The 425,894-nt window shown below is 42.7% G+C and overlaps 1 protein-coding gene across 5 annotated transcripts; it reads left to right on the top strand.

Annotated features, from left to right (window-relative positions):
- Positions 1–375: 375 nt before the first annotated feature.
- On the top strand, positions 376–261,054 carry LOC138758823 (myosin phosphatase Rho-interacting protein-like). Of its 5 annotated transcripts, XM_069928232.1 has the most exons (24): positions 379–639; positions 30,018–30,095; positions 39,984–40,049; positions 135,524–135,675; positions 158,005–158,089; positions 175,857–176,043; positions 181,248–181,383; positions 181,489–181,737; positions 204,832–204,973; positions 207,726–207,842; positions 208,148–208,204; positions 212,159–212,227; positions 213,710–213,799; positions 216,813–216,922; positions 220,264–220,798; positions 223,697–223,813; positions 241,894–242,041; positions 243,326–243,443; positions 244,418–244,577; positions 245,264–245,383; positions 248,826–248,912; positions 250,859–251,018; positions 251,533–251,618; positions 259,201–261,054. In XM_069928232.1, the coding sequence occupies exons 1-24, from the start codon at positions 517–519 to the stop codon at positions 259,258–259,260; spliced, it is 3,252 nt and encodes a 1,083-aa protein (XP_069784333.1). In that variant the 5' UTR covers positions 379–516; the 3' UTR covers positions 259,261–261,054. The 5 variants fall into 5 exon arrangements, with proteins under 5 accessions (XP_069784332.1, XP_069784333.1, XP_069784334.1 ...); XM_069928231.1 differs by having other exon boundaries at positions 376–639; positions 181,248–181,737; XM_069928233.1 differs by lacking the exon at positions 181,489–181,737 and having other exon boundaries at positions 385–639.
- Positions 261,055–425,894: the final 164,840 nt, after the last annotated feature.

Here is a 425,894-nt window from a genome sequence, read left to right as displayed (position 1 = left end):
AGGTGCTGGGCAGTTTGCGGCTGCCTGCCCTGAATGGGGGAACCGGATGCTGAGGAGCCCCTGCCTCGGCTCGTAGGCAGTCCGTTCCGCACTCCGGCTGACTCCGTGCCCTGTCTTGGCTCATGCGCTGGCCACGCATGGTCTTGGTGGGAGCTCGCTCCGTGCCGGCCGAGTTCGGGTCCGCCTGTTGCCGCCGTCTTGTCCCGTGCTCCGTGCCTCGGGCGGACGTGTGCTGGCAACGCGCAGGCGTTGTGTGGCGGGGCTGCTGCTTGGCTCCTGCGTTGAGTGCGCGGGGCCAGGACCCCAGGCAGACGCCCCCCCCCCACCTCATCCCCCGGGCAGCTTTCCCCCCACCCCCCCGGCTGGGAATGCGGCTCGGCGGCCGGACGGCGGCCTGCAGCGGGGTCACCGCCGGTTAGCGGAGGGAGTCCCGCCTCCGGCAGCTTCGCTGGGTCCGCCCGCTCTCCATGGGAGTTCGCCGAGCCCGGGCTCGCCTGGCCACCCCTCTCCGGGACCATGTCCGCCAAGGAAACGGCGGCCTGTCGCAAATTCCAGGCCAACGTCTTCAATCAGAGCAAGTGTCAGAACTGCTTCAAAGCCCGGGAGGCGCATCTCACCTCCGACCAGGACTTGAACCAGGTGAGCAGCGGCCGGACTGGGCTGTGCCTCTTTCTCACCCCCAACCCGGTCCCCGCTCACGCAGCTCCAGCGCAGGGCGCCCACCGTCTGGAAGGGGGCTTGTGCACAGGCCCCCGGGGAATGAACCCTTCACCCTCCGGTGGTGTGCAGAGAAGGGGGGGGGGGGAGTTGTTACCTCTGGGGAGAGTTTCTGTCATCCACCCCCCTCCCCCTTTACTGCCCGGCCGGTAGTACCGGGGAACCGCATGGTGCAGTAAGAGATGTGACCAGCCAGCCACCAAGGTCCCATACAAAGTTGGATTCCCCATCCCATCCATGGCAGCGAAAAGTTAGGTGAACTGTCTCCCGAGACCTGTAATTTCTCGAATGCAGTGTTTATATCCTCGTGTCGTTTATTGTGGGAATTGCTCTTTAAAGGGAGATGAATAATCTATGTAATTAGATCCCGGGCTTGTGTTGATTTACATGAAGGACAAGCCTGCGCTTATTTGCGGTGCAGTGAGCTCAACCTGTGTAGAGTGCTGCCCAGGCATTTTATTCGCTTTCTAACCATGTGTATATATTTGAAAAAAAGTTCACTCAGGCAAATACTTGTTGTTAAAACCCGTCCCTAACAGTCGTCTAGTTTAATTTCGGAAACGCGCGTTAATGAGAGGCACATTCAGGTTTCCGGTTCGTTCCTGGACATTTCTGACATCTCTTGTTTTTATTCTTTATGTTTCGTCTTTGCAACATGCGGCGATTTCAAAAGAAAACACCAATTATTGGTTGAATTGAATGATGCAGACACAGTTTCTGCGACAACCCAAAAGCAGCATGCCTTTTAGAATTCGAGTGTAGTCATTTTGAGGGTCCATTGCCCCAATTATCCCAGGAAATCGCTGCACTTGCAAATTTTCAGTGATCCTCTCTGCCATTTAAGATTTGCTGAGGATGTGGCCATGTGTTGGTTCAATGTGAATGCCCGGTTTTTACGGAATACCAGATGTATCGCAAGGCAAAAACATACTTGCAATAAATATTAAAAAAACACATTCCGGGCATTAAAACCAAATGTGTCAACTTATCCCATTAGGACATTTTTGTTCACATTAGGTAAATTATAAATTGCAGCTACACCCGCCAAGAAAGCAACACTCCAGTGTGACCTCTGCCTTCTCAGTCTCGGGTAGCTTTGTTAAAAGAATGTTTGTTTAATTTTAAATCAAGGATTTATTTATGCCTGCTTGTCTCGGTTCTCAGTCGGAATCCCTGTGCGGATTTAGTTGAAAGCGTTTCAGTTTCCACCATGAAGCTCTCAGTAACACTGTTGTTTGGTAATTCGAAACCACTGCAGTTTTTTCCCCTCCCTTTCTTTCCATTTCTTTAAAGTGGTCATTCTTGCTGGGCTGCGGTTCTGCAGGTGACTGCACCTCCTCAAACGCTGGCTCTTCATGGGTGGTCCTGGAGCCTTGCACACTTCAACATAGTTTTCTGTTCGTCAAGTCCGGTTTATTGACATGTGATTGTCCAAGTACAACCCGACGAAACAGCGTTCTCGGTGCAAAACACACAGACGCAACCAGAGAACACGCACAATACAGAGACAAACAGTGCATCGTGTTGAATTTGTACATGGAGGGTCAGTCGAGCCTTTCCTTTGGTCGGTCAGCGTTCTCACTATCTGTGGGAAGAAGCTGTTCCTCAGCCTGGTGCTGGTTCTGATACTCCTGGAACTCTTCCCTGACAGGAGAAGCTGAAAGATGCTGTGTGCAGGGTGGAAGGAGTCCTCAGTGATTTTGCACACCCTCTTCATACAACGATCCTGGTAGATCATGTTGGTGGAGGGGAAGGGAGACCCCAGTGATTCTCTATGTCATCCTCTTATGGTCCTGTGGATTGATCTCCGATTCATTTCTCTGCAACAACCGTACGGCATTGTGATGCAGCTGGCCAGGACACTCTTGATAGAGCTCCTATGGAAGGTTGATGTGATGGTTGACATGACATGGTAACCTTGCCTGTTTTTCTTCTCAGGAAGTGCAGTAACTTTTGCGCCTTCCTGACAAGTGAGGAGATGTTGAGTGTCCACGATAGTCACTAGTTAAGTGAACTCCAAGGAGCTTGGTGCTCTCCACACTCTACTACAGAATTGTTGATAGAGGGTGGTCATTCCTGGTCCTCCTGAAGTCTATGATCCTCTTCATCTTGTCCACGTTGAGACTTGGGTTGTACTCTTGCACCACTTCACAAGATTTTTCACCTCGACTCTGTAGTGTGACTCATTGTTGTTGCTGATGAGGCCAACGATTGTTGTCATCTGCAAACTTGATGACACTGTTGAAGCTGGATCTGGCGACGCAGTCGTGTGAACAGGAGTGGTCTGAGTACCCATCCCTGAGATGCGCCAGTGGGATGGTGTTCGATATTCTGCCACAGACCCATACAGGCTGTGGCCTTCCTGTTAGGAAGTTCAGGATCCAATTACAGAGAGGGATGTTGATTCCAGTGAGGACCACTTCTCCACCAGCCTCTGGGGAATGCTTGTATTAACTACTGGGCTTAAATCAATGAACTGGGCCAGGTCAGAGTAAGTGACAAGGCTATAGCATCGTTAGTGGAACAGTTTCTTCTATAGGCAAATTGAAATGGATCCAGCTTCTCTGGGAGGTGTGCTTTGATGCATTCTAGATGCTTGAAGCATTTCATAATGATGGAGGCCAGTGCCACAGGGTAATAGTCATTAGGCCTTTTTGCACGGCGGGTGAGCGGTGACCTTCCTTGGACCAAGGTGAAATTCCCGGGAAGTCAGGAGCTCCCAGGCCTTTTGCATCGCAGTCTAAATTCCCTGGAAATTTAGGGAGGGTCCCTCCCCCAGCAATAACGTAGTGAGTGACCCATTAAGCATTCACAAGAAGTCCTACCAGAAGTCAGAAGAGATGGATAGATAGATAGATACACACACACATATATGTATGTGGATATATATGTGTCTATCTATGTTTTATATACATACATGTGTACACAGACACATCAATTAACAATTTGGTTAAGACCAAGAGAAGGGTACACAGCTATTTAAATAGAAAATAGGCACTGACAGTCTGAAAGCTCTTGTGCAACCCACTGAGTAAGCTCTTCTTGAAGGACAGCAAAGTGAATGACGATGAACTGCTTCTTACACAGCGCACAATCTTAAATATTGGGCAAGTGTGACAAGGTGACCAAAATTCTTTAAAAGCATAAGAACACAAATTATTGCTGCTTAAGTCAGAACTTTATAATTTAAGGTAACAAGTGTCAGTACAGTTGAGCTTTTGTTATATTAGGCTTGGAAACTGTTTTGTGAAATTTTACATTTTGGAATTTGAATGTACCGGTCATAAGAAATGCAAGAAGAAATAGCAGAATGAACTGATTTTATTGAAGGCACATTGAAGTTGACAAGTTTAAATGACACAGTGACGCAGACACGCAAGTGCTGACATCACCACGCTTTGCCTGCTCGGCCATTTGTCGATTCAGACTGCAGGAAGAGGGTGGGCATGGACCCAAGTAATTTTCCCGGGCCGACATTTTCACACCACTGGTTCATGGGAGGGCCCCACGGAAAATTTCCAGGGAATCCCCATTTTACATGGTGGTGTGAAAAGACCCTATTGAGGCTTGTTATTGTTGCCCTCTTGGGTGCTAGGATGATGAAGGACAATTCACAAGTATTGTGAAGCTAATATTCCATGGGAGCTCTTTTCTAGCCTTAGCTGGGCTACTGGTCAATGTTGGCCACTGCTCCAGTTACCTGTGAAGAAAATGAACGTCTCTACTCCTCACACTGTCCAAAGTCCAGACTTGATGAGGCAAATTCCTTTAAGATAAGCTTTGGAAGCCAGAATTGACACCTTTTGGTTCTAGTACAAATTCTGCACTAGAACATATCCTTCCCTTTTTCTTGTCTTTGGCTGAAGCCCTTAGTTTGAAAGCTCAAGATGAGCTTCCAGCCCAATATCTGCTGCTTCCACCTCTGCCATCACAGCTTCAGCCTGACAATGCGGCTCCTGTCTTCGGCAACTCCGCCTCTGGCATCACTGTTTCTTTCCGAAGCTCTACATCTGTAGTATTCACCCTCATCCATGCCTTTGACATGAGACCTTTGTCCAGCTTCACCCTACCCGAACACTGAACACTGGATTGACCAAGACTTTGCTGTCTCTGTCTTGTAGTGTCTTGTCCATCAACCAGCCTGTCCTCACATCTTTAAAACTCTCATCCTAGGGTTTAAACTGCCTCTTGGTCTTGACCCTCCATGCCTGTGCATCCCCTTGTTCCACATCAGTTTCTCGAATATTCTCATTAAGTCTCTGTCTTCCTGTTTCTCCAAACTTGCTATCTCTTGGACCAAGGTCGGTGAGCTGAAAGATACGGAACAGGGAATGAGATGGAGTGTTGGGTGCTAACGGCCAGCAGAAGGAGGATACTTGCCTTTCTAGGTCAGGGCTCAGAATGTAAGGGTTAGGATGCCGCAACTACAGTATAATAAACGCTGGTTAAAACATAGTTCTGGTCACCACCCCATCGAAAACTAGTGACTCTGGAGAGAGTACACCGAGGAGGTTCACCAGGATATTGTCAGCATTGTGGGATATTAATTACAGGCAGAAGTTGGATTTTCCCTGAAGTAAAGGAAGCTGAGGAGAGACCTGATAGGGGTTTATAAAATTAATAAGAGGCACAGATGGGGGTAGGTCATCTAAATCATTTTTTAATGGGAGGAGCATCAAAAATAAGAGGATGTAGGTTTACGGTGAAAGGGTTTTAAAGGATATTTGAGGGGTAAATTTCTTTTACTCAGTGGTTGATAACTGGAATGTACTGCCAGAGGAGATGGTTGAATCAGATGCAATGACAACATTTAAAAGGCATTTAGACTGATACTTAAATAGGCCAGGCAATGTAGGATATGTCCTAACTGCGGGCATGGGATTAGTTTGGAAGGCCGGGAAGGATGTTGTGGGTTGAAGGACTTTGTTTCTGTGCGGTATGGCTACGCTGAGTTCTAATAGGGCAGGCACGGGAGATTGCAGTCTTGGACGGAGAATCTAGTGAGAGAAAACAGTTGCAGATAGTGTGCTGAATGCTGTGAAGTGGGTGGGGATGGCGTACGGCTGGAGGTGCAGCTGTTTACTCATTGATATGGAGTGTGGGTGGGGTATGTGAAGCCAACAGTTGGGCTGGAACTGGACTCACGGAGACATCTTGAAATACAAGAGAAAAGATTTGACCCTATTTCAATAATTTAAGGAAATTGGTATCCTCAATTGACTTTAATTTAAAAAAAAATTAGACGTGCAGCACAGTAATAAAGCCATTCCAATCCATGAGCCTGTGCTACCCAAATACCCCACTACAGGAGAAAACCAGAGCATCTGGAAGAAACCTATGCAGACATGGAGAGACCGTACAAACTCCTTACAAACAGATTTGAACCTGCTTCAGCTGTGTTTCCAACTCTCTCCCCAGTGCTTCTGCCTTGTCTGCTGTGTGTCCATAGTGGAAGGATGTGAGAAGAAAGTAGCCACATCACCCATGCAGTTGTTGTCTTGCTTTCATTGGGTTGGGGAGAGGGAAGCAGATCATCCCTAATAGGTGGCCACCTTTCACCTTATGAGAAAGTGAATGCTTTCAATTACAGAGGGCTGGACAAGTAATTTGGTTAGTGGGAGGTTCTCAGTGGTATATACTCCCATCTCTGCATTCCCACTCAACAAGTGTCTGGTTTAAAGTGGCTCTACAATGAATGTAGCATCCACTGTAGAATTATCCATAATAATTACCCAGGACTAAAAAAAGCACGAACCCTAGAAATGTGAGTCATTTTGCTGTTCTCAGTGAATTTGGATCTGCCAGCACTGAAATGCCTGCTTCCTGCCCTTATCTATTACATTTTGTATCCATTTGAATATTATAATTAGCTAAGGCAATGATCATCACCCACTCTGATAACTCTAATCACAGAGGGGTTTTCTAATGCCTTTATGTGTTGTCCTGAGGTTGTGGCCCTCTCATTTCCTGATCAATCTGTATTATGCAGTATAATTTGATAGAATTTATTTCAAAGTTGCTTGATTCCAGAGAGTAAATCTCTGCTTGTTATTCTTTTCTTGCATCTCATCAGTCACTTGATAAAATTTTAGGACCAACTTTCTTTGAAGAATTCTGACATCCTCCATGTAGTGAGGAGTATTAAACAGTACGCTTATTCCAGAAGAAACGAACAATTACTTTTTACGGTCCAGTTTATGGATCTTTGTTATTAATGCTTCAATGTTGTTCAAAATCATAGTTCTCCATTTAGAGGTCGTTATTAAGTGGTGTAACTGTCCTTTGCCCTGTTGAGTCTACATTTTCTTTATTATTGTGAGGGAACTTGAGGGACATGTCCTGCTTTTTTATTCTTAATGCAATTATAAAAAAAAAATATTTATCCAGTTAAACAAAAGGAGTACCTCATGGTCCTGGTGAAGGAGAACATCTCAGATGTCCTGAATTGGAAGGTATCATCCTGGATTTGAGAGAAAGGAGTAGAATTCTTACAGGAGACAGAGAGGGAAGAAGTGTAGTTGAGGTAACTTGGAGATGGTTGGTTTATAGAAGAAGATATCTGTACATAGTTTGTTTCCTGAGATGGAGATAGAGAGGTTGAAAAAAAATGTTTAGAAGGTCACATGAGCCTCTATCCACCCACTTTGAGGCAGTGCATTCCATATAATCATATAACAAATACAGTACAGAAACTTAAGTGATCTCCTCTAGTCCCACCTACCTGCTCCCTGTCCATAACCCTCCAATCCCCTCACATCCAAGAACTCATCCAATCTTCTCTTAAATGACAAAACTGACCCTGCTGCAACCACCTCTTCTTCTGGAAGGTCATTCCACTCAGCAACCCCTCTCTGAGTGAAGAAGCATCATCTCATGTTCTAATCTTTTGCCCCCTAACCCTTAACTTATGACCTCTCGTTCCAATCTCACCTACCATCAAGGGGAAGAGCCTATTCACATCTACTCTATCCCCCTCATAATTATATACCTCTATCAAATCACCCTCAACCTTCTATGCTCCAATGAAAAAAGACCCAGTGTACTCAATCTTTCTCTGTATTCTAGATACTACAATCCAGGCAACATTGTAGTAAATCTTCTCTGCACCCTCTCTACTTTATTGATATCCTTTCTATAATTTGGGGTCGATAAATGCACACAATATTCCAATGCCTTGAATAATCTCAACATCACCTCCCAGCTTTTATATTCTATGTTTTGATTTACAAAGACCAGCATACCATCGACCATCTTTCATCTCACCTAAGCAGTCCAAATCCTTCTGCAGTCCCTGAAGAAACTTATCTATCCACAACTCCCCCTATTTTTGTATCGTCTGCATATTTACTAATTCAATTTACCACTCCATCATTCAAATCATTAATGTAAATGACAAACAACAAGGGATCCAACACTGATCCCTGAGGCACACCACTCACCACCTGACTCCATCCTGACAGAAAGATATCCACCATGACTCTAACATCTACCTTCTAGCCACCGTTGAACCATCTGACTAACTCAACATTAATACCTAGCACCTGAACCTTCCTTATCAGCCTTCCATGTGGAACCTTATCGAAGTCCTTACTGAAATCCAGATAAGATTAAATAAGATTTGTCAAACATGACCTTCCCCACACAAACCCCTGTTGAGTGTCCCTGATCAGTCCTTGCCTCTCTAGATACTTATACATATTATCTCTAAGAATACTTTCTAATAGTTTATCCACCACTGATGTCAAATTTATTGGCCTTGCCTCTCTAGATACTTATACATATTATCTCTAAGAATACTTTCTAATAGTTTATCCACCACTGATGTCAAGTTTATTGGCCTATAATTGCTGGGCCTACACCTGGAGCCCTTTTTAAACAGAGGAACCATGTTTGTGATACTCCAATCTCGCGGCACCACACCTTCCTCCAGTGACTGTTGAAAAATCACTGTCAGATTCTCCGCTATTTCCTCCCCTCAAGGTCCTGGGAAAAATCCCATCAGGACCGAGAGACTTATCCACCTTTATATGCCTCATAAGTTCCAATACTCCCTCTTTCCTAATCCCTATATTTTCCATAATCACCCCTTTTGCTTCTCTTATCCTACACGATTCCATATCCTTTTCCCTAATGAATACTGAAGAGAAGAACTCATTCAATATCTTCCCCATCTCATTTGTCTGCTCTGATTCTCTAAGGGACCTAATTTTACATATTTGTAAAAACCTTTTGGATTTACTTTCACCCTGTTCACAATAGCCACCTTGTACCTTTTCACTATCCTAATTTCTTTCTTTTTACAATCCATGTATTTTCTAATCATCTTGTCTAAACTTTGTTTCTTGTGTTTAATGTAGGCCTCCCTTTTATTTCGAACCAACTTTCTAATCACCCTTGAAAACCACAGCTCTCCAGAACATTTGGCTCTGCCTTTTATCCTAACAGATTCTGCACCCTCAAAATCTCACCTTTAAATGCCCTCCAATTTTCTTCTACCTTCTTCCCAAAAAACAAATCAGCCCAAACCATTCCTTGCAAATCCCTTCTCATTTCATCAAATCTGGCTTTTCCCCACTCAAAATATTTGATCCAAAACTATCCCTTTCCATAATTATATTGAAACTAATGGTACCATGATCATTAGATCCGAAGTGCTCCCCAATACACACCTCAGTCACTTGCCCTTTCTCATTCCCCAACACAAGCAACGCCACTCCCCCTCCCACCCCTCCAATTCTATCATACCTAAACCAGCGAAATCTTGGAATATTTAGCTGCCAGTCACATCCCTCCTGCAACCACGTCTCACTAATCACCACCACATCACACTACCAAATGTATCTACACCTTCAGCTCGTCCACCTTTATTATAATATTCCTAGCATTAAAGTAAATGCATTTCAGAGATTTCCCACATCTTACCTTCTGCTTGTCCCCATCTTTACAGACAGCCTTATTACTTATTACCCTCATTCCCCCCCTCCATCACGGCACTGACCCTTTTTCTTCTTGATCACCTGTCTTTCCACCCCCAAACTTTGTCTACAAGCCTTCTCTACTTGAGATAAACCATCTCCTTACTGTTCTCCATTATATGGACCCCTTCCCCCCAACCATACTAGTTTAAAGCCCCCTTATTAGCCCTAGCAAATACTCCCCCAGGATCATGGTCCCTCTGGAATTCAGATGCAACCCATCTGTTCGGTACAGGTCCCACCACCCCCAAAAAAGGTCCCGGTGATCTTTTTAAAGATGAAAGTTTTTAACTGTCAACCTGGAAATTTTCTAATCTCCAAATCTCTGTCAACCATTGACGGCTCCACCGTTGAGGTCATCAAAAGTATCAAGTTCCTTTGAGTGCACTTGGTGGAGAAACTCACCAGTTCCATAGCCAAGAAAGTCCAGCAGAGCCTCTACTTCCTGTGAGGTCTGAGGAAAGTTCATCTCCCACCCTCCATCCTCACAATATTTTACACCGGATGTATCAACTGCATCACCACCTGGTTTGAAAGCTGTACCTCCTCAGACTGCCAGAGGATGGTGAAGTTAGTGGAAAAGATACAGGGGAAAGAAATTAAACGTTGTGATGGACTCCTCACACCCTTCATGTAAACTGCCATCTGGTAGGAGTTACTGTAGCACTCGGGCCCTTGTCTAGATTGGGCAACAGCTTTTTCCCCCCAAGCCATCAAACTCCTGAACTCCCAGAACATTTGTGGATAGTGTTCCGTGGTCTTTTACTGTATACGTCTTAATATTTTTAATGTTTAACTTGTAACTTGTATTCATGTAAATATGCTCCATGGTCCTGAAGAAACGCTATCTCGTTTTTACTGTGTGATCATGATATGAACGATAAATAAAGGTGACTTGACTTCAATTTGTGCTTGGGAATTATAGACCAGTGAGTGGGCAAATTATTGGAGAGGACAGAATTTACGAGCATTTAGAGAAACACAGTCTTCTCAGGGTAGTCAGCAAAGCTTTGTGAGGGGAAGGTCATGCCTCAAGAACCTAATTGAGTTTTTATGAGGAGGTAATAAAATAAATTGATGTAAGGAGGCAGTAGATGTGGTCTATTTGGATTTTCGTAAGGTATTAGCAAAGTCCCCCATGAGACACTCGTTCAGAAAGTCATGAATCATGGGATCCATGGAACCTTGGCTCTGTGGATTCAGAATTGTCTTGCTTGTAGAAAGTGGAGAGTAGTAGTGAATGGTAACTATTCTGCCAGGAGGTCCAAAGGAATTTGTTCTGGGACCCCTGCTCTTTGTGATTTCTATAAATGACCTTGATGAAGAAATAGAGGGATGGGTCAGTAAGTGCAGATGATACAAAGATTAGAGGTGTTGTGGTGTTGAAGCTTGTCGTAGGTTACAAAAGGATATAGATAAGATACAGAGCTGGGCAGAGAAGTGGCAGATGGAGTTCATTCCAGATAAGTGTGAGGTGATGCATTTTGGAAGGTCAAACTTGAAGACAGAGGACATGGTTAATGGTAGAATTCTTAACAGTGTGGAAGAACAGAGGGACCTTGGAGTCCAAAACCATAGATCTATCAAGGTTGCCACGCAGGTTGAATAGAAAGTTTAAAAAGGCCCATGGACTTCATTAGTCGGGGGATTTGAGTTCTTGAGTCATGAGGTAATGTTGCAGCTCTGGTGAGACCACATAGAATATTGTGTTTAGTTCTGGTCACCTCATTACAGGAAGGACGTGGAAGCTATGGAGAGGTGTAGAGGAGATTTACCAGGGTGTCGTCTGGATTAGAAAATGTGTCTTATGCAGGAATGTTAGCAGAGCTGGGGTTTTTCTCTATGGATGAGAGGTAACCTAATGGAGGTCTATAAGATTACAAGAGGCATAGATAAAAGTAAACAGTCAGCACTTTTCCCCAAGGCAGGAATAGCAAACCCCAGGGGTCATCAGTACAAAGTGTAGGGTGGAACGTTTAGGGGAGACATCAGGGATATATTTTTTACACCCAGAGAGTTGTGGGTGCCTGGAATGCATTGCCAGGGATGGTGGTGGAGGCTGGAACTATAGGGGCATTTAAGCAACTTCCACGTGAATGAAAGTAAAATAGGTTATGAGGTGGGGAGAATTTTTTTTTGAGTAGGCACAACATTGTGGGACAAAGGGCCGAGTGTAATTCTATGTTAACCCTTTGACAACGAGTGCTCCTCTTAACGTTCTGCACTCTGTGAATAACTGTCCCAGATTCTCTCATCTTACTCAGCCACTAAGTAATTGCACATATTAAAAATCTTTTATTCCAAAAGTATTTTGTCACCCTTTGGATCTAAAATGCACCTGCTGCTCATTTATCCTTTTGTTTGTTTGTGACCTTCCTTTGGTCCCTTCCTGCATTCTTCCTGTTAGTTTCCTGTCTTTGTCATTTTCGTATCAAAGGAAAACTTCACTGTTTGCTCCACTAAACTCCAGGGTTTAAACAGTGCTGAATTCTGGTAAAATTAAACTTTTTGTTTGCAAATGCTTTTAAGCCATTCAAATTTGATGGAATAACCTAGGACTTTGAGCACAAGTTGGAGGGTGCCTGCAACACTGAGTGGGGAAACCTTTTCATCAGTCTTACTGATGAAATATTGTCAGGTAAACATGGAAAATAACCACAGGAGGGAAGAATTATTTGTACTAAGAACTTGCTGCATGTAACATTTATTCTTATTATGACAGAGTATATAGATATGTTTTTGGGAGATAAATTGGGAAAGGTGTGTTAGAGTAGATTACAAAGAAACACTTTAAAACATATCTTATTTAAAATACTGGAGCTCTGCCCCATGCTAGACCTATTGGCTACACAGCTTTTGCAAGAGCTTTGAGGAGTGCTCAAGAGACTTCACTAATGGATTGTTGTTTACAAAAGGCAACAGATAAAGACCATGTTGGAGCCGCTATGTCTGGAGGAAAGAGAGAGAGAGAGATACACACACACACACACACACACACACACACACACACACACACACACACACACACACACACACACACACACACGTGTTTCGTCAGCAAGACACTGAAGTGGGTGATTAAAAAGGAACAACAAATCTCTCTGAAAATGGACAACAACCTTTTTGATCAGTTACCTTTTACCTTTCAAGCACCAAAGCCTGGTGAACTTCATTAACTTCATGAAAGTTAAATTCTGGGCACAGTATAAGAATTGCCTGCAACCAGTGAACTTGGAGGAATGAGAAGTAAGATTGGACTGTGAATCAAATAACTTTACTGAACTTACACACTCATTACATGCACATGCGCTTAGTATTAGAAAGGGGTTAAGTAAGTCAATAGAGAAAAGTTATAGTTTGATTCTGTTTTCAAGTTTAAAGATAATTAACCATATAACCATTTACGGAGTGGAAACAAGCCATGTTGGCCTTTCGAGTCCGCACCGGTTCACTGATTTTGTGCGCCCTCTTCAGGCATTGCTCCCAGTAGATCTTCATTCAATAACGATGGGTGAATTCAATGCAGGTAGAATCTTATTGAAATTGAAAGCAAGGCAGTCTCTCCTGTAGATGTCCTCAATTTGGAGCATTTTAAAGTCAGATTTAGTCACAACTTTCAACAGGAGGAGTTTACAGGCAAAGCAACTTTTGTTTAAGTAACAATTTGTCTTGGTGAATATCTATTGCTGCTGGGTTTATAGGTCCTCTAGGCTCGTAACAATATATTAGAATGCCAGAAGGATCTATCTGCAAGATTGGGTCACTGTTATTTAATAAGTCAAGATTCAATTTAATGTCATAAAAAGTGTCATATTACATGAAGTTGCTTTTGCCTGCTGTAAGGCAGACAGATACACTATCGGCAGAAATTGCCTGAAGCGCCTCTTACAGTCAGAGAAAGAGAAGTAGAAGAGAGTTGTGTGTAATAACATTTAAAAGTGCTGGAAATATTCATCAATGTTTTGGGTCTTTAGGTTTGGTGCACGTATCAACTGCATCTGCTGCTTAATCTACACATTCTGTTTATGAAGGCCCATTGCTAACTTATTACAGTACATTTCCGCTGTCGACCGCTGTCGTAGATCTCCAGAATTGGTTCGACCTAAAAGGGGAGGCAGGCCTCTTCAGCCCGGTTAAGCAACCTGCATAGGAGAAGGTCACTCCGATATAAAACCTACGACCCAAGGACCTCGCTGCCACATCCCAGCTTGCTTGGCCACGGCACACGAACCATGGGTGTGAAGGGTGGGGCCAGTACTGCGCACACTGCACTCTACCTAAAAGCTCCTTTGCGCAGGCCCGAGGACAGGTCCACGTCCTCCCCCTCAAAAGATGCACACAAACTCAAGCTAGCATGCTGGAACATCAGAACCATGCTCGACAAGGCTGACAGCCACCGACCTGAACATCGCACATGAACTCCTCAGACTCGACATCGACATAGCCGCTCTCAGCGAAGTCCGCCTTGCAGATGTAGGCAGCCTCCAAGAACACGGCGCGGGCTACACACTCTACTGGTCTGGCAAGCCTCAGGTTGAATGACGCCTATCTGGTGTTGGCTTCATGGTCAAGAACTCCATTGCCTCCAAACTCGAAAACCTCCCGACAGGCCACTCTGACCGGATCATGTCCATGCGACTCCCCCTTCAAAACAAGCGTCACATCACCCTCATCAGTGTCTATGCTCCAACCCTCCAGGCGGAACCAGCAGAAAAGGACAAGTTCTACACTGATCTGCGCAACCTCATCCAACGCACCCCTACAGCAACAAGGTTGTCATCCTTGGCGACTTCAATGCTCGCGTCGGCAAAGACTCAGAAACCTGGCCAGGAATCCTTGGCAAGCATGGTGTCGGCAAGTGCAATGACAACAGGTGCCTCCTGTTGGAACTCTGCGCAGAACAGTGGCTTGTCATTACTAACACCCTTTTCCAGCAGAGAGACAGCCTGAAGACTACCTGGATGCATCCCCGATCCAAACACTGGCACCTCCTGGACTGCGTTCTGGTGCGAGAAAGAGACAAACGAGATGTGCTCCACACCAGGGTCATGCCCAGCGCAGAATGCCATACTGACCACCGGCTTGTTTACTGTAAGCTCAACCTTCACTTCAAGCCAAATTTCAAGAACATTGGAGCCCCAGAAAGAGGTTCAATGTTGGAAACTTGCAGTCAGACGTACTGAGACGAAACTTCCAGGCAAACCCTCCAAGCAAAGCTCAAGGATGTAAACTGCCTCACGGACACGTCTTCTGAAACCCTCTGGGATCAGCTGAAAACGACCATACTGCAATCCACTGAAGAGATACTGGGCTTAAAGCGATCTGCCAACCAGGCTCACCTTGCAAAGCCTTCCTGGCCAGAGAAAAAACGAGCCTTCCGTCTCGCTTGCAGCCATCTTCAGCGCAAACTCCGGGAGATCCAAAATGAGTGGTGGACTAGCTTCGCCAAATGAACCCAGCTTAGCGCCGACATTGGCAACTTCAGGGGTTTTTATGAGACACCAAAGGCAGTGTACGGCCCCTCACCCAAGTCCAAAGCCCTCAGCGCAGCTCAGACGGTGAAGTCCTCCTCAGCGACAAGATCTCCATCCTTAATCGATGGTCAGGACACTTCCAATCCCTTTTCAGTGCCATCCGCTCAGTCCAAGAATCCGCCCTGCTCTAGCTCCCTCAACAACCCTTGAGTCTAGACCTGGATGAGGTCCTTACCCGGGAAAAGACATACAAGGCAATTGAACAACTGGAAAAATGGCAAATCAGTAGGTATGGATGGAATCCCCCCAGAGGTCTGGAAGGCTGGCGGCAAAGCTCTGCATACCAAATTGCATGAGTTTTTCATGCTCTGCTGGGACCAAGGAAAGCTGCCTCAGGACCTTTGTGATGCCATCGTCATCACCCTGTACAAAAACAAAGGCGAGAAATCAGACTGCTCAAACTATAGGGGAATCACGCTGCTCTCCATTGCAGGCAAAATCTTCGCTAGGATTCTCCTAAATAGAATAATACCTAGTGTCGCCGAGAATGTTCTCCCAGAATCACAGTGCGGCTTCGCGCAAACAGAGGAACTACTGACATGGTCTTTGCCCTCAAACAGCTCCAAGAAAAGTGCAGAGAACAAAACAAAGGACTCTACATCACCTTTATTGACCTCACCAAAGCCTTTGACACCGTGAGCAGGAAAGGGCTTTGGCAAATACTAGAGCGCCTCGGATGCCCCCCCAAGTTCCTCAATATGGTTATCCAACTGCACGAAAACCAACAAGGTCGGGTCAGATACAGCAATGAGCTCTCTGAACCCTTCTCCATTGACAACGGCGTGAAGCAAGGCTGCGTTCTCGCACCAACCCTCTTTACTATCTTCTTCAGCATGATGCTGAAACAAGCCATGAAAGACCTCAACAATGAAGACGCTGTTTACATCCGGTACCGCACGGATGGCAGTCTCTTCAATCTGAGGTGCCTGAAAGCTCACACCAAGACACAAGAGCAACTTGTCCATGAACTACTCTTTGCAGACAATCCCGCTTTAGTTGCCCATTCAGAGCCAGCTCTCCAGCGCATGACATCTTGTTTTGCGGAAACTGCCAAAATGTTTGGCCTGGAAGTCACCCTAAAGAAAATTGAGGTCCTCCATCAGCCAGCTCCCCACCATGACCACCAGCCCCCACACATCTCCATCGGGCACACAGAACTCAAAACAGTCAACCGGTTTACCTATCTCGGCTGCACCATTTCATCTGATGCAAGGATCGACAAAGAGATAGACAACAGACTCGCCAAGGCAAATAGTGGCTTTGAAAGACTACCCGAAAGAGTCTGGAAACACACAAAGATCAGCGTGTACAGAGCCATTGTCATACCCACGCTCCTGTTCGGCTCCGAATCATGGGTCCTCTACCGGCATCACCTACGGCTCATAGAACGCTTCCATCAGCGCTGTCTCCGCTCCATCCTCAATATTCATTGGAATGACTTCATCACCAACGTCGAAGTACTCGAGCTGGCAGAGTCCGCAAGCATCGAATCCATGCTGCTGAAGACCCAACTGCGCTGGGTGGGTCACGTCTCCAGAATGGAGGACCATCGCCTTCCCAAGTTCGTGTTCTATGGCGAGCTCCCCACTGGCCACCGAGACAGAGGTGCACCAAAGAAGAGGTACAAGGACTGCTTAAAGAAATCTCTTGGTGCCTGCCATTGACTATCGCCAGTGGGCTGATATCCCCTCCAACCGTGCATCTTTGAAGAAGACCGCAGAGCCAACCTCAATGACAAAAGACAAAGGAGGAAAAACCCAACACCCAACCCTAACCAACCAATTTTCCCTTGCAACCGCTGCAACCGTGCCTGCCTCTCCCACATCGGACTTGTTAGTCACCAATGAGCCTGCAGCAGACGTGGACATACCCCTCCATAAATCTTCATCCGCCAAGCCAAAGAAGAAAGACAGTACATTTCCCCATATCTGAAATTCGGTTAAACAAAAAGTTCAATTATCCAAATTTTTATTTTTGTGGCAACGTGATTTCATAAATTGACATTTTCCCACTCAATGTGCCCATGTGGGTCTCTGAAGTGCTGTTAGCGGCAGTTTGGTAACAACAGAGCTCAGAACCAGGCAGGAAGACACATGCTGAATGGCTGGATGTTGGCTCAGAGAAGCAGCCTGGAATCTCGAGCCGTCAGCGAGCGAATGGAGGAAGTCAGCAGGTCAGGGAGCGCATGGGGAGATTGCCTCCATTTCAGGTAACTCCCTCCCCTCTCTTTATCCTCCACTGCACTTGATTCTCCTCTTGGGGAAATGTACTGTACCAGTTTAACCTTCTACTAGAATGTGGGAGAGATAGATATCTTTGCCCCACGCTCCCATTGCCTTTCCACCTACATACACCCTGCATTGTCAGCCAGTCTGGAGCTTAATTTCTTCCACGTCCCTTTCACAAATCTCCAATTTTAGTTGTCCTTGTCCCTCTTACTCACCTAAACCCTAGTTTTTAATGAGCAAATGATAAAGTTTTCATTTGATTTTAAAGTGAGAAAGGCATCTTATTTTATATCCACCTCTCCCACATTCTGTTAGAAGGCTAAACTGGTACGGTACACTTCCCCATAACAGAAAGGTTGGGACCGGACGTTTTTCGGTTAACTGGATTTTTTCGAATGACTGAATAATGGCTTTAAGCAGCCCTAATAGCATCAGCAAAATACTTGTATCAGCCCTCAGCGATCCCCGACACCAACCGACCGCTATCCCCGCTCCAGCCTAGGAGCCCAAGGTCCCTGCTCCAGCCCGGGAGGCTGCTCTCCTTGACAGTGGAGAACCAAGTACTGTGAAGGGTAAAGAAGAAATGGGAAGAGAGAGGGGAGGGAGTTACCCGAAACAAGGATAATCTCCCATGCGCTGCAAGAGAAAGGTAAACTGTAACTGCTGAAAACTTGAGCAAACATTGAGAAGCTGGTGGGAGCTGAACCTGAGCATAAAGCCCTGCAAAAGGTAGTGGACATCACTTGCAAAACCCTCCCCACCATCAAGAACATCTCCAGGGAATGCTGCCATCGGAGAGTAGCATCAATGAAGGATTCACATCAGCCAGCACATGCTCTGTTCTCACTGCTACCATCAGCAAAGAGGTATCAGTGCCACAAGACTAGCACTACCAGGTTCAGGAACAGCTGCTCTCCCTCCACCATCAGACTCCTCAACAACAAACTCATTAAGGACTCTTACTCATGCACTTTATTGTTTTTTTAAGTTCTCTCTCTTCGTTTGCACAATTTGTTTACATACGTTATCTGTTCACAGTTCTTTATTTGTTTTCTTGTTTGTAGTTTTTTTTTGCACTGCCAGTAAGTGGTAATTTTTCCTCACCCTCAGGAATGTATATGATGTCATGTATGTACTTTGGCAATAAATCTGACACTGAGTCAGTCAGCATCCATGGAGAGAAGAATCAGCCTGCTCTGCTGAGTCCCTCCAACCTCTTGGCATTTGCTGGAGAAACTAATAAAACCTGGCTGAAACAATGGGGGCTACTGGGCATCTGTGACTATAAGGCTGGAGGCAGTGGAGGGAAGATCTCCGGGGAACCGATGGCAGTGACGGCCTGGGGAGAGCCTGATGTTTAGTTGTGGTGTCATGGCCCAGAAGCGGATGTGAGGAGTTGTCAGAATTGATATCGAGCCTTTGGCATGGAAAGTTATTTATTGAACAAAACATCATACCCCTGGTGACTGGGTCATCCCTAGTTGATATCAGTGAAATAGATAACCTGACTTGTGGTGATGTCGACTGGAACTTGCTGTATACAAATTGACCACTTTCATTACTCTTTGCGATATGGAGAATAATCTAAAATGTTTAACAGGGCTGTGAAGTGTTCTGGGACTTTGAGATTGTGTAAGACTTACAGTTGATATTAGGTCTGTTCTTTGCAGTTTCATTATCTAAATGTTATCCTAATTGTGGAATTATTAAATGTAAAGTTGACTCTGAAGGAGAGAGAGATCCTGTTGTTATTGGAACAAGGAGTAAAATCTTGGCCAGCAGGGTATATCCTGGATATTTCCACTGTGTTATATCTCGAAACATCAAAGAAATTACATAGCTATTTCAGATCATATACAAGCAACAATAAAGGCCTCTGTCAAACTGTAAAGGGTCAAGTTGTTATTTTCCGGAGACCTGGTGATTATCTCCCTCTTCCAGACATGTTGGTTCCAGCACACTCATCTGTTGCCCTGTCGTGTCACAGTTCTTTATGCAAACTTTCACTTGGGACATCCATGTTGTCCCTGACCCAGTGTCATCAGTCTCTTCTGTATCCTTTACTGCCCAAGATTTAGTTCTGAGATAGTGAGCCAAAATAATGGAACAGCTTTCATGAACCACATACCACTGTGGCTTCCACGCCTCCCCGTGCACAGCTCCAGCCGAGAGAACAAACTGAAAAATGCTCACTTGCTGAGCTGCTTTGGAACCAATACACAAGCAGGCAGATGAATATTTACGTCACATCATTTAATGCTGGGAAGAATGACTGAGAATAACAAAATGTATCAAATCACTTCTACCAGATCTCCAAACGTGTCCTCTTGACGAGAAGGCTGAAGTCGCCCCTCTAGCTTCCTGATGTTTTCGATACTCTTTTATTTTTGCTGCTTCATTTTTTTAAACTGGATTGGAAGCTGATGACTTGCTCTCTCCCAGCCTGGTGGCCTTGGATTGGACAATTGAGCTCGCCAATGGAACCAGCAGCTACCGAGGTGATGATTTTCTCAGCAACCAACTCTTGCATAGCAATATCCGGTCCATAAATGGCTACGAGAATGTTCTCAATAAACCTTCATTGTCTCGGACAGTCTTAATAGACACTATATATTTGAATTCCAGGTTTTGTTCCCTATGTCGATTTATATCTCTGATGGTAATCTACAATTTATATCAAGATACTTCAGTGACTACACAATGAAAAATCTTGCAAGGCCTGATGATTTATTTTCATCTGAATTAATGATTTCAAAAAAACCTACAAAGATGCTCTTTTCAGTATTGGATTTGTTAAATATTTGCACTACTGCTTTCGGTATCAAAGAGATTGATTCTTTTTTTAAATTTAGACTTGCAGCAAGGTGACAGACCTTTCTGGTCCAAACACTCCAATTAACCTACAATCCCTGTAGGTTTCTGAAGGGTGGGAAGAAACTGGAGCATCCAGAAGAAACCATGCAGTCACAGGGAAAACATAGCAACCTGGGTTGCTGGTGTTGTAATAGCGCTGTGATAACCGCTACATTAACTGTGCCACCCTGATCCTTAACCAGATTTTACAGGTTATAATGAGAGAGTTTCTTGTCATGCATTATTCAATGTACATATGCACTGAAATTCTTGTTGTAGCTGAACAGGTACTTTGTAAAAATAACTACGAAAACAGCTTAAAAAAAACCCAACTACAATAGTGTACATAATTGTATTAACGAAATAATAAATACAGAAAGATAATAAATATTCACAGTCATCTTAGAAAGAGACTTTGCAACAGTGCGGACATTCCTATTGTGGCGTCGGAGCAGTCCATTAGTGTATCAAGAGCCTGATAACTGTTGGAAAGACACTGTTGTCTTCAGCTTCTGTACCTTCTACCCAAAGGTAGCAGTGAGAAGAGGTTGTGACCAGGGTGCTGGGGGTTCTTTATGATATTGGCTGCCATCTTGAGACAACTCTTCACATGGATGCATTCAGTGGATGGGAAGTTGGAGCCTGTGCTATTATAGCATACGAAGGGTCAGAGAAGCAGGTTCACCCGATCTGCCTAGTTCATTCTGATGCATGGTCTGGCAGAGACCAGATGTCAACCTCTTTGGAACTGTCTTTTTAAAGTTTGTTCTGCTGTTGATTTTGTGTCGTTGGGTAAGCTACAATTTCTGATATGCTGACTCTTCCAGTCCTGTGAACGGTTTGAATCAAACCTTTCTGGGGCAGGGACATGTGACTATTTTTTGTGAATGAAAGGAGTCAAGGCTGTGGGAGTGGCACGCCCAATCATTGTACTGGTTTTCTTCCACTGTTGGGAATGAGCTGAAGTCTTGGAGTGTGATTTAATCTGGGGTGCTGTGCCCAGATCATCAGTCATTCATGCCAACAACGAACGAGGTTGACTCAGTGGTAATGTGTTGTGACGGAAATGAGTGGTTGTTACGAAGATTGATGTCAAGTATGAAATAGCCGAGGAGAGTGAATTTATGTCTGCAGCATTTCAAGAAATAGTCCTGTAACTGTGCTTCTTGTAACACTTCCTGTTCTTGGGAGCTTTTTTGAAAGGAAGTTTCAGTGTTGCTGTTGGAAGTCTGAAATGGAGAATGCTGGAGATAACATTTTATTGGGTGACACTGTGACTCCCAGTTGTCCTGCCTCAGTGGTTCAAACCATGAGGTATGTGGCGTTGATCCTGGTCATGACAATCTCCTGGAAAAACTCTGGAATCCCAGCAGTTTCTCAAGTAATCCTAGTCCCTTTCCTACAGGGAGTGACTGAGCTTAAGAAACAAAAGAAGTTGCATTGATGTGCCTTTTACAACCCTGAGATGGGCAAAATGTTTTTTTTTCACAGCCAATAAAATGCAGTCCACTTGGGCTTGGAAAGCTCCCACAATCAGCAATCTTTTTGGACAATGAGGAGGAGTTCTTTGGTTATTTTTAAAATGGAGTCATCGGGTCCTTTATGTCCATCTGAGAGAACAGCAAATCTCATTTTAAAGTGCCCTCCCAGGAATGCCACCTCCAGTGGTGGGTTACTCTCTCTCCACAGAGCTCATCATAGGGCATGTTGCCTGTGCTCGGGTCACAGAATGTTTCATTTTGATTTTATTGGCCTTCAGAAGAAAGGAAGTGACCTTCCTTGAGATTTCCTTATCTGCACCAGTCAGTGTGCAAAAACCGTGGCTTATTGAGAGCTGAAGAGTGAAAGTGTGAGGAATCCAACTGAGGAAATGGTTTCCAAGCTAATTTCTCTCTCTCTCTCTCTCTCTCTCTCTCTCTCTCTCTCTCTCTCTCTCTCTCTCTCTCAATCTTGGTGCAAAAATAAAAGGGGTGAAACATTCTTAAGCTCAGCAAGCCACATTGTCTTCTTTATTCAACGCAACTCCATTAAAGCCTCGCTCTCCTTCATTCTCCTTCTTAATTCTGCCCTGTGCTGCCCCATCTGCAGCTCTGCAGCTTCCTGTATGTGACTATGATGCTGGCCCTTCCCTCACCTTGTCAGCACGTTTGATTTTCTGACCATCACCTCTGGTGAGTCACCAGAGGCCACCAGCCCAACACAAAACATGTGGGCATGCAGTGATGACAGCCTGCCCCCCCCACCCCACCACCAGACTCTGAGGTGGTGACTGTCTGTATCTGGCCCACCACATAATAGTCTGGTGGGTTGATTGTCCAGCCTGATCTCATCTGGTACTGAAGCGGTGGTTGACAGGACAGGCTGGTTGGTGGGTAGCATAATTGGCTGGTTACTGACATATGCCTGATTTAAATGGTCGACAGATACAGTGTCAGTCTATCCAGCCCGATGGATCACAAAACTTTTGGGCTAGCATTGGATGAGTTGGTCAGGGCCATCATATGCTTGCTGAAGAGGACGGGGAATGACGTTGTGTCAAACCAAGATGTGTGCAGTGTTGTAAGTCAGCTGGTACGTAGACTGTTGAAATTGCTTGCTGCGTCCGTGTTGGCCTGAGCAACTGCATTGTTTGCTGTGTTGGTCGACATAATTGGCAGGATCATTTGGTCTGGCCGCAGGAGTTGGTGTGACAGATTATCTGGGAAGTGTCAGAGTGGTGTCATAGACCATTTCTGCTGAACATCCTAGGTCTGTTTATGGCTGTGTGAATGCCGAGCAGTTCCATGGACAACCCTTTGCTTCACTGGGTTGCGTCGTCTCGGCTGTTTTTAGCTAATGGTGGAAACATTCTATGAGGCCATTCGCGTGTGGTGGATGGTAAGCCGTTGTCTGAATCCAGTTGGCGCCTAAAAGGTCGGTGAGAGTTTGAAAGAATGCTAAGTCAAACTGTGATCCTCGGTCCATTTAATTGTGCCTGGGACACCGAAGGCCAGAATCCATCAGTCAATGAAAGCCTGGGGTACTGTCTGTTTCCTACCATCTTGTCATCTGATCTTCACAGATGAACAAATAAATGTACCCCCTGTATGGAGGGTGTGAACTGACCAGATCAAGGTGGACATGTTTGAAATGAAAATCTGAGATGGGAAAATCTCCAAGTGGGGTTTCAGGGTGCCTGCAGACCTTGAAATGCTGACATTGCAAGCAGGACTTTGCCCATATTCAATGTTTTACTTAATGTGTGGCCAGTTGAAATGTTCTAAAACCAGCTTGATCATCACTTGTCTGGATTGAAGAGATTGTGGTGCGCACTGAAGATTTCCCGGTGCATTTTCTGGCTTGTCGGTGCCATGTCACATGATAATGTCCCACCTGAGTCACCAATGCTCAAGTCTTCAAGTCTGAGACCTCCAAGAGTCTGACAGTACTGGATGACCTCAGGATCAGTGTGTTGTGCACGAGCCATTGCAATAAAATCAATAATGCTGCATGAAAGGCCTCCACTTCCAGACTGGTTTGGGCATCAGGAACAGGATTCGATTTTCCTCAGATGTGCCTGATGTCACTGGAGAATTGCAGTACAATATCCCAAGTGGCAGATTTCCCACAGTGACTAATGCTGCGTGCTTGTGTGAGAGGTACATGCAAGTGACTGGTGGTCTGTCTAAATAATGAAGGCTCAGCCTTCCAACAAATGGTGGAAATGTTTGACGGCAAGGTACATGGCCAGGAGTTCTTATCTGAATCTTTCTGTACCTCCTCTGCAACTTGTTACTCCGAAATAGCTCCCATTGGCATTGATGGAGGCCTCCATGGTGAATGAGAGTAAGATGTTGGGCCTCTAGTGGACGAGTATAGTCAGTGTCAGTGAGAGTTCTCTTCATGTTGTTGAAGACCTCAAGTGCATCCTCCCATAAATACAAAGGTTTCTTGGAAGTTGATTTTTTTCCCTGACCCTTTGAGTTTGGTCAGTGGTAAGAGGGACGCGGCAGGATTGGGAAGAAAATGGTGGTAAGTATACATCATTCCAAAAAAAAAATGACGTAACTGGGCGAACAAAGTTGTTGCGGGGTACTTTTGAATTCCCTGCACATTTTCCTCCTCTGGCAAGATACCCATTGGCAATCAATGTTCCAAAATGGTGAGTTTGCAGGCACCAGAAAAGCATTTTTTCGGGTTGATTACAACCTCATATTTGTTGAGCCGCTGGAGCAGTATCACAAGATGGTTCTTGTGCTCTGTTTCATTGGGGCCTGCTACCAGAACATCAACAATGTAAGGATAGACCCAAGTCCAGGCCGGAGAGGGCGTGGTCCCTGAATCACTGCATACTGCAAATCAAATGGTATCTGTAGAAATTCAAGTGTACCAAAAGGAGTAATCGTTGCTGTTTTGGGAACATCTGTAAGCTTGACCGGGATTTGGTAATTGATGCACACAAGGTCAATCTTTGTGAACATTTGCTTGCCGTGTGGGTTTGCTGAGAAATCCTGCAAATGTGAGATTCTGTATCAGTCGGAGATGGTGGCGTTATTCATGGGGCAGTAATCTCCACGTGGCTGTCAATCTGCTGGGGACTTTCTCAGGACCATGTGTAGCAGTGATGCCCATCAGCTGGCAGATCAGTGGATTATTCCCAGCTCCTCCATATGATTGAACATGGCCTTGGCGATCCAGAAATAGCCTGCGCTCATGCTTAAACAGGAGGACTACAGTTCTGGAGGTGGTGAGTCACCGCATGTTTGATGTTGTTGACCCAGTATGAAGGAGGTACCGTGGAAGGGAACAGTTTGAGCAACTCCCGGTGCTGGACTGGAGGCTGGTTAGGTGAGTGCTGGGGCGATGACTGCAGCTCACCTGTACGCATGTGTGGCAGTCTGTTAAACGGCAATTATTTAGATCCACCAGCACGGAAAAGTGAGAATGAAAATCCGCACTGATAATGGGGTTTGGAAATACTTCCTCTGGTGAAAATCCACTGAAAAGCTTTCTAGACACTGAAATCAAGCTGAACATTTGGATGCTTAAATTTTCACAGCAGCAAGAACCCATGCCAGGGAGTGCACTTGGGGAATGGGAGGAACGACCAGGATCTCCGTACCCGAATTGATAGATATCTACAGGAATAGATCAAGCTAGCACGACCAGGCCACAGCACCAAATTTCCAGCGTTTCCAGCAAATGTGTTGGGCGCTGTTTCTGGCTTGTCTCCAACCCACAGGATTAGAGTTGACTTTCCAACTCTACCTGGACACTTCTCTTTAATCTTTTCCTTTTTCCCACCATGGTTTTCTCCCTCCCCTGCCATGGTCCCCTTGCACCCTGCCTCCTTCTCTCACTAACTTCCCTGCTCATGACCCCTCCCCTGACCAGACCCCCTCCCACCGTGCTCCCCCCACCCCACCCAGGAATGATTCAGCTGGGTCGTTAAAGCCTCAACTTGTGCTGCGACTTGTTGCTCTAGTTTTGTCTGATTTAATGGTGGTTGCTGTGGCAGCACCCAGTCATCTCCATGACAACGATAGCCTGATTTGCAAGGTCATCGATGCTGGCCGATTGAAAGATGCTGATCAGATGCTCCTGAACGTGTATTGACATGCAGTGAAAGAACTTCTTCTTCCAGACATCGTCGTCCCTCTCGTCTCCGACCAGCCTGCAACATCTCTGCAGCATTTGTGATGACTTCCAATCACTAAGGTTGTCATCTGCCAGCAGCTCTGCGATGTGGGGTTAATTGGAGGGTTGGTTTTGCTCCAAGATGGTGCTTTAAGCATGTCATATGATTAAGCAGCATGTCTTCTACCTCGCAGGCAATCTGCTCTGGGAGATGAGCTGTGAGTGAGCCAAACTTTATCCTCTGACTACTGACATTCAGCGAATGGAACCGTGCTCCCAGGATCAAAATCCAGGCTCGTGCATTGGTTGACCTCCTTGACTCCCACTGCAATGATTTTATCGTTGGGCATTCCATCTTTGCCAGGATGGTGCTGTGAAGTAACAGGTTCACCAGTTGTAGAAACTGCTAAATTTTGCCCCAAAAATAAAGGGTCAAATGCTATTAAGCTCAGCAAACCACCTTGTGTCTATTCAACATGACTCCACTAAAGCATTGCTCTCCCACTCAACTCCACCCTACGCTACCCCGTCCGCTGTTTCATGCACACGATTGCCATGCTATTGACTTGTCGGCTCAAGCAGATGCATTTGGATTCCCGAGTGTCACCAGCGGCAACCAGCCTGACACGAAACATGCGCATGTGTGCAGTCACGACAAATGAACAACGAAGAGCTGTAGGGGCGTGGCAGGTCAGGCAGCATCTGTGGAGGGAAATAGTCATTGTTTTGGGTCAGGACATGTTATTGAGAGTAAAGAGGATGGGCCAATAGGTTGAGTATGGGACAGAAGAAGGTGGCAAGGATGGAGGTGGGGGAAGGGGAGGTCCATGACCCTCTCCCGACCTGATCCCTGGCCTCAGCCCATTCCCTGTACCTTGCCTGGACCCTGACTGGTCCCCCGCCCTGGCCCCCTCCCCCACCCTGGCCCCCTCCCCCGCCCTGGCCCCCTCCCCCGCCCTGCCCCCTCCCATCCTTTGCCATGTGCTGCCTCCACTTCCCATCATCGCTCTGCCTCCCACTCCTCTGTCGACTGTCTCGCTACCTCCCTCACCTGTCAAGTAACGTATCCCCTCTTGGCCCATTCCAGCCTCCTTCCTTTTTGCACTTTGGTTATCTCCCCCTTCCCATGTTGGTCTCAGTGAAAATGTTGACAGACGTTTCTTTTCGTGGATATGCTGCCTGACTCTGAGTCTCACCAGATCAGGTTACACATGGGGTTGTCGGGAACAGTAGTGACATGCCCCCTCAGCAGGTCAGACAGCATGCGTAGATGACGGACGACTGGAGCTTAGCCACTGAAACAGTAGCTCCAGGATTTCAGCCCATTCTCTCTCAAATTTCGGACTTGATGACAGATTTGGAAGGCAACATATGGTTCCAGTATCTGAGGAATTGCTCTTGGCTATAATAAAACCCCAATGATTTTAATGGGAGTTGTAGAGACGCGAGTTAGGAGAGATTTTTAGTAAACAAAACTTTAATTATTAACTACAGTAGTTTGTAAGTATCTCTGTCTAATATTTAAAAGCCCTAACAAGTGTAAGCTTATTTTTCACATTATACCTGGCACAGTGAGGAAGGTTCTTCTGTGATCAAGCTAGCTGTAACATTCCTATAGATGTCTAAAGTTGAAGAACTGGAACATAATTAGGGTATAAAGGTACAATTAAACAAAAGATTAATTGGTACAAAGCAAGGGCAGTATTTATCCACTATTGTGGGGTTCATGCAGGAGCCTGATGGCTGTGGGGAAGAAAATGCCTTGAAACCTCTCTATGCACACTTTCATATTTTTGTGCCTTCTCTAAAAGGAAGAGGGAGAAGAGTGTGTCCATGCGCAATGGATCCTTCAGTCTATTGGTTTCCTTTCCTAGGCAACAGAAGATGTTGATAGAGACCATATAGGGGAGGGATGTTGATGTGATGTTCTGAACTTAATTCACCACCTTCTGCAGTTTCTTCCGATCTTGAGCAGAGTGGCTTTTGTTCCATGATAAATACAGCACGTCTGCTTTCAATGGTGTACCTGTGGAAGTTGCTGCGGGACAGAGATAACATGCTGGTCATCCTTAGTCTTCTGAGGGAGAGGTGTTTCTCTACCGTCGAGTCACTGGTTGGTCTAGGTCAGATCATTGGAAATGTTTATTCCTAAGTACTTGAAGCTAACTGCTCTCTTGACTTCAGCACCATTCATGTTGACAGGGGTGTGGACTCTGACCCCTCTCTTGAAGATAGTGATCATCTCCTTCATCTTCTTGGTGTTGAGAGAAAAGGTTGTTATCTGGCATTGTGCCACTAGACTTTTGACAGTTTTGACCTTTGGTAAAACTGAGTTTGGGCTTACTTGGTGCAAAAGCTTGAGAGGGTATGGTGGTGGCTGCCCCTGCTGGGAGCCCCTCTGCTGTCCAGAACACCGAGACCAGGCATCCCATCCACCCCAAGTCCTTAGGTGGCTGTGGGTAGATGGTCAAAGTAGGCAAGAGCTTGTAGTCTTGGTTCTAATGAGAGGTCAGTGACTGGAAATACTATTTCTTTGAAGTTAATATCTGACCACGTGTATAATTTGGATTTTTCTACTCTTCTTGAAAAGATCCAGGAAGCCATTTTGGCCAATTGAAGCTCTGCTGTCTGACAAAGTGATCCCTTTCCCTACTAATGTCTCCTGTAATCTGCTCATTCCCACCAACTCCCCCAGAGTCTAATGTTCACCGGTACATTGGGGGCAACTTGTATGGTGATCAATTAATTTCAGTCATGTAACGAGAGTGCCTTGTCATATATACAAGTGCAGTGCTCAGATGCATTGAAATTCTAACGGAGACCGTGACTACAATAGCATACATGACCACAATGCTGGAAACAGAAAACGAGATTATAAATATAAAACTAGATAGATAAATATTCATAGTTGCAGATAGTGCAAGAATAAAATTAACTGCCAACCTGGAAACTGCAAAACCTGGAGAAGCCCATGTGGGTTCAGGGAGAACATATAAACTCCACACAGTCAGCGCCGAAAGGCAGCATTGAACCTTTTTTAAAAAAAGATGTAGTCATGCAGCATGGTAACATTTCAGCCCACGAGCCCATGCTGCCCAATTACACTCAATTGACCTACAACCCTGAAACATTTTGTACCTGGTTGTTCACACTGTGAGCTAGCAGCTGTACGAGCTGCATCACTCTGCTGGTCCAGAACTTTCCCCACTGAGGAATTAACCCCTGGACTCCCTTGTGAGCAGTAGGGATGTGACCCCCCCCTCCCCCCCCCCCCCCGCTCCTTGAATACACTAATGTGACAGTTGCAAGGGATCATCATGAAACCTTTCCATGTCTCAGTGGAAGCTGGACAGCTTCTGTATGTGCTGGAAGTCCACTAACGCTGTAGGGGAGTTAACAAGCTTTGCCCCCCACATTTCTTTCAAGCCGCAATAATAGAATGTGCGATTCCTTAAGCTGTCACAGAGGGCTGTTTCCGTATATAGAATTCCTTATTGTAAGGGGGGACGTGATTATCTTGCAAAGCTTTGTTACTATGCATGGTATGATTTCCATGTTTCCAGGCCAGGGGGTGACGATCCAAAGCTCAAGCTCCAATCCACAGACAGTAACCTAGGGTAGCCATTCTCATAGGGGTGTGGGGGGGGGGGGGGGGTGGGTCACAGCACATTTAAGTAAAAGCCTTAACTAACAATTTTTTGTTTTTTATGTCACCAGTAGGAGAGAAATATGAAAGAAACCAAGACTGCTTCACAGGGAAGGGGCTCTATAAACTTTATGCAGAGTCTGGCAGTGTCGGGGGACATAGCTGAAAAAGGTGGAGAATGGCTGACAAGGAACAATACCTGACCTTGACTAATCTGCGCTGAGGATTCTGAACAAAAGACACAACTGCTGATAGTAAGGTCTGCTGGAGAGTGTCTGAAAGAGGGAGATTGGGAAATAGGAAACTGAGATTTGCTCTGGAGAGTCTTGGCAGAAGCGAGAGCCACCATTAGGGGCGCCCTTCCCAGCAATAATCAGACCCTCTTCTGTAAGCAAAAATACTTAACTCAGTTAATCTTTAAGTTAAGTTTGCTATTTTTGTATTTCAGTCACGACCTATCTATGGGGGCTGGTTGCTGTTGGCTCCTGAAGGGACTGACTTTGAAAACCCAGTACAGCGGTCAAGGGTAAGTTAATAAGTGGTTAGCATTCTCTGAAGAATTAAACCTCTTTACTGACTTTGGTATGCACCAGATATGCAAGTCACAGAGATCTCCAGCACGGGTACAGATCCTTCAGCACCACCTGTCCACTCCGACCAAGCTGGTCCTGTTTGCCTATGTTCAGCCCAGAGCCTTCTCAACCTTTCCTACCCACGAACCTGGCCAAATGTCTTCCAGTATTCCCTGATTCGATCACTTCCTCTGGTGGCTCATTCCATACACTCAACACCTTATTTTGGTGAATTTTTCCTGCCCCCTCTTTTAAGCTTAATAATATTCTTACCTATAGCTGGATGACAAAAGTTGTACTCAATGCTTCAAGTGTGGTCTCACTCACATCTTGTGCAGGAAATGTTGCTGGAACAGTGACCAAAAGATTAATAGATAATTGTGAGCATGATTGCAAAGGGGAATCTACTGTATGTGGCTTTGTGGGTGAGAGCACGGTAGCATCGAGTGTGTGAAACTGGGTGAGGAAGGGCTAAGTGTTTGTCCTGCAAGGTACATAGTATCTGAAATAGTATTGGGTTAGGTTTAGTTTATCATTTATCAAATTCTTCTTCCTCCTACCTTTGACCTGTGTAAAGGCTATAAAGGACAGCAGAGAGTAACTGATCTCTCTGGAGAATCTGATAACATGGTGGAGGGAACAGTCCTATCTTGGCACACATCAATGCCACAAAGGAAGCCAATTAGAGGGTTGGAAATGATTCTATTTCAATGCTAGGAATAAAGGGGATGAACTTGGAGTATGAATCAGTAGTGGAACTACAATCGTGGCTGTTACTGAAACTTGGCCAGAGGAAGGGCAAGATTGGCTGATGCAGGTACTGGGGTTTAGGTATTTAAAAAAGAATAGGATGGGAGGTAGAAAAGGGGTGGGGGGGGGGAGTCATTACTAGTTAGGGATAGTATCATAACTATAGAAAGTGAGGATGCTACAGAGGGAGTGTCCACTGAGTCGGTGTGGGTGGAAGTCAGAAATAGGAAGGGAGATATTGCTGTGCTGGGTGTTGTCCATAGGCCCCCAAATAGCCCTCAGGACACCGAGGAGCAGTTAAGCAGGCAGATTTTGGAATGATGCGGGAAATGTAGGGTTGAAGTTCTGGGTGGTTTCAACTTTCCTAATATTAACTGGCACCTACTGACTGCAAGATGGGGCTGAATTTGTGAGGTGTGTTCAAGAAGGATTCCTGACTGTATGTACCAGCTGTCTAAAGGAGAGGCAACACTGGATCTAGGTCATGAACCTGGTCAGGTGGAGGACCTCTCAGTGGGGGAGCATTTTGGTGAGATTGACCACAACTCCCTGAGCTTCAACATGGCTATGGAAAAGAATATAAACAGTCAAACTGGGGAAGGGCTAATTATGAAGGGAAGAGGCAGGAACGAGCGAGAATAAATTGGAAGCAGATGTTTAAGAGTGAAAACACCAGAAGTCATGTGGAGAAAGTTTAGGCACCACTTATGCAGGGTTCAAGTTAGGTTTGTCCCACTGGTACCAGGAAAAGATGGTAGGAAAAGGGAACCGTGGCTAATGAAACAGGTCAGACAACTAGTCAAGAGGAAGAAGGAAGCATACATTAGATAAAGGAAGTAGAAAACAAGAAGGGCTCATGAGAAGTATATGGTAGCCATGAAGTAGCTTAAGAAAGGACTTAGTTTGAAGGGGCATGAGAAGGCCTTGGCATGTAGAATTGAGGAGAACCCCAACAACAGAAGGAAGGTGGGGCTGCTAAAGGAGGCAACATGTGCCTGGAGGCAGAGGAGGTTGTGGAAGTCCTAAATGAATACTTTGCGTCAGTATTCGCAAGAGAAAAGGACCTTGATCACGGTGAGGTTGAAATTGAACAGGCCTGTGTGCAGGACAATGTGGAGATTAAGGAAGAGAAAATACTGGATCTTATTTAAAAACACCAAGATTGATAGTCCCCAGGCTGCTGTGGGAAGTGAGAGAAGAGAGAGCTGGGGCAATAGCAATGATCTTTGAATCCTCTTTGGCCTCAGGGAGGTGCTGGAGGATTAAAGAATTGCAAATGTGTCCCCTTGTTTAAAAAAGGTAATAGGGAGAATCCTGGAAATTACATCAGTGGTGTGCAAATTGATGGAGAGGATTCTTAAGGATCAGATCTATGAGCATTTGGAGAGGTACAGTCTACTCAAGGATATCAGCATGGTTTTGCGAAGGGAAGATTGTGCATCACGAGTCTAACTGAATTTTTTGAGGAGGTACCGAAAGAAATTAATGAGGGTAGGGCAGTAGATGTGGTCAAGATGGATTTTAGCAAGGCATTTGACAAGTTCCCCCACAAGAGACTCGTCCAGAAAATCACGAGTCTCAGGATCAGTGGAACTTCGGCTGTATGGATAAAAAAATTGGCTTGTAGGAAGAAAGCAGTGAGAAGTGGTGGAAGGAAAGTATTCTGCCTGGAGGTTGGTGACTAATGGAGTACCACAAAGGTCTGTTCTGGGACCCCTGCTCTTTGTGATTTTTTTTATAAATAAATAACCTGGATGTAGAGAATGTAGATGGGTCAGTAAGCTTCCGGATGACAAAGGTTGGAGTTGTTGATGAAGTTGAAGATTGTTGAAGGTTACAAGATGCAGGATGCAGAGTTGGGGAGAAAAGTGGCAGATGGATTTCAATCCGGATAAATGTGAGGTAATGCTTTTTGGAAAGACTAACCAGAAGGCTGAGTACAGGGTTAATGGTTGGTTATTTAAGAGTGTGGATGAACAAAGGGACCTTGGGGTTCAAATCCATACATCCCTCAAGGTCACTATACAGGTTGATAGGATAGTTAAGAAGATATGTGGGTTGCTGGGCTTCATTAATAGGGGAATTGAATTCAGGATAGAGAGGTTATGTTACAACTCTACAAATCTTTGGTAGGAGAACATTTAGAGTATTGTGTTCAGTCCTCGTCACCTCATTCTAGGAAGGATGTGAAAGCTATGGAGAGGGTGCAGAGGAGATTGACCAGGATGTTGCCTGGATTGGGAAACAAGTCTTATGAGGCAAGGTTAGCAGAGTTGGGACTTTTCAGTATGGAGTGTAGAAGGATGAGAGGAAACTTGATAGAGGCCTACAAGATTATGAGAGGCATAGAGAGGGTGGACAACCAGTACCTGTTTCCTAGGGCCGGATCAGCAAAAACCAGAGGACCTGTGTACAAAGTTAAAGGAAGTTTAGGGGAACATCAGGGATAAGTTTTTTTTTTAACATAATAGTTGTGGGAGCCTGCAATGCCTTGCCAGGAATGGAGGTGGAAGCTGAAACATTGGGGGTGTTTAAGAGATTCTTAGACGAACATATGGATGAGAGAAAAAATAGAGAGTTATGGGATAGGGAGGGTTTATTCCATATAAGAAGGGATATAATGGTCAAGACAACATGAAGGGCTAAAATTGTGCTGTACTGTTCTATGTTCTATTGTTGTCAGTTTGGTAAGATACAGAAGAGTGGATGATGACTAATGTTATCTTTATTTAAGAAAAGCAGCAGGATAACCCAGGGTTCTACATCAAACATCAATGGTGGCAAACACTAGAGCTGTAATAACTGTGCAGATTTGGTCACCACACCACAGAAAGGATGTTTTTAAACTAGAGAGGGTCCAGAAAAGACTCACTTGGCCGTTGCTTGGACTGGAGAGTTATTAGAAGAGATTGGATAGGGTGGAACAGTTCTCTGGAGCAAAGGAGGCTGACAGGCAACCAAATAAAGCTATATAGAGTAAAGATAGACAATTAGTGTAGGTTTCCCATGGGGGGACTGTCTAAAACTAGAGAAAACTAGAAAACTAGAGAATCTACATTGGACATAGAACATTACAGCACAGTACAGGCCCTTCAGCCCACTGTGTGGTGCTGACCTATGGAAACCTACTCCACAACAATCTAATCGTTCCTTCCTTCATGACCCATAACTCTCCATTTTTATTTCATCCACATGCCAATCTAAGAGTCTTTATTAATGTCCCTAATGTACCAACTTCCTCCACTATCCCTGCAAATACCTTCCAGGAACCCACCACTCTCTGTGTAAAAGAAAAACAAACGTACTTTTGACATCTCCCCTGAGCTTTCCTTCACCCACCTTTAACACGTCTTCTGGTATTTGCTATGTCACCCCAAGAAAAGGAACTGGCTGTCTACCCCATCTAAGCCTCTCATATTTTTTTCAAGCTCAATTAAGACACCTCTCCCAACTGAGGGGTACATTTTCCACACAGGAGTGGTTTATATGTGGGATGAGCTGCCAGAAGAGTTAGTGGAGGTGGGAAGCATCTGGACAGGCACCTGAATGAGCAGGACATGGAGGGATATGGAAATAAAACAGACATTTAAAAAAAAAATAGATGTACAGGATAGTAACTGGCCCATGTGCCGCCTCAATACCCCAATTGACCTAGAACCCCAGTATGTTTTGAAGGGCTGTGTGATGTTTTATTATAATTAAGAAACTTGGGTTCTTTTAAAACAACTTTATTAGCTAAAGCACAAAACTGTGTGGAGACATCCATCTTGAATCCAACTGAAATTGCCACCAACTAGTCTGATTCCCTCTAGGAGGATCACCAGCACTCTTTTATTACATCCCCTTTCCTTGAGATGTTTAGCAACATTACACACTAATACAGTATTCATTTCAATTTAAACTTCAACACAAATATAAACGCAAACATTCGCAGCACAAACTTTAAGTGTCCAGTTCTTTTCCTTTTAGCGATTCAGCCTGTCAGGTGCCTTGATACACATGTGAATCTTTACACAGGTGCTTGTGTCGGCTCTGCTGGTCACTACTCTCTAGCACTAGTGATGTTTCTTCTGTTGTTGTGCAGACTAGATCTTCTGCATTTGTCTGTTCCTGCAATGTCTCTTGCATTTTCAGCAGGCTCTTTTGATTCCTTCTCAGTATTTGATAATCCTCTGTACTGACAGTGTAGGACCTTGGATTTATTTCCTCCAGAACAGTGGCTTTTTTTGTTCCCCAAGTGTTGGAATCTCCGAGTCTCCCTGTGCCATGTTGTGCCTGTGGCCCTAAGCTTCATCCTGACTTCTCATTAGTGTGCTTTTAGTCTCCATTGCAGAGGCTTTTATTTCTTCGACATTTTGGTTCTTGTTTGGGAAAGTGTGATGCATAGTCTAAATCCCATCAGAAGCTCAGCGGGTGAGATGCCATGTTCAAGTGGCAAAGCTGTAATTCAATAGAGCTAGATAAGGATCTGAGCCACTGTCTTGTGCTTTCTTGAGCAGCTGTTTAACTATGTGAACTCCTTTCTCTGCTTTATCGTTTGTGGATGCAGAGGACTTGAAGTCACATGTCAAAAATCATACTCCTGCAAAGTTCTGGAATTCTCTACAACTCTAGCATGGTCCATTGTCACAGTAGACAATTTGAGGAATTCCATGTCTTGCAAAGGTTGATATTTGATCACACAAGCAGCAGACATGTTAGGAAGCAGCGCAATCTCTGATAGTTCGATAGATAATCAGTAACCAGCAAGTAATTCTTTCCATCCATGTGGAACAGATCAGTCCCAACTTTCTGCCATGGTTCTGCTGGTATGTCAGTTATTATCATGGGTTCCTTTATCTGCTTTGCATGATGTTTCAAACAGGTCTTACAGCTGAAAACCATCCTGTCAGCATTTATCCCTGGCCAATAAACAGCATTTATGGCCTTCCTCTTGCATTTTTCCATTCCAAGGGCCCCTCCTGCACCTTTTTTAGCATCTCCTGTTGCAGTGATTGAAGAATGAGAATTCTGCTCTGTCTCTGTAGAAGCCCATTGACGACACTCAGCTCAGCTCTGATGTTGTAGTCTGGCTGACATTCACCTCTAGGCCATTCTTCCTTCAAATTCATGATGATTTTTTGTAGAAGTGTGTCCTTTTCTGTTTCAGCTGTGATCTGTGATTTCACGTCAAATACAGGAAGAGATTCAGTGATAGATTCACATCTGTCTCTATGGAACTCTTATTGTGTGCGTCACTCTGTTTTGTTGCCCTGGATAACGCATCAGCTAGCACAATAGGTTTCCCTGGTGTGTACACCCTCTCGACTAGGATTAAGTTTTCACATGCTTTGTCACCAAGCAGTGATTCATGTCTATCTGGGGCTACTGTGAACCAGAGATGATGCTCTTTAACTTTCACCTTGAGTTTACATGTACCTTTCGTGTTGATGCTCTGTCCATTGTAGGCTTTGAGCTGCATAGGATTTGCATGGATGGATGGCTTTATCTTCATTGCCCTGATGTCGTGCTCACAGATCAAATTGACCTTTGCTCCTGTGCCCAGCTTGAAAGAAATATTTGTTCCATTTGTAAGCAATGTCACAGTCTACTTGTCCTGCTCAGCTCTGTTTATCCTTGGCTGTTCAGTGTCTATTGGTTTATAATCTTGCTGCACTGGAATGCCAACAAAATGTGCATCACTGAGTGCATTTTTTTCTGTAGTGCGCATAGTGTGCACGCTTTTACTTCTATTTTGTTTCTCTTTCGAAAAACGTTGCTTTGTAAAATGATTCTGCCCTTTGCACTTATTACAGACCTTTCCATTGGTGGGGCATTGTTTTGGGGCATTGTTTTGGTGCATGTTGAGTGCTACATTGTTTACAAATTGATGTCTTTCCTTTTTGTGGTTTCCTAAGTCTCATTTTTTGTTCGTGTGTGGACACACTGCGGCTATGGCTATACCTTCGTTTTCTCTGGCTTTTGCACTCTCACCAAACTTTTCTGCACGCTGCAGAGCTAATTCACTGGCGTGGCATATCTTCACAGTTCCAGCTAAGGTAAACTCTGTCTCGCAGCAATTTCTCTCTCACTTTCTTATCAATAATCCTGAACACAATTTGATCATGGATCATTGAATCTTTCAGTGATCCAAAATTGAATGTTCTTGCTTTTAGTTTTACGTCTATTTTTAAAAAAAAAACTATCAAAGCTCTTTCCCTGTAGCTACATGCGCGAGCGAAACACATTCCTCTCCAACATTTCATTTTTCTTTGGTGAACAGTGTACATCAAACATCTCGTTAACCTTATTGAACTTTCTCTGGTCTTCTGCCCTGGCAAAAACAAATGTATTGAAAACTTCTAGTGCTTGAGGTCCCACCATAGTAAGTAGCAGCGCAATCTTCTGTGCATCAGGTTTGCTATCGAGTCCAATGGCTTGCAGATACAGCAAGAATCTTTGTTTGAACTGATTCCACTAATAGTCGACATTTCCAGGCTAATTTAGAGCATCAGGCAACTTCACACTTTCCATTTCTCTGCTGATAATGATTGACATACACTCCTGGTACCATGTGGTTTATTTTATTGTAATAATGAAACTTGGGTTCTTTTTAAAACAACTATATTAGCTAAAGCACAAGACACCCATCTTGAATCCATCTGAAGCTACCACCAACTAGTCTCTGATTCCCTCTAGTGGTCAGGAGGATCACTAGCACTTTATCATTACAGGTGGGAGGAAAAACACTAGACACGGAGAGAACGTACAAACTCCTTACAGACAGCGGTATATTGGAACCCAGGTTGCTGGCACCATAATAGCATTGTGCTAACTGCTATGCTAACCGTGCCGCCCTTCTGCACTAATCGTGCTGCCTTTAATCCTAATCCCCTAAATGGGATTAGTATTGATAGCCCAATGGTTAGCATGGATGTGGTGGGCCAAATAGAATGCTTCAGTGCTGCACAACTTGATGACTTGTTTCTAAGGTCATGAAGCTTACCTGTTGAAAAAGAAAGTGTGATGAGCCAGGCAATATACCTGCTTTAAGGATTTGACAGGCTGCCTGTTTACAAATCAGTGTTTACAAGGTCATACATGGCCTGATACTGGTTGGGCGATCAGGTGTTAGAAAAATACCAGCATTGATTTAGTTGCTAACACAAAGTGATCACTTCTGGAAACAAGGTTAGAATCTAACTGAAAATACTAGCAGGTCAGGCAACGTCAGGAATTATAGAAGGAGTCAACATTTACATGATGACCTGCTTGGTAATTCCAGCTTACTCATTTTTGTTATCAGATTTTCATACCTACAGTGTTTTGCTTTCCGAGCTTGAATATTGCAGTTCCAACCTAGTTTCTCCTTCTCCTTGTTTGGTTTTGATTACACCAGGAATTAACCAGCCTCCATTGGTACATCCAAGCCAACACCACCACCATTTGTCATCCAGTATCTCAAAGTCTGAATCTCAACATATTTACTTTCTTTCCTTCCCCTCTCTCATTTCTCTGGGTACTCTGGTTTCCTCCCACTCTTCAAACACATACAAGATTGGTAGGCCAGTTGGGTGTAATTGGGCGGCATGAGTTTCATGGAGCAGAAGGGCCTGTACTGTATCGTTAAAGTTAAGTTTTATTACAAATGTATGTAGAACGACCATGTGGGTAGATATAAACTACTCACATTTCTAACGTGGAGTAATCAGTTTGTGGACAGAACCCTTCGGAATTCCTGTAACTATTTTGACATGCTTGAATTTGTAAAAAAATGTTTTTAAAAGAAGGTATGGATAATTTTGAACTTTAACTGAAAAATGCTTCTGACTTCAAATCGGTTGGGAATTGAATTGGATTCTAGCCTAAACAAAAAGATTCCTACTGAGAAAAATCTGTACTTGATATAAAGAACTGTTTTTGATTTCTCGTCTTTCCTCACCTTCCACCAATCTAAACATGAGGTTAAAGATATTTAAGCAGCCTTGTGTTTATTAACTCCTGGTATCTGAAAACAAGTCTTGAGATTCCAGTAGCCAGTCAAAACCTACTTGACTTCTTTCAGTTTATTTTTACTTCCAGTTCTCATTACATCCACTCTTCTGCTGAGGGAGTTGACTGGGTACACAGGTTATTTGGTGAGCAAAACAGTGGAAGACTTTCAAAAAGATTTTTCACAGTGCTCTGCAGTTGAAAACAAGGGCAGTGAGGGTTGGGAGAGCCGGCCGTGGATAACTAAGGCAATAAAGGAAAGCATCACATTAAAACCTAATGTTTTCAAAATGATTAATAATAGTAGGAAATTAGATTGGGAAAACTTAAAAAGCAGAAAAACTCACCAAGAAAGCAATAAAGAAAGATAGATTATGAAAGTATTTAAGAATGTAAAAACATAGTAAAAGTTTTTTATAATCCTATAAAATGGAAAAGAGTGGCTAATGTAAACATAGGTTCCTTCAAAGTTGAGAAAAGGGAATGAATAATGGGTATTCTGGAAATGGATGAGGCCCAAAACAACTATTTTGTTTCAGCTTTCACAGTGGAAAACATGGGTAAAGACTCATGGAAGATGGTGCTAGGCAAACAAGTGGGTCCAAGGGTAGTTAAATCTCCTGGTACAAGCAGTTTTTTGTGCCTACCATTGTTTAATGAAAATAAAATTATAATAAACTCTTAATAATAATAATTAAACAGATTTGGTGAAAGAGGGCACCATACGAGAAATCTCAAGATAAAACAATTGGTAAATTTGAAATAAAATACATAATTTATAAATTGCCATTTGAAATTCAAATTCATAAACTTTAATTCATTGTAAGATGGGCAATATTTATTGTCCAATCTGGATTCATTTCTCATTGGCCATACAAAATTATATCAGATATTCTTGATATTCTGGTGTGAATAATTAGTGGTTCAATTCGTCAAGATAGGTTTTCACCACAGTTTACTTTCCAGATTACCAAGCTGTCAAGAATTTAACTGCAATATGAAAATCAAAAGAACCATGGGCATCCCTCTCCCATGCATCAGGATTCTCTTATTGCACAAACAATCTTGTATTTAATGTTTGGAACATTATATGTGATGCTTAAAACATCTGTCTTTTGCAGAAATGGCAGAGGAGGTTTTTTCTTCTGTACGAGCATGGTATACTACGTTACGCACTGGATGACTCTGTAAGTTCATTTGTTTCTATCTGATCTGACTGCAATGATTGGTGGGCAGATGTTTGACTTTTTGCCTCTGGTAAATTATTAAGTGTGTAATGGGAGCTTCCCTTTACAGCTTTCTAGTCTTCTTTATTCTGTATTATTTGGTTGATTCTATTGGCGTGGCCATTTCTTGGCTTTGCTTCAGTTTATTGAGCCAGTGTTTTGCAGCCTGCTCGGTGATTCTCTTTGAAGTTTCATTGATGTGGGGCAAATAATTGCAGAACCAACAAGCATGTGGGAGTTCAAGCAGCACAGTTTGGGCATGTGAGAAGCAATCACAAGAACAGAAGTAGGTCATTTGGCCCATCGTCTGCTCCACAAATCCACCCTGATCAAAACTGTTCTCTCGTTCCATTTTCCTGCTTTTTCCCCATATCCTTGATACCTTAACTAATTAGATACATGTCAATATCCCATTTAAACTCCCCCAATGATTGGGCCTCCACAGCTGTATGTGGCAATGAATTCCACAAATCCACGACCCTTAAGAAATTTCTCCTCATCTCTGTTTTAAATGGTTACCTTCTAATTCTAAGACCGTGTCCTCTTGTCCTGGATTCACCCACCAAGGGAAGCATCCTATTAACATGTATGAGATCTCTCATTTTTCTAGATTCCAACAAATACAGTCCAAGAGCCTCTAAACATTCCTCATATGTTAGCCCTTGTAATCCAGGAACTATCTTGGTAAATCTTCTCTGTTCTCTTTTCATCATCAACTCATCCTTTCTAAGGTAAGGGGCCCAAAACTGCACACAGTTCTCCAAATGAGGTCTCACCAGTGCCCCATAGAGCCTCCTTCCTCTTGAACACTGTTCCTCTTGAAATGAATGCCAATCTAGCATTCACTTTCTTTATTGCCGATCCAACCTGGAGGTTAACCTTTAGGTTATACTGCATGAAGATACCCAAGTCCCTTTGCACTTCTGAATTTTGAATTTTCTCCCCATCCAAATAATAATCTGCCTGTTTTTTTCTCTTCCAAAATGTGCAACCGTACATTTCTCAATATTATATCTCATACTAGCTATAGAGGGTGTGCAGCGCAGATTTACAAGGTTAGTTCCAGGGATGGCGGGGTTGACATATGCTGAAAGGCTAGAAAAACTGGACTTGTATCCGATGGAGTTTAGAAGGATGAGGGGGGACATGATTGAGGTATACAAAATTATCAGGGGGATTGACAGGGTGAAGTCGGATTACTTGTTCCCAATGATGGGGGAGACGAGGACTAGAGGGCATAGTTTAAGAATACAGGGTAGGCCCTTTAGGACGGAGATGAGAAAACATTTTTTTACCCAGAGAAGTGTGAATCTGTGGAATGCTCTGCCACAGAGGGTGGTAGAGGCAGATTCGCTGATTATGTTCAAAAGAGAGTTAGATAAGACTCTAGTGGGCAAAGGAGTTAAGGGTTATGGGGATAAGGCTGGAAAGGGGTACCGATGGTAGTGATCAGCCATGATCTGTAAAATGGCGGTGCTGGCTCGACGGGCCGAAGGGCCTACTCCAGCTCCTATTGTCTATTGTCTATTGTCTTTGCCCCTTCTCCTAAACTGTCCAAGTCTCTGCAACCTTTGGTTTCTTCGACACTTCCTGCTCCTCCATCTATCTTGGTGTCATCTGCAAACTTCACCACAAAACCATTTCATCCATAATCTAACTCATCAATGTACATGGTAAAATGAAGCGGCCCCAACACTGACCCCATGCAGACACCACCAGTAACCAGCAACCAACCAGAACAGGATCCCTTTATTCCCACCCTTTGCTCAACACTCTCTCTAGTAATCCTGATTGAATTTACTTCGAGACCTCTATCAGGTATACTGTCTTCCTCATTTAGTTCCTCTGGCATTTCTTTGTTGCCTATTATCATTTCTCAAGCTTTATTTTCCCATTGGTCCTATATCTACCAGTGTTTCTCTTTTGTTTTTTATATATTTAAAAAATTCTTAGTATACCTTTGTATGTTATTTTCCAACTTTCTTTCATAATTCATCTTTTCTTTCCTAATGACTTTCTTTGTTTTTCTTAAAATTTTTAATTGAAAAGTTTCCCATCCCTCTGTTTTTCCACTAATTTCTGCTTCCTTGTCTGCCCTCCCTTTTGTTTTTATTTTAGCCTTAACCTCCCTTGTCAGCCACATTTGTGCCATTTTTCCATTTATAGTTTTCTTTTTTCTTGGAATATATCTATCCTGCACTTTATTTCTTGTTGAAATATTCTCCAATTCTGCTCTGCTGTCCCCCCCCAATCTAAGTTAATTTTCCAGTCAACTTGGGCCAGTTCCTCTTTCATTCCACTTTAATTTCCATTGTTCCACTGAAATATTGACCCATTATCAACACTCAACACAAACCAAAACTCAGCTTAATCCTTTGCCTTCCGCACGCCCCTTTTAAATTGTCCTCCAAGCACTTGTTACTCTCCAAGCACATGCAGCGCCTCGGACCTCGCCTACAAATGACTGAGCAGGCCCGAGACCCTCTGCATGCCCTTTTTAAACTGTCCTCCAAACATGTTACTCACCAAGAGAAAATAATCCTTTACAATTTTAAATGTAGCCGCCCAATAAACCTACAACACCTGTATGTTTTGAAGGATGGGAAGAAACTGGAGCCTCCAGAGGAAACCCACGGAGACATGGGGAAAACAGACAAACTCTTTACAAACAGCGTCGAATTTGCATATGACGCAAACAAATTTAAAACCTAAACTGTGAGTGTGAATGGGTCCTTTGCATTGGGACTGTATTCCAACATATGTTCTGGTCTTCTGCACCTTTATACATGGGCAGCTGAGTTTTACTAGTGATTCAAGCGGCTTAGATCACACATTTTGATCCCAGTTGTACCAGTTCAGTTGCAAATATTGTCGGTAAGTCCCCGGGAAGTGGGCCTGAAGTAGAGGAGCTCTGTGTCTATTATTTAAGGGGGAACCACACTTGTCTAGTGCATGGCTGGTGAAATTGAGGTGCTGATCTCCTTCTTTAGTGTTTTCCTATGTCTCTTCATTCCTGCCACCAGTGCTGTTGATCAGGTCCCCTGACTGTGAGATCACAATCACCCATTTTCCCTCATCACCCCCCCCCCCGATGTTCAGTCTCTCAGTCCCCATCTCCCGGCCATCGATGGTCTGTTTGCCTCAGCAAGCTCTGCTTTTGCAGACAAATGGCCTTTGGAGCAAATTTTAAGCTGCAAGGTTCCTTAATGGCACACTGTCCCATGTTGCTGGAGTTTTGTGGTGCAGGATCCTTCTCCCTAACCCAAAGCATTGCCTTTATAAGGAGGTAGACAAGAAGTCCACAAATGCTGGTAGGAGTGAAAGATGTAAAGATGAAAGATGCTGAGAAAAGGAGGTTCCAGTGTTTGGAAGGTTTGATGTCGAGTAGAAAGGCCCTTGGGTGAGAGGGATGTGGGAGTCCAGGCCATTACTCATTGAAAGTGGCCCTGCAAGTGGTGAAGAAGTCGTATGGTACGCTTGGCTTCAATGGGCGGATCATTGGGTATGAAAGGAAGGAGGTCATATGGCAGCTCTACAAAACATATGTTGCACGGAGCACTATATGCATTTCTGGTGGCCCCATTACAAGTAGGATGTGGAGGCTTCAGAATGGGCACAGGAGAGGTTTACCAGGATGTTGCCTGGATTAGAGGGTATGAGCTATAGGAGAGTTTGGACAAAGTTGTGCTGTTTTCTCTTGAGTATCAGAGAGTGAAGAGAGACCATATAGAAGTTTATAACATTATGAGGGGCATAGATAGAACCTTTTCTGTCATAAAATGTCACACACAACAGGACAGTTTAAGGTGAGGAAGGGAGAAGTTTGAATGAGGTGTGCAGGACAAGAGTTTCTTTTACACAGAGAGCTGGGCGCCTGGAGCAGACTGCCAGGAGTAGTGGTGGAGGCAGATACAATTCCTGACTAAAGGCCCAGGCCTGAAGCATTCGTTATCTTTTACTTCCTGTGGATGCTGTGTGATCTGATTTTCTCCAGCACATTTATGTATTGTACTTGTGATCCCAGCATCTGCAGATGTTTCTGTTTAACAACCGATGCAATAGTAGCGTTTATGAGGCTTAAAAATGGATGCATGAATATGCAGGAAATGAAGGGATATGGACCATGTGCGAGCAGCAGAGTTTTAGTTTAACTTGGATTAAAGGGCATTTTCCTGTACTGTTCTATGTAAAGGCAGGAGAAAGGGCAGAAACCAGGCAGCAAATCTTCCATCACAGTCTGGATTCCTGCTAAGACAGGCTCCCTCATGTTATGGAGAGATACTTACAAACACGAAACCATTTGAAAATGTGGTGAAATAGTTTCTCTTGTCAACACAAGAGGATGAGCTGGCATGCATGTGGATAGAGAGACGAGGTTTTACAACTGGGGAATCGTTTGATGTGGGTATTTAAATTTTAAATTGCCTCTAGATGCTGAATAAAAAATATTACAGGACGTGAAATAATCTGTTGATTGCATACAGAAAATTCAACACATTGCTGTATGTTCACTTCAAACCACTGTTGACATTCTGAATTTAGTGCAAAAGCATTTGGAGAGCCAAGCATGCAGGAAGGTACACCTTTTGAAAGTCTGGTGTAATATTAAATGAGGAGTCAGTACAATAACATAAAATTATGGCTTTACCTTGGGAGCTGCTGGTGTTTGAGTCCCACAGCTTCTCTGGAAATTTCTAAAATAAAAAAAAGTGAGTAACAGAATTAAAAATTGACAATGACAAGCCTTGCAGTTTGTGTGTCAGTCTTAACTGCTTGGGGCACAGAGGGACTGCTGTTTCATTAGTCCCGACCACTTCATAAGCCTCCTTAACTACCCTATCAACTTGTGCAGCAATGGGGGCGGGCCACGTGATGACATGGGGTTAGACTTTGAATCTGAAAGAGTTTAAAAAAAAAAGGTTGAAGTGGTTGGAAAAAAAGAAGGAAAATTTGTCGGAAGACCCATTAAACAGTACAAGATGCCACCAAAGAAAGATAAAACTGCTGTTACTTTACAAGAAATGGAACAAGAAAATGAGACAGATAAAGAAGAAAGGCCTACCTTGAAGAAGGATCCTGGAGCTGTCCAGTAGGTGGGAGCCTGTGGAGATAAGCCTGGAGCTGGGGGAGACCTTGGATGTTGTGACTCCTCGCACATGTGCAGAGCACCAAAAAAAAACGGAGGCAATTTTTAAAAGAGCCCAAGAAGCCTGCAGCTCCAGTGATCAGGATGAAGACCAAGAAGAATGGAATTATACCTAGAACAATGAAAGAGACATATCTACAACTGAAATGAAGAAATCTACGGATAATTTTCAACAATCTTTGGTGCAATCAACAATAGAAGTTAAAAAGTGTACTGAGAGTATGGTTGAAAATAAGAATTTTACAAAGAAGGTGGAAAGAATGATGCTGCAAATGGATTAAAAAAATTAAAGTGGAAGAAAAAAAAGGAAATGAATTTAAAATTCAAAATGTTAAATAATGATGAAAACAATTCGAGCTGAAGCGGCTGCAACAAAAGATCAACTAACTAAAAAAAATTGACATTTTAGAAAATTTTAGTGCAAGAAATAATATAAAAATTGTTGGGCTTAAAGAAGGCGACGAAGGTCAAGACATGAAGAGGTTTTTGCAACATTGGATTCCGCAATCTTTTGGGGTAATTGAATTTCAAAGAGACATTGAGATTGAAAGAGCTCACAGAGCATTACAACCAAAACCGCAGCCAGATCAAAAGCCTTGTCTGATACTAGTCAAATTACTTCGTTATGAATTGGTGGTGAAGCAAGCGAAAGAGAGAATGACCATTAATTTATAATGGAAATAAGATCTTCTTTTTCCCTGATATAAGTTTTGATTTGTTGAAAAAAACAAGAATTCAATGCTGTTAAAAATGTGCTATGGAAGAAAGGTTACGTTTTTGTTGTAAGGTATCCGGCAGTATTGGAAGCTTTTGTTCCAAAAGGGAAATATAGATTTTTTACAGAACCCAATGAGGTAAAGGTATTTGCAGATTTATTGCCTGAGAAAGAGAGGCAAGTGGGGAGTGATGGTTGAAGTGAGAGATGATGCAGAAGGATGGCAGCTGATAATGGAGAGGAGGAAAGAGCAAATGTTTAAAAAAAAAGTTTTTTGAGTGAGAGAATTTCAAGGAGGAAAGTTTTTAACCTGAAAGATCTATAAATAGGTAAAAATTTGTAATTGGCAGAGATTTTATAGATCTAATACAACAAGAGACAGTACAGTTTTTCGAGAGTTAGTTGGGAGTGTTGGCCTAACCTCTACAGAGTCATGAGTGCTGGTGTGGTTTCTACAGCAACTTGTATAGATCAGAGTTTTAAGGACAGATTATTAATAAAGTACGCCTTTAGTGGGGAGAGGGTTTCTATCTTTTTCTGTTTTTCCTCCTTTAATAGACCTAAATATAACAAATATATTACAAAATATAATATTAGTGTTTTAAAAGTTACAAGGATGGGAGTGTAAGGATGGATGGTTAGTAGATTCAGTAAAGTATATGATGGCTGAAAAATTGAATTTTATTAATATTAATGGGATACAGAATCAAATAAAGCAGAGAAAATAGACATTGCCTTTTTACAAGAAACACATTTGACTGAAAGGAACATGAAAAATTAGAAAGAGATAGGGAAGGAATTGTAATAGCATCATCATTTAATTCAAAAGCTAGAGGTACAGCAATATTGATAAATAAAAATTTACCAGTGAAAATACTTGATACAATTGTAGATGTAGCAGGAAGATATTGTAAATTGGAACAATGAACCTTAATGAATATATATGCACCTAATGTAGATGATGGTAAATTTATACAAGATATTTTTATTGCAAATATCAAATGCCAAGGGAAAAATTATATTAAGGGGAGATTTTAATTTTACTTTAGACCCTAAATTGGATAGGTCAGGAGATAAAATGATGAAAAATTAAGTAGCTAAAATAGCAATAGATTTAATGAAAGACATGGGTTTAATAGATATTTGGAGAAGAATTCACCCAAGTGAAAGAGATTATTCTTTTTATTCTTTTTATGCTTTTCGATATAAAAGATATTCATGAATAGATATGTTTTTAATTTCTACACATTTCCAATATAGAGTGCAAAAGGTTGAGTATCAAATGTGAGTTCTATTGGATCATTCACCTTTACTTTTGTCAATTTTGTTGAAGAAGAGCAAAAGATGGAGGTTAAATACAACATTAGTGAAGAAAAAAAATTGTGATTGCGAGACAATAGAAATTTTTTGTTGAAACTAATAATCAGAAACAAGCAAGTTTACGATATGGGATTCTATGAAGGTATATTTAAGAGGTCAAGTAATAAGTACTTAAAAAGTAAAGAAAGAATCTATGAAAGGGATGGATCAATTAGAAAAAGAAATAATGAAATTGGAGAAGGAAATGTGTGTGCAAAATAAATGAGGAGTAAAGAATATTATTAGAATCAAAAAAAATTAAGATTTAATACAATAAAACATAGAATGGAGAGGGATATAATGAGATTGCGACAAAAATATTATGAATTAGGTGAAAGGATTCATGGCAATTAAAAGGAGAGCAAGTTTCTAGAACAATAACTGCCACTAAGAAAACTACTGGTCGGATTACTTATAAAACACAGGAAATAAATTATAATTTTAAGAAATTTTATGCCAAACTTTATCAATCAGGATCTTTGAAAGATGATAATAAAATAGAAGAGTATTTGAGACATATTACATTACCTGTGTTAGATGCAGTTGAAAAGTAAAGTTTGTCTAATATTTTTTCTGAAATAGAAGTTTGATACCCTGATACCATTACAGAATAACAAAGCACCAGGTAAAGATGGTTTTCCACCAGAATTTTATAGAGTTTAAGGGTTATTAGTATCTATATTAATGGGGGTATTATACTAAGTGAGAGAGGTACATGACCTACCAGAATCTTTTAAAACGGTGTTAATAACAGTAATTCTGAGGAAAGAAAAGGATAATTTACAACCTTCTTCATACAGACCTATATCACTATAGAATATGGATTATAAAATTGTATTAAAATTATTAGCTAATCAGTTAATTGAATTTTTACCAAAATTAATAAATATTGATCAAACTGGTTTTATTAAAAATAGAAGAGTGGCAGATAATATAGTTAAATTTTTAAGTTTGATAAATATAACGCAAAATAAAACAATTCCAGCAGTAGTGGTTGCATTAGATGTAGAGAAAGCATTTATGGATTGGAATGGGATTTTTTGTTTAAAACACTTAATGCTTTTGGGATTCCAAATACGTTTGTAAATTGGATAAAAGCATTGTATGATCAGCCAAAAGCAAAAGTGGTTATAAATAGACAAATATCAAAACCTTGTTTGTTAGAAAGGTCTTCTTGACAAGGTTGCCCATTGTCACTTTTTTTTTTGCATTAGCAATAGAGCCATTAGCAGAAATAATTAGAATTGATAAAGAAATCAGAGGATTTGAGATTGGTAAAATTAGTTTGTTTGCAAATGAAGTTATAGTATATTTAACGAGACCAGAAATATCATTAAATAAGGTGAATATGAGATTAAAAGAATATGGATTAATACCGGGTTATAAAGTTAATGTTGATAAAAGTGAGGAGATCCCAATGGTGTGTAAAAGATTGTCAAAATGTAAGTGGCAAAATGATGCAATTAAATATCTAGGAATAAAAATTAATAGAAATAGAAATCATTTATTTAAGTTAAATTATTCACCACTATTGAAAAAGATGGAAGAAGATCTGAGAAGATGGAAAGATTTACCCAATAATGTTAATATAATGGGTAGGATGAAAATTTTTCCGAGAATGCAATATTTATTTCAATTGTTACCCATTCATGTACCAGAATCATTTTTTCGGGGTTTGAATAAAATTATACGAGAATTCATTTGAAAAGGTAAGATGTCAAGAGTTGGTCTTGAAAAATTAACATGGAAATTTGATCAAGGACTAAGATTACTGAATTTTAAAAATTATTATAATACAGCTCAATTAGATTTTTGGCTGCTTGTTATCAAATGGGTGAAAAAAACAGCCTGGGTTCAGATTGAAATGAATAAAATTGGAGAATCTATCCCAGAACAAATTTTGTATAAGTGAAATAGTGAATTGTTTAAAGGAAATTTGGAGATACCAATTTTAAAACATATATTGAAATTATGGAATGGGATTCATATGGAGAGAGGGATTAAAAATTATTAAATACCTAAATGTTGTTAAAACAAAATCAACTTATTCCTTTCACTTTGAATAATTCTTTATTTGATAATTGGTATAGTAAAGGTATACAAAGGATAAAAGATTGTTTTTTTTAAGGATCTTTCATTTTAACTTTTGAACAATTAAAAGATCAATATAATATACAAAATAATACAATTTTTGCATATTACCAATTAAAATCGTACTTAAAAAAAATAAATTAGGAACAGATTTGAGACACCAGAACAAAGTCAATTTGAAGGTATAATATAACAGATGCACTTATTATTATGAAATGTATTACTAATATGTATATAAAATTACAAGAAACTACAAGGAAAAAAGATATATACAAATCAAAATTACGATGGGAGAGAGATTTAAATATACAAATTCAAGAGGAAATATGGTCAAAATTGTGTCAAGAGTGTTACAAATATAGTTAATGCTAGATATCAAATAGTTCAATATAATTTTATCAATTATACTCCACGTAAATTAAATGGACTGGATTCTAATTATTCAGATAAGTGTTTTCGATGTAACAAGGAAACAGGGACTTTTTTTACATTTGGTATGTTTCTGTGAAAAAGTGGAAAGATTTTAGAACAATATGAGTGTATTACTAGGACAAATTATGAAGATAAAGATACAAGAATATTTTTACTTGGGAATATATATGAAAAAGATATAAAACTGAAATTGGATATCAAGAAAATTTTTAAAATATAGCCATAGTGACAGCAAAGAAATGTATAGCTGTAACGTGGAAAACTGAAAATTTGGTTTAAAAAATAGACAGATGGCAGATTGAAATGCAAAATTGTATACCTTTAGAAAAAAATGACACATAATTTAAGAAGTAGAGTTGAAAACGTTTAAAAAAATTTGGAAACCATATATGAATTTTATGAATAAAATTCCATCCACCTTCTACACTTTACCCACCCCTCTCAATTAGAAGTTACAAAAATAATCAATTGATATTATATATGTTAATAATATATATGTAGAAGTAGGTGTTCTTTTCTTTTTCTTTCTTTTGGGAGGGAGGGGGTGGGGAGAAAAATTTTTTTTTTGTATTTTGTATGACTTTCAATTATTGAATAATTCTTTTTTGTATTGATACAAATGATAAATAAAAATTTCAAAAGAAAAACTTGCGTAGCAACCTTGAGGGATCTATGGACTCGGATCTCCATACTGCTAAGAATCTTGCCATTAACCACGTACTCCACCTTCAAGTTTGATCTTCCAAACTTCACACTTTCCCGGATTGAACTCTGTCTGAACTCCATCTGCCACTTCTCTGGTCCAGCTCTGCATCTGTCATGTGCAATGTTATCCTCAACACCTCTGTCCTTTGATTAAACGGTATCCTATTTGATAGTTAATTTAAGTAATTTTATTGTCTCTTTTCTTATGAAACAGATGTTAAAATTAACTTTATATTTAGAGAATATACGTAGAGTTTGTAGAGGCCAGCAGCGTGAGACAGCACTGCTTTTATAATGTGTAACCAGGGTGTTAGGAGCCCAGAGAACCCATAAACCCAGCAGCAATAGATATTCACCAAGACAAATGGTTACTTAAACAAATGTTGCTTTTAATTATCTTTAAACATGAAAACAGAATCACACTTTAACTTACCACTATTAACTTAACTAACATAACTTAACCTCCTTCTAATTCTAAGTGCACGTGTATGTGATTGTGTGTGTGATTGTGTGTGTGTGTAAGTTCAGAAAAGTTCTTTGATTCAGTCCAATCTCATTTCTCGTTCCTCCAAGTTCACTGGTTGCAGGCAATTCTTATACTGTGAACAGAATTTAACATTTATAAAGTTCACCAGTCTTTGGTGCTTGAAAGATAAATGGTTTCCACTCAGGAAGGATCTTGTCGGTTTTCAGAGAGATTTTTTATTTGCTGGACACCCACAAATGATTCCTTGTAACCAGCCACTTCAGTGTCTCGCCAAAGAATCCTGCCCCATCAGGGTTCTCCAGATGATAACCTCTTTCTTTCAGGTCACCACAGAATTCCTTTTTGTTTCCCTTATTTCAAGTGAAACATTAGGCAGCCAGTCCTCTCCTCTTGCATGAACCACAAGGGCTTTGACCAGGCTGAACTAAGCACTCACAGCCCATCTTCCAAAGGGGTTTTCCACAAGCTGGCCAGCTTGTCCTGTTCTAGTCTCAGCTGCTGTTTTGACTGTAAAACTGCAGAACTGAACTCTCTCTCTGTCTGTCTCTCTGTCTCTGTCTCTCTCTCACACACACAGAGAAAAAGCCTGTTTTTTTCTCTCTCTGCTTGCAAAACCACATGACCCTCTTAGAACAGTAAGTTCCACATCAGACAGCCTGCGGCTCTGACGAGTTCTTTCATCTGTTGCTTTTTTGCCAACAACAATACATTAGTGAAGTCTCTTGGGAACTCTCTCAAGCTTTTGCAAAGGCTCTTGGGGCTTGGAGCTGGAATGTCTAGCACGAACAGAGCACCAGTATTTTAAATAAGATCTGTTTGTATGTGACCTACAGTAAAAAACCTGCCCCAATTTATCTCCCTAAATCATATCTATATACAATACAAACACAACATAATCTGTCATACAGGATTTGAGAAGATTGTTTAATCACCACTCTGCTTCTAAGTTGTATGTAAGAGCAGGTGCAAACTGGGATTGGGAGAATGATTTCCATATCTCACTGCCATTGATGAATGATATAATGATGGTCATAATAAACTTTTTGATTAAAGATTTTTTTTCAAAAAATCATCGTTTTAGAGCAGTTGCATATTCTGGATTAATTTCTTAGCCACTGTGAGATGCATAGAGTCAAGTGCCCTTTAAGTGGGAAGATAACCTCAACAATTTAGAATAAGGAGCCCTGTCTTCCGACATTCCTTTAAGACGTTGATTGAAGGAGGAGACAGTGATTTAGATGAGGTGTAGGTTATCATCTACCATACATGGATGGATTTTAGAATGGGTCAGCAAATGAAGCCCAACTTTTTAAGAAAATGGGAAGAGATATTGGGAAACTCTAGACTGTTTAGCATGACACCAGTCGTAGGGGAAGGTCTGGAATCTGTTAAAGAAATTCTTCTTTGGCTTGGCTTCGCGAACGAAGATTTATGGAGGGGTATGTCCACGTCTGCTGCAGGCTCGTTGGTGACTGACAAGTCCGATGCGGGACAGGCAGGCACGGTTGCAGTGGTTGCAAGGGAAAATTGGTTGGTTGGGGTTGGGTGTTGGGTTTTTCCTCCTTTGTCTTTTTTCAGTGAGGTGGGCTCTGCGGTCTTCTTCAAAGGAAGTTGCTGCCCGCCGAACTGTGAGGCGCCAAGATGCACGGTTGGAGGCGATATCAGCCCACTGGCGGTGGTCAATGTGGCAGGCACTAAGAGATTTCTTTAAGCAGTCCTTGTACCTCTTCTTTGGTGCACCTCTGTCTCGGTGGCCAGTGGGGAGCTCACCATAAAATACGATCTTGGGAAGGCGATGGTCCTCCATTCTGGAGATGTGACCCACCCAGCGCAGTTGGGTCTTCAGCAGCATGGATTCGATGCTTGTAGACTCTGCCAGCTCGAGTACTTCGATGTTGGTGATGAAGTCATTCCAATGAATGTTAAGGATGGAGCGGAGACAGCGCTGATGGAAGCATTCTAGGAGCCGTAGATAATGCCGGTAGAGGACCCATGATTCGGAGCCGAACAGGAGCGTGGGTATGACGATGGCTGTGTACACGCTGATCTTTGTGTCTTTCTTCAGGTGGTTGTTTTTCTAGACTCTTTTGTGTAGTCTTCCAAAGGCGCTATTTGCCTTGGCGAGTCTGTTGTCTATCTCTTTGTCGATCCTTGCATCAGATGAAATGGTGCAGCCGAGGTAGGTAAACTAGTTGACCGTTTTGAGTTCTGTGTGCCCGATGGAGATGTGGGGGGACTGGTGGTCATGATGGGGAGCTGGCTGATGGAGGACCTCAGTTTTCTTCAGGCTGACTTCCAGGCCAAACATTTTGGCAGTTTCTGCAAAACAGGATGTCATGCGCTGGAGAGCTGGCTTTGAATGGGCAACTAAAGCGGCATCATCTGCAAAGAATAGTTCACAGACAAGTTGCTCTTGTGTCTTGGTGTGAGCTTGCAGGCGCCTCAGATTGAAGAGACTGCCATCCGTGCGGTGCCGGATGTAAACAGCGTCTTCATTGTTGAGGTCTTTCATGGCTTGTTTCAGCATCATGCTGAAGAAGATAGTAAAGAGGGTTGGTGCGAGGATGCAGCCTTGCTTCACGCCGTTGTCAATGGAGAAGGGTTCGTAGAGCTCATTGCTGTATCTGACCCGACCTTGTTGGTTTTCGTGCAGTTGGATAACCAAATTGAGGAACTTGGGGGGGCATCCAAGGTGCTCTAGTATTTGCCAAAGCCCTTTCCTGCTCACGGTTTCAAAGGCTTTGGTGAGGTCAACAAAGGTGATGTATAGTTTTATTACTGGAAGATAAAACCCCAGGTACAGCAAGCAATTGGGCAGACTGAGGGGATGTATGTCTTTATTTTGAGAGGATTAATGAAGAGTGAAGATGTTGTTCTCCAACTTCTTAGCTGCATTGAATGGCTCTTTTTCTTATCTGAAGATTTACTTTCAATAGAGAGACTGAAGTGAAGGTTCAGCATATTGATTCCTGGATTCCTGAAGATAGTAAGAAGACTGGACCAACAGCTTGACCGCAGAAGAATGAGATGTGATATCATGGACGTGTACCAAATATTTACTAGGGTTGATGTTGAGTTGATATTTCTCCTAGTTCTGGTCATGATCTGAAGAGTCCAATGTTCAAAACTGAGATCTAATGAAATTACTTAACACACATGGAGTGAACCATTGGCATTCTCTACCCAAGGGAACTGTGGAGGCTCAGTCCTAGCAGGGATGGATAGATTTTTCATGGGGTATGAACATGAGACAGAGTTAAACAATCAACCATAGTTTTAGTGAATAGTGAGCACACATGGGGTTGACTTCTACTTGGGTGTCTTTTATGAATAGTTTACACAAGGTTATTGGCGGCGTTCTTATTCCCAGTACATTCTTTGGCAATGTGGTTGCATGTCATGCATTTGTCAATGTAGGCCACACCAAATGAGACATCAGACTGGCAGCAAACAGCATCAGGGCTGACTGCAACATGATTGTAAATGAGCAGTTACTAGAGTTGGTTGATGGTGTTCCAGATTTGCATCTGAAAACAACTGGGCTGTGAACCTGACGAAGGGCCCAGACCTGAATTGTTGGTTCCCTTTACTTCCCATGGATGCTGCTTGACCTGCTGAGTTTCACCAGCGCACTTCTATATTGCATTTTTTCCAATTTGCACTTGGAGACCTCTTTGTTGAACTTGGGCTGTTAATCCAGCAGCAGAAAGGAAGCCAACAATAACAAAGTGGACCTGGAGGTACATGGGGTAGTGTGGATTCCGGAATTCAGAGCAATTCCTGCTGGTGGAAAGTAGAAAAAGGATCGGGTGATGTTGTGGGTTGGAACCCAGTCCAAAACGTCAACCATGTTTTCTCTCCCACTGATGTTGTTTGACCTAAGTTCATCCAGCAGACTATTAGATATTGAAGTACTTGCTTCCATATGATATAATCAGCAAATGTACCGCAGCACTGGCCGCTCAATAAGTTGGAATTTTCACGTTAACGAAAAGTTCATTGAGGGTTCTCTCCGCCATTTGCACCATTCCAAACAGTAAATCTGCAATTGTAAGGGAATACAAAATACAAGTCAGCCTCCCCTCCATATGCCTACATCTGATCTGAAGGTAAGGAAACATTTTTTTTAATGGGCCTGGACTTTGAACTGCAACATCTTTGGGCATTTGTGTTATCTTGGAAGGCTTGAATTTATTGTTGAAAGTAGAATGCACACCAGTGTTGGATTTCACAAGGAGAATCTGGCCCAAAGCACCAAGTCTTGCATCCTGGTAGCAAAATACAAATTTCCACAACTTGTAGATAAACTATAGAACAGTACAGCATAGGAACAGGCCATTTGGCCCTCATATCTGTGTTGAAAATGATGTCCATACCAAACAAAAACTCTGCTGCTGGCACTTGAGAGATATCCCTTCATCCCCTTCATATTCATGTATATATCTAGCAACTTTAAGAATTACTATTGTGTCTGCTACCCCTGGCTGCCTGTTTCAGATGCTCACATTCACTGTGTCTCCTCTAGTGAGTGACTGTTTTTCCCTGGGGCAAAGATTCTGACCGTCCACTTTATCAATGCCCCCCATGATTGTCTCTCATGTCTCTGTCAGGTTGGCCCTCGGCCTCCGATGCACCAAAGAAAACAGTCCAGGTTTGTCCATTCTATCCCCATAACTCGTGCCCTCTAAACCAGACAACATCCTGGTAAACCTCTTCTGTACCCCTGACAGCCCAGTTTGTTTTCCGATGTAAATCTAAAGCAAAAACCATCAACTCTAGCAACTGCTGGCCCCTCTGCTGCTGTGTGTTGTCTGTCTGACTTTTTTTGATGACCTGAATTGCAAGTCAACTTGTACTGCAGGTAGTGCAGTAATAACATGCTACAATCAATCAAGGAATGCAGAGTGTAGGGAATGTATACAACCAGTACAGGGTATGGAGAAAAGTATGTTTCAAATCAGTGCAAGGGCATAGTCTTTTACCAGTGTGAAATCCTTTCAAGAATCTGATATTGATTCAGATTCAAGGCTACCAATCCCCATCTCGACAACATTTTACAGGAACACAATTGAGGGCGTCTTGTGTGGCTTCATCATTGTGTGATACACATGAGCGCATAAAAAAAAGAACCATCACGTATACCAAATGGTGAGTCGGTGGTTGAATGGTCGGCCATACTGATTTTTTGGCAGCATCAGACCTGTGAGGGTGGGGGGGGGGAGGTTTGTGGTATTAGCGGTGTCAGACCGGAATGGGGGTGGGGGTTGGTGTCAGGGTCAGATTGAGGCCGGGGAGGGAGGTGCCACCCCACTCCCCCTGCCCCCCCCCCCCCCAGCTATGCCACTGGTGGTGCGATAGCTGCAAAGCATTGTACTGGGTCAATACAGAGGATCATCATCAAAATGACTGAGAGGATCACTGGGGTCACCCTTTCCTCTACTGATGACATTTATCAGGAGTGCTGTTTAAAGAATTATCAAGGACTATTTCCATCCAGCACACGATATCTTCGACCCACTACCATTAAAAAGTGGTACAGGAGCATCAAAATCAGGACTGCTAGGCTGGGAAATAACTTCTTCCCACTGTGATGAATAGTATCCTGTAACTGAGTAAATAATTCAAAATGTTTAAATATAATTTTAAATTATAACTCTACTGTATATTTATGTGATTACTGTGTGTGTTTGTGCCTGGAGAAATGCTGTTTTGTCTGGTTGTACATGTACAGACAGATGATAATAAACTTGAACATGATAACAGCAGGAAAGAAACCATCCTTGAATCTGAAGGCTTGTGGTTTCAAGCTCGTTTATCTGTGTCTCTTCTGTCTGAAGGTGGGGGAGTTGTGAAAGTGTGTGCTTCTTGGTGGGACCCTGAAAGAGAATGGCTGGAGTCTGAAGTTGAGAAGCTGCAACAGGATCTGGAAGTTTCAGCTTGATCCTCTCGGCCAGAACTAGGTGCTTGAAAAGAATTGAGTGGTTGAGATGGGAGGTGGTTACAGGTAAACATTATCACAAGGGCCTTCTTATTTTTCCTGTAAAATGTCTGTTTTCATAATGTGGCACATTTTCTTCATAATTGATCAATGTTTACAGCAGGGTTGGCCAAACCTTTCTGGTTGTAGGCCACATACAGAATAATATAAGGAGTTAAGAGCAAACAAGCCAAGCAGTTTTCAACCAGTTACACTGCAATAAAAGTGGTATTTTTAGACCAGAAAACCCCTGGGCCATCAAAAATTCATTTTCTATCAAAATGACTGCACAACACTGAACAGTTTAACTGTTAATTTAAATGAATACAATGAAACTAAAAATTTTCATTTAAAATTTGTGCAAAATAAGAACAAGGACAAGGCTGTCTCCAATATACGTCCACAACTCTCAAATACCAACTGTGTCATCCATTTGTAACTCACCGATGATGGGAACAACAGTTCACACAATGAGAGCAGTGATGTTGTGCCTTGAAGTGAGGAATAGCTGGCACCTCAGGAGCAAGTCTTGCAGGTTCTCTACAAGAACATGGCGTCGGCCAACTTGGTTCTCAGTCGACTTTTCTTCCGAGTCATCAAAGATTTGTTTGTATACATACGTGGAGCCGAACAGACTCATCATCTAGCTGCATGATGCCTAATCAGAGTAAACTGGCCTTTTCCAAACTCCGATAGAACTCTGGTAGGTGGAGAACCTGATGTTGCCTCTTCAGAGAATTGTCACATTATATCTCAATAATCTCCAGTTGCACACACTCGTTAACCCGTACTGAGGGTTTAACAACATTGTTAGAACTCAAAAAGCAGAGAATATGGTAAAGGGACAAGAAAGCTTCCAATGAGAATTTGAAGAACTTAAGGTGGACCTATTTCTTTTTAAGAAATAGACTCAATTGATTGCTGTAAAATCCCTGCCCCAAATAAAAATTGAAAATTCCCCTGGACTTCTGTGAAAAAGTATTCATTTTTCCACCGTCAGATTTTGACACTTCCTCACTATTTTCTGTCTTTTTGGTTCTGCCATGTTTGATCAACTGAGGTAAACATTTTCATTGATGAGTAATATTGCAACGGTCGGTCTAGTTCTAGTTCCAAATGAGAGCGACATCTAGTGTTGAAACTAAGGATTGCAATGTACATTCAAAGCAATTTATTGTTAGAGACTGTTCCAACGGGCCACATAAAAATGATTATCAGGCTGCAGTTGGCTCGTGGCCACCCCTGGTTTGCAGGGTCAGTCTTTTATATGAATTCTTGGGATGTGGGCAAAGTCAACATTCTTGCCCACCAGTGTTGTTAGACTACCATCTGCCTGTTTGGTAAACATTTGTGTAACTATATTTTCCATTGTGCATTCAGAAATCTAATGGCAATGGGGAAGAAGCTATTCCTGTGCCAATCGGTGTTTGTCTTTAGGGTCCTGCACCTCCTTCTGGATGGTAGCAGAGTGAAGTGGCCATGCATGGCCTGGGTGGTGAGGGTCCCTGAGGATAGATGCTGCTTTCTTACATCAGCCTTTGTAGATGAGCTCAATGGAGTGAAGACTGATGCTTGTGATGGCGCTTGCCAAGATCACGAATCTCTGTAGTCTTCCTATCCTGTGCATCGGCACCTCCATACCAGACAGTGATGCAACCAGTCAGAATGCTCTGCAAGAATCTTTGGTGATGTACCAAATCTCCTCAAACTCCTCAATATATATCCACTTGCGAGCCGCCTTCACAATAGCATCAATATGGAGACCCCAGGACAAATCTTCAGAGATGTTGACAACCAGGAATTTGAAACACTTAATCAAAGGGTGACCCCTGATAAAGACTGGTTCATGTACTCCTGATTTCTTCTTAAAGATGTTCTTTGGATGGAGTTTGCCAGTAATGTCCTGGGCTGTGTCCACTACCTTTTGCAGGGCTTTACACTCAGGTATTGGTGTCCCCATACCAGACTGTGATGCAGCCGACCAGCACACACTTTCCACCTCACATCCTTTCTCAAAATTCCATATATTGTATGTTTGCCGTTCATGGTTAAATGACATCAGCGTGCATTCCAATGGTTCTTCACGCTGCAGTAATGAAGAGCTCCCATGGTACCACAGTTCAAACGGTGACCCAAGGAAATCGATGTATAACATGCAAAGGATGATTAATCATTTTGATGTTGTCAGATCAAACAGTGGCATAAGCCCTGAGTTAGTTCAAGGGGCTTTTTAAAAAAATATATATGGCTCTTGTAAAGTTTGGAGATGTATTTTCTACAACTCAAGGTAGAAAATGGAAGGTGAAACATGAGCAATATTGTTCTGTTTTAGGGGGAAATGTCATCTAAAGTCACCTGCATTATGACAACAGACCATGGTTAATTCTAAAATCACTGCTTAATGTATGAAAATAAATGTGTGGGAACATTAATCCTTAATTTTGTGGGTCAATATTGTTAGAATTGTAGTCTGTACAGTGTCTGTTTAGAACTAATCAATGGAATGATTGCATTAATATAACAGAACAACATATGCAATTCACTGAACACAATCAATTGGAATTTTTACTCCACATCCCTGTTCTTAACAAAGAATGGGCATATTACAGATTGAATTTTTTTTTTTAATATGACCAATTTGAAAATGTGATTTGGCTTGGCTTTCCACAAGAACCACAGGATAGAAAATTTTGATGTGGTTCATTAGTTAGTAAAAGGAGGTTGAGACATATTCACTTTGGTTCCATTTCTGCTCGTGTCTGCTGCTCAGTTGATGTGTAGAGTGATGTGTAAGTCACTCAGCTACAATTTTTTGTGGAAATAGTTGTACCAGTTGAAAGCTTTTATAAGGGGACATGTGTGAGCGAATTTAAATTACATGGTGCCTGTTTTTAATAAAAGGCATTCATTTGTTAGATTCTCTTTCCAAGTAATTTTACAATTTTCATGAAAACTTTCCATGAATCACCTAAGTGAACTCACACCAAATCCATCACATAAATACAAACTGTAAAGAAGGAAGGGACAAGAAAACATCTGAAATTGAACTTTTCCAGAATCATTGACTTGTGTTTCTATCATTGTGATGGCCAGGAAATTTTGGCATGAAGGTTTAATGTGACAATGCTGACGTCATTCCAGTGATATGATCCTCTCCACAGACCACACTGCTCCTCGGTCTTTTCTCCAGGAATCAAACAAAATTAGTTAAATTGGCACAAGCTTGTAAAGTAATCCTTCTGTAAAATTTTGTGTTGGTTTGTTTGGTAGCCCCACTGTGGATACTGGTGCAGCACTCCGAGTTCTGACTACTGATCCAGGGATGTGAGCTTGAAACCACAATTGCAGCTGGGAAGTTCAAACAATTAATTACATTTGTAACAAGCTCGACTCAGTAATGTTGAGCACAGAGCCACCAGATTGTGGTGAAACCGTGTCTGGTTTCCTCATCTGCTTCAGGGAGCCATCTCACCTTGTCTGACTGACTTGTAATTCCACTTCCGTCTGTGGGGTTGACCCCTAATTGGGCAATAAACCCTGGGATCTCCAGCAAGTTCAAGTCTCAGAAACAAATGTGAAAACATGCCTTGTTACATGAGGTATGTGCGAGTACTTCAAGATTCAATTTATTGTTATAGTAATACGATGGTGTCATATAACATGAAATTTCTTTTTGTCTGCTGCAAGGCAGGTAGGTTCACTAAGGAACTACCTTAGCGCCTCTTACAGTCAGACTTACAGTTAGAGAGAGAGAAGCAAAAGAGAGTGTCCCCCCCATTCCCCCCCTCCCGAGTCACTGAGTGCCAGTAGATTCACCTCCAGCACATCTGGAGCCCCTGCAGCCACACAGAGTCTAGTCCACCATTGGCAACCCGAGCTCCAGATCCAAATCTCCGACACGGTCAGGAACCCTTCAGCGCCCTCAGCATCTCCTTGCATCCCGGTTCCGATACCTGGTACCCTTCCAGCCGGTTTGAGCCAGTCTCCAGCAGTCTGAAGCCCAGCGAGAATCTCCCAACAACTCGCCTCGAGTCACCAGCAGCCCACTGCTTACACTGCTCCCTCAGCCACAGAGCCCCCTCGCTGGTCCGTGTCTGTAGTCACAATTGTCTCTTCCACTTCTTCTCAGATCGGGGAGGGGGGGGTAGATCTTCCTGACCTGTGGTGCCCTGCTCTCGTCTTCCGCTTCCCCGGTGTCTGCAGCCCCTGGTGGCAACTGCTGATTAATAGATGTTACCATCTTGGGTGCAGACCCTGCAGTCGAGCAGTCTCAAGTAAAACCACCATTAAGCCATTAACCTCTATTGAAAACTAATTTACATATGCAGAATATTACAAAATAAAATGCATTTTTATTTTCTTCAGAAATTATGTTACTATATTTCAACTTCTGCCTTAATCTTGTGTCCATGTTGCAATCTTAACACTATAATATTTTATGTTAATTTAAAAAACATGGACTATCATTCTCGTTTGCTTGGGAGACTGCCCCTGGGAGAATGGCCTGGCTGCTTTGCCAGATTGATGACATCACAGTTGCTGGACAGCAATAATCCCTTTCAACTGATGCCTGACGACAGCTGATTTGGAAAAGAATGCTCATGTCTCAAGATATTTGGGGCCAACATTCTTTGGTCAACAGTAATCCTCGTTGCCTTGCCGGTAACTGCAAAAATCAGGGCCATTTAGTACAGCTTAAAACAATTCCTCTTCGTGCTCAGATATTTTTCCTCCCTGCATCTAGAAGCGTCGTTTCAGCCGGGGTGAGAATTATGTGCTCACTCGTCACTTGTGCAAAAAACTAGTGACTACGTCAGTGGTTCTCAACCTTTTTCTTTCCACTCACATCCCACTTTAAGCAATCCCTGTGCTGTAAGTGATTAGTAAGGGATTGCTTAAGGTAGACTTTGGGTGAAGAAAAAGTTTGAAAACCACTGTTTTAATCTTCCCTAGTTGATTTGTTTTGTGTATGGTTTCACAACTCCAAAGGAAATGGGCCAATGACAATTTTTCTCAAGCAAAATATTTCAATTGGGTCTAGAGCAGTGATTCTCAACCTTCCCTTCCCACCACAGACCACCTTAAGGAATCCCTTACTAATCACAGAGTACTGATGGCATAGGGATTACTTAAAGTGGTATATGAGTGGAAAGAAAAAGGTTGAAAGCTACTGGACTAGACATCAGAATCTATGACGCTGAGAGGCCATTCAGCCCAGCATACTTTGGCTGACTCTGGAAGAGCTCGTCAAATTGTGCCAACATCGTACTCAACTCCCCAGGACTTTTTCTGTCATCTAGGATTTTTTTTTGTGTGGCTCCTGAAACTACGTGCACTATATTTTCAGAAAGAATTTTTGGATCATGATTGTTGACAAAGTATGTTATTTTTCCCGATTCACTTCAGCCACTTCTGCCAGTTTCCTGAAATCTGTGTCTTCTTTTTACTGACACTTGGAGTTAGGAATTCAGTTTTGAGCACTTATTAGAGAAAAGATGTGCTGGCATTGAAGAGGGTTCAGAGAAGATTTGCAAGAATATCAGGAATGAAAAGGTTAGCAAATAAAAAAACAATTGTTCTCTCTTGGATTGTACTCATTGGAGTTCAGAATGAGGTGTGGGGGGGGGGGGGGGAACGTCATAGAAGCATTTACATTTTTTAAAAATTAAAATATAATTTTTTCAAATTTAAATCTAGACATGCAGCACGGTAACAGTCCAGTTCAGCCCACGAGTCCATGCCACCCATTAAGCTACAACCCTGGTTCATTTTGAACGGTGGGAGGAAACCCAAGGAGACATGGGGTGAACATGCAAACTCCTTACAGACAGCATGGAATTTGAACTCCTGTCTTGGTCACTGGGCTGTAAAGTGCCAATCGGGCTGCACTTAAAATATTGAAAGGCTTGGACAGAGTAGATGTGGCAAAGTTGTTTCCCATGGTAGGAGAGCGTAGGACAAGAGAGTACAACTTCAGGATTGAAGGGCGTCCACATGAAACTGAAATGTAGAAGAATTTCTCTAACCAGAGAGTGGTGAACGTCTGTAATTTACTACTATGGGCAGCTGTGGAGACCAGGTTCTTGGGTGTATTTAAGGCAGAGTGAATGATAGCTATCTGAATAGTCAATGTATCAAAGGTTAAAGGGAGAAGGCAGGGGAGTGGGGCTGAGTGGGAGAATGGATTAGCTCATGATGGAATGGTGGAGCGGACTCGACAGGCCAAATAGTGTACTACTTCTCCAATTTCTTATGCACCCATCAGCAAAAATGTCTCATTATTTACTTTGTATAGAGTCCTTCAAGTTTTGAACACTCCCCCCAGATCTCCCTTAATTTGTGTTCTTTGTTTCTCAAGTTACTCCATTGTAATCGCAGTTTCCCTCATCCCACTGATCCGGCCAATTATTTTGGACTCTCTAGAGCCTTGACCTTCCGGGAGAGCCTTGAATTAGCTGCAGTACTCAAAATAGGGGGCAATGGTTTTGGAAAGGATTTTGTGCCACTTCCCTCTTATGACGTAGTTATCGGTCTCATCCAAATAACATAGCATATCTTGTTGATTTGTTTCCATGTAAGCTCTTTAAAAATTGCTTGAAGGAGTTCTCGAACCCTCCTAATTCTGGAGTTATGATCTCTGCTTCAAACTGTCTATTTGTCCAAACAATTGAGATTGCATTGGAGCTTAGCCAGAGAAGTGTGAAGGTCTCTTTGTTTGCTTGGTGTATGTGAACGAATTACTTATTGCTCTGTTCTGAGTGGACAGTGGCCTGTGCTTCGTTTCTATTATTCTATTTCCTCATGGCCTGAGCTACAAGACCCTGTAGCCATAAATTACTTTTCTCCACTGGCTTTAATGCATTAGTCTAGTCTTTGGTCAGTTGAGGAAAAGGGCAGGTGAAGGTAATTTCTCCCATAACATTCATAATCTATCAGGCAGCAGTAGTTCTTGCATCTGCTGAGGCTTGGACTACCCATTGTAGGCAAGTAACTGGCAAAGTACCCTCATTGTTGTTGTTTAAAGCCCTCCAAATGCATTAACATTGTCAAATCAACGTCAGCGGACTCTCCCTTTCCTCAGTGCTGAAGTCTCAGTTCAACCCATTCGAGAAAGATATCCATGGAGTCTGGACTGAGATGAGAATGAGAAGGCAGGCAGGGTCAAAGAGCAGAGGGGAGGGGAGGGGTGTCAGTGGTGGCTCATGCTAAGCTCAACCCCTTTCCTCATTAATACTGCTCCTACCACTTCCCTCTCAGTCCAGAAGTCAGTTTTGACCCAAAGCGTTGAATGTCCATTTCCCTCCACAGATGCTGCTCAAACCACTGAGTTTGTCCAGCAATTTGTTCTTTTAACCCCACATTCCAACATGGGGAGTCTCCTGAGTCTGAAGGAAGATATTGTTATGTCAGTGTTGCCAAGAAAACAATCAGTATTCTTATCATGAAATGAAACCATTGAGAAAAATTGCAGAGTTATGTACCTGAATGGATGTGTGTGAAAGTTAGAGTTAATTGCAGGAACATTCTTTCCTTATCTAAAAGCTGCACATCCTGGCCTGATCTTTGTTTATATTGGGAGCTCTCTTGTTCTTATCGTCAGTGATTCTGGAAAGGCTCCAGGAAACAGGATTTTGGTTCTTTATTCTTACAGCTGCTAATCCAAGGATTCGTGAAGGACATTTATTTCTCTTTAACAGCATTCGTGAGGCTGTCAAATCTAGTTGGGAGAAATTCCCTGAGGCACAGTTCTATGCTTTAATGTTCTCTGGTTCTATGTATAGTTTAAGGTATGCCTCGTTGATTTCATGTATAGGACACAGGCCTTCCTATTTTCCATAAGTCTTAAAGTTCATCAAAATTGTGGTGTGAGTTCACCACAGCATTAACAGAACTAGCCTGATCTTTTCCAGCAGAATTTGTGGCGTTCATTTAATGAATGAGTGTATTTAATTCTCCTTTCACCAATGAAAACCTCTTCAATCTGTCAGGAATGCATTTCAACCTTGTAAACAAAAGCCCTGCTGCAGAATGATATACTTTGAAACAACTGCCAATCTCTCCAACGCTGTTGCTGGCAGCCATGGGCACTCCATTCTATGCTAATCTTTCGTAGCATTGCCTGAACACTAGCAGTAGGTTTAAAACAGACAGTTGCGTTCATCAGTGTGACTCGCTTGGAGTAGTGTCTGCATGAACATGCTGTCGTTTTGCTGTGCTCCTGGACAGTGTCCAGCCATAAATATGTCATGGAAGTATACTGCTGCGCTTTGGGAAGAGGGAACTTGGCAACTAGTTCAGCACCTGCAGAGCAAACAAAGGCATGTTGATGTTATGGTTGGGACCTTTCAGCCTATTTTTAGCTTTTCCCTTGGATGCCATCATTCAGCTTCATGGGTACTTACCACAACTGAGGCCGCTTTTGATGTTAAGTTATCCTGTAGCAAGTCCATGTTAGCATTTTTTTTGGGATTCAGTATTTATTGAGTGTGAAATGCATGAGCCTAAAGTTGACCAATGTGCATAACTTTTTTCTGTAAAATCAATTATTTCTTGGATAAGTACATTTGTTATATTCTTCAGACTGTTGTGAAACCTTCACTCCCATGAGAAATGTTTGGATAGCAGGCTTTAGTTCCAAAAAAAGATACACCTTTTAAAGTCATATTCTTACAAATAATGTTACATTTTAGCAGCATTAACTTCAACAGGCTGCTTTTAATTTGCTTAAAGACAGAATCATTCCATTTAAGATGCTATAGCCCTGTCCCTCCACTCCGTCCTGACTCACCTGGAGAAAGGTGCCCTCTACAGAAGGCTGCTGTTCATTGACTTCAGCTTGGTGTTCAATACAATCATTCCCCATAGGCTGGTGGAGACACTGTCCTCACTGGGACTCAATGCCCCTCTCTGTAACTGGATTCTGGACTTTCTAATGGAAAGACCACAATCTGTCCGGGTTGGCAGCAGGATATTGAGCACTGTCACGCTGAGCACTGGTGCATCTCAGGGCTGTGTACTCACGCTACTGATCCACAACTACAAAGCCAGATTGAGTTCCAACAGATGACACAACAGTCATCGGCCTCTTCAGCAACAATGATGTTGCACTACAGAGAAGAGGTGGAAAATCTCATGTTATGGTATGAGAGTAACAACCTGAATTCAACATGGACAAGACAAAGGAGATGACGTGGACTTCAGGAGGAACAGGAGAGGGTAGAGAGCACCAAGTTCCTCAGAATCCATTTAACAAGTGACCTATCGTGGACACACATTTCTTCACTTGTCAGGAAGTCGCCTCTTGCTGAGAAGATTGAGGCAGGCAAGGCTACCAGCCTCAATCCTGTCAACTTTCTATAGGAGCTCTATCAAGAGCATCCTGGCAGCTGCATTACAGTGTGGTATGGTTGCTGTAGAGCATTGGTTCGCTGCTCAATTCCCATAAAACGTGGCAGAGAGGATCACTGGGGCCTCCCTCCTCCCCACCCCTCCCCATTGACGTGATTAACCAAGATTGTTGTTTGATGAGGGTTCGCAAAATTGTTGAGGACCCCTGCTGCCCTGCACACAGCATCTTTCAGCTACTCCCATCGGAAAGAGATACAGGAGTATTAGAGCTAGAACCACCAGGCTGAGAAACATCTTCCCATGGGCAGTGAGACTGCTGGATGACTGAATGAACTGCTCATATAACCGCCCCCCCCCCCCCCACCCCACTACTATTAAACAATATTTATTTATTTTTATGTTGGTATATATGCACTGCATATATATTGTTTGTATGTGTGTTATGTCTGGTTGTGTGTTTGCATGTTTTTTCACTGAGGACTGGATAGCTCTGATTCATCAGGTTGAACTTGTTCATCAGGTTGTATGATAATTAAACTAAACTTGAACTTATTGAAACTGCCAGTAAGATTTACAAATGTGAGTTACAGAAGAAAATCTGGGTCAAGTACAATATACAAACGTGCTGGAAAAACTCAGCAGGTCATGCAGGATCCATAGGAAGTAAAAGATAACCAATGTTTCTTCAGTGCAATTGGATATTCTCCAAGCCAGAGATCTCCTCTTCCTTCAGCTCTAATCAAAAATGTTTCTAGACAGTAACTTTGGTTGTCTCCCCATGCATGCCATTTTGTGTAGAGATTGCTGGTCTAAAACAATTTCCCCACAACTGCTAAGAATGAATTGTATTGGCTTTATGGGAGAAATCTCCATTTGTCTGCCATCCTTCACCCCCTCCTTAATCCATCTGTCACCCACTGACCCCTCCTCTTTACCACCTGTCTTTCTTTTATCATCTGTGAAGCAGGGTCTTGACCTGAAACATTGATGTGGATGGGAGTGGGCAGAGGGCTAAGAATGGTAGCTCTCTGATAGGAGAAGGGAAGTGAGTGGGGAGTTGGAGGATGAGAGACGGAGAGATAGGGAAAGAGAGACCAGAGAGGGGTGAATGGAAACTGGAGAGGTCGCTGTCTGCTGCATCAGCTAGGACCTCCACACTTCAATACCACAACCCCATTGGCATACTGTAATGCCAGGCTGAGGCCATTCTGCAAGTTGGGAGTCTCCAACCAGACAGCATCAATATCGACCTCCAATTTCTGATAAACCCTTTCCCTGGTCTCTCTCTTTCCCCATACCTTTTTCTCCTTTCCTTAAGCTCCTTACTACCTTCCCTTCTTTATCCTATCACAGAGAGCTATCCTTCTCAGCCCTCTATCATTGCCAGATTCTTTCTCTTCGACCCTCCTGTATCCACATGACCTCACCTGTTGGCCTAGGCTTCTTCCTCCCCCAGCTTTGTATTCAGGTTTCTACCTATTGGTCCACAATCCTGAACAAAGGCTCAGGTCTGAAATGTCAATGGTCTTACTTGTATGACCTGCTAAGTTTCTCTAGACTTTTACGTTCTGCACTTGGTCAGCATCTGCAGATTTTCTTGTTTACCTCCAACAGCAAATTATTTCTTTAATCAAGGGAGCAGTTTTCACTCGTTTCCAATATCATGCCATGGTTGCATGGATTTAAGAAAAGTGTAGATTTTGTAATGAGAAAATGTATAACCTAATATATTGCCACAGTCTTCAAGAGAGTGAATCCGAGGAAAGCATCTGGCCTGGACAGACTACCTGGCTGACTATTAAAATTCTGTGCTGACCAACTTACCAATATATTCACACACATTTTCAATATCTCACTCCAGCAGAGCATGGTGCCTGTCTGTTTCAAACAGGTGTTAATCATACCAAGGAGAGTGCAGTAACCTGCCTTAATGACTATTGACCAGTAGCTCTTACATCAACAGTGATGAAGTGTTTTGAAAGGCTGATATTGAAATATCTCAGCTCCTGTTTGAGCAGTGACATAGATTCGTTCCAGTTCTCCTATTGTAGCAACAAGTCTACGGCAGATTCCATCACACTGGCTTCACACAATGTCCTGGAACACTTGGGCTATTAAAATGTGTACATCAGGATGCTCTTTATCAACTACAGTTCGGCATTTAACACCATCATCCCCTCAAAACTGATCAGCAAACTCCCAAGTCCTGGGACTCAACACGCCGGTCCACTGTGAAAAGTGGATCCTGGATTTCCTCACCTCCAGACCACAATCATTGAGGATTGGTAAGAACTTCTCCTCCACAATCTCGTCAGTACCAGAGTACAACAGGGCTGCATTCTTAGACCCCTGCTCTACTCACTTTACACCTATGACTGTGTGGCTCGGTACAACAATAACACCATCAACAAATTCACCATTGTAGTGGGTTGTATACAGAAAAGTGATAAGTCAGCGTCTAGGAGGGAGATTGAAAACTTTGGCTGAATGGTGCACCAACAACAACCTCCCACTCATTGTCAACAAAAATAAGGAGCTGATTGCTGACTTCAGGGAAGGAAAGCCAGAGGTGTACAATCCAGCGATCACTTGGGGATCAGAGGTGGAGAGGGTGAGAAAATTTAAATTCTTGGGAGACACTATGTTGGAGGATCTTTCCTGGACCCAACACACCAATGGCATCATGAAGAAAGTACATCAGCACCTCTATTTCATCAGGAGTTTGTGTACATTTAGTATGATATCAGAGACCCTGGCAAATTTCTGCAGATGTCTGGTGGAAAGTGTGCTGACCGGCTGCATCATGGTCTGATATGGGAACACCAAAACCCTTAAGTGTAAAGCCTGGCAAAAGGTAGTGGACACAGCCCAGGACCTCATAGGTAAAACCCTCCCTACTATTGAGAACATCTACAGGGAATGCTGCTGTCAGAGAGCAACAGCAATGATCAAAGTCCCACACTTTGGGACTCGGTTCTCGCTGCTGTAATCAGGAAAGAGATTTAGGTGCCACAAGACCAGGTTTAGGAACAGCTACTACCCCACCACCATCAGACTCTTCAACAACAAACACAATCAGGGACTCATTTAAGGACACTTACTTGTGCACTTCATTGATTTTTTTAAAATTCTCTCTACTGTAGTCAGTTTGCTACATTTAATATTTGTTTACAGTTCTTTGTTTACATGTGTACATTGGGTACAATTTTATTTTGCACTACCAATAAGTGGTGATTGTGTCTGGCCCGCAGGAGAAAAAGATTCTCAGGGTTGTATGTGTCATGGATTGCAGGATCTAGAATACAGAGAAAGATTGAGTAGTCTGGGTAGATTGAGTAGACTCATTGGAGCGTCGAAGGTTGAGGGGGGATTTGATAGACGTTTTTAAAATTATGAGAGGAATAGATAGAGTAGAAACTCCCAGGACTTGGGAGTTTGCTGATCAGTTTTGAGGGGATGATGGTGTTAAATGCCGAACTGTAGTTGATAAAGAGCATCCTGATGTACACATTTTAATAGCCCAAGTGTTCCCCTTGAGGGTAGGAGAGATTGGAACGAGGGGTCATAAGTTAAGGGTTAGGGGGCAAAGTTTAGAAGAAATATAAGAGGAAGCTTCTTCACAGAGAGAGTGGTGGCTGAGTGGAATGACTTTCCGGTAGAGGTGGTTGGAGCAGGGTCAATTTTGTCATTTAAGAGGAGGTGGATGAGTACATGTGAGGGAGTTGGAGGGTTATGTAAGTGGAACTAGTGGAGTTCACTTAAATCAGTGCGGTCTAGAAGGGCCAAGTTGGCTTGTTTCCGTACTGTAATTGTTATATGGTTATATGTATGTACTCTGACAATAAATCTGAAATCAGTGTTTGAAATCTTTTAGCTGAGATGTGTTTCCATCATTTATCAGCTAGTTGCAACAGGGTTCTAGACAAAAGGCAGTGGATAGCAATTATAGTTAATTTTTAAATTTAACAGAGATTCTGCACGGTAACAGGTCCCTCCGGCCCACGAGCCTTTGATGCCCAAATGCTCCCATGTGACCAATTAAATTACAAACTCTGTACATCTTTGAAATGTGGGATGAAACCCTCACAGACACGGGGAGAACATACAAGCTCCTTACAAACAGCACTGAATATAAACCAAGGCCGCTGGTGCGTAACAGTGTGGTGCTAACCGCTACACTACCCATATAATCGTAATTAATGTTGTATGAAACCATAGGATGGTTGAAAGTTATTTGCATTGAAATTAATGTTCAGTGATCATTCTGTTAAATATATAATTGCAGAGGCCACCTGATCCACTCCAGAGTAAAACTTTCATCATCTATAGTTGAGCCTAAAACTTCTGCACGCCTTCCCACTTGCATACCTTACACACTGGCTGGAGAGATTTTGGCAGTCTAAAACATTGAGGTTTGATACACTTTTTCTGAAAAATTATTAACAATATTTCTCCATTGATTTCATTCCATCAGAGGAAGAACGGTCAAAATCTACAAGCACTTATCTTGGCTGGTTGCCAATAACAACCTGGTGATGAATTACTTGTTACGTCACAGACCAGCAGCAATGAAAATTCACCAAGGCAGTGTTATATTTTTCTTTTAAAACACGATATTTATTATTATCTACCAGCAATATAACGCATTAGTCAGAATCAGATTTTATTGTCACGAACATAACAATAAATAATGAAAGACATGAAATTCAGTGTTTGCAGCGGCGTCACAGTGCAAACATTCATATTTAAACCATCTTACAACATTACTGTAAATTAAAAAAAATAATAATGCACAAAAAGTAAGGCAGTGTCTTTGAACGTAAGAACATAAGAATATAAGAAATAGGATCAGGAGTCGGCCATCCGGCCCATCAAGCCAGCTCCTCCAATCAATAAGATCATGGCTGATCTGATCATTGACTCAATCCCACCTACCTCCCTTTTCTCCATACCCCTTAATTGTTTTTTTATGTAAAAATCTACCTAACTGAAGCTTAAATATGTTTAATGAAGTCGCCTCAACTGCTTCCCTGGCAGAGAATTCCACAGATTCACTACTTTCTGGGAAAAACAGTTTTTCCTCATCTCCGACTTAAATCTACTCCCCTGAATCTTGAGACTGTGTCCCCTAGTTCTGGTCTAACCTACTAGTGAAAACAATTTTCCTGCCTCTATCTTATCTTTCCCTTTTATAATTTTATATGTTTCTATAAGATCTCCTCATTTTTCTGAATTCAAGTGAGTATAATTCCAGGCGATTTAGTCTTTCCTCATAGATCAACCTGGTGAACCTCCTCTGGACTGCCTCCAAGGTCAGTATATCCTTCCTCAAGGATGGAGACCAGAACTGCACATAGTGCTCCAGTACCTTGTATAATAGCAGCATGACCTCCCTGCTCTTGAATTCAATTCCTCTAGCGATGGAGGCCAACGTTCCATTTGCCTTCTTAATAACCTGTTGTGCCTGCAACTCAACTTTTTGTGATTTGTACCCAAGCCCCCCCAATTCCTTCTGCATTACAGCATGCTGCAATTTTTCACCATTTAAATAACAATCTGCTCTTCTATTTTTCCTACCAAAGTGGATGACCTTGCATTTACAAATGTTGTCCTCCATCTGCCAGACCTTTGCCCACTCTCCTCACTTAACTATATCCTTCTGCAGCCTCTCCACATCCTCTGTACAATTTGCTTTTCCACTCAATTTAGTGTCATCTGCAAACTTGGCTACATGACCCTCTGTCCCCTCTTCCAAATCATTAATGTAAATGGGAAACAGCTGCGGGCCCAGCACCGACCCCTGCCAATCAAAAAAACACTCATTTATCCCAACTTGCTGCCTTCTGTCAGTTAACCCTAACCCTCAATCCATGCCAATATACTTCCCCCGACTCCATTCATCTGTAACTTATTGATAAATATCTTGTGTGTCACCTTATCAAATGCCTTCTGGAAATTCAAATAGACAACATCAGCCTGTTCCCCTCTACCAACCACACCCATTATATCCTCAAAGAACTTCAGCAAATTTGTCAATCAAGACCTCCCTTTTCTGAATCCATGCTGCGTCTGCCTGATGGAACCCCTTCATTCAGTCTCACTATTTCATCTTTAATGCCAGCTTCAAGCATTATCCCAACTACAGAAGTTAAGCTTAACTGGCTGATAGTTACCCATCATCTACCAACATCCCTTTTTAAAAATCAGCATGACATTGGCTGTCTTCCAATCTGCCAGGACCTGCCCAGAATCCAGAGAATTTTGGAAAATGACTACCAATGCATCAACTATAACTCCTGCCATTTCCTTCAGTACCCTGGGATGGATCCCATCAGGACCAGGGGATTTGTCCGCTTTCAGTGATTAGTTTGCTCATCACTATCTCTTTTGTAACAATTATTTTATCAAGGCCCTCACCTCCCTTCACATCCCTAACGCCACTCTTTGGAATGCTGGCCATGTCTTCCACCGTGAAGACTGACACAAAATATCTGGTCAATGCATTGGCCATTTCCTCATGACTCAATATCACTCTCCCTTTCTATGTTGACTCTAGCCACCTTCCGTTCTATATATTTATAAATTTTTTTGCTATCTGTTTTTATATTTTGTGTTAATTTACCTTCATAATCCTTCCCTTTATTTATCATTTAGTTCTCCTTTGTTGTCTTTTAATATTTTCCCATTCCTTCAGTTTCCCACTACTCTTGGCGACTTTGTACAGATGAACTTTTAATTTAATTTCCTTAATTAACCAAGACTGGCTCTGCCCTCTCTTACTGGCCTTATTTTTAATGGGAATATATTTTTGTTGAGCACCGTGAAAATCTCTTTGAAAGTCTTTCACTGTTCTCAACTGTTCTGCCAACTAGCCTGTGCTCCCAGTCCACGCTGACCAATTCCTCCCTCATCCTGTTGTTGTCTACCCTATTCAAGTATAATACACTAGCTTAGATCTAACTATTGGACCCTCCATCTGTATGAAAAATTCAATCATACTAAGATTGCTTTTTCCAAGGGGGTCCCTAACTACTAGATTGTTAATTTTATCTATCTCATTGCACAATACTAGATCTAAAATAGCATTCTCCCTTGTTGGTTCCTTAACATGTATTCTATGAAGTCATCCTTCAGACTCCATTGACAACGTGTTTTTCCCAATCTACGTGGAAGTTAAAGTCCCCCACGATAACTGCCGTTCCGTTCTTACATGCCTCAGCTCTCTCTTGGTTAATTACCTGTGTCACTGTCCTATTGTTATTTGATGGGCGATAGACAACTCCCAACAGTGATTTTTTTTTCCATTTACTATTCTTAATCTCTACATAGATGGACTCAACATTCTGTTTCTTAGATCTTCTATTGTCTCTCACTATTGCCCTGATCTCATCCTTGATTAAGATCGCCACCCCACCAAGTTTGGTTCACTGATCATTCGGGAATCTGAAGGCAGTGGGGAAGATGCTGCCATTGTGCTATTGATTGCTTGTCTTTAAGCTCCTGAACATTTTCCCCGACGGTAGCAGAGTGAAGAGGGTGGGGGGCATTAAGGATTGAGGCTGCTTTTTTAAGGCAACGCTTCATGTAGATGTCCTTGATGTAGTGAAGTCCAGTGCCTGTGATGTTGCAGGCTGAGTTATCTTCTGGAGTTTATTCTTGTCTTGAGAGTTGGCACCTCCATACAAGGCAATGATGCAACCAGCCAGAATGCTCTCCACGATACCCCTGTAGAAGTTCACAAGACTCTGTTGACATACCAAATCTCCTCAGACACCTCACAAAGTTTAGCTGCTGGCGAGCATTCTTTGCAATTGCATCAACATGCAGGCTTCAGAGGGAGTCACGTGATGGAGTAGTGGCCGGTCAGGGAACTCCAGCCCTCTCCGGAAAAGTTTAAAAAAGATACACAAAACACAAAGGCACAAGAATAAAAATTAAAACAAAGTGAAAGTAAAGGTGGGAAGAAAATGGCAGCGAAGAAAGAAAAGTCGAAAGCAACGGGAAGAAGAGAAGAAGAAAGAACGTCGGAAGAAGAAGGTGAAGGCCTTACCTGTCCGAGGAGGCCCACCGCGGAAAGAGAAGCCCGCTCCCTAAGGTCAGTGGAAGTCCCGGGCTCGGGACTACAAAAATGGCTCGCGGAGCCAAGTAAAAGTGCGCAACCGCGCATGAAAAAAAAATCACTGACGGGAGGGGGGAACAGCTGAGGAGTCGATGTCCACAGCTGAGAATGTCAGCTACAGCACAACAACAGGAAGAGAACGTAGAAAACAACGAGAACAAGAAAGAAGAGAGTGAAAAGAAATCAAGGAAACAACAGATGACCAACCCAGAGGAAGAAGAAGAAGAAGAAGATGGAGAAATGGAAGAAGAAGGGAAAGGCAAAACAATGGATATATTTTTTTTTAAAGAATATATGAATCAGTAAAAGAATGGCAATTACAAGAATTTGGTGAAATAAAAAGAAGAATTAAAAGTGCAGAAGAAAAAATGAATAGATTAGAGATGGTCATGTCAGATATAGGAAAAAGAGTGGACAAGGTGGAAGAACGAGAAACAGCCGTAGAAATGGAAGTAGAGGACTTAAAAAAGAAATTAGAATAATCTAATAAAACAGTTAAAGAGACACAAGAGCTGTTAGCTCAGAAGATAGATATAATGGAAAATTATAATAGAAGAAATAATATAAAGATAGTGGGCCTTAAGGAAGATGAAGAAGGCAAGAATATGAGAGAATTTATAAAAGATTGGATCCCCAGGGTCCTAGGAAGACCAGAATTACAGGAAGAAATGGAAATAAAAAGGGCACATAGAACATTAGCCCCGAAACCTTCTTCTTCTTTGGCTTGGCTTCGCGGACGAAGATTTATGGAGGGGGTAAAAAGTCCATGTCAGCTGCAGGCTCGTTTGTGGCTGACAAGTCCGATGCGGGACAGGCAGAAACCACAGCCACAACAAAAACCAAGATCCATTTTAGTAAAATGCTTAAGATATACAACAAGAGAAAATATATTGGAGAAAGCAATGAAGAAAATAAGAGAAGACAAAAAGCCACTGGAATACAAAGGTCAAAAATTTTTTTTCTATCCAGGCATAAGTTTTGAACTACTGAAGAAAAGAAAGGAGTTTAATACAGCAAAAATGATCCTATGGAAAAAAGGATGTAAATTTATGCTAAAGTACCCAGCGGTACTTAAAATAGTTATTCCAGGGCAGCAAAACAGACTATTCTCGGACCCGGAGGAAGCACGAAAATTTGTAGAACAACTACAAAACAGACAGAGAGATGAAGACATGTAACGAGAGTAAAAATGACCACGAACTAAATGTATGTGTGTATATGGGTATATATATATATGTGTGTGTGTGTTTGTGTATGTGTGTGTGTGTGTGTGTGTGTGTGTGTATATGTGTGTATGTGAGTGTATCCGTATTTAAAGGAAAATATATAGAGTATAGATAAGAATTAATAAGGGAAAGAAAGGGAAGAGAGGAAGTAAGGAGGGAATTAAGAGAGTGACATTTGTTATATATGAAAATTGAAATCTTTTCTGGGGGGGCTGGGTGGGGAGGGGTTACGGTCACTGCGAAATCAGTTGATGCTTGCGAGTGAATTCGCAAATCCAAATGGAGAGGGGAGATGTGGTTGCCCGACAAGGGATAAAGGACAACTCAGGAAGGGGAAGGGATAGTGCGGTTAAAGAAATTTTAGATAGGAGAATAAGGGAAATGTTTGATGTTTTAGAAATGTTGACTTATAAAGTGTTCAAAACAAGAAAGCAGAAATGGATACGAAGGAAAGGTGATGATGAGGAAACGGAAAGGAAAGATAAACAAAGTGTGAAATGGCTACGTTGAACGATATGACTTTAAATATTAACGGAATACATAACCAAATCAAAAGGAAGAAACTGCTAAATTTACTGAAAAAAGAAAAAATTGATAAAGCATTCGTGCAAGAAACACATTTAACTGAAATGGAGCACAAGAAATTAAAGAGAGATTGGGTAGGACATGTAACAGCAGCATCATATAATTCAAAAGCTAGAGGAGTAGCTATATTAATCAGTAAAAATGTACCAATTAAAATAGGAGAGGAAATAATAGATCCAGCAGGGAGATATGTAATGATAAAATGTCAGATATATTCAGAGTTTTGGAATCTACTCAATGTATATTCATCTAACGAAGAAGATCAAAAATTTATGCAAGTTATTTTTTTGAAGATAGCAGACACGCAAGGGAACATACTAATAGGAGGGGATTTCAACCTTAATTTGGATTCAAACATGGATAAAACTGGGAAAAAAATTAACAGAAAGAACAAAGTAACCAAATTTATAATTAAATCGACAGAAGAAATGCAACTTTTGGATATATGGAGGAAACAACACCCAAAGGAAAAGGAATATTCATATTATTCGGGTAGACATAAAACATACTCAAGAATAGACCTATTCCTGTTATCAGCTCGTATGCAAGATAGAGTAAGAAAAACAGAATATAAAGCTAGAATATTATCGGACTGTTCACCCTTGATATTGACAATAGAGTTAGAGTTCATCCCTCCAAGAATGTATAGTTGGAGATTAAACTCCATGCTCCTTAAAAGGCAGGATTTTAGAGAATTCATTTAAAGACAAATTAAAATGTACTTTGAAATAAATACGGAATCAGTGAAAGATAAGTTTATACTATGGGACGCAATGAAAGAGGGCAAATAATAAGTTATGTAACCAGATGAAGAAGGACTACAATCAGGAAACAGAGCAGTTGGAAAGGGAAGTAGTAAATATAGAAAAAGAATTAGCAATGAAGGAAGACACAACTAAAAGAAGAGAATTGGCAGATAAAAAAATAAAAAATGAAACACTACAAACATATAAGGTGGAGAAGAACATAATGAAGACAAAACAGAAATATTATGAACTAGGAGAAAAAATGCACAAAATTCTAGCATGGCAGCTTAAGACAGAACAAACTAAGAGAATGGTATTGGCATCAAGGAAAAAAGACAAACAAATCACATATAATCCAACGGGGATTCATGAAAACTTCAGAGAATTCTACGAACAATTATACCAAACTGAAAACGAAGGGAAAGAAGACAAAATAGATGAATTTTTAACTAAAATTGAACTACCAAAATTACAAATAGAGGAACAAAATAAATTAACAGAACCATTTGAAATAGTAGAAATACAAGAGATAATAAAAAAACTACCAAATAATAAAACACCAGGAGAGGATGGATTCCCAATAGAATTCTATAAAACATTTAAAGATTTATTAATTCCTCCCCTCCTGGAAGTAATCAACCAGATTGATAAAACACAAAGCTTACCAGATTCATGCAAAACAGCAATAATTACAGTAATACCAAAGACAGGGAAAGATCCACTCGCACCAGCGTCATATAAACCAATATCTTTACTTAACACAGATTATAAGATAATAGCTAAACTATTAGCAAACAGATTAGCCGACTATGTACCTAAAATAGTAAACCTAGACCAAACTGGATTTATTAAAAAAAGACGAACAACAGACAATATTTGTAAATTTATTAACTTAATTCATGCAGTAGAAGGAAATAAAGCTCCAACAGTAGCAGTTGCTTTAGACGCAGAGAAGGCCTTTGACAGAGTAAAATGGAATTATTTATTCAAAGTACTACAAAAATTCAGTTTACCAGAGAAATATATTAATTGAATTAAAGCATTATATAAGGGGCCATTGGCGAAAGTGACAGTAAATGGATATATATCAAAGCAATTTAATTTAAGCAGATCAACAAGGCAGGGATGCCCACTATCACCCTTATTGTTCGCGTTAGCTATAGAACCACTAGCAGAAGTGATAAGAACAGAAAATAAAATAAAAGGGATAAAAATAAAAGACAAGGAATATAAAATCAGTTTATTTGCAGATGACGTTATAGTATACGTAACAGAACCAGAAATATCAATAAAAGAATTACATAAGAAATTGAAGGAAATATGGAGAAGTGTCGGGTTACAAAATTAACGCAAATAAAAGTGAAGCAATGCCAATGAATAATGCGGATTTCTCAAAATTTAAGAAAGAATCACCATTCAGATGGCAAATGCAAGCAATACAATACCTAGATATACAAATAAATAAAAACCTCGGCCATCTATATAAACTCAATTATTATCCACTAATGAAAAAATTACAGGACGACTTAGAGCATTGGAAAGACTTACCACTAACACTAATAGGAAGGATAAACTGTATTAAAATGAACATTTTCCCAAGGATACAATACCTATTTCAGGCATTGCCAATACACTTGACGGAGAAATTCTTCAAGGAGTTAAAGAAAATAATAAGGAAATTTTTATGGAAAGGGGGGGGAAACCTAGGATAGCACTAGATAAATTAACAGAAAGGTATAAACAAGGAGGCTTACAACTGCCAAACTTTAAAAATTATTATAGAGCCGCACAATTAAGATACCTATCAGATTTTTATCAAACAAGGGAAAAGCCAGATTGGACTAGATTAGAACTAGATAAAATAGGGAAGAAGATACCTGAACATATATTATATAAATGGGATGAAAAATTGGTGCAACATAGAAGTTTTCCAGTATTACATCATCTACTCAATATTTGGAAGAAGATTCATGTAGAAAGTAATAAAACAAATTACCAATTACCAAAACTAATACTGACGCAAAATCAGCTAATCCCTTTTACAATAGATAACCTTTCCTTTAGAGAATGGGAGAAAAAAGGGATCAAAAGAATAGAAAATTGCTTTTCAGGAAATAAATTACTATCCTTTCAACAAATGAAGGATAAATATAATAAAACTTACGATACAGTGTTGGCATACTACCAACTGAAATCCTACTTGAAGGACAAATTGGGAAGCAGTCTGAGGTTACCAGAGGGAAGTAATTTTGAATATGTCATTACAGACACAATGATAATCAAAAAATTTATAACAAATATGTATATTAAACTGCAAGAAAAGGAGATTGAGGAAACAAATGGTAAAACTAAACAAAAATGGGAACAAGATTTAAACATAAAGATAAAGAAGGAAACATGGGAGAAGTTATGCTCTGGAACTATGAGAAATACAATAAACACGAGGTTATGTATGATACAATATAACTGGATACACAGGCTATACATTACACCTCAAAAGTTAAATAAATGGGACCCAACAATATCTGACAGATGTTTTCATTGTAAAAAAGAAATGGGAACAACAATTCATGCAATCTGGACGTGTGAGAAAGTGAAAAAATTTTGGGAAGATCTAATCCAGATATTAAATAAAATCACAGAAAGCAATATACCAAAAAACCCAGAGATCTTCCTCCTAAGTAACATAAAAAACAAAGAATTTGGACTTGATTTGGATGGTGCACAAAAAAGATTTGTTAAGATAACCCTAGCCGTAGCAAAAAAATGTTTTATGTCAGCCTGGAAATTAGAAGATAACTTGAGAATACAACAATGGTATATAGAAATGAATAAATGTATTCCATTAGAAAAAATAACATATAATTTAAGAAATAATATTACAATATTTGAACAAATATGGGAGCCATACATGAAACACAATAGAGAAATCCTACCGGGAACATCTACCACCTAAAATGACAGAAGGAGAAGGAAATGAAAAGAATTGACTCAGTGGAACTTCTTGTTTATTTTTATTGAGTGACAACATTGTTTGACTGGTTTAATGTATCTTAAATTCTGTACTTTAAATGAATGGGAGGGGAGGTAGGGAGGGTGGGATGGGAAGAGGGAGGGAGGGGAGAAAACGACACTGTATATATTTGAAAAGAAAAATGTATGTATCTTGATCAATGTGGTTTATAGTGTGAAAAATAAAAAATTCAAAAAAAACATGGAGGCTTCAAGGCAGATCCTCGGAGATGTTGACACCAAGGAATTTAAAGTTCTTGACCCTCTCCACTACTGAGCCCTTGATGAGGACTGGTCCATCTTCCCCTGACTTCCTCCTGAAGTCCACAATCATCTCCTTGGTTTTGCTAAAATTGAGCACAAAATTGTTGTCGGTATGCCATTAAACGAGCTGATCTACCTCGCCCCCTGTATGCTTCCTCATTGCTGTTTGTGACTCTGCCGACAACTGTGGTGTCAGCAGCAAATATAGATAGCTTTGGAATTGTGCCTGGCTACACAGTTAGGGTGTATAATGAGTAGAGCATTGGGCTAAGCACACATCCTTGGAGTCCGCCTGTGTTGCTAATCAGTGAGGAGGAGACGTTGCTTCCAATTCGTACTGACTATGGTCTTCCGATGAGAAAGTCAAGGATCCAGTTGCAGAGTGGGTACAGAGGCCTAGAGTTTGTAGCTTCTTGTCCATCACTGAGGGAATAATGGTATTGAAGGCCGAGGTGTAGTCGATGAAGAGCAGTTGTATGTATGAGCTGCTGTTTTCATGGTGATCCAGAGCTGAGTGAAGGGCCAGTGATATTTCATCTGCTGTAGAGCGATTGTGGTGATCGGCTTTTAAATATTTTTGGCATTAAAGGGACTTTGTTAGCACCAATACAGGAACAACAATGGAAAATTCGCCAGACAATAGTAAATTCAAAATAATAGTTTTTTAATTAAACTATTAACAACATAACATACCTTACTTATCTATAAACTCACCTAACTCTAAAATTAACCCCACTATCCACAAATGTAAGTGTGTGCGTGTGTGTGGAATTAAAGTCCCACTCTGAAAAATCAATCTTTAAAAGTTCAGCATCATTTTAGTCTTGCTTGAAGTTCTTAAATTTTCAGTTCAGAAAAGCACCTTTTGTTTAAAGTTCCTTTAAACATTATATCTTCAGGCCTCTTTACTCACAATGTGGCTATTTTCTTCCACGATGAATTCACCAACCCAGTCAAGGGTTAAACAAATGTGATTATCTTCTTCCATGATGAAGTGACAAACTAGAAAAGGGTTAAACAAAGTGGCCATACAAAAATATACTCAGTAGAAATCTGTCCTCTGTTCCTAAGAGACAGCGAAGTGGTCTTCCTTATTTCGAAAGCCACTAATTCTGTGTTCCACTTTTCCCAGGAGTAACACATAACAAGTAACACATGCACCACCCATTCTGGTTACTGTAATTCAACCCTGATTTTCACAAGGTTTCAACCCCAGTGTCACAGAGGTTTTGACTTCTGTACTCTCCAAACTGAACTCTTTCAAAACTGAACTCAAAGTGCCTGAATTTGGTAACATATTTCTCTAAGTCATGTGACAGTTACATGAGTCTAATTCTTGGAAACCACTTGAGTATCAGTTTTATTTCTACCAAAATTCTGTTCCTTTTTCAAAACAATTCCATATCCATAGCAACCTCTGACCTCATCTCTGTTCAAGAGGCTTAAATGACTTTGATTAAAAACTGATGGGCTCCTTCAAAAGTGCTTGAATAATTAAGACTCACTTGAAATCTATTACCTCTGTCTGTCCAATACACTGCAACTTGGAGTATGAGCACTCTTCTTGGAAAGCAATGGTTCTCTATAAATGTGCTGTAGCCTGTGGGTGACTCTATACCAACCCAGAGCTAACTTACTAAGAATATAATATTTTAACCCTATACTGTGCTGTTTGGCTCTTCTTATCAAAGTGGACAAAGAAGGTGTTCCACTCTGTCGGCTGTAGTGGCCTGCACTCCCTTTCTCCAGCTTCCTCCAGAATTGCCACTTGGCTTCAGGGATCGTCGTACTTGGACTTCTTGTAAAGATCCTGATCCCTGGTCTTAAACACCCTTGTTTAACCCTCAGCAGGTTGTGAAATCTCTGATTCATCCAGGGCTTCTCGTTGGGGAAAACCCAGTATGCGCATGTGGGCACACACTAATCCATGCACGTCTTGAAGTTGGTGACATCTGTTGCATATTCATTCAACTCTGTGGATGAGTTCTAGTCCACCAATTCATAGCAATCCTGCAGATGCTCCTCCACCTCTCTCAACCATACTTTTGCCGTCTTCACCACTGGTGCTGTGGTCTTCAGTCTCTACTTGTACAGGTGATCAGACTTGCTGAAGTGTGTCATGGTATGGCTTGATATTCATTCTTTAGGGTGGTGTAGCAGTCAAATCAAAACCAACTATGTTCATGTGGGTGTGGGTGTGGGATACTCAAACCATTAGAGCTCAAGCATGATGCTAGAAAGTCTTTGAAAAGCGGACTTTTAAACTAATGCGCAGAAGTAATTACGAAGGAGATGGGGGAGACTGAGTGACTGGACTGCCAAAAACTCACAAATCCTTGTTGAGTTTCTTCCAGAGAAATTACCTTTTGTGCAAATGGTTGTCACTACTCCCATTTTCCTTGTGTATGAGAAAACACGTGACTTCCCCGATGCTTTCAAAACCCAGGTATGGGTCAATCAATGTGACTTTTCATTTGGTCACAGTGGGGATTCGATAATTCCCCTGATAGGGAGAATCAGCCAAATTGTCCATTATCGCACAGAGTCATTCCTGTTCCATGTTCAGTGAGATGACCACTGATCATAAAGTGCTGTTCCTTCGGTGTTCCACACACAGAACTCTCTCAACACTTGTGTCCCTGCAAAAAACCACCCAATGTCCTTTCTCCACTCTAAAGTAGTGAATTTGGAGCAGCCTATATTAGCTGATGCCACCCTTCCAGAGCTATGAATGGTTGCAGCCTGAACTAGCCCTTAAATTGACACTTACACTAAATGAAATGTAATACTTCTTCCCAATGTTTATCGCAGCACACTGATGTTAGAAGCACCATTTTGGGTCAGACCTTTGTTTTCTGATAGGGCAGTGCCTGTTCATGTGATGGACTGGACTTGGGCGTTGTCCTTAGTGGTGGCCGTGTAACGTGGTTGACTGAGTCTATGGTTTTGTGCTTGGAGTGGTAGAGAACATTTGCTCATGCCGCAACCTTGTGCAGGTCGCTGAAATCTGCATTGGCCAATAGGAGTCTGATGTCTTCAGGCATTTGCTTGAGGAAAGCCTGCTCGAAAGCTTGTGCCCTTCTGCCAGGATGAGCATTTCATCCATGAAGGCAGATGGTGTCCTATCGCCTAGGCCATCCAAGTGGAGGAGCCTTGCGGCCCTCTCATGTCATGAAAACTTGTATGTGCTGATGAGGTTTTAAAAATTTTTTTTATTTTTCACACTATGAACCATAAAATTCAAAATACACACAAACATTTCCCTCTTGAATATGCACAGTGGCATTTTCTCCCCTTTTCCCCCCCCCTTCCTTCCCTCCCTCCTCCCCAGATGAGGTTTTTAAGAGCCATATGGTGCCTGGATGAGGTCATCGACTCATGAGGCGGCTTTCTGGTCGAGCGACCTGATGACATACAAGTATCTAGTTGAATCAGAGGTCATCTGTTTGATCTGGAACTGGGCCTCTGCTTGGCCTGTTCGTCCAGAATGTTGGCAGCTTCAATACAACAGTGCCTATGGCTGCAGGGTCCATTGTGCGCTGAGTCTTCAGGACGTGGAGACTCATCAAAGTCACCAGTGAATGCAGTGAAAAGACTAAGACAACAGGCTGAGAGCTCGAGCAACACAAATGCTTTAAATTCTGCGCTGTAGCCTTTAAGGCTGTGTCTGGTCCCGCCCTTCACATTCTGGAACTTGTACCACAGTGACACAAATGTATATGTGCCCTTCCTTTCTAGACCAGAAGAGAAGGTCCCGCAATGCCATCTTTGCCGCAGCTGTCCCGCTGACCACGCATGACAAGCAGTGCCAGTTTGCAGCTACAACTGTGTGTTCCCCCTCCCTCCCCCACCCCCCACCCCACACACACACACACACACACACACACACACACACACACACACACACTTAAATAAATAGTTGAATCTCGGAGGGTATTTCATCGGTTGATCAGCAGTCTTGCTGCCCATAGAAAGAAGCTGCTTGTCAGTCTGTTCCAATGCTCGACAGCAATCATACCACCCTGATGCAGCCAGGGTGCGCTCGTTAGAGCTCCTGCAGAAATTTGACATAGTCTTGCCTGCCTCAGCCTTCTCAGGAAGTGCAGGCGCTCTTGCATCTTCCTGACAAATGAAGAGATGCTATGTGTCCAGGATAGGTCATTTCTTAAGTGGACCCCAAGGAACTTGGTGCTCTCCACTCTCTCCTCTACCTAGCTATTAATGGTCATTAATGGTCATCCCTGGCCCTCCTGAGGTCCACAATCACAAAAACCTGCAGTGTTTGCATCCCCAATAACCTTACTGATTGATGCTTCAACATAGCTGTAGAGAAGCAAAGCTTTGACCAAAAGCCTCCATTGCATACCCAGGTCAGTATAAAATATCCCAACCACATCAGAGGAAAAAAGGTCATTGATATTCCAGCCAAAATTCCCCATTAACAAACACCCCAAATTAAGCCAATTAACTGAGCAATTAATTTAATTAAATTGCTCTTTAAGAGACCAAGTTATTTGAAAAGAATAACTCTGATTTGGCTACTTGTGACCACAATCTAAAAATGACCTGATGCTTAAGTATTTGGGACATTGTAGTGAACAAAGCACAGCAGGAGTCGTCTGTGAGCAGGACCAACGGAACTTTTTAATGGAACCTTCGCAGGAGTTTTAATAAATACAGTTGGCGCGATATCAAAATCACCTGACCCTGGAAGTCACATGCCTCCCAGAGTCCTTTGCACCCCTACCCCACCCCCCAGCCACCGGGAACTCCCAATCATGTGGGGGCCTGCAACTACGGACGCCAGCTTGATAATGGAGTAGTGCGATTCACCACATTACCACCCCCACACCCCCGAACCAGAGTTTGGAGGTGACACCGTAATCTCGCTAATATGGCTAGGACAGGCCGGCGGATGCCCTCTGCTACCTGTACCGGTTGCTCCAGGTCCAAATGTGCTAACTTAAGGTGATCCACAGAAACAGTCTCTTGTTTGGAACAGACATTGTGGCGTCGTTCCGCAGCACCTTAAAAGGGCCCTTGTGTGGCCGTTGCAATGGTGTCCTGTGGGCATCACTGCGAAGGAACATGTACTGACAGTCCTTGAGCTCGACCGGATCATAGAAAGTCGGAAGTCCACGTTGGGTGGTCAGGACTGGTGCCAGTGCACCCACCTTCTCCCTCAGGCGTGTCAATAAAGAAGTGGGAGACTCGTGCTGCCCACGTGCTGTCGGGATGAAATCACCTGGGACTGGGGGGCGGGGGACTCCAAACACCAATTCGGCCGAGGAATTAGCTAAATCTTCTTTTGGGATGGTACATATACCTAAAAGTACCCAGGGTAATTTGTCCATCCAGTCCAGACCCTTTAGGCGTGCCATGAGGGCTGTCTTCCCGTGACGATGGAAACGCTCTACTATGCCATTAGGCCATAGCATGGTGCATCTGCATGTCCAGCAGTGGCTGACTCACGTCAGCAATGGTAAAGGACCATCTGAATGAGGAAGAGCCAAAATTGAGCAGTATTGTGCTTTTACTCCATATGCTCTGATTCTGCTTTTGTTGGTGGCTGTCAGGGAAGGCCTCTTCTTTCCAGAATGCGTATCAGGGCCAGAGTGGGGGAGGAGGGGGTGGGCAATGCACTGACCTCTCCTCCTGTGTCAATGAGAGAACGCCAACCTGAGTGCTGATCCCAAAGGTAGAGGAGGCTGTCCTTGTGGCAAGCCATTGTTGGTAGTACAAATGTCGGCCTCGGGGTTTCCCGGGTGTATGCGGAGGTGGGATCGGTACTGGCAGGCCACAGCTCGCCACCTTTGGTGATTATAACACCACTGCTCTCTCCTGGTGCCTTCTGCCGCCAAGTCTGACCCTGCACTTCTGTCAGGGGTAGGTATAGCTTGCACTCTTTGGTGTGGCACCAGTTCATGACCAACAGTCACTTCCCTGCACTGTTTGGTGTGCCATAGCTCATCTGTGCAGGCAGCCAGTTGGTGGGGATCACTGAAATCATCATCTGCAAGGAGCAGACGAATGTCTTCTGGCATCTGTTCCCAGAAAATCTGCTCGAGAAGAAAACAGGGCCTGTACATCCATGAGCACCAGCATCTCATTCATCAATGCAGAAGGAGTGTGGTCGTCCAGGCCTTCCAGATGAAGGAGCCTTCCTGTCCTGTTGCTGCGGGATAGGCTGAAAGTACAAGTAAGAAGAGATTTCATAGCTTATTGTTGGCTTGAGGCTGGTGTAAGAAGTCAACGGTGCGGAATGCGGTGCGATGCTACGACATAGCGATATTCAGTAGTGTCAGCTGCAATCTGACGAAGGTGAAACTGGGCCTTGGCCTGCTTGAACCAAACCTGTGGTTGTGAGATCCAAAAAAACTGGTAGCTTCAGTGCAATGGCGTTCTGCGTAAACATAGGTAGGCCCAAAAGTTCACAGTGCAGTGAACAAAGCACAACAGGAATTGTCTGTTAATGGAACCTTTGCAGGAGTTTAAATGGATGCAGGTGGTACACCAGTGTCCTTTGCGCACCCCACCCCCCCCTCCCCCCCAGCCACCAAGAACTCCCGATCCTGCAGGGGCCCGCAACTATGGGCCCCAGTTCGATAATGGAATGGCGTGGTTTGCCACAACATTCTGAAATGTTCAAGCACTGTATACATACAGGTTTGTTCCTCGTCCTGCTTTATTTTCAACTATTCTAGCTCACTTGATACAATGTTTTTCCCCCTCCTTGCCCTCTATCCACTGCAGACCAATCACCACATTTATCCTTTCTTCCTCAGAAGTTGTGGTCATGAACTACTTGTGTGCCTTGACCACTCACTCTAGTGTGGAAAATAGCCACTAGACTGATGGATGGGAAATATCATTAAACTATTTGCTAATCCAAACATCTCACAGCAACAATCAGAACCACCCAACCCCAATGTTTCATTGGGAAAAAATATTTGTAGGCAGAGAGTTAATATTTTGCTTCTTGCCTGTTTTTACTGTGAAGTTCAGTGGGATATTAACAGTGGCCGGAACAGATTTTGAAGTGTTTGTATTTACTAGAATTGGCCTTTGTGTTTCTGTGTCTGTAATAGTTTCTTAAGGAAGTAAAAGGAGGCCTTGGGCAAGATTGAATTACAAGCAGATGCTTAAGGAAAACTGTTTCCAAATTCTGCTCTTGAGTGAGAACTAAAAATGAGAGTGAAGTTTCTTTTCCCATGATAATTGAGTTGTTCAGTGGAAAGCAATAGTTCTAGAGGGAAATAAATGTTACTGCTTATGCTCAATTAAGCTTTCTGTGGGCAGGAAGGGGACTGTGTTCTGTGAAGTTCTTTGGCATGCATTCAGGAAATGCGTCCAGTGGACATTAACTGAAAGGCTGAAGACGCTGAACTGTCCGTGGATGAGCTTTGCTGTGTGCATCGTGCACGATCGGGGTCATTCGAGAAAACAAGTTTAAACTGATGCACGAGAAGTGACTATAGCTCCTGCAAGACTGAGCTCAAGAACTACACCCAAATGTCTTGATGTTTCTCCTCCCTGACGTGTCATTGCAAGGCAGTGTTTTTACTATACAGAATCAGGTGACTGGATTGTTCAAGTTAGAAAGAAAGGTTATTGTGTGCAGGTTTGACAGGCTCTCAATCAGTCAAAGGTGAGGGCTGGGGAACAAAAGAAGCCACACAAAGTTGGAGTCACATTCTGCTGAAGATCTGTTGGTGTGCAGTGAAAGCAAGGCTGTAGGTCTGGTGTAAGTGGATCCATTATTGCACAGACTTGGTATCGTGCAAGGAGCATGTTAATAAAGTGTGATGTCATGTCAATAAAGTTGTACTGATGGGAAATGAAACCACATTTAATGGGCTGGACTACAAAAGAGGATGATTGTGCAACTGTTTTTACACCTTTCTACAATGGTGGCTTTGTCTGAAAAAGGATTACTGGATGAATGAAAGTTACAAAGTTGACAGGAGTCACCTCGAGGAAGTTTTATCCTGTACACAGTAGATGTGTAATGTTTGCAGTTTGCATCTCTACACCTTCTACTTGGGTAAAATATAACAAAAATAGCTGAGACTCATCTCTGTTTTAGATGTTCAACCTCTTTCCCCAACTTTCCAACCCTTCCACTTGGCATCCCTTCAAAATAGTTGAAAATCACTTGGCTTTTCAAATCCCTCAACCTGAGCATCTCTAATTTCAAGTAAGAAAAATAAAGGGCTATGGGTGTGAGGGAGGGATAATGTGTGTGGACTGTTGTGGAACAAGTTTACATTGGTTGTTACAGCATTGTGGTCTAAAGGGACTGTTTCATGCTGCCACATTCTATGACTGCATCTAGAAGGTGGCACTGCAGTTAACACTGCTGCCTCAGCTCCAAACTTTGATGCTGACCTTCCCATGCTACCTTTGTTGACTTTGTACGCTCTCTCCGGTTCCCCCCATGTGCCAAAGCTGTGCTAGTTTCTAAGTTTATTGGCTTGCTGTAAGTTTCCCCTGGCCTAGATGGATGTTGGCAGAATCCGGATGGAGAGGTGGAAATAGGACAGATGTAGATAGATAGGTGCTTGTTGGTCAGTGCGGACACGGTGGGGTGAATGAAGGCCCTTTTTCATGCTGTAAACCCCTCTGACTGATGCATTCGTCATCACAGGGACAAGCCCTGCAGTTTACATTAGCCGGCTTTTGGAGGGTAATGGTACCACTAACAATATAAGGAACACTATGCATCCATCAAAATAATTACTGAAGAATGAGGGGAGATTTGATAGGTTATGAGAGGTATAGACAGTGGATGTGAGTAGGCTTTTTCCACTCAGATTGGGGGAGATAAGTATGAGAGGACATTGCTTTAGGGTGAAAGGAGAAAGATTTTGGGGGAATATGAGAAGGGGCTTCTTTTTTTTGAAAATTTTACATGTAGTTTTACAGACTCAAACTTTACAAACAACACAGGGGATCACTTCTTTTATAGATTGGTTTATATCGAGTCCTTATTTTTCCTCCTTCCCTTCCTTCCCCCCACCTTTCATCCCCCCTCCCACCCCAACATTAACAAAGAGAGACATGTATCAATTACTAAAGATAACAATGCAAATACACTTTAAAAACAAGGTTGGGGGCGGGTGAGGGATGCTGGCCAGGCCTCTGAATTATTTCCTCATTCTTGATATTCCCGGATTTGTTTTAGCCTATTTAGCCTATAGACCTGTTGTCCACTATTTCCTTTTGACAGAGGCGTTGGGAAGATAAATCACACTTGCGCCTCAGGGAATTGCAAGTATGGCTGCCACACCTTAACAAATGTGTCGTGTCTCTCTCTCTCAAGTTATAGGTAATATTGTCCAGGGGAACACAGCTCTGCATTTCATTGTGTTGTGCTTAGAGTCAGATTTGCAGGTAGCCGTTATGCACTTCCTGACCACCACCAAGGCAACTTTTACAAATTGAATTTGGTGTTTGGACAACCTTGGACTCGCGCCCATAATATCCCTCTACAGGAACAGCGCTGGATCCTGCGGGTACTCCACTTCTTAATTTTTTCCAAAATGTCCCCTAATTCTACCAAAAGAGTCTCACCTTGGTGCATAGCCAGGTTGAATGCACAAAATTTCCTGTCTATATGACACATCTAAAACACAATTCTGAGATTCCTGGTTTAACTTTATACAATTTTTTCAGCATAAAGTATAGTTGGTGAAAGAAATTATATTCCAACCAGCCTAGATCTGGCATTAATAACCGTCGTCATGCTGTCCTGACAGAAGTTGGACCAGCATCATTCAGGAATTTTTGACCCAATTCTAACTCCCATCTTTGGCTCGATTTATGGAGACCTGGTTTTGTGCTCTCGCTTTGGAGCAGGAGATACATAGCTGAGATGAATTTATGTGTGATCCCCTTTTGAATTAGAACCTCCATGTCACTATCTTGAACCCTGGAGAAGTGGTGCCTAAACTTTCTCCACATTACTTCTGTGTTTCCAATTTATTCTCGCTCGTTCCTGCCTCATCCCTTCACAATTAGCCCTTCCCCAGTTAAGCACTTTCCTAGTTTGTCTGTTTATATCCTTTTCCATAGCTATGTTTTAATTTTTTTAAACCTTTTATTTATACATTTTAAACCACAACAGTAAATACATTTCGTTCAATGAAAAAGCTGAAGGTTATATAAGTGGTGTAAAACTCTCCCCCTCCCCCCCCCCCCCCGCCACTCTCCACCCCCCTCCCCCTAATAGCCCCATAAAGAAAATAAAGGAAATGGGACTTACCACTTTGTAATGACCTCAATACCTCACTAACTTCTCTTGCTGTAAAACAGTGGTTCTCAACCTTTTTCTTCCCACTCACATACCACTTTAAGAATTCCCTATGCCATAGGGAACTAATCTGTGATTAGTAAGAGATTGCTTGAGGTGGTATGTGGTTGAAAAGAAAAAAATTTGAAAACCACTGTTTTAATTGTACCTAATTGACTTATTATGTGCAAGGTTTCATAACTCCAAAGGAAATGGCCAATGACAATTCTTCTCAAGTCTATTTATTTATTTAGACGTGTACAGGGACTAAGGTTAGCGGAGTTTAAGGGCCTGCCTATTTATCTATTTATGTAGTTGCTCCTTCAATCCATTTATTTATTTATTTACCTAGCCGGGGAGGGGGCCTAGTGCACAGGCGTGTGACGTCAGTCGGGTGGCAGATTTAAAAAGGGCAGGAGAGGTTACCTTTTTTCAGTTAGTGAAGAGCCAAGAGAGCCACTGCAGTAACTGTGAGTAGCAGTGGTCGAAACTTTTATTTATTTATTTAGCCGCGTGGAGGGCTAAGCACATTTATTTATTTATTTAGATGTGCAGTGGGAGGAGCCAGTGCTTTGTGAGTCAGCTGAGAGTTTGATTACTGAGAAACAGTAATTAAGTTAATTGGTAAAAGGAGGGTGAGGTAAAGGAGAGCAGCTTGGGGAAGGAGTGGGACACTGGGAAGGAACAAGGAAGGGGCAGGGCACTGGGAAGGAACAAGGAAGGAGCGGGGCACTGGGAAGGAACAAGGAAGGAGCGGGACACTGGGAAGGAACAAGGAAGGAGCGGGGCACTGGGAAGGAACAAGGAAGGAGCGGGACACTGGGAAGGAACAAGGAAGGAGCGGGGCACTGGGAAGGAACAAGGAAGGAGCGGGGCACTGGGAAGGAACAAGGAAGGAGCGGGGCACTGGGAAGGAACAAGGAAGGAGCGGGGCACTGGGAAGGAACAAGGAAGGAGCGGGGCACTGGGAAGGAACAAGGAAGGAGCGGGGCACTGGGAAGGAACAAGGAAGGAGCGGGGCACTGGGAAGGAACAAGGAAGGAGCGGGGCACTGGGAAGGAACAAGGAAGGAGCGGGGCACTGGGAAGGAACAAGGAAGGAGCGGGGCACTGGGAAGGAACAAGGAAGGAGCGGGGCACTGGGAAGGAACAAGGAAGGAGCGGGGCACTGGGAAGGAACAAGGAAGGAGCGGGGCACTGGGAAGGAACAAGGAAGGAGCGGGACACTGGGAAGGAACCAGGAAGGAGCGGGGCACTGGGAAGGAACCAGGAAGGAGCGGGGCACTGGGAAGGAACCAGGAAGGAGCGGGACACTGGGAAGGAACAAGGAAGGAGCGGGGCACTGGGAAGGAACAAGGAAGGAGCGGGGCACTGGGAAGGAACAAGGAAGGAGCGGGGCACTGGGAAGGAACAAGGAAGGAGCGGGACACTGGGAAGGAACAAGGAAGGAGCGGGACACTGGGAAGGAACAAGGAAGGAGCGGGACACTGGGAAGGAACAAGGAAGGAGCGGGGCACTGGGAAGGAACAAGGAAGGAGCGGGACACTGGGAAGGAACAAGGAAGGAGCAGGGCACTGGGAAGGAACAAGGAAGGAGCGGGGCACTGGGAAGGAACAAGGAAGGAGGGGGGCACTGGGAAGGAACAAGGAAGGAGCGGGGCACTGGGAAGGAACCAGGAAGGAGCGGGACACTGGGAAGGAACAAGGAAGGAGCGGGGCACTGGGAAGGAACAAGGAAGGAGCGGGGCACTGGGAAGGAACAAGGAAGGAGCGGGGCACTGGGAAGGAACAAGGAAGGAGCGGGGCACTGGGAAGGAACAAGGAAGGAGCGGGGCACTGGGAAGGAACAAGGAAGGAGCGGGGCACTGGGAAGGAACAAGGAAGGAGCGGGGCACTGGTAAGGAACAAGGAAGGAGCGGGACACTGGGAAGGAACAAGGAAGGAGCGGGGCACTGGGAAGGAACAAGGAAGGAGCGGGGCACTGGGAAGGAACAAGGAAGGAGCGGGGCACTGGGAAGGAACAAGGAAGGAGCGGGGCACTGGGAAGGAACAAGGAAGGAGCGGGACACTGGGAAGGAACAAGGAAGGAGCGGGGCACTGGGAAGGAACAAGGAAGGAGCGGGACACTGGGAAGGAACAAGGAAGGAGCGGGGCACTGGGAAGGAACAAGGAAGGAGCGGGACACTGGGAAGGAACAAGGAAGGAGCAGGGCACTGGGAAGGAACAAGGAAGGAGCGGGGCACTGGGAAGGAACAAGGAAGGAGGGGGGCACTGGGAAGGAACAAGGAAGGAGCGGGGCACTGGGAAGGAACAAGGAAGGAGCGGGGCACTGGGAAGGAACAAGGAAGGAGCGGGACACTGGGAAGGAACAAGGAAGGAGCGGGGCACTGGGAAGGAACAAGGAAGGAGCGGGGCACTGGGAAGGAACAAGGAAGGAGCGGGGCACTGGGGTACAAGGAAGGAGCGGGACACTGGGAAGGAACCAGGAAGGAGCGGGGCACTGGGAAGGAACCAGGAAGGAGCGGGGCACTGGGAAGGAACCAGGAAGGAGCGGGACACTGGGAAGGAACAAGGAAGGAGCAGGGCACTGGGAAGGAACAAGGAAGGAGCGGGGCACTGGGAAGGAACAAGGAAGGAGCGGGGCACTGGGAAGGAACAAGGAAGGAGAGGGACACTGGGAAGGAACAAGGAAGGAGCGGGACACTGGGAAGGAACAAGGAAGGAGCGGGGCACTGGGAAGTATGAGATTGGGGCTCCTGGTTGGTATGTTGCTTCACAGGTGCCAGTGTCAGGGATCTCTGGAGGGGGAAGGCGAGCAAACCTGCCCATTAGGATATTGGTCCTAAGTGGGGCTGAGGTCCTGAAGAAGGTTAAGGAAGAAGTTGAAAAGCAGGACCTCAAGGGTGGCAATTTTCGGATTGTTGCCTGGGCCACACGATAGTGAGGGTAGAAATAGGAAGTTATGGAGGATGAATGTGTGGCTCAGGAATTGGGGCAGGGGTTTAGATTTCTGGATCATTGGGAACTCTTTTGACCTATACAAAAGGGAGACGCTGAACTTGAACTGGAGAGGGACCAATATCCTGGCAAAGATTTGGTAGAGGTTTTGGGGAAGGTTTAAATTAGTTTGGCACGGGGGTGGGAATCAGAATGAGAGTATGGAGATTAGGAGGAACAACACCTAGATTGGAAGGGAGGGAACAGAATGTAAAAATATAAATGGAGGGAAGGAGGTAAAGGAGTGTATGTGGAGGACAGTCTCTCAAGTGCATATATCTGAATGCAAGGAACATTGTAAATAAGGAGGATGAGCTTAAGGCATGGATGGCCACATGGAAATATGATATTGTGGACATCAGTGAAATTTGGTTGCAGGAAGGGCATTTTTGGCAGTTAAATATTCCAAGATTCTGTTGTTTTAGGCATGATGGAATGGTCGGTAGGGTGGGTGGAGGGGGGGGGTGGGATGGAATAAAAGGTGGAGGAGTTGCATTGCTTATTAGAGAGAACATTATAGCAGTGCTGTGGCACGATAGTTTGCTGGGATCGCCCAGCGAGGATATTTAGGTAGAATTGAGGAATGGCAGAGGCACGAATACATTAATGGGAGTGTATTATAGACACCAAATGGACTGAGGGAATTAGAGGAGAAAATTTGTAAGGAGATTGTGTTTATATGTAATAAGCATAAGGTGGTAGATGTGGGAGATTTTAACTTTCCGAACATTAACTGGGATGTCCATGCAGTAAGAGGGCTGGATGGGGTAGAGTTCGTTAAATGTGTTCAGCAAAGTTTTCTTAATACATATAAGAACCGACTCGAGAGGGGGTAGTGTTGGATCTCCTATTAGAGAACAAGATAGGTCAGGAGACAGAGGTTTGTGTGGGGAACACTTTGGGTCTAGTGATCACAATACTATTAATTTTAGGCTTAGTAATAGAAAAGAATAGAGGTGGGTCAAAGGTTGAGATTCTTGATTGGAAGAAAGCAAATTTCGAGGGGATGAGAAAAGATTTGGAGTATGTGGATTGGGATAAGATATTTTCAGGGAAGAATGTAGCAGATAAATGGAGGATATTCAAACGAAAAGTTATGAGAGCACAGTTGGTTGGTATGTCCCCGTGAGCATTAAAGGAAAGGTTAGAAACTATAGGGAGCTTGGTTTCCAAAAGATATTGGGAACTTGGTTCGGAGGAAGAGGGATGTGTACAACAGGTATAAAGAGCAGGGAATGGATGATCTGCTTGAGGGATATAAGGAATGTATATTTTTTACAAATCTTAGGAAAGAAATTAGAAAGGTTAAAAGGAGATATGAAACTGCAGGAAAAATAAAAATAAATCCAAAGGGTTTCTCCAGGTACATTAAAAGTAAAAGAATAATGAGGGATAAAATCGGATGCCTTGTAGATGAGGGGGGTAGGTTCCATGAGAAGCCAGAGGAGATGGGAGAAATTTTAAATGTTTTTTTCCTTTTCTTTTTTTTCTTCAGTATTCACTAAGGAAAAGAATATTGAGCCTGTTGAAGTGAATAAATATGGTAGGAAGCTTATGGATAATGTAAGGATTAATGAGGAGGTAGTGTTGGATATAATGAAAAAGAGCAAGGTGGATAAATCTCCAGGTCTTGACAAAATATTCCCTAGGATCTTGAAGGAGGTTAGTGAACAAATAGTGGGGGCATTGACAGAAATATTTAAAATCTCACTGGTCACGAGGGACGTGTCGGAGGACTGGAGGGTGCCTCATGTTGTTTTGCTGTTCAAAAAAGGATCTAAAAGTAAACCTGGTAATTATAGGCCTGCAAGTCTGTCGTTGGTGGTGGGTAGATTCATGGAAATAGAGATAAAGAGGGATTGATTCGGAGTAGTGAGTTTGTACGTGGTAGATCATATCTAACAAACACAGTTTTTCTAGGAGGTTACTAAAAATGTTGGTGAGGGGAAGGTGGTGGATGTTGTCTTTTTGGATTTTAGTAAGGCTTATGACGAGGTTCCCCATAAGAGGTTAGTAAGGAGGGTGGAAGCATTAGGTATTAATGATGAAGTAGCGAATTGGATTCAGCAATAGTTGGATGGGAGATGCCAGAGAGTAATGGTGGAAAATCGTTTGTCGAATTGGAGGCCGGTGATGAGTGGAGTGCCTCAGGGATCAGTACTGAATCCACTGCTGTTTGTCATATATATTAACGATCTAGTTGATAAGGCGACAAATTGGATTAGTAAATTTGCAAATGATACAAAGGTTGGTGGTGTTGTAGACAGCAAAGAAGATTATCAAAGCTTACAGGGTGATATAGGACAGTTAGAAGAGTGGGTTGGAAGATGGCAGATGGAGTTTAATACTGATAAATGTGAGGTGCTACATTTTGGTAGGACTAATCAAAATAGGACATACATGTTAAATGAATTGAGTAGTGCAGTGGAACAAAGGGATTTAGGCTTCATGGTACATAATTCTCTGAACGTTAAATCACATGTGGATAATCATAATTTTAAAAATAGGATTAATTGCTCTAAAAGTTTGTCCATTTTCAATTGCCGAGCAAGAACTTTATGTGTCCTTTCCCAAATTCATAACACCATTGTTTAGTTCTCTTAATTAATTTCTCCGTTCCATAAGTCTGAATCGTATTATAATGGTTTTTTAATTATTAATTTCTTCCTTTTCTCCTCAGAAGCCTTTCTTTGTCAATCCTTCTCTAAACTTTCTGTCCTTTTCCAACTGATCAACCTTTTTCATATACTCTTTCTTAATTTTCACTGTGTAGCTTATTATCTGACCTCAAGTATGCCATCAATGCATCCCAAATAATAAACATTATCTACTGAATTAAAATTTATTTCTAAAAAATCTTGAATTTGTTTTATAAAGTCACAAAAATCCACCTTCTTCAACAATGTAGAATTAAATCTCTACCTATAAACCAATTCTTCTCAGGAATTGAACATGTCATCAAAAATTCTAGCCTTGTACTCAACATGTATAACTCTTTCCTTGTGCTGATATTAAAAAGAAATCTATTCTTGAATAAGAGTTGTGCCTGTGTGAATAAAATCCCTTTCTTTTTAGATTTAACCTTCGCCAAATACCTATCAAATTCAACTCTTTCATCAAGCGCAAAGTTAGTTTTGCCACTTTAACACGTGTAACTGATCTTGCTGACTTATCCAACAACAGATTAAGACAATTAAAATCCTCTCCTATTAATACTTTCTTGTGCGTTTCAGCTAAAAACAGAAAAATATCCCAAATAAAATCCTTCGTCATCTACATTTGGTGCGTAATCATAGGTCTCTCCACAGGATTCATGACCACTTTTTGTATTTCAATAAGTAGAGTCTTCTTAATCAATATTTCCACCCCTCTTTAGAGTTAAATGTTAAAGCTACCACTTGGCCTACCCAATCTCTTTTTAATTTCAGGTGTTCCTTCTCTGATAAATGAGTCTCTTGCAAAAAAACAGTATCAACTATCATTTTATTCATATGAGGTAAAACCCTTTTCCTCTTGATCCATTATGAAGCCCATTTATATTAAAACTTACAAAATTTAATCCTTTACTCACAGCCATTTCTCTATTTACCAAAAATGCAAAACTCCCCTTTGCTTCTCCTCTTGGACCTCTCACATTTTAAAATTATCAATCTCACTTGACATCTCTGTCCAAAGCAAGAAAGTAGAGAAAAGGAAAAAAAAACTTTTAAAAAATCCCCAAAAAGAGATGTTGCCAAAAAAGCCAACACTACCCTCCCCCACCCCCACCACTGTGCAAAAAGTAGTTCCCACCACAAGGTGGCTCATAATGGCCAAGGGAGGAGAAGGAAACTTCCTCCCCACCCCCCACCCCCACAGCATGAGAACAATCAATATATAAATTTAAAGAGAAAGAATTCCATTTATAGGTATAGGCAGCTGCCTAAAGATCCCTGTTTATTTTTTTCTTCTCAAGATCTTCAATTTATTTTTGCATCAATACATTTCCCGCAACTTGTATAACCTCCGGTTGATCCGACAAAGCTTGCTGAATATCTACATTTTGTACACCAAATTTTGTTGATCGTTTTTAATATCTGGAAGAGAATTGGCAAACTCCAAAGCTTCCATCACATTTGCAAAGAATTGAGCTTGGTTCTCTCTCAGAAACATCTTGTGTAGCTGGATGATGAAAATAAAACTTGTATCCTTTCTTCCAAAAAGTTGATCTAGCTGAATTAAACTAATTTCTTCTATTTTCATCCGCCGTACTTAAGTCCAAATAGAAAAACACTTTCTTTTGGCCCACCATCCATGGGCTCTGATATTTTCGAGCATTCTGGACAGCCACTCTCAATGTTGTCTCTTTATCTTGATAATGCAAAAAACTGATCAAAACAGAACATGGATCATGTCCTGACAATGGTCTCTTCCTATTGGCCCTATGTGCTCTATTCAATTCAATTCCATTCAGGAAATGGCTAGAACACAAAACTTCTGGAATGCATTTTAGAAAAAATTGTACAGGGTTAGAACTTTCAAAATCTTCAATCAACTCAACAATCTTCACATTGTTTCTTCAACTATGATTTTCCAATTTATCAATTTTTTTGCAAAGGTTCCTTCCTCTGTACGTCCCATGCCAAAGATGAATCAACCAGTTTACTAACGACATCCTTGCATTTTCACCTCACCTTGAAACTCTTGAAAATTTTCTTCAACTTTCTAAACTTGTGCCTTAACTATATCAATCACTTTAGTATATCTTTTCACTTCCTCCTTAATATTCTTCATCTCTCCTTTAGCATCATGTCTTACAGACACAAATTGTACATCAATCTTCTCCCTCATTCTCTACAATTGATTCATTAATAATCCCACACATGCGCGCTTGTTCCTGAAGTAGTTATCGTTCGATGATTCTCTTCTGGACTACAGTGCCATCTTCTCCAGCTCCAGGGAGAGGTGGTGCTGGCGTCAGGAAGTTGTGTTCACCCTCACCAAAATGCTCCCCCACCGAGAGGGTCTGCCAACTGACCAGGTTCATTCCCCAGAGCCAGATCCAGTCTGGGCCTCTCCTCTAGTCAGCTGGTCCACATACTGTGTCAGGAATCCTTCTGTACACCCCTGACAAACTCAGCCCCATCTATCCTCTTGCAGTCATGCAGGTGCCAGTCAATATTAAGGAAATTGAATTCACCCATAACTACAACCCTGTATTTCCTGCACCATTCCATAATCTATCTGCTTCAGGTTGAACCTGTGGGACTGCCCTTTCTCGCTTCCATTGGAATGCTGCAAGTTGGCACTGACAGGCTTGATTGATAAGGTCCAAGTAGTCGGATATTCTTGACGATATTTATGATTTTCATGGAAGGTGCACGGAGTTTGTGGTTGCAAGATGGTATACACCTGGGTCTCTGCAGGCCTCAAACCAGATAATGGAAGAAATAAACTTCAGTGTAATCTCCAGTGCTTTCAACACCAATATCAAAATGAATTCTGAAGGTGAATTATATCTTGAAACAAGAAAGGAAAAGTTGTAGTGTCTGCTACAGCAGTGCTATGGAATAAAGAGATGTTCACATGGTGCAAGGGTGACTAACTTTATTATTTGAATTCCTCGCGCTGCCTTCTGGTGACGTGTGCGCCGGCTTCTGGAAGTGACGTCAGCGCATCACGGTGTCACTCCCTGGCCTTCGGTGCACCACCTGAAAGCAGGAAGTTCCTGGGCAATACGTGACGTCAACTGTGGGCTTCTTCTCAGGAGTGAAGGGGACCTGCGCCATTTTGAGTTGGGCTACAGGGGTAGCAATTTGGCCCATCTAACCATACGGTTACTCGGCCCGCTACACCTCCCCCACAGAATCATTGCCATCCTCTGAGCAGGTTACTATACAGTCTCTGGGCAGGCCTGTCCAGGTGTGCTGCCTTGAGGCGGTCGATAGTAAACCTGCCATGTTGCCCGCCGACGTCCAGTGTAAAAACAATGCCGTCTGCTGCAACACTTTGAATGAGCCTTCATAGGGACACTGTAGGGGAGTTTGTCGCTATCGTCTCTGTATGAAAACTTAGTCGGTGGACTGTAGGTCCATGGGGATGTGGCAAGGAGGATAGCTGTGTTGGGAAGGTGGCGGGCGCGCCTGTTTACCCACTTGCACCCTCAACCTCTGGAAGACGTCTAGGATGCTAGACTGTGGGCTGGAAGTTGGGGGGGCTGAAATGAATCTCCCTGGGGACAGTAAGTGAGGAACCGTACACCATCTTGGCGGACGAGGCTGGTTGGTCTTCCTTCGGTGCTGTGTGGATGCCTAAGAACACCCATGGGACTTGGTCCATCCAATTTGGGCCTTGCAGTCGAGCTTTCAGGGCTGCCTTCAGGTGGCGGTGGAAACTCTCAACCAGACCATTTGCCTGAGGGTGTAGGCTGATGTGTGGTGCAACTAGCTGCCACAGAATTTGGTTAGATCAGCCCAGAGTGAGGAAGTGAATGAACTGTGCCCCTCTGTCCGAGGTGATGTGGGTTGGGACTCCAAAACGTGTGACCCAGGTGGATAAAAAGGCCCTGGTGCAAGTCTCTGTGTCACATGTGGGTAGGGTTATGGCCTCTGGCCAACAGGTAAAGTGGTCGATTGTTGTGAACAAATACTGCATACCTTGGCTCACAGGGAGTGGGCTGACAATCTCCACATGCGCGTGCTCAAAACAGCACTGTGCTGGCTCGGAAGTCTGGAGTGGGGCTTTGATGTGTCTGTGCCCCTTGGTGCATTGGTACTGCAAATAGATTTTAGCCCACAGTCACATGGACTTGTCGGACAACAGGGAGGGGTGGGACAGGCCGTGGATCTGGTCGAACACCCACCGTCGCCAGGTTGTGGGTAGGATGGTCGCACAGTAGAGATGGGCCTCCTGGTGAAGGGCAGAAATCGCTGACCTTCAGGCTGGTGATGGCAGTCCGGTAGGCCTGGATGTCCGTGTCCTTCCGTCTGTTCCTTAGCTAGCTGGTTGACTTCGAGCCCCCCTGAGGTGGATAAAGCATCGACCACCACATTGGACTTGCCTGTGAAGTGGTGAATGTCCATTGTGTACTCTGAGATGTAGGCGAGGTGGTGCTGTTGCCTCACTGACCATGGGTCTGAGACCTAGCTGAGTGCGTAGGTGAGTGGTCTGTGTAGGTGGTGAAGACCCTTCCTTCTAACATGTACCAGAAGTGTTGTATCACCAGTTACATGGCCAACAACTCGTGGTCGAACGCGCTGTATTTGAGCTCGGGTGTCCGGAGGTGTTTGATGAAAAAGGCCAGGAGGCGCCACTGCTCTTTGATCCATTGCTCCAGCATCGTGCCCACTGCTCTGTCTGATGCGTCCGTTGTAAGGGCCGGGGGGAGGTTGAGTCTGGGTAGGCCAGGATTGTGGCCTGTGCTAGTGCTCCTTTCATGGTCTGAAATGCTTCTGTGGTGTTTAGCGTCTACTGGAGTGTCTTGTCGCCAAGCTTGATGAGGTTAAACAGGGGCTTCATGAGGGTGGCCACTCCCAGCAGGAAGTAAAAGTTCACCATTGATCATGCTTGGTTTGGGGAAGTTCTAGATGGCCTCTACCTTGTCTGGCAGCAGTGTGGCTCCCTCTGGGATATTACGGTGTCCCAGGAAATCAGTTGTCTCTGGGCCGAATTGGGACTTGGCTAGGTTCACCGTGTGTTTGAACTGCTGCAACCTGTCGAAAAGACTAGTCAATTGCATCCTGTGTGTGCTGGCGTTAGGGCTGGCGATGAGGTTGATGAAGATGAAGTCAAAGTCCCTACTGACTACGTCTATCAACTGCTGGAACGTCTGGGCTGAGTTCGTCAGTCTAAATGGGATCCGCAAGAACTCAAAGGCTGAAGGGTGCAATGATGGGTATTTTCAGGATGTTGATGGGATGCGTCAGGATTTGGTGATACCCTTTGACGAGGTCCACCTTAGAAAATACTCGGCAGCCTTGGAGCCTCGTGGCAAAGTCATGGACGTGTGGGATTGGGTACCTGTCTGGGATTGTAGCATCGTTCAGCTGCCTGTAGTCACCGCACGGGCGTCAGCTGCCAGAGCTCTTCTGTACCATGTGGAGTGGGAAGGCCCAGGGGTTGTTTGAACAGCAGATGATCCCCCACTCCTCCATGGTGGCGAACTCAGACTTGGAGTTTGTCTTGTGGGAGGCACCGGGCCCATGTGTGCACTGGAGGCCTGATGGTCTCTGTGGTGCTCCACACCATGTGGCAGTTTGGCGCTGTGGAAATTGGGCATCAGTGGGGCCAGGTACTTGGCCATTAGGTGGGCATACTCATTTCGGTCCAATGCGTGGATTCCTAATGGCAGAAACGAGTGCTTCCACAGGGTGAGGGGGAAACTACTGAAAAATGGTAGCGTTCACCAAACGACATCTGGTCACATCTACCAAAGGTTCATGTGCCCGGATGAAGTCTGCTCCTAGTAAGGCCTGTACCACAGCCACGATCATGCACTTCCACTGGAAAACCGTGTCTGCGGCGTGGATTGTGATCAGGTGGGTTCTGTAACTCGGGATGGAGGAGCCGTTGGCTGCTTGCAGTGGGAAGCCTTTGTGTTTGTGTTCGGTCTCGAAATACGTCAGTGGAACGAGGATTATCTCTGCACCTGTGTTGTTTAGGAAATCCCTCTGTTCATTGGTCCCTGAGGTAGATCAGGTCTTTATGAGTGCCAACTGCTGAGTCCACTATTGGCGGCCGGCCTGCCCGTTTCCCATCAGTGTTTGGTTTGGCAGTGGGGTAGGAGCACGGGGGGTGCACTGCTGGGTATTTTGGCCCCATCTGTGGTTATAGAAACAGTATTCGTGCTGCTTGTCTGGGCGCCCGTCATGCTGTGGTTGGGGGGCCCGGTGGAGTTGTTGAGACAATAGCGCTGATGGTGTAGACAGGCTGCATATGGATGGAGCTCTGTTGTGGGGTACAGAAAAGTCTATCTGCCTCCTTGGCTACCAGGTGTGGGGCACTGAAATCCATTTTGGAAACTGTTGAGGAAATGAGTGCCGGCAGCTTGGAAAGAAACAGGGCCTCGAAGAGGAAACGTTCTGTGTGTCCATCTGCTAGTGCCACCATTTTGTGCATGAGCTTGGAAGGGTTCCTATTGCTCAGGCCCTGCATGTTTAGGATGCGGACGACAAGCTCGTGCTGACTGAGTTCCAGGGAATTGAGGAAGAAATGTCGGAATTGTTGGTACTTGCGCTCCATGAAGGAGCTGACTTTGGCTGCAGTGGCAGCGACCAGGGTGCTGACAGCGTGACAGAACTTGGTGTCCTCTGAGACAATGCCTCTGACGTGGAACTGTGCCTGGTTTGCCCAGAAGGGTGGCAAATGCACGGCCACGGCGTTGGTCACAGCCGTTGCAGCTGTTGTGGTAGTAGCAACTTGCATCCTGTAACGTTCGAGGTGGGTTCCAAAAATGTTGGAACTGTTAGGGTCACCACTGTTGCGTCTGCTATGGCAGCACTGTGGAATCAAGAGATGCCGACACGGTGCGAGGGTGATCTAGTAACTGACGTTATTATTTGAATTCCTCGTGCTGCATGCGGGGGACACCCACTTCCAGTGACGTGTGTGCTGGTTTCTGGAAGTGATGTCAGCGCATCAAGGCGTCACTCCCTGGCCGGCGGTGCGCCACTCAGAAGCGGGGAGTTAGCCTGGGCAATATGTGGTGTCAGCCGCGGGCTTCTCCTCAGGAGTGAAGGGGACCCACGTCATTTTGAGTCGGATAACTGGGGCAGCGATTCAGCCCGTCTAACCGCATGGCTGCTTGGCCCACTACAAAGTTGCATCTATTGCGTTGTTAACATAGTAAAACGTTGCCATTTCTTTCAAGGTACATAAGCATCCAAAGAAAGAAATTGTTTTTGGGAAAAGTTTGAGGGAGAGTTGGGGCTAAGGGAACTTAGTGCACTGGGAACATTGATTTCTTTGCCTGAAGCCAAGTAGAATTTCTGCACAAACCCAAAATATCAGGCTCTTTAATTCCAAGTCGAAACCATTACAGTGAAGACTTATGCCATTGCTAACCTGCTCCTTCAACCAACATAACATTCTACACTCTGTGAAACTGTGAAGTTTTAAACTTGGAGATCTGAATAAAATGTTTTCCATAAATAAGAAAGAAGATGCTAAGTCGAGAGCCAAGGCTCCTGATGCTGTTGAAGATCTGAGATCTTCATGTGCACATTCCTGGTAATGATCTGGCACCATTTCAGAAGTGGGGAACGAGATGGCAAAGGGGTATCAGGAAGTAGACTATTCAATGCAGTGGTTCTCAACCTTTTTCTTTCCACTTGCATACCACTTTAAGTAACCCTATGCCATAAGCGCTCTGTGATGAGTGCGTGACATGTCATCGTGGGAAAGGGATCCCCTTTAAATCGCGGGTTGGCGATTTAGTGGGTAAGCCTTCAATTTGAAAGGTGCAGCCTGGTTCAAGAGGGCTACCTGGGTGCTGCAGTTTGAAAGGACCAACAATTCCAACCTGTTCTGGATTAGTTTAATTTAAAAAAATTCTCCACTGCGTTAAAATCAGACAATATTCTCTCTGCTGACTTCTGTAAAAAAATGTGCTTGACAGTACAGTTTTGTTTGAGCAGCCAACGTGTATTCAGTTGGTGATACACATCAGCTAGTCTGCTAGTACAGCAGCGTTCCAGCAAGGAGTGTCATTTTATGGGAGAGAGATAGAGATTAAAGGGGAAAATGTACAGAAATGGCAAGTAGCTCTGGAACGTTACAGAGTCGGCCTGAGAAATCTCAAGAAGAACCTTGCAGCATAAACTGAAGATGTATTTGTATAATTTGAATTAATAATTTAAATCCCATAAGAAAGCAAAATGAGGGCAAGCAGATTTGTCCAATTTCTGTTCTTCAGTAGAAGAATGCGATTCTACGTGCTTTCTTGGAACTTGGCATCTCGGTCAGAACCTTCTCACAAGTAGGAAAGGCCACACATTCTGCAGAGACCCCCACTGAGCTGGAGCTAGCCTCCAGGCCCCTGCGCTCTGCAGTTTTCACAGCCATGCCCAAATTAGGCCACTGACAGTCCAGGCCTGGATCACTGCCCAAAACAATCTATTTATTTCAAAAGCTCTGTTTTGAGGAGAGCCAGAGCCTTTAAGGAAGCTGCTCCAGTAATTTATGTTCCATAAACATGGAGTATCAGATGACTCAGGAGCTTGGGAAATAGTGCCTGAGGAGTTTTTTAAAAAACTTTGGCTACAAAGTAAGAAAGGCGATGGGAGTTGTTGGGAAAGGAGAGAGAAGGGAGGAATAAAGACAGAGTTAATAAGTTTGAGTTCATTGTTTACAGATGGTACAGAGTTTATATTGCTCCAAAATTCTTATTTGATACAGACAAACAGGTATTTGTAAATAAAAACTATAATTGTAAACTGAATTAAATTAAGAAACAAGTAAATGCACAATAATTCTCATGTGGGGGTGGGGGGAGTGATTTTGCAATACTGCGGACAGTTCTTTGTGGTATCAGAGCCATACTGATTGGTATAACAAGTGGAGGTTCAAGAATCTGACAGCCATTGGAAAGAAACTGTTCTTGAACCTCGAGGTTCTGGTCTTTAGGCTTTAGGCTTCTGTGCCTTCAGCTCCAAGGTTATGACCAGGGTTTATGGTGGTCCTTTATGAAATTGGCTGCCTCCTTAGGCAATGCCTCACATAGCTGTCTGCAATGGACAGGAGTTCTGTGATGGATCTAGGTATGTTTGCTACCTTCTGCAGCTTCTGCATTCCTGGGCCCCTGAATTACTGAACCAGGCTATAGTGCAAGCTACTATACAAGCATTAAACAGGCCCTTTGGCCCACGTGTCCATGCTGACCATCTATACTAATCCCATTCACCAGCACTTAGAACATAATATCACAGTACAGGCTCTTCAACCCACAATGTTGTTTTGAGCTATATATACAGACAGTGCCCTCCATAATGTTTGGGTCAGAGACACTATTTTCCTTTATTTTCCCCTGTGCTCCACAGTTTTAAATTTGTAATCAAACAATTTACATGCAATTAAAGTGCACATTCTAGATTTTATTCACGGTTAATTGTACACATTTTGCTTTGACCATGGAGAAATTACAGCACTGTTTGTACATAGTCCCCTCATTTCAGGGCACCATAATGTTTGGGACATTTGGCTTCACAGGTGTTTTTGTGATTACTCAGGCATGTTTAATTCCTTCATTGGTACAGGTATAAGAGAGCTGGGCTTCGATCACCTTTGGAGTCTGTAGTTGCCGTTTTTCAACATAAGGACCAGGGTTGTGTCAATGAAAGTCAAAGAAGCCATTAAGAGGCTGAAAAACAAGAATAAAACAATAAGAGACATTGTCAAACCTTAGGATTACCAAAATCAACTGTTTGGAACATCATTCAGAAGAGAGTACTGGTGAGCTCAGTAATCGGAAAGGGACTGGTTATTCCAAGGAAGACCCTCCACTGCTGATGGCAGAAAAATTCTCATCGTCATGAAGAAAAATCCTCAAACGTATGTCTGACAGATCAGAAACACTCTTCAGGAGGAGGTGTGGATGTGCCAAAGACTACAGTCTGCAGAAGACTTCATGAACAGAAAAACCTTCAAAAAAAAACTACACTCCCTACCTCATAACCCTCTCTTTTTCTTTGACTTATGTTCATGTCTAAGAGTCTCTTAAATGCCTCTATTATCCAAGCCTCCACTACCATCCCTGGCAGTGCATTCCAGGCACCCATAATTCTCTGTGTAACAAACAAAAAAAAATCCATGATATTTCCCTTAAACTTTCTTACCTTCACTTTGTACAAATGGGGTTTGCTACTCCCACCCTAGGAAAAAGATGATGTCTATCTTATCAATTGAACTTGGTCTTTGATGGTGATTCAAGTGCTCGTCGAGATATGTGAGAGTCTCTGCTTCACAGCACCCGCTGCCCCCTTCCCACTGCCCCCAAGCAGGGTGTCCAGATTCAAAACAGGTCCTGGATGTAAAAGTTCTCACTCAAAAGCCCTCTAAGCCCTATAATATTAGAAATCTTTGTTAAGGGAATGTTTCCTAATATCTGCCCAATCAATGCTTCTAATATTATCTGCTTCAATATGGACTCCCCCCTCCCCATCTGCTCCAAGGAAAGCAAGCCCACCTACCCAGGCTCTCCTTGCATCTGTGACATTTTGTCCCAGGTAATGTCCTGGAGAACTTCTGCACCCTCTCCAAATGCCCACAGTACCCCAGCTATGACCTAACTAATCTTCTATGGTTGCCCAAGGACCTCCCATGCTCTATTCTGGTTAATCAAGTCCTGTATCCACTTTGTCTTCCTCAGCACCCTAACAGAATTGCCACCATCAGGGCAGCTTAGTCAAGCTGAATAAATGTAGGTGCAGTGTCACATGGATAGAAATGAAGTTATCCTCTTTGAAGGCTGGGAGGGAAAGGAAAGGCAGAACATTATTGGGCTCGTATTGCACTATGATGTGTGTGTTCTTGTGCACCAGTCACTGAAAGCAAGAAAACAGATGTATCAAGCAGTTGCAATTGGTCTTCATTTCAGGAGGGTTTGAATAGAAGAGCAATGGTATCATGCTGTAATTCTCCAGCACCTCAATGAGGTCATATTGGAGTATTGTACAGCCGTGGTCATCTTACTTGGGAAAGGATATTCGCGGATGGAGGGAATGCAGCAAAGGTCATGAGACTGATTCTAGAGATGATGTACAAGTTAGGCCTGTGATCTCTTGACTTTAGAAGAATGAGAGATCTGGAAATTACAGATTTTTGATTCTCCTTGGCTGTGGGGTGGATGGATCACAGACACTGGGCACAGGGTAGGTGATTTTGGACAAATAATAAATTTCTCCACCATGAGTCGTGTACCACAAAAGACCATGAATGCCAGGTATGTTCACGTGTTTAAGGAGGTCAATCAATTTGTGAAACAAATGGCATCAAAGGGAATTTGATGTTGAGAATGAGGATCAGTTGTGTTCATGTTGATAGGACTGGTCTGAAGTGTACCCTTCTGTTTCTATGTTGGATCATTTTAATGTCCATCAATAAATTTGATCCATATATAAAAGGAGCAGAGACCTTTGAAGAGGTCCAAATCTTTATTTTGGTGAGATGTGGCGGACTTGCTTCATGAGTTGGATTTGTTTGTGCCCAATGGAAGAAGCAAAGCTTCACTGAATGAGTTCAAGAATCACAGTTAAAGTTCCCAACCACAGAGGAGGAGGGGGTGGAAAAAGGGTAGGTGCAGAGGATCATGCACAAAGCACAACCAGTGCTTCCAGGATTTGCTCTTGCATGTTTCTGTTCGGTACAGCTACAATCATTACACCTGGAATTGAGCACTGTCAATCAGGGAACCATTGGGCAGGTTTTCCTTTGAAACCTCGCCTCTTTGCTGACTGCATTTTCAATCATTTACCTTGGATGCCTCTGGCACTGACCTGAGTGTACTCAGATCTGTGGAATTTGGGAAGAGATCTGAAGCATGTGTTAAAGTCCGTAGTTGCATATCTACAATGTTCAGATGTGACTATGTAGTCCTTTTGCCGGATGCCTTACTACCATGAGATTTGAGGCAGGAAAACACAAAGAATACTTTGTGCCCAGTTATAAGCTGCTCATTGCTGCATTCTATTCTAATGTATTATGGAGAATGAAAAGAATTAGGCTGTACCCTCCCCAGTTCAGTAAAGCTCCCTCTGACTGCAGTATTCCGAATCTTTCCCTCAATGAAGCAGCCTGAGGTTTTCACACCAAATCGGCAGTTCACAGGCATAATGCAGATACCCCAAACTTCCACACAGCTGCTTATTGCTGCCAAGTCACATCAGCTCTCCCGGGAGGTCCTGCATTGGAACAACTTTAGCTGGCATTCTGGGAACTTGGCTCCTTGCACCTGTCACAGAGACTCCATTCAGTGCAAGAGAGGGGAAGGAAACCGCCCCTACCCTCCTCTATTGGGCATGTTGGAAGGAACTGTAGGGTGGCTGGAGGTGCCTGACCAGTCAGCCTGAACCCCTGAGGATTGCGCAATTTGTCCCAATTATGAATCGCTCATTGAGGAAAGGGATCAGCAGATTCCATTGTTCATGTGCAGTAACACCTTTTTCACTGCTCTGCCTTCAGCTGATTGCAATCTCGAGTTGGAGCAGAATTCATGGTTGATTGGATTTTAGATTGTACCTTTGTTCAAGTGCTTGATTCATCAGTTTAGGAGATGACAACATCTGAATGTTGGGGTAATATCTGGTATGCTGAACACCACCAATGCTAAATTGGGGCAGGATGGTAAGCAGCATTATTACAACACCAATGGCCTGGATTTGAACCTGCTGCTGTCTGTAAGAAGTTTAGATATTTTCCCAGTGACCCCAGGGGTTTCCTCTGGGTGCACTGGTTTCCTCCCAACTTCCAAAAATGTACAGACGGGCTAGTTGTTCATTGTTCATGTGGGTGGATTTGAGCAGCCCTGGCTTGTGGGCTGGAAGGGTCTATTGCCAGGCTGTGTTTTTAAATTTGAAAATAAATTTAAATTAATAAATAGTGTAAGATCCAAATGTTTGGGCATATTTTGCATCTACAGAATTCCTTTTGTTGTACAGTTTTCTGTCCTTCAAATTGCTTTTTTCTGGCCAAGATATTTTCATTTGTTTTTATTTTATGTTTGTGTTTGAGTTGTGGTCCTTGGGCTGAATTTACTGATTGGTCTCAAGAAGGATCATGATTTAACCAGAAGAAAAACTGGTCCTGGATTATGAGCACTTCCTTTCAGTAAATAGAACATTACAGGACTGTCGGCCCCCAATGTCGGGCCCTTCATAATGTTTGGGACAAAGACACTTTTTTCCTTTGTTTGCCCCTGTGCTCCACAGTTTTAAATTTGTAATCAAACAATTCACTTGTAATTAAAGTGCACATTCCCGATTTTATACATTCAGGAATTGAATCACAGGGAAAGGTTAAACAGGTTAGGACTATATTCCCTGGACCATAGAAGAATAATGGGTGATTTGATAGAGGCATTAAAAAATTATGAGGGGGCTAGAAAGAGTAAATGTAGGTGGGCTTTTTCCACTGAGGGTGGGTGAGATTCAAACCAGAGGACATGAGTTAAGAGTGAAAGGGGAAAAGTTTAGGGGGAACTTCTTCACACAGAGAGTGGTGGGGATGTGGAACGAGCTTCCAGCTGAAGTGGTGAATGTGGGGTCAATTTTAATATTTATGAGAAATTTGGACAGGTATGGAGGGCTATGGCTCAGCACACAAGAAGGCCTGGAAGCCTGTTTCTGTGCTGTAATGTTATGTGCTTCTGTTTTGGTTTGACCCTGTACAAATTACAGTACTTTTTATACACAGTCCCCTCATATTTAGGGCACTATAATGTTTAGGACATTTGGCTTCGCTGCTGAATTCGGTAGTCGCAAAGGAACTGGTATTCCAAAGAAGACCTCCACTGCTATTGACAGTAGAATTCTCATCATAATGAAGTAAAATCCCCAAACATAAGACTTTATGAACAGAAATACAGAGGCTAAAATGTAAGATGCAAATCACTAGTCAGACATACATTTGGGGTTGAAAAATGGCAACTTCAGACTCCAAAGATGATGAAAAGCTTCGAAGCTGATCTCTCTTATACCTGCACCAATGAGGCAATTAAACTTACTTGACTACTCACAAAAACACCTATGAAGCCAAATTTTTCTAGCATTATGGTGTCCTGAAATGAGGTGATTATGTGCAAAAAGTGCTGTAATTTCTACATGATTAAATGAAAATGTATACAAATAACCGTGAATAAAAACTGGAATGTGGACTTTAATTACATGTGAATTGTTTGATTACAAATTTAAAACTGTGGAGCACAGGTGTTATGGGCCCAGAGGACCCCAAAACCCAGCAGCAACAGAAATTCACCAAGACAAATGGTTATTTAAACAAAAGTTGCTTTTAATTATCTTTAGACATGAAAACAGGATCAAACTTTAACTTATTACTATTAATTTAACTTAATCCCCTTCTAATTCTAAGTGCACATGTATGTCATGTGTATATAAGTTCAAAAAAGGTTCTTTGATTCACAGTCCAATCTCACTTCTCATTCCTCCAAACTCACCGGTGTCAGGCAATTTATACTGTGCACAGAATTCAACAGTTATGAATTTCACCAGACTCTTTAGTGCTTGAAAGATAAATGGTTACCAATTAGGAAGGTTCTTGTCGGTTTTCAGAGAGAGATTTGTTGCTCATTGGACACCCACAACTGATTTCTTCTGATCAGCCACATCAGTGTCTTGCTGAAGAAACTTGCCCCATCAGGGTTTTCCAGATGATAACCTCTTTCTTTCAGGTTGCCACAAGGTTCCTTTTTGTTTCTCTTATTTCAAGTGAAACATTATGCAGCCAGTCCTCTCTTCTTTTATGGACCACAAGGGCTTTGACCAGGCTGAACTAAGAACTCACAACCTGTCTTCAAAAATGGGATTTTTCCACAAGTTTTCCAGCTTGTTATGTTCCAGTCCCCACTGCTGAACTGTGAATTCTCTCTCTCTCTCTCTCTCTCTCTCTCTCTCTCTCTCACTCACTTAAGCACTTAAGGCTATTACAGATAGGCCAAAAAGTTGAGATGTAAAGGCAGAAAAACTCTCCCAAAACACATAATCACCTACTTTTCTGAATGTGTGGAGGCGGCCTCCGAGCTGCATATTCCAACTCCTCTCCGAGAGGAATAATCTCCACAGCACGGACCTCCGTTGATAAATCTGAATGCACAGCTGTGCTGTTTGAGGGCGGGCTGATTATGCATAATCAGCCCGCTACCCATCTCCCCACTCACCCCTCTCCCTCCAAGTCAGGGCGACGGGGCAGTGGGAGCTGTCAGCGGGGGGCCGGCGGGGCAGTGGGGGCCGTAGGGGCAGCGGGGCCTGGCGGAGCAGTGGGGAATGTCGGGGTAGCAGAAACTGTCAACGGGGGCTGTTGGAGCAGCAGGGACCGGCATGGAAGTGGGGACCGTCAGAGCAGCGGGGGCTGTCAGGGCAATAGGGCAGAGGGAGCCATCTGGGGTCAGCTGGTGTGGGCTGGGACAACCACACTGGGCCACTTTGGCCTTTGGGGCCGCTCTCTGCGGCTCAAAACGTGGCAGAGCAATGGCCATCTTGCCTACCTATAATCCCCCATGCAGCAGGAACTAATCTGGGAACCATAGAGCAGCTAAAACTAGGATTATGGATAGGCAAGACGGCCATTGCTCTGCCACATATTTATGATGGGTGACGCTATGGCACTAGTTGCCCCCACGTCAGTTGGATCTGGAGGGCGCTACGAGGTGCCTCTGGATATGAATGGGTCACTGGAGCAGCTGTTTATGGCTGCTGTCTGAAAAGTAAGTTTCCATTTTTCTATCCTTTCCATAGTCGGTCAAGGTGGAAGCCCAACATGAAATGGCCTTTGGAGACAACCATCTGACCCTCTTAGAACAGCCAACTGCACTCAGACAGACTGCGGATCCAGACTTAATCTTCCAGTTCATTTATCTGTTGCTTTCCAAAACAATAATCCATTACTCCACAGCATGTTCAATTAACACCTACTTGTGAAGTCCTTATAGGCACTCTTCAAAGTTTGTGCAAAAGCACCCAGAGCCTGGATTGTCTGGCTTGAACAGAGCTCCAGCATTTTAAATGAGATCTGTTATGAAGTATTTGTATGTGACCTACACTTAAAAAAACCTGCCACAATTTTTCTCTTTTAAAACAAATCTATACATTAATATAAAATATAACATAATCTGTCACACAGGGGTAAATAAAGGAAAAAAGTGTCTTTGTCCCAAACATTGTGGAGGGCACCGTACCCTGGAAAAAAAAACTAAATCTTCCCAAGCTCAAACCCTCTATTTTTCTTTCATTCACATGCCTGGGAGTCTCTTAAATCCCTCGATTGTTCCAGCCTCCACCACCTCCCCTGGCAATTGTATTCCAGGCATCCACAATTCTCTACACATAAAAAAAGTCTGATGTCTTCCCGAATTTTTCCTCCCTTCACTTTGTACAGATGTCCTCTGGTGTTTGCTGCTCCTGCCCTGGGAAAAAGGTGCTGGCTGTCTACCTTATTTATTCCTCTCAGATTTTTGAGGACCTCTATTAAATCACCTCTCATCCTTTATTGCCCCAAGAGAAAAACCCTAGCTTGGCTAACCTTGCCTCAATCCAAGCCACATCCTGGTAAATCTCCTCTGCACCCTCTCCATACCTTCTACTTACTTCCTGTAATGAGGTGACCAGACTGATCACAATTTTCTGAGTATGGATTTATAGTTGCAACATTACCTCATAACTTCTGAACTCCATCCCCTGATTAATGAATCCCAGCATACCATTGGCCTTCTTAATATCCTATCAACTTGCTTAGGAACTTTGAGAGATCTGTGGATTTGGACCACAAGGTTCCTCTGTTCTTCTGCACTGTTAAGTATCCTGACATTAACCATGTCCTCAGCCTTCAAGTTTGACCTTCCAAAATGCATCACCGCACACTTAACTGGATTGAACTCCATCTGACACTTTACGGTCCAACTCTGCATCCTATATCCTGTTGTAACCTATGACAACCCTCAATGCTATCCACAGCACCTCCAGATGCACCTGTGTAGCATCTGCATATTTCTTGGCCTATCCCTCTACTTCTTCGGCCAGGTCATTTATAAAAATTACAAAGACCGGAGGATCCAGAATAGATCCCTGCAGAACTCCACTTGTCTCTGACCTCCAGGCATTCTGTCCATTACTACTCTCTGCTCTCTACAGGCAAGCTAATTCGGAACCCACACAGCCAAGGCTCTATGGATCCCTTGTCTCATGACTTTCTGTAGGAGTCTCCATGGGGGACCTTGTCAAATGCCTTACTAAAATCCATATGCATCACATCTACCGCCCTCCTTCAGCAATTTGTTTTGTTACCCCCTGAAAAAGCATAAGTTGTTTTGTAAGACTTTCCCCTCACAAAGCCATGATGACTATCCCTAAGATGATTGTACTTCTCTAAATCCTCATAAATCCTGTCCTTAAGAATCCACTCCAAGTTTTGCCCACCACTGATAATTCCCAAGATTATCGCCTATCTTATTTTATAAACAAGGGGACCACATTTGCTATTCTCCAATCCTCTGAGACCTCCCTTGTGGCCAAGGAGGATGCAAAGGTAACTGCCAATGCCCCAGCTATCTGTTCCCTGCCTTCCCTTAGCAACCTGGGTATATTTTGTTCAGTCCTGGGGACTTGTCAATCCTAATGTTTTAAGAAGATCCAGTACTTCCTGTTCCTTAATCTCAACATGGTCCAGTGCATTTGTTCTATTCTGACTTCATCTTGACCAAGGTCCTTTTCTCTGAAGAACACTGAAGCAAATTATTCCCAGTCTGCCTCCAGGCATGTTGCCTCCGTTATCCTAAATGGCCCCACCTTCACTCTACTTGTTCTTCTGTTCTTCACGTATGCATAGAATACCTTTGGGTTTTCCTTAATCCTATTTGTCAAGGATTGCCCCCTTCCAGCTCCCCTAACATGTTTCTCAATTTCCTTCCTGTCTCCCATATAAATCTCATGAGCCCTTCTTCTTTTTGCTTCCTAAATTTAATATATGCTTCTTCCTCTTGATTTAACTACCTCACCTGTTTTGTCAACCACAGTTCCCTTTTCCGACCATCTTGTCCCTGTTTCAGTGGGACAAACCTGTCCAGAACCCCACACAACTGGCCCCAAAACATCCTCCACTTTACTTCTGTAGATTTTCCCGAGAACATCTGTTCCCAATTTACACTCCCTTGTTCCTGCCTCATTCCATCATAATTAACCCATCCCCAATGAAACTCTTTACCATTTTATCCGCTTTTATCCCTGGCCATAGCTATTGCTAAACCACAGGAAGTTGTGGTCACTCTCACTGAAATGCTCCCCAACTGAGAGGTCTGTCACCTGACCAGGTTCATTACCAAGTACTAGATCCAGTGTGGCCTCTCCTCTGGTCGACTGTTCCACAAACAGGAATCCTTCTTGGACACACCTGACAAAATTTGCCCCATCTGTCCCTCTTGCAGAAAGGAGGTGTCAGTCAATATTTGGGAAGCTGAAGACTCCTATAACAACAACCCTGTTATTTCTGCTCCATTCCAAAATTTGCCTACTTATCTGTTCCTCAATGACTCAAGGACTATTTTGGGGGCCTATAGACTACTCCCGATACAATTCTATTACTTATTTCCACCCACTTAGTGGACATTCCCTCTGCAGCGTCCTCCCTTTCTGCAGCTGTGATAGTATCCCTGACCAGTAAGGCAACTCCCCTTTTCTTTTACCTCCCATCCTATCAGATTTAAACATATAAACCGCAGTACCTGCATCAGCCAATCCTTTCCTTGTGTCACTCAGGTCTCTGTGACGGCCACAGTATTATAATTCCACGTAATCCCAGTACATCTCCTTTATTCCTAATAGTTCTTCCACTGAAATAGACACATTTTAAATCCACCAACTGACTACATTTCTGCTTCCTCCCCTGCCTGTCCTACCTCGCAAACTCACAACACATCATACTTTCCACCTCTGTCCTCTGCCCTCACATTCTGGTTGCCAACCCCCTGCCAAACTGGTTTAAACCCTCTCCATCAGCTCTAGCAAGCTTGTCTGCCAGGTTATTTGTCCCCCTCCAGTTCAGGTGCAGCCCATCCATTTTGTACAGGTCAAACCTTCCCCAGAAGAGATCCCAATGATCCACAAATCTGAACCCCTACCCTCTGCACCAACTCTTCAGCCACACATTTATCTGCCACAACTTACCCTCTCTGGCGTGTGGCACAGGCAGCAATCCCTTGAGGTTCTACTTTTCAGCTTCCTTCCTAACTCCCTATATTCACCTTTCAAGAACTCATCCCTATTTCTATCTATGTCTTTGGTGTAAACGAGGACCATGACATCAATCTGCTTACCCTCCTTCTTCAGAATGCTATGGATTCAATCAGAGATGTCCATGTCTCTGACACTTGAGAAGCAGCATTCCATCGGTAGTTTCGATCTTCTTCACAGATGTGGGAGAGGTTGTAGTGATAGATGATTGAAGGAAGGTTAAAGGGAATGAAATCCATGAACATTAAATTTAAGAACATAGCTTGCCAAGCAAACCTCGAGGCAGAAGTCGATGATTTCGTAAACACAAGAAATAGGTTTGAACTTGATATAAATTCATATACAAGAAATGTTTGGGTTTGTTTGTCTAGCACAGATAAGCTGGTGACTGATCATTGCGAAGAGATTTCGCTAACTCATTGCTTGTTTGATTTACCCAGATTTTTATCTTCAATTTCCATTTCTCCTGCACCATGAAATTTCTGTGGCTGCCTTGGGGGGGATTGCTGGTATCTAGTGACGACACTCCCGCTTTGCTAACTCAGAAATACAGAAACCGTTTGGGGCGCGTATTTCCCATATATGGGAAAATCTCATTCTCTCAGTCACACAAGAAAGTGAGTCTGTGGCACCACGTCACTCTATCAGTGGAGAGAGAGCTCATCACTCAGTGCATTAGATCAACACATGACATGACACTACACGGCTCAGGCCCAAAATGTTGGGCCTTTATCTTTGTTACATAAGAAACGCTCTGTGAATTGCTAAGTTTCTCCGATATTTTTGTGTTCACAACTCAACTCTATCTTTCACAACTCTTTGTGTGGTAATAAATTTGATCATTTTATGACTCTCCCAATAGCCTGGGGATTTGGACAGTCAGGAATGAAGAAATACCTGAAGAATAGAAAGTGCAGGTCCAGTCCTTGTGTTGTGCGCTGTTTATATGTGGAGCAGAAATTAAGGTGTTTTAACTGTTATTAACACTTCTTGAAATGTGCAGACAGAAAGAATGACCAGCTCTTGATGGGCCGATTGGCCTATTTCTGTTCCTATATCTTGTGATGTGATGTCATGTATGTGCTTTGACAATAAATCTAAGGCTAAATCTAATTGCAATTTCCATTCTATCATTGAGGTGAAGTCTCTTTTGTAATAAAGGAAACCCAGTGGGTCATCCTGTATGCAGTGAGGACCCTCTTACAGCAGTGTGATATAACTACATCCAGGTGATGCTGGCTCAGGAATGAACAGTAGCCATGAAAGACATAGGAAAGAAACCTTTGCCAAGGTTCTTTGGAACCACCAGTGAGATAGCATCTTTGGCCTTAAAAATTCTTTGATTTTTAATGGATCATGAAAATAAGCAGACAATAGATAACCTTTAAACAACATAAGCAGAATCTTCTGCAGTGATGGACACTTGATTGGTATAAAAATACAAAAGGGAAATCAACTCAACTATGGCAAATAAAATAACAAATAAGGTTATGAGATCCAAAGAAGATTTGCATAAAATTGCCAGGCAAAGTCGTTAATTAAGAATTAGAAACCATTAAGGATTGGAGAGGAAAGTAGATGGATTCTAAGAGTAAACATGCAGTTGACAGTACAAACTTCTACAAGAACACTGAGAGAAACAGTTGAGTGAAACTATTCATAGATCCCCAATGGTCAGAAATGGAAGAAGCCCTTATGAGGAAGAGGGAAACTTCAGAGCCATTGGATTCTTGGGTCCTCTTGTCATGGAAGACGATGCAAGTTCACCTTTCACAAGTGTTTGTGATGTGTGTTCTTATTTATGTCCAGCAGCTGCTTATCAATGTGCTACAGTGTAGAAATAGTCCAACTCAGAGCATGTGAACCATTTGGAAATAAACTGTATTCTAATATGAAGACACCATGCTTAGTCCTCCGCTCTATTCCCTCTACACTCCTGATTATATAGCCAAGTTCAATTCCAATGCCAATCATAAATTCAATGATGATACCACTATTGTTGGCTGAATGGTAGAGTTAGTGAAACTTGGTTGCAGGAGGGGTCAGGACTGGCAGCTCAATGTTCCGGGCTTCCATTGCTTCAGACGTGATAGAACGAAGGGAATGAAAGGAAGAGGAGTGGCATTGCTCATCAGGGAAAATATCACAGCTCTGCTCAGCCAGGTCCTACCAGAGGGATCGACTACTGAGGCTATATGGGCGGAGTTAAGGAACAGGAAAGGTACGATCACGTCTTGGGATCCCTTTCACACTTGCATCCACTAAATTGACCATTCAGTGTCCTGGGATAGGAATGGGAGTTTGGCTTTTCATACTTAACCACTCCTAACTGCAATACTGAGTGCTTTCACACTTGCAGGGAGCCAGGGTTAGGAATGTTCTACCTTCTACCAGTGATGTCATGAAGCATCAAGTGATGGTGAATCTGCCCTAAATCCTGATCAATGTATTTATAATTTTATATTTGAACAAAATTAATCATGTCTAATTATAAACATAATTAAGCTTTATGCCACATTGACCACCGCCAGTGGGCTGATAACGCCTCAAACCGTGCATCTTGGCGCCTCACAGTTTGGCGGGCAGCAACCTCCTTTGAAGAAGACCGCAGAGCCCACCTCACTGACAAAAGGCAAAGGAGGAAAAACCCAACACCCAACCCCAACCAACCAATTTTCCCCTGCAACCGCTGCAACCGTGTCTGCCTGTCCCGCGTCGGACTTGTCAGCCACAAACGAGCCTGCAGCTGACGTGGACTTTTTACCCCCTCCATAAATCTTCGTCCGCGAAGCCAAGCCAAAGACAGCAGAGTATGAGCCCTTCAGCCCATGTTGTGTTGTGCCGACCAAAATAAACCTTTATAAGGGACTGTGGGAAAGTGCTAGAAATAAATAGCAATAGTGGACAATTTTTGAACAGGGTGGAAAAGTTGGTAGCAGTATAGCACACAATTTATAAATACCGTAGAGAAAAAGTGATGGCGGACCTGTCCTCCCAGCATGTTCTGCAGCAGAGAAAGGGGTGTATGTCTGATGCAAACACGGAGCATTCATGGAGGAGTTTCTGTGCCACCTGGCATTCTGGGAAGTCAGGTCCGCCATTGCTTTTTCCCCACGGTCTTTATAAATTGTGCCCTATAGCAATTACAACTTTCCCATGCTGTTTGTCCGCTATTGCTATTTATTTTCTCTCTCTTTCTCTCTCTTCGCTACAACTTTCCCATGGCATAATTTATACCTTCATTTTAATCTTCCTTCACGTTCCTACACTCATGCAAAAACTTGGGTCATTTCAATCCCATAATGCAATTACCCTTTTCACACTGCCCTGATTGCAACGCCAGCATCTGTAGATGCCAAGGATTGTACTATAAATCAAGGCAGTTAAACCCCGGCATGAGATGAAATCATCTGATGCCGACATTGAGCTGATTTTGACACTTTAAAGGCTGATTGGCGGTTAATTCTTGGGATCACTTGTAAGTGTGTAATGAGCTATAGACAGCCCAATAGTCAATGAGTATTGTAGAGGAGCAAATCTGGAGAGAGAGAGAGAGAGCAGATGCTGCAGGAAACACAAGGTTGTGATAGTAGGAGGTTTTAATGTTCCACTTATTGACTGGGATTTCCATACTGTAAAAGGACTGGATGGCTTAAAATTTGTCAAATGTGTTCAGGAAAGTTTTCTAAATCAATATATAGAGATACTAACCAGAGAGATGGTAATACTGGATCTCCTATAAGGGATCGAGACAGGACAGGTGACAGAAGTATGTGTAGGGGAACATTTTGGGCCTAGTGATCATAATGCCATTCGTTTCAAGTTAATTATAGAGAAGGATGGGTCTGGTCCTTGGGTTGAGATTCTAAATTGGAAAAAGGCCAATTTTGAGGAAATGAGAAAGGATCTAGAATGTGTGGATTGGGATAGGTTGTTTTCAGGCAAAGATGTGCGAGGTAAGTGGAGGACCTTCAAAGGGGAAATTTTGAGAGTACAGAGTTTTTATGTCAGGATTAAAGACAAAGGTAACAGGCATAGGGAGCTATATTTTTCGAAGGATATTGGGAATCTAGTTCAGAAGGTGTATAGCAGATATTGGCAACACGGAGGAATGAGGTACTTGAGGAGTATAAAAATGCAAGAAAAGCACGAAAGAAATCAGGAAAGCTAAAAGAAGACATGAAGTTGGTTTTGCAGACAATGTGAAGGAAAATAGAACATTGAACACTACAGCACAGTACAGACCCTTCGGCCTTCGATGTTGTGCTGATTCATATTATCCCTTAAAAACATACTAAACCCACCTTATAATGCTCTATTTTTTTGTCCACGTGCCTGTCTAATGGTCTCTTAAATGCCCCTAATGTTTCGTACTTCACCACCATCCCCGGCAAGGCATTCCAGGCACCCACAATTCTCTGTGTAACAAAAAACTTACCCCGATGTCTCCCCTAAACTTACCTCCCCAAACTTTATACATATGTCCTCTGGGAAACACGCTCTGGCTGTCTACCCTATCTATGCCTCTCATAATCTTGTAGACCTCTATCGAGTCTCCTCTCATCCTTCTACACTCCAAAGAGAAAGGTCCCAGCTCTGCAAACCTTGACTCATAAAACTTGTTTTCCAATCCAGGCAACATTCTGGTAAATCTTCTCTGCACCCTCTCCATGGGTTCCACATACATCCTATAATGAAGTGACTGGAACTGAACACAATATTCTAAATGAGGTCTCACGAAAGATCTGTAGAGTTGTAAGAAGACCTCTCTACTCTTGAACTCAATCCCCCTATTAATGAAGCCCATCATCCCAATGGCCTTCTTAATTATCCTATCAATGCAGCGACATTGAGGGATGTATAGATTGAACCCCAAGGTGTCTCTGTTCATCCACACTCTTTTAAGTATTCGACCAATAACCCTGTGCTCATCCTTTGGGTTTGTCCATCCAAAATGTATCACCTCACACTTAGCCAGATTGAACTCCACCTATCCTCTTGTAACCTCCTCCAACCTTCATGTCACTCACAAATATACTGACCCATCCTTCCGCCTCTTCATCCAGGTCATTTACAAAAATCACAAAGTGCAGAGCTCCATAAGTCACTGACCTCTAGGCAGAATACTTCCCTTCCACCACTCTCTCTGCTTTCTTCCTGCAAACCAATTTTTTTATCCACTGCCAAAATTCCACTGAACCCATGCCTCATGATTTTCTGGATAAGTCTTTCATGGAGAACCTTGACAAATGCTTTGCTAAAATCCATGTAGACCACATCTAACACCCTACGTTCATCAATTTCTTTTGTTACCTCCTCAAAATTCAATTAGGCTTATGAGGCATGAATTTCTGTGTCTGTCACAACAAAGCCATGCTGACTATCCTTGAGTAGACTGTACTTCTCCAAATGTTCATCAATCCTATCCTTAAGAATCCTCTCCAATAGTTTGCACACAACAGACTTTAAACTCATTTGGTCTATAATAAAATCCTAAGGGTTTCTACAGGTATATTAAGAGCAAAAGGATAGAAAGAGACAAAATTCATCCCCTCGAAGATAAAAGTGATCAGTTATGTGTGGAACCAAAAGAGATGGGGGAGATCTTAAATAGTTTTTGTTCCTCAGTATTCACTGGTACAGAGTTGTGGGAAGTAAGGAAAATAAGCTGTGAGGTAACTGAACCTATACAGATTAAAGGGGAGGAGGGGGTTTGCTGTCATAAAGCAAATTAAAGGGTAGATAAATCTCCAGGGGCTGACAAAATATTTTCTCAGACCTTGAGGGAGGCTATTGTAGAAATTTCTTGGCCTCTGTCAGAAATATTTAAAATGTCCTTAGCCACGCATGTAGTGTTGGAGGATTGGAGAGTAGCTCATGTAGTTCCGTTGTTTATTAAAGGCTCCAAAAGTAACCCTGGAAATTATAGGCCCATGAAGCTGATGTCAGTAGTAGGTAAATTATCAGAGATAATGTTCCAAGAGATCAGATATACATAATTTTGGATAGCCAAGGACTGATTAGGTCTAGTCAATGTGGCTAGGTCTGTGGAGGTTTGGTATGACACTAGAAACCCTGACAAATTTCTACAGATATGTGGTGGCTGCATCATGGTCTGGTATGGGAACACCAATACCCCTGAGTATAAAGCCCTACAAAAGGTAGTGGACACAGCCCAAGACATCACAGGTAAAACCCTCCCAACTATCGAGAATATCTACAGGGAGCGCTGCTGTTGGAGAGCAGCAACAATCATCAAGGATCCACATGACCCAGCACACGCCGTGTTCTCACTGTTACCATCAGGAAAGAGGTCTAGGTGCCAAAAGATTTACACCACCAGATTCAGGAACAGCTGCTTCCCCTCCACCATCAGACTCCTCAACAATGAACTCAATCAGAGACTCATTTAAGGACTCTTACTTTGCACTTTATTAATTTTTTTCTCTCTATATTGCAGTCAGTTTGTTTATATTTCTTTATTTGTTTATATTGTTAATTTAAAAAAATTAGACATACAACTGGTAAAAGGCTATTTTGGCCCATAAGTCCGTGACGCCCATATTACACCCCATTAACTTATACCCCCAGTACATTTTGAATGGTGGGAGGAAACTGGAGTCCCTGGGGAAAACTCACAGAAACACGGGAGAATGTACAAACTTCTTATGGACAGTGCAGAATTCAAACCCCGGTCCCGATTGCTGCCGCTGTAACAGCATTGCGCTAACTGCTGCACCAATTGAGCCGCCCCGATAGTCTCAGATCCTTCAGTTGAGCTATTTGGGTAGAACTTAGAAACAAAAAGGAAACAATCACTCTGATGGGCTTGGATTATTATAGGTCCCCAAAGAGTCAATGGGAATTGGAAAAATGGATTTGAGGGGAAATTGCAGACAGCTGTAAAAATAATATAGTCATTTTATTGGAAGACTCTTAACATCCCGAATGTTGACTGGGGCATCCCTAGTGCAAAGGGCTTGGATGCGGTGTCCAAGTAAGCTTCCTCAATCAATACATTGAAGGCCCTACAAAAAAAAATGTAACACTGAACCTCCCCTTAGGAAATAAGATGTAACAAGTGACTGAAGTGACAGTGGGGGAGTGCTGAGGGTCCAGGGCCTGAAAAGTAAGGGCATGTCTTTCGTTCATTTATTATTCAGGAATCTGATGGCACTGGGAAAGAAAATGTCCTTGTGCCACTAGGTGCTCATCTTCAGGCTCCTGTACCTTTTCCCTGAGGTGCAGAGTGAAGAGGGTATGGCCTGGGTGGTGGGAAGACTTTGAGGATAGAGACTGCTTTTTTAAGACATTGCCTCATGTCGATGTCCTCAATGGAGTGAAGTCTGGTGCCTGTGACGTCGCAGGCAAGTTAACAACCCTCTGGAATTTATTCTTGTTCTGAGAGTTGGCACCTCCATACCAGGCAGTGATTCATCCAGCTAGAATGCTCTCCGTGGTCCACCTGTAGAAATTTACAAGAGCCTGGTGACATACCAAATCTCTTCAGACACCTCACAAAGTATAGCCACTGGTGAGCCTTATGTTGACACCCAGGAATTTGAAATTCTTGATCCTGTCCACTACTGAGCTCTCGATGAGGACTGGGTCGTATCCCCCTGACTACCTCCTGAAGTCCACAATCATCTCCTTGGTTTTGGTGATGTTTAGCACAAGGTTGTTTTCGTGACACCATTTAACGAGCTGATCGATCTCCCATCCTGTTCGCTTCCTTATTACAGTTTGTGATTCTGCCGACAACTGTGGTGCCATCGGCAAACTTGTAGATGGTATTGGAATTGTGCCTGGCCGCACAGTCATGGGTGTATAATGAGTAGAGCAGTGGGCTAAACACACATCCTTGGGGTGTGCCTGGGTTGATGATCAGTGAGGAGGAGATGCAGTTTCCAATTCGTACTGACTGTGGTCTTCCGATGAGAAAGTCAAGGATTCAGTTTCAGAGGGGGATACAGAGGCCTAGAGTTTGTAGCTTCTTGACCAGCACTGAGGGAATAATGGTATTGAAGGCCGAGCTGTAGTCGGTGAAGAGCAGCGGTATGTATAAGTTGCTGTTTTTGAGGTGATCCAGAGCTGAGCGGAGTGACATTGCATCTGCTGTGGAGCGATTGTGACAATATGCGAATTGCAGTGGGTCCACATCTTTGTGTTAATTCTGGCTATGACCAGCCTTTCAAAGCATTTCATCACAGAGGAAGATAGTGCTACTGGGCGGTAGTCATTAGCCACTTTCAGGTAGCCAGACTACCTGACTCTAAAGCCGCCTAAAATACCCAAATGCGGCTGTCAGGTGGTCACCTGAAAGTGGAGAACCCGGCCCTGAGGAGCACTTACCTAACCCTCCTCGGGTAGGTATATTCTTCGGCTCGGAGCATTCCCCGTGGCACCTGAATGCAGCAGTAACTATATCCACAGGAAATATCATCACTTCCTGATAACGATCGTGGCACTAGGTATGAATGTAACTGCAAGTCATTAATTGGTTTATCTCGTGTGTTAATCCTTCAGTTATAATGAACTGTTGCTATGACATGGGAGAAGGAGAGAATTTTCACGGTTAGAATTGAATACTTTTTGAAAATAAGTCTAACTTTATGTTACTGTGTATATCTGGGTGCATGATAGAGCATGCATGTATCATATCACTAACGCGAAGGAAACTTGAACTGAACTTCAAAAAGTCAGACTGAGATTGTAGTCAAGTTCTGCTCTTATTATGTTGGCAATTGGGAAAAACAAGTCTCCAGGTTTTGAATCCAGTTGCACATTTGTCCCTTTTTGATTGGTTTACTAGAAATGCCATCCCCTCTCCCCGAAACAGTCCACAGGGCCGTCCAGTATAAAGCTCTTAAAATGTTTTTAAATGTATTTATTATTTGATCTTAGTTTGATTTGCTCAGCGACCTTTTGTGAAACTCCACTTGTTGCAGTTGGAACATTGCTATTTCCACTACACTTTGGTTAAGCGGGCCTGTAGTATTAAAGTACATTCCACGATCAATATATATCCACTACAGTCATCCTGATACAAGCTTTGGTTTTCTTTGGGTCTTCACAGAAGAATAAAATGGGTTAGTGCATGGAATACATATGAACTGCTCCCTGGATTGTGTTTAGGATGACAGTTTGGGAATACCTTAAGTTGTTACACCAATTCGTTTATCTTCCTTGGTCACTTGGGGGGTTTTGGTGAGAGGTTGATCTCGCCCAGAGTTTTGGACATGGTGGATTTCAGTGTACTGGTTCAGATTAATTCACTAACAGCCAATCGAGGAAGCCAAAACACACAAAGATGGAATTCAAGGAAATCTATACACACAATTGCTTTTAGTGAAACAATGAACAGAAAATGCTGTGTTAACTCTGCAGGACAGGCAGCGTCTGTGCAGAGAGGAAGTGTCAACATTTAGGGTTTGTGACTTCTTCAGAACATCGTCGATGATTTGACTGAATTGACAAGAATTATCAACCGCATAAATGTGTGGGCAGCCCTCTTACCTGTGAGTCAAAAGGTTAAGGGTTTTAATACCACCCCATGCATGAAATCTAGCAGATATAACAAGGAAGTGATATCGTGGTGCCACATTATCTGTGGACTTGATAGTTCAAACTACTATTTCGAAGAATGGAAGCGAGTTTTCCACAGCACCTTGGCCAACCCCGCGTTCGCTCGGATGTGGCTCTCCTACCGGCATGTTCAGGTGACAGAAAGGCGTCTTTTCCGCGGCTACCTGAATGTCCCAGCTGCACTCCCCCAGCCATGTCTGCCGGTGCATTATATGCATCCGAGCACCTGAAAACGGCTATTGAGGCAGCTCACACTACTCTTCTTGGATACCAGGATGATTTTTTAAATGAATTTATTTAAAATTTTTGACCATATATGCAGTCAATTACAAAATTTAAAATACAAGTACAAAAGTAAATCCTTTATTTGCTCCATGATTGTTATATCCCAACTCCACACGTACCCAAGAAAGACCCCAGAAAAGATAGATACTGAAAGAAAATAAGAAAAAGATAAATGAAAAAAGGTGGACTGCTGAGAAGAGCCACACACTCCACAGATCATAAATTCTTCAATTAATTTTCTTTGAAGATCCACGCAGGTTTTGAGGATTAGGATGAACATAATTAAAGATTTATACCAGAGAATTGTAAATATGGATGCCAAACATACAACTTATTTTTTAAGTTATAGATAATTTTCTTGAGGGGACTACATCTAGATGTGAATCAGACTTCCATGTAACTACTATACATTTTCTCGCCACTGCCAACACAATTTTAACAAATACTGTTTGATGTTTGGATAGTTTCAGTTTAGGTCTTATCCTTGCGATATCACCAGTAAAAATAATTCTGGGTTTTGTGGAAATTTGATTCCTGTGATCTGCTCCAGGAAATTTCCTAGATCAATCCAAAAGTTGAATGTAAAAAAAAGTTCTTACTTTTGGCCGTAATGTAAGCCAGTTGATTAGTATAATTCATTTGTCACAAAAGAGATGTGATCTGAGTGTTGCTGTGGTATTATATGCAGAAAAAGCATGTGATAGACTGGAATGGGAATTTATATTTAAAGTACTGGAAAGACTTGGAATATGTACCAGGATGATTGATGCCCTTTTGAAGCTGGTGGGAACCTCTGACTGCCACAGTGAGAGGTTGAAAATGTCCGTGAACACTCTGGCTAATCGGTTGGCGTAGATTTTCATTCCCCTGCCAGGTATACCATCAAGGCCTCACGCCTTGTGTACTGACACCTTGGTGATGATTTGAGTGGCACAGTGTAGCGTTTAGCGCAATGTGTTGGAGACCCGGGCTTGAATCTATTGTTGACTGTAAGGACCTTGTACTTTCTCTAGTGAGTAGGTCAATTGGTCACATGAATGTATTTGGGCAGTGTAGGCTTGTGAGCCAGAAGGGCCTGTTACCATGCTGTATCCTTAAATTATATTAAATTTCTCAGACATGGGGCAAAGTTGCTTGTTTCCAAGATACATCAGGAATGAGATACGGAAAGGGTGACCATAGATAGCAATGTCTGACACACCATATTAAGTGTGCATAGACACATGCCATCCTGTGGCACACTCCCACACCTCAACAAAAGAAATAAGCTCCAGCCAATTGACCTCTCCAATCCTTGTCTGGAAGAATCTAATGGCATTATCATAGGGTAGGAATGGATTGCAGCAGTTCCTTGATCCATGTCTGCATGAATGGCAAACAGAATAAGTTGATAGGAAGTGGATTTACCTTTCAGATAATTTCTTGATTGATTTTTCCAAACCTAAGGAATTAGTTGGCCGAGAGAAAGCTTGGGTGGTAAATTTCTCACCAAAAGATTCTGTTTCTTATTGGTAAGCAGCAATAATCTGTCAAACCTCTTCCCATCTCCAGAGCATTATTAAGTGAGCATTAGTTTGTCAGCCAAGGAGTGACACCGGTGAATTAACTTGAATCAATCAACACTTAGTTGCTGAGTGAAACACGAAAGTCTGCAAACCCTGTGATTGTAGTAAAAACATCTCAAAATGCTGGAGGAGGAAATCAGCCGAGCTTTTCAGAATCTATAGGAGTCAAAGATGTATTGCCGACGTTTCAGGCCTGAGCCCTCCTTCAAAGAATGTGCCAGAAACAGGAAATCTCAGAAAGTCTCAGGATTCATACAAAGTTGTTTGGGGAGGAATCCAGATCAACAAAAGGTGCTAATTGGATATGATAAGGGACCAGGTAAGAATTTACCATGTTTGTGTGAAAGGAGACTGAGATAGGGAAAGGCGATGGGGGAACATAGGAAGTAGGAACAGGAGTAGGCCAAAAATGGCCCATCGAGCCTGCTCCGCCATTCAATACGATCATGGCTGATCTAATTTATGACCTACCTCCACCTATCTGCCTTCTCCCCATATCCCATAATTCCTCTATCATGTAAAAATTTATCTAACCGAATTTTAAATATGTTTAATGAGGCAGCCTCAACCACTACCCTGGTTAGAGAATTCCAAACATTCACTACTCTCTGGGAAAAACTATTTTTCCTCATCCCTGTCCTAAATCTACTCCCCCGAATCTTGAGACTGTGTCCTCTCGTTTTAGTTTCCCCGGCCAGCTCAAAAAACCTTCCTACATCTATCCTATCCATACCCTTCATAATCCTATATGTTTCTATAAGATCTCCTCTCATTCTTCTGAACTCGAGCGAATACAATCCTAGACTATTTAATCTTTCATCATAAGTCAACCCCTTCATCCCAGGGATCAACCTAGTAAACCTCCTCTGGACCGTCTCCAAAGCCAGTATATCCTTCCTCAAATATGGAAACCAGAACTGGACACAGTACTCCAGGTGCGGTCTCACCAGTACCTTATACAGTTGCAACATTACCTCCCTACTCCTGAATTCAATTCCTCTAGCGATGAAGGCCAACATTCCATTTGCCTTCTTAATAACCTGCTGCACCTGCAACCTAACTTTTTGCGATTCATGCACAAGCACTCCCAAGTCCCTCTGCACAACAGCATGCTGTGGTTTTTCACCCTTTAAATAATATTCAGCTCTTTTATTTTTCTTGCCAAAGTGGATAACCTCACACTTACTAACATTGTACTCCATCTGCCAGACCTTTGCCCACTCATCCAGCTTAACTATATCCCTCTGCAGACTCTCCACATCCTCATTACAATTTGCTCTTCCACTCAATTTGGTGTCATCCGCAAACTTGGCTACACCACATTTTGACCCCTCCTCCAAGTCAACAATGTAAATGATGAACAGTTGTGGGCCTAACACTGACCCCTGAGGCACCCCACTTACCACTCTCTGCCAACCTGAAAAACTCCCACTTATCCCGACTTGTCCTGTCAGACAACCAATTTTCAATCCAGGCTAATATACTTCCCCGGACTCCACTTTCCTGTAACTTACTGATAAGTCTCTTGTGCGGCACCTTATCAAACGCTTTCTGGAAATCTAAATATACAACATCAACCTATTCCCCTCTATCCACCGCACCCATTAGTGGGGGGGTAACGAAAGCCAGAGAAGTTGATGTTAATGCCATCCAGTTGGAGAGTGCACAGTTGGAAGATGAGGTGTTGTTCCTCCAATTTGTGGGTGGTCTCATTCTGGCTGTGTGTGAGACTGTGGACAGACATCTTTGGCTTGGCTTCGCGGACGAAGATTTATGGAGGGGGTAAAAAGTCCACGTCAGCTGCAGGCTCGTTTGTGGCTGACAAGTCCGATGTGGGACAGGCAGACACGGTTGCAGCGGTTGCAGGGGAAAATTGGTTGGTTGGGGTTGGGTGTTGGGTTTTTCCTCCTTTGCCTTTTGTCAGTGAGGTGGGCTCTGCGGTCTTCTTCAAAGGAGGTTGCTGCCCGCCAAACTGTGAGGCGCCAAGATGCACGGTTTGAGGCGTTATCAGCCCACTGGCGGTGGTCAATGTGGCAGGCACCAAGAGATTTCTTTAGGCAGTCCTTGTACCTTTTCTTTGGTGCACCTCTGTCACGGTGGCCAGTGGAGAGCTCGCCATATAACACGATCTTGGGAAGGCGATGGTCCTCCATTCTGGAGACGTGACCCATCCAGCGCAGCTGGATCTTCAGCAGCATGGACTCGATGCTGTCGACCTCTGCCATCTCGAGTACTTCGACGTTAGGGATGAAAGCGCTCCAATGGATGTTGAGGATGGAGCGGAGACAATGCTGGTGGAAGCGTTCTAGGAGCCGTAGGTGGTGCCGGTAGAGGACCCATGATTCGGAGCCGAACAGGAGTGTGGTCTCATTCTGGCTGTGTGTGAGACTGTGGACAGACATATTAGCAAGGAAATGGGACAGAGAATTGAAATGGGTGGTCACTGGGAGATCCTGCTAATGTGGTGCACAGAGCTGAGGTGCTCAACAAACTGATCTCCCAGTCTGTGTCCAGTCTCTCCGATACCGAGCAGGCCACAATGGGAGCATCGGATGTAGTAGACAACCGCTGCAGATTCACGTGAAATGTTGCTTCACTTGGAAGGACTGTTTGGGGCCCTGAATGGTGGTGAGGGAGGAGGTGTGGGCATGTGGAGCATCTCCTGCAGTCACAGGGGTAGGTGCCAAGGGGACGATTGGTGGGGAGGGAGGAGTGGACAAGGGAGTCATAGAGGAAGTGGTCCTCGTGGAAGGCGGAGAGGGGATAAGAGGGGAATGTGTCTAGTGGTGGGGGGGGGGGTCACATGGTAGGTGGCGGAAATGGCAGAGGAGGATGTGTTGGATGTGGAGGCTGGTGAGGTGGTAGGTGAGGACAAGAGGAATCCTTTCTTGACGCTCACCTGCATATCCTCCATTACCTGCACATCTGCCCTGCCCCCCTCAGCTCCCACGCACAACAATTAACACCTGTTGTTGATCTGGATTCCTCCCCCAGCCAGCATTGTCTGAATTCTGAGATTTCCTGCTTCTGGGTTATTCTTTGAAGGGCTCCGGCTCCAAACATCAGCAATATATCTTTGTCTCCTATAGACGCTGGAGAGACTGGCTGAGTTCCTGCAGCATTTCGAAGTGTTTTTACCAGTTCTTGGTTGCTTCTGATCCTCAAGCTTATCAATATTAGTGGAATGGAGCAGCAAGTGTTTTTGTGACTTTCACTGCTTTATGACAGATAAGTTCTTGACAATTCATAGATTTGGGATTCATTGCATTAAAAAAAAACTGCTCATGAGGAAACCAGGATTGTAATTTCAGTAATTTATGATTTGTGAGATTGTTTGAACTGGCTGCCTGAAGGTAATTTCTTGTAATCGTGGTTGAAGTTACTCCAATCAGGAGGGAAACCTGCAGTGCTCAAAGCTTCTGTCAAGAATAGTAATGGGATAATGGCAGCCCTGGGGCAGACAGGTGCAGACACAGGCACTCTGTGGAATTCAGTTCTAGTAAAATGACTATTTGGAAAGGGAAAATTGATTTTTATTTTTGGGAAATTATTGAATATTTAACTGTTTCATTGATTAGCTACATGGTACATGCACCATTTTCACATTTAATATGAATCAAAAGAATCTTGAAGGAAGCACGAGCAGTGGATGTAAAGGAAAACCATACAAATATTCAAAGTTCAAATTCATTGTCAGTGTACAATCTTGACATGTCAAGATTCTTTTTCCTGCGGACCAGGCAGAATTTCCATTTATCAGTGCAAAAAACTGTACTTGAGAAAAGATAACTATACAAAAGATAGAAATGTAAACAAAGTGCAAACAAATTGTGCAATACAGAACATAAATACTCAATAATAAATAATGGGCAAAGTAAGAACCCTTAAACGAGTCCCTGAATGAGTTTGTCGTTGAGGAGTCTGATGGTGGAGGGGGAACAGTTGTTCCTGGACCTGGTGGCACCGATACCTCTTTTCTGATGATAGCAACGGAACAGAGCATGTGCTGGGTGATGTGGGCCCTTATTGAATGATACTGCTTTCTGACGGCAGTGTGCCATGTTGATTTACATGCTGATGGGGAGTTTTGCTTGTGATGTACTGGGCTGTGTCCACTACCTTTTGCAGGGCTTTCTGTTCAGAAGTAAAGGTGCCACCATACTATACAGGTTAATTTGTGTATTGCACGTGACCCCAGCATCTACAGATTTTCTTTATTAACTCCACACACATAGTGGAGAATTTATGGAGAGAGCTGCCAGAGGAAGCTGTAGAGGTGGGGACAGATCTTTTTTTATGTCATACCAAGCCTCCCCAATCTCCTGAGAAAGTAGAGGCACTGACATGCTTTCTTCACAATGACATGCGTGTGTTAGATCCAGGAGCTAGAGATTCCCAGAAATTTGCTCACACTCTTCACCTGAGGGGCAGCACAGTTGGCGTAGTAGTTAGAGCAACGCCTTTTTACAGCGCCAGCAATTTGTACTGGCATTCGAATGCCACGCTCTCTGTAAGGAATTTGTATGTTCTTCCCGTGTCTGTGTGGGTTTTCCCCGGGGGCTCTGGTTTCCTCTCACCATTTGAAATGTAAGTAAATTGGACGCACGGGCTCATGGGCTGAAATGGCCTGTTACCATGCTGCTTGTCTAAATTTAAAAACCTCTGGTCCTGTAATGATCACTGGATCATACACCTATGCTTTTCCCCTCCTAAAGACCACAATCAGCTCCTTGGTTTTGGTGGCATTGAGCATGAGGTTATTGTTGGTGCACCATTCCGCCAGCTTTACAATCTCCCTCCTGAATGCTGACTCGTCTCTTTTCTTTATACAACCCACTAACGTGATGTCATCAGCAAAATTGAAGGTGTTGTTGTTTTACCGAACCACACAGTCATTGATGTAAAGTGAGTAGAGCAGGGGGATAAGTACTCAGTGCTGATGGAGATTGGTATTTTTTCCTGCCATTTTCTCCACCACGAGGCACCTCAACTCAGCCTCCTGGCTTCAGAGCCAATTCTTTGCTGTTCCTGCTTGTAGCTTTATTTCTCTTTGTCATTCTCTTGCCTTGGTACCTTCCCACATCACCAGTGAGTATTTTGGCTGTTACTTTAGTATTTTCCTGTAGATCTGGGAGCTCTGGGGTTCTGCTTCCTCTCACTCCCTTCGCATCATGTGACCCGAGCCATCACCTTCCCTTCTTCCCAGATTCCAGAATCTGAAGCCATTTGTTGCTTCCACTCATTACCTCCCGGCCTCTGTCACTATCTTCGTACTACAGCACAGAAACAGAATCTTTGACCAATCAAGTCTGTGCCAACCTATTATTTTGCCTGGTCCTATGACCTACACTGGACCATAGCTCTCCCATCCATGTTCTTGTTCAAATTTTTCTTTACTGGCGAAATCGAGTCTGCATTCACCACTTCAGCGCTCCATGCTCTGCCAATGTCTGCTCAAAGAAATCTCTCCTAATGTTCCACTCAAACATTTCACCTTTCACTCTTAACCTGTGCCCTTTAGTTCTTGTCTCACTGAACCTCAATGGAAAAAGCCTGCCTGTATTTACCCCTCATCATTTTGTGTAGCTCTATCAAATCCCCTCTCATTTTCCGACACTCCAGGGAGTAAAGTCCTAACCTGTTTAAACCTTCCCTGCAACTCAGTTGCAACATCCTTGTAAATCTTCTCTGCCTACTTTCAATCTTATTGAAATCTTTCCTTTTGTTAGGTGTCCAAAATTGCACACAATACTTCAAATTTTGCATCACTAATGACTAATACAGCTTCACCCTAACATCCCAGCTCTGAAACTCAATACTTTGATTTATAAAGTCCAATGTGCTAAAAGCTTTCTTTACAGACCTCTCTACCTGCGACACTCCTTTTACCTGATTCCATCTGCCCATCCACCCCGCCCCCCTCCCCCACAGACCTGGATCCATCCATTGCTTGCCACCTCCTGCCTCACTCCTCCCCTTCTTCTTTTACACTCTGTCTTGATGCAGGGTTGACTCCTTCACTCTCCATGGATGCTGCCTGACCTGCTGAGTTTCTTCAGCAGATTGGGTTTTGTTTCACAATTTCGATGTGCTGGCACTGCACAGAATTATGCAGGGAGTGTTTTACAGAGTTCAGTTTCACATAATGGCTATGTTAAAACAAAGCAGGAAGAGATGCTGCCTTTAGTTATGTGGACTATTATAGCTACTGGCATTAAAATAGAACATTAGTTACAGAAACAATGGTGTTATTAACAATAGGAATTATAGGGTATGGAGAATGTGAAACTGATTTCAACTACAACCTGCACTTGTGTATTAATACAGGAAGTACCTCATATAGGCTTTTTCCCAGGGTAAGAGAATCTAAAGCAAGAGGGAATAGATTTGAAGTGAGAGGAAAAAGATTTAAAAGGAAAACAAAGGACACCTTTTCCACACAAATGTGCTGGAGAAACTCAGCAAGTCACACAGGAGCCCTTCCTCAGGTTAATTTGTGTATTGCACGTGACCCCAGCATCTACAGATTTTCTTTATTAACTCCACACACATAGTGGAGAATTTATGGAGAGAGCTGCCAGAGGAAGCTGTAGAGGTGGGGACAGATTTCAGATTTATTGTCAGAGTACATACATGACATCACATTCAACCCTGGGATTCCTTTTTCCTGTGGGCGAGGCAGAATTACCACTAATTGGTAGTGCAAAAAAATAAACTGTACATAGTGTAAACATGTAAATAAATAATGGACTGTAAATGGATAACGAATGTAAACAAAGTGACTATGAAATAGAGAGAGAATTTGAAAAAAAATCAATGAAGTGCACAAGTACAGGTCTTTAATTCCTTGATTGAGTTGGTCCTTGAGGAGTCTGATGGTGGAGGGGGAGCAGCTGCTCTCCTGAACCTGGTGGTGTGAGTCTTGGCACCTGTATCTCTTTCCTGATGGTAGCAATGAGAACAGAGCATGTGCTGGGTGGTGAGGGACTTTGATGATTGCTGCTGCTCTCTGATGGCAGCATTCCCCGCAGATGTTCTCAGTGGTGGGGAGGGTTTTACCTGGGCTGTGTTTAACTACCTTTTGGAGAGCTTTATACTTGGGACCATTTGTGTTCCCATGCCAAACAGTGATTCAACTGGTCAGCACACATCTATAGAAATTTGCCAGGGTTTCTGGTGTTTCCCAAACCTCCACAAACTCCTGAGGAAGTACAGGTGCTGAAATGTTTTTTTCATGATGCTTTAGGGCTTTGGGTCCTTTGAGATGATAACTCCCAGGAACTTAAATTTGCTCACCCTCTCCACCTCTGATCCCCCAGTGATCACTGGATTGTTTATGTCTGGTTTTCCCTTCCTGAAGTCAACAATCAGTTCTTTGGTTTTGGTGACATTGGTGAACCAATTATAACTTTGTACTCATTTGGCCAAGTTTTCAGTCTCCCTTCTGTGTGCTGGCTTTTGCCTTTCTTTATACAACCTACTATCGTGGTATCCTCATACCGAGCCACACAGTTGTAGGTGTGAAGTGAGTAGAGCAGGTAATGTTTCAAAAATATGAGGGCAGGCAAATTGGAAAAGATTTGAGTAGACAACTTGGTCAGCATGGGAAAGTTCAGCTGAAAGGCCTGTTTCTGTGGTGTAAAACAAGAATGTGACGAGATAAGCATTGCCACTGATAGGATGAATGTTAAAAATCGGTTAGAGAATGCACTGGGAAAAGCATCAGAAACAGGGGCAGTAGTCAAGCCTGCTCCACCATTCAACGAGGTCACGGCTGATCTGACCGTGGGCTCAGCTCTACCTACCTGCCTTCTCCTCACAACCCTCCATTCCCGTACTCTGAAAAAATCTACCTGTGTTTTTATATATTTTACGAGGCAGCTTTTACTGCTTTCGTGGGCTGAGAATTCCACAGATTCACACCTTTCCGGGAAAAACGGTTCCACCTCAACTCTCTTGTAAACCGACTCCCTCGATTCTTGAGGCTGCATCTCGAGCATTGGTAGTGAGGAAAATTTCAGATTTTGGGTCCCACGTAGCCAAGACGTAGTCAACAGCTGTGGACAACTGTGTGGGGAGTAGGGAATAACACAGAATTCTGGGATGGACTTGGTACTGGGGCAGTTCCAGAGATGTAGCTTGTGCTCGAGCAACCAGTGAAGCAAAAAAAGAAATGAGATGGATCTGCAAGAGTGATTTAGGAACAGAGTTACCTACAGCTTCACGGGGTGGGAATGGGGGGGGGGGGGGGGGGGGTGGATATGTGGGTAGTTGGGAGGGAGAAAGGCGGCTCGTTCAAGTTAAAGGTGAAGGTTTAGATGGACCAATCCATAGTAAGGCAATAAATGTCTGAATTCACTTCAAAGAAAAGGTATTAATGCTAGGTGCTTATCAAATCTTTCAGAAGATGCATTTATCTAGCTGCCATTAATTTCTAATGAATTTGAGTAGGTATTGGAAATGGTTCTGTTAAATATGATTTGTTTTTCATGTGGTTTGTTTTAAAATTAATAAGATTGTGGAATATTCAAAGATGCAAAAGTAAATATGCTGAGAATTCTTTTTGCCCTGTACAGCCCAGCACCCTTCCGCAAGGAACCATCAACATGAATCTCTCCACTGACATCACTGATGGAGAGAGCAAGACAGCTCAGAAGAACTCTCTCTGCATTGTAACAACAGAAAAACAGCACTTCATTCGCGCAGAGAGCAAAGAGACCATCAATGGGTGAGTATGGCTGCTGATATTCCAGCTCCTTCGTTGCTTGGAGAGGTAGCTGATCTCAGCACTTCTCTCAGCTAGCTGGCAAAAAGATTTTTGATACCACTTTCACCCTTTGCTGATGTTTAGCCAGCAATGAATGAATTGGATCAATGCAATCATTTGTTCCCCTTGCCTGAAAAATAAATGTGCATTTCTAAAGTGACATCACATTTCTTAGAAACTTGCGGTTGGGTCAAAACGTCACCTTCTTCAAATTAATTCCTTTTTATGTTTCTACTGCTTTAGTTGTTCAATTAGAGTGACGAAGAAGAGAATTATCTCCAGTTTTAATACATGTGTAAATCAGGAAAATAAAGGATTCCAATCAGAGGACACTTCAATTTCCCCCACCCCCCTTCAATCCAATACAGTGTCCAGGTCACCCCCCCCCACCACAACTCAATACAGTGTCCAGTTCCCACTCCCCCCCCACCACAACCTGATATAGTGTCCAGTTCCCACCCCCCCCACAACCTGATGCAGTGTCCAGTTCCCACCCACGCACAACCCGATACAGTGTCCAGTTCCCACCCCCTCCCCCACACACAACCCAATACAGTGTCTAGGTTCCCACTCCCCCCCCACCCCACAACCCAATACAGTGCCCAGGTTCCCACTCCCCCCCCCACCACAACCTGATATAGTGTCCAGCTTCCCCCCCCCCCCCCCCACACAACCTGATACAGGGTTCAGTTCCCACCCTCCCACAACCCAAAACAGTGTCCAGTTCCCACCCACGCACAACCTGATACAGTGTCCAGTTCCCACACCCCCCCCAAAAACCTGATACAGGCCCCCCCCCCCGACACAACCTGATACAGGGTCCAGTTCCCATCCCCCCCACAACTTAATACAGTGTCCAGGTTCCCGCATCGCCCCCCCCCCAACAACCTAATGCAGTGTCCAGGTTCCCACCCCCCACTTCCCGATACAGTGACTAGATTCAGATAGCTGCTTTTATCTCCATTTCCCAACTCTTGAACTTCCAACAATATGACAAACCCTTTCCTGAAAGCACTGACCTGGTTGAACCGATGTTGCCTTTCTCTGTGGTAGCTTGACTTGAATTTTAACTCTGATTGAATCTCAGTGTCTGTTCTGTTTATTAGTGTTTATGAGCTTATTGTCATACACATCTTACACAAGCCCAAAATTCTTGCTTGCTGCAGTTGAACAGGTAAATAGATAAAATAGGTAGATAATAAATAATTACAGTAATCTTAGTGCAAAAATAGAACTGAATCAGAATTTATTGTCATAAGCAAGTCACAAAATTCATTGTTTTGCGGCAGAATCACAGGGCAAACAAACATATAAACCACCTTACAAGAATAAAATAAAATTAGTGCACGACAGTCAAAGTTAGGCAGTGTCTTTGGTTCATTGATCATTCAGGAATCTGATGGCAGTGGGGAAGAAGCTGTCCTTGTGCCACTGAGTGCTCGTCTTTAGGCTCCTGGACCTTTTCCCCGATGGTAGCAGAGTGAAGAGGTGGTGGGGGTCTTTGAAAATAGAGGCTGCTTTTTTAAGACACCGCCTCATGTCGATGTCCTTGATGGAGTGAAGTCTGGTGCCTGTGATGTCACAGACCTCTGGATTTGCTCCTTCAGTGATGCAATCAGCCAGAATGCTGGAGAAGTTTTTGAGAGTCTTCAGTGACACACCGACTGGCAATAGTGTTGACAGTCCATGTTTGTGTAACAAAGGGGGCATAAAGAGCCTGTTAGCTGTTGGAACAACAACTGTTCCTGAACCTGAAGCTGGTGGCCTTCAACCTCCTGTACCCTCTGCCTGAAGTGAGGCTGTGACTAGGTGATGGGGGCCCTTTCTGGTGTTGGTTGCCTTCTTTGTGCATCTTTATAAGACTGGGTTGAAGTATTGTGGCGGACCGAACCATCATTTGGAGGTTCGGGCTCTCGCAGGAGCAGGTGCCTGACATATGATGGACTGGCAGCGTGAGGCTGGGCGGTTGCTTTTCCTCTCTCTGAATCAGCAAATCAACTTAGGTTTTCAACCATGGATAATGACATTCAAACGAACCGTTGAATTATTAAACTTAACATTTGAATTGAATTATTAAACAATTAAACTCAGGGTTTGTACAACCCACAAACAAATACAGTGGTGAGCCCACCGATCCAAATGGCCCCTTTTCGATTACAAAATGCTGGAAGGAGACAATTCAAATCTACAGACGCAGTTTCACTCAAACTATCCCCCTCTGTACATCATAACCTCAAGTATGGTTTGAACAAGCCGAAGCCCAATTCCACATAACACCAGATAACTGCTGATGCCACAAAATACAGTGGACCAGGGAACTGTCAGGCACATCATCACCTTCACCAACCACCAGCCGAAAACAAGTACAAAGGGATCAAATCACTTCTCAAGCATGCATTCGGTCTCTCCGGCCATGACAGGGTGGAAAAACTGCTGCACATGGATGGCCCAGGTGACCACAAACCATCTGTGCTCATGAACAAAATTCTCGCCCTGATGGATGGACACAGGACCTGCATCCTCTTCAAACAGGTTTTCCTCGAGCAAATGCCTAAGGACATCTGCCTGCTCCTCTCAGATGATTTCACTGACTCCTGATGGCTGACAGCCTGTGCGGATGTGCTAAGGCAAGCCAAACAGCAGGGGACAGCGACCATCAACCGGGTGGTGGCTGTGCCTCGCCTGGTGATACGTACAGCCCCAACCTCCACGGAAAAGGCAACAGTGACGTCAGCCTCGAACAGTGCCAATAAGGACAAATGGTGCTACCGCCATCAAAGATGGGCTCCGCAGCCCCCCGATGCCAACCACCCTGCATGCCTCTGGGATGCGCCTCGGCTGGCCATAAAGATTGACTTTTCTACATCTGGGATTGTCATTTGGGGTGTCATTTTCTTGTTGACACAGGAGTGGAAGTCAGTGTGCTGACTCCCTCGAGCATTGACTCGAGCATAGTTCTGGAAAGAAGGGGCCTCCCTTGACTGCCACCAACAGCAGCAGCATCAGGATATACAGGGTCCGCACAATCCCCTTCAATTGCAACTCAAGCCATTTTAAGTGGACATTTACCATCGCCGATGTCTCACAACTGCTGCTTGGTGCTGACTTCCTCCGGCGCACTCCCTGCTGGTCATTTTGAAAGGACAAGGTCTCATCAATTCCAAAACATTTGAATCGATCGCCTTGCACCATGCCGAATTGACTGCACCCCACCTTGGCTTGGTGACCTTCTCCAACAATGAGTATTCCAGGATCCCAGCTGATTTCCTGGACATCACAACACCCCAGTTCACAACGCCCAGCCTCAAGCATGGGGTGCAGCACCATATCTCCACCAAAGGATCGCCACTTAATGCACATGCACACAGGCTGCCCCTTGACAAGATCAATTGGCCAAAGACAAGTTCCGCAGGATGGAGGAAATGGGCATAGTTCACCGCTCAAATAGCCCGTGGGCATCCTCGCTTCAAATGGTCCCCAAAACATCTGGGGGCTGGAGATCCTGTGGGGACTACCACCATCTTAATGAGGTCACAACAGCTGACTGAGACCCTGTCCCTCACATCCAAGACTTCACTGCAAACCTGGATGGTGTCAAGGTATTTTCCAAGATCGATCTGGTATGCAGCTACCATCAGATTCTGGTCCAGCCAGACGACATCCCCAAGATGGCTCTCATCACCCCATTCGGGCTCTTTGAGTTTATACGCATGTCTTTTAGCCTCAAGAACACTGCCCAAGCTTTCCAAAGGCTTCTGAACATGGTAGGCTGCAGGCTTGACTTCATGTTTATCTATTTTGACGACATCCTCACTGCCAGCAAGTCTTGCCAGGAACACTGCTCACACCTCCGTCAACTCTGGTAGAGGCTTGACGAGCATGGCCTGGCGAACAACCTTGCAAAATGTCAGTTTGGCCTCACTTTCATGAACTTCCTCGGCCACCACATCGACCAGCACAGAGTGGTCCCGCTCCTGTCCAAGGTCGAGGCCATTCGCAAGTTTCCCAAATCCTCTTCAGTGAAGGGACTCCAAGAGTTTGTCGGGACGCTCAACTTCTATCACTGTTTCGTACCAGCAGCAGCCAGGATAATGCAACCATTTTTCAAGGCCTTGGCCACGGCCATGACGGCTTTCGACAATGCCATAGAAAGCGCTGCCAAAGGTGACACTGACCATTGTCCATGGCAGGAAGACGGTGAACTGTGGCAGGAACACCGGCCAACCCAGGCCAGCGCTCCAATGATGCAGATCCCTGATGTCAGTGCCTGGGGCCCATATAAATGCGACAACCAGTGCAATAGACCAGTCTTGACTTCAAGGCTTTGGTGTGCGTGTTGTTCTTATTCACTCCCCTCGTAGCACAAACACTACAGTATCTCATTTATTCCCCTAACATTCTAACACATCGAAAACCTCCAGCACAATACAGGCCCTTCAGCCCACAAAATTGTGCCTAGCATCTTTTTACCTTAGAAATTCCTAGGCTTTCCCATAGCCCTCTCTTTTTCTAACCTCCATGTACTTATCCGAAAGTATCTTAAAAGACCCTAACATATCTGCCTCCACTTCCGTTGCCAGTAGCCCATTCCTCGCACTCACCACTCTGCATTAAAAAAAAAGTTACCCCGTCATCTCCTCTGTACCTACTCCCCAGCATCTTAAACCCATGTCCTCTTGTGGCAACCATTTTACCCCTGGGAAAAAGCCTCACTATCTACACGATCAAAGTCTCTCATCATCAACACCTCTATCAGATCACCTCTCATCCTCCACCGCTCCAAGGAGAAAAGGGCGAGTTCACTCAATCTGTGCTTCCTAAACCGGGCAACATCCTTGTAAATCTCCTCTTCCACATCCTTCCAGTAGTGAGGCGACCAGAACTGCGCACAGTTCTCCAAGTGGGGTCTGACCAGGGTCCTATGTATCTGCAACATTACCTCTTGGCTCCTAAATTCAATTAATGAATATTAATGAAGGCCAATACACCGTATAGCTCTTAACCACAGAATCAACCTGTGCAGCTGTTTTGAGCGTCCTATGGACTCAAACCCCTCGATCTCTCTGATCCTCCGCGCTGCCAAGACTCTTACCACTGATTCTATATTCTATCATATTTGACCTACCAAAATGAACCACTTCACACTTATCTGGGCTGAACTCCATCTGCCACTTCTCTGCCCAGTTTCGCCTGTCCTGTTGTACCTCTGTCAACCCTCCATACGATCCACAGCACCCCCAATCTTTGCGCCATCTGCAAACTTACTAACCCATCCCTCCACTTCCTCATCCAGGTCATTTACAAAAATCACGAAGAGTAACGATCCCAGAACAGATCCCCGAGGAACACCACTGGTCACCGACCCCCAATGCAGAATATGACCCATCTACAACCACTCTTTGCCTTCTGTGGGCAAGTCAGTTCCAGATCTACAAAGCAATGTCCCCTTGGATCCCATGCCTCCTTACCTTCTCAATAAGCCTTGCATGGGGAACCTTATCGAATACCTTGTGAAATCCATCTACACAACATCTACTTCCTTCATCAATGCGTTTAGACATTTCCTCAAAAAATTCAATCAGGTTTGTAAGGCATAACCTGCCCATGACAAAGCCATGTTGTCCATTCCTCATCAAATGTTCATAAATCCTGCCTCTCAGGATCTTCTCCATCACCTTACTCACCACTGAAGTAAGACCCACTGGCCTATAATTTCCTGGGCTACCTCTACTCCCTTTCTTGAATAAAGGAACAACATCTGCAATCCTCTGGTACCTCTCCCGTCCGTATTAATGATTCACAGATCATCGGCAGAGGTTCAACAATCTCCTCCCTCGCCTCCCACAGTAGCCTGGGGTGCACCTCATCCAGTCCCATCGATCTATCCAACTTGATCCTTCCCAAAAGCTCCAGCACAACCTCTCTCTTAATATCTACATGTTCAAGCTTTCCAGTTGCTGCGAGTCTTCACCACAATCACCAAGAACCTTTTCCACAGAAAAGTATTAATTAAGCACCTCTGCGATTTCCTCCAGTTCCACATACACTTTCCCACTGTCACATTGATAGGTCCTATTCTTTCACATCTTATCCTCTTGCTTGTCACATGCTTGTAGAATGCCTTGGGGTTTTCCTTAATCCTACCTGCCAAGGCCTCTCATATAACTGAATAATATCTGGGAATTAATTGGAAGCAAGGTGTTCCATGATCATCGTTTTATCTATATAAGCAGTTAACTAATGTCTTTACTTTTGGTTATTCTTGCTGTAAAAATAATTTGTAATTTTGACTAAATTGTAGTGATATTTTACACCCACATTCCTGATGAATAGATTGAACTCCACTCTAATCCAATTGGACAATTTAGTAAACACACACAAGGGCGTTGGGCTCCAACAGTTATGTTGTGTTGGATTCTGTTGAGGGAGATGACCGTACAGAAGATGGCCAAGGGCACCAGGTCAATGGCAATGAGCCTGGCAGAGTGGTACAAAAGAAAAGGAAAAGGAGAAATGCAGTAGTTACTGGGGACTCCATTGTCAGGGGTACGGACAGGAGGTTCTGTGAGCCAGATAAGTATACCCACATGGTGTGCTGCCTCCCTGGTGCAAGGGTATGAGATATCACAAATCGGGTCGAAAATATTCTGAGAGGAGAGGAAGAGCAGCCTGATGTCTTGGTACATGTGGGTACAAACGACATTGACAAGAAAAGGGAGGAGGTAATGAAAAGGGATTACAGTGAGCTGGGATGAAAGCTGAAAGACAGGAACGCTAGGGTGGTGATCTCGGGATTACTACCTGTTCCAAATGCAAGTGATGAAAAGAATGTAAGGATAAGGAAAATGAACGTGTGGCTGAGGAGCTGGTGTACAAGGCAAGGATTTGGCTTCTTGGATCATTGGGATCTCTTTTGGGGAAGGCATGATCTTTACAAGAGGGACGGGTTGCACCTAAATCCAAAAGGTGTCAACATTTTGGCAAGTATGTTTGGTACAGCAGTGGGGCAAGGTTTAAACTAATTTCGCAGGGGTATGGGAACCAGAGTGATAGGAAAAAGGGTAGGGAAGATAAAGTAATGGCCAGGAAAAGTAAAATAGGAAAAGTAATGTTGGGAGGAGAAAGTAAAAAATCAGATGGTGCAGTGAGTCTTCGGGTCAATGATAATGTTAAGAAAATCACAAAGAAAAATAGCGGGCAGAAAAATCAAAAGAAAAGGTTACAGAAGTCACTAGATATTAAAAGGACAAAGAGCATAAGGGCACTTTATCTGAATGCCCGCAGTATTAGAAAAAAGGTTGCTGAACTTGAGGCGCAAATTGGTACCCATGCCTATGATTTGGTAGCCATCATGGAAACATGGCTACAAGGTGACCCTAAATGGGAATTAAACTTTCAAGGGTTTCAGGTGGTGCAAAGAGATAGAGAGGATGGTAAGGGAGGTGGAGTTGCACTCTTAATCAAAGATGAGCTCCAGGCAGTAGTGAGGAATGATATAAGATCTAAAGAGCATAATGTTGAGTCCATTTGGGTAGAGATAAAGAATAACAAAGGAAAAAAGTTATTGGTGGGTGTTATCTATCGCCCACCATATAACAATAGTTTCTTCTTTTTTCTTTGGCTTGGCTTCGCGGACGAAGATTTATGGAGGGGGTAAATGTCCACGTCAGCTGCAGGCTCGTTTGTGGCTGACAAGTCCGATGCGGGACAGGCAGACACGGTTGCAGCGGTTGCAGGGAAAATTGGTTGGTTGGGGTTGGGTGTTGGGTTTTTCCTCCTTTGCCTTTTGTCAGTGAGGTGGGCTCTGCAGTCTTCTTCAAAGGAGGTTGCTGCCCGCCGAACTGTGAGGCGCCAAGTGGAGAGCTCGCCATATAACACGATCTTGGGAAGGTGATGGTCCTCCATTCTGGAGACGTGACCCACCCAGCGCAGCTGGATCTTCAGCATCGAGGAAATAAATAGAGAGATGTGAGGAATGTAATAATGATACGGCAGTAGTCATGGGGGACTTTAACTTCCACATAGATTGGGAAAATCAAGTTGGTCGTGGGAGTCTGGAAGAGGACTTCATAGAATGCATCCGCGATAGCTTTCTTGAGCAGTATGTTAAGGAACCCACAATAGAAAATGCTCTCCTGGATCTAACGTTGTGCAATGAGATAGGTAGAGTAAATGATGTAATAGTCAGAGACCATCTGGGAAATAGCGATCATAGAATGATTGAATTTCTCATTCAGATGGAAGGGGAAATAGTTAGATCTAAAACTAATATATTATGCTTAAACAGGGGTGACTACCATAGGATGAGGGAGGAATTGGGCAGAGTGGACTGGGAGCACAGGCTAATTGATGAAACAGTTGAGGAAAAGAAATATTTTGTAATGCTCAACAAAAATATATTCCGGTCAGGAAAAAGGGCAGCAAGGGAGGGAAAAATCAACCGTGGTTAACAAAGGAAATAAAGGAGAGTATAAAATTGAAGGCGCAGGTGCACAAAGCTGCAAAGAGCAGTGGGAAACTGGAAGATTGGGAAAACTTTAAGAGACAACAAGGGGTTAAAAAGTGGGTAATAAGAAATGGGAAAAAGGATTATGAAAGTCAATTGGCACAAAATATAAAATCAGAAAGCAAAAAATTTTATAAATATATAAAACTGAAGAGGGTGGCCAGAGTTAACATAGGACCCTTGGAGGATGAGAAAGGAAAACTAGTAGCAAAAAATGAGGAAATGGCCGAGGCATTAAACAAATATTTTGTGTCAGTCTTCACGGTGGAAGACATGTCCAGCATGCCCAAGTGCGGAGTTAAGGATGTGAATGTTGGGGAGGGCCTTGATAAAATAGTTGTTACCAAGGAAGTAGTGATGGAGAAACTAATGGGACTAAAGCCAGACAAATCACCTGGTCCTGATGATATGCATCCAAAGGTTCTGAAGGAAATGGCAGAAGTTATAGTTGATGCATTGGTGGTCATATACCAAAATTCCTTGGATTCTGGGCAGGTCCCGTCAGACTGGAAGACAGCAAATGTCACGCCACTTTTTAAGAAGGGATGTAGGCAGAAGACTGGAAATTATCGGCCAATTAGCTTGACGTCTGTGGTTGGAAAAATGCTTGAAGCCGTCATTAAAGATGAAATAGTGAAACTTTTGGAACGTAAGGGTTCAATCAGGCAGACGCAGCATGGTTTTAGAAAGGGAAGATCTTGTTTGACAAACTTGTTAGGATTCTTTGAGGATATAATGGGTGCGGTGGATAGAGGGGAACAGGTTGATGTTGTATATTTGGATTTCCACAAAGTGTTTGATAAGGTGCCGCACAAGAGACTTATCAGTAAGTTACAGGAAAGTGGAGTCCGGGGAAGTATATTGGCATGGATCAAAAATTGGTTGTCTGACAGGAGGCAGAGAGTCGGGATAAATGGGAGTTTTTCAGGTTGGCAGAGAGTGGTAAGTGGGGTGCCGCAGGGGTCAGTGCTAGGCCCACAACTGTTCATCATTTACATTGTTGACTTGGAGGAGGGGACAAAATGTGGTGTAGCCAAGTTTGCGGATGACACCAAATTGAGTGGAAGAGCAAATTGTAATGAGGATGTGGAGAGTCTGCAGAGGGATATAGTTAAGCTGAATGAGTGGGCAAAGGTCTGGCAGATGGAGTACAATGTTAGTAAGTGTGAGGTTATCTACTTTGGAAAGAAAAATAAAAGAGCTGAATATTATTTAAAGGGTGAAACACTACAGCATGCTGTTGTGCAGAGGGACTTGGGAGTGCTTGTGCATGAATCGCAAAAAGTTAGGTTGCAGGTGCAGCAGGTTATTAAGAAGGCAAATGGAATGTTGGCCTTCATCGCTAGAGGAATTGAATTCAGGAGTAGGGAGGTAATGTTGCAACTGTACAAGGTACTGGTGAGACCGCACCTGGAGTACTGTGTCCAGTTCTGGTCTCCATATTTGAGGAAGGATATACTGGCTTTGGAGACGGTCCAGAGGAGGTTTACTAGGTTGATCCCTGGGATGAAGGGGTTGACTTATGATGAAAGATTAAATCGTCTAGGATTGTATTCGCTCGAGTTCAGAAGAATGAGAGGAGATCTTATAGAAACATATAGGATTATGAAGGGTATGGATAGGATAGATGTAGGAAGGTTTTTTGAGCTGGCCGGGGAAACGAAAACGAGAGGACACAGTCTCAAGATTTGGGGGAGTAGATTTAGGACAGAGATGAGGAAAAATAGTTTTTCTCAGAGAGTAGTGAATGTTTGGAATTCTCTAACCAGGGAAGTGGTTGAGGCTGTCTCATTAAACATATTTAAAATTCAGTTAGATAAATTTTTACATGATAGAGGAATTATGGGATATGGGGAGAAGGCAGGTAGGTGGAGTTAGGTCATAAATTAGATCAGCCATGATCGTATTGAATGGTGGAGCAGGCTCGATAGGCCATTTTTGGCCTACTCCTGTTCCTACTTCCTATGTTCCTATGTTGAACTGTGGAAAGAAATCGGTGAATTCAACTATGGGGAATGACATTTGGCTGCAAAAGTACAAAAAGTGGTTCCTGCAGATTCATTAAGGAAAATGAAATGCATTCCCTCAGCATTGACGGAATTAATTTATTTTACAGGTTACTTTTATACACCTTTCTGTTCTATTAAATTGGAATTGAAGTAAACTCATTCTATCATGCAACAACAAAGTGATGCTGTCATTGGACTGTGCCCAATCTTCAGCAGTATTTTCTGAAATGTTTATGCATAATTCTGTGGTCTCTGTATCTAGATTTGATGTTATACTGAAACCACTGTGTCCAGCCTTTGGGATTGAAAAATGTACCTTCTTGAGTACATTCACTGGTTTGGCCTTCTCTGAGTTCTGTCATGGGTTTGACACTGGAGTGTGGTGATATTCTGTGAGCTCCTCCTGTCATCTACTGCACTTGCAGGCATTAAAGTTATTTTTTTTTTTTTTTTATTTTTTTTTTTCACACCATAAATCACATTAGCCATGATATACACAATTTCTTTTTCACACATATACAGTGACTTTTTCTCCCCCCCCCCCTTTCCTCCCAAACCACCCCCCCACCCCCCCCTCTCATCCATTTTAGGTATACAATCTAGGTTGCATTAATCCAGTCAGACAATGTTGTCATTCAACAAAATTACACCAGAAATTCTACTGAGTCCATTCTTTTCTTTCCTTCTCCTTCCATCAACTTAGGTAATGTTTGTCCCCGGTAGGTTTTCGCTATTGTATTTAATGTAAGGCTCCTATACTTGTTCGAATATTTCAATATTATTTCTTAACCAATATGTTATTTTTTCTAATGGAATACATTTATTCATTTAAATTTGGTAGTTTATTCCTTTTAATTTGGTTATGTATTCCATTAATATTTAAAGACATATAGTTCAGCGTAGCCCTTTTATATTTTGTTTATCTTCTCTTTCCGTTTTTCCATCATTACCTTTCCTCCTTTTCCATTTCTGTTTTCTTATTTTCAACTCTTTATAAGACAACATTCCTACAACATCCAACATTTTCCTTATTCTCCTATTTCTATCTTATTTATCCCCAATCTCCCATTCACCTCCTGAGTTGTCCTTTATCCCTTGTCGGACAACCACATCTCCCCTCTCCATTTGGATTTGCGAATCCACTCGCAAGCGTCAACTGATTTTGCAGTGACCGCTATTTCCCCCCACCCCGCCTCCCCCAGAAAAGATTTCACTTTTCATATGTCACAAAGGTCACTCTTTTAATTCCCTCCTTATTCTCTCTATTCCATTACCTTCCCTTATTAATTCTTGTCTATACTATCTATATTTTCCTCTAAGTACAGATACATTCACGTATGCTCCTTGTCTCTATTCACTCTTATACCTCTTTACCCGCATACATATCAATCGTGATCATTTTTACTCTCATTACCCGTCTTCATCCCTCAGTCTATTTTTGTCTTTACCCACATACATATCAATCATGATCATTTTAACTCTCATTACCCGTCTTCATCCCTCAGTCTATTTTTGTAATTGTTCTGCAAATTTTCGTGCTTCTTCTGGATCCGAGAATAGTCTGTTTTGTTGTCCAGGAATAAATATTTTCAATACCGCTGGATGCTTTAGTATAAATTTATACCCTTTCTTCCATAAAATCGCCTTTGCTGTATTGAACTCTTTTCTCTTCTTTAGGAGTTCAAAACTTATATCTGGATAAATGAAGATTTTTTGCCCTTTATACTCCAGTGGTTTGTTGCCCTCTCTTACTTTTTCCATTGTCTTCTCCAGTACCTTTGCTCTTGTAGTATATCTTAGGAATTTTACTACAATAGATCTTGGTTTTTGTTGTGGTTGTGGTTTAGAGGCCAATACTCTATGTGCCCTTTCTATTTCCAATTCTTGCTGTAGTTCTGGACATCCTAGGGTCTTAGGGATCCACTCTTTTATAAACTCCCTCATATTCTTGCTTCTTCATCTTCCTTAAGGCCCACTATCTTTATGTTATTTCTTCTGTTATGGTTTTCCATTGTATCTATTTTTTGAGCTAGTAGTTCTTGTGTCTCTTTAGTTTTTTTATTAGATTTCTCCAATTTCTTTTTTAAGTCTTCTACCTCCATTTCTGCTGCTACTGCCCGCTCTTCCATCTTGTCCATTTTCTTTCCCATTTCTGTTAAGGTCATCTCCATTTTATTTATTTTCTCTTCTGTGTTGTTTATTCTTTTTCTTAAATCCTTAAATTCCTGTGTTTGCCATTCTTTAAATGACTCCATGTATCCTCTAATAAGAGCAAGTATATCCTTTACCTTGCCTTTCTTTTCTTCTTCTATTTCACCATACTCTTCCTCTTCTTCTTCCTCTGGGTTGGCCATCTGTTGTTTCTTTGTTGCCCTTTCCTCCTCTTCTTTCTTGTTTCTATTGTCTTCTGTGGTCTCTTCTTGCTGCAGGTGTTCTGCAGCTGTCGTTGCCGGCTGTGGAGATCGACTCCCCAGCTGGTCCCCCCTCCCGTCGGTGTGTTTTTTTTCATTCGCATCGCGCATGCGCGAAACTTCGCGCATGCGCGGTTGCGCACTTTTACTCGGCTCTGCGAGCCATTTTTGTAGTCCATTATTTACCGACCTGAGGGAGCGGGTTTCTCTCTCCGCAGCGGGCCTCTTCGGACAGGTAAGGCCTTCACCTTTTTCCTCCTTTGTCTTCTCTTCCTCTCTTCTTACCGTTGCTTTCGACTTTTCTTTTTTTGTCGCCATCTTCTTTCAACCTTTATACTCACTTTTCTGTAACTTTTATTTCTGTGCCTTTGTGTTTTCTCTTGTTTTTCCCGACTTTTCTGGAGAGGGCTGGAGTTCACCGTCCGGCCACTACTCCATCGCGTGACTCCTCAAAGTTATTCTTAATGTAACACTACACCTTGCACTTTGGCTGGCTGCTATACTTAAATATGGATTGACTAGCCCAGATAGCGCGCAAAACAAAGAGTTTAACTATATCTCAGTGCACAATTTCACAGGCGCACCACCCGCAGGATGAAGAAAATTCTTCAGTTTTAAATGTCACATCTTGTATCCTGCAACAACCCTGGTTGTGGACTCAATGGTCATCAGGAACGTCCTCTCTGCATTTTGTCTGTTTAGTCCTTCCATATTTTTATCATTTTTTGTAAGATTCTTCTTGCATTCATTTAAACCATTGAATATAGAAATAATCAATCCACCTTCTCCCCATACATCAAACCAAACATCCCAGGAACAGTCTACTAAACCTTTGCTGCAGTTCCTCCATGGCAAGAACATTCTTCCACATCTATAGAGACCAGAACAGTGCAAGCAGCTCCAATGGAAATCTGTCTGAGCCTCTGTGCAACTGAAGAATCCTTGCTCTTTGCACTGGAGACCAACATATCCTTTGGCTTCCTAACTGAATGTTATCTCTGACCACTTGGTTTATTAGACTGGTGTACAAGGACACCCAAGTCTTTCTGCACTTTTCCATTTTCCTGTTCTTGTCTTTCTGTTTTAGAGCCAAATTGGAAAACCGCACGATATTCACTTTAAGTTCATTTATTATTATCTGACTATAAATATAAAACAAGATGAAGCACCATTTCTCTGGACCACGGTGCACACATATACACACACAATGCACAGCAAATAATAATCATCACATATATACATACAGATGCAATCCATATAAATATATATAAATATTTTGGATATCAATTTCACATATTTTCCAGCCTGGTAGTCCTAATTATGATATTTTTCAACCTCCTTCTTGATGGTAGTGGGTTAAAGGTACTGTATGCTGGATGGAAAAGGTCGTCAACAATTCCTTGAGAACTTTTTTGGCAATGCTCCTGGTTAATGATGTCAATACATGAAAGAAAGACCCCAGTGATCTTCTTAGCTGTTTTGATGATCCTCTGTATTGACTTACAGTCCGATATTTCACAGCTAATTTACTGCACAGTGATGCAACCAGACAGGACACTCTCAAAACGTTGTTAAGAGGGGGGCCGGTAGCCTTGCCCTCCTCAGCCTCCTGAAGTGTTGTGGGTCCAGGATAGGTCGACCTTTAAATACACACCAATGAACTTTGTTTTCTCCATTCTCTCCGTGACGGAACTACTGATGTGCAATGGAGAGTAGTCAAACTTCATCTCCGGAAGTCCACAATCATCTCCTTTGTATTGTCCACGTTGAGACTCAGGTTGATCTCGCACCACCTTCTCTCTGTAAGCTGACTCATCATTGTTGCCTATGAGCAACGACTGTTGTATCATCTGCAAGCAATGATTCTGTTTGAATGGGATCTGGCAGTGCAGTTGTGACTCTGCAGTGTGAACAGTGGTGGGTTGAGTGCACAGCCCTGAGGTGCACCAGTGCTCAGTGTGATGGGATTTTGCTGCCAACCTGGACTGACAATGGTCTTTCTATCAAGATTCAGAATCCAATTTGTTTGACCAACATGGAGCTCTTTGCATCCTTCCCACAACTCACTCCTCCCATTTGAAAACTCTGTGCTAAACTTGCATACCCTCATCCAAATCACTGATATAAAATATTTGTTCAACTACTTTGCCATTTCCTTATCCCATTATAATTCCCAAGACTCAACCTCAAAGGAACCATTGTTTACCCTTGGCTAATCTCTTTTTAGAAGTTCTTAATGGCATTTTGTATTTCCTGCAAGCCTCCCTTTTCTCTCTCTAACCTTTGCTGTGTTTTAAATTGTTAACCATCTTCTAGCCTTCCGATGATCTTTGTAACATTCTAGGTCTTTTGATTTGATAACCTTTTTTTATCTAACCACCTTTTTTTTTCAATAGAACATATCTTTGAGAATTAAAAAAAACTTCCTTATCTGTCTGACAATACTTATCTAAGACTCGTCTGTTAATCTATTTTATCCAGTCCACTTTTACCTTTAATTGTCTTTATACAGGCTTAAGACACAAGTTTGGAGCTCTCACTTCTCTTTCACAGAGTGAATGTAGTTTCCATGTTATTATCTGTTCTCCAAATGATCTGTTATGATTTTTACACATAACTAATGACAAATTCCTGTAATAAATTTACATACTTACTCCAGAGTGGTGGTTCACACAGGCAGGGCGTTTACACTGGAGTTGCTTTGATTTTGGAGGCTGGGCATTTGAGGTGGAGGTAGGTCACCCCAATCACCCCCCTGGCCCCATAGCTCCCCATTTCTCATTGCCCCCATCCCTGCCCCCATGGGCACACTCTCTTATCTTCGGTGGAAAGGTGACTCAGCCACCAGCACCTGGTGGGAAAGAAGTAGGAGTAATGGCTGTCTTCCTTAACCATAATCCCCCATGCAGCTGGAACTGCTCTGCGCATCCCTGGCGCTGGAAGAGCGGTTCCAACTGCGTGGTGGATTATGGGTAAGGAGGGCGGCCATTGCCCCTGCATTGAGCTGTTGCCGCGAGTCGGTGTGGCACTCTGGTGAACTCTTGGCTTAGCAGCACTGCACCCCTGAGGATTGGCAGATAAATTAGCCACTGTAAATGCCCCCTTGTGTGGAGGTGAGTGCTGGAACGTGGGAAGAGTTCATGTGGGAAGAATAAAATGGGATTTATTTGGATCAGAGTCAATGGGTTGTTCCCATTTTCACTGGAATTAATTCCTATCCATTCCCTTCAGCCAAGATCATTCCTTGTTACTATACTGATTCATTCTTTAGTAAAGCATCCTGATCATATCTTCCCGTCAGTGCTTATGAGAGAGTCCAATTCTGATCTGTTGTTACCCATACATGTTGCACTGGGGAGCACTCACCAGCAATCACATTAGAGTATTTTGTGCAGCCAGAAATTGGAAGAAATCTCTTCCCTTTCAGTTTAAGCAACCCAGTCCTCCAGAGTTTGTACATGATCATCTGTCATAAAATTAGAATGAGAAGCCCATAGTCCAGAAGAGACTGTACATGGTAGTTGTTTCAGAATTCTGGAACTGGAGTTTAGAAACTGAATGTAATACCAGCTGCATCTATGTGGAGAGTTTAATAAAGCAACTGTGTTTTCAAACCTATTCTTCTGCCTTCTCCCTTTAACCCTTGATTCCCTTCCAAGAATGTATCTACCCCACCTTAAATATTCTCAATGATTTGGTCTTCACAGTCGTCCACGGCAATGTATTCCACAAATTCATCACCCTCTGTCAAGAAATTCCTCTTTATCTCTGCTCTAAAGGGATGTGTTTGTACTGAGGCTGTGTCCTCTAGTCCTAGACTCCCTTACCATCGGAAGCATCCTCGCCACATCCCCTCAATGCTTTCAGTTTTGATAGGTGTCATTGAGATCTCCCCTCATTCTTCCAATCCATTCCACAACCTTCAACCCCCCACCCCCTCATGAAAACCATTTCACTCAGTCCTCTATCCAAGCTGTTATATTTCCCATAATACCATGGGCTTTCATCTTGCTTAGCAGCCTCATTGGCACCACCTTGTCAAAGGCCTTTTGAAAATCCAGGTCAACCACATCCACTGTCTTTCCTTTATCTATCCTTCCTATTATTTCCTCAAAGAATTCCAGTAGGTTTTTTAGGCAAGATTTCCCCTGCAGGGAACCATGCTGAATTAGACCTATTTTGTCTTCCTCCAAGTGTACAGAAACTTTATCCTTAATAATGGATTCTAACATCTTATCAACCATCCAAATCAGGTGAACTGCGTATAATTTTCTGTCTTTTGCCTCCTTCTTCCTGAAAGAGTGGCGTGACATCAGTAATTTTTCAAATCTCCGATTCCTGAAAATTCACCACCACATCCTCTGCAATTCCTTCAGCTGCTTCTTTCAAAACCCTGGGTATGGTCCATTTGGTCCAGCTGAATTATCCACTTTCAACTTTCCCAGCACCTTCTCCTTGGTAAATAACAACCACACACACTTCTGCCTCTGCACTCTTGAGATTTTGGCCCACTGCTGGTGTCTTGCACAATGAAAACTGACACAAAATACTTATTAACTTCGTCTCCCCATTACTGTCTTCCCAATATAATTTTCCAGGGGTCCAATGTCCACCTTCACCTCGTTTGCTTTTTCTATACCCGAAGGAACTTTTCACATTCTCTTTTATGTTGCTAGCCAGCTTACCTTCATATTTCTCTGCTTATTGCTTGCTCAGTGGCCTTCTCTTTGCTTTTAAAAGATTCCCAGTCCTCTTGCTGCCCATTAATTGTTGACACATTGTACTTCTTGCTGTTAAGCTGTCTTTGACCTCCGATATCAGCCTCTGTTGCTTCATTCTCTCTTTAGAACACTTCATCCTTGGGATGAATTTGTCCAGTGCCTTCTGAGTTAATCGCAGAAACTCCAGCCACTGTTGTTCTACCGCCATCCCTGCTAGTGTCCGCTTCCAATTAATTTTAGCCCGCTCCTCCCTCAGACATCTATAGTCCCCTTTATTCCACTAGTACACTGACACTTCTGATGTTAATTTCTCCCTGGAAAACTGCAGGGCCAATTCTGTCATGTTCTGATCACTGCCCCCTCAGGGTTCCTTCGCCTTCAGCTCCCTATCAGTTCATTGCACAACACTTGCCATTTCCTTGGTTTGCTCAGCTGTAAACAGCCGTTCTAAAAAGCCACCCTGAAGGCATTCTATAAATTCCTTCTCTTGGGATCCAGCACCAACTTGGTTTTCCCAATCACCCTGTATATTGAAATCTCCCATGACTATTATAACATTGTCCTTTTTGCAGAGCTTTTCTATCACCTGTTGTAATTTATACACCAAATCCAGGCCTCCCATCAGGATTATTTCACCCATACAGTTTTGTAATTCTACTCACAGAGATTCAAAATCTTCCAATCCAATATCTCTTCCTTCCAAAGATTTTATTCCATTTTTTACCAACAGAATCACCCCCCTCCCTACCTCCCTGCCTGCCTGTCCCTCCAATACACTTGGACGTTTAGTTCCTTGCTTTGATCAGCCACAGCTCAGTGATGGCCACATCATGCCTACTGCACTACAAGATGATCACCCTTTTCAATTTTATTTCTGAAGTATCACAAGTTAAATCCTTAATCTTACATTTCCAATTTTGATCATTTGACTGCCTAATCCTTCCTCACTATCTCTCTACATAGTGCATCTACTTCTGCCCCATCCACTACTCTCTCATTCTGGTTCCCATCCCTCTGCAAAACTAGTTTAAACCCTCCCAGCAGCTCGAGCAAATCTGCCCGCCAGGATACTGGTCCCTCTCCGGTTCAGGAGAACTTGTCCTTTCTGTACAGGTCAGATCTTCCCCAGAAGTGATTCCAATAATCCATAAATCTGAGCCCCTTCCCCCTGTGCCAACCCTTCAGCCACACATTCATTTGCCGTAACTTCCTTTCCTTACCCTCACCAGCGTGTGCCATAGACAGCAATCCCGAGATAACCACCCTCGAAGTCCTGCTTTTTAGCTTCCTTCCTAATTCCCTATATTCACCTTTCAGGATCTCCCACCTTTTCCTATCTATGTCATTGGTTCCAACGTGGACCATGATATCTGGCTGCTCCTCCTTGAGAATGCTGTGGAGTCGATCTGACATATCTATGAACATGCTTTCTTCATGATGCCTTTAGTGTGTTGGTTACAGGAAAGATCCTCTGAGATGGTGACTCCCAAGAACTTAAATTTGCTCACCCTCTCGACATCTGATCCCCTCAATGATCACTGGATTGTACACCTCTGGCTTTCTTTTCCTGAAATCAACAATCAGCACCTTGTTTTGGTGGCATTGAGTCTAACTCCACTTAGACCACTCTTGGAATATTGTATTTAATTCTGGTCACCTCACTGTAAGGAGGATGTGGAAGCTTTAGAGACATTACAGAGGAGATTTACCAGGAAGATGCCTGGATTGGAGGCCATGTTATATGAAGCAAGGTTGATAGAACTAAGGCTTTTCTCTTTGGTGTGACAGAGGATGAACACCAACTTAGACAAGCACTTTTTCCCCAGAGTTTCAATGGGCAATACTAGAGGATATTTGTTTAAGGTGAGTGGAGAGATGTCAGACCAACATTTTTTTACACAGAGTGGTGGATGCATGGAATTCATTGCTGGGGGTGTTGGTGGATGCTGGTACAATTGGGACATTCAAAAATTCTTACATAGGCACATGGATATAAGAAAACTGGAGGGTTATGGGCTTAGGCAGGGAAAGGCTAGACTGATCATGGAGTACATTTGTGTTGGTTGACACAACATCACACTGTACTGTTCTTTAATATCCAATCTGACGTCTCAGTTGAAGGTAATTCTGATAGCACAGCGCTTCCTGAGTGTTGGACTGAAGGGTCAGTGGCCAAGAGCCTTTAGTTGGACTTGAACCCATAATCCTGTTATGCTGAGGGGATAGTGCAACAATTAAGATACAGATGACATTTAGTTTGCAATGTAATCCTCCATGTTGATTCAGTCACGAAGAAGGCTCGCCAGTGGCTATACTTTGTGAGGTATTTGAGGAGATTCGGTATGTCACTGAAGACTCGAAAATTTCTACATTTTCTACATGCTGGTTGCATCACTGCCTGGTGTGGAAGCACCAATTCTCAGGACAAGAATAAACTCCAGAAGGTTGTTAACTCGGCCTGCAATGTCACAGGCACCAGACTCCACTCCATCGAGGACATCGACATGAGGCAGTGTCTTAAAGACATCCCCCACCACCCAGGCCATGCCCTCTTCATTCTGCTACCATTGGGGATACGGTACAGGAGCCTAAAGACAAGCACTCAGTGGTACAAGAACAGCTTCTTCCCCGCTGCCATCAGATTCCTGAATATATAGTTACTGCCATGAGATGGTTGTAATGTGAATATTTGCACTGTGACACCGCCTCAAAACACTGAATTTCATGACTTATTCTTGACAATAAATCCTGATTCTTATACATTTGGTAACTTCTCAGTGTCAACATTGCTTGCTGGAAATGCCACAAGGGTTTACACTTACTGTCATTATTGTTTGTCTAACTATTTGAGGAAAAGGTTAGACATAATGTTCAACGCATCTGTCTGAAGCAGTAACAGTCTTAAAAAAGTAGCTTCTATCCTCAAAGACCCCCACCACCCAGGCCATGCCCTCTTCACTCTGCTACCGTCAGGGAGAAGGTACAGGATCCTAAAGACGAGCACTCAGCGGCACAAGGACAGCTTCTTCCCCTCTGCCATCAGATTCCTGAATAATCAATGAATCAAAGACACTGCCTGACTTTTCGTGCAGTATTATTTTTATTTTATTTTACTTTTTATAGTAATCTTGTAAGATGGTTATAATATGAATGTTTGCTCTGTGATGTTGCTGCAAACCACCGAATTTCACAATCATGATTCTGAGTCTGATCTAATGAGATTCTCAGCTGCGGAAAGTATCAGGGTCTGATAAAATAAATGAGCTAAATGTGGATAAAGATTTAAGGAAATATTCCTCACTGTAATATGAACAGTTGAAAATTCAAATTTAAAAGTAATTTGATACAACCAAGGATTTTCCTTTTCGCACTTTCACCCTTGAACCACGTTGTTTGCAATATCAACTCGAGGGCTGGTTTGTACCAACTGAATGTTTTGTACATACTGCAAACCAAGAGGTTGAATTTCAGTCCATCAACATTTGATGAGGTGCAAAAACAAAGCAAGTGACAATGTTTGTCTCCTCCTTCAACCTCTCACTCAGATGTGTTCTGTATGATGGATTTTTCATTTAAGTTTATTTGTACCAATACAACATGATGAAAGAGCATTCTCTGGTCCTCGGTGCAGAACATACAAACTGTCGTAACACACAGACAGACGATACATATACACACTAATATATACATACAGTACAACCACGATTAGCCAAAACCAGCCCTACAACGGAAAAACAGTCATATTTTTAAAAACAACCCAATAGCAACAGCAAATAATTTATAACAATGTTTAAATAACAACAAACAACAAGGGAAGGCGTTTAAAGCATTAAAATAATGTTTAATTCCCACCAGAAAAATGCTGGCCACCACCGATCACTGAGATGAACCCAACCACCGCTGCTGATTCCCGACATGAACCCATCGCTGCCTCCCGGGCCGGTGGAACCCTCACTGGCAAATTGGTGGTCTCCTGAGTCCCTGGTCCCCAGAGCTCCCAATGCTGGAGTCCCAACTCCGAATTCTCCCCTTGGCCTACTGCAAACCCACACCGGGGAAGTAGGCTGAGGGGAAGATTTGGAGTTGGTGTCCAGTGTGCCGAGAAGGGAGGGAGGGTGCCTGGGACGCTGCTCTTCTTGATGACGTCGGGACAAGGGATTCTTTGTATCACTTGCGACTGGGAGACAGCGTCACACAGTTTGAGAGGGAGAGTTAGAGAGAAAAGTCAGTAGGAAAGAGAGAGGGGAGGAAGTTACCTGAAAGGAGGATAATCGATGTTTTAGTTTCGTGTGAGTGAATTTTTTTCAACCTAAGAGGTCATTTCAGCTCCAGAAAAATTTTGGATAAATGAGGACTTTGGAGAATCTGATTTTGGATAATCGGAGTTGTACAGTATATTAAAATAATATTCTTAATAAATAGTAGTCATGGAAAATTATTCTGACTGGCCCTGGGGGAAGGAAGCTGATCTCAGCTAATTCTGGTTCTGATATTTTCACTCCTAACTATTTGCATGGCCAGTAAAATACTGTACTTTATGCTTTATTATCTCAGATGAAGAAACCCCTATTTGTCACAAATAAGACTCTCAGACACATGAACAGTTGTTACTTGAAAATCTGATTTTGTGAATCATCTTGCAGCTGGTTTGAAATGCTGATGGTGTATCCACGTACCAATAAGCAGAATCAGAAAAAGAAACGGAAAGTGGAACCTGTGACGTTGCAGGTAAAGGAAATGGGGGGGGGGGGGGGGAGGGGTGGTGGGGAACAGCATGCAGTTACACAAATGATTTAATCCTCTATCAGAAAATGCATATTTGACTCTCCATGCGCCCCTCCCCCCCGTTCTCTTGTTCCATCCACAAATAGGCTTTCATTCACATTAATATTCTGAGTGGACTCAGCAAAGGTGGGAGGTGCTCGGGCCTCTGTTTTTAATGCATATAAATGGCTTGGATGAGAACATAGGTACCATCCCACCATCTCCGACACCCAACATATTCTCTGCAATTTCCGCCTCCTACAATGTGATCCCACCACTAGACACATCTTCCCTCCCCCTCTTTTCCCATTTCTCTGATTCCTTACTTCCAGCTCCCCACCTCTTCTTCCCTTCCCTCTCCTTCCCTATCATTTCTCTGCTTTTTTTTCCCCTTCTACCTTCCCACCTATATCCACCTATAACTTCTTATCTTTAAGCCTCTGTTACCCCCTCCATGCTGCTCTCTCCCCCCCCCCCCACTTTTCAACTCTCCTCCCTTCCCTCCATCTTTTTAATTCAGGCCCCTGACCTGTTCCTTGCTCATAGGTCTTGGGTCTGAAGTGTTGATTATCCTTTACTTCTCATGGATGCTGCATGGCCTGCTGTTTCTCCAGCACTTTTGTGCATTCCAGTGAGAATGGAGATGGTTTAATTAATAAATTTAGAGATTACACTACATCTGATGGAGTCATAGTGATAAGAGAGGCAATAGTGCAGTGATATTACCACTGGATTAATAATCTAGAAACCCAGAATAAAATCCAAGGTACCTACCTGGGTTCAATTCCCACCATTGCAGATGGTGATGACCTCAAATATGAAGTATAGACTTTAATAAATGTCTAATGATGACATTGAGAAACATTGTCAATCATTTTGAAGATCCACCTGGTTTGCTGTCAGGGTGGAAATGCTATCCTTGGCATGGGCTGGTCCACACCTCAATAAATGTGGTTGAGTCTTAACTGGCCTCAGTTGTAATAAACTGATAGAAAACCACAAAGACACAAAAATGGACAGATCACCAGAGATCGAACTGGGCACTGGCATCTGCAGTGACAAAAACTGCTCTGTTGATTGTGTAAAGTCCTTGCCAACATATGGGCTCTTGTGACCACCTCGAAGGGCAAGGACAGGAAATGCAAGAGAACACCAGCATCCAGAGGTTGCCCACCAAGCCACGCACATACCGACGTGGAAATCAGTGCTCTTTAGCCGACCCTGCCATTGCCATCCCACATCCTGAGAACTGTAGTGATTCAACAAGGCAACTTTCACCACCCTTTCAAGGGCAATTAAATGGTAGCTCAGGGATGCAATTGAAGGACAATTTAATCTCTAGAATAAATAATTTTAAAATGCAAGTAAAACAAAAAAGTCTGCAGATGCTGGGATCGAGTGCAATACACAAATGTACTGGAGTTACAAGACAGGTTACACAGCATCCACAGAAAGCCAAGGGTAACCAATGTTTGGGGCCTGGGCCTTTCGTCAGGTATGGTGATACGGTGTGTGTGTCTATAAAATATATGTATTTATTATACACACACACACACACACATATATAATATAAATAACATATATATATATATATATATATATAGCATTAGACAATTTACTTTTCATGTATATATATATATGAAAAGTAAATTGTCTAATGATACACAGGTGCAAAGAATAGCTGGAAAGTAAAGTAAATGGCAGAGACCTCAGGAACATTGATATGAGAGGGACCTAGGAGCGCAAGTCCCTGTCTCCTTCAAAATGGTAATACAGATACACCGTAGGCTGAGACATTAGGTATAAGAGATTGGGTGTCATGTGGCAGCAGTGCCAAACATGGAGCATCGAGTACAAGTCAGATAACCACACTGCAGGAAGGATGTGGTAGCCATAAAGTGAATGCAGAAGAGATTCACCAGGATACTACATGGAATGGCAGGCTGTGGTTACAAGGAGAGATTGGATGGGCTGGGTTTATTCTCATTGGATCGTAGAAGGCAGAGAGATTTATAAAATTATGATGGCATTGAAAGGGTAGATAGAATCTTTTTCTGGGTCACGATATCCAGAACGTACAGGGAAGGTGTAAAGGGAATTTGTAGGTGTGTTTTTCACACAGAAGGAGGTGATTTGCCGGAAATGGTAACGGCAGAGACAATGGCAACATTGTTTTGGAGAGAAAAGGCGCAGAAGGCTAATTCAGTCAAATGGGATCAGTGTGACCAGGCATCAGGGTGAGGGTGGATGGGCAGTACGTCTCTCAGTTTCATAGTATTTACTGTGTGCATTGCAATATGTTCCCCAGTATCGTCAATAGTCTGAACCATTTTCAGGGGAATGGTCACCTGGCTTCATTCTTGCTGAGAATCGTTAACCAGTCACACTGGTCCTTACTCTGAAATGTGTACTTGACAATACAGGAGTGAAGCGCCTCTGCAATATTCCTGTTTGAAATTTCTGTGCCCCTTGTTTACTGCCTGCGGTTTGTGATGTTGTCATTTGTTCAGCTCCATGTGCAGATGGCGTTTGCTTCCTGTTAAGTGGCTATGTTCTCCTTTTCCCAAGAGTGTAATTACTGTAGAGCAGGTGCTAGGACACGGCAGAAAATACCACCATCAACAAAGTATTTTTCTTTGTAATATGGACAAACTTCCTGGGGATAATTTCAATGCCCTTGACCTTTATTGAGATAACTGACATCTGAAATGTCTTATATAGACATACAGCACGATAACAGGCTCTTCCGGCCCATAAGCCTGTACTTCCCAAATACCCCAATTAACCTACAACCCCCGTACGTTTTGAAGGGTAAGAGGAAACCGGAGCACCCGGAGGAAACCCACGCAGACACGGGGAGAAAATACAAACTCCTTAGAGTTTTTTTAAAAATTGTGTTTCCTTAAGGCAAAACTTTCTTGTAAACCAATGGACTAGGTTTGATTCTGACTTCCAAGAAGATTACTATACATGGCTACAGTGAAGGAGAAAGGACAATGTGGGTCTGTGTGAGTAAAGCAGCACAGTAGCAGCCTCCTCTGTCCATTAAATCCATGAAGTACCCTTCTACACTTATCCTGTACTAATCCTATTTTGTTCTCCCCATGTTCCAATTAACCCCTGCAGATCATGCACCGGGGTGTAATTAACCTTCCAACCCACACTCCATACAGTCTGCCGCAGAGGTTGGGCTGAAACTCTGACCACTGGGGCTGTGAGGCAGTGGATCTACTCGCTGCGCTCCTGTGGTTGTGAACAAGTTCACTTTGAAAGATGTGAAGAGGTTTCATTTGCGTCACACATTGTCAAGATATCTCAAGCCATGTGTGTGTCTGCCCATGGGGGGGAGAGGAGGCCCAACATGTCCCAGCTTTCAATATGTCCCAGCTGGTCAATGGTCTTCAAATATGCATCACACACAGTCGAAATGTGATGAGTGTTGTTTCTCCACTTAGGAAGTGCCATCCAGACCCCTGAACGATTTTATCTTTTCCTTATTTTCCCTGTAATTCTTCCATTTGAATATAGAGATCCAGCGTGGTACAGGTCTTTCCTGCCCATGGGCCCTTTCCACCCAAATATGCCCACGTAACCAATTAACTCTGAATATCTTTGAAATGTGGGAGGAAGCTGGAGCATCCATGGAAAACTCACACGGAGTCGGGGAGAAGGTATAGACAGTGGCAGATTCCAATCTGTGTTGCCAATCTGTGTTGCCAATGCCACCCACCTTTTAATTCAGGCGCCAGCCTGCTTTTTGATCACACCTTGATGAAGAGCTGAAGCCCAAAACATTAGTTACCTTACATTTCCTGAATGGACTGAATGATCTGCTGAATTTGTCTCGCACTTTTGTGTTAAATGCTGAAGAGAATGTTTTATGGTTTGGTGAGGTGAGGTGAGGACACTCAGTAATCCCCAGGCAGTTTACAGACAAATTACACTAAATTCAGGAAAGATAGTGAGGAGATGGGGCGGTGGCCTGTTGGGCTAAAATGGAACTTGAAGCTCAAGTTTATATTATCAACTGACTGCACATATACAATCATACGAGACAGCATTTCTCTGGACCATGGTGCATTCACGTACGTGCACAATACACAGCACGTAATAATCACATTCACACATAAGGTTATAATTTAAAATAAATAGATATAAATAATTTGGGGATTATTTACTTAGTTACAGGAAACTGTTCATCAATTTTACAGCCTGTGAGAAGATACTATTTCCCAGCCTGGCTGTCTTGATTTTGATGCTCTGTAACTCTTCCTTGGTAGAGTAGGGCAGAGATACTGTGTGCTGGATGGAAAGGGTCCTCTATAATTCTTTGAGCCCTATTTAAACAACACTCCCAGTGACCTCAACCGTTTTGATTCTCTGCACTGACTTCCGATCCAAAACTTTGCACTCTCAATCATGCTCCTGTAAAGAAATGTTGTCAAGATGAGTCTGGTAGCCTCAACCTCCTTTGGAAGTGCCGCTCAGCCTTCCAGACAATGAGGTGGTGGAGTGAGTCCAGGATAGGTCATCCTTTAATTGCACACCAAGGAACTTTGTGCTCTCCACTCTCTACAACGATGTAAAATGAAGAATGGTCAATCTTTGTCCTCCAGAAGTCCACAAACATCTCGACTTGTCTGCGTTGGGACTCAAGTTGTTGTTCTTGCATCATTTTCCAAGCTGCTGCACCTCTTGTCTATAAGCTGACTCCTCATTGTTAATGGTGAAACCAACTACTGTTGAATCATCTGCAAACTTTTTGAACTGAATCAGGCAGTGCAGTCATAAGTCAGCAGCTTGGGCAGAAGGAAATGATCCTGACAGCAGGGGCATCATTGTCACTGACTCGCACGGTTGCTGTCAAGTCAGACCAGGTACAGCAGACACTTCAGCCCATAAATAGCTTATAACAGGGACTGGGTTATTTAGTGTACTGCAGTGCAATCAAATAAAGGTGGACATTCCTTGGAGTACTTTGTTATGTGCATTTTTATTTGATGGTTGACTTCATTTCTATAACAGGGCCATCCTTCCTGAATTTTAATTGGGCATCAGTGTAGTCGTGAATCAGCAGCGTGAACAGTGGCAGGCTGAGCACACAGCCCTGAGGTGCACCAGTGCTCAGTGTAATGCGATTTGAGATGTTCTGACCGTCTCAGTCTGACTGTAGTTTTTTCAGTCAAGAAGTCCAGAACTCACTTGCATAGAGGGGTGTTAAGTCCCAGCAAGGACAATTTGTCCACCAGTCTTAGAGGTATGATCATGTCAAACATTGGGCTGGTCAATGAATAACACCCTGGCATATGAGGTATCATTGTCTTGGTGGGCCAGGACGAAGTGAAAGGTCAATGCTATAGCATCGTCTGTGGAATGGTTTGGATGCTAGGCAAGCTGGAATGGATCCATTGTCACTGGAAGGAACAATTTGATGTATTCCATTCCCAATGACTCAAAGGGCTTCAGGATTGTAAAGGCCAGTGACACTGGGCGGTTGTCATTTAGTCCAGTTACCGTGGCTCTTTTGAACACCAGGATGACGCCTTGAATTCTGTGGGGACAATGGACTGCGGCAGTGAGATGTTGAAGATGTCTATTTGGACCTCTTGTCAGCTGGGCCACACAGTCCTTCAGCACCCGACCAGGTATGTTGTCTGGTTTTGCTGCTTCGCATGGGTTCACCCTGGATAGGAAGAAACACTCCCGCTCCAAGCAGACATGTTCTTTAAATGTTCTTGCGTTCATGCAATCTCGTTTTGAACGTGGGGCCTTCAAAATGAATGGTATATTATTTGCATTTGGCAAATGCTTAAGTTCTGGTGCAGGAGTATTTTATGCTGCTGCTAATGTGTATGGCTCAGCATGAGTATGCACTTACTGCCCATTGTGTTAAGATGAGAATATTTGTTTAACATCTAAATTAAGGGTGTGGTACCACTTAATCGCTAAACACAAAAACTTTTAAGAATTCTTGTATGTGGAAATTGGATTAGCTGAAAATGTATTTTTAGAAAATGTCAGGAAACTTCATGACTTTTTCCTTGTGGGGGGGGGGGGAGCAGAGCTTTAAACAATAGCAGCAGTGACCCTGTCCCCTTTGTGTTTAGAATGTAAAAGTAAAAGAGCTTGTTGAGGGAGAGGGCTCCCATGATCAATATTATTGGCACCAGGTTTGTGAGTATCTAAGTGGTTTTCGATATTTTAGTATGGTTCACTTCTTTGTTGTATCATTGCAAAATATTTGTAACTTATGCTGCTATCTGTTGTATGAAGTTATTATTTAAAGCTGAAATCTTGTTTGATTCTGAGCATCCTCTGTTTGAATTATGTTGAACCTCAACATTAAGGTACCCTTGCACTAGAGGTGATGAGAGTTTAGTGAGGTCTATCTTGCACTAGAGGTGATGAGAGTTTAGTGAGGTCTATTATCAGTGAGTTACAAGCAGAACTGAGCAAGTCACAAGGTCTTTCTGTTTGGGAAGGTGTGAAGTGGCTGGCAGAACAAATTGTAATGGTTGTAAATCTGCTGAGCAGAATGGCGAAGAATTCTGAATAACAGGGTGTGGGATGGTGGGCTGCAGGGATCTGAGTTGTCGTCCTGTTTACATTTTATACTTGAGTAGAGTTTGTGGTCGATAATCATATAACCCATTGTCTCTCCTTGACATTCGTAATAATTTTTCTTTTAATTACAGTAAAACTCTGATTATCAAGCACTCTCACAATTTGGGTGTTTCCACACTGAGGTTTTACTGATTATTTGGGGAAAATAATTCCCCAAATCACTTCCAACCCCCATTTTGTTCACTAGCTCCACAGTAGTTACCATGAACTCGGGAGAGTTTAAAGGGAGAGTAAATACACAAACGCTCCAAGCAGTAAGTGTGATCCCCACCCCCAGCTGTGTACTCCAGACCCCAGCCTCAGCAGCACTTCCGCCTCTGGCTCTGGTTACATTTCCCAGTTGAACTCTGGACTCCCAGCTCACATTAGTGAGTAAGTGCGATGTTGAATGATAAAGATTACAGTATCAATGAGACACTCTCTTATCTGAGTTTCAATGTAATTTATTCATTCCTTCATAGCAACTGGACAAAAAGAGGGTGGGTACAGTTGAAAAGTCGCTTATCCCGAGCAGAGAGACTGCAAGCATTTCTAAAAGTTTTAGCATCAGTCAGCGAATGTGAATTTTGGTTGACCTAACATTTCTATCTCATTAAGTTTGTTCATACAAGTGGTGCAGGATACGAAATTCATGTTCATTATGATTGTTCAACTTTAGCTGTCTAAAAATAACCTTATACCCCCCCCCCCCCCGTTGAACAAACAGGTTTTCCGAACTCCATTTTTCCTGAACCCAAGTTATATAAAACTCCTTTCCTTTCGATGGTCTGCCATTCCCTGTGACCTCTGACAGAGATCCTGATATGTGCAGGGACTGTTTCACCTGTGAAGCTCAAGTTCGCTCTTAATCCTGAAGAAGATAGTTTCTGTAAGACGGGTCTGCTGAGATCACAGATGTGAGAATAAAGACATGAATTTCCAACAAATCGAGAGAAACTAACCATACAGCATTATACAGGGAAAGCCATTGATACTGGTCTTTGAGTTTTACATTTCACAGTTTCAGTTTCTATTGAACCAGTAGAAATGGTATCAGGAAGATCTATAATGCTATTTATTACCACTAGAAGTAGTAAAGCAACATTGAGATTGTTGCACTACATTTCCATTTTGTGAAACCAGTTTAGAACTCCAACATGTTTGATTTTAAAACTTAGACTAATCAGGTTGATATTTAATGAAGGGCAATACACAAACATGCTGGATAAACTTGGTAACCAACATTTGATTATGGACAAAACCAAAAAGCTTCTCACATATTCAGCAAGAGTTTCTCCACCACTTTGTATATTACACACGTCCCCAGCGTCTGCAGACTTTCTTGTCTAACTCCATTTAGTGAAGGGTTTCAGTTGATGCAGCCCTTATAAAATTGGGCTTATTTGAATCCTGCACCTCAAATTTATTGGTATCCATTGTTAATTTTTACATTTAAAGATGATATATCTTATACATTGTACATATTCACCAAAATTCTTGCTGTAGCCAAACATATATTTGTAAAAAGAAATACAATGGTATCTATTAAATTGAAAAAGAGATAAGTACAAAAGATAGATAATAAATATTCACAGTTACTGAAGTGCAAGAAAATGGTGTTACAAGAGTTCAGGATCCTTTTGTGTTGTCGAAGCAGTCCCTGATTAATGTATTGAGGGGAGGTTCAAGAGCCTGATAGCTGGTCCCATTCCCTTGCCGACATGTCTGTCCATGGTCTCATGTACTGCCAGACTGAGACCACCTGTAAATTGGAGGAACAACACCTCATCTTCCAACTGAGCACCCTCCAACCGGATGACATTAATATCGACTTCTCTGGCTTTCAATAAACCACACCCCCCCCCCACTCCCTGCTTTCCTTGTCGTCTCTCCATTCCCTGCCTTCTTTTGCACAGACGTGATAAATTCTGCCTAGTCCCTTATCATATCCAATTATCACCTTTGATTGGTCTGGATTCCTCCCCCATTATTTGAATTCAGACTTTCTGATATCTCCTGCTTCTGCCTTTTCTAATTTTTCCTTGAAGAAGGGCTCAGACCTGAAACGTTGCCGATAAATCTTTGTCTCCTTTAGATGATGAAAAGACTGGCTGAGTTCCTCCAGCATTTTGTTGTGCCTTTTTAAAATATTTTTATTAATTAAAAGAGCTTATAATCCTAATACAATAAACGTAATTAATAAAACAATCAGTATATCAAAAGCAAACATAAATTGTAAAACATATCCTTAATTCATTGTCCAAATAATATTTTTTTAAAAGAAAACTAATAATAGAAAAAAGGAAATAAAAAAGCGAAAAAAAGGAAAATAACAAAAAAGGAAAGACAAAGCAAAAAGAAAAGCTCAGTCCCCCTCCTTAACAAGAAAGGAAAAGCAAAGGGAGAGAAAAAAATGTGAAAAATGGAAAAGATACAAGTCAAACAATTCATTACATTGAAGTAGAATTATGAAATAAAAAAGTGAGTCATAAATGATCCCTCACAACATCTGGAATCTTATATCTGAATTATTAATTGAATAATAAATCTTTTCCATATTCAGATAGGACATGATGTCTCACAACCACTGATCATGAGTAGGTGGGGCAGCATCCTTCCATTTACGTAAAATCACACACCTTGGCAAAAGAGATAGCACACCTCTGAACTGGGGACAAAGAAGAGTCATTCCCTCCCATTGTACCGAAGAGAAAGGATTCAGTATTAAATCTATTTTAAGAATTGTAGACAAAATGGGGAAAACCCTCTCTCCAGTATTTTTCTAGACTAGGACAAGTCCAGAACATATATATTAAAATGACTCTTCTCCGGAATTACACCTGTCACAACAAGGACTCGTATCAGAGTAAAAGGAGACAATTTAACCTTAGACAAATGTGCTCCATGTACCACCTTATATTGTAATAAACAATGATGAGTGCATAATGAAGAGCTATTAACCAACTTAAGAATAGTGTCCCAATTCATATCCGATATAGTCAAATTTAAATCCTGTTCCCAAGCATTTTTAATTTTAACTCATGAATTCTGTTTTTAACATAACAATTTCTCATAAATAGTAGATATTAAACCGTAACGAGAATGCATTAAACTAAAAAAAAACTAATCGACAAAAATCTCTTAGAAAAATCAGAAAACTGTGATTCAAGAAAATGTTGGAATGCAAATATCTAAAAAATTTAGATTTGGGCAGGTTAAATTTTGTAGAAAGATGCTCAAACGATGCAAAATATCCATCAATGAAGCGATCCTTAAAACTTTGAAAACCCTCTCTAAAAAAATAGCATCAGGTAGAGAAGGTTGAAAATGGGGATTAGATACAATAGGGCACACATGTCAAACTCTGGCCCGCGCGCGATATAATTATATTTGGCCCGCAAGATCATATAAAAAATGTATTAGAGGTGGCCCGCTGGCCGCCGTGCCAGTATAGCGCATGCACAGTAACCGCTGTGTCCCAGGGTGAGAGAGAGAAAGAAAAATCCTGGTCCTTGAAAAGTAGTGGTGGGTGGTTTTATAAACACGCTGTCGTGTCCCCCCCGCCCACCCCCCCACCGCAGCGCGGCCTGGCCGGTGTCAGGGGAAGCCAAGGCCGTTTCCCAGCGCCCGGAACCCCAGTGGCACAGTGTTTCTTGGAGCTGCAGATGGAGTCGGGACGCCGGAGGGAAGATTGGGGCTCCTCGCCGGGCGATGGGGGCGCCGGCTGCCCTGCGCCTTCCCACCGGACCAGCGGCGGGTGCCCGGAGTACACATGGAGAGCGAGGCTGGTCGGGCAGGTAGGGTGGAACCCCCCCGCCAATCTCGGGAGTGGCGTGGGCTGGATCGGGATTAGCTGCGCTCACCTGTTCCTCCACTGCTGACCGGGATCCCAGCGCGGTCCTGAGCGCGGAGACTGCCCTGGAAAGGTCCTGGGACACCGGCACGGAAAGAAGAGCAGGGTCCGTAGAACATTACAGATCAGAAACAGGCCCTTCGGCCCTTTGACTCTACCTCGTGAAAACCCAACACTGGAGAAACTCAGCGGGTTAAACCGTATCCTTTATCCAGCAGAGTGGTACCTGACAATGTTTGGCCCTTGATCCCCCTCATCAATGTATGAGCGAAAGTCTGTGGTTCTCGTAAAAACACCAGAAGGGAGAAACTCAGCAGGTCAAAGAGGGTCAGGGAGAAACTCAGCAGGTCAAAGGGAGATCCGGGAGAAACTCAGCAGGTCAAAGGGGGGTCCGAGAGAACTCAGCAGGTCAAGAGGGAGGGGTCCGGGAGAAACTCAGAAGGTCAAGGGGAGGGGGTCCGGGAGAAACTCAGCAGGTCAAGGGGAGGGGGTCCGAAAGAAACTCAGCAGGTCAAGGGGGGTCCGGGAGAAACTCAGCAGGTCAAGGGATGTCCAGGAGAAACTCAGCAGATCAAGGGGGTTCCGGGAGAAACTCAGCAGGTCACGGGGGTCCGGCAGAAACTCGGGGTTCCTGACCTCGCCAGGACCGTTGCCCACTCCCCCTCCCTGCCGCAGGCCGACCTGCGACTCATGGTGACGGGGCCGCTGATCCGCCGAGATGCCGCCATGCAGCGAGAGCCGATGCCTCCGCACTGTCGTTGTCCAACCCGATCGCCTGCAAAGCCCGCCCTCCCGCACACAGGCCTGAGTAAGGATTATGAACTTTAATCTCAGGATAAAACGATCTTCCAATAGTTTCATGTCACAGTGATAAATATATTCCTGGTTAAAAATGGTCCTGCACCTGGATACAAGCTCATTAGGCATAAAACTTGAAAAGTGTGTAAATCAAAGGATATCTGTACCAATGGAAAAAGGGCATGGCAAATAACCCTGCTAGAGTTCATGCCCACAATCAGTCACCCATTTGATTGTTTCAGGAATCATGTTATTCTCCCACATTCTCAATAGCCCTCAGATTTTACTATTCGACAGCACACTAGCAACATTTGACAAATCCTCTATAGAGAAATATTATTTATTGAATATTTTATTTCTCATTTGTTAATGCTTCTGGAAAGAGTTTATCCAAAACTATTATTAAACATTTATTTTAATAAGAAAAAGTTTAACATTACATATGTTGAAAGAAGAGAAAACATGCAGATGTTGTTGAAAATTTTCAATAAATATTGAGTTCGGCCCTCGACTTAGTCCAAGTTTTTAATTTTGGCCCTCCGTGAATTTGAGTTTGACACCCCTGCAATAGGGCATGAAAGAAAGAAATTATAAAATGCAAAATGTTTTCTATACTGTGCCCAAATTCTCACAGAATATCTAACAATGGGATTATCTACTAACTTAGTTGAAAATGGAAATGGAAATGAAGAATGGAAATTATAGGCCCATCAGTCTGACGTCTGTGGTGGGCAAGTTGATGGAAAGTGATCTGAGGGATGGTATTTACAATTATTTGGAGATACAGGGATTGCTAGGGAGTAATCAGCATGGTTTTGTCAGGGGTAGATCATGCTTGACAAACCTGATTGAGTTTTTCGAGGGGGTTACAAAAAAGGTTGATGAAGGGAAAGCTGTGGATGTTGTCTCTTTAGACTTTAGTAAAGCTTTTGACAAAGTTCCCCACAGGAGGTTAGGAAAAAAGGTGGAGGCATTAGGTATAAATGAGGAGGTAGTGAAATGGATTCAGCAATGGTTGGATGGGAGGTGTCAGAGAGTAGTGGTAGAAAATTGTTTTCTGTCCATTTGGAGGCCAGTGACTAGTGGAGTTCCTCAGGGATCGGTCCTGGGTCCACCATTGTTTGTTATATATATTAACGATCTGGAAGTAGGGGTGGAGAATTGGATAAGCAAGTTTGAGGATGATACAAAGATTGGTGGTGTTGTGGACAGTGAGGAAGATTACCGTAGATTAAAAAGTGATTTAGGAAGGCTGGAGGTTTGGGCGGAGAAATGGCTGATGGAATTTAATACAGATAAGTGTGAGGTGTTACATTTTGGAAAGGCAAATCTAAATAGGTCATATGCATTAAATGGTAGGCTATTGAGATGTGCAGAGCAACAAAGGGATTTAGGAGTTGTGGTAAATAGTACCCTCAGGGCTGATACTCAGGTAGATGGTGTGGTGAAGAAGGCATTTGGATTGTTGGCCTTCATAAATCGGAGTATTGAATTCAAGAGTAGGGAGGTTATGATGAAAATGTACAAGGCATTGATGAGGCCAAATTTGGAGTACTGTGTACAGTTTTGGTCACCAAATTATAGGAAAGATATAAACAAAATAGAGAGAGTGCAGAGAAGGTTCACGAGAATGTTGACAGGATTTCAAGGTTTGAGTTACAGGGACAGGTTGTGCAGACTGGGGCTTTTTTTCTCTGGAGCGTAGAAGATTGAGAGGGGACTTGATAAAGGTGTTTAAGATTTTAAAAGGGACAGACAGAGTAAACGTGGATAGGCTTTTTCAATTAAGAGTGGGGGAGATTCAAACTAGAGGGCATGGTTTAAGATTGAAGGGGGAAAATTATAAGGGGAACATGAGGGGAAATTTCTATACGCAAAGGGTGGTGGGGATGTGGAATGAGCTTCCAACAGACGTGGTCGAGGCGGGATCTTTGGTTACATTTAAGGAAAGACTAGATAGTTACATGGATAGGAGAGGACTGGAGGGGTATGGTCCGGGCGCTGGTCAATGGGACTAGGAGGATGGGACTAGTAGGGCCGAACTGGCCTGTTCTGTGCTGTAAGTGGTTATCAATTAGAAAACATTTGGGGGAGAATTCAGCTCCGTTGATCCCCATAATGGGCAGTCAGAATGATTATAAAAAAAATGACCAAAATATAAGACATTGTATATTGACTGCCCAATTTAGGCAAATCCATACCACTATCTCTCTTAGATCACTGTAGAAGAACTTTATTAAGGCGAAGATGCTTACCCTGCCATATGTAAGACGATATAGCTGAATCAAGTAAGTTAAAAAAAAGATTTAGGAACAAAAATTGGAAAAGATTGAAAAAGGATATTAAAATTTAGGTAAGATATTCATTTTAATAGAATTTATATAGCCAACTAAAGTTGTAGACAAAGGTGACCATTGAGTCAGCGAATGCTTCACCTGTTTAAACATAGCAAGATAATTATTCTTAAAAAGATTTTATGATTCTTTGTACTTGTAATACCAAGATAGATCAATTGATTTTTAGCGATCTTAAAAGGAAAACCATCATAGATTGATGCAGGAGAATTCAATGGAAAGAGTTCATTTTTATGCAAATTCAATTTATATCCTGAAAATTGACTGAATTATGAAAACAATGACATCATATGGGGGAGGGAGGCAACTGGATCCAAAATGAAAAGGAAGAGATCATCTGCATAAAGGGAGACCTTCTGTTCAATCCCTTTCCTCTGTATTCCCGAAATGTCCTTGCACTCATGAAATGCAATTGCTAATGGTTCAATTGCCAAATCAAATAATAAAGGACTTAATGGGCATCCTTGAGGAGTGCCACACTGAGATTGTTGTAAATTAGTAAGAATTGTGGCGGATGGATGTGAATCTAATAATGAAATAAAATCAGAACCAAAATTAAACTTTTCTTGAGTTGCAAACAGATATTTCCATTCTATTCGATCAAAAGCTTTTTCTGTATCCAATGAAAGAATACCTGAGTTTTCTTGGAGGGAAAATGCATAATATTTATTAAGTGACATATATTATAATAGGAATATAATTTTTTAAATAAACCCCATCTAATCTTCAGAAATAACCGATGGTAGAGTGTTTTACATTCTGACAGCTAAAATTTTAGCCAAAATTTTAGTATCAACATTTAATAAAGAACTTGGTGTATAGGAGGAACAATTAAAGATATGCAAGCCTCACTAAATGAATCTGGAAGTTTATCCTGTTTAAACCAATCTGCAAACACCAGAGGTGTGAGCAATTGAAAAAATAATTTGAAAAATTCCACAGGAAACTCATCTGGTCCAGAGGCCTTTCCAGATTGTATTGAAGAAATAGCAAATCGATATTTCCTCTTGCGAGGTAGATTCATCCAGTTTAATTTGACTATTTGAAGAAATCTTAGGGATATTCAATTGGTCTAGAAAATTCATCAAATTATCATCATCTGTACATTCAGAAGATTAGAATTTTTTAAATGTATAATTCATCTCAAAATGATCTGAGGTTATAATACCATTATCTTTATAAACCTTTATAATATGCCGCTTAGCACAAAATCCTCTCAACTGGTTTATCAAAAACTTACCAGATTTATCACCATGAATGTAAAATTGCCTTTTAGATTTCAAAAGTTAGCATTCGACTGGATATGTTGAGAGAAGATCAAATTTAGTTTCAAGTTCAATCCATTTTTTTTATCCATCTGGGTTTTTAGTTTGAGTGCATTGTTGATCTAACTGTTTAATTTGTTTAATTAACTCAGATCTTTAGTTTTTTTTTAAATTAACGCTAAACAAAATGATTTGCCCCTAAGAAAACCTTCAAAATATCCCATATAACTAAGCTAGAAGACTCCGAAGAGACATTAGTATCAAAAAAGGAAACTATCTGTTCTTCCATATATTTAACAAAGTCCTTATCTGATAATAAGACTGATAGTCAGTATTTTTTAATTTGAGAAAAATTTGGAAGAGTTATAGAACATAAGAAATAGGAGCAGGAGATCCTGTTCCACCAAACATTAAGATCATGGCTGATCTGATCATTGACTCAACCCCACCTACCTTCCTTTTCTCCATACCCCTTAATTGCTTTTTTATGTAAAAATCTATCCAACTGAAGCTTAAATATGTTTAATGAAGTCGGCTCAACTGTTTCCCCAGGCAAAGAATTCCACAGGTTCACTACTTTCTGGGAAAAACAGTTTTTCTTCATCTCTGTCTTAAATCTACTCCACAAATCTTGAGGCTGTGTCCCCTAGTTCTGGTCTAACCTACCAGTGAAAACAATTTTCCAGCCTCTATCTTATCTATCCCTTTTATAATTTTTCATGTTTCTATAAGATCTCCTCTAATTCTTTTGAATTTGAGTGAGTATAATCCCAGACGATTTAGTCTCTCCTTGTAGATCAACCCCCTCATTTCTGGGATCAACCTGGTGAACCCCCTTTGGTCTGCCTCCAAGGCCAATATATCCTTCCTCAAGTATGGAGACCAGAACTGCACACAGTTCTCCAGGTGCAGCCTCACCAACATCTTGTATAGTTGCAGCATGACCCCCACTCTTGAATTCAATTCCTCTCTATGAAGGCCAACATTCAATTTGCCTTCTTAATAACCTGTTGCACCTGAAACCCAACTTTTTGTGATTCATACACAAGTCCTCCAAAGTCCTTCTGCACTACAGCATGCTGCAGTTTTACACCATTTAAATAATAATCTGCTCTTCTATTTTTCCAACCAAAGTGGATGACCTCGCATTTACTAACGTTGTACTCCATCTGTCAGACCTTTGTCCACTCACCTAACTTAACTATATCCTTCTGCATCCTCTCCACATCCTCTGTCCACTCAATTTAGTATCATTCACAAACTTGGCTACATAACCCTCTGTCCCCTCTTCCAAATCATTAATGTAAATGGTGAACAAATGCGGGCCCAGCACCGACCACTGTGGCACCCCCCTTACCACTGTCTGCCAATCAAAAAAACACTCATTTATCCCAACTCGCTGCCTTCTGTCAGTTAACCAATCCTCAATCCATGTCAATGTACTTCCCCAACTCCATTCATCTGTATCTTATTGATATATCTCTTGTGTGGCACCTTATCAAATGCTTTCTGGAAATGCAAATAGACAACATCAACCTGTTCTCTCTATCAACCATACCCATTATATCCTCAAAGACCTCCAGCAAGTTTGTCAAACAAGACCCGCCCTTTTTGAATCCATGTTGCATCTGCCTGATGGAACTCCTTTGTTCTAAATGTCTTGCTATTTCATCCTTAATGACGGCTTCAAGCATTTTCCCGACGACAGATTTGTCCACCTTCAGTTCCATTAGTTTGCCCATCACTGTTTCTTTCATAACAATTATTTTATCAAGGCCCTCACCTCCCTTTGCATCCCTAACACCACTCTTTGGAATCCTGGACATGTCTTTCACCGTGAAGACTGACACAAAATATCTGTTCAATGCCTCAGCCATTTCCTCATTACTCAATATCACTCTTCCTTTCGCATCTAAATTTGACTCTAGCCACCTTCTTCCATTTTATATATTTATAATTATTTTTGCTATCTGTTTTTATATTTTGTGCTAATTTACCTTCATAATCCTTGCCTTTATTTATCATTTAGTTCTCCTTTGTTGTCTTTTAATGTTTTCTCAATCCTTCAGTTTCCCATTACTCTTGGAAACTTTGTACACATGAGCTTTTAATTTTATACTTTCCTTATTTAACCAAGACTGGCTCTTCCCTCTCTTACCGCCCTTGTTTTTAACAGGAATATATTTTTGTTGAGCACCGTGAGAAATCTCAAAGAGATTTTCAAAGAAAGTCTTCCACTGTTCCTCAACTGTTCTGCCAACGAGCCTGTGCTCCACGCTGACCAATTCCTCCCTCATCCTGTTGTTGTCTCCCCTGTTCAAGCATAATACACTAGCTTAGATATAACTATTGAACCCTCCATCTGTATGAGAAATTCAATCGTACTTACAATACTGTGATATTCACAAGAATGAGGTAATGGAATTAACTGATTATCATTAGAAAAAGTAATCAATACGTGAGCAAGTGTGATAAACTCAGATAAGAGAGTACAAAATATGAAATTCGACACCTCTTTGAAAGTTTTGAAAAGGTAAACAAGGGAAAAAGAAATAGTGGAAGTACGGAGCTGATAGAGAGATGACTACTCCATATCACGCCCAACTGGAAGACCATCTCGATGTTTTAGCTGTTGGGAAAAAAAGACATTCTTGACCAAAAGGTTCTGGTCTTCAGGCTTCTGTACCTACTACCTGAAGGTCGCAGTGAGAAGAGGTTGTGTCCAGGGTGATGGGGTCATGATGTTGCCTGCCTTCTTGAGGCAGTGCCTCATATCACATTTCTAATGTAATGGGACTTTAATAATGAATAGTGATTTTTGGAAGTAATGAATGAACAGTCAGTCTTGCTTCTGACAGGAGGCTGGACCTGCTAAAGTTGCAGTCACCAGAAACAGTATGCCACAGGCTGAGAGAGTTCCTAGCACCAAGTCAACACTCTGGCAAGAAGAGCTTAACAACAAGGATCCGTATGTTGTCAGTGACCTCGTGAGAAGTCCTTCACAGATGCAGCCTCTCTCTGGATCATCCTCAGGACCCAGACAAGGTGAGAGGCTATGACTGAGGAGGGAGGATGTGGCAAGAGCTAAGTTAGATCATTAGGGCCTGAATGTTGGTGCTGCTGTAAGTCAGGACTTTTTTAATTGAGCCGCTGGTTGAATGGAGCATAATCACACCCCTTTCACCCAATTTACTTTGCCCATCACTACAGATTTCCAGCTGACTTCATGCTTTTTGTCCCATCACACTTACAATTAGCCCTAGACCTTGCATTTTAATATTGGACCTAATTACTCTGCCAGTTTTTATTTTCGTAGAAACTGGAGTGACAACATTAAAGATTTAGAAGATCCAGAGCACACATGTCAAACTCCGGCCCGCGGCGATATAATTATATTTGGCCCGCAAGATCATTTCAAAAATGTATTAGAGGTGGCCCGCCCTGCAGCGAGAGCCGATGCTGTTTTTTGGTAATGTCACCCCCACCATCCTCCCCCTTCATTGCACATCCTTCCCCACCCCCTAACTATCCCCTCCCCCCCTAAAACCACCCCCCTTAAAAGATGGCCAGAATATTCTCAAAAAGGAATCCAGAATGGTAAAGTTCCACAAACCTTCTGCTGGGAATCCTAACAACACCTGGGCATCAGATCCACGGGACGCGAAGGGAGCAAGAGTGTTGCAGGTTGACCGTGCAAACTTTGAGAACGGGGAAAACAAAATTGCAACACGAGAAGTCTGTCGATGTCATCAGCCGGCAAGCCAGTTGGAAGGCTCCCCGCACAACCAGTCACTTCTCCCACCTGTCGAGCGGTGCGGTGGATGGGCGAGCGCCTGTGATTTCCTGTCGGCGCGACGGACATGGCAGGCTGCGCACGGCCCCCGCTGTTCCACAAAGGCTGATCGGCAGCGCGCTGGGCCTGAGTGGGTGGGTAAGCAGGGGTGGGCAGAGGGTGTAGGTGAGGAGTAATGGGCAGGGGAAGTTATGGTGGTACGAGGGGCAGTTAGAGGGAGGGATGAGTAGAAGGAGGGGTGGATAGGGAAGAGGTAAAAGGGGAGGGGCAGGGCGAGTAGGGGAGGGGTGATTAGAGGGTGAGAGACGGGTAGAGGGAGGAACAGGTTGAGGGGTGAGGCAGTAGAGGGGCGTGTATAGGATGGGGTGGGTAGAGGCAGAGCAAGTGGAGTGAGGGGTGAATAGAGGTTGGGTAAAGGACTGGTCATGTAGAGGGATGGTAGGTCGAGGGTGAATAGAGGCCTAGAGCCTGAGGAGTGAGCAGGAAATGCTGAGTCCTGATGCAGGCCAAAATGGACACAGCCTGTGAATGCTGACTACATCTCCACAGGGACCAAATACGTTTCCCTCAGGTCAAGCAAAGGGTGAACTTGAGCTACCTACTCCTGACCTGTAACATTATCCTCCTAAAGTTATATCCTAAAGTTTAACATTACATATGTTGAAAGAAGAGAAAACATGCAGATGTTGTTGAAAATTTTCAATAAATATTTAGTTCGGCCCTCGACTTAGTCCAAGTTTTTAATTTTGGCCCTCCGTGAATTTGAGTTTGACACCCCTGATCCAGAGAATATTCTGAGAATCCAGTTAATCGCAATGAAACAGAGCATTTAAAGTGAGCAGCTGCAGGAAACTGATCTATGTATTTATTATAACTGAAATGGCAGAGATCTTTCAGGTATTGATTGTAAAAATGTTTAGTTCACTTATAATTCAGCAGGCCATTCAGTCCACAGGGACTGTGTCAGCTCCCAAAGAGCAATCCCATGCCCCACTTCCCCTCAGTTCCTTGTCACCCTGAACAGTTTTCCTTTCCGTATCCCTCAACTCTTGTTTGATTCCTTTGCAACTTCATTTACCATGAGTTTGCTACCATATATATGTATATATATATATACAAAGTCAACCGGCATATGTCTACCCCTCTCCTCTTTTTTAGCCTCATTTTAAGGGTTTTATAGTATATCTGGCATACAAGTCGACCCCCATTTTCTGGCTGCCTGAGGTCCCCTGTTGACCGGCATATAAGTCGACCCCCAAAAATCACGATGCCTAAGATGGGTCATTGATTAGCATATCCGTCGACTCCCGAAGATCACATAGATTGATCTGCTGGGCGTTGGAAAGTATGAAGCGAGCTTTAAGTTGAAAGTGGCCAAGAAACCAACAGCTGCGCTGCGGCAAGAAAATTCGAGGTGCATGAGAAGTTGGTAAGAGATTGGAGGAAGAAAGAAGAGACCAAGAAAAATACCAAAAAGGCCATGTTCGTTGAGAAAAGGAATCATTCGTTGGCCAGAGTTGGAAAATGACGTTGCAGAATGGGGACGTGAACAGAGGCAAGAATTGCTACATAGTCACCCGAAATAAAATAAGAACATTTGCACTGCAGTGGGCCAGGTCACACCCAGACCTCAGTGATCATTTTGAGGCTACATCAGGCTGGTGCAATCATTTCAGGGACAGGAAAAATCTGGTATTAAGCCAAAAACACAAAAATTGCTGAAACTACCAAAAGATCTTGATCATGAAGTTGTACGCTTTCACCAGTTTATTCTACGGAACTGGTAGGAACACCAGTTTACATTGGCAAATATCGGAACCTGGATGAAACTCCTAAGAATTTTGACATGATAGGCAATAGAACAGTGGAATGGAAAGTGTCAAAACTACAAATCAGAAGTGCAGGCCACAAAAGGACCAGGTTTACTGTAGTGTTAACATGCATGGCCGACAGGACAAAGTAATCTTCAACGTAAAATTAAACTGAAAATGAAATTCCCTGCAGTTATTTTTGAACATTTTCACGAAAAAGGATGGATGGGGTTTGACATCTACATTGCAATCTCCTGATGTCTGCTTGAACAAACCATTCAAAGAGGAATGGAATACATGGATGTCGAGTGCAGAAAAGTCATTTACAAAATGCAGGGAAATGCGTGCTGTATTGCTTGATGAGCTGTGTAACTTCATGCTCAAGGCATGGGACAAAGTTAAAGTGGACTGTGATAAAATTGTTTAAAAAGTGCAGTATCTCTTGTGAAATTGATGGCAAGGAAGATGCTTTATTGTGGGACACTGACGGCAAAACTGAAACCGCCTCATCAGATACAGACTGAGACCCATACGCTGACTGTTTGAACAGTGAGGGATGTGCCTGCTGCCATCTCTGTTTCAGACAATGGCGAGAGTGATTTTGAAGGATTCTAAATGTGTTGTTTTCAGACAATGATAGCGATTTTGAAGGGTGCCAATTTTGTAGTTTTCAATAAAAATCTCAATGAAAATCTGTTGCAGTCGGGTTTTTTTGGTTTTCAAGGGTTGACTTATTCGCCAAATTGGTTTTTCAAGGGTTGACTTATACACAGATCAGCGCAGATTGGATTTTGAGCTGAGTTTAAGGTATCAAAAGTATATCCAGGATATAAGTCGGCCCCCATTTTTTGAGAATTTTTTTTGGGTTTCAAGAATCGACTTGTACACCAAAATATACAGTAATTAATATGGCACTGTGTCTTTAGGAGGTAGGAGGAGATTGGGTCGGGATCCCCCGAGGGGAATCCTGGATGGTCATGGGTAGAATGTGTGAAGTCTGCACAGACAACACCTAAGGTCAAGATTAAACCCAACCACTGGAGCTGTGAGAAAATTAAATCACTGAGAAGTGACGACAAAACATAATGGAACAAATTTTAATACAAGATCATAAGACCTAAGAGCAGAAACGGGCCATTCAGCCCATTGAGTCCTCCCCACCATTCTATCATGGTTTATTTACTATCCTTTACAACCCCATTATGTCTGTTACCCTTGATTCCCTCCCGAATTAAGAACCTACAGGGCCCTTTGTAAGATTTGGGACAAAGACACTTTTTTCCTTTATTTCCCCCTATGCTTTATAGTTTTAAATTTGTAATCAAACAATTCACATGCAATTAAAGTCCACATTCCCGATTTTATTCAAGGTTATTTGTACACATTCTGCTTTGACCATGGAGAAATTACAGCCCTGTTTATACATAGTCCCCTCATTTCAGGGCACCATAATGTTTGGGACATTTGGCTTCACAGGTGTTTTTGTGATTACTCAGGCATGTTTAATTCCTTCATTGGTACAGGTATAAGAGAGCTGGGCTTCGAAGCTTTTGATCACCTTTGGAGAGTGTAGTTGCCATTTTTCAACATAAGGACCAGGGTTGTGTCAATGAAAGTCAAAGAAGCCATGATGAGGCTGAAAACCAAGAATAAAACAGTGAGAGACATCGTCAAACCTCAGGATTACCAAAATCAACTGTTTGGAACATCATTCAGAAGAGAGAACATACTGGTGAGCTCAGTAATCGGAAAGGGACTGGTCTTCCAAGGAAGACCCTCCACTGTTGATGACAGAAGAATTCTCATCGTCATGAAGAAAAATCCCCAATTGTATGTCCGACAGATCAGAAACACTCCTCAGGAGGAGGTGTGGATGTGCCAAAGACTACAGTCAGCAGAAGACTTCATGATCAGAAGTACAGAAGCGACACTGTGGTGCCCTGAAATGGGGAACTATGTATAAAAAGTGCTGTAATTTCTACATAGTCAAACCAAAATGTACACAAATCATATTGAATAAAATCTGGAATGTGCACTTTAATTATATAGAAATTGTTTGATTACAAATGTAAACCTGTAGACCACAGGCAAATAAAGGGAAAAAGTGCCTTTGTCCCAAACATTATGGAGGGCACTGTATCAACCTCAGTCTTAAATCTAACTGATAACTTGGCCTCCACGACCATCTGCAGGAACAAATTCCAGATTTACCATCCTTTGGGTAAAGAAGTTCCCCTTCATTGGTATTGTTAAGAATAAATAACAGAAGACCCCTGGATCTGTTTCAACCAGCTGAATCTGGCCAAATCAGTTAGTACAGTGACTTCATTGAACCTTCAGGGCTTTCCTCAGACACTACCTTCAGGTGCGAACAAGGTAATCCCTTTTTTTGTCCTTTCTTCTTGTCCAAGTGACTTTCTTCTTAACTGAAACTTAGCATCTTCATACAAGAGCATGCTCTACAGCAACAAATGAATGTGAGACAAAATATGCTGAAAAATGATGGGACCTTGGGTGGGGAGTAGCAGTTCACCAAACATTTATCATGTACTGTCGGTAATATGTTCTAGAATGGCTGCCTTGTTTGGAGGATGATTATATCTTCATGCTGGTTTTGTAAACCATTGTCTTCTTCCTAAATTTAGCACAAAGTGTTGTTTATGGTGACAAACCAGATGGCCAGGAAAAGAAACGTGTGGAAAGCGGCTACTTTTCTCTGGAGAAGCTGAACCCTGACTCGAAGCAGTTAACCTGCTTGTCGAGCAGCAACATCACAGACAGGTACAGTTCCTCTGAAGGTGGCATGGTACCAACATGCCACGCTAGCCTGTACAACAATTCCTTCCTTCCTGTAGGCAACCTTCTCTCCAATGGCTCTTGTGTTAGCTCTTCCCAGAGCTCCTTGGACTCCCCTGAGGTGACAGTGATGAGCACTGCAAGCTCAAACAGCAGGCTGGGGGAAGGGTCGGTCCGTTCCCCGGCTACAAGGAGCAGCCGGGACTATGCTGCATTCGCAGTTGTCCCCAGGGCCAGGAGGATCAGCAACAAGCAGGCCTTTCAAGTGGAGGACCAGCAGGAGCAGGCCTGCAGCCCTGGGAGACTGGAGCTGGAACGTTTATTTGGACATGAGAGGAGGTAAGAAACCAAAGCTGGAGTAAGTTTCTTCATTGATGTTCAAATCTGACTGACGTTTCTCATGTTGTCTCTGATACTGTGTGGTTTCTGACCAATAATAATCAGTAAAGACCCAGTTATTTTAATTTAAAGCAAAAGTTGAGCCTCAAGTGCATATATAAATGCACAAATTTATTTTCCTGAGAAGGTGGAGGCTCAAGAGACTGTAGATGCAGCAAATGTGGATAGTCCTCACTACCCCACCCACAGCTCAAATCCCCTCCCCCACAGACCACTCAACCCCCACTATCCCTCACCCCCACAGTCCCCCACCCATATTCATCCCCACAGATCCCTCAACCCCCACCATCCCTCACCCCCACAGTCCCCTACCCACAGCACAAATCCCCTCCCCTACTGACCCCTCAACCCCCATTATCCCCCACCTTCACAGTCCTCAACCTTCACCCCCACAGTCCTCTCAACCCACACTATCCCCCACCCCTACAGTCCACCCACCCACAGCACAAATCCCCTCCCCCACAGTCCCCTCAACCCCGACTATCCCCACCCCACAGTCCCCAACCTTCACCCCCACAGTCCTCTCAACCCCCACTATCCCCCACCCCCACAGTCCCCACCCACATTCACCTCCACGGACCCCTCAACCCACACTATCCCTCACCCCCACAGTCCCCCCACCCACAGCACAAATCCCCTCCCCCACAGACCACTCAACCCCCACTATCCCTCACCCCCACAGTCCCCCACCCATATTCATCCCCACAGATCCCTAAACTCCCACCATCCCTCACCCCCACAGTCCCCTACCCACTGCACAAATCCCCTCCCCTACAGACCCCTCAACCCCCACTATCCCCCACCCCCACAGTCCACCCACCCACAGCACAAATCCCCTCCCCCACAGACCCCTCAACCCCCACTATCCATCACCCCCACAGTCCCCCACCCACATTCACCCCCATAGACCCCTCAACCCCCACTATCCCCTACCCCCATAGTTCCCCACCCTCATTCACCTCCACAGACCCCTCAATCCCCACCCACCACCAAAGATCTCCCACTCCCTTAGTCCCCTCAACCCAAACCCACCCCCACAACCCCTTCTGCCCACCCCCATGGACCCCCACCCACTCCCAGTCCTCTCCACTGATCTTCACAGATCCACCCCCCACCTAAACTATAATCCCATTCCAACCCACCACCACAACCCCTTCCACCCACCTCCACAAACCCCTACCCCAAGTCCCCTCCACCCCACCCTCACAGACCCCTCCCCCACAGAATAGAGGGAGAATTCCCCTGGTCCTTATCTTTCATCCCACCAGTGGTGCCTGTCTCTCCCCACCCCGTTTCGGCTTTCCGCAGAGGCTCACCCTCTCTTTGACTCCTTGGTTCATTCATGACTCCCCACCCCCTGACACTTTCCCGCACAGCAAGAGGAGGTGTAACACCAGTCCCTACACCTCCTCCCTCACCTGGGACCTCAAATGCTCTTCCAGGTGAGGCAAAGCTTGTGCAGTTAAATCTCCCAGGCCAAAACATTGATCCCCTTTACATTGTTTTGATGCAGTGTGATCTGCTGAGTTTCTCCAAAACATTTGTGCATGGCAGAGATTTGTGTGCACCTCTCTGCCCTCACCTGGTGCACAGCAGTGAAACTGACCACAGACCAGACGACTGCTTTGCCAAGCACCTGTGCCCTGTCTGCAGTAGTGCTCCTGAGCTCCCAGTTGTAAGCCACTTTAACTCCCCTCCCCATTTCCCACCTGACTTCTCGGCTTCCTCCATTGCTGGGGAAGCCAAATGTAGTCCCCCTTCATGTTCCACCTCGGTGTTCTACATGAACATTGAATTCTCCAACTTCAGGTCATCCACGCCCTCTTCCTTTCTCTCTCCTTCTGATCTACCCAGGTCCTCTCTCACACACCCCATTCTTTCCAAATCACCCTGCCTCCCCCACCCCCCCCACCATTATGTTGCCTAATATCTACCCTCTCCTCCACCTGTTCCCGTGTCACAAGGACACTTCTCCAAAGGGGTGCCATTTCTCCAGCCCCTGACTTTTCCCACCTGCCCACCCTCATCTGCTCCCATTCATCACCTCCCAGCCTTTGTCGATACTTCCATCTATCCCTCCCCCGACCCCGGTTCCACCTGCTCATCAACCCCCCTGGATCCACTATTGCTTGCCCGCTCCTGCCTCATTTCTCCCTCCCCCCCTCCCCTCACATCCTGATAGTGGCAGTCTGTCCTGACCCGATTGTAGATTATCCCTCCGAATCTCCACATGCTATCTGACCCACTAAGTTCCTCCAGATTCACGGATCCTGCAAAAACATTTTTAGCTCCAGATTCCAGCATCAACAGATTCTTGTCTCTCTCTGGATTTCAGATGACCACTTGATGTAGTTTCTGTAACCTGATTGAGATCTGGTCCATATATTGTTCTTCAGTAACGTGATGGCTTTGACTGAGATGTCAACTACTGACTTAATTGGGGCTTTGCGGCCTGTTGTTACTTGAATTGTATCCATGATATATTCCAATTTATGTGTCCCTCTGATCCATAGTTTAAAATGCACCCAGTCCTTTTATGACTCTTGGCAATATCTGTGGCTCTTTCATTCCAAAATGTCTTTTAAGTTTGTCTATTCATCACAAAAGACATTGTACAATGAGAAGGGTTCTTCTGCAAGCATTTTAACTGGTTACCTCTAACATTCATGCAGCCCTGTAAAGAGCACAGAGTGTCGGATTGCAAAGAGAAGGGCAGCACAGGAGCACTGTCGGGCTTGTTCAGGAATGATGGCGATGGGAAAGAAACGGTCTTTCAGCCTGATGGTGCGTGCTGTCCTACCCTTCAACCTTCTCCCCAGTGGCGGAAGAGAGTGTATCCAGCTGTGATTGGCTGCCTTTCCTGGGCAGCGGGAGATGTAGAGTAGTTTTGTCCCTACCCCTCTCCCCTCCCTTCCATACCCTAATACAACCAAGAAAAGATTATATAAATCAAACAAATACAAAGAACCAAATATTGGTAAATTCACAAATCGTTAAGGTACTCTTGCTGGCGGAAAGAAAAGCCTCATTATGTATTATAGGCCTACACTATTCCAGGCCTGCTTGCTGGAGTTGTCTGGACTCTATAGCATCTGGCCTTGAGTAGTTTTAAGTTCTAGGTAAACACTATCTTTAATGTTACAGCATTGTGGTTCCCCCTATTGTCTCCAACTCTGCCAAGAGAGGTGTTTGTAGAAACCCACGAGGCCCCATCTCCAATCTATTTATGTTCAGAACGAGTTTCCAAAAAATCTGGTTAGGGTTTTCCTCGTGTGTCTCGTCCTTTGTGCCCCTAATACATTGGCTCAATCCGCCTGCCAATGTGAATAGTAGGGACTTTTGGCAGGCAAATGTTGGATCAACATTACTGTTCACTACTCCTATAGCATCCTATAATGGAGATATATAGGATGCCTGGGGTAATTGGATCTGTCTAGGGGATATCCATGGCTCCCTAAGCAATGGGCTTGGTGTTGCTATCTGAGAAAGTTCTCTACTTCTGTTATGACTATAAATTTCAATTTTTTTTATAAATGTTGACATTCCGCACAGTAACAGACCCTTTTGGCCCACAAGTTACACCCAATTAACCCCCAGTATTCAAAACGGTGAGAAGAAACCGGTGCACCTGGTGGAAACCCACGCAGACATGGGGAGAATGTACAAACTCCTTACAGACAGCATGGAATTCAAACCTGGGTCCAGACAGTAAATGCTGTAACAGCGTTGCGCGAACTGCTACACTAACCACGCCACCTTAATAGTCCATCCACTCTATAGGGGTTTCTATGCACAAAAGCCGCGTTGTCACCTACTCGTTTTTGAAAAAAAGGCAAATTTACCTTTAATGCAGAGGACGGAAAAGGCAGATAGTGCGGTCCTTTTACATGGCCCAGGCTGCACGCTGGCTTCGCAGGGCAAAAGGGGACGGGATGTGTAGCACAGCAGTGGCCGCCCTGTCACAGCTTCGCCACCCCACTGCCTGACAGCCCCACCGCCCACTGCCTGACAGTCAGTCCCACCACCCCACTTCCTGACAGTCCCATCACCTCACTGCCTGACAGTCCCACTGCCTGACAGTCCCACTCCCAATTGCCCAACAACACCCCACCCCCGCTGCCTGACAACACCCCTGCTCTCTGCCTGACAGCACCCCCGCCCTGGTGCCTGACAGCACCCCCACCCACTGCCTGAAAACACCCCTGCCCCGCTGCCTGACAGCATCCCTGCCCCTCTGCCTGACTGCACCCCTGCCCTGCTGCTTGACAGCTCCCCTGCTCTGCCCGCTGCCTGACAACCCCCCGCCCTGCTGCCTGACAACACCCCTGCTCTCTGCCTGACAGCACCCCCGCCCTGCTGCCTGACAGCACCCCCACCCACTGCCTGAAAACACCCCTTCCCCGCTGCCTGACAGCATCCCTCCCCCTCTGCCTGACAGCACCCCTGCCCCGCTGCTTGACAGCTCCCCCGCTCTGCCCACTACCTGACAGTTCGCCCCTATCCTGCTGCCTGACAACCCCCCCCACCCCCCACATCTCTGCCTGACAGCCCCATCAGGAGCATGATGGTGTGAGAGAGAGTGGTGGGAGAGCAGCATGAAGGAGCGGATGGTGTGAGGGAATGGGCAGTGAGAGGGAGCGGGGTAATGGGGTGGGTAGGGTGAAGAAGCAGGCAGCACGAGGAACAGGTGGCATGAGGAGCGTGGCATAATGAGCGAGCATAGCCTGACAGCTTCACCGGCCGCTCTGTGACAGTGCAGCAAGGCGACCGGGTTGTTTGTGTGATGTCAATCATCTTACCTTCCTGTTTGGAGCTGCTTTCAGCGGCAATCTTTTTATTCAGGAGGTGGAGTGATTTCGCTCCACCTCTCAGTGTACCCCGCCAGGCGGATGGAAGATGGAGCGAATTCAAGCAGTCCATCCGCCTTTGGACCTTTTATGGAGGTAAGTGCAGCGATGTAAAGATGTAGAATCTCTTGTCTTTTCATCCACTTTTTTTTTCTATTAATTGGCCTATCGACTGAATTCTCAAGATCTGCCACAGAAGGATGGGATTTAGTGGAAAAAAATTAGTGGGAAGGTAGAGGAATGGGAAACTCAAAGAAGAGAACTAAGAAGATGATTAGGAAGGAAAAGATGAATTATGAAAGGAGGTTTGCAAATAATATCTAAAGCCCCTTTCGCACTTGCGTCCCACAAAATTGGCTGTTCGGTGTCCTGGGATAGGAATGTGGGTTTGGCTTTTCACACTTGACCAATCCTAATTGGGACAGTGAACATTTTCACACTTGCAAGGAGCCCATTCTTGAGGTTAGGAATGTCCTACCTTCTACTGGTGATGTCATGACTCATCAAGTGATGGTGGACCTGCCCTACGTCCTGATCAATGTATTATGATCTTATATTTGAACAAAATTAAGCTTCATGTACAGCACAGTATGAGCCCTTCAGCTCCTGTTGTGTTTCAACCAAAATAAACTTCTATAAGGGACAGTGGGAAAGTGCAAGCAATAAATAGTAATAGCGGACATTTTTTAAACAGGGTTGGAACTTTGGTAGCACTATTGTGTACAATTTATAAATATCGTGGGAAAAAGCGATGGCGAACCTGTCCTCCCATAATTCCATGCGGCAGAGAAAGGGCTGTACGCATGGCTGCATGCATGGAGCATTCATATCGGGGTTTCTCTGCTGCATGGCATTCTGGGAAGTCAGGTCCGCCATTGCTTTTATCCCCCACAGTCTATAAATTGTGTGCTATAGCGCTACCAGTTTTCCTGCACTGTTTAAAAATTGTCCACTATTGATGTTTATTACTATTTATTTCTTCTCTCTCTCCCCCACTGCAATGTTCCCACGGCAAAGTTTATAGCTTCATTTTAATCTTTTCTTCCTTCTTGTTCCCACATGCAAAAACTTGGGACATTTCAATCTCTCAATGCAATTACCCTTTTCACACTTGCCTGATTGCAATGTCAGCACCTGCAGATGCTGGGGATTGTACTAGGGGTCGAGTCTGTCAATCTTTGGTGTGAGATGACGTCATCTGAGGCTGCTGTGGGGCTGATTTTGCTTTCACACTAGACAATTTAAAGACCGATTGGTGGTTAATTCCTGGGATCACTTGCAAGTGTGAAAGGGGCTAAAGAGGATACTAAAAGCTTTGTTAAATATATAAAGTGCAAGAGTGACCAAAGTAGGCATGGAACCAATAGAAAACGATGCTGGAGAAATGTTAATCAAGATTTTGCATAGTATAACATCACCGTCTTCCCTGCCTCTAACCTTGGAGGGACACAGACCCAGCGTAAACGTAGCTGCGGTAAAACACGATAGTCTACAGACAACATGGTTGATGTAAAAATACAATGATGGAGCACAGCTGCACAAGGCAATGAACTACCACTGCTAAGCAGATCAGGGCAATGAGACCATAAAAGAGGGGCTGAAGCCAAGAAAATATTCCCTCTCCTATCACTGACAACCCAAAGAAATCACAAGATTTTGGAGCAGAAGTAGACCCATCAGCCATCAAGTTTGTCCTGCCATTCTAATAATGGGAGACAAGGAGATCCATCCTCCCACTCAGCTTCTTCCCTGTCTTTCTCCCCATATCCTTGATGACCTGACTCTCTGCCTTAAATATACCCAACAATCTTGGTTCCATAGCCACCATTAGCAACAAGTTCCACAGACTCAGGACCTTCTGACTCAACATTTCTTTCTGCACCTCTGTTTTAAATTGATGCCCTTTTATCCTGAAGTTGTGCCCTCTTGACCTAGACTCCCCTACCATGGGAAACAACCTTGCCACATTTACTCAGTCCAAGCCTTTCAGCATGGGTGACACGGTTGACATAGTGGTTAGAGCAACGCCTTTACAGTGCCAGTGATCGGGACTTGGGTTCGAATCCCGCGCTGTCTGTAAGGAGTTTCTACATTCTCCCCGCGTTTGCTTGGGTCTTCCTTGGGGGCTCGGGTTTCCTCCCACCATTTGTTGGGTGTAAATTTGGCGGCATGGACTCATGGGGTGAAATGGCATTACTGTGCTGTATGTCTAAATTTAAAAAAAATTCAAAATGTCTCCATATCCATCTAAGTTTTAAAAAAAAATTAATCTCTTCCACAGTGAAGACTGATCCAAAATATTCATCTGGTACCTCTGACATCTCCTTGTCTCCTATTAGAATGGCAGGACAGACTTGATGGCTGATGGGTCTACTTCTGCTCCAAAAGCTTGTGATTTCTTTGGTTGGGCTGTCAGTGATAGGAGAGGGAATGTTTTCTTGGCTTTTATGGTCTCATTGGCCTGATCTGCTTAGCAGTGGTAGTTCGTTGCCTTATGCAGCTGTGCTCCATCATTGTATTTTTACATCAACCACATTGTCTGCAGACTGTCATGCTTTACCGCAGCTACGTTTACGCTGGGTCTGTGCCCCTCTAAGGTCAGAGGCAGGGAAGATGGTGATGTTATACTATGTAAAATCTTGATTTGGCAGAGATGGGGAAGGAGAAGTTAGTTATGATGAAGAAGAATGCTTAAAAATGCACCCTTATCCAGTGGGCTACATGGCCTCTTTTCAGGAAGAAAGCAATACAGATCAGAAAGATCAATAAGGAGGGATTTACAGTACAAAAGGTTAACACTACCTAGTGCCAGATGGGACTTTTTCAAGCAAACTGAATTTTCTGAGAGCATCCTTCTGTGATAATCAGATTACTAAGAGTTCCAATAAACAAGACATGAAGTCTTTGAGGAGGAAGAGCCCACAGTTAAAAAACTGGTAAGCCTGTTAAATGACTGATTGATCCGGGGAGGGAGGGGCGTCCTGATAAGACTGATTAAGATAATCTTGTTAAAACACGATTACATATAGTAATAGGCTGATATAGTTAACCCATTGAAAGATTCATCAGGCACTTCCTATTGCAAGGTTCATCAGACACTTAATGAGGAAGGTAAATCAGGCCAACCTGTCTGTTTTTTACTGTATAAATATGAACTTGAAGTTTCTTTTTCTTTTTAAAATATTTTTATTGGTGTTTATATTATACATTATAAATACTTGTGCTCCAGGAGTTAAAAGAAAAAAAATAAATTATTACTAAAAAGCTTTTCAAGATGAAAAAATCCAGAGCCCAATTATATTGAAGAATAGAATGAACTAACACAAAAGACACCCCCCCTCCAAGAAAAAACAAACCAAAAAAATTATAATCAACAACACGTAGGAATCAGTGACAACTAGTTGGACACCAAAGTTTTAGAATAACCTACATTCTTAAGATTATGATAATAGTCCACAAATGGGCCCAATTTCTTTTGAAAGTTAATATTAGACCCTTTAATGGCATATCTAATTTTTTCTTAGCTGACGCAAGACATAATATCATTTAACTTTTGTGTGCGTGTGTAGGTGGAGTATTGTCTTTCCATTTCATCAAAATTGCCCGTCTGGCTGTCAGTGATGTAAAAGATAAAATTTGGTTTTGAGTTGGAGTCAGTAAAACGTCATCATCTTGAAATAATTCGAACACAGCAATTAAAGGGCAAGGTTCTAATTTAAACTTGAGAATTACCAATAATGTTTGAAAGATATATTTCCAAAATTTTTCTGAACTAGGACAAGTCCAGAACATGTGAATTAAAGAAGCTTCACCAGTTTTACATTTATTACATAGAGGATTTATATCTAATAAAAACGAGCCAATTTAACTGTAGACATATGTCCTCTATGGACCACTTTAAATTGTAACAAACAGTGTTGTGCACAAAAGGAGATCGTATTAATCAAATTACAAATAAAGTCCCACTCCTCATCTGAGAATAAAAGATTCAAATTCTGTTTCCAATCGTTCTTGATTTTAACTAATAAGGCCATTCTTAAATTAAACAAATAATTATAAATAAGAGATATTAAATCTTTATGAGAAAGTTGTAAATCAAAAAGTGTATCAAGGATGTTTGGCTCGGAAATTCACAGAAAGTCAGGGATCTGAGATTGAATATAATATCTAACTTGTAAATATTAAAAAAAAGAGTGGTAAGTTAAATTTTATCACCAGTTGTTCAAAGGAAGCAAAATTGTTTCAAATAAAAAGGTCTGAAACATTTAATGCCCAATCTTTGCCAGTCATTCAAGACAGTATCTTGCAAAGAAGGTTTAAAAAAATGATTAGGGCTGGCAAGGGAGAAACTCTGAAATCCAAAAGACCTTCTAAATTGTGCCCATATTCTCAAACAATGTCCAATTATAGGATTATCAGTTAGTTATTAGAAAGAAGAGGATAAAAAAAGACCCTAGAATTCCCAACATAGATTTCAGTTCCCACGAAGAGTGGTCAAGTAGATTATCGAAGTGTAACAAAAGAAGCGAATTACGTATGTTGACCACCCAAATCTAAAATTAGGAAACGCCAACCCACTATTCCTTTTAGCTTTTTGAAGATGAGCTTTATTTAAGCCGGGGTGTTTTCCTTGCCATATGTAGGAAGATATAAGTTAATCAAGTGAGTCAAAAAAAGATTTGGGAACAAACATTTGTATAGATTGGAAAACAAATAAAAATTTAGATAAAATGTTCATTTTAATAGAATTGATGTGACCAGTCATGGAAATAGATAAAGATGACCATCTCGATAGCAATAATTTGACCTGATTAAATAAAGTAGAACATTTTTCTTTGAAAAATGTGTATCAGCCTTTAGATGCCTGACATGAGCAAATACCCACAACATTTAATTGGACCATTCATATCCTTACATTCCACAATATAAGCGTAATTCATGTCTTAATTAATATTAATTCTTTTTTGTTCTTTTTCTTTTCTTTTTAATTAATGTTATGAAAATGATCCAACTGTGTCTGTCACCATACCAAGAGTCGTCACCTTGAAACTACACTGTAACACAGAATATGTAAACCATGAAACAAAAATAACCTTACAAATCCAATAAAAACCCAAACAAAATCCCTCCCACCCAAACTTCCCAGCTCTGGTTGCAAGACAAATTTGAAACCAGCTCAAAAAATACATTTTAAACCTCACAAATTTTACTGTAAATCTTAATAGAACTCCTGATATTAAAAAATAATTAATAATTTTTCCCAAAGAAATAATTCTATAGAAAAGAACTTTAACCAAAGTGAGAAATACAAAGTTCACTATAAAGATGGACAATATATGCACGTCTCATTCCCATCATCAGCTAAAATGAAAAAAAAAACATATCTAGATGTGTTAACATCGTCAAAACTTTAAAATCTTAAACCTTCAGAATAATATTAAATAATTAAAAAAGAAGGTTCCTTTAACTATAAAAACCCACATTTAATTTTCCAAGCTCAGTAACATGAACACCGTAACTTATATTTGATTATTATAAAAAAATTTTAAACCTAAAATAGATTGAGTGCATTTAAGTTATTTTCTCACGGTCCTATAATAAACGAACCGCACAAATCTACTTTCCAACCATTGAATAATAAACCACATACATTATATATAACTTGCAATATTAATAAATGAATAATAAAAATAGGCAAATACTGTCAACATTAATAAAGTGATTAATAAAGTTTATTCAAATCAACATCAAAGATAAATAAAATAAATGAAATAAACAAAGTTCAAATAAAATACCATGTAATTTTAAGTCAATTAACCCTTCTAATTGAAAAGAAAAGAGAAATCAGACTTCCCCAAATCCACAAAAAAAAACCCTTTTAAGATGAGAACAATTCAGATACAGGCTATCAACACTTGAAGTTGAGACAGAGTCAGCCAAAAGTTTGCGAGCATCATCCACCGAATTTAAAATTTTCTTATGGCCATCTTCCAAGGTCATCCGCCGACGGGCTGGATACAACAAAGTAGGTCTAAATCCTTTTTTATATATCTCAGGCATAACACCTCTATATTCTTTCTGCATCTTCATAACTTCAAAGCAAAAATCTTCAATGATTCTAATTTGTTAATCTTGATATATCAAATTTTTATTCCAATGAGCTTCACAAACAACACGATCCTCTTATTAGTGATGAAAATGAAGAATTACCGAACGTGAATGATGTTCCAATGTTTGCTCGAGAATGAGACCGATGTGCTCTGTGAAGCTTGGGCTTAGTAGCAAAAAACTCTCTTCCACAAGTAAATTAGAGAAGAAATCAGTTAAATTGAAGTCTGCTTCTGCTCTCCAATCAACCATCTTCGAGGCTAACTTGGAGTTGCTGGCAGACAATGCTTCATATCGAGTTTCTAGTTTATCTATAGACCACAAACCCCATCCTCCACAGTTTCTAAACGACCCTCGCTTGCTGAAATTGATTGTAGGACTTTATCAAGCTTAGAATCAATCTCTCGTTGACTTTCTTTCACTGCTGAAGTTATTTCTTGTGTTACCTCCTGTTATTGCTTTTTCAACATCTGAAACAAAGTCTACAGTCTCCTTTTTACCATTTTTAGCAATTTTAGCTCCTCTGGTCATCATTTTCAAAAGAAATTGTGTTAAATATAGAAGGGAGCAAGTTTAAGCCACTTCGACTAAAGATAATTAAGTGGGAAATGTTTAAAATTGGTCAAAGTACCTAATTACTGCCTCCTAATCATGCAGTTGCCAGTCCCTGTTGAAATTCCAAGTTCTGAGAATGGTTTAGCCCACTGCAGGCTCTCCGTGATATCACGTTAATAAACTTTTAAAGCAAACCTCAAAGTTTCCATCTCTGAGTTAATTTCTGCAATATGCATTCACCATCTTCTGCAGCAGCTTCCAAACTTGAGCAGAGCAGCTTCTGTCCCTCACTATAACGCATTCAGCAAATCCACTTATGATAGTACATCTTTGGAGGTTGTAGAGAGACAAGGGGTACATGGTGAACTTCCTTGGTCTTTGAAGAAAGTGGAGCTGTTGGTGCACTTTCTTGACCATTGCATTGGTATGCTTGTCACAAGTCAGGTCAATGGAGATATTTGTTCTTAAGGCTCTCTACTCTTAGATTGAGGTTGTAACTCTCTGAAGGAGATATTCTGATGGACTTCATTACCCTGGCCTTTTCCTCCCTGTTGAAGACCTAATTTAAGAAGTTGACTGGGAATTATTTTGATACCACACCAACACCAATCGTGAAGAAGGCTTGCCAGCAGCTATACTTTGTTAGGTGTTTAAGGAGATTTGATTTGTCACCGAAGACTCTCGAAAACTTTTACAGGTGGAGAGCATTCTGGCTGGTTGCATCACCATCTGGTATGGAGACATCAACGCTCAGGACAAGAATAAACACCAGAGGCTTGTTAACTGGGCCTGGGACATCACAGGTACTTCACTCCATTGAGGACATTTACATGAGGTGGTGTCTTAAAAAAGCAGCCTCTATCCTCAAGTACCCTCACCTCCCAGGCTATGTTACCATCGGGAAAAAGGTACAGGAGCCTAAAGATGAGCAGTCAGTGGCACAAGGATAACTTCTTCCCTGCTGCTGTCAGATTCCTGAATGATCAATGAACCAGACACACTGCCTTACTTTGACTTATTTATTTTTTTATAAGATAATTTATATGTATGTCTGGTCTGTGATGCTGCCGCAAAGCGAATTTCGTGATAGGGTGCTGACAAGATGTGTCATACGTACTGATATAAATGAGGTCCATTATTGGAGACTAGTTCTATGGGTAATCCATATGCTGCGAACATATTCCGTAGTCTCTCAACTGTCTGTTCTGTCGTTGTCGTTTGCATATGCAATACTACTGGCCATTTTGAGGATGCATCAACAACAATAAGAAAATTTTCACCCATAAATGGACCAGCAAAATTAACATGAAGCCGGTGCCATGATTATGATGGCCATTTCCATGGATTACCTTCAGCTTGGGGCACTTTGGGTTACATTTCCTGGCCAATGTGACATCTTCCCACCGTCTGTTCAATATCGATTTTAATTGATGGCCACCCAGACATGCATGCAGGCCAGGGCTTTCATTCGGACCATCCCTGGATGATTGTTGTGGAGCTCCAATAACATGGCCGCTTGCCATTTTGAAGGGATGATTGTCCTTGTCCCTCACAATAGACAATCCTCTTTGATCGATATCTCATTGTATTGTGTATAATAAGGTTTTAGTTTGGGAGAAATAGTATTAACCTCAGGCCACCCATTTAAGGTGAAGTGGAGAACCTTTGACAGTATAGTTTCTCTCTGTACCTCTTTGTTAAAAGTCTTTGCTGTTATCAGTAAGTGATGAAGTTGTTCCTGATTGATAGCTCTCGCTTCGCCGTCCAGTTAATCATCCCTTCCATCTGCTCAGTCTCAGTCATAGGTAAACGCAAAGCCGTTTTGGTTTGCAGGACTACGTTTTAAGTCATAATCGTATTCTGTGAGCTCCATTGCCCCCCCCCCACCCCTTTTGAATTCCTGTCACAGGTAGCAACGGAATGCCCTATTTAGCACCTAAGATTAAGCTCAGTGGTTTGTAGGTATTGGTGAAATTGTGAGTCCAAAAATTATGGCAAGTCCTTCTTTTTCAAGTTGTGCATAGTTACGTTCATAAGGCGACGAAAAATGGGAAGCATAGCCACAGATTGTTCTCCTTTTTCTGTGACCTACAACAATATAGCACCCAAACCTACTGGCGAAGCATCAACAGCAAGGGTCAGTTCTTTATCTGGCTCATAGTGGGCGAGAACATTATCGCTTGAGGTCAGCAGTTCCTTCAAACGACTGAACGCTTTATTTGTCTCTGCATTCCAGCACCATTGCTGATCTTTTTTTAACAATTGGTCAAGCGGGTTGCAGACGTTGAGGTTAACTAAACCCAAAAATGATTGTAATTCAGCTCAATGTGATAGGCAGGATGTCCTGGGGATGGCTTTGGTGCCAGCTGTATCCATTCACACTCCTTCATTGTTAACTGTAAATCCCAATTATGTTACTGAGGGTACCATAAATATGCATTTTTCCTGGTGCAGACAAACATTTGCTCGTTGAATTCGGGCTTAGACCTTATTCAGTTAGTTAGATGCTTTGCGTCATCCTAACCTGTAATGATGATGTCATTCATCGCGGTAGCTTCCAACATTTAATCCATGTAAAAATTTGTCCATAACCGCTTGAAATATTGTTGGTGATGCCGATATTCTGTTAGTGTAAGTGAACAATCCCAAGTGAGTATTGATTGTCACATACTTTTTCGATTCAGAATCCAATTCGACTTGCTGGTACACTTGTGGTAAATCCAATTTCGTGATTTTTTTTCCCTCCATTCAGTACTTGAAATAATTCCTCCGCTCTGGGAATGGGATGTTCGGGTTCTTGCAGAGCTTGGTTAATGGTCACTTTAAAATCACCACAAATTATAATTTCACCGTTGGGTTTTCTGACTGGCACGATAGGAGCTGCCCAATTGCTATACTGAAGTTTTTCAATGATTCCTTCGTTTCCCAATCTGTTGAGTTCCGACTCAATCTTTTATCACAAAAGATACTGTCCTTGGCTTGTAGAACTTAGGTTTGGCATTAGGTTTCAATTGCAGTTGGGCCTGGGCTCCTTCTTTTTCCCAGGTCCTTTCCTAAACTGTTTGATTCTTTAGAAGCACCCTCTGTATATACTTTCTTCACTGTCCCACTATCCTTCCAATCCAGTTTGATGTGCTCCAGCCACTCTCTTCCAAACAATGCTGGTCCCTTTGTGTCCACGATGTAGAGGGGTAATCCTTTTGATGCCTGTCCCTTATAAATTCGATATAGCACTTTGACTCTCTCCCCTATGACCATCTTCAACACCACGTCAGACTGTTCCATTTTAAGATTGGGTAGTAGTCTTGCTTTTAGAGTTTTTGGCATTACGAATACAGTTGCCCCTATGTCCAGCTCCATCCGAATAGGTTCGTTGTTAATTTTAACGTGAAGCAAAATTTGCTTTGAGGTTAAATACTTGTGGGAATAAGATCAATGATGACTGATAAGAAAGAATGGAGCATAAACTAAAGCAAAACATTCTGAAACGCAGCAGATTTCCCAAATTATTTGTTAACCAGAAATGATATACAGGTAGACCTGACTCATGATGTTCTGACTGAAATATTGTTCAGTCAGAAAGGGGGGAGAAATGTTAGAAATATTTCATCCTACCATGACTCCATCTTTTCTCCCCTAGTTCAATCCCTCCCCACCTACATCCGCGACACCTCACACACCCTCCACCTCCTCCAAGACTTGAGTTTCCCCGAACCGGACCACGTCATTTTCACAATGGATAACCAATCCTTTTACACCTCCATTCCCCACAACTTTTTCCTGGACCTCAGACCTGAGCAGTCACCTTCCATCACCACCCTTCTCCGCCTGGCACAACTTGTCCTCACCCTTAACAATTTTTCCTTCAACTCTTCCCACTATCTCCAGATTAAAGGAGTAGCCATGGGTATCCACATGGGCCCCAGCTAAGCCTGACTGTTTGTGGGTTTTGAGGAGCAAAACATGCCGACACAGGCAAGACCCCCAAACTCTTCCTCCGGTACATAAACGGCCTCATGCACCCACAATGAACTCGTCACTTTCATCAATTTCGTGGCCAATTTCCATCCGGACCTTGAACTCACCTGGTCCATCTCTGATCACTCTCTCCCTTTTCTGGATCTCCCTGTCTCATCTCAGGAGACATCTATTACAAACCCTCTAACTCCCACAACTACCTGGACTACATGTCCTCACACCCTGTCCCCTGCAAGGACTCCATTCCCTTCTCTCAATTTCTCCATCTCCGCTGCCGCATCTGCTCCCAAGATGAGGTTTTACAGTCCAGAGCCTCTGAAATGTTTGCCTTCTTCCACAAAAGTGGCTTCCCCTCCACGACTATTAACTCGGCCCTCACCTGCATCTCCTCCGTTCCCCACTCATCTTCCCTAGCCCCCCCCCCATCCCCAGAAACAATAAACACAAAATCCCTACTGTCCTCACCAGCCACCACACCAGCCTCCGCATCCAACACATTATCCATCGGAATATCCTGCACTTACTAGGACCCCACCACCAGACAAATTTTTCCTTCTCCTCCCCTCTCAACCTTCTTAAGGGACTGCTCCCTCCATGACACCCTTGTGCACTCTTCCCTCCCCTCCCATTCCCCCCCCCACGGCACCTTCCACTGTGGTCGTAGGAGGTGTAATACCTACACCCACACCTCCTCCCTCACCATGGTCCGAGGTTACAAACAGACATTGCTTCACCTGTACCTCCAAAGAACTCATTTACTGCATACGGTGCATCCTCTGTGGCCTTCACTACATCGGAGAGACCGGTCGCAGATTAGGAGATCGCTTCGCCCAGCACCACCTTCTCCGTCCACAACAAATGCGACCTCCCTGTAGCCAACCATTTCAATTCTGAGTCACACTCTCAAGCTCATGTGTCTCTCCATGGCCTTTCACATCACCCCACCCTGACACCTACAGATTGGAGGAACAATACCTAATTTTTGGTCTGGTCACCCTTCAACCCAGGGCATGAACATTGAGTTCACTGCATTCCACTAATCAGCTTGCCTCCCCCTCCCCCTTTAACTAGTTATTCCAGTTCCTACATCCTTTCTCTTCCCCCACCCCCACAGTGTTCCCCCCCCCCCCATCCTATCATTTCCCACCCTCACCACCCCCTCTTTGCCCTTTTTTACGGACATCTCTCAAGTTCCCTCACACCTTGATGAAGGGCTCCAGCCCGAAACGTTTGCTACATAAAGGCACTGTTTGACCTGTTGAGTTTCTCCAACATTTGTGTGTTTTCTTCACTTAATCACGGTGTCAACAGAATCCTGTGTTTTACCTCAGAAATTGTCCAAGTGGATTTGTTTGGGCTATTTCTGACACCTCTTTCCCTTTTCAGAATCTCTCTGTCTCCAATCATTTTTGTCATTTTGGTGGATGATTCCTGAAAAATGACCCTAAAGTTCTACTAAACAAGGCATAGGGAACATCTAGAGCAGAGCTGGCCAAATCGCAGCTTGCCACGGTGGGGTTCCCAGCAGGATCAGGGACTTCGGGCACACGGACCCGCTCCTTGGGATGCGGCAGCTGAACCATTGGCACTCAAAGTCCAGGCACACACATGGCTTCGACTCAAGACATTTTGGCAACTCCTGTCTCAGCTTCGATCCTTCAGCCACTCAGCACTTATTGGTTTGTTGCCAACTGCAGGCTCCCAGCACAGTTTTTATTGGGGTGCGAGCGGCAGGGAAGCAGCTGCAAAGCCAGGTGAGGACTGACCTGCACCTGTTCATTGCCCTTGCAGCATAGCCCCAACCATTGCCCAACGCCCAAGGTTCTCCACACAGCTTGTCCGCCCAAGCTGTTGGTCTCACTCCACTTCACTCATTCGTAACCCCCACCCAGACCCCACGTCCTGGGGAGATTGCCTCATTTAAACATGAAGGCAAATGTCTGGCGAGTGTCACATACTCAGAGTGTCTAAATATGCCACAGCCCGGGGAGCGACTCCAGGGTGGGGGGGCAGGGGGGGTGCTGCTAATTGTAGTATGTTAATTTGTGATCTGTACAGATGGACCCTGACTTACGATATCTTCGATTTACAATGGAATTCCGGAACGGAAGTCCTGGAACTGAACCCCATCGTAAGTCGAGGTCGACCTGTGTTGCTCTTTCATGTATCTATGACCATTTCAGTGATGTGCTGCCCCTCTGTGGTGTTAGTCAGTATTACATAGTCTGCTGGAAGAATCCAAATTTTTTCAGTATTGGATCCAGTATCAGTCAGTATTAGATTCAGGCATCAGTGACATTTTTATGGCCTTTTATTTGCTTTAAAATATTCTCTGCACTGTCGAGATATAATTTGGGCCTCTAAAGCTGTTTCCTGAAAGAACACACAGGAGAATACAGAGGCTGGAATCTGAAGCCAGACACAATTTACTGGAGGAACTCTGTGGGGCGATCAGCATACGTGGGAGAGAGAGGGGTTGACCTTTCAGGTCAGAAGCCTTCATCAAGACTCCGAGTCTGGCAATCTGATTTTGATGCTCTTGAACCTCCTTTCTTATGGTAGTTGGTCAAAGATCCTACAATGGATGGTAGGGATCCTTGGAATCAGAATCTACTGTCATGAACATGTTACAAAATTTGTTGTTTTGGGGCAGCACAACAGGTGGAAATATTGCTATTAATTATATCATTTATAAAATAAAGCAATTAGTGCAAAAGAAGAGAAAGGGAGGTCGTGCCTGTGGTTTGTTGTCCATTCAGAAATCTGATGGAGGAGGGGAAGAAGCTGTCCTTGTACCACTGGGTGTTCATCTTCAGTCTCCTGTACCTCCTTGCTGATGGTAGCAGTGAGAAGAGGGCATGGCCTGGGTGGTGAGGGTTGTTGAGGATAGAGGCTGCTTTGCTGTAGATCTCCTCACTGGAGTGAAGACTGATGCTCATGATGGCACTGGTCAAGTTCACAAGTGTCTGTAGTATTTTCCTGGCTTGTGCATTGACACCTCCGTACCAGATGGTGATGAAACCAGTCAGAATGCTCTCCACAGTACATCTAGAAATTTGCAAGCATCTTTGGTGACATTCCAAATCTCCTAAAACACCTCACGAAGTATAGCCACTGGCGAGCCTTCAATTGCATCGACATAGAGGCTCCAGGATTGATCATCAGAGATGTTGACACCCAGGAATTTGAAGTTCTTACCCTTTCCACTGATGAGGACTGGGTTGTGTTCTCCTGATTTCACCCTCCCAAAGTCTACAGTTCCTTAGTTTTGCTAATGCTGAGTCCAAGGATGTCGCTGTGATACCACTTAACTTGCCTCACTCCTGTACACTTCCCATTGCCATCTGTGATTCTGCTGACCACCGTAGCAAATTAGTAGATGACATTTATGTGAATAGTTGCTGTTGTCCAGGTGATCCAGAGCTGAGTGGAGAGCCAGTGTGATTGCAACCCTAATGCGTGGAGCAATCCTCAATAATTCTTTGAGCCCTGTTTGAGGAGCACTCCCATTAAATATCATCAATAGAGGAAAGGGAGATCCCAGCGATCTTCTTAGCCGTTTTGATGATCCTCTGTCTTTTGGTCCAATACTTTGCATCTACTGAACCCCACAATGATGCAGCCAGGCAGGTCCCTCCCAATTATGGTCCTATAAAATGTTGTTAAGACGGGGCCTTCGAATTTTAGACTCTCCTCTCAAGGAAAAAAATTGCAGAACAAAGAACAAAGAGAAAGGCAAAAAGTGCAGAGGCTGAACTTACTGGAGGGACATTTGTGGATGACACTAAAACGTCTGTTGTAGAATGTAAAGACAGGATCTTGATCAGTTGGGCAGCTTTAGAGGAATAGTTAATGGATTTAATGCAGAGAAATGTGAGGCATTGCATTTTGCGAAGTCTAACGTGGGTAGGACCTACACAGTGAATAGCAGTGATCTGGGGAGTGTTGTTGAGCAGAGAGACCCTGGTATAAATGGAAAGTGGCGTCACAGATGATGAAAAGGGCTTTTGACACATTGGTCTTCATCAGCCAAAGTATTAAATATAGATATTGGGAAGGTCATGTTGCTGTTGGTGAGGTCCTCTTTCGGAATATTGTGCTCAGTATTGGTCACCATGCTACTTGGAAGATGTCGTCAAGATGGAGTGGATGCAGGTGTTATGAGGATGTTACCAGGACTCGGGAGCCTGAGCTATAGGAAGAGGTTGGGCAGGTGAGGGCCTTATTCCTTGGTGCATAGAAACATAGAAAATAGGTGTAGGAGTAGGCCATTTGGTCCTTCAAGCCTACACTGCCATTCATTTTGATCATGGCTGATCATCCACTCAGTACCCTGTTCCAGCTCTCTCCATACCCCCTGATCCCCCTAGTCACAAGTACTAAATCTAACTCTCTCTTAAATATAGCTATGGAACCGGCCTCAATTCTTCCTGTGGCAGAGAATTCCATAAATTCACCACCCTCTGAGTGAAAAAATTCTTCCTCATCTCAGTCCTAAAGGACTTCCCCTTTATCCTTAAACTGTGACCCCTGGTTCTAGACTTTTTCAACTTTGGAACAATCTTCTTGCATCTAGCCTGTCAAATCCCTTAAGAATTTTGAACGTTTCTATTAAGTCTACTCTTAATCGTCTAAACTCCAGCGAGTACAAACCCAGTCATTTTAGCCTTTTTTCATATGCAAGTCCCACTATTCATGGTATCAATCTGGTAAACCTTTTCTGCACTCTCTCCATGGCAATGATGTCCTTCCTCAGATAAGGAGACCAAAACTGAGCACAATACTCCAGGTGAGGTCTCACCAAGGCCCTATACAACTGCATCATTTATACCAGGAGGTGCACAAAATAATGAGACGAAAATGTAGGGTGAATGCACAGTCTTTTGCCCGGAGTAGGGGAATTAGTAACTAGAGGACATAGGTTTAAGGTTGGGGGGGGGAGATTTAACAAGAATTTGAGGGGTACCTTTTTTATACAAAAAGGACTGGGCCTGCTGGAGGAGGGGGATGCAGCAGGTACTATTGAAACATTTCAGAAAATAATGGATAGCATACATTTAGAGGGATGGGGACCAAATGCAGGCAGCTGGGATGTTTTTAAATTTGAAGATAACTTTCAATTTAGTCATACAGCATCGTAACGGGCCCTTTCAATCCACGATCCCATGCCATCCAACTGACCTACAACCACCCCCCCACCCCAGTACATTTTGAAGGGTGGGAGAAAACCATAGCCCCTAAGGAAAACCCACGCAGACACAGGGAGAACGTACAAACTCCTTACGGACAGCCCGAGATTCAAATCCAGTCCCAATCGCTGGTGCTGTAACAGCGTACGCTAACCACTACGGTAACTGTGCTGCCCCATTTTGGACCACATGGGCGTTGGGCTCTTTTACGCTGTGTCACTCTGGCCTTAACATCACAGATAAAGATGATATTTAATGGTGCAATTTCTGTATGGCTACAATGTGCATTGAACGAGTTACCATTTAAGATTTGGTTTTAAAGTGATCAGACTGGCCAAACCCCAGCCCTATAGTATCCTCCATTTAATGGTGAATGACCTCCACTGGGGATTGTTGATGCGTTGCTGATCATTTTCCTTTTGCTGACATTTCTGACTGTCCAGTGCTCTTTTGCAGGTTTTGTGTGTCCAGCGTTGTCACCTGCTGTCTGCCACGCATCCATATGATTGCAGCTTCTAGAAGACTGATTGTGCCCGCTTCTTGGCAAAGAAATCAAATCTCCATTTACAATGAATGATTTTGCTTTGTGTTGTCAAGTGACAGTTAAGATTAGTCTACTGTATCGCCCTTGCCGTCTGGTCTGAATTGCGTGACCTAGACGGACTGCTGGGGAGAATTCTTCTGGGCTTTATGCAACAAATAAAGGCGGGTGATTAGAGTGCTCATTAACTGGTTGTGGCAAACATTCTCACCTCCCCTGATACTTAAAGATGCAGGTGAACAGTTGCCCGAAACAGCTGCACAAAGTTAAGCTGATGGTGTACTTTGCATACCTCCTTGCGATCCCCATCGATTCATTAACAAGGCCATCATTGTTCTTGCCATTAAATTAACTGATCTTGAGCTCTATAAGCAAGGATAATAACCCTTGTGATAAATGTGCTGTCCAATTTTTAATATTTGGGTTGTGTTGTATCTGACCATCACACACTAGGATTCCGGCTGAAAGCATGCAAGTACCACATTCCCACATAGATACGGAGAACTCAGATATTGCAAAGTGGAAAAAGTTAATCACTCTTAAATGAATTAAACATATCGTCCAAAAGAAGTCTGCAGGCTTTTGTTTTACACACTAGTTTTGAATGTGAATGCTCTGCAAGAAACATTTGAAACAAATCCAATTTTTAAAAAGGAAATGGATAAATGTTAAGAAGTGTAATGAAATGGCATGAGACTAGAATTTGGTGAAAGAAAACCAACATAATCTGATCTGGTCACGGGCAGTTGTAAGAACAAGAGAAAAAAAAATCTTCCTCAGATGAATCCAGCCATCCTGCCACGTTGGACTTAATTTTCCTCCCAGGATATCTCAAGGCCGCAGCCTCTTCTCATAATCAAAACACGGTGTCGATTAATCAGTTTCTGATCTGGGCCTGATTAAACAGTGCAGTAATCTTAACTGTGCAACATGGTGATATTTTACATGGTCTGAAATCAAGTAAAATTATTGCTATCTTATAATGCTGCTCATCTTGCCTAATATTCATGTTTAATCATCTAATGCTCTAGGTATTTTGTTCTAGAATTAAAGGTTATAGAGCATAGAACAGTGCAGCACAGAAAAGACCATTTAGCCCATGATGTTTGTGCCAGCTCTGGTGTCAGTTTCTCTTGCACATCTGCCTGTGCATGGTGTATGCTCCTCCATTCCCTCCCTGCTCATGTGTCTGTCTAAATGTCGTGGTTGAATGACAAAAGTAGAATTTATACTGTGGATTTACATTTTGTTACAGTTTATCTGTGAATTCTACAAAGAGTTTTTGTGAACCCTGAGTTCATTTGGTGCTGCTGAGTCCAATTTTTATCAATGTTACAGTATTTGCACATCCTCCACTATGAAATATCCAAAGAAAATGTGCTTCTGTTATTGTAATACACATTTATTTTGATAATGTTTACTCATTTGTTTGTAACTGAATGCCTTGATGTGATGAGCAAACAACATAAAATTGTCACAACAGAAATACTATAAGGTGTTACCACTAATACCACGACTGTTGAACAGCAGTTCACAACAAAATTGCATGTTCCAGGACATTAATGGATAGCTTTAGATTTCAAATTTGACTAATTATGCTTGGGGTTGTTTTCTTATCGGCTTCTCAGGCAAAACCCTACAGAATAATGTAGTTCCCTTGTTTCTAACCCTCACTGTCTCCCTTAAATGCTGCATGTCTCATCATGGCCGTGAACAGTTAAGTGACATCAGTTGTTGTACTCTATCATTTACAATTTAAGGACAGCTGAGTGCTCGTGGATGAGTCACGTGATATCTTCCCATTGTCTCCTTGCAGGAGGTCACAGGTCATTGAACTGTTTGAGGCTCTGGAAATTGAGAGAGCCCAGCAAATGGGGTCGAGTTCCTCTTCTGAGTCTAACATTTGCAGTGGAAGGCACCGGGGTCGGAGTGAGAGAAGATCTTATCCAAGGAAAAAAGTGAGCAGAACTTTCATGAATCCAATTCTGCGTTTGAACTTGATTTGCCTCTGACATAAGCACCAATGGAAAAGCATCAATGTCCCCCTCCTGAACTTTCACCACCCTCTTCCATTAAACATGACTGGAGTGTACCAGAACTGCATGTAACATTACAATTGCAACCAAATTATGAAATTATGTCCAAGCAAATGCAAAAGAACTTCCTTGCTTTTCCTATGTAATATGTAAAATTTCCTGTTCCAATGGAGTAAGTTGTTGTAAAGCCTCATCAAATGCTACCTGTCCTACACACTTCATCACATCACTGATCTTTGTTTTCCAAAAGTTCACAAAATGTCCTTGGAATTTGATTATTTCCCAGCACAGAATAGAACATAGAAAATTACAGCACAATACAGGTCCTTTGGCCCTTAATGTTGTGTCAACTTATATATTCCTATCAAAAAAATACTAAACCCTTCTTACCTCGTTACCCTCTATTTTTCTTTCATCCATGTGCCTATCTAAGAGTCTCTTAAATGTCAGCGTCCACCACCACTCCTGGCAAGGCATTCCAGGCACCCACCACTTGTGTGTAAAATAAACTTACCCCTGATGTCTTCTCTAAACTTCTCTCCCATCATTTTGTACAGATGTCCTCTGGTGTTTGCTACTCCTGTCTTGGGAAAATGGCACTGGCTGGCTATGTCTCTCAGAATCTATTCAGTCACCTCTTACCCTTCTTCGCTCCCAAGAGAAAAGTCCCAGCTCTGCTAATCTTGCCTCATAAGACATTTCCCAATCCAGACAACATCCTGGTAAATCTTCTCCATGGCTTCAATATCCGTCCTATAATGAGGTGACCAAAATGGAACACAGTGTTCCAAGTGTGGTCTCACCAGAGATTTGTAGAGTTGCAACATGACCTCTCGACTCTTGAACTCAATCCCCCTATTAATGAAGCCCAGCATCCCATAGGCCTTCTTAACTATCCTATCAACCTGTGTCGCAACCTTGAGAGATGCATAGATTTGGACCCCAAGGTCCATTTGTTCTTTCGCAATGTTAAGCATCCAACCTGTACTCAGCCTTCTGGTTTGTCCTTCCAAAATGCATCACCTCACACTTATCTGGATTTAACTCCATCTGCCACTTTTCTGCCAAACTCTGCATCCTCTATATCCTTTTGTAACCTACCACAACCCTAATTACCATCCACAGCTCCTCCAACCTTCATATCATCTGCAAACTTACTGACCCATCCTTCCACCTGTTCATCTAGATCATTTATAAAAATCACAAAGAGTAGGGCTCCTAGAATGGATTGCTGTGGAACTCCACTAGTCACTGACCTCCAGGCAGAATACTTTCCTTCCACTACTACAGGCAAGCCAATTCTAAATCCACACAGCCAAGGTTTCATGGATCCCATGCCTCATGGCTTTCTGAATGAGTCGCTCTTGGGGAACCTTGTCTAATGCCTTACAAAAATTCACATAGACCACCCCTGCCACCCTATCTTCTTCAATTTCTTTTGGAACCTCCTCAAAGACCTCAATTAGGCTCAAGAGGCATGGCCTTTCCCTCACAAAGAATGATGCTATTCAGTTCATTGTGTTCATGCTGTGCTTCTAAGCCAAACCACCTTCCCTTTCACCAAAACTGCTCCCAACCAATTTTCAATTTATTTTTTAAAATTTAAACATACAGCACGGTAACACCTATTTAACCTACAACCCCGTACATTTTGAACAGTGGGAGGAGACCCCTGAAGATGGAGAGTACGTACCAACTCCTTACAGACAGCACGGGATTCAACCCCCGGTCCCGATCACTGGCACTTTAACTGCGTTGTGCTAACCGCTACATCAACCGTGCCGCCCTTCTATGGAACCATAATCCTATAAAACTGTGGAACACTATAAACATGGAAACAGGCCCTTCAGCCCATCTAGTCTGTACTGAACTAGTCCTAATCCCATTGACCTGCACCCAGACTATATCCCTCTATACTTCCCCCATCCATGGACCTATCTAAATGTTTCTTAAATGTCAAAATCTAACCCAGGTCCACCACTTCTGCTGGCTGGTCATTCCACACTCTCACCACTCTCAGTGTGAAGAAGTTCCCATAATGTTCCCATTAAATTTTTCCCCTTTCACTCTTAACCCATGTCCACTTGTTCTTGTCTCACCTAACTGCAGTAGAAACAGCCTTCTTGTATTTACTCTCTCTATGGGCCTCATCATTGTATCTCCATACATTTTCCAAAGCTCCAGGAAATAAAGTCCTAACCTATTCAATATTTCCATGTAACTCAGCTCTCAAATCCTTTGAAACATCCTTGAAAATCTTTTCTGCACTATTGCAATCTTATTGATATCCTTCCTGTGACCAGAACTGCACATAATACTCCAAATTTTACCTCACCAACGTCCCATACAAATGCTTGCCATCGCGAGTCAGCCCTCGTCTTTTGCAATGACCTTTCTCAAGAATAGGTCTCACAATTGGTCTGCATTGTTCCAATATAACCTAATATACTAATATCCCTCTCTATCCTTGATTTCTCTCAGACTAGTTCACTTCTGCCTTCTGTACATCTTTCATGTAGGATGAAAATTTCAGAAGTTTTTTTTTAAGTGTTTGTTGCTCATTTGGAGACAATTTATTTTTGATGATCCTGATCTTGATTTCAGTATTGCAATAGCTGTATTTTAAACCAAATGCTGCAGTAAGTAATTGACTCTTTGGTGATTATTACCATAGGACTTTGTGTCTGAATCAGACCAAATCAGCTGTGCCCCGGATATTTCTGCAGTGTCCATTCCACAGTATCGCAGGGCTAAATCGCTGGACAGAAGAACAAGCGAATCAGCGGTTACGGTAAGAAGATCCCATATCAAGGCACTGGGAGGGCTAATCAGAAATGGGGAAATATGGACAAAATGCAGAGAAGCTGATGGTAAATGGAGGGTGAAAGAGGGAAGAAGGGAGACGATCAGGACTCTGGAGATGGGTGCAACAGAATTGGCTGTGACCAATGAAAGACTATAATCTGTCTGCCCAAGGCTACCCTGCAGTTGGTGTGTGGGTCTCTGATGCATGCCGGTCACCTGTCCCTAATTGCTCTCACTTACAATTTTCCCTTGACTGACATTCTTTTATTTCTCATTACTTCCTGCTTCTAGCCAGACCTGTTGAATTTCAAGAAAGGTTGGATGACCAAACTCTCTGCTAGTGGCCAGGTAAGAAACTGAAAATATAATCTGTCTCCTTCTCATTTGGATCTGCATTTCAATAAGATCATTGTTGATGTGCCGTTTGAAAGTCTCCTTCCAGTTCTGTCCCATATTTAGTGACTATTTATCATTGCCCCTTTGGGGCATCGAATAGACGAAGGGTCATGACTTCATTAGTGAAGGAATTTTACCCCTTCCTCTGTTAGACTTGTGAGATTCGGAATCCAGACTCACCAGCTGAAACCTCTATGAGCCCATCAATCAGAATCCAAACTTATTGTCATGAACATGCCACAAAACTCGTATATCACTAAGATTATTTCTAGGGAATGCAGGCTACGTGTACTAATTCAATCTCTCTCATGGAATGATCCTCTCATTTCAGAAATCAGATTAGCAAATCATTCTCAAATTCTAGTGAACCGTCCAGGGTATTTAATAGAGAAACAATACGACAAAATATATGGTCTTATCAAGACTGTACATAATTTTAATAATCTTTCTACACCATCTGTTCCAAGATAAAAGTAAATGTACCATTAATTTTCTGTATCAATTATACCTAAGTGTCAATGTCCTGAGATGCAGGACAGGGCTTTGGTGCTAATATTGTTGTCAACGGTGAGTTACTTATACAGGTACATGATCCTTTATCTGGACATCTAAAATCCGGAAAGCTCCAAAATCTGGCAAGTGGGGACCGGCGGTCGGGGGAGGTGGCCAGGCGGTTGGGGAAGGCGGCCGAGGGACCAGCGGTCGGGGGAGACTGCCGGGCGGTCAGGGGACCGGCAGTTGGGGGAGGTGGCCGAGGGACCGGCTGTCCGGGGACCAGCAGTTGGGGGAGGCGGCAGAGGGACTGGCGGTTGAGGGACCAGCGGTCGGGGGAGACTGCTGGGCGGTCGGGGAAGGCGGCTGTGGGACTGGTAGTCAGGGGAGGCGGCCGAGGGACCGGCGGCCGGGGGAGGCGGCCAGGGGAGGCGGCCGAGGGACCGGCGGCCGGGGGAGGCGGCCGAGGGACCGGCGGCCGGGGGAGGTGGCCGAGGGACCGACGGTCGGGGGAGGCGGCCGAGGGACCAGCAGTCGGGGGAGGTGGCCGAGGGACCAGCAGTCGAGGGAGACTGCCTGGCAGCTGAGGGACTGGCTGTCAGGGAAGACTGCCAGGTGGTCGGGGAAGACTGCTGGGCGGCCGAGGGACCAGTGGTTGGGGGAGACTGCTGGGCGGCCGAGGGACCGCAGTTGAGGGAATCAGCTGGGCGACTGGAAGGAGGGCAGCACAATTCGGGTGATCTTTCTGAAATCTGGAAAATTCCGAAATTTGGAACACGCTGTCCCTCAAGGGTTCCAGATAAAGGACCTGTACTTGCATCCAGCTTACAAACAATTTCTAAAACTGAATTCATGCTGAACTTCGTGGATGAAGCCAGCTCCAAGCACAGTGGTGAGTTTCTACACTGGAAGGTCTTCCCTGGGTTAAATATCCTTTGTATGAGAAATCAGTGGAAAAATGCCTACTGAATTAAATTGCTGAAGAAAGTTTAATATTCAAATCCAGAAGGATTTTGTTATAAAAAACACTTAAAACAATAATAAAAAATAAATCAATGAAAATTATAACTGAACTAAAACTTGGTTCCTCCTGAAAGGTATCTGTATGACAGGTCTAACATGACACAAAGTAAAAACAATGCTAGAGAAACTCAACAGGTAGAAAAGATAAAGACACAAAACCAACGTTTCAGGCATTTCAAGGTATTACAAAATATAGGCAGACTTAAATCACAGTGTCTGCAGACTCGCATGTTTTACTCCTGCTCTAACACAATTTGATCAGATGAATCTCCACGACATCTTGCCCTATGCCTAGGCACCATCAGGAATCTAGCATCATGGAGAAGACATGACTGGTGACCATTTGTGTGTGAAAACCTGGAATCTGGAAGGTTTGTCCAGAACTGCAATAACTGCACAAGAATGATAATGATTTTGAGTGTCCAGAGATGCCAACAATAAATGTTCTTAACTATGAATATCTCACTGATCAAAAGTCCCCTCTTTTCCTTTCTTTCTTTTGCTTTTCCATGCCCAATATTTGGTGACCATTGTTTTCACCACCTCTGTAGTCATTTCTTCAAATCTCTGAATTTAGAAATTGTCAGACAATTTGTTGTCTTTAGGTCTCATTATTCTCTCCAGCACTGCTACATTGTCATTCATTTCTTCAGATTCCACCATTACTGCTAGACCCAGTATTGTTGTTTTCTACTGTGTAATATCTCAGACATTTCAGCATCATTTTACTTGTCTGCTTGTTAAAATGCACTCGTACTTCATTCATCTCTTCCTCTTAACAACACATGAATATTTAACATTTTTTTCATTTTCAATTGTAAATTATTTTCTTTCGTGCTAGTTATTTACAACTGATTTCAAAATTGAACTTTTGTTTTTCTTCACACATACTTAACATCAAGCTGCCTTTCTCTTCAAGTTGTTAGAGGCCGAGGAGGAGAGTGGTGCTGTGGAAGTGAGAGGAAGAATGAGATTAGCATCGACCGGACAAACAGGCAAAGGGCCTGTACGAACCCGTCAATCCATTTCCCATTATATGCAGAAAAAGTTAAACGGCAAAGCATTCTGTTAAATTCATATAATCCTTAAGCCTAAATTTAAACTTTTATGGTGAGGCACCATCCAGTAGGTTTGTAAGAAATGATGGTGTGGAAGGAAAGATTCCTTGAAGACAATTTCTTCACTTCAGCTGTCTGGTTTATGAATGAGCTCTCATGCTGCCCTTGATTCTTCTCTTCATTGTAACTCTATCTTTTCTTTGGTTTGGCTTCGCGGACGAAGATTTATGGAGGGGTAATGTCCACGTCTGCTGCAGGCTCGTTGGTGACTGACAAGTCCGATGCTGGACAGGCAGGCACGGTTGCAGCGGTTGGAAGGGAAAATTGGTGGGTTGGGGTGGGGTGTTGGGTTTTTCCTCCTTTGTCTTTTGTCAGTGAGGTGGGCTCTGCGGTCTTCTTCAAAGGAGGTTGCTGCCCGCCGAACTGTGAGGCGCCAAGATGCACGGTTGGAGGCGAGATCAGCCCACTGGCGGGGGTCAATGTGGCAGGCACCAAGAGATTTCTTTAAGCAGTCCTTGTACCTCTCGGTGGCCAGTGGAGAGCTCGCCATATAACACGATCTTGGGAAGGCGATGGTCCTCCATTCTGGAGACGTGACCCACCCAGCGCAGTTGGGTCTTCAGCAGCGTGGATTCGATGCTTGCGGACTCTGCCAGCTCGAGTACTTCGATGTTGGTGATGAAGTCACTCCAATGAATGTTGAGGATGGAGCGGAGACACACAAAGATCAGCGTGTACAAAGCCGTTGTCATACCCACGCTCCTGTTCGGCTCCGAATCATGGGTCCTCTACCGGCATCACCTACGGCTCCTAGAACGCTTCCATCAGCGCTGTCTCCGCTCCATCCTCCACATTCATTGTAACTCTATATTGTGTCATTGTTCTACTTTATGCAGTGGTGTGAATGTTAGAGTTGACCGGTTACTCTGCGTACCCTACACTACTCTTAATACTGCACCAGATAACATTGACAAATAACTTCAACCACATTACTTTTATGATTTATCATTCCCTCAGAAACATCTTCAAATTAATTCACTGCAGGTGAGGTACTTTGGTATCCCCCTTTTGAGGACTAGTACCGTTGTATTTTCAACCTTGTTTGGGCTCCTGTTCCATTGCCCTCTACTGATCCTCTTTTTCTGTCATTGGTATAAGACTGTAGGATTGAACGGAATCTATCTTCAGTAGCGGGCAGATGGACAGCTGCCTCTGGTAGCTCTCCTATGAAATAGGGTATGAGAGATAGGTTTCTTGCATAGTAAATCATTGGTGAAAGAAGGGAATTAGTAGGTCGCAAGAGGTTTCAAGGCCATGTTGTGCTTTCTTACAGTGGAAGAAGCATTGGTTTGTGCTGAATGACCAGGTTCTAAAGTACTATCGTGATTCAGCTGCAGAGGAGGTGAGTATTTACCTCGCCGGTTGGTGGCAAGACACTGACCTTTTGTGGCTTTGTTGTGAATCCTTTTCTAGATTCAGCCCTAAACTTCCTTTTGTGTTGACCAACATTCGCACCTTCTGGTTTAGTGATGACACACAGGCAAGCTATTCAGTCAAGGAATAGTTAATCCTCTTATTCCGCTACAAATGTTACAGCAGGTTGTGAATAGGATTGACTCACCTGCTCCCGCAGTCCATATTGTACCATGACCAATTGCAGCACCCTTTCCTTTCTGTAATCTACACAGCTTCTGGGCCAAATGAGGGATTTGTGATCTGGTGGGTCCAACATCAAAAGGATGACACATGGTTCGTAAATGTAAATGCCTGCAGATGCTGGGGTTGAGTGCAGTACACAAAAGTGTTTGAGAAACTCAGCAGGTCACGCAGCATTCATAGGGAGTGAAAGTCCATCGAAGTTTTAGACCTGAGTCCTTCATCAGGAGCATTGAATTAAAAAGGTGGTGAGAGTGGGGGCAAGGGGGAAGGAGCACAGGATAACAAGTAAGAGGTAGGATGATGCAGGTGGGCGGGTAGAAGAGAAGGAAACTGTGAAGAATGGAGAGAGAACGAAGAAAGATAAGCTCTCTGATAGGAAAAGGAAGGGAAGGGGGTGAAGAGCTAGATGATAGCAGACAGGGATAGGGAGAAAGAGAGTCACAGGAAAGGAGGTGAATGGAAATTGGAGTTTGATATTGAAGATGACTAATTGGAGATTGCCAAGATGTTGTTCCTACCATTTTCTGCTGCCCTCAGTTTGACATGTCAGTGTGGCAATGGGGTGAGCAATTAAAATGAGTGGCCACTGGGAGGTTCTTACTGTTGCAGCAGACAGAGGGAAGGGGCTCATCGAAAAGATGTCCCAGTCTGCGTCCAGTCTCTCTGCTGTAGAGGAGGCCACATCAGGAACACCAGGTGGAGTAAATGATCCCTACAAATTCACAGGTGAAGAGTTGTTTAACATGGGAGGAAGTGAAAGTGCGACACTTCTTGCAGTCACTGGGATAGGTACAAGCGGGCAATTGATGGGAAGAAATCTGGTTTCAATTGGGCCTTGCAAGTCACAGGAACACCCGAGACTTGGCTCAAGTTAGACATTCTAAATTTTATTGGTGAGTTATATTGGTTGCAGCAGAGCTGTAAACGTAGAAGCAGGAGTAGACCAATCGGACCCTCTGGCTGCTCTGTGTTTGGTGAGATCATGGCTGAATGTTTATTACCTCCTTTTGCTGTCGCCCATCATTAGATTTGCTTGGTATCTAAAAGTCTGCCTATTTTTGTGTTCCCTACACTGAGAACTGCAGAAATTCGCCAGCCTTTGGTTGAAAATAATTTCATCTCATTTTCATCCTGAATGATCGCTCTTACTTTGAGACTGTGATCCTCTAGGCCATGAACAGCCCCTACACTTTAAAAGGATTTTTATTTACTTCTCTCTCTGCAGGCAGTGGATTTGGATGGGGAGATTGATTTAAGCAGCTGTTATAATGTGATTGAATATGAAGTTCAAAGGAATTATGGATTCCAGATCCATGTAAGTATAGATTTCACCTGAAATGATATTTTGGAGCTGTGGTTTTCTGGCAGGCAATATGGATGTGTGCGCATATTGCCATCGTCATGTGAGGGCATTTACTTTCAACAACCAACCTGTTGCAAAAAAGAATGTCAGCATTTTGGGTCAAAACCCTTCACCAAGATTCCAGCATTTGTAGACTCCTGTGTGCCTCCAGCACACCTCCAATTTGGAGGAGTTTGGACAATCTTCCCTTTATATTGAACTAGATGGCTTGAAAATCCGTAACTGGATTTTTTTCTAACTTCTTCTGGAGAGATTAATGTTTGTGGATTTGTGTGTTGGCTTCACCCACTGATTGGGATCTAATAGGATTTTCAGTAGATTCAGTTGCTTCCTAAAGCAGCTGTAAGGTTATCCAAGAGCTGATGTAACAGTGATTCATTATAATTCTTGTTTATGAGACACAGCAGAAGGCTACTAAATACAAAAGAGTCAATCATTCAGGAGAAATCATTTCATGTGTTAATGCTCCGACTGGCTCACATCCTTCTAGGAATACGAGTTTCATGTCTATTGACGGAGTGATAGCCTTGATGGATCAGTATAGAAGGAGCTTTACTCAGTATCTGATGAATAGGAACATATTTCTTGTTTTCAACCTCTTGCCAATCAAAAAGTTTATTGTCCATCCTTCATCTTCAATGTCAAATGTTCTTAAGGTGTTTTCAACGCTTCACTGTTTTAACTTTTCTACAGTCAGTGAATAAGGAGGAACAGATTGTATTAATTTCTAAAAACTATGCATGCTCAGATCCAACTGTCCTTGTAGAAAGATTAACTGATTTTCATGTTGATGGGGTAAAAATCCTGAGTGAAATGTTCATGACCTAATTGACAATAGGTGACCAAAAATAATTAAGGAATTTGATTGTTCTTGCTGCTTGAAACCATCCAAAATCTCTCTTTTCATATAATTTTTCCATGGGTCACAGTTATTTTGCATATAAACATCTGAAACTTCAGCCTGTGACTAGTAGCTGTTTGGTTTTCCTGTTTAAAATAACCAAACTCCACGATTAGATTCTATTCTAACTCACTCCACATGATCAGTTTTTTTTTAGCACTGTTTTGGTATCTAGATTAACTTGATGGCATGGAGAGTATGGCATTAGCATAATGTTAATACTGCAGCAATGACCTGGCTTTGAACCCCCTGCTGTCTGTGAGGAGTTTATATGTTCTCCCTGTGTTTGCGTGGGTTTCCTCATGTATGGGGTTGGTAGATTGATTGGTATTTGGGTGGGGTGAGCTCGCCTGTTATCGTGCTGTTTCTTTGAAAAGAAAATGTTTTTAAAAAGCTTCTGCTCCCACAATGAGTTCTTCCTTGCAAGATCATCCAAGATGTCCTCCTTAATTTCAAAATTAACGTGGCTTCCCCTCTACTACCATCAACTTGGCCCTCATCTGCATATCCTCCTTTACCTGCATATCTACCCTACCCCCTCCGCCCCCATGCACAACGACATGATTCCCCTTGTCCTCATCTACCACCCCACCAGCCTCCATATCCAACATTTCACCGTCCACCATTTCCATCACCAACTACGTGATCTCATTACCAGACACATCTTCCCATCTCCTCACCCTTCGCTTTCCGCAGAAACTTCCCTCTCATCACTCCTCCCTTCCCACCTACTGCTACCTACCTCTGTGACTGCAGAGGAGATACTCCACTTACAACCACACTTCCTCCATCACCACTATTTAGGACACCAAATGGTCCTTCCAAGGGAAGCAACACGTGAATCTGCAGGGGTCATCTACTGTATCTGGTTCTCCTGTTGTGACCTCCTCTGTGTCGGAGTGACTGGATGCAGAGTGGGAGATCAGTTTGTTGAGCACCTTGGCTCTGTCCGCCACAACAGCAGGGATCTCCCAGTGGCCACCCATTTCAATTCCCAATCCCATTCCCTTGCCGACATGTCTACCCATGGTCTTATGCACTGCCAGAGTGAGACCACCCACAAATTGGAGGCACAAAACATATTCCTTCTGGGGACCCTCTAACTAGATGGCATTAATATTTTATGTTAATGGACTTTTCCAATTTCCAATTGCAACCCCCCTCCCCCTCCCCATCCCCTATCCCTACCTTTCTTTGAACTCTCTCTTTCCCTTTTCCTGTTTCCTTTCCTCCAGCTCTCAGTTCTCCCCTTTCCTCTCCTGTCCTCCCATCCATGTATGACCTGTTGGCCTGCGTTTCTCCCCCTGCTCCTTCTTCCTTCACTCACAGCCTTTTTATTCAGGGGCCTGCCTGCTTTTTCACTCATACCTTGACGATGTGCTCAGGCCTGAAACATTGATTCTATATCTTACCTTCCTGTGGACACTGTGAGACCTTCTGAGTTCTTCCAGCATTTTTATGCTTTTGCTACTTTTACACAGCACAGGCATTGGTGTCTCATATCTCCAGTGACCTGAGTTCATTCCGGACCTTGGATGCTCTCTGCATGCAGTTGGTATGTTCTTCCACATCCAAGGTTGTGCAGCCAGAAGGTTAACTTGTCACTCTAAGTTACCTCAAGCGTCTAGGCCAGTGGTTCTCAAACTGCCCCCCTAAACTTACACTCCACCTTAAGCAATCCCTATGCCAGAAGTGCTCTGTGGGATTAGTAAGGGATTGCCTAAGGTGGTATGTGAGTGGGAAGGTTGAGAATCACTGCTCTAGACCCAATTGTTACTGAAATATTTGTCATTGGCCATTTCCTTTGGAGTTATGAAACTGTGCACATAACGAGTCAATTGGGGATAATTAAAACAGTGGTTTTCAAACTTTTTCTTCCCAATCACATACTAATCTCTGCACTTACGGCATAAGAATTGCTTCAGGTGGAATGTGAGTTTAGAGGGGCAGATGGTAGAATGTGGGGTAAGATGAGGGGACTGTGAGTAGAATCAGTGTAAATGGTGAGGACTCAGTGGGCTGAGAACCATTGACTGACCACTCTTTTTATGATCCATGAGCCAGACAAAGGGGAAAGTGTACATATTGTCCGCCATGACATCAGGCATTCGCCGGAACTGGATGCAAGCGATAATGAGAAATATACATCCTGCAAATACTCCAGATGTGACCAGGTTAGTGCCCAGGATGCATGTGAATGTCTGACACTCTCAAATGAGGGGCGTCCAACAGAATCTGATACAGAAGTCATGCTGAAATTATTTTTGACTGCTATTACCTGGTGCTTACCTCCACCTGTTCTTGCTCTCTGCAAAATGAGCTGTGGCGAGCTTGAGGCGGGGAAGAAATAAGTCTTCATCAACTGCACTTCAGTAGGAAACGTTTGTGTTGAGAGGCAGGTCAGAGAGAGTTGGTGCAATAACAGAGCCTTCCTGTAGCCCATTCTGCACTGGTCTCTAGTGGATCTGCGAGTGGAGCAACGTGTGGGAAATGGAGAACGGTAACCAAAAAATTCCGAGAACAGGGAAATTTGAAAAAGATTCGCCATTGATTCAGAGACATTTATGGGATTAAAAATTAGACCAAGAACTGCTATTGGTGCTGCTCTGCAGATATCAGTTCTGATCATTCCACTGTTTGAAGGAAGGAGGGCACACAGCATCTCTGTGAGAAGCTGTTCAGATACTGGATGAAGCCAGCAGAGGAACAAAGGATTGACCTTCCCTGTGACCGACAGCAGGGCCATTTTCCATCGGACCTCATTACAGTACTGGTTGGTGGTGGGGCTTCAATTTCAGAAAGTTGATCGTTTAACTTCTCCCTCTTCCCCAGCCCTTCTCTTGAAAGAAAACACTCCCAGCCTCTACAATCTTTGCAATCATTTTTTGTGTAGCTGTCCTGGACTTTCTCCATTATCCTACATCTTTCATGTTATGAGGTGACCAGAATTTAATACAATATTCCAGGCGTCATATCTCATATCCCTGCTTGCCCTGCTTGTTTATTAACCCCAGAATTGTGGACTTTTTCCATCAGCTCCCCAACCGCAACCCCCCTGCCCCCCATACCACCCTGAGGTGTTCAATGGCTTGTGCTCCCTTGTCTCCGACTTCCTCTACTCCTGCTGTCCTTTTGAAACAGAATTGTTTTTTCTATTAGCTTCTTGTAATTTATGTCATGTTCCCCTGCATTAAGCTTCATCTGCCATATACATGCCCATTCCAGCAGCTTATTTGTATCCTGCTTAGATCCATCACTGATCTCACCACAACTCACTCCGCTGCAAAATTTTCTGCCTGCATAGCTATAAAAATAGTGCTCACAGCCCCAGATCTAGGTTAATAATATCGATCAAAAAGAAAGCAATGATCTTAATCGTGTTCTGGGATGGGGTGGCACACCTCACAATCATCCAGTCCGACAGACAACCATCCACCGTGACTTTCTGTTGACTGTTACTTAGCCAACTTGCTATCGAGGTCTCACTTATGTGTTGCTCACGGATGTTGTGTCTTCAAGAAATCGGTTTTCCTCATTGACTGCATTGTCCTCATTGCATATATCAAAAAATTCTCACTCATTTGTTAATCATCATTTGTCCATATCAAATCCATTTTCCTTTAGCCGATTATTCAAATCTTTCCTGATTCACAAGTGTTCCCACTGCTGAGGTTGAATTGGCTTTGTAATTTAATGACCTTGAAGTTCTGTGTGGTGGCAGCAGGAGTGAGATCACATCCCTGCCACAGCTGAGCCTTTTAGAGAAGGTCCATTAAACCTCTCCATGAGTGGTCTACCTCCCTGGTTCATCTAACTGAGGAGAATCAAGAGATATGGGGTCAGTGCAAGACCAGCTACGATGTCTATTCAGGCATGAGGTTGAAAATTGCCTATTCCAGCTAGTTGTTATGTTATTATATAACCATATACAGCACAGAACAGGCCAGTTTGGCCCTACTAGTCCATGCCAGAACAAATCCCCACCCTCCTAGTCCCACAGACCAGCACTTGGTCCATAACCCTCCAATCCTCTCTCCTCCATGTAATTATCGAGTCTTTCCTTAAATGTAAATAACATCCCTGCTTCAACCACCTCCGCCGGAAGCTTATTCCACATTCCAACCACCCTTTGCTTGAAGAAATTTCCCCTCATGTTCCCCTTATAATTTTCCCCCTTCAATCTCAAACCATGGCCTCTGGTTTGAATATCCCCCACTTTTAATTGAAATCCCTTTTAAAATCTTGAACACCTCCATCAAATCCCCCCTCAATCTTTTACACTCCAGAGAAAAAAGCCCCAGGCTGCTCAACCTTTCTCTGTAACTCAAACCCTGACATCCTGTCAACATTCTCGTGAACCTTCTCTGCACTCTCTCTATTTTGTTTATATCCTTCCTATAATTTGGTGACCAAAACTGCACACAGTATTCCAAATTTGGCTCACCAATGCTTTGTACAATTTCATCATAAAATCCTACATCCGAATCTCTCCATGTGGTAAAAATATTCCCCTGAACTCTCATTATCACCCTCCACCATCTCCAGAACAATGACATTTACATCAGCCATTCTCAGCCTCAGGACTCTGCTCAGTGTTTATGGCCCCCTTCCCCATAAAGTGTCAAGTTTTGGTTTCTTCCATACTCTTCTGCCGACTACATAAAAAGCATAAGACATAAATGTTACATGAGGTGAAAAGAAAACAAGGCTTTTACATAAATGTGCTGGAGCTCCCAGGGTTATTTTCACTCCACTCAACACTGGAGACACTGAAGGAACGATTCCCATTTGAAGTCCAGAGCCACATTATGACCAGACTGTACGACGGTGGCAGATTTCATTCCCTAAAGGACATTAATGAATGAAACACTTTTTTTTCATGGTTTTCCAGATAATAATTCCTGCTGTGTTGAATTTCAACCTGATGCCTATGAATTAGCAAGTCAATAACTGTAAACTGACCATATAACTTTATAACAAAACCGTGTGCCCCCTGATGCAAGGACATCGATCTGAAATGTTAATTGTTTTCTTGCTATTTCTAGTTTTTTTTGTTTATAGTTTATTTTATTTTATTTGTGATCAAGTTTGCATTATCCCCACACCAAACAGATTCAATTTGGGACGGCATGGTTACCATAGCGGTTAGTGCAACACTATTGCAGAGCCAACGACCTGGGTTTGAATCCCACGCTGTCTGTTTGTCCATCTCCCCATGTCTGCATGGGTTTCCTCTGGGGACTCCCTTCAAAATGTATGGGGGTTGTAGGGTAATTGGGTGTAATTGGACAGTAGAGGCTCATAGGCTGACAGGGTCTGTTTGTCTACATTTAAATTTAAAGGCTACACTACTCAGTCACACTTGTTCCACGCATTCAGGATGAGATACTTCTTTCCTCCCATTGTTGAAGCAGCAAGTAGTTGAAGAAGATTGAAAGAGTGCTGTGCTGTATCAGAATGTACCCCTGATAGTTTTAACATTCAGTGATTGTAGGATTTTTTTGGTTTACCACAGAAGTTTGCCAGAAGAGAAGTTGAAGATGAGAACTTTGATTGAGGGTGCATCAATAAATGGGAGGCAGGCAGCACCATCCTCTCCTGGTGGATCTGGTTTAGAAGCTGAACAAAGGAAAAGCAGGGCTTGGGAGCGAAGGAAAGAAGGGCGTTCAAAAACATTTGACTGGGCAGACTTTCGTCCAGTGCAGCAGCAGTCTGGCAGAGGAGGTGTCCGCAGATCCACGCCTCAGTCTGCATCGGGTTCTGATGCAGGCAAGCACGAGCTGGAGCTGGACCGTGCACGTCGGCGGGAGGAAAGGCGCAGGCGATTTGAAACAACTTATTCAGATGATGCAAACAAGATGGAGGTGGATGGGGCTACAACATCCATCTGCCCAGACCCGAAGAATGTCAGTGTTGAAATCGAACATCAGTGGCAGCAAGTGGAATGCACTCTGGTGCGTGAGGAGAAACGAGTTCCCATTCTTACTCTGCAAGCTGCCAGTGAAGGGGCATCCCCTGCACAAGACCTGGCTTTACTGCTGGACAAGGAGGTAAGGAATCACAGAGATCACGCTGAGAGGGGAGCACACTCTGACTTTTCAAAATGTGAACGAGATTTACGTTAATCTCTCCAAAAATTAAAAAGGAATTAGAACAACACAAAAGAGGCTCCAATAGCTCAGCGGTTAGAGCACTGGTCTTCTCAACAGGGGGTCGCGAGTTCATTCCTCGCTGGGGCCTCGTTTCTGTGAGGGGCGCTAGACAGAGTGGAAATTCTCTGTCTTCCTCACAGTAGACAAAGTTAAAGAACTTTGAGTATGTTGCATCCTAAATGTGACAATAATGGAACCTTTGCAGTGGGCACCCTGTAAGCCCATTCTTTTTAAATTACACTTTTAAGATTTTGATTTTCCCATCAGAATGGGGAGGTGATGGGACAGGTTTGATGGAAGGGCCAGATGGCCCATTCTGGCTCCTAATGTTTAGGGATATATCCATTTCTAATAGTGTTATTTGCTAAAATTGTCTAAGTATTTCAAACACTGGCCAATTTGGGTTAGAAACCTGGAATTTAGAGTTCTTTGACTGACATTTACAGGATATTAAGGAGAACTGAAAACAACTCTTGAGTGATTTCTTGGGAGACTGAGACTGGAGAGCAGAATCTAAAAATGACAGCCACCTCATAAGTTTGAAGTTTGGAATATTTTTGCACAGTTTCCAAATGCTGCTCAGTCAACATTAATGTTAACTCTGAGATTGATACTTAACCAAATTCTGTGAAAGCATTTTGATAAATCCTGATCTCTTTGAATATTGGAAGTGGCTTTGTGAAAGTTTTACAGTCTGGTCTTCAAGCCTGCTATGAATTTCCCCATTTTTAAAAGCTTACTTGTTGTTTCTCTTTTTCCAGTTTTAACGTTCAAAATATATTAATTTCCAATTTCTGCATTAAACTGCATTTTTTTGGGTGCTTTCTCACAATTCCCCATTTAACAACTCTCACCCCGTGTCTTTTGATGTAGAATTTCTCAGCCTGGGGTCTGCAGACTACTTGTGGACTGAGGTGACCCCCTTTATGAGGCCACAACGACACAAGAACAAATATTATTGATGCATTAAACATGTTGGCAGCACGGTTAGTGTAGTGGTTAGCAAATGGTATTACAGAGCCAGCAGCCTTGTTCAAATCTGCTGCTCTCTCTCTATGTTGTCCCCATATCCTCGTGGTGCCCCAGTTTTCTCCCACATTCCAAAGACACACCGGGTAAGGACGTTAGTTAGTCACATGGGTGCATTTGGGCAGCGCGGGTTCATGGGCCTGGGGGCCTGTCACCTGCCATATCTCTAAAAAAATACAAATTAAATGTAAAAAAACGAGGTTGTAAATTTGATGACAAACATTGAAAATTCTCATATTTTCACAACAATGGTCTAGGAAGGAGTCCTCCCCACAATTGGTGGTCTGTGGGTTTGTTATAAGTGGTGAGTAGAAATTCTTTAGGTTGGTTCTGAGTGAAAAGATTGAGAATCAGTGCATTGGACTATTTCAAAGCGTCTTCCAGCTCAGACCTTCAGCAGCCCAGCATACGGCTCCAGTTTCCATCTTTACCCATCACCACTATCTGCAGGGCATGTTTTCAAGGCTTTCTGTGGATGGAGAATTTTTTCATTTCCTATCAAAGTGGCTGAATTTGCCCTTTACTTGGGACCCGTTACCTTTGCTAAAAACATGTTTCGACTGTATGCTGACACAAAAGGACACAAATCTGATTAAGTCCCAGCCACATTAATTCTGAGCAGGAGAGAAAAGTGACTCCTCCAAACCACTCTATTTGCCCATTGTAACTCATCTGGCTCTTGGATAACATATTTACCTCCACTTGCCACCATAGCAAGTTAGCCCAGATTTTGCTGCCTGGTCTCACAGAGTTACCTCATTCGGTTTCGACCCCTTCATCAAGTTGCAAAGCATGGAAACAGGCCTTTCAGCCTGACTCCTCCATGCTGACCCAGATGCTGAACTACACTGACCTCATTTTCTTTCATTGGCCCGTGTCTCTATTCCAGGGGATCTCAACCTTTTTCCCCCAATCACATACACCTTACAGACCACAGAGCATCTCTGGAAGTAAAAAAATGGTTGCAAACCTCTGCCCTATTTCTTTCCTCTTCATTTTCCAGTCCAAATGCTTTTTCAATACCATAATTGTACCCGGCTCTACCACCTTCACTGGCAGCTTGTGTGTACTCTGCACCCTCTGTGAAAAACATGTTAATCAGATCTTTAAATAATTCCCCTCTAATCTATCCATTGGTCTAGTTTTAGACGCCCCTATCTACTTTATCAATTCTCCTTCTATATATGTTGATAAAATCTCCCCCCAGCCTCTTGCACTTCAGGGAGAACCAGGTTTCTTCAGTAAAAGTTCACTTACATTTCAGAAGTTTTACCTCGTTCTCTTTATCTATTCTTCTATAATTTCAGTTATTCATCCCCTGTGTGAACTTGCTCTATAATAGAGCAAGTCTATGACAAACTTTACCTCAAGTTCAAGTTTATTAGCATCTGACTGAGTACATGCAAGAGGAAACGTTTCTCTGCACCACAATGCACATACATTCACACACATTACACACCACATAATAATCACATATATACATAAAGATTTAATTTGAAATCAGTATAAATGCATATTTTGGACTAATTTACTCAGTTACAGGAAACTGTTCACCTACCTCACAGCCTGCGGGAAGAAGCTATTTCCCAGCCTGGCAGCCTTGATTTTGATGCTCCTGTACCACCTTCCTGATGGTAGTGGGTCGAAGATGCTGGGTGCTGGATGGAAAGGGTCCTCAATCATTCTTTGGACCTCAACTCTGGGTCTTGTCCCTGTCCCAACTGTGGGAAGCTACAGGCATTCATTGTGTGATTCTGATCTCTACAGTTGGACAAGTTAAATCAGGAGGTCTCCAGGCTGGACAAAGAAAACAGAGAGCTGCAGAAGCAGTTGAAGGCAGCCCAGGAACGGGAGCACACTGCACGGGATGGCTATGTTCTGCAGGTAAGCAAATTGTAGGCCTGATGTTACCATTCAATCCAAGGTGAATAATACATTTTAAAATATTGTCTGCTCCTTCTATTTACATTTTTGTATTTAAATAATCAGTTTGGAACTTGGGTTTTGTGAGGGATGATTTTTTTAAAAATAATTTTATATCATGTGTTAAATCTCCAGACAATAAATGCTGCATTCTTTTCCAATATGCTCTTATTTAATTAATTTGTCAACTTTAATCAAGTTTATGGTCATCTGATGGCACAATTACAACCCAACAAAACTGTTCTCCGGTGTTCGGTGCAAAACGTGTGAAAACACACAGAAATATTTTGCCCATGTTTCAGCCCTGAGTCCTTCTTCAAGCAGAAACCTTTCTAACTGTATCTTAATATATATAAAATGAGGCCACCTCTCGTGCTTCCTTGGGCAGAGAATTCCACAGATTCACTACTTTGGGAGAAACAGTTCCTCTTCATTTTCATCCTAAATCTACTTCACCTGCCAGTAGAAACAACTTTTCTGCCTCTATCTTATGTAATTTCATAATTGTATATGTTGTATTCAGCTTGCATCCCATTCTTTTTTTTTTGAATATTTAATATTTTCCAGTCTCGAACTCAGTTATCAACATTTTCAGTGTCAATGTTCAGATGGTCGGCATTGATGACAATTTACAGTTGTTCATTTTATACAGTTTCTGCAGAGTTCAAGCTCTTTTTATCTCCCTTCCTCCCCAAACCCTATATTCAACACTAGACATTTAACTGATCACAATTACACAGGCAAAAAGAAGGTATGAGGAGTCTATAGCTAGTAAGGCAAAGGTGAATCCTAAGGGTTTTTACAGATACATGAACAGTAAAAGGAAGGTTAAAGATAGAGTAGGTCCACTGGATGATGGGACCAGAGAACTATGTAAGGAACTGTATGAGATGAGAGAGATATTAAACAATTTTTTCTTGTCTGTATTCACGAGGGAAAGGGACATTGGGCTATATGAGATAAGTGAGGCAAAGGGCTTAGTTATGGAGAGGATAGGGATTAGTAAAGCGAGGGTTTTGGAGCTTCTAGGGTCAATAAAGACGGATAAGTCTCCTGGCGCTGATGACATTTTTCCCAGGACTTTAAGGGAGCAAATAAATAGCGGAGGCACTGACAGTGATTTTTCAAAGATCACTGGAGGAAGATGTGGTACCGCGGGATTGGAGGGTTGCGAATGTAGTTCCGTTGTTTAAAAAAGGCATTAAGGGTAGGCCAAGTAATTATCGGCCAGTAAGTTTAACTTCGGTGGTGGGGAAGGTTATGGAGGGTATTCTTCGCGATAGTATATATGCATATCTGGATAGGCAGGGATTGATTAGGGGCACCCAGCATGGGTTTGTAAAGGGAAAGTCATGTTTGACGAACCTTGTTGAGTTTTTCGAGCAGGTGACAAAAAAAGTGGATGAAGGTAGGGCGGTTTTATAAAGGCTTTTGATAAGGTTCCGCGTGGTAGGTTAATAAGGAAAGTTCAGTCACTAAGTATTCGAAGAGAAATTGTGACATGGGTTCAGAGATGGCTGGAGGATAGTCAGAAGAGGGTCATGGTGGACAACTGTCTTGTCAGGATGGAAGCATGTGACAAGCAGGGTGCCTCAGGGATCGGTGCTGGGTCCCTTGTTGTTTATCAATAATTTAGGGGAGGGTGTGGTTAACTGGATAAGTAAATATGTGGATGATATGAAAATAGGGGGAGCAGTGGATTGTGAGGAAGGTTTTCTTGGGTTACGGAAGGATTTGGTTTGTTTGGAAGAGTGGGCTGAAAGATGGCAGATGGAATTCAATGTAGACAAGTGCGAGGTGTTGCATTTCGGTAAAAATAACCAGAATAGGACATATGCAGTTAAGGGAGGGGGGCATTAAGGCAAGCAGAAGAACAGAAGGACCTGGGTGTTACGGTACAGAGTTAATTGAAGGTGGACTCCCATGTAGATAGGGTGGTTAAGAAGGCATATGGTCTGCTGGCCTTCATAAATCATAGTATATAGGACTTGATAGAGGTTTTTAAAATTACGAAAGGAATTGATAAACTAGACAAAAACAGACTTTTTCCCCTGAGGGCAGGGGAGATTCGAACTAGAGGGCATGAATTAAGGGTAAGGGGGGAAAACTTTAAGAGAAGATGCTTTTTCACTCAGCGAGTGGTGGCAGTATGGAATGATCTTCCAAAAGAGATAGTTGTGGCAGGGTCCCTTCTGTCATTCAAGAGAAGGTTGGTTGTATACATGGAGGTGAGGGGGTTGGAAGGTTATGGGCATTGAGCGGGACGGTTTGAGCTAGTGGAGTTGTTCAAGTGAACCGGTGCGGACTCGAAGGACCGACATGGCCTGTTTCCATGCTGTAAATAGTTATATGGTTATATGTTTATAGGACGCTAAAGACATTTTCAACATAGGGGCAAAACTTGTATCGGGATTTGGTAGATTTGTCACGGCACGGTGCTCAGAGCCCAGGCTGCTTTCTTTTCTTGACTTTACCTGGTTGGGATGAGTTGGGCCCTCCATGCGCCCCCCGCCCCCCCCCCACAAAAGGCTGAGGAGTAGGCAGGTAAGGCGGGGCGGCGAAACATGACAGTCTACCTATAGTTGTGCTCCCATTAAATTTAAATATAACCATATAACCATTTACAGCATAGAACAGGCCAGTTCGGCCCTACTAGTCCATGCGTTAACAAATTCCCACCCTCCTAGTCCCACTGACCAGCACCCGGTCCATACCCCTCCAGTCCTCTCCTCTCCATGTAACTATCTAGTCTATCCTTAAATGTAACCAATGATCCCGCCTCAACCACGTCTGCCAGAAGCTCATTCCACATCCCCACCACCCTTTGCATAAAGAAATTTCCCCTCATGTTCCCCTTATAATTTTCCCCCTTCAATCTTAAACCATGCCCTCTAGTTTGAATCTCCCCCACTCTTAATTGAAAAAGCCTATCCACATTTACTCTGTCTTTCCCTTTTAAAATCTTAAACACCTCTATCAAGTCTCCCCTCAATCTTCTACGCTCCAGTAGAACGTTACCAATATGTTTGCCAAATTTTTTTGAAAATGTCGTATTTTTTCCTTAACTTGTAAGTGATTTTTTTCCAGGAGAATATAGCTTTGCATTTCCATGTTCCAGCGAGTAATGGTCAGGCAGGAGTCGGATTTCCAGGTAACCGCTATGTACTTCCTGGCCACTGCCAATGTGATCATTACAAATTGGATTTGAAATTTGAACAGGTTCATCGTAAGTCTTATGTCCATTATATTTCCCAACAGGAACAACTCAGGGTCCTGCGGGAATTCTTTGCCTATGATTTTTCCTAGGACTTGACCTAGTTCCACCCAAAGGGTCTCACCTTGGTGCATGTCCAGGTTGTATGCACAAAGGTTCATGTCTCAATGCTGCATCTAAAACATTGATCTGATAATTCTGGTTTAGATCTGCTCGATTTTTTGCAGTGTCAGATACAGCTGGTGTAGAAAATTTGTACTACACCAGCCTGTACCGTGTGTTGATGGTTGTAGTCATGCTGGTTCTTCCACTTCGAGCAAGAGATACATTGTTGAGATGAACTTTTGTGTGTTCCCTCTTTGAATCATGGCCTCTATGTTGCTGCATTTTGGCAGGGCCATAATTGGACCTAATTTGTCTTGTAGAAAAGATCTTATCTGAAGGTAACAGTGGATTGTCTAGTTTGATAAATCATATTTATGCCTGAGTTTTGTGAATGACATTAGGAGCCCCTCCTCCTAACAGTCCTCTATGCACCTGATGCTGTTCCAACACCAGACCCCTCTCATTCCTGGTTTGTGTCAGATGCATTATACTCAACAGTCTGCAAATATTGTCCGCTGCCTCTCTCTTTTGCACAAAGCCTCCTTGGTTTTTGTTTATTAAGTTTTGGCAAATATTTTGCCAATTAATCACCAGGGTTTTGGCAAGTATTTTATAGTTTGTATTTAACAGTGAGATAAGTCTATAGGAGGACAGCAATAGTGGATCTTTGTCTTTTTTGAGTATCGTCGTAATGATTGCTGTTGAAAAGGATTCTGGGAGAGTATGGGTCTCCATTGCCTGGTCCACCACCTCCATATAGAGAGGCTTCAGTAAATCTTTAAATTCCTTATAAAACTCAGGTGGAAACCCATCCTTCCCTGGTGACTTATTAGCCTGCAGTGAGTTCAGTGCTTTCTCTTATCTCTTCCTCTCCTGTTCTTCTGGGTCCAAATTTGGAAGCTCTTATTTGGACAGGGACCCTTTGACCTTATCAGATCTCCCCTGTTAGCTCTGATTTGTATAGACCCTCATAAAATTCTTTGAAGGTCTAATTGATCTCTTTTGGTTTATACAAGATCCTGCCATTCCCAGCTTGAATTGCATTGATCGGCCTTGAGGCCTGTTCTGTCCTCAACTGTCAAGAGAGGATTTTATGATCTCTCTCTTCCAGTTTGTAGTATTTTTGTTTTGACTGTATTATGGCCTTTTCCACACTATACGTTTGAAGCGTATTGTATTAGAGCCCTGTCGTGGTCCTCTGAGCCTGATTTCTGATACTCCTTTTCTGTGAGTAATTTCTTGTTCCAATTCATCCACCTCCCTCATATTCTTTCTTCACTGACTTGGAGTATCCAATTACCTGGCCTCTCAAATATGCTTTGAGGGTGACCCATAGGAGAAATTTATTTGGATTAGAGGTACAGTCTTGCTGAACATCTATCTGCGCTCTTAACAAATCTCGGGCTTCTTTAACAGCAACGTATTAAGACACTATCTGTATACTGTATCCTGCTCACCTGGCATTTCTATTGTTAATGTCAGGATTAAATGATCTGAGAGGAGTCTCACTGTGTACTCAGCCTCCATGATTCTACCCTCTTTGTGGGCTGAAGCCAAGAAAAAATCGATTCTAGAGTAGGAGTCATTTTGTTTTGAGTAGAAGTAATAATCCCTCTCCCTCAGATGTTTCCACCTCCACACATCTGTCAAATTCAGCTCCTTTGAATAGCCAATGGTAGCCCTCACCGCCTTTGCTTTAACTATTTTCTTTGTTGACTTATCTAAGACAGCATCCAGACAAAAATTAAAATCTTCCCCATTCAGAATGTTCTCCTTTCCTTCTGTCAATCTTAGGAAAGTGCCCTGTAGGAACATTTTGTTGCCAAAGTTGGGGACATATACATTTAATAGGGTCCAAGATTCTGAATCTATCTGACAGTGCACCATTAAAATCTGCCCATTTTGTCTGTGGTCACATTCTGCCCTCTCACCAGAACACTCTTCCCTATCAAAATTTCCACCCCCCTTTCTTGCGAGCTGAACGATGATATTACCTGACCCACCCATCCCCTTTTTAGTTTTTGATGTTCCCACTCCATTAAATGTGTTTCTTGGAGAAAGACCAGAACAGCTCCCATTTGTTTCATGTGCTCCACGACTTGTTTCCTCTTTACCAATCCATTCAAACCATTAATATTAAAACTATCATATTTTATGCTCTTGATCATTGCCCCGGGAACCCCCAGATTTGTGTACCCCCATATCTCCACTGTCTCATGTCTGTCCTTGCCCAATCTTATTCCTCCAACCGTCCACTTCCCGACACAGGGCTGAGGTCTCCCACATCCCCAGGTGAGTTGCTCACACCGCCTGTCGTGCTGCGCTCCTGGGCACTCTTCGCTCATTGTCTTCGATGAGGAGGGATGCAGCGCATGCTGCATCTCAAAGCTCGGATCCTTCTGCGGGCCCCTCATTTCCTGACACTTGGCCAGAGACCATTCCATCGCTCATCTCTCCTCCCCAAGTCGGTCTTACCTCCTGCTGTAGACTTGGGCGAGCCTTGTTCGTTCTCAGCGGGTCGGGACTTCCAATGATGGGACCTCCCGGACTTGGACTTATCATCGCCATCTTGGCCTCCACGAGGCGGGCTCGATCAGGTGCTGACCGTTCCTCCCACCTTGTTGGCTGCCTTAACTTGTTTGATGCTCTTTTTCCCCATTTTAGCAAGGTAGAGGCTTTTATTTGTCCACTTTTGTCATTTTTGATGTTCTTTTTTGGACTTTTTGAACCGTTTTTAATTCTTCTGCTCTGGGAGCTCTGGGGGTCAACGTCTTACTGCTTGCTCGCTCCTCATCACATGACCCGCCTCCCATTCCTCTGAATTCCAGTGAATAAAGTCTCAGATAACTTGATCGCTAGTGTATGGGTTTTTCTCGATTGGAATTGTTTCTAGGAATCTGAAAGTTTGTCATCAATCTTCTCTCACACTGCTCCAATTAACAAGCAGCGGTTATTTGCAGCACGGAAGAGGACAACAGTGAAGGAATCTTTCAGATCAGCAATATCTTTGATCCAGTATCACCAGAGATGTGGTACTCTGGAGTTGCTTTCAGACAACAGGAGCACAACTCACCATCGTCAGTCTGGCCAAAGGTCTAAAAGCTAAACTGAGATCTCCAAAAGAGGCTTGCTGCTCAGTACTGGCATCAAACTCCACACAACCAGCATATGCAGACTTTCAATCAAAACTACCAGGAAGCAAATAGTTCCATCCAAAGGCATAGATGGAAGGACAAACATTGCAGGGACAACTGAGTTCCAAGAGGCAAGAAGGAACAGGTTCGAGAAACAAGGACAAGAAATTTAAAGTATCAAGGAATGTAAATTACATGAAGGATGTTACTTTGGAAAGGGTGCAGTGATTCACCAGCATAGGAGCAGACAAAGGCTATTTAGCTTGTTGAGTCTCCCTGCCCTTTCTTCATGAGCTGTTCCATTTTTCCACTCATCCCCACTGCTTGGACTTCTCCCCTTAACCTTTGATGCCCTGTCTAATCAAGAACCCATCAATCTCTCACTTAAATACATCCAGAGACCTGCCACCATGGGAAACAACCTTTCTACATCTACTCTATCCACAGCTTTCAACATTTGAAGTGTTTAACTGAGATTCTGATTTCAGATTGATTGTCAGAGTACATACATGATATCACATACAACCCTGAGATTCCTTTTTATGTGCGCAAGGCAGAATGACCACTTACTGGTGGTGCAAAAAAATTACACGTAAACAAACAAAGAACTGCAAACAGATAATGAATGTAAACTGACTGTGCAATACAGAGAAAATAAAAAGAATCAATAAAGTCCACAAATAAGTCCTTAAACGAGCCCCTGATTGAGTTTGTTGTTGAGGAGTCTGATGGTGGAGGGGGGAGCAGCTGTTCCTGAAGCTGGTGGTGCGAGTCTTGTGACACCAATACCTCTTTCCTGATGGCAACAGTGAGGACAGAGAGCATTCTGGATGGTGAGGATCCTTGATGCTTACTGCTGCTCCCCGATGGCAGCGTTCCCTGTACATGTTGTTGTTGGTGCACCGTTCAGCTAAGATTTTAATCCTCTGTTCTGCCTCATTACCTTCCTTTATACAACCCTCAACTGTGGTATCGTCAGCAAATTTGTAGATGGTGTTATTGTCGTACCAGCCACACAGTCGCAGATGTAAAATTATTAGGTCAGGGGGCTAAGAATGCAGCCTCCGGTACTGATGGAGACTGTGGAGGAGATGTTCTTACCAATCCTCACTGATTGGGGTCTGGAGGTGAGGAAATCCAGGATCCAATTACACGGTGGGGTGTTGAGTCCCAAGTTTTGGAGTTTGCTGATCAGTTTTGAGTGGATGATGGTGTTAAATATTGAACTGTAGTCGATCAGAATCATTCAGGGGTTTTGGTGTCTCCCATACCAGACCGTGATGCAGCCACTCAGCACACTTTCCACCGCACATCTGTAGAATACCAAGGTTTCCCAAGGTATTTTATACAGTGAAAGAAAGGGAAGGACCAATTTGTTCTCTAAGGACAAAGGAGGGAATTTATGCATAGAGCCAGAGGAAGTTGGTGAGGTTCTTCAAGGGGAGTCAATTGTTGATCTCCCTCGGGTGAATAAATACCCAAGCACATCTTCAACACTTCACTGCAGCAATCCATTGTTCCCAAAGGGTTCAAGATAGCCACTATCATCCGAGTATCAGAGGGCAACAGAAACAGGCCTCAATGACTACCGCCCTGTGACACTAACCTCCACTATTATGAAATGCTTCATGCGTCTGGTGATGGAATGATTAAAGCACACCTCCCAGAAACACTGGATCCATTTCAGTTTGCCTATTTCCAACCCACCTGGAGAACGACACCTCATGCGCCAGGCTGCTGTTCATCAACTTCAGCTCGGTGTTTAATACAATCATTCCCCAGAGGCTGGTGGAGAAATGCTCCTCGCTTGAACTCAATACCTCTCTCTGTAACTGGATTCTGAACATCCTAATGGAAAGATCACAGTCTGTCCTGGTTGGCAGAAAGTCGAGCACTGCTCCTGTTCACGCTACTGACCCATGACTGCATTGTCAAATCCAGCTCCAACAGTGTCATCAAGTTTGCATATGATCCAACAGTAGTTGGTCTCATCAGCAACAACGATGAGTCGCACTGCAGAGAAAAGGTGGAAATTCTTGTGAAATGGTGTGAGAGGAACAATCTGAGTCTCAACGTGGACAAGAAGAAGGAGATGATCATGGACTTCAGGAGGACCAGGAATGACCACCCTCCATTAAACATCAATAGCTTGGTAGTGGAGCGAGAAGAGAGCACCAGTTTCCTTGAATTCTGCACAAGAAGTGACCTATCGTGGACACATATCATCTCCTCACTTGTTGGGAAGGCGCAGCAGTGACTGCACTTCCTGAGAAGACCGAAGTGGCCGTGGCTACCAGCCACCATTGTGACAACTTTCCACAGGAGCTCTATCGAAAGCATCCTGGCTGGCAGCATCACAGTGTGGTATAGTTGCTGTAGAAAAGTGGATTGGAGGCCAATCCACAGGACCATAAGAGCGGCAGAGAGTATCAATTGGGTCTCCCTCCCTCCCCACCACTCCCCCCCCCCCACCCTCCTCATCAACGTGATCTACTGGAATTGTTGTTTGAAGAGGGGCAGCAAAATCGTTGAGGATTCCTACCACCCTGCACATAGCATCTTTCAGCTGCTCTGCATTGGGAAAGGATCAGAGCCAGCACCACCAGGCTGAGGAACAGCTTCCTCCCACGGGCAGTGAGAATGCTGAACGACCAAAGGCATTGCTCACACTGACCATCCAAGACTCGCATATTTACTAAAGAATCTCTTTATTTATTTGTGTACATGTATATTTGTCCTGCGTATGTATTGTTTGTCTGTATGTGTGTTACGTCTGGTTGTGTGTCTGCATATTTTACACCAAGGACAGGAAAACACTATTTCATCAGGTTGTAACCAGTACAATCGGATGATAATAAACATGAACTTGAACAAATGTTGGTGGCTTGGATAAAATATTTTCCTCTTGAGTTCGTTAAGTAATATTCCTTCTAGTATTAAGAGCAGTCACACTGTCATTCCAAAGTCGGACAACCCAATTAAATTGAAAAATATTTATAATTGGCGCAAGCAAAAATGGGGCCTTTAATATTAAGGCTGTTCGCTGACATACTGGTAAAAAAGATTGGCTGGGGTGAACACCCTTAACATCTGACAAAGGGATTCAAGGCAGCTAATGAGTCGCACTGCAGAGAAAAGGTGGAAATTCTTGTGAAATGGTGTGAGAGGAACAATCTGAGTCTCAACGTGGACAAGAAGAAGGAGATGAGAATATCGCTATTCTCAGTAATTCAATGAAGGGGAGACCAAGAGGATTCATCAAGATCTATAGATGTGGCCACTTACTTGACCTTCAATGGAAGCTGATTATTAAAGATTTAGGTCGCATGGGAGCCAACACTCAGTTTATGAACCTCTCCACTTACTTGTGTACAGACTTGTTAATGGTAATTGAAAACAGCACCCATCCCTAACTTGAGGCGTGAGAAGCAGGGAGACCCACCTGCATTTTAGCATCACAATGGGCATTTTCTTGGGCTCTTTGGATAGGGATGGATGTGGTTTCTGTTTAGGGTTCAATGATATATTTTTTGCATCCCTTGTCTTTGCCAACAATGTCTTGTATGAAGTTATAGCCTAGCCAAGGCACTGAGATCCAGTTTGCAAAGCCCTGCCAAAGACGTTCTCTCCGGGCCAGAAGCTGGAACTTTCTCTTTCTTATCATGGACTCGCAAAACTTGACAAACCATTCATTCTTTCCATCATTGTCGTGTATGTACAGAGTCTGTATTTATCCCCTCCCCCTCATCACTCCCCACCAACCCCCCATGCAATTTAACATACAGTCGTAATTAATGTTTAAGCAGACACAGCTGTATCTTTCTTAAAGACTCCTCTTCAGTGAAAGTCAGTAAAAGAATCTCACAAAGACATATAACCATATAACAGTTTACAGCACGGAAACGAGCCATAACGGCCCTTCAAGTCCGTGCCAGTTCACTTGAACAACTCCACTAGTTTCCCCCTCCAACTCTCTGCCCATAACCCTCCAACCATGTACACATCCAACCTTCTCTTAAATGACAAAAAGGACCCTGCCTCAACTTGACAAGGAAAAGTGAATTGTCACATACCAAAACATTCATATCTGTCTACCAATTGTACATATAGCCATAAAGTGCAGAAATACACAACTCTGCCAATCTGTCAAAAAACCTTGGGGCCTTGAGGTTAATACCAAGAAAAGCCAGGTTTTTCTATGGTTTACAAAAGTAATTCTTATGTTTTTAATGTTGGAAGTAGATGGCATTTTAATGGTTGTTTATTTAGGAATTTTCGGGGCCAGATTTAATCTCTGGGTAGGGACTTATGTGAACAGCTGGAGGGCAGTCTCCCATTTGAGATCCACTTCTTACCTTGACTCCACTGTTCTCTGGTTTTGAATGAGGACTCCCCGAATATTTTAGTCAGGTTAGATTAAATTATTCAGAGGAGGGTGGAGAATTGTATTCAGGGAGGGAGAAGTATATTGATATTCTTGGGCATGTTGATATTGGGGTAGGGGCTTTGGGTCTTTTGAATGATCTTAAGATGGATAAGTCTCCAGAGCCTGGGAGGATAAACCCAGGACACAAAAGGAGGAGGCCACTGGGAGTTGGACTAGCAAGGTATCAGAAGACTGGACAGAGCTGATGTTTTTCAAATGTTCAGGATATGGGGGTAACCCAGAAAATTATAGGCTGCTGACCCTTGGATCAGTGTTGGGGAATTATTGGAAAAGGTTCTTTGGGATACGATAGCATTTGGAAAAGGATCAGCCTTTTGGGAGTTTTCATTGTGGCTTTGTCCATGGGAGGACATGTATTTGCAAATTTGAACCTATGTGAGGAAATGATAAAGGTGCTTGATGTTTGCTACATGAACTTTAGCACAGCATTTGATAATGGTTGGTCCAGAGGTGACTTGGTTAATTGGATACAAAATTGGCTTGGACAGGAGAGAGTCGTGGTAGAGGGGTGTTTTCCTGATTGGACATCTGTGACCAGTGACGTTCCACACGGACCAATGCCGACACCTCTGTTCTTTGTGAGATATCTGTTTATTTATTTATCTGTCTATCTATTTATATATTTACGATTTGGGCAAAAGTATCTGATTAGTAAATATGCAGATTACATGAAAATGGTTGGACGTGGATAGTGAGGAAGGTTTATCAAAATATAAACCAGGATATGGATCAGTTGGAATAAATGGCAGAGGACATGTTGCATTTTGGCAAGTCCAATGCAAGAGGAAAGTGTGCAATGAATGGGAGGACCATTGGAAGAATTGATGAAGAGGGATTTGGGGTGAAAGTGGCAACACAAATGGATGGGGTGGTGTGCTTGCCTTCATTGGTCGAGTATAAGAGTTGGGAAGATGCATGGCAGTTTTACAGAACTTTTGTCAGGTCACCTTTGGAATGTTGTGTGCAGTTCTGGTCATTGCATTAGTAGAAGGATGTGGAGGCTTTGTGAGGTGCAGAAAAGAGATTCAATAGGATTAGAGAGTATGAGCTATAAGGAGAGATTGGATTATTTTCTCTGAAGCATTGGAGGGTGAGGAGTGACCTGATGGAAGTGATCATATGATGAGAGGCATAGATAGGGCAGGTGGTCAGTCTTTTTCGCAGTGAGGAAATATCACTCCCCAGAGTACACAGGTCTAAGAGAGAGCGAGTGTTTAAACAAGATGAACAAGGCGAGTGTGTGTTTGTACAGAGTGGTGGGTGCCTGGAATGTGCTGCTGGGGAAGTGGTGGAAGCTGATGCAACAGCAATGTTTAAAAGGCATTTGGACAGCAGATGAACAGGCAGAGAATGGAGGGCCATGTGCTGGCAAGTGTCCTGCACAGATGTGAGCCAAAGGGCCTGTTCCTGTACTGATCTGGTCTATGTTTAACAGAAGACATTAAGAGCAAAAGCACCATCAGATTCCAAATGAAGAACAGAGAAAATAGACACGTGCAGGAAATATCAGCTATTCAGGGATCAAGGGAAACAATAAAATTTGAAAACAAGAATTTAGAAAATCAGTCTGGGCAGGCTAAATAACATCAGTATTCAGTGTGGTACCAGGAAAGAAATTCTCTTTAGAAACTGATAGCAAAACAATTTTATGAAATGGAATTGATCCAAGGCAAAAGATGAGGGTTACAGGAGAGAAGGTATTCACAGTGAAGGAAAGCAACAGCTTGAATACTTCGATGTCAAGTTGCCAACAATTTCATTGGAGAACAGCCAGGAAACGTAAGAAAAAGAAATAATCATTCAAAGTTAATGCAGCATATTAAAGATCTTAGTTACAAGAAAGTAAAGCTAAAGTGCAGATAGAAGGAGTTGGTTATTCAATTGATAAAAGGCTAACTGCGGAACTCGAGCTAATTTCACATTTAGAGCATGGATGTGAAAGGTCAACTGGTGTACTCAGGCAAACTAAAAATGTTTTAAGATAAACGTGCAGAACTAAAAGAGGCCAAAAAGGTAAATGAAAATGTTAAAGCCAAAAAACACAAAACTCACTGAAGCCCTCGTTAAGATAACTGCTCTGGGGAGTAGCCTGGCAGAGGCATAGAAGAAAGTGGAGAAACTGTGCTCAGCCAGTTCCAACACAAATAGTATGAGCTGGAGAGAACACTTTCAGTTTCAATTATCAATTTACTGAACTTTGACTTAGTAATGAGGAACTCAAACTACAAATTGATAAACTATGAAGCTTCAGGTTTCTAAAACTGTTCAACAGTGAGAACTGCAGATTCAGATTTATTGTCAGAGTACACGCATGACATCACATACAACCCTGAGATTCTTTTTCCCAGAATTACCACCAATTGGTAGTGCAAAAAAAACGTGCACAACGTACATGTAAACAAATAATGAATGTAAACTGACTGTGCAATACAGACGGAATAAAAATATCAATAAAGTGCAGAAGTAAGAGAGTCCCTGATTGAGTTTGTTGTTGAAGAGTCTGATGGTGGAGGGGTAGCAGCTGTTCCTGAACCTGATGGTGCGAGTGTTGTGGAACTTACACCTCTTTCCTGATGGCAGCAGCGAGAACAGAACATGTGCTGGGTGGTGTGAATCATTGATGATTGCTGCTGCTCTCCAATGGCAGTGTTTCCTGTAGATGTTCTCGATTGTGGGGAGGGTTTTGCCTGTGATATCCTGGGCTGTGTCCACTACCTTTTGGAGGACTTTATGCTCAGGGGCATATGGCGTCCCCCTACCAGACCGTGATGCAGCCAGTCAGCACACTTCCCCCCATAACTCTGTAGAAATGTGCCAGGGTTTCTGATCATCGTACCAAACCTCTGCAAACTCCTGAGAAAGTAGAGGCGCTGACGTGCTTTCTTCACGATGCCATTAGTGTGTTGGGTTCAGGAAAGATCCTCCAAAATGGTGACTCCCAAGAGCTTAAATTTTCCCACCCTCTCCACCTCTGATCCCCCAATGCTCACTGGATCGTACACCTCTGGCTTTCCCTTTCTGAAGTCAACAATCAACTCCTTAGTTTTGGTCACATTGAGTGCGAGGTTATTCTTGGTACACCTTTCGACCAAATTTTTAGTGTCCCTCCTGTATGCTGACTCATCACTTTTCTTTATACAACCAACTACATGGTATTATCAGCAAATTTGTAGATAATGTTATTGTCGTACCAAGCCACACAGTCATTGGTGAAGTGAGTAAAGCAGGGGACGAAGAACGCAGCCCTGTGGTGCTCTGGTACTGATGAGGTTGTGGAGTAGATATTCTTACCGATCCTCATTGATTGGGGTGTGGAGGTGAGGAAATCCATGATCCAATTACACAGTGGGGTGTTGAGGCCCAGGTCTTGGAGTTTGCTGATCCGTTTTTTTTTTAATTTTTTATTTTTCACACCATAGATCACATTAGCCATGATGTACACTTTTTCTTTTTCACACATATACAGTGACTTTTTCTCTCCCCCCCCCTCCCTCCTCCCAAGCCACCCCCCCACCACCCCCTCTCATCCATTTTAGGTATACAATCTAGGTTGCATTAAACCCGTCAGACAATGTTGTCATTCAACAAAAATACACCAGAAATTCTACTGAGTCCATTCTTTTCTTTCCTTCTCCTTCCATCAACTTAGGTAATGTTTGTCCCCGGTAGGTTTTCGCTATTGTATTTAATGTAAGGCTCCCATACTTGTTCGAATATTTCAATATTATTTCTTAAACTATATGTTATTTTTTCTAATGGAATACATTTATTCATTTCTATATACCATTGTTGTATTTTCAAATTATCTTCCAATTTCCAGGTTGACATAATACATTTTTTTGCTACGGCTAGGGCTATCTTAACAAATCTTTTTTGTGCATCCTCCAAATCAATTCCAAATTCTTTGTTTTTTATGTTACTTAGGAGAAAGATCTCTGGATTCTTTGGTATATTGTTTTCTGTTATTTTATTTAATATCTGATTGAGATCATCCCAAAATTTTTCTACTTTCTCACATGTCCAGATTGCGTGAATTGTTGTTCCCATTTCTTTTTTACATCGAAAACATCTATCAGATACTGTTGGGTCCCATTTATTTAACTTTTGAGGTGTAATGTATAGCCTGTGTATCCAGTTATATTGTATCATACGTAGCCTCGTATTTATTGTATTTCTCATCGTTCCAGAGCATAACTTCTCCCATGTTTCCTTCTTTATCTTTATGTTTAAATCTTGTTCCCATTTTTGTTTAGTTTTACCATTTGTTTCCTCATTCTCCTTTTCTTGCAGTTTAATATACATATTTGTTATAAACCTTTTGATTATCATTGTATCTGTAATCACATATTCAAGGTTACTTCCCTCTGGTAAACTCAAATTGCCTCCTAATTTGTCCTTCAAGTAGGATCTCAGTTGGTAATATGCCAAGTGTGCTGATCCGTTGTGAGGGGATGATGGAACTACAGGCCCTTGATGTTGTGCTCACTCATATATTCCTTAAAATAATTACTAAACCCTCCCTACCCTGGAGCCCTCCATCCACGTGCCTATCCAAGAGTCTCTTAGATGCCCCTAATGTTTCAACCTCCGCCACCATCCCTCGCAAGGCATTCCAGGCACCCACAACTCTGTGTAAACAACTTACCCTGTTGTCTCCCCTAAACCCCTCCCTTTCCTATATGTCCTCTGCTGTATGCTCTTCCTGTCGTGGGAATCAGGTGCTGGCTGTCCATCCTATCTATGCCTTTCATAATCTTGTAGACCTCTATTAAGTCCCCTCATCCTTCTTTGCTCCAAAGAGAAAAGTCCCAGCTCTGCTAAATTTGCCTCATAAGAGACTTATTTTTTAATTCAGGCCCCATCCTGGTAAATCTCCTCTACACCCTCTCCATAGCTTCCACATCCTTCCTGTAATGAGGTGACCAGAAATGAACAAAATACTCCAAGTGTGCTCTCCCCATAGATTTGGAGAGTTGCAATATGACCTTTCAATGTTTGAACTCAATCTCCTGTTAATGAAGCCCAACATCCTATAGACCTTCTAAACTATCCTATCAGTCTTGAGGGATGATGTTACGTGTTAAATGCCAAACTGTAGTCATATTCCAGGGCTTTGTGTAGAGTCAGCGAGTTGGCATCCACTGTAAACCTGTTCCTACGATAGCCCATCCATGTCAGTGCTCAGACAGGAGCTGATATGCTTCAACACCAGCCTAGAAGCTGATAGAAACAGTCAAAGAATTTAAAATTGTGCTACAACATTTTAAACCAGGCCGTCGAACCAACATTACATACACTGAATGTTGAGCTTGCTGTCTGCAGTTCATCTTGCCCTAAAAACCACACAATGGGGTCTCATGTAAGAAGTACAGACCTGATAACAAAAGTTGTTTGAGCAGAATCAGATGTCTTCCATTCTCAAGAAAGCCACTCATTAAACGTACCTGCATGGTGAACCAGTTGAAAAGGACTTTTTTTTCCATGTCCATTCAAAGCAGAAGAAATGTCATGGTAGTGAAGAAACATTTGTAGCTTTGAAGGTGGAAGAGCAGCATTTAGACATTTGATGAGAACTGAAATGGAACTCCAGGGTAGTTTGACCAAAAGTGCCTTTGAAGCTTCAATTGAAAATAACGCAATCTTCAGAAACACTGAAATTAATTGAAGACAGGCAGCCAATTGGGGATGTTATGACCAAATGCACGAGCAAACAGCGAGAAGTTGGAGGGACTCGGTAGGTCAGGCAGGGAAATGGCCAGTCAACGTTTCAGGTTGGAACCCTTTATGGAGATATTTTTGAAACGTGCCCCATGTCCTAAAGTCAATGATCTGGTTTTTAATTTTTTTTTTTATTTTATTTTTCACACTCTGAACCATGTTAACCAAAATACACACAAACATTTCCCTCTTGAATATACAGTGTCATTTTCTCCCCTTTTTCCCCCCTCCCTTCCCTCCCTCCTTCCCACCCCCCTCTCTACCCACTAAAAGTTCAACATATACAATAAACCCAAGTCAATGATCTGTTTGATGTGATTTGTTGATTGTGGTGTCGATGTGCTTGTCCAAGGTCAAGTTGCAGATTGTGTATTCATAACAGCTTGAAGCTATCTACTATCTCCCCTTCAGCACCATTACTGTTGGCAGTAGTCTTTGTTCCTCTCCTGAAGTCAATGTGGTGTCACAGAACACACTGATCCCTCTGTATTCAACATTCTGCAGTGTCGTTTCATCAAACAAAGTGCATAATGTAACATTTGACTGAATGGGATATCATATCGAGTACAATTACGTACTGTATGTTGGAACAGAACTAAACATTCACTCCTGGACCCGCACATCCTCTCATTTTAATTTATCTAATTCCATATTATTCTCAAATTGGGTACCTGCTGTTCAGATAGCGGATGCCTTTGGCATTACAAACCAGAAATTAGAAGATTTTGTACAATTTATCCTTTGTGAGCATTTAGATGTCCCTTTGTTTTTAATCATTTCCCAAGCATCTGTCATCCTTGTTATATTCCTTATAGACCTAGCATTCTTCAGCCAGGCGGCATAAACAGTGATTTCTCCAATTTTCCTTCCCCAGTCTCTTTCCTTACTGCCTTGTCTCCTTTCCTTCAGCTCTCCACCCTTTTCCCTTCTTGCATCAGAGAGTTACCCTCTGCCCAATCACTTCTTAGCTTCTCCCCGCCACCTGTATCCACCTCTAGGCTCCTCTCATCTCTACCTGACCCCACCTTTTAACACCGGCCATCTATTTGTTTTTCCAGATTCTCGATGAAGGTCTCAGGCCCAAAACATTGACTGCCATTTACTTCTGATAGATGCTTTGTGACCTTAATTTCTCTAGCACTTTTGTGTAGTGCCCTCGATCCCAGCATTTGCAAATTTTCTGGTTTTAACTCCAGTTTCCACGATGAAGCATGTCCCCTTCTAGCAGTCAACTACCAGATCTAAAATTAATGTGGAAACTCTTGGTCAAAAGGACCAAAGTATCAGAAGTCTAATGGTGCATGTGTCTGTCAGAAAGCAGGGGAAGCTACCTTTGAGATTAGGACGAAAATTTGTTACTAATGAATTAATCCAAGTAAAAAGGCTGCAACGCGCTGTAAACAAATGTGTATCCATTCTACAGGAAACCTGCGAGCGTGGTTTCACAGCAATGGAAGAATCTCATTTGAAGGTGATCGATGAGCTGCAAAAGCAGTACCAGCGAGAACTGGAGAAGGTGCAGGAGGAGAAAGATCGCCTCCTGGCCGAGGAAACGGCTGCCACTGTAGCTGGTAGAAATGTTTATGTGCAAATTAATTTACAATGGCGTCGGGGTCTGAATTTCTTTTAAATCAGTAACTGGTTCCAAATTTGGAATGAGATTTTGACATCAGATCCCATTGTTTTATTTGCTGCCACTGAATCTCTTTGACGGTTGAGACATAATCAGATTGTCCTTTTCGTAGATCTCGAAGTGATGAATGTCAAGTTCCCAACTGCACGTCCCTGTCATCTCCATTTGTATCTCGCGTAACTCGCACGCATACCAACATACTTGAGGCTGGTTGTCCTGTGGAATCCATGCCAGCTCCCAGCAAAGAAATTCCATCTCTCCCATTCCCCCACATCTTATTCTATAGGCTGCAAATTAGGTTTTTCCTGCCCGGGCATCAGGTTTCCTGTTTGACTTTAAAGAGGTAATTTACCATGTGTTAACCATGGAGCAGCTCTTTGGGATGTGGCAGGAAACTGGAGCTTTACACAAATGTCACCTGATGTCAGAATTGTACCCAAATTTGTGGAGCTGCTCCATCATGTAACACTCTCTTCACACTACTGTCTTCCTCAACAACTCCTGAAGCTTCCGTCCCTGGCTTTGCCATTTTGGACTTGACCTTCCTAAATCTTTGCTGATACAAAACTGTTTCTTTGGACCAAGTACTGGTTACTCGTTGCCCCTTTGGTTAGTGGCTCCAGGCTGAACAGCATTGTCCCCTGTTTTGGTGGCTTTAACGTTCTGTATTCTCTTGCAGCCTTTTGCCTGTCCAAGGTATTCGAGCTCCCTCAGCTTCGGTCTCTTCCAACATCCCCGATTTTAATTACAGTGCCGCTAGCTGCTGTACTTTCAACTTGCATTTCCTTCAGCCTTGGTGTCTCTCTCCCCTCCTCCCTTTAAGATGGCTCCTTAAAACATCTTGAAAACCTGTTGGTTTAGCTGCACTTGTCTACATTTTATAAATTTATTTTATTTCTATTTTTATTTACACCATGGTAGAAGCAGATTTTGGCATTTGAAACCCATGGCACCTCATTAACTGACCAACCTTGTGTGTTTTGGAGTGTGGGAGGAAACTGGAGCCCCAGGGAAAATCCACGCAGGTCACAAGAGAATGTACAAACTCCTGACAGCACAGATTTGAACCCAGGCTCTGTTATAGCATTGCGCTACCGTGCTACCCAAATGTGTCCAATTTTGTTTGAAAACACTCCTTGGAATGTTTCACTATGCGAGAAGAATACTGCAAACAGAACTTGTTGTTTTGAGCCGATCTTGGTTGTCTTCTGTTTGTCTGTAGCGATTGAAGCAATGAAAAATGCCCATAGAGAGGAGCTGCATCGAGAGTTGGAGAAAACCCACCGCTCACAGATCAGTGGCATGAATGCAGATATAGAGGCTCTGGGCAGACAGCATAGGTAAGTGTCAGAAGTTGATAGCAAAATACTCTCTGGGCCACTGAGCTCTACTGATATAAGATTTAGCATTCAGAAAAAATGGTTGCAGATAACTCCGATTCTTATCCTAGGTGAACATTAGAAAGTCTAATTATCATGTTTTCAGAACAGAACATGTCGAAATACTCAGCATTTGTTAAGAAAGAGACGATATTGACACTTTACTTCAATCACCATTCATAATGAACTCAGGCCATCAACCTGAAAAGTTCACTCTCATTCTCCAATTTGACTAAAGCATTAAATGAAAACAATAAATACTGGAAACCTTTTGGTAGATAAAATGGCACCTGTTGTCAGAAAGAACACAAAGTGAGCAATGCAAAGTATTTTTATTTTATTTCAGGTTTCAAACATCTACAGTTACTGATTTTCATTAATGAGTTGTATTTGAAATTTGGAGCATTCATCGTTTTCTTCTCTCTCTCTCTCTCTCTCTGCCTCGAGTGTCCAATAAGGTCAAACTGATGGAACTTTATTCAGCTGTAGGTTTTCCATGGTATAGAGTTCATAGGCAATCTTCATCCAACAAAGAATATCGGGCAGCATCCATGGGTAGGAATAATCTGCCAAAACAGTAGATTGGCAAGATAGATTGAGTCTTGATAAAAGGTCCAGACCCAAAACATTGACCGATTGTTTCTTCCCGTGGATGCTGGTCCGACCTGCTGAATTCCTCCAACATCTCTTTGCTCAAGATTCCAGCAACTGCAGCTTTTGTGTTTTTCTGAACTTCAACCAAACCTTGAAAAGTTAATTTTCTGAATCATGAACTTGATATCTGTTAAATGAAGGTTCTTAAATCCACAGTGACCAAACTGGATCTCTCTCTCTCTCTCTCTCTCTCTCTCTCTCTATATATATATATATAAAGGTCTGCTTTTATTTTGTAGTATTGGATTGCCCTCACATTTGCTTATTTTTTTAATTTGCAGAGAGGAATTAAGCTCTATCCAACGTGAGCTGCAAGTTCTGTCAGAACAGTACTCCCACAAGTGTTTAGAAAATGCTCACCTGGCTCAGGCTTTGGAGGCTGAAAGGCAGGCACTTCGACAATGTCAGCGGGAGAATCAGGAGCTGAATGCTCACAACCAGGTTGGAATGGTGGTGGGTGCACACGTGTGTGTGAGCATGTGTATGTGAGTTATGTGTGTGAGTGTGTGTGTGAGTTATGTGTGTGTGCGCATGCGTGAGTTATGTGTGTGAGTGTGTGCACGTGTGAGAGTGCATGTGTGCACACATGTGAGTGCATGTGTGCGAGTGTGTGTATGTGCGTGTGGGTGTGAGTGCATGTGAATGTGTGTAAAAGCAGCCAACACACAAGACTCATCTGACTCCAGGCACGCTCTCTTCACCTCCCCCTCCCGTAAGTGCATTCACAAGTGTGAGATCATGCACCACCAGATTCTAGGACAGGTTCTTTCTCTGTTAGACTCATGAAGGAATCCCAAAAATAGAAAAGTTATGCTGCCTTTGCTCAGCTCACAAAACAATCCCCTGTACTGCATTTTTAATACATGAAAATAAACATGAACTGCCGTTAACCAGGGTATATCCAGGGTACCACCATGGGAAACAACCTCACTTCTCGGTCCATGCCTTTAGTATTGAAAATGTTTCAATGAAATTCCCCCTTCTTGCAGTTGCATGTTTTAATGTGACTGAAATCTTGCTCAATAACTTGAGTTTAGTTTTTGACGTAAATGTTCCAGATTTGCACTGATTACAGTTAAAATGAAGGCAGATATATTCCTGAAACCATCTTTTCATTTAATTTACAGGAGCTAAATAACCAGCTGGCTGCAGAATTTGTGCGGTTAAGAGTGTTGATTACTGGGGAGGGGAAGGAAGAGGGTGCTGGCTCAACCCTCTCAATGGGGAAAGATGTCTACGAACTAGAGGTAAGGACAGGGTCTTGAGTACCATCTCTTTTGCAATTGTTGAAATTCCATGTGTTTTTCTCTGTCATCTCTTTCCAATGGTCAGTTTTCATAACTGATTTTTATAACTGGATTGGATGAAGAACTCAATCAGGGACTCATTTGTTTTTTTCCTCTGTATTGCACTGTCAGTTTGTTTGCAGTTCTTTATGTTTCCATGTACACATTCTGTAGTTTTTTTGCACAACCAATAAGTGGTAATTCTACCTCACCCACAGGAAAAAGAATCTCAGGGTTGTATGTGATAGCATGTATGTACTCTATAATAATTCTGAATTTTGAAGAATATTCTGCCCCCACTTGGAGACATCCTGGACCCGAGCACCCTGGAACCAACACAATATCCTGGAGCCTCTTTCGCAGACACAGAATCTCCTGTCTGTTCCCTGACTATCGACTCCCTCACGACTATCATTGCTCTACCCGACTTCACCCTTCCTTTCAGAGACTCATAGCTGACCAAAGTTCTATTGGCCTGGCTACTGCTTCCTTGCCCAGATAGGTCATCCCCCTGGAAGTATCCAAAGGATATACTTGTTGCTCAGGGGAATGGCCATAAGGGTGCCCTGCTCTGTCAGCCAGTTCCCCTTCCCTCCCCTGATTTCACCCAGCTACCTTCCTACTGCCTCCTTTGGATGTGATTGCATCTGGGGTAGCACAGTTGGCATAGCGGTTAGTGCATAGTCTTTACAGCACCAGCGATGGGGACCAGGGCTAATATATAACCATTTACAGCACAGAAACTGGCCAGTTCAGCCCTACTAGTCCATACGAAACATCTCCCACCTAGTCCCACTGACCCAAATTTGGTCCATAACCCTCCACACCTCTCCCGTCCAGATACCTCTCCAATCTTTCTTAAAGATTAACATCGATCTCGCTTCTACCACCTCTACTGGAAGTTCATTCCACACCCCGACCACCCTCTGCATGAAGAAATTCCCCCTCATGTTTCCTTTAAACTTTACCTCTTCTACTCTCAACCCGTGCCCTCTTGTTTGAATCCCCCCCCCCCACTCTCAATGGAAAAAGCCTGTCCTCATTGACTCTATCCTTTCCCCCTTATAATTTTGAATACCTCTATCAAATCATCCCTCAATCTTTTATGCATCAGGGAATAAAGTCCCAGCCTGCTCAACCTTTCCCTGTAACTCAAACCCTGAAACCCCGGCAACATTCTCGTAATCCTCCTCTGCACTCTCTCTATTCTTTTTATATCCTTCCTGTAATTCTGCAACTAAAACTGCACACAATATTCCAAATTTGGCCTCACCAATGCCTTATACAACTTTAACATAACATCCCAACTCCTGTGTTCTATACTCTGATTTATGAAAGCCAACATACTAAATGCCTTCTTCACCACCCTATCCACATGTGATTCGACTTTCAGGGAATTATGTACCATGACTCCTAAATCCCTTTGTTCCACTGCACCCCTCAATTGTCTACCATTTAATGTGTATGGCCTGTTTTGATTAGTCCTACCAAAATGTAGCACCTCACATTTATCAGAATTAAACTCCATCTGCTATCTTCTACTCCACTCTTCTAACTGTCCTATATCACCCTATAAGCTTTGATAATCTTCCTCACTGCCCACAACACCGCCAACCTTTGTATCATCTGCAAATTTACTAATCCAATTTGCCACCCTATCATCTAGATGGTTATTATATATGACAAACAGTAATGGTCCCAGTACCAATCCCTGAGGCACTCCACTCGTCACCGGTCTCCATTTGATAAACAATTTTCCACCACTCTAGCATCTCCCATCCAACCATTGCTGAATCCATTTCACTACTTCATCATTAATACCTAATGCTTTCACCTTCCTTACTAACCTCTTATGGGGAACCTTGTCAAAACCCTTACTAAAGTCCAAATAGACAGCATTCACCCCCTCCAGTTCAAGTGCAGCTCGTCCCTTATGTACAGATCAGACCTTCCCCAGAAGAGATCCCAATGATCCAGAAATTTAAATCCCTACCCCAGCTCCTGAGCCACGCATTCATCCTCCACAACTTCCTATTTCTACCCTCACTATCGCGTGACACAGGCAGAAATCCTGAGATTTCGGATTCCTCCCACTGTTTGAAACATACAGGGGTGTAGGTTAATGGGGTGTAAATTGGGCGGCATGGACTCAAGGGTTGAAATGGCTTGTTACCGTGCTATATGTCTAAATTTAAAAGAAAAATTCAAAATGCCTCCAAATCCATCTAGGCCACTCACACACTGGGTCCCTCACACACTGGGCCCCTCCCAGATTGGGCCCCTCACACACTGGGCCCCTCCCAGACTAGGCCCCTCACACTCGGCCTCTCACACACTAGGCCCCTCACACACTGGGACCCTCCCAGACTAGGCCCCTCACACACTGGGCCCCTCAGACACTGAGCCTCTCACACACTGGGCCTGTCCCAGACTAGGCCCGTCACACACTGGGCCCCTCCCAGATTGAGCCCCTCACACACTGGGCCCCTCACGCCTACCTCTCCCGCTGCTTTTCAAACTCTCCTTCTATTGTTCACTGTCCCACTCTCTCAGATCCCGATGAGATTTCATAAATCGGGCAATTGAGTTCAAAAGTCATGAGGTAATGTTGCAGCTATTTAAAACTCTAGTTAATCCATAAGTTTGATCTCCTCATTATGGAAAGGATGTGGATGCTTCAGAGAGGGGGCAGAGGACATTTACCAGGATGTTGTCTGCATTGGAGAACGTGTCTCATGTACCAAGGTTGACAGAGCTAGGGCTTTTCATTTTGGTGAGTGTGGGTTTTTCCCAAGGTCTTCAGTTTCTTCCCACACTTTAAAATGTACCAGGGGTGTAATCAGGTGGCATAGGCCTGTTACTGTGCTGTATGTAAAATTTGAAAGATGAGAGGTGCCTTAATAGAGGTATGTAAGGTTTTGAAGGGATTAGATTGAGTGGACAGCCAGCATCTTTTTCCTGGGGTGACAATAGCAACGATCTGCTTAAGCCTTAAACTTTAAGGTAAGTGAAAGAAAGCTTAGGTAGGCATGTTTTTTACTCAGGGACTGGTGGTGCCTGGAATGCACTGCATGGGGTGGTGGTGGAGGCTGGTACAATAGGGACATTTAAGAGAGTCTTTGACTAACACACAGATGAAAGAAAATAGAGGCTTATGGGTGTGAGGGAGGGAAGGGTTAGACTATTTACAAAGGTCGGCACAACATCGTGGGCTGATGGCCCTGCACTATGCTGGAATGTTATATAAGAAAAACTTCACACTTGCACCCAGACTTATTTCATTGCATAAAGTCTTGCACATTTCCTGTCTTTCTATCTGCCCAAATCCCTTGAATAAATCTCACAAATTATCATGAGGAAAAATGTAAAAACTCTGATGTTTCTAACTTTCTAAAATTTGTAGGTTTTATTGCGGGTCAAAGAATCTGAAATCCAGTATCTGAAGCAGGAGATTAATTCTCTAAAGGATGAACTACAGTCTGCACTGAGGGTAAGTGAATGCAGATATGTGGCAAATAAATTCCAGCCATTATGTAAAACCAGGGTGAGATCATATCTAAAGTTTTGGAATCTTCACCAAACAAGGCTGAAAGCCACAGTTTATTGTCATACATATGGTAAGATGTGCGATGCACCAAAATTCTTGCTGCAGCCAAACAGGTACTTTTGTTTAAAATAAAACAATTGTATACATTAAATTTACCGCAAAACAGAAATAGATAAAAAATAGATAATAAATAATTGCAGTTCATGCAAGGTAAATAAAAATTGCCGTTTCATTAGTGCAAACAGGTCTTTTTGGGTCCCAGAATAGTTTATTGTTAGGGTCGTGCTGGGAGGTTCAAGAGCCAGTAGCAAAAGTGAACCTAGAGGTGCTGGAGTTGTCTACTGTCCCTTCTTCCCAAAACTTGTGACTAGCCAGGGTTGGTGCCAGAACGTTTATAAGAGTGGGGCATTAGCAAGTTAGAGAGGGGCGGGGGATGGGGAGGGAGGGAATGCTGACAGGATCCAACCTGTTGAGGGGGGAGGTGGTGCTAACAGGTCCCTACCTGTCATTGAGGCCATCCATCCAGGGTGGGACAAAAAGGCACTCTTTTTATTGCATCAAGCTTGATGCATCCTAGTGTCGCGGCCGGGGGCAGGGGGGATAGTCACTAACGTGTGTCAACTTAGACGCTACTGACACAGGAGGGAGTGGAGCTGGTCTGACGGCCAGGGATGGAGGGCAGTGCCCACAGATGATCCCCCCTGGGTGCTGACCCTGTGATTAGGGAGATGGGGTCCTTTATGATATTGCTGCCTTTTGAGCCAGTGTCTGCAACGGTTAGAAAGTCAGAGCTTGTGATAGACCTGGCCAGGTTTGCTTCTGTATTCCATGGCACTTGAATTCCCAAGCCAGGCTGTGATACAACCAGGCAGTATACCTTCCACAGTGCACTTATAGAAGCTAAATGGGAATCATATGAAGAACTTGAGAGGTACAGAAGTAAGGAGAAACTAAAGCTGCTTTTTTCTGAAATATTTCAATTGTTGAAGATGATAAATGGAATTGATGAGACATCTTCAGAGTCATGTGAATAACGTGAGATGTAGAAACAAATTAGAAGATATTTCATACTTGGTTCTGGTAATATAAAGTGCTTCATTGAAAGTGATGAATTCTTAAACAAATTACAGCATTCAAGCAGTAATAATTCTTTTTAAACGTGTTAAAGAATTCAAAAATGAGATAGGAGTAGAAAGTGGAAACAAGGAACTCTGACTTCCCCAAGAGGGATCTCCACTCAACATTGAGAAAATCGACTTAAGTGTTTATGCTTCTTGGCCTTTGATTCAATCACATGACTCTAATCTTGTATTTTTAAATTTTATTTTTTTTAGTTTTAAATTTTGACATCTGGCAAATAACAGGCCCTTCTGGCTCATGAATCCATGCCCCCCCACCCAAATACCCCAATTAACCTTCAACCCCTGTACATTTTTGAAGGGTGGGAGGAAACGGGAGCACCCAAAGGAAATTCATGCAGACACGGGGAGAACGTACAAACTCCTTACAGACAGCTTCGAACCTAGGTCGCTGGTGCTGTAATAGCGTTGTGCTAACCTCTACTCTAACCATGCCGCCCTGTACGTAAACCTATTACCATGTTGTATACTGTATTTAATGTAGTTAATTCCATTCCTTTTTTCCACCTGAGCCCTGTAACACTTGCAATATTACTAACTGAATCATGACCTAACCAGCATTCTAATTCCTAAACAGCTTCCTTGAGATCTCATTGTTTAATCTCCTAGAAAGCATTACTGTAAAAACGTTTGAGATATTTTTTCCACGATAAATGTGAACTTTTCTTCTCAAAGACCTATACAATCCTCTTTCTGATTTAATAAACAAAATCAGTTAATTTAATGGTTTCTTTTTGTATTTTTTTTAAGGACAAGAAGTACGCTACAGATAAGTATAAAGGCATCTACACTGAGCTGAGTATTGTTCGAGCAAAGGCTGATTGTGATGTCAACCGGCTGAAAGAAAAACTAAAAGTTATCACTGAAGCAATGGGAGAGAAGACAATAGACTGTGATGTTGCTGGCTATGGTAAGGATGGCAGATCCTTTATTTCAAATTTCAAAAATGTGTTATCTGCACACACGTCAGAGAAGCAGTCTGTTCTTTTCTGTGGTAAATGCATCTGACTGAACCACAGAATCCTTAATTCCTTCTGGTCAATTTCTGGGATGTTTAAATGAGACGACCTTTACTTTGGAATAAATGTAAATCTGGGAATTAGGATTAATAAAAACAGCAAACCATACTCAAGGCCCAGGTTGGCTTTCTCTTTTTCCCTCCTATTCTTCTTTACACTTCGATGTTGAGCTTGAGTGATTCCATCGAGGTCATAGTTGTGAAGCAGTGCTCAGGGACATGGACCCCAACTGGTGATTATTCATTGTCGTCCCATACATGAGCATCCCAGAATGTGAGAAGGTGCGTTGTTCTTCTCCTCAGTAGATCTATTAACTTTGGGCAAAATCTAAACAGTTAATTGATTTCCATTTATCTTAATTTAACATCTCTGCTTCTCTGTTTTGTTTTAATCTGTCGCTGTCAGACATCATGAAATCAAAAAGTAACCCTGACTTTTTGAAGAAGGACGAGCCGGGTTCTGGCAGATTCATAAGATCTCTGAGATCGAAGGTGAGTTTTGGCCACAGAGAAAAACTGGCCGGCAATATATTGAACCTGTGAATATCTCTCTGCCCTTTCTGGCACCTCTTTTATTGGAATAATGTTTATTAATCAGTTAAAAAGAAACAAAGCATCTGGATAAATGTATTTCAAGTAGATATGTGTGAATCTCACGAAATCTCACTACTTTTGAACATATTTCATGGTGCATGTATGATCTATTATTTAGACATTCCTAGTTGTCTTAAATTTACTTTTGTGTGAAGGAAGTCTAGAATACCACCCACTCCCCCTCCTGCATCCCAAATTTCATCAAAAGGTGATGGTCAGGACTTTCATAGATTTCTTGCCCCGATCACCCTGCATTAGCTGTAGTTCTAGAGCTAGGCCTAATGCTGTCAAACACAGAGGGTGACCACGTTGCTGAGTGCCTGCGCTCGGTCCAAACTAGAACTCCTGGTTGCTAACCGTTTTAATTTCCTTCACCATTTCTACACAGACATGTCTGTCCTTGGCTTCATCCATCACCTGGATGAGTCCAAATGTAAAATTGAGGAACAACACATTATATTCCTCCTGGATGACCTTAAACCTGACGGCATCAACATTGATTTTTCTAATTTTAGGTCCCCTCACCTCTGTCTGGTTCTACTGTTTCCATCTCTTCTTTACCTTTTCTGTTCTTTCCTTTCTCTCTAACTCCATTGGTCTCTCCCTCTACCTGTCTCTGTACTTCTCTCACATTCTGTCCAATACCTTATCATCTATTAGCTCCTTCCCAGGTTCTGCACCCCTCCTTTTTCTTGCATTGTTAGTCATTGACTAACAATTTCTACCCAAGGATGTTGCCTGGCCTGCTGAGTTCCTCTTGCAGCTTGTTGATTGCATCTGCAGTTTTTATATTGCTCTGTGTATTGGTCTGACCTGTTGCCTAGGCTGTATAAAATCCCTCAGTTGAAAGACTCCTTCACTGAGAAATTAGCTTCATAATTTTCAATCCAATGCAAGAATCCATCATTGAGGATGTGTAACATGAGGTGGTATTAGATGGCTGTGGAGGCCAAGTCTGGGGATATTTAAGGCAGAGATAGATAGGATGGGAAAGGAAATCAAGGGTTATGGGGAAAAGACAGCAGAGTGGGGTTAACAGGATCATAAATCAGCAATGATAGAATGGCGGAGCAGACTCAGTGCGACAAATGGCCAAATTCCACTCCTGGTCATGATTAGACAGAGTTACCATGATTTTATGAGAAGAAAAATTGTTGGCAAATCTTTTACATTTCAAATAAAAACAATGATGAAATATTCAGTGATGAGAGAGATGGATAACAATTCAAGTTGATGACTTTGATGAAGAATGGAAAAAGTTAGAAATTAATTTAATTTCCAATTTTTCCCAATTCTGATGCAAGACTTGCCGCCTTGATTATTTTTCCCTGCAGATGCCACCCGACCTGCTGGGAATCTCCAATATCTGGAGTTTTTTTTGAGCATGCAACAAACACTATTAAAGGTTAACTAAGATCAATAGTCTAAGCATTAGGAGTGCTTTATCTACCGAGTGCCGAAGGAATTAATCATGGATGGAAGAAAAAAAAGAGGGTTACGGGAAGAGTTAAATTGATGCTAGGTTCATTTTGGTTTGCACAACATTGGGAATTGTAGGCCTGTATTGTTCTATATTCGATGAATCATTATCGATACACACTTTATGACTGAGATGGAATACCAATGTTTATTATATTGAATTGTAATTCAAAGATAGGAGGGTAAGTCAGCTGTGAGGAAGAGTGTGCAAATGTACTTGATGTTAAATGGGTTTAAAGAATGTAAACAGAAGTAGAAATAGGCCATTGAAACCCTTGCACCTGTTTCACATTCATAAGATGGTGACTCATCACTCTAATCGTTGCTCTTTTTTGTTACAAACCCCATATTGTTCAAAAATCAGTATCTGCCTTGAATAAACTCAACAACTAGTCTCCACAGGCATAATCCCAAGTTTGCTACCACTTGGTGAAGAAATGTCCTTTCCTCTTTGTCCTGAATGGCCTGCACCATGTACCTCAGTTCTTGATATCCCAGCAAAGGAAAACATTATTTGTGGATCCATCTAGTTGGTAATTAGAACAATAGAACAATTACAGCACAGAAACAGGCCACTTCGGCCCCTCTAGTCTGTGCCGAACCACTTTTTCTTAGATAGTCCCACTGACCTGCATTCAGTCCATAGCCCAACATACCGCTCCCATCCATATACCTGTCCAAATTTCCTTTAAATGTTAAAACTGAGCCCACATCTACCACTTCATCTTGCAGCTTGCTTCAAACTCCCAACACTCTCTGAGTGAAGAAGTTCCCCCTCTTGTTCCCCCTAAACATTTCCCCTTTTTCCTATGACCTCTTGTTTGAATCTCACCCACCCTCAGTGGGAAAAGCCTATCTACATTTACTCTATCTATCCCCCTCATAATTTTAAATACCTCCATCAAATCTCCCCTCATTCTTCTACGCTCCAGGGAATAAAATCCTAACCTGTTTACCCTTTCCCTGTAACTCAGTTCCTGAAGTCCGGGCAACATCCGAAAATCTCTTTACTATCCTAGTAAATTATGTTCCTTTCAATGAGGTCAGCAATGTCAGCTCTGTCAGAAATGTGAGTTATTCATGGTTGGCAGGAGGAAGAGACAAATTGCAAATGGATAGACTTTGGGGCCATTAAGAATCAGGGCAGTAAAGTGAGAAAATTACAGGCTCAACTATGATCTCAAAACATAATAGAACTGGTTTCTTTTTGCTTTTAATTATTAGAGCTTGGGGGACATTTTAAGAACATAAAAAGCTTCTTAGCAATTTCATTCCAGCCGCTGGGGTTGTACATTAGTGCCACTACTGGTCTAAGTGTTACTGCCATTGTAGGATGTCCTCCCTTCAGATAAATGTATGCATGATGTATGGACCTGGATATGAAGCTGGAGGTTGGAGCACACATGCCTTTGACATAATATTTTTTCTTGTCCAACAAGAAAGCCAGTATTGTTCTGCTATAACATGATTGATTGCTTTACCTGTCTTTACTGATACTCTATATTTTTCTTCTTGTTTCTTCAAAAGGGTTGTAATAGAATAGGTCACATGGGAAAGATGCAAATGAACAATGTGTCAAGTCTGCTGTATTGCAGGTATCAGGATGGTTGTACGCCCTATTTTTGCAAGCATATGCCTTGTTTTTTTTTATATTTGGTGTTCAAGTATATAATAGCTAGTGGTTTACTGGAGGTTGAGTGGGAAGTATGGTGAAGAACAATATGAAATAGATTCATGTCATTATGTTGGAGAAATACAGTATCTTGTTTTATGCTAATCATTGCATCCAGTTGGAGGTTATGTGAATAGATTTTTATGGCCATTCTGAAGCCTTTCCTTCCTGAACTTTTTTCATGGCATCAGTCAAGAGAATCTGAGGGCAGAACTAGAAAACCCTGTGGGTTCAAAAGGGAACAAGTTGATAATCTTGAAATACCTGTCTCATGTTTCTTTAAACATTGCTCCACTAGCAGCTGGGGTCCATGTTTCAACTCTGTTGACACTCTGGGTAAAGTGGTGAAACTTACTATATTTTAGCAGTTTAGAATAAATTTGTAGGGTTTGATATTCCATTAAGAAGTTTAAGTGACACCTCTTGAGCCTTTGGGTAAACTAAAAAAGTTCTTCAACCACTCCTTCTGGTGGATATCTTTAACTTAGATCATACTTTTAAACAATGTCTGCAACTTTTGCTCTATATTATCAGTATGACACTATCCTTGTTTAAATTCATCATCTCTTTCTAGGGATTTAACTCTTTCCCTTGGCTCAGTGCCCTAACTACCAAATCTCCACAAACACTTTCCTAGACTGAAGCCTCCTTTATTTATTTTCAAAATCCACTTTTGTTGCCTGTTATTTGTCCACATTTGCTGTCACAAATCTTCAGGGCCTGATGGGATCTATCCCAGGTTGTTGAGAGAGGCAAGAAGGGATATTGTTAGTGCCTTGACAGAGATCTCTCTATCCTCTTTAGCCACCTGTGAGTTCTAGAGAACAAGAGAATAGCCAATATAGTTCCCCAGTTTAAGAGCAGTAGGGGTCAACCAGGAAGAGTGGGACGAATGGTGTAGCTGTTAGCTCAACGCCTTTACAGCGCCAGCGATTGGGACTGGGGTTAAAATCCTGCGCTGTCTGTAAGGAATTAGTACGTTCTCCTCGTGCCTGTGTGGGTTTCCTCCGGGGGGCTCCACTTTCTTCCCACCATTTGAAACTTACCAGGGGTGTAGGTTAATTGGATGTAAATTCGGCAGCACGGACTTGTGGGACGAAATGGCCTGTTACCAAGATGTATGTCTAAACTTTTAAGAAAAGGAAATTATAGGTTTATATACACATAGTTGGGAAATTACTGGAGAAGATTCATAGGGATAGAATCTCCACACATCTGAAAAAAACATGGATTTAGCAAGAACAGTGAGCATGGCTTTGTGCAGAGGACTTCAAATCTTATAAGCTTCTTGCCTTTCTTGAGGAGGTGACAAACAGTAATGAGGATCGGGCAGTGGACGTGGCCTGCAAAGAATTTGTAAAACTTTTGACAAAGCCCCTCATGGTAAGGTTGATCCAGAGATTAGGGCACTTGGGATTCATGGAGAATTGAAGATTAGATTTAAAATTGGCTTAGCCATAGAAGACAGAAGTTAGTGGTGAAGGGGTTTTATATAATATATAACCAACTGAAAAACCTCACAAAGATAAGCGTATACAGAGCCGTTGTCATACCCACACTCCTGTTCGGCTCCGAATCATGGGTCCTCTACCGGCACCACCTACGGCTCCTAGAACGCTTCCACCAGCGTTGTCTCCGCTCCATCCTCAACATCCATTGGAGCGCTCACGTCGAGGTACTCGAGATGGCAGAGGTTGACAGCATCGAGTCCACGCTGCTGAAGATCCAGCTGCGCTGGATGGGTCACGTCTCCAGAATGGAGGACCATCGCCTTCCCAAGATCGTATTATATGGCGAGCTCTCCACTGGCCACCGTGACAGAGGTGCACCAAAGAAAAGGTACAAGGACTGCCTAAAGAAATCTCTTGGTGCCTGCCACATTGACCACCGCCAGTGGGCTGATAACGCCTCAAACCGTGCATCTTGGCGCCTCACAGTTTGGCGGGCAGCAGCCTCCTTTGAAGAAGACCGCAGAGCCCACCTCACTGACAAAAGGCAAAGGAGGAAAAACCCAACACCCAACCCCAACCAACCAATTTTCCCTTGCAACCGCTGCAATCGTGTCTGCCTGTCCCGCATCGGACTGGTCAGCCACAAACGAGCCTGCAGCTGACGTGGACTTTTTACCCCCTCCATAAATCTTCGTCCGCGAAGCCAAGCCAAAGATATCAATGATTTAGACAAAAATGATTGAGTTTGTAGGCAATAAGAAAATTGGCAGTGCTATTGATACAGAGGAAGATTGTTAAAGGATGCAGCAGGATATCAACTAAATGGAAATATTGGCAGAGTTAAGGCAAATAGAATTTAATATGGACAAGTGTGAGGCATTGCATTTTGGAAACTTCAATGTAACAATAAATGTATACAGTAAATGGCAAGACACTCTGGAGTATTGATGTACACAGGGATATTGATGTGCATTTCTATAGCTCCCTGAAAGTGGCAACACTAGTGGATAGGATAGTAAAGAAGGTGTAGGGCATTCTTCCTTTCATTGGTCACTTCATTGAGTATGAAAGTTGGGAAGTCATGTTGCTGCTGTATAAACCTTTGGTTAGACCACAACTGCTCACTATTACGGGAAGGATGTGGAAATGCCGAGAAGATTCACCTCCGTGTCGCCTGGATTGGAGAGTATTGTGTATGTGGAAAGGTTGGAAAATATGATTGTTTTCTTTGGAGCAGAGGATGCTGAGCAGCGACCTGACAGAAGTTATGAGAAGGAAAGCTAGGATAGATTTTCTTTCCCCAAGGTGGAAATGTCAAATACTGGGAGGTAATGAGGTAGGTTTAAAGATTTATGAGACAGGTTTTTTTACACAAAAATTCATGCTGTCAAGGAAGTAGTGGAGGGAGATATAATAGCAGGGTTGAGGAGGTGTTTTGTCTAACACTTGAACAGGCAGGTTTTAGAGAAGAGCAGATCACGTGTAGGCAGATGGCAATTTAAATTGGAATCATGGTTGCTACAAGCATTGTAGATCAAAGGGGCCTCGCCAACGTTTTGGAGAAATGCAGCATAATCTCCCAACGTTTATACACAGTACCCTGACTGATTAAGGTCAATGCTCCAAACCTTTTTTGCCTCTCCATCTTCAAGGTACTATGTAGCTGTACTCCTAGATCCCTCTGCTCTGCAAGACTCCCCAGATCCCTCATAAGACCTCCCAAAGTGCAACTCGTCTTGCATTTCTCAATAATAAATTCCATCAACCATTCCACTGCCTACTTGCCAAACTGATCAAGATCCTGCTGTCTTCACTCTCCACAGTACCAGACATTTTAGGGTCATCCGCAAACTATATAACCATATAACAGTTTACAGTGTGGAAACAGGCCATATCGGCCCTACAAGTCCGCCCCGGTTCACTTAAGCAACTCCACTAGCTCCCCCCTCCCACTCTCCGTCCATAACCCTCCAATCCCCTCATATCCATGTACACAATATAAACATAAAACAGAATATAACCATATAACTTGAGAATTACGACATAAGTTTTCATCTCAATTATTGATACAGATGGAAAACAGTACAAGGCCTCTAGTCTGAAGAACAACCCTCTGCTTTACTATAGTAAGCCAATTTTCTATCCATGTGATCGAACCTTCCAGAGCAGCCTACTGTATGGAACCTTATCGAATGCCTTGGTGAAATCCATATATACACTGTCTACAACTCTGCCCTGATCAACCCTCTTGGTCTCCATCAGATTAGTGAGACATGTCTCACAAAATGATGCTGTCTATCCCTAATCAGCCTTGTCCATCCAAGTACATATATATTTTCTTCCTCACTGGTCTGTAGAATGTTCTAGAATTTCACTCTTTATTTATTTAAACTTTCTTCTGGATGTGTTTAGTTTAAAGGTACATGAACACTTTAAAACAATTATGAACTGAAGCAGTGATGTGGTTTAATTGGCTCTTTCCATGTTAGGCCTATGTAAAGAGTGACATTGCTGTAGGTTGACATTCCATTCATAGGTCAGGAAATATCAACACTGACTTTCTGAGTGAGTGGCATCACGTACGTTTTTTGGCAGTGGTTAAGTGCAGAGATGAACCTACTTTATTCACAGCCTGATTAGTTGTTTGGGATGGGAGAGGGAACTGATGCATTTACGTGGAGCTCTTGCATTAATTGTGAACAAATGTTTAATTCACTGATTCAATATGATTCACTTCAGAATTGAAGAGCCACAGTAATTAAATACAACTGACTACAATCCTGTCCACATTTCGGATAAAAGCAAAGCATCCCATTTGTAGAACAGAAGTAATAATGATCATTGTGTGTGACTTGCATCTCTTTCTCTGTCTCTACAGAGCCTGAAGGAAGGTCTCACAGTGCAAGAACGGATGAAACTCTTTGAACCCAAAGATTAGAAGGCAAATGGGACGTCATTGCCTCAGGCCATATCTGTACCTTCTCATTCAATGAACTGCCTCACATTAACAATAATTAATCCCTCAAAGAACATGAGTCCTTTCTGACTTTGCACTTCAGTCCTCAATGCCCACATCATGTTCATTCACCTCGCCCTGATGTTGCCCTTAATTAGCATTGTTGAAGAGAAAAGGCTCTCTCAAGTAATGTTTTTGTTAATTACTTAGCCCTTCTAGAAACATACTTCCTGTACCATTCCCTACACAAAACGAGCCTGATTTTTGCTGCTCTTTTTAATTATTACCCAGGCAGGAGACAGTCATTTAGCCATTAGGTGCAGGCTGACAGATTACCATTTTAGTGACACAACAGAGCCTTTCTAATTTACTCAGGTCATTTTCTTGTCCATTTGCCAATAGACCACCTACTTCAAAGCCACGAGCTGACTAGAGAATTGAAGAGGTAGGCAGACACAAAATCAAAGAACAATTTTTAGGCCAAAGATCAATTCCAGTCTTTGCCTGCTTCTTGTGGATAGCACCGTAGGTATTCCCACTGAGAATGGATCTACAACGAGAGTACTTGACTGTCAAACCCCAATGGTTAGGGATGTTAGTGGTATTGGAAGCTGAGGCATTAAAATGCTCAAATAGCAAGTGATGGCAATGAATGGGGAGGCTGTAAAGGGTGAGCAGTGGCTAAAGTTGGTTTGTAAGTTAACATTTTGGGGATTTGTTTCTAATTTGCTCACATTGTGGGTGTCACCGCTTATATTTATTGATTCCTTTGAACCGACAGTCTATGTAATTACTGAATTCTCTCAGCTGTAGATATGGAATGTCATGTTTTTGACCTTGAAACAAAGGCAGAACATGTTTTCAAGTCAGGGCATTGTGGAACTAATTGGATAATGAAGTTAGTGGTGTTTCCAAATGCCTGCTTTTGGTTTTCTCAGTGGCAATGATGGTGCTTTAGAAGGCTTTGCAGAAGACATCTTGATGGTGATATGATGCATTGGTTTCAGTGGAGGAGGGTGTGAAATGTCGGGCTGTTGAATGATCTAGCTAAGCAGGAGGTTTGGTCACTTCTATCAAGCTTGTGTGGTTGAGCTTCAACTTATTTCACAGGATTTTAACATATTCCCAATGACAATGGTAACGAATAAGAGGGCAGCAGTTATTAAACGCATCATTGAATGATGCAAGTGTTATTTACCAAGCAAGAATTTTGTCCAGGGCTTTCTGTACGAGTGTGGACTGATTCCTTTTCTGAGGAGATACATACAGAAATGAACTAAATGAAGATAATCTCAGTTTTGACCTGGAGGAAAGCAGGCGGTGATGGCCTGAAGAAAATCCTACACCAACGTCTGAGGCTTCCCACCAACTGCAATCAACCTCTTTGTGTTTAATATGACTGCATCGTTAAGCAATTTCCCATATTCTCAAATTATTAAATGTTAAATATCTTTAGTGTTATGAGAGCTCTCCAGATCCAAGGTGTGGCATTAAAATCTGCCATTGTTGCGCTGCAATGCAGGTTGTTATTCATGGGGAAATCCTCCTTGCTGCAGAAAAGGACATTTAGCGTGATCTTGTAAAAGCTGTTGTATAATCTAACTTAATTGATAAGTTCACTGAGGATATGGGATAACCATTGGAAGGAGCATTTTTACATCTCTGCTCTGATAGGCCAGTACAGGAGTTTATGATCTGTAATGTTCCTGATGCAGGAATGCTTGAGACCAATAGGTGCCTTAAATAAAAGTAGTACCCTGTCAGACACCTAACCAACACCTTGACTTCCAACGACCGTATTTGTTGGATAAAGATCCCATTATTGTTTAACCAGCACGCTGAGAACATCCCAGATGTATGTATATATGAACAATTATACAGTACATATACATATTAATATACTGTACATACATTAGAACATTTCACTCAGGTGGTCACACCTAAGGGGCAGCTGGGAGATAGGTGACCAGGAGAGGGAAGGGGAGGAAGTAGACAGTGCAAGATTTCTCTGTGACCATTCCCCCTATTAACAGGTATACCACTTTGGATACTGTTGGGGGAAAGACTTTTTCAGGGGTTACCAGCACCTGTCAGGTCATTGGCACTGTGACTGGCTCCAAGGTCCAGAATGTAAGGGTATAGGCAGGCAAGACAATAGTGATGGAGACTCGATAATGAGAGTGACAGACAGATGGTTGTGTGGCCATGTAAGAATTGCAGAGATTGTATTACCTTCCATGTGCTTGGGTCAAGGATGTAACTGAGTAGTTGGAGTATGTTCTTAAGGGGGAGGGTGAACAGCCAGAGGCTATTGCACACATTGGTGCAAACTACATGGGTAGACCATTTAGCATGCAAACTGGGTACACATGGTGGGTTGCATTACCGTGGGAATCAGTAATAACCTTCCTAAACACACAACTATAAACCTGGAGAGAGTGAGTTCATGTCTTCCTACATCACAGGATGACAAATCAGTGGATGCTGGTAGCAGTTACAATGGCAGATTTGTAATGGGTGAATCATGCAACACTTACCTCAGAGTAGCCCACGAGTTTGCAAGCAGAGCCAACAGAGCAGACTGCTGGATAAATGAGAGGAATCCTGGCTATTCCACTGACATGGACTCCCTTCAACGCCACAGTGGCTGTGCAAGAAATTGGAAGTAGTGGTTCCCAACCAACATCAAATACCTCACACCAGTGATCCTTGGTGGGGTGGGTGTTTCAAGGGCTGGTATTTCCCAGTGTATGATTTGGTCCAACCAGTTGGTGGGACACAGCGCATGCAAGAACTATAATCAGGAATGACACTGTCTGCACCCGATCACAAGATATAGGAGCAGAAGTAGGCCCATTGGCTCATCAAGTCTGCTCTGCTATTCTAATCACGAGCTGATCCATCATCCCACTCAGCCCCACTCCCTGGCCTCTCCATAACCCTTGATGCTCTGATTAATCAAATATCCGTCAATCTCTGCCTTAAATACACCCACCAACTTTGCTTCCACAGCTGTCTGTAGCAACAAGTTCCACAGACTCACGACCCTTGAGTAAATAAATATTTTCACGTCTATGTTTTAAATGGATACCCTTTCACCCTCTTGATCCAGAATCCCCCACCATGGGAAATATCCTTGCCACATCTACTCTGTCCAGGGCTTTCAGGATTCAAAATATCCCTCATCCTTCTATATTCCAATGAATACAGTCCAAGAGCTAACAAACATTCCTTCTGTGCAAAACCTTTCATTCCTGGTATCATTGTTAGTAAATCTGTGAATTCTCTCCAACTCAGGAAACACCTTTTCTCAAACAAGGCGCCCACAACTACACCATACTCCAAGTGAGATCTCACCAATGCTTTATAGAGTCTCATCATTACATCCCTGTTATATGCTGTTCCTCTAGAAATGAATGCCAGCATTATATCTGCTTTTTTCACCACTGACTCAACCTGGAGGTTAACCTTTAGGGTATCCTGCACGAGAACTCACAATTCCCTTTGCACCTTGGAACTTTGAATTTTATCGGCATCTAAATATTTATTTATTTCTTCCACCAAAGTTCATGACCATACACATTCCAACATTGTATTTCATCTGCCACTTCTGCCCATTCTCTTCATTTCTGCAGCCTATCGGCATCCTCAACACTACCTGCCCTACCAGCTATTTTGGTATCATCTGCAAATGTAGCCACAAAGCCATCTATTCCATCTTCCAAATCATTTATTTACAACGTAAAAAGTGGCCCCAACACTGACACCAGAATAGGATCCTAATCTCGCTTTCCTGCCAAATAGCTGATGCCAATCAGCTATTGCCCAGTAGCACTAACTTCTCCTTTGATGAAATGCTTTGAGACGTTGGTCATGACCAGAATTAACATGCTTAAGCAAAGATCTGGACCCACTGCAATCTGCCTATTGTCACAATCGTTCCACGGTCGACCAATATCACTGGCTCTCAACTCAGCTCTGGATCACCTTGAAAACACTGACTCATACATACGGCTGCTCTTCATCGACTGGAGCTCGGCCATCTCTTTTAAATATTTTTATTGAGTTTTAACAAATAAACTTACATAGAAAATTTTAAGGAAAACATAACGATAACTCGTATACATACAAGTACGAAAAAAAAATGGATGGAACTACATTAAACAGTTTCTCAATCCACATGAGAAATAAGTTATTGAATTAATCCATAAGACCATATTAAAACCCATATTTGCCAAATTAATCCTCCAAAAAATGATAAAAAGAAAACAAACAAAAAACCCTAAATCTAATCTTTCTCTGTTCTCCCCAGCCTCTAATCAAGGCTCCCTCTGTAAAATAAAAAGGGGAATAGTGGATTGCGATTTACAGACATTGGACAGAGAATTTCAGGGAATATCCAAAATTCTTAATTCTTCCAATCGTGATAGCATTCAATGAATGGGCCTCATATCTTTTCAAATTGAAACTTTCTATATTTAATGTTATATCTAATTTTTTCCATCTTAAATAGGACATTACATCATGTAACCACTGTATATGGGGAGGTGAAGAGTCATCTTTCCATTTCAATAAAATTGCTTGTTTGGCTGTCATCGTGATAAAGGCTAAAATTTTCTCCTGAGTAGCAGACAGAGGTATATCTGGCTCACGTGAAAAACCAAACAAACCAATTAATGGACATGGTTCTATTTTGATCTTAAAAAGTCCTTGATAAAGTTTGGAAAGTGTCTTTCCAGAATCTCTCTAAATTTGGGCACTCCCAAAACATGGATCAGAGAAGCTTCAAAAATTTTACACTTCTCACCTAATGGATCAATATCTGCACAAAAACAAGATAATTTAAGTTTGGACATGTTAAATTCTGTGCACCACCTTAAATTGTAATCAGCAATTCCTCACACAAAATGAGGAATCATTCATCTGAGAATGTTATTGTGGCCATTGGAATCGCAGTGGACACGATGGAATAACCACACAAGGCATTTTTAGAATGAATCATATAAAAGCCAGAATCACTCACTTGATGCGCTGATGTAATCACTAGTTCAATGCCTCCTTTGAGTTTTAGTGCTGCCATAGCACCAGTACATGTGCCCCCCATCCCCAGAACCAGCAGAAAGGTTTGTCTTGTCTTTTAGGTGGCCGACCTCTGCAACGGACTGTTGGCTGCCGCAGTGGGAAAGACTTGTCCACATGAATTGGTCTAAGTCTGCCAATAGTGAAAGACTGTGTCTTCCCCCAATGTCCAAAATATAGGTCGACCTAGTTTTGTCTGAATATCCTATAAGGTCCTTCATGGGGCGCCTGTAAAGGTTGACCAAGTGTTCCCCTTCAGACGAAGACATATTCGCTGTTTTTGAGGTCTTCAGGCACAAAAGAGTGTTCTCCATGTGACAATGGTGGTATAGGGGTCAACTTTCCTATGGACTCCCTTAGCCTGCTCAACAGTTCCTTAGGATCATTGCTGGAGTTGGACTCCCCTGGAACCACTAACGGTGAGCCGTACACAAGCTCCATAGATGAAGCTTGGAGGTCCTCCTTTGAAGTTGTTCTAATGCCCAGTAATACCCAGGGCAACTCATCAGCCCAGTTCAGGACCTCTAACTGAGCCATCAAGGCTGACTTGAGATGTCAATGAAATCTTTCCATCATTCCATTGGCCTGGGAATGATAGGCATTTGTATGATGAATTGTTGTACCGAGCAAGCGAGACAAGGCCGTCCACAGTGAGGAAGTAAATTGTGATCCTCTATCCAAAGAGACACCCAGGAATTGAGGAACTCTTGACCACAAGTACCATAGGTACGGCCTCAGGCCACAGCGTAAACCTGTCTATTACTGTAAAAAGATAACAGTACCCTCTTGAAACAGGAAGCGGACAAATGATGTCCACTTTGACATGAGCAAAACATCGAGTAACTGCCAGGAAGGACTGCAATGGTGAGTTGGTGCCGCTGACCAGCTTTTTGACAGGTAATGCAGGACCTTGCCATTTGTGTAACGTCTTTTTTAAGATGGTGCCACATGAACCCGTCTGAAACCATATAAACATTCGATCTAATGGATGAATGTGAGAGACCATGCACAGAGTCAAATACTCAACATTTCCATGATGCCAGAACTACAGAGCGTGGGTGTCCCATTGATATATCACAGAGGAGTACTTTTCCATGAAATCCAAACTGGACATCTTTCAATTGCAGGTTCGTGATTGCAGTCTGATGTTTTGCATCTCATGGTCACGTTCTTGGGCCATGGCCAAAGTTGTGTAGTCAATACCTTGATCTACTGATGAAAACTCGAGTGGAGCAGAGTGGGAAAGTGCATCAGCTACGACATTGTCTTTTCCGGAAATAAGTAGTTTTTTTGTGGAGAATTCTGAAATGAATGATAATTGCCATCGTTGTCATGCTGACCAGGGCTCTGCGGCCTTGGGAAAGGGCTTGTGATCAGTGTACACAGTAAAATCTCTGCCCTCCAAAAAATAACGGAAGTGTCAAATAAACAAGTCAATGGCCAAAAGCTCCTTATCAAAAGCTCTGTATTCTCTGCTTTATGAAGATGGTGGTTGAAGAACACTAACGGTTTCCATTGCCCGTTGACATATTGATGAAGTGCACCTCCTATGGCCAGACTGGAAGTGTCTGTAGAAAGGGCGGTGGCTGCATTTAAAACTGGGTAGATGAGCATAGTGGCATGAGCCAGCAAATCTTTTGTCTTCAAGAAGGTATTGTTTCCCTCTTCAGTCCAATGGATGGCGCTGGCATTTTCAGACTGTAAATTGAAAAGAGGCTTCATGATATGAGCTGCTCCTGGAAGAAACTGACAGTGAAAATATACCATTCCCAAGAATTCCTGCAGGCTTTTAACCGTAGCAGGTCTTGAGTATTTGGTAATGGCCTCAACTTTGGATGGCAGCAGAGTCACGCCTTACTGAGTAATCCTATGCTCCAAGAAATCAATCAATTCCTGTCCAAAAATGCATTTATCTGGATTGATGATCAGCCAAACTTTTGAAGATGTTCCAAATGTTCTTCCTTAGTACCACTGGCCTCTAAAATGTTGTTGAGGTAAATGAAGACATTGGTCATTCCACGTCCTAAAGCATCCATCACACATCGAAATGATTGAGTGGTATTCTTTAATCCGAATGGCATTCGTAAAAATTCCTGGTGATGGCCATACACCAAGTCTATTTTGGAGAAGATCTTCGCTCCGTGCAAATTAGCCGAGAAATCCTGAATATGAGCTATCGGATAATGAGCTGGGATAGTGGCGTCGTTAAGCCACCTGTAATCTCCACGTGGTCACCAGACTCCATTGTGTTTCGGGACCATATGTAATGGAGATGCCCAGGGGCTGTCGAACCTACGAATTATGCCTAGTTTCTCCATCCTTAGCTAAGCACAGCTTCTCTGGAGGCAAGTGGCGTGCTTTAGCATGATTAGGAGGGCCCTTAGAACAAATGTGGTGGAGGCAGAAAATTGTAGAGTAGTAATCTCAGGGAAATCTTCCAACAGCTTGGAGAATTCATCCACTTGTTTACCTAACGTTTGGAGGCACAGAGCAGGGGTTTAGGCATCTGCCAGAGGAATAGCCTGAAAAGTAGTTCCATCTATTAGCCGACACCCTTTTAAGTTGACGAGGAATGAATGACCCCGAAGAAAATTTGCACCAGGCAAAAGTTGAGATCCTGCTGCTATAATAAGTGGTCAAATGTAGAGATGATTCTCGAACTTGACATTCATTTTCCTGGTGCCAAAGGTTGGAATGTTGGAACTGTTAACTGCTCGTAGTTGCAGGACAGGGTTAGGATGGTCTGTGCCAAAACCGATGGGTGGAAATACACTAACTTCTGAACCCGTGTCCACCAGAAATTTTCACTGAGACAACTGGTCCTATACATACAGTAGACTTGCAGGCTCCTTGCTAACTGCCAAAGCCCTTACTGGTGGTTGGCCTGGGCATTTCCCACCAATGGCCAGGGTGGAAGGCACTTGCAGGAATTTACACCTCAATGCCTGTGGTAACACCAAGACAAGATGTCCACAGTCTGCTTGCTTGTCTTGGGGCTTTACCTGCTAAGTGATGTGCTAAGAGCACTAATGTGACACAGGTCAATATTGGAGGGGTTGGTTGTGCAGACTTGTCTTTCCTTACTGTGCTGTTTAGCCAGCCAAAGAATATCTGGCTCCCCCGCTACAGCCCTTTGGCCTTCAAATGAACTTGAATAACAAGAGCCTAATATCATCTAGCATTCACTCTAAAAAGAGCTGTTCAAATAACATATTGGGCCTTTCGCCAGCTGCCAGGAACAGCATTTCATCCATTAGTTCTGAAGGGGCGCGGTCTCCCAACCCATCGAGATGTAGTAGTTTGGCTCCCCTTTCCCTACAGGACATACCATATACCTGGAATAAAAGTGCTTTTAAAGCATCATACTTGCTGGTATGAGGTGGATCCCATAGGAAGTCACTGATCCTCTTAGCGATGGCCTGGTCCAGGGCACTGATGAGATGGTGATAACGAGTGGTGTCCAATTCGACTTTGAGAAGGTGAAATTGTGCTTCAGCCTGTTGGAACCACAGTTCAGGCTCAGCTGTCCAGAAAGGTGGCAGTTTCACAGCAATGGCTGCAGAGTCCCATGTTTGTCCAAAAAAATTTTTTTTGATTAATCGGGGTCACCAATTTTGTCCACTGGAATTGCAGTGGACATGATGAAATAACCACATAAGGCGTTTCAAGAGTGAATCAAACTGATTTACTATTCATCACCCGTGCAACCTTTTAAAAACCAAAATCACGCGCCCGACACGTGCTGACGTGATCACATACTGACGTCACATGGCTGGTTCAATGTCCTGGGCCATAGCACTGCTACATTATGTTCAAATATCATTCCCATTCGTTCTTGATCCCTGCCATAAAGTCTAATCTTAAATCCAATAAATCATGATGAATATATAATTAATCCACCGTGAAGAATAAAACTGTAGGTTGAAAAGTGAATCATGAATATTAGTATTTGAGTTTTGATGAAAATCAGAAGTTTTGGACTGAACAAAATGTCTAACTTGTATATATCTAAAAAATGTCTGTTAGAAAGATTAAATATGGCTGATAATTGTTCAAAAGAGTAAGTTATTTCGAATAAAAAAAATCCTTATAACTTTGGATAACTAATCTATAGCATTCCTTAAAACCTACGCCCAGCAGCAATGGCTATAATGGGACTAGCCAGAGATAAATTGTTAGACCCAAATAATTTTCTAAATTGAGCCCATATTCTCAACCTATTTCTTATTAATGATTATGAGCCAATTTAGTAAAGGAAAATGGTAAAAAAAATTCTTAAAACAGCTCAGCCTTCAAAACTGATCATGAAACTACAAACCCTCTGCAACTGGATCCTTGACTTCCTCATCAGAAGACCAGTCAGTATGAATAAGAAGCAACGTCTGCTCACCGACAGTCAATGCAGGCACACCTCAAGGATTTGTGCCCAACCCACTATTCTACTCACTATACATCCATGACTGAGTGACCAGACATAATTCCCATGCTATACTCATATTTCTCAATGACACCCCAGTTGTCAGCAGAATGACAAACGGGAATGAGGGAGTGTACAGGAGGGAGATAGATCAGCTCATTGAGTGGTATCACACCAACAAACTTGCACACAACATTAGCAAAACCAAGGAGATGATTATGAACTTCAGAAGGAAGTAAGGAAAACACAAACCAGTCCTCATCGAGGGCTTATCAGTGGAGAGGAACAAGAACTTCAAATTCCTTGGTGTCAACATCTCTGAGGATCTGTCCTGGAGCCTCCATATCGATGCAATCACAGAGAAGGCTCACCAGTGGCTAGATTTAGTGAGGAGTTTGAGGAGATTCAGTATGTCACCGAAGACTCAAAAGCTTCGACAGAGAGCATTTGCAACACTGCCTGGTATGGAGGTGCCAGTGCCCAGGACAAGAAAACTCTCCAAAGGGTTGTTAATTCGCCTGCGACATCATGGGAACCAGTCTTCACTCCACTGAGGACATCTACAAGAGGTGCTGTCTTATGAAAGTAGCCTCTTCCTGAAAAACTCCCACCACCCAGGCCATGTCCTCTTCATTCAGCTACCATTGGGGAAATGGTGCAGGAGCACTCAGCAGCATAAGGACAGCTTCTTTCCCACTGCCATCAGATTCCTAAATGAACAATGAACTAGACACTGCCTTATTTTGACTTTTTTTCCACTATTTGTATTTATTTTGTGAGGTGGTTCATATAAATGTTTGCACTGTGTTGCTGCCACAAAACAAATTTCATGACATATTCATGACAATGAATTCTGATTCTGCTCTCTCCATGCTGGTATCCTTCAAGTAATTCCATGGGCTCTCATCTTGTTTAGTAACCTCATATGTGGCACCTTGTTGAAGGTCTTTTGAAAGTTTAAATACACATCCACTGCATCCTCCTGTCTATTCTACTTGTGATTCCTTCAAAATAATTGCAATAGATTTGTCAGGCATAGAACAATTCATCACCGTTCAGGCCCATCGGCCTTTGATGTTATGCTAAACTATATATTCCTTTTAAATAAAGCACTAAATCCTCCCTATCCCATAACTGTCTATTTCTCTTCCATCCATGTGCCTGTCTAAGAGTCTCTTAAATGCCCCAAATATTTCAGCCTCCAACACCATCTCTTGCATGGCATTCCAGGTACCCATAACTCTATGTGTAAAAATATCATACCCCTGATGTCTCAACTAAACTTTCCTCCATTAATTTTGCACAGATGTCCTCTGGTTTTGCTGTTCCTGCCCTGGGAAATAGGTGCTGGCTGTCTACCATATCTATGCCTCATAATCTTGAGATCTTGAGACCTCTATCAAGTCTCCTTTCATCCAGCTAAACTGCCTCACAACACTTGTTTTCCAATCCAGACATCCTGGTAAATCTCCTCTACACCATCTCCATAACGGCCACATCCTTCTTATAATGAGTTGACCAGAAATGAACACAATACTCTAAGTGTGCTTTTACCAGAGATTTGTAGAGTTGCAACATGACCTCGCTTCTCCACTATCCCAAAGGCCTAATTATCCTAGCAACCTGTTCAGTGACCTTGAGGGATATATGGATTTGAACCCCAAGATCCCTCTGTTCCTCCACACTCTTAAGTAACTGACCATTAACCATGTACTCAGCCTTCTAGTTTGTCCTTGCAAAATGCATCATCTCACACTTATCCAGATTGAACTCCATCTGCCACTTTTCTGCCCAACTCTGCATCCTGTCTATATCCTCTTGTAACTTTCTACAAACTTCAGCTCCATCTGCAACTCCTCCAACCTTCATGTCATCCACAAACTTACTGACCCATCCTTCTGCCTCTTCATCCAGGTCATTTATCAAAATCACAAAGAGCAGGGGTGCCAGAAAATATCCTTGCAGCACTAGTCACTGACCTCCAGGCAGAATACTTTCCTTCCACTACTACTCTCTGTTTTTGTTCCTACAAGCCATTTTTTTTTATCCAGGCAACCAATGTTCCTCTGATCCCATGACTCATGACTTTCTGGATGAGTCTCTCATGGGGGACCTTGTCAAATGCCTTGTAGACCATATCCCACCCTACTCTCATCAAATTCTTTTGTCACCTCTTCAAACAACTCAATTAGGCTCATGAGGTATGGCCTTCCCTTCACAAAGCCATGCTGACTATCCTTGAGTAGACTGTTCTTCTCCTAATGCTCCTATCCTTAATAATCCTTACCAATAGTTTACACACCACTGACAAAAGACTATAATTTCCAGGATTCTCCCTATTTTTTTAAACAAGGGGACTACATTTGCCATTCTCCAATCCTCTGGAACCTCCCCTATGGCCAAAGAGGATTCAAAGATCATCGCTACTGCCCCAACTATCTCTCCTCTCACTTCCCATGGAAACCTGGCCCCAGGTACCTATCAAACTTGATGTTTCTAAGAAGATCCAACACTTCCTCTTCCTTAATCTCCTCACTGTCCAGCACATAGGCCTGCTTTACTTCAACCTCACCCTGATCAAAGTCCTTTTCTCTTGTGAATATTGAAGCAAAGTATTCATTTAGGACATCCCAGACTCCTTCATCTCCAGGCACATGTTGCCTCTCTTATCCTTTAGTGGCTGCATCTTCATTCTCATCATCCTTCTGTTTTTCACATACATAGAGAATGCCTTGGGGTTCTCCTTAATTTTACATACCAAGGCCTTGTCATTCCCCCGTCAAGCACTCCTAAATCCTTTCTTAAGCTCCTTCCTGGCTACTGTAGCAACTGTGTTGCAGTGTGAAATGAGGAGATCATACGAAGTCGAGTTGAAGTTTGGAAACCCTGTGTGTTCCAAATGACGTCATCACATTGTGATGTCAAGACGTCACTTGAAACTTCCTGAGTCGGTTCCTAAGCCTCCGGTGAGCTGCTACATGGTTCCCCCCACCCAGAACCAGATGATAGGAGGCTAAACCTCTGGTGCCAGTATTGCCCACTGCTCTTTGGCGGTCGCCTGTGCCTTCGCATCATGGGTCATGGCAAGGACTGATCAAATTTGAGATGAGGGGGCTCCCTGGGTGCCCCTCCCCAATGTCCAGTGCACAAGTTGTACAATTGTTTCATAGCACTCTGAAGGGGCCTTCATATGGCCTCTGTAAGGGTGGCCTGTGTGCACCTCTACGCACAAACACAAACTCACAGTCCCGGAGTTCCTTTGGGATGAAGGGTGTCGTTCTTCCAAGCCAGTCCCGCAGTCTGCCTACGACCTCAGTCAGTGGCACCTCCTGTCTGGGAGGTACCCCAGGTACAATGAGCAGGGCTCCATAAACCAACTCTGCTGGTGAGGAGTTGAGATCCTCCTTGAGTGCTCTTCTTATTCCCAGGAGGATTCAGGGCAGCTCATCTGCCCAATCAGGTCCCTGGAGGCAGGCCATCAGTGCATCGTTCATGAGCCTATGGGACCGCTCCACCAGGCCATTTTACTGCGGGTGGTCGGCTGTCATGTGGTGGAGCTGCATTCCCAGCAGTTGCAACAAAATATCCCAGAGTGCAGAGGTAAATTGAGCCTCTGTCGGAGGTGGCATGTGTGGGTAGGCCGAACCAAGATACCCAGGCAGAAATAAAAGCTCTGGCGCATGAATCGGTCAATGAGTCTGTCATAGGAACCACCTCCGGCCACCTAGAGAATCTGTCGAGGACCGTTAACAAATACCTGGACCCTCATGACACCAGAAGTGGGCTGACAATATTGACATGCACATGGTCGAATCTGCGCTGCGAAGGCTGGAAAGACTGAAGCGGCACCTTTGAACTTTTGCAAATTGGCCACCAGTGCATGTCTTTGCCCTGCTTTTTGAGTCCATGCCATACAAACTTGTCGGCAATCAGGTGGACCATTGCTCAAATGGAGGGATGGAACATTCCATGAATGGCATCAAAAATACACCATCTCCACGCAGCAAGGGTGATAGGGAGAGGCTGACCTGTGGAAACATCGCACAGCAGAGTGGTACCTTGCAGCCCAAAGGCTAGTTGCAGGCTCATGACAGCAGTTCTATAACCCAGGAGTTGGTCGTCCTGGAGCTGAGCTTTGGCAAGCACCATGTAGTCTACACCCGGAGAGAGGGCACATACTGCTTGAATGGAGGAGCGGGACAGGGTGTCAGCCAGCACATTACTCTTACCAGAGATGTGTTTAATCCTGGTTGAAAACTCAGATACATAAGATAGGTGGCATTGCTGGCGGGCTGACAAAATATTAGTGGTTTGTGGTCAGTAAAAACCGTGGAGTCCCTGTCTTCCAAAAAATAACTGGTGTCTGTCCGCTAGATACAGCACCAGCAGTTCCCTATCGAATTTGCTGTATTTCATTTCCGGAGGGTGGAGGTGCCTACTAAAAAGATCTAGAGGCTTCTATTGTCCATTGGTATACTGTTCCAAGCCCCACCTACTGCCGCTTCGGACATGTCTATTGTCAAGGTGGTTGGCGTATCATTTGATGTTGCCTTCGCTAGGGTGTCTGGTCAGCTGGAATCCTACCGTCGTCTCCACTCGAGTTCTTTGGCATAGCTGGACAAGAGATTGAAGAGGGGCTTCATAATATGAGCTGCAGAGGGTAGAAAGTGACCATAGAAATCGACCATCCCCACAAATTCCTGGAGTCCTTTGGTGGTATCAGGCCTCATGAATTTGAGGATGGATTCCACCTTGCTAGGCAATGGAACCCTGGCTATTGATCTGGTGTCCCAAGAACTCAGTAGAGGACTGCCCGAATTTGCACTTGGCAGGGTTCACAGTCCAAACTCCTGTAGGCAGTGGCAGAGTAACCACAGATACTGCTGGTGCTCTGTGTGTGAGTGGCTGGCAATGAGTATGTTGTCGAAGTATATAAAAAGGAAGTCCATGACACACCCCACTGTATCCATCAGACATTGGAATGTTTGTGCAGCAATTTTGAGCCCAAAGGGCATTCTCAAAAATATGAAGAGGCTGAATGGTGCTATGATGGCGGTCTTGGGCACACCCTCTGGGTTTACAGGTGGTACCCATGCACCAAGACAATTTTAGAAAATATCCTGGCCCCATGAAGATTAGTTGTAAAGTCCCGTATATGGGGCACAGGATAGCAGTCTACAGTGATAGTGTCCTTGAGATGCCTGTAATCCCCACAAGGTCTCCAGCCTCCTGTGGCTTTGGGCACCATATGTAGTGGGGAAGCCCATGGTCTATCAGACCTGTCTATGATTCCAAGTTCCTCCATTTTGTGGAACTCTTGTTTTGCAAGCTGCAACTTGGGCGGCAGGTGTCGGGCTTGGGCGTGTAGAGGAACTCCTTGGGTGAGGATGTAGTGTGCGATGTCATGTTTGGGTGTGGCAGTGGAGAACTGGGGAGTGACAATGTCTGGAAACTCTGCAAGAAGTTTGGCGAATTTGTTGTTCGAGTACTCCATGGTGTCTATGTACGGGGCAGATAGTTTGGCTTTTCCAAGGTGGAAAGTCTGGAATGTTGTGGTGTTCACCAACTGGCGCTCTTTTAAGTCCACCATCAGTGAGTGGGCTCTGAGGAAGTCAGTACCTAGCAACGGCGGGGTTGAACTTCCATGTGAACTTACCGTCGCCGAATTTCAGGGGTATAGTCCATGTGCCATACGTACGAATCAAACTGTTATTCACCGCACTGAGCTCCAGATGTGTGCTCCTGGTACAGGTATCAAAGCCAGAAGGAGGAAGGACACTAACCTCTGCATCCATGTCAACTAGAAATTTGCTGGGAGAGTTCATTCCAGCTGCTGTACCCATTAGAGACAAATGGCCTTGGCGTCAAGCTTCAGAACCCCAGTGTTGATGGTAAAAGCACCAGGTAGTTGTCACGGGGTCATGCTTGACTGGGGGAACGTGCATCCTCGTCATCAGTACTCATGGAGCCTGGACCTGGGCACTAATTTCTATGGGCCTTGTTGTTTCTGCGCCACAGAATGTCTGCACGGGAGGCCACTGTTCTAGGGTTATCAAAGACCTCGTCAGTCAACATGAGGCAGATGTCTTCTGGCATAAACTCCAAATGGGCGCAGTCCCCCAGGCCATCGATATGGAGGAACTGTGTTCATTCTTGCGGTTGTGACCCGGCCGTTGCTGGGTGCTGACTTCCTCAGAGCCCACTCACTGATGGTGGACTTAAAAGAGCGCCGGTTGGTGAACACCACAACATTCCAGACTTTCCACCTTGGAAAAGCCAAACTATCTGCCCCATACATAGACACCATGGAGCACTCGAATAACAAAGGCTGTAAATTCAGATCTGCTGTTAGGCACATGCTGAGGAGTATCTGCATTATTACCATTGTCATCATTTCAGATATTCCTGACCCAATCATCAATTACATCAGGATCGTCGCCATTCCTTATCATGGCATGAATATGATGTGGATCGAGTTCTACCCCTTGCTTTTCTTTATCTGCACAGAGCTGCAGCCGGAGTTTAATATTACGGCAGATCGTTTGGACATGCTTATCCTCCCATTCTTTGGCTCGGACCTGACTGGTGTGAACAATCTCGCTCATCATGGATGAGCTTATCTCTTTGATTCAAAAGCTTATCTCTTTGAATAAATGATTTAATTATCTTCAAGGTCTCCTGACAGTCTGCGACAAACAAAAGACAACTGCATCTCTGGGCCTCATGGTGGAAATTAGATTATGTCTTCCTATTCAACTGCATCCCTTCTTGCATAAGCTGGTCTAAATCCTCCATTACAGTCACTTTCTTCCAATTTTTTTTAAGTCTTTCACTTCCATTTCTACCGTCATTACACGTTCTTCCACATTTTCTAATCCTTTCCCTACATCTGTTATGACCAGCTCTATTCTACTCACTTTTTCTTCTGTACTTTTCATTTCACTAAATTCTAGTGTCAACCATTCTTTTAATGCTTTCATTTGTTCTTGAAATTTTTAAAAATCTATGTATTGTCCATTCATTTTACCTCCTATTCCTCTGTCCAGAGCTTGGTGTTCTTCTTCTTCTTCTTCTGCGTCTGTTCTTGGGTTTATGTCTTCTATTTCTCTTCCTTGTATCTGTGTCTCTTTTGACTTTCTTGTTGAGCTCCTTGTCTCAGTTTGTTGGGTGTTTTTTTTCCATGATTTCTTGATGTTGGTCCTCTTCTTCTGAGCTGGTTATCTGTTGTGACTCTTGCTTCTTTTTTTCTTTCTCACCCCTCTCTGTCCCATTGCTTTCTTTATCTTCTAGCTGGGAGCCCTGCTGTCGGGCATCTCACAGCTTTTCATGCTGTGGAGTGAAACTCCACAGCTGGTCCCCCCCTCCCATTGGTGTTCTCCTTGTCGTGCGCATCGCGCACTTCTGTGTGGCTCTGAGCCATTTTTGAAGTCCCATGGTCGGTGGGTCGCGACCCTGCGGGGTCTCCACTAACCTCGGGGAGCAGGCTCCTCTTTCCATGGCGGATCCCTGCTTTTTCGTGCATGTAAGGCCTTCACCTTTTTCTTCCGGCGTCTTTCCTTCTTTTTTTCTTCCATTGTTTTTGGTTTTTCTTTCTTAGGTGCCATTTTCTCCACACCTTTATTTTTTATTTGTTGTGATTTGTATGTCTGGGGCTTTGCTTTTTCTTCACTTTTTTTCTTCTTTTCTGGAGAGGGCTGGTATTCTCCTACCGGCCATTACTCCATCACGTGACTCTTCTATCCATATTTTCTTTCTTGATACAATTTAAAAGCATAATTTTTAACCTAAGAATCCATGCTTCTGCCTTTTTCAAATGAAACCATGAAGAGTGATGGCAAATTAATTGAGTGATCAGATCAGTGACTGGCTTTAATGGAGCCACTCTGGCTTTTCCTATTACAAATCCACAATGTACTCACTCTTGGTTATTTCATACTACTAAATAACTGACAGGAGCAAACCCACCTTCGCTGCATCAGCAAAGTGGTGTAACTGAGCAAATGTGGCAAAAAAGTCTGTTGGTTTAAAACATCTGTTGACTTCAAAATGTTTTAACATTTAAGACTCTTGATCCAATTTATCCATTCTTGTGCAGTGGAATCTGGATAGTTTCATCCCATCCAAATATTCTTCTGCACAATTTTTCTTGGCTATTAATACGACCAGTGCCAATATCCCCAAAGGATCGTGTATTGAACTTATGATCGAAAGAAAACCTCTCCTTCTTAAAGGCCATTCTTTCAAAACAATTTTGAATTTGAAAACATCAGATTGAACAAACGATTCCACCCCTAGAAATTCTTTCGACAGGTAGAACGTCACAATCCAAATCAAGGTGTTTTATCTCCTTTACTCTTTCTGCCTCAGGAATAACAGCCAACACATCTCGACTGTTGCTAATCCATTTCATGAGGAAGAAACCTCCTTTATTACAGATCTCCTTTAACTCTTGATAAAGATCTATTGCTTCTTGTTCTGAAACAATTGAATCATCAACATAGAAATTATTTCTGAAGATGGTTATAGTCTGAGAACTAAATTGCTCTTCATTATCTTCAGCACATTTCCTGACAGCAAAATTTGCACAACTTGGTGACGAAGTTGCTCCAAATAGTTGAACTCTCACTCTGTAGTCAATCATGTTTTTACTGTAATCTCCATTAGGCCACCATAACAATCGTAAAAAATCACAATCTTCTGATGGTACTTTCACTTAATGAAACATCACTTCAATATCTGCAGCAATTACAATGGGCTCTTTACAAAATCTTATCCAAACACCTATTAAAGTACTGGTTAAGTCTGGATCTTGTAGAAGTTGAGAATTCAATGAAACTCCTTGAAATGCTGAGGTAAAAACAATTTTTTAACCATCTTTACATTCCAAGATATCTTCTCATACTTTTCTATATAATCCTTGACAATCATATCTGTCATGACATTTGCATATTCCAAATGAAAGGAAGAATTTCTGTTGAATTTTCTCTTTAAATTCAGCATATGCTGTTCTACAATTATTTTATTATCTGGCATACAAATTTCTCTGATCTTCGAAGGTAATGCTGTGCAGTAATGACCATCAACATGTTTCACAGGATTTGAAACTAAATCCAGAAACTGCTTGTCCTCCTTTGAAGGTTCTTGAATATCTGTGAGACATTCAGGGAAATCAATTTTAAGCTGTTGTTCCCACAGATTAAGTTTCACAACTGAAATTCTGTTGAAATTCACTTTCAACGTTCCCTGATCATTATTCATTTTTTCTCCTAATGGTCCGTTAATTATCCATCCAAGCAATGTTCCCACAGCGTGAGGTCCATCATTTTGACTCCTTATTACTTCTAGAGATTCGAGAGCTTTTGGTACATTTAATCCAATTAACATCTTGATCTTGGCATCAATCTTAGGTAAGCAAACGTCTTTTAGATGATCCCACTGTTTGATAACATCCTGATAGGGAATATTCTCTTTATTCACAGGCATAGTCTTCTGAGTATATACACTTGAAATATCACAAAATTCATTGCTGTTCAATCCATCAATCTCTAAACTTGAATCTATATTAAGGTATGCTGATCTTTGTAATACAAACAGTTTTCCTGAATAGTCTAATCTCCCTTCTCCTTTGTTTTCTTGTTCTTTCCTGTGCTTGTATCTGACCCAGCAGTAGCAAAGGTCCTTCCCTTTGGTTTCTGTTGAGACAATGACAGACTTCTTTACACCCTTATTATTGAAGTATCCTCAATATTTCCAAACACTGGTACAGTGTTAACATGCACATGTTATTCCAAAAATTGTACAACATCCTCAAAAGAGGTGTCCTTTCTGGGAAGCATCTTAAGCTCTGCATCTTTGGTTCTCCATAAGTCCTTCAGCTTATAAGGCAATTTGTTTATAATAATCGACAAATTAGCAAGCAAATTCAGCTCTTGGAAATATACACTATTTCCCATTGTGTTACAACATCCTCTCAGAAAGAGTGCATATGCTTGTAAACCCTAATATGTCCTCTGATTTTATTACTGGCCAAGAAAGAATCCTGTCTATGTGGCCCTTGTGACTTTATGTTCATTGCCATAATAATGTTGCAATAATTATTTTGCCCTTTTAAAACCTTGTTCTGGATTCATATATTGGCAACTTTTGACTAACTCCTTCACCAGTCCTCCAGTATACTGTTCCAGGTAATAGAGACGATCTTTAGCAGTTTTAGTATTACTTTCAATGTGATATTCAAAAGATTTCATGAACGTCAGATATTGTAATGGATCTCCATTAAAAACTTGAATTTCCTTCTTAGGTAAACAGTACAAACCTTGTTGCTGCACTAACATAGCAGTGATTTTGTTTTGTTTTGCTATAAGTGATATTATATTGTCTTGTCCACCATGGCTTGCGACTGGTTGACGAGGTGAATGGAGAAAACAGATCTTGAACTGGTGCCATGGGTGTGGGACCTTGACTTGTAAGTGATGGCATTAATGGGAATCCTTGGGTTGTAAGTGATGGCATTGGTGGAGAGCCTTTACTTGTAGCTGGTTCTCCAGCAACATGAAAAGACATTGTTTCTTGAGTATGATCATGGTTCAGCTTTTTTGAAATATCCTCCTTTCAGGAAGATCCTTATATTGTGCACGCTGGAGAGATTGAAAGTCGCTAGTTCTTTCTGTAGGGTTGGTCATTGTCATTCGAGCACTAGCAGCGACACCCGTGGCTCTTTGCTCAAGCATATTTGTTTCTTGTGGCTGCTTTACCCATGGCTCTGCTGGAATGTTAGGTGCTAGCCCTTTGGGTATTTCACTTGGAGTGACAAATCTTCCAGAAGCCTGAACTAATGCCTTGACTTTCATATCCACAGCTTGTTGTTCCTCAAGCTCTAGTCTTTTCTCTATTCAATAATCTATTTTGTTCTTCACCAGCCATTTGTCACTTCAGTTGATTCCTCCTTATCTTCTAAAGCATATATTTTCTCTAACCACTGTTGTTCTGCACAGACAGTGGCCAAGTCTGCTTGCATCTTAGCACACATAGATAATATTTTTTTTTAATTTATTTTTCACACTATGAACCATACTGATCAAAATACACACAAACATTTCCCTCTTGAATATACACAGTGTCATTTTCTCCTCTTTTCCCCCCTCCCTTCCCTCCCTCCTTCAACCCCCTCCCCACCCACTCAACATTCAACATATATGATACATTAAACCCATTAAACAATATCATCACACAATGAAAATAAACAAGAAATTTGTGTCAGTTCATTTCGTCTTCTTCTCCTTCTGTCATTTTAGGTGGTTGACGTCCACGGTAGGACTTCTCTGTTGTATCAGATAGATGTTTTCGCTGTAAGAAGGAAACGGGAACAACAGTACATGCAATTTGGGCATGTGAGAAAATGGAAAAGTTTTGGGAAGATCTAAATCAAGTATTAAATAAAATCACAAAAAGCAACATACCAAAAAATCCAGAGATCTTTCTTCTAAGTAATATAATAAGAACTTGGACTCGATTTGGAATGAGCACAAAAAAGATTTATTATGATAGCCTTACCTGTAGCAAAAAAATGTATTATGTCAACCTGGAAATTAGAAGATAGCCTGAGAATACAGCAATGGAACATAGAAATGAATAAATGTATTTCATTGGAAAAAATAACATATAATTTAAGAAATAACATCACAGTATTCGAACAAATTTGGGAACCGTACATGGAACACAATAGATGATATGCTTGAAGCACACAAAGCTGTACTCGCTCTGGATGCCTTTGAAGATTTTGAAGATCTTGCACTTATAACCTTGGAAATACTATTATCAGGATTCACATCTGAACTTTTAGATACTGTTGATTGAGCCTCTATCTCCTGCATTTCACTTGGTACAGCACCAATAGGACTTTGCAATGTACATTCATCTGTTCCAGTTCCATTAACTTTTAAGCTAGTTAATGACGCCTGCAGTGCCTTGACAGTCTTCATCTTGCTTGCTAGTTGAAGCCGCTTCCTCCTGCCAAGCATTGCCGGTCCGCCTTGCTAGCTCAACTCATGATCAAACAGTTCTTTGAGAGTGACGAGACTTTTTCTTATCAATCTTAGGTTCTTCACACTGCAACCTGGCTTTTCCTGGTTCCTGCTGGAACTGTAAACATATTTTGTATTTTATTTGGCCCCTTTAAGAGAGCTGCTGCTGGATGAATTGTCTCTGTGGGTCTGCACACAAGCTTTATCTTAATGTTTATGTTTACAAGAACATTTTCTGTGATTGCTGCCAATTCTGCTACCAGAGCTGTGGCAATTGGCAGAAAGATTCACCCATTTCTGGAATATTCTATTATTACAGCATGGTTGTCTCTTGGCTTTAAATTAAGTTGTTAATCCTTTTAGACAAATTTTATGAGCCTTTCTTCTGAACAAAGTTCACAATTAAATTTTTCTTTAAATCAAAATATAGATGACACTTTCCTTATTCTAATATATCCTAATTTCAAATTATCATCTTCCAAAGTGTGAGCTGTGATATCCCAACTTTAGATCTCTTTAATCCAATAAAACAAACTCTGTGGCTGTTACTTTATGTAGTTTTGATTCGTTGATAAACAGATAAACATTTTGCATAGCTTTGCAATAGGATTTTCATAACGGTGAATAACAAAGCATTTAATGTATAACAGAGACAAAGATAAATAGAGATACAAAAATATAGAGATACAAAAACTAAAAATTCAAAGAAAATCTTCTTGTGCTCACGTTTCCTTCACATCTTGTAGAAAAAGAGCAAATGGTTAGCCTGGGCAGATATCACAACATATTACATCATTGTCACTGCAAATAAGAGACAGGCACAAAATTAATTAAGAATCAAAAACACAAGGTTTTAACCTTTACACATTAGCCCCCAGAAAAAAAGGTGTGAGAGGCCTGACATCAGCAGCGCAATTGGAACTTAGCGCATCATTTTTAACCAATGTGAATCTGAATTCTTCATGCACTGGTGCGAAGGAGCTGACCATATTTTACCGATATTCCACGATGACATTCCACATGGTGATAAGTTTATAGTTTTGATGTTTCTTTTTGTGTGATTATTATAATTAAAGTGTGCAATATTATAAACAATATTTTGATAGTGTTACTTTTTTCATGTGTGTTTTAACCCATGGATTGTTTGATTAAAAAAGAAACTAAGAGACAGGATAATTCCTCTGAAGAACGTACTGAACTGTCACTACTTTTTCATGAAGAATCTTGCATAAGCCCATATCTGAAAAATCAAGTGTCATAAAGAAACAAACATATGATAACAATTATTTGTCGACTGGATTCACCTCTGCCGGGATGCACAATGTGTCTTATGTGGTAAAATTCTGTCTAACAGTTCTTTGGCCCCAACAAAATTAAAAAGATATCTGGAAATAAATCATCCCCAGCACAAAGATAAGGATGTGAACTTCTTCAAAAGAAAACTAGTTTCACTTGGAACCAGTAAAGATTTTATGATAGAAAGCAGAAAGAGAACAAAGACAGAGAATGAGAATGTGACTGAAGCTTCTTACAAGGTAAGTTATCGAATTGCCCTTGCTGGAGAAGCCCACACTCTTGGAGAATCTATCATTAAGCCTTATACAAAGGACATGTTCAATGAGCAGTTCAGCAGGAAAATTGATACAGGGCAAATGTCAAATAATTTTATAGCAAGGTGTATTAAGGATCTAGTTGAAGACATAGAAAGGGAATTAATATGTTGTTTGCAGTTATGTGATGCTTTTTCATTACAACTGGACAAGACGACAGATGCAGCAGGTCTTCCAGTGCTGCTGGTCTTTGTTAGGTACATGTACGAGAAGAATATTGAGGAAAATGTGCTTCTTTGTGAGACTTTGCAATAGCACACAATTGGGGAGAAATTTTTAATTGCATCAATAATTAATTACATGATGAAGAATACCATTCCGTGTAAAAAATGTTTACAAGTGTGCACAGATGGAGCCAAAGATCTCATGAGAAAATTGCGGGAAACTTTCAAGACTTAAGAGGGTTGCACCAAATTGCAGCAGTATTCACTGTGCCCTTCATAGACATGTACTTGTGGTGAAAAATATCCCCATGCCCATGAAAAAAAGTTCTTGATGAAGCACTCAAAATTGTTAATGATATCAAAAGTTGACCTCTGCAGTCCTGGTCTGCAATTAAAGCTCTCTGTGAAGAAATGGGAAGCCAACACACAGCCTTACTAATGCATACAGAAGTGAGATGGTTATCCCAATGAAAAGTATTGTTAAGGCCATTCAAACTTTGCAAAGAATTTCAAGTATATTTTAGTCTTTATACTCAGAGTGCCTGTTAAGTTACAGCTGGTTAATGCATCTTGTGTATCTTGCTGATATATTCACAAAACTGAATGAAAGTATGGCCCTACAAGGCAAAAATTAACCATTTTTAATGTGTTTGACAAAATTTCATCACTTTCTAGAAAATTTGACTTTTGGATTTCAACAGTGAAAGGAAAACCTTTGATTGTTTTTCCACATTTCAAGACTTTGTGATGGATCATGTGAGTGTTGATGAAGATTTATGTAAAGAAAGGGAACAACACTTAACTACTTGATGAGTATTTTCCCGATGTTTCTAGAAAGAACAAGAGATAGGTACAAAATTCTTTCGTTGTCACAACCCACTGATTTATCAGCACAAGAATACGACAACCTAATCGACGTAACATCTGATTTTCAGCTGTGGCAAAGATTTAATGATTTGAATGACAGTGTAAAGAGGTGGGCATGACTCAGACAAAGCGTGTCCATCATTCGGACTCCAGAGAGGGTCTGTGAGTCACCCATGCTGGAGAATGGTGGTGTAAGATAAAGGGGCCTGGATCAAGGGGTGTCAAGGAGTCCCTCGGTTACTGCCACGTAGACAGGGGTGGGCACATTGCCCAGTGGGGGTGTTTGTCCTGAGGAGGACAAGGACATAGGGTACAGTAAGGAGAATTCCTTTGTGAACCAAAGAACTTTTCTGAACATACACACGCATTACATACACATGCGCTTAGAATTAGAAGAGGGTTAAGTTAGATTAGTCAAGTTAAAGTGTGATTCTGTTTTCATGTTTAAAGATAATTATAAGTAACTTTTGTTTAAGTAACCAACCATTGTCTTGGTGAATATCTATTGCTGCTGGGTTTAGGGGTCCTCTGGGCTCGTAACAGTTCCATCTGGCCATGTGTCAGAATGATGTACCATTGCACCTTGTCAATATTTACACCCCTGAGCCTGGCCTGATGTAGGCATGCCTGTTCCTGGATGCATCTGCCCTGCTGGCTTCTATTGGCCAGGGTGAATGTCTCATACTTGGAGGTGATTTTAACTGCACCCATGAGGACAGGGATAATTCCAGCCCTTGGTCTTGCTGAGCCTCGGAGAGGCTGGTGAGAGACCTGGTGGGTTCCTCTGATCTGGCTGATGTTTGGCAGAACCTTTAACTGGACTCCTGTGCTTATTCAAGGAGAGACAGAGGAGGGGAAGGCTCCAGAGCACACATCTCCCCGTTATCAGCTTGACATGCTTGGACCACCATCTGGTGTTGGCAGTGCTCAGTCTGCTGCCCACTCAGCCAGGTCTGCTCATTGGCATTTTAACAACTGGCTGCTGTACAATCACTTATTCTGAGATTCAGTTAGTCATTTCTGGGTAACCTGGAGGGGGGGGGGGAATGGGGGAAAGTTCGCCTCCCTCAGGCTCTGGTGGGATGTAGACAAGACTCACGTAAGGTTGTTTTGCCGGGAGTACGTGCGAGGTACATGAGTCCGAGATCAAGCACTCGAGTGGGAGCTGCTTGACTTGGAGTCTCAGCTGGGACCAACTGCTGAAGATTCACTTCTTTGGCAGGGCTTCCAGGAGAAGAAGGAGGTGCAGAGGGAGTTTGAGGTCCCAAGGCACATATGTGAGGTCATGGGTTTAGAAGCTGAGGGATATGGACCATGCTTAGAGTAAAGCACTGGGGAAATCAAGAGGATGCAGGAGGAGCAGAACAATAGCAACAAGATCATTTGTGTGGTAGTGATCCAATGAGAAGGTCAGAAGGGTTTGGCTGGGCAGTGTTTGGAAAGGAAAAGAATACATTGTTGTGTCTAGGGTTTAATGAAGAAAGTTGACTTTGTGGTGTAAAGGTAAAATTATTGTCTTGCAATACATTATTTAGACTTTAGAATCTATGAAATACTTTAACTTTGTCTACCAATAGGAAGACAGAAAGTTGCCACTAAATCCAGCACCCCTCAGAAATGACCCCTGATTTACAAGACCAGTGCTCTAACCACTGAGCTATCAGAGGCTCAAAGAAAGAAAAGAGTGCATGTATTCTTTATTTGTTTGTAAGCTGTTATAAATCAGTGTAACTACAATGAGTCCACAGGCTGGAGCTGGAGGCGGAAAATGGTTCCTCTGTTACGGATCCAGTGAGAATAACCTAAGAAGTCTGTACGTTTTACTTGACTCTGTTCTTGCCGGATTCATCCAGCGACAATGTGCATCAAGCCCTGTGGGAGAACCTGCTGCAAGTTAGTCCTGAGGCTGTCAAGCAGCTAGAATCTCCCCATCGCTGGAAGAGCTGACCGGAACCCTTCACCAGCTACAGAGAGGCTGGATGGGCAGACAGTGTAGTTCCTCAGAGCCTTCTTGGACATCGTGAGTGTTGACTTCTCCAGGGTCCTGCTGCTGAAGAAGGGAAATCTTCACTACCTGAGGAACTGGTGCCTGGTATCTCGCCTAAGTGCAGAGTATAAGGTCTTTTCGCATGCGATGGCCAATTGCCTGGGCTCTGTACTGGCTCAAGTGGTCCAGTCCTACAGTGTCCTAGGCCAGTCCATTCAGGGCAACATCGGGACCTGGTCCAACTGTCCCGAGTGGCTGCTCTGTCAATTTTATTTCTCTCTCTCGACCAGGAGAAGGTGTTCGACAGAGTGGATCAGTTACCTTCTAGGGACCCTGTGCACATTCGGACTTGGACTGTGCTTCATGGCCCATGTCCAACAGATGTACACCGTGGCAGAGTGTCTTGTCAAGGTCAACGGTGGAGGATGCACCAGGTGTGCCACGGGTCGGGGCAAATGCACTCCATCTAAAGAAGCTGATGGGTCTGGTGCTGAGTAAGCTGGTGATAGAGGTCATCCTCTCGGTTTACACTGATGACATCTTCTTCATGGTCACTGATCCCAACGATTTGTGGAGGATGCGTGAGTGTCTGGAGGTCTTCTCAGCCACATCCTCTGCCAGGGTCAACTGGGCGGTGTTCCAGCCTTCTGATGAGACAGTGACAGGCGGAATCCCTGCCCGAGGAGATGCGTCCCTTTGAGTGCAGTGCTACAAATCTCCTCTACCTGGGAATCTACCTGAGTGCATCTAGGGAGTCCTGGCTGGACAACTGGTGGGACCTGGAGGCAAAGGGCTCTGAGCAGTTGGTGTGCTGGTTGGATCTCTTCCGCATAATCAACTAGCTAGCTGGTGGCCTCAATGCTGTAGGGGAAACAGAAGGCACTGTGTCTTTGCTGCAGTCCAGTCTGTTGATCAAGGAGGGCGTCAGTCGCTGGTGTATGTCCAGACCCAACTGGCAGCTCTCCCTCTCAAGGCCCTACAGAGATACATGTTCACTAAGCATCCTCCGTGGTTGAACACATTGGCTACCTACTTCCTTCCTTCACTGGGGATGCTGCCTATGGGAAGGCATGTGGCTCCTGATGGTGAAAATCAATTGTGGTGATATGATGGAGCTGCCTGCATTTGACCAGGAGCTGATGTGGATCTGGGGTGTAGTGTCTGTTGGAAAGGGTGATTCCTGTCCCAGAGCCATGGGTGTTGGGGGGGGTGTGGTCCAGGGGTTGGAACAATCCCGGCCATGTTGAGCCCTGATCAGCTGAGGTTGCTCATTGGATCAAAGCCCGACGGGTTTTTTGGGAGCCGGTCCAGCACAACATGGCTGCCTTGAGGTGATTTGTTTTGTGCAGATCCAGGATGCTACAAAGCGATTCCTCTACAGGCTGTTGCTGGACATTTTTCACTTCCTCACCTTTGTCAGTCGCCCAGACACACTTTGGCGATTGATTATACTGCCCAGCATCGAGGGGGGGGGGTCCCCAGAGGAGGTCCCTGAATGCAGGAGTCCTCCCCCTTTACATTGAGGACATGGGGTGGAGAGTGCTGCACTGAACAATGCCGTGTAACCGTTTCCTGAGTTGGTTCACTGACACCCTGGCCGCCTGTCACTTCTGTGGCTGGGAGGAGACGGTGTATCACATCTTTGTGGAGTGTGTGAAGTTGCAGCCTCTCCGCCTACCTGAAGCAGCTTCTCCTCAAATTCTGGTTGGCCCAAGCTTCTGATCTACAGGCACCCAGTAGGGCTGCTGTTAGGGTTGGCCAAACAGGCTAATCATGGGTTGAGGCGACAGGCAATCGAGGGTGTGGGGTGAGCTGCCTGTCTGCCCATCTTTCAGGGTTATGTCTGGGCCTGTGCAGTTTTGGAGCAGGAGCATGTGGTGTCCGAGGAGAGAGTGGGTGAGTTCTGGGAATGGTGGACCCCCAACCCCCTCAGGGGATCGTATGTGTGGTTGATGATGAAAATCGTGTTTTAATTTTGTTATGAGCCCAAAGGACCCCAAAACCCAGCAGCAATATTCACCACAACAAATGTTACTTAAACAAAAGTTGTTTTTAATTATCTTTAAACATGAAAACAGAATCAATTATCTCTATTTGCTTACTTAACCTAGCAACCCTCTTTTAATTCAAAGCGCACATGTATGTAATGTGTGTGTAAGTTCAGAAAAGTTCTTTGGTTCACAATCCAATCTCACTTTTCACCTCCAAGTTTACTGGTTGCAGGTAATTCTTACACTGTGTACAGAATTTAACATGTATATAGTTCATCAGGCTTTGGTCCTCGAAAGGTAAATGTTTCCCGCTCAAGAAGGTTCTCGTAGGGTTTGCAGAGAGAGATTTGTTGTTCCAGGATTTCCACAACTGAGGTACCACCATTAGTCACCTCAATGTCTTGCTGATGAAACTTGTCCCCTCAGGCTTCTCCAGATGAAAACCTCTTTCTTTCAGGCTACTACAGAGTTCCATTCTGCTCCACTTATTCCAAGAGAAACATCAGACAGATAGCTCTTCCAGCCATCCGCCACTCTGGAGCTTCTGTTTCAGTTCCAACCAGCTTCCTCTGCTTGTTTCAGCTATGACTGTTCAGTACCCCCCCCCCTTTTCTCCCACTTGCAAAACCCCCCCTCCTTCTCCAGCAAACAATAGGAGTCAGTCTTCTGCTCCCATCTGTTGTTTTTAGGTAAACAAGAACCCAGATGACCTTTGAGTGAGCATTTTGCATAAAGGTCAGAAGTCTTGTAAAAATGTTTAACACAGACGACCTAACTCCAGTCCATTTATTTCATGACATCATTTCAATTAGCACCTACTTATGAAATGTGCATAGCATTTTCCATAGTTTCTGTAAATCACTGAATATGAATTCTTCAGTATTTCAAATAAGATCTGTTTTAAAGTGTGTGCATGTATGTAACCTACTCTAATTTTACCCATTTATCTCCCAAATACATTTCCAAATATTCTATTACAATTTGATGTGTAATACTGGGTAATAGAGAGGCAATAGTGATTACTGCTTCTAGCAGATTTGTTGCCACATGTTAATGGTGGTTTTTAGTTGAAGCTTTGTGTGTGTTTTGTGTCTTGTAATGTTGTAGTGTGAAATAAAGTTTGAATGTAAAATAAGTGGTGGTACTGCATGAGCTCTATTGTCGATCAAGAATTTATGGTTTTAAAAATTGATTTGTGCATGTGCAGAGGTCGCTGAAAAGTGTAGAAGTGCATTCTCATCTCATCAGTGGTCTTTTTTGGAGGCAGAAGGAAGATTTTGCAAGGTCTTTCTATTTCATTATTTTTATTAACATTGAAATTTCACATCCAAAAATATAGAGTACATATGGATATATGTTAAAAGTCAAAAGGGTTCATTGCATTTCAATCAGTGGTTCCCAACCTTTTACTTTCCACTCACATACAACTTTAAGTATTCCCTATGCCATAAGTGTTCTGTGATTAAGAAGGGATTGCTTAAGATGGAAAGAAAACGTTTGAAAACCACTGTTTTAATCATTCCAAATTGATTCGTTATGTGCACAGTTTCATAACTCCAAAGGAAATGGGCCAATGACAATTTTTCTCAAGCAAAATATTTCAGTAATAATTGGGTCTAGAGCAGTGGTTCTCAACCTTCCCTTCCTACTCACATACCCACCTTAAGCAATCCCTTACTAACCACAGAGCACTGATGGCATAGGGAATACTTAAAGTGGGATGTGAGTGGAAAGTAAAAGGTTGGGAACCATTGATTTAAATCATGTCATTTCATCCAAGATACCCCACATTTTAATCAAACAGATTATATAGTATTGATATATTATTTTATTATAAAAAATGGAAAATCTAAACCACTACCAAGAAAAGAAGCTATATGGCCAAAAATGAAGGAAGACAGAATTCTTATCAGAGAGATAAATTACCTCATTATTCAACACTTCTACCTTCAAAACAAATCAAAGATTATAAAAGTAATTCAATAAAGGTTCTCACAATGTTTGAAAATTTGGAAATTGAGCATTTGATTTTCTCTAAAAGTAAAACATGACATGACATCACATAGCCATTGAGCATGATTAAGAGAGCAACACTGCCCACCAAGCCATAAGAGAAAAGAAAGCTAATACATGCAGGTCAAATGCTGTTATGCCACTCTCTCCAATAATAAAAAATAAAGCAGTTAAGGGATTAGGTTTTAAATTAACCTTAAAAATGCAGAGAAAGTTTGAAATACTTTGTTCCAATATTTCTCAAGACTCTGACATATCCAGAACATGTGAATTAATGAAGCATCTCCATTGTTGCATTTATCACAATGAGGAGATACATCCGCATAAAAATGAGATAGTTTGACTTTGGAAATGTGAGCCCTAAGGACTACTTTAAATTGCAGGGGAGTGGCGAGCACATAAAGAAGAGATATTAACCAATTTGAAAATTACATTCCAAGATTCTTCAGAAATTAAAAGCTGTAGGTCCTGTTCCCAGGCTTTTAAAATTTGATCTGAGGGAGCTCCCAGATGTTGTTATTCCCAACAACATATCATAAATGTTAGATATTGAACCTTTATAGAAATAAATTAAAAATTACATCAATTAAATTCTTATGAGTCTCTTAGGAAATGTAGGCAATTGAGATCGTAAAAAATCTCTAATCTGTAGTTAACAAAAAATATTTGGTAGACCATATTTAACTGAAAGTTGCTCAAAGGAAGCGAGATTCCCCTTGACAAATAAATCTTTAAAATGTTTAATGCCCAATCTATACCATTTCTTTGTATCAATTATGGAAGGTTTAAAGAAATAATTAGAAAAATAGGACTAAAAAGAGAAAATCTCATTAAACCAAAATATTTTCTAAATTGTATCCATATCCTCAAAGTATGTTTAACCACCAGATTATTAGTTAATTTATTTAAAGCTATAGGAAGTGAGGATCCAAATAGATTAATATAGTATAACCAGTATGTAAGATTTTGTATTTTGACTGCCCAGTAATAAAACCTAAAGTTTGGCAAGGCTAAACCTCCATTCTTTTTAAGTTTTTGTTAATGGACTTTATTTAGGCAAGGATGTTTATTCTTCCACATATAAAATAATATTGAGTCAAGGGAATAAAAAAAAAGACAAGAATAAAGACAAGCAAAGTCTGAAAAAGTAATATATTCATTTTAATAGAGTTGATTTGACCAACCAGTGATAAAGGGTCGACCAATTTGATCGGGCTCCTTTCATGTGTTTGATTAGGGTGAAAAAAAATTTCTCTAAGTAAGATTTTATGATTTTTAATAATAGTTACACCTAAATAGATAAATTGATTTCTTACAGTTTTAAAAGGAATGCTAGTATTTAACAATGCTAAATTATTCAAAGCAAAAAGTTAACTCTTATGAAGATTTCTTATAAACTGAAAATTGACTAAAATGAGAAATTAAAGAAAGCATTAAAGTCAATGAAGTCTGGATTAGAAATAAAAAGCAATATAAAGCAAAATTTTGTGGGCTGTAGATTCTTAAAAAGTAATAGCTAAGGGTTCTAAACCCAGGTCAAAAAGCAATGCACTTAAAGGGCATCCTTGTCTGGTTCCATACTTAAGTCGAAATGGTTTAGAACATACAACACAGTACAGGCCCTTTGGCTCTTGATGTTATGCCAACCCATATATTCCTTCCTAAAAAAAAGTATTAAACCCTCTCTATCCCATAACCCTCTATTTTTCTTTTATCCATGTGTCTGTCTAGGAGTCTCTTAAATGCCCCCAATGTTTCAGCTTCCACCACCATCCCCGGCAAGGCATTCCAGGCTCCCACAACTCTCTGTGTTAAAAACTTACCACTGATGTAAATCTGAAAATTAGTAAGATTACATGAAGGAGGATAAATATAGTAGCTTAATCCACTGAATAAAGCCAGCCTCCCAATTTCTTTTCCCTAAAATCTTAAATAAATAATTTAATTCTACCTGATCAAAATTCTTCTCCGTATCGAGATATAACACATTCCGAAACCTCCATGGAAGGAGAGTATATAATATTTAATAAATGACATATACTGATTTTTAATAAATCAAGTCTGATCATCAGATATAGTAACTGGTAAAATATTTTCAAGTCTACAAACCAAAATTTTAGATAGAATTTTAGTGTCAAATTGGCTTACATGAGGAGCATTTGGCTGGAGTTTTATTTTTTTAAGAATTAGTGAGATAAAAGCCTCATAAAAAGGTTGCGGCAACTTGCCAAGTTTAAAAGAATCAGAAAAAACAGAACATGTAAGGTGTAAGTAATGAGGAAAAAGTCTTATAAAATTCTCCAGGAAATCCATCAGGACCTAGTAACTTTCCAGAGTGCAGTGAACATACCGCCTTGACAATTTTATCATGGGTTGAATCAATTGCTTTTGATTAGCAGCAGATAGTACAGGAATATTCAACTTAAGTAAAAAATTATTCATTACAATATTATCCTTAGGAGAATCGGAACTGTAGAGTTCAGGATAAAATTCCTTAAAGGTTTCATTTATTTTCAAATGATTAATTGTAATATCACCAAAGTTACAAGAACAACTGAATTAAAAGAACAATAGTTTAAAGCCTTACCTCAAACTGAACAGACAGAAGAAGAAATACTGACTGCTGTTAAGGGGAAAGAAGGCAGGCCTCATGGTGAAACTAGTGATACTACTTTTGATGCTGTTTTTACAATTTTGGAATCTATAGCTCATCAAATGGGTAACATGTCAACACAAATGTCTACTCAGATTGGTCATGGATTTATGAATATGACTGAAAAAATGAATAGTATTTGTGAAGAAGTTTCTTCTGTTAAGAAAGATATCTCTGTTGTCAAAGCTGATGTTAATAGGTGCCTGAATATAGTGGATATAGTTCAAGATAATTTTTAAAAGATGGAAGGTGCCTTTCAAGTTTGTAAGAACAAGTGGACCAAAATAAAGAAAAAATAGAAAAAGTGGAAGATTCTTTTGTTGGATGGGAAATTCAGAAGAAGGACTTGTTGAAGAAAATAGACCCTTTGGAAAATCAAAGTCGCCGGAATAATGTTAAAATAGTGGGAATTCCTGAAGGATTTGGAGGTCTGGATCCAATAAAAGATTTTTTTAAACGGATCCCTGAAGCATTGGGATTGGAATTTTTTCCAGAAGGTTTGGAATTAGATAGAGCACATAGGGCTCTATGAAGAAAACCATATTCAGGTCAACTTCCAAGAGCTGTTTTGATTCGTTGTCTACGTTACCAAGATAGGGAAACTATATTGACAGTTGTAGTACAAAATGCACAGAGATATCAATCCCCGTTGATGGTACAAGGAAACAAAGTTTCTTTTACCCAGATTTAAGTCAAGAAATTATTAAAAGGCATAAAGAATTTAATTCCGCTAAGGAAGTGCTTTGGAAGAAGGGTTATAAATTTTCTTTTAGATACCCTGCAATTTTGAAGATCTTTTATGGGAACTTCTAATCATAGTTCTTTGAGAATGATCATGATGCTCAAATTTTTGCCAATTCTTTGCCAGTCAGGGCTACTGAAAGGCATTCTTCGCCTAAGAGGAAGCTATCTGATAAGGAGAATAGAAATGGGAATGGGAAGACATCTCTGACTAATATGTCAAAAAGCTTGATTGATATTGATGATTGTAAGCTGATTAAGACAAAATTTTGTAAGTCCGGTTGGGGAGATGGACCTCGCTGAAGCTTTAGGAAGTCGTCCGCCACTTGTGGGAGGGATTTTATTTCTTTCCACTCCTAGTTAAGTGGGGAGTTACTACCTTTGTAATATTTATACAAAAAAATACTTTTTTCAAGTACTCTTTGTTAAAGAGGCGTTGATTGATTCTTTAATTTAGATTATATTGCAAGGGGAGCTTTAAATGTTATTATCGGGGAAGAGCAGGGGTCTTTTTTTGTTGTGAATAGAAGGAATAGAAGAAGGAGATTCTGAATTTGTTTTTACTTTATTTTCATAATAATGTCCAACCTGAATTTTGCAACATTTAATGTACAGGGTTTAAATAACCCGATTAAACGAAAATGAGTTTCAGCTTATATAAAAAAGATGAAAATTGATATTGCTTTTCTACAGGAAACTCCTTTAACTGGAAGAGAACATTTGAAATTGAAGAGGGATTGGGTCGGTCATGTATTTTCATCTTCCTTTAATTCGAAAGCGAGAGGAGTGGCAATTCTGATCCATAAGAAGATACCATTTGAACTTGAATTTTTGGTGGAATCTGCTGGATGAATTTTAATGATTAATTGTAAACTTTTCACTGAAGCATGGTCTTTGCTGAATGTGTATGCTCCTAACATTGATGAGGAACAATTTATGTCTGAAGCTTTTCTAACTTTAAGTCAAGCTAAAGAAAATATTTTGATTGGGGGAGATTGTGTATTAGATCCATTATTAGATAAATCCCCAAACATTGTTGGAAAATCAAAGGCAGTGGTTCAATTGATATTGCTGATGAAAGATTTAAATCTAATAGAAGTTTGGAGAAGATTAAACCCTACCGAGAAAGATTTTTCATTTTACTCTCCACGCCATAATTCTTTTTCAAGGATTGACTTCTTTTTAGTATCTGCACATTTGCAATCATGTTTTATTTAAGCTGAATATAAGAGTAGAATAATTTCTGATCATTCCTTGTAATTTATTTCTTGTGTTGGACTGGAAATTAGTCAATCAACTTTTTGTTGGAGGTTTAATGCAATGTTACTGAAAAAACCGGAATTTGTAAAATTTATTAAGGATCAAATTGCTTCTTTTTTAGATCTGAATAGGAATACAGCTCAAAGTAATTTTACTCTATGGGATGCTTTGAAGGCGTTTTTACGTGGTCAAATTATTAGTTACGCAACAAAGGAAAATAAGTTTTTGGCAGAGACTCGGTCTTTGGAGAAACAGATAGCTGATTTGGAAAAAGAATTCCAGAGGAATTGTACGGAGGATAATAAGGCAGTTTTGACAAAACTGAAGTTACAATATAATACATTACAAACATATCAGTTTGAATGTCTGATTCAAAGATCTAAACAATGCTATTATGAGTTAGAGGATAGAGCCCATAAAGTTTTGGCCTGGCAATTGAAAACAGACCAGATATCAAGAATTATTAATGCTGTGAGGAAAGATAATTCAGTTACTTTTAAACTTCAGGAAATCAATGACCAATTTTTATCATTTTATCAGAAATTATATACTTCTGAGGGAGTTCGAGTCAACAGATTGATTGAAACTTTTTTTGTCAGAATTAAATTTGCCAATATTAGGGGAAGATGATCTGAGGAAATTAGATTCTCCTTTTACAGATTTAGAAATAAAGGACATTATTCAACAAATGCCTAATGGGAAATCTCCAGGAGATGATGGGCTTACTGTTGAATTTTATAAAGCTTTTTATGATCTGTCCTGTTTATGGATGTTCTTCATCAGGTAACTCAAGAACAAGCCCTACCAGACTCATGTTATACCAAAAAAAGACAGAGATTCTTTGAAAGTAGCTTCATATCGACCAATTTATTTATTGAATGTCGATTATAAAATAATAGCGAAATTATTGGCCAATAGACTTGCAAAGTATTTACCACAATTGGTACATGGTGATCATGCTGGTTTTATTAAAAATAAGTATGCCTCTGACAATATTCTTAGAGCGATTTCATTGATCAATGCTTCACAACAGCGACCCGACCTACCAAGATTTTCTATTTATTCTTTATTTCGGTCCACATGTTCTTTACAAACTAGAAGCTGAGAAAGATTTAATAGGGTTGAATGGAATTTTTTATTGAAAGTGTTAGAGAAATATAAGTTTGGACCCTTTTTTATTGGTTGGGTGAAAGCATTATATAAAAATCCCGAGGCTAGGGTGACGGCAAATTGTCAAACCTCTTCTTTCTTTAAATTATCACATTCTACTCATCAAGGTTGCCCTTTGTCGCCAGCTCTATTTGTGTTGGTCATCGAACCCTTAGCTCAGGCTATTAGACAGAATGAGAATATTAGAGGTATAAAGTTAGCAGATGAGGAATATGAGATCAATTTATTTGTGGATGATTTTTTGATATATTTAACTAATCCAGAACAATCTTTAACTTACTTGCAAGAATGTTTGGAACGATATGGTAAATTATCAGGTTATAAAGTGAATTAGGATAAGAGTGAAATACTACCAATTTCTGAAGGAAACTATGACCAGTGTAGACAAATTACCAAACTTCAATGAACTGATAAAATTAAGTTTTAGAGATAATGATTGAGGTTAAGATTCAATCATTGTATAATTTAAATTATGTACCATTATTGAGAAAAATTAAAGTTGATTTGATTGAATGGAAGGATTTACCTTTGTATTTAATAGGTTGAGTAAATTGTATTAAGATGAATATTTTTCCATGAATCCAATATCTTTTTCAATCGATTCCTTGTCCCCTGTCAAAATCTTTTATTCAAGATTTAAATAAAGCAGTTGGAGAATTTTTATGGAAGGGAAAATTAGCAAGAGTAGCGATGCATAAATTGACTTGGAAGTATGCTTTTGGAGGTTTGCAATTACCTCATTTCTAAAATTATTATGAGGCAGCTCAATTAAGATTTATTAAATGTATATTAGATGTTATGTATCCCCCTAGTTGGGCCAAGGAAGAATTGGGGTATATCGGAATCTTGTCCACATCAATTTGTATTTAAATGGAACTCTATTTTGTTACAAAGATATGATGTACCGGTCTTGAAGCACTTACTAGGGATTTGGAATAAAAGGAATTTATTAATAGGTTCCAAGGGTAAATTATCAGTTCAGGCTCCAAAATATCATAATAAGTTAATTCCTTTTACATGGAATAATAGATTTTTAAGAAATTAGCAAAGTAAAGGAATAAAATCATTGCAGGATTGCTTTGAAGAGCATGAATTTTTATCATTTAATCAACTGAGAGAGAAATTTGGAATTTCAGGGAATTCTTTGTTTGTTTATTATCAAATTAGAGCATTAGTAAAATAATATTTTGGAAGAGAAATGAAAATTCCTGTTGACGAAATTTGAGTCTATGATTTTTCATTTATCGAATAAGGGTTTTATTTCAGAGATGTACGCCTTGTTACAAGACACTATTGAAAAATTAAACTTAGATAAATCTAGGATTAAATGGGAAAATTATCTAACGTGATATTGACCAGGCCGACTGGGAGAGGATGTGTTTGGAAGGTGTGAATAAATTGCTTAATGTAAGATACAGTATGATTAATTATAATTTTTTGCATCAATTATATCTAACTCCTGAGAAATTGAGGAAATATGGATTTAGTAATTCAGAGTTGTGTTTTAGATGTGGATTATGTGATGGAATTTTTTTTACATTCAGTCCGGCTTTGTGATAAAGTTCAATCATTTTGGTATAAAATTAGGGTCTTTTTTCAAAATTTGTTTAAAATTAAATTTTTATTAGATCCCCAAATTTTCTTGCTGGGTTATATTGTTCCATTTTTGGACTTGGGATTAGATAAGTTTCAGAAAGCCTTTTTTGCGTTTAGCATTGACGGAGGCATGTGAATGCATTGCTACTTCTTGGAAAGAAGAGTTGAGATAAATGTAAATCAATGGCTTAATGAGTTGAGGTCTTGTATTTATATGGAAAAATTAACATAATCTGCATGATAATTATGATTTTTTAAAATTAAGATGTGGTTGCCTTATTTGAGATGTATGAACTTAGTAATATCTTAAATTGTGATAAAAGTTTTTTTCCCTTGTGGGGTCTGTTGAGGGAGGGGGGAAGGGGTAGGATAGTTGTAGTTTTACTTTTAATGTTTATGTTATGGATTTGGTTTGTTGGGGGGTAGGGGTGGGATAGTTCTAGTTTTAGTTTTAAATTTTATGTTATGGATTTTGTAAAAGTTTTTGTTTGAAAAATTTTAAATAAATTTTTTTTTAAAAGAGAAAGTGGCACATATCCAAACAGCGACAAATACAGCACAAGAGTTGCTGATACAGTTGAAACAATGCCATGCACAGGTATCTTCCGAAGGCTTCAGATGGTGCATTAAAACAAAGGCAAAATTCTGTCTTTTGCCAAATGTGAAACCAACTTTCAAGACAAAATGACCTGTCCCATATGCAGCACTGCAAGAAGTGGAGCATGAATTGGAACAGCTGCAACATGAAGGAGTGATTGAACCAGTCAACTACTCATCATGGGCTGTACCTATCGTGGTGATGAAGAAATCTAATGGATCCATACGTCTGTGAGCTGATTTTTCAACTGGTTTGAATGCAGCATTGGACGACCATCAATACCCACTGCCATTGCCTGATGACCTTTTTGCGAAACTGAATGGGGGAAAATGGTTTGCGAAGATTGACTTAGCAGAGGCATATCTACAGGTGGAGGTTGATGCCGAATCCAGAGAATTGCTGACCATCAACACGCATCGAGGACTGTTCAGATACACACGTCTACCATTCGGAGTGAAGACCGCTCCAGCTATCTTTCAACAGATCATAGAGACTATGCTGAATGGTGTTCCGGGAGTTGTAGTGTACCTAGATGATATCCTGGTCATGGGAGCACATGCTTGCGAATTGTTTGATCATCTTGATTCCGTTTTATCCTTCATCAGAGACTATGGGTTTCAAGTGCGTTCAGAAAAATGTGTATTTTTCATTAAATCAGTGAAATATCTGGGTTTCATCATTGACGAAGATGGACGGTGGCCAGATCTACAAAACACTGATGCTATCAGGTGCATGCAATCACAGATGCAATCACGCTACGTTCATTTTTGGGTCTATGAGTCATTGTAGTTTGTTCCTGCCGGAGATGCATAAACTCCGTGATCCACTCAACAAGCTTCTTACACGGGGTAGCAAATGGAGTTGGACTTATAAATGTCAAGAGTCATTTAATCGAGTTAAGACAATGTTAAAATCAAATAGCTTCAGATGCATCACAGTCTGGGGTGGGTGCAGTCATTTCACATATATTCCCAAATGGGAAGCAAAAAGCCATAGCACACAGAGCATGCTCTCTAACCACTCCAGAGCATAACTATTGACAAATTGAAAAGGAGGCTCTAGCAATTGTTTTTGCGGTGAAGAAATTCCATAAAATTCTCTATGGACGACAATTCACTCTTCTGACAGATCACAAGCCGCTTTTAGCAGTATTTGGTTCAAAGAAAGGAATTACAATTTACATGGCAAACCAACTGCTAAGATGGGCAACCATGCTCCTTGGGTATAACTTTAAAATTAAATATCTGCCGAATACAAGTGTCGGACAAGCTGATGCATTGTCACAACTCATTAGTGAACAAGAAACAGAGCTGGAAGATATTCTTGTCATGGAACGCTCAGTAGAGGCATAAGTCAACCAAGTATTTAAAGGTGTTATTAACTCACTGCCTGTTACAGCAGAAGACAAGCAACGAGCGAAGATGACATTCTTCAAGAGATAATGCGTTACCATCGTACAGGATGGCCAAAAACTTGTCCAAGAATGGAAATTCAACCATTTTTTTAAAGACAAGGATCATTAACAATCTCTAATGGCTGTCTTTTGTTTGCAGAAATGATTGTGATACCACAAACTCTGCAATCAGCAATCCTAAAACAGTTTCACTGGAGACATCCTGGAACAAATCGCGGTAATGCCCTTGCACAAAGGTATGTTTGTTTATTGGCCTCTGATGGGTGACCAGATTGAACAACTAACACAGTCATGTATCAGATGTGTCTCGGCTGCGAAATTCCATGTCAAGACGAATTTACGTTCCTGGCCACAACCAGGCAGGCCATGGAATTGTCTCCATGTAGACTATGCAGGACCAATTAATGGGGAGTACTATCTAATCATAGTGGATGCATACTCCAAATGGCCAGAGATCATCATGATAACCCGACCAACTGCATCGGCTACAATTATGGAACTCAAGTCCATGTTGAATCGTTTTGGTGCTCCTGCAACATTACTTTTGGACAATAGGATGCAATTCACGGCAGCCAATTTTATTTATTCTGCAAACTATATGGCATCACTCATATTCGTTCACTTCCATACCATCTGCAGTCCAATGGTCAGGTGGAACCCCGAGTGGGAGGGTCCAATGAAGAGATCTTGCAGACATTCTTATTAAAATACAGGATCACTCCAAACCCACAAAGTCCTGGTGGCACTTCGCCTGTGGAAAAAATCTTCGGTAGGAAAATTAGAGCACCATTTGACGTTATTTTCCCTCAAAGATCAGAACCTGGACGCAGAAATTTGTATATGGAAAGCCAGTTTAACCGTCAGCATGGATCAAAACAAAGAACATTTCAGGGTGGACAATATGTGCTGGTGCGAGACTACAGGGTGAAGTCGCGTGAGTGACAGCTGGGGAGAATCCTGAGGAAGATCAGGGAGGTTCTCTATCATGTGCAGGTTGGACCGGACAGATGGACGAGACATGCCAACCAGTTGCGACCAAACGAATGTAATCTCGCTAAGACATCTGAGCAACTCAACTTTTGAACTGCAGAAACCAGTGACCAACCAAGAACAACTCAAAGGGGGAGGTGCAAGGGAGTCCTAATCAGAGTGACCCACAGTCACCAGGAGTGGGTGTTGCCATGGGAGCCATCCATTAACTAAAGGACTCATGAGATTGCCTTGTGACTTAAAGTCACAAGCTTGTGTAAATATTATAAATAGATTATGCCATTTGTGTAAATAGTCTATGTCTTGAGAATCGAAGTAAAGAGCACGGTGTTTTGGGAAACCTCTGTGTCTATCGTTTCATTACTCTGGGTAACCAAGAGTGGGAGTTCGGTTCCTCATTTAACATTTCTGGCCATGATTACAACAGGCCCCAACTGGTGGATGAGCTACCATGGGCTCTACTGGGCATCCGAACAGCGCCGAGAAGACCTCCACGCATCCTTCGTTGAACTCATCTATGGAATCTCACTCATGGTTCCTGGGGATTTCATTCCACAGGCCAGAGGACAGCAGGAGGAGACAACCACCTTCCTGGACAGGCTGCGTGAAAAGGTCGGTAACCTGGCTCCGATCCCACCCTCCAGACACGGACAAGCCAAGTCCAACATCCCCAAAGAACTCAAGGACTGTGAGTACGTGTTTGTACGCAGAGGACTCCACTGTTCACCACTGCAGAAGCCATACGAAGGTCCCTTTCAAGTCATCCGGAACAACAGAGCCACCTTTGAGCTGGACATCGGTGGCAAACCAAAGGTTTTCACTACAGACTCAAGCCTGCCCACACAGACCCAGCAGAACCCGTGGAGACACCAACACGTCAATGGTTGGCACACATAAAGGCTTACTCTATATCAGGGACCAGGGAACAAAGAAGGAATTCCTAGTTGACATGGGTGCAGAGATAAGCCTCATTCCGCCGATGTATTTCAAACTCAAATACAATCCCAAGGGCTTTCCCCTACAGGCAGCCAACAGTTTATCAATTCCGAGTTTTGGCACCCACCTAGTCACAACCCATGACGCATACACTGGTTTCCACTGGAAGTGTACGATTGCGTCCATGGGACAAGCCCTACTCGGAGCAGATTTCCTCCAGGCACACGAGCTCCTGGTGGTCATGAACAGATGCTGTTTGGTCAACACTACCACGTTCCAGTCATACCCCCTTTCTCTATGGCAATGTTCATTTCTGCTATTAGGAATCCACACTTTGGACTGCAATGAATTTGCTCTCCTACTGGCAAAGTACCCATTACTCTTAGAGCCAAACTTCCACAACACCAAACCACTTAGAGAACACCGGGCTCCCAGTGCACACATGGGCATGTGGCCTCCCGCAGGGCAAACTCCTTCAAGCAAATACCGAGTTTGCTGCCATGGAGGAGTTGGAGAATTAAAAAAAACTTAAATATAACACTCTACAAACATACAGAGTGGAAAAAACACTCTTGCGATCCAAGCAAAGGTGAAAAAACGCATAAAGGTTTGGCAAGGCATTTAAGAGCAAAGCAAACCTCAAGGATGATCAATGCAATTCAATCATGTCCAGACTTGACATCATATAACCCAAAAGAAATTAATGACACCTTTAAACTTTTGAGGATTTGTATAAAGCCGAGGCACCAGGAGGACTGGATAGAATTAGATTCCCCCTTTTCCAATGAGGAAATAGAGTGGGCTTTGGGGTCATTACAAACAAATAAATCTCCCAGAGAGGATAGCTTCCCCCTCAAGTTCTAAAAGGAATTCAAAGGCCTATTAATGCCCTTGATAATGGATGTAATGAACCAGGTGGCAGAGAAGCAGACTCTCCTAGAATCTTTTTCAACAGTTATTATTACAGTGATACCAAAAAAATGGACCCGTTGAAACCATCTTCATATAGACCCATCTCACTGCTAAATGCACAAAAGAAGTGAAATTGTAAACCTCCCCAAACTAAACAAACTTGTGTTCAAAACATGGAATTCAATTCCTGACACTTATATGAACATGAAAAAATATGCATTCGGAGTCCTGTCGATCTTTGGATCCACATACTTATGCGAGCAGGTTTTCTCCAGCATGAAATACATAAAAAGCAAACATCGCTCGCGCCTCACGGATGACAGCATGCAATCCTGCGTGAAGATCAAGGTGACGTCTGGCCAACAGGCTGGGTAAGTATCTTCCCAAATTGATAAATCCAGATCAAGTGGGCTTCATTAGGAAGAGGGACTCTGCTAACAACATGAGTAGACTGTTTAATATTAATCATTTGACCAAAGTATGATAGTCTCGTTAGATGCAGAGAAGGCCTCTGATTGGCTAGAACAGGGGTCTGCAACCTGCAGCTCCGGAGCCACATGCGGCTCTTTCATTTCTCTGCCGTGGCTCCCTGGAGCTTTGAAAAAATAATGTGAATACAGTAAATGGATATTTCATTTAAATTATTTTTTTATTTAGTTAGTTTTATCAATGTATTAATTGTTATTTCAGAGATTAAGTTGATCTTGTAACAATAAAACGTGTTGTAATATTTTGTCGATCAAAATTTGCATCACAGCACTGTAATGGTTGATACCACTGTATGCGTCACCTGTCGCTGCCTGGCAAATGTCTTGTTTTGAACTTTCGACCCCCCCCCCCCCCCCGCCCCCCTGCTGGTAAACTAATCAAGAGCGGTTTCGGAACTGCTGCGAAAAGCTGATCAGAGTAAAAGCATTTTGAAGAAGTGGATGAAATCTACAAATTCAAGTACTTCTGCTAGTTTTGTGGCAGCTCAGGAGATAGCCAGTCACGGGAAGCCAGTCACAGATGGGGAATATATAAAAGAATCGTTTATCAAGCTATCAGAACATCTATGCTCGGACTTCAAAAACAAGAGTGAAATTGTTCAGAAAATCAGAGATATGCCATTCTCTGCAAAGACTGTCGAGGACAGAACCATAAAAATGGCAGAAAATATCACCAGTCAACTAATTAGGGACATTAATTCAGCTCCAGCGTACTCAGTCATTTGTGACGAATCAAAAGATGTAAGTGATATTCAGCAAATACCGATATTATGCAGATATGTGAACTCTGTTGGGCCACGGGAAGAAATCATTCAGTTGATAGCACTTAAAGGCCAAACACAGGGGGAAGGACATCTGTGAGGCTGTGTCAGATTGTTTAAAGACCAAAGAAATAAGCACCACCCACTTGGTGTCAGTGGCTACTGATGGGGCATTGAGTATGACAGGAGAACAGAAAGGGTTTGTGACTTTAATTCAGAAGTCGCTAGATAGAAAACTACTGACGTTTCCCTGCATTCTGCATCAAGAGGCATTGTGCGCTCAAACGTTTCCTCTGGAATACACAGAAGTGATGAATCTTGTCATACAGATAGTGAACAAAATAATGGCAAAAGGATTAAACCACCACCAGTTCTGTTCATTATTGAAAGAAGTTGAAAGCACATACTCTAATCTCCTGCTGCACAACAAAGTCCAAGGGGAGGTGCTGAAGCGGTTTGCTGCATGTCTGGAGCTTGTAAAAACCTTCCTAGAAAGCAAAGAGCTCACCTTTCTGGAGTTCAAACAGCCAGATGGGCTAGAAAAGCTGCACTTCATGATGGATATGACAGCACATCTTAACATGCTGAACAAAAGTCTTCAGGGGAAAGGACGCACAGCCCTGCAGATGCTGGAGGAGGTTTTGGTGTTTGAGTGCAAGGTGACAGTGTTTGGTTGAGATGTACAGAGAGGTACACTGTCTCACTTCTCCTCTTTGAGAGAGTTCAAAGAAGCACACAATCAAATCAATTATGAGCATTTACAGCGTGCAATCATTGCAATGCAAACTGCATTTGGGGAAAGATTCTGTGAGTTCAGAGAGGAAAAAAACACTTTTTCCTTCCCTGTCATTCCCGTAAACATCGATTTATCCCTGTTGAATATGACTGCATTTACAGATGTAAGTCAACCTAATCTTGAGATCGAACTGCTGATATAGCTGACAAAGACTTATGGGTGTCTAAGTTCTGAAGCTTGACAACTGATCTTGAAGACGTTGCTCCTCAGAAGGCCATTATTGCTCAGAAGCACAAAAGAAGTGAAACTGTAAACCTCCCCAAACTAAACAAACTTGTGTTCAAAACATGGAATTCAATTCCTGACACTTATATGAACATGAAAAAATATGCATTCGGAGTCCTGTCGATCTTTGGATCCACATACTTATGCAAGCAGGTTTTCTCCAGCATGAAATACATAAAAAGCAAACATCGCTCGCGCCTCACGGATGACAGCATGCAATCCTGCGTGAAGATCAAGGTGACGTCTTACAGCCCTGATATTGATCAGCTGTGCAGTGAGGTTCAGGAGCGGAAGTCACATTAACCAGGTGAAAGAAATCATATAATGAGTTATTATTTTGCAAATATATATTTTTATATTGGACCCTGAACGGTTGGCGGTTGACTGCTGTTGCTACGCGACTGAGGAAATCAACGGATGACAGCAACCTTCAGAATAAAATACAAACTGGCAATTTTTTGTTTGCTTTTTTTAATTAAAGCGAATATTTCTTTTTTTTTAATAAAATCCACAAATAAAGGATGGAAACAAACAGGCCCGCATTGTGTATTTTATTTAAAACTTATACGTGCCAGTGTCTTTTTTTAAAAGAGTTCAAAAGAATTTGTTGTTTTGCTTTGTTATAAACAGAAGTAAAATGTCAGTCATTTTCTGTTTGTAGTTCCTTTATTTCATAAATGTAACAAATTATAGTCCTTATATGCATAGCATAAGTGTAATGCCCGGCCCCGGTCCGGGCAGTATGGACCGACCTAGGAGGGGAGGCAGGCCCCTCCAGCCCGGGTAAGAAACCTGCATAGGAGAAGGCCACTCCGATATAAAACCTACGACCCAAGGACCTCGCTGCCACGTCCCAGCTTGCTTGGCCACGGCACACGAACCATGGGTGTAAAGGGTGGGGCCAGTACTGCGCGCACTGCACTCCACCTAAAAGCTCCTTTGCGCAGGCCCGAGGACAGGTCCACGTCCTCCCCCTCCACGTCCTCCCCCTCAAAAGATGCTCACAAACTCAAGCTAGCATGCTGGAACATCAGAACCATGCTAGACAAGGCTGACAGCCACCGACCTGAACGTCGGTCTGCCCTCATTGCACATGAACTCCTCAGACTTGACATCGACATAGCCGCTCTCAGTGAAGTCCGCCTGGCAGATGTAGGCAGCCTCCAAGAACGCGGCGCGGGCTACACACTCTACTGGTCTGGCAAGCCTTCGGAGGAACGACGCCTATCTGGTGTAGGCTTCATGGTCAAGAGCTTCATTGCCTCCAAACTCGAAAACCTTCCGACAGGCCTCTCGGACCGAATCATGTCCATGCGACTCCCCCTTCAAAACAAGCATCACATCACCCTCATCAGTGTCTATGCTCCAACCCTCCAGGCGGAACCAGCAGAAAAGGACAAGTTCTACACCGACCTGCGCAACATCATCCAACGCACCCCTACAGCCGACAAGGTTGTCATCCTGGGCGACTTCAACGCTCGTGTCGGCAAAGACTCAGAAACCTGGCCAGGAATCCTGGGCAAGCATGGCGTCGGCAAGTGCAATGACAATGGGCGCCTCCTGTTGGGAGCTCTGCGCAGAACAGCGGCTTGTCATTACAAACACCCTTTTTCAGCAGAGGGACAGCCTTAAGACCACCTGGATGCATCCCCGATCCAAACACTGGCACCTCCTGGACTACATCCTGGTGCGAGAAAGTGACAAACGAGATGTGCTCCACACCAGGGTCATGCCTAGCGCGGAATGCCACACTGACCACCGGCTGGTTCGCTGCAAGCTGAACCTTCACTTCAAGCCAAAGCCCAGGAACAATAAAGCCCCCAGAAAGAGGTTCAATGTTGGAAACCTGCAGTCAGACGAAGCGAGAGGAAACTTCCAGGCAAACCTCAAAGCAAAGCTCGACGATGCAACCCGCCTCACGGACCCGTCCCCTGAAACCCTCTGGGATCAGTTGAAGACTACCATACTGCAATCCACTGAAGAGGTACTGGTCTTCTCCTCCAGGAAAAACAAAGACTGGTTTGACGAAAACAGCCAGGAAATCCAGGAGCTGCTGGCAAAGAAGCGAGCTGCCCACCAGGCTCACCTTACAAAGCCGTCCTGTCCAGAGAAGAAACAAGCCTTCCGTCGCGCAAACTCCGGGAGATCCAAAATGAGTGGTGGACTAGCCTCGCCAAACGAACCCAGCTCAGCGCGGACATTGGCGACTTCAGGGGTTTCTACGAGGCTCTAAAGGCTGTGTACGGCCCCTCACCCCAAGTCCAAAGCCCGCTGCGCAGCTCAGACGGCAAAGTCCTCCTCAGCGACAAGATCTCCATCCTCAACCGATGGCCAGAACACTTCCAATCTCTTTTCAGTGCCAACCGCTCAGTCCAAGATTCCGCCCTGCTCCAGCTCCCTCAACAGCCCCTAAGGCTAGAGCTGGATGAGGTTCCCACCCTGGATGAAACATATAAGGCAATCGAACAACTGTAAAGTGGCAAAGCAGCAGGTATGGATGGAATCCCCCCAGAAGTCTGGAAGGCTGGCGGCAAAACTCTGCATGCCAAACTGCATGAGTTTTTCAAGCTTTGTTGGGACCAAGGTAAACTGCCTCAGGATCTTCGTGATGCCACCATCATCACCCTGTACAAAAACAAAGGCGAGAAATCAGACTGCTCAAACTACAGGGGAATCACGTTGCTCTCCATTGCAGGCAAAATCTTCGCTAGGATTCTACTAAATAGAATAATACCTAGTGTCGGCGAGAATATTCTCCCAGAATCACAGTGCGGCTTTCGCGCAAACAGAGGAACTACTGACATGGTCTTTGCCCTCAGACAGCTCCAAGAAAAGTGCAGAGAACAAAACAAAGGACTCTACATCACCTTTGTTGACCTCACCAAAGCCTTCGACACCGTGAGCAGGAAAGGGCTTTGGCAAATACTAGAGCGCATCGGATGTCCCCCAAAGTTCCTCAACATGATTATCCAACTGCACGAAAACCAACAAGGTCGGGTCAGATACAGCAATGAGCTCTCTGAACCCTTCTCCATTAACAATGGCGTGAAGCAAGGCTGTGTTCTCGCACCAACCCTCTTTTCAATCTTCTTCAGCATGATGCTGAACCAAGCCATGAAAGACCCCAACAATGAAGACACTGTTTACATCCGGTACCGCACGGATGGCAGTCTCTTCAATCTGAGGCGCCTGCAAGCTCACACCAAGACACAAGAGAAACTTGTCCGTGAACTACTCTTTGCAGACGATGCCGCTTTAGTTGCCCATTCAGAGCCAGCTCTTCAGCGCTTGACGTCCTGCTTTGCGGAAACTGCCAAAATGTTTGGCCTGGAAGTCAGCCTGAAGAAAACTGAGGTCCTCCATCAGCCAGCTCCCCACCATGACTACCAGCCCCCCCACATCTCCATCGGGCACACAAAACTCAAAACGGTCAACCAGTTTACCTATCTCGGCTGCACCATTTCATCAGATGCAAGGATCGACAATGAGATAGACAACAGACTCGCCAAGGCAAATAGCGCCTTTGGAAGACTACACAAAAGAGTCTGGAAAAACAACCAACTGAAAAACCTCACAAAGATAAGCGTATACTGAGCCGCTGTCATACCCACACTCCTGTTCGGCTCCGAATCATGGGTCCTCTACCGGCACCACCTACGGCTCCTAGAACGCTTCCACCAGCGTTGTCTCCACTCCATCCTCAACATCCATTGGAGCGCTTACATCCCTAACGTCGAAGTACTCGAGATGGCAGAGGTCGACAGCATCGAGTCCACGCTGCTGAAGATCCAGCTGCGCTGGATGGGTCACGTCTCCAGAATGGAGGACCATCGCCTTCCCAAGATCGTGTTATATGGCGAGCTCTCCACTGGCCACCGTGACAGAGGTGCACCAAAGAAAAGGTACAAGGACTGCCTAAAGAAATCTCTTGGTGCCTGCCACATTGACCACCGCCAGTGGGCTGATAACGCCTCAAACCGTGCATCTTGGCGCCTCACAGTTTGGCGGGCAGCAACCTCCTTTGAAGAAGACCGCAGAGCCCACCTCACTGACAAAAGGCAAAGGAGGAAAAACGCAACACCCAACCCCAACCAACCAATTTTCCCCTGCAACCGCTGCAATCGTGTCTGCCTGTCCCGCATCGGACTTGTCAGCCACAAACGAGCCTGCAGCTGACGTGGACTTTTTACCCCCTCCGTAAATCTTCGTCCGCGAAGCCAAGCCAAAGAAAGAAGAGAAGTGTAATGAAACTATATATGTGGCATTTTCTTCATTTTAGGGATCAAACTGGTTTTGTGGCTCCAGATGGGTTTTATTTGATGGGAAACAGGCCCAAATGGCTCTTTTAATACTGAAGGCTGCTGACCTCTGGGCTCAAATGTCCATTTCTGTTTAAAATGTAGCAATAATTCAGACTAGAACAAACATTTATTAATTGGGTAAGAATGCGTTATGACAAACCTCGGGCAAAAATTATTACAAATGGACAAATGTCATCAATATTTCCCCTTAGTAGGTCCAGAAGACAGGGTTGTCCTTTGTTTCCAGGGCTGTTTGCCTTAGCAAATGAATATAACTGGCAGAGGGCCATTAGGAAAGATCCAAAGATAAAGAGTGAGCCAGCTAGAGCATAAAATAAACTTAATGGCTGATGTCGTGATGCTGCATCTGACGGACACAGCTGGATCTCTGTCAGGACTACGAACCACAATGGAGGATTATGGTACAATATTGGGTTACAAAGTCAGTATAGAAAAAAGTAAGATAATGACTGAATAAATTTGACTATGAAGAAATAGGAACCAAAAGAACTTATACAAACTTAACTATACCTTCCTATGCTGGAAAAGATTGAAGGTGACTTAATAAGATGGAGGGTCCTGCCCGTCACCTTAATGGGAAGAGTTAATTGTGTAAAAATGGTTATGCCTAGACTCCAATACCTCTTCTAATCTCTACCCATTCCATTACCACAGTCTTTTTTAAAAACTCTAAATGGTAATATAAGGACATTGATTTGGATGGGAAAGTACCCAAAAATTGACATGGATCTACAGCTTGTTGGGTTTAAGATTACTTGATATTAAAAAAAAAATTATCTCGCAGCTCAGTCGAGGTTCCTCTTATCCTTTTTTTGAGGAGGGGAACCACCCACTTGGGTGCAAATGGGATTGCATGCAATGGGGGAAAGAATAGCGAAGGATTTTATATACAAATGGGATACCAAGTTAATAGCAGAAAAAATGGACAACCCCATATTAAGGCATATGATTAAAATTTGCCATGAGTTCAATGAGTGTTTTGGAGAGAAAATGGGATTATCGCCAAAGGTGCCACTGACCCATACTGAAATGATGTCCATGAATTTGGGCAATAAAATCTTGGAGATCTGGCAACAGCAGAGGATCCGATACATTGAGGACTGCCACAAAAGGAGATAGCTTATGTCCTTCCAGCAGCTAAAAGGTAAATACGATTTGTCTTATGGGACCTTTCACTGTTATCTCCAGTTAAGATAATTCCCTAGGGATAGGTAGGGTTCCACAATGACCGCGCCTACACCTAACGAGGCAGATGGAATGCTGCGACTAGGAAATACACCAAAATTTATTTAGAGAATGCACTCTGTACTCCAAGGTGAGAGCCCCATGCAGATCAGATCAAGGAAGAGATGGGATTCAGACTTGGGCATCACAATTAGTGAGAGATATTCGGACTGGTGTAGAGACAGTGACAGTAGTAATTAATTCTAGATACAGATTGGTTCAATACAACTTCTTGCATCAGCTCTACCTCACACCGCAAAAGATCCATAAGGCGAAACCGGAGGTGTCGGAGATATGCTTTAGGAGTGGGGCGTTATATCTTTTGGGGATCCTTTTGGATATAAGCTATAAACTATCTAAATTCAAAATTCAATTCATATCAGTTTTTTTTGTATGTAGCAAAAAAATGTATAGTGATGAGATGGAAGTCTGACTCCCCTCTCCTTATACTACAGAGTAGCTGCATTCCCTTGAAATAAAATCATGTATAATCTTAGAAACTTCATCAGAATATGGCAACCATATTTAAAGCACATGGGAGCACAGTTGTAGCAACACCTCAAAGAAAATACCAATAGGTGGATTAATAAAATTATATAAAGGAGTGGCTCCATTGGAAGCATCGATGCCGCATCTAGTTTTTTTCTGTGGTATTGTGGCTGGTCCAATCATACAGGGCCAGACCAGCGGTTAGTTTGTATTTTTCCTTTCAGGGGGTTTTTCTTTATGGGGGAGTGGCGTGGGAGAGGGAGGGGGTAAACATCACATGTTTGTCATTAGTCGGTGGATATTGTATATATTGAAGAAATGTGTGATATTGACTCTTTATGAAGGAAGGAAGTGGCTACAATAGCTTTGATCTAATTGTTTCAGTTGGTTAGCTAAGTCAGTTTTCTCTTGATTCCAAGGTCTTTGACTGTGCCTGAGTGCTGTGGGAGCAGCAGCAGCAGATTGTTTCTGGACTTCACTGAGAGTTGGGTCATTACCATAAGAAAGCCTATTCCCAACCAATGACTTTCACTCAGGATGACTGGGGGACGAAGATTATCAACAGTTCCTGAGGCTAGAGCAGTATAGGGCTTACCCAGAGGCAGATATCTTTCCCTGTGTTCGAGACGAACAGCGCTGCTGCTCAGTGTACAGATATCCCAGTGGAAACTCCGAGCAAACTCCCTTTCCTGGAATGCACTTTTACAAAACTGATTAATTGTGCGCTCTGCTGAGAGAAGGACAGTGTTTCACATTAGCAGGTGTGATAATTACTGACTGCATAGGATTTTCATCATGGCGATCTGCAGCTCTAAGATGGCAGCCCCTCGGACTTATACAGCAGTTACAGCTCCTGGAGGCAGTGCTCCTATAAATTCATGGCCCTTCAGATTAATAATTTTGGACAATACCATACACTGAAATATACCTCTGTAATTTGGTCTGGAATGCAGTTTAAAAGCTTTGTCTCAGTCTCTAGGTGGGAATGAGCGTACTGTCGCGGTAGACAATGTCAAAGGAAGACATTGTTTTTCTTGTTGTCCACTGAAGAGGTGTTCCTGGCCCTGAGTAAGTTGCTGACGGTAGGAGGGCTCTCATACTGGTGGAGCCAGTGATGGCACCTCTACAGAAGGGGTCCTGTCCGCCACGTATCCCCATATACCTGATGTACCCAATCTCGGCTCCGCGGCGGGTCCTGTGTGATGGACAACTCGTTCCTGGCGGCTTTGTATAATATCATTCTGAGTCTTGGTGAACTCCCCTCCCCCCTAAAACAGTCCCACATCACTCTGGTGCCCAAACATTCTGGTGTCATGACTTCCCCTTCGGAATTACACCCTATTAACATACTTCTATTCTTTTAAGGGCATTTCATCAAATCCTGGCATTCAGGTAGTCTAACACATTACAACTTCCCTCGTTACAGTTTGGTTTTCTCCAATGTGACGGCACGTTTGAGGTAGTCAACCTGTTGGATTGTGTGCTGAAGAGAGCCAGGGATCACAAGTTGGATAAGGCAAGCAAGGAAATCAGAGACCACTGAAATCAGCGGGGTGCACCTTCTCGTCCTTCAATAGCCAGTCGCCAAGCAGTGGGAGTTGCGATCCTGGACGAGTCCCCAAGTTTGTGAAATACAACATGTTCACAATCACTACTCATGAGACAAAGTCTTGGAGAACAAGTTTTGTTTTATTTTGGGTCTGCAGAGCCAGGTGTCTCTTAGTCCCAAGACACACCGGAGATTTTAAATCATCACTCTTTGTACAATTCCGCGCTTAGCAAAGACACCTCCCCTTACAGCTCCTTCTAATCGGAACCCCAATCTTCCCATTTCTCTTCCCATCCTCCTTGATTCTACAGGGTTCCTCCTTGTTCATACATCGTATGTTATGTTAATCAGGCAGCCTTGTCATTGGGGCCGTCCAGGTTAATATTTATATTCTCATTAAGCAAGTGCAGTAGTGACTGCAGGTTACCCTAGTCATTTTGCCAGTTTAAACCAGAATTTATTGTCCTTGAAGATTCTGATACACAAGGGGTCCACTAACTGTTAGCTAACTGTTCTCAAGTGCTAATCTAACCACATTCCACCACTATTCACACAGACAAAATGGGAAAAGATTCATAATGGTGTACTGTCAGATATATTCAGAGTCCTGGACCCTAGTGAATGTGTACGCCCCCAACTATGATGATGAAAAAATTAAACAGGACATTTCTCTATGATTGACGGAGGGGAATGAAAATATTTTAAAAGGGGTCGACTTTAATCGAAGTCTGGATCCTGTGCTGGATAAATTCACAAAATGGATAACTAGGATCAGGGCAGCGAAAGCTATCACTGACTGCATGAGAGAGCTGAATTTGATAGCTATATGGCGTAGAAATCATCCAAGGGAGAGGGACTATTCATTTTACTCGAAACAACATGACTCCTACTCTAGAATAATTTTTTTTCTGGCTTCAGCCCATTTAGAGGGTAACATCATGGAAGCCGGTATAGGGCAAGACTTCTCTCAGACCATTCCCCCTTGGTTTTGACTATAGATATGCCAGATAAGCAAGGCACACCATACAGGTAGCATCTTAACTTTTGCTGTTGAAAAATCCAGAGTTTTGTAGTTTTTTAAGAACTCAAAAAGCCCTGTTCTGTAAGGACAACTGCCCCTCTACTCCAGATAAATTTCTTCTAAGGGACACCCTCAAGGTGCACTTAAGGGGCCAGATAATTGGGTATGCAAAGACAGTCAAGAAAAATTATTTGAGGGAAGTGGAGGAATTGGAGAAGGATTTTCAGAAATCAAGCTTGGAGGACCATTATAGAGCTCTTACAAACAAGAAATTGGAATATAATATGCTGAGAAAAGTATTATGAGTTGGGGGAGAGAGCACACAAGTTCCTCCCTTGGCAGTTGAGGGCAGAACAAGCCTCTAGAACAATTAACGTAACGCAAACTGGGAATGGCCAGGTCTCACATAAGCCAAAGGTAATTAATGAGATCTTCAGGGAATTATATGAAGGATTGTATAAATCTGAATTGACTGGGGATCCCAATCAAAGGGACGAGTTCCTGGCCAGATTAGAACCTCCCACATCTGAATCCAGAGGAACAGACAGGATTAGATCTTCCTTTTACAGAGGAAGAGCTGGGTAAAGCGTTGAGTGCGCTACAAACAGGCAAGCCTTCAGGGGAGGATGGATTCCTGCCTAAGTTCTATCGAGAATTTAAGGACTTATTAATGTCTCTGTATATGGAGGTGATAGACCAGGCTAGGGAAACAGGGTCCCTCCCGGAATCTTTTACAATGGCGATTGTTTTGACAATTTTGAAAAATGGTAAAGATAAACTTATGCCTTCTTCTTATAGGCCAATTTCTCTGCTGAATATCATTATAAGATCCTGGCAAACATTTGCTGAAATTGATAAACAAGGGCCAGACAGGCAGTGGACAATATTGACAGACTGCTTAGTGTAATGCATCTGGCACAATCTAGAAATGAGAGGGGACTGGCCATTTCCTTAGATGCAGAGAAGGCTTTTGATAGAATGGAGTGGAAATTTTTATTTAAAGTGCTGGAGAAGGTGGAGTTGGGAACAATTTTTCAAAATTGGATCAGGACGCTATATCAAGGTGCAAGTTGTAACCAATGGGCAGGCCTCTTCAGCCTTCCCACTTACCAGATCTAGTAGGCAAGGGAGCCCGCTGTCACCGGCTATCTTTGTGCTGGCAATGTGTTGTGTTGGTGGAAGCCATTTGTCAGGAGCCAGACATTAAAGGTTATAGAGTGGGCTAGGAGGAGCACAAAATTAACTTATTCGCTGATGATGTACTGATAAATCTAACATACCCTGCGACTACTGTACGTGGTACTGGAGGACGATGGCAAACTTTCTGGGTACAAGATCAATTGGGAAAAAAGCGAGTTGATGCCACTCACCGAAGGTATAGTCAATTTAAAGAAAATAGTAATTTAAAGTGGCCGCAGAAGAGGATTAAATACCTCGGAGTTAATATTGACAGTAACTTGAATAATTTATATGTTAAACTACACTCCCTTGCTGGAGAGAGTCGAGAAGAACTTAAAGAGGTGGATTTCCCTCACATTGGTGGGCATGGTTAACTGCATCAAAATTAATGTATTGCCAAGATTCCAGTATTTTTTCCAAACATTGCCTGCGCCATTGCTCCCGGGTTTTCTTTAAACAGCTGCTACATAAGGTTAGAAGGTTTCTCTGGAGGGATAAGGTGCCAAGGGTCTCTATGGAAAAATTAACATGGGACAATAGTCTGGGCAGATTGAGAATGCCAGACCAAAAAATATTATTGGGCAGCTCAATTGAGATACATCGTCTCTCTCTTTCAGGGAGATCTGCACTTGGTGGGCGAGAAGATAGCAAAGGATTTTATTTATAAATGGAACATCAAATTGTTGGCAGGAGGAAAAGCAGCCCCATACTAAAACAAGTGATTAGTATCTGGACCAAAATTAACCAGTATCTGAACGGTAAAATGGAGCTGTCACCAAACACACCCCCGACTCCTAATAAATTAATACTATTAACGGTAGGTAACAAGGTCCTAGACATCCGGTGCTGTAATGGCATCAGATGCATAGAGGACTGTTATGAGCAGGGGAAATTAATGTCGTTTGAGCAGCTAAAAAATAAATATGCTTTGTCAAATCAGACATTCCACTGCTATTTTCAAATAAGGTATTTTCTACGGGACGTTTTGAGTTCAAGTATGGCCCTACCTCGATGCAGTAACATAGAGGCCTTGATTGCGCAGGGAGCGGCAAGAAATTTATTTCAGCAATGTATTGCCTGTTCCAATCAGAAGGACCCAAACCGGGCCTTCATAGGGCAAGAAAAAGATGGGAGTTGGACTTGGGCATTACAATTGATGAGAAATGCTGGTCTGACTTGTGCTGGGAAAGCATGGCCACAGTCATCAATGCAAGGTACAGGCTGGTCCAGTATAATTTTTTGCACCAGTTGTATATAACGCTGCAGAAAATAAACAGATCAAAACCAAAATTCTCGAACCAATGCTTCAGATGTGGCATTGCGACCAGGACATTCGTGCATGCAACCTGGTCATGTACCAAGGTGAGGCCCTTTTGGGTAGATCTAGGCCAAGTCCTGGAAAAAATTATAGGCAAGCGATTCCCACAGGACCCAGAGTTGTTCCTGCTGGGAAATATAATGGACATAAAGCTTACAACAAAGCTGTCCAAATTTCAAATCCAATTTGTGATAATCGCATTGGCAGTGGCTAGGAAGAGCATTGCGGCGCCTTTGAAGTCCGACTCTAGTCTTAATATCGAATGATGGAACAAGGAAATGCAGAGCTGCATTCCCCTGGAGAAAATACATGAACTACATAGGTGCATGGCAGTGATTGCTTTCCCTGTCCCTTGCTGCAGTTTCCTCTCCCTCGCACTAATCCTGATCAAGGTAAGTCAGGAATGGACATCGGCCCAGAGGCCGCCCGCTGAGCTGCAACAATCCCTGTCCTTTGTTATTTATTTTCCTGCTGTTAAAGTCTTGTTGTTGATCAAAGTTTCAGTGAACTGTTTTGTTTTACATGTGGGGGGAGGGTGGGTTGATAGAGACACAGGCTTGGAAATATAGTTATAAAGAGATGAATATATGTATATTTGAATGTGAATTGCCATCATTCGCATGACACTATACATGACTGTACAAGTTTGTGTGAAAATATAAATAAAATATTCCAAAAAAACTGGATGATAGAATCCTGGGACATTAAAGTACTGAAGTACAGTGAGCCCTTGATCCAGGGGGCCATCCTTGAGTTCGTCAAGAACATTGGCTGGGATGTCCATGTGGTGAAACACGAGCCAGATATTATTGGATACCATGGGTTTCTATCATCTCGATCTTCACTGGCACTCGTAGCATGAGGACTGTCTCCCACGATGCGAGCTGATGTCGTCTTACTCGTGGTGTGTGAGTCGTTAATGTGTTATGGTGTCTACATGCGGGGCGCAGGGGATGGGTGTTGCTAGATTCAGGACATATGGATACTGGATGAGGTGAGTCCTTAACAGGGCTCCTGATGGGGGTTCTCTGGTCGTTTAACACATTTGTGCATCACTCGGGATAAATGTATTCTCATTTATTGTACTATTTTCCTGAAAATAAATGTAAATAGCCATTCTCCCTCACTTGCAATCTCTGGGGGAGGTGAACTTGGAGATAACCTCAGTGCTGCTTAATCCTGATGTATTTGTCTATAAATCATTGTATGGCTTTAAAAGACTCATCTTTATGCAGTTGGCATGTATGTTGAGGGGCAGTTTCCGATGGACTTTGAGGGGAATAATTGCCGGGAATGTAAGGGATTGCCCTAATCAGTGAGCTCGCCGGTACAGGGTGGCACAGCTGGCCCTTCTGCTGTCGTTTCCCCCCCCACCCCCCCACCGGGATAGATGTCTTCCTGTGGTAGGGATGATGGGCGTCTGGATGATGGGGATGCAGCGACCACTCCCCCCCCAAGAACATTCTACAAAAGTGGTGCCTTTTCAAGAATTTTTCAACTCTTTAGATCCCTTATGCGATAAAAGTTGAACCTCATTTTAAATTTTTTATTTATTTTTATTCCATAAAAACTTTCTGGATTCATATTCGACCAACTTCCTGGTGTGCACTCAGTCTCTTGTGATGCACTGGTGGCCGCTGGCATCTGGGGAACCAAAACAAACCGTGACGCCATCACCTCCTCTCTGACACTGGATAATCCTATGGAACCATCTTTTTCATGCCACAAGTCACAATCTCAGATATTTGTAAGTTTCACACATAATGACTCTATTACTGAAACGTGAAATTAATGAATGTAGAATACAATTATGTAAATTATAGCTAGTGTTAGGTCTGCTTTGTTCATGAATGAGTGAGACAAACACCAGGCTGAGTCGAAATCAGGGTTCTTTGTTCTTTATTACCGGATTGTAACACTTGCGACCAACCAGGTTAGTCGGAGAATGCATTCTGCCGTTATCAGCAAAATGGTGATTTTTTATACCCTTGGATACATGCTTAGAACATCATCATATCATTACTTGTCCAATGACTAAAACTGTTGCTATCCTTTCCCTGCTAGCTTCCTGCCTCTCAATCCATCAATGTCTCTCTTAAACTGTTGCTATCCTTTCCCTGCTAGCTTCCTGCCTCTCAATCCATCAATGTCTCTCTTATCTTGTAAGTACAAGGATGCATTCTGTTACTCCTTAGTACTGGGTGACTCCTTCTCCGGTCCCATCTCATGATGTTTTACCTAACAGGAGTACAAGGACACCTCCCCTTCTTGTTACTGCCCTGTACAGGGTAACTCCCTACACATTCCCATCTCATGATGTTTTACCTTACACTAGGTCATGAAATATTTTGCGTAATGTAAAAGAAATGAGTGTCTGTTTACACAACTCATTTGTTGATAACCAAACAGTAAGCTGTTAAATTCCAGGATTTACTTGGGCCTACTTGGTTCGAGCTGAGAATCGGAGGAGGCAGCGACTGGAGTTCAGGCGATTATCTGGAGGGAGGAGGAGCTTGGAGACAGTGAAGGGGCTAAATGGTCAAGGGCCAATAAAAGGAGAGTAAGTATAGGGGAGCAGCCAGCAAGGAATGGCCCGTGAATGAGTGGCCTAGTGAAGGAGTGGGTCTTTGAGGCTTTGGCTGAAGAGGCTTAGGCAAAAAGAAGGTATGAGAAGTCCATAGCTAATAAGGTGAAAGTGAATCCTAAGGGTTTTTACAGATACATGAACAGTAAAATGAAGGTTAAGGATAGAGTAGGTCCACTGGAGATGGGAACGGTGGACTATGTGAGGAACCGTATGAGATGGAAGAGATTTTTTCTCGTCTGTATTCACGAGGGAAAGGGACATTTGTCTATGTGAGATAAGTGAGGCAAATGGCTTAGTTATGGAGAGGATAGAGATGAGTAAAGTGAGGGCTTTGGAGCTTCTAGGGCCAATAAAGGTGGATAAGTCTCCTGGTCCTAATGGGATTTTTCCCAGGACGTTAAGGGAGGTCAGGGAGCAAATAGCGGGACTCCTCATACCTTCTTTTTGCCTTTCTAATTTCCTTCTTAAGGTTCTTTCTGCAATCTAAGTAACGATCGTACATCTCCTCAATCTTCTGTTTCTTATATTTAGCATAGGCCTCCCTCTTGTCCCGAAGCAACTTCCTAATTTTTCTAGAAAACCAAGGCTCCCTTGAACATTTGGTCTTGCCTTTCGGCCAGACTGGAACAGAAAGATCCTGTACTCTCAAAATCTCACCTTTAAATACCCTCCAATTTTCCTCTACATCTTTTCCTGCCATGGGATTGGAGGTTTGCAAATGTAGTTCCATTGTTTAAAAAAGGCAAAAGGTGTAGGCCAAGTAATTATCGACCAGTAAGTTTGACTTTGGTGGTGGGGAAATGCATATCTGGATGGGCAGGGATTGATTTGTGGGCACCCAGCATGGGTTTGTAAAGGGAGGGAAAGTCATATTTAATGAATCTTGTTGAGAGCTTTGAGGAGGTGACAAAAAAGAAGTGGATGAAGGTAGGGCTGTTGATGTGATCTATTTGGATTTTAGTAAGGCTTTTAATAAGGTTCCACATATAAGGTTAATAAGGAAGGTTCAGTCACTAGGGATTAATAGAGAGATAGTGAGCTGGGTTCAGAGAGTCATGGTGGACAACTGTCTGTCAGGTTGGAAGCCTGTGACAAACGGGGTGCCTCAGGGATCGGTGCTAGGCCCCTTGTTGTTTATCATTTGTGACAAGAGTATTTAGAGGTGGTTTGAGAGGAATTGTTAGAGCAGCTTCCACACAAATATTTTAAAACAGAATATTTGCAAGACTTCTGCAGAATGCTTTTTGCAGGAGGCAACAATGTATTGACAACAGCTTGCCTGGGAGAGCATGTGATCTTTGCAGGCAGAGGAGAACTGTTTTGCTCTCAGAAAAGGAGGGTGTGAAGCAGAGAGTGGAGTCACAGAAATTATTTCCAGAAGGACAAAGCTGGCAAACTGGAAGGCTGTCTGCTCAAAGGAGAAGACTGGCGATCTGAAAGGTGACCTGAAAGAAAGAGGATCTTCTGGAGAACCCTGAAGGGGGAAAGTTTCGTCAGCAAGACTGATTGAGAAGGAATCAATTGTGGATGTCCTGGAAAAGGAATCTCTCTCTGAAAACCAGCAAGAACCCTCCTGAGTGGTAGCCATTTGCCTGTTAAGAACCAAAGACTGGTGAACTTTATTAATGCTAACTTCTGTGCACAGTACAAGAATTGCCTGCAACCAGTGAGATTGGACTGTGATCCAAAGAACTTTTCTAATCTTAAATATGCATTACACACACCTGCGCTTAGTATTAGAGGGGGGGGGGGGGAATTAAGTAGTTAAGTAGATTAAGTAATAAGTTAAAATTCAATTATGTTTTCTTGTTCAAATATAATTAAAAACTATTTTTGTTTAAGTAACCCTGTGTTGCAGTGCATATCTATTACTGCTGGTTTTTGGTGTCCTCTGGACTCCGTAACACATTTATATTAATAATTTGGAGGAGGGCGTGGTCAACTGGGTCAGCAAATATGCAGATGATATGAAAATAGGGGGAATGGTGGATAGTGAGGAAGGTTTTGGTTTGTTTGGAAGAGTGGGCTGAAAGATGGCAGATGGAATTTAATGTAGACAGGTGCTAGGTGCTGCATTTCAGAAAAAACAAAACAAAACAGAACATATGCAGTTAAGGGGAGGGCATTGAGGTACACAGAGGAACAGAGGGAACTTGGGGTTATGGTACAGAGTTCATTGAAGATGGATTCCCATGTAGACAGGGTGGTTAAGAAGGCATATGGTATGCTGGCCTTCATAAATCATAGTATAGAGTATAGGAGCTAGGAGGTGATGCTTCGGCTGTTTAAGGCATTGGTGAGGCCAGGTTTGGAGTACTGTGCTCAGTTCTGGTCTCCAAATTATAGAAAGGATATAGATAAGGTGGAGAGGGTGCAGAGAAGATTTACAAGGATGTTGCCTAGCTTACAACATCTATAGTACAGAGAAAGATTTATTCATTGGAATGTAGATGGCTGAGAGGGGATTTGATAGAGGTATTTAAAATTATGAAGGGAATAGATAGACTAGACATAAATAGACTCTTTCCCTTGAGGGCAGGGGAGGTTGAAACAAGAGGGCATAAGTTAAGGGTAAGGAGCAAAAGTTTAGGAGAAATGTTAGAGGATGCTTTTTCACTCAGAGTGGTGGCAGAATAGAATGATCTTCCAGAAGAGATAGTTGCGGCAGGGTCCCTTCTGTTATTTAAGAGAAGGTTGAATGTGCACATGGATGTGAGGGGGTTGGAGGGTACTCGAAGGGCCGACATGGCCTGTTTCTGCACTGTAAATGGTTATATGGTTATAACTAAGGTTCATTACCCCAAATCAAAATATTATAACGTATTCTTATCACACACTGATACTGTCTGTTGTGGCATAAACATACATATAATTGCTCTATGAACTTCTGGTACAACACAACCACCTCATAAAACACCAGCATAGAATTTACGACCGTCTAGAGGTAGGCTACTGTTCCCCGGCTGTTCCAGTCCCATCTCTTGAGTTTAGCCCCCGGCTGTCCCAGCCCCAGTTTCCCCGGCTGTTCCAGTCCCAGCTCTTGAGTTTGGCCCCAGCTGTCCCAGCCCCGGTTTCCCCAGTTTTTCCAGTCCCGGCTCTTGAGTTTGGCCCCCGGCTGTTTTGGCCCTGACTCTTTTGGCCTCTTACTCATGGCTCTTGAACTTGGCAACTCACTTTCTCTCTTTTACTTTACTGTTTCTTTTACTCATTTTTTTGTTGTTTTCCTCTCAACTTTCTTCCTTTTCTTTTTTCTGCTCCCAAGCATGTATATTCGATAGCCCGACATCGTTCCTTTTGTTGTTCTTTTTTCACCAAATTTTCACCTCCATCATCCTTCTATTTCCGAAATCCTGTTGTCCTGAGTGTGGATTTTTCATCCTCGCCACCACTTTGTCATACATGTTTCCTTTGGAAAAATGTCACTCGGGAGAAGTAAACATGTCTTTGTTAATTTGAAGATGGTGCCAAACTGCAACTCCCCGAACAATGTAACTCCATGTATCTAATGTCACATGCACATGACTTGTGCATGGCCTTCCCATAACAACACCCGCTTCCGTAAAATCCCATGTATTTAATATGCAGGTGCTGTTAAATTCCCCACTTGTTTATTTTGTCTTATTTTTACAGAGGTGCTGTAGCAGTGCTCCGGTGAGCTGAACCTCTGAGGCTGGACCATCGGACCTACATAGCTTATTTTCCATTGCTTAATCATCACATTTACTCTTACCAGTCACATCTTGTCAAAACGATGCAATTTACTGCTTTTAAAAAGAGATAGAATTAATATTAAGCATAATTTAGTTCAGCCTATTGGTCCGGCTCGCCACAATATTTTCTGTTTCTCATGTGGCCCCTTGGGAAAACTAATTGCTCACCCCTGCTCTAGATGCAGAGAAAGCTTTCGACATGGTGGAATGAAGCTATTTATTTAAAGTACTACAGAAATTTAAATTACTGGAAAAATGTATTAATTGGACTAGAGCACTGTATAAGGTAGAAGCAAATGGTAGAAGTAAATGGACGGAGTGTGTCCATTTGGCACAGCCATTTTGGCATGAGCGATTTGGGGCAGCCTGTTTGGTGCAGCCCACTTTGCTGCAGACCCATTTAGGAGCAGAACTATTTTGGCGCAGATATATGAAAATCAACATAATAGTAGAATTATCAAATGGGTAGTTTCCAGTAGTTTGAAGTTATTATAAGCCATTAAAATGCCATCAACAATTTTGACAAAATGTGGAAAGGAAAAGTGCTCATACGATGGCTATATATATGTATTTGATAGATATGCTGTGATAACAAATTTTTGGAGATGTGAGAGGAAAGGCATTTGCAAAGCTCGAATTCACATTAAAATTGTGAACTCGATCTGGTCACATGATGGAGTAATGGCTGGTAGGAGAATACCAGCCCTCTCCAGAAAAGAAGAAATAAAGTGAAGAAAATACAAAGTTCAAGAAATACAAAACATAACAAATAAAAGATAAAGTTGTAGAGAAAAGAAAGAAAATGGCACCCAAGAAGGAAAAGTAAAAACAATGGGTAAAAAAGAAAAGACGTCGGAAGAGAAAGGAGAAGGCCTTACCTGCATGAAGAAACAGGGAGCCATCATGGAGAAGAGAGCCCATTCTCTGAGGTTGGTGATTACCCCGCAGAGTCGTGACCCCCCCCCCCCCCACTCCCCGACCACTGGACTGCAAAAATGGCTCTCAGAGCCAAACAAAAGTGCGTAATGTGCTGACTAAGGAGAAGGAGAACGCCAACGGGAGGGGGGCTCAGCCGCGGAGCGGGCAAACACAACGCGACCAGCTGAAGGATGCCCGACACCAGAGCTCTCAGCTGAAAGAAGAGGAAAGCAACAGGAAAGGAAGGAAAGAAGAGCAGAAACAGGAGGCCCAACAGATGAGCAGCCCAGAAGAAGAGGACCAACAGCAAGAGGCCAAGCAAGAAGAGGCCCAACAAAATGAGACAAGCAACTCATCAGAAAAGTCAGAAGAGACACAGATACAAGGAAGAGAAGAAGATACAAACCCAGGTACAGACACAGAAGAAGAGGAAGAAGAAGAACAAGATCTGCACAGAGAAATATAAGGTAAAACTGATGGACAGAATATAGATAAAGTTTTTTTTTTCAAGAACAAATGAGAGCATTAAAAGAATGGTTGTCATTAGAATTTAGTGCAATTAAAATGAAAATGAAAAGAACAGAAGATAAAATGCAAAGATTAGAACTAATCATGACAGAAATAGGGAAAAGAGTAGAAAATGTGGAAGAATGAGAAACGGCTGTAGAAATGGAAGTGAATGACTTAAGAGGAAAATTGGAAGAAAGTGACAAAAAAATTATAGAGACACAAGAGTTGTTAGCCCAGAAAATTGATATGTTGTAAAATTATAGTAGGCGAAACAACATAAAAATAGTGGACCTGAAGGAGACATGAAGGAATTTATAAAAGGATGGATCCCGAAAGTCCTGGGAATGACAGAAATGCAAGAAGAAATGGAAATAGAAAGGGCACACAGAACACTAGCTCCGAAACCACAGACTCATCAAAAACCAAGATCCATCTTAGTAAAATTTTTAAGATATACGACAAGAGAAAATATACTGGAGAGGGCAAGGAATAAAATTAGAGAAGACAATAAACCATTGGAATACAAGGGTCAAAAAATATTTTTTTACACAGACATAAGTTTTTAACTCTTAAAGAAGAGGAAGGAGTTTAATACAGCAAAATCGGTCCTATGGGAAAAAGGTTATTAATTTATGTTAAGACATCCAGCTGTGCTTAAAATATTTATCCCTGGGGAGCAAAACAGACTGTTCTCGGATCCAGAGGAAGCATGAGAATTTGCAGAACTCCTGCAGGACAGAAGGAGAGATGAAGAGATTTAACAAGAATGAAGAACAGCAATAAAATAATGTATATGTAAGAACTAAAGATGGGAAAGAGAAGGGAAGAAAGGAAGTAAGGGGGAAAAAAGGAAGAACTTTGTTATATGTGTAAAAAAAAGTCTTTTCTGGGGGGAGAGAATAACCGTCACTGTGAAATCAGTTGACACTTGCGAGCGAGTTCACAATCCAAATGGAGAGGGGAGTTGTGGTTGCCCGGCAAGGGATAAGGGGCAACTCGGGGGGGGGGGGGGTGACATTTGGGGCTAAGGGAATATTGGATGTGGGAATTGTTGAAGTTTTTTATGTTTTAAATGTGTTGTCATACATTGAATTTAAAAAGGGAAAACTGAGAGGTGAAAATGAGGAAAAGGGGGATGGTGGTGGTGAGGAAGTGGAAATGAGGTGTAAACAGGATATGAGATGGCCATGTTGAATTATATGACTATAAATATTAATGGAATACATAACCAAATTAAACAGAAGTGGCTATTAAATTTACTGAAAAAAGAAAAAATAGACATAGCATTTGTGCAGGAAACGCATCTAACTGAAGTGGAACATAATAAATTAAAGAGCGACTAGGTAGGGCACATAGCAGCAGCATCATATAATTCAAAAGCTAGAGGAGTAGCTATATTAATTAATAAAAATGTACCAATCAAAATAGAGGAGGAATTAATAAATCCAGCAGGGAGGTACGTAATGATAAAGTGTCAGATATATTCAGAATTTCGGAATTTGCTCAATATATATCCACCAAATGAAGAGGATCAGAAGTTTATGCAAGGTTTTTTTTGAAGATTGTAGATAAGCAAAGGAATATATTGACAGGAGGGGATTTTAACCTTAATTTGGATCCAATGTTGGATAAAACTGGACAAAAGACTAGTAAAAAGAATAAAGTGGCCAAATCTATGGTTAAATCAATGCAGGAAATGAAACTTGTCGATATATGGAGGAGGCAGCACCCAAGGGAGAAGGAATACTCATATTATTCGTGTAGACATAAAACATACTTAAGGATTGATATGCTTTTGTTGTCTGCCCATATTCAAGGGAGAGTTAGGAAAACTGAGTATAAACCTAGACTACTGTCAGATCATTCACCCCTAAAACTGGAGGACATCCCACCAAGAACATATAGATGGAGGTTAAACTCCATGCTACTTAAAAGGAAGGAATTTAGAGAGTTTATTGAACGCAAAATTAAAACGTACTTTGAAATAAATACGGTATCAGTGAAAGACAAATTTATATTATGGGATGCAATGAAAGCCTTCATTAGAGGGCAGATAATAAGTTATGTAACAAAGATGAAAAAGGACTGCAATCGGGAAATAGAACAGTTGGAAAGGGAAATATAACAAGGGATGATATAACAAAAAGAAGAGAAATAGCAGACAAAAAAATGAAATATGAAACATTACAAACATATAAGATGGAGAAGAACATAATGAAAATAAAGCAAAAGTATTATGAACTAGGAGAAACAACACACAAAATATTAGCCTGGCAATTTAAAACAGAACAAGCTAAAAGAACTGTACTGGCATCAAGGAAAAATGACAAACAAATTACATATAATACAATGGAGATGAATGGGAACTTTAAGGAATTTTATGAACAATTATACCAAACTGAGAATGAGAGGAAACACAATAAAATAGAAGAGTTTTTAGCTAAAACTGAACTGCCAAAATTGCAAGAAGAACAAAACAAACTGATAAAACCATTTGAAATAGAGGAAGTACAGGATATATTAAAAAAGCTGCCGAACAATAAAACGCCTGGAGAGGATGGATTCCCAATAGAATTCTATAAAACATTTAAAGAGTTATTAATTCCTCCTCTCCTGGAAGTAATGAACCAGATAGAAGAAACACAAAACTTGCCAGATTCATATAAGACAGCAATAATTACAGTAATACCAAAGACGGGGAAGGATCCACTAACACCAGCATCATACAGACCAATATCTCTACTTAATTCAGATTATAAGATAATAGCAAAATTATTAGCAAATAGATTGGCTGACTGTGTACCAAAAATAGTAAAACAAGATCAAACTGGATTTATTAAGAAAAGACAAACAGCGGATAATGTCTGTAAATGTATTAATTTAATTCATGCAGTTCAAGGAAATAAGATGCCAACAGCAGTTGTTCCTTTAGATGCCGAAAAAGCCTTTGACAGCATAGAATGAAATTATTTATTCTAAGTATTACAAAGGTTCAAACTACCAGAAAAATATATTAATTGGATTAAAGCATTATATAATGGACCATTGGCGAAGGTAACAGTAAATGGATATGTATTGAACATATTTAAATTAATGAGGTCAACTAGGCAGGGATGTCCATTATCTCCCTCAATGTTCGTTTTAGCAATAGAACCATTGGCAGAACTGATAAGAACAGAAAATAAAATAAAAGGGATAAAAATAAAGGAGTATAAAATCAGTTTATTTGCAGATGACATCATAGTATGCTTAACAGAACCAGAAATATCAATAAAAAAACTACATAAGAAATTGAAGGAGTATGGAGAAATATCGGGGTGCAAGATCAACGCAAATAAAAGTGAAGTGATGCCAACGAGTAATGCGGATTATACAGAATTTTAAAAAGAATCACCATTTAAATGGCAAACATAAGCAATTTGATACCTAAGTATTAGGTTAGATAATAATTTAAGTCACGTACAAACTAAATTATCAGCCACTAATAAAGAAATTGCAGGAAGACTTAGAACATTGGAAAGAATTACCGCTAATGTTGATAGGGAGGGTAAATTGCATTAAAATCAATGTCTTCCCAAGGATACAATACTTATTTCAATCGTTACCAATTCCCTTAACAGAGAGATTCTTTAATGAAATAAAGAGAATAATAAGGAAATTTTTATGGAAAGGTGGGAAACTGAGGATAGCATTAGATAACTTAACAGAGAGGTACAACCAAGATGGTTTGCAGTTATCAAACTTTAAATTATTATAGAGCAGCACAATTAAGGTATTTATCAGATTTTTATCAGACAAGGGAAAAACCAGATTGGACTAAGATAGAGCTTGATAAAATAGGGGAGAAGGTACCGAAACATATACTTTATAAGTGGGATGAAAAGCTGGTATGATATAATAGCTCACCAGTATTGCATCATTTACTCAATATATGGAATTTAGAAAGGAAAAAAAATGATGAAATACCAAAATTATTATTATTATTTTTAAAAAATTTTTTATTTTTCACACCATGAACTACATTGACCATGATACATACATTTTCCTTTTAAAATATGTACAGTGTCATTTTCTCCCCCCTCCCTCCTCCCATCCCACCCTCCCTACCTCCCCTCACATCCATTTAAAGTACAAAATCTAAGATACATTAAACCAGTCAAACAATGTTGTCATTCAATAAAAATAAACAAGAAATTCCACTGAGTCAATTCTTTTCATTTCCTTCTCCTTTCGTTAATTTAGGTAGTGAATGTCCCCGGTAGGTTTTCTCTATTGTGTTTCATGTAAGGCTCCCATATTTGTTCAAATATTTCAATATTATTTCTTAAACTATATGTTATTTTTTCTAATGGAATACATTTATTCATTTCTATATACCATTGTTGTATTTTCAAATTATCTTCCAATTTCCAGGTTGACATAATACATTTTTTTGCTACGGCTAGAGCTATCTTAACAAATCTTTTTTGTGCACCATCCAAATCAATTCCAAATTCTTTGTTTTTTATGTTACTTAGGAGGAAGATCTCTGGATTCTTTGGTATATTGTTTTCTGTAATTTTAATTAATATCTGGTTTAGATCTTCCCAAAATTTTTCTACTTTCTCACATGTCCAGATTGCATGAATTGTTGTTCCCATTTCTTTTTTACATCAAAAACATCTGTCAGATACTGTTGGGTCCCATTTATTTAACTTTTGAGGTGTAATGTATAGCCTGTGTATCCAGTTATATTGTATCATACGTAACCTCGTTTTTATTGTATTTCTCATCGTTCCAGAACATAACTTCTCCCATGTTTCCTTTTTTATCTTTATATTTAAATCTTGTTCCCATTTTTGTTTAGTTTTACCATTTGTTTCCTCATTTTCCTTTTCTTGCAGTTTAATATACATATTTGTTATAAATCTTTTGATTATCATTGTATCTGTAATCACATATTCAAAGTTACTTCCCTCTGGTAACCTCAGACTGCTTCCTAATTTGTCCTTCAAGTAGGATCTCAATTGGTAATATGCCAGCACTGTATCTTGAGTTATATTGTATTTATCTTTCATTTGTTCAAAGGATAATAATCTATTTCCTGAAAAACAATTTTCTATTCTTTTGATCCCTTTTTTCTCCCATTCTCAAAAGGAAAGGTTATCTATTGTAAAAGGGAGTAACTGATTTTGCGTCAATATTAGTTTTGGTAATTGATCATTTGTTTTATTCCTTTCTACATGAATCTTTTTCCAAATATTGAGTAGATGATGTAATACTGGAGAACTTCTACGTTGTACCAATTTTTCATCCCATTTATATAATATGTGTTCAAGTATCTTTTCCCCTATTTTATCTAGTTCTAATCTAGTTCTGTCTGGCTTTTCCCTTGTTTGGTAAAAATCTGATAGGTATTTTAATTGTGCGGCTCTATAATAATTTTTAAAGTTTGGCATTTATAAGCCTCCTTGTTTATACCATTCTGTTAATTTATCTAGTGCTATGCTCGGTTTCCCCCCTTTCCATAAAAATTTCCTTATTATTTTCTTTAACTCCTTGAAGAATTTCTGTCAAGTGTATTGGCAATGCCTGAAATAGGTATAATATCCTTGGGAAAATGTTCATTTTAATACAGTTTATCCTTCCTATTAGTGTTAATGGTAAATCTTTCCAATGCTCTAAATCGTCCTGTAATTTTTTCATTAGTGGATAATAATTGAGTTTATATAGATGGCCGAGATTTTTATTTATTTGTATACCTAGGTATCTCATTGCTTGCATTTGCCATCTGAATGGTGATTCCTTAAATTTTGAGAAATCCGCATTATTCATTGGCATTGCTTCACTTTTATTTACGTTAATCATGTAACCCGACACTTCAATTTCTTATATAATTCTTTTATTGATAGTTCTGGTTCTATTAAGTATACTATAACATCATCCGCAAATAAACTGATTTTATATTCCTTGCCTTTTACTTTTATCCCTTTTATATTATTTTCTGTTCTTATCAATTCTGCTAGTGGTTCTATAGCTAACGCGAACAATAAGGGTGATAGTGGGCATCCCTGCCTTGTTGACCTGCTTAAGTTAAATTGCTTTGATATATATCCATTTACTGTCACTTTCGCCAATGGCCCCTTATATAATGCTTTAATCCAATTAATATACTTCTCTGGTAAACTGAATGTTTGCAATACTTTGAATAAATAATTCCATTCTACTCTGTCAAAGGCCTTCTCTGCGTCTAAACAACTGCTACTGTTGGTGCTTTACTCCCTTCTACTGCATGAATTAAGTTAATAAATTTACAAATATTGTCTGTTGTGCATCTTTTTTTAATAAATCCAGTTTGCTCTAGATTTACCATTTTAGGTACATACTCTGCTAATCTGTTTGCTAATAGTTTAGCTATTATCTTATAATCTGTGTTAAGTAATGATACTGGTCTATATGACGCTGGTGCGATTGGATCTTTCCCTTGCTTTAGTATTACTGTAATTATTGCTGTTTTACATGAATCTGGTAAGCTTTATGTTTTATCAATCTGGTTGATTACTTCCAGGAGGGGAGGAATTAATAAATCTTTAAATGTTTTATAGAATTCTATTGGGAATCCATCCTCTCCTGGTGTTTTATTATTTGGTAATTTTTTTATTATCTCTTGTATTTCTACTATTTCAAATGGTTATATTAATTTATTTTGTTCCTCTATTTGTAATTTTGGAAGTTCAATTTTAGTTAAAAATTCATCTATTTTGCCTTCTTTCCCTTCGTTTTCAGTTTGGTATAATTGTTCATAGAATTCTCTAAAGTTTTCATTGATCTCCGTTGGATTATATGTGATTTGTTTGTCTTTTTTCCTTGATGCCAATACCATTTTCTTAGCTTGTTCTGTCTTAAGCTGCCATGCTAGAATTTTGTGCGTTTTTTCCCCTAGTTCATAATATTTCTGTTTTGTCTTCATTATGTTCATCTCCACCTTATATGTTTGTAGTGTTTCATATTTTATTTTTTTATCTGCCAATTCTCTTCATTTAGTTGTATCTTCCTTCATTGCTAATTCTTTTTCTATATTTACTATTTCCCTTTCCAACTGCTCTGTTTCCTGATTATTGTCCTTCTTCATCTTGGTTACATAACTTATTATTTGCCCTCTAATGAACGCTTTCATTGCGTCCCATAGTATAAACTTATCTTTCACTGATTCTGTGTTTATTTCAAAGTACATTTTAATTTGTCTTTCAATTAATTCTCTAAAATCCTGCCTTTTAAGTAGCATGGAGTTTAATCTCCATCTATACATTCTTGGAGGGATGTCCTCTAACTCTATTGTCAATATCAAGGGTGAATGATCCGATAATATTCTAGCTTTATATTCTGTTTTTCTTACTCTATCTTGCATACGAGCTGATAACAAAAATAGGTCTATTCTTGAGTATGTTTTATGTCTACCCGAATAATATGAATATTCCTTTTCCTTTGGGTGTTGTTTCCTCCATATATCCAAAAGTTGCATTTCTTCCATCGATTTAATTATAAATTTGGTTACTTTGTTCTTTCTGTTAATTTTTTCCCAGTTTTGTCCATATTTGAATCCAAATTCAGGTTGAAATCCCCTCCTATTAATATGTTCCCTTGCGCATCTGCTATCTTCAAAAAAATATCTTGCATAAACTTTTGATCTTCTTCGTTAGGTGAATATACATTGAGTAGATTCCAAAACTCCAAATCTATCTGACATTTTATCATTACATATCTCCCTGCTGGATCTATTATTTCCTCTTCTATTTTAATTGGCACATTTTTACTAATTAATATAGCTACTCCTCTTGCTTTTGAATTATACGACGCTGCTGTCACATGTCCTACCCAATCTCTCTTTAATTTCTTGTGCTCCAATTCAGTTAAATGTGTTTCTTGCACAAATGCTATATCAATTTTTAATTTTTTCAGTAAATTTAGCAGTTTCTTCCTTTTTATTTGGTTATGTATTCCGTTAATATTTAAAGTCATATAGTTCAGCGTAGCCATTTCATACTTTGTTTATCTTATATTTCCATTTCTCCATCATCACCTTTCCTTCTTATCCATTTCTGCTTTCTTGTTTTGAACACTTTATAAGACAACATTTCTAAAACATCAAACATTTCCCTTATTCTCCTATTTAAAACTTCTTTAACCCCATTCTCCCCTCCCCCTCCTGAGTTGCCCTTTATCCCTTGTCGGGCAACCACATCTCCCCTCTCCATTTGGATTTGCGAATTCACTTGCAAATGTCAACTGATTTTGCAGTGACCGTTACTCCTCCCCACCCAGCCCCCTCCGGAAAAGATTTCAATTTTCATATGTAACAAAGGTCACTCTTTTAATTCCCTCCTTATTCCCTCTATTCCCTTTCCCTCCCTTATTAATTCTTATCTATACTCTATATATTTTCCTCTAAATACGGATACATTCATGTATACACACTATATATATACACACATATTCCTCTATACACACATACATATAGTTCGTGGTCATTTTTACTCTCATTACATATCTTCATCTCTCTGCTTGTTTTGTAGTTGTTCTGCAAATTTTCTTGCTTCCTCTGGATCCGAGAATAGTCTGTTTTGTTGCCCTGGAATAACTATTTTAAGTACCGCTGGGTACTTTAACATAAATTTATATCCTTTTTTCCATAAGATCGTTTTTGCTGTATTGAACTCCTTCCTCTTCTTCAGGAGTTCAAAACTTGTGTCTGGATAGAAAAAATTTTTTTGACCTTTATATTCCAGTGGCTTCTCTTCGGGGCTAAAGTTCTATGTGCCCTCTCTATTTCAATTTCTTCCTGTAATTCTGGTCTTCCTAGGACCCTAGGGATCCAATCTTTTATAAATTCTCTCATATTCTTGCCTTCTTCATCTTCCTTAAGGCCCACTATCTTTATATTATTTCTTCTATTATAGTTTTCCATTATATCTATCTTCTGAGCTCTTTAACTTTTTTATTAGATTCTTCTAATTTCTCTTTTTCAGGGTCTATGCTCGGTAGAAACTTGCAACAAGGAGTCAACAGCCCGGTGAGTCATGTAGAGCTTATATTCAGGCACGGGGGAGCATGGGGGAGAAAACCTAGAGGACGTGATCCAGATCACTGAGGTGATGGAGGCTGCAGTCTTAAGTATGGACATATACTCTCGGGGCTGGATCCCACACTCTGATGTGAGTAGGATGCCCTCCCTCTATCCTACTACCCCCCGGCACACCGATGGCCTGTCGGCTGCCGCTACGCTGCCCAATGCTACCCCAAAGTGTTATTTCTGCGGGAGGAACAAGCACAGCAAGTCCCAGTGCCTAGCGAGAAAAGGCAGGTGTCAGAAGTGCCTTAAAAACAGCCACTTTGCTGAAGTGTGTCACTCCAAAATGGCCACCGTCAAACACAGTGCCAAGTGTGAAGCCCAATCGCCACTCTCCATTTCAAGCACTTCTCCCTCAGAGCTCTCATCTAATGAGAACGAAGACTTCACCGCGCAGCAGCGCCTGACGTCATGGGGCAGAAGGTACAACCCACCCTCACTGCAATGACATTCACCCTACCTCACGAAGCAACGTCCGACCAGGCCCCAGCCCCAACCTCAACGGCCACCGCCACTGCCAACCAGGGACCTGCTGCCACCATCACCGCTGAGCCCGCCACTGCCATCACTGTCACTGCCGTCGTCGACCATGGACCCGCCGCCGCTACCGACTGGGGACCCGCCACCACCGAGGGAGCTGACCAGGTACCCACAACTGTGACTGACGCTACCGACCCGGTACCCAACAACGCTGCTGACCGGGGACACGCCACCGCAACTGACGCAACTGACCTGGTACCCACCTATGCTGCCGCCTGTGGACCTGACGCTGCCGACCATGGACCTGCCGCCGCTGACCGCCCGACTGATCGCTCCACCGCCAACAGCAAGCAGCGACCCCAACATTTAATGTTAGCTATTCTCCCCACTGCACAGAGAATTTTATTGGTGACCAGATTGCACTCGACTCAGGTAAAGGGGTAATGCGTGGCGACCTTGAAAGTCCAGGGCATCACGTTCACAGACTTCAAACTATTAGTCCTTCCCCAATTGTGTGCCCCTGAACTGATGAGACTGGATTTTCAGTGCCAGTTTCAAACCATTTCCCTGCACTTTGCCTCACGCTCCACTCTCTGTCTGTAACCACTCCACCCCGGAAGCCTCTTGCCAACGACAGCCTGAGCAACCCGCCCCCACGCCCTGGGGCCTCACCTGTAGTCTCTCCACCCTCCGAGTTGCTCCCCCAGTGCTTTTCGCAAACCTCATCCCTGGCTGGAAGGCTGTGGCCACCAAAAGCCAGCAATATAGTTATGAACACAGGAAATTTATCACAAGCGAGGTGTGCAGACTGTTGGACGAGAGCATTATCGAACCTAGCTCGAGTCCCTGGAGGGCCCAGGTGATAGCTGTTAAAAACGGGGAGAAGCCGTGGATGGTGGTTGACTACAGATAGACAATCAACTGCTTCACGCTTCTGGATGTGTACCCCCTTCCACGGATCACGGATGTGGTGAATCAGATCGCCCAATACCGTGTATTTTCCACCATTGACTTATGTTCGAGCTATCATCAGCTCCCGATCCACTGAGAAGACCGACCTTTCACAGCCTTCGAAGCGAATGGGTGACTGTATCAATTTCTCAGGGTACCCTTTGGGGTCACAAATGGCGTCGCGGTCTTCCAGCGGGAAACGGACCGGATGGTGGACCAGAACGGGCTGACTGCTACTTTCCCATATCTGGACAATGTCACCATCTGTGGCCATGACACGGAGGATCATGATGCCAACCTTGAGAAATTTTTTCGACTGCAATTCGGCTGAATTTGACCTTTAATTTCGACAAGTGTGTCTTCCGGACCACTCAGCTCGGAATTCTGTGTTGTGTGGTGGAGAACGGGGTGGTCATGTCGAATCCTGACCGCATGCATCCCCTCATGGATTTTCCCACCCACCACACCCAGAAGGCACTCAGATGCTGCCTGGGCTTTTTCTCTTACTATGCCCATTGGGTTCCACACTCTGCTGACAAGGCACGGCCACTCATCAAGACCACCTCCTTCCCCCTGTCAACCAAAGCCAGAGCGGCCTTCGACTGCATCAAATTGGACATAGCTGCTGCAACGCTGCACACTATCAATGAGTCCATTCCGTTCCAAGTCAAGAGCGATTCGTCCGTCTGCACTGGCAACCACTTTGAACCAGGCCGGTCGGCTGGTAGCCTTCTCTTTTTTAAATATTTTTTAATTTTCACACTATGAACCATATTAATCAAAATACAATAAATATTTCCCTCTTGAATATACACAGTCATTTTTCCCACTTTTTTTCCCCCTCCCTCCCACCCACCTCAAACCCATTAAACATTCAACATATACAATACAATAAACCCATTAAACAATGTCATCACACAATGAAAATAAACAAGAAAATAGTGTCATCTACTTTTACACACTTCTCATTCTATCATTTTAGGGGGTGAAGGTCCGAGGCAGGCCCTCTCTGTTGTGTTCCATGTACGGTTCCCAAATTTGTTCAAATAATCTGACTTTATTTTTTAAATTATATGTTATTTTTTCCAATGGAATACATTTATTCATTTCTATGTACCATTGCTGTACTCTCAGGCTTTCTTCTGATTTCCAAGTTGACATTATACATTTTTTTGCTACAGCAACTAAACTATCATAATAAATCTTTTTTGCGCTTCATCCAGTTTGAGGCCTAATTCTTAACTTCTTATATTACTTAGAAGAAAGATCTCTGGATTTTTTGGTATGTTGCTTTTTGTGATTTTATTTAATATCTGATTTAGATCTTCCCAAAATTTTTTCACTTTCTCACATGCCCAAATTTCATGTACTGTTGTTCCCATTTCCTTCTTACAGCGAAAACATCTATCTGATAATGTTGGATCCCATTTATTTAACTTTTGGGGCATGACTTATGTGTAACCAATTATATTGTATCATGCGTAACCTCGTGTTTATTCTATCTCTCATAGATCCGGAGCATAGCTTTTCCCATATTTCATTTTTTATCTTTATGTTTAGATCTTGTTCTCACTTTTGTTTGGGTTTACAGCTTATTTCATTATTTTCTTTTGCAGCTTGATGTACATGTTTGTTATAAATCTTTTAATTATCATTGTGTCTGTAATCACACATTCAAAGCTGCTTCCTTCTGGTAATTTTAGTCTGTTTCCCAATTTGTCCTTTAAGTAGGTTTTCAGTGCTGGTATGCAAACATTGGACCATGAGTTATTCCATATTTGTTCTTCATTTGTTCAAATGATAATAAATTATTTCCCAAAAAACAATTTTCTATTCTTTTAATTCCTTTTCTCTCCCATTCTCTAAAGGAAAGGTTATTTATTGTGAAAGGGATTAGTTGATTTTGCGTCAATAATAATTTTGGTAGTTGGTAATTTGTTTTTTTCCTTTCTACGTGAATCTTCTTCCAAATGTTGAGCAGATGGTGCAGTACTGGTGAACTTCTATATTGCACCAGTTTTTCATCCCACTTATAAAGTATATGTTCCAGTACCTTCTCCCCTATTTTATCTAGTTCTATCTGCCCTCTGATGAAGGCTTTCATTGCATCCCATAATATAAATTTGTCTTTCACTGATTCCGTATTTATTTCAAAGTACATTTTAATTTGGCGGGCAATAAATTCTCTAAATTCCTGTCTTTTAAGTAGCAAGGAATTTAATCTCCATCTATATGTTCTTGGTGGGATGTCCTCCAGTTCTATTGCTAATAACAGGGGTGAGTGATCAGATAACAATCTAGCTTTATATTACATTTTCCTAACTCTCCCTTGGATATGGGCTAACAACAGGAACAGGTCAATCCTTGAGTATGTTTTATGTCTACACAAATAATATGAGTATTCCTTCTCCTTTGGGTGTTGTCTCCTCCATATATCCAAAAGTTGCATTTCCTGCATTGATTTAACCATAAATTTGGCTACTTTGTTCTTTTTGCTCATCTTTTGTCCAGTTTTATCCATCTTTGAAGCCAAATTAAGGTTAAAGTCCCTTCCTATCAATATATTCCCCTGCCTATCTACAATCTTCAAAAAAATTTCTTGCATAAACTTTTGATCCTCTTCATTAGGTGCATATATATTAACAAAATTCCAGAGTTCTGAATATATCTGACACTTTATCATTACATATCTCCCTGCTGGATCTATTAATACCTCCTCTATTTTGATTGGTACATTTTTATTGATTAATATAACTACATCTCTAGCTTTTGAGTTATATGATGCTGCCGTTACGTGCCCTACCCAGTCTCTCCTTAATTTATTGTGTTCCACTTCAGTGAGATGCGTTTCCTGCACAAATGATATATCTTTCATTTTCAGTAAATTTAATAGCTTCTTTAGATTTGGTTATGTATTCCATTAATATTTATAGTCATGTAGTTCAACATGGCCATCTCATACTCCGTTTACATCTCATTTCCGCTTCCTAACCACCACCTTTCCCCTTTTCCCCATTTTCATTTCTCAGTTTTCCTTTTTTGAACAACACTTATAAAACATAAAATACTTCAACCACTCCCACATCTAAAATTCCCTTAACCCCAAGTGTCCCCCCCCCTGAGTCGCCCCTTGTCCCTTGCCAGGCAACCACAACTCCCCTCTCAATTCAGACTACATACCTGTTCGCAAGTGTCAACTGATTTCGCAGTGACTGGTATTCTCTCCTCCAGAAAAGACTTTTATCTTTACATTACAACAAAGCATGCCAAACTGCATGAGTTTTTCAAGCTTTGTTGGGACCAAGGTAAACTGCCTCAGGATCTTCGTGATGCCACCATCATCACCCTGTACAAAAACAAAGGCGAGAAATCAGACTGCTCAAACTACAGGGGAATCACGTTGCTCTCCATTGCAGGCAAAATCTTCGCTAGGATTCTACTAAATAGAATAATACCTAGTGTCGCTGAGAATATTCTCCCAGAATCACAGTGCGGCTTTCGCGCAAACAGAGGAACCACTGACATGGTCTTTGCCCTCAGACAGCTCCAAGAAAAGTGCAGAGAACAAAACAAAGGACTCTACATCACCTTTGTTGACCTCACCAAAGCCTTCGACACCGTGAGCAGGAAAGGGCTTTGGCAAATACTAGAGCGCATCGGATGTCCCCCAAAGTTCCTCAACATGATTATCCAACTGCACGAAAACCAACAAGGTCGGGTCAGATACAGCAATGAGCTCTCTGAACCCTTCTCCATTAACAATGGCGTGAAGCAAGGCTGTGTTCTCGCACCAACCCTCTTTTCAATCTTCTTCAGCATGATGCTGAACCAAGCCATGAAAGACCCCAACAATGAAGACGCTGTTTACATCCGGTACCGCACGGATGGCAGTCTCTTCAATCTGAGGCGCCTGCAAGCTCACACCAAGACACAAGAGAAACTTGTCCGTGAACTACTCTTTGCAGACGATGCCGCTTTAGTTGCCCATTCAGAGCCAGCTCTTCAGCGCTTGACGTCCTGCTTTGCGGAAACTGCCAAAATGTTTGGCCTGGAAGTCAGCCTGAAGAAAACTGAGGTCCTCCATCAGCCAGCTCCCCACCATGACTACCAGCCCCCCCACATCTCCATCGGGCACACAAAACTCAAAACGGTCAACCAGTTTACCTATCTCGGCTGCACCATTTCATCAGATGCAAGGATCGACAATGAGATAGACAACAGACTCGCCAAGGCAAATAGCACCTTTGGAAGACTACACAAAAGAGTCTGGAAAAACAACCAACTGAAAAACCTCACAAAGATAAGCGTATACAGAGCCGTTGTCATACCCACACTCCTGTTCGGCTCCGAATCATGGGTCCTCTACCGGCACCACCTACGGCTCCTAGAACGCTTCCACCAGCGTTGTCTCCGCTCCATCCTCAACATCCATTGGAGCGCTCACACCCCTAACGTCGAGGTACTCGAGATGGCAGAGGTCGACAGCATCGAGTCCACGCTGCTGAAGATCCAGCTGCGCTGGATGGGTCACGTCTCCAGAATGGAGGACCATCGCCTTCCCAAGATCGTATTATATGGCGAGCTCTCCACTGGCCACCGTGACAGAGATGCACCAAAGAAAAGGTACAAGGACTGCCTAAAGAAATCTCTTGGTGCCTGCCACATTGACCACCGCCAGTGGGCTGATAACGCCTCAAACCGTGCATCTTGGCGCCTCACAGTTTGGCGGGCAGCAGCCTCCTTTGAAGAAGACCGCAGAGCCCACCTCACTGACAAAAGGCAAAGGAGGAAAAACCCAACACCCAACCCCAACCAACCAATTTTCCCTTGCAACCGCTGCAATCGTGTCTGCCTGTCCCGCATCGGACTGGTCAGCCACAAACGAGCCTGCAGCTGACGTGGACTTTTTACCCCCTCCATAAATCTTCGTCCGCGAAGCCAAGCCAAAGAAAAGACAACAAAGCTCCCCCTCTTTTCTTCTCTTTTTTAACCCCTCCTCTTCCCCCCCTTCTCCCTTACTTCCCTTTTCTTCCCTCCTTTAGTTTTTACTTATACATTATTTTTACATCTTTATAAGTAGTTTGTTGTTGTTCTTCGTTCTTGTTACATCTCTTCATTTCTCTTTCTGGCTTGCAGACATTCTGCAAATTTTCGTGCTTTCTCTGGATCTGAAAAAAGTCTGTTTTGCTGCCCTGGGATAACTATTTTAAGCACCGCTGGATATTTTAGCATAAATTTATAGCCTTTTTTCCATGGGATTGATTTTGCTGTGTTATACTCCTTCCTCTTCTTTAGGAGCTCAAAACTAATGTCTGGGTAGAAAAATTTTCTTTGACCTTTGGACTCCAGTGGTTTTTTGTCTTTAATTTTATTCATTGCCTTCTCCAATATATGTTCTCTTGTCGTGTATCTCAGAAATTTTACTAAAACGTATCTTGGTTTTTGTTGTGTCTGTGGTTTCGGGGCTAATGTTTTATGGGCCCTTTCTATTTCCACTCCTTCCTGCATTTCTGGCATTCCCAGGACTTTTGGGATCCATTCTTTATAAATTCATTCATATCTTTGCTTTCTTCATCTTTCTTTAGGCCCACTATCTTTATATTGTTTTGCCTACTGTAGATTTCCATTATATCCATCTTCTGAACTAACAACTCTTATGTTTCTTTAACTTTTTTGTCACTTCCAATTTTCTTTTTAAGTCATTCACTTCCATTTCTACTGCCATTACACGTTTTTCCACATTTTCTAACCCTTTCCCTACATCTGTTAAGGCCAGCTCTATGCTACTCACTTTTACTTCTTTACCTTTCATTTCACTAAATTCTAGTGTCAACCATTTCTTTTAATGCTTTCAATTGTTCTTGAAAGTTTTTTTTAATGTGTACTGTCCATTCATTTTACCTCCTATGCCTTTGTGCAGAGCTTGGTGTTCTTCTTCTTCTGTGTCTGCTCTTGGGTTTGTGTCTTCTATTTCTCTTCCTTGTATCTGTGTCTCTTCTGACTTTCTTGTTGAGCTGCTTGTCTCAGTTTGTTGGGTGTTTTATTTTTGTGGTTTCTTGGTGTTGGTCCTCTTCTTCTGGGCTGGTTATCTGTTGGGCCTCCTTCTGTTTTTCTTTCTCATCCCTCCCTTTCCCGTTGCTTTCTTTTTCTTCCAGCTGGAAGCCCTGCTGTCGGGCATCTCTCAGCTTTTTGTGCTGTGGAGTTTCACTCCACAGCAGGTGCCCCCTCCCATCGGTGTTCTCCTTGTCGTGCGCAACGGCACATGCGCGATATTGCACCTCTGTTAGGCTCAGTGAGCCATTTTTGCTGTCCCGCGGTCGGTAGGTCGCGACCCTGCAGGTCTCCACTAACCTCAGGGAGTGGGCTCCTCTTTCCACAGTGGGTCCCTGTTTTTTTGTGCAGGTAAGGCATTCTCCTTTCTCTTCTGGCGTCTTTCCTTCATTTTTTCCCGTTGTTTTCTTGATTTTTTTTTCTTAGGTGCCATTTTCTCCACACCTTTATCTTTTATTTGTTGTATTCTGTGTATCTGGGGCTTCACTTTTTTTCATCTTTTCTGAAGAGGGCTGGTATCCTCCTACTGGCTACTATTCCATCACGTGACTCCTCATAGCCTTCTTCTCCAGAACCCTTCAGGGTCCTGAGAGCCGACATTCCTCTGTCGAGAAGGAGGCCCTGGCCATAGTCAAAGCAGTACGTCGTTGGAGACACTAGCTCACTGGCAGGCGCTTTACACTGCTGACTGACCAACTCACGGTCTCCTTCACGTTTAGCAATACCCAGCGAGGTAAGATCAAGAATGACAAAATTGCCAGGTGGAGAATCAAGCTCTCCACCTTTAATTATGACATACTGTATTGGCCTGGTAAACTCAACGACCCCACCAGATGCGCTCTCCAGGGGCCCCAACATACAACTGGACAGGCTGCAGAGACTCCATGAGGAGTTCTGTCATCCTCAGTCATAGAGGCCCTGCACAGCATCTTCGACATCTTCGGATACCCCAGTTACATGCACAGTGACAGGGGGTCCTCGCTTATGAGCTTGGAGCTGAGACAGTACCTTCTGGAGCGTGATATTGCTTCAAGCAGGACCACCAACTATAACCCATGCAGTAATGGGCAAGTCAAAAGAGAGAATGCCAACGTCTGAAAAGCAGTTACGCTTGCCTTCCGGTCCAAAGGTCTCCCCACCTCTCATTGGCAGGACGTGCTCACTAGTGCCCTACACTCCATCCGCTCCCTCCTGTGCACTGTGACCAATGCTACCTCCCCCCCCCCCCCCCCATGAAAGGATGTTCTCTTTCCCGAGGAAATCTGAATCGGAACAACCATACCGTTGGGGATCATGGTTTCTGAGCTGGTCCTCCTACGACGCCATGTCTACTACTCAAAGAATGACCCCTTGGTTGACCGAGTGATTCTGCTCCATGCGAACCCACATTATGCCTAAGTTGAGTACCCGGACGGCGCGAGGACACAGTCTCGGTAAGCGACCTAGCCCAAGCTGGATCAGGCGCAGCAGTGCTTTAACGCAACCTCCCCCTATTCCTCCTCCCCATGTCATGAGCTTGAACAGAGGGACCAGCACCATCCCACCAGCTCAGGCCAGACTGTTGACAACAGCGTTGGGGAATTGAGCGAAGCAGTGGCCGCACCCTACGAGCCTGCCGGTGACACGAATCTGGTGACCCCAATCCCGGCACCACAACGGTCACGCCGGATGGTCAGGCCTCCTGACTGGTACAGCCCCTAACCTCCATCCACCCCGGGGTCAGTTCTCAAAGAAGGGGTGAATGTGATAGTACAGATTCTATCGCCAATGTGTATATGTACAGATTGTAGTGTAGGGTGACTCTGATTGGCTGAGAGCGTAGCCACACCTACTGGCAGGTCTTAAAGGATTGCTCCTAGCCAGACCAGGTCATTCTGGACTGGTTGACCTACTTGTGACATGCTCCAGTCTTTTAGTTAATAAAAGCCTTGGTTCCCGATTCGGATTTCCTCTGGAAAGAGAACATCCTTTCATGGGGGGGAGGGGGGGTAGCATTGGTCACGGTGCACAGGAGGGAGCGGATGGAGTGTAGGGCACTAGTGAGCATGTCCTGCCAGCAAGAGGTGAGGAGACCTTTGAACCGGAGGGCAAACATAACCGCATTAAGACGGTGCCATTCTTTCTTTCAACTTGCCCATTACCGTGTGGGTTATAGCTGGTGGTCCTGCTTGAAGCAATACCACTCTCCAGAAGGTACTGCCGAAGCTCTATGCTCATAAACGAGGACCCCATTTCATTTTGGATGTAACTGGGGTACCCGAAGATGGCGAAGATGCTGTGCAGGGCCTCTATGACTGAGGAGGCAGTCAAGTCCAAGCAGGGCACAGCAAACGGGAAGCGGGAGTACTCTCCCTCCACCCTACATCAACTCTGCCCACACAGGGGAGTCACGTGATAGAGTAGTGGCCGGTCGGGGAACTCCAGCCCTCTCCGGAAAAGTAAAAAAAAGACAGTGAAAAAACAAAGGCACAAACACAAAAACCAAAATAAAGTGAAAATAAAGGTGTGGAGAAAATGGCAGCGAAAAAAGAAAAGCCAAAAGCAACGGGAAGAAGAAAGGATGTCGGAAGAAGAAGGTGAAGGCCTTACCTGTCCAAGGAGGCCCGCCGCGGAGAGAGAAGCCCGCTCCCTAAGGTCAGTTGAAGCCCCGAACTCGGGACTACAAAAATGGCTCACGGAGCCAAACAAAAGTGCGCAACCGCGCATGCGCAAGGATTCGCGCATGCGCGATGTGCAAGACAAAAGTAACACTGACGGGAGGGGGGACCAGCTGAGGAGTAAATCTCCACAGCTGAAACAGACAACTACAACACAACAGCAAGAGGAAAACATAGAAAATTACGAGAACAAGAAGGAAGAGAATAAAAATAAGAAATCAAAGAAACAACAGATGACCAACCCAGAGGAAGAAGACCAACACCAAGACACTTCTAATAAAAATGAGACCAAAAATACCCAACAAAATAAAACAAACAACCCAACAAGAAAACCAGAAGAGACAGAGGTAAAGGACACAGATCCTGGAGTGGACTCAGAAGAAGAGGAAGAAGAACACAGAGAAATGGAAGATGAAAGGAAGGGCAAGTACATGGATATATTTATTTTTAAAGAATATATGGAAACAGTAAAACAATGGCAGTCACAAGAATTCAGTGAAATAAAAAGAATAAAAAGTACAGAAGAAAAGTGGATAGATTAGAGATGAACATGACAGATATAGGAAAAAGAGTAGACAAGGTGGAAGAATGAGAAATAGCCATAGAAATGGAAGTAGATGACTTAAAAAATAAATTAGAAGAATCTGATAAAAAAGTTAAAGAGACACAGGAGCTGTTAGCTCAGAAGATAGATATAATGGAAAATTATAATAGAAGAAACAATATAAAGATAGTGGGCCTTAAGGAAGATGAAGAAGGCAAAAATATGAAGAATTTATAAAAGAATGGATCCCCAGGGTCCAGGGAAGACCAGAATTACAGGAAGAAATGGAAATAGAAAGGGAACACAGAACATTAGCCCCTAAACCACAACCACAACAAAAACCAAGATTCATTCTAGTAAAATTCCTAAGATATACAACAAGAGAAAATATATTAGAGAAGGCAATGAAAAAAATAAGAGAAGACAAAAACCACTGGAATAAAAGGGTCAAAAAATTTTTTTCTATCCAGATATAAGTTTTGAACTCCTGAAGAAGAGGAAGGAGTTCAATGCAGCAAAAACAACCCTATGGAAAAAAGGTTATAAATTTATGTTAAAATACCCAGTGGTACTTAAAATAGTTATCCCGGGGCAGCAAAGCAAACTATTCTCGGATCCGGAAGAATCACGAAAATTTGCAGAACAACTACAAAACAGACAGAGAGATGAAGAGATGTAACAAGAACAAATATGACAACAAACTATATGTGTATGTATATATATATATATATATATATATATATATAGGTAAACTGGTTGACCGTTTTGAGTTTACCTATCTCGGCTGCACCATTTCATCAGATGCAAGGATCGACAATGAGATAGACAACAGACTCGCCAAGGCAAATAGCGCCTTTGGAAGACTACACAAAAGAGTCTGGAAAAACAACCAACTGAAAAACCTCACAAAGATAAGCGTATACAGAGCCGTTGTCATACCCACACTCCTGTTCGGCTCCGAATCATGGGTCCTCTACCGGCACCACCTACGGCTCCTTGAACGCTTCCACCAGCGTTGTCTCCGCTCCATCCTCAACATCCATTGGAGCGCTCACACCCCTAACGTCGAGGTACTCGAGATGGCAGAGGTCGACAGCATCGAGTCCAAGCTGCTGAAGATCCAGCTGCGCTGGATGGGTCACGTCTCCAGAATGGAGGACCATCGCCTTCCCAAGATCGTATTATATGGCGAGCTCTCCACTGGCCACCGTGACAGAGGTGCACCAAAGAAAAGGTACAAGGACTGCCTAAAGAAATCTCTTGGTGCCTGCCACATTGACCACCGCCAGTGGGCTGATAACGCCTCAAACCGTGCATCTTGGCGCCTCACAGTTTGGCGGGCAGCAGCCTCCTTTGAAGAAGACCGCAGAGCCCACCTCACTGACAAAAGGCAAAGGAGGAAAAACCCAACACCCAACCCCAACCAACCAATTTTCCCTTGCAACCGCTGCAATCGTGTCTGCCTGTCCCGCATCGGACTGGTCAGCCACAAACGAGCCTGCAGCTGACGTGGACTTTTTTACCCCCTCCATAAATCTTCGTCCGCGAAGCCAAGCCAAAGAGAAAAGAAATATATATATATAAATAGAGTATAAGTAAGAACTAAGAAGGGAAAGAAAGGGAACAAAGGAAGTAAGGAGGGAATTAAGAGAGTGACCTTTGTTATATATGAAGATTAAAATCTTTTCTGGGGGGCTGGGTGGGGAGGAATTACAATCACTGCGAAATCAGTTGACGCTTGCGAGCGGATTCGCAAATCCAAATGGAGAGGGGCGATGTGGTTGCCCGACAAGGGACAAAGGGCAACTCAGAAAGGGGAGGGACTATTGGGGTTAAAGGAATTTTAGATATGAGAATAGTGGAAATATTTTATGTTTTAGAAATGTTGTCTTATAACGTGTTCAAAAAAAGAAAGCAGAAATGGATAAGAAGGGAAGGTGGTGATGAGGAAACAGAAAGTAAAGATAAACAAAGTATGAAATGGCTATGTTGAACTATATCACTTTAAATATTAATGGAATACATAACCAAATCAAAAGGAAGAAACTGTTAAATTTACTGAAAAAATTAAAAATTGATATAGCATTCGTACAAGAAACACATCTAACTGAAGTGGAACACAAGAAATTAAAGAGAGATTGGATAGGACATGTAACAGCAGCATCATATAATTCAAAAGCCAGAGGAGTAGCTATATTAATCAATAAAAATGTACCAATCAAAATAGAAGAGGAAATAATACATCCAGCAGGGAGATATGTAATGATAAAATGTCAGATATATTCAGAATTTTGGAATTTACTCAACGTATATTCACCTAATGAAGAAGATCAAAAATTTATGCAAGATATCTTTTTGAAGATAGCAGATACGCAAGGGAACATACTAATAGGAGGGGATTTTAATCTTAATTTGGACTCAAACATGGATAAAACTGGAAAAAAAAACTAACAGAAAGAACAACGTAACCAAATTTATAATTAAATCGATGCAAGAAATGCAACTTTTGGATATATGGAGGAAACCACACCCAAAGGAAAAGGAATATTCATATTATTCGGGTAGACATAAAACATACTCAAGGATAGACCTATTCCTGTTATCAGCCCACATTCAAGGGAGAGTTAGGAAAATGGAATATAAAGCTAGACTATTATCGGACGATAGCCCTAGCTGTAGCAAAAAAAATGTATTATGTCAACCTGGCAATTAGAAGACAACTTGAGAATACAACAATGGTATATAGAAATGAATAAATGTATTCCATTAGAAAAAATAACATATAATTTAAGAAATAACATTACAACATTCAAACAAATATGGGAGCCATACATGAAGCACAATAGAGAAATCCTACCATGGACTTCCACCACCTAAAATGACAGAAGGAGAAGATAATGAAAAGAACTGACTCAGTAAAATTTCTTGTTTATTTTTATTAAGTGACAACATTGTTTAATGGGTTTAATGTATCTTACAGATTGAACTTCAAATAAATGGGGAAGGGGGTGAAGGAGGGAGGGAAGGGAGGGGGAAAAGGGGGAGAAACGACACTGTATATATTTAAGAAGAAAAATGTCTGTATGTATCTTGGTCAATATGGTTTATAGTGTGAAAAATAAAAAAATTTAAAAAAAAAGGTTAGGCCTCTGACAGTCTGTGACCAAAACAAGCAGGAAGATTAAATGTTCTTGGTACACAGAAGTCCTTTCATCAGATAAATGCATCTCTGGCCCCTCGGTGGAATTTAGCTTATATCTGCTGATTCTAAAAAACAAGCAGGTTCTCAGCCTTGCAGAAGCAAAGGCTGCAAAAGTAAAAATCATGGTTTAAATCTTCCATTACAGGGGATGGGGTGGGGTTTTTGTTTTCTTTTTCATACTTATACAACATTGATTTCTTTGTGTTATTGAACCGTATGTTGGGTTTTTGTTTTAAATAAAGTTTAAAAAAATGTATTACCTGTTCCAGTCAGAGGGACCCAAACCGGGCCTTCATAGGTCTAGAGAAAGATGGGAGATGGACTTGGGCATGAGGTAAGAGGTGCCAGGAAAGCATGACCATGGTCATTAATGCAAGGTACAGGCTGATCCAGTATGTCATATTTAAAGGTGGAGAGCTCGATTCTCCACCTGGCGATTTTGTCATTCTTAATCTTACCTCGCTGGGTATTGCTAAACATGAAGGAGACTGCGCGTTGGTCGGTCAGCAGTGTAAAGCACCTGCCAGTGAGGTAGTGTCTCCAATGACGTACTGTTTCAACTATGGCCTGGGCCTCCTTCTCGACAGAGTAGTTTCGGCTCTCTGGACCCTGAGGGTTTTGGAGAAGAAGGCTGGCTACCAGCTGGCCGGCCTGGTGCAAAGTGGCTGCCAGTGCAAAGTCGGACGCATCGCTCTCGACTTGGAATGAAATGAATTCGTTGATGGCGTGCAGCGTTGCAGCAGCGATGTCTGATTTGATGCGGTTGAATGCTGCTTTGGCTTTGGTTGACAGGGGGAAGGAGGTGGTCTTGATGAGTGGCCGTGCCTTGTCGGCATAGTGTGGAACCCATTGGGCACAGTAGGAGAAAAAGCCCAGGCAGTGTCTGAGTGCCTTCTGGTTGTGGGGGGATGGGTAAGACCATGAGGGGATGCATGCGGTCAGGGTCCGGCATGACCACCCTATTCTCACCACACAACTTAGAATTGCGAGCCGAGTGGTCCAGAAGACACACTTGTCAAAATTGTAGGTCAAGTTCAGCTGAATTGCAGTCTGAAAAAATTTCTCAAGGTTGGCATCATGATCCTCCGTGTCATGGCCGCAGATGGTGACATTGTCCAGATATGGGAAAGTAGCAGTCAGCCCGTTCTGGTCCACCATCCGGTCCATTTCCCGCTGGAAGACCGCGACGCCATTTGTGACCCCAAAGGGTACCCTGAGGAATTGATACAGCTGATACAGTGGAAAGAAATTGCTGCTGACCCAGTAAATCCAAGAAATTTAGAAAAACTTGTAATTCCAGATAGCTTTAAAACGTATTCTGTTGATGAATATAATGAAGAACAATTTTTACTAGCCGACAGCGGTAGCACCACCTGCAGAATTCTTATATTTGGAAGAAAAAAGAATGCCGAGTTACTGAAACAATCAAAAATGTTATGTTGATGGAACATTCAAAATTTCCCCACCTCTTTTTCACAAGTTTGTTATCTTAGGGAACATACATAAAGGTGTGTTCCCACTGTTGATTGCTTTACTCCCAAATAAGTAACGAACAACAAATTATAAATTATTTAAATGGTTCTGGAAATACAGCCTGAATGCCGCCCTGACGTTGTCAACTATGACTTTGAACTTGCCAATTTCAAAAGTTTACAGCAGCATTTTCCTTCTGCAGAAATCCGGGAATGTTTTTTTCACCTGACTCAAAATATGAGAAAACATCTTGCCAGTTTGGGACACTTGAGTAAGTATAACATTGACTTAGAGTTTTCTTTGAGAGCTAAAATGATCATTGGTCTTGCATTTATTCCGATTGAAAACATTGATGAAGCTATTGAACATTTGGCTGATGCACTTCCAGATGAACTGCAACTGCTGCTGGACTGGTTCGAGGATAACTATGTAGGTAGAAAATTACGCAGAGGAAATGGTAGGCATCCACCACTTTTTCCAGTTGGAATGTGGAATTTATATGGAAGAACTTTAAACAAATGAACATTTCTTTTTAACATTTTTACTAAAGAGAATAAACATTATTTTTAGTTCTATGTAAACATAATAAAGTTTTTCTTAAATGAACATTTTCATTAACAGTGTGTTCTCGGGAAGTCACGTGATGGAGTAGTGGCCGGACGGTGAACTCCAGCCCTCTCCAGAAAAGTTGAAAAAAATAAAGGAAAGCACAAAGGCACAAAAATCAAAATTAAAGTAAAGTGAATATAAAGGTGGAAAGAGGATGGCGATGAAAAAAGAAAAGTCGAAACCAACGGTAAGAAGAGAGGAAGAGAAGACAACGGAAGAAGAAGGAGAAGGCCTTACCTGTTCGAAGAGGCCCGCGGTGGAGAGAGAAACCCGCTCCCTCAGGTCGGTAGAAAGTGGACTACAAAAATGGCTCACTGAGCCGAGTAAAAGTGCGCAACTGCGCATGCAAAAAAACACACCGACGGGAGGGGCGACCAGCTGGGGAATCGATCTCCACAGCCGGCAATGACAGCTACAGAACAGCAGCAGCAAGAGGAGAACATAGAAGACAACGAAAACAAGAAAGAAGAGAAGAAAAAGAAAACAAAGAAACAACAGATGGCCAACCCAGAGGAAGAAGAAGAGGAAGAGGAAGAGTACAGTGAAATAGAAGAAGAAGGGAAAGGCAAGACAAAGGATATACTTTCTCTTATTAAAGAATACATGGATTCATTTAAAGAATGGCAAGCACAAGAATTTAGTGATTTAAGAAGAATAAACAGTACAGAAGAGAAAGTGAATAAAATAGATATGACCATATCAGAAATAGGAAAAAGAATGGACAAGGTGGAAGAACGAGAAGCAGCAGTAGAAATGGAGGTAGAAGACTTAAAAAAGAAATTAGAAGAATCTAATAAAAAAAGTTAAAGAGACACAAGAGCTGTTAGCTCAGAAAATAGATATAATGGAAAATTATAACAGAAGAAATAATATAAAGATAGTGGGCCTTAAGGAAGATGAAGAAGGCAAGAATATAAGAGAGTTTATAAAAGATTGGATCCCCAGGATCTTAGGATGTCCAGAACTACCGCAAGAAATGGAAATAGAAAGGGCACACAGAGGATTAGCCTTTAAACCACAACCACAACAAAAGCCAAGATCCATTTTAGTAAAATTCCTAAGATATACTACAAGAGAAAAGGTACTGGAGAAAACAATGGAGAAATTAAGAGAGGACAACAAGCCACTGGAGTACAAAGGGCAAAAAAATTTTATTTATCCAGATATAAGTTTTGAACTCCTGAAGAAGAGAAAGGAGTTCAATACAGCAAAGGCGATTTTATGGAAGAAAGGGTATAAATTTATACTAAAGCATCCAGCGGTATTGAAAATATTTATTCCAGGACAGCAAAACAGACTATTCTCGGATCCAGAGGAAGCACGAAAATTTGCAGAACAATTACAAAATAGACTGAGAGATGAAGACGTGTAACGAGAGTACAAAAGACTGCGAACTAAAAAGACGTGTGTATAGGACTATATACATATATAATACATATATTACATAAGTGTATGTGCATTTAAAAGAAAATATATAGTGTATAGAGAAGAATTAATGAGGGAAAAAAAGGGGGAGAGTGGAGTAAAGAGGGAATTTAGAGAGTGACCTTTGTTGTATATAAAAATTGAAATATTTTCTGGGGGGGGCTGGGTAGGGAGAAATTACGGTCACTGCAAAATCAGTTGACGCTTGCGAGTGAATTCGCAAATCCAAATGGAGAGGGGAGATGTGGTTGCCCGACAAGGGATAATGGGCAACTCAGGAAGGGGAGGGGACAATGGGGTTAAAGAAATATTAGGTAGGAGAATAATGGGAATGTTTGATGTGTTAAAAATGTTGTCTTATAAACTGTTCAAAGAAAGAAAGCAGAAATGGATGAGAAGGAAAGGTGATGGTGAGGAAACGGAAGGGAAAGATAAACAAAGTATAAAATGGCTACATTAAACTATATGACTTTAAATATTAATGGAATACATAACCAAATGAAAAGGAAGAAACTGCTAAATTTACTGAAAAAAGAAAAAAATTGATATTGCATTTGTGCAAGAAACACACTTAACTGAAGTGGAGCACAAGAAATTAAAGAGAGATTGGATAGGACATGTAACGGCAGCGTCATATAACTCAAAAGCTAGAGGAGTGGCTATATTAATCAGTAAAAATGTACCAATTAAAATAGAAGAGGAAATAATAGATCCAGCAGGAAGATATGTAATGATAAAATGTCAGATATATTCGGAGTTTTGGAATTTACTTAATATATATTCGCCTAATGAAGAAGATCAATAATTTATGCAGGATATTTTTCTGAAGATAGCAGATACGCAAGGGAATATATTAATAGGAGGGGATTTCAATCTCAATTTGGATTCAAACATAGATAAAATCGGGAAAAAAATTAACAGAAAGAATAAAGTAACCAAATTTATAATTAAATCGATGCAAGAAATGCAACTTTTGGATATATGGAGGAAACAACACCCAAAGGAAAAGGAATATTCATATTATTCGGATAGACATAAAACATATTCAAGAATAGATTTATTCCTGTTATCAGCTTGTATACAAGATAGAGTTAGGAAAACAGAATATAAAGCTAGAATATTATCGGACCATTCACCCTTGATATTGACAATTCTTTCTTTCTTTGGCTTGGCTTCGCGGACGAAGATTTATGGAGGGGGTAAAAAAGTCCACATCAGCTGCAGGCTCGTTTGTGGCTGACAAGTCCGATGCGGGACAGGCAGACACGATTGCAGCGGTTGCAAGGGAAAATTGGTTGGTTGGGGTTGGGTGTTGGGTTTTTCCTCCTTTGCCTTTTGTCAGTGAGGTGGGCTCTGCGGTCTTCTTCAAAGGAGGTTGCTGCCCGCCAAACTGTGAGGCGCCAAGATGCACGGTTTGAGGCGTTATCAGCCCACTGGCGGTGGTCAATGTGGCAGGCACCAAGAGATTTCTTTAGGCAGTCCTTGTACCTTTTCTTTGGTGCACCTCTGTCACGGTGGCCAGTGGAGAGCTCGCCATATAATACGATCTTGGGAAGGCGATGGTCCTCCATTCTGGAGACGTGACCCATCCAGCGCAGCTGGATCTTCAGCAGCGTGGACTCGATGCTGTCGACCTCTGCCATCTCGAGTACTTCGACGTTAGGGGTGTAAGCGCTCCAATGGATGTTGAGGATGGAGCGGAGACAACGCTGGTGGAAGCGTTCTAGGAGCCGTAGGTGGTGCCGGTAGAGGACCCATGATTCGGAGCCGAACAGGAGTGTGGGTATGACAACGGCTCTGTATACGCTTATCTTTGTGAGGTTTTTCAGTTGGTTGTTTTTCCAGACTCTTTTGTGTAGTCTTCCAAAGGCGCTATTTGCCTTGGCGAGTCTGTTGTCTATCTCATTGTCGATCCTTGCATCTGATGAAATGGTGCAGCCGAGATAGGTAAACTGGTTGACCGTTTTGAGTTTTGTGTGCCCGATGAAGATGTGGGGGGGCTGGTAGTCATGGTGGGGAGCTGGCTGATGGAGGACCTCAGTTTTCTTCAGGCTGACTTCCAGGCCAAACATTTTGGCAGTTTCCGCAAAGCAGGACGTCAAGCGCTGAAGAGCTGGCTCTGAATGGGCAACTAAAGCGGCATCATCTGCAAAGAGTAGTTCACGGACAAGTTTCTCTTGTGTCTTGGTGTGAGCTTGCAGGCGCCTCAGATTGAAGAGACTGCCATCCGTGCGGTACCGGATGTAAACAGCGTCTTCATTGTTGGGGTCTTTCATGGCTTGGTTCAGCATCATGCTGAAGAAGATTGAAAAGAGGGTTGGTGCGAGAACACAGCCTTGCTTCACGCCATTGTTAATGGAGAAGGGTTCAGAGAGCTCATTGCTGTATCTGACCCGACCTTGTTGGTTTTCGTGCAGTTGGATAATCATGTTGAGGAACTTTGGGGGACATCCGATGCGCTCTAGTATTTGCCAAAGCCCTTTCCTGCTCACGGTGTCGAAGGCTTTGGTGAGGTCAACAAAGGTGATGTAGAGTCCTTTGTTTTGTTCTCTGCACTTTTCTTGGAGCTGTCTGAGGGCAAAGACCATGTCAGTGGTTCCTCTGTTTGCGCGAAAGCCGCACTGTGATTCTGGGAGAATATTCTCGCCGACACTAGGTATTATTCTATTTAGTAGAATCCTAGCGAAGATTTTGCCTGCAATGGAGAGCAACGTGATTCCCCTGTAGTTTGAGCAGTCTGATTTCTCGCCTTTGTTTTTGTACAGGGTGATGATGGTGGCATCACGAAGATCCTGAGGCAGTTTACCTTGGTCCCAACAAAGCTTGAAAAACTCATGCAGTTTGGCATGCAGAGTTTTGCCGCCAGTCTTCCAGACTTCTGGGGGGATTCCATCCGTACCTGCTGCTTTGCCACTTTTCAGTTGTTCGATTGCCTTATATGTCTCATCCAGGGTGGGAACCTCATCCAGCTCTAGCCTTAGGGGCTGTTGAGGGAGCTGGAGCAGGGCGGAATCTTGGACTGAGCGGTTGGCACTGAAAAGAGATTGGAAGTGTTCTGACCATCGGTTGAGGATGGAGATCTTGTCGCTGAGGAGGACTTTGCCGTCTGAGCTGCGCAGCGGGCTTTGGACTTGGGGTGAGGGGCCGTACACAGCCTTTAGAGCCTCGTAGAAACCCCTGAAGTCGCCAATGTCCGCGCTGAGCTGTGTTCGTTTGGCGAGGCTAGTCCACCACTCATTTTGGATCTCCCGGAGTTTGCGCTGAAGATGGCTGCATGCGCGACGGAAGGCTTGTTTCTTCTCTGGACAGGACGGCTTTGTAAGGTGAGCCTGGTGGGCAGCTCGCTTCTTTGCCAGCAGCTCCTGGATTTCCTGGCTGTTTTCGTCAAACCAGTCCTTGTTTTTCCTGGAGGAGAAGCCCAGTACCTCTTCAGTGGATTGCAGTATGGTAGTCTTCAACTGATCCCAGAGGGTTTCAGGGGACGGGTCCGTGAGGCGGGTTGCAACGTCGAGCTTTGCTTTGAGGTTTGCCTGGAAGTTTCCTCTCGCTTCGTCTGACTGCAGTTTTCCAACATTGAACCTCTTTCTGGGGGCTTTATTGTTCCTGGGCTTTGGCTTGAAGTGAAGGTTGAGCTTGCAGCGAACTAGCCGGTGGTCAGTGTGGCATTCCGCGCTAGGCATGACCCACACCAGGATATTGACAATAGAGTTAGAGGATATCCCTCCAAAAATGTATAGATGGAGATTAAACCCCATGCTACTTAAAAGACAGGATTTTAGAGAATTCATAGAAAGACAAATTAAAATGTATTTTGAAATAAATACGGAATCAGTGAAGGATAAGCTTATATTATGGGACGCAATGAAAGCGTTCATCAGAGGGCAAATAATAAGTTACATAACTAAGATGAAGAAGGATTACAATCAGGAAACAGAACAGCTGGAAAAGGAAATAGCAGATATAGAGAAAGAATTAGCAAGGAAGGAAGACACTACTAAAAGAAGGGAATTGGTAGATAAAAAAATAAAATATGAAACATTTCAAACATATAAGGTGGAGAAAATTATAATGAAGACAAAGCAGAAATATTACGAACTAGGAGAAAAAACGCACAAAATTCTAGCGTGGCAGCTTAAGACAGAACAAACTAAAAGAATGGTATTGGCATCAAGGAAAAAAGGCAAACAGATCACATATAATCCAACAGAAATTAATGAAAATTTCAGAGAATTCTACGAACAATTATACCAAACTGAAAACGAAGGGAAAGAAGGCAAAATAGATGAATTCTTAACTAAAATTGAACTACCGAAATTACAAATAGAGGAACAAAATAAATTAATAGAACCATTTGAAATAGTAGAAATACAAGAGACAATAAAAAATATGCCGAATAATAAAACACCAAGAGAGGATGGTCTCCCAATAGAATTCTATAAAACATTTAAAGATTTATTAATTCCTCCCCTCCTGGAAGTAATCAACCAGATTGATAAAACACAAAGCTTACCAGATTCGTGCAAAACAGCAATAATTACAGTAATACCAAAGGCAGGGAAAGATCCACTTGCACCAGCATCATATCGACCAATATCTCTACTTAACGCAGATTACAAGATAATAGCTAAATTATTAGCAAACAGATTGGCTGATTATGTACCAAAAATAGTAAGTCTAGACCAAACTGGATTCATAAAAAAAAGACGAACAACAGATAATATTTGTACGTTTATTAACTTAATTCATGTAGTAGAAGGAAATAAAACTCCAACAGTAGCGGTTGCTTTAGACACAGAGAAGGCCTTCGACAGAGTAGAATGGAATTATTTATTCAAGGTACTACAAAAATTTAGTTTACCAGAGAAATATATTAATTGGATTAAAGCATTATATAAGGGGCCATTGGCAAGAGTGACAGTAAATGGATATGTATCAAAACATTTTAACTTAAGCAGATCAACAAGGCAGGGATGCCCACTATCGCCCTTATTGTTCGCGTTAGCCATAGAACCACTTGCAGAACTGATAAGAACAGAAAATAAAATAAAAGGGATAAAAATAAAAGGCAAGGAATACAAAATCAGTTTATTTGCAGATGATGTTATAGTATACCTAACGGAACTAGAAACATCAATAAAAGAATTACATAAGAAATTGAAGGAGTATGGAGAAGTGTCGGGATACAAGATTAATGCAAATAAAAGTGAAGCAATGCCAATGCATAATGCGGATTTCTCAAAATTCAAGAAAGAATCACCGTTTAGATGGCAAATGCAAACAATACGATACCTAGGTATACAAATAAATAAAAACCTCAGCCATCTATATAAACTTAACTATTATCCACTAATGAAAAAAATACAGGAAGATTTAGAGCATTGGAAAGACTTACCATTGACACTAATAGGAAAGATAAACTGTATTAAAATGAACATTTTTCCAAGGATACAATACCTATTTCAGGCACTGCCAATACACTTGACAGAAAAATTCTTTAAGGAGTTAAAGAAAATAATATGGAAATTTTTATGGAAAGGGGGGAAACTGAGGATAGCACTAGATAAATTAACAGAATTGTATAGACAAGGAGGCTTACAACTGCCAAATTTTAAAAATTATTATAGAGCCGCACAATTAAGATATCTATCAGATTTTTGCCAAACAAAAGAAGAGCTAGACAAAATAGGGGAGAAGATAGCTGAACATATATTATATAAATGGGATGAAAAATTGGTAAAACATAGGAATTCTCCAGTATTGCACCATTTGCTTAATATTTGGAAGAAGATTCATGTAGAAAGAAATAAAACAAACTACCAATTATCAAAACTAATACTGACGCAAAATCAGCTAATCCCTTTTACGGTAGATAACCTGTCTTTTAGAGAATGGGAGAAAAAAGGGATTAAAAGAATAGAAAATTGTTTTTCGGGGAATAAATTATTATCCTTTGAACAAATGAAGGATAAATATAATATAACTCAAGATACAGTGCTGGCATATTACCAATTGAAATCCTATTTAAAGGATAAATTGGGAAGTAGTCTGAAGTTACCAGAAGGAAGCAATTTTGAATATCTGATTACAGACACAATGATAATTAAAAAATTTATAACAAACATGTATATCAAATTACAAGAAAAGGAGAATGAGGAAATAAATGATAAAACTAAACAAAAGTGGGAACAAGATCTAAACATAAAGATAAAAAAGGAAACATGGGAAACATTAGGAACTATGAGAAATACAATAAATACGAGATTACGTATGATACAATATAATTGGATACATAGGTTATATATCACTCCTCAAAAGTTAAATAAATGGGATCCAACAGTATCTGACAGATGTTTTCGTTGTAAAAAGGAAAAAGGAACAACAATTCATGCAATCTGGACTTGTGAAAAGGTGAAAAAATTTTGGGAAGGTCTAAACCAGATATTAAATAAAATTACAGAAAGCAATATACCAAAAAAACCCAGAGATCTTCCTCCTAAGTAACATAAAAAATAAAGAATTTGGACTTGATTTGGAGGGTGTACAAAAAAGATTTGTTAAGATAGCCCTAGCTGTAGCAAAAAAATGTATTATGTCAAACTGGAAATTAGAAGATAATTTGAAAATACAGCAATGGTATATAGAAATGAATAAATGTATTCCATTAGAAAAAATAACATATAGTTTAAGAAATAATATAACATTATTTGAACAAATATGGGAGCCGTACATGGAATATAATAGAGAAAACATACCGGGACATCTATCACCTAAAATGACAAAAGGAAAAGAGAATGGAAAGAATTGACTCAGTGGAAGTTTTTGTTCGTTAATGTTGAGTGACAACATTGTTTGATGGGTTTGATGTATCTTGGGCTCAGAGTTTTGAAAGGATGGAGGGGGAGGTGGGGGGGGGAGGGGAGGAGGGAGGGGGGAGAAAACGACACTGTATATATTTGAAAGGAGAAATGTGTATATCTTGAATAATATGATCTATAGTGTGAAAAATAAAAATTTTTTAAAAAAACAGTGTGTTCTCAATTCCCATCTTGTTTTCATGAATGCTTTTAACTAAGCCTGAAAAGGAAATAAATACGAGCTGTACTGAATTAATTCTGTGCCTAAATGGGTCTGCGCCAAACAAGCCACGCAAAAACGCTCATGCCAAAATGGCTGCACTGAAAGGTCCTAAATCCGTAAATGGGTATGTTTCAGACCACTTTAAATTGAGTAGGTCAACTAAACAGGGATGACTATTGTTCCCTTCCCTATTTGCCTTGGCTACAGAACCTACGATAAAAGGAATAAAAATGAAAGAGAAAGGAATTAAAATTAGCTTATTTGTGGATGATATTATAGTATATTTAATAGATCCAGATAAATCAATAAAAAGGCTATATATGAAACTAAAAGAATATGGAGAGATATCAGGATACAAGGTTAATATTAATAAAAGTGAAGTGATGCCAAAGAACAAAGTTTATTATACAAAATGTAAAAAAAAATCCCCTTTTAAATGGCAAACACAAGCTATACGTTACCTTGGTATCAGGATAGATAATAACCTAAACCATTTATATAAATTAAACTACCAACCACTAATAAGAAAAATACAGGAAGGTTTAGAGACATGGATAAAGCTGTCGTTAACTTTAATAGGTAGAGTAAACTGCATTAAGATTAATGTATTTCCACGGATACAATGTTTGTTCTAAATGTTACCAATTTCCTTGACAGAGGAATTTTTATGACTGAATAAATTAATAAGAAAGTTTTTATGGAAGGGTTAAAAAAAAACAAGAGTAGCGTTAGAAAAATTAACATGGAGGTACAAACAAGGAAGGCTGCAGTTAGCAAATTTCAAAAATTATTACAGGGCAGCGCAGTTAAGATATTTATCAGATTTTTACCAGAGAAAAACCGGACTGGTTCAGGATAGAATTAGATAAATGTCCCAGAACATTTACTCTATAAATGGGACAAGAAGCTGGTGCAATACAACAATTCACCAGTACTACATCATATACTTAAAGTATGGAAGAGAATACACATAGAACGAAAGATGATAAATTATCAAATACCAAAAATGTTATTAACACAAAACCCATCAATCCCTTTTATAATCCCTTTTATCTTTTAAGGAATGGGCTAGAAAAGGAATTAAGAGAATAGAAGACTGCTTGTTGGGAAATAATTTATTAACATTTGAACAATTAAAAGACAAATATGGAATAACGCATGGTACAATATTTGCATACTATCAGTTGAAAACATATTTAAAAGATAAATTGGGAAATAGCTTGAAGTAGCAGTTACGAATACTTAATCACAGACACAGAGAGAGTAAAAAAAATATATAACAAACATGTATAACAAATTGTAATACAAGGAAGATAATGAAACAAGGTTGTGTGGCGGTGCACATCTCTTGTAGCGAACCAGCCCCACTTATATCGCCGCACTGGTGGGGCAGCTGCAGGAAGATGGCGCCATTGGGGCTTGAGGCTACTACTCGCACCCCAGGGGCAGAACTCCCATTGATCTTAAACGGGCACGCGCGGAATTCAAATAAATCAATTCAAATGAAACCTCCATCGTGTCCTGTGGCATGTTTCTGCGTATGTAGCAGCTACTACATTGGTGACCCCGCAGAGCCCAGACATTATCTAGTTTCCAGCTATGGATTCGACGGCGATCAGTGCTGTGGCAGTGAAACTTCCCCCCTTTTAGATGCATCAACCTCGCACTTGGTTCAAGAATGCAGAGGCGCAGTTTCATCTCAGACAGATCACCTCTGACTCCACAATGTTTTATAATGTGGTGAGTGCCCACGATGAAGAAATTGCGGCCAGAGTGGATAACCTGATTGAGACCCACCAGAGGAGGGCAAATATGTCACCCTCCTCCTCCTCCTCCTCGGCACTTTTGGTCTCTCCCATCGGCAAAGCACAGCCAGGCTGATGCACCTCAATTGTCCGGGGGACAGAGCCCTGTCCACTCTAATGCATTTGATGCTCGCATTTGCAGAAGGCCACAAACATTGCCTGATGTTTGAGCAAGCCTTCCTGGAACAAATGGTGGACAAGGACTTTTCGGACCCCAGAAAGTTGCAGCTCGCGCCGATGTGCTTTGGAGAACCAAACAGGAGAACGAGGTCGCCATGAATCAAGTCACCTGCCCTGGACCCAGCCGATCACAGACTGCCCCCAATCAGAAGCCAGAGGAGCACCAAACCACCTGGTGTTTCTACCACCAAGCAGGGAAGCACAAGGTCTCAGGTGCCGACAGCTCTGCTCATACCGGGGAAATGACCAGTCCAGCCGCTGTGATGGCTGCGACAGCTGGCCACATGAACAGCCTCCTGCACATGATCGACAGGACCAGTAGACAACGTTTCCTGGTGAACACTGGAGCAGAGTTGAGTGTTCTTCCCTGACCGCCCTCAAATCCCGCACGAGAACACGAGGCCTGACCCTGCAGGGAGTGAACAGCACTGAAATAAAGACTTTCGGCACACGAAGCATCCAGATGCACCTCGGGCCAGACAAGTACCGGTGGAAGTTCCTGCTGGCTATTGTAGGCACTCCGCTCCTGGGAGCTGACTTCCTTCAGGCACACAGCCTGCTAGTAGACCTTATGGGCAAGAGACTCGTACATGCCCACACCTTCCAGACCCCAACATCGCGAGCCTTCCAGCGTGCACAACCCAAGGATAGCCACTGTCTATATGACCAAAATTGAGTACTCCCGCATCGTGGTCGAGTTCACTGCCATCTTATGGCCACAATTCACTGCCACTATGCCTTAGCACAGCATCCGCCACGACATCGTCACACAAGGTACCCCACTCCACGCCAAGGCCAGATGAGCGCAGCCAGAGAACTTTGCATAGTCCGCAGGTCAGACAGCCCCTGGGCCTCTCCCCTGTATGGTCCCAGAGGCCTCTGGCGGTTGGCACCCTGTGAGGACTACCGCTGGCTCAATGATGCAACCACGCCTGACCAATACCCCATCCCCCATATACAGGACTTCATGGCCAACTTGCATGGCACGAGGGTCTTCTCAAAGGCTACCACAAAATCCCCGTCCACCCAGATGATATTGGCAAAAAAGCCATCATCACCCTGTTCAGCCTCTTCAAATTCCTGCAGATGCCTTTTGGTCTGAAGAACGCGGCGAAAACATTCCAGCAGCTCATGGACACAGTGGGTACAGACCTGGATTTCATGTTCATTTATCTCAATGATATTCTCATTGCCAGTTGAGATCACAATGAGCACAAAACCCATCTCCGCACACTGTTCGCCCACCTGGTGAAATTTGGCCTCACCGCCAATGTGGCCAAATGCCAGTTTGAGAAGGAGTCATTACAGTTTCTGGGCCATACCATCATTGGAAAAGGTCAAGACTATACAGCAGATCACCAGGCCGGACACTCTCATAGGCCGGCAGGGATGGTTAAATATTATCATTGTGTGATAGTACAGATTCTATCACCAATGTGTATATGTACAGATTGTAGTGCAGGATGACTGTGATTGGCTGAGAGCTACTGGCAGGTCTTAAAGGATTGCTCCTAACCAGACCAGGTCATTCTGGACTGGTCGACCTACTTGTGATATGCTCCAGTCTTTTAGTTAATTGAAGTCTTGGTTTGGATCAACAAGTCTTTGGTTCTTTCGACGCGCTCTACAATTTTATTAACTAAAACGTTTTGAAGGGATGGAGCGTATGCTACGGCTGGAACGCCTCGACATTGACCCATCCTCGAATGACTTTAAGCACTGGTTGAGATACTTCGAAACATACTTACAGCTCTCTGACCCTGCCATGATAGAGGACAGCCATCAACTACTAATATTGATGACTATGGTGTCTCCGAGAGTCTACCAGAGTGTCCAGGATGCGATGACTTACACCGCAGCCATGAAGGTGCTGAAAAGGCTCTACGAGCGACCGGTGAACAGGGTCTATGCTTGGTACAAACTTGCAACAAGGAGGCAACAGCCCGGTGAGTCCTGTAGAGCTTATATTCAGGCACTAAGGGTAATGGGCAGGGACTGTGCCGCACAGACAGAACTGCTGCGGAGACCACAGACGATCTGATTAAGGATGTCAGTTGCTGCTACGCTGCCTGTCGCAACTCCAAAGTGTTATTTCTGCGGGAGGAACAAGCACAGCAGGTCCCAGTGCCCGGCAACAAAAGCCAGGTGCCAGAAGTGCCTTATAAACGGCCACTTTGCTGTAGTCTGTTGCTGCAAAATGGCCGCCGTCAAACACAGTGCCTCGTGTGAAGCCCAATCGCCACTCTCCATTTCAAACACTTCTCCCTCAGAGCTCTCATCTAATGAGAGCGAGGACTCCGCCGCGCGGCAGCGTCTGACGTCATGGGGCAGACGCCAAGCATGGAAGGTACAACCCACCCTCGCCGCGATGACATTCACCCTACCTCACTAAGCAACGTCTGACCAGGCCCCAGCCCCGACCTCAATGGTCACCACCGCTGGCGACTGGGGACCCGCCACCACTGAGGCAGCTGACCAGGTACCCGTAACTGCAACCAACGCTACCGACCTGGTACCCACTGATGCTGCCGACCGGGGACATGTCGCTGAGACTGACGCTACCGACCCAGTACCCATGGACGCTGCTGACCGGGGACCCGATGCTGCCAACCAGGGACCTGCCACTGTGGACTGCCTACCCCACCGCTGACAGCAAGCAGTGACCCCCAACATATACCCCCAACACCCCCAGCAAGCTGCAGGCAGCAACACCAACTCCTCGACACTATCTCTTCAGGTCCAACTGTTTGCGTGATGTCATCATGCACACGTTACGTGATGTCATCATGCAGGACTCCACTGTCCCCAATACAAGTCTCTGCATCAGTAACCCTCGACCAGGACTTCCCCCATCCCCTCACAAAGCAATGGAACTGATTAAAGTGCATGGATACTATACTAATTGCTTATGTGACTCGGGTTAACTGACAGTTTTATCCGACCAGATCTGGCCCACCATTGCGAACTGGCCATTCTCCCCACTGCACAGAGAATTTCATCGGCGACCAGTTCGCACTCAACTGGGGTAAAGAGGTATTACGTGGCAACCCTGAAAGTTCAGGGCATTACGTTCACAGACTTCAAACTATTAGTCCTTCCCCAATTGAGCGCCCCTACACTGCTGGGACTGGATTTTCAGTGCCAGTTTCAAACTGTTTCTCTGCACTTTGGGGGGTCCTCAATTTCCACTCTCTGTCTGTAACCACTCCAGCCCGGAAGCCTCCTGCCAGCGGCAGCCCAAGCCACCCGCCCCGTGCCCCTGGGCCTCACCTTAGTCTCTCCACCCTCCGAGTTGCTTTTCGCAAACCTCACCCCTGGCTGGAAACCTGTGGCCACCAAAAGCCGGCAATATAGTTCTGAACACAGGAAATTTATCACAAGTGAAGTGCGCAGACTGCTTGTCGAGGGCAGTATCGAACCTAGCTCGAGTCCCTGGAGGGCCCAGGTGGTGGTTGTTAAAAACAGGGAGATGCCACAGATGGTGGTTGACTACAGCCAGACAATCAATCACTTCACGCTTCTGGATGCGTACCCCTTTCCACGGATCATGGATGTGGTGAATCAGATCACCCAATACCATGTATTTTCCACCAACTTAAGTTTGGCCTATCATCAGCTCCCGATCCACTGAGAAGACCAACCTTTCACGGCCTTCGAAGCGAATGGGCAGCTGTATCAATTCCTCAGGGTACCCTTTGGGGTCACAAATGGCGTTGCGGTCTTCCAGCGGGAAATGGACCGGATGGTGGACCAGAACGGGCTGACTGCTACTTTCCCATATCTGGACAATGTCACCATCTGCGGCCATGACACGGAGGATCATGATGCCAACCTTGAGAAATTTTTTCAGACTGCAATTCGGCTGAACTTGACCTACAATTTTGACAAGTGTGTCTTCTGGACCGCTCGGCTCGCAATTCTAAGTTGTGTGGTGGAGAACAGGGTGGTCATGCCGGACCCTGACCACATGCATCCCCTCATGGTCTTACCCATCCCCCCACAACCAGAAGGCACTCAGACACTGCCTGGGCTTTTTCTCCTACTATGCCCAATGGGTTCCACACTATGCCGACAAGGCACGGCCACTCATCAAGACCACCTCCTTCCCCCTGTCAACCGAAGCCAAAGCAGCCTTCAACCGCATCAAATCAGACATCGCTGCTGCAACGCTGCACGCCATCAACGAGTTCATTGCATTCCAAGTCGAGAGCGATGTGTCCGACTTTGCACTGGCAGCCACTTTGAACCAGGCTGGCCAGCTGGTAGCCTTCTTCTCCAAAACCCTCAGGGTCCAGAGAGCCGAAACTCCTCTGTCGAGAAGGAGGCCCAGGCCATAGTTGAAGCAGTACGTCATTGGAGACACTACCTCACTGGCAGGTGCTTTACACTGCTGACCGACCAACGCGCAGTCTCCTTCATGTTTAGCAATACCCAGCGAGGTAAGATTAAGAATGACAAAATCGCCAGGTGGAGAATTGAGCTCTCCACCTATAAATATGACATACTGCATCAGCCTGGTAAACTCAACGACCCGCCAGGTGCGCCAACATACAACTGTGCAGAAACTCCACAAAGAGCTCTGTCATCCAGGGGTCACTAGGTTCGCGCACTTTGTCAAAGCTTGCAACCTGCCCTACACGGTTGAGGAGATTCGCTACATGACCCGAGCCTGCCCGGTGTGCGCTGAGTGCAAACCCCACTTCTTCTGTCCGGAGAACACCCACGACATCAAAGCCACCCACCCCTTTGAGCGTCTCAGCGTAGACTTCAAGGGGCCCCTACCGTTGACCAACCGTAACACCTACATCATTACGGCCATCGACGAGTACTCCCTCTTCCCGTTCGCTGTGCCCTGCTCGGACATGACTGCCTCCTCAGTCATTGAGGCCCTGCACAGCATCTTCGCCACTTCGGGTACCCCAGTTACATCCACAGTAACAGGGGGTCCTCGCTTATGAGCTCGGAGCTGCGGCAGTACCTTCTGGAGCGTGGTATTGCTTCAAGCAGGACCACCAACTATAACCCATTCGGTAATGGGCAAGTCAAAAGAGAGAATGCCACCGTCTTAATGCGGTTATACTTGCCATCCGTTCCAAAGGTCTCCCCACCTCTCGCTGACAGGACGTGCTCACTAGTACCCTACACTCCATCTGCTCCCTCCTATGCACCGTGACCATGCTACTCCGCATGAAAGGATGTTCTCTTTCCCAAGGAAATCTGAATCGGGATAAACCATACCGGCGTGGCTCACGGTTCCCGGTCCGGTCCTCTTACGACGCCACATCCGATACTCAAAGAACCCCTTGGTTGACCAAGTGACTCTGCTCCATGCGAACCCGCATTATGCTTGTGTTGAATACCCGGACGGGCGGGAGGACACAGTCTCGGTAAGGGAACTAGCCCAAGCCAGATCAGGCGCAGCAGTGCCTTTAACCCAACCTCCCCCTACTCCTTCTCCCCCAGGTCATGTGCTTGAACAGAGGGACCAGCACCACCCCACCAGCTCAGGCCGGACTGTCGACAACACCATGGGGGAATTGAGCGAAGCAGTGGCCGCACCCTACGAGCCTGCCGGCGACACGAATCCGGCGACCCCAATCCCGGCACCATGGCAGTCACGCTGGATGGTCAGGCTCCCTGATTGGTACAGCCCCTAACCTCCAACCACCCCGGGGTCAGTTCTCAAAGAAGGGGTGAATGTGATAGTACAGATTCTATCACCAATGTGTATATGTACAGACTGTAGTGTAGGATGACTGTGATTGGCTGAGAGTGTACCCACACTTACTGGCAGGTCTTAAAGGATTGCTCCAAGCCAGACCAGGTCATTTTGGACTGGTCGACATACTTGTGATATGCTCCAGTCTTTTAGTTAATAAAAGCCTTGGTTTGGATCAACAAGTCTTTGGTTCTTTTGACGTGCTCTACACAGTTTCATCCCAGGGGCCGTCTGCCTAATGCGCCCACTGTTCACCCTAATCTTGGCAAAATAAAAGACACTTGAGTGGACGAAGGAGGCCAAAACAGCTTTTGCCCACACCAAAGATGCCCTCGCTAGCGCCACCCTACTGCCCCACCCATAGCCAGTCGCCCACATGGCACTCTCAGTGGACACGTCCACCACAGCCATTAGGGGCATCCTCAAGCAATCGGTCAATGGACAGTGGCGCCTGCTAATGTTCTTCAATCGGCACATTCGACCTCCCGAACTGAAATATAGTGCCTTCGACAGGGAGCTCCTGGCCCTGTACCTTAACATCAGGCACTTCCGCTACTTTCTGAGGACAGGCCTTTCATTGCTTTCATGGACCATTAGCCACTCACACAAGCCCTCGCCATGGCAAAGGACTTTTCATCAGTGTGCCAGCAGAGGTACCTCTCCTACATCTCGGAATTCGCTGACATCCAACTCCAGGCGGGTAAGGACAATGTTGTTGCTGACACGCTCTCCAGACCCACCATCCACAATTTATCCCCCGGCCTGAACTACGTCCAATTAGCTCAGGCCCAGTAAGGGGTTGAAGAGATGCAGGCCTTCCGAACCGCCATCACTGGCCTGCGCCTTGAGGACCTGAAACTACCAGGCTGCCACAATAATCTACTGTGTGACATCTCAACTGGCTCACCATGCCCGGTAGTTCCCCTGCAATGGAGGCAAGAGGCATTCCCAATGGTTCATGACCTGGCCCACCCCTCCATCAAGGCATCAAAACGTTTTGTCTGGCACGGATTAAAAAGACAAGTGGTCCAGATGGTGAGGAATTGTACTCACTTCCATGCCTCTAAAGTCCAGCACCATGTCAGAGCCCCTATACAACATTTTGACCCACCAGCCAGAAGATTTGACCATATCCACATTGACAAAGTGGGCATCCAGGGACACCCGCTACCTCCTGACTGTGATCGACCGGACGACGAGGAAGTCATCATCCCCATGAAAGACATTTCCGCCGAGACCTGCGCGCTAACTGGGTCACCCAGTTTGGTGTCCCAGCTCATATGATCAGCGACAGGGGTGCTCACTTCACCTCCACCCTCTGGGCACAAATGGCAAATTGCCTGGGGATCAAGTTCCTCCACGCCACAGCTTATCATCCCCAGGCCAACGGACTCATAGAGCGTTTCCATTGGCACCTTAAGGCGGCTCTCATGACGCAGCTCAAAGGACCCAATTGGACAGACGAAATGCCTTGGATCCTGCTTGGCATTTGAACGGTCCCAAAGGAGGATCTCCAGGTTTTATCTGCAGAACTCATCTATGGTTCACCGTTGTTGAAGCCGGGAGAGCTCTTCAGGACAGGCACAGAATACAGAGGTGAGAACCCAACCCTTCTCGCAGACCTCCGCAACAGGCTCGCCTCGCTGGCACCCCCACCACCAACCCACCATGGCAAACATCCCCAAGGAGCTGGCCTTATCAGATTTCATATTTGTATGGTGTGGCCCACACCCCACCATACCAGGTCCTAAAGTGTTCAGGAAAGACTTTTACCCTGGACACTGGGGACAGGGAGGAATTGTTCACTGTCGATAGTCTGAAACCGGCACATTTGGAGTTGGACCAACCCGTGAGGACAGCCCAACCCAAACAAAGGGGTCGGCCACCCAACCAGCGAGAAGAATAAGCCGGTTCTGGTGGGGAGGGTTGTGTGGCAGTGCACATCTCTTGTAGCAAACCGTCCACGCTTGTATCGCCGCATTGGCGGGGCAGCTGCAGGAAGATGACACCGTCAGGGTTTGCCGATTACCTTGTGGCTGAGGCCACAGCTCACGCCCCAGGCAACGGGGCGTCAATTCCATTGACCTTAAAGGGGCATGCGCGGAATTCAAATAAATCAGTTCAACTGAAACCTCCTCCGTGTCCTGTAGTGTGTTTCTGCGTGTGTAGCAGCCACTACAGTATAAACATAAACAAAGTTGGGAAAAAGATTTAAATATAAGAATAAAGAATGAAACATGGGAGCAGTTATGTACAGGAACCATGAGGAATACAATAAATACTAGGTTACGTATGATACAATATAAATGGCTACATAGACTATATGTTACACCTCAGAAGTTAAAAGGATGGAATCCAACAATATTGGACAGATGCTTCTGCTGTAAACAAGAGACTGAAACAGCATTACACGCAATTTGGACATGTACAAAAGTGAAAGCATTCTGGGAAGATTTAAACTTAATATTAAACAGAATTACAAAAAATAACATACCAAAAGATCCAGAAATCTTTCTGTTAAATAACATAAAAGACAAAAAACTAGGCCTAAAATTAGACAGAGCCTAAAAAGATTTACAATAGCACACGCATATAACCATATAACCGTTTACAGCACGGAAACAGGCCATGTCAGCCCTTCAAGTCCAGCAGCAAAAAAGTGTATAATGACAACTTGGAAAATGGAGGCAAACTTAAAATACAACAATGGCATAAAGAAATTAACAAGAGTATTTCATTTAAAAAATTGACTTACAATCTAAAAGACAAATATACTTTATTTGAACAAATTTGGGAACCATACATAGAATATGTTAGAAACCGCTGATTTCGGACCTCCATCTCTTCAAGTGATATGATACAAGTACGATAATACTTAAATATGGAAATATGGACGACATGATTTTTTTTTCTTCTTTTCTTTTTTTGTGTGCTTTTATTGTGTTTGTTTTTGCTTTTGATTTTTATTTAAGTTATGGGGGTGGGGAGAGTAGGAGGGATGAAGGGGGAGAAAGAAAGGAAATATCATTGTGTATATTTTAATGATGAACACTTATATACATTGTTATTGATATGGTTCACGGGACAAATAACAAAAATTTACAAAAAAACGTGTAATTGACATTGGAGGCTGAGAGGAGACCTTTACCATTGACAAGTTGAAACCATTTGGACATTACACAGCCGATCGACCACCCTCCCCCCACCCCCCACCCCCCCACTGCAAAAGAGGCAGGCCTTTCAAGAATAACAACATTCCAATCGCCAGTTCTGGGGCGAGGGGTCTTGTGGCAGCCCTTCGCAGCTCCCCCAGTGGGCCTCACAAAATGAAAGATGAATGCGATGATCCAGCAGTTTGTGCGAGGCCCGCAGCACTGCCCTCTAATTGGTCACAACCAAAAGTGCTTAACTGACCTATCAGGGAAAGCGGATCGCAAACACAATCAGAGCTGAGAGGGTTTTGACCACATCTCTTATCTTGAGAATAAAAGCAGGGCTGTGAGCATCAGAAACCACCAATCTCAGACCTAAAAGTGATAAGATACAAGTACGAAAATACTTAAATTTGCAATTATGGATGACACTATTTCTTTTTCTTTTCTTGTGTTCTTTTATTGTTTATTTATTTTTCTTCTTTCTCTTTTTATTTCTTGCTTTACATTATAGGGGTGTGGAGGGTGGGAGTAAGGGAGAAAAATTAAAATGTCACTGTTATATTTTAATGATGAATATTTGTATATATTGTGTTATTGACATGATTTACAGTGAAGTATTAAATAAAAATTTTTTTAAAAAGATAAGATGTACCAAAAGCTCTTGAACCTCTAGAAGTAATAATGAGTTAAAATGATGGACCTTATGGTGTGAGAATGTTGCTTGAATGGACGGTTAACAAACTGTTAGGAGGGAAAATTAATAATAATCAGGAGATGTTGAACATGAACGTCAACAGAATTTCAGTTGTGAAGCTTAATGAACTGTGGGAACAACAGTTTAAAATTGATTTTCTTGAATGTCTCAAAGATATTCAAGAAAATTAAAAGGAGGATAAGAAGTTTCTAGATTTAGTTTCAAATTCTGATAAACATGTTGATGGTCATTATTGTATAGCATTACCTTTGAAGAAAAAGGAAATTTGTATGCCAAATAATAAAATAATTGCAGAACAGCGTATGCTGAATTTAAAGAGAAAATTCAAGAGAAATTCTTCCTTTCATTTGGAATATGCAAATGTCATATTGGACATGATAGCCAAGGGTTATGTATAAAAGGTATAAGAAGATAACTTGGAACGTAAAGATGGTAAAAAAAACTGTATCTACCTCATCATGGAGTTATACACCCACAAATGAAGAAACAATGCATAGTATTTGATTGTGGAGCATCAATTCAAGGAATTCCATTGAATTCTCAACATCTACAAATTTAACTAGTGCTTTAATAGGTGTGATAAGATTTTGTAAAGAGCCCATTGTACCATCAGAAGATAGTGATTTTTTACGATTGTTATGGTGGCCTAACAGAGATTACAGTAAAGACATGATTGACTACAGAGTGACAGTTCATCTATTTGGAGCAACTTCATCACCAAGTTCTGTAAATTTTGCTCTCAGGAAATGTGCTGAAGATAATGAAGAGCAATTTAGTTCTCAGACTATAAACATCATCAGAAATAATTTCTATGTGGATGATTCTCTTACTTCAGTGGTTTCAGGAAAAAGAAGCAATAGATCTTTATTATGAGTTAAAGGAGAACTGTAATAAAGGTTTCTTCCTTAACAAAATGGATTAGCAATAGTTGAGATGTGTTGGCTGTTATTCCTGAGGCAGAAAGAGCAAAGGAGATAAAGATCTTGTCTTGGATTGTGATGTTCTACCTGTTGAAAGAATTCTAAGGGTGCAATGGTTTGTTCAATCTGAAGTTTTCAAATTCAAGATTGTTTTAAAAGAACAAGAAGAGGTATTCTTTCAATCGTAAGTTCAATATACAATCCTTTGGGAATATTGGCACCAGTCATTTTAATATTCATGAAAATTCTGCAAGAATTGTGCAATAGAAAATTTGGATGGGATGAAACTATACCAGATTCCACCGCACAAGATTGGATAAATTGGATTCAGTCTTAAAATATTATAAAATTTTGAAGTCAACAGATGTTTTAAACCAACAGACTTTGAAATTGCCACATTTGCTTAGTTACACCACTTTGCTGATGCAAGCGAAAGTGGTTTTGCTACTGTCAGTTAAATAACCAAGAGTGAGTACATTGTGGATTTGTAATGGGAAAAGCCAGAGTGGCTCCATTAAAGCCAGTTACCGTAGCTCAAATGAAATTGATTGCTGCTACTATGGTGAGCAAAATGGACACTATGTTAAGAGAATTACAGATGGAGTTAGCAGACTCTATGTTTTGGATTGATAATATATCAGAGCTTAAATAAATTAATAACAAAACCACAATGTTTCGTACCTTTGTGACTAACAGAGTTTTTATATGCTAATCAATGTAGATATGTTAAAACAGTGGATAATCCAGCTGATATGGCTTCACAAAGATCAAAAAAGTTCAATCTTTTCTGAAAGGAACCAACACATGGCTGTCTGGTACTCAATTTCTTTCGCGATCTCAAATAGAGTGGTCTCAAAATCTAGAAGAGTTCAAAGAAATTTCAATGGAGGATGCTGAAATCCAAAACACTAATGTAAATACTATTGAAATGAAAATGATTCAATCACTCAATTAACCTGCAATCACTCTTCATGGTTTTGTTTAAAAAAAAGGCAGTAGCATCGATTCTTAGGTTAAAAACTATGCTTTTAAATCATATCAAGAGAGAGAATCTGAAGACTCAAAAGAGATTTTACCTGAAAGGCCTATCTCATTGGCCTGGAGACTTGGTGGCGACCTGGTGGAGACTCGAGTCTCCGCGACGTCTCCTGGAGACTAGTCGGGCCTCCGGGGAGTCGCGGAAAATTCAAACATGTTCAATTTTTTTGGAGACTTTTTCCAGTCTCCAGCAGGTCTCAGAGATGTCGCGGAGACTAATTTTGTCCGTGATGTCTCTGCGACGCTGCTTGACTTAGAGACCACGTGACTGAGTGCGTGCTGGCATCATCGAGACGCCTTCACTCTTGGTACAGTCACAGGTACATCCCGGTCTAGGACTTCATCATCTGGTACTTGTTCTTGCTGCTGTTCCTTGTACTGCCTTGGAAGAGGCCCCACTATCTTGTCTTGCCAGGGGACAGCTCCAACTCCAGAGTAGTACTGTCCTTCTACCATGCCACCCAAGGACAGTGGGGCCCAGAAGGGCAAAAAGGAGGATGAAGCCGTTGTAGCAACTTCAGCGCAGTTTGTGGATGCTGAGCCAGCCATCGATGCTAGAGAAGATGAGGAAGATGGTTCCAGCGGCAATCTGACTAGAAAACAATATGATTGGAAAGAGAGGCATCAAGAGGCAATGGCTGACTTCTGGGAGGATCATCTGGAATTTTACAATAAATCGCATGCAAGATACAAAGATAACCAAAATATGCAGAACACCTTCGAAGAGATCAAGAAGTCCCTACCTACATGTGAGTGTATATTTAAATTGCATTGAATTTATATTTAATTGCATTAAAATAAATACGTGCAAAAATATGTTAAAAATGGAGCAAAAGTAGTAGTGATGAATATGTCTAATATAATTGTTGTAATACTGTTAGTTTTTCAGATGCACAGTTCCTAGCACACCTGCGGAATATGAAGACAAGATTCAAACTAATACACAACTAAGAAGTCAGGGCAGCCTGCACATACCATCTCTGCCAAGGAAGCCTTCATCATAGAGAGGTACAAATTTCTGCAGAAGCAGATTGAGGGGTATAGGCATCTCGCGCATGAGACTCATTCAGTAAGTAGAGACATGAATTGTACTTTTTTCTTATACCACATACAGTCCTGTGTCATGTGATGCAGTAGATAATTTTTCATAATTACATCTTCCTATTTTCTTCTACAGTTTGGCAGAGGCCACCACTCCAGAGAAGAGGAGGATGATGATGATGTCATCAGTGTCGGGTCAAGTGTGGAATCTTCTTCGCCACCTGGACCAAGCACAAGCACCAGTTCCGTTACGACCACTTGCACCAAAGGAAGGAGGCAGAAGAAGAAGCGGAAGGAAAGTGGTGATCTCTTCAAGCAGAGGTAACACTCATGCTAAGTGAATTGTCATCTTGTGTGAATTGACGTTCAAATTGCTTTATTGGAAATGCCATGTTTATATATGATTTGCATTGTCATCTTCTTGCAGTCTGATGCATTCACCCGCACCCCCCCCCCACCGCCATCCTTTTTTTTGTACTCTGTACCACCAGTTAAACCTAGTGTGTTAAACTGTACTGATGTTTTTGTCCACCTTTTTAAAATCTACTTTCTCCATTTGCTTACACTTGGCCTGTGTGTTGCAGCTTTTGGACCAGGTACAGAATCTTCTGGGGAACATCAACCAGCCGCTGTCAAACCACCAGAAGCGTGTCAAGGAATTTGTGAGATTCCTTGAAACAGAAATCCTCCAGGTCCCATAGCATCAATTTAAAAACTGTAGTATAGAGGACATGTTCCTGGTCAGGAATTTTCAGTTACGTAAAAAAATATGAAGAATTTTGAAATTTGTGATTTTTATTAAAAGAGTTCATGTTCACATTGATTTTTTGAAAATTTACTATTTCTATTGGATGTGTATTTCTTTTGCAAGCTCATGGTGGTGGTCAAGGGAACCAAGTCATGCAGAGCAGGATGAACCAGTCCATGGGAAGGTGCAATCAAGTGCAGCCAGTGGGAATGTCCAACCAAATGCAGCCAGTGGGAATGTTCAATCAAGTGCAGCCAGTGGGAATGTTCAATCAAGTGCAGCCAGTGGGAATGTTCAATCAAGTGCAGCCAGTGGGAATGTCCAACCAAATGCAGCCAGTGGGAACTTCCAACCAAATGCACCCAGTGGGAATGACCAACCAAATGAAGTCAGTGGGAAGGTCCAACCAAATGCAGCCAGTGGGAAGGTCCAACCAAATGCAGGCAACAAGCCTGCACCAGATGCAGTATGGGACACATGTAAACCAACAGGTAGGAAGGGGAGCATATTTTTTCAGTGATCCTAAAGTCACTACCATACATGTGAGTGGATATTTAAACTGCATTGAGTGATAGTGATGAATATGTTTGACATTCTTCTAGTAATACTATTGTTTTTTTAAAAATCCATAATTTTCTTTTCTTTTCTTCCTCCTGCCACCCTTTTTACTTTCTAAAATTATGTTTATTTTCCTACAGCTCATGTTCCACCAGTCCTGGAGGAATGGACAGAACATTGCATCGTCTGGTGGCAGCACTGCGGGGACAGTGATGTCCCCCCCTACATGCAGGACAAGCAACCCGAGTGCATTGTTGAGTGGGGCTTTAAACACCAGTATTGACTGTGAGGGTTCATTCCAAGTTTCTGACACCACCTCCAGGTCCACCCCCCCTTAGAGCTTCATCTCCAGCATCATTCCCACAAATAAGACATTCCAGTGACACAGAGGCTGAATAAATCGTAATGTGTGTAGTAGTAGTACGTAGAGAGAAGTCTGTATTTCCTTGCATGCAAGTTTGCACCATGTTCAATGCATTGGAGAGACTGTCACTACCATTTTGCACTTGTGTACCTATGTACAAGTTTCTTGTGCCTTTATTATCACATGAAAAATGTATGATATTTGCTGTACAAACATGCAGTTTTTATTATTTTTCACAATAATAAAAATACAAAGTTTGACTTTGAAATATGTTGTTTCATGCTACTTTTAATTTAACAACGAAATACAACAATATTAAAGAATAAATTTATTATTTGCAATCAAATTTACAATTGAGAACTGTACAAGCAATATTTTACAAATGTAAACAGTACAGTTTACATCAAAGCAATATATAAAAAATCAATGTAGGCAGCATGGAAAATAGTCCTTCACTCCTGGTCCAAGTGAGGTACATCCAGATCAAGGTCTTCATCATCTGGTACTTGTTCCTACTGCTGCTGCTGCTCCTTGTACTGCCTTGGAGAGGCCCCACCATCTTGTCTTGCCAGGGGACAGCTCCAACCCCAGAGTAGTACTGGGTCAGGTCCTCTCTCTGGTTCTTGGCAACAGGCGGCATGTTACTTCCTCTTCTCTGCATCCCCTCCAACTGGTTGGTCTACTGTCTCTCCAGGGTGTGTGGGTCCTCTCTGTCAGCTGAGAGTCTGATGTCTGTCATTATGTTGTGGAGTGTACAGGCAGCAAGGACCACCTTTTCAACCGTCTGTTGGCGCATTATCATCATGGTGTGGAAGCATCTGAATCTGGAAAGAAAAAAAAACAGAAGAAACATTAAAGTCATTGTATTTGCTGTGTTTACAATCTGGCAAATATGACTGTCTGTGTGGCAGGAAAAAATAAAAATATTAAAATGGTGCACACCTGTTTGCCAAGATGCCAAAGTTGTTCTCCACAATAAGCCTGGACCTGGACAGCCTGTAGTTGAAGATTCTCTCTGCATGGGTCATCTGGCACTTGGAGTAGGGATTCATCATCCATGTCCTCAGGGTGAATGCATCATCACCAACCAAGAAGTAAGGGACATCTTGATCTCCACCAAGAAAGGGTTCAGGAGGTGGCAGGTTGGCTTGACCTTCATCCAGTGCCTTGAACAAACTGCAGTCACTGAAGATGCCAGCATTTGAATCAGCCCCAGGAGTCCCCACATTGATGTACATTGATCTACTAATGCCAGCATGATGATAGAAAAGTAACCTTTGTCGTTGTGGTAGACACTGCCTGACCCTGGAGGTTCAATAATTCTGACATGCTTCCCATCCAGTGCACCATTTCTCAGAAAAACCCTTGACCACTTCCTTCCACTCTTCTGGTGTAGATGGACACTTGATAGACTCCTCATGATACTCATCATAGATGGCTGGGACAATACTGACAATGGTGTTTGGAGCCACACTGAAGCCATAGGACAGGCTCTTATAGGAGTTTCCTGTAGCAAGGAACCTCAGAGTAATGGCAACCTTCAAACCAGGTGGCAGGGCCTTCCTGAAGTTAGTGTCTTGCTTCTGGATCCTGGGAGTAAGGTGATCTACCAGCTCCCGGAACATCTCTGGATCCACCCTCAGGAAATTCTTGAAGGACTTCACATCCCCTTCTTCCAGGTGTTTCATCAGCTTCTCGTACCAGCCATGGTGTTGCCATTGTAGGAGTCACTCATGTACCCACACTGTTTTTGGCTTCCTGACACCCTTTCTGGCCCTATCCTTAGCCCTGGCCTTTGCCTTGTTCACGGCCAGAGCTATCAGCATGAGGGCCAAGGCCTCCTTCTGCTCATCCTCCAGGTAGGGATCCTGCTCCAACAGCATAACAGCCTCATTACAGATGTCCATGGTGAGAGTTCTTGACTGTCTGACGTCTGAAAAGCGAATGATAGACCTAGTTGTAGACCTAGGTATTATATAGACAAGGAGAAGTCATGGCGATGTCTCTGCAATCTTGCGGAAACCCATGGCGACTGCCGGAGACGTCGCGGCAACTGAGAAAAGGTGACAATAATTCCGGGTGAATTGGTTGTCACCTTTTCTGGAGACATCTCGGACGTCACCCTGGCATTGCCTTGGTGAGAGCGTAAGCCAATTTTTGGTCTCCCGAGTTGCCACGACTAATCTCCGCCAATGAGATAGGCCCTTGACAGTTGACGAATGCTGAATGCATTAGTTTTTGTCAGAAAAAGGCGTTTGATAACAAGATATCAAAACTGAAGAATCTGAATTTTTACAAGCCAAATCCTATTCTTGTAAATGATGTATTGAGAGTAGGAGGAAGATTGGAAAAAGCAAAAATGCCAGAAGTGAAACATCCAATTATATTAGCTAAGGAATTTCACATTTCTGATTTAATTGTTCAACACATACATGAGAAAATAGGACATGGTGGTTGTAATTAGGTGTTATCAGGACTGTGACAGAAATATTGGATACTTGGTGCTTCAACATTTTTTTTAAACTTTATTTATTCGTTCAAAAAACAAATAATATATGACATATACAGCAATTTGGTGCTTCAACATTGATCAAAAGAATTATATCAACATGTGCTATGCTAAATCTGGACAACAAATGACAGTTTTGCCACAGGAAGTTTCACCTGATGAATCTCTCATTTGCAGATTTATTTTGGAAAAGATAGATTAAAGAATATCTTTAGTTATTACAAGAACGACAAAAGCTAAATGCGATTTTTTATGTGGAGATATCATGATTATCATGGACGATTGTTCACTAAGAAATTCTTGGTTACTGGGGAAAATTGTGGATACAGTTCCAGACAAGAAAGGTTTCATTCAGCAAGTGTGGATGAGTTGGTGAGGAGCCTTCAGCTAGGAGAGTCGCTGGAAATCCTTGGGTAGTTATTGATATTTATTGTTAACTGTTTATTTATTTAATTTTAAGGGTTGATTTTTAAAGTTGGGTAAGGACCTAATGCAAAAGTGCATGATATTGGCCAGGCGGTAGAATTTAAAAAGGGAAAGACAGCTTGGTGAAGAGCCTTCAGCCAGGAGAGTCTGGTGCCTGCTGTTAATTGATTATTGTGGGAGGGATTAATGGGTAATTGTGAAAATTAGCAGGGACCAATAAAAAAGGAGAGCTTGCTAAAGGAGTGGCCCAGCAAGCCTGAACAAGCCTACTACAAAGAAAGATAAGGCTAGAGTGATTTAAGTACTTTAATTAAATAAAGGTAATGGAGCTTGCCAGGGCAGTGGTGTGCTCTGGATGTGGGATATTTGGGACATAACACTTGTCCCTGATAACTATGCCTGTAGGCAGTGTATTCAGCTATAGCTCCTCACAACCTGAGTTAGGGAATTTGAGCTAGAGTTGGATGAACTGCGGATCTTGGTGAAGCCAGAGATAGTTGCAGACAGGAATGTTGGGGAGGCAGTCTCCCCTAAATTTCAAGAGGCAGGTAGATGGGTGATTGTTAGAAGAGGGAAGAGAAAGACTCAACAGTGCAGGATTCTCCTGTGGTCATTCAAGTCAACTTCTGGATACTGTTGACAGAGATGAGCTTCCAGGGACAAGTCGAGGTGTTCATGTCTCCGGTACACCCCCCACCTCCCGGCTTAAAAGGGAAGGGGGAAAAAGAGAAGTGATAGTGATTGGAGATTCTTTGATTAGGCGTGTGGATAGGGGTTTCTGTGGATGAGTTCGAGGCTCCCGACTGGTGTGTTGCCTCCTAGGTGCCAAGATCAGCGACATTCACAGCATTCTGGCAGGGGAGGGGGAGCAGACAGACATAGTGGTCCTCGTGGGGACTAATTCCTTCCAAAATATCGACATTCAACAATTTTTTATTCATGGAAACCAAAGCAGTATCAGAGTCCTCATTCACCTTTGTTCTTTCCGCAATACATTGAACTTCTTCACGGTCGTCTTGAATTCTTTCTTCTAATTTATCAACTCTTTGTGAAACGTTATTTATTGATTTGGTCAGGTCAATTTTAGCTTGTTGTATTTCTCCAGTTAAAAATTTAAGATTATTTTCCATTGCCAGGCACCCCTATGGCCATTCTTCTCAATAATAATATCATTTCAGATGCTGCCGGGGTGGGGTGGGGGGAACTACCTACCATGGGCAAGTGGCGATCAGGACTCTGGCATTGAGTCTGGTCCTGTGGCTAAGAAGGGAAGGGAGGAGTAGAGGAGAGCTGTAGTGATAGGGGATTCCATAGTTAGGGGGACAGATAAAAGTTTGTATGGAAGAGATAGAGTATCCTGGATGGTATGTTGCCTCCCTGATGCTAGGGTCCAAGATGTCTCAGATCAAGTTCAGAAGTAAATCACAAAATCTGTAGACACCATGGTAGAAATAAAAACACAAAATGCTGTCTCAGCAGATCAAAGTGTCCTTTAAGTAGCAAATGTAAAAATACATAATCGACATTTCAGGCTAGAGCCCTTTATCAAAGTATGAGAGAATGTTGGTAGGCACCCAAAAGGATGGGGGGAGGGGGTGGCAAAGGAAAGAGATGGAGATGACAGGTGGAGATAGGAGGGAGGGGACAGCAGTGATCAGGGGGAGAAGAGATGACTGGGAAGGTAGAAGGGGGAGGGGAGAAACAGAAAAACTGGTAAGGGGGAGGAGAAAGAAAAGGCAAGCAATTTTTGCAGAAAGCAGATGTTAATGTCATCTGATGGAAAATAAGGTGTTGTTCCTCCAATCTACAGGTGGTCAGGGTGGAATAGTAGTTAAGGCTATGGACAGACATGGGAGTGTGACTCAGAATTGAAGTGGTTGGCTACTGGGAGGTTACTGTTGAGGTGGCGGAGTAGAGGTGCTGAGCATAGCAACCTCTCAGTCTGCAACCGGTCTCTTCGATGTAGCGAAGGCCTCAAAGGGAGCATCAGATGCGGATACACAAGTGATGTGTTAATGAAAGGTCTGTTTGAGGCCCTGAACTGTGGTGGGGAGGAGGACGTGTTGCACTTCCTGTGGCCACAGGGTTTGGGGGGGCGGTAGGAATAGGTGGGGGAGGGGACAAGGAAATGGAGGGAGCAGTCCCTATAGGCCGAGAGGGAAGGAGAAGGAAAAATGCATCTGGTGGTGGGATCCTCTAAGCAGTGCCAGTAATTCTGGCAGTTAATGTGTTGGGTGAGGATGAGGGGTTGGTTGCACCTGAGGGCAGAGGGTGAAGGGCAGATGAATGGGAAATAGAAAAGTGGGTGAGAGCGGAGTTGATGGTGGTGGAGGGGAAGCCATGTTTGTGGAAGGCGGCATTGTGATAGTACAGATCTATCACCAATGTATATAGTGTATATAGTTACAGTATCTAGACTGTGCTTACAGCGATTGGCTGAGAGCTAAGCCAGGCCTACTGTCTGGGCCTTAAAGGGTTGTGTCCCTAGCCAGGTCGGATCATTCCGGACTGGTCGGCCACCTGTGAAGAGCTCCTGTCTTTTGCTAATAAAAGCCTTGGTTTGGAACAACGTCTATGGTTCTTTCGACGAGCTCTACAATTTTATTAGCAAAAAGAATTTTTTTTGAAAGGGATGGAGCGTTTAACTCAGCCAGAAAAACTTGATATCGACCCACAGTCAGCTACAGCCTTCAAAGCCTTTAAGTTCTGGCTGCTGAACTTTGAAAACTTCCTGAGATTCATTGAAGTGGAGGAGGATAACCAGCGTCTAACAGCATTGTTGTCTATGGTGTCCTTGAGAGTCTACGAGAACATCATCGAATCCAGTACAAGTCCCTGGAGAGCCCAGGTGGTGGTTGTCAAGAACAGAAAAAAACTACAGATGGTGGTCGACTATAGCCAGACCATTAACCGCTTCACGCTCATGGATGCGTACCCCCTGCCACGCATCACGGATGTGGTGAACCAGATCGCCCAATACCGCATATTCTCCACCATTGATCTACGTTCGGCCTACCACCAGCTCCCGATCCGCTGTGAGGACTGACCATTCATGGCCTTTGAAGCGAATGGGAGGCTATATCAATTTCTCAGGGTACCATTCGGGATCACAAATAGTGTCACGGTCTTCCAGCGGGAAATGGACCGGATGGTGGACCAGAACGGGCTAACTGCTACCTTCCTGTATCTGGACAATATCACCATCTGCGGCCACGACACGCAGGACCACGACGCCAACCTAGACAAATTTCTTCAAACTGCCCGTTGGCTGAACCTGACTTACAATTTGGACAAGTGTGTTTTCCCGACCACACGACTCGCTATTCTAGGTTGCGTGGTGGAGAACGGGATAGTCATGCCAGATCCTGACCGCATGCGTCCCCTAATGGACTTACCCACCACCACCCCCATACCCAGAAAGCAATCAAACTCTGCCTGGGCCTTTTCTCGTATTACACCCAATGGGTTCCACACTACACCGACAAGGTGCATCCTCTTATCAAGACCACCTCCTTTCCCCTCTCGACCGAAGCCAGAGCGGCTTTCGATCGAATCAAATCCAACATCGCCGCTGCAACGCTACACACGATCGATGAGTCTGTCCCGTTTCAAGTCGATAGCGATGCATCCGACTTCGCCCTGACAGTCACCTTGAACCAGGCCGGTCGGCCTGTAGCCTTCTTCTCCAGAACCCTCCAGGGTCCAGAGAGTAGACACTCCTTGATCGAGAAGGAGGCCCAGGCCATAGTTGAAGCGGTGCGTCATTGGAGATATTACCTCGCTGGGAGGCGCTTTACACTGTTGACTGATCAACAGTGTCTCCTTCATGTTCAGCAACACCCAGCGTGGTAAGATAAAAAAACGACAAAATCGCCAGATGGAGAATCGAACTCTCCACCTTTAACTATGACATCCTGGTAAGCTCAAAAACCCGCCTGACGCGCTCTCCTGGGGGAGGTGCGCCAGCATACAGATGGACAGACTACAGAAACTCCATGAGGCGCTCTGTCATCCAGGGGTCACTAGGTTTGCCCACTTTGTGAAGGCGCGCAACCTACCCTACACAGTCAAGGAGATTCGCTCCATGACCCGAGCCTGTTCGGTGTGCACTGAATGCAAGCTCCACTTCTTCCGTCCGGATAACTCCCACGTTATCAAAGCCACCCGCTCCTTCGAGCGTCTTAGCGTAGACTTTAAGGGGCCCCTACCGTCGACCAACCGTAATAACTACATCCTTACGGCCATCGACGAGTACTCCCGCTTCCCGTTCGCTGTGCCCTGCCCAGACACCACTGCCACCTCAGTGATACAGGCCCTTCACAGTATTTTCGCCATTTTCGGGTACCCCAATTCCATCCACAGTGATAGGGGGTCCTCATTCATGAGCGCAGAGCTGCAACAGTACTTTCTGGAGTGTGGTATCGCTTCAAGCAGGTCCACCAGCTATAACCCACTCGGTAACGGCCAGGTCAAGAGGGAGAATGCCACCATATGGAGAGCGGTTACACTGGTTCTCCGGTCTAAAGGTCTCCCCACCTCTCACTGGCAGGAGGTTCTCACTAGTGCCTTACACTCCATCCGCTCCCTCCTTTGTACCGCAACAAATGCCACCCCCCACGAAAGGATGTTCCTTTTCCTGAGGAAATCCGAATCAGGAACCACTGTATCGGCATGGCTCACCGTCCCTGGCCCCGTCCTTTTGCGACACCACGTCCGGCACTCAAAGAACGACCCCTTGGTCGACTGAGTGACTACTCCACGTGAATCCACATTATGCCTACGTTGAGTTCCCAGACGTGTGGGAGGACACTGTTTCAGTGCGGGACCTAGCTAGGGACGCGGTAGACCCAGCAAACCCCCCAACCCAACCTTCCCCAACTCTTTATTCCCCAGGCCCCCTGCCGCAACAGAAAGACCAACAGCACCCCAACGACCCGGGCCACCCTGCCGACAACACGACTGGGGAATTGAGCGAAGGAGTGGTCGCACCTGACGAGCCCGCTGGCGACACCACTCCAGTGACCCCAATACCGGCACCATGGCGGTCACGCCGGATGGTCAGACCCCCTGACCGCTACAGTCCTTAACCTACCCCTTCCTTTCATTCTCTCCCTCGTTTTTTTTTTCCAGGGTCAGTTCTCCAAGAAGGGGTAAATGTGATATTACAGATCTATCACCAATGTACATAGTGTATATAGTTACTGTATCTAGACTGTGCTTACAGCGATTGGCTGAGAGCTAAGCCACGCCTACTGTGTGGGCCTTAAAGGGTTGTGTCCCTAGCCTGGTCGGATCATTCTGGACTGGTCGGCCACCTGTGAAGAGCTCCTGTCTTTTGCAAATAAAAGCCTTGGTTTGGATCAACAAGCCTTTGGTTTTTTCGACGAGCTCTACGGGCATATATTATGGAAGATATGGACTGGAAGACCTCATTTTGGGAACAGATGCAGCAGACAGGATAAGGTGTGAGGAAGTGTAGTCTAGATAGTTGTGAGAGTTGGAGGGTTTGTAATATAGGTCGGTGGAAAACTCCTCTCCCAAGTTGGAGACAGAAAGAACCAAGAAGGGGAAAGTGTTATTGGAGATGGAATAGGTAAGTTTGAGATTAGGGTGGAAGTTTTGCCATTAAGTGGATGAAGATGACAAGCTCATCGTGGGTACACGAGGCAGGCCCAATAGAGTTGTCTATTACTGGAGAAAGATTTGAGGGGTCTTGCCTGTAATAGATTGCTCGACAAAGCCCAAAAACAGGCAGGTGTAGCTGGGACCCATGTGGGTATCCATGTGTTGTAACTGTGCCCAAAATGTTTGGGCTGCAATCATAGCTGAGGAATGTAATTCCCACTTTGAGTTTACTCAAGCCCCTTTCACACTGCATTCCACTCCATTGGCTGTTCGGTGTCCTGGGATAGGATTGGATGTTTGGCTTTTCACACTTGACCAATCCTAAATGGGACAGTGAACACTTTCACACATGCAAAGAGCCATCCCCGGGGTTAAGCTGTTCTACCTTCTATTGGTGACATGATGATGCGTAGAGTGATGGTGAACCTGCCCTAAATCCTGATCAATGTATTTATGATCCTTATATTTGAACAAAATTAATCATGCATAATTATAAGATAATTAAGCTTTATGTACAGCCCAATTTGAGCCCTTCAGCTCCTACTGCTGACCTATAGAAACCTTTAAGAGACCGTGAGAAAGTGCAAGCAATAAATAGTAATAGACATTTTTAAACAGGGTGGGAAAAGTTGGTAGTGCTTTAGCACACAATTTACATAGCATGGAAAAGTTTATAGCACTGTAGTACTCAATTTAAATAGCATGGGTGAGAAAGGAAGGGGTTAAAAGCTAAATGAGAGTAGAAGCCAGATTTTGCAGCATTCTAGTAAGGTGGACAAGGCAATTCAAAGGGATCAATTAACACGAGACCAACTATACAAATTTATTTTGAACCAATCATCGAGCAGGTCTGATGAGAGGCTGCCAATCTTGAGTAGCAATGGAATTTGAACTTAGTAGCAATAGTATAGGGTAAGAATGGATTGTGTGAACTTTTGATTGGGCCAAATGTAACTCCGCCCATGTTTGAACAAGACAAAAGAAAAGTTTTGAAACTCTGCCAGCTTTCATAGAGAGAGCATCTCTGTAAGTCACTGTGCAGATAACTCATAATTCTGCGGAATAAAGAAGTCTGACCAGACGAAGTTTTGGTAAAGTCATTTCGTAGAGTCCATCGAACGAACTGGAATCCACATGGGAAAATTGGTAGCACTATCGAGTACAATTTATAAATACCATGGGGAAAAAAAGCAATGGCGGCCTGCCCTCCCAGAATGCCATGCGGCAGAGAAAGGGCTGTATGTCTGGCTGCATACATGGAGCATTAATGGAGGGATTTCTCTGCTGCATGGCATTCTGGGAAGTCAGGTCCGCCATTGCTTTTTTCGGAATCTTTATAAATTGTGCGCTATAGTACTACCAATTTCCCCACACTGTTTAAAAATTGTCCGCTCTTGCTATTTATTGCTACTTATTTCCTCTCTCCCACTGCTACTCTCCCATGGCAAAGTTTATACCTTCATTTTAATTTTTCTTCCTGCACTCGCGCAAAAACTTGCGACATTTCAATCCCACAATCCAGTTATCCCTTTCATACTTGCCTGATTGCAACACCGCTGATGATTGTATTAGGGGTCGAAGCCCCGTCAATCCCCAGTGTGAGATTATATCATCTGACGCCGGTGTTAAGCTGGTTTTGCTTTCACACTTGTGACTTTTTTATTTAATTTTTTTTATTTTTCACACTATAAACCATACTGACCAAAATACATACAGACATTTTTCTCTTGAATATATACTTTAAAGGGGGGAGTCACGTGATGGAGTAGTGGCCGGACGGTGAACTCCAGCCCTCTCCAGAAAAGTCGGAAAAAACAAAGGAAAACACAAAGGCACAAAAATAAAAATTAAAGAAAAGTGAGTATAAAGGTGGAAAGAAGATGGCGACGAAAAAAGAAAAATCGAAACCAACGGTAAGAAGAGAGGAAGAGAAGACAACGGAAGAAGAAGGAGAAGGCCTTACCTGTTCGAAGAGGCCTGCGGTGGAGAGAGAAACCCGCTCCCTCAGGTCGGTAGAAAGTGGACTACAAAAATGGCTCGCTGAGCCGAGTAAAAGTGCGCAACCGCGCATGCAAAAAAACACACCAACGGGAGGGGTGACCAGCTGGGGAGTCGATCTCCACAGCCGGCAATGACAGCTGCAGAACACCTGCAGCAAGAGGAGAACATAGAAGACAACGAAAACAAGAAAGAAGAGAAGAAAAGGGCAACAAAGAAACAACAGATGGCCAACCCAGAGGAAGAGGAAGAGTACAGTGAAATAGAAGAAGGGAAAGGCAAGATAAAGGATATATTTTCTCTTATTAAAGAATACATGGAGTCATTTAAAGAATGGCAAGCGCAAGAATTTAATGATTTAAGAAGAAGAATAAACAATACAGAAGAGAAAATGAATAAAATAGATATGACCTTAACAGAAATGGGAAAAAGAATGGACAAGATGGAAGAGCGGGAAACATCAGTAGAAATGGAGGTAGAGGACTTAAAAAAGAAATTGGAGGAATCTAATAAAAAAGTTAAAGAGACACAAGAACTGTTAGCTCAGAAAATCGATATAATGGAAAATTATAACAGAAGAAATAACATAAAGATAGTGGGCCTTAAGGAAGATGAAGAAGGCAAGAATATGAGAGAGTTTATAAAAGATTGGATCCCCAGGATCCTAGGATGTCCAGAACTACAGCAAGAAATGCAAATAGAAAGGGCACATAGAGCAGTGGCCTTTAAACCACAACCACAACAAAAGCCAAGATCTATTTTAGTAAAATTCCTAAGATATACTACAAGAGAAAAGGTACTGGAGAAGACGATGGAAAAAGTAAGAGAGGGCAACAAGCCACTGGAGTACAAAGGGCAAAAAATCTTCATTTATCCAGATATAAGTTTTGAACTCCTGAAGAAGAGGAAGGAGTTCAATACAGCAAAGGCGATTTTATGGAATAAAGGGTATAAATTTATACTAAAGCATCCAGCGGTATTGAAAATATTTATTCCAGGACAACAAAACAGACTATTCTCGGATCCAGAGGAAGCACGAAAATTTGCACAACAATTACAAAATAGACTGAGGGATGAAGACGTGTAACGAGAGTACAAAAGACTGCGAACTAAAAAGACACATAAGTTTTGAACTCCTGAAGAAGAGAAAGGAGTTCAATACATCGAAAACGATCTTATGGAAAAAAAAACTATTCTCGGATCCAGAGGAAGCAAGGAAATTTGCAGAACAACTACAAAACAACTAGAGAGATGAAGATATGTAATAAGAGTAAAAATGACCATGATTTATATGTATGTGGGTAAAGAGGTATATGTGTGTATATGTATAATGTGCATACATGAATGTATCCGTATTTAGAGGAAAATATAGATAATATAGACAAGAATTAATAAGGGAAGGAAATGGAATAGAGGGAATAAGGAGGGAACTAAAAGAGTGACCTTTGTTACATATGAAAAGTGAAATCTTTTCTGCGGGGGGCTGGGTGGGGAGGAGTTGCGGTCACTTCAAAATCAGCTGACGCTTGCGAGTGAATTCGCAAATCCAAATGGAGAGGGGAGATGTGGTTGTCCGACAAGGGATAAAGGACAACTCAGGAGGGGAAGGGGAGATTGGGGCTAAAGAAGTTTTAAATAGGAGAATAAGGAAAATATTTGATGTTTTAGGAATGTTGTCTTATAAAGGGTTCAAAACAAGAAAACAGAAATGGATAAGAAAGAAAGGTAATGATGGAGAAATGGAAAGGGAAGATAAACAAAGTATAAAATGGCTACGTTGAACTATATGACTTTAAATATTAATGGAATACATAACCAAATTAAAAGGAAGAAACTGCTAAATTTACTGAAAAAAGAAAAAATTGATATAGCATTTGTGCAAGAAACACATTTAACTGAATTGGAGCACAAGAAATTAAAGAGAGATTGGGTAGGACACGTAACAGCAGCATCGTATAATTCAAAAGCAAGAGGAGTAGCTATATTAATTAGTAAAAATGTGCCATTTAAAATAGAAGAGGAAATAATAGATCCAGCAGGGAGATATGTAATGATAAAATGTCAGATATATTCGGAGTTTTGGAATCTACTCAATGTATATTCACCTAATGAAGAAGATCAAAAGTTTATGCAAGATATCTTTTTGAAGGTAGCAGATACACAAGGGAACATATTAATAGGAGGGGATTTCAACCTGAATTTGGATTCAAATATGGACAAAACTGGGAAAAAAATTAAAAGAAAGAACAAAGTAACCAAATTTATAATTAAATCGATTGAAGAAATGCAACTTTTGGATATATGGAGGAAACAACACCCAAAGGAAAAGGAATATTCATATTATTCGGCTAGACATAAAACATACTCAAGAATAGACCTATTTTTGTTATCAGCTCGTATGCAAGATAGAGTAAGAAAAACAGAATATAAAGCTAGAATACTATCGGTCCATTCACCCTTAATATTGACAGAAAAGTTAGAGGACATCCCTCCAAGAATGTATAGATGGAGATTAAACCCCATGTTACTTAAAAGGCAGATTTTAGAGAATTTATTGAAAAACAAATAAAAATGTATTTTGAAATATATACAGAATCAGTGGAAGATAAGTTTATACTATGGGATGCAATGAAAGCATTCATTAGAGGGCAAATAATAAGTTATGTAACCAAGATGAAGAAGGACTATAATCAGGAAACAGAGCAGTTGGAAAGGGAAATAGTAAATATAGAAAAAGAATTAGCAATGAAGGAAGATACAACTAAAAGAAGAGAATTGGCGGATAAAAAAATAAAATATGAAACACTACAAACATATAAGGTGGAGAAGAATATAATGAAGACAAAACAGAAATATTATGAACTAGGTGAAAAAACGCACAAAATCCTAGCATGGCAGCTTAAGACAGAACAAGCTAAGAAAATGGTATTGGCAGCAAGGGAAAAAGACAAACAAATTACATATAATCCAAAAGAAATAAAGGAAAACTTTAGAGAATTCTATGAACAATTATACTGAACTGAAAACGAAGGGAAAGAAGGGAAAATAGATGAATTTCTGACTAAAATTGAACTACCAAAACTACAAATAGAGGAACAAACTAAATTAACAGAGCCATTTGGAATAGTAGAAATACAAGAGATAATAAAAAAAATTACCAAATAATAAGACACCAGGAGAGGATGGATTCCCAATAGAATTCTACAAAACATTTAAAGACTTATTAATTCCGCCCCTCCTGGAAGTAATCAACCAGATTGATAAAACACAAAGCTTACCAGATTCATGTAAAACAGCAATAATTACAGTAATACTAAAGCAAGGGAAAGATCCACTCACACCAGCATCATATAGACCAATATCTTTACTTAACACAGATTATAAGATAATAGCTAAACTATTAGCAAACAGATTAGCAGAGTATGTACTGAAAATTGTAAATTTAGACCAAACTGGATTTATCAAAAAAAGACGCACAACTGACAATATTTGTAAATTTATTAACTTAATTCATGCAATAGAAGGGAATAAAGCACCTACAGTAGCAGTTGCTTTAGACGCAAAGAAGGCCTTTGACAGAGTAGAATGGAATTATTTGTTCAAAGTATTGCAAAAATTCAGTTTACCGGAGAAGTATATTAATTGGATTAAAGCATTATATAAGGGACCGTTAGCGAAAGTGACAGTAGATGGACATGTATCAAAGCAATTTAACCTAAGCAGGTCAACACGGCAGGGATGCCCACTATCACCTTTATTGTTTGCGTTAGCTATAGAACCACTAGCAGAATTGATAAGAACAGAAAATAATATAAAAGGAATAAAAATAAAAGACAAGGAATATAAAATCAATTTATTTGCGGATGATGTTATAGTGTACTTAACAGAACCAGAACTATCAATAAAAGAATTATATAAGAAATTGAAGGAATATGGAGAAGTGTCGGGTTACAAGATAAATGTAAATAAAAGTGAAGCAATGCCTATGAATAATGCGGATTTCTCAAAATTTAAGAAGGAATCACCATTTAGATGGCAAATGCAAGCAATAAGATACCTAGGTGTACAAATAAACAAAAATCTCGGCCAACTATATAAACTCAATTATTAGCCACTAATGAAAAAATTACAGGACGATTTAGAGCATTGGAAAGATTTACCACTAACACTAATAGGAAGGATAAACTGTATTAAAATGAACATTTTTCCAAGGATATTATACTTATTTCAGGCATTGCCAATACAACTGACAGAGAAATTCTTCAAGGAGTTAAAGAAAATAATAAGGAAATTTTTATGGAGAGGGGGGAAACCGAGGATAGCACTAGATAAATTAACAGAATGGTATAAACAAGGAGGCTTACAACTGCCAAACTTTAAAAATTATTATAGAGCCGCACAATTAAGATACCTATCAGATTTTTATCAAACAAGGGAAAAGCCAGATTGGACGAGATTAGAATTAGATAAAATAGGGGAAAAGATACCTGAACACATATTATATAAATGGGATGAAAAATTGGTACAACATAGAAGTTCTCCAGTATTACATCATCTCCTCAATATTTGGAAGAAGGTTCATGTAGAAAGAAATAAAACAAATTATCAATTACCAAAACTAATACTGACGCAAAACAAGTTACTCCCTTTTACAATAGATAACCTTTCCTTTAGAGAATGGGAAAATAAAGGGATTAAAAGAATAGAAAATTGTTTTTCAGGAAATAGATTCTTATCCTTTGAACAAATGAAAGATAAGTACAATATAACTCAAGATACAGCGCTGGCATATAGCCAATTGAGATCCTACTTGAAGGATAAATTAGGAAGCAGTTTGAGTTTGCCAGAGGCAAGTAACCTTGAATATGTGATTACAGATACAATGATAATCAAAACATTTATAACAAATATGTATATTAAACTGCAAGAAAAGGAGAATGAGGAAACAAATGGTAAAACTAAACAAAAATGGGAACAAGATTTAAATATAAATATAAAAAAGGAAACATGGGAGAAGTTATGCTCCGGAACGATGAGAAATACAATAAATATGAGGTTACGTATGATACAATATAACTGGCTATACATTACACCTCAAAAGTTAAATAAATGGGACCCAACAGTATCTGATAGATGTTTTCGATGTAAAAAAGAAATGGGAACAACAATTCACGCAATCTGGACATGTGAGAAAGTAGAAAATTTTTGGGAAGATCTAAATCAGATATTAAATAAAATAACAGAAAACAATATACCAAAGAATCCAGAGATCTTCCTCCTAAGTAACATAAAAAACAAAGAATTTGGAATTGATTTGGAGGATGCACAAAAAAGATTTGTTAAGATAGCTCTAGCCGTAGCAAAAAAATGTATTATGTCAACCTGGAAATTGGAAGATAATTTGAAAATTCAACAATGGTATATAGAAATGAATAAATGTATTCCATTAGAAAAAATAACATATAATTTAAGAAATAATATTGAAATATTCGAACAAATATGGGAGCCTTACATTAAATACAATAGCGAAAACCTACCAGGGACAATCATTACCTAAGTTAACGGAAGGAAAAGGAAATGAAAAGAATGGACTCAGTGGAATTTCTTGTTTATTTTTATTGAATGACAACATTGTCTGACTGGTTTAATGTATCCTAGATTTTATACCTTAAATGGATGGGAGGGGGGAGGTTGGGAGGGTGGGATGGGAGGAGGGAGGAGAAAATGGCACTGTATATGTGTGAAAAGGAAAAAGTTGTACCATGGTTAATGTGATTTATGGTGTGAAAAATAAAAAATTAAAAAAATATATATATATATATATACTTTAAAGGCCAATTGGTATTTGATTCCTGGAATCACTTTCAAGACAGAGTTTCACCAAAACCACACCAGAACTTTTTTTTACAAAAAATGCAGAGCTATTTATAGAAATTTACACAAGCTTAACTTCAATTCACAAGACAGACTCCCAACCCCTCCCCCTTTTGAGCTGTTTTACTCATACGAGTGGAGACTTGGGTTCACTTGGAAGAACTGTTGCGAACTCTGAAGTTCGTACAGGTTCCCGTGGTGCAGTGGATAAAATCTCATTTTCTTGTGATGGCTGTGCTTCGTTGGTCACTGTTTCTGCAGTTCAAAAGTCTCCAGAGCATCCAAGCTGAGTTGCTCAGGTGCCTCAGCGAGATTACATTCGGTTGGTTGCAACTGGTTGGCATGTCAAGTCCATCTGTCCAGTCCAAGCTGCACATGATTTAGAACCTCCCTGATCTTCCTCAGGATTCTCCCCAGCTGCCACTCACCAGCATGTTGTCCATCCCAAAACATTCTTTGTTTTGATCCATGCCTGTAGTTGAACTGACTTTCCATATCCAAATTTCTGGATCCAGGTACTGACTTTGTGGGAAAATAACATTAAATGGTGCTCTAATTTTCCTACCAAATATGTTTTCAGCAGGCAAAATGCCACCAGGAGTTTGTGGATTTATGGGAGTGATCCAGTAATTTAACAAGAATGTCTGCAGAATCTCCTCAGTTGAACCCTCCCCTTTGGCTTTGTGTAGAGCCCATTTGAACGTATCCACAAACTGTTCTGCTTGACCACGGGTCTGTGGATGATAATGGAGGTGAGTGAATGAGTGATGTCATATTGTTTGTAGAATAAATCTAAGTCAGCTGCTGTAAATTGTGTCCCATTCTCTGAAATTAATGTTGCAGGAACACCAAAACGATTGAACATGGACTTGAGTTCCGTAATTGTAGCTGATGCAGTTGGTCGGTTTACTTTGGTGGAGTATGCAACCACTACAATTAGATAGTATTCCCCATATTGGTTCTGCATAGTCTACATGGAGAGACCATTCCATGGCCTACTTGGTCGTGGACAGGAATGTAAATTCGTCTTGTCAGGGAATTTCACAGCTGAGGCACATCAGATACATTACAGTGCTAGTTATTCAATCTGGTCATCAGAGGCCAATAAACATAGCTTCATGCAAGTGCTTTTCCCTGATTTGTTCCAGTTTGTCCCCTGTGAAACTGTTTTAGGATTGCTGATTGCAGAGTTTATGATATCACAATCCTTTTTGCAAACAAAAGACAGCCATGAGAGATTGTTAATGAATCTAGTCTTTAAAAAAAATGGCTGAATTTCCATTCTTGGCCCCCCTGTATGATGGTAACAAATTATCTCTTGAAAAATGTCATATTTGCTCATTGCTTGTCTGACTTTCTACTGTAAATGGTCGTGAGTTAATAACATCTTTGAATACCTGGTTGACCTCTGCTTCTACCAAGAGTTCCACGACAAGAATATTTTCCAGCTCTGTTACCTGTTCACTAATAAGTCGTGACAATCCATCAGCTTGTCATACTTGTAGTCAGCAGGTATTTAATCTTGAAATCATACCCAAGAAGCATGGTTGCCCATCTTTGCAGTCAGTTTGCCCCCGTGTAAATTGGAATTCCTTTCTTTGAACCAAATATTGCTAATAGCGGCTTGTGATCTGTCAGAAGAGTGATTTGCCATCCATGGAGCATTTTATGGAATTTCTTCACTGCAAAAACAATTGCTAGGGCTGTGGCGGCGTACTCTCTCGTGGTGAACCGGCCCTGCTTGTACCACCACCTGGCAGGGCAGTCATGAGAAGATGGTGCCGTCAGGGGTTTCTCCTTGCCTCATGCTCACAGCCCAGTGCGTGCCTTGGGCAGCCAATATGAAGTCACCGCACACGCGGTGCCGAGTTAACGCTAATGGATTTGAATAAAAACAGTAATTGGAGACAACCAACGTGGTGGCTGTGTGTTTCTGCACTTCAGGGCCTCCTTTTCAATTTGTCCATAGTTACACTCTGCTGCTGTTAGAGAGCGTGTTGGAATAGGAGTGAAATGAGTGTACCCACCCCAGACTGATCCACCTGAAGCTACGACAATCTCCAAGTTTGCATCGTAGTACGTCAAAAGAAGGTTTGAATTTGACGTAGTCTTAACTTGATTAAATGATTCTTGACATTTTGAAGTCAAATTCCTTATTAAAGAGCTTATTGAGTTGATCACTGAGTTTATGCATCTCCAGCAGAAATGAACTATAATGACTAATAAGACCCAAAAATGAACATAGCGTGATCACATCTGTGGGTGCAGGCATGCGTCTGATAGCATCAGTATTTTGTGGATCTGTCCATGTTTTTCAAAGTTTAAGTCCAGATATTTAACTGACTTAATGAAAAATGTGCAGTTTTCTGGTCTCTGATGCTGGACAAAATGTAATCAAGATGATCAAACAATTCTCGAGCGTGTGCTCCCATGACCAGGATATTATCTAGGTACACAGCAACTGCTGGAACACCATTCAGTATTGTGTCTATGATCTGATGAAAGATCATTGGAGCACCCTTCACTCCGAATGGTAGACAGTTGAATCTGAACAGTCCACGGTGCGTGTTGATGGCTAGCAATTCTCTGGATTCAGCATCAACCTCCAACTGTAGATAAGCCTCTGCTAAGTCGATCTTTGCAAAGCATTTGCCACCATTCAGCTTCAAGAAGATCATCAGGCAATGGCAGTGGGTATTGATGGGTGTCCAATGCTGCATTCAGACCAGTTGAAAAATCCAACACACAGATGTATGGATCCATTCGATTTCTTCACCACCGTGATAGGTGCAGCCCATTGAGTAGTTGACCTATTCAATTAGTTCTCAATGTTGCAGCCGTTCCAATTCTTGCAGTGCTGCGTATGGGACAGGTTGCTTTGTTTGAAAGTCTGTTTCATATTTGGCAGAAGACAGAATTTCGCCTTAATTTTAGAGCACCATCCAAGGCCTTCGGAAATACCATTGCATGGCGTTGCTTTAACTGTACCAGCAACTCTTGTGTTGTATTTGCCGCCGTTGGGGGTGTGTGCCACTTCCAACTTTTGACAAATATCATTTGTGGACAGTCCAGTAGGTTCAACCTTTCGATCCAGTTGAGACCCACATGATCAAGGTTAGGATATTTTATCAGATAACATGATCCATTTCCTTCTGCACTGTTTCAGCTATCAGAACAGCCAACTTTGCCTAGCAACTCCAGGATCCCCCCAGAAAAGTTCCATGCCATGTTTTCGGTTGGAGTCGCCTCTGGCTGACCAATCTATTTCCACGTTTTGTTTGATATTAGGGTGATGTCAGACCCTGTATCAATTTGAAGCCTCACTGGGATGGCGTTAATGAGCATTTCCACATATTTCCTGCATTTGGTGTTTGCCACCTTGAAAGTCGCTTTAATTGGTTTCACTTTTGTGTGTAATACAACTTATCAGATGTTTTCCATCTACCAGCATTCTGCTTTATGTCCCCAACACTTGCATTTACTGCAGCACTGCCATCTGTACTGGCAGTCATGAGCGTGGTGCAACTCACTGCAGTTCCAACAGGTGCTAAGCGGTTGACACTTTTATTTGGTCTAGCGGGGTCTGCTGACTTGACTGTCTGGACACTTTGAAGATGGGTGTGCCGCTTCCACCATATTGCTGTCATATTTTAAATTAATTAAGCATTGACATTCGGTGGTTAATTTTCAAAGGGTCATATCAGACTCCTGCTCAAGCTTTGCCAGCAGCCACGTTCTGAGGGTCTGCATCTTGGTGCAACTGCATTCCCACTACAGAGACTAGTCACTTGAACTGGTCTTCAGTCAGCGTAGAGAGTTTAAAACACTCGTACTGTCAACTTACCTTACTCGCTTATGCCACAAAATCTTCGATATCTCTCTTGGTCATTTTTAAACACTGATACTGAATGCTTAACAGTAATGTTTGATTTCTGCCATTACGTCATGTTTCTTGAAACTGAGCTCCCAGGGAAGTTTTGGCAGAATAAAGTTTATGCCTAACTTCCTCAACAACAGCCTAATCTTCCATGCCTCACTGAACTTGGAAAAATCTACTGAAAACAAGACTTCATACTTTTTGTACCAAGTTTCAAAAATGCATGCCTGAGTCATAATTAAACTCAGTGAGAGTTCATCAATGCATCTGCAGAATTTGTTTCAATTGCAGGCTCACCTTGCTGTTCTTTGAGGACAGCCTTGAGCTGTTCCATTGCTACATTCCATTTTTCTTCAATTATTTAAGGTCCTCATCGCCAAAATATGTTGCAACTGTGCCCAAAATGTTTGGGCTGCATGCATAGCTGAGGAATCTAACTCCCACTTTTAGTTTACTCAGAATTAACGAGTTTCACCAAAACCATAGCCAAACTCTCTTTTTCCATTTTTTTCAAGCTATTTATAGAAATTTACACAAGCTTGATTTCAAAGCACAAGAGTCTCATGAGCCATTCAGTTGATTGATGGCTCCAGTGGTAACATCCGCTCCTGGCAACTGTGGGTCATTCTGATTAGGGCGTCCTAGCACCCCCCTACCACTGTGATGGGGGCATCAACTGTCAGGGCAGAGGATGCCTCCAGTCTGGGGTGGACTTGAAGGGTGGCATTGGCCAGCGCATCTTAGGCATTCTGGACACCTTCGAAGACTCGTCATCCCAGGGTATTGTCTTTCGATGCCTGCCATCAGCGCATGATGCATACCGCTGCCGGTATGAACCTGTGGTACTACTTTATCATACCAGCAAATTCCTGTAGCCCTTTTACAGTCCATGGCTTGGCAAAGTGCCAGACTACCTCTATCTTTTCGGGGAGGGTGTAGCCCTGTGTCTGTTTATCCTGTGCCCCAGGAAATCAATAGTGTCCTGGCCGAATTGGTACTTTGTGAGGTTAATCGTCAGCCCGAACTCACTCAACCAGGTGCACAGTTGTCTCAGGTGAGCGGCATGGTCTTTTCAGCTGTGCCTAGTGATGAGGATATTGTTCAAATAGATAACACAAATGGGAGGTTCTGGCCCACTGCATCCATCAGCCACTGGAAAGTTTGTGCCATGTTCTTTAGATCGAAGGGCATGCAGAGAAATTCAAACCAGGTGAAGGGAGTTATAATTGAGGCCTTGGGGATGTCTGGGATGAATTGGGATTTGGTGGTACTTCTGGATGAGGTCCACCTTGGAAAACACCTGTGCCAGTTGGCGGCGAAGTCTTGGATGTACCCCCATCCCCCCCCCACCACCCCCCCACCCGGTCAAGAGGTGGTGCCTTACACCATGCTTTGGATCAGATGCAGAGAACTATGGCACGACTATTGAGGGGAACTCCACCAGGATGCAGGCAAATTCGTTATCCGAAAACATTATAAGAGTCCAGGTGGGGGTCGGGTAGCTTGGCTTGCCCCAGAGGCAGAGTCTGAAAAGTTCTGCCATGCACGCCGTGCCTTGAAGTCGACAGGCAAGCAGTGGGCTCAAAATCTGCCCCCAGGAGCAGTTGCACCACTGTCACAAGGGTAAATGTCCAAGAAAAGCGGCTATTGCTGAACAGATGGGGAATGATGCGGGTGTCAAAAGTCAGAATAAAGGAGCTGCTGGCTGCCCTCAGTGCTGGGCCCTGCTTGCTGTTGCAGGTGTCAAGACCTGCAAGGGGGGGGGGGGGGGGGGGGGGGCAGGGAGGGGAGTAGGATGCTCATCTTAGTGTCACTGTCAACCAGTAAATGCCTGCCTGACAAAGAGTCTGTGATGGTACTCCTCTGATCTACTGCAGGGGGCAACCTCTGTACCTGCAGAAGAGCATGGAGACAAGACAACACCTGGCCAGGTGTCAATCAGCCGACCTGAATAGACCAAGCCCCACCCAGTCAGATGTCAATCATTACCCTCTGGGATATAAGCCTGAGCCGGCCCTTCAGTCACTCTCAGAGTTTACAGCAGCATTCCTCACAGCTGGATCTGTGGAAGTTTACGTCGAATAAAGCCTGTTGTACAGTCTTTTGCTTTTGTGTGTTTGCTTCTGACCGACAGCGCACCAGAGTCCCAGACAGAGGAAGCTATCACGTGGGCCAACCACCGCAGCCATCAACGACAGTTGGACAGAACGTTTCCCAGGGTGGGCAGTATCGATGATCCTCTGCACCCCATCGCTGATGATAGGAGCAGAACTGTCCTGGGGTATTAATACCTTTCCACTGGTCTTGGTCTCATAGGCAGCTGTTTTGGGGGCTTGCTGATGTGGTCTACAACGGCGCTTGTGTCCTTCTTTGCTCTCCAAAATATGTCCACATTGGCTGCAACCCTCCAAGGGTCGCTGAAGTCTTCGTCCGTGAACAAGAGTTGGATATCCTTGGACAGCTGTTACAGAAAGATCGGCTCAAATAGCAGGCAAGGTTTTTGGCCCTCGGTCAAAGCAAGCATCTTGCTCATTAGTATGGATAGGACCCTGTCCCCAATCCATCCATATGCAGCAATCAGGTGACGATCTCACGCTGGGAGAGCCTGAACGTGCGGGTTAACAGCCCTTTGAGTGCTCTGGAGGCTGCCCTTGGATTCTTGCTGCTGTCTTTTGATAGAGGACGCTCACAACAGAGAAGTAGCAGGTGTCGCCTGCGGTGATGTCGAAGCTGGAACTGAGCACTGGCCAGCTTGAACCACATGTGTGGCTGCAACACGTAAAACATTGGGAGCCTGAGCGAGTCTGCATGGACGGTCGCTGGCTCCGCTTGCGAGCGTGGAAAAGAACAACATGCACACCCAAAGCCAGTTCCCCATCTTCCTGTCAAGCGGGAGGTCACCTAGGATGACGGCTAGTGTTACCCCAGTACCCCAGTACCACACGGTTGCCACATTTGTCGGCCATTTTGTGGGCCAGTCTGCGTCTCCGTGCACAACAACAAGATAATAATTTACAGAATTTAAGTTTAATTACAGTCCTTCCAGAAAAAAAGAGAAAGACTTACAGAAATGCAAAGACTTGCCATTTACTTAAGTGGGAAGAGTAGATTGTATTGAAATGAAGGTGATGCCAAGATTACAGATCTTTTTCAATCTTTGCCTACTAGACTAAAATTTCTTTAAATTATAAGGCAATTCCTATGGAATAACAGAGTGCCAAGAATTTCATTGGAAAAGTTAACATGGGATTATAAACTGAGAGGACTTGGGCTTCCAGATTTTAAGAAGTATTATATATTAGCACAATCAAGAATTTTATCATTCTTCTTTGAAAACAGTCTTCCCTCACCTCCGGATCCTAATGGGATTGAATTCAATAAAAGAGGAGACAACGAAGGACTTTATTTACAAGTAGAATGTTAAGTTAATAACAAAGATAGATAACCCTATGTTAATACATAGGATTAGAATATGGCAAGAAATAAATGTGTATTGGGAAAAAAAATGCAGGGATATTGCTAAGAATTCCATTATGTAAAACTGCCTATGAATTTGGGTAACAAAATATTGAATTCCTGGAATGACAAAGGAATAAGATAAATCGATGACTTATGTGGAGGGATCTCATGTCTTTTGAACAATTAAGAAATAAATAAGTAGATAATGGAACTTTCTTTTATTTTCTCTAGCTAAGATAATTCCTAAAAGAAAGATAGAGGCCAAACTTGGCCCCACCTGAAATTAGTGAAATGGAACAAATGATTTGGCTGGGGAATACACCTAAATTTATAACCAAGATGTATTATGCTCTCCAGAACGAAAGTGAAAAAACAGGTTTACAGGATCGAGAGAGAGAGATGGAAGTCGGATCTCGGTGTTGCAATAATAGAAAGATGTTGATCTGATTGGTGTTTGAACAGTATGACATCAATTTTAAAAGCAAGATATGGATTAGTGCAATATAATTTCCTACACCAATTATAGCTCACACCACAAAAGTTGCATAAATCAAAATCTGAAATATCAGAAATGTGTTTTAGGTGTGGGACAGAAATAGAAATATTTTTACATGCTACATTGTAGTGTGTGACTGAGATCTTTCTGGCAGGATATTACCGAAATACTAACAAGGATAATAAGGGTGGCCTTCATGGGCGACCCGGAACTTTATCTTTTGAGCCACTTTATTGAAATAAGCAATAAACTAACTAAATTCCAAATTTCAATTGTTAAAACGGCTTTAGCAGTGGCTGAAATGTATTGCAATTGGAAATCCAGCTCCCTTCTACAGATAGCATGATGGACTGCTGAGATGAATAGTTGCATAGCGCTGGAAAAGAAATTATACAACTTAAAAAACAAATGACATGGCAGCCATATTTGGATTATGTAAGGCCTCAATTATAGCTACAATAATAAAAATAATAAATGATGCTATAGTTTAAATGCATGTGACTTCCCATTGAGAATATCTTTTTATGGTCAACATAAATGTGAGCCCTGACAGTGCGTGGATTTAATATTGTGAAAAGGAGGGGGTATGAAAAAGATACCAAAACTTTTTTTAAACATTGTTATTTGGAGAGTTTAATGTGTATACTTATGAAAAAAAATTCAAAAAATAGCCCATCATCATTTTGCACAGGCCACGATATTAGCAATGACTTCATATGGATCGTAGTGAGACAGGTTAGTTTTACTCTGCCGACTATAGACCTTTTCACACCGCTGACAACATACAAATTAACTCTCCAAATTGGAGATTGCAGGAATTGTGCAGTGTGTAAAGAAATAACCTGGCAGGGTGAATCAATTTCAAACGGGCTCTCAACTCTGTTCCTTGAGAGCCCCGCCGAGTTAACTCATCAGTTGCCCTCTGGCAGGGTGAAACAACAACCAGTCCAACCATGTGCGATTAGTAATGTAAGCACCTGTGTGCCTGCATCACAGAGGGGAAGGAAAGGTCAGTGAACTAGTCAGGAAAAGTGCTTTTAAAAGTGTTTTTTTTTTAAAACTGCAGTTTTACTTCTAGATTAAAGAATTTTAGGTCATGTGTCAGAGCATAGAGCGCTCAGACATTCGAGAAGACTTGAAACTTATTTTAAAGTACAGTAAGGATTAGAAATCAGTTTTATCAGTTAACATCATGGTTGGCAACTTAGGGGGGGGGTGAGGAGGGGGGATGCGGGTAAGACAGGGTCAGAGAGCTGCTAGCAATTTGGTCATGTTGTGGCCATATATTTCACAAAAATCTGTGAAGATTGGCCCAATGTACCAGCAGATAGCAGCCAGGTTACAGACCACAGGCTATCTGAAGACTAATGTGCAGGTAATTAATAAATTTAAAAAGACATTCATGCAGGTCACAGATCACATGAGGACAACCGGCAAAAATAGAATGGAGTGGCCTTATCTATCAGATTTTGGGGGTCAGCACATCGGCATCCCCTCCTCTAACATGGACAGCCTGTGTCTGCAAGTGTGATAGCACAGACCTAACACCAATGTATATAGTTACAGGATCTAGAGTATGTAATGACTGTGCTTACAGCGATTGGCTGAGAGCTTAGCCACGCCTACTGTCTGGGCCTTAAAGGGTTGTGTCCCTAGCCAGGTCGGATCATTCCGGACTGGTCGGCCTCCTGTGAAGAGCTCCTGTCTTTTGCTAATAAAATTGTAGAGCTCGTCGAAAGAACCAAAGACTTGTTGATCCATGGAGCATCTGACTCGGCCAGAAAAACTTGACATCGACCCACAGTCAGCTACAGCCTTCAAAGCCTTTAAGTTCTGGCTGCTGAACTTTGAAAACTTCCTGAGATTCAATGAGGTGGAGGAGGATAACCAGCATCTAACAGCATTGCTGTCTATGGTGTCCTTGAGAGTCTACGAGAACATCCAGGATGAGACCACTTACACTGCAGCCATAAAGGTACTGAAAGAACTGAACAATCAACCAATGAACAGAGTTCATGCCCAGCTCGTGCTTGCGTCGAGGAAGCAGGGCACATTTACAAGTAGTAAAGGCATTGGGCAAGGACTGTAACTGTGTGGACAAAACTGCTGCCGAGATCACAAACTATCTCGTCCGGGATACCTATGTGGCCGGGCTCCGATCAAACTAAGTGAGGCTCCGCTTGCTCAAACAAGGGGTAGAAAAACTAGAGGACGTGACCCGGATTGCAATCACAATGGAGGATGCAGCCTTAAAGTCAAACGAGTTCTCTAGGGACTGGACCCCATGTTCTGATGTGAGTAGAGTGCCCTTCTACCCTACCACCCCCCCGATATACTGATGGCCTGTCGGCTGCTGCTACACTGCCCCCTGTGAACCCAAAATGTTATTTCTGCAGGAGGGACAAGCACAGCAGGTCCCAGTGCCCAGCAAGAAAAGCCAGGTGCCAGAGTGCCTTAAAAACGGCCACTGCTGCAGTCTGTCAGTCTAAAATGGCTGCCGGCAAACACAGTGCCTCGTGTGAAGCCCAACCGTCACTATCCTATTCAAGCTCTTCTTCCCCAGACCTCTTGTCCAATGAGAGCGAGGGCTCCCCTGCACGGCAATGCCTGACGTCACGGAGACGCCGAACCCGGGAAGGGGCAGCCCACCCTCACAACCATGATGTTGGCCCGCCTCTCGCCCCCATGCGGAACACTTGACCCGGCCTCGGTCCCGACTGTAGCACCCGCTATTGCCACAGCCAAGACCACCTCCTTTCCCCTCTCGACTGAAGCCAGAGCGGCTTTCGATCGAATCAAATCCGACATCGCCGCTGCAACGCTGCACGCAATCGCTGAGTCTGTCCCATTTCAAGTCGAGAGCGATGCATCCGACTTCGCCTTGGCAGCCACCTTGAACCAGGCCGGTCGGCCTGTAGTCTTCTTCTCCAGAAGACTCCAGGGTCCAGAGAGTAGACACTCCTCGGTCGAGAAGGAGGCCCAGGCCATAGTTGAAGCGGTGCGTCATTGGAGACATTACCTCGCTGGGAGGCGCTTTACACTGTTGACTGATCAACGCGTGGTCTCCTTCACGTTCAGCAACACCCAGCGAGGTGGCGACAAAATCGCCAGATGGAGAATCGAACTCTCCACTTTTAACTATGACATCCTGTACCAGCCTGGTAAGCTCAACGACCTGCCTGACGCGCTCTCCAGGGGGACATGCGCCAGCGTACAGATGGACAGACTACAGAAACTCCATGAGGCGCTCTGTCATCCAGGGGTCACTAGGTTTGCCCACTTTGTGAAGGCGCGCAATCTACCCTACACAGTCGAGGAGATTCGCTCCATGACCCGAGCCTGTTCGGTGTGCACTGAATGCAAGCTCCACTTCTTCCGTCCGGATAACTCCCACGTTATCAAAGCCACCCGCCCCTTCGAGCGTCTTAGCGTAGACTTTAAGGGGCCCCTACTGTCGACCAACCGTAATAACTACATCCTTATGGCCATCGACGAGTACTCCCGCTTCCCGTTCGCTGTGCCTTGCCCAGACACCACTGCCACCTCAGTGATACAGGCCCTTCACAGTATCTTCGCCATTTTTGGGTACGCCAATTCCATCCACAGTGATAGGGGGTCCTCATTCATGAGCGCAGAGCTGCAACAGTACTTTCTGGAGTGTGGTATCGCTTCAAGCAGGACCACCAGCTATAACCCACGCGGTAACGGCCAGGTCGAGAGGGAGAATGCCACCATCTGGAGAGTGGTTACATTGGCTCTCCGATCTAAAGGTCTCCCCACATCTCACTGGCAGGAGGTTCTCACTAGTGCCTTACACTCCATCCGCTCCCTCCTATGTACTGCAACAAATGCCACCCCCCACGAAAGGATGTTCCTTTTCTTGAGGAAATCCGAATCAGGAACCACTGTACCGGCATGGCTCACTGTCCCTGGCCCCGTCCTTTTGCGACGCCACGTCCGGCACTCAAAGAACGACCCCTTGGTCGACCGAGTGACTCTACTCCACGCGAACCCGCATTATGCCTACGTTGAGTTCCCAGACGGGCGGGAGGATACTGTTTCGGTACGGGACCTAGCTCAGGACGCGGTAGGCCCAGCAAACCCCCCCAACCCAACCTTCCCCAACTCTTTATTCCCCAGGCCCCATACCAGAACAGAAGGACCAACAGCACCCCAACAACCCGGGCCACCCTGCCGACAACACGGCTGGGGAATTGAGCGAAGGAGCAGTCGCACCCGACGAGCCCGCTGGCGACACCACTCCAGCGACCCCAATCCCGGATGGTCAGACCCCATGACCGCTACAGTCCTTAACCTACCCCTTCCATTCATTCTCTCCCTCGTTTTTTTTCCTTCCCTTCTCCCTCTTCAGCCCTTCCACCCCAGGGTCAGTTCTCCAAGAAGGGGTGAATGTGATAGTTCAGACCTATCACCAATGTATATACTTATAGTATCTAGAGTATGTAATGACTGTGCTTACAGCGATTGGCTGAGAGCTTAGCCACGCCTACTGTCTGGGCCTTAAAGGGTTGTGTCCCTAGCCAGGTCGGATCATTCCAGACTGGTCGGCCACCTGTGAAGAGCTCCTGTCTTTTGCTAATAAAAGCCTTGGTTTGGATCAACAAGTCTTTGGTTCTTTCGATGAGCTCTACAGCAAGGCAGGCAGCTCCGCAGTGACAGCAACCTCCAAAGACATTGAAACTCCCTCAAGGAAGCTCTAAATTATGTGCCACCCCTGTCAACTGTGAGACCAGTGATGCAGCAGAGGCCAGTGGAATAGAGGAGTCTGTGGAGGAGCGCCCCTGAAGAGCGACACCCACTGCCAGTATGAGGAGCCCAGAGCACGTGCCATCACCCAGTACGAAGAGGGTCGTGTCCACAGACTCTTCAATTGCCCCAGCACGTCCAGGGCAGAGGCGCATCAGAAACAAGACTGTATTGCACGAGTGCAACTCTCCTAAGTGCTTTAGCCCGAGAGGAGTCACGTGGTTTATTTCACCTTCGTTCCATTGCTCTGCAGGATCGGAGAAAATGGGGAAGAGGAGACCCACCCAGGTGCAGGAGATGACCACCAAGATCCGTGAGCTCCTGAGGGAGATGGGAGGATGACAGGGAGTGTGACCCCATGTGGCAGTAACTTGGGTTACCACAGTATACACAGTGGAAATACCCATACCAAATAGAACATTGATGGATTGATAATCACGTGGTGTGGCATACCGCCACAACACAATAGCAAGTTGAACCCAAGGTACCAGAGGCCTGCAGTTTGTTACCTTGCACCTCAATTCTGTTTGATAATGTCATGAAATAAATGTGTTGTATAAGTGTAATAGAGTTAATATGTTGGATACTTTGAAACAATTATTATAACTGTATTAAGGTAGAGGAGACTTTTAAACACTTGCTGTGACTGTACTAAGAAGTAGGCATTAGTCAAGAAAATCCCCACACAGACAGGTTAACTGCAACTAATAACATTCCAGACAACAATCCATTATCACCTCTTCCGTAAAGCCACCTCCTGGTCCTCTGTACACAACAGCGCTATTACCTGCCATTACACATAACAAGCTGTTAAAAGCAGCCCATTCATAAACGGTTTCCCACCCAAAAACAGCCAACGGCATTACAAACTTGTCAAGCAGAATGCGGAAACGTCAAAAGCCTACAGAATGACCAACGGCACCGATGGGTCTACAGAGGCTTAGTTTCAGTATTTAGAATTCAGCTAACCTTGTTAAAAGGCACTTTCAGATACTCACAATACCCGAATGTAAAGCTGCACATTGTACTCCTATGCAGATGTTGGGTGGCCATCTGAAACTGGATTCCCCGGCTTGGAGGTCTACTTACCTAACCCTTCTCCAGTAGGTGTAATATCCTGCTTGGAGTATCCCTCGTGGCAGTTGAAAGCAGCTGGGCTGCCAGGGGGCGGGCTGATGACATCATCAGCCATCGACTCTGGGTTTCAATGGATTTTTTTTTAATAAAACGCACAGCACCGGCAGCACGAGTCGGGCAGGAGACCAGCAGCGCGAGTCGGGCAGGCAGGAGTCATGCCTGAGTTGTTTGTCAGTCATGCCTTGACGCGCTATAAATGACGTCAAGGCAGCATGGGCAGGACTAGGCCACAGTCCCGAGGAGACAGCTATCACTGGTAGACGGCTATCCATTAGCTGGCACGTTCAAGTGACAGAAAGGCATCCTCTCCGCGACCACTTGAATGTGCCAACTGCACTCTCCCAGCCGTGACTGCCACCGCATGATCTTCCCTGGAGCACCTGAAAGTGCCTAAAGATAATGAATATGAAGATTGCTGGGGAAGCAACCATTTACATGTGCTAAGAGCCAGGCTAACAGTTCTGTGCTGTCTTAAAGGACCTTTTAAACTACCTTCATCTTCTATGCCACAAATTCATATTTTTAAATTATATTATGTACATATAGAAAGCCAATCAAAGATAACCATTTTCCTGCCTTTAGAAATGAGCAAACACTGACTATAACACCTCAGCCTGTAACAATACTCTCAAGGAAATAGTTACCTAATCCTATGCAATAAAAATGCCTTCAATATTGTACTCTGTAACCTTGTAATTTGAATGAGGTTGAACAGTATTAGGGGAGGTGGCCTTGTCAACCCAGCCCTACTTACTGCTCATTCCCGCTGGCTTGGCTCTAATAAACTCTGTGGTTTAATTGCACTTCTTGTACTAAACGATCACACTCTTGGACATTCGGAAATGTGCCCACCATTCTTCATCATACTTACACCAGAGCACGGCCCTCTGCAATCTTCCTTTCACAATGCTAGATTTAAACATGCGTTCTAATAAGTCGGAATAACCTTCCACTTATGTGTGCGACTAACCAACTTAGTCTGCTTAGCTTCCTCTTCCTCCTTTATTCTCCTCCTATGCTCCATAAAATAGCACTCTTCCAAGCCATTCTTTCCTTAAATGCAATGATGAGATTTGCCTGTTTCCAACACAACCCACAGAGTTGTAGGGCCAGCATTCAAAAATCAAACCTGTTCTCCATTACCAACTTCCCGATTAGACTTCCTGTGTGACTATTGAATACTCACTGTGACACCATCATTGAAGGTAGGATCCCCCTTAAAATCCAGATAGCAAATAATGGTGTAGTGTGAAATGCTGCAATTTTTCCCATTCCCTAGGCAAGTCGGCAGTGAAAAAAGGGCTCGTGTGTTACTGCAATAGCAATCCTGCTCAGTACGAGATGAACCAGAGGTTCAGACACTTGGTGTCTGCACTTGGGTGGAGAACCATTGGTGCGAGGTTACCATCTGCTGGATTATGACTGAACACCTTAAAGTGGCAATAAACCTGTGCCAAAGGCTTGGAATAACTGACTGTGGGATCAGGAATCAGCTAGAAGTGCCATTGCTACTTGCCGAGAAACAAATGATTGGCTCTTCATCTGCAGAGCACACTGCACGTTCATGGTGGAATGTGGTGCAAAAATATTCTCAGACAACACGATTCTGGCACGGGGTTTCTTAAATAGCAGAGCAGCTACCTTCATCTCTCGAGCCAAAGAAAACCTTACGAGAGGTTTAGAAAGTTAGGAACTAATACAGCTCTAGTCCAGAGAATTACAATATTACCAGGAATGAGCTTAACAAAGGACTTTGGAGCTGGAAGGAGCCATGAGAAGGAAACCCCCAAAGCATTCTACAAGTATGTGAAGAGCAAGAGGACGTGTGAAGATGGGACCCATCAGGGGTGTTAATGGAAGTGTGGAGGAGATAGCAGAGATCCTTAATGAATACTTTGCTTCAGTATTCACCAGGACCTTGGCAATTGTGAGGATGACAGGACAGACTGAGGCACTAAATAATGCTGACATGAAGAAAGAGGATGTGCTGGAACATTTGAAAAGCATTAAGTTAGATAAGATGCTAGGACCAGACAACATTTACCCAAGGGTACTGTGGGAAGTGTGGGAGGACACTGCTGAGCATGGTCACATCATCATGGAGGACAGGAGAAATACCGGAGGATTGGAGGGTTGCAAATGTTGTTCCCATTCAAAGAACATTGATGAAGGTACAGCAGTGGATGTAAAGTACAAGGATTACACCAAGGCAGAGGCTGATTGTGGATGGTTTGAGTTCTGCATGGATGACCAATGGTGTTCTGCAGGGATCTGGAACCATTCTTCTTTGTGACTTTTGTAAATGACTTGGAAGAGGAAGTGTGGGTTAGTAAGTTTGTGGATGACACAAAAGTGGGTGGTGGTGTGGATAGCCAGATTTTACTAAGGGACATTGATAGGATGGGAGCTGGTCTGAAAGTGGCAGATGGAGTTTAAATCCAGAAAAATGTGAGGTGTTTCATTTCAGTATGTCAATTTGAAGGCAGAATACAAGGTTACTGGGAGGCCTCTGAACAGTGTTGACAAACACAGATCTTGGTGTCTGTGTACATAGTACATTCAAAGCTACTGCACAGGAGGATAGTGTTGTTAAGAAAGCACATGGTGTGTTGGCCTTCATTAACCATCAGATCAAGAGCCATGAAGTAATGTTACAGTCATACAAGACACTGGTTCAACCCCACTTGGAATATTTGGTTCAGTTCTGGTTATCTCACTGCAGGAAACATGCGGATGTCATGGAGATGATGCAAAGAAGATTTACAAGAATGTTGCTAGGATTGGAGAAAGAGTATGAGGGGTGTGTGATAATGTAATGGGGGGGAGGGGGTGCCTATTATACTGACTACTTCCTATTGATTATAGCTGTAGAGATACTCCACTGTACTGGTATAACAGATGGAGATGCTTTCCCACTGGCCAATTTAGTGGTGGTTATAGTCTGTTAATAAAAGCCCAGTATTAGTATAACACTTGTCTGGTCCATGTCTATGGCATATCAATTTTATTAACAGATGAGCAAACAGGAGTACTTCCCTGAAACCTGGAAGGCTCGAGAAAGATCAAGATACCACCCAAGCTGGAGAAATTTTTCACCACTGGCTCCAGTGTTTTGAAGCCTACATGCGAGTGAACAATGTCGTGCAAGACACAATGAAAATGGACCACCTTATGGCTCTCCTCGGAGAAGTACCCTACTCCAAGCCACAAAACACTTTGTTCGTAAGACATCAGCATCACACTTGAAGACAACAAGCCGGAGACAGCGAGGATGCTTTTGCGTCCGCACTAAAAGGGTTATCCTGAGCCTGTGCTTGTGATGCTGTCACACCCGAAGCCCACTGAGAATCTTTGATTCTGGACACGTTCATAAGTGGATTTGAGTTGGGGTGCATCAGGCAACATTTACTGGAGACCCCGGGCCGAACCTTTAATGCTGCTCTACAACAAGCGAAGACCCTTAGGGGTGCTCTACAAAGTGTGAAAGCCCTCGAGAAAGAAAGAGGTGCTGAAGCAGTACCCTCAAGGCCCGGCCCACAGCAATGATCCACTGCTGAGCATTACTAAACCGCAGCATAAAAGCCGCTACAGAAGATACTACTTCTACGGTTTGGCGTGACACGTTCGCTCTCAGTGCCCCACGTGTCAAGCCAATTGTGCCAACGATGGAAAGCGAGGGCACTGGGCCAGACCCTGCCATGCGCGAGAGTCCTCACCTAACTCACGCCGTGAGTTGAAGAGTAAGAAGCAGCAGCGCTCAAGCGCTAGTAATAAGCAGGGGTGTTGCCGCAAGACCGCTGTGTTGACCTGGAGAGCCAACGATTCATCCAGTTCTTCTTCCTCTTCTCCTTCTTCTTCTGAAATTGTAAGTGGAACTGCCAGCGATGTGGCGAACACCGACAAATCAACACCGCAGGGAGTCCCTGTTTTGGCGTCCATGTCGATTAATCAAGATGACCTGAAGCATTCCGCGATGAAGGTGAAGGTAAACGGGGAGCCTATTGACTGTTTGTTCGATACGGGCAGTACTGACAGCTATATTCACCCTACCATCGCTAGCGCCCTGAATCTTATCAAAATTTTATGGCTTGTTCTCGACTAAAACAAGACAAGTTGCTGTAAAATAACCCTGAAGGTACAGGGAAATGAATATAAAGATTTCAAATTGCACGTGCTCCCCGGTCTGTGCCCTCCGATGATTTTAGGATTAGATTTCCAATGCCAAATGAAAAGAATCATATTGGTGTTTAACAGCCCATTACCATCAATCACGATACCCCAAGAGGCTGTTTGCGGGTTATCAACTCTAAAGATTAAACTTCCATGTCTTTTTACCAATTTAACCCTGGATTGTAAGCCTATAGCTACAAAAAGTAGGCACTACAGCAAAGAGGACAGACTCTTTATTAAGAATGTGGTTAGATGTTTATTGAAAGAAAAAAATCAAGTACAAGTCCTTGGCGCGCACAAGTTGTAGTCATTAAAAATGGCGCGAAACAATGATCGTGGACTACAGCCAAACTATAAACAGGTTTATGCAACTGGACGCTTATCCCCTGACTCGTATCTCAGACATGGTAAACCAGATTACACAATACAAAATATACTCCACAATTGATCTGAAATCAGCTTCTCATCAGGTGCCTATTCACAAAGTTGAAAGGCAGTTTACAGCTTTTGAGGCAGATGGCATACTTTTTGCAGTTTAAAAGTTTTCCTTTTGGAGTTGTCAAAGAGAGATGGATAAGCTCATAACTTGCAAGCCACCTATCCTTATCTGGAGAAGGACTTAAATAATCAAGATTGGAAATTACAAAAATTTCTCCTGGTGGCCAAGCATCTGCACTTAACCCTCAACAAGAAGTGTGTATACCACACTAAACGCCTGGCTATACTAGGCTATGTAGTGAGTAAAGGGGAGATCAGACCAGACCCAGAAAGAATGAGACCACTCATGGATCTACCCCCACCTGCAACACAGAAGTCCCTCAAGCATTGCCTGTAGTTTTTCTCCTATTACGCTTATTGGGTGCCCAATTACACAGATAAAGCATGGTCATTGTTTAAAACTACTAGTTTTCCCCTGTCTGAAGAAGCCCTCTGTGCTTTTGAAAATAGTCAGCTACTGATGAGGATTTACCATTCCAAGTGGAATCTGATACATTAGATTGGGCCTTAGCAGCTAGGCTAAATCAAGCTGGTACACCCGTAGCCTTTTTCTCTCGGCATTATACAGGCCAGAGTTAAGACATTCCTTTATCGAAAAGGAAGCATGAGCTATTGTAGAATCCATTTGCTATTGGAGACACCTTTTAGCTGGAAGGAAATACACTTTACTGACTGATCAAAAATCTGTCGCCTACATGTTCAACACTAAATTGAAGAGCAAGATTAAAAATGATAAGATCAGTCGTTGGCGAATTGAGTTTTCTACTTATGATTACGATATACTTGGTCACCCAGGAAAATTCAATTACCCTCCGGACGCGCTTTCTCACATGACCTGTGCAAGTCTGCAGCTAGACTGTTTAAAATACCTTCTCGATGAATTATGTCATCCAGGGGTCACTAGATTTTATCATTATGTTGTAGCGGGCACACAGCACGGTATTGCGAACCGCCACCTTCAGTTCGCAGACTTACCGGACACACTGCGGGCTAGCAGTGCTGGGCACCAAAGTACAGTGAGTTGATCAGATGAAGCCCCTGCCTGAAGGCACGGGGTGCTAATGGCTCATAGCTTTAACCTGTGGACCAACAGCTGTTCACTAACAAGCTCATTAACAGACAGGGAATAAAAGGTCTGTGTATGTCTGCAATAAACCAGTCTTGAGTTGACTACCTTTGTGTGTGTTTGCCTTTATTTAGTCGCATCTACCGTAGTAGCCGCTACAATGTGGTCCATTAATTTGCCGTACTCACTAGAAGACATCAAGAAACTGACTAACAAGTGTCCCGTCTGTGCGGAGTCTAAACCATTCCACATAAAGACGTTTAGACCATTTGAATGCCTCAGCTTGGATCTTAAAGGACAACTACCTTCAAATAATAAGAATTCCTATTTCCTTTACATTATTGATGAATTCTCTCATTTCCCCTTCGCTGACGTTTCTGCTAGTTCTGTTATTAAATGTCTCGATATGTTATCCTAACTTCATTCATAGTGACAGAGGGTCAGCTTTCATGAGTTCTGAACTTAGGCAATACCTTCTTGATAGGTGTATAGCTACTAGTCATACTACAAGCTATAACCCACGGGGTAATGGTCAAGTGGAGCGCAGTAATGGTACAATCTAGAAAGCTAATCATTCCTTTTTTTTAAAGTTTTATTTAGAAATTTTACAAAATACATATATATAAAATAATCTAACAAAAACAAACACCCCCTACCCCTTACTACCCCCATTCCCTTAACCCACCCCCTCTCGGAGCTAAGAAAAATAATTATGCCGAGTATTTAATGGTTGCTGCCTGGTGTGCCAACCCTTAACATCACAAATATAAACACTTACTTAATATCCAAACCCATACATTCCAAATATAAATTCCACATTTTAATAAAAAAAGATAATTATTTTGCAAATTATGTTATCTTCTCCAAATAGACACGATTGTAATTCGTTATGCCATCTTTGTATATTCAATTCAACATCATTTTTCCACGTAATAGCTATACATTCCCTAGCTACTGCCAACCCTAAACATATAAATGCAATTTGAGATTTGTCCAATCGCAATCCTGTCGTTAATGTATTTATATAACCCAGTAAACACACAAATGGGTCAAGTTGCAAATTTCTCTTAAATAAATCTCCAAAAAATTTAATTTTTTCCTCAAAAAGGTCTAATTTTTATATATGTCCATACTGAATGTAAGAAAATACCCGTCTGTTCTCCACATCAAAAAACACAAATCCGAAGAACTAAAACCATATGTTTTCAACTTCTCAGGGGTTAAATACATTAAATAGAACTAATGTAAAAAGTTATAATTAACCAAACTATATCTCACATTAATTAATTTCGTGACACTATCAACACACATATTCGACCATTCATCCCAAGATAATGTAGTAGATAAATTCTTCTCCCATTTGTCCTTAGTTTTATGCATATCATCTTTTCCTGTAATAACACATACATTTTGGAAATAAGCCTTCTTTCCCTTATCAGCAATATCTTAAATTTCATTTGACCAGGGAACACCAATTCTCTTCAAAATTTTTCTAACAATAAATCTCGAACTTGATAGTAGGCAAATAAAAGAATTCAGTAATATACCCAACTTCTCTCTAAATCTATTAAAAGAAAGAAACATGCCTACTTCAAAACAATCCTCTACTAATTTCACACCTTTCATTTCCCAGTCTTTCAAATAGGGATTATTTAGAGAAAAAGGAATTATCTTGTTCTGATATAATGGTGTCTTAAATTTTACCTCTAGTTCCTATCATTTGATCCCGTTTGTACCATATATCCATTAAATGTTTCAATACTGGTAATTTATACTTTTGCAAAAGAAAAGGATTCCATTTATATATAAATTGATGCATTTTCAAAAATCTGGTCCAACTCTACCTTTGCTCATATCAAACAACCTATTGATGAATGTTAACTGTGCCGCCTCATAATAATTCTGAAAATGTGGTAATTGAAGTCCACCTAAATCATATCTCCACGTCAACTTCTGCATTGAAACTCTTGACAACTTACCTTTCCATAAAAAACTCTTCTTCTTCAAAAGGAAATTTTGAATGAACATTTTCCCCAGTTAGCAAAGGTCATTGATGAACAGGAAGATTCATGTGAATCATTTGAAGAATACACAGCTATTTTAGACATTAATTGGAGAATATAATGAAAGGTTCACCGACTGAGAATCCGGACTGTGATGATACGCTGCAGTACATCACTCGGCCAAAAGGTGGCCTAGAGACACAGCACCCGGCCTAATGACATCTGACCACCAGGTGGGCCTAAAGGGCCCACAGTATAAAATCGAGGCCCGGGCTGTGTGCTCCTTTTCTCTCCCAGGATCACTGCTGCAAGCAGCTAGCAGTCACCTCTCCTTATGTGAGTGGAATAAAAGCAGTGTTGCCCCAAGCAGCAGTGTGTCTGTGTTTCCCTTTTGTGCAGCCTGCCACAATTTATTCCACTCACATAAAATGTGGGCGATCCCACCCAAGAATGAGGAGGAGATCGAGGAGGGGGACAAACCCTCCATGGTTGAGATGTGTGTGAGCCTCCCAAACCTGGTGGAGACTGGCTCAGACACGGAGATGAGAGCGAGGATGCCGGATCCTCAGCGAACGCCTACCAGGTAACGAAGAGTCCCATGTCCATCAGTGGGGGCAACAGTTCCCAGCCCCAGCACGATTGAGGTGCCTAGAAATAAATCAACGGCAGTACCTCTTAACGATGCTACGGCTGGACCACCTGGAACTAGACCCCCGGGCCCCCTGCGCACGCACTTCAGCTGTTGGAGACATTGTTTCTTGAACTACACTCGTGTGATGATGCCTACTGCGCCCCCGGAAGACCTTTTCATGCTGCTGGTGGCCCAGCTGGGAGACCTCCCGTATGCGTTAGTCCAAGACTGCGCCTCATACAGGGAGGCTATAGACATGCTCCAGTTCATCTCCAAGGGAGAGGCGAAGTACACACGAGACACCATTTCCTGACCAGAAGACAACCACCAGGGGAGTCCTTCCAGGATTTCATGCTCTCAGTAAGAGCCTTAGCACGGGCATGCAACTTCCGCGCTAGAACCCCACAGCAAATAGCGCAGGAACTGATGAGGGACACGCTTGTGGCGGGGGTCCGGTTAAATGAAATCCGCCAGCGCTGTTAGAACAAAGCAGTGTCCCTGGAAGAGGCCGTGAGGGTGGCAGAGGTCATGGAAACGCTAGAAACAACCTTGGGGAATACCTCCCCAACCACAGCACCAAGCTCCGCCCCCCCCACTCCAACCCTGCTGGACTCACTGACACCCCGCCAAAATCGGGCTAATAATGTGGAGATGACAACAGCTGCAGCAACGACGGCTCAGTCAGATGCGACCTGTAGATGCCAGTTCTGCAGCCAAATCCCCCACACCCAGGCACGCTGCCCAGCAAGAGAAGCGGACTGCTTGAAATGTAGAAAACGAGACAATTATGCTTGGGTCTGCAGGAGCCTGCAGGTGACCGCCAAGACCCATTGTCACGTAAATGGGTGGCAGGATACTTCTGCTTCTTCCCCAGGTCAGCCAGGAAGGAATGCCATGTGCGCCCAGAAGGAGCAGCTATCTTGGACCTGGGATCCAGAGGAGGAGCACCACTACTACAGAGACCACGAGGAGACCAAGGAGTGCATGCTGGGTTCCCTCAGGATCAATCAGGCGAGTCCACTCAGTTTGTCAGAGACTACGGTCTCCATGCGGTTGAACGGGTTGAAATTTAAATGTCTGTTGGATAGCAGTAGTATGGAGAGTTTCATAGAGCAGAAATTAGCCAAAGACCAAGGGTCCCCATATACCGCAGCAAAAGGCAGATTCTCCTAGCATCCAACAAAAACTCAGTGGAAGTAAAGGGGTATTGTGTGGTGACACTAGAAATAAAAGGGAGGGAGTATAAGGACTTCCGTCTGCTGGTCCTGGAACAGCTCTGCACCCCGGTGCTGTTGGGATTAGACTTCCATTGCCAGCTGGAGAGCCTCACTGTCGTCCACAACGGATCACAGCCCCCGCTAGTGCTTATGAGCCAAAAGCACTGTACGCTATCGGTCCTTAATATCAAGGCCCCCCCCGCCCTTATTTACCCACCTCACCCCAGACTGTAAACACATAGCCACAAAGAGTAGGAGGTTCGGCCCCAGAGACAGAGCTTTCATTAAAATGGAGACACACTGATTCCTGCAGGAGGGCTTTATTGAACCCAGCAACAGGCCATGGCGAACCCAGGTAGTCATAGCAAAGACGGGGGAAAAACTACGCTTAGTGGTCATCTACAGCCAGACCATTAATAAGTTCACAAAGTTGGATTTTTTTCTTTGGCTTGGCTTCGCGGACGAAGATTTATGGAGGGGGTAAAAAGTCCACGTCAGCTGCAGGCTCGTTTGTGGCTGACCAGTCCGATGCGGGACAGGCAGACACGATTGCAGCGGTTGCAAGGGAAAATTGGTTGGTTGGGGTTGGGTGTTGGGTTTTTCCTCCTTTGCCTTTTGTCAGTGAGGTGGGCTCTGCGGTCTTCTTCAAAGGAGGCTGCTGCCCGTCAAACTGTGAGGCGCCAAGATGCACGGTTTGAGGCGTTATCAGCCCACTGGCGGTGGTCAATGTGGCAGGCACCAAGAGATTTCTTTAGGCAGTCCTTGTACCTTTTCTTTGGTGCACCTCTGTCACGGTGGCCAGTGGAGAGCTCGCCATATAATACGATCTTGGGAAGGCGATGGTCCTCCATTCTGGAGACGTGACCCATCCAGCGCAGCTGGATCTTCAGCAGCGTGGACTCGATGCTGTCGACCTCTGCCATCTCGAGTACCTCGACGTTAGGGGTGTGAGCGCTCCAATGGATGTTGAGGATGGAGCGGAGACAACGCTGGTGGAAGCGTTCTAGGAGCCGTAGGTGGTGCCGGTAGAGGACCCATGATTCGGAGCCGAACAGGAGTGTGGGTATGACAACGGCTTTGTATACGCTTATCTTTGTGAGGTTTTTCAGTTGGTTGTTTTTCCAGACTCTTTTGTGTAGTCTTCCAAAGGCGCTATTTGCCTTGGCGAGTCTGTTGTCTATCTCATTGTCGATCCTTGCATCTGATGAAATGGTGCAGCCGAGATAGGTAAACTGGTTGACCGTTTTGAGTTTTGTGTGCCCGATGGAGATGTGGGGGGGCTGGTAGTCATGGTGGGGAGCTGGCTGATGGAGGACCTCAGTTTTCTTCAGGCTGACTTCCAGGCCAAACATTTTGGCAGTTTCCGCAAAGCAGGACGTCAAGCGCTGAAGAGCTGGCTCTGAATGGGCAACTAAAGCGGCATCATCTGCAAAGAGTAGTTCACGGACAAGTTTCTCTTGTGTCTTGGTGTGAGCTTGCAGGCGCCTCAGATTGAAGAGACTGCCATCCGTGCGGTACCGGATGTAAACAGCGTCTTCATTGTTGGGGTCTTTCATGGCTTGGTTCAGCATCATGCTGAAGAAGATTGAAAAGAGGGTTGGTGCGAGAACACAGCCTTGCTTCACGCCATTGTTAATGGAGAAGGGTTCAGAGAGCTCATTGCTGTATCTGACCCGACCTTGTTGGTTTTCGTGCAGTTGGATAATCATGTTGAGGAACTTTGGGGGACATCCGATGCGCTCTAGTATTTGCCAAAGCCCTTTCCTGCTCACGGTGTCGAAGGCTTTGGTGAGGTCAACAAAGGTGATGTAGAGTCCTTTGTTTTGTTCTCTACACTTTTCTTGGAGCTGTCTGAGGGCAAAGACCATGTCAGTGGTTCCTCTGTTAGCGCGAAAGCCGCACTGTGATTCTGGGAGAATATTCTCAGCGACACTAGGTATTATTCTATTTAGTAGAATCCTAGCGAAGATTTTGCCTGCAATGGAGAGCAACGTGATTCCCCTGTAGTTTGAGCAGTCTGATTTCTCGCCTTTGTTTTTGTACAGGGTGATGATGGTGGCATCACGAAGATCCTGAGGCAGTTTACCTTGGTCCCAACAAAGCTTGAAAAACTCATGCAGTTTGGCATGCAGAGTTTTGCCGCCAGCCTTCCAGACTTCTGGGGGGATTCCATCCATACCTGCTGCTTTGCCACTTTTCAGTTGTTCGATTGCCTTATATGTCTCATCCAGGGTGGGAACCTCATCCAGCTCTAGCCTTAGGGGCTGTTGAGGGAGCTGGAGCAGGGCGGAATCTTGGACTGAGCGGTTGGTACTGAAAAGAGATTGGAAGTGTTCTGACCATCGGTTGAGGATGGAGATCTTGTCGCTGAGGAGGACTTTGCCGTCTGAGCTGCGCAGCGGGCTTTGGTCAGACGAAGCGAGAGGAAACTTCCAGGCAAACCTCAAAGCAAAGCTCGACGTTGCAACCCGCCTCACGGACCCGTCCCCTGAAACCCTCTGGGATCAGTTGAAGACTACCATACTGCAATCCACTGAAGAGGTACTGGGCTTCTCCTCCAGGAAAAACAAGGACTGGTTTGACGAAAACAGCCAGGAAATCCAGGAGCTGCTGGCAAAGAAGCGAGCTGCCCACCAGGCTCACCTTACAAAGCCGTCCTGTCCAGAGAAGAAACAAGCCTTCCGTCGCGCATGCAGCCATCTTCAGCGCAAACTCCGGGAGATCCAAAATGAGTGGTGGACTAGCCTCGCCAAACGAACACAGCTCAGCGCGGACATTGGCGACTTCAGGGGTTTCTACGAGGCTCTAAAGGCTGTGTACGGCCCCTCACAAAGTTGGATTAACGAGATGGTGAATACGATAGCCCAGTATAAGGTCTTCTCCACTATCGACCTCAAAGCTACATACCACCAGGTGCCGATCAGGAGGGTCAACAGGCCCTATATGGCATTTGAAACCGATGGCCGACTATCAGTTCCTCCAACTCCCATTTGGAGTCACTAATGGGGTATCACTGTTCCAGAGGGAAATGGACCGACTGGTGGACGACTACCACCTGGAGGCTGTTTTCCGTACCTGGACAATATTAGCATCTGCGGGCACTCGGTGAACGACCACAATGCAAACCTAAAGAGATTCCTGGAGGCAGCCAAAGAATGCAACCTGACATACAACAAAGACAAGTGTGTGTTTGGGGCTAAGAAGCTGGCTTTGTTGAGTTACGTAGTACAGAATGGGGAGGTGGGACCAGATCCTGCTCGCATGCAGGCTCTGATGGACCTATCCATCCCCACTATGCCCAAATCGCTCAAAAGATGCCTAGGCTTATTTGCCTATTACGCGCAGTGGATACCCCAGTACACATACAGGGCCCATTCACAAATGAGAGCAAAAGAATTCCCTCTCCCCAGTGAGGCGGCCATAGCAGCCACCCTGAACCAGGAGGGACACCCTGTGGCTTTCTTTTCTCAAACGCTGCAGGGCTCAGAAACCATGTACTCAGCAGAGGAGAAAGATGCCCAGGCCATAATGGTGACAGTGAGGCACTGGAGGCACTACCTGGCAGGCAGCCACTTTACACTGGCCACAGACCAACAGTCAGTAGCTTTTATGTTTGACAATCAGAACAGGGGGAAAATTAAGAATGATAAAATTTTACATTGGAGGATCGAACAACTTACTTGTATGACATCCAATACCGCCCTGGTAAGTTCAATGAGGCCCTGGACGCGTTGTCCAGGTGTGCTTGCACAGCCACTCAACACTCGTACGAGCTGTAGTACATCCACAGTGAGCTGGGGCACCCCGGATGACCAGGATGTTCCATTTCATTAAGAACACCAACTTGCCGTTCTCAGCAGAAGAGGCAAGGACTACTTCAAGGGGTTGTCATATATGTATCACTTCCAGAGGGAGCACACTGCCCGGGCCTCTAGGCCCACCTGGTGGTCAGATGTCATTAGCCCGGGTGCTGTGTCTCTAGGCCACCTGTTGGCTGAGTGATGTACTGCAGCATATCATCACATTCACCCCCTTTAAAAAAAGTACTGGTATTACTCACAAGTCCAGGCGTACCGTTGGTTTCCACACCCTCTGGGACCTCCTAGGGAGGGTGCTTGGTTTGGGGTGGGGGTGGCATTCGTTCGGCCGGGTGTGCAAACCACAGTTCTACCGCCCGACCGAGGCAGCCCTTATCAAATCCACCCGGCCATTAGAGTTTCAGCATCGACTTTAAAGGCCTCCTCCCATCCACCAATAACAACTGTTACTTCCTTACTGTGATAGATGAGTTCTCCCGGTTCCCTTTCACCATCCCCTGTGCCGATGTGTCCACGGCAGCAGTAATTAAATGCCTGAAACCCATCTTCAGCCTGTGTGGATACCCTAATTACATCCACACAGAAAGGGGGGGCAGTCTTCATGATTACTGAACTGCAGCAATTCTTCCAAGAGAGGGGGACAGCTACCAGCCGCACCACAAGCTACAACCCCCAAGGGAACAGGCAAGTAGAGAGGGAGAATGGTACCATTTGGAAGACGGTCCTTCTGATACTAAAGTCAAAGGACCTCCCGGGATCCAGGTGGCAGGAAGTGTTACCTGAGGCGTTACACGCGATACGCTCGTTATTGTGTACTGCCACGAACATGATCCCACATGACGGATTTTTCTCTTTCACAAGGAAATCAACCCTAAGCTCGGAGGTGACATGTTGAATGATCTCACTGGGCCCGGTGCTGATCAAGAAACATGGCCGACTGCATAAAATGGACCCACTGGTCGAGAGGGGAGAGCTGATCCATGCGAACCAGAACTACGCGTTTGTGTCATTCCCCGATGAGAGGGAGGACTCTGTCTCCATGAAGGACCTGGTGCCAGCCAAAGAAGAACCAGCCGAAGAGGAAGAAGCAGAAGAACCCCAGCCCAGCCCAACCCAATCGATGTACCGTTGGCACCCCTCCAAGCACCCACACCCCCCTCAGGCGCACCACGGAGGATGAATGCCACCCCCCCGGGGACCCCCAACCCACCCAGGATACCCACAACACCCGGCCGAACGAATGCCACCCCCACCCCAAACCAAGCACCCTCCCTAGGAGGTCCCAGAGGGTGTGGAAACCAACGGTACGCCTGGACTTGTGAGTAATACCAGTACTTTTTTTAAAGGGGGTGAATGTGATGATATGCTGCAGTACATCACTCAGCCAACAGGTGGCCTAGAGACACAGCACCCGGGCTAATGACATCTGACCACCAGGTGGGCCTAGAGGCCCGGGCCGTGTGCTCCCTCTCTCTCTTCCCAGGATCACTCCTGCAAGCAGCTAGCAGTCAACTATCCTTAGGTGAGTGGAATAAAGCAGTGTTGCTTCAAACAGCATTGTGTCTGTGTTTTCCTTTGGTGCAGCCTGCCACAATGACATTACAATTAACATTTCAACCTCACCAAATTGATGTCTCCAAGGATCCTAAAGAACTACAGATGGAGTTGATTGAGCTCTCAGTAAATGACATTTTAATGTCCTTATTTGAAGTGAAGAAAGATCCAATTGAAATATGGAAAAACGCAATAGAAGACCCATACCTCCAGCAACATGCACGAAAAATGCTTTCCTGTTTTTCAATTACTTATTGCTGTGTATCTACATTCTCCTACCTATCCAAAATTAAGACGCCCCTAAGGTCACAAATGATGGATATCCATTTAGAGTATCAGCTGAAACTGCAGACCTCCAAGCTGCAACCAAATATTCAAATGCTTTCCTACAAAAAGCAGTCAGAACAAAGACATTAAAAGGTTAGTTAACTTTAGAATTCAAATTTCTTTTTTCAATTTTTGAAGTTAGTTAGCTCAGAGTAGTTAGATTTTTACATGATAATGTATATTTTGATGAATATTTAATTGAAGTTTCTTGAATGCAGCCTCATTAGATTACAACTAACTTAATGCGGCCTTCCAATATGAAATGTTCTCCACCTCTGTGTTAGACCAAGCAAAGCTGACCCACTTGTAGTATGTGTTCAAATTCTTCATGCTAATCCACAGTATGCTCATGTTATTTTTCCTGATTGGAAAAAAGGACATAATTTCCCTTAGGAATCTAGGCTCACCTGGTCTACAGCCTGCTAGCCCTTCCACTGACCTGACTCCTTCTCTACTCATCACGAGAAACACTTGAGGAACAATACCCTCTTCATGGGAATGTTTTCTCATGCTCTCCACTCCCTTCCACACAGAAGTCCTTTGATTAGAGATAAAACTCCTCCATCTGTGCCCTTATGAAGATCAACACGAATCGCAAAGCTTCCTCAGAGGCTGTTATGACCATTTCTAATCTTAGCCATAATTATAGTGACCCTGTATTATCTCAGGCTTGCAGCTTGTTTTTTTTTTGCTATGTGTTCTCATTAATTCTGTTTGTAATCCTTGATCTTCTGAGATTTTTTTTGTTGCTTTTGCTATTATTGTATTTGGAGGGGTTTTAATGTTATGATATAATGGGGGTGTATTATACTGACTGCTTGCTATTGATTATGGCTGTAGAGATACTCCACCCTACTGGTATAACAGATGAAGATGCTTTTGCACTGGCCAGTTATAGTATATGGCATGTCAGGGTGATCTGATAAGATGATGAGAGACATTGATCGTAGGGATGACCAGAGACTTTTTCCCCAGCCAACACCAGGGAGAAGCAAGTTCTTCACACAGAGAGTGATGTGCCCTGGAATGCACTGACAGCAACAGTGGTGGAGGTACATACAGTTCAGCAAGGAAGTTCTAAGCAGTTATTAAGTCGGTACCACAATGGGCCAAAGGGCTTGTACTAAGCTGTGGATTTCCATGTTCTATGCTTTTTCTCACCCTTAATGCCTTTGGCTACACATACATTGTTCATTCTCAACTGTTATAAAGTTGTCATATAATTCAAACAATGAAGCATAAAAGAATATAACAATTCAAGTGAAATAAGTATAGCTATAACAACATGCATTTTATATCCTAATTACATAAATCTAATAGGGTAGAGCCTTGCAAAACAGTTGCTACATTTCCAAATTAAATATATTTAGTTTACCCCTACATTATCGAGGGTTCGGATTCTTCGAAAACCTCCATATTGTAAATTTAGGTAAACGAGGACCATTTTGTTTCCAGACTTGTATCCATACCCCTCTGGTCCAAGGATCAGAATTCAGTAGCATTTCAACCAATTTGGCAGTTAGCAATATGTCACTTGAGATTTTAAGACAATACACATTATATTGAAGTATTGAAGCAAATGATGGTTTGAGATACATTTGAGGTCAAATGAATTCTGACCATGAAACTAAATTTCCTTTCCTTTTGCTCTTCTCTTGCTCTTATTCCAACTCTGGCCTTTCGAACCATCACTTTGCTTACAAATGATATGTGCCTTTAGCCATTTAGGTCCTAATCTCCAAAAATACCTTTCAAAATTTGTCTACAATTCCAGATTCAAGATATTCTTTGAAAACCTCCCACTTTTAGCCAATGTTTTTTGCCGCTGTTTTTTTATTTTTTTTTAATAAACTTTTTAAAAATTTAGGCATATAGCACAGTAATAGGACGCTTCCAGCCCACGCCAACCAAATACCCACACAGATGGAAAGGAAACCCACACAGACACAGGAATAATGTCCAAACTCTTTACAGATAGTGCAAGATTCAAACCTGAGGTGCTGGCACTGTAATAGCATTGGCTAACCACTATGCTTAATGCCGCTGCCAAGTCGTCAACGCTTTCTTAAAAAGGAGTTCTTTCTAATGTTGTACATACAATTCTTTAAATGTATTATCAATTTAGAGCCAAAATTCACTATTTGTACCTTTTTTCTTTCTATTTTTAATCTGGACCATTTTCAGAAAAAATAACATTAATAAGAAATATAAATCTACAAACATGCATCATAGTCGCTTTTCTTTTCAGTACAAACTATTCATAGAAAATTATAGATCTAAGGGAAAAATAAATTGTTTATCCAAAGAATATTTGCCTGTTACTTGCCACTGTTTCCAGAGTCCCACTGTGTACTGTCGATTGATCACAGTAGAATCTGTACAAGGTCCAGCTGGTGGTTTCCATTTACTTTTGCAGAGAAAAGGTGTATTTTGTTGGATCATACTCATTCCAAAGTTGTTCAAATTCTTCTGTAAATGCTTTCACAACATCAGTGTCTTTAATTATAATTAAATTTTCTTTATTTCTGAAAATACCCTGAGCAGTCCAGTTCAAAGATCCATTTATAAGAATAGATCCATCAATTAGTGCGAATTTATGGTGCATGTAGTTTGTATCCTGATCGTGTCGGACTTCTATGCCTGTCATCAAAAGGAAATAGAATTAGCAGGATTAGGCCATTCAACTTGACAGTATCAATTTCCTATACAAATTCTCTAAAAGATTTTTAGATATTAAGATGAATGTGCTTAAACAACAAACAATTTTGGATAAATGAGGATATCTAAAACAAATCAGTAATCCTCATTTATCTGAATTTTTTTCCAGAGCCAAACTGCACAGATATCAGGAAGGCTTTTTAAGCATTAAAATAATGTATAGTGCCGGCTACACTGCTAACTGAAGGATCGCACAACCGGACGGGTTGAGGTCAGTGAGCAAAACTGATTTATTGCAGGTTGCCTGGCTTGTCTTGTACTCCCAGCCCGGACCTGGCTGAGAAACGCGCTGGGGGGGCCCAGAAGTCACCGGGGCATCACGTGGGTCACGGGAGGAAACCCCGACGGCGCCACTTTGGCCAGATGCCCCGCCGTGTGCGTGGCAAGCGGGACCGTTTCACTTGCCTAATGGTGTACCACCACAAATGTTTGATTATCACCAACAAAATGCTGGCCGCCACCACCGATCATCAACACCTCCCCACTGAGGACCGTGCTGCCACCACCACCAGCCTGACAACCCTGGTCAGTTCGGCTCCAAAAAAAATTTGGATAAATGAGGATTTCTGATTTGTTTCAGATAACCTTACAAAATTTTCAGATAAATGAGGATTTTGGAGAATCTGATTTCAGATAATTGGAGTTGTACTGTATATTTAATGAAGTGTGTCTCTACTATTTCCTTGGCAGATAATTCTAGATTCACTACTCTCTAGGAAAATCAGTTCCTCTTCATCTCCATCCTAAATCTCCATCAAACCAATAATTAAGAAATTCTGCCCAGCCCACAGGAAAAAGAATCTCAGGGTTGTATGAATCTCAGGGTTGTTTGAAATCTTGAGCCTACATCCCCTAGTTCAAGTCTCACCCAGAAGCAGCAACGTTTTCCTCTTCTACCTTACATAATTTGTTTCTACAAGATCACATCCTCTTTCAGAGAGCAATGTTTTCTAGACAAGGCTGCTGCTCCATGTTGCTACATTGTCGCCTTTTTGCAAACAGCAGCTCATCATGAGTCTGTGAGCACTCTGCAAAAATTTTGTGTTTTAAAGTGTTTGTGTGTGACCTTCCCTATTTATCTCCCAAACACCTCTGTCACACCACCACTCATCTGAAAGGACCTTCACTCTGGAGGTAACTAGAGTTTTCAGCAGTCTGTCACTCAGTCTCTCCCACCTCATTCGTAATCACTTCTTTGCATCAGTTTAAGAGTCTTCGTATCAATACTGGATGTCTAAGAATGACTTCAAATTGACTTTACAGAATTATGTCTAATCTGTAATAGTTTTGGGTATCTCACACACACATACTTAAAAGTCTATTCACACATAGTTGGGGCTTAAATAAAGTGTTATTATTAGTAATTAAAAATTATTTAAAAGTAACACTGTTTTAGCGAATCTCTATTGCTGCTGGCCTACTACGAAACAAAATATAAGATCAGAAAGTGTACAGTCAGCGGCGTGGCAGGATGGAATGAAGACATGGGTGGTCATCTCTCCTCAGCTGGACAGTTTAAAACCCAAACTTAATGAACTGAGAAATATTTAAAAAGTTAAGGAAAAGTTTCTTCTGTTATGAGAAAGAAAGAAGCAAAAAGAGGGAAACCACAATGAGCAGAAAAAAACATTTTAAAGTGCTGGAAAAGAAAGAACTTGTGGAACTGAAGCCTCGAGATCGATTTTCCATGGGCCCAAAGCCTCAAAGTACTCCTTCAGATAAGTTATCTGAAGCTATGGTGCCCTAGATGCGTGCAACGATGCAAGATGGCTCTGTTGCTGCCTCTCTGGCAACACTCCAGGTGGAACGGAGACACAGCGCTGAGAGCTTCTGGTAGCGTGGCTGAGCATGGAGGACCTGGGGGACGTGAGTATGCGCACGTCGGCGTGTCTTTAGGCACAGCAGTGCGTGCCAACTCATCTTTATCAGAGACCTCCACTCATGTGACTGCCGCTGCCAGTATGCGCGCTAGTACACACATGCGCGATACCCTCAAATGGGTCCGGGCTGCGGGGGGGCCCATCCACCGTTGTGCTGATGAGGTCGGCCTGGCAAGGAGAGGGGTCCAGACACGCAGCCAGGCTGCTAGAGAGGTAAGTGCTATATGAAGAAGACCCAGAACCTACGGATTACTTGGATGAAGAAGATAATGAACTTCTTATGGCAGCTGCTAACATCACGGAAGGCAAGCCTAGAACTTTAAAGGCACCTTCTCCATATAAATCACCAAGTTTGCAGAGCCCTTCACCTGGACCTGATGTGATAGCTATGTTGGAAGGAATAACTAAACAAAATGAAACTTTGATGGATATCTACTAGCTTTAATAGTATTGATGCACAATTTGCTGACATTAGAGTTAGAATAACTGATATGTCTGGTGATATTGCCTCAATTAAGTTGGACATTAATAAATGTTTGACAGCTGTTGATGTTTTTCAAGACAGAGTGAAGAATGATGAAGATAGAGTTGACCAGATTGAAGATTCTATTACTGGATGGCAAATGGAGAAGAATTTTTTTTTTTGCAAAAGATGGATTCTTTGGAAAATCAAAGTCGTCAAAATAATATAAAAATAGTGGGTCTACCTGAGAGTATTGAAGGAACAAATCCTACAAAGTTTTTTTAAAGAATGGATTTCTGATGTTTTGGTTTCCTAATATTTCCCTGAGGGTTTAGAATTAGACAGAGCCCATTGTGCTTTAAGAAGGAAACCTTTTCCAGGACAACTGCCATGGGCAGTATTGATTACGTCTTAGGTATCAGGATCAGGAGATTATCTTACATGCAGCAATTCAGCAAGCACGTATGAATCAAAACCCGATGATGGTACAAGGTAAGGTTTTTTTTATGCAGATTTGAGTCAGGAGGTTATTTTGAGATGGAAAGAGTTTAACGTGGCTAAAGCAGTTTTGTAGAAGGGATATCGGTCTGCTTTTCGTTATCCAGTAATATTGAAGGTGTTTTATGGGCAGTATCAGTCTCAATTTTTCGAGAGAGCGCAAGATGCATTAACTTTTGTTAATTCTTTGCCAGATTCCAAGTTAATTCAAGATTTTTCTACAAACCCTTTGTTGACTATAGATAAAGCTGGAAATGGACGGGGAGGTAGAAAACTGGAAACTAAACAATCGTTGGAATTGGAGGTGGGAGTTCTGACTACATCTGAATCTTGAAGGAACTATGTACTTTATTCTGGAGTTGCCTGGTTAGGGAAAAGATAACATCCTAGTTATTGCCAAAGTCGTCAGCCACTGTTGGTATTAACCGTACCCAGTTAATAGAGGGGGGTACTGCTTTTGCAGTGTTTTTTAAGGGGAGGTTATCTTAGGGGGGGGAAATGGGTTTTTTGGGTTTTTTTTTTAAGTAGGGGAGGCGCAGGTTTTTCTTTATATATTTAGTAGTAGTTTGGAGCCTTAGTTGTATTTGTACCTCTATTTTGTATTCGAGTTCATTCTTTTATAACGTCTAACTTAAATTTTGCAACTTAACCAGATAAAAAGAAAACTAGTATTAGCTTTTATTAAGAAAAGATGGAAAAATAACATTTAAAATTGAAAAGGGACTGGGTGGTCAAGTTATTTCATCTTTTAATTCTAAGGTATGTGGAGTTGCTATTTTAATTCGTAAAAAATTGTCTTTTACATTGGATTAAGTATTCGAAAAGAAGGGTAGGGTATTGATGGTAAATTATAAGATCTTTTCTGAGTTATGGACATTGTTAAATGTTTATGCTCCTAATGTAGATGATGAAAAATTTATTACTGAAGCCTTTATGGGATTAAATCAAGCAAATAATATATTGGTGGGAATAGATTTTAACTGTTGTTTGGAACCTTTATTGGGTAAATCCCCAAAGTTGGTAAGAAAGTTAAAGATGGTGGATAGTTTGCTGGAAGTCATGAAAGATTTAAATTTGGTTGATATTAGGAGGAGGAAGAATCAGATGGAAAAAGATTTTTCATTTTATTCAGCTAGGCACGAGTCTTTTTCAATAATTGATTTTTGTGTCGACTCAATTACAAGGGAGAATAGTTAGTGCTGATTATAAAAGTCGTACATTATCAAATCATTCACTTTTATTAATTTCATGTGTTAGTCCTGATGTGGTTCCAACTTGTTACAGATGGAGGTTTAATATTGCATTATTGAAAGAGCCAGAATTTATTACCTTTATTACAGATCAAATTACTACATTTTTACAGTTAAATGAAAATTCAGTGCAAAGTAAATTTGTATTAATGGATGTTTTGAAAAGCATATTTAAGAGGTCAAATCATTAGTTACACTGCTAAAGAAAAAAACATTCAGAAGATAATAATAAGCTTGAGGAAGATATTAAAAATTTGGAGAAGAATTTGCAGAAGAATGTTTCTGAAGATAAAAGATAGTTATCGAATTTAAAAAATGCATTATAATACTTTGCAAACGTACCAGTAGGAGAAATTAATTCAAAGATCTAAGCAGTGGTTTATGAATTGGGTGAAAGAGTGCATAAGGTTTTAGCTTGGCAATTAAAAATGGAACAAGTTTCTAAGACAATAAATGCTGTCAAAAATGGTACGAAAGTTACTTATAAACCTCATGAAATTAATGATGAATTTCATTATTTTTATCAGGATTTATACAAGTCTGAGGTGGTACATGATGAGGATAGAGTAGAATCTTTTTTGGCAGAGTTAGACCTGTTCTTGAATGATTTAGAATCTCAAGAGTTAGATTCTCCTTTTACGGATACGGATACAAGTGTTGCAAATGATGCCAAATGGAAAATCTCCAGGAAAAGATGGATTTATGTTGGAATTTTATGAGTTGTTACTTCCGGTATTTCATCAAGTATTAGAACAAGCAGTGGAAACATCCTTTCTTCCAGAATCTTTTTCTAGAGCATTGATTATGGTTGTTCCAAAACAAAGATAGAGATCCATTAAAAAGTAGCTTCATATTTCTTTGTTAAATGTAGATTATAAAATTGTTGCTAAGTGTTGGCAAATAGGATAGCAAAGTATTTTCCAAAGTTTAATTCATGTATATCAAGCAGGATTTATTCCAAATCAGGTGATAATGTTGTTAAATTAATATTGTTAATTAATGCTTCAAGAGAACGATGA

The sequence above is a fragment of the Narcine bancroftii genome, chromosome 3 (genome assembly GCF_036971445.1).
Source record: "Narcine bancroftii isolate sNarBan1 chromosome 3, sNarBan1.hap1, whole genome shotgun sequence".
NCBI lineage: Eukaryota > Metazoa > Chordata > Chondrichthyes > Torpediniformes > Narcinidae > Narcine > Narcine bancroftii.
This window is presented reverse-complemented; position numbering and strand designations above follow the sequence as displayed.

Coding starts and splice junctions, on each gene's coding strand:
- LOC138758823 (XM_069928231.1), top strand. CDS start 517: ATGTCCGCCAAGGAAACGGCGGCCTGTCGCAAATTCCAGGCCAACGTC. Junction 212,228..213,709: donor GTGATTCAGCTGCAGAGGAG/GTGAGTATTTAC, acceptor CTCTCTCTGCAG/GCAGTGGATTTGGATGGGGA. Junction 213,800..216,812: donor ATTATGGATTCCAGATCCAT/GTAAGTATAGAT, acceptor TCCATGAGCCAG/ACAAAGGGGAAAGTGTACAT.